The sequence below is a fragment of the Bufo bufo genome, chromosome 4 (genome assembly GCF_905171765.1).
Source record: "Bufo bufo chromosome 4, aBufBuf1.1, whole genome shotgun sequence".
Classification (NCBI taxonomy): domain Eukaryota; kingdom Metazoa; phylum Chordata; class Amphibia; order Anura; family Bufonidae; genus Bufo; species Bufo bufo.
Window position 1 is genome coordinate 523,797,025 of NC_053392.1, and position 475,011 is coordinate 524,272,035.

Consider the following 475,011-nt stretch of genomic DNA (forward strand, 5'->3'; position numbering starts at 1 on the left):
AGCGTAGACTTCAGTATCTGGTGCATGGCAGGCTTGCACCTAAGGCTACTTTCACACTGGCATTTTGGCTTTCCGTTTGTGAGATCCGTTCAGGGCTCTCAGATGTGGTCCAAAACGGATCCGTTTTGCCCTAGTACATTCTGAATGGAAAAGGATCCACTCAGTTTGCCTCCGTTCCGCTTTGGAGGAGGACACCAAAATGCAGCGTTTTTGTATACGTCTGCCTAAACTGAGCCAAACGGATCCGTCCTGGCACACAATGTAAGTCAATGGGGACGGATCCGTTTTCTATGACAATATCTATTTACTTTCAATGGTGTTCAAGACGAATCCGTCTTGGCTATGTTAAAGATAATACAAACGGATCCGTTCTGAACGGATGCAGACGGTTGTATTATCTGAATGGATCCGTCTGTGCAGATCCAAGACTGATCCGCACCAAACGCGAGTGTGAAAGTAGCCTAATTTATTAAGAGGCATCTGCAGGGAGATCAAGACTGGCGTATGTATATGACATTGTCACAAAGTAAGCCGACTAATAGGTGGTATAGAGTATCTGACCATACACCAAATGTATCCTCTGGCATGAGACACTGGAGAAGTGGTCATAATAATGTGATACATAGAGATTGATATGTACACAAGCACAGCACCGTTCCTCTTGAAAATGAGCAGAAAGTTGAGTCTCCTGTGCAGGATATAAAACCTCAATAAGTGGACTTGAAATAATGACACCACTCCACATCTTCCAGTTCATATCGCTTTGTGTTCTGATTCATTTAGCACAGATTAAAGGACCATTATACAATTATTACAGAAGCTGATGATCTGGTCATACAAATCTCCCAGCGGTAAGGCACTGAAGAGTAATGAAGCACTTGCTGGATTCCGCCTTCTTTGGGTTATTTTTGGTTCCTGCTGTCTTTGTCTACAAGCAAACTTTGCAATTTCTCCTTTAGAAAAAAAAAAAGAATACATTATTATCAGTATGTGGGTTTAACATGATACATAAGAAGAATAAGACTAGAGATAGTCAGGTCCATAAATATTGGGACAGCTACACAATTCTAACATTTTTGGCTCTATACACCACCACAATGGATTTGAAATGAAACAAACAAGATGTGCTTTAACTGCAGACTGTCAGCTTTAATTTGAGGGTATTTACATCCAAATCAGGTGAACGGTGTAGGAATTACAACAGTTTGCATATGTGCCTCCCACTTGTTAAGGGGCCAAAAGTAATGGGACAATTGGCTTCTCAGCTGTTCCATGGCCAGGTTTGTGTTATTTTCTCATTATCCCAATTACAATGAGCAGATAAAAGGTCCAGAGTTCATTTCAAGTGTGCTATTTGCATTTGGAATCTGTTGCTGTCAACTCTCAAGATGAGATCCAAAGAGCTGTCACTATCAGTGAAGCAAGCCAACATTAGGCTGAAAAAACAAAACAAACCCATCAGAGAGATAGCAAAAACATTAGGCCTGGCCAAAACAACTGTTTGGAACATTCTTAAAAAGGAGGAACGCACCGGTAAGCTCAGCATCACCAAAAGACCCCGGAAAACAACTGTGGTGGATGACCGAAGAATTCTTTCCCTGGTGAAGAAAACGCCCTTCACAACAGTTGGCCAGATCAAGAACACTCTCCAGGAGGTAGGTGTATTTGTGTCAAAGTCAACAATCAAGAGAAGACTTCACCAGAGTGAATACAGAGGGTTCACCACAAGATGTAAACCATTGGTGAGCCTCAAAAATAGGAAGGCCAGATTAGAGTTTGCCAAACGACATCTAAAAAAGCCTTCACAGTTCTGGAACAACATCCTATGGACAGATGAGACCAAGATCAACTTGTACCAGAGTGATGGGAAGAGAAGAGTATGGAGAAGGAAAGGAACTGCTCATGATCCTAAGCATACCACCTCATCAGTGAAGCATGGTGGTGGTAGTGTCATGGCGTGGGCATGTATGGCTGCCAATGGAACTGGTTCTCTTGTATTTATTGATGATGTGACTGCTGACAAAAGCAGCAGGATGAATTCTGAAGTGTTTCAGGCAATATCATCTGCTCATATTCAGCCAAATGCTTCAGAACTCATTGGACGGCGCTTCACAGTGCAGATGGACAATGACCCAAAGCATACTGCAAAAGCAACCAAAGAGTTTTTTTAAGGGAAAGAAGTGGAATGTTATGCAATGGCCAAGTCAATCACCTGACCTGAATCCGATTGAGCATGCATTTCACTTGCTGAAGACAAAACTGAAGGGAAAATGCCCCAAGAACAAGCAGGAACTGAAGACAGTTGCAGTAGAGGCCTGGCAGAGCATCACCAGGGATGAAACCCAGCGTCTGGTGATGTCTATGAGTTCCAGACTTCAGACTGTAATTGGCTGCAAAGGATTTGCAACCAAGTATTAAAAAGTGAAAGTTTGATTTATGATTATTATTCTGTCCCATTACTTTTGGTTCCTTAACAAGTGGGAGGCACATATGCAAACTGTTGTAATTCCTACACCGTTAACCTGATTTGGATGTAAATACCCTCAAATTAAAGCTTACAGTCTGCAGTTAAAGCACATCTTGTTTGTTTCATTTAAAATCCATTGTGGTGGTGTATAGAGCCAAAAATGTTAGAATTGTGTACATGTCCCAATATTTATACACACACACATCATGCACAAAAGTCTTTAGACTTTTGTTATGTTGCAGCCTTGTGCTAAAAAAAAACCACAAGCTTTCCTCCATCAATCTGCACTCAATACCCCATAATGAGAAAGTGAAAACAGAATTTTAGAAATGTTTGCAAATTTAGAAAAAAGGGAAGAATACAATTTTGCATGGAAGTAAGTATTTAGACCAATGACATTTGAAATTTCACTCTGGGGGCTTTCCATTTCTCCTGATCATCTTTAAGATGTTTCTACAACTTGATTGGAGTCCACATGTGTAAATTCAGTTGACTGGATATGATTTGGAAAGATTCACCCTTGTCTGCATAAGGTCTCAGAGATGACAATGCATATCAGAGCAAAAACCAAGCCATGAGGAGGAAAGAACTGCCTGTACAGCTCAGAGACAGGAGTATGCAAATTCTGTTGCACTGAAAGTTCCCAAGAGTACAGTGGCCTCAAATCTTAAATGGAAGAAGTTTGGAACAACCAGGACTTTTCCAAGAGCTGACCACCACACAAAACAAAGTAATTGGAGGAGAAGGACCTTGATAAGATAGGTGACCATTGACCAAGAACTCAATGGTCACTCTTACTGACCTCCAAAGATCCTGTGTGCAGATGGGAGAAACTTCCAAAAGGTCAACCATCACTGCAGCACTCCACCAATCTGGGCTTTATGTCAGTGGCCAAAAAGAAGCATTTCCTTAGTAAAAGACATGTGAAAGCCTGGAGTTTAAAAGGACTCAGACCGTGTGAAACAAGATTCTCTAGCTTGATAAAACCAAGATTGAACTTTCTGGCCTCAATTCTAAGGCTACTTTCACACTGGAGTTTTGGCTTTCAGCTTGTGAGATCCGTTCAGGGATCTCACAAGCGGTCCAAAACGGATCAGTTTGCATTCTAATGCATTCTGAATGGAAAAGGATCCGCTCAGAATGCATCAGTTCACCTCCGTTCCGTCTCCATTCCCCTTTGGAGGCGGACACCACTGCCTGCAGCGTTTTGGTGTCCGTCTGACGAAACTGAGCCAAACGGATCCGCTCTGACACATAATGTAAGTCAATGGGAACGGATCAATTTTCTATGACACAATCTGGCACAATGGAAAACTGATCCGTCCTCCATTGACTTTCAATGGTGTTCATGACGGATCCGTCTTGGCTATGTTAAAGATAATATTAACGGATCCGTTCTGAACAGATGCAGACTGTTGTATTATCTGAACGGATCCGCACCAAACGCGAGTGTGAAAGTAGCCTAAGTCAATGGGGATGGCAGTGGCGTAGTGTAGGTTGCCAGCACCCGGGGCAAGTCAAGTATTGCACCCCCCCCCCCCCCCCAACCTATGACCACACCCCTTTTTTTAAAAAATAAATGCAGTAGATGTCACCTGCAGTCCTATGTAACACCACAGATAACACAGTGATAACTCTCTGAGTACAGATAATGTAGTAGATGGGTGCGAGGCCCCAGAATTCAGAACACACACAGTGTGACGTGATGTCTGGGGCCAGGCTTCGGCAGTGTGGACAAAATTCTATATCCACCCCCAAAAAACAAACAAAAAAAACCTGATATTTGGATGGACATAACATATATTGCTATGAAATATACAGGAGAATACAGCACCATACCCGTTACATCCAGTGACATCTCTTGTGATGTAGACTTTTCTCAGCGTCTTCATTTGGAGATAGGACCGTTATGATAACTTCTTTCAACCGCGTCTTGTCTCTGCAGAGTTTCACAGAAAATGTTTTATATTCCTCACTTTACTATCATCCTCTGTATAATTATAATATATACTGGCCCCTCTATATTATTATTCTAATGGTCCCCTCTGTATTATAGTAATAATTATGGCCCCCTTCAGCCCCTCCCCCCGCATACAGTCCCATGTAAGATACAACCTTCCCCCTGCCTTCAGCCCCTCCAGCATACAGTCCCATGTAAGATACATCACTCTCCTGCCTTCAGCCCCTCCAGCATACAGTCCCATGTAAGATACATCACTCTCCCGCCTTCAGCCCCTCCAGCATACAGTCCCATGTAAGATACAACCTTCCCCCTGCCTTCAGCCCCTCCAGCATACAGTCCCATGTAAGATACATCACTCTCCTGCCCTCAGCCCCTACAGCATACAGTCCCACGTAAGATACAACCGCCAGCCTTCAGCCCCTCCAGCATACAGTCCCATGTAAGACACATCACTTCCCTGCCTTCAGCCCCTCCAGCATACAGTCCCATGTAAAATACAAAACTCCCCCTGCCTTCAGCCCCCTCCACCATACAGTCCCATGTAAATAATATCACCTTACCTCTCTTTGCCGCCTGCCTTCAGCCCCTCCAGCATACAGTCCCATGTAAGATACATCACTCCCCCTGCCTTCCAGCCCTTCTTGCAAACAGTCCCATGTAAAATTAATCACTCTTTCTGCCTTCAGCCCCTCCAGCATACAGTCCCATGTAAAATAATATCACCCCCCTGCCTTCAGCCCCTCCAGCATACAGTCCCCATGTAAATAATATCACTTCACCCCCACTCTCTTCAGACCCCTCTAACATACAGTCTCCAGTACAAGGATTATTCCTCCTCCCTTCAGCCCCTGCAAAAAGCCCCCCAAGTAAAAATAACAGTCAATCCTCTCCTCCACATACTGACCTGCAGCTTCTGCTCCTCTCTCCAACATCGTGCTCTGTAGAATCTCCTGCACATCTTGAGGCCCCGCCCCCTGGATGACGAGACTCCACCTCTTCCCCTTACATCATACCTGCCAGGAGCAACTCCATTCTAGCCACTACCATCGCTCTACTGCCTCATAGGCTTCAGGCCACTAGCCTGAAGCCTATGAGGAAGAACGGAGGGGACGTTTGCGCCCGGGGCAACGGCCCCCACGCTACGCCACTGGGGGACGGATCAGTTTTCTATGACACAATCTGGCAGAATAGAAAACGGATCCGTTCTCTATTGACTTTCAATTGTGTGCAAGACAGATCCGTCTTGGCTATGTTAAAGATAATACAAACGGTAATACAGACGGTTGTATTATCTGAACGGATCCGTCTATGACGGATCCGCACCAAACGCGAGTGTGATAGTAGCCTAAGAGTTATGTTTGAAAGAAACCAGGCAATGCCCAATACCATTCCTACAGCAAAGCATGGTGGTGGCAGCAGCATCATGTGAAGGTCGGGAAGACTGGTCAAGGTTGCAGGAAAGCTAACTGGAGTAAAGGACAGAGATATTCTGAATGAAAACCAGACCCAGCGTGCTCTGGACCTCACGAGCAGTACTACTGAAGTTCATGCGTTTTTGAGGGACCGCGCAATCCCTATTCAGGAGGTCAAACCTCTTCAATCTTGAGGCATCCAAAGTTTCTGACAGAAAGTTTGCATATAGTGAAGCACTGCAGGTCACCAGGAAAATCCTTGTGTGTAAATCCTTGATATATAGGCACATGATATCGCTCCACGGCTCTCCTCTGTCCACGTCTCTTCACCACCACTAAAACAAGGATTCCTCTAATAGTAATATACCGCTAGCAAGTGGTTAGATAAAAAGGGAAGATTTGAAAAGACAGCCTTGACTGCTTTGTTTTACCATATGTTTGTGAGTATAATAAATACTTTTTATATAACCACTTGCTAGCGGTACTTCACTATTAGAGGAATTCTTGTTTTAGTGGTGGTGAAGAGACGTGGAGCGATACTATGTGCCTATATATCAAGCTGTTATCCCACAGGTGCCTTAGTGTACTGATAGTGGGGACCTGATTTACTTGCCTGTGTCAGAAACTTTGGATGCCTCAAGATTGAAGAGGTTTGACCTCCTGAATAGAGAACGCGCGGTCCCTCAAAAACGCATGGTCTGAACTGTGATCTTTACCCACTTCACAATTGGGAACCGCTGCGGAAATTTTTTGTCATACGGATTGGGATTTTTTTTTCTATAATTTTCATAGTACTACTGAAGTGAATGGGATGGCATAGGGTGTAATTACACCTGCTCACCGCTGCTGTTGCGTCGGCAAGTAGGTTAACAATGAAAGGAAGGCAGCGCTGGTATATGGTGCGTGCCTTCTCTTCAACCAGCTGATCGGCAGGGGTGCCAGGTGTCGGACCCGACTGATCTGAGGACAGGTCATCAACAAGATAACTTGGACAACCCCTTTCATTTAACTGGCATACTTGTTCCTGGAGTTGATGTTGAAACCCTTGGCACACCGACTGCAGTTCTTCTATTGTCCTGTTCTTCAGTTTTAGTTGTAACCGGCTGTCCTCGAGGGCCGACATCAGTGACTTACACTTCCCACATTCCTGTAACAATAGAAAATGTATTCTGAGCCAAATGCATGATCTGCACACATCTACTTGGAAAAATGAAAATCTGTATAACCGGGTTTACCCCCGATATTTCTTAAAACGTGAGTGGCACACTTAGCCAGCACCCCATACATCCCTTCGCTGGAGGGACTGTGATATCCTGCTCTAGTATTTATGATCTAAAAGTATTAAAGGGAACCTGAACCATACAACGCAGTGCAAGCTGCAGGCAGCATGTTACAGAGCAGGAGGAGCTGAGCAGATAGATGTGTAGTTTTATGGAAAATGACGCAGCAAAACTTGTGCATTAAAATCTCTGCTCTTTCTGGTTTCAGTAGCCAAGTAGGCAGTCTTATCAGTGATTGACAGCCTGCCCTGTATAAGTGTGTATAAAATGATAGCCGTCATTAACTGCTAAGACTGACCACTTGGACTACTCAGAAAAATCTGAGATTTTAATGCATAAACTCCAAGTTCTGCTCAGCTTCTCCTGCTCTATAACATGCCTCCTGAAGATTATACTACATTTGCATGAAGAAGGAATGCAAATGAGAAATTAGCAAGTTCAGCCTCTAATGCCACCAGATGTAAGTCAATGCTTGACCTTTTAAACAGTTATTAGCCAAGTCATGTCTCAAAGCCTAAGCCAGCATCTCATCTGCATACAGCTGTTTCGGGGTGATTGCCCCTCATCAGAGCAAAGAAGGTCGAACATTGGCTTATGGGATAGCCACCAGATGTAAGGTAGCTATCCTATAAGTCAATGCTTGACCTTTGAAACAGGCTTTGAGACATGACTTGGCTAATAACTAAGCCAGCATCTCATCTGCATACAGCTGTTTCGGGGCGATTGCCGCTCATCAGTGCAGAGCAAAGAAGGTCGAACATTGGCTTATGGGATAGCTACCTTAAATCTGGTAGCATTGGAGCCAGAGCGTGTTAAGAGCTCATTTGCATACCCTTTTCCCAGACATCCAGAGGAGCATTGCCAGGCCTATAAGACTCCTCACACCATTTAGGCACTCTCCATAAGGATGGTGACAGGTTCCCTTTAAACGTACTTCACTAAATAACCAAGCCAGATACTCCATATTCAAATAAATTACATCAAGGTACCCCCAGGTCTATGATCATAACCACTGTGCTGGCTATTAAAAGCAGGGCAGGATCACATGGGAGTAATACACATACCACAAGGTGAGAACTTAGGCTCTAGTAGCGTTCACTCACTTTATTATATTATACCATACCGTATACACAACGGCGAATATGGGGCCAGATAAAATGAATTCCAGTTAGTGTGACCATGACATTCCCAGATCACATTACTGAAATGCTCAGAGCAATCACTGGTGAAGACCTTACATGTGTTGAAACGTTATGTCTCTTCAGCTGTCCTCGAAGCACATGAGCTTCTTCTGCCAATCGCTTCAGTTCCTTCTGAAGTTCTTCGATCTGCTTCTTATGTTCCCTATAAGAGAAGACACACAAGGAAGGATGTTTTCTTCATTTATAATACAATGTGTTTCCATAACTTGCGTAGAAATGAATGTAGAACAGTAAAGGTGCTTTTCCAAACAGAATTGAGCCCCCTTGAATGCCAATCACAAATGTAATTCCCAGTAGTTGTCACGTCACTGCACCTTCATTGCCGTAGTCCCTCCTCAGACATTGGGAGAATATCTCTAAGATGTGCCCCCAATGTCTGATAGGTGCGGGTCCCAGAGGTTCTATACTTAGAACGGAGCCCGCAAAGTGAAGGAGGGCCCACCGTGCATGTGTGGCTACCTCCATTCATTCCTATGGGAGCGTCAGAGTGGTGGATGCGCTTGCACGGTACGCTTCTCATTCATTTCAATGGGAGTGCCGAGAATAGGCAAGCACACCTCTCGGCTATTTTCCGCACTCCCATAGGAATGAATGGAGGGCGGCCGCACATGTGTAGTATAGGCGCGGGTCCCAGAGGGGGTTATGCCCCCAATGTCTGAGGTGAGACAACCCCTTTAAGGCATAAATAAGCTGTGAGAATTTTACCATGACTTGTCTTTGAAAAGCTCTGAGATCTGCTGCTTCAGTTTATTGATCCTTTCATCCCTGGTGTTGACCTCCTTTTGGGTTTGCTCCCGTAGTGATGCCAGCATCTCTTCATACTTAATAAGGGTGGAAATATGGCAGCTTAAATGGGGTATCTTATGATTAATGTACAAAAATGAAAATCGGACATCATATAAGCCATGGCAATCTCTAAGGGCTGCTTGACACGAGGGAGTCCAATGTGGGCATGACGCTCCGTGTGTGAGCGCGACTCTCAATTCTGGACTTGCAGGAGCGCACTGCATTATCATGATTTATAATGCTGTGTGTCTCTGCTTAACCTGACTTCTACTGAATCGTAGTAACATAAAGCTGTCACTATGATTCTGTATCTGTAAGGTCAAGCAGAGGCGTACAGCATTATAAATCAGCGCTCCTGAACGGAGGATCACGCTCACACACAGACCGCGATTCCCGCAATGGGCTCGCTCGTATGAAACAGCCCTAACAAAGCTAGAACCAGCCCTGTACCTCACGTGGATTCAGAGAGCTCCCCGTTCATTGCTCCAGTAGTTCTGCTAAACTTATGTAAAGCTGCCAATTCAGGGAGTACTTTCTGCTGCAGATTTCTCCCTGTCACAGCTCACAGCTCCCTATCTCTGCTGCAGATTTCTCCCTGTCACAGCTCACAGCTCCCTATCTCTGCTGCAGCTCTCTCCACGTAACTGTCTCCAACAGTCGACATGGCTGGTGGCAGTTGAAGAATGCTACTGAGTATGTGCGACCACCTTGGTGAGGTGGACAGAAAAACAAAAAGAACAAACAGCAGGTGGCGCTATACAGATACATTTTATTGAAGAACTCAGCGACTATACTACATTTTTAATTACATGCAATCCCAGCAGTTTTCAGATCCAGTTGTTGTTTTAAAAAAATGTAGAATATTTTTTGTGAGACAACCCCTTTCATTTAAGATCACATCTAAAAGGCGACATGTGACCAAGTCCACATACTTACCTGATCCTGCAGATCCTGCTGGACTTTCTCATGATGCTGGATACTTTCCGTCAGTAGCTGCTCCTTCTCTTCCACTATCCTCTGGCTTCTTTCCAGTGTCTGCCTGGTGGTTTTATGGCCATTTATTTCATTTTCCATCTCTCTGGTAAACTGCATAGTCTGTAAAGAAGAACAGAATAGAAGCAGTTGCCCTTAGTGACCAGGTTCCATTTTTCCCAGATCATCATACTTAGCCCTCCTGCACACGACCGTATGGCTTTTTCAGTGTTTTGCGGTCCGTTTTTCATGGATCCGCTGTTCCGTTTTTTGTTTCCGTTGTGTTTTTCCATTTCTGTTCCGTTTTTCCGTATGGCATATACAGTATACAGTAATTACATAGATAAAATTGGGCTGGGCATAACATTTTCAATAGATGGTTCCGCAAAAAACGGAACGGAAACGGAAGACGTACGGATGCATTTCCGTATGTGTTCCGTTTTTTTGCGGACCCATTCACTTGAATGGAGCCACGGAAAGCGATTTGCGGGCAATAAGGCTGCATTCACACGTCCGTGGTGTGTTGCGGACCCGCAAATTGCGGGTCCGCAACACACCAGCCCGGCACCCCCATAGAAATGCCCATTCTTGTCCGCAATCTGCGGACAAGAATAGGACATGCTCTATCTTTTTGCGGAGCTGCGGAACCAAAATCGGGGCCGCGCTCCGCAATTGCGGCTGCAGACAGCACACTGTGTGCTGTCCGCATCCATTCCGTCCCCATAGAGAATGAATGGGTCTGCACCCATTCCGCAAAATTGCGGAAAGGATGCGGACCCATTTTGCGGACGTGTGAATGGAGCCTAAAAGGACATGTTCTGACTTTAAACGGAACGGAAAAACGGAAAAACGGAATGCATACGGAGTACATTCTGTTTTTTTTGCGGAACCATTGAAATGAATGGTTCCGTTTTTGGACCGTATACGGAACGCAAAAAACGGCCAGTAAACGGGGGAAAAAAACGGTCGTGTGCAGGAGGCCTTACTATCTAATTTCTGTGTGAGGATATGATCACTTGAAACTATGGCCCAAAGCCTGAGGCTGCACTACTGAGTGATTCTGATGTCCTCTTCTTATTTCTCGGATGTATTGTTGTCACAGAGACCTTGTGTGGATTCAGATCTCCAAATACATCCTACCTGGATTGACTAATGGCGGTTATGTGTATATATGTGGGGTATCTACAGTATATATTTTTTTATTTGGATCCACAGGCAGTTTCAGTAGGCCATCAGTACGAGCAGTACGGCAACTTCAGGCTTTGGGCCTATAACCCAGTGTAGAATAAAAAATATATATTAATACAAAAAAAAAAAGGAGACTTTTGTATTACTTACCAGTAAAGTCTCTTTCTCGCTCTTCCTTGGGGGACACAGGAAACCATGGGTATAGCTCTGCTCCCTAGGAGGCGTGACACTAAGTGAAAGCTGTAAGCCCCTCCTCCATCAGCTATACCCTTCAGCCTGGAGAAGAGACTGCCAGTTGCGTGTCCAAGTAGTGAAAGATAACCACCAACCGGAAAAAAGAACTGTCGAGCCCCAACGGGGGCAACCAAGTCGGAACCACAACTGTAACCCAAATGAAGGGCGGGTGCTGTGTCCCCCAAGGAAGAGCGAGAAAGAGACTTTACTGGTAAGTAATACAAAAGTCTCCTTTTCTCGCCCATATTCCTTGGGGGACACAGGAAACCATGGGACGTTCCAGAGCAGTCCCAGAAGGGAGGGACCAGAACAAACTAGACCAACACCAGAGGCATCAATCAACTGCCGCCTGCAACACCAGACGGCCTAAAGCAGCGTCAGCCGACGCATGAGTATGCACCCTGTAGAACTTGGTGAAGGTGTGCAAGGAGGACCAAGTGGCCGCCTTGCAAATCTGCTCCGTAGAAGCCCGATTCTTCTGAGCCCAGGAAGCCCCGACCGCTCTAGTGGAGTGAGCGGTAACACCGAGGGGCGGAACCTTGCCCTTGGCGAGATAAGCCTCAGTAACAGCCATCTTGACAAAACGGGCGATAGCAACTTTGGATGCCGCCATCCCTCTGCGCGACCCCTCCGGAACCACAAAGAGCGAGTCAGTACGCCTGAAAATGCTGGTTACCTCCAGGTAAACCTTGAGCGCCCTGACAACGTCCAGGCGATGAAGCTTCCTCTCCCGCGGGTGGGAAGGGGAAGGACACAAAGAGGGGAGAACGATGTCCTCGTTCAGATGAAAGGCGGAGACCACCTTAGGAAGGAAGGAAGGGACCGGACGAAGAACCACCTTGTCCTGGTGGAACACTAGGAAAGGTTCCAGATAGGAGAGTGCAGCCAATTCGGACACCCTCCGAAGAGAGGTGACGGCTACAAGGAAAATAACCTTGCAGGACAGAAGTCGCAAGGAAACCGTCCGCAGAGGCTCGAAAGGAGAAGCCTGGAGCGCTGAGAGAACCAGGTTCAGGTCCCAGGGCGGTACCGGAGGGCGGTACGGGGGAACCGCGTGAGCCACGCCCTGAAGGAAGGTCTTGACAGGACCAAGGGGGGCCAGTGGGCGCTGAAACAAAATGGACAGCGCAGACACCTGACCCTTCAAAGAACTAAGGCCCAGACCCTGGGCAAGTCCGCTCTGCAGGAAGGACAAAACGGTGGGGAGAGAAAAGCGGAGCGGAGGAATCCCCAGATCGGCACAGAACCCCAAATAGGTCCTCCAGGTCCTATAATAGATCCTAGAAGAGGACGGCTTACGGGCGCGGATCATGGTGCGGACGACGTCCGCAGAAAAACCCCTATGTGTCAGGACGGTGGTCTCAACAACCACGCCGTCAAACGTAGGGACCTTAAACGCGGGTGGAAGATTGGTCCCTGAGAGAGAAGATCTTCCCTGGCGGGCAGCGGCCAGGGCGCGTCTGCCAGGAGCAGCATGAGGTCGGCATACCAAGACTGGCGGGGCCAGTCCGGAGCGACCAGAATCACCGAGACGCCTTCCGCCGCGATCTTCCGAAGGACCTTGGGCAGGAGTGGGATGGGAGGGAATATGTATGGACGCGCGAAGCCTCGCCAAGGAAGAACGAGGGCGTCGGCTCCGCAGGCTCCCGGATCCCTGGCCCTGGACAGATAGGCGGGGACCTTGTGATTGAATTTGGAGGCCATGAGGTCCACGTCCGGTATGCCCCAACGAAGGCAAATGGCCTCGAACACCTCCGGGTGAAGAGACCACTCGCCGGGGTCGACGGTGGTGCGACTGAGGAAGTCCGCCGCCCAATTGTCCACCCCTGGAATAAAAATTGCAGATAGGGCCGGGACGTGGGCTTCCGCCCAACGGAGAATGCTGGTGACCTCCCGCATTGCTGCAGCGCTGCGAGTGCCCCCCTGGTGGTTTATGTACGCCACGGCCGTGGCGTTGTCCGATTGCACACAAACTGGATGACCCTTCAGCAGATGAGTCCAGTGTCGCAGAGACAGAAGGGCCGCTCTCAGCTCCAGGACATTGATCGAGAGTTTGGACTCCGATGGAGACCAAATGCCCTGGACGGATCGGGGAGGAAACACGCCTCCCCAGCCCAAGAGACTGGCATCGGCTGTAACCACCAACCAGTTGAGCGGCAGAAAGGACCTGCCCAGAAGAGGGGACTGCAACCACCAGCGGAGAGATGACCGCACCGGAGGCGATAGATGGAAGGGATGATCCAGAGACTCCCGCGATTTGTCCCAGGAGGAGAGGATCGCCCGTTGGAGAGGGCGGGAGTGAAACTGCACAAATGGGATCGCCTCGAAGCAGGCAACCATCTGCCCCAAGACCCGCATGCAGAAGCGGAAGGACGGTCGACGGTGGAGAAGGAGACCCCGAATCGCCCGACGGAGGATCAGTCGTTTTTCCGAGGGAAGACGTACCTCCGCCGCTCCCGTGTCTAAAAGCATTCCCAGGAAGACCAGTTGTCTGGAGGGAGGAAGGGAGGACTTGGGGAAGTTGATGACCCAACCGAATCTCGCCAGAGTCTCTAGAGTGAGATCCACGCTGGCAACCGCTTGAGAAAGGGACGGAGCCTTGATGAGGATATCGTCCAAGTACGGTAGCAGAAAAACACCCCTAGAACGGAGTAAGGCCAAAACCGGGGCCAGGACCTTGGTGAACACCCGGGGGGCTGTTGCCAGCCCAAAGGGAAGGGCGACAAACTGGAAGTGGAGGTCCCCCACGGCGAATCGGAGGAAGCGATGGTGACACCGGGCTACCGGAACATGGAGGTAGGCATCCTGTATATCGATGGAAGACATGAAATCTTCCTGCTCCAGGGAAGCCACCGCGGAACGGAGGGACTCCATCCGAAACAGTCGAAGGAGGAGAAAACGGTTGAGCTTTTTGAGGTCCAAAATGGGCCGCACCGAACCTCCCTTCTTGGGAACTACAAAAAGGTTCGAATAGAACCCTTGGAACCTTTCCTCTAGAGGAACGGGGGTAATCACCCCCCTGTCCAGTAAGGCTTGAACAGCCGTGGAGAACGCAGCCGCGCTTTTCGGGTCCCGCGGGGGGCGGGAGCGAAAGAACCGATCTGGAGGGAAGGACGCAAATTCGATTTTGTATCCGGAGGACACAATTTCGAGAGCCCAGGCGTCGGAGACGTGAGCCATCCAGATGTCCCTGAAAAGGAGGAGCCGGCCCCCCACCCGGGTGGGTGGGGGCGCGCCTTCAGGCAGAGGACCGCTTTGCTGCGGGTGTGCGGGCAGCCTGCGGCCTGCGCCAGGAGGGCTGCGCCCGAAAAAACGGCTTCCTACGCTTATCCTGGGGAGGGGCCGAAGCGGCAGCTGCGGGGGGAGCCCCAGAGGTCCTGCGGGAGGACCGAAAACGAGACGCACCAGTGCGTCTGCGGGGGGCACCCCTGGCTTGGGGTTGAGGAAGATGGGTGCTTTTACCACCCGTGGCCTCCGAAATAAGCTCGTCTAGGCGGACCCCGAAAAGGCGGGAACCCGCAAACGGTAGCCCCGCCAAGGAACGTTTGGAGGCAGCGTCCGCTTTCCAAACCTTCAGCCAGAGCTCCCTCCTGACGGAAACTGCCAGGGCGGAGGAGCGTGCAATAAGGGCTCCCGCATCAAGGGAGGCCTCACAAACAAAATTCCCGGCCCGAATAATAAGCTGGGCCAAGGAACGTAGGTCCTGGATGGGGACGTCCGAGTCCAACTCCTGTTCCAGCTGCGCACCCCAAGCAGAGATTGCTTTACCTGCCCAAGCAGAGGCAAAAACCGGTCTGAGAGCAGAACCGGAGGCAGCAAAAATGCCCTTGGAAAGTGTCTCCATGCGACGGTCCTCCGCTGACTGAAGAGAGGACCCGTCGGGAACAGGGATGGCCGTGTTCTTTGACAGACGGGCCACAGGGGGGTCCACCTTGGGTGGGGACGACCAGGTGGCCACGACATCGGCTGGAAAAGGATAGCAAATGTCCAGCTTCTTGGGATTGACAAAACGGGCGTCCGGGTGAGCCCAAGCCTTAGACACCACGGAGGAGAAATCAGAGTGGATTGGAAAGACTTTTGAGGCCTGCCTGGGTCTGATAAAGGAGACGCTAGCTGCGTCAGAGCTAGGGGGGTCATCTTGCACCTTAAAGGTGTCACGAATATCAGAGATGAGTTGACCCATCGCTGAGGCTAGCTTGGACGGCAGGGCCGAGTCCATTTCCAAATCTGAAACCGCCAATTCACCTTCAGAGAGCAAATCCTTTGGAGAGGAGAGGCCCGTCTGAGTGCGCACGCGTGGCGGGGAGAGGGAGGCATCCGAGGAGGAGGCTCGCTCTACTCTAAGACGCTTCTGAGAGTGCCTAGCTCGGGAGGGGTCACTAAGAAAGGGTGAACCCGCTGCAGCGGCAGAAGCGGTGGACCCGGAGGGCGCGACAGTAAGAGTGGCGTCCTGCGGGGTAGGCGGCCTGTCTATTAGGCGGCCCACGACATGAGTGAGGCTTTCCACGGCCTGGGACAGGGATCTAGCCCAGTCAGGCGGGTCAGAGGAAGCAGGGAGCGACACAGCGGGCGACTGAGGCTGCGGTGGAGCTCGGCATGCAGGACAGTGCGGATCAGACTGCCCCCGGGGAAAGGGTTCCCTACAAGCAGTACAGGCATGGTACCAAGGCTTGGCGGCTGCAGAAGGGTCTGACATGGTGGAAAAAATGTTGCACTTAAAGTGGGAGACCCCAGGGCAAAAGCGGAACGGGGATTACACCCAAGCAACAGTACTGGTGGCACGGAGGGGGTTAACAGTCCTACCAGACCTGGATGATGCAAGCGGCAGCAGCAAGGGGAGCAGACTGAAGGAGGCTGTGGAGGAGAGGCAGCAGGCACGGAGATGAATAGCTTCAGGATCGGACGGCAGAGAGGATTCCACGCAGCACTATGAGATGTGGAGCCCGACGAAACCGGAAGTAGCGGAGCGCATGTAGGAAGCTCCGCCCCCCCCCCCTGCCGCGCTGAAGGAGAAGCAGAGCCGCGCGCGCGCGGCAAAATGATTTTAACCCCCGAGGTGGATGAAGTGCCGGCCAAGATGAAATGGCGCCGTTCGCGCCAAGTAAGCGGCCCCCGCCGCGCCTGGATGTGGCAGACGGCCTCCTGCCTACAGCCGTCCCCTGAAGGCAGAGTCCGTGCCCTGCCGCTAAATAAAGGACTTGCCCAGACAAAGTCCCCCCCAAATGATACCCGGTAAGGTTGCCGGTCCGATATGCCCATGGGGGGGGGGGGATGTAGCAGCGGTGGGAGGAAGGAAGGGGAGGCTGGAGCAGCCACTCTCACCATACGCTGTCTTCGCCCTCAATCCATCCAGCAGGGTCGCCCCTTCAGCTACTGGCACCGCAGTGGCAGGAAGCCGGGGGAGGGACTTGGCGTGCGGGCGACCCTTGAGCTGGCGGGACGCAGGGGAGCGAGGCTGCCCTGGTCCACCTTGTCTTCTGTGGGGGAGGCGGCAGTGCGGAATTACCGGCACTGGCGCAACTCAACCCCGGGAGAAACAGAGGGGTCTAATGCGCCTCTGTTGTCCCTGTAAGTAGAAAAAAATCGAATTAAAACAAAAAACGCAAAAATAAAAAATTATAGGAAAACAACCCTGCATAAGCAGGGGGTGTCTTGCCTCCTTGGACACTAAGCAAAAACTGGCAGTCTCTTCTCCAGGCTGAAGGGTATAGCTGATGGAGGAGGGGCTTACAGCTTTCACTTAGTGTCACGCCTCCTAGGGAGCAGAGCTATACCCATGGTTTCCTGTGTCCCCCAAGGAATATGGGCGAGAAAAAACTTTTCACATTGTGAATCCTCTGGTAGGTCACTTTTCATGACTTTACTAGTAAAACTTTGCGCTTCACTTTAAAGGGGTATTCCGGTTGTGAGAAGTTATCCCCTTTCCACAGGATGGGAGATAACTAATAGATTAGTGGGGGTCCTACTGCTGGGACCTCCAATGATCACAAGAACGGGGAGCCTGTACCCCTGGGAGCCTCCCGAGCTGCAGGCTCCACTCCATTCATCTCTATGGGAGTTCCAGAGATAGCCAAGCGCCATACTCTGCTGTGCCCAGCATGAAGTGGCAGTGCACATGCCTGACATTATTTTGGGGGGCCCCAAAGGGTACAGGATCCCGACCAATCTAAAGGTTAGCCCCTATCCCGTGGATAAGTTCTCACAACTGGATTCTCCCTTTAAGAGCTAGGACTGAAGGGGTTATGGCTAGTAAGTGCATAGAGCCGGGTTTCTAATAGGATCCTGCTGATGAATGAGACACGGTTAATGGAAGATCCAAATGTCATAGTCCCATAGTTATTGATTTACAATAAGAATAATGGTGTGGGCCACATTTAGCCTAAAATCAATAATGGCTGACGATGCTACTGAATCATCAACCAGGAGGTTATTCATCACTTTTCTCCAACTCTTGGAAAACATCCATTAATATTTCTACATTATAAAATCCCACCCTAGGCCGACTACGCATTTCGGAAACATTGCTGGACCAATCAAGATGGGGAGTCATTCAGACATTGAGTAAGAAGCCTGCAGACCTGAGATCAATCTTCACAGGGGTCTTAGGCTGGTCATACACTAAGGGTCCATTCACACCTCCGTATATGTTTTGCGAATCCGCAAAACACGAACACAGGCAATGTGCGTTACGCATTTTGCGGACCACATATCGCCGGCACTCTCATAGAAAATGACATGTTCTATTTTTTGGCGGAACCGAAGTGCGGATCCGCAAATGCGGATGCGGACAGCACATTCCAGCCCCATTGAAAATGAATGGGTCTGCACCTGTTCCGCAAAATTGCGGAACGGATGCGGACCCATTTTGCAGACGTGTGAATGGACCCTTAGACTCCATTCACACGTCCGCAAATGGGTCCGCATCCGTTCCGCAATTTTGCGGAACGGGTGCTGACCCATTCATTTTCTATGGGGACAGAATGGATTCGGACAGCACAGTGTGCTGTCCGCATCCGCATTTGCGGAGCGTGGCCCCGATCTTCAGGTCCGCAGCTCCGCAAAAGATAGAACATGTCCTATTCTTGTCCGCAGCGTGCGGACAAGAATAGGCATTTCTATAGGGGTGTCGGGCGGGTGTGTTGCGGATCTGCAATTTATGGGTCCGCAATACACCACGGACGTGTGAATGGACCCTTAGACTTATTCCTCCTGACCTTCCCACTGAGTTGAGTGTGCTTGTGTTCTCAGACATCTTTGGCGGCAGCTTATATAGCTTGTGAAATCCAACATGCCTGACATCCCCCCCAACATCTGCGTTTGAGGGAAGAGCTGGCCTACTACCATACACATTAGGCTACTTTCACACTGCCGTTTGGTGGGGATCCGTTCAGATAATAATACAACCGTCTGCATCCGTTCAGAACGGATCTGTTTGTATTATCTTTAACATAGCCAAGACGGATCAGTCTTGAACACCATTGAAAGTCAATGGAGGACGGATCCGTTTTCTATTGTGCCAGATTGTGTCAGTGAAAACGGATCCGTCCCCATTGACTTACATTGTGTGTCAGGACGGATCCATTTGGCTCCGTTTTGTCAGACGGACACCAAAACGCTGCAAGCAGCGGTGTCCGCCTCCAGAGCGGAATGGAGACTGAACAGAGGTAAACTGATGCATTCTGAGCGGATCCTTTTCCATTCAGATGCATTAGGGCAAAACTGATCCGTTTTGGACCGCTTGTGAGAGCCCAAGACGGATCTCACAAACTGAAAGCCAAAACGCCAGTGTGAAAGTAGCCTTAGATGGATGACCAGTCCTGCCAAATCAGAGGGCATTCCAGTTATTATAAGATACGTACAAGGCATGTCTGTATAGTATCTGGATGTCACCATCTAACCTCCATCAGGTTCTCTGGATGTGCTGGTGAAGAGGGGCCCAGGCTACTGTACCCTGTCCTAGCAACTGGGGACAGTCTAGCAGGTCAGACCCCCACAGATCTAACATTTATCACCTAGCTCGTGAGAGGGTAGGTATGTGCTTCAGTATGAATTCCCATAAAGAACAAATTAAGGACTATCCATCTGTGAATCTGAAGATAGATAAAAGAGATAGATACATAGAGATAGAGAGTTAGATGATAGAGAGATAGAGAGAGGGAAGAGATAGATAGATAGATAGATACATAGAAATAGAGTTAGATGATAGAGAGATAGATATAATAGATAGATAGATAGATAGATAGATAGATAGATAGATAGATAGATAGATAGATAGATAGATAGATAGAGAGTTAGATGATAGAGATATATATATATGAGATAGATAGATAGATAGATAGATAGATAGATAGATAGATAGATAGATAGATAGATAGAGAGTTAGATGATAGAGAGAGGGGTGCTATATAGATAGAGCTTAGTAACATAGTAACATAGTACATAAGGCCGAAAAAAGACATTTGTCCATCCAGTTCGGCCTGTCATCCTACAAGTTGATCCAGAGGAAGGCAAAAAAACCCTGTGAGGTAGAAGCCAATTTTCCTCACTTTAGGGGAATAAAAAATTCCTTCCCGACTCCAATCAGGCAATCAGACTAACTCCCTGGATCAACGACCCCTCTCTAGTAGCTATAGCCTGTAATATTATTACACTCCAGAAATACATCCAGGCCCCTCTTGAATTCCTTTATTGTACTCACCATCACCACCTCCTCAGGCAGAGAGTTCCATAGTCTCACTGCTCTTACCGTAAAGAACCCTTTTCTATGTTTGTGTACAAACCTTCTTTCCTCCAAACGCAGAGGATGTCCCCTCGTCACAGTCACAGTCCTGGGGATAAATAGATGATGGGATAGATCTCTGTACTGCCCCCTGATATATTTATACATAGTAATTAGATCTCCCCTCAGTCGTCTTTTTTCTAACGTGAATAACCCTAATTTTGATAATCTTTCAGGGTACTGTAGTTGCCCCATTCCAGTTATTACTTTAGTTGCCCTCCTCTGAACCCTCTCCAGCTCTGCTATGTCTGCCTTGTTTACAGGAGCCCAGAACTGTACACAGTACTCCATGTGTGGTCTGACCAGTGATTTGTAAAGTAGTAGGAATATGTTCTCATCACGGGCATCTATGCCCCTTTTGATGCAACCCATTATCTTATTGGCCTTGGCAGCCGCTGCCTGACACTGTTTTTTGCAGCTTAGTTTGCTGTTTATTAAAATTCCTAGATCCTTTTCCATGTCAGTGTTATCGAGTGTTTTACCATTTAGTATGTACAGGTGACTTGCATTATTCCTTCCCATGTGCATAACTTTACATTTCTCAGTGTTAAACCTCATCTGCCACTTATCTGCCCAAGCCTCCAATCTATCCAGATCCCTCTGTAGTAGTATACTGTCCTCTTCAGTGTTAATTACTTTACACAGTTTAGTGTCATCTGCGAAAATTGATATTTTACTATGCAAGCCTTCTACAAGATCATTAATAAATATATTGAAGAGAATAGGGCCCAATACTGACCCCTGAGGTACTCCACTAGTGACAGTGACCCAATCTGAGTATGTACCGTTAATAACCACCCTCTGTTTTCTATCATTGAGCCAGTTACTTACCCACTTACAGACGTTTTCTCCGAGTCCGAGCATTCTCATTTTATATACTAACCTTTTATGAGGTACAGTGTCAAATGCTTTGGAGAAGTCCAGATACACGACATCCATTGATTTGCCGCTGTCAAGTCTAGTACTTACCTCCTCATAGAAACTGATTAAATTAGTTTGACATGACCGATCCCTCACGAAGCCATGCTGATATGGCGTTATTTGCTTATTTCCCATAAGATGCTCTAACATAGCATCTCTCAGAAAACCTTCAAACAGTTTACCCACAACAGATGTTAAACTTACCGGCCTATAGTTTCCAGGCTCTGTTTTTGGACCCTTTTTGAATATTGGCACCACATTTGCCATGCGCCAATCCTGTGGGACATTCCCTGTCAGTACAGAGTCCGCAAATATCAGAAATAAGGGTCTGGCTATGACATTACTTAATTCCCTTAGGATACGGGGGTGTATGCCATCCGGTCCTGGCGATTTGTCTATTTTGATTTTTTTAAGTCGCTGTTGTACTTCTTCCTGGGTCAGACAGGACACTTTTAATGGCGAATTTATTTCAGCATTCAGCATTTCATCTGACAGTTTATTTTCCTCAGTGAATACATTGGAGAAAAAAATATTTAACAGCTTTGCTTTCTCCTCGTCGCTCTCTGCGACTCCCCCCTCATTACTCTTTAAAGGGCCGACACCTTCAGATTTATACTTTTTAACATTTATATAATTGAAGAACATTTTAGGGTTAGTTTTACTCTGTTTGGCAATTAATCTCTCGGTCTCTAGTTTGGCCGCTTTTATTTGTTTTTTACATGTTCTGTTTTTTTCCTTATAGTTTTTCAGTGCTTCCGTGCTACCCTCCTGTTTTAGGGTTTTATATGCTTTCTTTTTGTCATTTATTGCTTTCTTTACAGTTCTGTTTATCCACATTGGTTTCTTTTTGTTCCTTAACCTTTTATTCCCATACGGTATGTACCTCTCACAATGAGATTTTAGGATGTTTTTAAAGATATCCCATTTTTTGGCTGTATTTTTATTTTTGAGGACTTTGTCCCAGTTAGTTAGGCCTATGGCCTCTCTTAGTTGGCTAAATTTAGCTTTTTTGAAGTTTGGTATTTTTGTTTCTCCCTGTAGAAACGCTCTTTTGAATGATAATTGGAAGGTTATTACTTTATGGTCACTATTTCCCAGGTGTCCCCCAACCTGCACGTCTGTTGTTCTGTCAGGTCTATTGGTTAATATTAAGTCCAGTATGGCCGTCCCTCTAGTCGGGTCCTGAACCAGTTGGGAGAGATAATGGTCTTTGGTTATTGCCAAGAATCTGTTTCCTTTATGAGATATACAAGTTTCAGTTTCCCAGTCTATATCTGGGTAGTTGAAGTCCCCCATAATAACCACCTCATTATGATTTGCCGCCTTGTCTATCTCGTTTAGTAGTAGATTTTCTGTGGACTCTGGTATATTAGGTGGTTTATAGTAGACTCCTATTAGTAATTTATTGTTGTTTTTAGCTCCATGTATCTCTACCCACAGTGACTCCACATGTTCATGTCCCTCACTTATATCTTCACGGAGTGTGGGCTTTAGACAAGATTTTACATAAAGGCAGACCCCTCCACCTCTCCGGTTTTGACGATCCTTTCTGAACAGACTGTAACCTTGTACATTAACTGCCCAGTCATAGCTATCATCCAGCCATGTCTCAGTTATTCCCACTATGTCATAGTCCTCCTCACACATCACTAATTCCAGTTCACCAGTTTTATTAGTCAGACTTCTGGCATTAGTATACATACATATGAGAGGTTTATGTATATCTTTTACCCTACACCTTTCCTTCTGAACTGTTCTTGTCCCTCCTTCCATTTCTCCCCCAGTCCCACTACCTTGCCCCCGGTCTCTATCTGCACTATCTTCCCCTTCTATAGTGTAATTACCCTCCCCCCCAGTCCCTAGTTTAAACACTCCTCCAACCTTCTAGCCATCTTCTTCCCCAACACAGCTGCTCCTTCCCCATTGAGGTGCAGCCCGTCCCTACGATAGAGGCTGTAGCCGACAGAGAAGTCGGCCCAGTTCTCTTATAGAGAGCTAAATGATAGATGATAGATAGATAAATAATAGATAGATATGAGATATATAGATAAGATAGATAAATAATAGATAGATGATAGATACCACAGAACAGCTTTTACAGATGTCAGGCCACTATACCTTGGTTTTGATGATTTCATTCAACTCCGTAACCAGATTATCTTTCTCTTTTAGAGATGATTTCAGCAAACACATTTCTTTTTTTAAAGCTTCTATTTTTGAAAGCAACAAATGTTCCTCATTAGAGGATACCTAAGGCAAGAAAACATGTTCTTGGTCTCCAGAGTAATACAATGATTCCATACTGGTATGCAACGGCTATATAAATGATGAAGTTTCAGGTAATACTGATTGTTTAGTAAGTGCCCTCAGCTGCCTCCTGAAACAGAAGATTCACCTTCCCTGCTCCATGGCACTCCAGTCCTCCATCTTCCAGTCCCCGCACTGTTTGCATCCGGTCGTCCATGGGCATGGTCACATGCATTGCTCCAACCAATGACATGCTGCTTGTGGCCACTGCTGGAGCATGCATATGACCATGCCATACATTTCCAGATGTATAGTGCAAGGACCAGAAGATGGAGACAGCCGAGGCACTTTGGAGGACTGGAGCGACAGGGAATAGGTAAGTAGGAGTCTTCAGGGGACAGGCTGTGGGCACTTGCTAAAAAAAAAAAACATTATTACTGGAAAACCCCTTTAAAAAACCAGAAGGTTCCTGCCACTAGTACTGCTTTGGTAGTTAATATCCGATGGTTGCTCCAAGGTTTGTTTTTGGAATATCTCGTATTCCAGTCCTGAAACAAAGGTAAACGTGGTTATTTGGGACTGTGTGGTATACAATGTGAATATGGACCACCATACTTCTCCATCAGTACAAGTCTGGTAGCTCTCACCCAGCATGTATAGGTTCTACAAACCCATGGGATGGTGTCAGTAGAAGCACCAATAAGAAAAAAAAAATGACAGAACCGTCTCCTCTCGGGTAATGAATTCCGCAGAGAACCGAGATGTGTAAGTTGGGCAGTGGAGTTGAGGAAGCATCGGAGGGGAGCTGTTTGAGGGTAGTTTAAGCGGTCCAGGACCAGGTCATTGTGGTCTTCAGGACCAGACAAAGTTTATCCATTTTTTTCCCATGGGTCAATTTAACGACTAAAGACATGATTTTTTTAATTTTTTAGGGAACAATGCAGTTTCTTAGCATATCATTATTTTACACACAATTTATACTTCCTTTAGGGTTTTTAGGCTTATACTTAAAACAAAAATGCATGTTTACATTTTAGCTATTTTGTAATACCCTAAGGCTACATGCACACGACAGTGAAAAAAAAGTCAGTTAAAAACGGACATTTTTAATGGACGTTTATTTCACTGATGCCTTACTGAGAGACGGACGTTAAAAATGGACCCATTCAATTGTATGGGAGCAGTCTGTCAGTGAAAAACAGACAAGATAGAACATGTTCTATTTTTTGACGTCCGTTTTTCATTGACAGTCAAAAAAAACTGCCGTGTGAATAACCCCATAGACTACCGTTGGTCTTAAAACAGACATGTGATGGCCGTTAAAAAAAATGTACATCACATGTCGTGTGTATGTAGCCTTAGGGTGGTGTCATTTGCGGACATTTTTTGCCATAGCCAGTAGTGGATCCACCAGGAAGGAGAAGTACAAGTCTTTCCTTTATATTTCTCATTTCCCTCCAACCCACTTCTGGCTTTGGCTCAAAAAACTGCATCAAAAACTGTTACAAAATGCTGTATGTGACACTGCCCCCCCCCCCCCCCTCCTTCCCAAAAAAAAACAACGTTCTATCTGCGTTTGTCATTATCTACCATGAACTGATATATTACATGTCTACTTTCGGGTAATCTGGTCTTGGCTTGCACTATGACAATGATTAGTGTGGGGAATGTTTTTTCTGTTGTATATTTTTTAATTATTATTTTAAAAGGGTATTCTCATCTAGGATATCCCATCAAATAGGTGTTGGTCCCACCTCTTATACCCAGACTGGGGCCCCAGAAGTGCATGCGCGGCTTGCTCTCCATTCACTGCTATGGGACTTCTGGAAGTAGCTGAGCCAGTGCTTTGCTAATTTTAACAGTCCCATAGCGGTGAATAGAGGATGGTCACACGAGTGGCTGCTCTCCTTCACTTTAGGGGCCCCATTCTGGAGACAGGAGAAGGTTGCAGAGGGTGGACCCACACCTATCTGACATTGATAGCATATCCCAGTGAGATACCATCAGTGCGCCAGCTGGGAATACCTCTTTAATGGTCTATCCCTCAAAAGGTCAGAAAAGACCAATGGGGGATTTACTATTATTATTTTTACAATACACTTTTTATTGTAACTGGTGACACAGCAGCTTGTTGAGTAGTCTTGGGAAATGTTTTTAAGTTGAACGTGAAAGGAGGTGAGAAAAGCTTGGATGTGTTGTCTAAAAGGAGGCCATGCACCTTCAACAGCTGTCCAGGCAACCACAATTCCTCCCAAATACACCCCCCTGTCCTTCATATACTTGTCCTCTCATGTTTTTGCATGTGTTCTGCAAGGGGGATAAACCACTGCCAGACATCTCTGGTGACAACTTATCTTCCCTGAGAACAAAAATGATTGAGCATGTTCAAATCAAACAGCTCAATCTTTCTTTCACAAGACACAGGTTCAGCCAACATGAATGTATATGGCCACCTCACAGAATGGAGCACAATCTACTGTTATCTCTGTGGTCAACAGAGAAAGAGACCCTGATAAGTTTGGCCTTATGCTCTAATGTTCAGAAAGAAGGCAGAAGGGAATCGGCCTGCTCAGACAGTAGGTGGAACTTGTACCTACTCTTTCCTGGAATACTGAGCAGAATAGTAAAGGAGAGGTTCATCTGTAGGACCCTACTTTTATTTCAGGTTACATCATCTCTGAAAAGAGTGCCTAAGCTTCCATTTTAGGAGCTGGTCTCTATATCTCAGAGCTCCTCAACGCCAGTCCTCGGGGCCCACCGGCTGGTCATGATTTGAGAATATCCCATAAAATGTACAGGACACCCAGAGCGTTTCGCTTGGGGGACAGTGGGACACCATATGTTAGTATGTTGTATGGTTTCCTACTTCTGCCCCCCCCCCCCACTTTTTGTTTTCCCGCTCTTTTTGACAGGTTTACCTCAAGTTGAAAAGGTTTGTCCAGCATCAGCTGGTTTTAGCCGGTCTCACCTGATTTTGTTATGACAGCCAAGGATCTTCACCGATTAGTGCAGTTTGTTGCTGGGGGAGATTTCCAGACAGCTGATTGGTGTTTATGTCAACGGCGGGAAAAAATGTGTCCTTAAATGTGGGGTTCGGCGGCGCTTCTGGGCCAGTTTTAAGAAGACCGGATCATCACCCCGCCCTCTCTCCCTCCCTTTTTTTTTTATGTTGCTTTGCTTTATTAGAGGGGCTGTATCACTCAGCTATTGCTGAGTGGATTTCGGTAATTATTGGAATTTTTTTTATGGTTATTTATTTAATGAAATTGAAGTTTTGAATTATTTATTAATTTTTTGGTTCATTAAAGTGTGTTATTTAAGGTTACCCTTAATAAAGCATTGCAGCCATTTTTGTTCCAATAACAAGGTGTTATGTCGTCATTTATTAGATACTAGGGGTCATTTATTAAGTTTAGAAGGGGTAATTTGCCTCCATGAATATCTGCGGTAAGTCCTGATGCACGGACTCTATATCACACCGCTATATACAACATCGCTGTACAAGAAGCCAAGAGACCCTCTCACCTGAACTGCCTTGCTGACAGCACTCTTCCCAGGTTTCTCAGGTTTAACAATGGTGAGAAAGCTTTTGGTCGTCTTCGTGACTGGCACACTACTGACTGATCTGACATCTTGAATTCCCAGCCCAATGCCTGCAATGCTTGGGAGACTTTCCGATTTGTGTGCTCTGCTTGTATATAGGGATTGGCTTGAGTGTCCTAGGTCTGAGGACACTTTGCCAGTCGCTCTGGAGTCTCTTTTCTGCCTGGCTGTCATTTCTGCACAGCAGAAATCCCGGTAATGCTGCAAGACTCTTGTAGAAGGTGGTAAATGAAGAATTCATTAAAAGGTTGTCTTGACGAGAAGATGGCTTCTTGCTTGAGGGTGAGGATTTCTCACTGTGGAAACAGAATAAATTTACTGCGCTAATTAGACAGCATTTTATTATTGCAAGACACAACCCGGTCAAAATGACTGATGTCAGATACACATGAGGATGATACGGACTGCTGCCGATTTCCAGAATGCACTGGGTGGACTGGGAACTTGAAGTGGCCCTGGAAAAAAAAAAGCTAAAAGTGGCTTCATGTTGTAGGAGGTTCCAAAGTGACAGAAAACGAGGCAACACAAGTAGATGACACCAATACAAGAAGGTGGGGTAAGAAATACCACCGTGCAGCACAAAATACCTCCCAGAAGCTGTCCGTCTGTGCTGGCCATCAATAGCTGCCACGTTCTGTCCTCCTCCAATTGTATCTATTTCAGATATGGAGAAAGTGGCTTAGGAGGTGAGATGTGGGCCACAGCACAAAGCCAACCCTGCCTTCAGCATGCTGCCTGGACTAGTAATGCCCCCCAGAGAGCCCTCAGTAGTATGTGCCCTAAGTGGCCAAGGAAGAAGAATAAAATACCTGAGTCCTGTTCCAAGTTACCTTCTCTGGTTCAGGCCGCAGGCCTTTTCCAGCCTTTGTCCCTTCACCATTTGTACAGTGCCTAATATAGTGGCCAGTGGCCTATGAGGGTGAACAGCAGGACAGGAAGCCCCAAAGCAGTATTCAATTGTATCACCGGCCAGGTACATAAGTACCTGATGCTCTCGGGTTGTCTCATCTCAGACTTTGATGGCATATCACCAGGATATGCTATCAAAGTTAGATAGGTGCGGGTCCCACCTCTGGGACCATCACCTATCACCAGAACACGATGCCTGAAGTGAAGGAGAGCACATCACTCAAGAGTGGCCACCCTCCATTCACCGCTATTAGAGTTTTGAAAATAGCTAAGCACTGGCTCGGCTATAGCGTTGAATGGAGAGGTTGCTGCGCATGCGCTATCCATTCTCTTCTATAGGACTCCAAAATTAGTTGAGTGTGCTCACTTGGTTATTTTAGGAATTTTGGAGACAGGTGCAAGTCTCAGAGGTGGTAAACAACAGTGATGGCCAGTTCGCCCACAAACACATGCGGGCTGCCATCTTAACTGACAAGTCCGGTGATGCACAGGCAAGTCCTTACCTGTGCCTGTGCGCGAGCCGGCCTGAAACAAATGCGGTCACCGGGAGCAGGCAGTTCCGAGAACAGCCGCCAGGGGGCTCCCGGTGACCGCATTTGTTTCAGACCGGCTCGCGACACAGGCACAAGTAGCAATAGCCGGACTTGTCAGTTAAGATGGCATGAAGGGAAGGCTGCGCTTGCATGGTGCATGGCTTTCTCTTCAAACAACTGATCAGTGGGGATGCAGGGTGTCGGACTCCCGCCGATCTGATATGATAGGTCATCAATATTAATCTCCCGGAAAACCCCTTTAACACGGAAAGCCTCCGATTCAGATCATTATGTTTCCGTTCAGCGTCAGTAGAGAGGCTCAGACGCCCCTTGGGACATTTCCTGGTACAGTCTATGGCGGGTCTGCCGATGCCAGAATGTAATCACTTTATGGGGAGCTCAGGCCCCTTTCGCACTGTTCAGGGATTTCTGCTAAAAATCTAGAACACTGATCTGAATGGCACTTTGACATTTCTGAAGATCAATTTGACTGAATGATAAGAAAAATGATAAATCACAGGCACATCGTACTCTATAACTGACCCTGGCCAAAAGTCCCCTCCGTTTGTTATTCCCTGGTGACCCAGTCTTCTGCTCTTTCCGCCCGCCCCATAGACGTCTATACTGAGAGGTATAAGTGCCATTAGGATGAAGCCCGTGCTGGGAAGAAACCTTGTACAGTGTCTGAATTACGCTGAGCACATTCTCAAGACTGCAATCTTCTGATCGGATGTGAAGATAACGCTTTTACTGAGCTAAAGTGCACGAGTGATGGAAAATCAGAGCGGACGTTTCATTTAGGCGATTATCCGGCAGATGAACGACCTGCAGGACTTTGCCGTTTCTGGCATAGCCGGATAGGGCCGGAGCACCGCCATACTCCCCTGACTATAATAAGATCCAGCATGGATCTGGCCTGTTTTCGGCATTAGGCTCGGTCTACACGACGACATGTGTAGCGCGACAATAAGTCGCGCGACAGATAGGGCACAACTACACTGCAACATTTGTTGCGCGACAATTTTTATAATGGTAGTCTATGGTGTCGCACTGCGACATGCTGCGACGCGACAGTCGCAGAAAAATCCATCTCAAATGGATTTTTTTGTGACTGTCGCAGTGCGACACCATAGACTATCATTATAAAAATTGTTGCGCGACATTGGTGCGACACAATGTCGTCATGTAGACCTAGCCTTACTGCCAGGATTCGGTCTCACATAGAACAGTGCTTGCGCTAGTTTTCGCCCAGCCAAATCCCGTCACTCTACTGGAAACCGTCCGGATCCCATTATAGTCAATGGGCTCCGGCAGTGAACAGCAGTAAAATAGTACAGGTCCTATTTTTTTGACGGACTGGAAACACGGATCACGGACGCGGATGACAAATGGTGCATTATCCGAGTTTTCCACGGACCCATTGAAAGTCAATGGGTCTGCAGAAAATCACGGAAAGCGGAACAACGGACACGGGAACACAACAACGGTCGTGTGCATGAGGCCTAAAGCAACTGTCCAGTGAGGAGCTGACAGATGACATATAAGTCAGCGCCTACAGGGGACAATTACCTGCTGATTAGCCTGTTTTCAGCCTGTGATCCGTGACTACAGCGCCTACAGGGAGTCTGCGGTAGTCTGGTTCAGGCTGCTGCTCTCTTCCACTGGCTGCTGGGTAGAAACAGGTCTAGAAGCAACTTTCACACTTGCGTTGTTGTTTTTCGGTATTGAGATCTGTCAGAGGATCTCAATACCGGAAAGAAATGTTTACGTTTAGTCCTCATGCATTCCGAATGGAAAGAGATCCGTTCAGGATGCATCAGGATGTTTTCCGTTCCGCCAGCATTCGGTTTTGTGACCGGACACAAAACCGCTGCAAGCTGTGGTTTTGTGTCTGATAATAAAAATGGAAAAAAAACTGATCCAGCACTGAAAACAATGTAAGTCAACGGTGACAGATCCATCGCCTATTGACTTTCAATGTATTTAGTGCCGGATACGTTTTTTTCAGTTTTGATTTCACTCAACCGCATCCTAACAGAACTGAACAATTCTGGAGCACCATTTCATAGAAGTCTATGATACACCATTCCTTTATTATGCCTTCTAGAAGATATGAATGAATTGCCAGCAGTCTGTAATGAAGGTCCAGATGGGTGTTACCAGTTGGGATGCGTCCCTTCACAGTCTGACACAGGCACCACTGACTGGACAGTGTCAGACTTGGCAGGGACACACTCCCAACTGGTAACACCCATCTGGACCTTCATTACAGACTGCCAGCAATGCATTCATAACTTCTAGCAGGAATAATAAAGGAATGGCGCATTATAGAGTCATAACAATAGACGCTCCAGAATTGCTATTACATGGAGGATGCGGTAGTTACTAAAACAGACATGTCAGGAGAGGTTACAGGTCCTATTAATCCGGGCCCCTGCATATATAGGGGTCTTCAGGGAGAAGCTGATGTACGCGGCTGAGATCCCGGCAACCCTGCACACAATTTTGACAATTAGCTTGGCTTTACCTGCAAAATCACGTGGCGGCGGAGTTTCCTACAGACCCAACCTAAGGCGGAAAATAATTTATAACGCGGGGGCCACTATTAAAACATATCCGTATGTCATCCGTATTTTGCGGATCCATACTGTAGAAATGCTATGTCCAGCCCATATTGCTCATGTGCTTGGTGATTAATAAGTTACTGTTTCCAATCCGCAAAAAAAACGGAATACGGAAACCATACGGATATGTTTTGTGGAATAACGGAACGGAAGAGGACTTAAATCAGAGAGAAAAAAACTCAGATACGGAACAACGGATCCGTAAAAAAACGGACCGCAAAACAACAACGGTCGTGTGCATGAGGCCTTAGGGCTCATGCACATAAGTGCACCTAGTCCGCGATGTACGGGCACCGGCCGTATGCACTCCCCTTGCGGATGCGGATCCGTTGTCTTGAATTGGTCCGCGATCCGTAACAAACGGCCAAATCTAGGACACGTTCTATATTTTTGCGGTGCGGAGACACGGATCAGAAACAGGTGGAAGCGGTTCGTAGTGTTTCCGTGGGCTTCCGATCCGTGTATCAGGTGAAGCCCCATCTTCGGTCGTATCTGGCGGATGCAAACCCATTCAAGTCAATGGGTCCTCATCCATGATACGGAGTGCGCACGCCCAGTGTCCGTATTTTGCGAACCGGCCATTTACGGTCTGCAATACGGACAGTGAGAAAGTACGCTTGTGTGCATGCGAACATGACAGTCACCTTCTACTATGCCAGAAATGGCTGATAACACAGAACAATAGACTGCATTCAACTGCACATCCAGATGAGATGGAAGCCTTTAAGTGTAGTGTCCCTTTAAAACAAAACCAAAAATAGTTGCCAAGACACAGCTACCGGCTCACAGCCTGGACACGACCACCGACAAAGCGTGAAGACCCCCACCATGTCCTCCCGTGTCCCGGCCTCGGTGGCTCCTGGGTACAACGCTGTGATAGTCCCCGCCCTGTCTCGGTTGCTAGGACACGAGAGGACGCTGCACGATAGTCGCTGCACTGCGGCAGGGCAACCAAGCGCGCTGCAACCAACCCCACTGCGTGACGTCACTCCGCCTCCCATAATATCGTAACGCTCCTTGAAACATTTCTCAGTGTCGGTCTTGGCATCCGAAGCATCCCAGGATTCTTATTGGTCGGTATCCCTGCCTTCCCGCACGCTGATTGGCCGGCTGCCTAGCAGGTGTGGTACAGCGAGGTAGGTTGCTGCGTGAAAATCTGTATCCTCGGCTCTTTGGTTGTACCCCGGGCGGTGCACGGGTAGTCTGCAGGTAGCCACTGAGCAGGGGGAGAGGTAAGTTATGAGCCTGGTACAGGGCTGGGGTGACATTCCAGATCATACGGATATTGCACTGTGTGTCAGTCAGCCTATAGACTTGCACAGACAAAGAGCATATATGGTGGCACCTGGTGAATGACTCTCCTCTCAGCTTGTGTGCCACCATAGAAGTCAATGGTAACTGTCATTGCTGCAGCAGCCGCACCTACCATAGCTGGGCAGTACAGCGGCTGTAACCCATTGCAAGCTGATTGCTTCTTCACTGTGCATTGTTCATGGACTTGCAGTTTTTGCAGGTTTTACATTGTATCCATTAACAATGCACCGCGACAAACCGGCGTGGCTCGTGGGCCGCACCGTCCTGACTGCACCTCGTCATGTGCACCTACCCAAAGGGTCAGCTAGAAAGGACAGCGTTGAGAATGCTGAGGGAAGTGCTGGATCGGTCAGATGACGGACAGCAGTGGCGCCCAATGGACCTTGTGCACACGACCGTATGTATTTTGCGGTCTGCAAAAAATACGGATTAACTTCAGTGTACATTCCGTATTTTGCGGGACAGAACAGCTGGCCCCTGATAGAACAGTCCTATCCTTGTCCGTGATGCAGACCATAATAGGACATGTTCTATTATTTTGTGGAACGGAAATACGGACATACGGAAACGGAATGCACACGGAGTAACTTCCGTTTTATTGGCGGACCCATTGAAATGAACGGAGGTTTGATTTGAGGCTGATGGAGGTGGGGGCAGATCTGAGGCTGAGAAAGGGACAAAGGCAGGGACAGTTGCGAAAAAAGTGGCAGGGAGAGTGAAAGCTGGGTGAACCCCTCTCTGGACCACTCTGGGTTTAGCTTGGCTGCCATTAATGCCAAATAAAGAACTAAATATATAACCTTTTCAACTTAAAAATTAGACTGCTGTATGTGGTCAAAATGGCGCCTGTACCATTTGTAATATATAGTGCAGGCGCCATTTTCTGCTGCAAAAATACTGCGCTCTAGATTTTTTTTAATTTAAGCACAATTTCTGTAACTTACCCCTAAGTCAGTTATATGTTTGATCAAATATAGTCGTCAAATTTTTACTTTGAGAATTTTGTATGGCCCCCGAATGATGTTACAAATATCCAAATGGCCCTCAGCAGCAAAAAGGTTCCCCACCCCTGAGTTAGAGGGATCATATGGCTGCCACCCTGTGCTGTTGGCCCAACAACTACCTACGATTTTCCCGCGCAAGTGCAAAACATTTTGTTGCGTTTTGCACACGCATGGCATGTTTGGTAGACAAACCCAAACTTCTTCACAGAAGAAGTTGGGTTAGGTGTTGTTAGGTGACTTGAAGCCCCCTGCTTCAAGTCAGGTTTGAAGTCAAGGGGGCAGCGGCCTAGGCGTCTCCAATGCTGCTCTCCCCGCCTCCCGCCGCCTTTATTGACAAGCCGGATCTCAGTGCCGGGACTGCGCTCCCAGCCCGCATGCGCAGTAAAGGGCTGCTGTAGCGCGATCCCGGCTCCGGCTCGTACACTCAGCCAGCTTCAGTTTCGCTACTGCGCATGCGCCCGGCATCGTCTGTAACTGCGCTAGTATGTAAGGCTGGCGGTCGCATGCGCAGTAGCGAAACTGAAGCCGGCTGAGTGTACGAGCCGGAGCCGGGATCGCGCTACAGCAGCCCTTTACTGTGCATGCGGGCTGGGAGCACTGAGATCCGGCTTGTCAATAAAGGCGGCGGGAGGCGGGGAGAGCAGCATTGGAGATGCCTAGGCCGCTGCCCCCTTGACTTCAAACCTGTTTCGAAGCAGGGGGCAGCGACTGAATAAAACATCGATTTCTCAAGGAGGCTAGATGCGGCTAAACGATGAAAAAGTGCATTAGGAAACTACTATGCAGCACTATAAGGTACTATTAACAGATTAGTAAGCGTTTTTTTGGTGACAGGTTCCCTTTAATACAGAATGCATAGTACAATAGGGCTGGAGGGGTTAAAAAAAATAATAATAAAAATTTAACTCACCTTAAATCCACTTGTTCGCGCAGCCAGGCTTCTTTTCTGTCTTCTTTCTTCAGGACCTGGGTAAAGGACCTTTGATGACATCACTGCGCTCATCACATGGTCCATCACCATGGTGATGGATCATGTGACGGACCATGTGATGAGCGCAGTGATGTCACCACAGGTCCTTTTCCTCCTGCACAGCAAAGAAGAAGAAAGAAGAGAAGCCGGGCTGCGCAAACAAGTGGATTAAGGTAAGTTAAATTATTATTTATTTATTTTTTAACCCCTCCAGCGCTATTTTACTATGCATTCTGTATTAAGAATGCTATTATTTTCCCTTACAACCATGTTATAAGGGAAAATAATAATGATCGGGTCTCCCGATCATCTCCTAGCAACCGTGCGTGAAAATCGCACCGCATCCGCAATTGCTTGCGGATAGTTGCGATTTTCACGCAGCCCCATTCACTTCTATGGGGCCTGCATTGCGTGATAAACGCACAAAGAGGAGCATGCTGCGATTTTCACACAACGCACAAGTGATGCGTGAAAATCACCGCTCATGTGCACAGCCCCATAGAAATGAATGGGTCAGGATTCAGTGCGGGTGCAATGCTTTCACCTCACGCATTGTACCCGCGCGGAATACTCGCCCCTGTGAAAGGGGCCTTACAATTACCCAGTATTATTGTATTTTGGTCCCATTCTCTCTTTATCTCTTGTAATATTTGATGTAGGATGTAGATATAGGAAATCATGGATTTGCAAATACCAGATTTCTTGTGGTAACAACTGTTATCTTTGGCGGCCATCACAGGGGTTGCCACTAAGGCTACTTTCACCCCGGGTTTTTTGCTGTATCCGTCATGGATTAGCAAAAACGTTTCCGTCATGGTAAAACAACCGGCTACATCCGTTATGAACTGATCCGGTTGTATTATCGTTAACATTGCCAAGACGGATCCGTTGACTTATATTGCGAGTCATGACAGATCCGTCTTGCTCCGCATCCCAGGACGCACTCAAAAACGCTGCTTGCTGCCTTTTTGTGTGCGTCATGGCAACGGAACAAAACGGAACAGAATACATCTGGTGCATCACGTTCCCTTCAGTTCTGCTTTGTCCCCATTGACAATGAATGGGGACAAAACTGAAGCGTTTTCCTCCAGTATTGAGATCCTATGACGGATCTCAATAGCAGAAAGGGAAAACGCTGGTATGAAAGTCGCCTAAGCTTTACGCAGACTCTGAATGGTAAGCAAGTCGGCATTTTCACCAAAACTACCATTTCTTCCTGCTTCTCAACTTCTGCTGCCTAGCCTATGTCACTGAACCTGAAGGTTCCATAATTGGGAAGGGGGGGGGGGGGTCTGTTTTTAAAGGGTTAAGTGGGCTTTTAACTACCAGTTTGTTGGGCTCACGTCCCAATATACAGTAGTTGCCCAACTCCCAAACCAAAATGAATTCATTGTAAAATAGGTAAAGAAAAGTCACTTCCCTCTTGAAGAGAGCTCCATACGAGCATCAAGGGTCATGTCCCTTCTGCTTCCAGTCCTCAGAGCACTGGAAGTTTGATGTCCCATCCATGGTCAGTTCATAGCTGCAGCCATTTGCTGGCCTCAGTGGCATATGACTGTCACTGCTGAGGCCAAGGAATGGCTGCAGCACTGCATGTGACCATGAACAGGATGTCACATTCTAGTCCGGCAGGGACAGAAGAGAAGCGGCCCCTGACAGTGGAACAGAGTGGACAATCCTTTTAATTTAGGATAGCTGTACAGTATGTCAATGCAAAGTCTAAATAAAATAAAAAATGTACAGTGTTTTTCCTTTATTCAATCCGGCTGTGATCCAGTGGGTCATAGAGAGCATTTTTGTAGGGTTCACATGTACCAGTAGTTGTGCAGCAGGAACTGTTCCTCTATCCTATTGGAATAATCACTGAAAGACAGTTTTCTGCCCCAGAGATTGTCCCACAGTAAAAAAAAAAAAGATTTTAAATGGTATAAAACGGAATGTGAAATTAGGTTCCTGGGGGCCATATTGGGGGCACTTGTCAGCAGCGCCACAGCAACAGCTTCATGATAACTGCAATGGATGGGAGTTGCTGAAAAGTAATTAGTGCACTATCCCGGGAGAGATGGCACAACCTGCAGATCGGGGGGCCACATGCGGCCCGTGATACCATTCTGTGTGGCCCCCAACCATCTGGTAACAGACATGTATGTCTATGTCTTATGGCTGCTCACATGCATTTTTCATGTATTTCTCCCATTAGATGGGAGTCCAGGAACTGTAAGTGGACATTAATTGTATATCCTGTATGTACAATACGCCATAAATACAGTATTTCAGTTGGTTCAGTCTGACAACGTTGGCCTCAACCCGAAAATGTTGTGCACCCCTGTTATATAGTGATACTGTCCTGCATTAAACCGCTTATCCTTTGAATAATGTAGAACATGACAATCATACATAATATATTACATGACAGCCTCTTTCTAACAAAGCTAGAACCAGCCCTGAACCTCCCATGGATCCAGAGATCTCCCCATTCATTGCTCCAATTGTTCTTCTAGACCTATTTCAAGCTGTCAGCTTAGGGGACGTGTCCTTTCTCAGGGGGTGTCCTCTCTGCAGCTGCTGGTGTCAGTTGGAAGGATGGAACTGAGCATGTGCTTCCGTCTGAGTGAGCAGGACAGAGAAAATAGAAAAAGAACAAACAGCAGGTGGCGCCATACAGGCAGATTTCATTGAATAACTCAGTAGCTATAATGGATTTTTAATTACATTTAATTACAATTAAAATTAATTAAAGTATTTAGATCCAGGGGCTGGTTTTAAAACTAGAATATTTTTTGTGGTACAATCCCTTTAACTCTCTCCTCATATAAGGCTTCTTTCACACTGGCATTAGGATTGTTAGGCAGCCCGTTCCGGCAGGGGAACAGCCTGCCGGATCTGTACTAACGTTTGCACACGTGTGCTGCGGGAAGTCCGGCCCGGCCCCATTCACAGCATGTTTGCCGTGCTGCGGCCGCATCTCCAACCCATCCCCATTATAGTGAATGGGGCGGCAGTGGACTTCTGGCAGCACACGTGTGCAAACGCTAGTACGGATCCGGCAGGCTGTTCCCCCCCCCCTGCCGGAACAGCCTGCCAGACAATCCTAACGCCAGTGTGAAAGAAGCCTAACAGAGCTGTGTTTAAATATCCCATCATCTAATGATAATGAGATGACTCTGATGACTATGTCCCAGTCTACACAGCAAAGCTGTAAAGTGATTTGCTGAAAACTGGAAAAGGCATTGTATGGTATATGCTCCAGTGGCCATTGTGAACACAGGACTATTTCAGGATTTTTTTTTTTCTTTGTATGAATAATAGCATAAAAATATCACTTATTTTTTAATGAGCTTATATTTAAAAAAAAAAACGGATTGCTCTGTCACTGATCACTAAAAAAATCCTATTTTTCTTGGTTATTATCCGTGCATTTCCTACTTGTACTAAAAGTCACAACTACTGGTGATTAAAACCAGAGAATAAACATTACGTGAAGAGAAGGAGAGTAATCCCATTCCCTATTCCGATCCCAGAGACGAACGCTGTAACAAGGTTACTGGGATCCTATTTGCACGCAAGACGTTCCGTTCCATAAACCACAGTAATGAAGAGACAGTCACACACGCATCCAGAGAACTGCTGTGCAGTAAGAAACATTAGCATTTTTAGCTTTCTTTGTCCATTCTTTGTTTTTCTGCATTGCAGCTCTCTTGGCAGCAAAAGGGTTAGGCAAGGCTGGCAGCATGTACGTTTCTGAGGGGCACCACTGCTGCCATCACTGTATTATATATGAGCGCTGATTGGAATTAAACTGCTTCTGCCCTTTTTCACACCCCAGGCACTTGGAGACTGGGCTAATTTGATTGGATGAAGCAGCTAGGAGTGCCACCCTGCCAGCACCCTCTCCCGTCTGCAGCGCCAGCCTTCACAGCCTTCCTCTGGCTTACTGCAGGCACCTTCTGCCATCGTTCATCTTCCAGCACCGTTCCTTCTTTTCTGCACAGGTAGCTTTACCATTTACTGATCTTTAAGAAGGTTTCATATTGTCGGAACAACTGTACAGCGTTCTATAAAATCATATAAAGCAATAAAAAGAACTTCCATATTTATAGTACTAGTGACTTTATTAATCTATATAGTACCACTGTGCTACCTGGTATTCTTTATGCTGTTTGTTACTGTTCTTTCTCTTTTCTAGTTGATATCAGGCAAGATGAGTCGAGCGTATTCCGAGAACAATAATTTTCCTTATGACAATAACCAGATGGTTTTGGACATGATTCTGTATTCACTGGTGGGGGTCCCTCAGCCAATCAACTGGGACAGTGTGGCAAGACTTGTGCCAGGATATTCATCAAAAGAGGTAATTTGATTTCGATCTCTGCATCCTATACATAGGGTACAGAAACCTTTATACGGAAAATGTCTGAAAACAAATTGGATAGCGGATTGCAGTGAGGGTCATTTTTCCAGGGATACTGGAACTGTTTGGATGATTTTGAGTCTGTTCCCATTATGCACGAGTGACATTTGAAATGGCGCATTGTAGCGGTGAGGCCCCTAGAAGATTATTTCAGGGTAGCTCCCGTGACCTTTAAAAACTTCCCGGCGCTCTTACTGTAGATCCTCATGTGCGTTAGATTTCAGAGCACAGATCTCCCCTTCTTTCGTTTCACTAGCATTATCTGCCATGTTACAGATAAGGGCTCATGTGCCCCCTATTGCGGCCCGGAAACCATGGCTTGAATAGGTCCACAATCTGCAAGGTATGGAGCGGCGCGGAGTGGAGGCATGGATCAGATTCCCACGGAAGCACTACGAGGCGCTTCCATGGGATTTCGGTCCATGCCTCCGCGCCACAAAAAAAAAATAGAACATGTCCTATTTTTTTTTTTGCGGTGCGGACCGTCTCTTGCAGATCGCTTAACGATTCAAGTGAATGGGTCAGCATCCGCAAAAAGAGTGAACACGGATAGTGCCCGTGCATTGCGGACCGCAATTTGCGGTCCACAGCACGAGCACAGGACACACAGGCTCATGTGCATGAACCCTAAGGCTGAGTCTACACTTTAGGGGAGATTTTTCCCCTGCGCCGCCGGAGGATGCACTTAATTAATGACGAGGCGCTGGCCTACTTATAAATTAGGCGGATCCTCCTGCAGTCCATGCACCTACACAGAAATCTACGACAGCTGAGAGCTGCCTTAGATTTCTGGTTTAGGCCCCATGCACAGGGCCGTTGTTTGGGTCGGCGGCTCGGATGCGGACCCATTCACTTTAATGAGGCCACAAAAGATGCGGACAGCACTCCGTGTGCTGTCCGCATCCGTGGCTCCGTTGCGCGGCCCTGCTGAAAAAATATAACATGTCCTAGGCATTTATATTGCCAGCGCCCGTTCTGTTCTGCAAATTGCGGAAGGCAACACGAGCGGCTTCCGTTTTTTGCGGACCGCAAAAAACGGAACGGTCGCGTGCATGAGGCCTTAATTTGTAACAGAAAACTGGCGTAAAGGAAGATAAATTTGTCGGGGCGGCTGACCACACCCCTTTCCGTAAGAGATGCGACAGTTTTTTAAAAAGTCACAAACACATAGCCTGTGAAATCAAAAGTGCTACAAGGGCCCGAGACTAAGGCCTTATTCATACGTCCTTTATATTAGGCCTCATGCACACGACCGTTGTTGTGTTCCGTTCCGCAAAATGGGGTTCCGTTGTTCCGTGATCCGTTTCCGTTTTTGTTTCCGTGTGTCTTCCTTTATTTTTGGAGGATCACCAGACATGAAGGAAAGTAAAAAAAAATCTAAGACAGGTTTGTCATGCAAATGATAGGAAAAAAACGGACGCGGATTACAATCTTGTGTGCCTCCGTGTTTTTTAGCGGTCCCATTGACTTGAATGGGTCCGCAAACCGGTTTCCGTGAAAATAATAGGACAGGTTATATTTTTTTTGACGGACTGGAACCACGGATCACGGACGCGGATGACAAACGGTGCATTAGCCAATGTCAATGGGTCCGCAGAAAATCACGAAAAACGGAACAACGGACACGGAATAAAACAACGGTCGTGTGCATGAGGCCTTAATGTGTGTATTCACACATCAGTGTTTTTGCACGGTCTGTGGGTCCGTGGTTTTAGCACAGAAGAATGCCCTATTTTGTCCTTGTTTACAGATCCATCATGCCCATTATTATTATTATTAGTCTATAGGTCCGTGAAAAACACGAACGCAACATGGATGCCATCCGTATTTCATCTGCGCTCTGAAAATTTATTTTCAGCTGTGCAGTGTCCATGGAACATGGAAGACACACGGACAGCAAAAAAAACAGAGGCCCAGACCCAGCACTTTTTTATTCACAGAAATCTTCATGGCTGAATCACTGACCATCTTATCACAGATTTCATCACGGACATGGACGTGTGAATGAGGCCTAAAGTGGAGCTGCAGCTTGGTCACTCTTTCTACAAGCCTGCTAGCTCACATTACATTAGCAACTCCTCCCCTGTCAGTATTCTCCTATGGTCACATCCCAATTACGCTGCAGACAGAGAGAGACAGGGATATAGACTACTTATGCGAATCAGTGTGGAGGCTGCTGTAATCACAGGACTGTATTAACAAGTAAGTTTTCTATACAGACATGAAAAACAGCTTGCAATTCCATGTTTAGGTAAGACATTTAGGTTATTTAAGATCTATCTATCTATCTATCTATCTATCTATCTATCTATCTATCTATCTATCTATCTATCTATCTATCTATCTATCTATCTATCTATCTCTAGTCTATCTATCTATTCCTGCAGCTGACATCAGCAGAAGGTGGAAGTAAAGGAGCTACAATTATTCAAGCCTATTCTGCCCTTTATTGAAATGAATGGAATTTGCCGCCATTCTTTACTTACTAGGTCCTGATGCATAGCTGAGCAATGTTACAATGTGATACTTCTCAGCCACATCCATCATGTGATATTTCTGTTATTAGGTCTTCTATGTATACTGCTTAGCAATTATAATAGTTAATCCGTAACCCTAGAAAATGACCTTTTTATATGTCAGATAATTTCCACAAATGTAGACAAAGATTTTCGGTGTACCGCCATATATAACGTGATGTGGAGATCACATTCAATATACTGGTTTAAAACCCTGTGGTTTTCTTGTTAAAAAGTATTTTTATAGCATTTTCTTGTCTTATTGCTATAGATCAGGCACTTCATAGACTTCAGTGTGATACATTATAGTAGGAGCCACAGAAAAGGTAGGTGAAAGATCCAGCAGCGGTTATACATTTCTGTGAAGCCTTGGCAATTCAGTGACAAACTAATTGTGTACTGAAATGGTTGTTGTCAGTAGTTCTAGAAGATGTGTTCAGGGCTAAAACTGGCTGACAAACTAAAGAATTCAAAGTTTTTTCTATCTGGAGGATTTTCCTCCCTTTCTGTGGGTGGGCAGCAGCTTACATGAGACGGTCAAGCACCTGCATCTGCCAGAATGCATTGCAATTAGCTGATGTTAACCCCTTCCTCTCCTGCATAGAAAATAGCCTCTATATGGTATGTAATGCCCCCCCCCTCCCCCCATAATTTTCGTCTCCACTGTCTAGAGAGAGATATAGCTATATATTTCTATGGTCTTCTTTATGAGATCCTACATCAGCACTGAGGAGAGGGGAGCAGGGAAGTTACTGAGCATGTTAGTCTAGCACTGCATGCAGGAGAAAGTGGAAAAGAAGGATGAACAGCAGGGGGCGCTACCAAAGAGAAAAATGTAATATACATTGCCTGTATATTTGCAAACATTTTTCTTCTGAAATGCCCTAATAATTGCATAGTAATACTTTTTGTGCGATAACCCCTTTAAAACAAAGCTTTTAGTGAATGTGCACCCAGATTTAGATTTTTGAGCAAAAAAATCATGTAAAGATGATCCCTACATTGTTCTTTTCAGTGATTTAACCCCTTCCCGAACTCCACCGTAAGAATACGGCGAAAGTCAGGTCTTTAAAAATGGCGCCTGCTCGCGTGCACAGCAGGAGCCATAGCCGCCAGGTTTCTCTTCTTTCATACAGATACAAATATGGTGATGAGAAGAAAAAACTAATTTAATGTGGTATATAAATGGTGTATAAATGTGGTATCGCCGTAATCGTACTGACCCAGAGAATGAAAGTAAAAGCTCAGTTTTACCGCATATGGAACGCCGTAAAAACAAAACCCATAAAACTGTGGCAAAATTATGGGGGTTTTTTTCTTCCAATTTTACCCCATTTAGAATTTTTTTTTTTTACAGCTTCCCACTACATCGTATGCAATATTAAGTGGTGCTGTTAGTAAGTACTACTTGTCCAGCAAAAAACAAGCCCTCATACGGCTATGTGAATGAAAAAAATAAAAAAGTTATGGCTCTGGGGAGGAAGGGAGTGAAAAACAAAATGAAAAATCGCCGGTGCTAGAAGGGGTTAAAGGGAAAGAAATTGCTTTCTGCCAGTTAATACCAGATAGTAACACATAGCCTTTTTTTTTATCTGTTTTTATTTTCTGATTACAGATCTGGTTTATTCTATTTCCTGAACATAATTATTGGGACGGCCATCTTGCCTGAGCTGTTTTTAACAGCATTTACAGATCTGTTGTACGGCAGCCCCATGGGCCATAGACAGGCATGTTCTGTGCCCTGTGCAGGGGTCATTGTCCAAGGAAAGAATAGATAAGCTGTGAATGGTAGATCCTGTGCTATCTATATATAGGTACTATGTGTCATTTTAACCCTTTCCATAATGATAAGCAGACAACTGCAAAAAGATGGTCTGTACAGACCAAGAAGTGATGGCTTACAGGTCAGTGCTTGGCTATTTTCGGAACTCCCATAGCAATGAATGGAGAACACGCTGCTCATGCACTGTATGCTTTTCTTCACTTTGGGGACCCCGTTCTGGAGATAGGTGTGGGTCTCACCCCTGGGACCTGCTCCGATCTGACCGTGATGGCATATCTTAGTGATACGCCACCAATATGTGAGATGAACCATGTTCAGGACTAGTAAACGGCATATGCTTTTTTCCAAAAACAAAGATAGATTGGAGATCATATAAACTATATGCGGAGATGCCCAGTGCGGCATGGTCAGCCGTGTAAATGACAGCTGCTGTGAGGCCCATTGAAACACGTCCAAGAGCATGCGCCATGATGTCTTTTACAGTATTACAGTGTCTTTTGTGCTTTTTATTACTGAAGGATATTACTTGTGTCACCAATCCTTAAAGGGGTTTTCCCTGGACCCCTGCCAATCGGCTGTTTGAGAAGACACCGGCGCGCACACAGTAGCAGCGCGGCCTTCTCTCAGCTTATCAAGCGCATCACCGTACATCGTACAGCAGCTGTGCTTGATATCACAGCTCAGTCGCATTCACTTTAGTGGGGCTGTGACCGATGAACGTGACATCACATGGCCTAGGGAAAGCTGCGATAAGGCCACAGTGTTACGGTGAGCTCCGGGGTCCCTGGTGTCAGACCCTCACCAATCACATACTAATGACCTATCCTGACGATAGGTCATCAATTAAAAAGATCCTGGAAAACCCCAATGTATTTTACTTCAGCGACTCATGCCTTGTTAAAACGTCTGGAGGCTATATTTATCCATCTCTCCAGTGGATCCTTGTCATGAGTCACCTCAGTGTGACATCCCCGGCCTTGTAGGCGGCTGCCACCCTTAGCTCTGCCATATGAGTCAGAGCTGTACAGACAAGTAACAGCAGCAGGTCCAGCTTCACAGTAATACAATTATATATTATGAATTATATACAGTACAGACCAAAAGTTTGGAAGAGTTTTCTTTATTTTCACGACTATGAAGGCATCAAAACTATGAATTGACACATGTGGAATTATATTCATAACAAACAAGTGTGAAACAACTGAAAATATGTCATATTCTAGGTTCTTCAAAGTAGCCACCTTTTGCTTTGATTACTGCTTTGCACACTCTTGGCATTCTCTTGATGAGCTTTAAGTGGTAGTCCCCTGAAATGGTCTTCCAACAGTCTTGAAGGAGTTCCCAGAGATTCTTAGCACTTGTTGGCCCTTTTGCCTTCACTCTGCGGTCCAGCTCACCCCAAACCATCTCAATTGGGTTCAGGTCCGGTGACTGTGGAGGCCAGGTCATCTGGCGCAGCACCCCATCACTCTCCTTCATGGTCAAATAGCCCTTACTTTCAAAGTTTTCCCAATTTTTCGGCTGACTGACTGACCTTCATTTCTTAAAGTAATGATGGCCACTCGTTTTTCTTTACTTAGCTGCTTTTTTCTTGCCATAATACAAATTCTAACAGTCTATTCAGTAGGACTATCAGCTGTGTATCCACCTGACTTCTCCTCAACGCCACTGATGGTCCCAACCCCATTTATAAGGCAAGAAATCCCACTTATTAAACCTGACAGGGCACACCTGTGAAGTGAAAACCATTTCAGGGAACTACCTCTTGAAGCTCATCAAGAGAATGCCAAGAGTGTGCAAAGCAGTAATCAAAGCAAAAGGTGGCTACATTGAAGAACCTAGAATATGACATATTTTCAGTTGTTTCACACTTGTTTGTTATGTATATAATTCCACATGTGTTAATTCATAGTTTTGATGCCTTCAGTGTGAATCTACAATTTTCATAGTCATGAAAATAAAGAAAACTTTTTGAATGAGGTGTGTCCAAACTTTTGGTCTGTACTGTGTGTGTGTATATATATATATATATATATGTATTAAATGCACAACTTGTGGTTTATTTAGGAAATTGTAATGATATAAAGCCCGTATTTATCCACAGCCATTTATTGCATTGGCGTATTCCAGGATCTCCATGGACATGGTAGTAATGGTGGCTATATTTGAATTCACAGTGTGCCAAAAGATTTGAGGAAATAAAAAGTAGTGGGACGTCGCCTGTTGACAATCAGTACAATCCACTGCTGGCAACAGGAGGAACACCTCTGGAAAGCCTGGCCACGTATATCAAGTCGTCCCTGCTCGACCCTGCTGAGGAACCAGAGGATGCGGCAGCAGGACAAGGCACCAACACTGTCACAGGTAAACTACTCGAGTTAACGCAGTACAACTACAGTCCATACACAGAAGACTCCAAACTATGCAAAGTTTGAAGTCCAAAAGTTCTATGTTTTTCCAGTGTAATGTCTCTGTACCAGCCACGCAACCTGATTTGTGTCCACACACCGAACGACCAGCCCTTTCTTCCCGTTTCCATGTTGGAGCCAATTAGTAACAATTTCATTCAGCCAATCTCCTCAACATAACGGCTATGGTGCAGTTTTTGTGGCAGCCAAAAAAATGCATCATAAAAACCACATGCTTTTTTATTTTATTTTTATAGGTGAATCACTTTAAAGGGGTTCTCTGACTTAAAAACTCTGGCAGCCCCTGTAAATGGGATAAAATAACTAAAGAAAATGTACTCACTCGTTTTCTCCCCTGCATCTTCCAGTGCTGCTCTCCGATCCTCCTCTCTGCTGACGTCATCTTCCTGACGTTGACGTGTCATGCACACAGGTCAGCGTGCAGCCAATCACTGGCCTCAGTAGTACATGGATGTCACCACTGAGGCCAGGGATTGGCTGCAACAGTAACCTATGTGCCCAGAATGTCAGTGCTGCAGCCTAGAAAACAAACAGCAGCGGGGAGGACCAGAGCGTAGAGAAAAGGGGTGAAGATTGATTCTTCTGTTATTTCAGCCCATTTACAGGGACTGCCTTAGTTTTTATTTAAAGAGGACCTTTCACCACTCCTGACATGTCTGTTTTAATAGCTACGTGCATTCCCCTTGTAATAACAATTCTGGAACATCTATTCTTATGTCTGTATGTTGTGCCCTTCCTTTATTATTTGCACTAGAAGTTATGAATAATTGCTAGCAGTCTGCAGTAAGGGTACAGAGGGGAGGTAACCAGTTGGGGGTGTGTACCTGCACAGACTGACTCTATCCAATCAGTGCTGCCATATTCAGACTGTGCAGGTACACCCCCCAACTGGTTACCTCCCCTCTGTACCCTTACTGAAGGCTAATAGCAATTCATTCATAACTTCTAGTGCAAATAATAAAGGAAGGGCACAACATACAGACATAAGAATAGATGCTCCAGAATTGTTAGTACGTGGGGAATGCATGGAGCTATTAAATAGGCGTGTCAGGAGTGGTGAAAGGTCCTCTTTAACTCTGAAAACCCCTTTAAGTTAATGTTTCACCTGCAAAAACCCACAATTGCGGCAAACACACATGCATTTTTTTTACAGCAACAGGAACTGCAGTATGTAAATCCACCCAAGCATTATTCAGATGGTCTTGTTTATTTCTCCAGGCAACCGCCCGCCGATCAGCTGTATGACCTGTGAGCACGACGGCCTTTTCCTAGGCCATACAGTTGCAAGAAAAAGTATGTGAACCCTTTGGAATGATATGGATTTCTGCACAAATTGGTCATAAAATGTGATCTGATCTTCATCTAAGTCACAACAATAGACAATCACAGTCTGCCTAAACTAATAACACACAAAGAATTAAATGTTACCATGTTTTTATTGAACACACCATGTAAACATTCACAGTGCAGGTGGAAAAAGTATGTGAACCCTTGGATTTAATAGCTGGTTGAACCTCCTTTGGTAGAAATAACTTAAACCAAACGTTTCCTGTAGTTGCAGATCAGACGTGCACAACGGTCAGGAGTAATTCTTGACTATTCCTCTTTACAGAACTGTCTCAGTTCAGCAATATTCTTGGGATGTCTGGTGTGAATCGCTTTCTTGAGGTCATACCACAGCATCTCAATCGGGTTGAGGTCAGGACTCTGACTGGGCCACTCCAGAAGGCGTATTTTCTTCTGTTTAAGTCATTCTGTTGTTGATTTACTTCTATGCTTTGGGTCGTTGTCCTGTTGCAACACCCATCTTCTGTTGAGCTTCAGCTGGTGGACAGATGGCCTTAAGTTCTCCTGCAAAATGTCTTGCAACCCCAAACCATGATGCCCCCACCACCATACTTCACAATTGGGATGAGGTTTTGATGTTGGTGTGCTGTGCCTCTTTTTCTCCATACATAATGTTGTGTGTTTCTTCCAAACAACTCAACTTTGGTTTTATCTGTCCACAGAATATTTTGCCAGAACCGCTGTGGAACATCCAGGTGCTCTTATGCAAACTGTAAACGTGCAGCAATGTTTTTTTTGGACAGCAGTGGCTTCCTCTGTAGTATCATCCCATGAAATCCATTCTTGTTTAGTGTTTTACGTATCGTAGATTCGCTAACAGGGATGTTAGCATATACCAGAGACTTTTGTAAGTCTTTAGCTGAAACTCTAGGATTCTTCTTCACCTCATTGAGCAGTCTGCACTGTGCTCTTGCAGTCATCTTTACTGGACGGCCACTCCTAGGGAGAGTAGCAGCAGTGCTGAACTTTCTCCATTTATAGACAATTTGTCTTACCGTGGACCGATGAACAGCAAGGCTTTTGGAGATACTTTTATAACCCCTTCCAGCTTTATGCAAGTCAACAATTCTTAATCGTAGGTCTTCTGAGAGCTCTTTTGTGCAAGGCATCATTCACGTCAGGCCATGCTTCTTGTGAAAAGCAAACCCAGAACTGGTGTGTGTTTTTTATAGGGCAGGGCAGCTGTAACCAACACCTCCAATCTCATTTCATTGATTGGACTCCAGTTGGCTGACACCTCACTCCAATTAGCTCTTGGAGATGTCATTAGTCTAGGGCAAGGGCCAGCAACCTCCGGCACTCCAGCTGTGGTGAAACTACAACTCCCAGCATGCTCTATTCACTTCTATGGGAGTTCTGAGAACAGTCAAGCAAGTGTGAATGCTGGGAATCGTAGTTTCACCACACCTGGAGTGCCGAAGGTTGCTGATCCCTGGTCTAGGGGTTCACATACTTTTTCCACCTGCACTGTTAATGTTTACATGGTGTGTTCAATAAAAACATGATAACATTTAATTCTTTGTGTGTTATTAGTTTAAGCAGACTGTGATTGTCTATTGTTGTGACTTAGATGAAGATCAGATAACATCACATTTTATGACCAATTTGTGCAAAAATCCATATCATTCCAAAGGGTTCACATACTTTTTCTTGCAACTGTATGATGTCACGTTTATCAGTCACATGGCCTAGGTGCAGCTTAGTCCCATTCAAGCGAATAGAGCTGATCTGCAGTACCAAGCACAGCCACTATACAATAGATGGTGCTGTCCTTGATAAGCTGTGAGGCGTCCACGGCACTCACTGGAGCTCTGGTAAGCGATGCGGCTTCCTCAAACAGCTCATCAGTGGGGGTGCCAATGTGAAAATCCTGGAGAACCCCTTTATTGGTAAAGGTGGATATCATGATCTTATTCCTAATTATTACTATTGTTAGTTTGTAGTCTATTTAGGATGATATGAAGGTTGGTTTAAGTCACTGAACAAGAAATGTAGTGCCATTGTCATATAATATGCAGCCAATTTAAAGAGCTTGTTTGAGAATTTGAAAATTACTTATTTGGGGTGCATAATACAAATATAAAATATTATACAAAATACATCTGGTCTCCTGCCTCTCCCATCTTTATAGATGTGTGTGATCAAGTCTTCTCCACTGTATTTAAAAGGGTATTCCAGCTGTTAGAAGTTAATCCAGAATAGGGGATAACTATTAGATCAGTTTGTGTCCTACACTGGGTCCCCCAATAGTCACAAGAACGGGGGCCCCATATCCCCAGCAGGTCCCCTGAAATGAATGGAGCAGCGGATCACACATGTGCGTGGCCACTCCTTCATTTCTATGGGAGTTCCGGAGATGATTACAGTGCTCGACTAGCTCTGGAATTTCCATAGAAATGAATAGAGCGGCCACACACATGCCCGACCGGACGCACTGTTTATTTCAGGGAGCTGCAGGGGGTACAGGGCCTCCATTCTCGTGATCGGTGGGATAGGACCCCCACTGATCTAATAGTTATTCCCTTTCCTGTGGATAGGGGATAACTTCTAACAACCAGAATAAGGGCCAGCCACTTCTCATCACGGTGAAATGAATGGCAAAATGGCAGCCCTGAATTACACACCTCCACCTCCTAACTTTAACAGTTATGTGATAAAACCCAACAATTATTTTTCTTGTACTTAAGGGAGATCTAGTGCTTCTTCAACAAGAAAGTGCCCTACAGAAAATGGTAAATCCCCTTCTTCCATGGCTGAAGAGAGTAAAGAAGGAAGCCAGGGGTATGGAAATGTTATGCAAAGTTGCATGTTGTATTGTCTGGGATTTTAATCATCAATCTGAAAATATTAACTCATGAATCTTCACTCAATACTCCATAATGAGAAATTGAAAACATAATTTTTTATATTTTTGCAAATTTATTTAATAGGAAAAATTAAGATTTTGCATGGACATAAGTATTCAGACCCTTTGCTGTGACACTTGAAATTTAGTTCTGGGGGCCTCCCATTTTTTTGATCATCTTTGAGATTTTTTTACACCTTGATTGCAGTCCACCTGTGGTAACTTCAGTTGATTGGAAATGATTTGGAAAGACACATTTCTGTCTATATAAGGTCTCACAGCTGACAATGCATATCCGAGCAAAAACCAAATCAAAACCAAAGAATTTCAGCCGCTCTGAAGGTTCCCAAGAGTACAGTGGCCTCCATAAGTCTTAAATAGAAGACGTTTGAAACAACTAGGATACTTCCTATAGCTGGCCGTCCCACCAAACTAAGTAATCGGGGGGGGAGTAGGGCTTTGGTAAGAGAGGTTACCGAGAACCCAATGGTTATTCGAGCTGAGCTCCTAAGATCCTATATGCAGATGGTAGAAACTTCCAGAAGGTCAACCATCAGTGCAGCATTCCACCAATCTGGCCAGAAAGCCGCCTCTCCTCAGTAAAAGACACATGAAAGCCTGGAGTTAGCAAAAAACAACTAAAGGACTCTCAAACTGTGAGAAATAAGATTCTCTGGCTTGCTAAAATCAAGATTAAACTTTTTAGACTCAGTTCTAAGCTTCATATCTTGAGAAAACCAGGCACTGCTCATCACCTACCCAATACCATCCCTACAGTGAAGCATGGTGGTGATAGCATCATGCTGTGTGTGTATGGGGGGGTTCAGCAGCTGGGATAGAGAGACTGGTCAGGATTGAGGGAAATCTGAATGGAGCAAAGTACAGAGATATTCTTAAAGGAGTTGAGACACAATCCCGACCACCAGTTTGCTGGGAAATAGCGGAGCCAACCACCAGTTGGCTGGTGTTTGGACTGTGTCTCATCTTGCCTTAGTATCAGTGAAATAAGACATCCCCTTTAATGAAAACCTCACCCAGAGTGCCTGGACCTCAGACTAAGACAAAGGTTCACCTTCCAACAAGACAATGACCCTAAGCACACAGCCAAGACAACACAAAGTGGCATAGGGACAACTCTGTGAATGTCCTTCAGTGGCCCAGCCAGATCCCTGACTTGAACCCAATCGAACATCCCTGGAGAGACCTGAAAATGTCTGTCCACCGACGGTCCTCTTCCAACCTGACAGAGCTTGAGAGGATCTGCAGAGAAGAGTCCCAGTAAATCCCCAAATCCAGGTGTGAAAACCTTGTGGCATCATGCCCAAGAAGTCTGGAGGCTGTAATCGCTGCCAAAGGTGCAGCACAGAGTAAAGGGGCTGAATACTTGTGTCAGTGCAAGAGTTTAATTTATATTTTCAATAAAGTAGCAAATATTTTGAACATTCTGGCTTCACTTTCTCATTATGGGGTACTGAATACAGAACGATGGGGAAAAACATACATTTTTATTTTATTTTAGCACAAGGCAGCAACATAACAAAATGTAAAAAAGGTAAAAGAGTCTGAAGATTTCCCGAATGCATTGTATGTCATCAGCTAAAGGACCTGTCAGCAAATCCCCTAATATAATAGATGTTTATGAAGGAAGTAACGTAACCATAAGCAAAGTATGAGAAAAGTATTGATGCCAAAAGCAGGCAATCTAACGTCTTGTCTCCTTATACAGTTATATGTTAATATACTGGAGTACTGTATCTTACAAGAGAACCCCCAAAAGTTCAACATGCAATTTGTAAACTGTGCTTATGAAACGTGAACCATTTGCTATAGCCGAGGCCATATTCTATTTAACCACCTCCGGACCGCCTAACGCAGGATCGCGTTCCGGAGGTGGCAGCCCTGCGCAGAGTCACGCATATACGCGTCATCTCGCGATGGCCGAGATTTCCTGTGAACGCGCGCACACAGGCGCGCGCGCTCACAGGAACGGAAGGTAAGAGAGTTGATCTCCAGCCTGCCAGCGGCGATCGTTCGCTGGCAGGCTGGAGATGTGTTTTTTTTAACCCCTAACAGGTATATTAGACGCTGTTTTGATAACAGCGTCTAATATACCTGCTACCTGGTCCTCTGGTGGTCCCCTTTGTTTGGATCGACCACCAGAGGACACAGGTAGCTCAGTAAAGTCCCACCAAGCACCACTACACTACACTACACCCCGCCCCCGTCACTTATTAACCCCTTATTAGCCCCTGATCACCCCATATAGACTCCCTGATCACCCCCCTGTCATTGATTACCCCCCTGTCATTGACCAACCCCCTGTAAAGCTCCATTCAGACGTCCGCATGATTTTTACGGATCCACTGATAGATGGATCGGATCCGCAAAACGCATCCGGACGTCTGAATGAAGCCTTACAGGGGCGTGATCAATGACTGTGGTGATCACCCCATATAGACTCCCTGATCACCCCCCCTGTCATTGATTACCCCCCTGTCATTGATCAACCCCCTGTAAAGCTCCATTCAGATGTCCGCATGATTTTTACGGATGCACTGATAGATGGATCGGATCCGCAAAACGCATCCGGACGTCTGAATGAAGCCTTACAGGGGCATGATCAATGACTGTGGTGATCACCCCATATAGACTCCCTGATCACCCCCCTGTCATTGATTACCCCCCTGTAAAGCTCCATTCAGATGTCCGCATGATTTTTACGGATGCACTGATAGATGGATCCGATCCGCAAAACGCATCCGGACGTCTGAATGAAGCCTTACAGGGGCATGATCAATGACTGTGGTGATCACCCCATATAGACTCCCTGATCACCCCCCTGTAAAGCTCCATTCAGATGTCCGCATGATTTTTACGGATGCACTGATAGATGGATCGGATCCGCAAAACGCATCCGGACGTCTGAATGAAGCCTTACAGGGGCATGATCAATGACTGTGGTGATCACCCCATATAGACTCCCTGATCACCCCCCTGTAAAGCTCCATTCAGATGTCCGCATGATTTTTACGGATGCACTGATAGATGGATCGGATCCGCAAAACGCATCCGGACGTCTGAATGAAGCCTTACAGGGGCATGATCAATGACTGTGGTGATCACCCCATATAGACTCCCTGATCACCCCCCTGTAAAGCTCCATTCAGATGTCCGCATGATTTTTACGGATGCACTGATAGATGGATCCGATCCGCAAAACGCATCCGGACGTCTGAATGAAGCCTTACAGGGGCATGATCAATGTCTGTGGTGATCACCCCATATAGACTCCCTGATCACCCCCCTGTCATTGATCACCCCCCCTGTCATTGATCACCCCCCCTGTCATTGATCACCCCCCCTGTCATTGATCACCCCCCCTGTCATTGATCACCACCCCTGTCATTGATAACCCCCCTGTCATTGATCACCCCCCCCTGTCATTGATCACTCCCCCTGTCATTGATCACTCCCCCTGTCATTGATCACCCCCCCTGTCATTGATCACCCCCCCTGTCATTGATCACCCCCCCTGTCATTGATCACCCCCCCTGTCATTGATCACCACCCCTGTCATTGATCACCACCCCTGTCATTGATCACCACCCCTGTCATTGATCAACCCCCCTGTCATTGATCACCCCCCCTGTCATTGATCACCCCCCCCCCCCTGTCATTGATCACTCCCCCTGTCATTGATCACTCCCCCTGTCATTGATCACTCCCCCTGTCATTGATCACTCCCCCTGTCATTGATCACTCCCCCTGTCATTGATCACTCCCCCTGTCATTGATCACTCCCCCTGTCATTGATCACTCCCCCTGTCATTGATCACTCCCCCTGTCATTGATCACTCCCCTGTCATTGATCACCACCCCTGTCATTGATCACCACCCCTGTCATTGATCACCCCCCCTGTCATTGATCACCCTCTGTAAGGCTCCATTCAGACATTTTTTTGGCCCAAGTTAGCGGAATAATTTTTTTTTTTTCTTACAAAGTCTCATATTCCACTAACTTGTGTCAAAAAATAAAATCTCACATGAACTCCCCATACCCCTCACGGAATCCAAATGCGTAAAATTTTTTAGACATTTATATTCCAGACTTCTTCTCACGCTTTAGGGCCCCTAGAATGCCAGGGCAGTATAAATACCCCACATGTGACCCCATTTCGGAAGAAGACACCCCCAGGTATTCCGTGAGGGGCATATTGAGTCCATGAAAGATTGAAATTTTTGTCCCAAGTTAGCGGAACGGGAGACTTTGTGAGAAAAAATTAAAAATATCAATTTCCGCTAACTTGTGCCAAAAAAAAAAAATTTCTATGAACTCGCCATGCCCCTCATTGAATACCTTGGGGTGTCTTCTTTCCAAAATGGGGTCACATGTGGGGTATTTATACTGCCCTGGCATTCTAGGGGCCCCAAAGCGTGAGAAGAAGTCTGGTATCCAAATGTCTAAAAATGCCCTCCTAAAAGGAATTTGGGCACCTTTGCGCATCTAGGCTGCAAAAAAGTGTCACACATCTGGTATCGCCGTACTCAGGAGAAGTTGGGGAATATGTTTTGGGGTGTCATTTTACATATACCCATGCTGGGTGAGAGAAATATCTTGGTCAAATGCCAACTTTGTATAAAAAAATGGGAAAAGTTGTCTTTTGCCAAGATATTTCTCTCACCCAGCATGGGTATATGTAAAATGACACCCCAAAACACATTCCCCAACTTCTCCCGAGTATGGAGATACCACATGTGTGACACTTTTTTGCAGCCTAGGTGGGCAAAGGGGCCCATATTCCAAAGAGCACCTTTAGGATTTCACAGGTCATTTACCTACTTACCACACATTAGGGCCCCTGGAAAATGCCAGGGCAGTATAACTACCCCACAAGTGACCCCATTTTGGAAAGAAGACACCCCAAGGTATTCTGTGAGGGGCATGGCGAGTTCCTAGAATTTTTTATTTTTTGTCACAAGTTAGTGGAAAATGATGATTTTTTTTTTTTTTTTTTTTTTTTTTTTTTCATACAAAGTCTCATATTCCACTAACTTGTGACAAAAAATAAAAACTTCCATGAACTCACTATGCCCATCAGCGAATACCTTGGGGTCTCTTCTTTCCAAAATGGGGTCACTTGTGGGGTAGTTATACTGCCCTGGCATTCTAGGGGCCCAAATGTGTGGTAAGGAGTTTGAAATCAAATTCTGTAAAAAATGACCTGTGAAATCCGAAAGGTGCTCTTTGGAATATGGGCCCCTTTGCCCACCTAGGCTGCAAAAAAGTGTCACACATCTGGTATCGCCGGACTCAGGAGAAGTTGGGGAATGTGTTTTGGGGTGTCATTTTACATATACCCATGCTGTGTGAGAGAAATATCTTGGCAAAAGACAACTTTTCCCATTTTTTTATACAAAGTTGGCATTTGACCAAGATATTTATCTCACCCAGCATGGGTATATGTAAAATGACACCCCAAAACACATTCCCCACCTTCTCCTGAGTACGGCAATACCAGATGTGTGACACTTTTTTTTTGCAGCCTAGGTGGGCAAAGGGGCCTATATTCCAAAGAGCACCTTTCGGATTTCACAGGTCATTTTTTACAGAATTTGATTTCAAACTCCTTACCACACATTTGGGCCCCTAGAATGCCAGGGCAGTATAACTACCCCACATGTGACCCCATTTTGGAAAGAAGAGACCCCAAGGTATTCGCTGATGGGCATAGTGAGTTCATGGAAGTTTTTATTTTTTGTCACAAGTTAGTGGAATATGAGACTTTGTATGAAAAAAAAAATAAAAAAAATCATCATTTTCCACTAACTTGTGACAAAAATAAAAAATTCTAGGAACTTGCCATGCCCCTCACGGAATACCTTGGGGTGTCTTCTTTCCAAAATGGGGTCACTTGTGGGGTAGTTATACTGCCCTGGCATTCTAGGGGCCCAAATGTATGGTAAGGAGTTTGAAATCAAATTCTGTAAAAAATGACCTGTGAAATCCGAAAGGTGCTCTTTGGAATATGGGCCCCTTTGCCCACCTAGGCTGCAAAAAAGTGTCACACATCTGGTATCTCCGTACTCAGGAGAAGGTGGGGAATGTGTTTTGGGGTGTCATTTTACATATACCCATGCTGGGTGAGAGAAATATCTTGGCAAAAGACAACTTTTCCCATTTTTTTTATACAAAGTTGGCATTTGACCAAGATATTTATCTCACCCAGCATGGATATATGTAAAAAGACACCCCAAAACACATTCCCCACCTTCTCCTGAGTACGGAGATACCAGATGTGTGACACTTTTTTGCAGCCTAGGTGGGCAAAGGGGCCCACATTCCAAAGAACACCTTTCGGATTTCACTCGTCATTTTTTACAGAATTTGATTTCAAACTCCTTACCACACATTTGGGCCCCTAGAATGCCAGGGCAGTATAACTACCCCACAAGTGACCCCATTTTGGAAAGAAGAGACCCCAAGGTATTTCGTGATGGGCATAGTGAGTTCATAGAAGTTTTTATTTTTTGTCACAAGTTAGTGGAATATGAGACTTTGTAAGAAAAAAAAAAAAGAAAATCATCATTTTCCGCTAACTTGTGACAAAAAATAAAAAGTTCTATGAACTCACTATGCCCATCAGCGAATACCTTAGGGTGTGTACTTTCCGAAATGGGGTCATTTGTGGGGTGTTTGTACTGTCTGGCCATTGTAGAACCTCAGGAAACATGACAGGTGCTCAGAAAGTCAGAGCTGCTTCAAAAAGCGGAAATTCATATTTTTGTACCATAGTTTGTAAACGCTATAACTTTTACCCAAACCATTTTTTTTTTACCCAAACATTTTTTTTTTTATCAAAGACATGTAGAACTATAAATTTAGAGCAAAATTTCTATATGGATCTCGTTTTTTTTTTGCAAAATTTTACAACTGAAAGTGAAAAAATGTCATTTTTTTGCAAAAAAATCGTTAAATTTCGATTAATAACAAAAAAAGTAAAAATGTCAGCAGCAATGAAATACCACCAAATGAAAGCTCTATTAGTGAGAAGAAAAGGAGGTAAAATTCATTTGGGTGGTAAGTTGCATGACCGAGCAATAAACGGTGTGAAAGTAGTGTAGGTCAGAAGTGTAAAAAGTGGCCTGGTCTTTCAGGGTGTTTAAGCACTGGGGGCTGAAGTGGTTAAGGCCGTTTTCATAAAGAAGCTCTTTTTTGCCAAATATAAATTTTCATTGTTTAGTTGTAATCATGTTAAATGAAGGCTCAGTTGTTCTACTTACACTGAGAGGGTGTCCAGTGGAAGCAAATTTGTGGCAGGCTCTGGTTTAGGGACACTTGACCACTACAGCCAGTCATACATATAGATGCTAGAGACGCACATAATTCTTTTTTAAAAATATTTAATGGCGCCCTATTCCACCTTTAATTTTTGTGAAAAAAGTAAACTGAAAACAATTGTGTTCGCGACACAGACCCAACCTCCCTAAAGCCAGCAAACCGTAGACGAAAACAGTGTCTTATGCTTTATTTTTCAAGGCCAAACATGGTCATTCATGTATGTGATGAAGCCAAGAATCTGAGGGAAGACTTTGTGTGTCCTCGAGATCTGCTCGTATCTGAGATGAAGTACTTTGCAGAATATTTATCTACAGATGCCCAGCGATGGGAAGAGGTTGACATCTCTGTTCATTGTGATGTACAAATCTTTAACTGGCTCATAAAGTATGTCAAGCGGAATTCAAATGAAAGCGACCAGCAAGACGTACCAAAGCTGGGTTAGTCTATTGTTTTTGTAATTCTTGCTTTTAGTAAAAGGATTTTCTGATATTTTCATATTCATGACCCATCCTCATTATAGAGAATCAATACATAATCAGTGGGGACCGACTCCCAGCATCCCTGCCGATAAGATGTTTGAAGAAGCCTCTTCCTAGGCCTGTAACATCACATTCATTGGTCAGATGGCCTAGGTGCAGCTCCGTCCCATTCAAGTAAATGAAGGGGGGGGAGGTGTTGTAATACCAAGCACAGCCGCTATCCAATGAATGATGCTGTGCTTGGTAAGCTGCGAGGAGGCCATGGTGCTCACTGGAGTGCCGCAGCCTCCTGAAATAGCTGAGCAGCTAGAGTGCCGGGTGTGAGACCACCACCGATCACATATTGATGGCCTATCCTGAGGAAAGGCCATCAATATGGAAATCTCGGAAAACCTCTTTAAGTTTACAGTTGATTTAATTTGCATTATTAAAGGGAACCTGTCATCACCTCTATGCTGCCCATACTAACGGCAGAAAAAAGTAGAAACAGGTGAGTGGACTTCAGCGGTCTGTCATTTATAAGTTAAAAATAAGTGGTTGCCGAGAACCAACATCACAATCATTGCAGACTGGGCCTGGAAAAGAGTCACGGCCACCTGAGGAGTCATGGTTATTCATGAATTCCTGCTCTCCTGCCCACCTACTGATGAATGACAGTCTAATACCTAGTCTTCTCCCTTTCTCTCTAGGAGAGAACTGCCAATCATCAGCAGATGGGCGAGAGAGCAGGCGATTATGTATAACCAGGACTCTTCTCAGGTAGATTTGACTCTTTTCAAGGCCTGGGCTGCAATGATTATGATGCTGGTTCTCAGCAACCACTTACTTTTAGCTCATGAGTGACACACCGCTGACATCAGCATTTCTGTCACTACTTTATGCTGCCCTCAGTGAGCTCATAAAAAAATGCACCAAACGGATATGCCACTGACTATACTGGCTAGTCATACAAGCAGATATTAAAAGCTGTCAGGAACACATCGGAGCCCATCATGCACCACGTCACGGTCTCTCAGCATGGCAAGGGTCCTACCACTACGCTAACTATGGTGTGAACACGGTCTGAAGGTGATGAAATCCAGCTCACAGCCAGGCTTCCACACAACCGCCTAGCAGGACAACTAATGCAATGTGGATAAAGCAAGACTGTAAGCCACACCCATATCAGACCATGTGATGGAGGTTACCAGGTGCAAAGGAGTGTTTAATGCCAGGTAAAGGCACATACACTACATATAAAACAAAATCACAGAAACATAGTGGCAAATATGGGGGAACTGCTCAAACCCCAAACACTGGCCTGTTTCACAGTGAGCTCAGCATAAAGTTGATGACAGGTTCCCTTTAAAGTGTACCTGTGCTTTAAAAAAAAATAGTTGATGTATCATAGATAGTGACATATCAAATGTTTTGATTGGTGGGATTCTGAGTGCCGAGACCCACGTGGATCGCTAAAACGAGGAGTTCTAAGTGCACTCTCTCCTTGCTGCAGACTCAATGTGGGTCATAGACATTCTCCTGAGCCCATCTTCAGCAGCAAACAGAGTACTTCGAACTCCCTTTTTTAGCTTAGTTGAGGTTCTCTCCAGGTGGATCTCCCACTAGTCAAAAACTTTGATATGCTGCAGCACAGGGACACTTTAAAGGAGTTATCGGACTGCAGAAAGAAATTAGCAAGCACCAGGAAGTTGGGTACATATAATGTGCAAAATAACAATTTTTTTTTTTTGGAGGGGGTTAAAAAAAAACTGCAGTTCATCATTGTTTTTGTGATTTATTCATAACAAGAACGGGTTTTGTCTAAACCCGTACAGGAACAGGAGGAGGAAGGTCTGAGCCCCCATCCTCCTCCACACTAGATGAAGTGGGAACTCCAAGTACACTAGGTGATGTGAGATCATGGAGGTTCCCACTGTTGGTACCTCAACCAACCACTAGATCAAGGGTTTTCCAGATTCCACCACGCTGCATAATTCTTTGTGCTCCTTTCAAAGTCTATGCGACTGATGGAGACAGACAAATACAACACTCGACTATTTCTGTCAACCCCATAAACCTTGAATGAAACAGCAAAGTGGATGCATGACAGCCGGGTTGGGATTCCTGTTTTAGTGATCGGTTGGACTCCCAACATGCATTACCTACCATGTGCATATGTGATTAATGTTACTTGTGAGAAAGCGTTATGTCTTAGATAGGCCAGAATCCAGTAGATCAGAGTTTGCTGGTAGATCTCTGACAGGTCTTGAGTAGCTCACTGATGACAATGAAGATGCCTTCAGTCCACAAGTATTATACTAAAGCAGGGAAGGGGGTTGTGTTCAGTACCATACTGACTAAAAAAACTTGGGAAAATGTACACGCACATTCTACATAAAGAACTATTTAAATGTAAATATATTTTATTACAGAGCCCGGAAATGTGATTTCAATACTGATTTCATCTGAATTTCTAAAGATGGACTCATTAGTAAGTAGATAAAGGCTTGAGTGCCTTATGTGCCATATCTTTTATACACAGGTAATCATTTGGTCAGAGGTGAAATATCATGTCAGTGAGGGGAATAGGTGAGAGTGATAAAATCCTCTTAATACAGACATCCCTCTGCCTAAGTACTATAGAGGAATTATTGTCTCTTTAAAGGGGTGGTGTCATGAAACATATTGTACATTTTTTAAACCAGCACCTGGATCTGAATACTTTTGTGTTTGCATGTAATTAAAAAATTTGTATATCCAACGAGCTATTCAATAAAATGTATCTGTATAGCGCCAACTGGTGCTTGTTTTTTTTCCCTTATTTTTTGTCAGTCTCACTGGGCTGGTCCTACATGCTCAGTTTAAATCTTCAAGTGCCACGAGCCATATGTTCTTTTAGACGCATCCCCTGAGCTGCCAGGCTAAAGATAAGCTAGCAAAGCAATCGGAGCAGTGCATGTGGAGATCTCTGGATCCAGGGCTGGTTCTAGCTTTGTTAGAAAGGTATTGTGATGTACTATATGATGGATTTTCTTTTTTTTACATCAATCATGGCATAACCCTTTTAAGGAAATTTGTCATCAGAAAATCACAAAGATAAGAACAAAGCCAACTTCTTTTAAAATTCATTACTTTTATTCCGTTAACATCTGTTAGGTCATGATGATAAAAATCCATCGTCAGGATTCGGGGAGGGGGGGGGGGGGGAGTACTTTTTCTGTCATTTTGTTACATGGACTTTATCATGACCTTACAGATGTTCAAATTCTGACCTTTTTAATACTAAGGTGTCCAGCAGGAATAACAGTGAAATGGCACAATGTAGAGTTTTAAGAAATGATTCGCCAGCATTGTTATTTTATTGGAAAAACAAGCATTTGCAAAGACAGAAATGTTAATAAGGCTGACAGATCCTCTGAGCTCCCATAATGCACTGCTCTCTGGTTACAGGAAACTAACAGAATTTTGAGTTGAGTCATAATAGAGCAAAAGATCATATAATTAAGAAGCAGGGCAAGATAAGGAAAGCTAAGTATTCACAAAGGTATCCATCTTTTTTTGTAGATTCAACCTGCAGAATGTTATAAATTGTTACATGTAGTCAGTGTGGACCCACTGTGCCAACCAACCAGTTTGACTTTGGGCTTTTCTTAAGAATGTTATCCTGGTGGTCCCCTGGTTTTTACCCTTTAATCCATATACAGGGACCTGGCCTTTGCTGCAGGGGAGCCACCAGGCCGCATATACAATAGTCACAATGTCGTTGGCTGCTAACCCATGGGGATCAGAGACACTGATGTGTGTGACTGAGGGATGAGGCTGTACATGTAGTCAGGAAACAGGCAGAGGACGGGAATGGCAGAGTTTGTTTGAATCTGTCAAAGGTTAGAGCAAGCATCAGTATGGTAAACGGGCACAGGTCAAGTTAGGTGGCAGAGAGTCAGGATCCAGGAATCAGACAGAGGTCAGTACACAGTCAGACAAATGAATTATAGCTCTTTTACAGGCTCTAGTAAGCTAGGGAGACCTAGCAAGGTCTATAGAGACCAATTGTAAAGGCCAGGAATGAAAGAAACAGTACAGCTTATATAGCCCAGGCTGATGAGCAGTCAGAAACAGCCTGGGAGTAGCTCACAGAGCAAGAGAAAGTTAACCCTTGCAGTACTGCAACTAAGAAGAGATACAATAAATCCACATAACCTACTTGAAACAAGCCTACTGAAGACAGGTTTGTTATTGACTGCAATTGGAGGTGCATGAATCCATATGTGGTGAGCACCCACTAGTGTTAGCAGTGGTTCTAATATGTGTTCTTATTTTCTCTTTATATAGGTGGAAGAATGTATTGCCTACTGTCACAAGAACATGAGCGCGATTGTAGCCACTCCATGCAATATGAACTGCATCAATGCGAACCTCTTAACAAGGATTACAGATCTCTTCACACACAATGAAGCAGATGACATAAAAGACAAAAAAGACAAGTTTAAGAGGTAAAAAACATAAAAACATTCATGAAGGTCTCCTATTCTCCCCCATGTGATTGTATAACATAGAGGGGAGATACTGCCGGGACTCCTTGAGAAAGCCTGAGTGTCCTGCTTTCTCCTTGTACGCTGAGTGATTGACAGCTATCCTGTAGGACTGTGTATGGACTTAGGGTACAGTCTGTTATATAAGCACTGGTAAATTAGATTCTTGAATATGTGGCGACTATAGAATAATTTAAAGGTGTTGTCTGAGATAAAGCCAGGGTTGGTGATAAAGTAGCAAAAAATCCTATACTGCACCATTTAATCCCCTGCCATATCCAGCTCCGCTGCTCATCTCCTAATCTCCATTCTGTGTTTACATGGCTGCAGCAGTGATATAACCATACATCCCATGTGATCCTGCAGCCAATCACTGGCCGCAATGATATGTGGCATTAAACAGCTGAGGCCAGTGATTGGCTGCAGCTGTTGCATGGGATGTATTGCTATGTCACTACTGTGCAAACATGGAGGAGAGGACTGAAGCTGCTCTGCCAGATGTGGTGGAGTATTAAACGGGTCAGTATACTATCTTTTATTCTTCTAACACAAATCCTGACTAGTGTTGAGCAAAATTGTGTTTTCAAGTTTAGCGTACAAGGTTCGAGTTATGTAAGAATTCCGTTATGCATTCCGCTACCACGGACCATAAGTTACGGTCCGTGGTAGCGGAATCCATAACGGAATTCTTAATAACCTGAACCTTGTACGCCAAACTTGAAACCACAAGTTCGCTGAACACTAATCCTGACTTTGAGGAAGTTTTTCAATATCTCAGAAAACTCTTTTTTTAAAGGGGTTGTTCACCAACCCCCCCCCCCCCCCCCCGGGCCCTCCAATGTGGCCGGACTTACAGAGGTAATCATACTTACCTGATCCTCACCATTGGGTTCCTGCTCCTTTGCAGCCCTGCCTTCGCTTCATGTCACTGGTTCACGTGATGCATGGGGAACACGTCACCACTGCAGGCAGTCATTGGCTGCAGAGGCCACTTGACCTGCATCCAACCAGATGTTGACGCAGAGAGCTGCAGTGGTGGGGTGGAGTTGGGGTGAAGGAACCAGAACCCATTGGCTGGGTTCAAGTAAGTATGATTCCCTCCACAATGCCCATCATGTTGGGAGGTCTGCCCAAAGGCCCCCTGGGGTGAACAACTTCTTTAAGTGTTCAACACAAATGCATAGAATTGTTGTAGATAACACTAGCCAATTATTATTTTTTTTCTCATACCTCTGCTTTGGGTGTGGGGTGAGATATAGGGGTATTGTGTCTCTTTCCTATGTTTACTATGGCAGTGTGATTGATGGTTATATACCAATACAATTATTAAATTATGAAGAAAAAAAAGTTCTAGGCTTACAGTATGACTTTACCTTACAGCAAAATATTCTGCAAAAAAATTGAAAGAGTGTTTGACCAAGAGTATGAAAATCCAGATTCTCCAGCCAATGCCGGGACACTATACAGGTAAGTCCAAGTTCTTGGTTGCCTGGAGATGTAGATCAGCTCTTGTACAGGCTGACTGTGTCAATATTCCCTGTTAGATGCTGTTTGTGTAAGAAGCTGCTGACAAAGGACGTTGAACAGAAGATTGCATGTCTACCTGGGAAAATCAACATCGACCAGCATGGAAATATTGTTTACTGTCACATAAGGTATATTAATATTCAATATTCCAATGAAGTGACCTTGGAGAGACAGTCAACGCGTGTAACAAACCTGATGCAGATCTCTCCTTGTCCAAACACTATTTGCATTTCATTGCACATTTATTCAGACTCTTATTTTAGAGGCAAATTCTCTGCTTATGTCAGGATCACGTGGTCATCAACGTAGTAACTTCTAGAGCAGGGATCACGCCAGGTGTTCTGAACCTCCAACTCCCTGAGTGCTCCTTTCACTTCTGAGCATGTTTGCATGCTGGGAGTTGTAGTTTCATAGCAGCCTAAGGTTGCGGATTCCTGTTATAGAGCATCTGTCACATTTTCAGTTTTTAGATTTTAATGTACTTATTAGATTATTTTATTTAACTCATTTTCCTGTACTTTTAGAACAATGGCCTATTCTAAAGATAGGCTATCAGTATCTGGCTGGCGGGGGTCCGACACCCCGCACCCCCTGCTGATCAGCTGTTCTGCAGTAGCTTTGCAGCACAGCTCTGTCCATTCTAAAATGTAGGGCTTTTAACACCAAAAGATTTTCCCCTGTGCTACGTCAAAGAAGAAATTAAACCACAAATTGCACAGGTTAAGCGATTCCAAAAAAACGTGGTTGTATAGTGGGAGATAGCTACAGTAGACAGGCGATTTCCAGCTGGTATAAATACATATAATGGTATCGCACAAAAATGGTGTCAGTACATATAAACATATGCACATAGGCCCCTATGTTGTAAACTAACATGACATCATGGACCTAGGAGTACCAAAATATCTGGAGAGAAGGGCATACTAATAAGAATGATCCAAAAGACAATGATAGTGACAAAAAACCAGACATTTTGGACAGTTGTATGCTTCAGGAAGGCTCTTTTCTATCTCAGCATGACTGCGCCCCAGTGCCCAAAGTGAGGTCCATATAGGCATGGTTGGATGAGTTTGGTGTGCAGAAACTTGGCTGGCCCACACCGATCCCTGACCAAAAACCCCCATCCAACACCTTTAGGATAATGTAGAACGGAGATTGATCAGTGTCTGATCTTACAAATGCTCTCCTGGATAAATGGGCAAAAATGATCCCAGGCACACTCCAAAATCTTGTAGAAAGCCTTCCCAGAAGAGTGGAAGCTGTTTTAGCTGCAAAAGGCGGACCAAGTCCCTATTACTGCTTATGGATGTACAATGGGATCGATAGACGTTCCTGCAGGTGTAATATGGAGGGGTCCAAAACTTTTGTCCATATAGTGTATAAGGGCATGAAGCCAACTTTACTTTTCTTCCTCTTCCTCATGGCACTGTTGTAGAGTTCTGTTGCAGCGGCGGTCCCATTGTGCTCAGAACTACAGCTCTCATGATTCTCTAGTTGCTTGCTTAAAGGTCCCTTTACTCGGGACAATTTAGCAGGCGATTGACGGGAAGGAACCGGCAATCGCCTGCTCGTCATTGAAGGAAACCGCTACAATTACATGCAGTGATCTCCTCCACAGTATGGGGAGGAGCGATCGCTAATGCCATCGCTTTTCCCCATAGAGACTCGTTTGCCTGTAGCAGAGTGTGTTTAGACAGCACGATCTCCTGCCAGCAAACAGTGATTTAGGTGCCTACACAAACAATCCAATTACCGGAAGGATGAGCGCTTCGCTCATTAATCATGTAATTGGCAGCACCTTTACACCACCAGATAATCGCCAACAAGCATTACTAAGAACGCCCGATTATCTGGCGGACTCTCGACCCCTTTAAGGGCTCTTTCACACGAGCGGTTGCGTGGAATCCGCTGCGTGAAAGAGAGCCAAGCCCCGCTCCGGACAGCAGAGACACGGAGCATTAACATGAGTGATAATGCTCTTTGCCTCTCTGTGATCTTTTTACTACAAAATCACAGTGACAACTTTACCTCTCTGTGATTTTGTAGTAAAAAAAAGTCACAGAGATGCAAAGAGCATTATCGATCATGTCAATGCTCCGTGTCTCTGCTGTCCGGAACGGGGCTTGGCTCTCTTTCACGCAGCGGATTCCACGCACGGCAACCGCTCGTGTGAAAGAGCCCTAAAGGGTCCTTTAGGCTCCTGGTCACTCCCTCCATGAATTTCAATAGGGGAAGTTGATTGGAGCAGAGGAAAGGTCACATGATTAGCAGCATCCTGTTGTCTAGGCAGTGTGAGAGTTGAGAGGGCACACATGATCAGAATACAGCGATATTGGGGTGGTCAATTCTCTAATAATGTATATCTACTGAATCCACAGCAACTTTAAAGGGGTTTTCTGAGACTTTAATACTGATGACTTTTCCTCTGGATAGGTCATCAGTATCTGATTGGTGGGGGTCTGATACCCGGGACCCCTGCTGATCAGCTGTTTGAGAAGGCACCGGTGCTCGCAGTAGCCTTAGCCCCATAGAAGTGAATGGGGCTGAGCGAGATACCAAACACAGCTGCTATACTATGTACAGCGCTGGTGGCTTCTCAAACAGCTGATCGGTGGGGGTCTGAGTGTCGGACCTCCACCGATCAGACATTAATGACCTATCCAGAAGATAGGTCATCAGTATTAAAGTCATGGAAAATCTTTTTAGGTATACTTTCTATCTACTGCAATATTTCACGATCCTACATATAGGCGACATAGTTGCCCTATAATTAATGCCATCGTTTTGGTCCCCATGTCCTAAATGCTTTATTTGGTTTACATGGAATTTACAGGGACAAAACTTGGGATGTTCATGAATACCTGACAAGTTTATTTGAGGAGATGAAGTCTTGGCAAGACGTTTATTGGCGTTTATGGGGCACTATAAATTGGCTTAACTGCTCCAGATGTAAGCAGGTAAGTGTTAATATGTCAGGGAGTGGTCCATCCTTTTGTTGGTTCTATACTGTTGGACTTTCACAGGACATCACACATAAGGCCCCATTCGCTCTCCTGATCCTGATGTCCCTTCCACATCTCCGCCAAAAATATAGAACATGTCTTAGAGGCATTGTTACAATGGGTTCGCCAAAAAAATGGATGCAACACGGACGTCATCCGTATTTTTTGCCGAACGCAGAATACCTAGGTCATGTGAATGCACCCTCAGTCTGTGGGGGAGATTTATCAAAAAGCTGCAAAGGAAAACTGGCTTAGTTGCTCATAGCAACCAATCAGATTCCACCTCTTATTTTTCAGAGTTTCTTTGGAAAATGACAGGATCAAGCTGATTGGTTTCTATGGTCAACTAAGGCAGTTTTCCTTTGCACCGTTTTGATAAATGTCCCCGTATGTGTATATATGTATATTTGAAGTGCCATGTTCTTCTTTGCACACAAAAGACTGTGGGTACATTTATTAAGACCAGCGTGTAGCTTAATAATTGTGGTGCCTCTGTGCAGGTCCATGCCAGTTTCCTGGCATAGATTATAATAAATGTAGCCGCCCCCTGCACCACCCACTTTTTGGAAACGTTGTGAGCAGGGCTGTAAATCCCTATCTATGTGCAGCCATGGCCTGTGCCAAACTTTGCCACTTTTTGACACCAGTTCATCGGCATACACGGTATATACAGTGGATATAAAAAGTCTACACACCCCTGTTAAAATGTCAGATTTCTGTGATGTAAAAAAATGAGACAAAGATAAATCATTTCAGAACTTTTTCCACCTTTAATGTGACCTATAAACTGTACAACTCAATTGAAAAACAAACTGAAATCTTTTAGGTAGAGGGAAGAAAAAATATAAAAATTAAATAACCTTAAAATAATACTTTGTTGAAGCACCTTTTGATTTTATTACAGCACTCAGTCTTTTTGGGTATGAGTCTTATCAGCATGGCACATTTTGACTTGGCAAGATTTGCCCACTCTTCTTTGCAAAAACACTCCAAATCTGTCAGATTTTGAGGGCATCTCCTGTGCACAGCCCTCTTCAGATCACCCCACAGATTTTCAATCGGATTCAGGTCTGGTCTCTTGCTGGGCCATTCCAAAACTTTAATCTTCTTCTGGTGAAGCCATTCTTTTGTTGATTTGAATGTATGCTTTGGGTCGTTGTCATGCTGAAAGATGGAGTTCCTCTTCATGTTCAGCTTTCTAACAGAAGCCTGAAGGTTTTGTGCCATTATTGACTGGTATTTGGAACTGTTCATAATTCCCTGTAGTTTAACTAAGGCCCCAGTTCCAGCTGAAGAAAAACAGCCCCTTGGCATGATGCTGCCACCACCATGCTTCACTGTGGGTATGGTGTTCTTTTGGTGATGTGCAGTGTTGTTTTTGCGCCAAACATATCTTTTGGAATTATGGCCAAAAAGTTCAACCTTGGTTTCATAAGACCATAGCACCTTTTTCCACATGCTTTTGGGAGACTTCAGATGTGTTTTTGCAAAATGTAGCCTGGCTTGGATGTTTTTCTTCGTAAGAAAAGGCTTTTGTCTTGCCAGAAAATTTCAGGAAAGACCAACTAGAGCAGCTAGCTTTCAGTTTGTTTTTCAATTAAGTGGTACAGTTTATAGGTCACATTAAAGGTGGAAAAAGTTCTGAAATGATTTATCTTTGTCTCATTTTTTTACATCACAGAAACCTGACATTTTAACAGGGGTGTGTAGACTTTTTATATCCACTGTATAAATATAAATATATATATATATATATATATATATATATATATATATATATATATATAATTTTTTTTTTTTTTTTTTTTTTTTTTTTTTTGAGATCGCCTAAATGAAGTTCTGCCATCCCACACAGTTCGATCTCTCCAGAGGCCTAGATTGCCTGCTAGTCGTGCATCCAAAAAAAAGATCCCAAGTATAGATTTACAGGAACTGTCTGATGGTCTGTGCATGTGGCCGGCATTCAGGAGTGTTGTTTTAATTTTTAATGGTCTGGTGATACACAGGAGCAGAAGATAACAGCCTGTAGAGGTGTTCATCAAGGCCCAGAGCACACAGTTCATCTCTTGCTGCCCTATTGATAAGCAAAATATTATGGAGTCAGAAAATCTGAGAAGATTGATCTATTTAAAAAGATTTAGCATTCAGACGTCCGAATGTTTGTGTCCGCATCCGACCCGCAATTTTAATGGGGCCGCAAAAGATGCGGACAGCACACCATGTGCCTGCCCACATCAGTACTTCCGTACTGAGGCACCACAAAAAAGATAGAACAATTGCGGACAAGAATAGTCATTTCTATCATAGGGCTGGCCATTCCGTTCCACAAAATGCGGAACGCACAGGGCCGGTATCCGTGTTTTGCGAATCTACAATTTGCAGACCGCAAAAAAACGGATACGGTTGTCTGAATGAGCTCTAACCCGTAATTTATTGATTGGTCTCCCTTGACTGTCGTTATGCATTGTTCTATAGGAAAACCTGTAAGTCACTTGGGACAGTGGGTCAGTGGGACCTTAGCCTGTTACACCAGAAAGTGCAACATGAAGGAATGCCTTTAATTAATTTAAATATCCCAGCCTAGACATCACCCACAACTTTATGTCGTAAGTGTACTCTTTGTTAAAGGGGTTGTTCTGCTTAGGAGCTGACAAACATTTTATTAAAGCCCTCTCACCTGTGGTCATATCCACGATACATCACAGCAGTGACATACCATTCAAGCAGATGTGACTGCTGAGGTCTATGAGTGGGCACGGCTGGACCTTGGACAGGTGAGTAGATTTTTTATTTTTTGTTTGTGGGGCACACATTTGGACCATACGGGTATTATGCTACTAGGCTGGACAACCCCTTTAAGACATAGCTTTGCCAGTGTATGGAGAATTGTACTGTATGTAAGTGTTATGTTTTTTCATATCAATAGAATCACCCGATCCAGCACATGCCGGACAAAGCCAGCACCCAACAGATCCTATTCAATATAATAGTGTGCGTTGGGTTTCCAAAATGAATACCGCCACTATACCAGACAAAATACCGCTGCATGCAGTATTTCAGGCTTTTTTAATTTTTTTTGGGCAGAATCTGCGATCGAGACTCATGCTGGAACCTACCCACCAGATGTGAACCTAGCCTTAGTTTTTATTTTGGGCAAAATGTGCAAGCTCCCAGCTCACGTGAAGGGTCCTCATCCCTAAACTAAACTCAGATCTGTTACGTTTCTTATGTAACCTTTTTTTTTTTACCTTACTTTATAGTATTTTATGAGTGGTTTTAGGAGGTTGCACAATATATCGTGGAATATCTTGCTATGAATTATTCATCTCATTATCAGACGTTCCTGCTGAATGAGTTGTCCCATTGTCAGTATCATCCTGAGCCGGCATTGTATCCACTCGATTCTCCTGGCGCTGGAGTCTATCCCTGCTGTAACCAAAAAGTCCTGAGATTTGATCCTGCACAGCTTCCAAAGGTTAGAGTTACTGATAAGTGCAATGTGTGCTCACCATGATGATGCAATGTATACCTGTGTCAGAACAGCCTATCAGAATTAGCCGATGTGGCAATAGCAAAAATGATGCCTCCCAAGGCAAATAAGGGGGCATTCGCGTAACCGTATTTTTGGTCCGCATCCGATCTACATTTTTTGCAGATCGCACAAGCATCCATTCATTTCTATGGCGCTGATGAAAATGCGTACAGCACACAGATGTCATCTGTGTGCCGTCTGGATTTGTGCGGCACAAATGATAGAACTTGTCCGTTTGGCGGGCAACAATAGGCATTTTTTTCAATGGGGCCTGCAAAAAGTGTGGGATGCACATATACCGGATCAGCGATTTGCAGACAGCAAAATAGATACGGTCGTGTAAATGCACCCATAGATAGTTTATTCTTCCTTGTACCACATCAGGGCTAGCTTAGGGTACTTTCATACTAGCGGCAGGACGGATCCGACAGGCTGTTCACCCTGTCGGATCTGTCCTTCTGCTATTTCGCCGGACCGTCGCTCCGTCCCCATTGACTATAATGGGGACGGGGCGGAGCTCCGGCACACCACGGCAGTTCGGCCTCCTTTTTTTAAACTCTTTTCAAAACTGTCAAGAAAAGTGGAAAGGTTAAAGGGCATCTGTCAGCAGATTTGTACCTATGACACTGGCTGACCTGTTACATGTGCGCTTGGCAGTTGAAGGCATCTGTGTTGGTCCCATGTCTATATGTGCCCACATTACTGAGAAAAATTATGTTTTAATATATGCAAATGAGCCTCTGGGAGCAACGGGGGCGTTACCATTACACCTAGAGGTTCTGCATTTTCTGCAACTCCCACACCCTCTGCACTTTGATTGGCAGGGCGCGGCAGTTGCAGAGAAAGTAGAACCTCTAGGTGTAATGGCAACACCTCCATTGTTCCTAGAGGCTCATTTTCATGTATTAAAACATCATTTCATCTCAGCAATGCGGGCACATATGAACATGGGACATGTTGTCATTAACAGCATTTAGAGAGATGCTTTACAGCAGCCACCATGGGCCATAGACACAATGGACAGAAGGGGAGTTTTCTAGACATGCTTTGTGACCTGTACAGAAGTCAGGAGGGAGTAGATAGGCTATGATATCATCTACTTTGAATGGTGGATCCTGTGTTATCTATATAGAAGTGATGTCTGTCATTCTAATTCTGTCTGTAATTATAAGCAGATAACTGCAGTAAAGTGATCTGTACAGACCAAGAATTGGAGCCTATTATTAGGCTTAGTGTCCTATGTGAAAAGTGCAGGACTTTATGGCTTTTGTTTAAATATAGATATTGGCATGAAAAATTAAAAATAAACATCACCCAAATTTCCATAAAAATATGATTTAAACAATAAGTCATTTTCTGATGACATGTTCCCTGCCTATATAGGAATTTCTGGTGAACCAATCAATGATAGATATATATATATATATATATATATATATATATATATATATCTATGTCAATTTGCTCCTGGTAATACGGTTCTTCGTTCCTATTCAGTTTGCAAAAAAAATCTATTTTAGCATATGTTACTGCTGTAGCAGCATTATGCATAAAGCAATCTTTAGTTTCTTCACTTACCACTGTTTTCCTTGAGTTTTTCCCTGAGTTACAGCTGTTTAAACATTTACAATATGAGGACCTTCTCAAGATGTCTCCTCTGCCAGTTCTCTGAGGCCAAAACTGCTTTCCCTCACTTCCCATACACACTTGGTGTAGCCAGCAGCTTCCTGCCAGCCAATCAGATTACTGAGAGACATGCCTCCTCACTGTGAAGCCTAATGCAGGCATGCAGTGTGAAGGACTGACCCTCTGTCTTCCTGTCTTCCTAGCCGGAGACAGACAAGCCATAGCAACGGTCTTTTAAGGGAGCAGTTGAAAGGGACAGAGGACATTTGATGAAAGCTGTTATTATAAGGTAATTGCAGATCTTTTGACAATCATTGACAGACTAACTCAGGTATACATGCCTAGCTCTAATAAACTAGCAAATAAAAAAAATAATGACAGTTACCCTTTAAGAATCTAGACCTTTTTTAGAACCTGGCAGTTTTATTATGTCATAGGCAAGCAAATTTAGTGTTCAATTCATGATGAAGGTAATAATATGAAATGGCCCACAAAGGGAAATTGGATATTGTAGGACAGATACGTTGACCACATAACTGGGTCTTTAGGAATTATTTTACAATGTTGGCAATTATTTTTGTGATAAAGCTGAAAATGTCATTAAAATTTAGCTTTTTTGCTTACCAGGGCTGTAAAGTCCGAGACCACATTATTGGTTTACCTGGAAGAGATGCACCAAAGAGTCCGTCTATGAACTTACTAAGTGACCTCTTACAAAGAAGGGATATTATAGTTGTCCCTTTTTCTAAAGACTTGAATGGGTAAGCAATTTGGTACTGATATATTATCACAAACTGTCCAACCTGTTTGAGGAGCGTGACTAATACTACAGTGTTCTGCTTCTACACAGGGATTCTGGGATTAGTCTAAGTCAAGATAAAACTGTAGAATGTGATGTCCAGCTAGAACCGAGCGCTGCATGTGGGCAGAAGACCGGGGAGATGAACGCTGTGAGTCTCTGCCACTCTTTGACACTTATTGTATGTCAGAAAATCTAAACTTGCACACATGAAAAATTAGCAAAATTTCAAGGGGTTTTCCAAGACTTTTAGCTCATCAGAATCTGGTCAGTGGGGGTCCGACACCTGGGATCCCTGCCAATCAGCTGTTTGAGTAAGCTCGCAGTAGAGCCACAGTTTTTTATTTTTAGCTTTCCCTAGGCCAGTGACAACACGTTCATCTGTCACATGGCCTAGGTGCAGCTCAGCCCCATTGAAGCGATACTAAGCAGCTGCTATACAATGTACGGCGCAGTGCTTGGTGAGCTGAGAGAAGGCTGCGGCGCTACTGCTAATCAGTTGGGGTCCCAGTTGTCGCACCCAACAATCAGATAGCTCTGGATAGGTCATCGGTTAAAAAATAAAATCACAAAAACCCCTTTAACAGAATGTGCAAAAGAACAGCAATGAGGTAGGAAGAGGGGCTGAATGTGGCCCCTAATGTGAGTGTCTGAGCTTTCACAAAACCTTTAATATGTCATAGCGACATATCAAAGGTTCTAATCATGGGGGTCTAAGTGCTGAGACCCCCACCAATTTCTAGAACAAGAAGAGAGAAGCACTTGCATAGCACAGCACCTTCTCTTATCACTGTAGGAGACAGAATCAAGACAGACTTAGACTTTCTATTGAGTCTGTCCTTCATCCTCCCTTACAGCGAGGAGAGAAAGTGAACTATACGGGCGCTTCTCTCATCTTGTTCTAGCAATCGGTGGGGGTCTTAGTACTCAGATCCCCCATGATCAAAACTAGAGATGAGCGAATTTCAGGTTATGTAATTTGTTCACGCTTCGTTTACTAGAAAAAGGTGAATTGCGTTATGGATTACATTACAACAGACCATAACGCAATTCTATGACGGAATGTATAACGGAATGCCTTAAGATCCGTCCCGGATCCGTCCCGTTTCCGTTATGCATGAGAGGAAATTCGCTCATCTCTAAATAAAACCTCTGATATGTCTCTATGACATATCAAAGGTTTTGTGAAAGCTCCGTGACCCTATAAAGATGACTGGTCTACTCTCCTGACATTGTTTTAGGTAAATATTTTTCCCCATAATATAATAATTATATATTACTCCTGTTACAAATTTATAAATAAATTGACATCTAGATATTATTGGTGGACGTGGCGTGTGTCACTTTACACTCTCACACTGTCCAATCAGAGCTCCCAGTGTCAGACTGTACAGTTGGCAATGTGTTCCTTAATTTCTAGAAATAGTAACAGAGGAACGTTACAAGACAGTCATAAGAAAAGATGCTCTAGAGTTGTTGTTTCAAGGGGAACACACGTATTTACTAAAACAGACAAGTCAGGAGAGGTGACAAGTTCTCTTTAAAGTCAGCATTAATATTGGACAGTAGTTTATTACTTTATTTTTGAGAAATCTCCATTGTTCTCTGCTGTCCTCCTTGGCTAACATTTGTCAGTTGCCCTTCGATTTTGCATCTGTAGTTTGTCTGGTTTCGAATCCTAATCCATATAACTGCAGTAAAGTGATCTGAACAGACCAAGAAGTGGTGCCTATTGTTAGGCTTAGTGGTGTCACATGCCGGAGGACCAGAGCAGACCTCCAGGACGTCTTGCAAACAAGACACAGGCAAGATTCAGACCAGGGACCAACAGAGTACATGTGTAATAGAGTACTCTGTTGGTCCCTGGTCTGAATCTTGCCTGTATCCTGTTTGCAAGATGTCCCGGAGGTCTGCTCTGGTCCTCCGGCATGTGACAGTATGCTTTACCAGGCGACACCACACAGAAGGGCAGATGGCAAAACCCCCTGGGTCAGCAGCAAGGGGCTACACCCAGCAAGGCACACGACAATCTGACCCCAAACCCCACAGCTCACAGATAGATAAAGCTGCATAATGAGGGTACTTGATAAGCCAGTACGAGGCTACAGGCAGCCAGCCTATACAACAAGGAGAGACAGAACTGCACTGTGTTACAAACAAATGCATCCATATACAGACCCTGTTCACACACAAGGCCGCAGCGAGCATGCATCACAGAACCAGCATACATGGGAACACCCACAGCCAATGTACAAAGTGCATGCAGCCAGCCTGCACGGCACCAGAGACAGGAGCCACAGAGATGCAGACATGGAAGCCACAAACACAGGCCACAGTTCACACACAATACCGCAGCCAGCATGCAGTCCCAAGCAACCAGCATACACAGGTGTCAGCCTACAGCTAGTATGCGAGAGCGCCTGCAGCCAGCCTGCACAGCAACAGTGACAAGAACTGCACAGAGATGCAGACAAGGGGAGTACACACATTCACTGGCATAGTTCACACAAGACACCGCAGCCAGCACACAGCCCCAAGCACCCAGCATACACAGGGGAAAGCCTGCAGCCAGTACGCAAGAGAGCATGCAGCCAGCCTACACGGCCACAACTGTCACAGTAAACTAAGCAGTGGGACACCGACTTATTTTGGCGGGACCTATCTAATATAAATTTATTGTAAAAAGCTGACACCCCTTTAATTATATTTCTGGAAATCTGGATATTTTGCTTTGTATTAAAAACTACAGGAAGGTCACTTATGTGTCTAGTGCTATTCTTTGATACCTGTCACCTCTCTGTGTTTTCTTTCATGTCTTTCTTGTTCTTTGCTGCTTGGTGGGTTAGTTTCTTTCATTAAAAAACTTCAGTCTGCAGCTGGTAAGTAGAAAAGGAAAATATCAATCTTTTCTTTGAAAGGTTACGTTGCCCACACTTTGCTTTTTGCAATTGCTGCTAACTTATGATTTGCTTAGTGACGTCAATGCATCCCATTAAATTTCCTGTGACTGCTCAAATGTGGCCATCTTTTCAGCCAGGATTGTTCCTCTCTGAAAATGCTGGGAAGGTGAGCTATATGGCTTAAGCTTCTTCTTACAGTTGTAATATTCAGTCGGACTATGAGATTCCTTACAATATATCAAACCATTAATCTGACAGCAAGGAGAGATTTAGTTCCTTCCACCACTGGTGGAAGAAACGGTAAAAGCAGATAGTGGAGATCAGTCCAGAGACTACACAGATGAAAAACACTGATGACCATTATCTTACACGCCTTCCATCCATAAAGGTGTTGTGTTGGGTATTTAGTTGTAAAGAGACAGAGATGAGAAAGAATAGGGGGTCACCTGGTTGGACCACCACCAGCAAACTCTAAATCAGCTACCCATCTTCCTTCAGCACTCCAGATATGAAATCTAAGGCTACCCCTAGGTGTTAATCAGAGCATGCAGCAAGCCAGTTGGACTTGGTTATTAGGGACACAGTCAGGCTATTTCTGTGGAGTACGGCAGCAGAAAAACTGTGTGAGCTCACAAGTAGCAGACCTATCAGATGCCAAGGAGTAGCAGGAGAGAAGTACAAGCCAGAGTCTAAGCCAGAAATTTCATTGGGAGCCAAATCAGTAAAGTAGGTGTTAATCGAGAGACAAGCCAAAGTTAGTTCATCAGGAAAGACAGTAGATGCCACAACAGTAGACAAAGGTTAATCCAGAGACAAGCCAGTACACAGGAAGGTCCAACAGACAAGCAACACAACAGATGCCAGGAAGAATATCACGGGCAAAGACAAGCAGCAAATGCCAGTCTTAAATAGCCTAGCCCTGGGTTGAACACTAAGCTTGAACCCCGATTGGCTTGTCATCCAGGCTCACAGATAGGCCAGGTCTTGGCTGGTCAGCATAGCAACTATACTAAAACAGCCAAGCAATGGATCATGGCCAGGTAAAATCCTGACATTAGTACTCTAAATACACACAAATAAGGCTTTTGTAAGGTGCCACTCACACATGTTGTGCATTATGCTAACAGGCTGTTTGTCATTGCACAAGCACCGACACCCTATCACAAGGTCGGGCTGCAGTCTGCAAAAATGAAAAACATGATATATTAGTTTCTATCTTGGTTAAAAAATGCAAGCTTGTAACCTGCATCTAGTGGAGTTAACCTTGTACTAGTAATTCTAAGCCCCTTTCAGTGATATTTTGCCATTTCTCGTTCATTCCATTGGGGGACACAGACCATGGGTATAGCTTAGAGATATTACTAGGAGGGACACTATGCAAAAAAAGAAGCTCCTCCTCCTCGGGCTATACCCCCAGGCACCTCCAGGAGAACTTCAGTCTTTGCTTAGTGTCCGTTCAAGGAGGTTGACTCTTACTCTTCTCCTGTTTGTTATTTTCTGTTTTCAGATGGGGACGCAGGTCAGCATTGCGCTTTCCTGGCCCCTGTGGAGTGTCTGCCACGGTCTTCTGAAGGTAATTCCTGGCTACCTCCCATTCCCCCACAGAAGAAAAGTGGATCCAGGCTCGACATGTAAGCTCTGGCATCCCACCAGCTGCTGGGACACCTGCTGCCTACCCTCCCCAGAGCACTGCCCTCCTTTGGAGTCAGATGTCTGAAGAGGTGAATCCCTGCTGGTCTGGACATCGAGGGAGCAGGCTGAGCAGATAAGTATTGCCTGCTTCAATCTCCCTCCTCTCTCTCCCCTCCCCCCTCTCTTCATGTCGTCTGTCTGGCGCTCTGTGGCCGCCTGGGTGAGCTAGAAAAGGACTTGCTGGGGGCATTTTTTCCTAGGGGAGGGGGCCTTCTGGGTAGGGCTGATGATTCCTTATCTTTTCCTACCTGCCTACAGCTTAAACGGCAACTTGATATCGGCAGAGACAGGACGCCTCTGCATATGGTTATTACTATTTTTTTAGACTGCGGCCGCTGCGCTCTCTGCAGCTCCCCGCCGGTCCGCTCCTTCATTCCTTAACCCCCGCTGCGCCGTACCAGGCGAAGGGGTGTAGTTTGAATCGCGCGCGCGCTTATTTCGCGCCGCTATGACGCGTTCTAGGGGGCGGAGCTTCGGCGTCCCGCTCTGTCTCTCCTTACGCCGGAGACTCTGCTGGATTGCGGCCGTGCAGCTCCTCAGTTCTCGGTGACCGGAGACTTCTACTGTTGCCTGGGTGGTAGGAATTGCAGCAAACTGGTAGGAAATCTGTTTACATTGGAATCCATCATGCCTAAACCTGGGGCCCCTAAGCCTTCCAAGGCTTCCTCTCAGGCTCCACTGGAGTCATGTAAGATATGCCTTAGGCCTTTTTCTGTCACTGGTTCCTGTGACTCATGCCCTGCTCCTAGACAGGATCAGCCTCCTTCTCTTGCTCAGCCCGATCCTCCCTCTGCCCCTGCGGAACCAGCGGTACCCGCCTGGGCCTCCGCCATGTCTAATGCGGCAGCTGATCTGGCCTTAGTTGCCAAGGCAGCCATGTCCTTCATGGAGCGCATGGCGGCTACTACCCCAGTGGCACCCACCACTCCATCTCCTCTCAGTGACTCTCACAGAGGGCGTCTGACTTCTAAAAGGCAGCGTGAGCGGCAGCATTCCTCCTCAGATGACTCCGCTTCTCCCCCTCGCCTTGAGGCATGCCCGGTTGACTCTCCCCCTCTCAGGGAGCGCAAATCCGAAGGGGAATTGTCCGGATCGGACGAAGTCACGGAGCGGGAACCCCTGCCTAAGCTTTCCACCATGGTAACCGAGTTGGTGGCAGCTGTCCTTGACACTTTTAATATACAAGGGGATTCTCCTCCCTCCACTAGTCGGGAGTTCTCCCTTTTTCCACCCAAAAAGCAGGAGTCCGCTGTGTTCCCTATTCATGAGGAATTCACTGCGGTCATATCAAAAGCTTGGGATCGTCCTAATCAAAAATTTTCGGCCGCCAAGCGTATGGATACGCTTTATCCTTTTCCAGCTGACACAGTGGAAAAGTGGACTTCTTCCCCTAAGGTAGATCCTCCGGTGGCCAGGTTAGCCAAGAACACGGCCCTTCCCGTCCTAGACGGTTCCTCTCTGCAGGATGCGGTGGACAGACGTTTGGATTCACTTTCCGAGGCTATCTTCTCCCTGGCGGGCGCTTCCCTGCGACCGGCCTTCGCGTCAGCTTGGGTCGCCAGAGCCCTTACGACGTGGTTGCAGCGCCACCACCAGGATCTGTCAGAGCAGGACGCCTCTGCAGATACTCTGGATTTTATCATCCAGATGTCTCAAGCTTCTAAATATCTCTGTGAGGCTTCAATGGACATCGGCTCCCTCTTTGCCCGTATTTCGGCCCTCTCGGTCATTCAGCGCAGAGAGGTCTGGTTGAAGGTGTGGGATGCTGATGCCTCATCCAAGCGTTCCCTCGCTAACCTTCCCTTTGAAGGGTCCAGGCTCTTTGGAGCTCAACTAGATGAATTTATTTCAGCCGCAACTGGGGGCAAGAGCACTCATCTACCTCAGCCCAGGACCAAGCGTCCCTTTCGGTCTCGGCCTTCAGGTTTCCAGGGCCAGTCCTTTCGTCGCTTCTCCACTGCCAGGACGCCGTCGTCCTCATCGGCAGGGGGATCCCAGGACTCCCGCAAGAAGCCTTTCTTCAAGCCCCAGCCCTCTTGGCGGCCTCGGGCGCAGTCAGCCTGTCCTCCTGCTCCCAAGCAACCCTCCGCATGAAGGGGTGCCCCCACCCCTCGTGGTGGGGGGCCGCCTGCTCTCCTTTCAACAGGTTTGGAGGGCTCACGTTCTGGACGCCTGGGCTCTGGAAGTGGTGACGTCCGGTTACAAGTTGGAGTTCGCGTCCAGTCCGCCGGAACGTTTTTTCCCTTCTCGCGTTCCGGGGGATCCGGCCAAGGCCTCGGACCTCTTTTTTGCGGTCTCCTCTCTTCTGGACCGTGGTGTAATTTCCCCCGTTCCCCCAGAAGAGCAAGGGACAGGTTTTTACTCAAACCTGTTCGTTGTTCCAAAGAAGGAGGGGTCAGTACGTCCAATCTTGGATCTAAAACTTCTCAACAAGTTTCGCATGGAGTCCCTTCGCTCTGTTATTGCTTCTCTGAGTCCAGGAGAATTTCTCGCGTCTGTGGACATTCAAGACGCCTACTTGCACGTCCCTATTGCAGAGTCCCACCATCGTTTTCTGCGCTTTGCCATAGGGGGGCGTCATTACCAGTTCGTCGCCCTAACTTTTGGGTTGGCGACCGCCCCTCGGGTTTTTACAAAGATTTTGGCGCCTCTCATGGCGCTTCTTCGCACCAGGGGCATCTCTTTGTTACCATACCTAGACGACATCTTGATAAAAGCTCCGTCTCTTCCACAGGCCGAGGACAGCGTCCGAATCACCGTTCAATCCCTGGAACGGTTCGGGTGGCTGATCAATCTCCCCAAGTCCTCTCTTCACCCCTCCCAGAGACTCTCGTTCCTGGGGATGATCTTGGACACCTCGATTTCTCGGGTGTTTCTTCTGGATTCCAAGGTTTCCCAGATTCGACTGGCAGTGGTGCTCCTTCTACGCTCACCACGTCCCACCATTCGGGAGTGCATGCGGGTGCTGGGCCTTATGGTCTCCTCTTTCGAGGCGATTCCGTACGCCCAATTTCACACGCGTCCGCTACAACAAATGATCCTTGCCCTCTGGAACAAGAGCCCTCGGGGTCTAGACACTCCTGTTCTTCTGTCTCGGCAAGTTCGAGCGTCTCTCCCTTGGTGGCAGTCTTCCCTGAACCTATTGTCAGGAAGGTCCTTCCTGCCGTTCTCCTGGACGGTAGTCACCACCGAAGCCAGCCTCATCGGTTGGGGAGGTGTTCTCCGGAACCTCACAGTTCAGGGTGTCTGGTCGACGGAGGAGTCCCGTCTCCCGATAAACGTCTTGGAACTAAGGGCGATTTTTCACTCCCTCTCCCACTGGACTCCTCTCCTTGCAACTCGCCCGGTGCATGTTCAGTCGGACAATGCCACGGCTGTGGCTTATGTCAACCATCAGGGCGGGACCCGCAGTCGGGCAGTAATGCGGGAAGTAGCGAGGATCCTCTTATGGGCGGAGTCGCATGTTCCAGTATTGTCGGCAGTGTATATCCCGGGAGTCGACAATTGGACGGCGGATTTTCTGAGTCGCACCAGGGTGGATCCGGGAGAATGGTCTCTCCATCCGGAGGTTTTCGAGGACATCTGCAACCGATGGGGCCGTCCGGACGTAGATTTAATGGCTTCCCGACTCAACCACAAGGTGCCGGTGTATCTAGCCCGCGCTCGAGACCCGCGGGCGGACGGGGTGGACGCGCTGGTAGCTCCATGGCAGCGGTTCAGCCTCCTTTACGTCTTCCCTCCGATTCCTCTGTTGCCGAAGGTGCTGCGCAAGATAGAGGCGGAGGGGATACCAACCATTCTCGTCGCCCCAGATTGGCCTCGCCGCGCCTGGTTCTCCAGCGTCGCTCGTATGTTGGCGGACGTTCCGTGGCCTCTACCCGACAGAGAGGATCTCCTGTCTCAGGGGCCACTCTTCCACCAGAATTCACGGCAGCTGCGTTTAACGGCGTGGCTGTTGAGACCTCCATCCTGAGGAAGAGAGGCTTCTCTGATGCGGTGGTGAGAACCATGATCAGGGCTCGGAAGCCGGCTTCTTCACGGATCTATTATCGCACCTGGAAGGCCTTCCTGGTTTTTTGTGAAAAGTCGGGCTACCCGCCCCTACGTTTCTCTGTCCCAGTGGTGCTGTCCTTTCTCCAGTCCGGCCTCGACATGGGTCTGTCGCTCAGTTCTTTGAAGGGTCAGGTTTCTGCTTTGGCTATCTTTTTTCAGAAGTCCATTGCCTTTTTGAGACCTGTGAAAACCTTCCTGCAGGGGGTGGCGCATTCTGTTCCCCCGTATGTGCCTCCCTTGCCCCCCTGGGATCTCAACTTGGTTCTGCGCGCCCTTCAGTCGGCGCCTTTTGAGCCTCTGAGGGAGGTCTCTCTGGTTTTACTCACCTGGAAGGTAGTTTTTCTGGTGGCCATAACCTCCATCAGGCGAGTTTTGGAGCTGGCCGCACTTTCCTGCCGAGAACCTTTTCTGGTCTTTCACCAGGATAAGGTGGTGCTCAGACCAGTGCCTTCTTTTTTGCCCAAGGTGGTTTCTCCCTTCCACCTTAACGAGGATCTGGTCCTGCCCTCTTTTTGTCCTTCTCCGGCGAACCCCAAGGAATGCGCTCTCCACTCTCTGGACGTCGTCAGGGCTCTGAAGGTGTACCTGGGGGCTACTGCCTCCTTCCGGCGTTCAGACTCTCTCTTTGTGATTCCTGAAGGGTCTCGTAAGGGCTTGGCGGCTTCCAAGGTCACCGTGGCGCGGTGGATCCGTTCCGCTATTGCTGCGGCCTATCGCGCTCGTGGCCAAGTTCCGCCGTCACGGATTACTTACTTCCTGGGCTAGACGCAATCGCGCATCCGTTTCCCAGTTGTGTAAGGCGGCCACTTGGTCGTCCTTACATACTTTCACAAAGTTTTATCAGTTACACTCTCTGGCCTCGGCTGATGCTGTTTTTGGGCGCAGGGTATTGCAGGCTGTGGTTCCTGTTTGACTGCTGGACGTTTTCTCCAGGCGGTGTTGGATTTGTTCTTTTTTCCCACCCCATGGACTGCTTTGGGACGTCCCATGGTCTGTGTCCCCCAATGGAATGAACGAGAAAAGGAGATTTTTGTGAAACTCACCTGTAAAATCTTTTTCTCGTCTTTTCCATTGGGGGACACAGCTCCCGCCCCTTTTTTTATGGTTTTCGCCTTATGGTGTGCGGTGTGATGGTTTCCATTGTGTTTATTTCCGTTCTCCTTCTCCTACTGCTTTTGCAACGACTGAAGTTCTCCTGGAGGTGCCTGGGGGTATAGCCCTAGGAGGAGGAGCTTCTTTTTTTGCATAGTGTCCCTCCTAGTAATATCTCTAAGCTATACCCATGGTCTGTGTCCCCCAATGGAAAAGACGAGAAAAAGATTTTACAGGTGAGTTTCACAAAAATCTCCTTTTTGATGTCCATTTCAGTGAATTACAGTTAGTAGAGGCAAGGTTTTCAAGTAAATATGTCTTCATAGAAATATATACAGTACAGACCAAAAGTTTGGACACACCTTCTCATTCAAAGAATTTTCTTTATTTTCATGACTATGAAAATTGTAGATTCACACTGAAGGCATCAAAACTATGAATTAACACATGTGGAATTATATACATAACAAACAAGTGTGAAACAACTGAAAATATGTCATATTCTAGGTTCTTCAAGTGGGATTTCTTGCCTTATAAATGGGGTTGGGACCATCAGTTGCGTTGACGGGAAGTCAGGTGGATACACAGCTGATAGTCCTACTGAATAGACTGTTAGCTGCTTTTTTCTTGCCATAATACAAATTCTAAGTAAACAAAAACGAGTGGCCATCATTACTTTAAGAAATGAAGGTCAGTCAGTCAGCCGAAAAATTGGGAAAACTTTGAAAGTAAGGGCTATTTGACCATGAAGGAGAGTGATGGGGTGCTGCGCCAGATGACCTGGCCTCCACAGTCACCGGACCTGAACCCAATCGAGATGGTTTGGGGTGAGCTGGACCGCAGAGTGAAGGCAAAAGGGCCAACAAGTGCTAAGCATCTCTGGGAACTCCTTCAAGACTGTTGGAAGACCATTTCAGGGGACTACCTCTTGAAGCTCGCCAAGAGTGTGCAAAGCAGTAATCAAAGCAAAAGGTGGCTACTTTGAAGAACCTAGAATATGACATATTTTCAGTTGTTTCACACTTGTTTGTTATGTATATAATTCCACATGTGTTAATTCATAGTTTTGATGCCTTCATAGTCATGAAAATAAAGAAAACTCTTTGAATAAGGTGTGTCCAAACTTTTGGTCTGTACTGTATATGTATCTTTTTATTTTATTTTTAAATGTGTGTTCTGTTCCAGAAGCAACAGTCACTGCTGTCAGAAGATGACGACTACACTACTGGGTCTGAGGTGACAGAGGATGAGGTTGGGGATGAAGAAGAAGTGTCAAAAAAAATAGGTATTCTTCTTTATCATTTGATACATCTTACTCATTCTTTTGTATGGTAGAAACATGAGATCATAATATGAAATACATATTTCTGCATCCCAGCATTGATAGAGCTGAACCTGTTGTATAGGGGTCTGACAATTAATGTTAATTGTCAACACAGACAAGTAATATCTGACAACACTATGGTCTTAAACCGATCTCACTATTACATTATTATAAATATATTCCCAAATACATCTCGTTAGTTATAATTACCTAATCACACAGGAGGATAAGTTACTTCAGAGCACTTAGCTAAAGAGCTGCCTCATCCTCCTCTCTGCTCTGCTTGTCAGGGATTATGATCCTGAATACAGATTATAAAATCTTCAGATGAATCTCTGTAGAAATGTAGTTCATGAGGAGACATGAAGTTCCGCGAGGAGGGTGGAATGTGGTTAATGAGCAGCAGCACTTGGATGTAGTCTCCATTACCACAGCCCCACATTACCACAGTCTGCCCTGTCCGTCCTCTCTGTACTTCATGTCTCCTCATGAACTCCATTCCCACAGAGATTCAGCTAAAGTTCTTATCAGCTGTATTCAGGATCATAATCCCTGACAAGCAGAGCAGAGAGGAGGATGAAGCAGCTCTTAAGCGCAGTGTTGTGAAGTAACTTGTCCCCCTGTGTGATTAGGACAGGTTTGTGTGTACTATTAGGACGGCAGCCATTTTATTCCTCCCGATGATTGCTCCCTAGACATTATAACTAATGAAAGGTATTTGTGAATGTATATACACTGCTCAAAAAAATAAAGGGAACACTTAAACAACAACTTGAAACTCCAAGTCAATCACACTTCTGTGAAATCAAACTGTCCACTTAGGAAGCAACACTGAGTGAAAATCAATTTCACATGCTGTTGTGCAAATGGGATAGACAACAGGTGGAAATTATAGGCAATTAGCAAGACACCCCCAATAAAGGAGTGGTTCTGCAGGTGGTGAGCACAGACCACTTCTCAGTTCCTATGCTTCCTGGCTGATGTTTTGGTCACTTTTGAATGCTGGCGGTGCTTTCACTCTAGTGGTAGCATGAGACGGAGTCTACAACCCACACAAGTGGCTCAGGTAGTGCAGCTTATCCAGGATGGCACATCAATGCGAGCTGTGGCAAGAAGGTTTGCTGTGTCTGTCAGCGTAGTGTCCAGAGCATGGAGGCACTACCAGGAGACAGGCCAGTACATCAGGAGACGTGGAGGAGGCCGTAGGAGGGCAACAACCCAGCAGCAGGACCGCTACCTCCGCCTTTGTGCAAGGAGGAACAGGAGGAGCACTGCCAGAGCCCTGCAAAATGACCTCCAGCAGGCCACAAATGTGCATGTGTCTGCTCAAACGGTCAGAAACAGACTCCATGAGGGTGATATGAGGGCCCGACGTCCACAGGTGGGGGTTGTGCTTACAGCCCAACACCGTGCAGGACGTTTGGCATTTGCCAGAGAACACCAAGATTGAAAGCAGGTTCACACTGAGCACGTGACAGACGTGACAGAGTCTGGAGACGCCGTGGAGAACGTTCTGCTGCCTGCAACATCCTCCAGCATGACCGGTTTGGCATTGGGTCAGTAATGGTGTGGGGTGGCATTTCTTTGGAGGGCCGCACAGCCCTCCATGTGCTCGCCAGAGGTAGCCTGACTGCCATTAGGTACCGAGATGAGATCCTCAGACCCCTTGTGAGACCATATGCTGGTGCGGTTGGCCCTGGGTTCCTCCTAATGCAAGACAATGCTAGACCTCATGTGGCTGGAGTGTGTGAGCAGTTCCTGCAAGACGAAGGCATTGATGCTATGGACTGGCCCGCCCATTCCCCAGACCTGAATCCAATTGAGCACATCTGGGACATCATGTCTCGCTCTATCCACCAACGTCACGTTGCACCACAGACTGTCCAGGAGTTGGCAGATGCTTTAGTCCAGGTCTGGGAGGAGATCCCTCAGGAGACCGTCTGCCACCTCATCAGGAGCATGCACAGGCGTTGTAGGGAGGTCATACAGGCATGTGGAGGCCAAACACACTACTGAGCCTCATTTTGACTTGTTTTAAGGACATTACATCAAAGTTGGGTCAGCCTGCAGTGTGTTTTTCCACTTTAATTTTGAGTGTGACTCCAAATCAAGACCTCCATGGGTTAAAAAATTTGATTTCCATTTTTTTATTTTTGTGTGATTTTGTTGTCAGCACATTCAACTATGTAAAGAACAAAGTATTTCAGAAGAATATTTAATTAATTCAGATCTAGGATGTGTTATTTTTGTGTTCCCTTTATTTTTTTGAGCAGTGTATAATAAAGTTATATTTAAGTATTTTCATTTTTTTAATTCCCAGAGAACCCCTTTAAAGGAGCTGTACCATTAAAACAACGTGTTCCCTATGCACAGGATAGAGGATAATTGTCTGATTGGCGGAGGTCTAACCACTGGGGTCCCCGCCTCTCGCAAGAATGGGAGCTCGTTCTCCCCATTTTTATGGAATGTTAGACTCGCATGTATGCCCCCCACTTTCATTCAACTCTATGGGACTTCCGAAAATAGCAGGGTACAAGCACTTGGCTATCTCTGGCAGCCCCATAAAGCTCAATGGAGAGGCAGCATAAATGTGTGACACAGGAAGGTCCAACAGACAAGCTCCATTCAAACTGGGGAACACGGGCACACATTGCCATAATTGGCGGGGGCTCCAACAGTCGTATCCCTGCTGATCGGATGCCTGTCCTCCACCCTGATGGGGGATAAGTTGTCTTAACGGGACAACCCTTTATTGCTTACCTGAAGTTTTGGAGGATGGCTCTAAATATTGCCCACAGGCATGTATTTCTCACTGCTATTACAAATGGGCACATCCTCTTCATATAGTTGCCCAAAATGTAAACATAACCCAACCTTTTCCTGTGGTCATGACCTATTATTCACACCCTCTGACTACTTTATACCTGATGATCCTTCTTGCCAGTATTTAGTTATCTAGACCCTGACTCAATCAGATTATATGTGGGGGATTCAATCAGCACAACCCTATATGTAGGTGCACATTGCTATGGCGAAATACATATACAAAGAAAAAGAGACAAATCCAATGGCACTCTGCAACCAGCATTCTGCCCTGCCTCTATGCTGGATGAGGCATTGGTGTACATTTTGGCCAAAGCGTAATAAGCCACTCACCACGTCAAGGTCGCCTCTATGGAGTGGTCCCTAACACTAGTTCTTAGGGACTACTCCATAGAGGCGACCTTGACGTGGTGAGTGGCTTATTACGCTTTGGCCAAAATGTACACCAATGTCTCATCCAGCATAGAGGCAGGCAGAATGCTGGTTGCAGATTGCCATTGCATTTGTCTCTTTTTCTTTGTATATGTATTTCGCCATAGCAATGTGCACCTACATATAGGGTTGTGCTGATTGAATCCCCCACATTTTTTCTTTGTAGTATATATTGGAGGCGTGGCGATCTCCATGCAGTCATGCACACCTGACCAGTCAATCTGTCCTGGAGGCTGGTTTTAAAGTCAGTATAAAACTGAGTCTGCATATTAGCACCTACCAGTAGCCATTTGGCTCCAGGAGAAGTATATAGTGGGCCCAGCATGCATGTTGGTACTTGCATCCCTGGATCCGATGAAAGCTGTAATGGCACCGGACGGGGTTAAAAGCAGAGTGTGTCTGGCGTTCATGCTGTACCTGCGCTCCCTGGACTTTGTGTGGCTGTCATGGCCCACAAACAGGTAGGAACTAGTGTTAGGGACCACTCCATAGAGGCGACCTTGACGTGGTGAGTGGCTTATTACGCTTTGGCCAGATTGTACATGTACTAGAACATTTTTGAACATGTTGCAAATGTTCCTTATGATGAGCTCCTTCTGATAATGGGCTGTAACCTTCTTTGAGACCATTGTAGGGGCTCATTTTAATTTCAAATTTTTGATTTCTCGTTAACAGGAAGAAAAGAAAAACTAAAGAAATTCAATAGACAGCCAAAAAAACACAAGTCGTCACCAAGTATTCATAAAAAGGAAAGACCACAAGAAAAGGTAAATATCTACTCTGTACTCTTTATTTATGTCCTGTTGATTATATAGCACTAACATATTCTGCAGCTCAGTACTGGGATTGTCACCATTCAGTCACATCCTTTAAGAGATTGTCCAGCTTTTTCTACCTTTTTAAACTTCAACCCCAGCCTGCTATAAAAAAACAGCTTTCTGGCTCTTCTGTGGTCTTCCGATCTCCGCCCTGTAAGAGATGGGTCGCATGTGCATGGCCTCAGTGTTGACGTGTCCCCACTCAGCTTGTGACCTAGCGGTGACGTGGCCCTTGAGGACACGTCAGCACTGAAACTAGTCATTGGCTGCAGCGGCTCATGTCACCCTGTCCATCTGTAAGCGAAAGACCATTGAAAGGCGTCAGAACGGAGTGGCTGGGAGCAGGAGAGTATAGATTTTTCACAGGTACGGCATGCTGCATTTGAAATTTAAAAAAGTAAAAAAAAAAAAAACTTTCATGCAGTTCACAAATTTTCCTGTCTCAGGAAGTAGGTACATAGATTGTTTGGAGAAATACACTTCAGAAAAAAATCAACATGTATTTGCCATGAAATCTGCAGCAGAAATCATAGGCTGACCCTCTGAATTTCAGGTTTTCCGGTTTGCCCTGCTGCAGATCTGCCTGTAGGTTTAACCCTATCTATATGCAGCCAGCATGGATACCATGGCAATAATTTACTTGTTTATTCTTTTTTCATCCAACGCTGATTTCATATAATTCGACGTGTCAAAATTCTCATCAAGTAAATGCAGAGTAAGCATGTCTATAGAGGAAAAGTTATAAAAAAACGTGCATTGTTTCGATTTCAGTAGTTGGTCGATGATTTCTATCAGGGATTGTGAGCAAAAATCAAGAGTGAAGCCTACACAGAGGTTTTGACTCACAATCACTTATGGAAATCACTGACCAAATCAGTTAAGTAGAACTAGGTCTTATGGCCGTGTAAGATTTATCATGCCATCTGGGTACAACTGGATCTTTGGCAGGATTAAGATCCTGATAATAAAGGTGCATCTGAGATGTGGTAGCCCTGGTAGGTATAATGGTATAATAATGTTCGCGAGGACTGGTTTCAGTCTGTAATTGGGGTGTATTCTCATTGTCAGGTTTGTAATCCTTGTTGCGTGATTCGGACTAAGATCAGGTGTTGATCTGTTGATCCTTTAAATACAACCAATTACACAATTTACTAACCCTTTGTTTTTCCTCTCAGCCATCTAGAGACTCTTCTCCATTTACGTAAGTATCTCATGACATCTGTCAACATTGAACTAAGGGCTCATGCACACGAACGTATTTTCTTTCCGTGCCCGTTCCATTTTTTTGCGGACTGTATGCGGAACCATTCAATTCAATGGGTCTGCAAAAAAAAAACGAAGTTACTCTGTGTGCATTCCGTTTTCGTATGTCCGTATGTCCGTTCTGCCAAAAAATAGAACATGTCCTATTATTGTCCGCATTACAGACAAGGATAGGACTGTTCTATGAAGGGCCAACTGTTCCGTTCCGCAAAATACGGAATGCACACAGATGTCATCCGTATTTTTTGCGGGTCCGTTTTTTTGTGGACTGCAAAATACATACGGTGGTGTGCATGAGCCCTAAAGCATTGAAAAATTTGATTTCCAAAGGTTTTGCTATTTTTTTTAGAGTGAGTACACAGAGAAGTAAATGGGACGCATCTCGCTCCTTGAGGTTTAACCAGGATGCTCAGAGAGAAGAAGGTGTGTAATTCTATAAGTGCAACTGCTTAACCCTGAGAATGTCCTCATTATGTCCTTATGCCACTATTTTTTAATAATCATCTTAAACAGGTTTCATGGAATCTGGGTGGCATGCTGCTAGCCTCTCCACCAGATCTCTATTGAAATGTCACAAGATGATGGCAGTTATGTAACTACACAGAGGCAGAGGATCAGTGATGGGGTAGTTAGGCTTTAGTGACATTGAAAATTGTGGGGTTTTTTGTCTGTATTTTAAACTGCCATCCTGTATAGTAAAAGGGGTATATATTTTTTGACATATAAGACGTACCTGCCCATAAGACGCACCTAAGTTTTAGAGGAGGAAAATAAGAATTTTTTTTTTTCATTAGAACTCTGTTAATAAGAACCCCAATCAGACCTCAGATCAGACCCCCAATGTTAATAAGACCCCATTCAGATCTCAGCTGAAACCCCCAATGTGAATGACACTCCAATTAGACCTCAGATCAGAGCCAAAATGTAAATAAGACCTCCCATTCAGATCTCAGCTCAGACCCCCAATGTAAAAAAAAAAAACATCCAGACCTCAGAGCAGACAAAAAAAATAATCTACTTGCCTCTCCTGCTCCAGACTTCTAACATCCAGCGTTCTTTCTACCGTGCTGTGACTAGACGTTGTCACAGTCGACCCCATTCAGATCCCAGCTGAGACCCCCAATGTGAGTGACCCCCCAATTAGACCTCAGATCAGAGCCCAAATGTAAATAAGACCCCCATTCAGATCTCAGCTCAGACCCCCAATGTGAAAAAAAAAATCATTCAGACCTCAGATAAGACCCCCATGCTTAGAGCAGACAAAAAAAAATATCAACTTACCTCTCCTGCTCCAGACGCCACCTCTTCTAACATCCAGCGTTCTTCCTACCGCGCTGTGACCAGACGTCGTCACAGAGCGCAGAAGTCCTCGCGCTTTGCACAGGTCGCAGCACAGTGTGAGGGGCCTGCAGGAGACGACCAGGAAGCGGTGAGTACAGGGCCAGCACAGGGAGCACTATATTCACTTCTCCCCATCTTACGGTACTAATGAGTGCTTCCATAATGGAAGTGCTCATTAGTAGAAATGATTGATAAAAAAGAAAATGGCTGCGCACCATTATAAATACAAACAATAGAGATAAGAAATGGGGCACATTCTAAATGAAAGTGGTATCATACCTACTATAAATGAGTCAATGGAAGCTCTTAGCGCACATACTTGATCAAACGTGTGTGGGGCCCATCTCTCAGGCGTCAAGGTGGCTTCCGCAGATGGGTCCCTAACACTAATATACTGCCTCTCTTTCGACTTACCTAAGCCTACAATTTTCAGGGCAGTGGAGGAACCAGCTCCATAAGTGCTCTGCTCAGAAGTCCCAGGTAGAAGGGTGTGTTCAGTGTAAAAGAGGCGCTACCCTCAGTTAATACTACAAGAAAATTTAGACTAGAACATTTTTTCTAGTGTACATTTTCTTGTAGTGCTCATTAGTATTCACCCCATAAGATGCACTGACTGGGGGGGGGGGGGGCGGGGGCGTCTTATATGGCGAAAAATATGGCATATAGATCTCAGAAATATCATGAATCAGTTATGCACATGTACTCCCTTAAAATACATGAAGTCTAGTCATTGTGAAGTATGTGGGTGGATGGTCATTGTTGTCTTCATACATAATTAAGCAGATTTATCAATATTTTGGATTTCTATGTGTGCAATAAGAGTATTAATATCTTTCTTTTGCTGCAGATCAGAGAAGAATGACAGAAATTACAGGTCATTTGATAAAAATAAGACTCGGAGACCTGGATTGTATGAACACCAAAGATGGGAAGGAAGTGAGTGCACCTGACCAACATGGTTGGTCTATATATCAAATCTCATATGATCTCTTATCCATCTGTTTAGCTTCAATCTGACCCAACCTGGGCTTGTTGAAGGGACTGTCAGTGGCTTTCTTATTGCGGACCTTTTCTTAGGCTAGGTCATCAATATCGGATCAGTAGGAGTCCGACCCCCACTACCCCTGCTGATCAGTGTGTCCCGGAATCATGCACTGGAACAGCTCAGTTCATGGTGTAGTGGCCAGGTCACCGCAACTCTTATCCTAGCGACTACACGTTCTATGTCATCAGTCTGATATCAATGACCTATATCTAATATCTAAGCACTGCACAACCCATTTAAACAAAATGAATTACACGGGATTCCACTGAAAGCCTCTCTTTCTTTAGCAGGCAGGTGGAATTTACTCCAGACTTGAAGCTCAGATCAAAGCCTCTGTCCAAACAAATACCCGGCAAAGTAACACAGAAAAGAACCCCAGGTACTATATACGATTATCTTTCTACATGTGGAACGTGTACATATGATATACATAAATGTTTTACTGTACTGATTATGAGTCTCAAACCTCAGCCAATAATCTTCAGAGCAAAAGCTCTTGTATAATGGCATCCGATGATTTGCCCAAAAAACTATTATCCAATCAAATAACTCACATGAATTTGGCTGCGGCTAAGCCAAGTGCACAACTTTCACACTTATGTGACATTCTATTTAGCATGCAGTCATGTGAAAAAGAAAGGACACCCTTGTAAATTTTTTTTTTTTTTTTTTTTAACACATGACTATTTGATATTCATTTAAACAGGTTATAAAGATACAGGCAATGTAACTGGAAAAAAAACACAAATTAACTTCTCTAAAATGTATTAAAAAAAATCATGGCTGTGCCATAAGTAGCTCTGATAGCTGTTATTGCCCACTTTGGCAACCTACAAGTGGCATATACCGGTAATTGTCTACCAGTCTATTACTGGGAAACATTTTTCGATTGGGTCAATGGAGAAAGTTATCCGATCCCGGCAGTTGTGGCACAAGTATCCTGGGTACACTGGGGAGTACTCATGAGATCCCAGTGACGGATACATCCAGATCCAGTGGGATCACACACCACAAAATTGATGCATGTGAATATACCACATTAACCCCTTGCTAACATCTGCCATACATGTACAGTGGAGGTGCACGGGGCTTAGGAACATAACCCGCTTCATATGCGACTGGTGCTGGCTTTGTTACAGAGCCACCTGCAGTGACCAGGATCAGAGATAACTCCGATCGTTACCACTGTCTATAAATACCACGTCACTAGAGCGGTTAGACAGAGGGAGCGATGTAATAGGAGATCAGTAAAATCATTATACACTCACCTAAAGAATTATTAGGAACACCTGTTCTATTTCTCATTAATGCAATTATCTAGTCAACCAATCACATGGCAGTTGCTTCAATGCATTTAGGGGTGTGGTCCTGGTCAAGACAATCTCCTGAACTCCAAACTGAATGTCAGAATGGGAAAGAAAGGTGATTTAAGCAATTTTGAGCGTGGCATGGTTGTTGGTGCCAGACGGGCCGGTCTGAGTATTTCACAATCTGCTCAGTTACTGGGATTTTCACGCACAACCATTTCTAGGGTTTACAAAGAATGTTGTGAAAAGGGAAAAACATCCAGTATGCGGCAGTCCTGTGGGCGAAAATGCCTTGTGGATGCTAGAGGTCAGAGGAGAATGGGCCGACTGATTCAAGCTGATCGAAGAGCAACGTTGACTGAAATAACCACTCGTTACAACCGAGGTATGCAGCAAAGCATTTGTGAAGCCACAACACGCACAACCTTGAGGCGGATGGGCTACAACAGCAGAAGACCCCACCGGGTACCACTCATCTCCACTACAAATAGGAAAAAGAGGCTACAATTTGCACGAGCTCCCCAAAATTGGACTATTGAAGACTGGAAAAATGTTGCCTGGTCTGATGAGTCTCGATTTCTGTTGAGACATTCAAATGGTAGAGTCCGAATTTGGCGTAAACAGAATGAGAACATGTATCCATCCTCTGATGGCTACTTCCAGCAGGATAATGCACCATGTCACAAAGCTCGAATCATTTCAAATTGGTTTCTTGAACATCACAATGAGTTCACTGTACTAAAATGGCCCCCACAGTCACCAGATCTCAACCCAATAGAGCATCTTTGGGATGTGGTGGAACGGGAGCTTCGTGCCCTGGATGTGCATCCCTCAAATCTCCATCAACTGCAAGAGGCTATCCTATCAATATGGGCCAACATTTCTAAAGAATGCTATCAGCACCTTGTGGAATCAATGCCACGTAGAATTAAGGCAGTTCTGATGGCAAAAGGGGGTCCAACACCGTATTAGTATGGTGTTCCTAATAATTCTTTAGGTGAGTGTATGCTGCAATACAGTATAAAGTATAGAAAAGAAAAAAATTACCAACACTGTTTCTCCCAACAACATTTAACAACCTTCGCCTCCCGAAAAAAATAAAAGAATAAAAGCAAGCACCGCAAAACACTAAAAAGTACAGCTCAACCCACAGAAAGCAAGCCGTCATAGAATATGGCCGATGGCAAAATTTAAAAGTTATGGGCGTTAGAATATAGCGGCACAAGAAATTCAAGAAAATTGACGTAAGGTCCTTACTTTTTCATATGAATGTGTATGGATAAAGATTCCGTAATATATCCATTCAGATAGCTAGTATAGACGTCTATGCCAGTATTATTCAGTTAATGACTGCATGTGTTTTATTGCAGGTCTAAACCTCGTTTTGGAATTGGACGGCCAACATAAGTATAGGCTTTATACCTGTATGTATGCTTTAGGTAGTCATTAGCATTAATGATCTGTCCATGTGGACAGTGGATATTTATTAACACTTTTAATGTATGCTTGACACGTTTTTGCTGTTTGGAAACTACTAGAATGAATTTGCTAATATCTTATTTAGCTTTGTATGCTTTTTTTTTTTTTAAATAAACGTATTTTAAACAAATACAAAGGAGTTTTCTTTTCTATACAAAGGTGATATTCCCATGTACTTGTGTGATCATCAAATGACTAGATCAGGGATGCTTAACCTGCAGCCCTCCAGCTGTTGGAAAACTACAACTCCCAGCATGCCCTAATAGCGGTAGGCTGTTCAGGCATGCAGGGAGTTGTAGTTTTGCAACAGCTGGATGGCCGCAGGTTGAGCATCCCTGGACTAGACCATAATTAGTGATTTGTTAAAAGGACCTAAGTCCATTGAGGTCTGCAGTTGATCCAGAGAAATCTTAAATACAACGGCATTGACATTAGCCAGAAATGTGGAAACTTTGCCTCCTGATTCCTGCTGCCAATCAACACTCTACATTTGTATGGGGTTTATTATATCAATTGGGGTCATTATATCAATTAACTAGGACTAAGGGATAGGTACATTCTTGCTTCTTTTTCTATCTGTACTAATTCATCCATTTACCCCCCTATGGGGATTTGTCTCTACCTAGGGCTAATTTAGGGTCAGACAGGGCAGGCACGAAGACAGGGAAATCCCACCATCAGGGATTGTCCCTGGGCAGAGGCTTAGTTAGGGCGGGCATAGGGAGAGTTCCTTTTTTCTCCTCTGTCTCTGGTCATTTTTCTGGACCTCTGATTCTTGTCACTACCCTAACCAATTGCATCTTTATCCTAATATCAACACATTCCACTATTGGGTGTTTCTAGTGGATGCCACACGCCCATTTGTTTTTAGGCAATATTATTGCCCTCGTGTATTTGTTTTGTTCATCCAAAATTATAGGGCGTCCTTTTATCTGATGTAGATTAAAAGTTAATTCTTAAGGGTCCTTAATTTTCCTTGAGTTGTGTCAACACTCTACATTTGTACCAGTAGGCTTGTATATTGTGTTTCTGAAGAAAAATGTTTTGCTCGTTCATCGGGTGAATGGCGGCACCTTTACACGAGCAGATTGTCGGGAACGAGCGTTCCCAGAAAGGTGTAAATCCACCTTTACACTGCAGAACATCTTAGATGCTAATGGTCCTACTAGTACAGTCTTCTAACCTATTTTGTATTCTATCAAAAATCATTATACGGTATTTCGCTACATTAGCTGAAAGCAGAAAGTGCCTTTAAAAAAGTTGTCCAGTCTTAAAGACAAAAGGCTATGCCTACCTTTCATTCACTTCTTATTTCTGTTAGGGCTGTTTCATACGAGCAAATCCATTGCGGGAATCAAGGCATTATCATGATTTATAATGCTATGTGCCTCTGCTTGACCTCGTAGGGTTGAGCGAACCCGAACTGTAAAGTTCGGGTTCATACCGAACTTTACGATTTTTTTGACCCTGAACATTTCAGTAAAAGTTTGAGTTCGGTGTTCGGCGAGTTAATGACGCTTTTTGAAAGGCTGCAGGGCAGCCAATCAACAAGCGTTTAACTCGTGTGCCCTTAGAAGCCATCACAGCCATGCATACTAATGACATTGCTGTGATTGGCCAGTGCAGCATGTGACCCGGCCTCTATAGAAGCTGGAGTCACATAGCGCTGCACGTCACTCAGTTCTTACTAGTGTAGGGATAGGATGCTGCTGCTGTGAGGGAGAGAATAGGAAAGAATCTGATATCAGAACTTGTTAACTCTGCGATCTACATCGATTTTTTTATTTTATTTTTTGTGGGTGCAATGCAACATTTTTGTACCCTGCCCTGAGCCCAGTGACACAGAAAAATAAGTTTTATCCGTCTGTTAGGTGGGCGTCAGCGGCCATTTTGTTCAACAGCAGTGCAACAGCACTGCATATGTGCCAGGAACAATAATTTAATCCTGTTCTTTTAGTTCAGTGGGCAACATATGCCCATTTTTTAAGTGCACCTGCACTGCATATGTGCCAGGGGAAGGAAAATAATATAGGTAATTCGGCTGTGAGTTGAGGGACCCAGGGGGTGACATATTTTTTTTTCTGTAAATTATCCCTGTGCTGCATATGTGAGTGTAATTAATTCAGTAAATCCATCTGTTAGATTCTGGGGGGGACAAATTAATTATTTTTTTCCATAAAGTACCTTTGCGGTCTGCACTGCAAATCTGATAGTGAAATATAATCAGTAAATCCATCTGTTTCACTGTGGGTGAAAAAATCATCTTTTTTTTCCATAAAGTACAGTACCTTTGCGGCCTGCGCTGCATTTCTGACAGTCCAATAAAACCGTTAAATACTGCGGTTACATTGTTGGTAGAAAAAAGCACACTTTAAATACTGCTGTGTAAGCCTGCAATGGGGGGGTAGCATACGGTTCTGGACATTCACGGAGGCACAGATGACATAAAGTTCACGTCACTTTTATTTAGGGTCCGATTTCAGGAGGTTTACATCAACGCATGCTTTTTAGTGGAACCCAGGATTTCCAGTATTGCAGTAACAAATCACAAAACAAAAGCCTTCCCGTCTGGGACTAACTAATAACACAAAGAGTTTGTCTCACCTAGGCTACAGTTGTTGGGCTACATTCACACGTCCGTGGTGTGTTGCGGACCCGCAAATTGCGGGTCCGCAACACACCAGCCCGTCACACCCATAGAAATGCCTATTCTTGTCCGCAAGCTGCGGACAAGAATAGGACATGCTCTGTCTTTTTGCGGAACTGCGGACCCAAAATCGGGGCCTCGCTCCGCAATTGCGGCTGCAGACAGCACACTGTGTGCTGTCCGCATCCATTCCGTCCCCATAGAGAATGAATAGGTCCGCACCCATTCCGCAAAATTGCGGAAAGGATGCGGACCCATTTTGCGGACGTGTGAATGGACTCTTAGGCTGACGTTCACACAGCATGTAGTTTGCTCACTGGTCCTCAGTATTCACAGCACCGTGTGCTGTCCTTGCAGGCCTCCACCTAAGTGAGGCCACAGCACTCTGTATATAGTAACCTAACGAGTTTAACTGCCTTAAGGTGTTTTAGAGCATACCAACAAACTGGCCTGGAAGGAAGGGAACGGTTGCTCCCTCTGCCAACCTTAACAACCGTTCCGCATAATCCAGGCCCCACGTATTTCCAGAAAGAATCCTGCCTAAACAACTACGTTTCTTCAGGCCACAGCACTCCCTGGATTACACTTACTTCACCCAGGTGAGAAATCTGGGTGAAATATACCTTTCTTCCACCAGTATTCCACCTGCATGACCACATGTTGTTATATTGTTATTTGAAAAAAAACTCACTTTTTGTGCTAGATAGTACATTTGCGGCCTGCGCTGCATTTCTGACAGTCCAAAAAAAACTTTAAATACTGCTGTTGCATTGTTTTTTGCAAAAAAAAACAAAACACCCTTTTTGTGCTAGATAGTACATTTGCAGCCTGCACTGCATTTCTGACAGTCCAATAAAACCGTTAAATACTGCTGTAACATTGTCGTTTGAAAAAAACTCACTTTTTGGCCATAAAGTACCTTTGCGGCCTGCACTGCAAATCTGATAGTAAAATAAAATAAGTAAATCCATCTGTTTCACTGTGGGTGAAAAAAATCCTTTTTTTTTGCCCATAAAGTACCTTTGCGGCTGCATATCTGACAGCCAGGCAAATAAATACAGTAAGTCCATCTGTAGGATTGTGGGGTGACATTTCCACGGTTATTAGGCCAGTCATTCACAAGTGGCTCGGAGGGTGGGTTCCTGCACCAACATAGGCCAGGTACACAATTGTACAGCCAGGACACATGTGCAATACATAATTTTTACACCCTGGACACAGAAAGATCATTTATCTGTCTGTTCATTCTGTGGCTGACCTTCTTACAGCAATTGTTTGGTGGGCGCAATGCAACATCTAAAATAAATATTAATAATGTAATACTTAATCAGTCTGTTAGTTAGGTGGGCGATAAACCAATTTTTGTGTGAAGTACACCTGCATCTGCATATGTGCCAGGGACAATAATATAGTTAATTCGTATGTGAGTTCAGGGGTTGACATATTTGCATTGTTGGCTGTTTTATACCCCTGCTCTACATAGCAGACAGGGAAATAATAATAAAAAAAATTGTCTGTTACATTGTTGGGTGACATTAACCGTTTTTTGGCTGTTTTATACCCCTGCTCTACAGTACATAACAGACAGGGAAATAATTTAAAAAAAATTGTCTGTTGCATTGTTGGGTGACATTAACCCATTTTTGCCATTGAAAAACCCCTGCTCTGCATAGGTGACAGGGACTTAAATTTCTAAAATTCGTCTGTTCCCTTGGTGGGTGACATTAACACATTTTTGCCGTTTAAAAACCCCTGCTCTGCATAGGTGACAGGGACTTAATTTAAAAAAAATTGGTCTGTTCCATTGGTGGTTGACATTAACCTATTTTTGCCGTTGAAAAAACCCTGCTCTGCATTGCTGACAGGGAACAAAACTTAGTAAAAACGGCTTTTACTTTGGTGGGTGACCGCAAAAAATGATGAGAGCGTCAAATAAGGGACGTGGCCCTGATCGTGGTGCTGCTGGTGTTGGTGGAGCTCCTGTTGCAGGGAGAGGACGTGGTCGATCTGTGCCAGCTACAAGCCCAAATGAAACACCTTCCTCAGGTGCGCGTAGGCAACAGAGCCTTCAGAGTTATTTAGTAGGCCCGAATGCCGCTCTACGAATGGTGAGGCCAGAACAAGTACAGGCGCTAGTAGATTGGGTGGCTGACAGTGCATCCAGTTCCTTCACATTGTCTCCCACCCAGTCCCCTGCAGAAAGATCAGAGTTGGCACCTGCGGCCCATGGCCATCAGTCTTTCACCTTACCCCTTTGCAAATCTGCCAAGCAGTCTGAGCCCCAAGTCATGCAGAAGTCTCTTCTGCTTTTTGATGACTCTGCTAGCAGGGTTTCCCAGGGCCATCCACATAGCACTGCCCCAGAAGTGGAAGAAATTGAGTGCACCGATGGCCAACCACTTGTGTTTCAGGATGAGTACATGGGAGGACCACCGCAGCACATCTCGGATGATGACGAAACACAGGTGCCAACTACTGTGGCTTTCGAAAGTGTGCAGACCGATAAGGAGGGCAGGGGTGAAGACTGGGGGGGAACATGATGTGGAGGACGATGAGGTCCTCGACCCCACATGGAATCAAGGTCATGCGAGTGACCTGTATAGTTCGGAGGAAGAGGCGGTGGTCACACAGAACCATCAGCACAGCAAAAGAGGGAGCAGGGTGCAAAAGCGGAGCGGCTGCCGTCCTCTAGACAGTACGCCTGCTACTGCCCACCGCAGCAAGGGACTGAGCACATTAAAGCCAGCTCCAAGGAGTTCCCTGGCGTGGCAGTTCTTCAGACAATGTGCTGACGACAAGACACGAGTGGTTTGCACGCTGTGCAAATCAGAGCCTGAAGCGAGGCATAAACGTTCTAAACCTGAGCACAACCTGCATGACCAGGCATATAAGTGCAAAGCACGAGCTGCAGTGGAGTATGTCACGAACATACCTGTACGCAGATGGATACCGCATGTGACAAGGGGTGGTTAACTTCCGGTTAACCCTTTATAGATACAATTCGGTATGCTGCCACCACGTGTTTTAACGGCACACGAGCAGACTACCGGTCCCTCACGTAGAGCAGGGAATGAACCAGCTATCGCTTGCTGACCGATTGCAATCGTTCAGCGAAGCAACAATCAAAATGACCTTTCTCACACAAAATGGTAACGTTACTCTCTTCAGAGACAGGATTCGTTAATTCCTTTGCTTAGAACACGGAAGACATAGCAAATAAAATTTTTCAATCTTTTAATGAAAGGTAAAAGGAAAAACAGTGCATATATACATTTACAGAAAATGACTATGCTAGATAATGAAAATTCAAGGTAATAGTAATTCACGTTAAAATAAAAGGGATAATGGATGAAAAGTATACTTAAAGGGGTTACCCTTATTTTCACCCCGGCAGCATCCCTGAGCCTAGCATCGGAGCATCTCATGCTCCGATGCGCTCCCTTGCCCTGCGCTAAATCGCGCAGGGCACGGGCTCTTTTGTTTTCAATAACACACTGCCGGGCGATAACTTCCGCCCGGCAGTGTGTTCGGTGACGTCACCGGCTCTGAGGGGCAGGCTTTAGCTCTGCCCTAGCCGTTTTACTGGCTAGGGCAGAGCTAAATCCCGCCCATCAGTGCCGGTGACGTCACCGGGGTTCCTGTCAGCCCCATAGAGAGCCCCGGTACGTCACCGGAACTCCTAAAAATGCCTTTGCCCTGCGCAATTTAGCGCAGGGCAAAGGAGAGCATCGGAGCATGAACTGCTCCGATGCTCATGTCAGGGATGCTGCCGGGGTGAAAATGGAGGTATGTCCGGGTTCAGCTCTGAACCCGGACAACCCCTTTAAGTTCCTCTGTTTCAGTCCTTGAAGTCGTTGTGCAATCAGATTGGTATAATATTAGTGGACCCTGAGCGCTGACATTCAGAATGAGATACAAATCCAGGTGTTAAGGCAAAGCAGGGTTGTCATACAATGCCCTGACAGCATCTTATAACAGTTCTAAAACAGGAGGGGCCAGTAGTTCTGCCCACCAATGGTGCAAACGTGTGGGCAGGGTTGAGGAGGTTTCAGCAAGGTTTATGACCCAGCTAAGGTCAGCCCAGAATGTCCTTATTCTGGCTGAGCCCACACTTCTGTGGAACCACTAAATACAGCTATGACATTCGTGTATTTATGACCCTTATGATTTTACGAGTCTAACAAGACCAAACTTGACTCTGCTGGGGCTTGTGGTTCTCCAGGACTGCTTAAAGCTGGCTTTTCAGCCTTCCAAGGGCACAAGAACATACTGTTTGATATCTCCGTGATCGCACTCGTCCACGGAGGTTGAATACGGTCTTAGCTAGTGCAGAATATGCCTACGACAAGAGATATGAACAATTACTATGTTTAAGTCCCTCAAAGGTTCAATAGGTTGCTTTCCCATCTCTCTCTGGTCCCCTGCTGGGACTGTAGTCAGAATGTCTGGCTAATGTTATCCCAGGATCATCCCCCTCTGGAGTGATAGTGGCGCCTGCCACCACGCAAACTGAGGATGTGGCAGCAACGCCACCACCTCGGTCACCAAGCATCTCCACAATGTCCCATGGAAGCGTTCAGCTGTCTATCTCCCAAACACTGGAGCGAAAGAGGAAATACCCCCCTACCCACTTGCGATCCCTGGTCCTGAATGCCAGCATTTTAAAATTCCTGGCCTTTGAAATGCTGTCATTCCGTCTGGTGGACACGGACAGTTTTAAGAATCTGATGGCGGTGGCTGTCCCACAGTACGTTGTGCCCAGCCGCCACTACTTTTCCAGGTGAGCCATCCCTTCCCTGCACAACCAAGTGGGGGACAAAATCAGGTGTGCACTGCGCAGCGCCATCTGTGGCAAGGTCCATATAACTATGGATACGTGGACCAGTAAGCACGGTCAGGGACGTTATATCTCCCTAACAGCACACTGGGTAAATGCAGTGGCGGCTGGGCCTGAGGCAGATAGCAGTTAGGCGCATGTCCTTCCACCACCGAGGATTGCAGGGCATTTCTCTTTGCCTCCTGTTGCTTCCTCCTCATACTCTGCTTCCTCCTCTACCGCCTCCTCATCCAGTCAGCGTAACACCTTCACCACCAACTTCAGCACAGCCAGGGGGAAACGTCAGCAGGCAGTTTTGAAACTTATCTGTTTGGGGGACAAACCCCACACCACACAGGAGCTGTGGACGGGCATGAAACAACAGACCGATGAGTGGTTGGTGCCAGGCAGCCTCAAGCCCGGCCTGGTGGTGTGCGATAATGGGAGAAATCTCGTAGCAGCTCTGGGCCTAGTCGGTGTGACACACATCCCTTGACTGGCGCATGTGCTGAATTTAATTTAATAACTTGTCCCACATTTCCACCCAATCAGATTCCAACCATTGACCTCCCTTGGATGTGGTATCCCTTTCTCAGGATCCCTCTCCGGCATGGAACCCTGATTCCCCGTTACGCGTGATCACCATGGTAGGCGCATAAAAGAACATCGAAAGTTGATAGGAAAGATATCCAATTGGATCGTGGATGTCACGGGGACGTGCGATCAGGCAGAAGTTATCTAGAGTCAACAAAGCGGCAGCAGGGCCGCTCCTGTATAACGTTTCCTCATCCAAAATACCACAGTGACATTCCCTGTAATTATTTATTACTCATTTCAATATCAGGGCATCTTAAGAGTCCTGTACTGTTATTTATGGTCACTACCTCCCCGAGTCGGGAGTGGGTAATTGCCGCGCTCCCCCTCCTGAATGGAACCCTGATTCCCCGTTACCCGTGATCACCATGGTAGGCGCACAAAAGAACATCGAAAGTTGATAGAGAAAATATCCAATTGGATCGTGGACGTCCCGGGGACGTGCGACATGGTGGAGCTGTATGTGTGCACACGCCCACACGTACTGACTGATGGGTCTCCAAATTGGGCACATGGCCTGAGCTTGCCCTTTACGCCTTGGAGGTGCTGGCCTGCCCTGCAGCCAGTGTATTGTCTGAACGTTTGTTTAGCACGGCAGGAGGGGGTTATCACAGACAAGCGCAGCCGCCTGTCCACAGCCAATGTGGACAAGCTCATGTTCATTAAAATGAACCAGGCAGGGATCCCACGGGACTTGTCCGTACCGTATGCAGAATAGACATGTATACCGGCCTCACCCAGCCATTGTTCTACTCCAGCGCACTTTCTCTTTGTTTTATTTTTTATATTTCCCAATGTTTTGGGGTCTACCCAAATTTAAACGAAAAAATTTATAAATAATAAAATAAAATAAAAAACAAAACGAAAAAACAATGTTGGCTACCTCCTCCTCTTCCACCGCCGCTTCCACCTACACCGCCACATCCACCACTTCCTCAACCTCCTACTCCATATGGACCTCCTCCTCCTAGATCAAGATTATAATTTTTTATTTTTACGCATTTTATGTTATTTCAAGTAATTTACCTATCCACATTTGTTTGCAGAGCACTTGCCATGCTCTTAACCACATTTTGCTGCCCTCTAGCCCTTTCCATGACTTTTTAGAGCCATTTTTGTACTCCAAAGTTCGGGTCCCCATTGACTTCAATTGGTGTCGGGTTCGAGGTCAAGTTCGGGTCCCGAACTCGAATTTTTTTGCGAAGTTTGGCTGAACCCGGCGAACCCGAACATCCAGGTGTCTACTCAACTCTACTCGCTCGTGTAAAAGAGCCCTTAGTTGCACAGTGCACCATTTTCTTCTTTTTATGGTAGAGGTAGACCAAGCTCGTAAAAGTATCCTGTAGAGCCAGGGTGTCATGCCTATGATGAGACTGTTCCCTCGGGTCTGATCCTGCAATACTTGACCGTGCTCCACTCCATCTGTCTCAAGTACTGTACAAAATATTCTCTTCTCCCTTGTCCCCTGAAATGACTGCATGTTCCTGTTCATGTTACATTATGCTTTGTACAAGGTTATTTGTTCAAAGTCCCTTTTAGAGACCCTCGGGATATTTATATAAATACAGCATGAGTCTGGCAAGACCTTGAATCCCTGTAGGGGTCCCTAACTAATGTTAAAATTTTTGTACTTTATTATTTATTTGAAAAACACACACAACAGAAAGAAAAACTATTAAAATTGTCAGTGTCACAGTATACTCTGGGATATTATCAGAGTGGTGTGATGGCTATCACGGGGTGTGATTGTATGCACAGTAATTATATACGGATCCCTTTTAGGGTAAACCTCATTCCACCACTTGTTGCGGGATGGTGTTCACGCTGGCAATTGTTGGACAGATTAGTAACAGTGGGTCACAAGGGTACACTGGTGAGAATCTCTCTGCCGCCAATTACACCTATAACTGGTCACTATATACAAGATTACCAGCAGCTAACATTGTTGCTATTTGCTACTTGTAGCTGTTTGTATAGCTGTGGGGGCTACATTAGTTCACCGGTCTCCTTGTCCTCTGTCTGCCCTCCTTTCTGAACTCTACCAGCACTGCACTGCATCCTCTATAGCTTTCTCATGGGCGGTATGTGTGACCACTGCAATCAACACTCCTGTAGCCTCACAATCTCTCCTAGTATGCTCGGCTGCTCATCCGCAGCATATTCACAGTGTTCACCCTATAACTGCTCACTGTTTAAAAATCGCTCTATACCACCCCTCCCGACATGTTTCGCCACACACTGTGGCTTCGTCAGGGGATGCGGGGTATATGGGCGCGCGCGCTTCATAGGACCTTCTTTTGTACTTCTACAGATCCCGCCCAGGTGTCGAAGCCATCCCCCGGCGACCAATCACAGTCGCTCCCTCAACCAAGCCCCCCGCTTTCCGGCTAGGTCGATGTACTGACGCCATATCCTATGTGCCTCCCTATGCCTCTTCGTCATCTCCACTACAGGTAAACATAACGTGGGGCATGAATGGAGGGGCATGAATGGAGGGACGTCTACGTTCTATCTAGGGTGGTTCGATCGTCACTAGTCTCCTCCCCCACTATCTTGAAATACTCCCCTTGCCTTCTAAGTTAGATTTTAACCCATTCTTTGCCTCCCAGACGTGTGATCAATACACACTATGTATGACCATATACTGTCTATCTGTATATGAAACGGCAGTTATAATATTGTTTATCTGCACATCAGTGACAATCACAGGCGGAGGAGGCTGTATTGATAGGCCGAATTGATTGTGGCTGTCCTGTGGTTGTACAGTAGTAATCTCTGTAGTCAACCTGAGGTCGATTTTTACATTTCTTCTGGTTTAGTGTTTTTAATATGTTTAGTTCTTTTACTTTTTTATTTTTTCTCTTTTATTTGTCACTATTATGTTATGCTAGATTTTAGATGAAGGCCGTATATGAAAAGCCCTCATTAAGGCCACCTGGACTTAGGGTCTGTAGTCTGTATATCCATCTGGCCTCTTCCTGTAGGAGTTTGATGTCTAAATTGCCTCTTCTCGGTCCCAGTGTTTTCTTCACAAGGCCCCAAAATTTGAGGCCATGGGCATACGTAATATGCCTATATAATGACGTATCTTTACCCGTATTTATGGCACTGATGTGGCCAGATATTCTTCGCCTCAATTCCTGTGTGGTCTTACCCACGTATAATTTAGGGAAAATTGCATGAGGCAATATAGATAATACCACTGCTCCGGCAGTTGAAGAATTCTCTGATTACATAGTCACGTCCATCTGTAGGGTTTTTGAATTTTTTTTACTTTAGGTAGGTATTTACAAAAAGTACAACCACCACAAGGAAATGAGCCGGTAATACTGGATTTTAACCAATTCGTGTTTGTCATTTGTCTTTCAGGGAGAAAACTATGGACAAGCTTGTCCCTGATGTTTGGTCCTCTCCTATACGTAACACTGGGATAAGATGGCAGAACAGCTCTTAGTTGGTCATCGCTGGTGAGTACCTTCCAGTGTTTCTTTAAAATCTTCGTCACCTGTTGGTTACCACAGTCATAGGTCCCTATGCATCTAATCATTTTGTCTCTTCCTTCTTTCTCCTGATTGGCTTTATAATTTCCAGATATGAGTTCATCCCTATTCATGCCCTTAGCACGATTAAATGCCTTTTTGAGACATTTACTTGGGTAAACCCTGCTCCTGAATCGATTATTGAGCTGATCAGCCTCTTTCTTGAAAGCCTCTTCAGTGGCGCAGTTCCTTCTGGCTCTCAAGTACTGCCCCACTGGTATTCCTTTTTTCAATGCCACTGGATGCCAACTAGTCCAGTGGAGAAGACTATTAGATGAAGTAGGCTTTTGAAATATTGGTGTTAAGATTTGCCCATCCATATTCTTCTGGATTAAGAGGTCAAGGAAACATATCTGATTGGGATGAATTTCGGAAGTGAAGTGCATGCCTATTTGATTCTGATTTAACCTATCAACAAAGGTGACGAATTCATCTTCCCCCCCCTTCCCAAAACAACAAAACATCGTCGATAAATCGGCCCCAAAATAAAATGTGATTGGTGAATTGTGCCATTCTGTCCGTGAAGACAATAGTGTCCTCCCACCACCCTAAAAACAAATTTGCAAAAGTGGGTGCGCACGGGGTCCCCATCGCGGTGCCCTTCATCTGTTTGTAGAAGGCACCGTTACAGAGGAAATAGTTATGGGTTAAGATAAATCTTAACAGTGATAAAATAAATAAACTGTGCTCGTGAAAATTAGTGCTCTTAGTTTTCAAAAAATACTTTATAGCCTGGATGCCCAGCTCATGATCTATATTACTATAGAGGGCTTCCACATCCAAGCTTGCCAGGAGTGTGGATGGAGACAAAGAAATCCCCCTAATTCTTGTTAGTACGTCATTCGTGTCTTTGATGTACGAGGGGAGAGAAGACACAAAAGGTCTCAATATCTCATCCACATACTCACTGGCAGGTTGGCTGAGAGAGTCATTACCCGAAACTATCGGGCGCCCGGGTATCGGGTACTTTCTCTTATGCACTTTTGGCAGTGCATAAAAGGTTGGAATTGTGGGGCTTTTATTGTATAGAAAATCCAATTCATCTTTGGATATAAGATTATTCCTTCTCGCTGTTCCCAAGATATCTTTGAGATCTTCCAGATATCTCTTAGTTGGATTTTCTTGTAAGGTCTGGTATACTTTTTTATCCCCCAGCAGTCTATTCACCATACCTTCATAGTCATCCCTATCCAGGATAACTATGTTACCCCCCTTGTCACTTGGTTTTACTATTATGTCTTTGTTAGCTCCTAGTTCCTCCAGAGACAGAAGTTCTTCCCTGGTTAGATTCCCAGTGGTAGCTTCCCTGTTTATTCTGACTTTATTGATGTCCTGAGACACCAGCTGTACAAAGGTGTCAATCTTTTGGAACTGTGAGAAGGGGGGGGTCCACTTGGACCTTGGCTTAAGACCTGTTAAGGGAGGTGTAATTTCTACACTAAAGCCCTCACTTTCCAAATGTAGGCTCTCCAATATGTCCAACGCTTGATGCTCTTTTTGGATAAGTTTTCCAGTTTCAGTGTTTGCACTAGAAAACTGCTTGTGCAATGCCAATTTGCGTGCAAAAAGGTTGATATCCTTTATCCAGCTGAATTTATCAAAATTCGGCACTGGCGTGAATGTTAGTCCCTTTTCTAATAAGGTGACTTGTGTTTCTGTGAGAAGCTGTGATGAGAGATTTATAATTTGGGTCGATTCAGTATTTCCACTCGGGACTATTTTGTATTGTACCCCCACTTGTCCCTGTCCCTCAATTGGACATTGCTCTGCCCTAAAAAAAGGGGGGCTGTGGGTGGTGTGCCAAACAAAATTGGTTGTCCTGGCACAATTGGGCCTTGATTTAGTGATACACCCACATTTGTGCCACTCATGTTCACATGCGTGGGTAGTGATGATGTTGTTTCCAGAGGGATCATTGTGGTAGAGGGTATCTTGGATCTCACTGAGGCCACTTGATCTGCCTTGTTCTGAGCTCCTGTGTTTATATTGGAAAAGGCAAAGCCACCCAAAAAGGAAGGTGCACCACTTGCTTGAGGTTGGGTACATTCTGGTATGTTGGTTGTAGGATTACCAGTTTTTTTCTGGTTTCTGAATCTGTTATATCGCACCTTTCTTTTCGTTCCCCCCCTATTTCTGGGGTCTTGGTTAATACTTTCGGTGCCTGATGTATCAGATTCAGAATAGTCAGTGTAACGAGTACTTCTAGTTGGATAGCTTTGCCTATTTTTACAATTATAAACACGATTGGTATCAAAATCCAGTCTATCCCGGATATATTTACGGTGTTTCCGTTCTTTTATTTCCTCTTTTAGGATTTCCAGATTTTTCTGCAATTTTGATTCCTGATTCTTAAAGTCCGGATGTTGTGCAAAGGTAAGTATCTCTTTGACCTCCTGATTTAACTGTACTACTGTACGTTCAAAGCTTTGTTTTTCATATTCCACCATATATCTCATGAGCTTTAAGGAGCTCTCTGTCTGAATTTCCTCCCACCCTTTGATGTACTCTGGGTCCTCAGTATGGATATTCGGTCTTAATGTGCTTCTTAAGCCTCTGTATACTATTTTCTGGTTCAGATAGGTCTCAAGACTAGCTATTTCCCACCACGAACGGTAGTATTGCTTGTACGTCTTGCTGAGATTTTTGAAACCTGTAGTGATGTCTGTACTATTCAGGGGAATTGCCTGCTGTGAAAATACCTGTGTGGCCTCCAGACTGAATATGTCCTTGCTTATACCCTGGGCCAAGAATCCTGCCATAACAAGAATAGTGACACGGAATAGATTTTCCAATTGATAGGGCTCTAGCGTATTGGGGAGTAACCCCTATGTCCTAAATATTTGTTCAAAGTCCCTTTTAGAGACCCTCGGGATATTTATATAAATACAGCATGAGTCTGGCAAGACCTTGAATCCCTGTAGGGGTCCCTAACTAATGTTAACATTTTTGTACTTTATTATTTATTACAGCTTCTCACAGAAACACAAGTCACCTTATTAGAAAAGGGACTAACATTCACGCCAGTGCCGAATTTTGATAAATTCAGCTGGATAAAGGATATCAACCTTTTTGCACGCAAATTGGCCTTGCACAAGCAGTTTTCTAGTGCAAACACTGAAACTGGAAAACTTATCCAAAAAGAGCATCAAGCGTTGGACATATTGGAGAGCCTACATTTGGAAAGTGAGGGCTTTAGTGTAGAAATTACACCTCCCTTAACAGGTCTTAAGCCAAGGTCCAAGTGGACCCCCCCCTTCTCACAGTTCCAAAAGATTGACACCTTTGTACAGCTGGTGTCTCAGGACATCAATAAAGTCAGAATAAACAGGGAAGCTACCACTGGGAATCTAACCAGGGAAGAACTTCTGTCTCTGGAGGAACTAGGAGCTAACAAAGACATAATAGTAAAACCAAGTGACAAGGGGGGTAACATAGTTATCCTGGATAGGGATGACTATGAAGGTATGGTGAATAGACTGCTGGGGGATAAAAAAGTATACCAGACCTTACAAGAAAATCCAACTAAGAGATATCTGGAAGATCTCAAAGATATCTTGGGAACAGCGAGAAGGAATAATCTTATATCCAAAGATGAATTGGATTTTCTATACAATAAAAGCACCACAATTCCAACCTTTTATGCACTGCCAAAAGTGCATAAGAGAAAGTACCCGATACCCGGGCGCCCGATAGTTTCGGGTAATGACTCTCTCAGCCAACCTGCCAGTGAGTATGTGGATGAGATATTGAGACCTTTTGTGTCTTCTCTCCCCTCGTACATCAAAGACACGAATGACGTACTAACAAGAATTAGGGGGATTTCTTTGTCTCCATCCACACTCCTGGCAAGCTTGGATGTGGAAGCCCTCTATAGTAATATAGATCATGAGCTGGGCATCCAGGCTATAAAGTATTTTTTGGATACTAAGAGCACTAATTTTCACGAGCACAGTTTATTTATTTTATCACTGTTAAGATTTATCTTAACCCATAACTATTTCCTCTGTAATGGTGCCTTCTACAAACAGATGAAGGGCACCGCGATGGGGACCCCGTGCGCACCCACTTTTGCAAATTTGTTTTTAGGGTGGTGGGAGGACACTATTGTCTTCACGGACAGAATGGCACAATTCACCAATCACATTTTATTTTGGGGCCGATTTATCGACGATGTTTTGTTGTTTTGGGAAGGGGGGGAAGATGAATTCGTCACCTTTGTTGATAGGTTAAATCAGAATCAAATAGGCATGCACTTCACTTCCGAAATTCATCCCAATCAGATATGTTTCCTTGACCTCTTAATCCAGAAGAATATGGATGGGCAAATCTTAACACCAATATTTCAAAAGCCTACTTCATCTAATAGTCTTCTCCACTGGACTAGTTGGCATCCAGTGGCATTGAAAAAAGGAATACCAGTGGGGCAGTACTTGAGAGCCAGAAGGAACTGCGCCACTGAAGAGGCTTTCAAGAAAGAGGCTGATGAGCTCTATAATCGATTCAGGAGCAGGGGTTACCCAAGTAAATGTCTCAAAAGGCATTTAATCGTGCTAAGGGCATGAATAGGGATGAACTCATATCTGGAAATTATAAAGCCAATCAGGAGAAAGAAGGAAGAGACAAAATGATTAGATGCATAGGGACCTATGACTGTGGTAACCAACAGGTGACGAAGATTTTAAAGAAACACTGGAAGGTACTCACCAGCGATGACCAACTAAGAGCTGTTCTGCCATCTTATCCCAGTGTTACGTATAGGAGAGGACCAAACATCAGGGACAAGCTTGTCCATAGTTTTCTCCCTGAAAGACAAATGACAAACACGAATTGGTTAAAATCCAGTATTACCGGCTCATTTCCTTGTGGTGGTTGTACTTTTTGTAAATACCTACCTAAAGTAAAAAAATTCAAAAACCCTACAGATGGACGTGACTATGTAATCAGAGAATTCTTCAACTGCCGGAGCAGTGGTATTATCTATATTGCCTCATGCAATTGTCCCAAATTATACGTGGGTAAGACCACACAGGAATTGAGGCGAAGAATATCTGGCCACATCAGTGCCATAAATACGGGTAAAGATACGTCATTATATAGGCATATTACGTATGCCCATGGCCTCAAATTTTGGGGCCTTGTGAAGAAAACACTGGGACCGAGAAGAGGCAATTTAGACATCAAACTCCTACAGGAAGAGGCCAGATGGATATACAGACTACAGACCCTAAGTCCAGGTGGCCTTAATGAGGGCTTTTCATATACGGCCTTCATCTAAAATCTAACATAACATAATAGTGACAAATAAAAGAGAAAAAATAAAAAAGTAAAAGAACTAACACTAAACCAGAAGAAATGTAAAAATAGACCTCAGGTTGACTACAGAGATTACTACTGTACAACCACAGGACAGCCACAATCAATTCCCCCCTCCCTCCTCCCCCCGAATAGACTATCAATACAGCCTCCTCCGCCGCCGCTCCACCACCTCCCCCCCCGCCTCCCGTTTTTCCTCCATATATGTGTAATATTATACAGGCTCCATTACCAGTGAAGAATATAAAGCGTAGTGGATGGCACAGATCAGGACATCTCTGTTGAATAATAAACAATTAACAGTGATTAAATTAGCTGCCTGACTGAGTTACAACTCCCCTGCGATAAATGCCACTTCGTGGTATAGTATAGAGTATGGTGGAATCATCACTTATTGGCAACTTTGACATCTGAATAAATTCCTGTCATTGGTGATGTAAAGCATGGTGGACGCATTATGTATGTATTAAATACTGTCACAATTAATTTTATAGTCTCATGCTATTTACTAATGGCTGTGATTGTCACTGATGTGCAGATAAACAATATTATAACTGCCGTTTCATATACAGATAGACAGTATATGGTCATACATAGTGTGTATTGATCACACGTCTGGGAGGCAAAGAATGGGTTAAAATCTAACTTAGAAGGCAAGGGGAGTATTTCAAGATAGTGGGGGAGGAGACTAGTGACGATCGAACCACCCTAGATAGAACGTAGACGTCCCTCCATTCATGCCCCTCCATTTTATGCCCCACGTTATGTTTACCTGTAGTGGAGATGACGAAGAGGCATAGGGAGGCACATAGGATATGGCGTCAGTACATCGACCTAGCCGGAAAGCGGGGGGCTTGGTTGAGGGAGCGACTCTGTGATTGGTCGCCGGGGGATGGCTTCGACACCTGGGCGGGATCTGTAGAAGTACAAAAGAAGGTCCTATGAAGCGCGCGCGCCCATATACCCCGCATCCCCTGACGAAGCCACAGTGTGTGGCGAAACATGTCGGGAGGGGTGGTATAGAGCGATTTTTAAACAGTGAGCAGTTATAGGGTGAACACTGTGAATATGCTGCGGATGAGCAGCCGAGCATACTAGGAGAGATTGTGAGGCTACAGGAGTGTTGATTGCAGTGGTCACACATACCGCCCATGAGAAAGCTATAGAGGATGCAGTGCAGTGCTGGTAGAGTTCAGAAAGGAGGGCAGACAGAGGACAAGGAGACCGGTGAACTAATGTAGCCCCCACAGCTATACAAACAGCTACAAGTAGCAAATAGCAACAATGTTAGCTGCTGGTAATCTTGTATATAGTGACCAGTTATACAGTAGGTGTAATTGGCGGCAGAGAGATTCTCACCAGTGTACCCTTGTGACCCACTGTTACTAATTTGTACAAGGTTAGAAACATCTGGACCAGCATGACCTACAGGCTACGGCAGTGGTAACTCCAAGCATTAACTTAAAATTTAGGAAAGAAAATTATTAAGCCTATCACAGTTACAAGGGATGGCTGGACATGTTTGTCACACAGTTACCCTCTTATAAAACCTTAAAGGGGTTAACACATGATTAATGGAATAAGACATCATATAGTCAATTACATTATCTTTCAGACATGGCTAGAACCAGCCCTGTACCTCACATGGATTCAGAGCATCCCCATTCTTTGCTCTGCTAACTTAATTTCAATCTGGCAGCTCAGGGGGTGCGACCTTTGTCAGGTGGTATGTTCTTTCTGCCTCAGCTCTCTAGCATCACAGCTCAGGGGACGTGTCCTTTCTGTTGCAGCTTTCCACTATCACAGCTTAGGGTGTGTATCTTTTCTGCTTCTGCTCTCTCCCTGTGACTGTTACAGCTTATAACAGTAGATCCATCTGGTAGCAGTTGAAAGATGGAACTGAGCAAGTGCGTCCACCGCAGAGATGTTTCTGAGGTGGATAGAGAAATAAAGAAAAAACAGCACGTGGTGCTATACAGATACATTTTATTGAATAGATCAGTGGTTATACTAAATAATTACATGCAGCTACGAAAGTATTCAGATCCAGGTGCTGGTTTGAAAAATGTTGAATATTTACCAAGCCAGTTTTTCAGTTGTAGCAATGCGTCTATCTAACTGCAAATAACCAATTCATTTCTGAGCCAGCCTACATGTATTTGATATTATTTTTCTCGGGACACCTTAGACCTTTCTTTTGTGCCATTAGATGATGGATATAATATAATATTAAAAAAAAAAAAAAAAAAAAAAAATATATATATATATATATATTTGTGGTAGGAGCTAATCGAGGAACAGAATAGGCATGCCTATGTGCTGCCCTGACCTAACTGACTGGAGTGTGCCCGGCGCCAGTGACGAGGTAAGGCCTAGATAAGTGGGCCACCCAGGAGGAATGACTGAGAAAGGGGATGGGAGGGAGGGGCAAAGAACGGGCGCCCTCCTGCTTGTATCCGGGGGTTTAAATAGGGGAGGGCGCCCCACCCACAATTACAGGCTGCACACAGCCTTAACTATTTGTGGTTGGAGCTAATCGAGGAACAGAATAGGCATGCCTATGTGCTGCCCTGACCTAACTGGCTGGAGTGTCCCCGGCGCCAGTGACGAGGTAAGGCCTAGATATGTCGGCAAAAAGAGAACTGACCCGGAGTAGGGTGCAATGTATTTATTGGAGCATCATGAAACCTATAAAGCCAAAGAACGAAAGGCTTTGGAGACCTCAACTCGCGGGTTGGGAATGTACCTTGCGTAGCAGGATGACCGCCAGCGACCCATCTTGCGGATGACGTGTGCTGCGGACGCGGCCCCTATGCGAAAGGAGTGCCCGGATATTGTGCTAGGGTTATACCCCAACCCTGCCGCCAGGGTGCGGATATTGGAGACAAACTGGGCCGAAGACAGGGGCCTACCGTTAATTGGGAGCAACGGTTCGTCTAACGCGGGAGACTGGAGGGAGGCCAGAAGCTCCTGGAGCACCTTGACGGGACACCAACAGTTAGCCGTAGGGAAGAACTCTACCTCGGTAGGAGGACCTGCCTGATTGGTCTTGGTGGATGGGATGGACAGTATGAAGTGGTCCGAGTGCCAGGCGAGATGTCGCCTGAGCAGGGTCGCTCGGTTGACCGTGCCGCAGGTGAACTCCCCGGGTCTAAGAAACCCATAGAACCCTAGGTACATGGCTGCTTTGGTGATGATGCTCGCTAAGTGCCCAAAAGGGAGACCGTCCAGGGCTACGGACAATCTGCAGAAAAGCTCACCTGATACTGGTTGCCTGCGCACCTGGACCGCCGCGCTAACTTTCTGAATGCCCCTGAGGGTGGCTTTGATGACCTGATTCAAAAAAATGGATTTGGCAGAGGGGTCGCCGAGCATCCGATGGTGCTGAATGCCGGCCAAATACAGCCTGATGGTGTTAAATGACAGGTGGCGGTGCGTGTGGCAATGGGCTATAAAAGCCATAATAAACGTGACCTCGTCCACCTCCCCCGGGGATGGGTGTCAATGAACTCCCTGTAAACTCTGAACCCGGCGTCATAGTTCCTGGCGGTGTTGGCGGCTAGCGAACGCTGGACTAACGACCGTGCAGTCGATATCAGGGGCTCTAGTCCAACAGGAGGGAGCTGAACGGCAGAGCTGGAACACCGACGGGGTCTGCCTCTGGGAGCTCCTGAAAGAAGACATCATAATTAAAACGAGACAGGGCGTCTGCCGCTACGTTCTGTGCCCCCTGAATATGTACCGTGAAGATACGGAAATTTAATGTTAAGGACAGCCAAGTCTACGCAGCAGGGACATGATCCTGAGAGACTTGGCCCTCCCTTTGGATATGATCTCTACCAGGACCTGACTGTTTGTACTGAAGATGACCGACTTGTTTGCCCAGAGTGGACCCCACACATGGGCGGCCGCCACTATTGGGTACAATTCTAACAGCGGAGAGGATTTCATAGCCTCAGCCTCGGATATGAGCTCCACCGGCCAACCGCCGACCAACCACTGCGGATGGAAGATGGCAGCGAACCCGCGGGAGGCCGCGGCGTCGGTGAAGACCGTGGGGGACGCTGCATCCGGGGATTGTACAAACAAGGAGATGCCATTCCACCCGGCCAGGAAAGCCTGCCACATCTGGAGATCCGCCATGGCGTGTCTGTCTAGTTGGACGGTGGAGTCCCGATCCGGGGCTGTCGGGAGGAGACTGAGGAGCCGGGAAGTGAAGGACCTGCCCTGGGGCATGATCTTGAATGCACAGTTGAGGGATCCAAGCAGGGACTGGAGCTCCCGTTTGGACAGGACCCTGGAAGAGGCCGCGGAGGAAACGGCGGACTGGATCTTAGCCAGCTTGGCCGCGGGGAGGCTGGCCTCCATGCGGACCAAATCCAGGGTGATGCCCAAGAAGGTGACCCTGGTGCCTGGACCCTTTGTCTTTGCTTACGCCACGGGGACCTCGAGACTGGCAAATAGCTGGAGCAAGCTTGCCAACCCCGAGGGGGAGCCCTGGGGCCTCTCGAAGATCAGGAAGTCACCCAGATAATGGATGACCATGTCCAGACCCCCGTGATGGACAAGGATCCAGTGCAGCGCGCAGGCGAACCTGTCGAACAGCGCCGGGCTGCTTTTGGACCCAAAGGTGAGCCAGTTGGCAAAATAGTACCCGTCCACCCAATGCAACCCGTAATATTGCCACAACTGGGGAAGGATGGGGAGCAGTTTAAAGGCGTCCGCAATGTCGGCCTTGGCCAACCAAGCCCCTTCCCCGGCCAGCAGGACGTACTGGATGGCTTCATCAATGGATGCGTAAGACATGGAGAACTCCTCTGACGGGATCAGGGAGTTGAGGCTGGGAACAGGTGACATGTGTGGAGCCGACAAGTCATAGATCAAACGCCTTTTATTAGAGGACTGCTTGGATACCAAACCAATGGGGTTTATCCTCCAAGTGGCGAAGGGGATGACCTTGAACGGGCCCAGCAGAAAACCCTTCCGAACCTCGTCCTGCAACAGGATGGCTACTGCCGCCGGATCTTGATTAGCCGACTGCAGGTTCCTTCCCTCCCAGGAAACTTGAGGGAGGGCAATGAAGCCCGTATGAAAACCCCTTTTGAATCCGGCGAGAAGGAACTGGACTGCTTGGTGATCGGGGTGGTTTTGCAAAAGGACGCCCAGGAGCTCGATGTTAATGTCGGCCAGTCATAAGTTCTTGCGCTGTCTCTTCGGGCAGCTGGGGCGGGGATGGGCCCTGAAACAGAGGGAGCAGATGTGCAATGCTCGACAGCTATTAAAACCGCAACCCCCCGCGTTGAAGTTATTGCACACCTGACTCTGCTCCAGATATGTGATGGGCCTACCCAGCTTATCGGTAGAACCCTGGAACTGCTGGGCGCCAGAGGGGCTTGGCAAGAAACCCTCCCGGACGGGGTGGGGAGGTTGGGACACCAGTCAGCAGTATGCTGAATCGATTGACATGCCGCGCACGTTGGAGCCTGTAACCCCGCGAAATGGCGACAGAACAGCTCCATGTCTAGATTCGCCCAGTCCGTGCTGAATTGAAATTGGGCGAGGGCCGCGGCTGCCTTGGCCGAGAATGACCGGTGATAGTCGTAGAAGTTGGTCCCGCCGTACTTGTACCCCAAGTCAGTGACTTGGTACAAGTACGAGTCCATTTCTTCACGCCTGTGTGGCTGGACGCCGCAGATGGTGTCCCTGTAGAGGCTAATCGCCAAGACGAACTCAGGGATTGACAGTTTACGGTTCAGTCTGGCGTCCTTGGCCCTAAGAACTACCGAGACGTCCCCGCAACTGATCACCTTATTCTCTGACACGTCCTGAGACGCGATGAGAATGGACGCCAGGTTGACGTCCTTCCCTGCCAGAATGTCCCTTTTCAGATTTTCGGGGATGAAGTGCGAGGGGGCAATCTGGGGGCTGGCACGGACCGTACCTGGAGCCGTGTCCTGGGAAGTAGAAGGCAAGGCAGGAGGGGCTGGGGAAGGTGTAGCCGCCGGAGGCCGGGATTCCAATTCCCCCACCCTGGTCTGGATATTCGCTACCGAACCTGCTAGGCTGCCGATAGTAGCCTGCAACTGCAGTATGGACAGCTGGATTGATGATAGAGAGGGCTGGTCGTCGGGGCCCTCCGGCTCTGTCATCAGGAGACGGTACAGCTCCGCCTTCCTCGTGGAAGCGGGATGACGGATTCCCCTCCTGTTGAGCTCCGCGACGAGCTTCGGGATGGTCCAGCTCCGCAGAGAGGGGTTGCTGGCGCGCCCTGACATGGAGGTCGCGGGTAAAGACAGGCTATCGACTGATTCTGGAGCCTGCGACATCTTTACACTGCATGGAGAAGGTATGACAACAGCAGATGAATAAAATTACCCCCCCCCCCCCCGGACAACAAGAGACGACACCCGCAAGAGGACGGGTTAGCACAGTAATGAGTATCGCTACTTACCCGAAACGAACCACGCTACTAAATTCTGTGGTGAGCTGAAACCTATGAACGGAAGCTCGTGAAGAAGCATACTTAATGCATACTTAATGCTGGGACAGGGTGCAACAGCAGCCTCTTGGCTGGACCTACCTGTACAAGGAGGAGCCTGGCGACACGAAGCTCTGGAGGCCTGAGGCCCTGTTTAGGTGGAGAAATAAGCTGTGTTGGAACGAGACCCGGCGATGAGTGTGAATGGCCGGCCCCTATGGAGCGAAGGGGGAGACTGCGAGACCCAGACTAATGCTATCTTGGGGAAGACAACAAATGAAAAAAAGGGGGGGGGGGGCGCCCTGAACCTGGGGTAACCCCTTGCTCCTGAGTGAAAACAGAAAACACGTAGTACTTTATTGATTTAGGGAAAGACGGCATCTGAGTGATCCAGGGAATACACCATACCTGAGCGATTCAGGGAACACATGACACCTGAGCGAATCAGGGGCCTGAACTCTGAGCGAATCAGGGAACACATGCTACCCGAGTGGATCAAGGAACACATGACACCTGAGCGAATCAGGGAACACATGACACCTGAGTGATTCAGGGAACATATGAGCCCCGAGCGAATCAGGGAGCACATGACACCCGAGCGCTTCAGGGAACACATGACACCCGAGCGAATCAGTAACCACATGATACCCGAGCGAATCAGGAACACATGATGCCTGCGTGATTCAGGGGACCCACAAAACCTGAGCGATTCAGGGAACACACAATACCTGAGCGATTCAGGGAAGACATGACGCCTGAGCGATTCAGGGAAGACATAACACCTGAGCGATTCAGGGAACACATAACACCTGAGCGATTCAGGGAAGACATAACCCCTGAGCAATTCAGGGAACACATAACACCTGAGCGATTCAGGGAAGACATGACACCTGCGATTCAGAGAACATGACACCTGTGATTCGGAGAAAAAACAAAACAGGGAAGACAAACCTGAGCGATTCAGGGAAGACATAGCACCTGAGCGATTCAGGGACGACATAACACCTGAGTGGTTCAGGGAAGACATAACACATGAGCGCTTCAGGAAATACCAAAACGCCTGAGCGATTCAGGGAACACATGACCCCTGAATGATTCCAGGAATACCACACACTAAAATAACCCTGGAATAAAAATAAATAACATGCGTAACATTTGAGAGATTTGGCGAACCCATAGTGCCTGAGCGATTCAGGGAACACGGTGACCCGTAGATAACCGGCACCTGGCTGAACAGGGGATGACCGCCGTATGCGGCTGACTCCAGCCTCCCCTGGTGAGGCGGAACACCTTTTTTTTTTTTTTATCAGTGCGGGGGTTAAGGGCAGCAGCTGCCCGGCAGACAACCAGCCGCCGACCTGCAGGGGACAGGGAAGCGGCGCCCGCCGTGGGGCCGGCTGCCAGAGGTTTATGGCTGGCCGCTCTGGCCGCTCGCCGCCCCCAGGCTCCCCGGAACCAGCCCGACCCCCCACGCTGACCCCCGGTGACAGGAACAGCTGGGGTGCGTGCGGGCTGTCCAAGTAATGGCCAGCTGATGAGGCGCCCGCCCCTGGAAGTCAGGTGGTGGCCAGGACCCCGCCAGCCTGGACCGGCCAGCAAGGAGCCCAGATCAACGCCCGAGGCCACCAGGCCGTACGGGGAATCCCGTTCCTCACCTGAGGGTCGCGGCGCCGGATGCCGCCCCAGTGCCTGCCGAACCACCCCCCTGGCAGCGCTCCACCCACAATTACAGGCTGCACGCAGCCTTAACTATATATAAGGAAAAACTGTGTAAATTATGAAAAAAATAGACAAAACCATTTCTAAAACCATTCCCGTACGCTTGTACCCTGAAAATGGACGCTATTTATGTAATTTATCTACTGGCTGGGCCCGCCGCAAGACTTCAAAGGACTGGAGCGAGTTTTGGATTTTGGCGGCCTATTTTTCTATTGCTGGTTTTATAGCATCGTACTGCCAGAAAAATCTTGTACAGTGCCAAAACGCTACAAGCCCCTTCAAAGTGATTTTTTTTTATGTTATTCACCTAACATATTCATCTTGGGGAAATTTGGACATTTAAAAGTTTTTTTTTTTATTATTTTTTTTTTTTAGTGCATTTGTATATTTTACGCAGAACAAAAACCTGCTATACAAAATATAGCTAAAACAAATACCTAGATTTATAAAATAAACAAATGTGTGTATGTTTGTATATTTTACACATACAAATTCCACTATACTATTGCTAAAACTAAAAAATATATATAAAAATAATAAATATAATTTTTTATTTAATTTTTTATAAACTAAAAAGGGGTGGGATGTTTGTATGGGTGTGTACGTAGTCTAATTACTATTGCTAATACTAGTAACTATTGCTATATCTTTGGGAAAAAAAATATATTTCTTTTTTTTATAATTTTTTTTGTTTATTTACTTTTCTTTTAAGTGAATTAACCCCTTTCTGCCACAGTCAAGGCAAGAAGAGGTTAATTCCCAGCCTGCAGGCTGACATTTAATTTTAAAGCCAGCAGGTGGCGGTCTTACATAAGATAAAGCGCTCCCTGACGACTTTCTACTTCTTCAATGTAATACACGCTTGTAGCAGAGTGCTACAAGCGTGTATTATTCCAGCTGGCCACGGCACATCTCCCTGTGACCGCAGCTGTCTAATGACAGTGGTCTGCGACGGCAGGGGCCACCGGCAGATCGCGATGTAACCTTTTATACTTCAGGTTACAGATAAGAACCTTACCCTTCGCTCATTCATCGTGTAATCGGCGGTACATTTACACCACTATGAACACACCTTAGCGATAATCTGTGGGATTGTCGGCCTGTGTAAAGGGCCCTTAAGACTTGAAAGATTGCAAGACAACAAGTTGAGGAAAACCTCAGGCAATGGCTCGAAGAGATCCAAAGCTAACTGAGAACTTCTGTGAGATCTCAGGTACTGTACTGTAAGACAAGGATTCCTAACAAAAGGCCTTAGATGATTTAATGCCTTAAAAAGTCTTTGAACCAACTGCCGAGCTGAACATCTCCCATGGAACAATGCATGAAATGCAGCAAAGTGAACTTTTCTAGTACTAGGCTTCAGCCCTTTGTCAGTTGTTTTGCCAAAACCTTAGCACTTGAGGTAAATCAACTTTTGGACAGCTTGTGCCTGACACCAGACATGGAACCTCATGCATACCAGGTCAAAGGCCTTTACAGTTGAAGGATAGCAGCCTGCAGGATAGAAATCCTTTCCTCTGAAGGATCTTTTCCTCAGGCACCAAGCTGCCAGAAGTAAGCTATTTAAGTTTTGGTGGAAAAACCTTCACTGGTTAAGAAGTTCTTCTCTGATTTGAAAGGCATGGTACTCCTCCCCTGAAAGTTGAAATCACATCAGGAACAATCAGGGGTGCATCTAGCCTCTCTGCTGCCTGAGGCAAACACATAAATAGCACCCCCATTCAGTTTAAAGCCACGGATGCATTGACAATAGACTTGTCTGTTCTTAGTGCAGCTACCAGTGATGGTCAGTTCTCAGTGCCACGAGCCGGTCTGAAATCAAATGCGGTCACCGGGAGCAGGCAGTTCCGAGAACAGCCCGATGAAGGCCCCCGGCGGCTGTTCTCCGAACTGCCTGCTCCCGGTTACCGCATTTGATTTCAGTCCGGCTCCCGGCACAGGCACAGGTAAGAGCTTCCCTGTGCATCGCCGGATGGGTGAGTCTACCTTACTAAAGATGGCAGCCTGCATATGTTCGCTGGCGAACACTGCGAACTGACCATCACTGGCAGCTACAGCTTTAAACCACCACTCTGCGATCTGCCTCCCATTGAAAGGTATAGGTGACTGAAACCACGTGGCCATTTCGGTGCACATGTCCACGACAAAGTTCTGCTGCCAAAAAAACACTGTGGGAACGTGACCTATAAGTGTGTTATGTGCTGGAATGCCATTTATTCACAGCAGGCCACTGTAGGCAATGTATACAGCACAGTAGTTTTATTTATTTTCTAACAGTGGTTGATGTATTCCACTGCATGGCCTAACCGTATGGGAATTGATGTTGATGTTTTATTACTACTTATATTTACATGTGCATATATATATATATATTTTGAGGCAATGACAGGCCTCATATATGAAGGACGGTATGTATCTCTGAGAATGGTGCAAGAAACCTATTGAGGAGATGCATAACGAGGTTTGCTGGGGTGCCCTTGAGACGCGCCACCAAGGTAACCCGCCTTGGTGGAGTAAAAGCTGTTAGCTTGTGCGTCCACTAGAATAGATAGTGGACGCTCTTGTTAAGTAGCGGAGCTGGTTTCAGCTAATTCGGGCCTGGCTTTTACAGTAAGCAAAGAGTTGGGCGAATGCTTACTCCTCACGATCCACTCCGGGGTTTATACGTGGCCAATGTCAACGATTGTGTTTTAAAAGTGAGCAGCAGGAAGCAGGGTGTGTCTGTTGTGTGAGAGGCTGCAGATCACACCCTGCAAGGCACGTGTGAAGCAAACACTAGCCTGTGGAGGCTTCTAAAGGAGCCCCGAGACTGCTTGACTTTATTGTGGATGACATGAACTGATTACTTGTCCCGGTATTTTTGCTTTATAAGACGCACTCCCCCCCCCCCCCAAAGTGGGGGGAAAATGGCAGTGCGTCTTATAAAGTGAATGGTGCAATTTTTTTAATGTCTGACACTGATACATCGCCGGCCGCTATGCTGCACAGCGCGGCCTGCGATGTATCAGTTACAGTAAACCTCTATCACGCGGGGTGGGAGGAGGGGCTGGAGGCTGGCAATTGCTGTTGCACTAGCGGCGGGGCCGGATGCAGCCCCTGTACTCCATTATATCGGGCCCCGCTCACAGCAGTCTTTACATGTAAAGTCTGTTTATTTAATGCTCAAGCAGTGGCTCTGGTTTGTTAAACTAACATAATCATCTGTAGTGGTACTCACTATCAAAGCGGTGGGCAGGCCGGCAGCGTAACGTCACTCACTCGGTCATGCTCCTCCCACTTCATTAATGAAGCTGGCGGAGCAGTAGCGTGACTGAGTGAGTGACGTTACGCTGCCAGCCTGCCCGCCGCTTTAAAAAGTGAGTACTACTTCAGACGATTACGTTAGTTTAACAAACCAGAGCCACTGCTTGAGCATTAAATAAACAGACTTTACATGTAAAGACTGCTGTGAGCGGGGTCCGGTGTAATGGGGTCACTATTAACACAGGGACATGAGGGGGGACATTAATAACGTAATACTGTAACACATAGGGCCATGAGGGGACCACCATAAGATGCTATAAGTGTGTCATCCACAGATCCCATATAATAGTGTCATCCACAGATCCCCCCACCAATAACAGTGCGTCATCCACATATGTCCCCATATCAGTGTGTCATCCACAGATCCCCCCATAACAGTGTCATTGTCACGGATGTTGTAGGGGAGAACACCAAAGGACAACAAGAAGGAAGGGAAAATACACTAGACCTCACCGCTAGGGAAGGAAAAGGGTCACCACCTATAAAACCCTGCTCCTGGCCCTAACTCCTATCCGTATGGGCACCTCTCGATGGTAGAGATGCCCATACACAGGAACCTAGAAAACCCTGGTGGCCCTCAGATGCCCTAATAGTAATGACCGGGCAGAGACAACCCGCTCCTTCCCTGGTGAAGGAACCAGTGTCTCGCTGAGGCCTAGTAAACAACAAAGATGGGGGGGAATACAAAACACAACAAGCGGAACACTTAACTTCTGAGGATGATGGATGATGGACGAACAGGACTTCACCATGAACCACACTCCAGCTCTTCCAAAAACCAAATGAAGCTATCCAGAGCAAGGAGTGATGGGTAAAGTCAGACTAAATAGGGGGAGGTGAAGGTCACATGATCCACACCTGAACAGGGGGTGTGGACATACCAGCAACACACAGACAAAGTGAAACCAAAAGAGGCTGTCAGATAACTAATGTGCAGATATTCTTTCAGACCTTCTCAAACCTGTCACCGGCGTGACAGTCATCCACAGATCCCCCCATAACAATGCATCATTCACAGATCCCCCCCCCCAATAACAATGCGTCATCCACATATCTCACCATATCAGTGTGTCATCCACAGATCCCCCCATAACAGTGTCATCCACAGATCCCCCATAACAATGCATCAGCCACACATCCCCCCATAACAGTGTCATCCACAGATCCCCCATAATAGTGTCACCCACAGACCACCATTCGTTCAAAACCCACCAAAAGCACACCTTTTGGTTCAAAATATTTTTTTTCTTATTTTCCTCCTCAAAAACCTAGGTGCGTCCTATCATCGGGTGTGTCTTATAAAGCGGAAAATGTATATATATATATATATATATATATATACAGTACAGGCCAAAAGTTTGGACACACCTTCTCATTCAAAGAGTTTTCTTTATTTTCATGACTATGAAGGCATCAAAACTATGAATTAACACATGTGGAATTATATACATAACAAACAAGTGTGAAACAACTGAAAATATGTCATATTCTAGGTTCTTCAAAGTAGCCACCTTTTGCTTTGATTACTGCTTTGCACACTCTTGGCATTCTCTTGATGAGCTTCAAGAGGTAGTCACCTGAAATGGTCTTCCAACAGTCTTGAAGGAGTTCCCAGAGATGCTTAGCACTTGTTGGCCCTTTTGCCTTCACTCTGCGGTCCAGCTCACCCCAAACCATCTTGATTGGGTTCAGGTCCGATGACTGTGGAGGCCAGGTCATCTGGCGCAGCACCCCATCACTCTCCTTCATGGTCAAATAGCCCTTACTTTTAAAGTTTTCCCAATTTTTCGGCTGACTGACTGACCTTCATTTCTTAAAGTAATGATGGCCACTCGTTTTCCTTTACTTAGCTGCTTTTTTCTTGCCATAATACAAATTCTCAAGAAAAATAGTCGGCACTCACTCTGTTTGCACGTTGCACGGGATAGGAATGAAATCCACGTATATTCAATATGGGATTTTCCTTGAATAATACAAATTCTAACTGTCTATTCAGTAGGACTATCAGCTGTGTATCCACCTGACTTCTCCTCAACGCAACTGATGGTCCCAACCCCATTTATAAGGCAAGAAATCCCACTTATTAAACCTGACAGGGCACACCTGTGAAGTGAAAACCATTTCAGGTGACTACCTCTTGAAGCTCATCAAGAGAATGCCAAGAGTGTGCAAAGCAGTAATCAAAGCAAAAGGTGGCTACTTTGAAGAACCTAGAATATGACATATTTTCAGTTGTTTCACACTTGTTTGTTATGCATATAATTCCACATGTGTTAATTCATAGTTTTGATGCCTTCAGTGTGAATCTACAATTTTCATAGTCATGAAAATAAAGAATACTCTTTGAATGAGAAGGTGTGTCCAAACTTTTGGTCTGTACTGTATATATTGCGTGTGCATTTCTATAACTGTGTATGTATCTTTAAAAGATATTTACGCAGTCACACACATACAGTATATATGATGCACATGCATACAGTACATATAAACACACACACTGAGGAAGCAGATAGGTCAGTACACATACGCGGTGAGTGGCTTATTACGCTTTGGCCAAAATGTACACCAATGTCTCATCCAGCATGGAGGCAGGGCAGAATGCTGGATGTAGTGTGCGATCACATTTGCATTTTCCGTTTGTATATGTATTTCGCCATAGTGATATGCACCTACAGACAGGTTGTGCGGACTCAAACCCCCACATTTTTTCTTTGTAGCATATATTGGAGGCGTGGCGATCTCCTTTGAGTCATGCACACCTGACCAGTCAATCTGTCCTGGAGGCTGGTTTTAAAGTCAGTATAAAACTGAGTCTGCTTATATAGAACCTACCAGTAGCCATTTGGCTCCAGGAGAAGTATATGGTGGGCTCAGCATGCATGTTGGTACTTGCATCCCTGGATCCGATGAAAGCTGTAATGGCACCGGACGGGGGTTAAAAGCAGAGTGTGCTTGGCTTGCATGCTGACCTGCATTCCCTGGACTTTGTGTGGCTGTCATGGCCCATAAACAGGTGGGAACTAGCGTTAGGGACCACTCAAATGAGACGACCTTGACGCGGTGAGTGGCTTATTACGCTTTGGCCAAAATGCACACCAATGTCTCATCCAGCATGGAGGCAGGGCAGAATGCTGGATGTAGTGTGCGATCACATTTGCATTTTCCGTCAGTACACATACTCACCAGGTCTTTGCCCTTTTTCTCTTCTTGATGAGCTCCAGACCCAGACCATATCTTTGTACAGCATCACCTCGGCTATACACAGCACTCCTCTCAGCCTCTTAGCCCGTGGGTGGGTGGCACCACTTTTCCTCCACAGGCTGATTAACCCTACGCTGCCTCAGTTACGGAGTTAAGGAGGATTTATCACTGTTGTTCAGCTGCCGGCCCGCACGCTTCCACTATAGGACGGGCAGCTGAACAACAGAGGAGGGTTTTCCCTGTAATTTCCCTTTATCCTCTGCTATCCGCCTGAGGTGCCTCACATTGCCTAATGGCAGATTCACCTCTGGGAACAATGCACTGTAAGGCCAGAAGGAAATGTTTCCTCGTGATTTTAATAAGCACTCTGTGTATCATAACTGGAGGAGGAAACGCATATACAAATACATCTCCCAAGCTGATGAGGAGGCACCGACTGCACAAAGAGCAGAAACTGGGCAATTTGGCATTCTGGCTTGTCAGCATATGATCTATTTGTGTTTGACCCATTCTTGATACTATCTCTTGATAGATATTGGTCCATCACTCTCAAAGGCTGTCATGGTACACTACATAATGGGAATGGAGGTCTATCCTCTTCCGCAATGAGTCCCACTTTTGTTTCAGACGTAATGATAGCCAGACATTGGACAGAGGCCTTCACAAGGGAATGTCACACTGGTCCTGCTTGCAAAATGAGGCATGGGGTGGCATGATGTACAGTAGCCAGACCCCTCTAGTCTTCATTTGAGGTACCGTACTCGCTTGGCATTAGATTGATTTCGGGGATATGACTGCTCTCCTTATATACAATTTCTTTAAACCCTATGGTAGCTGTAAAAAATTACCAGCTTCTCATTCAAAGTCCCAAAAGTCTCTCAGCATTAACCCTTTCCAAAAAGCCTTGCAAGTACAGTGCAAATGAACCGGATATATCACAACATACGTATAAAAAAATGCAGTTACATAGTATTAAACAGTGCAAGTTAACCCCTTTAAGTGAAATAAAGTAAGACGTTTATAACTTTGCATAGGGGAAATAGGCAAATGATCACAAATGTCCAGACTTCAAAGTACCCATGCTCCAGGGCACTACAGTTGCTCATGTTACTGTAAGCAGCCTGCATGGCCTAAACATGCTACCTTGGCCTGCATCATCTCCAGACTTGTCTCCCATCCAGCACATCTGGGACATAATTGGTCAGCAATTGCAGTAGCTGTTTCCTTTTTTTAACAATTTGATCATCATTAACAAATCTATCAATCCTGTTATTTCCATAATTTCATAGCTTTTCCTACTTGGTATTGTAGTTTTGTTGTTAAGTTTATGTATACAATGGAGGACATTAACTAATCTACTCACGCCACTTTTGTGGTGTAAATAAAGTGCTCCCCATAATTATTCATACCCCTGGCAAATTTTGACTTAAAGTTACTTTTATTCAACCAAAAGTAATTTTTTGATGGGAAATGACATAGGTGTCTCCCAAAAGATGTACAAGAGGCATTATTGTGGGGAAAAAAAACATTTCTTAGCTTTTATTTACATTTGAGCAAAAAGTGTCCAGTCCAAAATTATTCATACCCTTCTCAATAATCAATAGAAAAGCCTTTATTGGCTATTACAGCAATCAAACTGTCTATAATCAGCTTTCTATAATTGCAGACCAGCTTTTTGCATGTCTCCACAGGTATTTTTGCCCATTCATCTTTAGCAATGAGCTCCAAATCTTTCAGGTTGGAGGGTCTTCTTACCATCACCCTGATCTTTAGCTCCCTCCACAGATTCTCAATTGGATTCAAGTCTGGACTCTGGCTGGGCCACTCCAAAACGTTAATGTTGTTGTCTGCTAACCATTTCTTCACCACTTTCGCTGTGTGTTTTGGGTCATTGTCATGCTGAAATGTCCACTGGTGCCCAAGGCCAAGTTTCTCTGCAGACTGCCTGATGTCGTTGAGAATACTCATGTATTGCTCTTTTTTCATGGTGCTGTTTACTGTGATTAGGTTCCCTTGTCCATTGGCTGAAAAACACCCCAAAAGCATTAGGTTCCCACCACCATGTATGACAGCGGGGATGGTGTTCTTTGGGTTGAAGGTGTCTCCTTTTTACGGCAAATGAAGGAAACATCATTGTGACCAAACAATTAAATTTTTGTTTTATCTGACCATAACACAGAAGACCAGAAGTCTTCTTCTTTGTCCAGATGAGCTTTTGCAAAGGCCAAGCGAGCTTTTGTGTGCCTTATCTGGAGAAGTGGCGTCTTCCTTGGTCTGCATTGTGCAGTGTCCGTTGGATTGTCTGCCTTGAGACATTGCCAGTGCCACCAGCAGAGCCCAGCTTCACCAGGATGGCCTTGGTGGTGATCCTTGGATTCTTTTTCACCACTCCAACTATCCTCCTGGCCAGCACAGGTGTCACTTTTGGCTTCCGACCACTTCCTCTGAGATTTTCCACAGTGCGGAACATCTTGTATTTTTTGCTCAAATGTAAATTAAAGTTGAGAATTTTTATTTTTTTTCACAATAATGCCTCTTGTACATCGTCTTATTATCTTTTGGGAGACACCTATGTCATTTCACATAGAAAAAATTACTTGCTGGTTGAATAAAAGTCACTTTAAGTCAAAATTTACAAGGGGTATGAATAATTATGGGCAGCACTGTAGGTTGCAAATTTTGTTGTAAGCCATTTGTGTGGTAAAGTTTGCAACTTTTTCCTGCTTATGCCACTTTTCAAAGGATTTCCACACCAGTTTTTGCCATGGAAAAGGGCTTAAATCAAGGTCAGCAAGAGAGTTAAGCCTGTCGCATGACCTGCTAGGTGAAGCGCTAAACTTATGTAGTGGCTTACACCTCTACATAAATTTAACGCTTCCTCCAGTAGTATATATAGGGACACTGAACTGTGAACAATTCCAAAAAAGCAAATCTGTCCGAAAAAACATCTAGAAAAACTTGACAGACACCACACTATAAAATCAAACAAAGAAAAAATCTAAATATTTGCAAGTATGATCCAAAATATTTACTGAACAAACTGCTGAAGGTGTTTGTCAGTCACCTGACTGGGTTACATGGATGCTTCAGAGGTGTCTGACTGCAGAACCAACAAGACTTCCAGCCTGTTATCCATTGAGATTACTACCTACAATAAGCTGAGCAGCAAGAGACCCAGGAGAACAGATGTCTTATTAATAAGTTCCTTATCGAGCAATGAAGATGCTAAAGCAATGGCTACATTACCTGCTGCTACATTGTGCTACTTTGCACCTCCTTGTTCAAGGTAAGTAATTAATAGTTGTTTTTTTTTGTTTGTTTTTTAGTAAAATTATGTTTCATCATCTTGCATCCTTTTGGAGCATATACTATCCACTCCTTATTTATAAATTGAATATATTATTGTTTCATTTTGTTCTTTTGTAATATTGTTAAATTTTATATAATTCAACTGTCATCGAATACATAAGCAGTCACATTAACTATAACTACTGAATCATGTGGTTGCTTTGATTTCCTAATTGATTCATTAGTGGGGTTGTCCAGCTTTTTATAAGTTTTACATTTTCGTCCTCACTGGGTCATGTGCCACTTGGGGGACACATCACTGTTGCGGGCAATCACTGGCTGCAGCGGCGCACATGACCCCCGTCCATGCAATAAGTTTACATGTGGAGGACCAGAAAGTGGGGAAGAGAACGGTGGACCAAAGGAGCCGGAAAGGAGCAGTGGGGCACAGGTAAGTATGTTTGATGCAACAGGTCTAGGTGTGAAGGGGAGAATTTAACAACTTAGAAAAAGCTGGACAACCTCTTTAAATGCAATTCCATTGTGATATAGAAAACCAGGTTTTGAGTGAAAAACTGGCAACTGAATGTTCAGGGATGTTCATGCTGAAGGTTTGTCCTTTCTTTTGAAGAGAAGGAGAAGAAAGTAGTTGCAAACTCCACATAAGGATCCGTTCACACGTCCGCAAAATGGGTCCGCATCCGTTCCGCATTTGGGTGCGGACCCATTCATTTTCAATGGTGCCGCAAAAGATGCGGACAGCACACAGTGTGCTGTCCACACAGAAAGGGATTTCTATTATAGTTCCGGCCATGTGAGGTCCACAAAATTCGGAACGCACATGGCCGGTGTCCTTGTTTTACGGATCCGCAGTTTGCAGAGATCTATACCCACGTCACTCCTAAGTAGAAGGCATTTTTTACAGAAGGTTAGTGGTAGACGTTCAGTCTTGCGTATATATAAGAAATTGATTAGCGCATTTTCAGGTAAATTACAGCATAAATCTAGGGCACACTGGCAGGTAGATTTGGGTGAACAACTGAATGAAGAAATATGGCTTATATCCAATCCTTCACATAAGGCCTTAGCACACACCAGTATTTTTGGTCCACCTACTATATACATTTTTTGTGGCTTGTATGTGGACACATTCATTTCAATTGAGCTGCAAAAGATGCAGACAGCACAATTATGTTCTGTGGCCCGCAAAAAAAATAGTGCATGTTCTATTTGTTGTCTGTTTTGTAGACAAAAATAGGCATTTCTAACCCAGGGCAGGACATGTGGAATGGGAAAATGCAGGATACTCAAGGCCAGTTTCCGTGTTTTGCGGATCCGCGATTTGTAGACCGCAAAACAGATACAATTGTGTGCATGGGGCCTAAGACAACACAGTATTTTATGGTAGATAGATGACACTAAACACCTCATTTTCTTTATAGGATTGATTATAAGGAGAATAAAAACTGTATTAACCCCTTAAGGATGCAATGATTCTCCATTTTTTCCTAGTAGGTGGTACTATTTTTAGTTCTCGGGGAGTATTTATAGTTAAATGGTTCATATGTGGTATAATTGTATTTGTGGTGTTGTTATAAAAAAAAATTTAAGTATGTTATAGATGTTAGAAAAAATGGTTCACATTTGCTTTATTGTGCCTAGAATATGGTGCAAAATGCCACAATGTTTAACATTTTTCTGGCAAATAATGTCACATAATTTTTATAATACAAATGCACCAAAATGATTAATCCACTGCTTCTCGGTCAGTCTTCATTTTCCCTCTTCGTCTTCTGAGGCCATAACTTTTTTTGTTTTTCTGTTCATATAGCTGTATGAAGGCTTGTTTTTTTGCAGTTTAATATTGTATACAATATAGTAGGGAGCAGGAAAACAATGCCAAATGGGGCGGAATTGGGAAAAAAAAACACAATTCTGTCAGTTTTATGGGTTTTGTTTTTATGGCATTCCCTACGTGGTAAAACTGACCACTTGGCTTCATTCTTTTTTCTTTCGTTTTAATGCTTTTTTTATTTTATTTTTAATGCTTTGTTTTTCATACTTTAAAAAACTTTTTTTTTCTTTGTATTTCTATATTCTAACTTCCATAATTTTTTTTATATTTATATCTATGGAGCTGTATTAGGGCTCATTTTTTTGTGTGGCAATATGTGGGTTTTATTGATGCCATTTCTACAGAAGTGAAACTTCCATGTTTTTTGGATCGCCAAACATATACAGTCATGTGGCTTTATTTTAAGTCACCCCAGGGTACTTTAACATGCACTCATCTGATCGCTTTTCCCATAGCAGGGCATGATAGGAACCTCACTATGGCAGGCCTCAGGGCCTTCAGAAGGTCTTTTTGCCGCTCACAGACTCTGACTCCCAGCGTCGTGAAGGTGTAAAATGTGGGAATATAGGAGCAGACAGGATTCACATGTTTTTTGAGGTGTCCCAAGCTGCAAGTTTACTTGTACGAGATTATAGAAATTATAGAAAAGGTATTTAATAGTTGGTTAGAATTGGACCAATTGTATTTTTGGTTATAATGGTAAGAGGATAATGCTGGAGTACTAAACTGGCAGACCACTGTCTGAATATGGACCGCGGTTGCCAGCTGTTTTGACTCCTGCATATCCTGTTTTCAACTGTATCTACATCATCAGACAGGTACTGGCTTCACCCACTATTCTCCTTTCATTGGTGGGTCAACACAAGCAAGCATGATGCAGTGATGTCATTGTGCCTGCTGACAGTGTTGTACATAGAGAAGTAAGGGCCCTGTAGCAAGGATCAAACCTGGCCCCCCACACAGTACAGAAGGGTTTCGGCCTAAACCCCTTTCAATGACTCTTGGGCCATTATTCCACTGCCTTGTTTGATAAAAGTTGTTTCTTTAGATGATAGAATCCTGACCAGTAGAAGGGGAGATGATACCAACTAAGACTGGGCCCCCTCTTGCCCTGGGCCCCATAGCAGTCGCATGGTCTGCTGCTATGGTAGTTACACTCCTGCCTGCTGAGCTGAGCCATAGAAAGCATTAAACAGAATAAAGCAGACCTGCTCCTTTCTGTTTGTTGGGGAAACGTAGGGGAGGTAAGTATTCAAATTGGAGGCATCATGGGACATCGGTAAAGTGGGTAACTTAAGGTGGCATCACTCTGTGTGGGTGGCCACTTAGGGGGACATCACTCTATGAGAGGGGCACTTAAAGGTGCATCACTCTGTGAGAGGGGCACTTTGAGGGGGATCATGTTGTGAGGGGGAACTTAAGAGGGCATCACACTGTGTGTGAGCCACTTAAGGGGACATCATACTGTGAGGGGGCACTTAAGGGGTCATCCTACTAAGACAGTGCCACTTAGAGGCATCATACTGTGTCAGGGTCACTAAAGGAGCATTTCTGTGTGGGGGCACCTAGAAATAACCCTGCTGTGAGGGGGACACTTAGGGGACATCCTACTGTGAAGGGGGTACTTAAGGGCATCATACTAAGTGGGAGGCACTACTGGGGAAGGATACTATTCAAACGGCACTAAGGGGCATCATTACTGTCTAGAGGAAAAACTAAGGGGCATCACTAATATGAGGTGGTACTAAGGGAGCGTCCTTACTGTGTACAGAGGCGCTAAGGGGGCACCGTTAAGGTGTGTGGAGCACAAAGGTGATTAGGTGGGATTACAGGTGTGGATTATTGTTTTAAAAATATATACTGCAACGAGCTATATGACACTGACTGTGGCTCGGGCCTTCACTATATTGCACAGATCTAGGTATGTGGACCTTTACAAAAAGAACTTGAGTGCCCCTGGTAAATGTAAAAATTGGGCTAGAAATTGAAGGGTTTTTTATTATGGAAAACATGGTTGAAATAAAGGGGCTATAAAGGTTCTTCGCTCCCACCTTAACTTCTCTCGTTCTCCTGTTCTCCTTTTTTTTTCTTTTCTTGTTGGCATATCGTTACCTCCTCTTCCAAATAATGGGTGGATTAGGTAGGTGGTACTGTTTTTATTTCTTGGGGAGTGTTTATAAAATGGTTCATATGTGGTATGATTGTATTTGTGGCATAAAATAGTATAATATAGATGTTAGAAAGAACAGTTCACATTTGCTTTTTGGTGCATAAAATATGGCATAAAATGCCACAAAGTTAAAAAAAAATTCTGGCAAATAATGTCACAGAATTTTTATGATACAAATGCACCAAAATGATTAATCCACTGCATCTCGGTCAGTGAGTTGGCATGGCTTAGTTGGAAGGGAGTGTTGCTTAAAGGGAACCTGTCACCATGAAAATTCAAATTAATCTGCAGGAAGCTTGTTATAGAGCGGGAGGAGCTGAGCAGATTGATATACAGAATTATGGGGAAATGATTCAGTATAACGTGTATTATATTCATTTAAAATCCTGCTCATTCTGAGCTTTGAAGTCAAGGAGGTGGTCCTATCAGTGATTGACAGCGATCTCTGTATACACAGTCATAGAGAGAAGGCTGTCAGTCACTGATAAGACCGCCTCCTTGACTTCAAAGCTCAGAATGAGCATGGATATAAATGGAAAAATTAGTTTTACTAAATGTTTTTTCCATAAAGCTATATATCAATCTTCTCAGCTCCTCCCGCTCTATAATATGTTGCCTGCATTTTAGACACAATTTTCAATGTGACAGGTTCCCTTTAAGATGCATCATGTGTGCCAAAATGTTGGTACAAAGTAAGCCAACCACAAGTTGGTGTAAACTTAGACAAAAGTATCTACGCATGCAGCAGATTTATCACACAGCATGAGAAAGTGTGATAAATGTGGTGTATCCTCAGACTGCCTAGGTTTACCCTGTCCACATTTTAGGTCTCATGCACACAGGCGTATATTTGCAGATCCATGTGGCCATATCGCAAATTATAGAACATGCCCTATTCTTGTGGACAGAATAGTCATTTCTATTGATAGGTGCGATAAAAATTCTAAATGCACATGGAAGGAATCGGGGTATTGTAGATCTGTGGTTGGCGGACTGAAATATGAATGTGCATGAATCCTCAGACAAGATTCGTAAATCTGCCTTAGGCCTCATGCACACGACCGGTTTTTTTTGCGGTCCGCAAAAACGGGTTCCGTAGTTCCGTGATCCGTGTCCGTTTTTTCTTCTGTGGGTCTTCCTTGATTTTTGGAGGATCCACGGACATGAAGGAAAAAGTAGTTTTGGTGTCCGCCTGGCCGTGCGGACCCAAACGGATTCGTCCTGACTTACAATGCAAGTCAATGGGGACGGATCCGTTTGACGTTGACACAATATGGTGCAATTGCAAACGGATCCGTCCCCCATTGACTTTCAATGTAAAGTCAGGTGTCCCTATTATACCATCGGATCGAAGTTTTCTCCAATCCGATGGTATATTTTACCTTGAAGCGTCCCCATCAACATGGGAACGCCTCTATGTTAGAATATACCATCGGATTTGAGTTAGATCGTGAAACTCAGATCCGACAGTATATTCTAACACAGAGGCGTTCCCATAGTGATGGGGACGCTTCAAGGTAAAATATACTGAGAACTGTGGACATAACGGCCCCCTGCTGCCTGGCAGCACCCGATCTCTTACAGGGGGCTGTGATCCGCACAATTAACCCCTCAGGTGCCGCACCTGAGGGGTTAATTGTGCGTATCATAGCCCCCTGTAAGAGATCAGGTGCTGCCAGGCAGGAGGGGGCAGACCCCCCTCCCTCCCCAGTTTTAAATTCATTGGTGGCCAGTGCGGCCCCCCTCCCTCCCCCCTCCCTCCCCTGTATTTAACTCATTGGTGACCAGTGCGGCCTCCCCTCTCTCCCCCCTAATTAAAATCAGCCCCCCATCATTGGTGGCCAGTGCGGCCTCCCCTCTCCCCCCCCTAATTAAAATCACCCCCCATCATTGGTGGCCAGTGCGGCCTCCCCCCCCCTAATTAAAATCACCTTCCCCCATCATTGGTGGCAGCGGAGAGTTCCGATCGGAGTCCCAGTTTAATCGCTGGGGCTCCGATCGGTTACCATGGCAGCCAAGACGCTACTGCAGTCCTGGCTGCCATGGTTACTTAGCAATAGAAGCATTATACTTACCTGCGATGTCTGTGACCGGCCGGGTGCTCCTCCTACTGGTAAGTGACAGGTCTGTGCGGCGCATTGCTTATAGCACAGACCTGTCACTTACCAGTAGGAGGAGTGCCCGGCCGGTCACAGACATCGCAGGTAAGTATTATGCTTCTAAAATTGCTAAGTAACCATGGCAGCCAGGACTGCAGTAGCGTCTTGGCTGCCATGGTAACCGATCGGAGCCCCAGCGATTAAACTGGGACTCCGATCGGAAGTGTCTGGGACTCCGATCGGAAGCTTTTATGCAGACGGATCAGCGGATCCGTCTGTGTGAAAGTAGCCTACGGACACAGATGACGGACGCGGATGACAATCTCGTGTGCATGAGGCCTTATGCGTATTAGCGTAAAGCACAGTAGATTTCTGAGGGAAGAGGCAAAAGCCTTTCTTAAAGTAGAAATTTAGTAGCACGTTATACTAAATTGATCTTTTATTTATCTGGTGATATAATTGACATATACTTTTTTATCCCAGTAGGTGGTAAGCCATTATCACACTTGCCTGCGCGTTCCACTCCTCATTTAGAAGGAAATCAGACAACAAAGGACTTGGACGATGTGGAATTGAAATATGAAAAAACATTTAATAAATCTGCAATCAAAACCACAAAACCATTGAAGACATCTAAGCTGGTAACTACCTGATGCTTCTGTAGACTTTACTTAAAGGGGTTCTCTGTAAAAAAATAAAAAAATTATTGGCACCCTTCTGACCTGCTGTGCAAAGATAGTCTGGTCAGTACTTACCCCTCTGTTGGGCTGCCAATTCTGCTGTCTACACTGTACTCACACTGGATGGGGGAGGGGGGTTCTGATCAGGTCTCAGCTGCATATGTTCTTGAGTCTTCCTGTTCAGCTGCATAATGTAAATGTAGCTGAACAGGAATACTTGGGAACATATCAGGTTGGGACCTGAGCTGAATAGCCGATATCCAGTTTGAATGCAGTGCACATCATGGCAAGTGGGTGGCGCTGTTACACATTTTGCATTTGAGCCCAGGAGCTTTAAATGGTCACTGTCGTTTGAATCAACTTTAAAAAAAATAGTAAGCGACTATAAGAAACTTTTGGGAGAAGGGATGCAAATGAACTCTTAGCAAGTTCTGCCTCATATGCCAACAAATTTAAGGCAGCTATCCTATCAATTAGCTACCTAAGTCAATTGTTTGACCCTTTAAATAAGCCTTGAGACATGACTTAGATAATAAATAAGCTGGCACCTTATCTGCAGACACCTTATCTGCAGGCACCTTATCTGCAGACAGCTGTTTCAGGGAGATCATCAGTACAGGGAATACTGGCTTAACTGGGTGAGAGGCCTAAGTCATAATTTGGGGGGTAATATCTCTCCTTACAGACTTATAGGCCATACATGGTCATCTGGAATTCTGGGAAGAAAGGGATGCAAATGAGCTCTTAACAAGCTCTGCCTCATGTCACCAGATGTAAGGCAGCTAACCTATAAGTCAATGTTCGACCATTTAAATAGGCCTTGAGACATGACTTGGATAATATATAGGCCAGCACCTCATCTGCAGACAGCTTTTTTGGGTCGATAGCCCCTCATCAGTGCTGAGAGCACTGGCTTAACTCGGTGAAAGGCAAATCCTGACCTAGGCCTATCACTCAGTTAAGCCAGGATTCTGGAAGCCTAGTTAGGCAAACAGTGTCTACACAAATCATCAGAAGGTGTTTTCAGAATAGTGGGCTTTAAGCCAGATGTCCAGCTACAGGTATTCCATTGACCTCATGCCACCACTTTCAAAAGTTGCATGGTGCACTGCAAGCCAGCAATGGAGCATGGAATGGGTGTCTATCTTCTTCAGGAATGAGTCATGCTTTTTTCTCAGAGGCAATGAGAGGTGACTTTTCATTCTTGGTGTTGCAATTTCAATGTTGAGTGTATATATGTATGTATTACAGATGAGCAAATCGATTCTAATGAATCAACTCGCCACATGTCTGCATGCACAACTTTTTTTTTACATCTAAAATAATGGATTTCAGATGGAAATGGCTAAAAGTGATGCAAAATGTACATAAGGGTTGCCTAAAATACAGGATTACAGGATCCAGTTTTTTTTCTGCTCTTCTGACAGATCAGGACAACGGGAAATTAAATGGTGATGTGAACCCAGCTATAACCTATTAAGAGCCAGGCAGGAATATATCTTCCTTTCCAACCCAACTCTTTACAATACCTATATCTACATACAATATACACTCCTCAGCATTGAAATTGCAACACCAAGAAGGAAAAGTGGTAGAATTATTGAAATTACATTATCAATAGACATTTTAATGATATGCAAATAATAAAAAAATATAAACAAAATATTCAAATTATCTACATTTTCTTTAGTGTCTAATATGAGCACCACGTGCAGACATTCATGCAGTTACACATCTTGACGTGCTATCGTTGAGGTTATTAATGGTTGTCTGAGAAATGTTGCCATGCTCAATGTACTTAGCCCATCCAAATCATCTAATGCTAGCAGCTCCCTTTGCAATTGCATGATGACAATGAGGGACAAGTCCGGAGATGCTGCAGACGAAGGAAGCACATTTAGGCCATGTGGCCTGGAAATGTCCTGTTGAAAAACGGCTCGTGGGACACTGTGGAGAAATAGCCGAACCACTGTTCCACAACCAAATGAATGTAACACTGAGCTGTTAGTGTACCTGAAATGAAGGCTAGAGGGGTCTGGCTACCATATATTATGCCACCATACTCCATAATCCCAGGAGTATGACCGGTGTGATGTTCCCTTGTAAAGCCTTCTTCATGATGTTACCCCTGTGTCTTAAGGCCACTCTCTGGCTATCATTGTGTCCAAGACAAAAGCTGGACTCATCGCTGAAGAGGACAGATCTCCATTCCAGTCTCCATTGCTGTCTCACTGTACATCATGATAGCCTTTGAAAGCTGTGCCATGAGGTCAATGGAACACCTGTAAATGGACATCTGGCTTGTAGCCAAATGTCATGCAAACACCTTCTGATGGTTTGTGTACACATTGTTTGCCACACTAGGCTTGGGATATGACGTCCAATTCAATTTGCTGTACAAAATGGATCACTACGCACCATTACTCTAATCAGATTATCCATCCATGTAGAGGTTCGCCTCTTGCTGTCATTCCAGTTCATTGTTTTTCTCCCAACATGCAAAATTGGACAGTGCTGACATCTCAGCCTAGGAACGTAGCGAATGTGACAAATAGTGGTGTACATAGAGAAGTAAGGGCCCCATAGCAAGGATCAAACCAGGCCCCCCACACAAGACAGAAGGGTTTCCGTCTAAAAAACCCTTTCAATGACCCTTGGGTCATTTTTTCCACTGCCTCATTTGCTAAAAGTTGTTCCTTTAGACGGTAGAGTCCTGACCAAGTTTTCACCCCCGGTAGACGAGGATATGATCCCAACTTGGCCCCCTCTTGCCCTGTGCCCCATAGCAGTCGCATGGTCTGCCATTATGGTAGTTACGCCCCTGGTGACAAAAACTTATGACAAGTGGCGAAAACTGGCACATCGACAAACAGGAAGCATTGTACAATCGTCCCACACAAATTGATTAAACTTTTGAGGTTTCAGGTGGCTAAAAACTTTGCTTTCAATCTGGCTTTTATGCCCCTTCCACATGCCACAGACTGGAGCTAGGTGCTTGAAAATGGGATCATCTGCAGATCTTAGTGCAGCAGAGGCCGGGGGATGCGCTGGGGTTCCTTTAAGAAATTTGATAAATGTTTGTTTTTTGTGATTCCAGTTGCAATGAAGCAACAAGGGCACAGGGCCCCATTTAGTGATACTGTGGATGGTACCCAGATGTAGGAATGCCAGAGTGGTGTAGGGTGGCCTGAATGTCCCTTAATGTTTTGTGCACATGTCACTGTGCCCCTACATGGATACACTGGACCCTAAGCATTGGATGAAGGGGATTATTAAATAAATTGAGTCCAGACTTTGTGATGAAGTTGATAACAGCTTTACTTGGCATAAACGTTTCTCCAACAGCTTACAGGCTTTATCTTGGTTTCCAGCAGGCTTTGGCATTAACTGTGGCAGGCAAACTCCTCTCTGCTACGTCTGTTGCTCTCTGGCTCTGCTGTGCTAACAGGCTGGCTATAGAACTCCGCTTACTCTTTAGGCTGTACTTCACTTTGTAATCTGGTCTGTCTCTAGCTTTGTCCAGGGAACATTATTTCCTGGCTTCAGAGGCTTCAGGCTTCTGCCTCCATGTCCAGCTGAACTGAAGGTGCTCCAGCTGGTTCAGACAGGGCTCGTCCAACAGGGACGTGCACCTGCTACACACCCTCCCTTGGCAGGGGGAAAAACCAAACTGACTAGAACCTGAACTCCACCATTCCTGCAGCCAGTGGGACACGCCCACCACACCACAGAGGGAGGTGGTAGAATGGAATAGAAAGCTCCATTTTATGTACCTGTAGCTCTGCCATTTGTGCTGCCACCTGCTGGTGAACCAGGCACATTACATGTTAACAGTTACATACATAACAAAAAACCCACTACTAAAGAGACATGCATATATCCTGAATATAAAAAATATATACGGTACTTTATTGAGGTCCAATAAAAAACTATATAAATTAAAAAACAACCTTGAAGGCGGATGCCGAAACGCATGTCACGGTACACGCATGCCCATGAGACATCTCGCATATTATGGGTTAGTACATTATTTCATTCTTCTTATTCTTAACACATTTTGAATTGTTGCCTTTGTAATTGTGATTACTTATACCACTGGGGCTTATGAATTCATCCCCCTTTTGGAGATTTACTTCACTTTGACACTTTGCACTTTAAGGCCCCTTTTACACGGGCGAGTTTTCCGTGCGGGTGCAATGCGTGAGGTGAACGCATTGCACCCGCACTGAATCCGGACCCATTTATTTCTATGTGTACATGAGCAATTTTTTTCAAGCATCACTTATGCGTTGCGTGAAAATCGTGGATCTATATTCTGCATTTTTCACGCAACGCAGGCCCCATAGAAGTGAATAGGGCTGCGTGAAAATCGCAAGCATCCGCAAGCAAGTGCGGATGCGGTGCGATTTTCACGCATGGTTGCTAGGAGATGATCAGAATGGGGACCCGATCATGATTATTATAAGGGAAAATAATAGCATTCTTAATACAGAATGCTTAGTAAAATAGGGATGGAGGGGTAAAAAAATAAAATAAAAATAATTTAACTCACCTCATCCACTTGTTTGCGCAGCCCATCTTCTCTTCTGTCTTCTTCTTTGATGACCAGGAGGAAAAGGACCTGTGGTGACGTCACTGCACTCATCACATGGTCCATCACATGATCCATCACCATGGGGATGGATCATGTGATGGACCATGTGAGGTGCGCAGTGACATCACCAAAGGTCCTTTTCTCCCCTCTCATTAAAGAAGAAGAAAGAAGAGAAGCCAGGCAGCGTGAACAAGTGGATAAGGTGAGTTAAATTATTATTATTATTTTTTTAACCCCTCCATCCCTATTTTACTAAGCATTCTGTATTAAGAATGCTATTATTTTCCCTTATAACCATGTTATAAGGGAAAATAATAAAATCTACACAACACCTAACCCAAACCCGAACTTCTGTGAAGAAGTCCAGGTTCGGGTTTGGGTACCAAACATGCCGATGTTTCTCACGCGCGTGCAAAACGCATTAAAACGCTTTGCACTCGCGCGGAAAAATCGTGCATTTTCCCACGACGCACCTGCATCTTATCCGGCCCTCACACGCGACGCCCGTGTGAAAGAGGCCTAACCCTTTCTGTATTAGATTTAGATTTTTTTGTATTTTTACCGATGTGTATTCATGTATTGACATTTGATACACTATCTGTAATATGCATGTATTGGTCTGTATTTTTTCGGGGGAATGTAGTCCTATTTTTCATAGCGTTACTCATTTTTTTATATTCTGGACATATGCACGTCACCTTAGTAGGGTTTTTATAGTTATTCTACTAAATAGATTGTATCAGAGAAAAACTTGAATTTCCGTGGCTCAGATGGAAAATCTGTAACAGGGTCCTCCATCTTATCATGTGCCTTATATAATACTCATGTTTTCTTAAGTGACAGATACCCTTGGGCCTCTCCAGTCACCGGATTCTGAGTAAAAATACTATCCTCTCCTAGGTAAAATTGCAAATGCAGTTCCGGATTGTAACCAAAGATTTAACATCAGTTCATTACACAATAATTATTATAAATATATTTATAAAATGTCTTCACATTTCTTGCACATTATATCTGAATATAGATTTTCTAAATGGTGTAATAAGTATGCTTCTATACAAATCAAACTTCTACATAAGGGCTCATGCACACAACCAATTAGGGATCTGCAAAACACGGGCCGCCCATTATACAAAGTAGATATTCAATTTTTTTTGCGGGGCTGTGGAACAAAGAAACTTTTGCGGCTCCATTGAAGTGAATGGGTCCGTGCGGCTCGGATGCGGACCCAAACAACGGTTGTGTGCATGAGGAAGTCAGTGTGGCACTCCAGAAAGAAGTCTTAAGACAAGACTTAGTTATTATTATAGGCAGAACCTTTCATCTCTGTTCACAGGGACATTGATTTACATGGTTTCTACACATGAAGAGGTAGAGATATAATCTAAATTTTTTTAATAAAAATTGTCATTACAAAGATTTTAAAAACGTCTTTGCTGTATTATCCTTACAATTTGAAAACGTGAGTGAAATTCAACCGCATCTTATTTTCTTAATCTTAGAAGACTCCGAATGTAAGAAGCAGTGACAAGGAGGAAGATGGTCATGTGCCTATGTTTGTCCAAGACAGTTACAATACTTCCATTCTAGAGGTAGGTCAGTGAACTGAAGCTGTGGCTAGCTATACATTTCCCCCAATGGGAATGCTCTTCGCTCTAGCTCAAAATAGGGGGGACCCAATCAATGTCCATATGCCCTATCAGACAACCACTTTTACACCATTGCTGAACTGCATCTAGTCATCTCAAATTTCAGCAATATTACCTGTGAAATTCCACCTGAAAAACATATTATGCATCTTGAGGAAAACTACATTTTATATTGAATTCAGCTTTTGTCCTCCACATCGATTAAAGGTATAAAATGTACAAACATTTAGGGTCATTTATCAAACTAGTGTAAAGTAGATCTGGCTTAGTTGCCCATAGCAACCAATCAGATTCCACCTTTCATTTTGCAAGGAAGCTGTGAAAAATGAAAGGTGGAATCTGATTGGTTACTATGGGCAACTAAGCCAGATCTACTTTACACCAGTTTGATAAATGACCCCAATTATTTCCCATATGTTATAGAATATAATTTTAAAAATGTTGCCCAATCTGGACATTTATGGCATACTGCAGGATAGGCCATAAATATCGATAAGTATGGATCCCACCTCGGGGATCTACTCCTATCTCAAGAACAGACCCATGAATGGAGAGGAGAGTACTCATGCACGGCTTTCTCTATTCATTGCTATGGGACTTCTGTAAATAGTCAAGTGAGAGCGCTCACCTGTTTTCGGAAGATCCATAGCAGTGAATGGAGAGAACCCCCTCTCCATTTATGGCAGAGCGAGACAGGCCTCCGTTCATGAGATACAATCAGGCACAAAAGGTGAGACCCACATCTAATGGACATTATGTCCAGATGGGGTAACCCCTTTAATTCTATGTACATTTCCGTAAAAGAGCTTTATGAATAGTAATTCTATTTTCACTGCTAGAAAGAGTAACATTAATTTTCTAAAATTGGAATACCCCTTTAAGGAATACTTAATATATAAAATTTGAGTTACTATTTGCTTCCTTTTCAGACGAGTGTATTAAATACTACAGTACTACAAGTAGAGGCCACAGACAATACATCTCTCATTAACTATAGTCTTTTGGTAAGTCTTCACATTCATCTTTACGTATTACAATATTTAAGCCTCACGGAACTTGTATGCATCAACATCTGCAAATAACTGAAGCACTGAACCAAACTATGACCAATCATACTTCAAATTTTTTTTTTCTTTAATACAGGGCCCACACCATGATTATTTCCACATGAATCCACTGAATGGAGTGATAACATTGTCCAAAATTTTGGAATTCAACAGGATTAACAGATACAAGCTTAGTGCTGTTGCTAAGGTAGTGTACTATTATAGTAATATACTAGTTCAGCCTATTATCCTGCAAAGTTAATCCAGAAAAAGGGGTGAAATGAGGCAGAAATGCTTTTTTTTGTGAAATTAACTATGGGGGAGATTTATCAAAATTGGTGTAAAGAAAAACTGGCTTAGTTTCCATAGCAACCAGCAGATTCCACCTTCCAGTTTTCCAAAGGAGTTCTGAAAAATAAAAGGTGGAATCTGATTGGTTGCTATAGGCAACCAAGCCAGTTTCCCACTACAGCAGTTTTGATAAATTTCCCCCTTTGTGTACCACGCTATCTACCTGCTCCACTCACCGCCCCCTCAGCACTGCTGACAATGCTGTCACTTTCCAGATGGTAGCATTACAGGCACACAGGGTTCTACAGTACCTGTTCTGGCCACTGCAATGAACTGTGGGTTCCCTGTCCTGCACAGTCCACTCAGCTGGGTTAATGCAAGGTAAAGCACGTCAGCTTATAGTAGTATGGATATGCAGTTTGCCCCGGCCAGTGGCACTACTCCTGAAACTGCGAGCTTGCGTTCCCTGAGATCGCTGTCTGTGATGTCACTGCTAGACCTGTGGCTACTGCTGTTTCGGAATAGACGTTTTCCTTCATTCCCGCAGCAATACGAAAAATTATCAGCTGGAGCGCTAGTGCAAAACTTAGAAATAGAAACAAATTCCTTCTTGATCCTAAATCCGGCAATCAGAATAACTCCCTGGATCAAAGACCCTTCTCCGGTAATCCAGGCCCCTCTTGAACTCTGTTAGTGAACTCACCATCACCACCTCCTCAGGCAGAGAGTTCCATAGTCTCACTGCTCTTACCGTAAAGAATTCTCTTCTGTGCTGATGGAGAAACTCTAGACATAGAGTATGGTAAGAAATCACCAAAAATATATGCAAGACAAAATCCAACCTGCATTACTGGGAAACAAACAATACCAAAAGAGGAAACGTATACCAATCCGTCAGCCACCAAGTATTAACCAGACAGCTCACCAGGGGACAAAGGACACAAGCCTTGATGTTCCATAGTGGCACACACTGATGCTCATGGAGTAAGCATCCTGATAACTATGGCCCCAGGCTGGAATCTCTTAATATTGCCCTTAATACACCATATTGTACCATGTGTAGTGCAGTGGCCGGGTTTGTGGTGGCTTGACCCTTTATAGGGGTGACTTTAACACTTTTGCCTTTTATCATAGCTGACAATATACCCCTCTCCCCTGACTGATTTTGACTAGTATATAGACTTTTGCATAGCTTATAGCAAGACTTTTATCTAGCTTCTTCAATAGACATTTTCTTTTCTGAGGCAGATTTTCTACACCTGCCATGAAGACATTTCTTTACGACAACAGGGAACACTTACAGTTGCAGATGCTTTCATGGGGCTGGTTCACCTCAGATACAGGCTGGAGCGTTTCTGGCTGTCTTAATCCATTGGGGTTGGATCCACAATAACCTGCGCTGCTGTCTTCGGACCATATCCTGTTTGTGATGCCAAATTGCAGTGCCGGGTTTGGGGCGGCCCCAACACTACACTGGGTCCCCTGGACACGTCTAGGTGTCACCATGTGTTGCTTCTCTCTGGAAAGGATAGTATGGTGTGCTGCACCCTAATGGAAATTAAGTCCAGAGAGTCAGGGTCTGCAGTTAACCAGTGTGCTTCTTTACTGGAGGAACTCAAGAGCAAAGCAATACAGACAAGGTACTGGGCTGGATTCTCCAGTCTCCTCCAGGGAAGAAGAAGGGTTCATACTGAGGAAAGGCCTGAGCTAACTGTCCCTCTCTCTCTTAGAAGGCTGGTACCCTGGCCAAAGGCTGGTGGCCCAGAGTCTGTGGCTCAGTAGTCGAGCTGGCTCCTTGGTCACAGGGCTGGTGACCCAGGGTCTGTGACTCAGCATCCCTATCTCAGCGTCTTCTTCTGGTCACTCAAGTAGTCTAGCAGAGTCTCTTCTAATGCCTAACTGCAGAACACTAGGGGCTCTGAATGCTCTCCTTAGATACATTTTCTAGTTAAATTAGAACCTTCTAGTGGGAGGGGTAGAGAAACTCAGCCAAAACAGATACAAAGTTACAATTTACGTCTGTCCGAGAAATGCATTAGAACTTCAATAATACCTAATGGCAATGATAACGCAGTTTTTTCAGACAAAAACAATTCTTCAGACATAATAGCATAGCTAAACCAGACGTTCAAAAGATCAGTCTGTCGACATGGTTTTGGTGGTGAACAAGTCTGACTTTTCCATCCAAAGCATACTCTTCTTTAACCCTTATGGTAACTGTGGAAAATTATTAGCTTTTCATTATTAACTAGAAAGTCCCATAAAGCTCTCAATATTAATTAACCCTTTCCACAGTGCCATGCAAATACAGTGCAAATGAACAGGATATATACAGTTGCAAGAAAAAGTATGTGAACCCTTTGGAATGATATGGATTTCTGCACAAATTGGTCATAAAATGTGATCTGATCTTAATCTAAGTCGCAACAATAGACAATCACAGTCTGCTTAAACTAATAGCACACAAAGAATTTAATGTTACCATGTTTTTATTGAACACACCATGTAAACATTCACAGTGCAGGTGGAAAAAGTATGTGAACCCTTGTATTTAATAACTGGTTGAACCTCCTTTGGCAGCAATAACTTCAACCAAACGTTTCCTGTAGTTGCAGATCAGACGTGCACAACGGTCAGGAGGAATTCTTGACCATTCCTCTTTACAGAACTGTTTCAGTTCAGCAATATTCTTAGGATGTCTGGTGTGAATCGCTTTCTTGAGGTCATGCCACAGCATCTCAATCTGGTTAAGGTCAGGACTCTGACTGGGCAACTCCAGAAGGCGTATTTTCTTCTGTTTAAGCCATTCTGTTGTTGATTTACTTCTATGCTTTGGGTCGTTGTCTTGTTGCAACACCCATCTTCTGTTGAGCTTCAGCTGGTGGACAGATGGCTTTAAGTTCTCCTGCAAAATCAGTGCTCCAGACTAAAAAAAATACCTAGTAGCCATTGGCTCCTGAACTGAAAAATTTAGGAGCCAAATTAAATTTTTAGTCGCCAAATCGAATAAAAATTTTGGTATCGTGACAACGCTACGCCGATAAGATCGGCGTAGGGTTGTTTCGATACCAAAATTTTGATTCGCTTTTGTCACCATAAAAAAGTATTGCGATACTCAATACCACGCAAAAAAAAAAAAAAACACCAAAAAAAGCTGCGTGCATTTCGCATTTTATGAAACGTTCAGCCCATAATAGAACAGTCCTATCCTATTTTTATGGGTGACAAGGTGACTAAAAAATGGCGAATCGCATGGTTTTTATTTATTTATTTCTGTTACGGCACTCACCGCATAGGAGATATTTTTTAATAATTTAATAGTTTGGACTTTTCGGACGCAGCGCTATGTAATATGTTTATTTATTTATTGTTTATATATTTTATATGTAAAATTGGGAAAGGGGGGATTTAAACTTAATATTTTAGGGTACTTTCACACTAGCGTTTTTCATTTCCGGCATAGAGTTCCGTCACAGGGGCTCTATACCGGCTCTATACCGGAAAATAACTGATCAGGCATATCCCCATGCATTCTGAAAAGAGAGTAATCCGTTCAGGAATCATCAGGAGGTCTTCAGTTCAGTCATCTTGACTGATCAGGCAAAAGAGAAAACCGTAGAATGCTACAGTTTTATCTCCGGCAAAAAAAACTTACCTGAATGCCGGATCCGGCATTTTTCCCCATAGGAATGTATTAGTGCCAGATCCGGCATTCAAAATACTGGAATGCCGGATCCGTCCTTCCGGTCTGCGCATGCGCAGACCGGTAAAAATGTGTAAAAAGATACAAGACGGATTCGTCTGTCCGCATGACAAGCGGAGAGATGGATTCGTTCTTGCAATTCATTTGTGAGATGTATCCGCATCCAGAACGTCTCACAAATGCTTTCAGTCACATCCAGATCGGCGGATCCGGCAGGCAGTTCCGACGACAGAACTGCCCGCCGGATCACACTGCCGCAAGTGTGAAGGTAGCCTTAGTGTTTGTGTTTTTTTTTTTTTTACTTACTATTAGCCCCCTTAGGGGCTGGAACCCTTGTCCTATTCACCCTTAGGCCCATGGTTATAAGGGAAAATAATAGCATTCTTTAATACAGAATGCTTAGTAGAAGGTCAATTGAGGGTTAAAAAATAAAAAAATAATGAACTCACCTCCTCCAATTGATTGCGTAGCTGCCGGTCTCCTGTTCTTTCTTCAGGACCTGTCAAAGGACCTGTGGTGACATCACTGTGCTCATCACATGATACATCACATGATCCATCACCATAGTAATGGACCATGTGATGAGCTCAGTGACGTCACCACAGGTCCTTTGACAGGTCCTGAAGAAAGAACAGGAGACCAGCAGCTATGCAATCAATTGGAGGAGGTGAGTTCATTATTTATTAATTTTTAACCCTCATTGGCACTGCGCCACTAATGGTTATTATACTGGGGTGTTGGGGGGGGGGGGCGCACTGTGCCACCAATGTTTATATGTTTATTATACTGGGGTGTTGGGGGGGCGCACTGTGCCACCAATGTTTATTATACTGGGGTGTTGGGGGGGCGCACTACGCCACCAATGTTTATATGTTTATTATACTGGGGAGGGAAGGGGGGGCACACTGCGCCACCAATGTTTATATGTTTATTATACTGGGGTGTTGGGGGGGTCGCACTGTGCAACCAATGTTTATTATACTGGGGTACTGGGGTGTTGGGGGGGGCGCACTGCGCCACCAATGTTTATTATACTTGGGAGGGGGGGCGCACTGCGCCACCAATATTTATATGTTTATTATACTGGGGGGGCGCACTGCGCCACCAATGTTTATTGTACTGGGGAGGGGGCGTGCACTGTGCCACCAATGAAGATAACTGACCTGTTAATGCAAATACAGGAGGCGGGTGCCAGAATCAAATAGCCGGCACCCGACCTCTATGACAGGGAGCTGCGATCTGCTGCAGTTAACCCCTCAGGTGCCGCTCCCTGTCAGAGAGGTCGGGTGCTGGCTATTTGATTCCGGCACCCGCCTCCTGTATTTGTATTAACAGGTCAGTTATCTTCATTGGTGGCGCAGTGGCCACAGCCCCTCCCCTCCTCCTCCCGTCTCTCTTTTTATTGGCGGCGGCGGCAGCAGCACAGGGGGGAGGGAGAGACTCCTTCTCCACTGCGCTGCTGAGAAGAACATCGGCGGCGGGGCAGAGAACTATCAGCTCCTGTGCCCCGCCGCTGTATTCAACGGCAGAGCTGTGGCGGTGGGTCTAGTCTCAAATGGCGACAAGACTAAAAAGTCTTGTCGCCATTTGAAAATTCTAACTCGCATTGGCGACCATTTTGGTCGCCATCTGAAGCCCTAAAAATGTTGATAAACTTGGGAATTCATTTTTCCTTCGATGATAGCAATCCGTCCAGGCCCTGATGCAGCAAAGCAGCCCCAAACCATGATGCCCCCACCAGCATACTTCACAGTTGGGATGAGGTTTTGATGTTCGTGTGCTGTGCCTCTTTTTCTCCACATATAGTGTTGTGTGTTTCTTCCAAACAACTCAACTTTGGTTTCATCTGTCCACAGAATATTTTGCCAGTGCTGCTGTGGAACATCCAGGTGCTCTTGTGCAAACTGTAAACGTGCAGCAATGTTTTTTTGGACAGCAGTGGCTTCCTCTGTGGTATCCTCCCATGAAATCCATTCTTGTTTTTTTTTTTTAAACTCGTTTTATTGAACGAATCATTAGAGAATTACAGATCATAGTATACATGAAGGTCAATGAGACATTCAAATACAAAGTACAACAAAAACAGTACCATATTCATACTAACATCTGTTTCAATAAGTTACACTTCACAGTTATAATGGATGCACAAAGCAATCATGACAGGTAGGACATATATCTATAGTATGTATACAAGCATTTTACCTTAACATTGCATTAAGGTTATCTAAAAATCTGGGAGCTGAATACATCGTATGCATGGATGAACACCAAGATCCCCATACTTTATTAAACTTCTGAGGACAACCTCGGTTTTTAAATACAATATTCTCATAGGACACTACGTTGTTCACAAGTACTTTCCATTGATTAATAGAAGGTCGTCTGTCACCCATCCAGCGAATTGCAATAGCCTTTCGTGCGAGAAATAATGTTTCTCTTAAGAATATTCTACAATGATGTGGATATACTTCCTCGTCCAGAATACCAAACAAGCACACCTGTGGAATCAATGCCACAGAAGGGTGCGTGAGTGTATTGAGGAAATTTATAATGTCAGACCAGAAGTTTTGTATATATGGACATTCCCATATAAGGTGCCAAAAATTTGCCCCTTCCGCGTCACATCTGTGGCATCTGGAATGTGTCAATTTGCCTATCCTTTGTAGCCGCACGGGTGACAGATAACTTTGATGGACAATACATAGTTGTATGAATTTATTGTTGATAGATGGGGAAACCAACACAGAGGATTCTAATATATCATTAATTTCCTCATTAGTAATACCTGGTATTAGTGCTTCCCATTTAGATAGCACCAAGAGGGGGGTTCCATGCATTTTAGTATTCAGTAGGTGGGTGTAGAGAGCAGAGATGAATCCCTTGGGGCCTTGGGAGCGTAAAATCCATTCTTGTTTAGTGTTTTACGCATTGTAGATTCGCTAACAGGGATGTTAGCATATGCCAGAGACTTTTGTAAATCTTTAGCTGACACTCTAGGATTCTTCTTCACCTCATTGAGCAGTCTGCGCTGTGCTCTTGCAGTCATCTTTACAGGACGGCCACTCCTAGGGAGAGTAGCAGCAGTGCTGAACTTTCTCCATTTATAGACAATTTGTCTTACCGTGGACTAATGAACAGCAAGGCTTTTGGAGATACTTTTATAACCCTTTCCAGCTTTATGCAAGTCAACAATTCTTAATCGTAGATCTTCTGAGAGCTCTTTTGTGACAGGCATCATTCACATCAGGCTCCTTGTGAAAAGCAAACCCACCTAATCAACACCTCCAATCTCATCTCATTGATTGGACTCCAGTTGGCTGACACCTCACTCCAATTAGCTCTAGGAGATGTCATTAGTCTAGGGGTTCACATACTTTTTCCACCTGCACTCTGAATGTTTACATGGTGTGTTCAATAAAAACATGATAACATTTTATTCTTTGTGTGTTATTAGTTTAAGCAGACTGTGATTGTCTATTGTTGTGACTTAGATGAAGATCAGATCATATTTTATGACCAATTTGTGCAGAAATCCATATCATTCCAAAGGGTTCACATACTTTTTCTTGCAACTGTATATCACAACAAACATATGAAAAGCAGCTACACAGTATTAAAAAGTATAAGTCAGTGGAAGTTAACCCTTTAAATTGAAACAAAGTAAGGAGTTGATGACTTTGAATAGGGGAAATAGAGGCAAATGTCCACAAACGTCCAGACTTCAAAGTACCACTGCTACAGTAGCATAGGGAGTCATACAGGGCAATGTACACAAATCAGTTTCAATAGGAACAGATCAATAATCAGCTCCAAACATAGCAATCAGAAATCATCAGGTAAGATGTTTGAATTAACCCTTATGTCCCTGATTCATTTCCCCAGGTAGTCTGGTTCATCAGGGGACCAAGACGACTAAAGCCTGGTACTAAAATATATAAACAGCAGGACAACAGGCTAGAATACAGCCAGCAAAAGGTCCTTAAAGGGATTCTGTCACCTTGTTTTAGGTTATAGAGATGCGGACATGCACGGCTAGATTGCCGCTAGCATGTCTGCAATATACCTGTCCTATAGTGTCCTTTTATTTAGTTTAAAAAATGATTTGAGCCTTGTAAGGTGCCCAAGGGGCTGTACTAACCTTCTTCGTGCCCAGCCACGCCCCCTGTGAAGGAGCCCAGCACCGCCTGCGTCCTCCGAATCGCCTCCTTTCTTCACAGTAAGATTGCCGTAATGTCACGACGTGCGATCTCGCGCATGCGCAGTTCCTTCCCTGAGGCTGATGCCAGCACAGGAAAGGAACACTATACCGGCACTGCGCATGCGCGAGATTACGGCAATCTAACTGTGAAGGAAGGAGGAGATTCGGAGGACACAGTCGGTGCTGGGCTGCTTCACAGGGGGCCTGGCTGGGCACCAAGAAGGTTAGTACAGCCCCTTGGTTTTTTAAACTAAATAAAAGGACACAGCCCTATAGGACAGGTATATTGTGGACATGCTAGCGGCGATCTAGCCGTGCATGTCCGCAGCTCTATAACCTAAAACGAGGTGACAGAATCCCTTTAACACTGCTGCTGCCTCAACAAGATGTTAAAGACCAACATAGGCACTGTGGCTATAGGTTACTTCAAGATCACAATTCTTGTGTACCCAGATATAGCATGGCATCAGGTACGGCAGGTGGTGTGGTCCTGCTATGTCACGTGCTCTGGACATGTTGAAACCGATCAGACAGGAGGTGAAATCTTGATGCCATTGTCAATAAACATGAAGTAGTAGCATGTCCTATAACAGAAGGGCAGATCCACACCTAGTTCCGCCTTCTGTCCTATCAGTTCTAGGTTTAAAGCGGTCCTACCTCTAGAGCAACATGTGGTGAGCTATCTGGTTAAGAACTAGGGTTTGATGAATTGGTATATGTTATCTTTTTGGTATTATTTGTTTCCCAGTGATTTTAGGTCCGATCCTGTTCTGCATATATTTTTTTTTATTTCCTAACCAAGCATATTTAAAGGGGTTTTCAGGTCTGCATCAATATCCTGTAAAATAATGAATTATGAAGGTATGTATTTCTTTTACCTTCAATGATCTTCTCTTTCTGTCTGAGCTCTTTCTTATTTCCTGTGATGTTATAGGGAGAGATGATAGGGGTTACTAGTCAGTGATAACTGTTGCTTTCCCATTAACACCCTATCATGATCAGTGATATGTGCCCCTTGTCATGGTCACAGTCCTGAGGATAAATCGATCATGGGAGAGATCTCTGTACTGCCCCTGATAAATTTATACATAGTTATTACATCTCCCCTCAGTCGTTGATTTTCTAAACTAAATAAACCAAATTTTTATCATTTTTATTTTTGATCATGTCATATTTATTAACCACCTCCGGACCGCTGTACGCACAGACGCGTCCTGGAGGTGGTTGATTCATTCCTCCTGGACGCGCCGGCGCGTCCTCTCGCGAGACGCGAGATTTCCTGTGAACGCGCGCACACAGGCGCGCGCGCTCACAGGAACGGAAGGTAAGAGAGTTGATCTCCAGCCTGCCAGCGGCGATCGTTCGCTGGCAGGCTGGAGATGTGTTTTTTTTAACCCCTAACAGGTATATTAGACGCTGTTTTGATAACAGCGTCTAATATACCTGCTACCTGGTCCTCTGGTGGTCCCATTTGTTTGGATCGACCACCAGAGGACACAGGTAGCTCAGTAAAGTCCCACCAAGCACCACTACACTACACTACCCCCCCCCCCCCGTCACTTATTAACCCCTTATTAGCCCCTGATCACCCCTAATCACCCCTGATCACCCCATATAGACTCCCTGATCACCCCCCTGTCATTGATTACCCCCCTGTCATTGATCAACCCCCTGTAAAGCTCCATTCAGATGTCCGCATGATTTTTACGGATCCACTGATAGATGGATCGGATCCGCAAAACGCATCCGGACGTCTGAATGAAGCCTTACAGGGGCATGATCAATGACTGTGGTTATCACCCCATATAGACTCCCTGATCACCCCCCTGTCATTGATCACCCCCCTGTCATTGATTACCACCCTGTAAAGCTCCATTCAGACGTCCGCATGATTTTTACGGATCCACTGATAGATGGATCGGATCCGCAAAACGCATCCGGACGTCTGAATGAAGCCTTACAGGGGCATGATCAATGACTGTGGTGATCACCCCATATAGACTCCCTGATCACCCCCCTGTAAAGCTCCATTCAGATGTCCGCATGATTTTTACGGATCCACTGATAGATGGATCGGATCCGCAAAACGCATCCGGACGTCTGAATGAAGCCTTACAGGGGCATGATCAATGACTGTGGTTATCACCCCATATAGACTCCCTGATCACCCCCCTGTCATTGATTACCCCCCTGTAAAGCTCCATTCAGACGTCCGCATGATTTTTACGGATCCACTGATAGATGGATCGGATCCGCAAAACGCATCCGGACGTCTGAATGAAGCCTTACAGGGGCATGATCAATGACTGTGGTGATCACCCCATATAGACTCCCTGATCACCCCCCTGTCATTGATTACCCCCCTGTCATTGATCACCCCCCTGTAAAGCTCCATTCAGACGTCCGCATGATTTTTACGGATCCACTGATGGATGGATCGGATCCGCAAAACGCATCCGGACGTCTGAATGAAGCCTTACACGGGCGTGATAAATGACTGTGGTTATCACCCCATATAGACTCCCTGATCACCCCCCTGTCATTGATCACCACCCCTGTCATTGATCACCACCCCTGTCATTGATCACCACCCCTGTCATTGATCACCCCCCTGTCATTGATCACCCCCCTGTCATTGATCACCCCCCCTGTCATTGATCACCCCCCTGTCATTGATCACCCCCCTGTCATTGATCACCCCCCTGTCATTGATCACCCCCCTGTCATTGATCACCCCCCTGTCATTGATCACCCCCCTGTCATTGATCAACCCCCTGTCATTGATCAACCCCCCTGTCATTGATCACCCCCCTGTCATTGATCACCCCCCTGTAAGGCTCCATTCAGACATTTTTTTGGCCCAAATTAGCGGAATTATTATTTTTTTTTCTTACAAAGTCTCATATTCCACTAACTTGTGACAAAAAATAAAATCTCACATGAACTCACCATACCCCTCACGGAATCCAAATGCGTAAAATTTTTTAGACATTTATATTCCAGACTTCTTCTCACGCTTTAGGGCCCCTAGAATGCCAGGGCAGTATAAATACCCCACATGTGACCCCATTTCGGAAAGAAGACACCCCCAGGTATTCCGTGAGGGGCATATTGAGTCCATGAAAGATTGAAATTTTTGTCCCAAGTTAGCGGAACGGGAGACTTTGTGAGAAAAAAATAAAAAATATCAATTTCCGCTAACTTGTGCCAAAAAAAAAAAATTTCTATGAACTCGCCATGCCCCTCATTGAATACCTTGGGGTGTCTTCTTTCCAAAATGGGGTCACATGTGGGGTATTTATACTGCCCTGGCATTCTAGGGGCCCCAAAGCGTGAGAAGAAGTCTGGTATCCAAATGTCTAAAAATGCCCTCCTAAAAGGAATTTGGGCCCCTTTGCGCATCTAGGCTGCAAAAAAGTGTCACACATCTGGTATCGCCGTACTCAGGAGAAGTTGGGGAATGTGTTTTGGGGTGTCTTTTTACATATACCCATGCTGGGTGAGATAAATATCTTGGTCAAATGCCAACTTTGTATAAAAAAATGGGAAAAGTTGTCTTTTGCCAAGATATTTCTCTCACCCAGCATGGGTATATGTAAAAAGACACCCCAAAACACATTCCCCAACTTCTCCCGAGTACGGAGATACCAGATGTGTGACACTTTTTTGCAGCCTAGGTGGGCAAAGGGGCCCATATTCCAAAGAGCACCTTTCGGATTTCACTGGTCATTTACCTACTTACCACACATTAGGGCCCCTGGAAAATGCCAGGGCAGTATAACTACCCCACAAGTGACCCCATTTTGGAAAGAAGACACCCCAAGGTATTCCGTGAGGGGCATGGCGAGTTCCTAGAATTTTTTATTTTTTGTCACAAGTTAGTGGAAAATGATGATTTTTTTTTTTTTTTTTTTTTTCATACAAAGTCTCATATTCCACTAACTTGTGACAAAAAATAAAAACTTCCATGAACTTACTATGCCCATCAGCGAATACCTTGGGGTCTATTCTTTCCAAAATGGGGTCACTTGTGGGGTAGGTATAATGCCCTGGTATTTTAGGGGCCCAAATGTGTGGTAAGGAGTTTGAAATCAAATTCTGTAAAAAATGACCAGTGAAATCCGAAAGGTGCTCTTTGGAATATGGGCCCCTTTGCCCACCTAGGCTGCAAAAAAGTGTCACACATCTGGTATCTCCGTACTCAGGAGAAGTTGGGGAATGTGTTTTGGGGTGTCTTTTTACATATACCCATGCTGGGTGAGAGAAATATCTTGGCAAAAGACAACTTTTCCCATTTTTTTATACAAAGTTGGCATTTGACCAAGATATTTATCTCACCCAGCATGGGTATATGTAAAATGACACCCCAAAACACATTCCCCAACTTCTACTGAATACGGAGATACCAGATGTGTGACACTTTTTTGCAGCCTAGGTGGGCAAAGGGGCCCACATTCCAAAGAGCACCTTTCGGATTTCACTGGTCAGTTTTTACAGAATTTGATTTCAAACTCCTTACCACACATTTGGGCCCCTAGAATGCCAGGGCAGTATAACTACCCCACAAGTGACCCCATTTTGGAAAGAAGAGACCCCAAGGTATTTCGTGATGGGCATAGTGAGTTCATGGAAGTTTTTATTTTTTGTCACAAGTTAGTGGAATATGAGACTTTGTAAGAAAAAAAAAAAAAAAATCATCATTTTCCGCTAACTTGTGACAAAAAATAAAAAGTTCTATGAACTCACTATCCCCATCAGCGAATACCTTAGGGTGTGTACTTTCCGAAATGGGGTCATTTGTGGGGTGTTTGTACTGTCTGGGCATTGTAGAACCTCAGGAAACATGACAGGTGCTCAGAAAGTCAGAGCTGCTTCAAAAAGCGGAAATTCACATTTTTGTACCATAGTTTGTAAACGCTATAACTTTTACCCAAACCATTTTTTTTTTACCCAAACATTTTTTTTTTATCAAAGACATGTAGAACAATAAATTTAGAGCAAAATTTATATATGGATGTCATTTTTTTTGCAAAATTTTACAACTGAAAGTGAAAAATGTCATTTTTTTGCAAAAAAATCGTTAAATTTCGATTAATAACAAAAAAAGTAAAAATGTCAGCAGCAATGAAATACCACCAAATGAAAGCTCTATTAGTGAGAAGAAAAGGAGGTAAAATTCATTTGGGTGGTAAGTTGCATGACCGAGCAATAAATGGTGAAAGTAGTGTAGGTCAGAAGTGTAAAAAGTGGCCTGGTCTTTCAGGGTGTTTAAGCACTGGGGGCTGAGGTGGTTAAAGATGTGTCCATATCTCTCACATATTCCAAGAGTACATTTATTGATAACTCTACCATCTATATTCAATTAAGGACTCAATGGGCCTTTCCAGCATGGTACCAGTGCTTATAGATGTACAAGATGTGGACACCATGGATCCTCGTTTTATTTTTCCGATGTATGAAGGCTCAATTCCAGAAAATCAGGTGAGACATTATTTTGCTTAGCAAACATATTATGGAATGCAAAAGTAATTTGGGAATCACTCATATTTAAGGTGGCATTACACAGCCTGACATATGGCCGGCGAGAGCGCCGACGGATTATAAAACATCCATTGGTGCTCATTTTCACTTGCCTGATTACACCGGCTGATGCAAACTTAAAGGGGTTGTCCGGGTTCAGAGCTCTATTTTCACCCAGGCAGCCCTCCTGACTTGAGCATCGGAGCAGTTCATGCTCCGATGCTTTCTTTTGCGCTGCGCTAAATCGCGTTCGGTGACGATTTACTGGCTAGAGCAGCACTAAAGCCAGCCCATCAGTGCCAGTGACATCACCGGGCTCCCTGAGCAGCCGGAAGAAGAGACTTCAGCGCTCCTGCAAGGGACCCGGTACGTCACCGAGTCTAAGAAAAGTTCACTTCCGGCGAAGAATTTCATTAAGAAAACGGGGCTTGAGAAACATGTGGAAAAGGTAGGACATGGATGTATGTAATATGTTTGTCTGTCTTGTACTATTGTAACAAAGTCCTCAATCCCGGACAACCCCTTTAATGCAGGAGGATCGATTCCTTCCTCCCTCATTCTGTTCTATTCATTATCGGCAGTACATCCCTGATTACACAGAGAGAAGTGCTGCCAATAATCAGGTATCATTCATCCTCATCGTTCATCGGCTGATTGAGTTCTCATTATACGAGCCATTTATAGGGAATAGGTTAAAAAGCTTGTCCCCAATAATTTGCCCCAATTATAGTACGGTGTAATAGGGACTTTAGACGGTAATAATCATCTGGACTACATTTCATCAAGGTGTTCTACTTTCTTATTTCTAGAAAGGCAACTTATCTACATACCCAGAGGCAATAAGAGCTATTGATGGTGACCTCGGTATAAATGAGACTGTATATTACTCTATAAGCAGAGGTAAGTGTTGTCAGCAGCTGTTTTACATATACTGTAGTTGGGTTGTTTTGTTAAGAAAAAAAACATTTTAGTTTTGAGTTAAAGGGATTTTCTGGGTGTTTAATATTGAAGACCTATCCTTAGAGTAAGTGATCAATACCTATTGAATGGGGGTCAACACCTGGCACCCCTGACGTTCAACAGTTTGAAGAGGCTGCAAAGCTCAAGGGAGCGCCATGGTCTCTTCGCAGCTTACAAAGCACAGCACTGTCCATTGGATAGTGGCTGTACTTGGTATTGCAGCTCAGCTCCATCAACTTCATAAGGACTGACCTGGGCTTAGGCCATGTGACCAATTAACGTGACATCATTGGCCTAGGAAGAGGATGACTGGCAGGGGTGCCAAGAGTTGGACCCCCATGATCAGATACCCATGAACCCATGGTTCATAGGCCCTGGTGCAAGAGTTCAGCACTCAGTCTTTCTACTGCCTAAGGTAAAAATTGAAACACCCCCTCCCCCCAAATTCTCAACCTTACCCCTTCCCTCCTCTGTTAAAGGGGTTGTGCTCTTTTTTACTATTGATGACCTAACCCCGGGCACCCCCACCGATCAGCTGTTTGAATAGAAGGCAACTTTTCTCTGCTCTATTTATCTGCTCGCTGCAGCATTTGCAGTGGTGAGCAGTGTAATTACAAGAATGGCGTCCCCATTCACTTCTATGGGATGGCTCTATCTGTTGTAGGCAGACAGCAGGAATTGTATTGGAGGGAGTGTATTACTCGCCCAAAAAGTTAAGCTGGGCGAGATATTAAAAGCCGGATAATGTTGTTTTGTTCAGGAGCCTAGTTGCTGAACGGTTGGTAAATGGAGAAATCTGGGCCGGCTTTATTGGAGTGGTGAATAGGTGGTATTGGGACTCACCACTCCCACTTCCACTCCACTACAGAAAGTGTGGGAGACTCATTCTGTGTTTTGCCAGTGTAGGGAGAGGTTACTTTGTGGAGCAGGGACAGGCTGTTAGGGACACAAATCGCTAGCTAATAGGGCCACAAAAGTCCTTTTAAGCACTGGTATAGGTGTGCTATCGATAGGTGTGATATACTGAGGGGTGTGATATACTTATAATGTACTTTCTAACATAGAAAGTATATTATAAAACAAGGATAACTAGGCACACTCAGGATATCTGGACCATTAGAATTTTTTGGCATATATTAACATGTATTGACAATGCATAACCGTATATACTGACGGTAATAATAAATACCTATCTGCTATAACTACAACATAAAACACAACATGCAGTAATACAATATAAAACAAATGGAAAATGGTATTCTAAAATATACAAAAATTCAAGGAATAAAATGGAATAATCGATAATAAATCGTATGAATATTCGGGCGAATATTCGTATGCAAAAGTCTCGTAACAAATGGTAGCGATAAAACAATGTCTTCTAACAACGTCCCATTCGATATTTTAACAGGGGTATCCGAAAGTTATCAAGGTCCCAATGCACAATCAGTGAATGAACTCAAGCGTCGTCCCGCTAATAGCATCCACCAGCGGCGTCACACTGGAATATTGGTATAAAAGTTTTAAATAGCTGGATTAAATCGCTGGATAAAATCGAACGGTCTTACCGTCTCCCTTGATCAATCGACAAAGGTAATATTGTGGTCCTCTGGATATACAGACCAATAGTTCGTCATAAATTCGCACACTGGCAATTGTTTGACACGTGTAGTCAGGCCTTCACCATGGAGTCAGGCCTTACAGGTTGTTTGTAGAATATACCATTCGTGTGACAGACGATTTCTTCTTTGCGATAATCCAGTAAATCCTCCAGCTTCCCAAGTGGTCCAAAATTTGGGGTCCTGTCTAGGCTAGATGCGTTTCGGGGTATTGCATTACCCCTTCCTCAGTATATTCTACAAACAACCTGTAAGGCCTGACTCCATGGTGAAGGCCTGACTACACGTGTCAAACAATTGCCAGTGTGCGAATTTATGACGAACTATTGGTCTGCATATCCAGAGGACCACAATATTACCTTTGTCGATTGATCAAGGGAGACGGTAAGACCGTTCGATTTTATCCAGCGATTTAATCCAGCTATTTAAAACTTTTATACCAATATTCCAGTGGGACGCCGCTGGTGGATGCTATTAGCGGGACGCCGCTTGAGTTCATTCACTGATTGTGCATTAGGACCTTGATAACTTTCGGAAACCCCTGTTAAAATATCGAATGGGACGTTGTTAGAAGACATTGTTTTATCGATACCATTTATTACGAGACTTTCCCATACGAATATTCGCCCGAATATTCATACGATTTATTATCGATTATTCAATTTTATTCCTCGAATTTTAGTATATTTTAGAATACCATTTTCCATTTGTTTTATATTGTATTACTGCATGTTGTGTTTTATGTTGTAGTTATAGCAGATAGGTATTTATTATTACCGTCAGTATATACGGTTATGCATTGTCAATACATGTTAATATATGCCCATAAATTCAAATGGTCCAGATATCCTGAGTGTGCCTAGTTATCCTTGTTTTATTCTATTGCCTTTTTGGAGTGGACTGGGTGAGTCCACTCGACTGAGTGCACCTCTTGGGTCAGCAGTTACTCTTGTGCGTCACATACACTTCTTTTTTCCATAGAAAGTATATTGTAGTGCATTTGTATTGTGCAGCAGTTGTGTGCGGTTCTGCTGCCATACCGCAGCTATATAGAGGGTCAAGCGCTATTGGAACAACTAATTGCAACGGAGTGTGATATACCTGTTGCATTCACAGGAAATAATGCACTATAATAATAGATGCAAGTATAACATATGGACCAAGCCCTCACTCTATTGATAAAATCTGAGACACTTGGTCAATACATTTTGATCAAAACACATCTAAGCCCACCTACCAAGCGACAAGGTGGTCTCAGTTCAGGCAGGTCCTACGCTAAACCTGCCTATGCCGTTATGCATTTATGTTCAGGAGCGCAGACCCCACACATATACTGTGTTGCTCCTAGTTACCTCCATGTATTGACCAAGTTTCTCAGATTTTATCAATAGAGTGAGGGCTTGGTCCATATGTTATGCTTGCATCTATTATTATAGTGCATTATTTTCTGTGACTGTATAAATGTAGGCATGTACATCCGCAACATTCATTATCATATCGTGCAGGATGTTTTTTTTTTTTTTTGTGATTTGTTTAACTTGTCTTGAAGGAATGGCACCTTCATTTGTGAATATGCTCCTATCTTGGGAGGAGTATTCATGTGCACTTTTACCCCACCTATCTAATTGGCTACCTTGATTAAGTTGGTACATATACTGTAGTTGTGTGTGCTCCTCCTCCCACCGTTTGCTGCTGCACATGGAGGTAACTAGGAGCAACACACTATATGTGTGGGGTCTGCGCTCCTGAACATAAATGCATAACGGCATAGGCAGGTTTAGCGTAGGACCCGCCTGAACTGAGACCACCTTGTCGCTTGCTAGGTGGGCCTAGATGTGTTTTGATCAAAATGTATTGACCAAGTATCTCAGATTTTATCAATAGAGTGAGGGCTTGGACCATATGTTATGCTTGCATCTATTATTATAGTGCATTATTTTCTGTGACTGTATAAATGTAGGCATGTACATCCGCAACATTCATTATCATATCGTGCACAATGTTTTATATATATTTTTTCAGTGATTTGATATACCTGTTGCCCCCAAAAAAACTGATTGAGGATTGTGATATACCTATAATATACTTTCTAACATAGAAAGTATATAGTGCATTTGTATTGTGCAGCAGTTGTGTGCGGTTCTGCTGCGATACCACAGCTATATAGAGGGACAAGCGCTATTGGAACAACTATTTGCAATGGGTGTGACATACCTGTTGCCCCAAAAAAAATTATTGAGGGGTGTGATATACTTTCTTCCACAAAATACTGATTGAGGGCTGCGATATACCTGTTGCCCCAAATAAACAGAATGGTGTGATATAATTGCTCAAAAAAATAATTGAGGGGTGTGATATACCTGCTTCCACAAAATACTGATTAAGGGATTTGATATACCTGTTTCCACCAAATATTGATTGAGGGGTACGATATACCTGCTTCCACAAAATACTGATTAAGGGGTTTGATATATCTGCTTCCACCAAATATTGATCGAGTCCTTGCGAGATACCTGATTCCACAAAATACAGATTGAGGGCTATGATATACCTGCCTCCACAAAATACTGATTAAGAGGTTCGATATACTTGTTTCCACCAAATATTTTTTGAAGCCTACGAGATACCTGCTTGCACAAAATACTGATTGAGGGCTGCGATATACCTGCGTCCACAAAATAATGATTAACCAGGGCCGTCTTTAACAAGGGGCAAAAGGGGCAGCTGCCCCGGGCCCAGTTTCTCCTGGGGGGCCCAAGGCAGCTGCCACTTGAGCCCTGCTAGCCACTGCCCCGGGTGTCAGGCTGTCAGCTACACAGGGGGTGCTGCCATGCCATGCCTGCCGGCACTCCAGGCAGCGTACTGTGAGAGCTGTGATTCTCTAGGACCTTAGATGACATTATCACCATGTGACCAGTAACCTAGCAATATTACTGGTCACATGGCTATGAGGTCATCAAGGTCCTACCAGGAGTGTTGTGACAGAAGTTTGCCTTAACTGTGGAGCTTTTTTTTGTGAAGATTACATCAGAAAAAGGTGACAGGGGCTGTTATGCTAATATACTGTAAACTACTGTATAGTGTGGTGCTGTATAGTGTGGGGGCCTGTATAGTGTGGGGGGCTGTATAGTGTGGGGGGCTGTATAGTGTGGGGGGCTGTATAGTGTGGGGGGCTGTATAGTGTGGGGGGCTGTATACTGTGGGGGCCTGTATAGTGTGAGGGCCTGTATTCTGTGGGGGCCTGTATACTGTGGGGGGCTGTATACTGTGGGGGCCTGTATAGTGTGGGGGGCTGTATAGTGTGGGGGGCTGTATAGTGTGGGGGGCTGTATAGTGTATATTGTGGAGTGCTATACTGCTGTACTGTATACTGTGGGGGGCTGTATACTGTATACTGTGGGTGCTGTATATTGTGGAGTTCTATACTGCTGTACTGTATAGTGTGGGGGGCTGTATAGTGTGGGGTGCTGTATCGTGTATAGTTTGGGGTGCTGTATACGGTGAGGTGCTATACTGCTCTACTGTATACTGTGAGGTGTTGTATACTGTGGGGTGCTGTATACTGTGGGCTGCTATACTGCTCTACTATATACTGTGGGGTACTGTATAGTGTGGGGTGCTATACTGCATACTGTGTGGTGCTGTATACTATAGGGTGCTATACTGCATACTGTGTGGTGCTGTATACTATAGGGTGCTATACTGCATACTGTGCGTTGCTGTATACTATAGGGTGCTATACTGCATACTGTGGGGTGCTGGGGTGCACTGTAACACTAGGGTTAGCCGAGCCCTGGTCTCCTTCCTGCAGAGCGGTGCCCACTTCCAGCCTGAAGCCAGCTGCCCAGAGCACTGATCCTCAGAACTGGAAGTATTTACAGTCATTCACTGTACTCTACCAGATGTGTGGATTTTTTGTGTGTGTGTTGTGGTGGAGGGCGTGATTGCCTGCTAAGGTGTGGGAAGGCGGCATCCAGGGGGCCCAAGTAAATTTTTGCCCAGGGTCCAATCAATATTAAAGACGGCCCTGCTACAGTACATTTTTTATCCAGTGACCGCCTAATGTACCTCCATCCACATCATCACAAGTTCTTTTCTGTCAGAGGAATGCCTAATTTTTGGGGCCTGTACTGGCCTACAGTAAAATTTTTATCCAGTGACCGCCTAATGTACCTTCAGCCACATCATCACAAGTTCTTTTCTGTCAGGTGAATGCCTAATTTTTGGGGTCTGTACTGGCCTACAGTAAAATTTGTATCCAGTGACCGCCTAATGTACCTCTAGCAGGATCATCACAAGTTCTTTTCTGTCAGGTGAGTTTACCTTTAAGACGCATAAAAATGGCCCCTGATTAAAATACATACTTTTTGTGGGAATTTTTGCCAATGATCCCCCTCTGGTATGTCACTGCCCATGTTGTGGAGCTATTTGTGCACTTCTACTAAGTATTCGGTGGCTGCAAATAAGACCTGAAGATTTTTTAGGTTTGCCTGCCAATGGGGCCTGCCGCGAACGCGCGGTTCGCAAACATTTGATTACGAACGTGCGTTCGCGAAACATCCCGGCTGATGTTCGTCCATCACTAGCTATAACACATGGCTGTCTACCACGTTATAACACATAACCGACACCTCAGGGTGTACAAGAGCTATGATGTAAGTATTGATTTGCCCTACCTAGGGTGATGTTCTAGGTGGAGTCCCCTGAATGTATGTGAGTTCAAACCTTTGAGCCCCTCCTCCAGTGTGCAGCATGGATGTCTCTGAGATCACTCAGGAATGTGGTCTTATCAACACAATGGGGGATGGGTACTACATTACAACGCATATCATTACACAGAATGGTAATAATAAAAGGGAACAGAATTAAAGGAAAAGAACCAATCAGTACTTAAAAAAATACCCTTTTTAAAGGGGTATTCCAGGAGTAAAATATTGATAGGTCATCAACATCTGATCGGTGAGGTCTAACACCTGGCACCATCACGGATCAGCTGTTTGAAATGGTGGCTGCAGTCCAGTGAAACTTGCGGCCTTCTCACAGCATACCAAACACAGTACCATACGTTGTATACATACTTACCAACAATTGAGTTGGTAAAATCAGGGCGTTTAAGCCCCTGCCATGAAAGCCCCAGACCTGAAAATCAGGGACAGTGCTGGAAAATTCGAGACAGTTGACAGCAATGTGTATAGTGGCTGTTCTTGGTATTACCCAGGCCCATTGCTTATTTATTGCTGTGTCCTGTTCTCTACTGTTCCCAGTGGCTGTCAGTGCCGCTGTGCAGGGAAAACTTGGGGGAACCTTCATTTTCAGGATCTGTGGGGGTCTGAAGGTCAGATCATAAAGTCATGGTTTATGCTGGACTTTGAAGATGGGAATAACCTTTTACATATGCAAGCAGAATCAGATGCAAGCAGCTACCGGCCATCAATCATAAGATATGGAGATGCAGTAAATTAGACCCTGACAACAATGTGATATTCACCCTGGAGGAGACAGCAAACATTGACATAATACCATATTTGTTGTTCTCTTGCAGTGCACCCTGCTGAATTTAGGGATTTTTTTTCAATCGACAGTTTAAATGGAGTTATTTCTATTAATAAGGAAATGGACAGAGAAAATGTCAGTCTCCTGGCTGTGAACGTTAAGGTAATGTGTTTTTGTCAATGATGGATAAATAATGTATAATACATGCTTGAAACTCATGCTCAAGCGGCACATCTGACACTATACAAGGAGCACAGCAAGTACTGTTCAAGGGGCATTGCAGGTACTGTACAAGGGGCACTGCTGGCACTATACAAGGGGCACTGCTGGCACTATACAAGGGGCACTGCTGGCACTATACAAGGGGCACTGCTGGCACTATACAAGGGGCACTGCTGGCACTATACAAGGGGCATTGCAGGTACTGTACAAGGGGCACTGCTGGCACTGTACAAGGAGCACAGCAGGTACTGTACAAGCGGCACTGTACAAGGGCACAGCATAAACCACAAGAAGTACAATACATTTGTACATCGAGACAAGGCCATCCTAGTAGAATGAAGCACTTAGCACAATACATAGCAGCTGGGGGTGGGGGAGCAAGAATAGTCAAAGGAAAAATTGGGCACACCACAACAGGGCACAGGAGACACAATGTGAAAGGGCACAGAAAAACTATATATCACACAGAAAATAAAATATCAGGGGTGGCATCACAGCAAGTACTCTGTTAGGTGTCATTTGCAGCAGCACAATGGGCAGGGTATGAGAGGGCAACTAGGGCAGTAGCAGGAACAATATTGAGGGGCAGTATTGGGCACAATATTTGGGTAACAGCAGACATGTTGTAGGTGGAAGAAGCTTTGATGTAGGTCTGGGTAAGAAGCAGAGGAAGGAATGCAAACAACGGCAATCAGCCTAAACGTCAGCCATGTGTCTCTGACTGCACTTTTTATGGGTCGGGCAGATCTGACTTTTGCTATGGGGGCTCTGTGATTTCTATTTTAGCCCCTGCCTTAAAGTATGAATTAATAATGACTATATCATTTGCATTAGGCGACTCAACAAAATAATGATCTTAAAAGTGCAGATTGTGTGGTGATGATCGTCATCCTGGATGAAAACGACAACGCTCCACAGTTTTCACAATCCATCTATGAGGCGGATTTTCCTGAAAACTCACCATTTGGATCAATGGTTCTTGTTCTCACAGCCACTGACAAGGACGAGGTACAAAACTAGAATCCTTATATACTCAGTATGGGTCATCAAATCTGAATCTGGGTAACCCCACCGATCAGCTGGCTGAAGAGGACTTGGTCCTCCATGAGCGCTTAGGCCTGTTCCTAGTTCATGTGACATCACAGTCATTGGTCATGTGGCCTAGGCGCAGCTGCGATACCAAGCACAGCAGCATTCAAAATGACTGCGTGGCGTCAGACCCCTGCTGACCTATCCTGAGGACAAGCCATCAATATGTAAAGCCTGGAGAAACCCTTGAAAATGACAGACTTCTTGAAGACATAAGTACATCAAAGGGGATGTTAAAGGGACTCTGTCACCACTTTCTAACCCCCCCTTTTAAAAGTATTGTTCTCTCCATGGCGCCCCTGTGATTACAAAGGTGTTGTTAGAAGATAAATTCGCCGTCTCCTTTTGATAAAAAGAGCTTTTATCTAACCTGTCAATCTTCTTGATAAGGTGCCCAGGGCGTTTCTGTTGGTCTCAAGCTGCCGCCCGCCGCCGCCGCCGCCGCCGCCGCCGCCGCTGCCATTTAATATGGCATACCATGTAGTGGGAAGCTTGAAAAAATTCCAAATGGGGTGGAATTGAAAAAAATTGCAATTCCTCCAAAGTTTTAGGGGTTTTGTCCCTACGGCTTTCCCATTGTGGCAAAACTGACCTGTGCACTTCATTCTCTGGGTCACTACAATTACAACGCGGTGATGCCCATGATGTTTATATTTTTTATTATACACACACACATTTTTTTTTACATTTAAAAAAAAAAAATTGTAGCCTATTTAGGAGGCTACAATGTCCACTATTATGTTTTTTTTTTTTATTGAATATTACCATACTCCAAAAAGCAGTGTTGTAAAATGTGTATTGCTGATTTCTTATATTGGCCTGCCACCTGCTGGCCCACATAGGGATTGCAGCTCTAATACATAGGGTCTCTTCAGAGAGACTCAGCCTATTAGAATTAATTACCAACATCCTCGATAGCCGCACCAGGATGCCAGTATTAACTCAGAAGCACATGCTTCCAGATTTTTCATCCTTTAGATGCTGTGATCACACTTGATCACGGTATCTAAAGGCTGTAATGTCAGCAATCTGCATTATTGCCGGTCACAGACATTAGCTGCTTGCCTCTGCTGTTTGAAACAGTGCATATTTCAAACATGTACAGTGTTGGTTGCAAAGGGGTGAAAGAGAACCTATCACGATAAAAATGCAGTTCAATCTGGGGGCAGCAGGTTATAGAGCAAGAGGAGCTGAGCAGATTGATATATAGTTTTATGGGAAAACATGTATCTGCAGGATCAACCCTATTAAACCAGGCATACTACCTTGTAGGGTTGAATCTGCTGATTCAAATGATACCAGTCTTGAGAAAAATGGTTATGGTGTTTCTAAGAAAAAAGGCTTTTATTCTTTATGCAAATAAGGACTTCAGTGCACTGAGGGGTGTTAACAGCATTGGAAAACTGATGAGCTCAGGGGCACAGAGAGGCTAGACCCCGTCCCTTGGGGTACTGCAGCCCACATGTAAATAAATAATAAGAGTCTTTTCTCAGGAAAGCTGTAACGGATTACAATAAGCAGGATCTACCCTACCAGTTAGTATGCCTGGTTTGATAGAGTTGATCCTGCTGACAGATACTCTTTAAACTTTTGCCCTTTCTTTGTTTAGGAGTCATGTGGACGGTCCTACATACTGATTGACAGCTCTATGCTTTGCTGTCGGTGACTGATTGGGACCGCCCACATGACTCCTAAGTATAGAAAGAGCAGGGATTTCAGCGAATAAATTACACATTTTACTGAATGTTTTCCCATAAAACTATATATCAATCTGCTCAGCTCTTCCTGCTCTATGACCTGCTGCCTGCAGATTGCACTACAGTACATGGTGACAGGTTACATTAATCAAAATGTGGATTTATGATCATACACAGGAATGTCATAATGTCATTTGTTAACATAGACCCCATTCTTTCTCGACTTGTCTGCTGTTTTGTAGCTTTACACTATAGCTGTAAAATATAACTGAGAAAAACATGCTCTAATTATTTTTCTGGGCTATTTCACATTTAGGATGGACTGTCCAATGGATATTTCCAAACTAATGATACCATGTTTTCTGTGGACAATAATGGGATAATGTATCTTAATAATAGCGATCTTGATAGAGAATTAACACCAAAACTATATGTCCAGGTAAGTTTCTCCTGTGAAATGTGTCACCCCTCTGCTGCTCCCTCTTCTCTCTCATCATATACAATTCCACAGGCTGGGAAAGAGAGAGAAGAGGGACTATGATTCAGACACCCATCACCTAGATTACAACCAGGCCAGACTAACTCAAAGCCTGCATTACACTGTGGACACCTATATCTACAAGTTCCATGTCATCTGCAAGATAGAACATCAGTGGTGCCACTTATTTCCACTTATCCAGCCACCATACCTCATCATCTGGGGATAGAAACTGCACTTTGTAAAAACTTCTGCTTAATGTACTACAAGTTATCTTTGGCGCTGAGTAAAGCAAGACTTTTATTCTTTTACTTCTGACCTGAGTCTTTAAACCACCTTTCCACTCTACTGATCCCCAGGAAACAATGACCTGAGGGAGTACACTGTGACACAACATCTCATCAGGGCCACTACCACTCTTGTCCTCTACACCAGCTACTCAGGGTCTCACTGCACCATCATATTACAATATGGTGTCACAAGATGTCTATCCCGTGAGTGTCTATAAGCACCTCACCTACTGTGTCCTTCTCCCATACCAAGTAGATTGTAAGCCCTCACGGGCAGGGCCCTCTCTCCTTCTGTACCAGTTTGCAACTCGTCTTGTTCATGCTTAGTGGAATTGTCTGTTTTATGTGTGTATACCTCTTATCATATGTACTGCGCTATGAAATGAATGGCGCTTTAATAATAAATAATAATGATAATAAGCAGCCACCCACTAGTTGTGAACTGCAGCATCTCAAGAGTATGGTTGGCATGCTGCAATATTGTATTGCATATTTTGCATGAGATATTAGGATTATTAGCCAATTTAGATGCAAAGTTAGGGTTGACACCTATTATATACTTGTTTGTGCCATGTACTCCAGAGTGGAAACCAAGTCCTCCCAAGCAGTAGATTCCTTTGGATCTAAACATAGTTCCACTAGCCCCAAGTACTAAAGAAGTGTTGGCCCTTGGACAGCAAACTATGGAATTACCAGGAACTATATCAACATTATTGAGACACGAGTGCATTGTGTTGCTAGTGATTGGCATCATAAGGTCTTCAGGGACTACTGGACCAACATGGACTGAACACTGCACCCTGGGTTATCAAGAATGTGGAAAATACCAGGCCAGTGGGTCACAAATTGAAGTTTCCATACTATAAAGTGTACATCAAGACAATAAGCTTATGCTTCTCTCTTTTCTTCTTTTATTAGACGTATCATAAATATATAGCATAGATCCATATAAGAACCATATAAAAGTGATGTTCCATCATAGTTCATTCAAATTGGAATCACCTGTGTTTTCATGCATTCAACATGTGCACTTGGCCGACGTCCTCCTGACAGGGCAGGACACCACACGCGCCACTAAAAGAAAAAAAAGAAGCATAAGCTCATTGTCCTGGAAGGACGCTTTATAATGTGCCTGATACAGAGAGGTGGAGCTCTGTGTTTTATGGGACCTAGTTTGCCACGTTTAGTTTTTTCTGTGGAACACCTTGAGGTTTCCTTCAGCACCAGTTTTACCATTGTAGCAAAACTGATCTCATGGTATAAAATCTGCTAAATGTTGTGCAAAACATGCCTTGACCTTGACACACTGGACTTAACCTTTATCTGTACATGTATGTGATGTTGCTTGCATGGTTTCCCAATGTTTGACAGTATAACATTTGATTTTACACATCTTGCAGGTCTGGGTGTTTGATGCAGTGTCGGGTGGCCTGAATTCCAGTGCAGAGGTCATCATAAACGTTACTGATGTCAATGATAATAATCCAGAGTTTCAGAACCTGCCTCTCCACTATATCATACCTGAAGGGGACTACACTGGCCCCAAACCCTTTCTAGTGGCTAGGTTAAATGTAACCGACTTGGATGCAGGATTAAATGGAATGGTTACAGTTACTTCCGATGCTGAAACCACAGACAAGAGGTTCAAATTGCAAAAAGTAAGATGGTTTATTCATTATGACCGTTAGAATAAAAACCTGAGATCATAAAGTACGAGCCACAAAAACCTGACAAGCGATTGTCCAGCGCTTTTATCTGCTAGATCACTTAAGGTTCAGATCACATGCTGCTCATAGAAGTCTATGGAGAGAGAAGGGGGAGAAAAAGTGAGCTGCAGAAAAGGTTATTTTAAGAGGACTTGTAACTTCTCCGGACAGGTATGATGTAGTAACTACTTACATTTCCCATGTAAAAAAAATAAATTTGGAGCATCTTCTCATATAACCATATGTTATGCCATTCCTTTATTATTCCTTCTAGATGTTTATGAATAAATTGCCAGCAGTGTGTAATAAAGGCTCAAATAGACGTTACCAGTTAAGGGTGTTTCCATGAACAGTCTTACACTAACCAGTCAGTGCTGACAGAGTCCGACTGTGCAGCGACTCCCCCCAACCAACTGCTGGCATTCATAAACTTCTCCTAAGAATAAGATATATGAATAGAATTGTTACTACATGGAGAATGCAAGTAGTTACTAAAACAGACATGTCAGGGTTGGTGACAGGTTCTCTTTCACCTCTTCCCGGGACTTTAAGCATGGCGCCCGCTCCCACATGTAGCGGGCGCCATAGCCGCTGGTGCCTGCTGTTTCATATAGCAGACACATGCGGCAAAAAGTCCACAACTGGCAATAATGCTGATTTCTAAGACTTCAGATGGCGTGGTCAAACCTGACCATGGCATCTGAATGCTCTAAAACCCGGAAGCGCACCCTTATAACTCTGACATTGATAGGGTCATTATACCCCCTTCTTGCTCTGTGCCATACATGTGCGGTGCAGTGGACAGGTAGATCACGCTCACTGTGGTTCATGTATGGCCCAGTGATGACATCTGCTAAGGATGATGATTTCTAATATCTATTGATTTTTCAGGATCCTTTAACACTTTATTATACACAGTCTGAAGTCCCTGCTCATGGCTATGCTGATATGTCAATCACTATGTGATAGGTTCTGCATTTAGTGGACACCCCAGGAAGGGGGCACATTTTGCCATGGGAGCTAAACAACCTTGATAAATCACCGGCATGATTATACAGACCGTGTCTGAGGGAATATCGGGGTATCTGTACTGACAATGAGTAAGAAGGACTGGTTTAGTTTTGCTAGTTATATGGTAATATCATTAAATATGCAACATTTAGAAAATGCTAATAGATTCAATTACTATACTGAAGAAGAAAATTGGAAGAGAGTTTTTGAGGACTGATGATGATACTACTAAATGAGAAGCACAAATTTTTTCTTTCATAAAAATTGTAGTAGTGATTGTCAGCAAATTGAGCATGGTATGATACATTGTTTTCCATATTTAATTTTACTTTTTCATTTCTATATTAGAATGGGAATATTTATGTTCATGGAGCACTGGATAGAGAGGCTAAGGACAAATACATACTGACCTTAATAGCATCTGATGAAGGAAATCCACCAAGACAGGTAATGCAGAGAATTTGTTCACGTTACAGTATCTCACAAAAGTGAGTACCCCACTCACATTTTTGTAAATATTTTATTATATCTTTTCATGGGACAACACTGAAGATAGAGGGGGTTCTCTACACAGGTTCTCACCATTCATTATTAGCAGAGCCACCAACCTGGGATTGGTCCCCTCTTTCTTGTAGCAATTGCAGCCTCCTGGACTTCATCTATAGAACATTCACCACACATGACAAATATGTTTTTTAGCCGAAATGGGATACCTCTGGGGTTCTTCGGGAGAGGAAAGTTTTTAGTAAGTTCCCAATTATAAAAAGTTTGGTTATTACTGCATTAGTGTATGAAGATCTATACTCTAGGTGTGAGTCTGTATTGCTTGGTGAGACCTCAGAAAGCTGCGTTGATATACCAGTATCTCACAAAAGTGAGCACACCCCTCACATTTTTATAAATCTTTTATTATATCTTTTCATAGGACAACACTGACTGAAGATATGACACTTAGATGCAATGTAAAGTAGTCAGTGTACAGTTGTATAACATTGTAAATTTGGTGTGCCCTCGAAATAACTCAATGTGTCTTCATGTAATACATAAAGCGCCCGTCTAATAGGATTTGTTTGCTTTCATAGAGCTTTGCAAATGCGGTGATTTTCATAAAGGACATTAATGACAATGCCCCAACTTTTGCAAAAAAAGAATATTCTGTGGATCTGACCCTAAATAAAGTAAAAGCAGGAGATACAGTTCTATCAGTATGCGCTACTGACCTGGACACTGGGAACAATTCATTTATTTCTTACAGGTAACACATAATTGATTCGAGATAAGAAGCCACAATATTACATAAGCTGTCAATAATTTTTACATACTTTTATTTCAATTAATTTGGGTTTTGGACATACCTGCTGCTTCTAGTTGAGCATATTAATAATTAATTAAAATTCTTTTCAGCTTTGCACAGCCACATAGAGGACTTGCCATTAATGAAGAAAATGGAGACATCTTTTTAACAAGTAATGCATCTGCTATTAGTATGGAAACCAGTATTGTTATACCTGTGATTGCAACCGATCATGGTGTCCCGGCTCTGTCTTCTACTGGTAAATGTCTCCCAATTTTCACTGAAATTGAATAATTGTATTATATTGTTTTAAATTACTTTGGAATTCACTACTGAAAAAATATAGATGATACCATATAATGTTTTCTATCTTTAAAGTGGACAAAAGCTTCCACTTAGACCAACAGGTCTCACTGACCACAACTCTTCAGATTGTTGGAACTGAAAGGCATAAAACAATTCTATACCCACCCAATTTACCTACAGTCCTTGCAAGGTTTCAAATGTATTGTCACCTTTCTTTCCTTATTGTGTCCTTGGCCAACTCTACCCAGATGTTGGTAGTTGGATAGTTTTTCTAGGAAAAAACATATGGGGTCATTTATCAAACTGTTGTAAAGTAGAACTGGTATTGTTGCGCATAAAAACCAGTCAGATTCCTCCTTTTCCAAAGGAGCAGTCCAAAATGAAAGGTGGAATCTGATTGGTTTCTATGGGCAACTAAGCCAATCCTACTTTACACCAGTTTGATAAATGACCCCTATCGAGTTTAGGGACCTACCGAGGTTTGCAACCATTTGTGATATTTAGGAATTGATGCTTCAGTTAAAGGCTATGTACACCTTTGGGGGCAATTTTTTTTATTATTGCATTGTGCTCATTTTGAGCTAAAATATTTTTCTAAATTGGTCTTTATGAAAACGATGGTATTCTTTTTTCTGTACAGAGCTGACATGCTCTAGCAGCAGCCTTTGGATTTTCTGTCTTTACCGTCACACCTGGAGCAGATGGACTCCTTATCTCTGCTCTCTGAACACTCATTAAAACTCAGTTCTTATCTTACTGATAAGAATGTGGCTTAAATAAGGTTTATTAGATGACCGTTAACCCTTTGTGACAGAACATCTCAATATTTTTAATAAAGGCCAATTGAAAAAATTATCTAGCCAAATATGAGTAACATGCAGTCATTTAAAAAAAATGCCTCCGAAGGTGTACATAGCTTTTAAGTCAAAATAACTGAAGATGCTCCAACTTTGAGCTGTATGCTGTGTGTTAATTTAGGTTGTCCAGGATTATATTCTAAAGAGGACCTTTCTCCTGTTTTGATGTTGCAATATCAATACCTGGCACTGTAGGGCGTATTTACTAGATGTCATATTGCTAATTTCTTTACTGATATGCTGCTCCATTGGGTGCTGTGCCCCCCGTTCTGTTTTGCCACCCTGTTTGCTAATCAATAGCATTGGTACAGGGAGGAGGAGATGGCCGTGTTTCTCAGTGGGCGTCTCCTTCTCCCTAGCTGTGACTTGTCCAATCACAGAGGCTGTGACGCGGTCCGCTGTGATTGGACAGCTCACAGCCAGGAAAAAGGAGACACACCCTGAGAAATGCGTCCATCTCCTCCTCCCTGTACCGATGGTATGGGTTAGCATACAGGGTAGCAAAACAGAACTGGATACACAACCAAATTGCTGCCAACTAAATCTGTAAATGTTCTTAATGTTCTCTCTATTTTTTTTTTTTAGTTACTGTAATCATCAATCTTTCAGAAGGCCAAACAAAGTTTGTGAATTCCAACTATAGTTTCAGTCTTCTCGAAGGGATGCCAGAAGGCAGTGATGTTGGCACTGTTAAAGTCACTGCAGGAGTAGATGTGTCAGTAATGTATTTTCTTAAGACATATGCAACAGTATTCTCCATTACAGAGAAAGGTACAATTATTACACGTGTCATATTAGATCGAGAGGAACAAGACAGTTATAATGTTCTTGTGATGGCTGTGGACAAGCAGGATTCTCCTAATACAGCAGCTGTAGTGGTGAGATGTATTTCTTTATTATTAAAGGGGTTAGCTACTTTCTGGATACTGTTGACCAATGTATTACTAATATAGCTTTTGTTGAAATTCTGCACCATTTTCTATATTTTAGAAGGTATACTCCCTTGCGTAAAAAGTCTTTTGTTCTGTCCACATGGAGGTCTTGTCCATAAATGGCTGCTGATGGAGAGTCATGTGACCAGGCAAATCACCTCCATGTTATGCCTTCTCCATTCAAATGCACTGTGCCTGCCATCTGCACTTGTTCTGTTGGGAGCTTACTGCAGGTGCAGTGTGGTTAAATGGAGGAATCAGGGAAAGGAGTCAGCCACCAAGGGCTACAACCACCCTCAACCACTACCATCTTCTCCTGGCCTCCAGCAACCACTGCACCTCCTACCTGTGTCACGTTTGGGAGGGAAACACCACACCAAACATAGGAGGGAAAGGTTTGAGGGAGTAAAGTCTGGAAACTAGGGAAATGAGATTGACACCTTCTAGTAAAACCCTAATCAAAGTCCTGACTAACTACCAGTATGCCTACCCAGAGGTAGGCAAGTTCATACACCATATACCTAGTGTCCTAACTCACCCTATAGGACCCGGGTGCTAATGTCAGGACTGAGACAACCTGTTCCTCCAAAAGGAAGGACGAACAGGAGTCTCCTTCAGGGCTTAATACAAATGACAGGGAAATGCAACACACACAAAATAACGCATACAAAATACAAAAGGGAAAGAAAACACTTAACTTCAAGTGGCTATGGCAGCATCAGGAACTCAGCCGAGATCCACACACCAGCTATCCACAACTCAAACAGAAGCTATAAACCGCATAGCATAGTGGGAGAAACAACAATAAATAGAGAAGGTTAAATTACCATAATAGCCACACCTGGCGAAAGAAGGTGTGGCAAGCACCAGAAACAACACAGATGTCATTTGATCCAAACGGAAAACATGTCAGATCAAACCACGTGTTGCCAGTCTCATCGATCTCCTGCCACCTGTCGCGGGAACGTCCGTGACAACCTGCTTCATGTCACATATGTCTGCTTCATGGAAACCTCAAATGCATGACACAGAATGACCCTTTTCCTAAATTCTATTTACTTCTTTCAGTGTTATGAATCTTTTAACATGACAAATTTAAACATGTTAGAGGATTTATTCCAAAAAATAATGGACATTGAGGAGCTGCTATGAAGAAATAATGTTTTTGAAAACTAGATTTGGAAAATATGTTTCATTATTCAGTGAAACCTCAGGGTGGCCAAATTGCATTGAAAATCTTCTGGACAAATGACATTTTCAATGAAAATAGCCTGTATGCATACAGTCGTGGCCAAAAGTTTTGAGAATGACACAAATATTAGTTTTCACAAAGTTTTCTGCTAAACTGCTTTTAGATCTTTGTTTCAGTTGTTTCTGTGATGTAGTGAAATATAATTACACGCACTTCATACGTTTCAAAGGCTTTTATCGACAATTACATGACATTTATGCAAAGAGTCAGTATTTGCAGTGTTGGCCCTTCTTTTTCAGGACCTCTGCAATTCGACTGGCCATGCTCTCAATCAACTTCTGGGCCAATTCCTGACTGATAGCAACCCATTCTTTCATAATCACTTCTTGGAGTTTGTCAGAATTAGTGGGTTTTTGTTTGTCCACCCGCCTCTTGAGGATTGACCACAAGTTCTCAATGGGATTAAGATCTGGGGAGTTTCCAGGCCATGGACCCAAAATGTCAACGTTTTGGTCCCCGAGCCACTTACTTATCACTTTTGCCTTATGGCACGGTGCTCCATCGTGCTGGAAAATGCATTGTTCTTCACCAAACTGTTGTTGGATTGTTGGAAGAAGTTGCTGTTGGAGGGTGTTTTGGTACCATTCTTTATTTATGGCTGTGTTTTTGGGCAAAATTTGGAGTGAGCCCACTCCCTTGGATGAGAAGCAACCCCACACATGAATGGTCTCAGGATGCTTTACTGTTGGCATGACACAGGACTGATGGTAGCGCTCACCTTTTCTTCTCTGGACAAGCCTTTTTCCAGATGCCCCAAACAATCGGAAAGAGGCTTCATCTGAGAATATGACTTTGCCCCAGTCCTCAGCAGTCCATTCACCAAACTTTCTGCAGAAGATCAATCTGTCCCTGATGATTTTTTTGGAGAGAAGTGGCTTCTTTGCTGCCCTTCTTGACACCAGGCCATCTTCCAAAAGTCTTCGCCTCACTGTGCGTGCAGATGCGCTCACACCTGCCTCCTGCCATTCCTGAGCAAGCTCTGCACTGGTGGCACTCCGATCCCGCAGCTGAATCCTCTTTAGGAGACGATCCTGGCGCTTGCTGGACTTTCTTGGATGCCCTGAAGCCTTCTTAACAAGAATTGAACCTCTTTCCTTGAAGTTCTTGATGATCCTATAAATTGTTGATTGAGGTGCAATCTTAGTAGCCACAATATCCTTGCCTGTGAAGCCATTTTTATGCAACGCAATGATGGCTGCACACGTTTTTTTGCAGGTCACCATGGTTAACAATGGAAGAACAATGATTTCAAGCATCACCCTCCTTTTAACATGTCAAGCCTGCCATTTTAACCCAATCAGCCTGACATAATGATCTCCAGCCTTGTGCTCGTCAACATTCTCACCTGAGTTAACAAGACGATTACTGAAATGATCTCAGCAGGTTCTTTAATAACAGCAATGAAATGCAGTGGAAAGTTTTTTTTTTGGGATTAAGTTAATTTTCATGGCAAAGAAGGACTATGCAATTCATCTGATCACTCTTCATAACATTCTGGAGTATATGCAAATAGCTATTATAAAAACTTAAGCAGCAACTTTTCCAATTTCCAATAATTATGCAATTCTCAAAACTTTTGGCCACAACTGTACAGTAGTATGTGATAGAGATGAAAATCTGGTGTAGATAAAGGGGTGGTCTTCTCAAAGAGGTGGCCTTTTAAAGATGTTTCACTATAACTTATATCAGCCACACTAATCTCCCTTATCTTCTTTTCCAGGTCACCATCACTGTTTTGGATGTGAATGATAATGCACCAATCTTCTCACCAGTCATAAACCCAAATGTCACATGTCTGGAAAATGAGAATTTCAAGGATTTGGCTGCCATTGTCGCTACTGATCTGGACATTGGAAACAACAGTGCCATAATATATTCCTTGGAAAATGACTTTAATGGCACCTTCTATATTAACAGCTCTAGTGGCCACTTAATGAATATCAAGCCATTAGACCATGAAAAAACTGATAGATATGACCTGAAAGTAATAGTAAGTACTGAATGCCCTGGATGATTCTTGTGTCCATGATAGCAGAGAAGGGCAACCCTATCTTCTTGGCAAAGACAGGTACAAACCGTGTGACGTCTGGAGAAATATGAGCAGAACTGACAGAAGACCAGATGAGATGGTAATTTCCTAGTAGCGTCACACTGGCTCACCAGAATACCAGAGGATCTTCTGGTGGGCCCAGGCTCTGATACCTAGTGGGAGAAATAAACTGTGGAGCTGCCTTCAGAGCCAATAACTTGCCACTATTTCTTTGAATCAAAATCTATTAGACTTTATTGATGATATAGGGTTTGCACCCTGAGAGTAATTTCCTCTGATGGGCCCAAGGAACCCCAGTCAGACCGTTTCCTAGCACCATCTTTGCTTGATTCTAGTGACCAACGGAGGTCACACCCTGTCAGACCCCCTCCAGTCCGACATCGCAAAATGCCATTGATGTCTTTAATTGTGAATAATATGATATTTTTTCACAAATAATTAACAGATGGGAATGAGGTCCTAATATAAAAAAGAGGGCAGTATGCAGAGAATCGTTCTTTTTTTCTAGATAGGTAACATTTACATGATCCTCCAGGAGTCACATTGGATCTGATATTACGGTTATTTCTTTGCAGGCTCAAGATTCTGGGATCCCACCACTGTCTTCCACCATAATAATTCATGTTACTGTTCAGGACGTTGATGATAATGATCCGATCTTTGAAACCAATTCATACAACATTACAGTAAAAGAGAATGAACCTCCTCAAGTGGTAATAATGCCTAATGATATATTATTAAAAGTAAATTTAGGTAGAAATATCGCTTCAGTGAAAAAGTGAAAAAAATCCCTTTTTAACTTGCAAACACATTTATTTACATAAAAATATAAAAGAAAGGAAACTATACACATTTGGCATCACTGCGTTAACAACTGTGCTTTTTGTTCATTCCACTACCCAAAAAAGGAGGTTAGGCCATCAATAGTGAACTCCTGGAACACTCCTATAAAGTAGTTGCCCCATCTCCACCTTTCATGACCGAGATGAGAATACCCACAGTAAGCACTGGTCGAGGGTGGGCAGAATTACGGAAACAATTGAGCAGCTGGTGCACTACTGTTTCCGTAGCTCCTATAGCAGTGAACGGGCGTTACACAAGCTAAACCAGTTTTCCTTTACATCAGTTTTGATAAATCTCCCCCATAATGTATGTCTCGATGATCAGGATACAGCTGCGCCCTCCTGCTGTGGGTAATCAAAGAATCCCAATCCAATATGGTAAAAAGCAAATCAAGGGGCAATTGTTTCACTGGTTTGTTAGGGCAAAATAAAAGTTGGAAAATAAAAGAAAAGAAAATTATTCCAGTAACATGCAAAGCTTTTGGCATGCCTGATGAAGCTGACGGGCCGCCAGCGAAACGTGTTGCATGTTTGTAGTAGTCTTATTTGCATCTTTTATATGCCATCTTTTATTTTGCGCTAATAAACCCTCAATTTGCATTTTTCTTTTTTCCAAACAAAGCCCTGGGCAGGTGGGAAGGGAGTGCACAGTCCAAATCGGGGAATCCACTCACTCAAATGTAGAATGAAAAAAAAAAAGAAGCTAGATCAGCACCTCCAAACAATGTGAAAATAGGCTTCTATCTATCCATCATCCATCTATCCAGTATAATATATGTCCACAATAAAATAAAATAAATCTAAAAATGTCTCTTTCATTGTATTTTTCATTTAGATATTAAATGTTTCGGCTGTGGATTTAGACACTGGGTCCAATGCTATCATTTTCTATTCCTTCACTGAAGTTTCTGACTTGTTTTACATTGGAAAAGAGTCTGGTAGTATCTCCAACCTGAAGCCTTTAGACTTTGAGGAAGCAACCAAGCATGTGCTGTCAGTGATTGCTTACAGCCCAAACAGCAATCAGTCCCAGAGCACTGTCACTGTCATAGGTAGGTGTAACATAATTTTTGAAGGGGTCGCCCCACAAAAAATATTTTACATTTTTTTTCAAACCAGTATCTGGATCTGAATACTTTTGTAAATGCATGTAATTAAAAATGTACTATACCCTCTGAGCTATTCAATCAAATGTACCTGTATAGCTCCACCTACTGTTTGCTTTTTTCCTCCTCTCTCTGTCCACCTCACTGTGGTGGACGCATATGCTCACAGCTTCTAACAGTTCCATCCTTCAACTGCCACCAGCCAAATCTTCTGTTAGAAGCTGTGACAGTTACAGGACATACCCCCTGAGCTGATAACTTGAAATAAATCTAGGAGAGCAATTGGATCAATGAATGGGGAGCTCTCTGGATCCACAAACCGCAAACTTGCTTGGAATGTATGTAAAATTTAATTTGCATTGTCCCTTTTGTACTTGTAACCTTTTCCATAAATCATTAATATAGGTGATGGGATCTCTTATTATTTTATAACCATTTCTGTCTGGGGGATCAGTTTTTCTGAACTTGGACAACCTTTTAGAGTTTTAGCCACTTTTTCATTAAAGTGTCCACGAAGGAGGCCTAGCTAAAGGCCCCTTTACATGGTCCGATGTAGCAAGAGATTGTCGGGAAGAAAGAGTTCCTTTGTGGCGATCACTTGCTCATCAGTGAAGGAGAAAGCTGCATTTACATGCAGCGATCTCCTCCAAAGTATGAGGAGAAGTAATCGCTAATGCCAATGCTTGTCCCCATACCGATTCACTGTTTTCTGGCAGCAGAGTCCTGTTTAGACAGCACAATCTGCTGCCAGCAAACTATGATTTTTAGGTGACAGAACCAACGCTCTATTAACCAATGAACGAGTGTTTTTCTCATTCATCAGCGGCACCTTTACACAGATAGATTATCGCTAATGAGCATCCATACTTCCAGTGTAAAGGAGCCTTAAGTGAATTTATAAAACCTGCCAGATTTATTAATGGCCTACAGCAGATTTTTGGTGAAAAATAAAAGTATAAAGTAAGCCAAAATATACTGAAAAAAGTGATCTGTAGTTACTTAATAATAAAACTTAACTTTTCATAGTTGCCTTCTTATAAAATAATTGGCCCTAAAATACTTACTGATAATGCATATACTCAAACAAAGTACAATATATGGAGCTTCTGTCGAAGTAAGTCCCCACTATATAATCAAATCCTGGAAGACAAAATCATTTCGTGGAGCAGGAATAGAAGTGCACGGCAGCACTTTGGATGGAAAACTGTTTGTCCTACCGCTCCATAGATTGATTCCTGTACAGTATCTTCTCGGAGACTTGATGTGAATAATCCTCGGGAAAGTGGAATTGCTGAAAAAAGGATAGGGGTCCGGACTAGATCTCCCTAATAATGCCCTACAGGGGGGTGCTATACTGGCCCTGATAGACTAACCACATAGCACCCGCCCTCACAAGGGCAACCCCATCTGGAACCTAACCCTGGAATTGATTGACCCTGGTTAGCCCTCTCCTACTGGGATCCAAATGGGCCAAATTTATCACAGTGGCTCATGATGATAAATTTATTGGATAGACGCTTTTGTCTAACTTTACACTACCTATCGGTTGGCTTACTTGTGACAGCAAGATATGCTCTTTACCCCCTAGGTGAAATAGGCATGGTGGTGGTTTTTTTTCACCACTGGTTTGTGGCAACTTTGGGTACAGTTTGCTGTGCGACAATGTTTAGATGCCTGCACATTAATGAATGTGGGCCAGTGTGTGCCACTGAGGTATATATGGCACATTTTCTGACTGTCTCATCTGAGAATGTCCATATTTAAGACAAGGTCAGTAAATCTTCCCCCATGATTTAGCCAAATTTAAGGGAATTTCTAGTGTTGGACCATAAACTATTATGACTTGTTTTTACTGGTCAAATTGGCCAAATTGCAGTCTCGTCTATGCCCATAGATCATAGATTTTTACAATCACTATGATTTATTTTTTCTCAGTGCAAGTAGAAGATGTCAATGAAGAAGGGCCTACGGTAGAATATCCAGTATACCATACAGTAATATGGGACAGTGAATATGCAACAGGAAGTATGATTCTCGACATAAATGCAAAAAAAGGAAATAATGCTATGGATGAAGGAATCCACTATTCTATTTCAGGTGCATGGCATACATGTATTTGTCACATCTCAGTAAAATTTGGTGTTGAAGGCATCTGTCAGCAGATTTGTACCCATGAAACTGGCCGACCTTTTATGCTTGGCAGCGGAAGGCATCTGTGTTGGCCCCAAGTTCAAATGTTGCTGAGAAAAATGATGTTTCAATATACGCAAATTAATAGCAACGGAGGCATTGCCGTTACACCTAGAAGCTCAGGTCTCTCTGCAACTGCTGCATCCTCTGCACCTGAATTGATAGGGCCAGGCAGGGAAAAAGTGGATATGGCGCAGCAGTTGCAGAGAGAGCTGAGCCTCTAGGTGTAATACCAACGCCCCCATTGCTCCAACAGCCTCATTTGCATATATTAAAACATAATTTTTCTCAGCAGTGTGAGCACAAATGAACATAGGACCAACACAGATGTCTTCAGCTGCCAAGCGCACATGTAACAGGTCAGCCAGTCTCATAGGTACAAAACTGCTGACAGGCGCCCTTTAAAATGTCCTGTTCATCATTTTTATCTTATAGTTTTGTTTGCAAGATTACCAAAAATCTTTGAAAGTGAAATATTGGTAATTCTTTGTTTTAGATGACAACAAAGAGAAGCTTTTTTCAATAGCAAATGGCACTGGCCACATCTTTTTAACAAAAGACCTTCCACAGCACAGTGTCCCTGAGTACTCTGTCCTCACAGTCACTTGCACAGACAGCGGGACGCCGTCTCAATCAACATCTGTCAAGGTACTCTATGTTATTTAAGGCTCTGTTCATACTTGCTCTATGAGTGTCCATGTGTTGGGGATTCTGCTACTTTTGACACGGTATATTGTTCACTACACAATGCTTTCTTTTTTTTATTTAAAGGTATATGTGGTTATATCACCACATGATATCACCACTCCGGTTTTCTCAGCAGAATATTATAATCCTGAACCACTCAATAACTGGACCGATCCTCATACGTATTTAATACAGGTCAAAGCATTTTATTTAGAGTCAACAGTACTATACAGTATAGAAGAAAAGGAGAATAAAGGTAACATTATTCTTTACATTCAAACTATCGCTTTACTAAGATTAGGGAGAGATTTAAAGTAAAACTCTGACCTGTTAGAAAGGTATATGATGTAATCTGTAGGGAAGGTAATCTCATCAGTGACTGTATTTGTGAGTTATAACCTCCCTTCTGATCCTCAGCTGTGTCATGTGACCAACTCTCTGATCTCCACCTGACACAGGACAGGAAGTCAGTTACTTCTCTATTCATTCCTATGAGACCGACATTGAGGCTCCCATAGGAATACATAGAGAAACTGACTTCCTGACCACACATAAGATGCTGTGTTATTTAGAAAGTCTGATTGCTGGTCACATGACACAGCTGAGAAACAGAAGGGAGGAGATACCTCACAAATACAGACACTGGTGAGAAGATTACCTTCATTACAGATTACTTCATGTACCTGACTTCTAGCAGGTCAGAGAATAAAAAATATTTTGTGGGAGTTTTTCTTTAACAGAAAACTGGAGTCAGAAAGCTGCACAGTTTGGCACACATCATGCTTGCGCGAAACTTTTGCAACTTTTTTGGGGGGTTTAGAACACTGGTCGCCACTTTCCAAAAAGTGAGCAGAGCAAAGGGGTCGGGTCACCAGTAGAGGGGCAGCTATAGCCAACAACACAGCCCATTTATTATAATCTATGCCAGGAAACGGGTGTTAATTAGATTAGAAATCTACATCTGATTTTGGACCTGTATAGATGTGCCACAGTTATTAAAGGGATTGTGTCACCATTAAATGTTATGTTAATATAATTCAGCATGAAAAAGATTTACTTTTCTAATTTATTTTTGTTACCAGAATGCTCCAGATATTCTCTTTATTTCATTATAATGGTGCCCCCTAGTGTTTAAAGGGTGTCTCCTGGAATTAAAGGGGTTGTCCGGGTTCAGAGCTGAACCCGGACATACCCTTATTTTCACCCAGACAGCCCCCCTGAGGCTAGCATCGGAGCATCTCATGCTCCGATGCGCTCCCGTGCCCTGTGCTAAATCGCACAGGGCATGGGCTTTTTTGTTTTCAATAACACACTGCCGGGCGGTAACTTCCGCCCATCAGTGCCGGTGACGTCACCGGGGTTCCTGTCAGCCCCATGGAGAGCCCCGGTACGTCACTGAATTTCCAAAAAATGCCTTTGCCCTGCGCAATTTAGCGCAGGGCAAAGGAGAGCATCGGAGCATGAACTGCTCTGATGCTCATGTCAGGGGGGCTGCCTGGGTGAAAATAGGGATATGTCCGGGTTCAGCTCTGAACCCGGGCAACCCCTTTAAGAAAATTTAAATACTTAAATATTACTTTATAATAAATATATTCCCAAATGCCTTTCATTAGTTATAATGGCTCGTTTTGTCTGGGGAGCAATCATTAGGAGAAATAAAATGGCCGCCGTCCTATTAGTCCACTCAAAACCTGTCCACACATTAGGACAAGTTACTTCACAATCACTGAGCCAAAGAGCTGCCTCATACTTCTCTCTGCTTTACTTGTCGGAGATTATGATCCTGAATACAGCTGATAAGATCTTCAGCAGAATTTTTGTAGGAATGGAGTTCATGAGATGACTTGAAGTACAGAGAGGAGGGTGGTATGTGGATAATGAGCAGCAGCATTTGTATGTAGTCTCCATTACCACAGTCTGTCCTGTCCATCCTCTGTGTACTTCATGTCTCCTCATGGACTTCATTCCTACAGGGATTCAGCTAAAGATTTTATAATCTGCATTCAGGATCATAATCCCTGACAAGTAGGAGAGGAGGCTGAGGCAGCTCTTTAGTTCAGTGTTGTGAAGTAACTGTGTGATTAGGACAGGTTTTGTGTGGGCTAACAGGACGGCAGCCATTGTATATCTCCAGATGATTGCTTTGTAGACAAAATGAGCCATTATAACTAATGAGAAGTAATTGGGAATATATTTTTCTAATAAATATATTAATATATTTAAGTATTTTCTTTTTTTAAATACCCGGAGAACCCCTTTAAGAATAGGGTACTTGCAAACTGTTCTTGTTATGTAATGTTATTTGATATGTAGATGCCATGTAATATCCCAACATATCTCTGTATGGATCAGTCAGGGTTAAAGAGGTTTTCCAAGATATTAATACTGATGACTTGTCCTCTGGATAGGTCATCAGTAGATGACCTGTCCTCTGGATAGGTCATCAGTATCTGATCGGTGGGGTCCGACACCCGGAACCCCTGTGAGCACCGTGGCCTTCTCGCAGCTTTTCCTAAGCCACTAACTGTCACGTTCATCTGTCATGTGGCCTAGGTGCAGCTCAATCCCATAGAAGTGAATGGGACTGAGCGGGATACCAAGCACAGCTGCTATACAATGTTTGGCACTATGCTTAGGAAGCACAGAGAAGGCCACAGCACTCACAGGAGCACCGGTGGCTTTTCAAATCGTTGATCAGCGGGGGTGCTGGGTGATCTTACAGATCGCAGCACGGCGTGCACACGGCTGGTGCCTGTATATTGCGGAGCCTTGCGTTCGTGTGCATGAGTCCTTACAGAATATTCTACTAGAAAATTACACTTTGACTGACATTTTACGGCATACTCTATGTCATTTTAAAATATAGATTATTTTGACATGGATCCACTGTCTGGAATAATGAGAACTAAGAAAGCTTTAAAGATAGAAGACTTTCCTAGTAATGTGACTGTGAAAGCAACAGATTCGCACCGTTCCCGGATATACAGTGAAACTATTGTAAACGTAACTGTTATCAACAGTAACCAATATGCGCCTGTCTTCTCCAATTCTTCGGAAAAAGTGACATTAAAAGAGGTGAGAAAATATACTTAAAGGGACAATAAAAGTGACATAACAAGATAATGAATGTAAGCAACCTGAGGGTTTTATTTTGCACACCACCTGCCTTTAGCTCCTTGAAAGAGCTGATTCAAAGAAATCCACCCAAGTTCCTTCTCAATTCTAGTACGTAGTCTCCTCTTAGCAATGCTTCTGGCCCCAGGCTTGTACACATCAGGTGGGGTTACGTGCAATGCTGCAGCCAATCACTGCCCTCAGCGGTAACTGTCCTGAAGCAGCACCTCACCTCACTGCTGGTTCACATGCTGCTTGGGGACATGTCTGCGTTGAAGCCAGTAATTGGCCACAGCAACAGACATGGGAGCAGGTGAGCAGATTTCTTTGTTTAGGTAAGACGCAGTGGAATACCCCTTTAAAGTCGGCTGGTAGCATCTGTAGAGAGAGCTTGAAGGGATAAGGGATAAGATTGTCATGTGCTAATCTGCTGCATGTACAGTACTAGTGTAAGAACCTGGTCCCACTCTGCAGTTTACAGAGGCAAACACCGTTCCAGTTTCTGCCACGATCTTTCACTCTGAATGCTGCGGAACTGAACGAAGCTAAACTGCAAATTGAAACCCACTGTGGCTTCCAGCGGCGTCTGACCAGACACAGCTCCAAGAAGGGACATGTCCCTAAGGCCTCATGCACACGACCGTTGTGTGCATCCGCGGCCGTTGTTCCGTTTTTTTTCGCGGACCCATTGACTTTCAATGGGTTCGTGAAAAAATCGGAAAATGCACCGTTTGGCTTCCGCGTCCGTGATCTGTTTTTCCAGTCTGTGAAAAAAATATGACCTGTCCTGTTTTTTTCACGGACAACGGTTCACGGACCTATTCAAGTCAATGGGTCCGTGAAAAATCACGGATGCACACAAGATAGTCATCCGCGTCCGTGTCCGTTTTTCCTATCATTTTCAATGGAAACTTGACTTAGTTTTTTTTTTCACTTTTCATGTCCGTGGATCCTCCAAAAATCAAGGAAGACCCACGGAAGAAAAAAACGGTCACGGAACAACGGAAATCCGTTTTGCGGACCGCAAAAAAAAAAAACGGTCGTGTGCATGAGGCCTTATTGGCTCACTTCTGGCAGTGTGACCTCCCGTTGAAAACAATGGGAGGCAGATACCATGTGGATGCCAATCGAATTTTGGCACGGAACCTGTGCCAAAATTCTAAGAGCAAAAATAGTGTGAACAGACCCTTAAAGTGTAACTGTCATTCTTTTTTTTTATAATGTGTAGGGGCAGTAATAAGACACAAAACCTGTCCTTAGAGAAGGTCACATTAAGTTCATCCTGAAATTTTATCCACAAGCCAAATATCCCTAACTTTTTGTGAATAGCGTATATAGGGATTTCAATTACTTTTTCTCCAGAACGAAGTAATGGATCACTAAGTATCATTACATTCAACTGAGCTAGTCCTTCAAAGCATTGGGCCTGGTTTGACAGTAAACACTGAGTCATGTGTCGCACAGGCCACCATTGCATTCAGTGATTGGCTACGGAAGTCACATGCCCGCTGTCAACAGGGTGTTGATGCTGAGAGAGAAGGGAGCTATCTAAAAAAGTAAAAATATGGATAACCCTTTTAAAGAAATGCCTTTATCAGTTGAGTTGATAAAGTATGTGCAGCTTCTCTCATCTCCCTCTCTTACATTTGCTTTCCTATGTTTTTTTTTTTTTGTAGGAGGAGAGCGTTCCTACATTCATTGTTCAAGTGCAGGCTACAGATAAGGATCCAGGGAGAAATGGTCTCATCAGATATTCTTTACTGAACAATTACTCCGATTCATTTACTATAGATGCCACAAATGGAAAGGTCTTTGCAGCTACATCCTTTGATTTTGAAACTGGTCCCCATGAATTCCAGGTCAGAGCTGTCAATAAGAGAACTTTATTAACAAACTGAACATAGCTTACTAGTTCTCTATAATTTGTGTAACCAAAATGTCATTTGTGTAAGTAAAAGAAAAAAAGATTGTCTAAGTTAAACTGCAAACTGGTAAAATAACTAGGCGTCTTGTAGGACCGCGCGATTATTAACAATTTTCAAGATAACCACTCCAAGTCTGAACCATCCACCTCTGGGTATATGGGAAAAATATTGGTTTCCACAGACAACTTCCCCCTCCACTTGTTGCTGTGGAATATAAAAAATCAAGTACTGCTATCATTAACCCCATGCACTCCTGGTATTATACTCACAAGCGCACGCGGGTATACAAGCACATCAGACGAAAGCCGTCATTACGAGCTGCTCTTATTCTTTTCTTCCCATAGTCAATTCTACAGAAAATTCGCTCTGATAGTGAAGCACTGTCACCAATGTATATATAAACAGATTTTTCATTATACTCAAACGTCAGTAGCGGTATAGGCAAATCAAAAGAGATAAAACACAGCAGTCTTGTGCACGCCCGACCCGGGTTTCGCTCCAAGCTTCGTCAGGAGCATATACCTCAATCATCCGCACAAGTGTTTAAATATCCACCCAGTTCCCCTCCCCCTTTTGTTCTCAAAAAAACTATTCTTAGATTGCCCGTATTCACCTTAAAACTACTTTATAAAACCTCCCTAATATTGTAAAACAAACCACAACAAAAGTTAAAATATATTATATCTTTTTCATACTACCCGCCGCTACTTCTATCTGTTTTCTTTTTCAACCACTACACTTTCATTCATAAAGTTGCTCCACAAGGTGATCCGCCTCGATAAATGGTCATGTGGTTTGTATCCACCAATCACAATTCAGGTGGGCCGATCCAAGTCTATTATTATCCATATTTCGAATTACAGAGCATAGGGACCTCTTACTTCCATGTACTAGTCTATCAGACAGGGTTTTAAATCAAATTCCACGTTCAATCCCTGGGGCTGGATCGTATCTACAGTAGTTCATAGATCCACTTTACCTCTTTGCGATCTATCTTTGCCACAGCATCTCACTCCCCCCCCCCCCCCCCCGCCAGTTTGCCTTCACTAGTTCATTCCCGTAAAGATAAGTCCCCTCAGGTTTTTTAGGTGAGCAATTTTAAAATGTAAAGATACTCCTTGTGTCTCTAATCCTTTTCTAATGTTCCTAATGTGTTCTTGTACACGTGTTTTTAATTTCCGCATGGTGCGGCCCACATACTTACGGCCACAAGGGCACTCCAGCATGTAGACCACTCCGGCGGTTTTACATGTGATGTTCTCCTTAATTTTAAAATCCTTATTTCTTTTTTTTGGAATGGACGGTTGACACTCTACACTGTCTGTTGTTCTTATCCCTATTTTTACATGGGAGACAGAACCCACACCAGGAGAATTTATCTCCTCCTTTACTCACGTCATCTATGGAAATGGCACTGTGCACCCGATGTTTTCCAAGATTGGGGGCTTTTTTAAAAATAATATCCAGACAATCAGGGATTTCTTTTCCTAGTACAGGGTCATTTTTTAATACTGCCCAATTCTTTCTGATGGCATTTTTAATAATGCCCACATGCGTATTATATTGTGTAAGGAACATGAAGCGAAAATCTTTATTTATCCCTTTAGGGTACTTTCACACTTGCGGCAGAGTGATCCGGCAAGCAGTTCCGTCACCAGAACTGCCTGCCGGATCCGTCAAATCGTATGCCAACTGGTAGCATTTGTAAGACTGATCAGAATCCTGATCTGTCTAAGAAATGCATTGAAATGCCAGATCCGTTTTCCGGTGTCATCAGGAAAAATGGATCCGGCATTTATTTTTTTCACATTTTTTTCCCAGTATTTTCAATGCTGGATCCGGCACTAATACATTCCTATGGAAAAAAAAGGCCGGTTCCGGCATTCAGGCAAGTGTTTGTCTCTGTCCTGATCAGTCAAAAAGACTGAACTGAAGACATCCTGATGCATCCTGAACGGATTGCTCTCTATTCAGAATGAATGGGGATAAAACTGATCAGTTCTTTTCCGGTATTGAGCCCCTAGGATGGAACTCTATGCCAGAAAAGAAAAACGCAAGTGTGAAAGTATGCTTACCTCTTTCTTTTCCTTTTCTATTTCCCACATCTTCTATATTTCTACTACAGCTTATTAACTCATCCCTCATATATCCCTTTTCTACAAATCCCTTCTGTATAATCTGACTCTGTTCTCTAAACGTAGTTACATCTGTGCGGTTACGGTAAATACTTTTGATCTGCCCCTTCGGAATATTCTGTAACCAGGGACCCTAGTGGCAGCTATTGATATCAATATAGCCATTTACATCTGTCTCTTTGAAGAAGGTTTTTGTTTTAAAAATCCCTCCCTCAACGAAGATCATCAAATCCAAGAAGTTCATCGCTTCATTACTGATACTACTAGTAAACTTCAAGTTCCAATTGTTTATATTCAATTCCCTAATGAATTCCTCCATTAGATTGACAACTGGTAAAGTGTGCTTCATGAGTTTCCATAACTACAGAGTCGAATGAAGAGGGATCTAGGACATGTATTGAGCTAGTCAATGAGATATTATACAGCGGTCAATGATAATTTCACTACTGTATGCTCAATATCATGCACCTGTAAGAACTATGCAGTATTGGCCTGGGGTACCTTGGGCCTACCAGATGAAAGCATTCTCAGGGCCTGACCCCTATGTTATCAATAAAGTCTAGGTTTTGAATCAAACAAATAGACACTAGTGGCAAGTGATTGGCTCCAAAGGAGGCCAAATTTTTTTTGTCGTGGACTTTTGAGGTCCACTATGGTATTAGAGCCTGGGCCCACTGGAGGATCCTCTGGTACTCTGATAGGCCAGTCCAACCCTGGCAATATATATTGCTGAAATGACTAAGAAGGAGCGCACAAATATGTATGGCCACATAGATAAAGTAGAAGTCAAGTATGAATTTTAAGTGTAATTATTCAGTTTTATATGAATACTGTGAAATAAAACCTCTCTATGGACTGTGCCTAGATTTTCATCTGTGCGGAGGATGATGGGATTCCACAGAAAAAGCAAGACTACCTTACTCTCATTGTTCAAGTCCTGGATATTAATGACTGGGCACCAGTTTTTCTACCACATGCCTCTATATATGTTGAAGAAAATACACCAGTTGGCACAGTCATTGGCCAAGTCGCAGCAACTGATGAAGATAGTGGAGACAATGCTTTCATACTCTACAGTCTGCTTGGTAAATAAATATGTATATGGTTTATATAATATGTGGGCCTTCACTGTACAAGCAGTAAAATATGGCCGAATATATGTTCACACATTGAGTGATTTTTTTATCTTGAGATCCATCACGCTTCATTTTTTTGTTAGTAGAGCAAAAAGCTGTTGGGATCTTGTAATAGTGTAAATAAGAACAACTGTATTCCTCATGACAAATAGTATGGTACTTGATCTATGACCTGTCAAAATGTCCACATTGGAACCTGTAACATACACCTGCTTTATCTGGTTGCCAAATATCTGGCTAAGGGAAGGGAGGGGGGGGGGGGGCACACTTAAATGCAATTGAAGATCAACAGTCCAACACATACATGACAAAGACCAAGAAGGATTATAAAAGCAGACCACACATCAAGTATCTAAATATATAACAATCTTTATTACAATATTGTATGCAATGATTTAAATTTTGTGGTGTTTAATAAAGATTGTTATATTATTAGATACTTGATGTGCATCTGCTTTTATAGTCCTTCTTGGTCATTGTCATAAACTACCATTTAGTGACAATAGACAATACAATACTCTCCTATCTGTACTCTGAAGCTGCTGACATTTTGTTTATTTGCGGACAGATGATGATGACCAGTTTGATATAGATGGGCTGCTAGGGAACATTTTTGTGAAGCGTCCTCTTGACCATGAACTTAAAGTAGAGTCAATACTGACTGTAACAGCCAGTAATAACAAGACAGAGCCCTTCTACCAGGTAAGTGTGTACTGAGTGACCAGTTATTCTAATATATCTTGGTTGCCTTACCAAAAGTATACTGTGGTCCCTGAAATTGTAATGCCTCAGTTTATAATATTACCAATATGAAATGGTCTTGAAACCACATTAAAACATACCATGCCACAGACACTGCTGATTTGAAGCACAATGATTGGCTGAAAGATGCAACCAATCACACTGGTGAATTTACGGGAAAATTATCTGTATTACTGAAGTGCACGCTCTAATTGGCTAATTGGTCTTTAACGCGGGGCAAAAGGGGCAGCTGCCCCGGGCCCAGTTGCTCCTGGGGGGCCAAAGGCAGCTGCCTCTTGAGCCTCGCTGGCCACTGGTGACATGCGGGGCGGCGGCAGGGCACAGGGAGATGAGCACTTCCATTGTGGAAGCACTCATCTCCATAGTCATCTGTATCGCCGCCCTCAGGACTGCGATACAGATGGAAGTGCTGCGGCGAGGCAGGGGAGGGAGAGGCCTAGTGCTGCAGCCTATCAGAGGCCGCTGCAGGCGGCGCGATGATGTCATCGCACCGCCTGAGCTGTACAGCGCGGGACACAGGCTGGAAGAGTCCTGCAACGCATCGCTGCCAGCCTGATGGAGGTAAGTATAAGTGTTTATATGGTACTACTACTGGCACATGATTGGGGGGCATCTATGGGGCACTTGTTACAGGCACATTATTGGGGGCATCTATGGGGGCACCTGTTACTGGCACATGATTGGGGGGGCATCTATGGGGGCACTTGTTACTGGCACATGATTGGGGGGCATCTATGGGGGCACTTGTTACTGGCACATGATTGGGGGGCATCTATGGGGGCACTTGTTATAGGCACATTATTGGGGGGCATCTATGGGTGCACCTGTTACTGGCACATGATTGGGGGGCATCTATGGGGGCACCTGTTACTGGCACATGATTAGGGGGCATCTATGGGGGCACTTGTTACTGGCACATGATTGGGGGGCATCTATGGGGGCACTTGTTACTGGCACATGATTGGGGGGCATCTATGGGGGCACTTGTTACTGGCACATGATTGGGGGGCATCTATGGGGACACTTGTTATTGGCACATGATTGGGGGGCATCTATGTGGGGACATCTTACTGGTACATTATTGGTTGCACTTTTTACAGGCACATTATTGGGTGGCACTATGGGGGCACTTCTTACTGGCAAATTATTGGGGGCACTATAGGGGCATCTACTGAGGCCACAAAGAATGGGTATTTTATATAGGGGAAGGGGGAGAGGAACACTATGGGGGCTTCTACTGAGGCCACAAAGAAGGGGTATTTTATATGGGGGGCTCTGTATAGGGGTATTTTATACTGGGGCACATTATGGTGGGTACTATGGGGAAGGGGAGAGAGGAGTACTATGGGCTCATCTATGGGGGACACTAAGAAGGGGTATTTTATACTTGCAAATTATGGGGGACACTGAGGGCATCTACTGGGTCACTATATATGGGGCATTTTATACTGGTACATTATGGGGGGCAATAGGAAGAAGGGGGAGAGGAGCACTATGGGGAATTTACTGGAGGCACTATATAGGGGTATTTTATACTGGCACATTATGGGGGCACTATGGGGACATTAGCTCAACTGAGGGCATTAAAAAGGGGGTATTATTTGCACTGGCACATTATAAGGAGAATTATTACTACTGCAGGACATTATGATGGGCTTTATTACTACTGGGGGAACATGATTACTAGTATGGGCCCAATGGGAGCATTATTACTTCTGGGGCACAGTGGGGACATGTCGAGGGCACTGTAGGAGCACTATTACTACCATGTGTGCTCTAGCAAAGAATTATTCCTATTGGTGGGACTTTTGGGAGCCCTATTACTGTGGAGGCATCTTGGCACAGTATCAGCTTACCACAATTATTTTTTGGGGACGTTATGTTTACACTATTAGTGTCAGGGGCACTATTTTCTGGGCGCAGCTATTGTATGGCACTGTGTGCCAATAATTATTGAAGGGCACTATCTGCATGATACTACTATTATCTGTTTTTGCAGTATAGTATTGGGGAGCACAGCGGCACAGTATTAGGGGTGGTAGGATGATTTGTCCAGAAGATGGGAGGATGATGTAAAAGTAGTAAACTAAGATTTTGTTTGTCAAACTGGAGAGACGAGAAATGGTTGAAAAATGGTGTCTGGTCTGAAGGTCTGAAAGGAGAAGATGGGGAAAGAGAACATCTACATCAAAGAGACGTCACTGGATGTAAGAGGTATGTGGCGCTGTATTACCCTGTATGTAGGGGTGGATGGAGGGGTTAGTAGTACAGTACTATCTGCACATTGTAAAAAAAATACTAAATATTTGTGTCAGAAGTTGTGCTTTTTTAATTTTTACAATAATGATACAGCCATTTTATTTGATACTTTTGTGCAGATTTTTTTTATTTTGCTCTATATTAAGGGACACTATAGTCACCAGAACCACAACAGCTAAATGTAGTAGTTCTGGTGTCTATAGCATGTCTCTGCAAGCTTTTTAATGTAAACACTGCCTTTTCAGGAAAAAAAGGCAGTATTTACATTACTGCCAAGGAACACCTCTAGTGGCCACTCATCATTATTAAAGTTTACTACTCTATGAGGTGTGTGGATTTATTTTTATGTGTGTGTGTTGTGGTGGAGGGCATGATTGCATGCTAGGGTGTGGGAAGGAGGTGAGATCCTGGGGGCCCAAGTAAATTCTTGCCCAGAATTTCCAATAAATATTAAAGACGGCTCTGAGTAGCACCTCACTGCAAAGAAATGTTTACAGCTGCCATTGCATTCAGTTGCAACGGTATAAATTCCTATGCACTGAGTTCCCTCTAGCGGTGCCTACAGGAAGACAGTTTTATATTATAGTATGGGGGGAGACGCAGAAAATTTATAACTGAATGGGAGAGATTTCTTAGTGTATTTATACCAGTTGTGTCATGTAAATGCATTGAGAAATACGATGTTCACACCATATTAATAAAACACCTGTTCCAATTTTCTGACATAAAAGTCTTCCACTTCATTTTAAAAAAAATCCTTAATTCAGCAGAAAAACATATGATGTTTTACGAAGCAATACTTTTACTATACTGCTCTTTACCTGTGCCAAGATGAAATGCTTCTTGGGTGAGCAGTTCATGGTGGCACCATTTTATTTTACTGTGTGTATAGTACTGGACCAGGGGCGGATTGGCCATAGACCTTACAGGGAAATTTCCCGGTGGGCTGATGCCCAGGGGGCCGCCTGAGCTCTCCTCGCTGCCAGCCAGTGGAGGTTTTTGGGGATGTATTTTGTGTTGCTAGCAGTATTACTTTGATAGACTGTGGTATTGGGGTTGTATAATGTGCCACAATATGGTATTGCTGGCCCTGCATACTTGTGTTGGCCCTGCCTTCCATCAATTTGGACCTGACTATAAAACAGGGCCAATGTTAGTATCTTTCCTGGGCCACTTTAAGTTCCCAGTCCGACCTTGTACTGGACGATAATTTTCTGACTTTTTGGGAACCAGTTACAAGTTTCAATAGAGTTATTGTCCTAAGTTACAATATTTTCAACTTTTGGTCGTCTTGGTGCTAATTAATATTGCAGCTTGAGGAGGGACTTCTGTATTATACAAAAAAGACTGGCAAGTAAGACTGCATATAACAGTCTTAATGATCAATATCTAAAAAAACATTGACTCTTCTAGGAGACATGACTGAATCACATCTCTAACAAGCATAAAAGTTCTTATGGCCGTGGATAAGTGAAAAAATGAGCCACATATTAGTGACTTGATCCTCAACTTCCGCACCGGATCCCATTAACTGCAATGGGATTCAGCAGTGATCCAGCCAATTTCCGGTAAAAATGCAAGATTTCATCTGGCAGAAAACCGCTGCATGCAATAGTTTATCTCTGGCTGAAACTCAACATTTTTGCCAGAAATCATCCGGATCACCGCCAGACCCCATTACTGGATCCATGAGATCCGGCTGGCTGCTCTGTGCCGAAACAGCCTTCCGGATCCACAAACAGAAATGTAAACGAGGCCTTAAAGAGGACCTTTACCGGTACATGATGCATTCTCCATGTAATAACAATTCTAGAACATCTATTCTTATAGCTCTAAGGTAAGAGATCAGAGACAAGGAGCCCGTCAAGTGAGCTGCCTGACAGAACAGAATGAAAATTATGATCCTGCTACTAGATCAACTCAAGGCTGCACAAAGACAGTAGTTCAAAAATTTTTAATAAAGACCAAATGAAAAAATTATTTTTAGCTCAAAATGAATACAGAACAATAATTAAAAATTTCCCCCAAAGGTGTACATAACTTTTAAATATCGGATCAATTATACACAATGGTATGGAACTTTTCTTTAAACATTATGTACGTTACTGCCGCCTATATCTTTGTAAGAGTAATCTCATGTAGAGGGTTAAATTAATGTATTTCTGTAATTTTATGTTGAAATAAAGCTTATTACCCTCCATGATTCGTTTATCTATATCTTGCAGGCTACAACTCATCTTACTGTTCACATACTGGATGACAATAATAACGCCCCACAATTTACCAAGAAAAACTACTTTGCTGAAGTAGATGTGGACAGTCCAGTTGGATCATTTGTGATAGCTGTAGCAGCGACAGACAGAGATGAGGTACATACTTCATAAATTTTTTGTGTGTGTGAGAACCACGGATGGGTTTCCCCCCGTTAGTCATCAATATCCCAATATAGGTTGGATGGCAGAACCAGTTGTTGCCTAATCCCAGTCATTGGAAGCAGTAAGTAGATGTTTGGAAAGTCATCCATAGATTTAGTGTGAAAAATTTAGTTACCGTATGTTTTCATGTCATTCCTTGGCTTGGTTGCCACATGAGAACAATTAGGTAGGTACTTCTATTGTGAAGTGTGCTGTGTGGCAAATTTCATCTTGGCACCATGTAGCATTATCTGGGCACTATATGACACTACATTAGAGCACTGCCTACCCTATTTATATAGCTAATGTATGGCACTACTCATCTGGAACTACATACAATGGTCATCTGGGAACTGTATGGGATACATATATATGGAAGCCAAAATGGAAATGTTTCATGTTTACAAGCCTAACAGCAGGACCACAGAGTACAGTGGAGTTTGTATAAAGCTCATCACTGTCAATTTTGCAAATATGCCTGTGTTACTTAGAATTACTTTAATGCCTGACATGTATTCCACTACTTACAGCCACCATTCTCGTGGTAAGGCTTTCTAGTAGATTTCAAAACATGGTTGTCAGGCTCATTCTGCCACAAGGGCATCGGTGAGGTTTGTGGGGGTTGGTTGTTGTTACCTTTACCAATTAATGTAGCTTGCCAAACCCCCTATTTAGTAACGATCCTCACATACCTTTGGCCATGCTTTTCCTACCACACAACTACATTGTGCCATTGATGAGAATAAACTCATTAGTGTTTTATTATGTTAAAGTGGTTATCCCATGATTACTGTGCCGCAGGCCCAGAAGGAGTGGAGCATAGGAGTGGCTGAAACAGTCAATCACAGTGGCAATCCTCACACTGATGCTCCTTAGGGCCAGGGCAGTGTTAGGACGTCCAACCTTTCTTCCCTCGGGGCACACACTTATGCTGGCGCTAATGCCTGATGTTAGTTGGGTGCCCGTGATGTTATAGGTTTGGTGTGGGTACAAGGCAGAAGATGTTTTTTCCCTTAGTCCATGATGTTGGGGCCACTGCATGATGGTAGAACTTGGGGTGCCCTAAGTGTTAGGGGTCTGGTACTGGTGCAAGGCAGGAGATGAAGGTGCTGTGAGAGGTGTATGGTGCAGAAGTCAGTAACGAGGCCAGATGTAGAAAATAAACATCTTTCTTTACTAAAGTGCAGAATGGGAGTTGTAGTGCATCCAAGGGTATCAAAACACAGTTCTAACAGTTGTGTACCCAGTGCAAATATTCCCAGATATGAATGTATGAATTTGAGCAGGGATGGGGAACTCTTTCCTCTGTCCCTCCAAAGTCTCTCTGTCGGCAGAATCTATGGCCGGCATACTCTTCCAATGCTGGCTGTAATTTCCATCTGAAGTGTGAATTGAGTCTAATGCCTGTATTACACTTAGCAATCCTACAGGCGTTTGTCGGGAAGGAAGCATTCCTTGCCGGCAATCGCCTGCTCGTTAACGGAGGAGACCACTGCTATTACATGCAGCGATCTCCTCCACAGGATCCCCATACTGACTAGTTATTTGCAGGCAGCAGAATGTGATTAGACAGCAGGATCTGCCACCGGCAAATCGTGATTTTTAAGTATGCTGAAAGATCACGATTGCCCGATGAACTAGTGTTTGCTCATTCATAGGGTAATCGGCGGCAGTATTAGACTGCTAGATGATCGCTAACGATCGTTACTACGAACGCTCGTTGGCAATCATCTGGCAGACAATCTGCTAGTGTAATACAGCCCTAAGCAATGTCCCTCTCACAGCAGTTAAATCGGTAGCTTTGATCAGCAAATGCTTTACTGGCTGACTCGTGCTGACAGTGCTCGGCCGTGAAGATTCTGGACCTTCTTGGCTCTTTTATTTCTCTCAATCTGTCTCTCTCTCGTACGGCAGAAATGGTGATGTCTTTCCCACAGTAGATAATCCTCAGAGAAGTTGATCTCTGTAACTTTGGTCTGGTCCTGTGAGGAGTGAAGCACGTGCAGCAGCTTCCTCTCTCTTCCTCTGCTAGACTACACTAACTAGACTAGACTGAGCTAAGGGCGGATCCAGGAGCCACACCTAACTTCCTGCAGCGGTTGACTCAGTGTAATTAACCCTGTCTCATCCATACAAAAGCTATGGTGGGTAGAGAACAAGGTATGAACACAAAATAGCATTAAATAACACTGCATAACATTATATAACAAGAACTGTTTGCAAGTACCCTGTTCTGGGGTACTAAAAATGTAAAAAATGTGACATAACATAGTACATGAGAATCTCTAACAAAGTTAGGACTAGCCCTGTACCTCACATGGATCCAGAGACGTGTCCTTTATTAGTAGTGATGTCCCGAACTATTCGCCGGCGAACATAGCTTGTTCGCGTTCGCGGCGGGCGAACATATGCGATGTTCGGTCCGCCCCTATACATCATCATTGAGCAAACTTTGACCCTGTACCTCACAGTCAGCAGACACATTCCAGCCAATCAGCATACCCTCCCTCCCAGACCCTCCCACCTCCTATCAAAAAGCAAGGACAGCATCCATCTTAGATTCATTCTGAAGCTGCAGTGTCACAAATTTGACTAAGTTGTAATCGCAATGCGATTAATACAGGTTATATTAATCGCATTGCGAATTCAACGTAGAGCTGGGTTCCTAATGGTTGTATTGCTAGAATATAACGAAGATTGAGAATATAGTGCTATATGCGTTATATTCGGCAATTCTAGCAATACAACCCTTAGGAACTCAGATCTAAGTTGTAATCGCAATGCGATTAATACAGGTTATATTAATCGCATTGCGAATTCAACTTACCACACTCTGCGTCAACTACGTAATTTTCCATGGGAGTTTTGCCATGGATCCCCCTCCGGCATGCCACAGTCCAGGTATTAGTCCCCTTGAAACAACTTTTCCATCACTATTGTGGCCAGAAAGAGTCCATGTGGGTTTTAAAATTCGCCTGTCTATTGAAGTCTATGGCGGTTTGCCCGTTCGCGAACATTCGCGGAAGTTCGCGAATGGAAAATTTTATGTTCGCGACATCTCTATTTATTAGGAGGCATTTCCTTTATTGGGGACATGTCCTTTATCAGGGGCATATGCTTTCTCAGGGGGCATATTTTTTCTTCTGCAGCTCTCTCCTTGTAGCTGTCACAGCTTCTAGCAGAAGATATGGCTTGTGGCAGTTGAAGATTAGAATTGATCATGTGCGTCCACTTTAGTGAGGTGGACAGAGAAATCTGGAAAAGAACAAACAGGAGGCACTGTATGAATCGATTCTATTGAATAACTTAGTGACTGGACAAAATGTTTAATTACATGCAGTTACAAAAGTATTGACAATCCATTAATGCTTATTTTTTGCAGGGCAGTAATGGAGTTGTCGAGTATTCCCTGTTACCTGACTTGTCATCCACCTTCTTCCTGTTTGAAAATCAAAGTGATGGAAAAATAATTACTGCTACCAACCTTCTGCAGCCTGGCAAAGTCAATCTAACAGTGGTCGCCAAAGACAGAGGGGTCCCTCCTCTTAGTAGCATGACCACAGTCATTGTCAATTTGGTATATAAGAAGAAAGATTTGCCACAATTTAGCACTAATGAAGTAAGGTAAGAATGCCATTGTGCTTATTGACAATACTGCGGTCATACACACAATAACATTACTTCATATAGGCAGGCAAGAAGCGAGTTAGACCGCACACTTGACAATTTAGACAGTATTTCAGCAAAAGGGGTTGAAAAGGTAATTTTTTTTGTCAATATACATTTTCTACAAAAATCTAAAAAAAAAAAAACCTACTTACCTAAAAAGTACTAGGGGTTTTCCTTCATGGTATTTTGGAATGCAAGAACAGAGAAGTCTTCAGCACTTCTGAAACATTCACTGCTGATTGTTGCTTCCTGATGAGCAGCAGCAATGATCGCAAAGATGTGATAAGTCACACATTTACAGAGTCCAATTATTAATTGCTTTGATCCTTGGCCAGTCTAAAAATTTAGCTGGAGCAGAGGATGGGAATTGTAGGGGCTATGGGTATCCCAATCTATCACTGTGGCTTCCCTCAGACCGTCGCTTGTTGCTTGAAGCCACAATTCTGAAATGCAGGGCTTGATAAATTCCCTGTAATGTTTTGTCCATATGCATCACATTTGATATTCATGATTGTTGCTGATGCAAATCATGAAGACTGCAATCCATTAGATGATCGACTTTATTTTTGGTGACTATAGCCAATAAAATTGAAAATGGAATTTTATTGGCAACTGCAAAAAATGTCCATTTCTTTAGAAAAATCCAATTTTACTATTTTATGAATTTTGCGTAAGCCCGATGAACATGTTAATCTTTATTTCTAATGATTATATGTTATATATTTAGCACCACTCTTAGGGAAGATAAACCTGAAGATGAACCGGTTTTTACATTTTCTGCTAAGAATGCTGAAGGCGTCACATACAGAATTGTTGCTGGTAATGAGGGAGGTGAGTATGAGAAATTGTCATCAATTCTAAAAGTCAGCAACCTAGAACTGATTTACTTGTAGTTTTGTAGGTTCTTCAGGCTTCATGTAAAATATTCCAATTAGAACAAAAAAAGCCAGCGGCCTGGAGATGCACATTTTTTATGCTGATGCCAAACAGATTTTTTAAGATTTTTTGATGATGTTATTTTTGATTTTTCATGTCAATATCTATATTTAAACAAAAAAAATAAAATCCAGCAGTTTTTCCACTGGCCAAAAAAACTAATAGACTGCCCGATACCCCTGAGGACGCCAAGTGTTTGGCGAAACATGTCGGGGGGCAGAGTGTGAATAGTATGTGTTTTTTAGACAGCGTGTGCCTGTGAGAAGTGACCACCACAGAGATTGTATAGAACAGGGAGGCCTGCTAAGAGGGAACATATCATAGTCTCCTAGCCCAAGTGCACTGTGAGATAACAGTGCCAGCACTTGGTATGACGGCAGTAACCGTATAGAGTAGGGGAGCCAGCCAGGCAGGAAACATATGAGGGCCTCTTAGCTAGCTTGCACTGTGACACAAATAGTGCAAACACGGCTGAGAATTTTAAACATTAGTAATAAGTAGAAACATTTTATTAAAGAAAACAAATGTTATGTTTTATATAAGTAAAGAATTAACACATGTAAACCAAGAGACAATTATTGGTCCATGTGACCATTTGTAAATAATCTAATAATAGATGCCACTTCTTGGTCTATATGAATCACTCCACTAGTGCCGTTACCTGCTTATCTGTCATTCTAATCCTGCCTATAATGATATCACCTCTGTGTATAGATAAGGCAGGATCCACCATTCACAATAGGTGATTTTCAAAGCTTATCTATTTCTTCCTTATACAATGCCCTTTGCTCAGGTCACAGAGCATGCCTAGAAAACTCTCCCATAGAAGTCTGGCAATTTTTTCTTAATGCTTTTTAAATGATGTTAAGAACAGCTAAAGTAAGATGACCACCCCCATAATCATGTTAGGAAATTGAATAAATACAGTTGTGTTCAAAATAATAGCAGTGTGTTTAAAAAAGTGAATAATGCTCAAAATCCTTCTAATTGCATTGGGAACACTACACATTCTATTCCAAATCAAAACATGAAGAGAAATATATCAAATTTGTGTTGTTCCTCAAAAATTTTTTGAGGAAAAGTGAATATTAGACTGTTCAAAAAAATAGCAGTGTTTGTATTCTTCTTTACAAACTCAAACATTCACTATATAAACTGAAAAATGTTTGAAGATTTTGTTTTCCTTTGAATCACTTCACTAATATTTAGTTGTATAACCGCTGTTTCTGAGAACTGCTGTACATCTGTGTTGCATGGAGTCAACCAACTTCTGACACCTGTGAACCGGTATTCCAGCCCAGGATGATTGGACGACATTCCACAGTTCTTCTCTATTTCTTAGTTTTGCCTCAGAAACTACATTTTTGATGTCACCCCACAAGTTTTCTATAGGATTAAGATCCGGGGATTGGGCTGGCCACTCCATAACGTCAATCTTGTTGGTCTGGAACCAAGATGTTGCACGTTGACTGGTGTGTTTTGGGTCGTTGTCTTGTTGGAACACCCATTTCAAGGGCATTTCCTCTTCAGCATAAGGCAGCATGACCTCTTCAAGTATTCTGATAGATTTAAACTGATCCATGCGATAAATAGGCCCAACACCGTAGTATGAGAAACATCCCCATATCATGATGCTTGCTCCACCATGCTTCACTGTTTTCACAGTGTACTGTGGCTTGAATTCAGTGTTTGGGGGTCGTCTGACAAACTGTCTCCAGCCACTAGACCCAAAAAGAACAATCTTACTTTCATCAGTCCACAAAATGTCTCTTTAGGCCAGTCAATGTGCTCTTTGGCAAATTGTAACCTCTTCAGCACATGTCTTTTTTTCAACAGTGGGACTTTGCGGGGGCTCCTTGCAGATAGCTGTACTTCACATAGGCGTCTTCTAATTGTAACAGTACTCACAGGTAACTTTAGACCTTCTTTGATCTTCCTGGAGCTGATTGTTGGCTGAGTCCTTGCCATTTTGGTTATTCTTCTATCCATTCGAATTGTAGTTTTTCGCTTTCTTCCACGTCTTTCAGGTTTTGGTTGCCATTTTAAAGCATTTGCGATCATTTTAGCTGAGCAGCCTATCATTTTCTGCACTTCTTTATATGTTTTTCCCCTCTTCACAATCAACTTTTTAATTAAGGTACGCTGTTCTTCTGAACAATGTCTAGAACGACCCATTTTCCTCAGAATTTCAAAGAGAAATGCACTGTAACCTGCATGTACAACATTCGCTGCCTTCCTTCCTTAAATAAGGGCAATAATTGCCACCTGTTTTTTAAAGAATAAATGACCTCACTCATTGAACTCCACACTGCTATTATTTTGAACATGCCCCTTTCAATAAGTGATTGAATTACAAAGAATCAGCAGCATGCATGTCATGACTGTTGGGTCTGTTGGATTTCTATTACTCTACTACACCTGCTAGTAAATTATTTGCCATGTAGAAATATGATTTCTACCAAAAACAGTGATTGATCAGGTAAGTGATGTCTGACTGCTATTATTTTGAACACAACTGTATATCTGCAATCAGAAAATAAAAACAGATTAGAAAAAAAGGATATGTGCATGTATTGCTATCTGGTTTTAACTGGAAGATAAAATATTTAATGACACCTTTCCTTTAATAATACAAAGCAGTTTAGGAAGGAGCATGGGGAGGGAGGAATCTCTAAATGTTTTATTGGATATGCCTTATAACATGAATAATGAATCAGGAAATATGAGTCAATTTAGAAGTATACAGACGTGATGCTTTATGCATTTAGTTGGAGAGGGACAGGGCCGAGGAGAGATTTTGATTTCTGTGCTATCAGTCTCTCCATTCACGTGATAAGGAAAAGTAACTACTCCTTATTTACTGCACACTCACCGCAGCCTATGGCCGGGGTGCTGTCCTGTAAGGGACACTTCAAAATTAAATAGTGTCCATAAATATCCCTGCACTAACAATCACAGTGCTGTGCAAAACCTCCACTGCACATTTTACCATTAGAAAAGCTCTTTAGGGAAATTATAGCTGAGTAACAAGGTATGAAGAAGCAGAGGGTGAGAGTCACATGGCAATGGGTATTTGGCTCATTGTTATGTGTCTCCGTATTCTCTGCTACTACAAACATTGAGCAGTCAGTTGTGCCTAGCTAGATGGCCAGAAAACTGTGCTAAAAAAAATAGAGCAGAGAAGGCATCTTTTCCATCTCAATATATTTAAGAATATTTATTAGTCTACGAGTGTCGTCAGAGGCCTGTCTGTTAGAGACAAATCTGACTTGATCCGGTTTCACTAATAGAGGGATGATGTCAGATAATCTTAAGGAAATGATCTTCGCATACATTTTAATGTCTGAATTGATAAGTGAGATTGGGTGGTAATTGGTCACAACTGATGCGTCTTTGTCCTGTTTAGGGATAGTGATGATAGTAGCTTGTGTCATTTCTTTGGGAAAGTGGCCTATTAATAGAGCTTGGTTGAATATTTCTTGTAGGTAAGGGGATAATAGCTCTGAGAAGTTTCTATAGTACTCGTTTGAAAAACCATCAGGCCTTAACAACTTCCTGTTTAGTGAAAGGGGCATTGAGCTCCTCTAGTAGGCGAGCAGGTATTGTGGAAAGATTTATAGACTTTAAGAATTATTTGATATTTTCTAAATCCGGTTGTATGATAGTCTAATCTTTGAGATTATATAGAGACTTATAGTCACTAAAATGGTTTGTAATATGTTGAGGGTTATATAATTTACTGTTGCTGGATATGTTGGTTAAGTAAGCTATTTTGGTTTTAATTCTCCGATTTTTTACTCGGTTTGCCATAAAGCTTTATTATTTTGACTTTAGTATTGTAGTTTGAGTCTCGTGATGCAGTGTGGCCAGTTTGGGAAATGTTATTACCCGAAGTCTCGTTAAACTTCGCGAAGAAATAACTTCGGCTCATCGTAGCCAATACATTCTAATACTGTACGGAGCCCCTGCTCCGTACAGTATTGGAATGAATTTTAGAAGGAATCATTTTTATTGGCATTTTTGTAAATTGGCAAAATGAGCCATACTTCGCAATATTTCAAAGTATAACATTAGGTGCCTACGCAGTAGGCTTGCTCTTAAGACAATAGTATACAAGTAGAAATTGCATATCTGGTGAGGTCTGTAACAAATAGACCGTAACATTGAGGGAAAATGGGGGGGAGGAAAGAAAGGGGAGGAGAGAAGGGGTTTTGGATGAACCCTAACTCAGTCTATCCGAGTCAGAGAGACCTGTGTCCACTAGGCTTATCCTACTGTCTTCACTCTTAGTGCAGGAACGTCTTGGTTATTCAGGGGGTATAGTTGGAGTTATGGAGCCATGGATCCCAAGTGAGTATCCTGGATTTAAGGGAGATAATCGTAGGAGGCAGTAAACTCTCGTATCTACATGACTTGTTAATCTCCTGTATAACCTCTGCTATAGTCGGTGAGATGGATTGCTTCCAATAACGTGTAACAATCAATTTAGCGCTAAGTAGGACGTGACCTACCAGGTTTCTACAATTTAAGGGGATGGAATGTATACCCAAGAACAAGAGAGCCAACTCAGGGCAAGGATCCACAACCCGAGCTAGTATCCCAGAGATCAGGTCAAAAACACTGTGCCAGTAAGGGGTAATTACGGGACATGCCCATAGGATATGAAGTAGAGAACCTCTAGAACCGCATCCTCTCCAGCAGTTGGGGGAGGATGTAGGATAAATTGTATTTAGTCTCTGTGGGGTGAAATACCAGTGTAGGAGGGTCTTCAACCCTGCTTCGTAGTGGGTAACGCATTTGAAATTGGAAACCAGAAATCTGATAGCTTGTGCCCAATCTTCTACTGGAAATGTCTTCCCCAGGTCTGTTTCCCATTTTTGGATAGGTAAGGTTTTGACAAAAGTGGCTTTGTCCCCTAGAACATCGTACACATATCGCGTAGTATGTTTTTTAAAAAGGAGCGGGAACTGGAATAATCTCAATATGTCGGAATTTATTGAGGGTGGATTCTGCGTAATCTGCGCAACAAAGTGTCTAATCCTAAGGAAATTATAGAATTCGGTATGCGGCAATGCGAATAAACTGTGAATAGAATCAAAGGGGATAAGACAGCCGTCTGACATAATTTGAGATATAGAGGTGATCCCCTTTTCTCTCCAATTTGTCAAATTGATGTCAGGAATAGTTAATTCCAATGTTCTCATGGTGGCGTGTGTTAAGAGGGTGGACGTCATGTCTTTCTGAACAGTATGAATCATGGACCACAGGTTACAAACATGCTGTATAGTGAGCAGATTCCTGCGTGATTGGGAAGGGTTCCACAGTTGTTGAATTAAGTAATCTTTCAAAGAAGCGGGTTTTATAGTGGAAGATTCAATCTGAATCCAGGCCTTTGTGTCGTCAGGGATCCACCATTCCCGGGCAAAGGAAAGCGCTACCGCTCGAAAGTAGTCTCTAATATCAGGAAGGCTTAGTCCGCCAGCGCGCTTTTTCTTAGAGAGTAATGCTCTCGCTACTCTGGGTTTGGTTGGACCCCATATGTATTTACCTACGTTCAACTGCGCTTTTTTGAAAAATGTCATAGGGATCAGGATTGGGAGAGCTCTAAATATATATATAAACTTAGGAAGGGTCATCATTTGAAATGATGCCACTCTACCCACCCAGGATAATGCTTTCATAGAAAAGCTGTTGAGATCGCTCAACATGGTGTCTAGGAGAGGGAGGTAGTTCCTATTGTATAGTAGAGAGCAAGGAGAGGTAATCTTTACCCCCAAATACGGGAGCTCTGATGTTTGCCAGTCCAAATCATGAGAGGATTTTAAAGAGGCCACCTCCGCTAGTGGCATATTAATAGGGAGAGCTTGAGATTTGGCATTGTTGATTTTATAATATGAAAGGGACCCATAATCTGCAATCATTGAAAGGGCAGCGTCTAGTGAGTTACTGGGGTCAGTTAACGTGAGGATAATGTCATCTGCGTATAGCGTGATTTTGTGAGACTTGTTACCTATTTCCATTCCAGCTATTAAAGGTGAATTCCTAACAGATTGCGCCAAGGGTTCCAGTGCCAACACGAACAATAGAGGCGATAGGGGGCAGCCCTGTCTGGATCCGTTAGTAATACTAAATGGATCTGACACCACTCCATTAACCCATACCTTCGCAGACGGAGAAGAATATAGGCTATGAATAGTCTGTAATATTTGCCCTGAGAATCCCATTTGACGGAGTGTAGAGAATGTGTAGTCCCAATGCAAGCGATCAAATGCTTTCTCTGCATCTAATGTGATTGCCAGCATTGGGAGGTTGTGTAACTCAGCATAGTTGAATAGGTCTACAATTCGTCTAGTGTTGTCGGATGCTTGCCGACCAGACACGAACCCAGTCTGGTCAGGGTGGATCAGGGAAGGGAGGAGAGGAGCTAATCTATTGGCAATCATCTTGGCAAAGATTTTTATGTCGGAGTTGAGCAATGAAATGGGGCGGAAATTCTGGGGTATGTCCGGCACTTTGCCAGGCTTTGGGATAGTAACTATTAGGGCTTCTAGCATGTCCGAGGGGAAAGAGTGTCCATCTTGCACCAATTTAAACATCTCGTGCATGTATGGAGCAAGGATATGCTGAAAGTGGCGATAGTATTCATTAGAGAGCCCATCAGGACCCGGGGATTTACCCAGCTGGAGAGACATAACAACTTTTTGAATTTCTGTGAGTGAAAATGGTGCATTGAGGGACTGCAATTGTGTTTGAGTGAGAGTAGGGAGAGCCGCCTGTGAGAGAAAACTCTCCACCAAGACAGAGTAATTGTCAGGAAGAGGAGTGCTATCTTTAAGGTTATAAAGGGATTGGTAATATACTTTAAACTGGTTGGCAATCTCGCGGGGATCTATCAGTTTTGCTTTAGTTATGGGGTGGATCAAGTGTGGTATTTTAGACTTTGCCTGTTGGGTTTTTAGTTGTTGCGCCAAAAGTCTACCTGCTTTATTGCTCTGAGAGTAGTATTTGGAGCGGAGCCGTAGGAGTGATTTTTGGTAATTTTGGGAAAGTAGGCTACTGAGCTTATTACGTGCGTCCCGAAGTGCAGTAGAACATTGAGAGGTAGGAGCGGATTTGTTTGTGGCCTCTAAGTTAGCAATGTGTTCTAGGGCTTGGGTAATGTCTCGTTCTCTGAGCTTTCTCACAGTAGAATTAAGTTTAATCAAGGAGCCCCGCATGTATGCTTTGTGGGCTTGCCACAAGATAAACTTGCTCGAAACTGAGCCGTCGTTAAATTGAAAATACTCATTCAACTGCGTAGAGAGCTCTGACACATAGTTTGGGTTATTAAAGAGAAATGTATTATTCCTCCAAATAGGGGGTCTAGTTGATTGAAACTGTTCCTCTAGGGTAATAGTAATCGGGGCATGATCTGACCACTTAATAAGGCCTATCTCAGTGGAAATTGTTTGAAGCAGAGCAGTGTGATCCACCATAAACATGTCTATTCGCGAGTAGGACATATGTATTGGGGAGAAAAAGGTAAAATCTTTTTCGAGGCTATGCTGCGCTCTCCACATGTCCGTAAGGCCCTCAGAATGTAAGAAAGAGGCAACCCCTGTATCTGGTCGCCTGGTAGGAGAAGTGGAGTCAATATTGGGGTGTAAGACGGTGTTGAAATCTCCGCAGAGGATTACTTTCCCCTGTTTGAGTTTATTCACATTGCGCATAAGTTTACGTAAAAAAAACAATTCATGAGAGTTAGGGGCGTATAGGTTAACTATAGTGTACGTGATGTTGTTAATGGAGCAAACTAGAATAACATAACGACCTTGCGGGTCTGTTCTAGACTTAATCAGGGTATAGGCAACAGTGTTCTTGACTGCGATCAGGGTACCTCTCTTTTTCTTGTCACAATGCGAGTGCAGGACCACAGGAAACAGGCGGTGGTGTATTCTATCAGCGTCTGCTTGCAGTAAATGAGTTTCCTGTATACACAGAATATCAATGTTAGCTGTCAGAGCTTCTTTCCACATATAAGACCTCTTCTGAGGGCAGTTGAGACCCTTAACATTAAGGGACATAATTTTGAGACCCATAATGTCAAAGGGAACTGCTTAGTCGACCTCTAGGTTAAGTAGGGGGGTATAATGTTTTGCTTCAAGTTCAATAAGGCAGAGTTTAAGGCACTAAGGTTTTGTAGGAAAGAGGGGGGAGGAGAGTGGTAGGGAGGGACGAACAACAATTAAACAAATAAATGAGACGGAGGTAACCGCCTGAGAGTTAAACGGGACGGAAACAACCGTCTAGGCAGAGAAAGGGCGAAAGTTCAGTGCTAGAGTTGAAATAAATCAAAATTAAATGGTGACAAAGGACCTGCACCCAATTTGGAAAGTACTGTTCCAACGCCCAGTTGGGGTAATACAGAAGGAATTTCAGCATAATAGACAGAACAGTGTATCGCCACAACGGTAACTCCCAATTTTTGGCTGTCAGGTATAGGGGAGACACTCAGGGCTCAGCCCTCAGACGTGCGTGAGGTGGCAGGAGCTTCAGTAGCAATGTCCGCATCCACATTTCTGGAGGACAATGGGATCTGCCAGAGATGAAGTAGTTGCTTTCCTTCTTCCAGGGTTTTGATGGCATGCGTCTGTCCGTTTCTACGGATGAGGATTTTTAATGGGTAACCCCATTTGTAGGGGAAGTCATTATCCCTGAGGGCACTAGTAATAGGTTGTAGTGCTCTGCGCCGGCGGAGGGTGACCATAGAGAGGTCCGTGTAGAGTTTGACCTTCTGATATGGAGCAGGTAGCAAAGGCGTATTCCGTGCTGCCATCATGAGTGCTTCTTTAGTGTGAAAGAAATGGATACGTGCTAGAGTATCACGCGGAATATCAGGACCCAGGTGTGAAGGTTTAGGAAGTCTATGGGCCCTGTCAATGATCATATCTGGGATTGGGATCTGTGGCAGTAGTGCCTTTATTAACCCTTTCAGGTAAGCTTGCAGTTCCTGGGGGGCAACATCTTCAGGAATACCCCTGAATTTCACATTATTCCGTCGGGATCGGTCCTCCAGGTCCGCCATTTTCATCTTGACAGCTTCCAGCTCATCAGCCATAGTATTATGGGCATCAATAATAGCATTTTGTGAAGCTGCAAATTCAGCCATTTTCACTTCCACATGTTGCACCTTGTCCTCTGTAGTCTGCAGTCTGGCCGAGAGAGGGTTAATCAGTCCGGCTATGTCTGTCTGCAGGGAGGATTTCAGGGCTAATAACATGGTTTTAAGAGAGTCCTCAGTAACAGGCTTATCTGAGGTGGGAAGCATTTGGAAAGGATCCAGGGGTGGGACACTGTGAGAGGTGTACTCACTCAGCTGTGGCTGGCCTCCGGTACGTCCGACATGCGGCTGGGTATGCTGGAGACCGAGCGATTGTTCCTGCTGCGCCATAAGACGGGCGCCATCTTGGATCCCATGCTGTGATTTTCCTGGAGCTCTGGCCTCTTCTGGAGTCGGCGGGAGCGACGGAGGCGACACATGCAGCAGGTTAGTGCTGCCAGAAACGTCCGGTGGGGAGGGAGAGCGGGCTGTGGGCGCTGGTGACATCGCGCTGATAGGGGATCCCAGTGCTGCCCTGTCTGATCCATCGGCGCCATCTTTGAATCGCCCCCATTCAAAGTAGCTCTCTAAGTTTCCGTCTTGCAGTTTCTGCAGTTGCTTTTTAGTCTTCCCCATACTGTCGGCGGGGGAGTAGAGCATCTGAGGGAATCGGCAAATGCTGCTGTGTGCTGGATTAAGACGGGCTAGCAAGGTTACAGTCGCTGAGGTGCAGGAGCCCTTCACTCAAGCTGCCATCTCCTTCGGCAGCCTAGCCACGCCCCCTTGGAATGAATTTTTATGACAATCGACTTCGGATGTTTCATGTGAAGTCGATTCGCTCATCCCTAGCCAAGAATCATACAGGTCATTGCCCAATAGCCAAGAACGTAATGTGGGAGAAGGTCTCCTACTCCGACTAGTTGTGTCTAAAATTGGATCTGCTATAATGTTAAGATTACCAAATATTAATACTTGTCCTTTTTTAATTTTAGCCAATTTTTTGATGACCTTGTTCAAGAAGGAGATTTGAGTAGGGCAATAGATGTTGCACATGGTGTAAAGAATATTGTTTAGTTTGCAAACTAGAATAAGAAACCTTCCCCCATCATCCTTAATAGTGTTGGGTGCAAATATTCGAATTGCGAATATCTCCACTTCGAGAATTTGCGAAGATTTAGAATATAGTGCTATATATTCGTATTTGCGAATATTCTAGATTTTTTTTCATCTGAACCCATGATCCCTCCCTGCTTCTTGCTTGTGGGCCATTGAGAAGGCTGTTATGTCTTTGTCTGACCTTAGCAACATCCCTACCAACCAATAGGAAAGTTGCCTACCCCTTACTATATAAGAACATTTTCTGCAGTTTTTTGCAGTTTTGAGAGAGACAGCAGTGTCATTGCAGTGCTCTGTGCTTTTCTGTGTCATTACATTAGTTAGTTAGTTAAGTTAGTTAGTTAATACAGATAGTTAGTGGGAGATAGTCAGTGTAGGTTAGATCGTGATATAGTGTAGCTGATGGTGAGCTGAGGCTCCAGTGCAGGGTGTTACGTAGCGTGATAGGTTCTGCTGTCAATACATACATGCTACAGACATAGTGCTGTGATGTCACAAGTTCACAACAATACTTAGTGCACCAATCAGTAATGTGTAGTCAGACCTGCTAAAATGTGAAGTTGCACGTATTGCACCAAAATATGCGTATCATTATTGCAGATTTGCAAAACCCGGATATATTGGAGCACTCTATCTGCATATAAAGCTATTGTAATGTTCTGCCGTGCCAACCATTTTCTCCAGTCTCAGGAAACTTCTACCAGCTTGAAAAATTTAGCAAAAGCGACCCACGCCTGTATTGCGCGCGCAGTATGCGCATTTTACATTGCCGATTTTCGCAATCAAGAAAATAAAGTAGAATTCGCGAACTTATGACGAATATTCGCCCAAAATATTGCGAATTTGAATATTGCCTCTGCCGCTCATCACAAATCTTTAATCACACTGATCTCCTTAAACATAAAGTATCTTTAAATGCTATACTAACTCCGTCTTTTTTAGTATTTCAGCATGAGTGGTATACGTAAGGATATTGCTTGGGTTTGTGTCTGGCAGTATCCTCAGGTACTAGGTGTGTCTCTTTTACACAGATAATGTCTGCTCTGCTGGCTTTTGCCTCTTTCCAAAGCGAATGATGTTTGTAGGGGTGGTAAAGTCCTTTAACCTTTAATAAGAGAGTCTTATAGTCATGTCGTGTGTGTAGATAAAGCTTACGGCAACTTTCTTTCTACTGGTACATCACATGGTAGTGTAGAATGGTTCCTGGAAGTCTGTGTCCGACAGACAGGCTTTAGAAATATCCGCAGGAATCTGGGCTGTAGTGAGGTCTTCTCAGTTGTAGTATAGATGAGTTGGATCGTAGACCTGAGTGGGTTTAAAAAAAAGTGACAAAAAAGAGAACAGCAACAAAAGAGAGAACAAGCAAACAAACCCTACTTATTGTACGCAAACAGAGATCAATCTGGACGATCGGCAGGTGTGTAGGGACAGTCATTGTGGACTATTTTCACCTCCAATTCTGTTTGGATTCAGTTCTCCTGTGTAGTAGGAATCCGTTCTTCTTGCATTGTTAGTATTTCTTTCTTTTGCCTTGTGATATCTGGGTTTGCTAAGTTGAGATGCCATTGTTTGAGCAATTTCTGGCCTTGATCTACGCTTTGTAGGATGTGAGTCCCTCCTTCTCTATGAAGTATTCATTTAGTAGGGAAGCCCCATCTATAAGGTATCTTATTTTCTCTCAGGCAGGACGTGATTGGTTGGAATTTCTTTCTTTCTTATATAGTTACTTGTGAGAGATCGGTGAATAAGACTACTTGCGCATATGTGTCTGGTACTGTATGAAGCGTCCTTGCCGCAGACATAACTTCCTCTTTGATATGATAGAAGTGAATTCAAGCGAGAACGTCCCTTGCTTTGTTTTCTGGAATGGTTTTAGGTTTTGGGATCCTATGTGCTCTATCCACCTTCAGATCTAGAGGTGACGCTTCTGGTACCAGGGTTTGGATCAGATTTTGTCAGTATTTGGATAGTTCTCCTGGGGACACTGATTCGGGGATCCCCCTGAATTTAACATTATTTTGTCTAGAACGATCGTCCAGATCTGCTATTTTTGCTATAATGGCTATGATGTCATCTTCTTGGGAGTTATGTGCATCTACCAATGTATTATGTGCACCTGCATATTCCGCCATTATGTTTTCAATATGGCTTACTTTATGTCCTAGTTCTTCTATATTTGTAGAGAGGGCATTTCACATTTGTGTAATATCAGCTTTAATTGAACCATTCAAGGCCAATAGCATTTCTTTCATTAGATCGACAGTAATGACTTCATTAGATGTAGGTATGTGGGCAAACATCCCCATAGTGTGGGGAGACAGATGTTCTTAACTCATGTGGAGGGGTATGATTTGTCCATCCTTGGTTTTTGCTTTGCTGGTCTTCTTGTGTCTGAGGAGTCTGCGCCATCTTCCTCCTCCAGTGTCTCCTGTATTTGCTTATAAGATCCAGGGCCTGCCTGGCTTAATCTTGTATTTGTATTGTTCTTGTAGCCTGCTATGGCTGCTGCCCGGGCAGAGGGCTTTGTATTTCTCGGCGTTTGAGAGGGCTTTCTTTGTACCTGTCTATCCTCTGGAGGCGCCGACAGGGAGCTGCTGCTGCTGGAGCAGCACGATGTCTGCTGCGCGGCCTTCTCCTTCCTGCCACCTTCTGCCATTAGGAAGAAGTTGGCGAGGTGTTTCGGGGGCTCTCTGCTCCTCCTGATTTTCACCATGGTGAGTGCCCCGAGTTGTTGTCGCAATTTGGGGTGTTTTTATGGGGTATTGGAGACCTGAGGCTGCTATATTCCAGTTGCTGTGGTGATGAGGTGAGGAGCTCCTTCACGCTGCGGCCATCTTAGACGGAGCTCAGCCACGCCCCGCAGAACAATATTTCAATTGTAAAAAGTTTTATAAAATCTCCTGTGCATAAAACGGTGCTATTCAGATGTCTGTATGTGGTCTGGATATTACAAATAAGTGGGGGAAACTGGGCTAAAGAAAGTAAAAGCTGCTGTCATGTGTGCAATATCTCTTTGATGTTTTTTACAGGTCAGTTTTATTTGGATGAGAAAACTGGAGAGCTATGGACAACTGAAAAATTCAGTGATGACCAGCCATCATATAATGTCACTGTGGAGGCAGTTACACCACCAGATACCAAAGGTAACATCCAAAACCCCAAAAATATATTGTGGTATTTTCTACGGGCCCCATGCATGAAAGCTTGCAACATAAATCATGTTGACATGGCAATCATATCATATGCATTTTTTTTTATTTTTTAAAGAGGTTGGCCACTTTGTACCTAAACTTCATTAATGCCATACACTAGTGTGTAATTTAAAGCAGTCACATGTCTGAATTGGGTTGTCATCTCTGAAGGCCAGTATACAAAGAGCAGTGTGAGGTTGATTTTATTATTTTATACAATTTTAAGCTGTTTTTCAAAAACTTTTGTTGTTTTGATAACCCCATTAATTGTCATCTGGGCTTCCCAGAAACAGATAAAGGCAATATAGGGTTATTTATGAAGACTGGTGTTAAGACGCCGATCTTAATAACCCCTGTGCTGCCGGTGGATCTGCCCAAGTTAAGTAGAGGTGCCGATTTCTACATAACCTCGGTGCATCCACAGACGGTCTAATTCTACACCAACTTCCTTGCTGGCATAGACATAAACAAGCGTAGAAAATGATAAATGAAAATGGCCTAGTTCTAGTTAACTTGGACAACCCCTTTAAATCTGCTGTGCCCACCTACCATGTGCCATTTGCATTACTGAGAACACAGTAACCTTTGAGCCTCCTCAAGCACCAGGGTCTGAGTGCACTGCTACCTGTCCACCGCCTATAGTCATGCCCCTGCTAGTTGCCATTTATGACACTCTGTGTAGTCCAAATAGGTGGTTGCCATTGTTGCAGACTTATAAAAATCTGTTGCAACTAATTATTTCAATTACAGCCCATATTCAGACTACAGCCCATGTTATGGGCCATTACATAAGGTAGTTATGGGTAATGCCTTGCTTTCTTTTGATAATACTGCAGTAAGAGTAGTTTGTATGTTTCGTTCACAGGTCCACTGCCTCCTAATATGCTTGAATTACAAATCGTTGTACCAGAGTTCAAAGACGGTCCAGTGTTTGAGAAAGAATCCTACAGCACTACAATTATAAATACATTGCCGTCTGGATTCCCTGTTCTTAAAGTCACGGTATGACACTGCATGTTTCGATGTGTATATTGTGTTGGTAGGTTATTGTTCATGTCTTAGCACAGCACTGTCACAACGCTTACTACATAAAATTCTCCGGGAATTAAGAAAATGAAAATACGTAAATATTACTTTATTATAAATATATTCCCAAATACCTTTCATTACTTATGATGGCTCATTTTCTCTGGGGAGCAATCATTAGGAAAAATAAAATGGCCGCCGTCCTATTAGTACACACAAAACCTGTCCTAATCACACAACAGGATAAGTTACTTCAGAACACTGAGCTAAAGAGCTGCCTCGTCATCTCTGCTCCGCTTTTCAGGGATTATGGTCCTGAATACAGATAATAAGATCTTCAGCTGAATCTCTGTAGGAAGAGACATGAAGTACAGAGAGGAGGTGGGGATGTAGCTGTGTCCTGCTGTGTAATTAGGACAGATTTTGTGTGCACTAATAGGATGGCAGCCATTTTATTTCTCCTAATGATTGCTCCCCAGACAAAACTAGCCATTATAACTAATGAAAGATATTTGGGAATATATTTATAATAAAGTAATATTTCGTTTTTTTCATTTTCTTAATTCCCGGAGAACCCCTTTAATAACATTGGCTTAAGGCCCATTTACGAAGGTCGATGCAGAGGGCATCGATCAAAAATGAACGGTTGTTCTCAATCATTGCTTGATCATTCAGTTGCAGTAGAGCGTCATTTACATGAAACAATCATCCCCTCTGTATGGGAATGAATGATCGCTACTACGATCATTCATGCCCATACAGATTCATTGTTTGTCAGCAGCATATCCCTGTTTACACAGAGCAATATTCTGCCGACAAATTACCATTTTAGGGGCCACATGAAAGATGATCACCCTCCCCCACCCCAGCAAACGAGCATTTTATAGTTTGTCTGGTGATCTGCAGCACATTCACACAGAGCAGTTATACCCGTACAACACAATGGCTGAGGGAGTGTCATACAGCAGACACCTGGCCGCAATGATGGGGAATGGTGATCCTGATGAATCCCGTCATGTAACCCCTTAGATGCCTCAATCAACACCGATCGTGGCATCTGTGAGGTAAGGCAGAGGCATGCGGCTCCCTCTACCTTCCTATCGGAGCCTCCGCAGTGAAATCGTGCAGCTGAGATAGGATACCGTGACATCCTGGATGCTTATGAAGTTTCCCATGCCTGTCACATAATTGCCAGCCATATTCCCCCTATAATTGCCATCCTCAGTCCCCTATAATTGCAAGACCCCCTATAATTGCCTTCCGCAGCCCCCCATATAATTGACAGACAAAGCCTATATGGCCCCTGCACTCATGGATGCCTCTCAGACCAACCCAGGAAAGGCTGCACACCAGAATAGTCCAGCCTGGTAACAGGTTTTTTAATTATCTTTGATTTACAATGTACAAGTTATAAAACTACAGTAGAGGTTAAAAACAGTTTCACGGGGTGATTTTTTCCAGCGAAATAAAAAGGTCTTTATTTGATATAACAACAACACGTTTCGGTGGTGCACGCCATCTTCCTCAGGCATGAATCAAACAAAGACATAAATACTGAGATTTATAAGGCAATGGATGAGATTTCTATGAATGAGATTACCAACGGATCTGGCCCACTGTTGTCACTGGGGTCTTTTGGGTTTTCATCATGTAGCTACACATTTTACTGTACAAAACTGTACATTTTTAACAGAACCTGCCACAGAGGGTCTTAATGGAGCCTTTGATTCCGATGTGGTCTTAGGCTAACTGTGTGTATTGCAGTATGAGGTGTGTAATGACAGGCTGCCTCTCTGTTATATTAGAGAATAGGGTCATATCTCGTCCTTCTTCTCTATAGATCTGTCGCTCCCAACAACCTTATAAAAAATTGCTGCCCCCATAAAATTAATAAAACATAAAAAATACACAATCAGAAAATCTAAGTCACTGGAAATAAAAATATATAATTTAAAAAAATATTTTAGTAATTAAAAATGAATAGTGTTGCCTTTCCTTTAAGTGCTGAGGAATATTCCCTATACTATATTGAGGTGCATTGTACAATTTTGGGCAATCAGCTAAACACATCTTTAGATAACAGCCTTCCTGCATATTTATGTAGTGGCCCAGAGGGACACTACCACTCCTACATTCCTATCGCTAACCTGTTTACCGCCATTGTATTGGTTTGCACCACCAACTGTACCACCACCAGCACGGTGTAATTTTGTTATATGCAAAAACTTTTATGTTCATGTACTGTGCCTGGTTCACCAGCAGGTGGCAGTATATCTGGCAGAGAGTATCTTTAGTAAGAATGGAACTTACCATTCCATCCCCCCCCCCCCCTTTGGGCAGAATTGGGCTAGTCCTGCTTCCTACCAAGTTTGATGTTTGCAGGAAGCTGGAGTGGAGTTGAGTTTGAAGGAGACCAGACAACATGGCGCAGTGAGGGGCGTTCTCCCCTCCTGCAGCAGGAGTCTTCCCAGGGAAGCAGCTTGTAAAGCACCCCGACTCCTTGCAGTTCATAGACTGAATATTACAAGGGGGTCTACGGCCAAAAGCACCCTTAGGCACTTCACCTGCTGTGGAACTACAACTCCTAGCATGCAAACATGCTTGGCTGTTCTCACAACTCCTATGGAAGTGAATGGAGCATTCTGGGGGTTGTAGTTTCAAAACATCTGGAGTGCCAGAGGTTGCTGATCCCTGCTCTAGAAAGTCCAGTAACCAGACTGAAAACATAGAATAGCACAGCAGAGAGAGAGAGGGCAAAGTATTCGAGTTCAGCTGCCAGTTTACGCTTATCCTGCTGGAGCCAAGAGAAAGATCAAACATTGTTTGAATGACACATGTTTATTGCAAGTTTATTCAAGTAAAACCGCTAAACTTCACCTAGTCTGGATTTTACTTATTCCACCAACTACAACTCCTTTGTTGCTATGGAGCCTAACCTCGGGAAGTGACTGTATCCAGGTAGGAGCACCATGACACAAACTATTTGGGCCACAACATACCTCTCTGCATTTCTAAACACTGGGACCCGATCCCCCTGGGGGGGCCGCCCGCCGCATTTACTAATCAAACTGTGCCAGAATTGCTGGGATTGTTTTTTTTTTATGTTGTCTATGTTTAGGTAATAACCTTCTCATATAGCTAAATATATAAATTTTTCTTAAAGGGGTATTCCTATCTCAGACAATGGGGGCAAATCGCTAGGCTATGTCCCAATTGTCTGATAAGTGCGGGTCCCACCATTGGGACCCACACCTACAACGAGAACGAAGCTGGGAGCGATGTCGCTGGAGGACCCCGGATTTCCCGGGGTCCGTCCACCACCAAGCGCTTCTCCCATAGAAGTGAATGGGAGCGCACCGCGAATGTGCGGCCCATGCTCCCATTCATTTCTATGGGGCAGACGGCAATAGCCAAGCCATCGCTTGGCTATTTTCGGCGGCCCCATGGAAATGAATAGAGGGCGGCTGCGCATGCGCAGTGCGCCCTCCGTTCATTTCCCCACTCCGCTCTCATTGTAGGTGCGGGTCCCGAATGGGGGCATATCCTAGTGATATGCCCCAATTGTCTGAGATGGGAAAACCCCTTTAAATGATTTATGCAAAAAGACAGGAGGCATTCTGGTGACAGAAGGTTTATAACCATTTTATTTGTTGAAGGCCAGAAATCAAGGTCCTATGCCAAAGCCAGCACTTACCTACAGATTGGTGAATCAATCCGGGAACGAGTTTGCTATTGATAAACACACAGGACTGATTGTAGTTGCCAACGTGACAGAAAAAAATGGACTTTTTCGCTTAAAAGCGCAAGTTACAGACAAAAATGGACTATCCGCCCAAACTGTGGTTCAGGTGTGTAACACAGGTCTTTGTTTTTATTGATTACTATGTAATACAAGTGACACACAAATTGTAAATCAAATATATAAACCAAGTATAAAGAGACTGTCAGCATGCTCAATATGCTGCCTGCTAGGGCTAATCATAATGATTAAAACCATGTATTTCTTTTCTCTGTTGCATTCAGGTTTGTTGAGTTAGGGCACATGAACGTATATTTTGTCCGTGTCCATTTTTTTGCTGCCCGTATGAGGAACCATTAACTTCAATGGGGCCGCAAACAAAACGGAAATGACTGTGTGCATTCCATGTCCTTATGTTCGCATGTCTGTTCCACAAAAAATAAAACATGTTCTATTATTATCCACATTACAGACAAGGATAGCACTGTTCTATTATGGGTCGGCCGTTTCACAAAATGCGGAACGCACTCAGCCGGTATCGGTGTTTTGCGGATCCGCAATTTGCGGAGCACAAAACAACAACGGTCGAGCCCTTATGAGGACTTTTATCATTATTCAAATTAGACACTTGGAGCACCAAGGGGCTAGCTGTAGCACACCCTACACACCCTTCCCTTTGTTTGACATTGCTAAACATCACATTTACTGCTGTCTTCTGGCACCTATGGTGTTGTCCACAAATCTGTCATCTGCTCTCCCCATCTGCTGCTGTTTGCCAATCAGCACAGATTCCCAGTGCGCAGGGCCAACAATGGCATTCCACGGCATTCACTGTGTAGTATAAATAACATAACTATATTATGTGGGTCACTACAGTCATGATAATGACAAATTTCTATACATTTTTTGTTATTTTTTCTCTCTTCCTGCAGGCTGTCAGCTTACCAACTGCCCCCCCCCCCTCGAGACTGAAGGGAAAGGGGCCACTACTTTAGCTGCTGATATCTCTAGATATTCCAAGCTTTCAAACAATATCAGAATCACAGCATTATCTTCAGTACATGGGAAGATATCACTGTTAGAAATCAGGATGCAGTGAATGTTGCTGAAAGTGAAAGTAAAAGCAGGATTTGTGATTATTCCCCAATTCGATTTCCGACAGTGATATCTCCTGCTGATATTGTAATAATGCTGTCATTTTGGTATTGTATGAAAGCCTGGAATGCCAGCTTTCAAACAGTTTAGTGCTTTTCTCACAGCCTGAGCTGGACTTCTGAAAAACAGTTAGATGGTTAAAGAGGATGACTTCTTTCCTGACATTTCTGTTTTAGTAACAACTTGCATTCCCAATGTATTAACAATTCTGGGTCATCTACCCTTATGACTTTGTGTTCTGCCATTCTTGTATTATTCCTGCTAGAAGTTCACAAATAATTTACCAGCAGTCTGCTGTAATGGTACTGCTGGGTGTTACCAGTAGTAGGTGTGTCCGACTATACAGGGACCCACCCATGACTGGTAACACACATCTGTAAATTTACGGCAACCTGCTGACAATTCTCCCATAGACTTTGTTACAAACCAAACCTCGCAACCCCACCTGACGTCACTACGTTGGGATCACTCGGTACGGTCTCTACACTTTTACCAAGTCGTGACGTTCCGCACCCCCTGGGAGTATGTAAGGTCAGCTCGGCACAGTTTTACACAGGCACCTCCTGTCCACACGGGCATAGGGAGGCTGCGGGGGGGAGAGAGGGTGACGTCCAGTGTGGCACAACACTCGCTCACAACCCTGACAAACAGAGAGAGCCCTTTTAGTGCCCAAGTGAAACAGAGCCCTTCCCGCCTGGTAGACTGACACCAGTTCCTCGTTAGATATAAGCCCAGTGTGGTGGGTGTGGCCTGCTACTAAGCGGAGCAGACTGCCATCTCTGCAGCTCCTGGCAAGAGTGAAAATCTCACAACATCCGTCTGTTAAAGACGAATAACGGACCTCATCTTGTCCCAGTCCATCACAGGATTTCACCCACTTCAGTCTCGGCTGACTTTGGAGTCTCCGGATCCGAAGGAGCCTGTTTTATCGCGGTGGCCTAGCTGGAGGACTAAATTCCCTGAACTAAAGTAGCGGGACGCGTGCCGCATCGGAATGAACGTGAGCCTCCTTCAACAGCCAGGATCTCCCCTTAGACTGCGGGGACGGCGATAGGAGACCCTCAGCCAGCCTGCCCAGCAAAGTCGGCTCGCCCATAATAAAACTGCTGTTCAGTGCAGACTCACCGCCACTTAAGGGGGGCGCCACACTGCTCTGTCTGGAGCGGACTTGAGACAGCACAGAAGTGTATGTGAGCCTCCATCACCGGACATCTTGGACAGTCCAGGGCTCTAGGCCTTCCTCTCTGGGACCTTGAGGGCTGCACTGAGGCCAGTCAACATTATATCACTCCCCCTCCCCAGGTGCCCTATAACCCGCCAGTCACATATCTGGCTCAAAAAAGAACCAGTCTTCAGACCCCAGCGCCAGCAGGCACCCTCCTCTACTAAATCAATGAGGAGAAAAGCTCCACTTTTTTCTGGACTGTACCTGGTGTTCTGAGATCACACCCCAGTCTACGTACACCGCATCATATTTTGAGGACCTGGCCCTAATTTTTAGGAGGTTGTAACCCCCATAACCAATTACTTTTTCCATTACATTCTAAAGCTCACGGCTCACTAAAGACCCAACTACTTCTTAGCTATACTCAGCCGCTATGGTAAAAATTAAGAATTCAAGGACCTTGGTACTATACAAAAATCCAACTCTGCACATAGGGAAATGGATAAATACATGACAAAAAAGAAGTCCTCAATCCCTGATGTATCAAAACTGACAACGCCATCCAAGGACTCTCCTCCTATGGCACAGATAGATACAGCGGAGGAATCGGACAGTGATGCTGATACCTCTCTACATCCAGAGTCTCTCCCAATCTCCCGTTCCTTTTTACAAAAATCTCTAGACAAAGCCCTGACCAAGGCTCTTACCCTCCTTCCAAAAGACTTGCAAGACATTAAACAAGATGTGAAACAAATAGGCTCCTACTGGAGCATTTGGAAAATACACAAGCAGCCATATGCGGATATAGTGAAGCAGTCACTGAGAGCATGTCCTCATGTCAAAAATACCTCAACGCTGCCTTTGAAGCACTTGAAGATCAGGAAAATAGGGGCCAAAGGAACAACCTGAGAATAAAAGGCCTTCCTGAATCAGTGCTACCTACGTCCTTACACTCCACTCTACAGCTAATTTTCACTTCGTTCTTGGTGAATCCCACTCAGATGACATTACCATTAAACGTGTCCACAGAGCATTGAGGAGGAAACCTTAAGACACTGAACCACCACGCAATGTAATATGTCGCCTCCTCAACTACAAAGTAAAGGAAGAAATACTCCGTTCCATCAGATCATACACCTACATAGAGTATAAAGATGCTCAACTACACATTTACCAGGATCTCTCTCCGCAAACGCTTCAGAAAAGGAGAACCCTTAAGCCATTAACAGAGGCCCTCCTATCCAAGAACATTTAATATAGCTGGAAGCTCCCTTTTGGACTCGTGTTCTCAATGGGAGGCAAACGGTTTCTGATCCGCTCTGTTACAGACCATCCAGATGTATACAAAATGGATTTGCGTGATCTGCAGATACCTGACTGGGCAGTGGTGAAGAACCTTAGTGAACCTACCTTACATCACACCATCGTCCCCATGGGAAGAAGCGTCCCGGAGTCGCCACGCGAAAGCAAAGAAAAATGCGGGTCGACTGACATCTAGAAGTATTACTACAGACAACACCTGAACCAGCCCAGTGGTAATAGACTGACATTTGTCAGAGCAGTCCACCTGAACAGAATTGTTGACTGAATCAGAAGTCCTCCTCATAAGCTTTGGGTTGGCAAAGAAGAGGAAATAGCAGGTTACCCGCTTAGATACCTAGTACTCTCTGATCAAAATAGCCTTATATCCACCAAAACATATAATCCTCTTATAAACGAAACCAGATGCACCTGGAACACGCTCAATTTGCTCACAATGGCACCATACCGACTGAGATTAAAAACAATAAGACCACTATTGACTTCTTAATCTCAGTCGGCACAATCCCTCCCCTTAGCACGCTTTCCGATCTACTAAACTGTCTTTCCCTATCCCAACTACTATACAGCAAGTTTACCCTTTCCTTTAAACAACTACTATCATCAAAAGACTTAAGTAGGTCAGTCATACCTTTCGAATCCATACTCGCCCAGCTCAAAACTCCTAACAAAGTAGTCTCGCCCCTTTGCAAGCTACTTCTGTCCCCTCTCACAGATACAGAACACTTTTTCATTAAAGCTTGCGAAGCGGATGTTAAGAAAAAGCTCTCAAAAGAAGAACTATTAACTATCTTCCTCGCTCCAAAGCAGGCCTCTAGGTGTGTGAGAATGCAGGAGAGTGGCAACATGCACAGTCCGGCCGATTCTTGGCTTTTTTCCATAGTTGCAGCCTGATCTCTTCCCCCAGGTCCGGCCACCACTAAGGGCTCTCCCCATAGTGGTACTGCTCTCATTCATTCGTATGGAGCCAACGGAAATAGCCGAGCACTGGCTTGGCTATTTCCATCAGCCTCATACGAATGAATGGAGGGTAGCTGCGCGTTCAAAGTGTAGGTGGGATGTGCACCTGTCGGGCAATGGGGGCATATCCTAGTGATATGCCCCCATTGTCTGAGATGGGAAAACCCCTTTAAATCTAAAGGTTATATTTGGTCTCCTGTGCTCTTCTTTAACTGGGAAACAATAAAACATTTGTTGTATGTCGGCAACTACAGCAATGGATTCTTTACGGAATCTGATGAGGACACCGAGAAGTGTGTTATTGAGGTCTGATCCTGTCAAAAGAACATCATTGAGAGAGACTCCCTCATATTGTCAACTGGAGTCAAATACTATTCGGATTCGTTCTGGCTTCATAGGGTGGTAAATGCCGAAGATTGGCAGACACCAGCATTCTTCTTTTTCTTTTAGGGGTGGAGCTACTTCTGCATGATTGTTCTCAAATATCTTGTTCATGAATAATAAAAAATGTTTCATCATCTCTGGTCTTTTCTGAAAGTTGCGTTTGAGTGAACAGAAGCGTTTTAAGGCATGACCCCTGTTGTTGGGAAGATGGCGTCTCTGTGTTTTGAAAGGCAGTGGTGCAACTGAGGTGTTTGTTTTATCCTGACCTTGAAGAATCCTTGTTCCATTATGTTTAAGAAGGCCTCATCTTCCATAGAGGGGGCTATCTTGTGGTCTTCCTTTGTCCTCTGGAACACCGTGCACCCCAAGTGATCTTGGTTTCCACCACAAGAATGGTTCTCGATTTCTGTGAAGTCAAGATATAGCACATTTGCCAGCTTCTCTCTTACAAAGAATCTGTTAGGAAAAAGCTGAAAGAGGGATGGACGTCCATTCTCCAAGGTATTTGTGTAAAGAGAATTCACCGTGGTTGGATTGTGAACATTTCCTAGGCAGACATCACCTATGCAGTTCATGTTAACTAATTCTGACCACGGTACAGGAATGCCCAGATAAGCCATAGTCTTTGAACTCACAGGACTGTGAGTGCAGATCCAACAGTTTTTACAATTGTCCGCATTTGTCATGTTTTTCAACATAACCTGATAATACCTAATAAGGGCTTTGTCCCAATCACTTTTCAGGTTCCCATACAGAGCTTGAATGCTCAGAGCCAGTTAGCAGTGCAAGAATCCTCATCCTCAGGGTTAGGCACTTTCTTACAGTCTGAGGCGTGGATCCAGTTGGGTTTTCCTTCCACCTTTACAGAAGTTGCGGTTTTCAGCAAAACTTGGGACCATCAAATCTGGACTCAAGGGTTTTTCTCATGTGCCTATTTATCATCACCCAGTTACCTGGTTGTCGACTGTGAATTCTTCTACTGAGTCAAGATCTGGAAGTGAAGCAAACACCTGTTTATGCGTGTGTTTCAACCTTTTTGTGAGGGCCGCTATCAGTTTTTTTTGTGTGAATATTGTTATAAAGGATATCCCAAGAATCTGATTAACTAGCAATTCACTAATAGGAGGTTGTTACTTAAAATCATTGCGTAAGTTGTGACAGCATACTGCAAGTGAACAAGGGTGGTAGAAAAATGAAAAATTCCTATAGTTGGAACCACCCCTGTGCCTCACATAGACCAAAAAATCTCCCCATTCATTTCTCCAGTAGCTCTGTTGGATTGCCTTCAGGCTGACAGATCAGGGGTATGTTCTTTCTGGAGCAGCACTCTTCCTATCATAGATAAGGGTATGTGTCCTTTCTGCGGCAGTGCTCTCGCTGTTACTGTCTCAGCTTCTGACAGTAGATATGATCGGTGGTAGTTGAAGGATGGAACATGTGTGACCTGTTCTTTCAGCTCAGTAGGAAGACATAAATGTCACTATACAGACTGAACACCAGGGGATGCGATTACAATGAAGTAGATCATTTTTGTAACAATTTGAAAAGGAATATTTTTTCTTGCAGAATTATATTAAAATAGCATTCAATGTTGTGACAAACCATTAAAGGGAACCTGTCACCAGTTTTATGGTGTCCAAACTAAGGGCAATATAAATAAGTGACTGATTCTCTTAGCAAAATGCTGGGTCACTTTCTTTAATTGACCCAGTCAATCTGCCAACATCTTGTATTGAAAAGCTCCATCTGATAATGATGAGTCATGAATATTCATGAGCTCCTGACTCTCCCCGCCTACCGGCTGCAGATTGACAGTTTTTTTTCCATATGAATCAGCAGCCGGTGGGCAGGGGAGTGGCTATAGCTGTTAATTAAATAAACGCTGGACTCAATGACGTCACGCTGGACTCCAATTAACTCATTAGCATGCGGCATGTGGCAAGTTTGTATATATATTATGAAGTAACCATCTGTCAAACCAGTAAGTGAATACATCTAAAGTAATTTTTAGTAGTTAATGATTGTATATAATTAGTTAGATAATAATCAAATATCCACATGACAGGTTCCCTTTAAGACTCTTTTACATGGGCTGAGCACTTGTCTTAGAGGAATACAAGCCAGCATTTAGCTGGTCAGTGGTCTCTAGAATACACTGCTTTGTAAGTGAATCCAAATGTATAAAACAGACCTGATTGTACAAAATGTTTTATTTCATGTTGGTTGTCTTCCAGATATTAGTTGAATCTCCATCTTCACATGATGTTGCAGAGATTGAAATAAATGTGACTGTAGAAGAGGTTAAGCACTTTGTTCCAGAAATCATCAGGTATAGCTATGTGATGAGCCTTCAGATAATACTATACATGCACAGCCAGTGTTTACACAATCCCTCATGTAAAACGAGATCAGTACTGCCACATGGCCTGAATGCTGGCTTTCTGACTATTGATCTAGTCTGAATATTCAGGTAGAAACCAATCTACAGTAATTCAGGAACTAAAAGGAAAAATAGAGTGCAGTGGCTCCACCTCTCGTACCAGCTGGATTTGGTGCACAGCCCTTGCGACCTACCCCTGGTCGCAGAAAGAACAAAATGGAAATGTATCAAGTGGTAGGGGGCACTCAACTACCTGATACCAGATGGACAGGAGTCTTATAAACAGTATTATAACAGGTATTTATTGAGGATAATAGTGGAGGGATCCACTTCAATGGATGGCTAAAAACAACATATAGACAATGTAGTATTAAAAAACACAAAAAACATTAACATCACACTGGATTGTGCTAAAGAAACAGAAATAATAATAAAAGCATAAAAATATCACTGGATGCTCCTGATAATGTGATGTGTGTATAGGAGCCCAATCGTTGGAGCTCAAGGGCTCTTGTATGGGACAGATAGGTCCATATGGGTCCACAATGCCGTGAACAATAAGAACTCCAAATGTTTTGGGTGTCCAAGTAAAACAACAATCTCTTGTGTGAGATACTGATGGCGGAAAGGGTTAATGCAGCCTGCTTCCTAAATATCGCTGCTCCGCTTGAGAGGCATATACTATGGTAGGTATACGGTACTGAAAGAGGACTTGAGCATAAGTACATACATATTAGATGCTTTGTGCCATGAGTACTTTACCCCTCCAGAAGGCGTTTAATCCGATTGTAGTTCACTTGGATAACCCGGTCTGCATGCGGTCGGACGCCAAGTGTATCCATGACCTTCTATCTTGTTCCACGTGATCCCTGGTCATGTGATCGGAGGATGTCCACGTGATCGGAGGGGAGAGTTCAGGAGGCTGGATTAGCTAAGATGGTTTCGCTAGTTAGGCGCGCTCCCGTTGAACTAGACCTAAAGTAGAGCTGGTAATTGTAGTACTTGTAGCCACAAATGTATTATGTGGGATCCCTTGAATGCTGCTTAAATCAAACGCATTTCGAGGTCTGAACTTGCCCCTTCCTCAGTGGTCAACAGCATAATGAAATATCTGTCCTTTTATAGAGAATTTCCCCTAGATGGAGGAGGTGCCTCTTTTACAGAGATACTTGAAAAAACAGGACTGGAGCTTGCTTATTACGATGTGCCCTATAGCTTGCACCTGATGCATACCAAAGTGTGATTACAATACAAGTGACTCCAAGAAAATGCTCAGAAAATGACTGCTTAGCGCCAATCGCTGGCTGAGGCAGGTCACAGCTACAACCAGTAATTGACTGATCATTTCCTGTGTGTCGTGAGAGACCAGGAACCAGCAGTGATCTTGAAAGCTTTAGAAAGGGACCTGCAGAGATTGGTATCATCTTTGTCTTTTTTTAAAGAAAAAAACTACTGGATGGACAACCCTCTTTAATTGCAGTACAGTTTTCAAATTACAGCACTTTGGTTGCATCTCCAGTAGAAATGAGGATCATAATTTTTAGAATCTAGTCTCTAGTATATAAGGAGCACACCAGTTGAGGTTGGACTTCCTTTAATTGATCTTAGGACAGGGTGATTGTAACAAGGTGCAATATACAGTTGAATAGAGGGTGCTCTTGCTTAGATTTACATAATGTTTTAGAACTAAAAGGTGCCACAAAATGGAGCAGTTTGGCAGATCTAGGGTTTCTATACTTTTTCCAACATGGTCCACAAGGGGGCAAAGTTGCTAGAAAGTGTTCAGAGCTTCATGGGACGGGGCAGGGCCTAGATGCGCCATTTTGTACGAAAATGTTGTCTCCATTCTGTAAGCCAACCAATAGTTGTTATAGTAGCAGAGAAAAATGTCTATCCTTTCACCACATTTATCATCCAACCTGAGTCCCTGTGATAAATCTGGCGCAGGTCTAGACAGCTGGTCTAAGCTTACACCACCTATAGGATTAGTAAATCTAGGCCAATGTTCTTTGTAATTAACAGGTGCCCAGCATCTTGTAATTCTCTTAGGGGAAGTTATTCTAGCTTAGAAACTTGAATTTACACAAAAAGGTATTCAAGTAGAGAAGCTTTTAGATGGAGGTATCCACAGCATCAGAAGATTAAAGGAGTCGTCCGGGCTTTTATTATTGATGACCTAGCCTCAGGATAGGTCATCAATATCAGATCGGCGGAGGTCCGACACCCGACACCCTGCCGATCATCTATATGAGGAGATGGAGCGCGCAGTGTGCACATGCCGTCTCCCGTATCTCTTCCTGCTGCTTCTATGTCTATGGCAAAGCAGCGGTGAGCAGGAAGAAAGAAGGGAGACAGCATGTGCACACTGCGCGCGTCGTCTCCGCATACAGCTGTTCGGCCGGGGTGCAGGGTGTCGGACCCCCTGGCGATCTGATATTTATGACCTATCCTGAGGGTAGGTCATCAATATTAAAACTAGGACAACCACTTTAATCTGTGTATAAATCTGTTAAAAGGGCCACACAAATATTATATGCAAATATAAGCTGGTGGTGTTCTCTGGGACTCTACTATTAGGGGCCTATCCGTAGGATAACTGACCAATATCAGATTGGCGGGGGTCTCACTTGATCAGCTGTGTAGTGGCTGAAGCTGTGTAGTGGCTGAAGCTGGTTACTGCTGCTCTGCTCCCATTCACCTAGAGTCAGAGTTCTAGTGGTAAAACATGGATTTTTATTACTTGTGTTGTGAATTTTGTTTACTTTACTAACACAATATTCTAGGACATTTCCCCTAAGTGCTACCACACAGTACTAATGCCCACATTATGGCCCCTCACAGTAATTAAGCCCACTTTGTGGCCCCTTCACAAAAGTTATATCCTCCTTGTGGCCCCTCACAGCAGTTATACCCACCTTTGTTCCTGTCACAGTAGTTATGCCCACTTTTGTGTCCCCTCACAGCAGTTATACAAGATATGTTCACCCCTCAAAGTAGTTATGCCCAGATATGTGCCCCCTCACAGTAGTAGTGCCCAAATATGTGCCCCCTCACAGTAGATATGCCCAGATATGTGCCCCCTCACAGTAGATATGCCCAGATGTGTGCCCCTCACAGTATTTATTGCCAGATATGTGCCCCCTCACAGTAGATATGCCCAAATATGTGCCCCTCACAGTAGTTATGCCCAGATATGTGCCCCCTCACAGTGGTTATGGCCAGATATGTGCCCCCTCACAGTAGTTATGTCAGATTATGTACCCCCTCACAGTATTTATGCCTTCATATACTGTATGCCCCCTCATAGTAGTTATGCCCACATATGTGCCCCCTCACAGTACTTATGCCCACATATGTGCCCTCTCACAGTAGTTATGGTAGATTAGGTGCCCCCTCACAGTAGTTATTCCAGATTAGGTGCCCCCTCAGTAAAGATGCCCGCTTTTGTGCCCCCTCACTTTAGTTTTGGCTCCTCTTTAGCCTCCAGTCTGTAGCTTTATGAAAAAACCCAAAAAAACACATACTTACCTTCTTCCCTGATGACGCGCTCCCACACTCATATCGCGCTACTGGTTGTGCTGGAGGCCGATTAATGAGCTCTCAGCGTTCCTCCCACAGCCAGCAACGCCATGTGTGGCCTGCAGGTGGAGCAGTGGGAACTTAGAAGAAAAGTGAAGCAGGGAGCAGAGAGGACTCCCTGCTTTACTCTGGAGACAATAGACCGGCAATGACAAGAACTGCTGGATGAGTGTGCGCCCCCCTTGCCTCTGTGCTGGGACGCATATTATACATATTTGAAGAGTGCTCTGACGGGGCCCGGCATTGTCACTGTACCTCTTGCCGGACCCCGTGAGAGCACTCTTATTACATGTGAGTGCAGCAGGCCCCCTCCCCCCGCTGGGCTCGGTTGTTACACCCCTGTATCTAGGGAATCAATTAAAGGGGTTGTTCAGGTTATGAGTTCAACCCAGACGTATCTTTTTCTTCAGCCCGGCTGAGCTGATACTTTCCCTTGCCCTGCGCTTTTTTCTGCAGATTTGGTGACGTACCGGGTCTCTGCTAGGCAGAGGTTTCTGCCTAGCAGTGTTCCCGGTGACGTCACTGGCACTAATGGGCAGGTTTTAGTGCTTCCCTAGCCTGTAAAACGGTTATGGCAGCGCTATAGCCCGTCCATTAGTGCCGGTGATGTCACTGGCAACACTGTTAGGGGGAAGCCTCTGCCTAGCAGTGTAAAAATGTAGCCAAAAAAGCCCTTGCCCTGCGCAATACAGTGCAGGGCAAGGGAGAGCATCAGCTCAGATGGACTGCCTGGGTGAAGAAGAGGATTTGTCCTGGTTCACAGCTATGGGGAGATTTTAAAATGTTTTTTTTTAATCCTTACCATCTTTTGCTGCCCCATTGAAATGAATGGGTCCGCAACCGATCTGTAAAAAATGAGGATTGGATGCGGAACAAAAATAAATCTATATGCGGAGGGATCTGGATTTTCCACATGGACCGAAAGGGCTAAATTGTAAGCTCATTGTAGCAGGACCATCGCTCCTATTGTTTGAGTTGTTGGTTAGTTTTGTTACTCTGTGATGTCTGGTTTGATCTGCTTATGTGCCCTCTGATTTGTAAAGTTCTGCAGAATATGCGCCATTAAAATAAGAGAGCAGATCTGCGTCGGGGGGTACCAGCAATTTTCTGCTAGAGTCACAGCGCCCCTCCTGTCTACAAGTGACGACTCTGCCTTTTCGGAGGAAGTAGGGACCTTGGAGTGGAGGTATCAGAGTGGTAGAACGCTCACCCTCTCAGGGGAATGTTTTCTGGGTGGATTCAGTTTTCCAGCACCTTACAGGACAATTGGATCTGCACAATTTAGAACATACAGTACCTATATTAATAGTGAATGCCTGTGATATAATGTTAGTTCTGAATGTTACCAATTACAGGGTCTTGGAGGATCTACTGCAGAACAAAGTTACAAACATCAGCGTGGATTCAGATCCCAAAGATGAGCAAGATACCGAAATTAAGTTTGAAGCTGCCGGTGAGAGTTACCAAGACACTATCAGGTATTATTCAGTGGCAATGAAAAAGACTGATCTCAAATTAAGGTCTGTGATAGGCTACTTTCACACTAACGTTTCTATTTTCCGGTATTGAGGTCTCAATCCGTCATAGGGTCTCATTACCGGAAAAAAAACGCTTTCGTTGTCTCCCCATTCATTGTCAATGGGGACAAAACGTAACTGAACAGAACAGAGTGCTCCAAAATGCATTACATTCCGTTTGGTTGCGTTCTCATACCAGAGAGCAAACCGCAGCATGCTGTGGTTTTTTTTCCGTCATGGGATGCGGAGCAAGACAGATCGGTCATGACCCACAATGCAAGTCAATGGGGACGGATCCATTTAACTCTGACACTATCTGACACAATAGAAAACAGATCCGTCTCCCATTGACTTTCAATGGAGTTCATGACGGATGCAGATGGCTGTATTATCAGTAACGGAAGCGTTTTTGCTGATCCCTGCCGGATCCAGCAAAAACGCTGGTGTGAAGGTAGCCTTAGTAAGTAATTGTATTCCCCATAATATAACAATTCTGTAGCCATTTAGAGGGGGTGTCCCTGCACAGTCTGAAACTGTCCAATTAGAGCTGACAGTGCTAGACTATGTAGGTGAGCACTCATCGGACAGGATGAATGGTAACAAAAGAGTAACGGTATGATGAAGAGCTATTATAATAAAGGCTCAATGCAGCAGATGATTATTGGGAAGGAAGCGTTCCTTCCCGGCAATTGCCTGCTCGTCAGAGGAGATGACTGGTGCATTTACATGCAGCGATCTCCTCCACAGTATGGGGAGGAGCAATCACTAATGCCAACGCTCATCCCCATACAGAATCAGCGGCTGTTTTGACATTACGATCAAACAATAATTTTAGGTGACTGTGCCAGCGATCTATTACCCGATAATTCAGTGTTTCGCTGGTCCATGGGGTAATTGGCGGCACCTTCAAATGGTACGAATGTCGGGCAGTGTTAAGGGGCCTAAAGTTGCTCTACAATTGCTCTATTATGGGGAATACTATTAGGGGGTAATTAATAAAATCAGATGTCAGGAGGTAAGCCCAGGTCCAAATCTAAGGCTTCAGAATGCATGCTTACACAGGACCCAGCTCTGCATAACCAGCAAGCAGAAATCGGAATAATTAGGCACTGAGATTACAAAGCTGTGGGTTAAAGAGGTTGTCCGAGCTTTTACTATTGATGACCTATCCTCAGGATAGGTCTTCAGTATCAGATCGGTGGGGTTCCAACACCCGGCACCCCCACCGATCAGCTGTATGAGGAGACGGCGCAAGCAGTGTACAGGTGCCATCTCGCTTCTCTCTTCCTGTCCGCTGCTGCTGTCTATGGTCTTTGCCATACACAGCAGCGGTGAACAGGAAGAGAGAGGCGGCACGTGCACAACTGCGCTCGCCGTCTCCTCAGGATAGGTTATCAATAGTAAAAGCCCGGACAACCCCTTTAATATAATGTAGCAGCTTGGCCACAAAGCAAATGCAATCCATTAAAGGGGTTGTGCAGCCTATATATAATGATGACCTATCCTCTTCAAACAGCTGATTGGCGGGGGTGCCTGGATTTGGACCCCTCACAATCATATATTTATGACCTTTTCTGAGGATAGGTCATGAATAGGTAACGGCTGCACACCCCTTTAGACACAGGAAAGAGAGCCACCATAGCCATGTTCAAACATAAACATGTGAAAGAGAACTACGATTATCAACTTTGAATTGTGACTGCACAGACTTTGCACCATAGTTTATGCAGAGTTTCCACACTGAAATCTGACAGAATGTGACATGTTGCAGATTTTGAAATACGCATCATGTCAATTTATGCTATGGATTTCCACCGTGGATTTCTCCTTTTGCATTTTAGTGCTGAAAATCTGCATTATTTCATACCAAAATCTGCAGCAAAATGCACAGCAGACCCTCCACATGTGGCCCTTACGCTGCAGTATCCTGCTGTACCTGGGCTGTATCTGTGAATAATAATTTACGACTCAACCGGCGCTTTCCTTTGATTGAGTTATGGCCGCACGCAGCCCAGTTATGGCCACTGACGGCAGCCAATGGCTGCGTGATTTTGGCCACTGAAAGTGGGCATGGCTTGGCAGCATCCGGCCAGCCACACCATCTGCTCTCACCGAAACAGCTCTCGTTTCACTGACATGCCTGATCTATGTTAATTTTCTCCTTTTCTAGAAAGCTGACCGACAACAAATCCACACTTCAAATCCAGCTGGGTTCAATATTTGGAAAACCTGTGGTTATTGCTATACCGCAGCCCCATACCTTTGGCCTAAGTACAGGAAGTGTAGCTGGCATTGCGGCCATAAGTGCCATCCTGTTTATTTTCATTGCTTCTTCAGCATTTTATGTGATAAGGTAAATACTTACTGAATATGTCCCTTTTTCATTAGAATTCACAATATATTTCATGCTACCTTTAATCAATTCATTAAAGTCAATTTACGTAACCTAAAGCAGGCATCCTCAAACTGCGGCCCTCCAGCTGTTGCAAAACTACAACTCCCAGCATGCCCGAACAGCCTACAGGTATCAGCCTACAGCAGGGCATTGTGGGAGTTATAGTTTTACAAGAGCTGGAGGGCCGCAGTTTGAGGATGCCTGCTCTAAAGGATCATGCACCCTCTTATGTTATAGCTCTGTTTTGTACAAAGCTTTAAAGGGGTTTTCCGAGACTTTTCTACTGATGGCGACCTGTCATCTGCATCTGATTAGTAAGGCTGCGTTCACACGGGCGAGAATTCCGCGCGGTTGCAATGCGGGAGGTGAACGCATTGCACCCGCACTGAATCCTGACCCATTCATTTCTATGGGGCTGTTCAGATGAGCGGTGATTTTCACGCATCACTTGTGCGTTGCGTGAAAATCGCAGCATGCTCTATATTCTGCGTTTTTCACGCAACGCAGGCCCCATAGAAGTGAATGGGGGTGCGTTAAAATCGCAAGCATCCGCAAGCAAGTGCGGATGCGGTGCGATTTTCACGCATGGTTGCTAGGTGACAGTCTATTCACTATATTATTTTCCCTTATAACATGGTTATAAGGGAAAATAATAGCATTCTGAAAACAGAATGCTTAGTACAAGGTCAATTGAGGGTTAAAAATAATTAAAAAAATTAACTCACCTTCTCCTCTTGTTTGCGTAGTTCTCCAGGTCTTTAGTTCTTTAAAAGATAAACTATGGGCTAAAGGACCTTTGGTGACGTCAGATCACATGCTACAATCACATGGTCCATCACCGCGGTGATGGACCATGTGATTGGAGCATGTGATCTGACGTCACCAAAGGTCCTTTAGCCCATAGTTTATCTTTTAAAGAACTAAAGACCGGGAGAACTATACTGTATCATTAATAAAGATTTTTAGCTTTATTTTTTTTAACCGTCCAATACAGGCAGTGAGACAACCCATTTTTCTCACCTGTATCATTGGGGGACACAGTCTTGACCTTGGGTATAGCTATTGCCACTAGGAGGCAACACTAAGCAAAGAAAGTGTTAGCTCCTCCTCTCAGCTATATCCCTCCTGCAGACACTGAACTAATCAGTTTTAGCTTAGTGTCCGTAGGAGGCAGACCTCCTTTATTTAAATGAATACAGAAGTCCAACCGTGCATTAGCAAAGTCATCCAGTACAACCATTGTATCAGAGATATAGCACATCAACGATATCACCTTATACATCAATTAACATAACAATATCTGATGGCACTTGTGGTATAATGAAAGGAACCTCGCCTGAGCAGGAACCCTTTTCGACTGATCCATAACCACATCAGGCTAAAAACCAAATAAGAACATAATCCTGGCATTAAAACAAAGTAACCAGTAAGAGTAAAGCGCATAAATGCACACAGACTAGAAGGAGCAACCTTAGACCATAAACAACAGAAGGAGGGAGACAATACATACAAACAATAGACACTAAAGGGGGGGGATGGGTACTGAATAGGGGGTAAACCCAAAGAGTACAGAGTAAAATCCGCAGCTTAGGCCAAAAGGTCCTGGAACTCCTGAGACTCCTGAAAAGAAAACCAGGAGGCCCATGAATCAAGGAAGGCTTTATGCTTGGCTCTCAGCTGCGAGGTGAGTTCCTCCATTCTCCGGATCTCCTCCACCTTTTGGATCCAAAAACTGATAGTCGGAGGCGCAGAGAGCTTCCATCTCGCAGGGATACATGACCTAGCCAATATAACCAGGGAGCACAGACATGACTTCCGGAGCACACTCATTGGCAGATCCGAGAGAAATAATAAGAAGAAACCAGGGGTGTGTGGGATCGTAAATCGGAAAATTGAAGACAAGGTCTAATGGACCAACTGCCAAAAAGGACAAATTTTTGGGCAGTCCCAGAAAATGTGTATCATGGAGCCCATACCGTAGTCACAGCGCCAGATGGGAACATTTTCTGCAATCTGGTTGGAACATAGTACCACCTGGACATTATCTTATAACCCGCCTCCTGGAACCTACTCGCTATGGATGACCTGTATAGCAGACTGAAGAGTTTTGACCAGTGGTCGGGGGGGATGTTCACTCCCAGGTCTTGGGACCATTTAGCCACAAACGGTGGAAGATAGTCCTGACGAGGGGCTACCAAGGACTGATAACATTCAGAAAGGGAATGTCTATAGGCGCTCACCCCAACACAAATTTTTTCAAACGAGGTGAGAGCCCTGTCATACCCCGTGGAGGTCGGAATAGAGGATAAAAAATGCGTCAGTTGCCTGGATCTCCAGAAACCCAAAGAGCAGGGATCTGTTATACTCAAAATCTCGTCATAGGTGCGCCATCTGCCTGAAGTTCTGAAGAAGGGAGCGCGGAACCTACCATTAGTCCTCCACTGCAAGAACGGTCCGCCCTTGCAACCCGCTGGGAAAGTGGGATTCCCTAAGATGGGAAATAAAGGTGAGGGGGAGGGGGAGATCAGGGGATTATCTCTAATTCTATGGAACTGTGAGATAGTGGGTCCGATTGTGGGATGATTAGCCAGGGCTGAAGGTGGTTTCAAAGCCACCCAGGGCAGGGACGCTAATGGACAGTTTGAGCATAGTTGTTCAATTGATACCCACTGCTTGAGCTGTGAATGCCTACACCAATCCACTATCCTTTGGAGCAGGGAGGCTGAGTGATATTTACGTAGGTCAGGTACACCTAGCCCTCCTTTGTCCCTCGGTATGTGTAAGAGAGATCTGGCGAGTCTCGGGCTACCCTTTGCCCAAATAAACCTAAATATGTCCCCATGAATCCTGTTGAAGAAACTAGCGGGTAGTTTGATGGGAAGGGTCTGAAAGAGGTATAACACTCGTGGGAGAATATTCATTTTGAAAATGGCACATCTTCCAAACCACGTGTGCAGTCCTTTCGACCACTTCTTAAGATCTTCTCTAATCCGATCCCGGAGAGAGATAAAGTTTCTGTGGTACACCTCTTTCAGAGTCCCGATATATTCGGGTTCTGTCGGATTGTCCTCAGGAGCGGCTCAAGGCAGACCTCCCTATTTTTTCTTTTCATTTTTCTCTTTTTCTTTCCTTTAGCTGGGCTGAGGGCAGTCTCCAATCTGCCTGCGTTCCCACCCAGGAGACGGGAGTCCAGGGGGTCCCCAAGCTTTCTGCACGTTCCCGGTCTCCAGAAGGCAAGGAGGACCAGAGGTTCCTGTAAAAAACCTCTGTCTCCTGCCAGCTTTCGGGTCACCATGTCCGTTCTCCGCCAAAGTCCCCTCTGTTCCCGGTGTAGCTACCCTCACCAAGGGGTAACACACCGAAGCTAGAGCCAGGGGAGCAGAAAACGCCAGATGGGTGAGTATTTTCTCAGTCCCCAAGGCCCCCATTCCTCCTCCCTCCTCCTCCTCAGGTTTTTTTATGTGAATATTCCCATGGAGGCCTACTTACCTCCACCTGAGGCCTCAGTTTCAGCAGGTGTCCCTTCCCAGAGACTTCTGCTTATTCCCAGACTTTCTATAATGGCTCAGTGTGTTATTAGGTTGTTTCCTAAAAAAAATGCCCTAGTAATCTGGTGATTAACCTGCACGTGCATTTGGAAGCTAAGCAGAATGTGTTGTTGATGAGAGTCCAACCTGCCAATAAGCTGCGCCCCTGCCTTCTGCTTAACCCCTTCCTTGCCTCAGTGCTACTGTGCTGGGGAAAGTGCTTCTGGGCTCTCTGGAGGTTTGCTGTGCTGGTTATTAGTACAGATGGATGTGGGTGCAGTTCCCTTAGGTCTGTTTGGTTAGAATTGAGGTGTATATATAAAAAAAAGTCTATATGTTTATATATGATTAACCCTTGGAGCTATTTGGTCTGTCTGAACCTAGTTCCTATGCAATTCTGTAGGCAGAATTTCTTTACCCTACTGCTGGATGCATGCGTCCTATAGCGTAAGTGGAATACGGGCGCTACCGCCGGATACCGCACTCCCTGTAGCTTGCCTTCTTTCTATAAGCGGAGTAGTTACATGGTAGCATACCCTCCTTCCATAGGCGGAGTAATTGCACGTGCTCTGGATGCCGTGCACCCTGTAGCATTACCCTCCTTCCACAAAAGGCGGAATAACTGCACTTGCACTGGATACCGTACAGCCTCCTAAATAATTAGAGCCACACAAATGACAATACAAGAATAAATCTTTTAAATCATCCAAAAAGGACATCATATGCATAGTCATAAGCAATAAAGATAAAACCTTGCGAAAAGTGCTGTGAAATGGAAGAAAATAACACCCCGATCCACCAATTAAACAGTATATTAAGCATCCAGCAGTAGGGGAGACAGTAAATATGCCACACCGCTAATATGCAATCAGTATATCAATACCATGATGTTATCATATGTTATAACATGTGTTCAGTGGGAGATATAAAGTGGACATTCCAATAATGGAAGTATCATAAATCCCAAGTGGGAGATACACATGGTGTAAGAACACACCATATAGTCAGCACAATCACCAATCTACCCCTGAAAAACATGCAGCAATACTGAAGCCATAGCAGGGCACACAATAGATCAAAACATAACTATACGAACCAGTGTAAGGAGAGCCAAGACCCAACGTACGTTTCGCAGAAGCGCTTCTTCTTCTGCGAAACGTACGTCAGCTTCATATCTCCCATTGAACATGTTATAACATATGATAACATCATGGTATTGATATACTGATTGCATATTAGCGGTGTGGCATATTTACTGTCTCCCCTACTGCTGGCTGCTTAATATACTGTTTCATTGGTGGATCGGGGTGTTATTTTCTATGTACGGCTCATTCAGCCTGTTGGCATATACTGTATTTGGAACCCGGTGTTAAACCGTGTTATTTACAGCCACCATTGGGGGCAGCATACTTACCCTATTGACTCCAGTTTATGTGGGGAGGGCTTTCTTTCATTTCATAGCACTTTTCGCAAGGTTTTATCATTATTGCTTATGATTATGTATATGATGTCCTTTTTGGATGATTTATTAAAGAGGTATTCTTGTATTGTCATTTGTGTGGCTCTAATTATTTAGGAGTTTTTGTATGTTTCCACACATATTGTTTTATATTTTGTTCAATTATTGGCGTTTGTATACCGTACAGCCTGTAGCATTACCCTCCTTCCATAAAAAAGGCGGTGTAATTGCGCTTCCAATGGATACTGTACATTCTGTAGCATTACCCAACTTCCATAAAAGGCGGAGTAACTGCAATTACATTGGATGCTGTATTGCCTGTAGCATTACCTCCTTCCATAGGTGGAGTAATTGCTTTTGCACTGGATACTGGGCAGCTTATAGCATTACTCTCCTTCCAGAGGTGGAGTAATTGCACTTACACTCGATGCTGTACTGCCTTTAGTATTACCTCCTGCCATAAGGCGGAGTAATTGCTTTTGCACTGGATACTGGGCAGCTTATAACATCACCCTCCTTCCATAGGTGGAGTAATTGCACTTACACTCCTGCCTTTAGTATTACCTCCTTCCATAGGCGGTGTAATTGCACCTACAATGGATACCGTGCAGCCTGTAGCATTACCCTCCTTCCATAAAAGGCAGAGTAACTGCACTTTCACTGGATGCGGTACTGCCTGTAGCATTACCTCCTTCCATAGGTGGAGTAATCGCACTTACACTCGATGCTGTACTGCCTGTAGTATTGCCTCCTTCCATAAGCTGGAGCAATTGCTTTTGCACCGGATACCGTGCAGCTTATAGCATCACCCTCCTTCTATAGGTGGAGTAATTGCACTTACATTGGATACTGGGCAGCTTACACTGCATGCAGAATTATTAGGCAAATGAGTATTTTGACCACATCATCCTCTTTATGCATGTTGTCTTACTCCAAGCTATATAGGCTCGAAAGCCTACTACCAATTAAGCATATTAGGTGATGTGCATCTCTGTAATGAGAAGGGGTGTGGTCTAATGACATCAACACCCTATATTAGGTGTGCATAATTATTAGGCAACTTCCTTTCCTTTGGCAAAATGGGTCAAAAGAAGGACTTGACAGGCTCAGAAAAGTCAAAAATAGTGAGATATCTTGCAGAGGGATGCAGCACTCTTAAAATTGCAAAGCTTCTGAAGCGTGATCATCGAACAATCAAGCGTTTCATTCAAAATAGTCAACAGGGTCGCAAGAAGCGTGTGGAAAAACCAAGGCGCAAAATAACTGCCCATGAACTGAGAAAAGTCAAGCGTGCAGCTGCCAAGATGCCACTTGCCACCAGTTTGGCCATATTTCAGAGCTGCAACATCACTGGAGTGCCCAAAAGCACAAGGTGTGCAATACTCAGAGACATGGCCAAGGTAAGAAAGGCTGAAAGACGACCACCACTGAACAAGACACACAAGCTGAAACGTCAAGACTGGGCCAAGAAATATCTCAAGACTGATTTTTCTAAGGTTTTATGGACTGATGAAATGAGAGTGAGTCTTGATGGGCCAGATGGATGGGCCCGTGCCTGGATTGGTAAAGGGCAGAGAGCTCCAGTCCGACTCAGACGCCAGCAAGGTGGAGGTGGAGTACTGGTTTGGGCTGGTATCATCAAAGATGAGCTTGTGGGGCCTTTTCGGGTTGAGGATGGAGTCAAGCTCAACTCCCAGTCCTACTGCCAGTTTCTGGAAGACACCTTCTTCAAGCAGTGGTACAGGAAGAAGTCTGCATCCTTCAAGAAAAACATGATTTTCATGCAGGACAATGCTCCATCACACGCGTCCAAGTACTCCACAGCGTGGCTGGCAAGAAAGGGTATAAAAGAAGAAAATCTAATGACATGGCCTCCTTGTTCACCTGATCTGAACCCCATTGAGAACCTGTGGTCCATCATCAAATGTGAGATTTACAAGGAGGGAAAACAGTACACCTCTCTGAACAGTGTCTGGGAGGCTGTGGTTGCTGCTGCACGCAATGTTGATGGTGAATAGATCAAAACACTGACAGAATCCATGGATGGCAGGCTTTTGAGTGTCCTTGCAAAGAAAGGTGGCTATATTGGTCACTGATTTGTTTTTGTTTTGTTTTTGAATGTCAGAAATGTATATTTGTGAATGTTGACATGTTATATTGGTTTCACTGGTAAAAATAAATAATTGAAATGGGTATATATTTGTTTTTTGTTAAGTTGCCTAATAATTATGCACAGTAATAGTCACCTGCACACACAGATATCCCCCTAAAATAGCTAAAACTAAAAACAAACTAAAAACTACTTCCAAAAATATTCAGCTTTGATATTAATGAGTTTTTTGGGTTCATTGAGAACATGGTTGTTGTTCAATAATAAAATTAATCCTCAAAAATACAACTTGCCTAATAATTCTGCACTCCCTGTATAGCATTACTCCCCTTCCATAGGTGAAGTAATTGCACTTATACTGGGTGCTGTACTGCCTTTAGTATTACCTCCTTCCAGAGGCGGAGTAATCGCACTTACACTCGATGCTGTACTGCCTGTAGTATTGCCTCCTTCCATAAGCTGGAGCAATTGCTTTTGCACTGGATACCGTATAGTTGGTAGCGTTCTTAGGTGGAGTACTTGCACTTCCATTGGGTACTGTATAGCCTGTACCATTATCCTTCTTCCATAGACAGGGTAATAGCACTTCCATGGGGTACCGTACAGTCCGTTCCATTATTCTCTTTCCATAGGTGGAGTAGTGCCACTAACTCTGGACACAGTACAACCGGTAGCTTTACCCTCCTCCCATGGGTGGAGTAATTGCAATTCCAGTGTGTGCCGTTCGGCCGGTAGCATTACCCTCCTTTTTTAAAGGCCAGAGCGTTTGCACATTTCTTAGGCAGAGTATTGGCACCTTCCGTGGGCTACTGTACATCAGGTAGCAATGTTCTCCTTCCATAGGCGGACTATTTACACCACCACATGATACCAGAAGTCCTGTAGCACTACCCTCCTTCCATGGCGGAGTAGTTGCACTATCACTGGATGCTATGCTTCCTCTAGCATTCCTCTCCTTCCGTAATAGGAGTATTTGCACTTACTCCGTATACTGTACATTTTGTGGTATTACCCTCTTTGTATAGTGTAGTTGCTCTACCACTGGTTCCTATACAGGCTATTGCATTACCCTCCTTTATTGGGCAGATAACTACACTTCCGCTGGATACCATACGTCCTGTTGCATTACCCCCTCTGCAGGCGGAGTAATAGCACTAATACTGGTTGTCATCTATCCTTTCGGTTTTCCCCCTTCTATAGGTGGATTAGAGGCACCACAATTGCATAGTGCAGATTTGGTAGCATTACCCTCCTTCTATTGGTGGAGTAGTTGCACAACCAGTAGTGCTTACACTACCCGTGGACCCGATACATTGTGTCGGGTTTGCCTCTTCAGTCAGCGGAGTGATGCTCTGTCGCATTTTACGTCTTTCTTAGGTGGGGCGGTAGCTGACAGGCTGTGGACTCAATACGATCGACATCCATTCTCTGTCAGTAGGTGGAACAGATGCACTGCTTGTCAATTTCCTTGCTTCTCAAGTGGAGGATGGCGCTAGCACCATATTCGGTGTGTTTACTGCTGTTTGTCCTCATTCTCTCCTCTGGTCATGGAAACCATACAGGGAGTGCAGAATTATTAGGCAAATGAGTATTTTGACCACATCATCCTCTTTATGCATGTTGTCTTACTCCAAGCTGTATAGGCTCGAAAGCCTACTACCAATTAAGCATATTAGGTGATGTGCATCTCTGTAATGAGAAGGGGTGTGGTCTAATGACATCAACACCCTATATTAGGTGTGCATAATTATTAGGCAACTTCCTTTCCTTTGGCAAAATGGGTCAAAAGAAGGACTTGACAGGCTCAGAAAAGTCCAAAATAGTGAGATATCTTGCAGAGGGATGCAGCACTCTTAAAATTGCAAAGCTTCTGAAGCGTGATCATCGAACAATCAAGCGTTTCATTCAAAATAGTCAACAGGGTCGCAAGAAGCGTGTGGAAAAACCAAGGCGCAAAATAACTGCCCATGAACTGAGAAAAGTCAAGCGTGCAGCTGCCAAGATGCCACCAGTTTGGCCATATTTCAGAGCTGCAACATCACTGGAGTGCCCAAAAGCACAAGGTGTGCAATACTCAGAGACATGGCCAAGGTAAGAAAGGCTGAAAGACGACCACCACTGAACAAGACACACAAGCTGAAACGTCAAGACTGGGCCAAGAAATATCTCAAGACTGATTTTTCTAAGGTTTTATGGACTGATGAAATGAGAGTGAGTCTTGATGGGCCAGATGGATGGGCCCGTGCCTGGATTGGTAAAGGGCAGAGAGCTCCAGTCCGACTCAGACGCCAGCAAGGTGGAGGTGGAGTACTGGTTTGGGCTGGTATCATCAAAGATGAGCTTGTGGGGCCTTTTCGGGTTGAGGATGGAGTCAAGCTCAACTCCCAGTCCTACTGCCAGTTTCTGGAAGACACCTTCTTCAAGCAGTGGTACAGGAAGAAGTCTGCATCCTTCAAGAAAAACATGATTTTCATGCAGGACAATGCTCCATCACACGCATCCAAGTACTCCACAGCGTGGGTGGCAAGAAAGGGTATAAAAGAAGAAAATCTAATGACATGGCCTCCTTGTTCACCTGATCTGAACCCCATTGAGAACCTGTGGTCCATCATCAAATGTGAGATTTACAAGGAGGGAAAACAGTACACCTCTCTGAACAGTGTCTGGGAGGCTGTGGTTGCTGCTGCACGCAATGTTGATGGTGAACAGATCAAAACACTGACAGAATCCATGGATGGCAGGCTTTTGAGTTTCCTTGCAAAGAAAGGTGGCTATATTGGTCACTGATTTGTTTTTGTTTTGTTTTTGAATGTCAGAAATGTATATTTGTGAATGTTGAGATGTTATATTGGTTTCACTGGTAAAAATAAATAATTGAAATGGGTATATATTTGTTTTTTGTTAAGTTGCCTAATAATTATGCACAGTAATAGTCACCTGCACACACAGATATCCCCCTAAAATAGCTAAAACTAAAAACAAACTAAAAGCTACTTCCAAAAATATTCAGCTTTGATATTAATGAGTTTTTTGGGTTCATTGAGAACATGGTTGTTGTTCAATAATAAAATTATTCCTCAAAAATACAACTTGCCTAATAATTCTGCACTCCCTGTAGTTGGGCTATGGCCTCCCCCTATGAGGCAGCCTTGCGCTGGCCATAGATTTTATGGCTACTCTTGTTTCGTGCCTCTACTGTGGGACTCCTTCCAAGGGGGAGTATTTCTGTTCATTGTCCCCCTTCTAGGGGTAGAACTGTCACGGCTGTATGTGAGCAACAATAGTATACACAGTAAAAGAGCTACTGACCGGACCCAAACTAGGGAGGATAAAGGGTGACCCCTGTCCGACCCTCAAAGCTCTCCCTATGCTGCTAAAGCACATGCCCGGATCCAAATGGCGGAACGAGGCATGCCCACGTGCCTAAGACTGATGACCACTGTAACCCCTACAATAGTGGAAGGGGCACGGCCACCGGTGCCCTACTCAGTATATGGAGTGAACCATGGCCACCTCAGATCCAGTCAGAAAATAATCAGGTACACAACAATGTCTGTACACTTAGCTGAAGGTGTTGCCGCCGCAGAGAAGACGGATCCAAGGACAGCTGGCAATATCCGGAGTGCTTGCTGCAGCAGAACACAGGTCCAGTGAACTGATAGCTACAAGTGAAGATACTAAAGCAAGAGCTACAACTGAAATGAGAACTATAATCCACGCCCTACAATAGGAGGAGGGGTGATATAAAGAGAGGGAAATCAAACGCATGAGGAACAGCTGGGAGGAAGGAAACCAAAAGTAAACAGAGCAGTGAGAACTCCTCCCAGCTCTAGTAGTGACATCATCACAGGGGTGGAGAAACAGAGCTGTGAGAACGTCCCAAAGCTCTGGTAGTGACAAGAACCTTCTTGCTAGTTATAATGTAGCTGCGATTGTGCCTACATTTCCTTATCACAGGTGGCACTGTGCTCATGTTCTGCCATCATCAGGTGCGATAGATCCTCCAGGCCTTTATATGTATGGATTTGCTTTCTTCTTGTGGGTATTAGTACGGCTTTCGGTGCATGGTATAACCGGACGATTTCTAGGGCGTGGGCTTCGAGCCTTTACAGGTAGTGCATTGCCTCTACCTTCTACTACGGTGACAGCATCAGCATTGCCTCCATGTGGTTTTGGGTATGCACTTATTCAGTTTGCATATGTGTATTGTTTGCATGGCTCCCCAGTCGTACTGTCCTCGTTGTCCCCCCTAGATGCTGGTTCCCTTCTGAGCCGCATCAACCTTTTCTACTTCTCTTTCGTAGGGCAAGTAGTTGCCATATGTAGGGTGTCGGATCTAGCGGCTCTTGCCTGTTGGTCGCCCTTCATCATCATCAGCGGGCATCTGGTTTGGATTCGCATATATCTGTTTCAAAAAATAGAAGTGACTACTGGACAACAGATAGTGACTCTAGCTTGTCAGATGACGCCAACATTATTAAAAAGATGGCAGATAATATTCCCCCTTTAGGGGTAACACAAGAAGGGGAAGAAAGAGGAGAAAGAAAACCAGCAAGAAAGTCGCCGCGCAACAAGAAGCAAGTGTCTTGGCGTCAGTGACAAATTCACTCATCACTACATCCAGAGAAAACCTCGTAATTAACCTGACTACTCTTGAACTCCCTCCCCCATGCATTACCGCGCTTACCAAAGGACTTAGTTTTAGTCTGGCGGAGAAATTTAACCCTGCTACTTTTGAAATCATTTTTGTTTAAGGCTATCCAAAAACTACAGTTATACAAAATGTATAGTAACTCCCCTTCCACTTTGGGCTCATCAAAATTCTCAGCAAAACTGACAAGAGTGATGTCTATTGCAGCTTTGTCCAGGAGGCACTTAACTTTGTACTCAGCAATAATGTGTTTGCGTTTGGGGGATGCTGGTACAGGCAGATCCATGGTACGGCCATGGGCACACCTGTGTCTTGCACCTTTGCTAATTTGTTTTTGTCAGTTTTTGAGGACCGTTTTGTTTGCTCTACTTCGAACCCGTATCTACGACACAACGTATAAATAGTACGGAAGCGGGTTATAAACAGCAGGCTTTAGAACTTAAGAATAGACTATTAGCGAGGGGGTACCCAGAACTTATTCTAGATACAGCATTAACAAAAGCAGGTCAATTCACCCAGAAAGAGTTACTTGAAAATGAAAATAAAAATAAAAATAAAGATAAAAAGAGCAACATAACTAAAAACAACACAGAGAGGTTCACTTTTGTTTTCAAGTACAGCCCTCTGGCAGACATAATTAAGCAGGCCGTATGTAAGAACTGGGAGATCCTCAGGAATGAGGAAGGTTTAGAAGATTTAGTAGGCAATAAACCGCTTATTACTTTCAAAAAGTGCCATCCGATTAGGGACAAATTAGTGAGGAGTAGATTGAGGGAAACTAGAGCAAAAAATTGGCTCACTGAAGGCGTCCCAGTAGGGAGCCACAGATGTGGTAATTGCTCTTTCTGTAAACATGTGATAAAAGGAAAATACGTCTTTTTTGCTGGCATTGAATACAGGCTTATGCAGTTCACTACGTGCAAAACTAAATATGTAGTTTACCTGGTTTTGTGCTCCTGTAGATCTTTCTACATAGGGAAGACTATCCGCCCTATGTATGAGAGGTTCAGGGAGCACATAAATTCTGTGAGATCAGGAAAAAGTTGCCCAAGATTGATTGAGCACGTGGTGAACATGCATAATAGCAATGTAGAATGCTTAAAATTTGTGGCCCTGGAGCATGTATCTGCACCACCTGCAGGGGGGAGACAGAGATCGCCTCCTAATGCAGAGGGAGGCAGATTGGATTATTCGCACAAATGCGATGGGACCGCTAGGGTTAAACGACCGCAATGAGTTAAATGTGTATCTATGAAGGGGGCACGCATCTAGATTAGCCTTTTTATGTAGAAGTAGTTATGTGTCAGGGATGGTTTTATGTCCGATACTTGTATACATGGTTCAGTCATTATTCAGGAAGCTGATTACTGATATGCTCCAGCGTCGGAGATTGCCTAGGCAACTCGAGACCTGTTATAAGGGAGCGCACAGGTAGCGTGATGAGGTCAAAGGCCAGAGGAAGCGCAAGGTGCTCGAAACGGCCGTCGCCAGCTGATCACTCAGCAAACTGACGCTGTTGTCCGCCCCAGCCTGCTGTTACTTTGTATATGTCTTCAAAAGATTAAAGATACTACTTGCAACATCCGGGTGAGTGCCGCTATCATTTTCTTCTCCATTTACCGCAGTACATCATAGGGCTTCGGCCCTTCAGGGATGAAGGGCGGCTGCCTGGTGTCTGGGCACACTTTTCCAAGTTTTACAGAGTGCACACCATTGCATCTTTTGACACTTCTCTGGGGCATAGAGTTTTGCTCAAACCCCAAATACTGTAGCCTATTTATAACTGGGGGAGCAGATCCTCCATATGTGATCCATTGCTAACGGCAATCCCCAGCAAAAATGCATACAATGGAGGATGCCGGCAGCGGACCACATGCACCACAAAAACATCCTACACAAGATGAAATAATGTGTGGATGAAAATATAAGAGTAAATAGATCACTGCAAATGGTGCACCACACTAATATGCAACTGACAATACAAGGCTAAACCCTCACACTGATGTTAAAAAATTTGATTTTAGACAATATATTCCTGTCAGGAAGATATTGGAGCCCGCGCACCCCGCCAAGGTATCTCAGTGTAGCGCGGGACCTACCACTAACCTACCTACAGTGTGTGACCAGTGTCCGATAGGTACCAAGGTCCGACTCACAGCCAAACTCCCACATGCCTCCAAAGTAAGATCACTAATACAATGGGAGGAGGGAGGAGGCTGCGAGCCCCACCTATGGCAGGCTATGTGACACAGGCTACCAGGTGCACTAGAATGTTACCAATGATAAGCGTCCGCACATTCAATACATATCAAGAAAAATCACAGAATATATTGGCCTTACTGGGAGGAAATGCTCAAACTCCAAATACTGTAGCGTATTTATAACAGGGGGAGCAGATCCTCCACATGTGATCCGTTGCTAATGGCAATCCCCAGAAAAAATGCATACAATGGAGGGCAGCGGACCACATGTACCACAAAAACATCCTACACAAGATGAAATAATGTGTGGATTAAAATAAGAGTAAATAGATCACTGATGCAACTGACCATACAAGGCTAAACCTGACCATACAAGGCTAAACCCTCACACTGATGTTTAAAAATGAGATTTTAGCCAATATATTTCTGTCAGAAACATATCGGAGCCCGCGCACCCCGCCAAGGTATCTCAGTGTAGCAGTTTTAAATACGCTACAGTATTTGGGGTTTGAGCATTTCCTCCCAGTAAGGCCACTCTATTCTGTGATTTCTCTTTATATGCATTGAATGTACGGACGCTTATCGTTGGTAACATTGTAGTGCACCTGGTAGCCTGTGTCACATGGCCTGCCATAGGTGGGGCTCGCAGCCTCCTTCCTACACCTATTGTATTAGTGATCTTACTTTGGAGGTATCTGAGAGTTTGGCTGTGAATCGGACCTTGGCACCTATCGGACAGTGTTCACACACTATAGGTAGGTTAGCGCTAGGTCCCGCGCTACACTGAGATATCTTGGCGGGGTGCTCGGGCTCCGATATGTTCATGAGAGGAATATATTGGCTAAAATCTCATTTTTTAACATCAGTGTGAGGGTTTAGCCTTGTATTGTCAGTTGCATATTAGTGTGGTGCACCATTTGCAGTGATCTACTTGCGGCGTAGAGTTTTGCAGAAAGCGGTCCTCGAATTGGCAGGATGGCTTCTTGTTTTATGACCCCCCCTGGTGACTGCTTTGGAACGTCCCAAGGTCAAGACTGTGTACCCCAATCATACGGATGAGAAAACTAGATTTTTGTACTTACCGTCAAATCTGTTTCTCTTCCGTTCATTGGAGGACACAGCTCCCACCCTGTATTTACATTACTGGTTCTCCTAGATGGGTCCTTCTGGTTCCTCAGGATGACCCATTTCCGGTTTTCTTCCTTTTTATTATTGGCTTCTCCTGGCTGCTCCTACTGCTTTTGTACAAACTGATTAAGAACCTTTTTAGAACCATTCTCCAAACGATAACCTTGTCATTCTTGCCAATGTGCCCCATGACTTCTGGGTCTTTACCAGACCGTCCCAGTAATCTATGAACCCAATCCACAAAATGTCAAAATTGAGCATCTGGAAGACAACACACTGCTCGACGATCCTATTTTTTGTGACAGATTTCCCAATCTAACATACAGTGCCTTGAAAAAGTATTTACACCCCTTGAACTTTTCCACATTTTTAATGTTGCATGCATTTTATTGGGAGTTTATGTGATAGACCAACACAAAGTTGCATGTGTGAAGTGAAAAGAAAATGATACATGGTTTTCAACATTTTTAATAAATCTATTGTGACCAATTGCCTTCAGAAGTCACCTAATTAGTAGAGTCCACCTGTGTGTGATTTATTCTCAGTATAACTACAGCTGTTCTGTGAAGGCCTGAGGCTACTTTCACACTTGCGTTCGGAGCGCATCCGTCTGGTGTCTGCACAGACGGATCCGCTCCTATAATGCAAACGATGGTATCCGTTCAGAACGGATCCGTCTGCATTATATTTCACAAAAAAATCTAAGTGTGAAAGTTAGTCAGACGGATCCGTCCAGACTTTGCAATGAAAGTCAATGGGGGACGGATCCGTTTGAAAATTGCACCATATTGTGTCAACTTCAAACAGATCCGTCCGCATTGACTTACATTGTAAGTCTGGACGGATCCGTTTGGCTCCGCACGGCCAGGTGTCCGCCTGCTGAGCGGAACGGAGGCCAAGCGGAGCCAGACTGAGGCATTCTGAGCGGATCCGCATCCACTCAGAATGCATTGGGGCTGGACGGATGCGTTCGGGGCCGCTTGTGAGAGCCTTCAAACGGAGCTCACAAGCGGAACCCCGAACGCAAGTGTGAAAGTAGCCTTAGAGGTTTGTTAGTGAACATTAGTGATCAAACAGCATCATGAAAACAAAGGAACACACCAGACAGGTCACGGATAAAGTTGTGGAGAAGGGTATAGCAGGGTGAGGTTATAAAAAAAAATAAAAAATCCCAAGCTCTGAACATCTCATGGAGCACTGTTCAAGCCATCATCTGAAAATGGAAGGAGTATGGGACAACGGCAAACCTACCAAAACATGGCCGTCCACCTACACTGACAGCCCAGGCAAGGGGAGCACTAATCAGAGAAGCAGTCAAGAGGCTCATGGTCACTCTGGAGGACCAGCAGAGATCCACAGCTTAGCTGGGAGAATCTGTTCACAGGACAACTATTAGTCACGTACTCCACAAATCTGGCCTTTATGGACGAGTGGCAAGAAGAAAGCCAGTTTTGAAAGAAAGCCATAAGAAGTCCCTTTTGCAGTTTGCAACAAGCCATATAGGGGACATAGCAAACATGTAGAAAAAGGTGCTCTGGTCAGATGAGACCTCGCTACTGACTTGCCCTGCATTTCTATTCCCCTGCTCACCAGAGCAGACATTCTTCCTTCTATCAAAGTATCTTGCTGCGGCAGTGTTATCGCTGAACTAATTTCCCTAATCCACCAACTTTGCAGACTTGTTGGGGGTGCTAGATCAGGACTACTTCTACACTAACAGAACAGCAAAGAACATCTATGGCATAGTTAAGGGATCTGCACATACATATCTATTTTATAATGTTTTTACTCTTTTTTAGGAACAATGTCCAAAAGCACTCTAAAAAACCAAGTAGTGAATCCACTAATGAGCTACATTCTGCAAGTGGTGATGATGGTCCCTCAAGCAATGGTCTGAAAAAAGATAATGGGTAAGGTTAAAGCTTTTCTTGCCTCAAGCTAAGACCACAACACATTTTTGCACTGAGTTGAAAATGTGGTTCTTAACACAAAATGATGTATATGTATTTCATCTCGTTAGTGTACCCGCATTGTAACTGACAGCTAGGACCCACTGTAATGGCCAGAACTCGCGATAATTCCTGTCCCAGCAGTTTAACCCAATAGATGGGGTGAAAATGACCGCAGCTCTAAGGCCCCTTTCACACGGGCGAGATTTCCACGCGGGTGCGATGCGTGAGGTGAACGCATTGCACTCGCACTGAATCCGGACCCAATAATTTCTATGGGGCTGTGCACATGAGCGGTGATTTTCACACATCACTTGTGCGTTGCGTGAAAATCGACGCATGCTCCTCTTTGTGCGTTTTTCACGTAACGCAGGCCCCATAGAAATAAATGGGGTTGCGTGAAAATCACAAGCATCGGCAAGCAAGTGCGGATGCGGTGCGATTTTCACGCACGGTTGCTAGATGACGATCGGGATGGGGACCCGATTATTATTATTTCCCCTTATAACATGGTTATAAGGGAAAATAATAGCATTCTTAACACAGAATGCATAGTACAATAGGGCTGGAGGGGTTAAAAAAAATAAAAAATAATTTAACTCACCTTAATCCACTTGTTTGCGCAGCCGAAATCTCTTATTTTTTTTAACCCCTCCAGCCCTATTGTACTATGCATTCTGTATTAAGAATTCTATTATTTTCCCTTATAACCATGTCATAACGGGAAATAATAAAATCTACACAACCTTGAACCCAAACCTGAACTTCTGTGAAGAAGTTCGGGTCTGGGTACCACATTCAGTTTTTTATCACGCGCGTGAAAAACGCATTGCACCCGCGCGATAAAAACTGAACAACGGAACGCAATCGCAGTCAAAACTGACTGCAATTGAGTACCTACTCGCGCGGGTTTGCCGCAACGCATCCGGACCTTATCCGGACACGCTTGTGTGAAAGAGGCCTAAGGGGTTCATCAGAGTTATTTACACTCCCACTGGCCCCCTTGAGACACAATTGCAGGGTATCAGTTGGGTTCTATGGCAGTTGGAGGGCTAACAATGGCCTATTGGCCTGCCATTTACGAACGCTTATTGACCCATGCCAGTGGCAGAGTTTAATGGGCTGCATAGCAATATAATGAATTAATTTTTTTCTACATCTAGAATATAAATTGTGACATTCTCCACTAGATGCTGTATATATAGACATATTTTCCTTAAAGTCGCACTGAGCTTTCAATCAACTTTGCATTAATCAGTAGTGCAGTGTGTGTACATGAGGAATAACACTATTTCTGGCCATTATATGTCTTGAATCTGGCATTTTTTTTAGCAGTTTTCCTCTGTGCTTGTGGAATATTTGGATTGCAGTTCTCTAAGACATGGTGGGTGGAGGCTAGCTGCCATCCACTACACACACAGAAAGTAGAGGGAAATCTCTTTCCTAACTGCCTCGGTCACTCGGAAGCATCGCTAGGATAATGCAAGACATTACAGAGAAGTAACTGTATTTTTGTGAATGAAGCGCTTCCTATGTAGCTGTGCAGTCTCTCTGGCTGTGTGTGTCACTCATTTCCTAATCACTCCTCCCCCCTTCCTCTTCATAGACCTAAATTGACATATGTAATATGATCCTCCTGCACAGATGGTCCAGTCTTGAATTAAAGGGCTTCTGTCACCCCACTAAACTCTTTTTTTTTTTTTGTGTACTTATAATCCCTATACTGCGATATTGCTATACATTATGTTATTAATAATTTTCGTTCAGTAGATTTGGCAAAAAACGTACTTTTATGATTTGCTAATTACCTGTCTACCAGCAAGTAGGGCGTCTACTTGCTGGTAGCAGCCGCAGAAAACCGCCCCCTCCTCTTGTTGATTGACAGGGCCATCAGTGCTCTCCTCCTCCGACTGGCCCTGTCAGTATTTCAAAAATCGCGCGCCTGTGTTGATTCGGCGCAGGCGCTCTGAGATAAGGAGGCTCGCCTCCTCAGCACTCCCTCAGTGCACCTGCGCCGATGACGTCAGCGAAAGAGAAGACGTCATCAGCGCAGGCGCACTGAGGGAGTGCTGAGGAGGCGAGCCTCCTTATCTCCCCCTTAGCTGCAGCAGAAAAGACACTTCCCTTAACCTGTTCCGGACATAGGACGTACAGGTACGCCCTGATGTCCTGGTACTTAAGGACACAGGGCATACCTGTACGTCCTATGTATTTCCAATCACCACCGCTCGGCGGGCGGTGATCGGAACCCGGTGCCTGCTCAAATCATTGAGCAGGCACCTTGGGTCAATGCCCGGGGGGTCCCGTGACCCCCCGTGTTGGCGATTGCCGCAAACCGCAGGTCAATTCAGACCTGCGGTTTGCGGCTTTTACATGTTGCGGGCAGCGGTGCCATCGGGTCCCCGTAGGGCTGTAGGGGGGACCCGATGGCATGGAAGACAGCGCGATGCCTTCCTGTGACAAGCCTGTGAGATCCAGCTCCCTGGATCTCACAGGCCGGAAGCTGTATGAGTAATACTCACTGTATTACTCATACAGCCAATGCATTCCAATACAGAAGTATTGGAATGCATTGTAAAGGATTAGACCCCCAAAAGTTGAAGTCCCAAAGTGGGACATAAAATAAAGTGAAAAAAAAGTTGAAAGAATAAAGTTTTCCCCCCCAAAAATTAAAAGTTTCAAGTAAAAATAAACAAAAATGTCATTTTCAGCAAATAAAGTTAAAAAAAAATTGGAAAAAATTAGAAGAAAAAAAAAGTAGACATATTAGGTATCACCGCATCCGTATCGACCGACTCTATAAACATATCACATTACCTAACCTCTCAGATGAACACCGTAAAAACCAAAAAATAAAAACTGTGCTAAATAAACCATTTTTTTGTCACCTTACATTACAAAAAGTACAACAGCAAGCGATCAAAAAGGCATATGCCAACCAAAATAGTACCAATCTAACCGTCACCTCATCCCGCAAAAAATGAGCCCCTACCTGAACAAACGCCCAAAAAATAAAAAAAACTATCGCTCAGAATATAAAGACACTAAAACATTATTTTTTTTGTTTTAAAAAAGCGGTTATTGTGTAAAACTTAGGCCTCATGCACACGACTGTTTTTTTTAAGGTCCACAAAAATGGGGTGCGTAGGTCCGTGATCCGTGACCATTTTTTCGTCCGTGGGTCTTCCTTGATTTTTGGAGGATCCACGGACATGAAAAAAAAGTCGTTTTGGTGTCCGCCTGGCCGTGCGGAGCCAAACGGATCCGTCCTGAATTACAATGCAAGTCAATGGGGACGGATCCGTTTGACGTTGACACAATATGGTGCAATTGCAAACGGATCCGTCCCCCATTGACTTTCAATGTAAAGTCAGGAGTCCCTATTATACCATCGGATTGGAGTTTTCTCCAATCCGATGGTATATTTTAACTTGAAGCGTCCCCATCACCATGGGAACGCCTCTGTTAGAATATACCATCGGATTTGAGTTAGATCGTGAAACTCAGATCCGACAGTATATTCTAACACAGAGTTGTTCCCATGGTGATGGGGACGCTTCAGGTTAGAATATACTAAAAGAACTGTGTACATGACTGCCCCCTGCTGCCTGGCAGGTGCTGCCAGGCAGCAGGGGGCAGACCCCCCCTCCCCGCCTGTATTTAACTCATTGGTGGCCAGTGCGGCCGGCCCCCCTCCCTCCCCTGTAGTACTGTAGATTCATTGGTGGCCAGTGGCCCCCCCTCCCTCCCCCTCCTAATTAAAATCTCCCCCCCTATCATTGGTGGCAGCGGAAAGTACCGATCGGAGTCCCAGTTTGATCGCTGGGGCTCCGATCGGTAACCATGGCAACCAGGACGCTACTACAGTCCTGGTTGCCATGGTTACTTAGCAATTTTTAGAAGCATTATACTTACCTGCGAGCTGCGATGTCTGTGACCGGCCGGGCGCTCCTCCTACTGGTAAGTGAAAGGTCTGTGCGGCGCATTGCTTATAGCACAGACCTGTCACTTACCAGTAGGAGGAGCGCCCGGCCGGTCAGACATCGCAGCTCGCAGGTAAGTATAATGCTTCTAAAAATTGCTAAGTAACCATGGCAACCAGGACTGCAGTAGCGTCCTGGTTGCCATGGTTACCGATCGGAGCCCCAGCGATTAAACTGGGACTCCGATCGGTACTCTCTGCTGCCACCAATGATAGGGGGGGAGATTTTAATTAGGAGGGGGAGGCAGAGGGGGCCCACTGGCCACCAATGAATCTACAGTACTACAGGGGAGGGAGGGGGGGCCGGCCGCACTGGCCACCAATGTGTTAACTACAGGAGAGGGAGGGGGGGCCCACTGGCCACCAATGAATTTAAAACTGGGGAGGGAGGGCGGTGTGCCCCCTCCTGCCTGGCAGCACATGATCTCTTACAGGGGGCTATGATACGCACAATTAACCCCTCAGGTGCAGCACCTGAGGGGTTAATTGTGCGGATCACAGCCCCCTGTAAGAGATCGGGTGCTGCCATGCAGCAGGGGGCAGTCATGTACACAGTTCAAAGTATATTCTAAGTAGAAGCGTCCCCGTTACTATGGGAACGCCTCTGTGTTAGAATATACTGTCGGATCTGAGTTTTCACGAAGTGAAAACTCAGCTCTGAAAAAGCTTTTATGCAGACGGATCTGCGGATCCGTCTGTGTGAAAGTAGCCTACAGCCACGGACCACGGACGCGGATGCCAATCTTGTGTGCATCCGTGTTTTTTCACGGACCCATTGACTTGAATGGGTCCGTGAACCGTTGTCCGTCAAAAAAATAGGGCAGGTCATATTTTTTTGACGGACAGGAAACACGGATCACGGATGCAGCTGAAAAACGGTGCATTTTCCGATTTTTCCATGGACCCATTGACAGTCAATGGGTCCGTGAGAAAAAACGGAAAACGGCACAACGGCCACGGATGCACACAACGGTCGTGTGCATGAGGCCTTACATAAATAAATAAAAAAGTATACATATTAGGTATTTCCGCGTCAGTAATAACCTGTTCTATAAAAATATCACATGACCTAACCCTTCAGGTGAGTACCGGAAAAAAAAAAAAAAAAACGGTGTAAAAAAGCTATTTTTTTGACACCTTACATCACAAAAAGTGTAATAGCAAGCGATCAAAAAGTCATATGCACCCCAAAATAGTGCCAATCAAACCATCATCTCATCCCTCAAAAAATGAGTCCCTACCTAAGATAATTGCCCAAAAACTGGCTCTCAGACTATGGAGACACTAAAACATGATTTTTTTTGTTTAAAAAATGAAATCATTCTGTAAAACTTACATAAATAAAAAAAATAGTACACATATTAGGTATCACCGCGTCCGTGACAACCTGGTCTATAAAAATACCACATGATCTAACCTGTCAGATGAATGTTGTAAATCACAAAAAATAAAAACGGTGCCAAAACAGCTATTTCTTGTTACCTTGCCTCACAAAAAGTGTAATATAGAGCAACCAAAAATCATATGTACCCTAAACTAGTACCAACAAAACTGCCACCCTATCCTGTAGTTTCTAAAACGGGGTCACTTTTTTGGAGTTTCTACTCTAGGGGTGCATCAGGGGGGCTTCAAATGGGACATGGTGTCAAAAAAAGCAAAATCTGCCTTCCAAAAACCGTACGGCATTCCTTTCCTTCTGCGCCCTGCTGTGTGCCCGTACAGCAGTTTACAACCACATATGGGGTGTTTCTGTAAACTACAGAATCAGGGCCATAAATATTGAGTTTTGTTTAGCTGTTAACCCTTGCTTTGTAACTGGAAAAAAATTCTTAAAATGGAAAATCTGCCAAAAAAGTGAAATTTAGAAATTGTATCTCTATATTCCATTAATTCTTGTGGAACACCTAAAGGGTTAACAAAGTTTGTAAAATCAGTTTTGAATACCTTGAGGGGTTTAGTTTCTAAAATGGGGTCACTTGTTTGGAGTTTCTACTCTAGGGGTGCATCATGGGGCTTCAAATGGGACATGGTGTCAAAAAACCAGTCCAGCAAAATCTGCCTTCCAAAAACCGCATGGCATTCCTTTCCTTCTGCGCCCTGCCGTGTGCCCGTACAGCGGTTTACGACCACATATGGGGTGTTTCTGTAAACTACAGAATCAGAGCTATAAATATTGAGGTTTTTTTTGGCTGTTAACCCTTGCTTTGTAACTGGAAAAAATTATTAAAATGGAAAATCTGCCAAAAAAGTGAAATTTAGAAATTGTCTCTATTTTCCATTAATTCTTGTGGAACACCTAAAGGGTTAACAACGTTTGTAAAATCAGTTTTAAATACCTTGAGGGGTGTAGTTTCTATAATGGGGTCATTTTTGGGTGGTTTCTATTATGTAAGCCTCACAAATTTCTGAGAAATCTCAAGATTTGCTTCTAAACTTCTAAGCCTTGTAACGTCCCCCAAAAATATAATGTCATTCCCAAAATGATCCTAACACGAAGAAGACATATGGGGAATGTAAAGTAATAACTATTTTTGTAGGTATTACTATGTATTATAGAAGTAGAGAAATTAAAACTTGGAAATTTGCTAATTTTTCCAAATTTTTCCAGATTTTTGCCAAATTTGGTATTTTTTTTTATAAATAAAAATGCATTTTTTGGACTCCATTTTACCAGTGTCATGAAATACAATATGTGACGAAAAAAACTATCTCAGAATGGCCTGGATAAGTCAAAACGTTTTCAAGTTATCACCACATAAAGTGACACTAGTCAGATTTGCAAAAAATGGCCTGGTCCCTTAAGGTGAAAATGAGCCCGGTCCCTAAGGGGTTAAGCTGCCAGCTTGATATAAATCTAGCAGAGAAATGAATGGGGAGATCTCTGGATCTATGTGAGGTACAGAGCTGGTTCTAGATTTGTTAAAACAAGATTACCATGTACTATATTATGCCTGATTTTCATTTTTTGGGGGATAACCCCTTTAAACAGTTGCTAACAGGAGAATTAGACATTTCTCAATGATAAAACACACAGTATTACAAAATTATGTTTGCTTTATACATAGTTGTGTGATAAGTTACTGAGCATTTAAAGCAAATAGTAAATCCACTGAAAAGATACATTCTGCATATAGTGTATATGGATTTTCAAGTAATGGTCTGTGTGCAGTGGTATTTGTTCTGCCAAATCCCAGCATATTTACCAGGTAGCACCCACATCTCTGCCGCATCCAATTATAGTCAATGGAGCTGGTGGACATTGCAGGATTCACAGAGCTCCAGCAGGCTGTTCTCTGCTAGAACAAATAACGCTAGTGTAAAACTAGCCAAAGGTTAAAGTTTTTCCCACCTCAGTAAGGCTAAGTTCACAACACACTCTTGCATCATGTTGAAAAGTCAATTTATTTAGTTTTTTACTACAGTAGTCATTAGCATTAGGATGTAACAGGAAAGGTATCCTATTGTAATCTGTTTTAACTCCTTAAGGCTACTTTCACACTAGCAGCACGGACCTCCAGCAGGCTGTTCCGTCGGGTGAACAGCCTGTCGGATCCGTCCTGCCACTAGTGACCGTGTGCCCCCGGACTGCCGCTCTGTTCCCATTGACTATAATGGGGGCGGTGCGGAGTTCCGGCGGAGGCACGGCAGCGCACGGCGAGAGGCTGCCGGAATAAATGTCGGACATGTCGTAGTTTTATTACGGCAGCCTCTCGCTGTGCGCCGCCATGCCTCCGTCGGAACTCCGCCCCCGCCCCCATCATAGTCAATGGGGACAGAGCGGCAGTCCGGGGGCACACGGTCACTAGCAGCAGTCGAAACAGCCTGCCGGAGGTCCGTGCCGCTAGTGTGAAAGTAGCCTAACACAAATCTTGCACATGTACATAATTTGCGGGGCATGTTTGCTGCAGAATGACATATATGTACATCATCTGTGCTTCCGTGCCTGCACTATAACCATGAGCCAGGGTTCTATTATAATGACCAGAATTGGAGATAACTCAGATCCAGGCTATTTAACCTCTTACATGCAGTGGGCAATAATGACTGCAGCATTTGAGGGGTTTGTCAGAGTAACTCATCCACCAACAACACGTCAATGAGTTTCTATGGCAGGGGAGGCCTAACAATTGCCTCTCCGCTTGCCATCTACAAAAGCCTATTAGGACCTGCCAGAAGCACAATCTACTAGGATGCCTGTCAATGCAATACTGAAAGGTATATATGTGTTTTTTTACAGAGTAATTTTTTTTGTCGAACTCCACATGAATCCAACTAAATTTGCAGTAAATTGTGCCATGCTCCATTTAATGCTGTATATATGGAGATATTTCACTTACAAGCATTTTGTACATACAGACAGTGCCCAGGCAGCTCCATGCACAGTAATTTACAATTTGGATGAGTCCTAAAGCCTAATTTACTATTCATGCTCTTACTCTTTTTTGTTTTAGGAAAACTTTTCGAAAGGGCCCCAAAAAAACAAGAAGAAAATCCACTGATGAGATACATTCTACAAGTAGTGACGATGAATCCTCAAGTCATGGTCTGAAAAAAAATAATGGGTAAGATTAAAGGGGTTGTCCCATCTGGGACATTGATGGCATATCGGGTCTCCTCTGTTTTTGAGGAGAGTCCCATTACATCCTGCTGCCACTGACTTGTTGAAAAAAAAATTAAATCTGTCTTTCATAAATAACTGAGCCAATGCTTAGCTGTTTCTGGAACTTAATCACAACTGCTTGCTGTTCACTTCAGGGGCCCCTTTTTGTACATAGAAGCGGGTCCCAGACATCCTTTTGTCCCTTAGTGCAAATGTCATACTTCATTTGCAGGGTATATTTGCTGTAGAATGGAATACTACATCATTCGCTCTCCTGTGCCCACACGATCACCATGGGAGCCCAGCGCTATAGCTGGTTTTATTGCAATGGCTAGAACTCTATATAATGCTGATCCGGGCCATTTAACCCCTTAGATGTAGCAGATAATAGTGACCAGGGGCGTAGCTATAGGGGAAGCAGGGGATGTGGCTGCTTTGGGGCCCTGACCCCGAAGGGGCCCATCCAGGAGGAGGACTAAAAGATTTTGTCATTGCCCCCTCAACAGTATTACACAATGAAATGATATACAGTGACAGTATAGACAGTGTATAAAACGGATGGAACAGCTGCCGGGCCCTGGTCTGAGAGAGCGATCTTTACTAGCCACAGGAATGGGGGCGGCATGAAAGGAAGGGGTTGCGAAAAAATTACTGGGGGAGGGGGACCCCATTCAAAAATTTTCTGTGGGGCCCAGTCATTTCTAGCTACGCCACTGATAGTGACCATCTTTTAATGTTTTTTTATGTTGTTGTTTTTTAAGGAAAACTATCCAAAAGAGATCCAAAAAAACAAGCAGTGAATCCATAGATAAGATGGATTTTGCACGTGTCGTCAATGGATCCTCAAGCGATGTTCTGAAAAAAGATAATGGGTAAGATTAAAGTTTTTATTGCCTCAGTTAGGCTAGTTTCACAACACATTCTTGCTTCATTTTGTAATTGTCACAGGAGCCCTGCTGTAATGGCCAGAGCTGGGGGTAACTCCCATTCTGGCCGTTTCACCACCATATTGTTATCAATTTGAATTTAGCGATAATGAATGTTTATAAGTAGGGTTGAGCAAACCCGAACTGTAAAGTTCGGGTTCGTACTGAACTTTAGGATTTTGGGACCCCGGACCAGAACCCGAACATTTCCGTAAAAGTTCGGGTTCGGTGTTCGGCACTTTCATGGCGCTTTTTGAAAGGCTGCACAGCAGCCAATCAACAAGCGTCATACTACTTGCCCCAAGAGGCCATCACAGCCATGCCTACTAATGGCATGGCTGTGATTGGCCAGAGCAGCATGTGACCCAGGCTCTAGATAAGCTTGGGTCACGTAGCGCTGCACGTCACTCTGCTGTTACAAGTGTAGGGAGAGGATGCTGCTGGACTTGTGATTTCAGGGAGAGCATAGGGGAGAATCTAACTCAGCGAATCTACAGAGAAATAGTTGTGTGGGTGCAGGGCACTATCGTTTTACCCTCCCTGAGCTCATTGACCAAAAATACTAACTTTTAGAATTCTGTTAGTTGGGTGGGTGGCGGCGGGGGCGGCCATTTTATGCATGCTCAGTGCACCAGCACTGCATCTGAGCTTTTGGGACATTGCAAATCACAATTTTTTGGGGTCAAACTACAACATCTGTATTAGTCAGTGTGCAATTTAAGGTAGAAATACACCCATAATTTTCTGGGGTTTGAAAAACACACCTTTTTTTTCTTCAAAAAACTGTATTTTACAGATCTGCAAGTGTTAAATTCAAGTTTAATATATACAGCTTTCATATTCTGTTAGCAAAAAAATACTTTTTTGGCAATCTACAACATCTGTATTAGTCAGTGTGCAATTTAAACTAGAAATACACCCATCATTTTCTGGGGTTTGAAAAACACACTTTTTCTTTTTCTTCAAAAAACAGTATTTTCCAGATCTGCAAGTGTTAAATTCAAGTTTAATATATACAGCTTTCATATTCTGTTAGCAAAAAAAGACTTTTTTGGCAATCTACAACATCTGTATTAGTCAGTGTGCAATTTAAGGTAGAAATACACCCATCATTTTCTGGGGTTTGAAAAACACACTCTTTTGACAAAAAACACTATTTTCAGGCCTTGCAGCATCAGCAGGTGTGAAATTACAGGCTTATATACTGCTGTCAAATTCAGTTTTTAAACAAACACTCATTTGGGCACAAAAAATTTAGTTGCAGGGATCTCAAGTCTCCCGGAGGTTCAGGGAGTCTCCTGCTATTAGATAACAGCTCCCTGACACCCCCATGTGAAACAATATCTCCGGAAAGGTTTATCTCAGTCAGATAGCAGAGCAGAGAGATAAGAGAAGTGACAGGACAGAGTTTAGATTACAGGTTGAATTAACCCTTTAGTGTCAAATTGGCTTCTCAAGGAGATATATATGTTAAAGGCATCCCTCCTTCTGTCTCATTCAGTAGCTATATAACTATTGAGAGAGATGTATTTTTTTTTAAATACATTTACACATTTAACCCTCCATTTTAATTATATAATTTACCCCAGTGTTAAATTCACCCCCCTGGATGCTTTAATCATATACAGAAATATGATAATTTGGGGCAGGGTAATGAGCCCAGTCCTCCACACCATAGAGCAAAGTGTGCAGATACTGCATATGTTTGGAAAATGTAATAAAAAGTTTGTAAAAAAAAAAAAAAAAGAAAACCTCCTTGAAATGAGTTTTTGCAGGTTGGGATGTCTGTAGTTGGCAGCCTTTGATGCAGAGGTCATTGTGAGATACACCCTTAATACATTTGGGTTACATTTAGAGATTTTAAATATCGCCATTTGGTGCCACAATATTGAATTTAGGCCTACACTGGTTCAGGCCCTGTGAGATACCCCCTCTACATACAGGGGTTTGAATTAGGCATTTGAAATACAGCCATTTTGTGCAAAGATATATTTACTGCAGGCCTACACTGATTCAGGGCGTGTGTGATCCCCCTATACATACAGGGGTTTGAATTAGGCATTTGAAATACAGCCATTTTGTGCAAAGATATATTTACTTCAGGCCTACACTGATTCAGGGCGTGTGTGATCCCCCCTATACATACAGGGGTTTGAATTAGGCATTTGAAATATAGCCATTTGAAATACAGCCATTTTGTGCAAAGATATATTTGCTTCAGGCCTACAGAGGTTCAGGCCCTCTGAGATACCACCTCTTCATACAGGGGTTTGAATTAGGCATTTGAAATACAGCCATTTAAAATACAGCCATTTTGTGCAAAGATATATTTACTTCAGGCCTTCACTGATTCAGGGCATGTGTGATCCCCCCTATACATACAGGGGTTTGAATTAGGCATTTGAAATACAGCCATTTTGTGCAAAGATATATTTACTTCAGACCTACACTGGTTCAGGGCGTGTGTGATCCCCCCTATACATTTAGGGGTTTGAATTAGGCATTTGAAATACAGCCATTTTAAATACAGCCATTTTGTGCTAAGAAATCTTTAATTGAGGCCTAGTCTGGTTCAGGCCGTGTGAGATACACCCTTTACATACTGTCATTCTTTTCTACTATTAATTAAACACCCATTTCGGGCAAGATCCTAAATTCAAAAAATATGAGGAGAGCGTCAAATAAGGGACGTGGCCCAGGTCGTGGTGCTGCTGGTGGAGCTCCTGTTGCAGGGAGAGGACATGGTCGATCTGTGCCAGCTACACGCACAAGTAAAACCCCTTCCTCAGGTGCAAGTAGGCAACAAAACCTGCAGCGGTATTTGGTCGGGCCTAATGCGGCTCTACGAATGGTGAGGCCTGAACAAGTACAGGCGATAGTAGATTGGGTTGCTGACAGTGGATCCAGTTCCATCACATTGTCTCCCACCCATCTCCTGCTGAAAGACCACAGTTGGCACCTGCAGCCCATGTCCATCAGTCTTTCACCTCACCCCCTTGCAAATCAGCCAAGCAGTCTGAGCCCCAAGTCATGCAGCAGTCTCTTCTGCTTTTTGATAACTCTGTTAGCAGGGTTTCCCAGGGCCATCCACCCAGCCCTGCCCCAGAAGTGGAAGAAATTGAGTGCACCGATGCCCAACCACTTCTTTTTCAAGATGAGTACATGGGAGGACCATCACAGCACGTCTCGGATGATGCCGAAACACAGGTGCCAACTGCTGGGGCTTTCGAAAGTGTGCAGACCGACAAGGAAGTCAGGGGTGAAGACTGGGTGGAAGATGATTTGGAGGACGATGAGGTCCTTGACCCCACATGGAATCAAGGTCATGCGAGTGACCGATGTAGTTCGGAGGAAGAGGCGGTGGTCGCACAGAGCCACCAGCACAGCAGAAGAGGGAGCAGGGTGCAAAAGCGGAGCGGCCATCCTCTAGACAGTACGCCTCCTACTGCCCACCGCAGCAGGGGACCGAGCACACCAAAGCCAGCTCCAAGGAGTTCCCTGGTGTGGCAGTTCTTCAGACAATGTGCTGACGACAAGACACAAGTGGTTTGCACACTGTGCAATCAGAGCCTGAAGCGAGGCATAAACGTTCTCAACCTAAGCACAACCTGCATGACCAGGCATTTAAGTGCAAAGCACGAGCTGCAGTGGAGTAGACACCTCAAAAACCAAGAAAGGTCTCTGGCTCCTCCTGCTTCCTCTTCTGCTGCAGTCGCGGCCTCTTCATCCACCTCTGGAGTGACAGTGCCACCTAGCACCCCACAAACAGAGGATCTGCCAGCAACACCAACACCTGGGTCACTAAGCATCTCCACAATGTCCCACAGAAGCGTTCAGCTCTCCATATCCCAAACGCTGGAGAGGAAGAGGAAGTACCCCCCTACCCACCCGCGATCCCTAGCCCTGAATGCCAGCATTTCTAAATTACTTGCCTTTAAAATGCTGTCATTCCGTCTGGTGGAGACGGATAGTTTTAAAGGCCTTATGGCGGTGGCTGTCCCACAGTACGTCGTGGCCAGCCACCACTACTTTTCAAGGCGAGCCATCCCTTCCCTTCACAAACAAGTAGGGGACAAAATCAGGTGTGCACTGCGCAACGCCATCTGTGGCAAGGTGCACCTGACTACGGATATGTGGACCAGTAAGCACGGTCAGGGCCGTTATATCTCCATAACAGCACACTGGGAAAATGCAGTGGCGGCTGGGCCTGAGGCGGATAGCAGTTTGGCGCATGTCCTTCCACCACCGAGGATTGCAGGGCGCTTCAGTTTCCCTCCTGTTCCTCCTACTCTGCTTCCTCCTCCTCCTCTACCAGCTCCTCATCCGGTCAGCGTAACACCTTCACCACCAACTTCAGCACAGCCAGGGGTAAACGACAGCAGGCAGTTTTAAAACTTATCTGTTTGGGGGACAAACCCCACACCGCGCAGGAGCTGTGGACGGGCCTTGAACAACAGACCGATGAGTGGTTTGTGCCAGTCAGCCTCAAGCCCGGCCTGGTGGTGTGCGATAATGGGCGAAATCTCGTAGCAGCTCTGGGACTAGCCGGTTTAACGCACATCCCTTGCCTGGTGCATGTGCTGAATTTGGTGGTGCAGAGATTCCTTAAAAATTACCCCGACATGTCAGAGCTGCTACATAAAGTGCGGGCCGTCTGTGTGTGCTTTCTGCGTTCTCACCCTGCTGCTGCTCGCCTGTCAGCGCTGCAACGTAACTTCGGCCTTCCCGCTCACCGCCTCATATGCGACCTGCCAACAAGGTGGAACTCCACCTTGCACATGCTGGCCAGACTGTGCGAGCAGCAGCAGGCGATAGTGGAGTTTCAGCTGCAGCACGCACGGGTGAGTCGCTCGGCGGAACAGCACCACTTCACCACCAATGACTGTGCCTCCATGCGAGACCTGTGTTCCTTGTTGCGCTGTTTCGAGTACTCCACCAACATGGCCAGTGCCGATAACGCCGTTCTCAGCATTACTATCCCACTTCTATGCCTCCTTGAAAAAACGCTCCTGGCGATGATGGAAGAGGATGTGGCACAGGAGGAGGAGGAGGAGGGATCATTTCGTAGGGTTTCCGGCCAGTCATTCCCAAGTGGCTCCAAAGGTGGGTTCCTGCACCCACAAACCCAAGGTACACAATTGTCCAGCCAGGCCACAATTCTGGAGAATGACGAGGTGAAGGATGAGGAGGAGGAGATGGAGGAGGAGGAACCATGTTCACAGCAGGGTGGCACCCAGACCAGCTCATGGCCATCACTGGTGCGTGGATGGGGGGATACAGGGAACACAGACGATACACCTCCCACAGAGGACAGCTTTTAATTGCCTCTGGGCAGCCTGGCACACATGCCCACATTCTAACTTGTGCTGATTACTGGGTGGCCACGCTGCTGGATCCCCGTTACAAGGACAACATACCGTCCTTAATCCCCTCATTGGAGCGTGATCGTAAGATGCGCGAGTACAAGCACACGCTGGTAGACGCGCTGCTGGTGGCATTCCCACCTGACAGCGGGGGCACAGTGGAAGCACAAGGCAGAGGACGAGGAAGAGGTCACCAACGCAGCTGGGGCACCGCCAGCACCTCAGAAGGCAGGGTTAGCATGGCCGACATGTGAAAAAGCTTTGTCAGCACGCCACAACAACCAGCACCACCAGCTGATATGGAACGTCTTAGCAGGAGGCAGTATTTCACCAACATGGTGGAGCAGTATGTGTGCACACGCCTACACATACTGAATGACGGGTCTGCCCCCTTAAACTTCTGGGTCTCCAAATTGGGCACATGGCCTGAGCTTGCCCTTTACGCCTTGGAGGTGCTGGCCTGCCCTGCAGCCAGTGTATTATCTGAACGTGTGTTTAGCACGGCAGGGGGCATCATCACAGACAAGCGCAGCCGCCTGTCCACAGCCAATGTGGACAAGCTCACGTTCATTAAAATGAACCAGGCATGGATCCCTCAGGCTTGTCCGTACCTTGTGCAGAATAGACATGTATACCGGCACTAAGCAGCCATTGTTATACTGCAGCGCAATTGCTCATGTTTGTATTTTGGATATTTCACACTCTTTTGGAGTGTACCCTAATTTTACAAAATTTAATTAAAACCAAAAACCTGTGTTGGCTATCTCGTCCTCCTCCACCGCCGCTTCCACCTACTCCGCTACGTCCACCGCCTCCTAAAACTCCTACTCCATATGGAACTCCACCTCATAAATCCATATTTTTTTTTTGTACATGTTTTATTTTATATCATTTCACTACTTTGTCATTTAAATTTTCGGGTGAAATTCACCAATTTTTGGGTGTATTCTGCCAAATTGTCAGTTACTTTTTATGGTGAAATTAACATATTTTTGGGTGTATAGTACCACTGCTATACCTAGTAGACAAGTTAAACAAAAAAAAAATTATTGTCATTTACTTTTTTGGGTTAAATTAACCAATTTTTGGGTCTATAGTACCACTGCTATACCTAGTAGACAGGTTAAAAAAATATATAAATTGTCATTTACAATTTAAGGTGAAATTCACCAATTTTGGTGTGTATAGTACCACTGCTATACCTAGTGGAACGGTAAAAAAAAATAAAAAATTGTCAGTTACATTTTCTGGCGAAATAAACAAATGCTTTTATGCTTTAATAATTTCTCCCATATTTCAACTCTAATTTTAAACTTGAAAAAATGAATCCTCCCTTGGATGTGGTCTCTCTTTCTCACGCTCCCTCTCTGGCCTGGAACCCTGATTCCCCGCCACCCGTGATCACCATGGTAGGCGCATAAAAGAACATCGAAAGTTGATAGAGCATATATCAAATTGGATCGTGAACATCACGGGGACGTGCGACATGGTGGGGCAGTAAGTGTGCACACGCCTACACAAACTGACTGACAGGGGTCAGCCCCTGCAACTTCTGGGTCTCCAAATTGGGCACATGGCCTGAGCTTGCCCTTTACCCCTTGGAGGTGCTGGCCTGCTCTGCAGCCAGTGTATTGTCTGAACGTGTGTTTAGCATGACTGGAGGGGGTTATCACAGGTTATATTTCCCAATGTTTTGGGGTGTACCCTAATTTTAAAAATAAAATTTAAAACCAAAAACCAGTGTAGGCTACCTCCTCCTCCACCGCCGCTTCCACCGACACCGCCACATCCACCGCCTCCTCACCTCCTACTCCATATGGACCTGGTCCTCCTAGATCAAGATTATTATTTTATATTTTTACATATTTTATGTTATTTAAAGTCATTTCCCTATCCACATTTGTTTGCAGAGCACTTGCCATGCTCTTAACCACATTTTGATGCCATTTGCAGCCCTCTAGCCCTTTCCATGACAGTTTTACAGCAATTTTAGTGCTCAAAAGTTCGGGTCCCCATTGACTTCAATGGGGTTCGGGTTCAGGGTCAAGTTCGGTTCAAGTTCGGGTCCCGAACTCTAACTTTTTTCCGAAGTTCGGCCAAACCCGTCGAACCCGAACATCCAGGTGTCCGCTCAACTCTATTTATAAGCCTTCAGGGGTTCTGAGATAAGGGATATACATCCAACCACTAGAGCAGCAACATAATAGCCCATTGTGAAACTGAAGTTAAGATACTCTGCAGATAGGCAGAAACTTAACCCTGTAGAACAAAAACTGCTGAGAATTTTTAATAAACACCAATTGAAAAATGATTTTTCGCCTAAAATGAAAAAAATGCAATCATAAAAAAAATTGCCGCTAAAGATGTTCATAACCTTTAAGTTAGTTAACTGATCTGTTTCCTGTACATTATTGAGTGGCATCACATTGTATTATAGAACAGTGTAACATTCTGATGCACCTCCATTTTCACTGTGGCATGCATTGGAGAGAGGGAAAGCCGGCAACCATGAGGGGCGTTACCAGAGGATACAGCTGGCTCTGGCCCTGGCTCGACCTTCTCCAGCCCCCACATGCCACAAAAGCACGACTTCTTTTATTATTTTATAATATTCTAGTTTTAAAAACTATTTGGAGGCTGCACATACTTTATAACAGAATGTTAAGTAAATGCACTCATGTGAATTGAGACACTCTGTCTGGGGTTCATATCAATCACTTTTGACAGCAAGAATATTGCAGTAGCCTCATTCTTGATGTCACAATGCTGGAAATTCCATAGAACTCCTACATACCCAATTATAAATCAATGGGGTCCATTGGGCAATGTTTGTATGCATTATACAATAGATCAAGCATATGACTTTTGTTATAACCAGAGGGCTAGGCACAGATATGACTATAGCCTAACATGTACACAGCAGTCCTACAACTTTGGGCATTTTCTGAGAAAAATATATTCCTTCACTGTTTCCTAAATTCTACAAAAAGTGATACTAAAGGCTAAATTACCTAAAGCTAACTAAATGCATTACCAGTCATTTTCTTTAAAGGGGCTCTCCAGGAATTAAGAAAATAAAAATACCTAAATATTACTTTGTTATAAATATATTCCCAAATACCTTTCATTAGTTATAAGAGCTTGTTTTGTCTAGGGAGCAATCATTAGGAGAAATAAAATGGCTGCTGTCCTATTAGTACACACAAAACCTGTTCTAATCACACAGCAGGACAAGTTACTTCAGAGCACTGAGTAAAAAGCTACCTCATCCTCCTCTGTGCTCTGCTTGTAAGAGGTTATGGTCCTGAATACAGCTGATGAGATCTTCAGCTCAGTCTATGGAGGAATGGAGCTCATTAGGAGACATGAATTACAGAGAGGAAGGACGGTGGCCATTTTATTTCTCCTGATGACTGCTCCCTAGACAAAACGAGCCCTTATAACTAATGAAAGGTATTTTGGAATATATTTATAATAAAGTAATATTTAATTATTTTTATTTTCTAAATTCCCGGAGAACCCCCTTAAAGGGAACCTGTCATCAACTTTATGCTGCCCATACTAACAGCAGCATAAAGTAGAGACAGGTGAGTTGATTATTTCAGCGAGAACCAACATCACAATCATTGCAGACTGGGCCTGGAAAAGAGTCATGGCCACCTGAGAAGAGTCATGGTTATTCATAAATTCCTGCTCTCCCTGCCCACCTGCTGATGACTGACTGTCTTCTACCGAGTTTTCTCCATTTCTCTCTAGAAGAGAACTGACAGTCATCAGCAGATGGGCGAGAGAGCAGGAGATTATGAATAACCATGACTCTTCTCAAGTAGATTTGACTATTTTCAAGGCCTGGGCTGCAATGATTATGATGCTGGTTCTCAGCAACCACTTACTTTTAGCTCATGAGTGACACACCGCTGACATCAGCATTTCTGTCACTATTTTATGCTGTCCTCATCGAGGTCAGCATAAAGTTGATGACAGATTCCCTTTAACTAATTTTTCTCCTTATTTTCCTCTTTTCTCTGCTGTGTAGGAGCTCAATACACAGAGAAGGGAGCACTTCACAGTGAAGCTCCAACACCTAAACACTATAAACACCTTTGGTATTTTTTCCGATTGCATTATACTCATTTTTGGCTAAAATCTTTTTTCTATTGGTCTTTATTAAAAATATGTCACAGTTTCTGTCTTACAGGGTAACATTTCTGCCCAGCTGCCGTGATTTTAGTTTCATTTTCAAACTTTCTCCCGTCATGTTGATGTTCTGACTGCTATGTATAGACCTTATCTCGAAATTCCTGATAGTTCATAAACACTTATTACAGCTAAACCTCTTATCAATCTGATATGGATTAAAGTGAACCTGTCACCATGAAAATGCAAATTAATCTGTAGGCATCATGTTATAGAGCAGGAGGAGCTGAGCAAAATGAGTTTTTATGAGCTGTCAGGGGTTCAGAGATGAGGGGTAAACATCGAGCGGTAACGTGATGGTACTCAGTGTATAGCTACATGCACCTGACAATATATATTTTGCAGATGGCAAACCATGGATTTCGAAAGTTCGAATACTGACCATGTGCATCCCATACTCCTTGGTCCCTATTATATAAATAGCTATTCTTGTCTGTAAATTGAAAAAGAAAAGGGCTTGTTTTATAATTTGTGGAACAGCTGCACAGATGCAGACAGCACATGGATGACATCCGTTTGCTGTGCCCGTTTTTTGCCACCCCATAGAAATTAATGGGTCCGTATTTGATCTGCGAAAAAAAATGCAGATTGAACACAAACCAAAAATATGGTCGTGTGCAAGAGGCCCAAAACTGAAGCTAAGATACTCTAAATGGCCAAAATGCGTAAAATGCCATAATTAAAAAAATTGACCCAGAAGGTGCCCATAGCCTTAAAAGCATTGCCAGAGATCAATAAGGATTAGTACATTAGCAATAAATGTCATAAGATAAGGCATACTCACCCCTTTTCTCCCCTGCCTCTTCCAGCGAAGTGCTTTGGTCCTCCCCACCAGTGTTTGTTATCCAGCTGCAGCAGTGATGTCCCGTAAACACCACATAGCCACTGCAGCCAATCACTGGCCTCAGCAGTGAGGTCCCATAAACTGCTGAGGCCAGTGATATACTGCATGGTGACCTGATGTGCTGCAGCCAGAAAGGCAATTTTATGCTGCAGGAAAGTATGTGAACCCCTAGACTAATGACATCTCCAAGAGCTAATTGGAGTGAAGTGTCAGCCAACTGGAGTCCAATCAATGAGATGAGATTGGAGGTTTTGGTTACAGCTGCCCTGCCCTATAAAAAACACACACCAGTTCTTGGTTTGCTTTTCACAAGAAGCATTGCCTGATGTGAAGGATGCTTTGCACAAAAAAGCTCTCAGAATACCTACGATTAAGAATTGTTGACTTGCATAAAGCTGGAAAGGGTTATAAAAGTATCTCCAAAAGCCTTGCTGTTCATCAGTCCACGGTAAGACAAATTGTCTACAAATGGAGAAAGTTCAGCGCTGCTGCTCCTCTCCCTAGGAGTGGCCGCCCTGTAAAGATGACTGTAAGAGCACAGCGCAGACTGCTCAATGAGGTGAAGAAGAATCCTAGAGTGTCAGCTAAAGACTTACAAAAGTCTCTGGCATATGCTAACATCCCTGTTAGCGAATCTACGATAGGTAAAACACTAAACAAGAATGGATTTCATGGGAGGATACCACAGAGGAAGCCATTGCTGTCGTTTATAGTTTGCACAAGAGCACCTGGATGTTCCACAGCAGTACTGGCAAAATATTCTGTGGACAGATGAAACCAAAGTTGAGTTGTTTGGAAGAAACACACAACACTATGTGTGGAGAAAAAGAGGCACAGCACACCAACATCAAAACCTCATTTCAACTGTGAAGTATGGTGGTGGGGGCATCATGGTTTGGGGCTGCTTTGCTGCTTCAGGGCCTGGACGGATTGCTATCATCGAAGGAAAAATGAATTCCCAAGTCTATCAAGACATTTTGCCGGGAGAACTTAAGGCCATCTGTCCACCAGCTGAAGCTCAACAGAAGATGGGTGTTGCAACAGGACAACGACCCAAAGCATAGAAGTAAATCAACAACAGAATGGCTTAAACAGAAGAAAATACGCCTTTTGGAGTTGCCCAGTCAGAGTCCTGACCTCAACCCGATTGAGATGGTGTGGCATGACCTCAAGAAAGCGATTCAGACTTCCGGTTCCGGCGTGCACATGTAGGGAGATGGCGAGTGAGAGCTCCGCACCACCCCTCCACATATCGCGGGGAATTGCCGCAGACCGGGGATAAAAACCCACAAGAATCACCTCCTGAGGTACCCCGGAGGTTTATGGAGAAATTTCTCAAGCGCAGCAGCCCTGCACTCGGAGTCTCCACGCCCGCAGCACGATCCAGCAGAGAGGCAGAGAGAGAAGATGGCGGACGGGAAAAAGAGGAACACCCGCGCCTCCTCGCAACCACCTCATTCCCCAGAAGTAAGTGACTCCCAAGAGATGCTGAGAGAGACACCCCAGCAAATACAGGGAATGTACCTATCATGTAAAGAAATGGCCATAGCAGTCGCCCAGTTACTTGCCCCAGATATCAAGGCCACGTTGGAGGCAACGGTAGCGGCCACCATGAAACAGCTGCAAGGGGAAGTAGTGCAGAATGCGGCTCAGATAACAGAGCTGGAACAGAGAATGGGGGTAGTTGAAGAGGAGTTGGAGAAGGCCCAGACCCAAGTCAGAGAGGTTCTACGGGCAAATCAAGCGCTCAGAGATAAAATCGAGGACTTGGAGAACCGCTCACGGCGTATAATTGGTCTCCCGGAAAGTATCTTGGCGCAACAGCTTATAAGTATTTGTGCAGAGGAGATACTGAAGGCGCTGGGAATTCAATCCCCAGTGACCGTAGAAAGGGCGCATAGAATGGGTCCACCGAGAGAAACCACAGCAGAGGGGCCGAGAGTGAGACCGCATCCCACGATTGCCAAATATCTAAATTATGCAGACAAGGAAGCTATCCTCCACAAGTACTGGCGCCTTAACCAGCCTTTGAAAGTGCGAGGTCACCGAATATTGCTTTTTGGAGATTATTCGGCGGAGGTGGCCAGGAAACGGAGGGCCTTTTCGCAGATATGCACACAGCTGGTGCAGCAGAAGACGAAGTTTGCCCTCGTTTACTCAGCTATCCTGAGGATCTTCAGGCAAGACGGCAGGATCGACACATTCCTATCGCCTAAGGAGGCTTGGGACGCTATAGAAGATGGCGACTCTGGGGTTAACGTCAGGAACGCTCCCTCACCAAGAGGAAGATCATCACCCAGGGGGAGACATCAAGAGGCCCGACACAAGGCCACATCCACCGGCCTGACCCAGAGGTCGCCTGGAAAAGAGCGGAACCCATCTTCCAGTCCGGAATGAGACTGAAACTATCGTTGCAGGTCTGGGACATGGGCCGTTAGTTCTTTTTTGATGGTGTGGGCTGTCTGGTTGAAGGGCGGGAAATGCGGGCAGCCAGAATCTTGTGGAAAGATGAGAGTAGCCTGAAGATAGGGGTACTACCTCAGGCTTCATCTGAAATTGTTATACGGGAATTCTAAAGAGCCTGGGAAGGAAAAAGGGAGAGGAATCGGGCTTTAAAATTTGCTGTTTGGGTGGGGGGGGGGAGCAGAACATGGTCGTCTCTATATAACACCTGGTCAGACTTGGCACAAGGAATTCCAGCTGTTCCGGCCGAGTGAGTGCGAAAAAATTGAAGTCCAGGGGGTCTTCAAGCTGGACACGCCTTCCTGAGAGGAAGAAGTATTGTGTTATGGTTATAGATATTGTTCTAGGGGATTTGGGTATGTTCTTGTTTTCTCTCTTTTTTGTGGTCATAATCTATAAATATGATGTTTTGATTATACAGTACTGCTGGGTGGGAAATTGGCCTCCTCCAGGTCGTCACTTACACTTAACCCAAACGGAGAGAACATTATGAAGATTATTACTTGGAATGAATAATGGTTCTTAAGCACTTGAAAAAACTGAATGCAGATATAGCATTACTGCAGGAAACAAACCTGGAGGAAGCTGATCAGTGGCGAATGCAACGCCTTTGGGTGGGCAAGGTATTGGGTTCTCTGTCAAACGGCAGGAAGGCTGAAGTCCTTTTACTTATACACAAGAGGTTAAGACATGAGGTTCTCTCCACTGACAGTGATAGGCAAGGGAGAATTTTGAGGGTAAAACTAGAAACTGACGCGGGCATACTAACTATATATAATGTTTACGGCCCTAATTCGGCTCAGGCCTCGTTTTTTAGGGAACTGGAATCAAAAATCTTGCAGGAGGATGGTGGTCAGGTTCTAGTGGCAGGAGATTTAAATGTGGTCCATCATATAGACGAAGATAGAAGACAACTGAGGCTGACTGGTCAGAAAGACAAATCAGATCCTAAGGTAGGGGGAAAATTCACTCTCCAACCTTTTTTGCGAGCCACGCATCTGATAGATGCATTGAGATAGTTTAACCCGGTGGAGAGGGAATTCACCCATTTCTCTCATTCCCATCAGTCTTGGTCCAGACTGGATTATGTATTGTCCTCCAATAAGCTCATGGAGAGAGTAATAATGACTGGTAATATGGTAATATCTGACCATGGGCCGGTCTCATTAGTTCTAGCAGACAATATTCCAAAAGGGACGGATTACATTTGGAGACTCCCCACATATCTGGCCACAGACGAAGAATTCATAGATAGGTTGAGAGGATGGTGGTGGTAGTTCTCTGATAATAATGGAGACCATAGGGAGGATCATAGTTCTGGGATACAGCAAAGGCCGTAATTAGAGGACAGATAATCTCCTACACGGTGACCGAAAAGAAAAAATTGCAGCTTAACTTACAACGAGCTACAGAAGTAGTATGTACTGCTTATACCACCTTTTTAACTGATCCCTCTAATTTGAATAGGGTCAAATGAGTTATGGCGAAACATAATTATGATAATCATTTACACCAGAAGACAAAGCTTTTTATATGGATCATAAGCAAGCGTCTTTGTTTAAATTCGGAAATAAGTCTGGCAAAATGCTAGCTAATCTAACGAGACCCCAGTACCAGACCTCACACATTAAATGTATTACAAACGATAAAGGGGAAAAATTGACAGACCCTCAAAAAATAACAGACCACCTTGGTCGCTATTTCGCAAGACTTTATATGCAGGAGGAATATGAGTCAACTAGGGCGGAGGAACTCCTTGCGGGAGTTTCTCTTCCAAAATTGTCCGAGGAGATGTTATTACAACTAAATAGACATATCACTGAGGAAGAAGTCAAACTAACTACAAAGTCATTGAAAAATGGCAAGGCGCCGGGTCCGGATGGATATTCGGCGGAATTTTATAAAGCATTGAAGGCAGAGGTGACCCCAACCTTAACCGCCCTTTTTAACTCATGCTTACAAGGAAAAGACATAATGGCCTCAGGTAACATGGCTCACATAAAACTCATTCCTAAACCAGGGAAAGACTTAACTTTATCCACCTCATATAGGCCAATCTCATTAATCAATCAAGATTTAAAAATACTGACCAAGTTGATGGCAAATAGGTTAGCAATGTATATGCCCAATCTTATAGGCCCCCACCAAGTAGGCTTTATAAAGGGTAGAGCAGCGGTGACAAACATACGGACGGTATTAGCTGGTCAAGATTACCTATCCGGAGGTCATAATGATCAGTGCAGCCCTGCCTTGTTGTCGATCACTGGAGGCCTTCGGTCTCAGTGGACCCTTTAGAGTATTCTTGGAGAGACTATATAAAAAACCTCAAGCAAGGGTAAATATTCTGGGTTTTCTGTCTGATCCTTTCTGTCTCTTTAGGGGCACAAAGCAGGGCTGCCCATTATCCCCTTTACTTTTTAACCTAGCTTTGGAGCCGTTAGTTCAGTACCTGATTCAGTCTACGGTGTATAGGGGAATTAAAATAAGAAATCGAGAGGTAAAGCTCATATGCTTCGCTGATGATGTCTTGTTATTTGTGAACTCTCCACAGGCTCACCTCAAGAGTATCCTGGACGCCATTTTATATTATGGTAGGGTCACGGGGTATCGCATAAATGTCTGTAAGAGTCAACTATTATATCTTAGGGATCAGGAGACATTTGGTAAAGGGGGGGTGGAGAGTCCAGAGGTTGAAATATCTCACACTTACCTGACCTATCTAGGAATCAAGATAGGGAGGAAACCTTCCACCCTATACCAGTTAAATTATGACCCGTTGATACGGAAGATTGAGTTGGAACTAGAGAAAGGGGCACAACTGCCGTTAACTTTATTTGGTAGGGCACACCTATTAAAAATGGTGAGTTTCGCCAGATTGCTCTACCCCATACAGACAATACCATTATTGATAAAGCATAAAGATGTTGGCAGACTACAAAGGGCTTTCTCGAGATTCCTCTGGAGGGGGAAGAGATCACGTATCGCATACGACAAATTATGTTTAACAAAGTGGGAGGGAGGACTGCAACTACCAAATATTAGAAATTATAATGTGTCGTCTCTATTTAGACATGTTAGAGATTGGGTGATGAATACGTCACATTTTTCTAATACTCCCCTGGAAAGGGAAATGGCCTATCCTTGGGATCTGGTAGTGTCATGCCCCACTTTGACGATGTGCGGAGGTTAGCCAGGATAGCAGCACAAGTTTAATGTTGCTTTGGAGCCGTGCTGGATCCGCCTCTCATCAGGTGCACTGGGTGGGGTCTTTAGTTTAAATAGCACACTGCCCAGTGTCCTGAGCGGATTATACAGTTCATTCTGGTCTGGGAAGCTTGGAGGGAAGGTTGGCTGTCAGTTCCTGCTCTCAGAGATAAGTGTCATTTCTAGTTCGGTTGTTTGTGTCTTCTATTCCATCCAGGTTCTGTGCGAGCAGACTGCTCCTTTCTCCCTACTTCACCATCTTAGGGAGTTCAGGGTTTTGTTAGCCCAGGCTGGAGGACACTAGCACACCTACCATCAAGGTCTGCTGTGGGCTGAGCAGTGCAGGGAAAGAGGTCAGGGATAAGCTAGGAGGTGACCCTTCCCCTGTCTCTCGTCCAGAGCCTGGTTGGTGTGTTATCTTTTGTACTAAGTGTACGTCCGCCGTGACATTATAATCCGCCATACTGTGACGGCCATTGCTCAGCGCTTTTGTGATGGCGTCAATTGATGCACTGGTTGACCGCATGCAGGGTTTATCCCTAGAGGTTGCGGATCTGTGTAGTTCGGTCACACAGTGTCAGAGGGTGCTGGCAGCAGGTACAGGTCAAATTGTTGGGGAGCCTAAAGTCGCTCTTCCTGAGAATTTTGCAGGGGGTACTGATGATTTTTTACGCTTCAAAGAGTCATGTAAGTTGTACTTTAGATTGTGCCCATTTTCTTCAGGTAATGAGGATCAGAGGGTGGGTATCATCATGTCTTTGCTTAAAGGGGACGCGCAATCCTGGGCTTTTTCTCTGCCGCCCGGTTCCCCGGCCCTCCGGTCGGTGGAGGAATTTCTTGAAGCCCTGGGATTGATTTACGATGACCCAGATCGAGTTTCGATGGCGGAGTCGAGATTACGTAACTTACTACAGGGTAAACATACTGCTGAGGTTTACGTTTGGATAGACGTATCAGAGAGAGGTGTAAGGGTCCCTCTGTGCAGGGGATTCCTCCCGCGTGCGGTTTTGTTTTACCAGCTGCCCAGGGTGATATTGCTTGTTACTCTGGGGTAGGGGAGGAATCCATGCAGTTAGGTCAGATTACTGGCCATTCTGATTGTGCACTTTTCGAAAGTTTCTACTATCTATGTTTCTATTGTGGGAAGAAGGGTCATTTTATTTTTTCTTGTCCTTATGTTAAACCACTGGTAGAAGAGAAAAAGAAAAAAGAAAAAAAAACTCCCCTCACACTTGGTTGTATGAATGGTGTGGTGGAACAGACGGGTATGCAAGCTCCCTGCAGTTCCCGTTTTCTCCTTTCAGCTATGGTGGCGCTAGAGTCTAGAAATGTGTTTGTTGATGTTTTCCTTGATTGTGGTGCTGGGGTAAATTTAATTGACTTTCTTTTTCTTCAGGGCTTGGGACTAAGTACTTGCACGTTCGAGAACGAGATTCCTGTTTTTGCTATTGATTCTTTCCCTCTTTCTCAAAGGAGCTTACTCACATTGTTCATGGTATTCATTTAAGGGTGGGTGATTCACATGCTGAGATTATTTCTTGTTTTGTCATGAAGGATTTGTCAGCTCCAATAGTGTTGGGGTTGCCATGGTTGTCTAGACATAACCCAATTATAGACTGGCAAGCAAGACAAATCATTGGTTGGAGCAAGTTTTGTTTGGATAATTGTCTTGTCACATCTATCGCTGAAGTGTCCATTACGGCCTTGCCTCAGTATCTCTCAGATTTTTCGGATGTCTTTTCAGAGGGTGGGGCTCAGGAATTGCCCCCTCATCGAGACTATGATTGTCCAGTGAATCTCATTCCGGGGGCTAAATTGCCTAAGTCTCGGCTTTACAACCTCTCTCAACCTGAGAGAGAGGTCATGCGAAAATATGTTGCCGAGAGTTTGGCAAAGGGTCATATCAGACCATCTAAGTCTCCAGTGGCAGTAGGTTTGTTCTTCGTAAAGAAGAAAGATGGATCACTGAGACCGTGTTTGGACTTCCGGGAGTTAAACCGTATTACAGTCCGGGATCCATATCCCCTGCCTTTGATCTCTGATCTTTTTGATCAGATTGTTGGAGCCAAGGTGTTCTCCAAGTTGGATTTGAGAGGAGCATACAATCTGATCAGAATCAAGGAGGGGGATGAGTGGAAAACGGCCTTCAATATGCACGAGGGTCATTTTGAGAACCTGGTAATGCCTTTTGGGTTGACGAATGCGCCAGCGGTATTTCAGCGATTCGTCAATGATATTTTTCATCACTTGGTGGGGAGGTACATAGTAGTTTACCTAGATGACATCTTAATTTATTCTCCTGATCTGAAGACCCATCAGGATCATGTGAGACAGGTTTTGACGATCCTTCGGGAGAATAAGTTATATGTTAAACTGGAGAACTGTTTGTTTGCGGTGCAAGAGCTTCCGTTCTTAGGATACATGCTTTCTGATTCCGGTTTTCGTATGGAACCTGAAAAGGTCCGGGCAGTTCTGGAGTGGGACCGACCGGAGAATCAGAAAGCTTTGATGCGGTTCTTGGGGTTTATGAATTATTATAGAAAATTTATTTCGAATTATTCCACACTAGTCAAACCCCTTACCGATATGACCAAGAAGGGCGCTGATGTCTCTGTCTGGTCGGATGAGGCATTGCAGGCCTTTTCGGCTATTAAGGAGCGTTTTGCGTCTGCTCCTATTCTGGTGCAGCCGGATGTATCTCAGCCATTCGTGGTGGAGGTTGATGCATCAGAGGTGGGGGTTGGGGCGGTGCTTTCGCAGGGTTCTTCTCCTGGCAAGTGGGTCCCGTGTGCCTTCTTCTCCAGGAAGCTCTCGGTCGCCGAGAGGAATTATGATGTTGGAGATAGGGAGTTGTTGGCTATCAAGTTGGCCTTTGAGGAATGATGTCACTGGTTAGAGGGGGCATCCCACCCCATTACGGTGTATACAGACCATAAGAATTTGGCCTACCTGCAATCTGCCAAGCGTTTGAACCCTAGACAGGCCAGATGGTCATTGTTTTTTGCCAGGTTCAATTTCGTGGTTACCTTTCGCCCAGGGGTCAAGAACGTCAAGGCAGATGCCTTGTCTCGCAGCTTCCCTGGGGGAGGTGATTCAGAAGATCCAGCACCTATTTTGGCGGATGGGGTGGTGGTCTCCGCTCTGTACCCTGAATTGGAGATGGAAGTATTGGGAGCTCAGGAGGGGGCTCCTGGTTCGTGTCCCCCAGGGAGGTTGTTTGTTCCTGAGGGCCTACAATACAAGGTGTTCAAGGAACATCACGATACTGTTCTCGCGGGACATCCTGGTGGTAAGTCCACCTGTGACCTGGTGTCCCGGAGGTTCTGGTGGCCAGGGTTACGTAAGAGTATTGAGAATTACGTGACAGCTTGTGAAACCTGCGCTCGGTCAAAGGTTGCTTATACTCGACCGCCTGGTTCACTTCTTCCATTGTCTATTCCATCTCGTCCTTGGACGCATTTGTCCATGGACTTTATTACGGACCTGCCGAGTTCCTCCGGGAGAACAGTGATTTTGGTGGTAGTCGACCGTTTCAGTAAAATGGCTCACTTTATACCACTTACGAGTCTGCCTAACGCTAAGACTCTTGCGCAAATCTTTGTGGATAATATTGTGAAATTGCACGGTATTCCTTCGGATGTGGTCTCTGATAGGGGTACGCAGTTTGTCTCTTAGGTTTTGGAGGGCGTTCTGCTCTCGGCTTGGCATTCAACTTTCTTTCTCGTCGGCTTTTCATCCACAGTCGAATGGTCAGACGGAGCGTACCAATCAAAACCTGGAGACCTACTTGAGGTGCTTTGTGGCTGAGAATCAGCAGGACTGGTCCTCATTCTTGTCCTTAGCAGAATTTGCATTAAATAACCGTAGGCAGGAGTCCACGGGTAAGTCACCATTTTTTGGCGCATACGGTTTCCATCCTCAGTTTGGTACCTTTTATGGGTCTGGTTCCTCCGGGATGCCAGAGGAGGAGAGATTTTCTTCTGCCTTGTCCTCTATCTGGCGGAGGATTCAAGGGAATTTGGAGAAGATGGGTGAGAGGTATAAACGAATGGCTGACAGGAGACGTGTGACTGGTCCGGACCTGTGTGTGGGTGATCTGGTGTGGTTGTCCACTAAGAATATCAAGTTGAGAGTGCCATCTTGGAAACTGGGTCCAAGATTTGTTGGTCCGTATAAGATTTCTGCGGTGATCAATCCGGTGGAGTTTCGGCTGGATCTTCCGCAGACTTGGAGGATCCATGATGTCTTTCACAGGTCTTTGCTAAAAAAATATGTTAAATCGGTGGTACCATCGCCATTGCCTCCTCCTCCTGTTCTAGTTGAGGGAAACTTGGAGTTTGAGATCTCCAGGATTCTCGACTCGAGAGTTCTTCGGGGCTCCCTCCAGTACCTGGTGCACTGGAGGAGATACGGTCCTGAGGAGAGGATGTGGGTTCCGGCGTCTGATGTCAACGCCAGCCGACTGGTGAGGGCCTTTTCATAGGTCCCATCCGGATAAGGTTGGTCCGGGGTGTCCGGAGGTCACCCGTAGAAGGGGGGGTACTGTCATGCCCCACTTTGACGATGTGCGGAGGTCAGCCAGGATAGCAGCACAAGATTAATGTTGCTTTGGAGCCGTGCTGGATCCGCCTCTCATCAGGTGCACTGGGTGGGGTCTTTGGTTTAAATAGCACACTGCCCAGTGTCCTGAGCGGATTATACAGTTCATTCTGGTCTGGGAAGCTTGGAGGGAAGGTTGGCTGTCAGTTCCTGCTCTCAGAGATAAGTGTCATTTCTAGTTCGGTTGTTTGTGTCTTCTATTCCATCCAGGTTCTGTGCGAGCAGACTGCTCCTTTCTCCCTACTTCACCATCTTAGGGAGTTCAGGGTTTTGTTAGCCCAGGCTGGAGGACACTAGCACACCTACCATCAAGGTCTGCTGTGGGCTGAGCAGTGCAGGGAAAGAGGTCAGGGATAAGCTAGGAGGTGACCCTTCCCCTGTCTCTCGTCCAGAGCCTGGTTGGTGTGTTATCTTTTGTACTAAGTGTACGTCCGCCGTGACAGGTAGCCCTTCTGCATACCAGAATCAGAGACACCCCAGTGGGAATAAAACACTATGGTCTGATTAAGGACACCATGACGGCTTGGAGAATAGTGAGGAAGCTATACAAATTGCCTATGTATATTACTCCGTATATGCCGTTGTGGACCTTGCCAGCTTTTTCCCAGGGTAGACAATCCAAGATGTTTGTACAATGGAGAGAGAAGGGTATTCACATGGTAAAGCAGATTCTGTCCACTTCAGGAACTGAGATAATGTCGTGGCGAGATCTCCAGTCTAAATTTGATCTGCCGGCCTCCCACTTCTTGCCATATAAACAGATTTTGTCATATTGTAGGGCTCAATCGGTGAATATGGGAGAGTCAGAAATAATGGGATGGTTTGAACACTTGGTGAGATCCCAGGAGACATCCCTGTCTGATATTTACAAAAAAATCCGAAATGTTTATTCGTCCCCTACTGGGGAAAAGGTGTTCAAAAAGTGGGAGGAGGAACTGGGAGAAACGTCTCTGTCGGGTAAACTACGGGAAGGACTGGAAAGGGTGAGGGAGGCCATTTTCAGTGAACCTTGGAGGTAAATGCACTTTAGAATATTGCACAAGGCGACGTACGCATACGACCTATCATATAGAGATGCCCCGGAACATTACCTAAGGTGGTGCCCGAAATGTCACATGCCAAAAGCAGATTTGTTGCATGGATTATAGGAGTGCCCCGTGTTGAAGCCGCTGTGGCAAGAAACTACTAAATATATAAAATTGGTCTGGGGGATAGAACCCCAGCTCACCCCACTTAATTGTATCTTTCACTATGTGCCTTTCGATCAGAAGGGCGAAATTTCACATTCTACGCATGTAAAGGGGGTCCATTTATTTTTATTGGCAGTTAAGAAAACTATTCTCAGGCACTGGATAAAACCATCCATACCCACATTAGATGAAGCTATAGGTACGATGAAACATGTCCTTCATATGGATAGGTTAGACACAGTGGCGGATCCAGAGCCTGGTCTCGCGAGGGGCACTTTCAGATTATTTTCTGTCTGCCGCCACAAAACAATGGTGCTTATAGAACAGACTACACAGTGTAGAGGTATACTGTATATTGTGTGGCACAGTGTAGGCTATATGTGTATAACAAACATATTTCACATGAAAACTTACAATTACTTGACTTGGCTCTTGGGGATCTCGGACACCACTTCAACACTTTGGCCGGGGGCTCGGTGGAGCTAATGTTGTGTTTTATCCTAATGAGAAAGATTTCATAATAAGGATTTGGAGAATGGGCAGAGGGATAGCAGAGCAGGGAGAGGCTGGTGCTGCTACTAGGGGGTCATACCATGGGGGAGTAATAAAGCCCACCATAATGCCCCCCCCAGTATAAATAATTCTCCTTATAATGTGACAGTGCAAAAAATACCCCCTTGTAATGCCCCCAGGTGAGCTAATGTCCCCATAGTGCCCCCATAATGTGCCAGTATAAAATACCCCTATATAGTGCCCCCAGTAAATTCCCCCATAGTGCTCCATACCCTCCTTCCTCCTAGTGCCCCCCATAATGTACCAGTATAAAATGCTCCAGTAGGTGCCCTCAGTGTCCCCCATAATTTGCAAGTATAAAATACCCCTTCTTAGTGCCCCCCATAGATGACCCCATAGTACTCCTCTCCCCCCTTCCCCATAGTACCCACCATAATGTGTCCCAGTATAAAATTGTACTGTACAGAGCGCCCCATATAAAATACCCCTTCTTTGTGGCCTCAGTAGATGCCCCTATAGTGCCCCCAATCATGTGCCAGTATTAATAACAGCCCCCCATGTGCCAGTATTAATAACAGCCCCCCCCCCTGTGCCAGTGATAACAGCCCCCTCCTGTGCCAGTGATAACAGCCCCCCCCTGTGCCAGTGATAACAGCCCCCCTGTGCCAGTGATAACAGCCCCCCCTGTGCCAGTGATAACAGGCCCCCCCTGTGCCAGTGATAACAGGCCCCCCCTGTGCCAGTGATAACAGGCCCCCCCTGTGCCAGTGATAACATCCCCCCCTGTGCCAGTGATAACAGCCCCCCTGTGCCCATGATAACAGCCCCCCCCCCCCCCGTGCTAATAACAGCCCCCCTGTGCCAGTAAAAGTATTGTGTTTATTTAAAAAAAACAAAAAACACATACTTACCTCCATGTCAGCGATGCGATGCAGGCCTCTTCCGGCCTGTGCCCCGCGCTGTACGGCTCAGGCGGCCTTTGATAGGCTGCCGGCCTCGTGCCTGCAGCCTATCAGAGGAAGGGAAAGGGACACGCCTCTCCCTCCCCTGCCTTAGCACAGTCATCTGTATCGCTGTCCTGAGGACGACGATACTGATGACTATGGAGATGAGCGCTTCCACAATGGAAGCGTTCATCTCCCTGTGCCCCACCGCCGCCAGCTCGGGGGGGGCAATTGCCCCGTTGCCCCCCCCCTGAATCCGCCACTGGTTAGACACGGAAAATAATAAAGAGAAATCGACCATGCAGTTCTTCCATAAGTGGAGACGGTTTATAGTAAATACTTTGGAATTGGTTGAAAGAAAAGAAGCCATAACCCCTTTTCTCAATACCAAGTGGTACCTGGAGGAACAACTGAAGGGAACGCTGGGAAAACTGGTAATGGATTAATGTTTGCAGCTTAAAGGATAGATGACAAGATACTTGGAGGAGACTGAATGGATGGGAGGCAGGGAGGTACTGAAACTGAGTCCAAATCTGTTGCTAAGCTTATAGATTGTGACCAAAGGTATTATGTTTTTACTGTTTGGTTTATTTTTGAGGGAGGGGAAGGAAAGGGTTGTATGTACTAAGAAAAATGGAGAGGAGATTGCAAACTGGTTATTGATGTTATGCTACACGGATAAACATGCATATATGTACTGCGCAACATGTATGGAATCATTGTAGGGATGATTTTATTATTCATTATCTGTACTTGATTGAAATCTCCTTTAATAAAATTTGATTTAAAAAAAAAGAAAGAAAGCGATTCACACCAGACATCCCAAGAATATTGCTGAACTGAAACAGTTCTGTAAAGAGGAATGGTCAAGAATTACTCCTGACCGTTGTGCACATCTGATCTGCAACTACAGGAAACGTTTGGTTGAATTTATTGCTACCAAAGGAGGTTCAACCAGTTATTAAATCCAAGGGTTCACATACTTTTTCCACCTGCACTGTGAATGTTTACATGGTGTGTTCAATAAAAACATGGTAACATTTAATTCTTTGTGTTATTAGTTTAAGCATACTGTGATTGTCTATTGTTGTGACTTAGATGAAGATCAGATCACATTTTATGACCAATTTGTGCAGAAATCCATATCATTCCAAAGGGTTCACATACTTTTTCTTGCAACTGTATGTTTGTCCTGTTCTCCACAACCTGTATCTCATTCTGTCAGCCGTTTAGCATGGCAAAACTGCAGACAGATGCCCTTTTAAAGGTAACATATCACCAGAGCAGGCCTCCATAATTCTTGAAAATCCTTGAATTAGTACAAGTTGCACCCACTAGATCTACAGTATATCTGTCTCCTTTATAGATCATATGACATATTTCCTTAAGTCCTGGAAAGTTTTCAAAGATTAAATTCATCTTCCTATAAACAAAAAAAACTCTTCCCATTTTAGTAAGATTAGCAAAAGGAGGGCATTTACAATTCTGCTACCCCATCCCTTAAACACAGGAGTATAGTGTTTCTATGAAAGGGTGCTCTGACTTAAAAAAAGAAAAACACAGCTCCTCTTTGAAGGAGCTTCTAACAACAGACATTGCCGAAAATAACTCTCCTTTAACCCTTTCAGGACCCTGGCATATTTCACCTTAAGGACCAGGTCTTTTTTGGCATTTGACATGTGTCCCTTTTATGTGGTAATATCTTTTGGAACGCTTTTACTTATCCAAGCCACTCTGAGATTATTTTCTCATGATAGTGGTAAATTTGAGTCAATATACTTCATTTTTATTTATAAAAAAAACAAATCCCAAATTTACAAAAAAAATAGAAAAATTCGCAACTTTCCAAATTTCTATTTTTCTGCTTTTAAAACAGATAGTGATGCCTCATAAAATAGTTATTACTTTACATTTCCCATATGTCTACTTTATGTTTGGATCATTTTGTAAATGTCATTTTATATTTTTGGGACGTTAGAAGGCTTTAGAATTTTAGAAGCAAATCTGAAAATTTTTAAGAAAATTTCCAAAACCCACTTTTTTAAGGACCAGTTCAGTTATGAAGTCACTGTTGGGCTTACATAATAGAAACCACCAATAAATTGCCCCATTTTAGAAACTACACCGCTCAAGGTATTCAAAACTGATTTTACAAACTTTGTTAACCCTTTAGGTGTTCCACAAGAATTAAAGAAAAATGTAGATGAAATTTCAGAATTTCACTTATTTGGCAGCTTTTGCATTTTAATCAATTTTTTCCTGTAACAAAGCAAGGGTTAACAGTCAAACAAAGCTCAATATTTATTACCCTGATTCTGTAGTTTACAGAAACACCCTATTTGTGATCGTAAACAATTGGAGAGTAGAATTCACTGGGATAATTTTAAGTTGCCATGTCACATTTGAAGACCCCCTGATGCACCCCTAGAGTAGAAACTCAAAAAAGTGACACCATTTTGGAAACTACGGGATAAGGTGGCAGTCTTGTTGGTGCTATTTTGGGGTACTTATGATTTTTGATTGCTCTATATTGAGCTTTTTGTGAGGTAAGGTAACAAAAATTGGCTGTTCTGGCACTGTTTTTATTTTTTGTTTTATACAATCTTCGTCTCACAGGTTAGATCATGTGCTATTTTTATAGAGCAGGTTGTTACGGACATGACGATATCAAATATGTCTACTTTTTTGTTTGTTTGTTTCAGTTTTACATAATAAACAATTTTTTTAAAAATAAAACATTTTTAGGGTCTCCATATTCAAATATGTCATGTTTTATTGTCTCCATAGTCTGACAGTCATATATTTTTTATTTTGGCCCATTGTCTTATGTAGGGGCTATTTTTTTATGGCATGAGATGACGGTTTGATTGGTACTATTTTGGGGTACATATGACTATTTAATCACTTGGAATTACACTTTTTGTGATGTAAGGTGACAAAAAATTTTTTATTTTAGCACAGTTTTTATTTTATTTCTTTTTACGGCGTTTAGGTGACAGGGTGGATCATGTGATATTTTCATAGAGCTGGTCGTTACAGAAGCGGCAATACCCAATATGTCATTCTTTTTTTTTTCTCTTTTTTTTTTACAATTTTATGTGTTTTATTACAGGAAAGGGGCTTCTTTTTTTAATTATGAAAAACACTTTTTTTTTTTTTCACACTCTGGGACTTTAACGTCTGGGGGTCTGATCACATCTGCAATGCATTACAATACATCCTGTATTGTAATGTATTGCCTGTCAGCCTTTACACTGACAGCCTGCCTGTGAGACCCAGCCTAAGGGGTTGGATCTCACAGGTTTCTGTAGAAGGCAAGCCCCCATGCCTATGGAATGCATCGGACTGCCTTTTCTGACATCAGGTCCCTGTCACTGCACCGCAGAGACCCGATGGGTACTTGGAGGGAACCCGTACCCTCCGCGAACCTCCTGCATGCTGCGGTCAGCTTTGACCGCAGCATACAAGGGGTTAATACACCAGCATTGGTGTTTTCATCTATGTCGGCATATGCAGCAGTCCATGCCACTGATCGGGCGGGCGCAGCTCCTGCACCCACCCAATCAGCCCGCAGTATATGTACGGTGCTGGTCGTTAAGTCACAGCCAGCAGCACCGTAGATGTATGGCAAAGGTCCTCTACGGGTTAATTACACATTTACCTGTTTATGACTTTGCAATGTGGCCAACTGTGTGCACAAGATTCAGTATTTATTCATTTCTATCATTTGTTTTACAGCACAGTTTCTACAAAAAAGGAAAAGGAGGATGTGCAGACAGGAGATGCAAATGTACACACCGAGAAGCCAGACAGGTATTATTACTGTTATCTATACTGATTATTATTTTGAAATAAATAAACCAAAAAATGATAAATATTTCACAAGATAAAGGCTACAGCTGCAGAGGACACAGGCTATGTATACAGAGGACATAGACTATGTATATAGATGGCACAGTTATGTGTACAGAGGGCACAGGCTATGTGTACAGAGGGCATAGGCTATGTACTCAGAGGACACAGGCTATGTACTCAGAGGACACAGGCTATGTATACAGAGGATATATGCAATGTATACAGATGACATACCAGGCATGCTCAACCTGCGGCCCTCCAGCTGTTGCAAAACTACAACTCCCAGCATGCCTGAACAGCTTACAGCTATCAGCCTTCAGCAGGGCATGGTGGGAGTTGTAGTTTTACAACAGCTGGAGGGCCGCAGGTTGAGCATGCCTGACATAGACTATGTATACAAAGAACACAGGCTGTTTATACAGAGGACACAGGCTATGTATGCAGAGGACACAAACTATGTATACAGAGGACACAAACTATGTATACAGAGGATACTGGCTATGTATACAGACAATACAGACTATGTGTACAGGCAACACAGGATACGTATACAAAGGACATAGACTATGTTTACAGAAGACACCCACTATGTATACTGAGGACATAAGCTATATATACATAGGACACAGACTATTTATACAGAAGACATAGACTATGTATATAGAGGATATAGGCTATGTATACAAGGACACAGGCTATGTACACAGAGGACACGGGCTATGTACACAGAGGACAAAGGCTATGTACACAGAGGACACGGGCTATGTATACAGAGGATATATGCAATGTATAAAAGGACAAAGGCTATGTATACAGAGGACAAAGACTATGTATACACTGCGTGCAGAATTATTAGGCAAATGAGTATTTTGACCACATCATCCTCTTTATGCATGTTGTCTTACTCCAAGCTGTATAGGCTCGAAAGCCTACTACCAATTAAGCATATTAGGTGATGTGCATCTCTGTAATGAGAAGGGGTGTGGTCTAATGACATCAACACCCTATATCAGGTGTGCATAATTATTAGGCAACTTCCTTTCCTTTGGCAAAATGGGTCAAAAGAAGGACTTGACAGGCTCAGAAAAGTCAAAAATAGTGAGATATCTTGCAGAGGGATGCAGCACTCTTAAAATTGCAAAGCTTCTGAAGCGTGATCATCGAACAATCAAGCGTTTCATTCAAAATAGTCAACAGGGTCGCAAGAAGCGTGTGGAAAAACCAAGGCGCAAAATAACAGCTCATGAACTGAGAAAAGTCAAGCGTGCAGCTGCCAAGATGCCACTTGCCACCAGTTTGTCCATATTTCAGAGCTGCAACATCACTGGAGTGCCCAAAAGCACAAGGTGTGCAATACTCAGAGACATGGCCAAGGTAAGAAAGGCTGAAAGACGACCACCACTGAACAAGACACACAAGCTGAAACGTCAAGACTGGGCCAAGAAATATCTCAAGACTGATTTTTCTAAGGTTTTATGGACTGATGAAATGAGAGTGAGTCTTGATGGGCCAGATGGATGGGCCGTGGCTGGATTGGTAAAGTGCAGAGAGCTCCAGTCCGACTCAGACGCCAGCAAGGTGGAGGTGGAGTACTGGTTTGGGCTGGTATCATCAAAGATGAGCTTGTGGGGCCTTTTCGGGTTGAGGATGGAGTCAAGCTCAACTCCCAGTCCTACTGCCAGTTTCTGGAAGACACCTTCTTCAAGCAGTGGTACAGGAAGAAGTCTGCATTCTTCAAGAAAAACATGATTTTCATGCAGGACAATGCTCCATCACACGCGTCCAAGTACTCCACAGCGTGGCTGGCAAGAAAGGGTATAAAAGAAGAAAATCTAATGACATGGCCTCCTTGTTCACCTGATCTGAACCCCATTGAGAACCTGTGGTCCATCATCAAATGTGAGATTTACAAGGAGGGAAAACAGTACACCTCTCTGAACAGTGTCTGGGAGGCTGTAGTTGCTGCTGCACGCAATGTTGATGGTGAACAGATCAAAACACTGACAGAATCCATGGATGGCAGGCTTTTGAGTGTCCTTGCAAAGAAAGGTGGCTATATTGGTCACTGATTTGTTTTTGTTTTGTTTTTGAATGTCAGAAATGTATATTTGTGAATGTTGAGATGTTATATTGGTTTCACTGGTAAAAATAAATAATTGAAATGGGTATATATTTGTTTTTTGTTAAGTTGCCTAATAATTATGCACAGTAATAGTCACCTGCACACACAGATATCCCCCTAAAATAGCTAAAACTAAAAACAAACTAAAAACTACTTCCAAAAATATTCAGCTTTGATATTAATGAGTTTTTTTGGGTTCATTGAGAACATGGTTGTTGTTCAATAATAAAATGAATCCTCAAAAATACAACTTGCCTAATAATTCTGCACTCCCTGTACAAAGAACACAGGCTGTTTATATAGTGGACACAGACTCTGTATACAGAGGACACATTTATGTATACAGAAGACACAGGCTATGTATACAGAGGACACAGTTATGTATACAGAGGACACAGTTAGGTATACAGAGAACACAGGGTTTGTATACAGAGGACACAGGCTATGTATTGTTGGGAAAAAAAAACCTTCTTCTATAATTGTCGGGGGTCCCAATTAAAGCGCTCAGAGATCTGACACAGACACACTGCTGAATCAGATTCTCTCCATTATTCCACACACGTATACATCTTTATAACACTACAGATAATCATAGACAAATCTGGCCCACCACCAAGGGCAATACTTCCGCACTATACTAACAGAATTCTAATAATTAAAAAGTTTCTGCAGCATCTTATCTCAAAGTTGACATAATAGAAGTATATGGGCGGCAAAACGGATCAGTCCCGTTTCCATTATGCAGGAGAGTCCTCCCCTGCATAACGGAAGCGGGAGAGATCCGATTTGCAGCCCATAGACTTCTATTATGACGGAATGAATAACGGAATGTCTCTAAAGGCATTCCGTCATAGAATTGTGTTATGGTCTGTGGTAATGGACTTCATAACGCAATTCACCTTTTACAACCAAACGAAGTGTGAACGAATTTCATAAGCGGAAATTCGCTCATCTCTAATTATAATCAACACTACTTGCATTATTGTTTGTCTTGCCACCAGGGAGCCTCCACTCACTCTGCTATGGGGAGAGGGACTGCAGTGGGGTTATACTTTTGATCATCAGGCCCTGGTCCTCTTTGTGAGACGAACTGCCAACAAGACATATGAATAAGTTCTTTGGAAGTCAAAGGGATTGCCAGATAAGGCATAGTTCTTGAACTCACAGGACTGTGAGTACAGATCCAACAGTCTATTATTTTACTGTCAGTGTCATTGAGTCCTCTAAACAGCACCTGGTGGTGTTGGATAAGTGCATTGTCCCAGTTATCCTTCAGTTGTTGGTACAGGGCCGTTGTTCCCAGGATTAGGGCGACCATCAGCAGGAGGGCCTCATCCTCGGGCATCTGAACTTTCTTGCAGTGAGAAGCATGTATCCACTTTACTGCTGTATGAGTATTTAACAGGACTTGGAAAGGACTATCAAATCTGGGATCCAGGCCTTTCCTCACATGTCTTTTTATTACCATCCAGTCTCCTGGTTGCAGACTGTGTGTTCCTTCTACTGAATCTGGAAGGGAAGCAAACACTTGTTTATGGGTGTGCTCAAGCCTCTTTGTGAGAGCCCGCATGTAGCTTGTTAGGCTATCATTGTTCATTTGCAACTGTTGTAGAAAATACAATCCTAATCTGGGGGTGCTTCCAAACAGAATCTCAAATGGGGATAAACCTGTCTGATTCAATAACTTCAGGGACACAATACCTGCACACCGGTTCACTGACCAGCTTCTTTGCTGTGTTCTTTGCATTTGTCTTTGATACTGGGAAAGCTTCCGGCCACCCTGAAAAGTGGTCAACACACACAAGGACAAATTCATATACTCCTACCTTAGGCAGTTGTATATAGTCTATTTGCAGTCTCTTGAATGGGTAAAGTGGCCTGGGGGGTGTGTGGCAGGCGCAGCACTATGAAGTGCCTTTTGTGCTGTGGCATTAGAAGAATTCTGATATCTCTGACTTTTTAGTCTAATCAGATTGTCTATTACTCTGTAATTCCTCTACGGCTGTTCTATGGAAACAGTAGGTTTAAAGAGCACACCAAATGCTTGAAATAACTTCTTTATTAACTTCAACTTTTCTTCATATAGAAGACTGCCGCCTCTGCAGCAGATAGTCCATGTACATAACACGTGTTGAAAATATATCACAAAATGGCGGTATGCATAAGATGGTGGTTCAACTGTTCAATCTTGTCATTCAACATAAAATGGTGGATATATTTCTATTTTCAGTATCTGTACTCTCACTTTAAGTTATTTAAGCACTTTATGATCTCTCTGAGAGGTATATCTGAGGTCTAACTAATAGTTCTACTTGCTGAATTTGGTCGCAATTTGCAGTATGCAGTTAGCAGTAACTATTTGCAGATTGGTTGAGTATGATCTGGTATGGTTGTATGCAATTTGGATTGCAATATGGAATTTGAATGGTTGCAATTGTGAACTTTGTAGTTTGCAGTTGTATGCAATTGGTGAAACTGTAAGTAAACACACATATAACTGGTTCAGTATACTGTTCTAAATAACTCTGCTTTTGTCTTTAACACACAAAACATAGGAACTGTATTAAGGTTATTGGCAGGTTTAGCTGTATAAACATATAAGCTATATTAGCAACCTAGGACAGGTCTTAGCTGGCCAGCTACAGGGTGTGCTTGCTTGGAGTCTTCACCACTTGACTGGGATTGTTCAATGCACAGACCATACATCCTTGTACAAACCGAGAGGCTACTGTAGAAAATCCTGGATCAATCCACCCTGCATTAACCACACTTACCATGGCATCTTTTGATAGGCGAGTGGGCCTGTTGGCCCTTCTGAGCCATAGCTGGGTATAAAGGGCGTGGTAGACAAATGGTGTCCTTGTTTCTCCAAATTCCATGTTCATCAGGTTTGGCCCCTTGTTTTGCCCAAAGTTATTTTTTGTCAGGAGGGGCTTGTTCGAGCATTCTTTGAAATGTACTTACTGAAATGTCCTGAGGTCTCAAGGCTCTCACAGGGGTGGCGTCCGCATTTAGTGGCTGGATTGCAGCTTGTTTGGCTGCCTTGTCTGCTCGATCGTTGCCTTTTGCTTCCACCGTGGTACATCTTGTATGAGCCTTTACCTTAATAATAGCAACCTCCTCTGGTAATAACAGAGAGTTCATAAGTTCAAGTACAGAGTTATTATTTTTAATTGGCTGGCGTTCTGATTCTCTAGCCTGCCATATGTGTCCATAGTCATGTGAAATACCAAAAGCATACCTTGAGTCCGTGTAGATGTTCACCTTCTTCCCCTTGGCCAATTTACACGCCTCAGTGAGTGCCTTCAGCTCCGCCTCTTGTGAGGAAATTTAAGGTGGGGGTGGTTCAGCTATCGCTATCTCATGCTGTGTGACCACTGCATATCCAGTGTGGAACCGGCCGTCCTCTCGCATGAACCTGCGGGGCACGCTGGACTTCAGGTGAGAAAGCCACTGCCCCCTTCACTTCAAAACTATTGTTTAAATAGCGTGGCTTTTTTCAAGACTTTTGGCGCATTGTACAGAAAAGACACAGACACCTTTATAATCATGCTACAGGCTACAATAAGGTACTGTTGGTGGTTTAATATGCATTTTCTAGGTGACAGGTTCCCTTTAATTGTACACAGTCATGGGGGTCATGTTCCATCATGTCCTTTAGAAGGCTGCCTGTACCTTCTATGCCCACTTCCCCCATTTCTGAATCTATGATTGGTAACAAAGTAGCAGGATTCAGAGTAGTACATCTTTTGAAAGAAAGGTTAGCGGGCATGAGGAGTGCACACTGGAGTCTGAGTTCCCTAGCCATAGAACTATGCTTAGGTAGAACCTGTGTTAATATGCCCTGTATGTCATAAGGTGTTTGTACAATCACTGGGATTGTACAAACACCTTATGACATACAGGGCATATTACACAATTTCAGAGGCTTTTTCTATCATTGCCTGCACTGCCGCTACCGCCCTGACACAGGAAGGGACGCCTCTGGCGAGAGGATATAATCTGGCTGAAAAGTATGCCACTGGCCGCTGGCGGTCACCATGTTTCTGAGTCAGTATAGCCGTGCTGTGACCCTGCATTTCTGAACAGAACAGGTGAAATTCCTCGTCGTATTTTGGAATACCCAGGGCTGGGGCCGAGGTTATGCACAGCTTCAATGTATGAAAATTATTCACTGCCTCTTTTGTCAGGTGAAATGGGTCAGATGACAGACAATCATACAGAGGCTGCATTAACATAGAGGCATGTCTAATCCAGGGGCGACAGTATGACACCAGCCCCAAAAACACCCTTAGGCTTTGTGCTCCTTTGGGCACTTGTATCCTTTCAACAGCCTCCTTTCTTTCTGGGGTTAGGCGGCGAGCATGGGAGAGACAGTGTCCTAGAAATACAACCTTGTTTTTACAAAACTGAAGCTTCTGTTTTGAGGCTTTACACCCTTTCTGATGTAGGAAAACTAAAAGAGATATAGTTGCTTCACAGCAAATTTCATTGTTTCAGCACACATGAGCAAATCATCCATGTATTGTAACAGGACCACTGAGCCAGGTGGTGCCCAGTTTGTAAGGACAGATTGCAGACCCTATGTATACATGATCTGGGATTTCTGAGCTCCCTGAGGCAGGATGGTCCAAGTATGATGGTTACCCCTAAATGTAAAGGCAAACAGATACTGACAGTCAGGATGCAGCGGGACACTAAAGAAAGCATTTGCCAGGTCTATCACTGTGAAACATGTAGCAGTGGGTGGAACTTGTGACAGTAAGATATGTAGGTTTGGCACTATTGGAGTTTGTAAGACTGTCACCTTGTTAACTTCTCGAAGATCATCCTGTAACTGACAGGCTGTCCCTTAACTGGTTTCTTCTTTATTGGGAACAGCGGGGTATTAGCAGGAGATACTGTTTTTATCAATACACCGGCCTGGAGAAAAACATCAATTTGACTGGTGTGGCAATGTGAACATTGAGGTGTTGTTTGCACCAGGAGAGTGTCACCAAGGGGCCCGGTGTTGGTGGAGTAAAAGCCCTAGTCCAGGTGTCCACTAAAGTAGTTGGGGGACACCATATAGATAGTGTAGCTGGTTCAGCTATTTCAGGGCGGGCTTTTACTCGAACAGGCAATGTGTTGGGTGGGTGCCTGTTCCCCATGCTCCAGTCCGGGACTTAGGGCATGCTCATGCCCAGGGATCCTATTTAATCCTGCTACTGGATCTTGGGTCGGGCTCACTCTGGAGTGTTTGGTTAAGCAGAGTCCTGGTGAGGCTCTGTATGAGTGGTCTCAGCCGGGTGGGCTGAGGGGCCACGAGGCTAGGCGATAGCCTGAACTTTGGGGGACGCGGTGACGCCTGTGAAACAAGGATCACGAGGCCAGAGTCGGGAGGACTACTAGGCCACAATCCCACAAAAGGTATTGAAGTGTCACAGCCTGGAGGTTGCTGGACTGAAAGCAGCATTTGTGTTCCAGGTGTGAACAGGGCTCTCTAGGTGAGTCAGGGATACGCTTATGTGTTTAGTTAGAGCCTAGCCGGGCAAGGGTTTGTTATTTTGTGTGGATGTCACACGTGATAATTTGAAGCTGCGACTTCCTAACCTGTGCTTTGCTAAAGTTTCTGAAATAAAGCAAGAGTTTGGACATTATAATCGTGTCTGCGAAGATATCTGTGAGTGTGACCCCCTGAAAAGAGACGATCCCCTACACTGGCCACCGCTATCTCCTGGGTGTGATTGAGGGGGTACTGCTTCACTTGAGGGAACTGACATCCTGGCTTAAGATGCACAGTGACGGGAGACACGGGGAGTTTCTCTATGTCTGTTTTTTATGTTGCCCATAAATCCTTCGATACCACCTCAAGAACAGCCTGATCTACAAGGGTTAATTCTGATGGTTCAGTCTCAGGCAGGGCCAGCGTTGCTATTAAGGGACATAATACTTCCTCTGGGGACCCAAAATCTACACAGGTAGTGCCGTCGGGGTAAAAGTGTATGTGGGCTACCAGTGTTTTCAAAACATCAGTCCCTAAAAGAGGTTCTGGCAGGTTTTCTTTAACTAAGAATTGGGTAACAACGTACTGTCTTTTATCTTTAGTTTAACTGGCTCAGATTCACAGACAAAAACTTTTTTTCTGTAAATCCCACAGCCGGTACATAACAAGGGGTTAACTGATGTGGTCACAAGAAACTCTGGTCTACTACTGTTTTGGCTGCCTCCGTCTCAACCAGGAATGGTACTGCCTTTCTGTTTCTGAGTATACAACAATCTACCTCGCACAACTTCTCTCCATCCCTCAGTTTAAACGTCACAAGCTACTTTTATCCATATATCAACCACTTCTTCACATCCATTATCCTTTATCCAACCACAATGTGTCCTACTGAATATTTCCCAGACTTCTAGGTTAAAACTCCCATACTTCATCCCTGCCTTCTCCAACACTCTGTCCACATTCTTCAGACCCTCCTTACCTCCTCTTTCCTTCACCAATGTTTTGGCTGTCTTATAACCTTCAGGTATACTAAAATTATTCCCCATTGCTCTTCAACTGTACCAGAACAACTATAGAAAGTAACAAAATTAAGACGTCTGTTTCTCCTCAGTTTCCTCAGAGCTTCCTCACTATATCACCTAGTGTACTCTGTTACTGAGATTTCCATTTCTATAATGTTATGCAATTTTCCAAACACAGTAAAGAACAAACAAAACGTATACTGTGACTCCTAAAGCCAGACCAAAAACATCATCAATTAAAGTTACTCATGATCAGAAACTAAACCCAACAATCATAGATATTTTCAACTTTCAAGGTTATTTATCAATATGGACTCGACTGTAAAAAGACTTTATACGTACGTTCCTTCAATAATCCCTCGAACCAGACAACCGGTCAGGGAGGCACAGATATAATGTAAGATAAAGCCTCTTACCTTGCAGCGCTGTCACTTATATCTGTCCGTCCTGGTCCGGATTATCTAAGTTGTCGGGAGATCAATGAAGTGTCCTTTAGTCGAGCCCCATGTTGGGCTCCAAGTTTGTTTTGTTGGGGCAAAACCCCCTTCTATAATTGTCGGGGTCAAAATTGAAGTGTCCTTATGAGTGCTCAGAGATCTGACACAGACACACTGCTGAATCAGATTCTCTCCTTTTTTCCACACACATATACATCTACAGATAATCATAGACAAATATGGCCCACCACCAAGGGGGTGGAAATCAAAACTAATGATTTGATTCGTTATTCATAAAAGGCAATACTTCCGCACTATACTAACAGAATTCTAATAATTAAAAAGTTTCTGCAGCATCTTATCTCAAAGTTGACATTCTTCAGCAGTACATCCCGAAACTAAGAAAACAAAACATAACTTTCTTGGACATTAACTCTAATAAGGGGAGCGACTTGGCCTTGCATACAGTATACAGAGGACATAGACTATGCACACAGAGGACACAGGCTATGCATACAAGGGCAAAGGCTAAGTACACAGAGGACACAGTATATGTACACAGAGGACACAGGCTATGTACACAGAGGACACAGGCTATGTACACAAAGGACACAGGCTATGTACACAGAGGACACATAGCCGGAAGGGATGGTAAGGTGTGGTGCACCCCAATGGGAAATAAGTCCAGAGAGTCAGGGTCTGCAGTTAACCAGGGTGCTTCTTTACTGGAGGAATTCAGGTCAAAACAATACAGGCAAGGCATAGGACTGGCTTCTCCAGTCTCCTCCCTTGCAGAAGAAGTGTTTCATGCTGAGGAATGGCCTGAGCTAGCTGTCTCTCTTTCTCTCTCTCTCTCTCAGAAGGCTGGTATCCTGGCCAAAGGCTGGAGGCCCACGGTCTGTCACCCAATAGTCCGTGTGGCTCCTTGGTCACAGGGCTAGTGATCCATGGTCTGTGGCTCAGTGTCTTCATTCCAGTGTCTTCTTCTAGTCACTCATACAGGCTGGCATGAGTCTCCCCCTACAAGCACTAGTCCCTAACTGCAGAACAGTAGGCTCTGACTGCTCTCCTTATATACAATTTTTAGCTAGACTGGAATCTTCTAGTGGGAGGGGTGGAGTGGAGGAGCTAACCACAAACAGTTGCATTGTAACACTTTCTGTCTCTCATAGACTTACATTAGAGCTTCAAGGATAGTCAATGGCAATGACACAGCAGTTTTTCCAGACAAAAACAAATTTCCATACATAGCAACATAGCTAAAAATAAAGTAAGATTTTTATAACTTTGCATAGGGGAAACAGGGGAAAATGTCCAGACTTCATAGTACCCCTGCTCCACAGCACTATACAGAGGACACAGGTAGAGATGAGCGAATCGAAGTTGAATTCGATCTGAATTTCAGGAAAAATTTGATTCGCACTGAATACGAACATCCTCACGCTTCGTGGTAACGAATCACATTTTCTCCAAAAATGGCTGCTGCATGTGTTAGGACATGGAGCAAAGAACTCTGGGAATGAGCGATCACCCATAATGCCGTGCATGCAGCCAATCAGCAGCCAGCCAGCCCCTGTGATGTCACAGCCCTATTAATAGCCTAAGCCATCTTGGATTCAGCCATTCTCCAGTGTGCTTAGTGCAGGGAGAGATGCCAGCTGGCGCTAGAGACAGTGGTAGAAAAGACTTTAAAACTTTTTTTTTTGCTTAATAGAAGTTCAGGGAAAGATCATTAGAAGTGTAGGGAAAGGATAGGGAGGAATTATTCTACACTATAAAAGGAGAACAGGGTCCAATAGGGGCATGTACAGCCTGGGTAATAGGAGCAATTCTATTACACCTTGCTGCACTGACTAGGGATCCAAATTGCCATTATACTGCTGCTTTTAGGTTTGCAATAGATGATACCTCTGTAATTTCAGCAAACCTGGCTTGTTATTGGGGTGCAAGAGCTGTGTAATACAGCCATTAACAGGGTGTATTACTAGGAAATATTTGTACGTCTTATTAGCCGTTGTGCGGTGCAGTTATATGTTCTAAAGCATTTTTGGGGGTGTATTAGTAAAAAAAAAGGCCTTATTAGCCTTGGTGTGGTGAAGTGACAAAATCACAGCCTTTTTTGGGGTGTATTAGTGGGAAAAAAAGGCCTTATTTGCCGTTCAGCGGTGCAGTTATATGTTCTAAAGCCTTTTTTGGGGTGTATTTGTCACGACCGCTATCCCAGCAGCAGTCGTGTCGCACCAGATGGAGGGGAAGGGGGACCCTTATATACGGATGGGAAATAGAATGGCCACCCCTGACTAACCCTAAGCTGGCACCTGTCTGCCCTGATACCCTAGACGGGGTGTGAACCCGTGCGGCAAGCAGGATGCCTAAACCCTCAGTCACCCTAACAAGACTAGACTGGGGAAAGGCCGATGGGAGCACTAGTCACCATCACTCACGTCTAGGAGAACAACAGGGGAAGACAGCAACAAACAAACAATCTATAGCAGAGATAGACTTATCCAAGTCACGAGCAGAGAAGGCGATCCCAAACACGACAGTCCACGCCAGACAAGAGCTCCACAGCAACACCGTCAAACGATCTCCTTCAAAGGTCAGAATAGCACTGGAAGTAAGGACTCACCTGAGAAGAATGCCTACAAACTCCCAGTCAGGACAAAAAGGTTCACAAGGCAAAACCCGGATGACATACCCTGAACCACGGAGCAAACTCACAAGCTATCGCGAGTAGCAAGTCGCTGCGACCTTCTCCTCCCAGACCTGTCTGGATCAGTCACAGTCGTGACAGTACACCCCTTTCTACGAGGGGCCCCCGGACCCTCAAGACCAGGCCTCTCCGGATGGGAGCTATGAAAAGCCTGAATGAGTCTGTCCGCTTTTATCTCTGATGCTGGAACCCACATTCTCTCTTCGGAACCATAACCTCTCCAGTGCACCAGGTACTGAAGAGAGCGGCGAACATATCGTGAATCAACAATCTTTTCTACCTGAAACTCAAGACTGCCATCAACAACCACCGGTGGAGGCGGTAGTGGCAATGGTTCAGGAGGTTCTACATATCTCTTAAGCAGAGATCTATGGAAGACATTATGGATCCTTAGAGTCTGAGGTAGCTCCAGATGAAAAGCCACCGGGTTAATGATCTTAATTACCCTATAAGGACCAATAAATCTCGGACCTAATTTCCACGAGGGAACCTTCAACTTGATATTTCTGGTAGACAACCACACCAAGTCATTCACCCCAAGGTCCGGACCTTCAGAGCGCTTCCTATCAGCCGCACGTTTGTATCTACCACCAATTCTCTTCAAACTTTCTTGCACACTCTGCCACACTGAAGAAAGTGAAGATGCAAATCGTTCCTCCTCGGGAATCCCAGACTGCCCCCCCTCACTAAACGTACAAAACTGAGGATGGAAACCATATGCACCAAAAAATGGTGACTTATCGGTGGACTCTTGACGACGATTATTAATGGCAAACTCGGCTAACGGTAAATAGGATGACCAGTCCTCCTGATTTTCGGAAACAAAGCATCTCAAATATGTCTCTAGGTTTTGATTGGTACGTTCAGTCTGACCGTTGGACTGTGGATGGAAAGATGAAGAAAACGACAGATGAAACCCTAAACGAGAACAAAAAGCTTTCCAAAATTTAGAAACAAATTGGGTACCACGATCCGAAACAATATCGAAGGGACCCCGTGAAGCTTCACGATGTGGTCAATAAAAACCTGAGCCAGTGTGTTAGCATTAGGCAATGCGGCAAGAGCAATAAAGTGCACCATTTTACTGAATCTGTCAACAACTACAAGAATAACAGTCTTCCCCGCTGATACTGGTAGATCCGTAATGAAATCCATTGATAGGTGCGTCCAAGGCCTGTTGGGGATGGCCAGAGGTAAAAGACGCCCTGCCGGACGAGTATGATCTACCTTAGAACGAGCACAGGTAGCACATGCAGACACAAAATTCAACACCTCCTGGCGCCACTTAGGCCACCAGAACCGACAAAACACTAACTCAGAGGTTGCCCTACTACCTGGGTGTCCTGCCAGTGTGGAGTTATGATGTTCTTTTAGTATCTCCAGGCGTAAATTTTCTGGCACAAACAGTTTACCCGAGGGGCAGGAGGCCGGGGCGTCCCCCTGAGCTTCCAACACCCTCCCCTCCAAACCTGAGTGTAATGCAGAGACCACCACCCCCTTTTGCAAAATGGGCTCTGGTACATCTACATCACCCCCTCCAGGAAAACTTCGGGACAATGCATCCGCCTTAGTATTTTTTGCCCCCGGGCGATAGGTTATTACAAAATTAAACCTAGTAACAAATAACGACCACCGAGCCTGTCTAGGGGTGAGACGTTTAGCAGACTCCAGATATAATAAGTTTTTGTGATCGGTAATCACTGTGACGGGATGAACCGCCCCCTCCAAAAAAATGACGCCACTCCTCAAAGGCCAACTTAATAGCCAAAAGTTCCCTGTTGCCAATATCATAGTTCCTTTCTGCAGTAGACAATTTCTTCGAAAAGAAAGCACACGGACGCCATTCACCAGGGGACGGGCCCTGAGATAGTACCGCTCCCACCCCCACCTCTGATGCGTCAACCTCTACAGTAAAAGGGAGCGAGACATCTGGCTGTACGAGAATAGGGTCCGAGATGAATCTCTCCTTCAGAGATGTAAAGGCAGTTTTGGCTGCATGTGACCATTTTGAAAAATCGGATCCCTTTCGGGTCATGTCCGTCAGTGGTTTGACCACCAAGGAATAGTTCTTTATAAACTTTCTATAAAAATTGGCAAACCCCAGGAAGCGTTGCAATGCCTTCAGGTTCTCAGGCAGATCCCAGTCCATAATCGCCCGGACTTTCTCTGGATCCATGCGGAAACCTGAATCTGACAACACATACCCCAGAAATGGCAGTTCTTTTACGGCAAACACACATTTCTCTAATTTAGCAAACAATTTGTTGGCCCTTAATATCTGCAGCACTTGTCTCACATGGATCTTATTTGTATCCAGATCCGGGGAATAGACCAGGATGTCATCAAGATATATCACAACAAATCTCCCGATAAGGTGACTAAAAATATCGTTGACAAAATGTTGGAACACCGCAGGCGCATTAGTAAGACCAAATGGCATGACCAGATTTTCATAATGCCCTTCCGGAGTATTAAAAGCCGTTTTCCACTCATCCCCCTCTTTGATGCGAACCAGGTTATAGGCTCCTCTGAGATCCATTTTGGAGAACCATTTAGCACCAGCAACCTGATTAAAGAGGTCGGGAATGAGAGGAAGAGGATAGGGATCTCGGATAGTTATCCGGTTTAATTCCCGGAAATCCAGGCAAGGACGCAGGCCCCCATCTTTCTTTTTAACGAAAAAGAACCCTGCAGCCACGGGTCAAGAAGAGGGTCTGATGTGTCCTTTAGCCAAACTCTCCGAAATATAATCCTGCATAGCCTTCCTCTCCGGGCCGGAAAGATTGTATAACCGGGTTTTAGGTAGTTTTGCCCCAGGTAATAGATTAATCGGGCAATCATATGGACGATGAGGTGGTAACCCCTGACAACCCTTCTCAGAGAACACATCCATAAAATCTGACAGAAAGGCAGGTAAAGATGTTACAGAGAGTGTAGAGCACCTACTACTCAAGCAGTTGTCCTTACAATGTTCACTCCACCCCACAATCTCCCCGGCCTGCCAATCCACCACTGGATTGTGAGTCACCAGCCAGGGAAGCCCCAATACCATTGGAGCCGGAAGACCATCCAGGACATAACAAGAAATATGCTCTTTATGGAGGTCCCCTACCTGCAGATGGATATTATTGATGATCTGAGTTAACTCTCTCTGAGTAAGAGGGGAGGAGTCGATGGCAAAAACAGGAATAGTTCTGCGTACCGGTTCCGGAGTAAAGCCCAGAGCCTGAGCAAACCGTGAATCCACCAAGTTGACCCCCGCCCCACTGTCCAAAAAGACGGAACAGATCTCAGTCTTATTGCCCGCCTCAACAGTAGCGGACAACAAAAACTGAGACATGCGTATGGAGGAAACGAATACGCCCAGACTGTTATCCTCCGCACAATCTGGGGACTCTAGTTTTCCGGCGGCTCCTTTGTTTGTGGTCTCTTGGGTTCTGAGGGACAAACCTTTACAAAATGACCCCTCCCCCCACAACGAAAACAAACCTCTGACCTACGGCGGAACTTAGGAGGATCCACCCGTCTAGTGGCGCCCCCTATTTGCATTGGTTCGACTGGATCATAACAAACCGATCCCTGCCCTATAGAGGCCTCCGTAAAATTTAATAGTCTCTCCCTGAGTCGTCTGTCGATTCTTATGGACAGAGACATAGCAGCCTCAAGAGACCCAGGGACCTCGTATACCGCCAGCGCGTCTTTTAATTTTTCAGACAACCCCTTGCAGAACTGACTCCTAAGGGCCGAGTCATTCCATAATGTATCAGTAGCCGACCTACGGAATTCGGAACAATATAGTTCAGCAGACCGGTTCTCTTGCCGAAGTCTACGTAGTTTAGACTCAGCCAGTGAGACCCTGTCCGGGTCATCATATACGAGACCCAGGGCTTCAAAAAACTCCTCCACTGATCGTAAGGCCGGAGAGTCTGATGGTAGGGAGAAAGCCCAAGCCTGCGGATCTCCTTGCAGGAGAGAAATTACAATGCCCACCCGTTGTTCCTCACCGCCGGAGGATCTAGGGCGTAACCTGAAGAACAATTTGCAAGCTTCTCTGAAGGTTACAAATTGGTCTCTCCCTCCTGAGAACCTATCAGGTAAAGCCACTTTTGGCTCAGGAGTACCTTGGTTTCCCGTAGCAACGGAGGAACCCAAGGATTGCTGCTGCTGCAGCACTGTTGCTTTTAATCCTGCCACTTCAAGGGATAACCCCTGTAATTGTTTCGCCAAAACCGTAACCGGATCCATAGTGGAACAGAAAAAATACAAAGAAAAGCAGCAAGCAAAAAAAAAAAAAAAAGAAATGTCACATTTATTTTTTTTTTAAAAGGCCAGATATACTGTCACGACCGCTATCCCAGCAGCAGTCGTGTCGCACCAGACGGAGGGGAAGGGGGACCCTTATATACGGATAGGAAATAGAATGGCCACCCCTGACTAACCCTAAGCTGGCACCTGTCTGCCCTGATACCCTAGACGGGGTGTGAACCCGTGCGGCGAGCAGGATGCCTAAACCCTCAGTCACCCTAACAAGACTAGACTGGGGAAAGGCCGATGGGAGCACTAGTCACCATCACTCACGTCTAGGAGAACAACAGGGGAAGACAGCAACAAACAAACAATCTATAGCAGAGATAGACTTATCCAGTCACAAGCAGAGAAGGCGATCCCAAACACGAAAGTCCACGCCAGACAAGAGCTCCACAGCAACACCGTCAAACGATCTCCTTCAAAGGTCAGAATAGCACTGGAAGTAAGGACTCACCTGAGAAGGATGCCTACAAACTCCCAGTCAGGACAAAAAGGTTCACAAGGCAAAACCCGGATGACATACCCTGAACCACGGAGCAAACTCACAAGCTATCGCGAGTAGCAAGTCGCTGCGACCTTCTCCTCCCAGACCTGTCTGGATCAGTCACAGTCGTGACAGTATTAGTGGAAAAAAAGACCTTATTTGCCATTCAGGGGTGCAGTTATATGTTCTAAAGCCTTTTTTGGGGTGTATTAGTGGAAAAAAAGGCCTTATTTGCCGTTCAGCGGTGCAGTTATATGTTCTAAAGCTTTTTTTGTGGTGTATTAGTAGAAAAAAAGGCTTGTTAGCCGTTCAGTGGTACAGTTATATGTTCTAAAGCCTTTCTTGGGGTGTATTAGTTGAAAAAAAGGCTTGTTAGCTGTTGTGCGGTTAAGTGACAAAATTATAGCATTGTTTGGGGTGTATTAGTGGAAAAAAAAGTGCTATTAGCCATTCAGCGGTGCAGTTATATGTTCTGAAGCCTTTTTTTGGGGTGTATTAGTGAGGAAAATATGTCTTATTAGCCATTGTGCGGTGAAGTGACAAAATTACAGCCTTTTTTGGGGTGCGTTAGTGGGAAAAAAAGTCTTATTAGCTGTTTAGCGGTGCAGTTATATGTTTTAAAGCCTTTTTTGTGGTGTAATAGTGGGATAAAAGGCTTGTTAGCCGTTGTGCGGTGAAGTGACAAAATGACAACCTTTTTTAGGGTGTATTAGTGGAAAAAAAGTTTTATTAGCTGTTGTGCGGTGAAGTGACAAAATTACAGCCTTTTATGGGGTGTATTAATTTCCTTTTTATTTATTTATTTGATCTAACAGTATGTCAGACAAAGAAGTGGCAGGCCCTGCACAGGGGAGGGGCAGAGTCCTAAATGTTTCTGGCGCAGGTACAGGTTGCAGCAGAGTAAGGGGACGTTGCAGCAGGGGTCACTTCGAGAGGCCTGAGCTCCCGATGTCATCTAGCGGTCGTGTCTTGACTAGCAACCCAGCGGTGCTTGAATGGTTGACTCGGTCATCCACTTCGTCCCAAGTGACATCAGACACCCCCAGCCAAGAGTCGGTGAGTTCGTCAGACACAACCATTAGCTGGCATGGCCCGGGAGCAGGCCCTGTGCCCTCACCTGGGGCCATGCCAGCTAATGGTTGTGTCTGAAGAACCCACCGACTCTTGGCTGGGGGTGTCTGATGTCACTATATCACAATATAGTGATATATATTCGTAATTTTGCATATTCGAGATTTTTTTTTAATCAGTATACATGATTCCTCCCTGCTTCTAGCTTGTGGGCCATTGAGAAGGCTGCAATATCTTTGACTTTAGGAGTAGTGTTCATTGCGCATTTTCGTAATGCAAATTTTCGTAATGCGAATTTTCGTAATGAGAATCAATGAGATTGTGAAAACTCAAATCCGATGGTATATTCTAACCCCCAGGCATTCCCATGGTGATGGGGACTCTTGTCGGGGAGGAGTATGCCAAAGTGGAACAACTGTACAGATTTAAAAAAAATATATATATTACAACTATTAGACAAAGAAGATTATAGCACTATATTAGCTAAATTGCTCTATAATTCGTTTTTTTTCCGAACATTCGCTATATTGCTATATATTCTTGTTTTTGAATATTACGAATATTCTAAAAAACAAATATATTCGTTTTCTAGAATATTCGTCTTTTTAAAAAAAAAAAATCTGTACAGTTGTTCCACTTTGGCATACTCCTCCCCGACAAGCATCCCCGTCACCATTGGAACGCCTGGGGGTTAGAATATACCATTGGATCTGAGTTTTCACGATCTCATTGATTCTCATTACGAAAATTCGCATCACGAAAATTCTCAATACAAAAATTCGTATTACGAAAATTCGCAATCAACACTACTCCTAACGAATATTCGAATTTGGAAATATTCGCGAAATATTGCGAATTCGAATATGACCCCTGCCGCTCAACACTAATGTATACATAGGACACAGGCTATGTATACATACGACACAGGGTATGTATACATAGGACACAGGCTGTGTATACAGGGGACACAGACTATGTACACATAGGACACAGGCATTGTATACAGATGACACAGGATATATACACAGAGGACATAGTCTATGTATACAGAGGACACAGGCTATGAATACAGAAGTCACAGGTTATGTATTCAGAGGACACGGGCTATCTTTACAGGGGACACAGGCTATGCATACAGAGGACACAGGCTATGTACTGTATGCAGAGGACACAGGCAATGTATATAGAGGACACAGGCTGTGTATACATGGGACACAGGATGTGTATGATGGTGACACAGGCTATGCATACAGAGAATATTGAATATGTATACAGGGTACACATACTAAGTATACAGAGGATACCTGGTATCTATTCAGAGGACACAGATTAAGTTTGTGTATACAAAGGACAGAGGCTATGTATACCGGGAACACAGGCTATGTATACCGAGGGCACAGGCAATGTATACAGAGGTCACAGGCTATGCATACAGAGAACACAGGCTATGCATACAGAGAACACAGGCTATGCATACAGAGAACACAGGCTATGTACTGTATGCAGAGGACACAGGCAATGTATACAGAGGACACAGGATGTGTATGATGGTGACACAGGCTATGCATACAGAGAATATTGAATATGTATACAGGGTACACATACTAAGTATACAGAGGATACCTGGTATCTATTCAGAGGACACAGATTAAGTTTGTGTATACAAAGGACACAGGCTATGTATACAAGGGACACAGGCTGTTTATACAGAGGAAACAGGCTATATATACAGAGGACCTAGGCTATGTATACAGAGGTATAACTCAACATTTACCTAATGACTTTTCATGTTGGCTAACTGTGTGCATAAGATCAGGTATTTTTTCATTTCTATCATTTGTTTTACAGCACAGTTTCTACAAAAAAGGAAAAGGAAGATGTGCAGACAGGGGATACAACTGTACACACTGAGAAGTCAGACAGGTATTATTACTGTTATCTTGCTGATTATTCTTTTATTGTTTTGATAATAAAATAAACTAACAAAAAGATACATAAAATTCACAAGACAAAGGCTACAGCTGGAGAGGACACAGTCTATGTATACAGAGAACACAGAGTATGTATGCAGAGAACACAGGCTATGTATACAGAGGTAGATATTATATAAAGGTTACATAGCACAAAAACAGGTAAAAACCCAAACATGTATGAAAACATCTAACTAGCGATGAGCGAGCATGCTCGGCCGAATACCTGTTCGGTGTGAGCATCGCTATGCTCGGCACATGGCGGTACTCGAGCGGCATGCTCGAGTCTCCTCCCCGTACGTTTCGCGGCTGCTAAGCACCCAATAAACGTGCAGGTAAGTACTGCCATCACTGTAGTGCCAGTAGCCATGTTGGCTGCTGGCATTACAGTGGTTGGCTGGCCGGAAAGTTCGGCTCATTGCGAGTCAGGGAGAGCTGCGCTTAGGAAGGGACAGATAGTTTAGTGAGATTGTGATCGCAATTTATTCCAGTGAATAACGTTTCAAAGACCCAAAAGTCCTTTTAAGGACTATTGTGTGTGGTGGTGCAGCAATTTAATTGTGCAAAGTAGTACTCGATTTTTTTTAATTATACTTTGCGAAATAGCGATTCTTTTGCTTGATAGATGGTGTCTGCAGTGACTTGTGACATCTGTGCAGCAATACCTTCTGTCGGTCAGGGGCAGAGATAGGAAGAATATTAGTGAAAACAATAATTTTTTTCACATAATCCCCATTTTTGCTGTCAACGGTGTAATCCGTGTGATCTGCGCTTCAATACCTTGTGTGGTTGTCAGGCCCAGATATAGGGAAAATATTATAATACAGAAAACACTATTTTTTTCCCATAATCTATCCACATTTTTGCTGTCCATGGTGTAATCCGTGAATTGTGTGATCTGCGCTTCAACACCTTGTGTGGTTGTCAGGCCCAGATGTAGGGAAAAATTTAAAATACAGAAAACTATTTTTCTCCCATAATCTATCCACATTTTTTGCTGTCAACGGTGTAATCGGTGAATTGTGTGATCTGCGCTTCCACACCTTGTGTGGTTGTCAGGCCCAGATATAGGGAAAAAATGTAAATACAGAAAAAAAAATTCTCCCATAATCTGTCCACATTTTTGCTGTAAATGGTGTACTCCGTGAATTGTGTGATCTGCGCTTCAACACCTTGTGTGGTTGTCAGGCCCAGATATAGGGAAAAATATAAATATAAACTACATCAGAAAACAGTGTCTGTACCGCAGATTCCAATAAACTGTACCTAATATAGTGTGCATATTCTGTGTGTTTCTGTGACATATACTGTCCTGCATCAGAAAACTGTTGCTTTAGGGCAAATTCCAATAATCTGTGCCTGAAATATTGTCCATATTCTGTGTGTTTCTGTAACCAATGCTGTCCTGCATCCGAAAACTGATTTGTATTGTAAATTCCAATAATCTGGGCCTAATCTACGGTCCATAGTGTGTGGCTTTCTGTGACATATACAGTACGCCATCCGAAAACTGTTGCTTTAGGGCAAATTTAACTAATCTGGGCCTAATATAGTGTCCATATTCTATGCGTTTCTGTGACATATACTGTCCTGCATCCGAAAAACTGAGTTTGTATTGCAAATTCCAATAATCTGGGCCTAATCTATGGTCCATAGTGTGTGGCTTTCTGTGACATATACAGTACGCCATCCGAAAACTGTTTCTTTAGGGCACATTTAACTAATCTGGGCCTAATCTAGTGTCCATATTCTGTGGGTTTCTGTGATATATTCTGTCCTGCATCCGAAAACTGTGTCTTTAGCGGACTGTAAAACAATCTGCGCCACATCTAGTGACAAAACCATTAATATGAAGAAGGCAAGCACTAAGGGACTGGGAAGTGGGCGTGATGCTCATGGTGCACGCACAGGCAGAGGCCGTGGCCCTGGGCGCAATTAAACTGTGCCTGCTGCCAGTGCACCAAAAAAAAAAAAACATCCACCATACCCAGCTTCATGCCCAACTTAGCTGGGCGGCGCAGGACAACACTGTCCAAGTTGGACCAGTGCAAACATTAGGTCGGTTGGATTGCTGAAGATAATGCTTCCGGTCGGTTAAGCCCCACCCTCTCTTCCACCAAGTCCAGTTTCAGTAGCCAAGAATCTGGTCAACACAATTCTCACCATGATGGCACACTGGGTGAACGTTGTGGAGGCCGGGAGCAAGTTGGCTGCTGGAACCAGACTTGCCCTCCAATAGATCCTCGTTAACAGAAAGTGTACTCATTCCAATAACAGGACTGCTTAGGAGTGCTGTATTATTATCGTCACTACCTCCCCGAGTCGGGAGAGGGTAATTCCCGCGCGCCTGCTGCCTTCCTTGGAATCTTGAGCTTTAATAACTTGACCCACCCTCTCTGGGTAGTTCACAATTAGGAAAAAAAGGGGCAAGGCAACAACAGCCAATCAGATTTCAGCCATTGACCTCCCTTGGATGTGGTAGCCCTTTCTCAAGCTCCCTCTCCGGCATCGAACCCTGATTCCCCGTTACCCGTGATCACCATGTATACAGAGAATATAGGCCATGTATACTGAAAATACAGATTATGTATACAGAGGACACAGTTTATGTATACAGAGGACACAGTTTATGTATACAGAGGTCACAGGTTATATATACAGAGCACACAGGCTATATATACAGAGGACACAGGCTATGTATACAGAGGACACAGGCTATGTATACAGAGGACACAGGCTATGTATACAGAGGACACAGGCTATGTATACAGAGGACACAGGCTATGTATACAGAGGACACAGGCTATGTATACAGAGGACACAGGCTATGGAGGACACAGCTGGAGTGTTGGAGTCCTCTGTATACAAAGTCTATGTATAAAGAGAACATAGATTGTATTTACAGAGAAAACGGGCTATATATACAGAGAATATGGACTATGTATACAGAGGACACAGGCTATGTATAAAGAGGACATAGATTGTATTTGCAGAGGACACGGGCTATGTATACAGAGGACACAGGCTATGTATAAAGAGGACATAGATTGTATTTACCGGGGACACGGGCTATGTATACAGAGGACACAGGCTATGTATACAGAGGACACAGGCTAATTATACAGAGGACACAGGCTAATTATACAGAGGACACAGCTGGAGTGCTGGAGGTTAGTCATCATTGGGCCATGTATGCAGAGGACACAGACTATGTATACAGGGAACACAAACTATAAATGTAGTGGACACAGGCTATGAATACAAGGAAAACAGACTCCGTATACAGAGGATACAGGCTATGTATACAGAGGACATTGACTATGAATACAGAGGATATAGGCTATGTATACAGAAAACACAGGCTATGTATACAGAGGACACAGGCTGTGTGTACAGAGGAAGTAGGCTATGTATAAGGAGGACACAGACTACGTTTACAAAGGACACAGACTATGTTTACTGTGGACAGAGGACACAATCTAGGTACACAGGGGACACAGGCTATGTACTCAGAGTACAAAGGCTATGTATATTTTCAGAGTTCATGGAAACTTAATGATAACATACTCAGGGACCCGGTATGTGTGGCAGATATTAAATCTGCTATCTCAGACTTTGTGGAGGTTTATAAATCCGATCCTTTTAGTCCAACCATCCAATGGGAAGCTTTGAAATGTGTAGTGCGGGGTAGACTCCTCGTACATGCTTCTAGACTAAAGAAGATGATATCTGAAGAGATAAGGTCACTATTACAGAAGTTGGCCTTACTGGAGCAGAGGCATAAGTGTTCCCTCTTGTCAGTGGTGTACCAGGAGTTGTGTGATACACGATTGGCTCTTAAGAAAATAATTGACCATAAATACTTGGGTGCCAGAGACAGGCTTCAAAAACTTTTTTACGGACAAGGGGACAAGAGCAGTAGATTGCTGGCAAGAGTGTTGAGGCCGAGACAAAACTCCTCTTACATCCCCTCCCTTAACCGTTGAGGAGGGGGTCGTGTCCACACCACGGGAGACATTTTGCGAGAATTCCAAACGTATTACGAGGATCTGTACAGTCTGAAAGGGAAATATGCAGACCTCTGTGAGGAATATGGATTAATATTTACTGTCAGCCATGTCCTCACACCCCCATTTGCTGACAGATAGCGGAGGTAGTGAACTCCACAGGAGGGCCCTGCTTCAAAGCCCCCAGCCCTGATTGTCATTTGATGCACCTCTTGGCATGTTCAGTGTACATGCAAAATAAGTTTCCAGGCCCCCCCCCAGCCATCTGAGTGTCAGTTGGCAAGGAAGAAAGCCCCAGGGGGTCCAGGCTTCAAGGAGAAGGTCACACCTCAGTCCACCAGTTTGGAGCCAAGCTAAGTCCTGCAGGAAAACCCCCAGCATGGGGTATCCGCCCTTACCCAGGATCAATAAAACCTCCCAGACATGTTGGCACCTACCTTTCATAAGGAATTATGAATCGCCTGGCCATAGCAGGCGCAAACCGGCTACATATTTGTTTCCCGGTGGCCACGAGGTACGTTTCCATGGTCTTTGTTTAATGGGACGAGGTCCGGGGAGGGAGATATCCATATCTCCCCATAGAAACCACATAACGGTACCAGGTTTGGGCTCTACTTGTAGCCGGAACCCAGGCAGGTCCATTGGTCCCAGAACCATCTCCCTGTGACCCTCTGGTCTGGAGCTATGAACCCTAAAGTGTTTTGTGGGTCCTTTGCTGCCAGCCCAGTAGAGGGGGAGTGGACCCCTCCCTGAGGCCGGGAGGGGAGGGGCTGGCTACAGGTTAAAAGGCTGGTGCCAGCAAGCGGCCGGGTCTTTCTCTGAAGAGGGGTCACATCCTACAAATGTGTTTAGAGGGAGCCAGGAAATAGCTGAGATCACGGCCCTTCATGTGAACTTCAGCAAAGAACATCCCAACCAAAAGGAACTTTCATCTTACCCGGTAACTGACTTTTACACTGCTTAACCCTGTTGTAACCACATAACCTGTAATCTGTAACCTCAGACCACTGTATATATTCTCTGTGTATATTGTGTTAAATCTAGTGTGCCCTTACGGCGATTAAATCTATAATTTAATCTTGTGCTATCTTGCATCTCGATCACGAATCCCCACGTCCGTGTTTTGGCCTAGTTATAAGCTACCGCGGGTTGGTTTCTGACCCTATATAATCCCGTTAGCGGACCGGGCTTATATCAAACGAGAAACTGGTGGCAGATTTCCCAGGCTGAGACCGCACTGTTTTCACTGCGGCAGTGAAAAGGCTCTCTCAGCTTGTTGCCTCTCGGTGCCCGCGTGGACAGGAGGTGTGTGTGTAAACTGTACCAACTTGACCTTGCATGCTCCTCTGGAGGGCGTAACTTCACGTTTTTGGTAAACTCGTGACCATACCACGTCTCGGGAGCTCTACGTAGTTGACGTCAAGCGGGCACGAGGTGTAGTATTCATCACAACCTCCAGATCGACGCAAAAACCCAGAAAATAAGAAACTACATCTCAGGTCTGTTGGGCCCCAAACTGTCAACGGAACACAGGGACATCCTGGAAGGGGAAATAATGATACAAGAGGTGCAAGGGAATATCAAAAGATTGGTAGTAGGTAAATGCCCAGGCGGCTTCACACCCCGATTTTATAAGAAGTTCCTTGAGGATATCTCCAACCCCTTTACCAAAATGTGTAATTCCTTGGTGGAGGGATCTTTCTTCACTCCTCAGGCCTTGACAGCACACATTTGTGTTATTCCCAAACAGGGCAAAGACCCTCTAGTTTGTAGTAATTATTGTCCAATCTCACAGATTAACATCGACGTGAAAATTTACGCCAGAATTCTAGCGGATACATTGAAACCTTACATGCCCTCTCTGGTACATGAGGATCAGACGGGATTTGTACCAGGGCGGAAATCCAGAGATAATACCATCCGTTCTCTGACCTTAAAGGGGTTATCCGAGTTAATAAAAAAAAAAAAAAAAACACTTAAAATCCATCAGGATATACATATAATTTGGTTAAGCTTGATTTCATCAAGTTAAAACCCATATTTGCACCTTTTCATGGTCCTGTCATTGCTTTGTTTACATGCTGAAGAACATGCTGAGGGGGCGTATAACAACAAAGCCTGAGCTCTGCCTCATGAATATTTCTGGGCGTGAACAACCTGACCTTTCCCTCACCCTGCTCTGCACTTTGCATAAAAATAAATAAATACACAGGGCAGAAGATCTTCCTGTCACATTGCAGCTGCACAGTGTAAGGGCTCTTTCACACTTGCGTTATTGTCTTCCGGCATAGAGTTCCGTCGTCGGGACTCTATGCCGGAAGAATACTGATCAGGATTATCCTAATGCATTCTGAATGGAGAGTAATCCGTTCAGGATGCATCAGGATGTCTTCAGTTCCGGTACGGAACGTTTTTTGGCCGGAGAAAATACCGCAGCATGCTGCGCTTTTTGCTCCGGCCAAAAATCCTGAAGACTTGCCGCAAGGCCGGATCCGGGATCAATGCCCATTGAAAGGCATTGATCCGGATCCGGCCTTAAGCTAAACGTCGTTTCGGCGCATTGCCGGACCCGACGTTTAGCTTTTTCTGAATAGTTACCATGGCTACCGGGACGCTAAAGTCCTGACAGCCATGGTAAGTGTAGCGGGGAGCAGGGGAGCAGCATACTTACCGTCCGTGCGGCTCCCCGGGCGCTCCAGAGTGACGTCAGGGCGCCCCAAGCGCATGGATCACGTGATCACATGGATCACGTCATCCATGCGCATGGGGCGCTCTGACGTCATTCTGGAGCGCCCGGGGAGCCGCACGGACTGTAAGTATACCGCTCCCCCGCTCCCCGCTACTACTATGGCAACCAGGACTTTAATAGCGTCCTGGGTGCCATAGTAACACTGAAAGCATTTGGAAGACGGTTCCGTCTTCAAATGCTTTCAGTACACTTGCGTTGTTACGGATCCGGCAGGCACCTCCGGCAACGGAAGTGCATGCCGGATCCCAACAACGCAAGTGTGAAAGAGGCCTTAGGCTACTTTCACACTAGCGTTCGGAGCGGGTCCGTCTGATGTTTCATCAGACGGATCCGCTCCTATAATGCAGACGTTTGTATCCGTTCAGAACGGATCCGTCTGCATTATAACTTAGAAAAATTTCTAAGTGTGAAAGTTGTCTGAGCGGATCCGTCCAGACTTTACATTGAAAGTCAATGGGGGACGGATCCGTTTGAAGATTGAGCCATATAGTGTCATCTTCAAGCGGATCCGTCCCCATTGACTTCCATTATAAGTCTGGACAGATCCGCACACCTCTGCACGGCCAGGCGGACACCCGAACGCTGCAAGCAGCGTTCAGGTGTCCACTCACTGAGCGGAGCGGAGGCTGAGCGCTGGCAGGCAGATGCATTCTCAGTGGATCCGCCTCCACTGAGAATGCATTAGGGCCAGACGGATGCGTTCGGGGCCGCTCGTGAGCCCCTTCAAACGGAGCTCACGAGCGGACACCCGAACGCTAGTGTGAAAGTAGCCTAAGTTATGTTATTTTACATACATTTCTTTCATGTTTGGTTTTGTTTCTAGTCTAAATTTTCTTTCTGTTATTACAGTATATCAAGGAGGACGTATTTGCACTAATTCCAAATTCCGTCACCATAGAAAATGAATGGGTCCGCACCCGTTCCGCAAAATTGCAGAACAAATGCGGACCCATTTGCGGATGTGTGAATGGAGCCTAAGGGTACTTTCACACTAGAGGCAGGATCGATCCAACAGGCTGTTCACCCTGTCGGATCCGGCCAGCCGCTATTTTGCCGTGCCGCTGGACTGCCGCTCTGTCCCCATTGACTATAAAGGGGACGGTGGTGGAGCTATGGCGCAGCACGGCAGTGCACAGCGAGCGGCCACTTGACTAAAAGTCCTGTATTTTCGACTTTTTATGGTACTTTCACACTAGCGTTAGTGTGATCCGGCAGGCAGTTCCATCGTCGGAGCTGCCCGCCGGATCCGCCAATCAGTGTGACAACTGACAGCATTTGTAGACGGATCCAGGTGCGGATCCGTCTAGAAATGCATTGCAATAACGGATCCGTCTATCCGCTTGCCATGTCGATGGACGGATCCCTCTGGCAGTCTTTTTCACAGTTTTCATGTTCTGCGCATGCGCAGACCGGAAGGGCGGATCCGTCCTTCAGTTGTATTGCAACGCCGGATCCGCAAGGCAGCTCCGTCGTCAGAGCTGCGTGCCTGCTGGATCCGCCGATCAGTGTGACAAGTGACAGCATTTGTAGACGGATCCAGGTGCGGATCCGTCTAGAAATGAATTGCAATAACGGATCCGTCCAGCGGCACCGTCAAATAGCGGCAGGGCGGATCCGACAGGGTGAACAGCCTGTCGGATACGTCCTGCCGCTAGTATGAAAATATCATTAGCATTATCTGTATCTAAGCAATATCTATATTATTCAAATATATATTCAATATGGATATTGCTTAGATAAATCCATATATTGGTGGCAGATAAGGATTTTATATAGCTGAATAACGATGTTGATGATCATAATAATGATGGCCAATAATTTATTTATATTTCCCAGGGGGTGTTGAATGTGTACTAGTGTGTGTGGGGGGGGGGGCTGTAATAATGATCCCCAGATGCAGAGGGGAACGTTTACAAACTGCCACCTCTAGCCCCAGTGAATGCAGAAGGGACAAACATACCCTGTGCTGCAGGAGAAGAGATCACCTCGGCATGAGCGATCGCATAGCAGAGCTGAGGCAGTGACAAGAGCTGGAGGGGGGAGGGCACCAGAGGCTCTGACGTCTCGTTTACACAGCCTGGACACTCCCTCAAGCAGAGAGAAGCTTGTAAACGAGAATCACGTGTAACATGACCCTGAACTGAACTGGCCAAACAGTGATAGATAGGTGATGAAAGTGATTTTAAGAATCTTTCACTGGTCTACAATAAATGCAATTAGAATAGATTTATTTAAGTCGGATAACCCCTTTAATAGCCCGAGTCAATGCGACCAAATCCCCCCTTTGCCTTCTCTCTGTTGATGCCGAGAAGGTGTTTGATCATGTCGATTGGACCTTTTTGGATGAGTCCCTGAGGGCTTTTGGATTGGGTCCCAATATGATCTGTAGAATTCTCGCCCTCTATCATGACCCTAGAGCTCAGGTACGGATTAATGGCTCCTTGTCGGCTCCTTTTCGAGTACATAACGGTACCAGGCAGGGGTGCCCGCTTTCCCCCCTGTTATACATTATGGCCATGGAATTCTTGACCAGAGCTCTCAGGGCAAATGAGTCTATTAAGGTTCTTCAACTAGGGGATCTGGAGTAAAAAATTGCCATATACACGGACGATCTCCTCATATATTGCTCCGATCCGATAATCAGCCTCTCCAATATCCTGAAGGAGTTTTTCGGCCTTCGGTGACCTTAGTAATTTTAAGGTCAACCTACACAAGTCTGAGATACTCAACATCACCCTACCTTCTAATTTGGTACATACCTTACAGTCTTCATTCCCTTTTCATTGGTCATCAGGACATATTACCTATCTTGGCACAGCTATTCCCTCAAGGATTTCAGACCTCTTCTCTCTAAATCTCACTCCACTTATTGATGAAATAAAAAAGGATCTGCAGGCCTGGAAGAATTTACAGTTGTCTTGGTTCGGGAGGATACACACAATAAAAATGAATGTTCTTCCGTGGATACTATATCTCTTCTGCACCATCCCTATCCCTCTACCATGCAGTTTCTTCAAGGCCTTCAGATCACTGTTCCTGAAGTTCATTTGGGCAGGCTCCTCCCCCAGATTGGGGATGCATTTTCTGGTCCGACACAAATCGAGGGGAGGTGTGGGGGTCCCAGACTTTCAAAAGTATCATAAAGCTGCAATCCTCTCGTATGTATTGGACTGGTTCCATAGTGGACAATCCAAACAATGGATTCAGTTTGAGATGAAAGAAGTGGGCTACCCTGCCCGGAACTTGCTTTGGATTACTAAAGCTAAAAGGCCTTCACATCTCCCTTCAATAACATCAGGTATACTACGAGTGTGGGACAGAAGTGCAGTACCAATGGGTCTTACTACTTTCCCAGTACCTATGACCCCTATTTTTAACAACCAAGACTTTCCCCTGGGGGTGGGAAGGTGGATGCTGTTGGGTCTTCAGAGTGCTGATAATCCGCGGGCATTTCAGCTAATTGCAAACAACACCATCCGCCCACTTGACACTTTTCCGGAGGGACACACCAGTGGGGCATGGTTCCGCTACAACAGTTTGAAAAACTTCTTAACCACGTTGGGCCCCATAGAGACACTTGGTAGAGACTTCACCTCTTTTGAATTTCTCTGCCTCCAAACTACGCCAATCACACATCTAGTGTCTGGTCTACGGGCTACTTAAGGAGGAGGGGGGGCCCCCTCTTCCTTGTCATACGTGAAGGTGTGGGAGAGGGAGCTGGGAAAATCCTTTTCCACCGAGCAATGGGAAAAGGCATTTGCGTTATCACATAAATCGTCCATCGGCTGTAGTTTGCAAGAGAAGAACTTTAAGATCATGTCCAGATGGTATAGGACTCCAGATCTCTTACACTCCTTTTACCCTATATGCCCGAAGACTTGCTGGCGTTGTGAGCAAGAGACAGGTACCATGGCTCACATATGGTAGTATTGTAGCCACTTGATCCCCTTTTGGAAGACTTTGAATGATCTATATGACCAGGTTAGCGGTAAAACGGTACAGTGGACACTAGAAGGGATGCTGTTGTCCATGATTCCTGGTTCCATATCTACCCTGAAAAGGGGTCTCTTGCGATTCTATGTGCGGGCTGCTCGCCTGGTCATACCTAGATATTGGAAGTCTACAGATACTCCACACTTTAGAGATTGGCTCAATACCTTTGAAAAAATCCGTAGAATGGAGGAACTACTGGCAGAAGACGAAGGAAATGATACAACGTACCTTAAAACCTGGACCCCGTGGATATTATTCAAGGGCTCCCGAGATTACCAGGCATGGCTGAGTAGGGTAGATGCCAATCTCTAAACTGTTCTATGATTTGTATTAGCTCAGAAATATCCCCCCCCTCTTCTTTTGTTTACATGTCTGTTGTCTTATGCGTACCTACCTCATCATACCCTTCGTTTGGGCATCCTTCTTTCTGCGGTCGGCCATTTACGCCGCCACTTCCTTTGCCCTACACGAGTATATTGCCCATACTCCTATTTTGCTATTATGCTGTTGATCTGCCAAGTGTTGCTTAGAATCGATATTCAGGACATGATGTTGTACTTCATTTATTTTTTCTTCTCTTTATTAATAAAAGAATTTGAACAACAAAGGCTATGTATACAGCGAGTAGTGTTGAGCGAACAGTTCGAGCATAGTTCGGGTCCGTACCGAATTTTGGGGTGTTCGTGACACGGACCCGAACCCGAACTTTTTCGTAAAAGTTCGGGTTCGGGTTCGTCGTTCGGCATGTATTTTGGCGCATTTTGAAAGGCTGCAAAGCAGCCAATCAACATGCATCATACTACTTGCCCTAAGATGCCATCGCAGCCATGCCTACTATTGGCAAGGCTGTGATTGGCCAAGTGCAGCATGTGACTCAGCCTCTTATAAGCTTGTGCGCACGTCGGGACGTGCTCACTCCCGATGTGAATAGAACAGGGTTAGACGCAGCTGATGCTAGGGCGAGAATAGGCAGGGATAATTGAATAACTGGAAGCAAATTTCTCTCCTCCACCTGTGATTCATCTGAACAACTGCAGCTGAGCTGCTTTTTTGATAGGGATTGGCTATTTTTAGAGTGGCCAGAGTGATTTTTCCATCCACATGTACCCGGGCTGACCGCCGGCCGCCATTTTGCGACTTGTAGTGCTGCAGCAGAAGCTGCCACAGTGTGCATTCCAAAGCTCCAAACAAGTCAGACATCTACACCTGGGATTCAGACCAATAGCGATTTAGCAGCACAGTCCAAGGCTATTTTTTTTAAAGGTTGTGCAGACCATTTTGTGGCACATGTTACTGGGCTGATAGGCGGCGGCTATCTTGGGACTAGTGCTGCAGCACAATCTCTCCCAACGTCCATTAATCACTTGTAATAGTGGTCTGTGCCATAGAAATCCTACATCAGGGACTTGGGTGTGCTTGTGTCACCCCTACTAATACCAGTCCACCTGTAATCCATACAGTGAAAAGCCATAAAGTATTCCAGTGAGGGAATTTTTTTTTTATTTAAAAAAGGCCAAGTTAGTTTATCTGGCGTTCAATATACTAGATACAGTTAGGCCTGCGTTTCATACATCTGGAATTAGCAAACTAATGTGCTGGGGTTGGGAAAACATATATGTACCCATACTAGAATCTGTCAAAGAAAGCGGTACTCACATATAACAGTCATTCCATCTGTAATCCATACAGTCAAAAGACTGAAAGTATTCCAGTGAGGGAATTTTTTTATTTAAAAAAGGCCAAGTTAGTTTATCTGGCGTTCAATATACTAGATACAGTTAGGCCTGCGTTTCATACATCTGGAATTAGCAAACTAATGTGCTGGGGTTGGGAAAACATATATGTACCCATACTAGAATCTGTCAAAGAAAGCGGTACTTACATATAACAGTCATTCCATCTGTAATCCATACAGTCAAAAGACTGAAAGTATTCCAGTGAGGGAATTTTTTTTATTTAAAAAAGGCCAAGTTAGTTTATCTGGCGTTCAATATACTAGATACAGTTAGGCCTGCGTTTCATACATCTGGAATTAGCAAACTAATTTGCTGGGGTTGGGAAAACATATATGTACCCATACTAGAATCTGTCAAAGAAAGCGGTACTCACATATAACAGTCATTCCATCTGTAATCCATACAGTCAAAAGACTGAAAGTATTCCAGTGAGGGAATTTTTTTTATTTAAAAAAGGCCAAGTTAGTTTATCTGGCGTTCAATATACTAGATACAGTTAGGCCTGCGTTTCATACATCTGGAATTAGCAAACTAATGTGCTGGGGTTGGGAAAACATATATGTACCCATACTAGAATCTGTCAAAGAAAGCGGTACTCACATATAACAGTCATTCCATCTGTAATCCATACAGTCAAAAGACTGAAAGTATTCCAGTGAGGGAATTTTTTTTATTTAAAAAAGGCCAAGTTAGTTTATCTGGCGTTCAATATACTAGATACAGTTAGGCCTGCGTTTCATACATCTGGAATTAGCAAACTAATGTGCTGGGGTTGGGAAAACATATATGTACCCATACTAGAATCTGTCAAAGAAAGCGGTACTCACATATAACAGTCATTCCATCTGTAATCCATACAGTCAAAAGACTGAAAGTATTCCAGTGAGGGAATTTTTTTTATTTAAAAAAGGCCAAGTTAGTTTATCTGGCGTTCAATATACTAGATACAGTTAGGCCTGCGTTTCATACATCTGGAATTAGCAAACTAATGTGCTGGGGTTGGGAAAACATATATGTACCCATACTAGAATCTGTCAAAGAAAGCGGTACTCACATATAACAGTCATTCCATCTGTAATCCATACAGTCAAAAGACTGAAAGTATTCCAGTGAGGGAATTTTTTTATTTAAAAAAGGCCAAGTTAGTTTATCTGGCGTTCAATATACTAGATACAGTTAGGCCTGCGTTTCATAAATCTGGAATTAGCAAACTAATGTGCTGGGGTTGGGAAAACATATATGTACCCATACTAGAATCTGTCAAAGAAAGCGGTACTCACATATAACAGTCATTCCATCTGTAATCCATACAGTCAAAAGACTGAAAGTATTCCAGTGAGGGAATTTTTTTTATTTAAAAAAGGCCAAGTTAGTTTATCTGGCGTTCAATATACTAGATACAGTTAGGCCTGCGTTTCATACATCTGGAATTAGCAAACTAATTTGCTGGGGTTGGGAAAACATATATGTACCCATACTAGAATCTGTCAAAGAAAGCGGTACTCACATATAACAGTCATTCCATCTGTAATCCATACAGTCAAAAGACTGAAAGTATTCCAGTGAGGGAATTTTTTTTATTTAAAAAAGGCCAAGTTAGTTTATCTGGCGTTCAATATACTAGATACAGTTAGGCCTGCGTTTCATACATCTGGAATTAGCAAACTAATTTGCTGGGGTTGGGAAAACATATATGTACCCATACTAGAATCTGTCAAAGAAAGCGGTACTCACATATAACAGTCATTCCATCTGTAATCCATACAGTCAAAAGACTGAAAGTATTCCAGTGAGGGAATTTTTTTTATTTAAAAAAGGCCAAGTTAGTTTATCTGGCGTTCAATATACTAGATACAGTTAGGCCTGCGTTTCATACATCTGGAATTAGCAAACTAATTTGCTGGGGTTGGGAAAACATATATGTACCCATACTAGAATCTGTCAAAGAAAGCGGTACTCACATATAACAGTCATTCCATCTGTAATCCATACAGTCAAAAGACTGAAAGTATTCCAGTGAGGGAATTTTTTTTATTTAAAAAAGGCCAAGTTAGTTTATCTGGCGTTCAATATACTAGATACAGTTAGGCCTGCGTTTCATACATCTGGAATTAGCAAACTAATGTGCTGGGGTTGGGAAAACATATATGTACCCATACTAGAATCTGTCAAAGAAAGCGGTACTCACATATAACAGTCATTCCATCTGTAATCCATACAGTCAAAAGACTGAAAGTATTCCAGTGAGGGGATTTTGCTTATAAAAAATAATATATTTCATTGTGGTGCGAGTTGAATCGCAACAATGAAGAAAAATACTATTAAGGGACGAGGACGCGGTCGTGGTGGTGTCCGTGGAGCCTCTGTTGCTGGTAGAGGACGTGGCCGTTCGGCCCCAGGCGCACACAGTAGGGAACGAACTCCCTCAACTAGCCGGCAGAATGTACCGCAATATCTCGTGGGGCACAATGCCGCTCTTAGGATGGTAAGGCCTGAGCAGGTACAGGCATTAATCGATTGGGTGGCCGACAGTGCTTCCAGCACGTTCACCACATGGTCTTCCACCCAGTCTTCTGCGGAAAGCGCACAGGTGGCACCTGAAAACCAAGCCCATCAGTCTGTCACATCACCCCCAAGCATATCAGGGAAACGGTCTGAGCCACAAGTTATGCAGCAGTCTCTTCTTCTGTTTGAAGACTCTGCTTCCAGGGTTTCCCAGGGGCGTCCACCTAGCCCTTCCCCAGTGGAGGAAGACATACCATGCACTGACGCACAACCACTTATGTCTCCAGATGAAGAGGACATGGGAATACCACCACAGCAGAGTCACCGACTCTCTGATGATGACGAAACACAGGTGCCCACTGCCGCGTCTTTTTGCAGTGTGCAGACTGAACAGGAGGAGGTCAGGGAGGGAGACTGGGTGGAAGACGATGCAGAGGACGATGAGGTCTTAGACCCCACATGGACTGAAGGTCGTGGCGATGACTTTCACAGTTCAGAGGAAGAGGTAGTGGTGAGACCGAGACAACAGCGAAGCCAAAGAGGGAGCAGGGGGCCAAAGCAGACGAGCCGCCGCCCCCAGAGTTCGCCTGCTACTGGACATCGCCAACAGGGACCCAGCCCCACAAAGGCAGCTTCAAAGAGTTCCCTGGCATGGCACTTCTTTAAACAATGTCCTACCGACAAGACCCGAGTGACTTGCACGCTCTGCCATCAGAGCCTGAGGCGAGGCATTAACGTTCTGAACCTCAGCACAACCTGCATGACCAGGCATCTACATGCAAAGCATGAACTGCAGTGGGGTACACACCTTAAAAACCAGGCACTCGCTGAGGCTCCCCCTGCTCCCTCTACCGCTGCTGCCTCGGCTTCCGCCTCGAGAGGAATGTTGCCACCTGCCGAGCAGCAAACAGAGGATGTGCCACCGACACCACCACCACCGCCACCGTCAACTAGCGTCTCCACTATATCACACAGCAGCGTTCAGCTCTCAATATCTCAAACCTTAGAGAGGAAGCGCAAATTCCCCCCGAGTCACCCTCGAGCCCTTGGCCTGAACGCCAGCATTTCTAAACTGCTGGCCTTTGAAATGCTGTCATTCCGGCTGGTGGACACAGACAGCTTCAAAAAGCTGATGGCCATGGCTGTCCCGCAGTATGTGGTTCCCAGCCGCCACTACTTCTCCAAGACAGCCGTGCCTTCCCTGCACATGCAAGTGTCCGATAAAATCAAGTGTGCACTGCGCAACGCCATTTGTGGCAAGGTCCACCTAACCACAGATACGTGGACCAGTAAGCACGGCCAGGGACGCTATATCTCACTAACTGCACACTGGATGAATGTAGTGGCGGCTGGGCCCCCGGCGGACAGTTCCTTGGCGCACGTCCTTCCGCCCCCTAGGATCGCAGGGCATCATTCTCAGCCTCCTGTAGCCTCCTCCTCCTACTCGGCTTCCTCCTCCACTGCTTCCACCAGCTCATCCGGTCAGCCACACACCTTCACCACCAACTTCAGCACAGCCCGGGGTAAACGTCAGCAGGCCATTCTGAAACTCATATGTTTGGGGGACAGGCCCCACACCGCACAGGAGTTGTGGCGGGGTATTGAACAACAGACCGACGAGTGGTTTCTGCCGGTGGGCCTCAAGCCAGGCCTGGTGGTATGCGATAATGGGCGAAATCTCGTGGCAGCTCTGGGACTAGCCGGTTTGACGCACATCCCTTGCCTGGCGCATGTGCTGAACTTGGTGGTGCAGAGGTTCATTCACCACTACCCCAACATGTCAGAGCTGCTGCATAAAGTGCGGGCCGTCTGTGCGCGCTTCCGCCGTTCACATCCTGCCGCTGCTCGCCTGTCTGTGCTACAGCGGAACTTCGGCCTTCCCGCTCACCGCCTCATATGCGACGTGCCCACCCGGTGGAACTCCACCTTGCACATGCTGGAGAGACTGTGCGAGCAGCAGCAGGCCATAGTGGAGTTTCAGCTGCAGCACGCTCGCGTCAGTCGTACTGCCGAACAGCACCACTTCACCACCAATGATTGGGCCTCCATGCGAGACCTGTGTGCCCTGCTGCGCTGTTTCGAGTACTCCACCAACATGGCCAGTGGCGATGACACTGTTATCAGCGTTACAATACCACTTCTATGTCTCCTTGAGAAAACACTTAGGGCAATGATGTTAGAGGAGGTGGCCCAGGTGGAGGAGGATGAGGGCTCGTTTCTAACACTTTCGGGCCAGTCTGTTCGAAGTGGCTCAGAGGGAGGTTTGTTTAAGCAGCAGAGGACAGGTTCACAAGTCGCCAGCCAAGGCACTGTACTGGAGGACGAGGAGGATGAGGAGGAGGAGGTGGAGGGGGACGAGGATGACGCAAGTTCACAGCGGGGTGGCAGCCCAGGCCCATCACTGGTGCGTGGCTGGGGGGATACGGTGGACGATGACGATACGCCTCCCACAGAGGACAGCTTGTCCTTACCCATGGGTAGCCTGGCCCACATGAGCGAATATATGCTCCAATGCCTGCGCAACGACAGCAGAGTTGCCCACGTTTTAACGTGTGCAGACTACTGGGTGGCCACCCTGCTGGATCCCCGGTATAAAGACAATGTGCCCACTTTAATTCCTGAACTGGAGCGCGACCGTAAGATGCGCGAGTACAAGCGCACGCTGATAGAGGCGCTCTTGAGAGCATTCCCACATGTCACAGGGGAACAGGTGGAAGGTGAAGGCAGAGGAGTGGCAAGAGGTCGCCAACGCAGCTGTGTCACGGCCAGCTCATCTGAGGGCAGGGTTAGCATGGCAGAAATGTGGAAAAGTTTTGTCTCCACGCCACAGCTATCTGCACCGACACCTGATACGGAACGTGTTAGCAGGAGGCAGCATTTCACTAACATGGTTGAACAGTATGTCTGCACACCCCTCCACATCCTGACGGATGGTTCGGCCCCATTCAACTACTGGGTTTCGAAATTGTCCACGTGGCCAGAGTTAGCATGTTATGCCGTGGAGGTGCTTTCCTGCCCGGCGGCCAGCGTTTTATCTGAACGCGTATTCAGCACGGCAGGGGGCGTCATTACTGACAAGCGCAGCCGCCTGTCCACAGCCAACGTGGACAAGCTGACCTTCATAAAGATGAACCAGGCATGGATCCCACAGGACCTGTCCCTCCCTTGTGCAGAGTAGTCCTTATTAACTGCCTAAAACATGTCTTGTTGTGCTACGGGCCACTTCTTTATTTGATACAAATTTTATGAAACCCACAGTTGAATGAAACTCTTCTCTGTCTGGGCGCCGGGGCCTAACCAGATGAAAGTGGCCGGTTAAACTAACGGGTGACATGAAGCCATAACCTCTGCCATGCTACCTCTGTCTTCTGTCTGGGTGCTGAGGCCTAAGTCAAATAAAGCGGTCTTCTGCTGTGCTGGGGGATATGAAGCTAATCTCTGACCTCTCTCCTCTGTCTGGGTCCAAAGGCCTAAATCACTGAAAGAGGCCTTCTCCTGTGGTGTGTGATATGATGCCAGAATATGTGCTGTGGGGCCTCTCTCCTCTTCCTGGGTGCAGGGGTCAAATAAACTAAATTGTGGCCTACTCCTGTGGTGGCTGATATGATGCCAGAATATGTGCTGTGGTGCCTCTCTCCTCTTCCTGGGTGCAGGGGTCAAAGTAACTAAATGGTGGCTTATCCTGTGGTGGCTGATATGATGCCAGAATATGTGCTGTGGGGCCTCTCTCCTCTTCCTGGGTGCAGGGGTCAAAGTAACTCAATGGTGGCTTCTCCTGTGGTGGCTGATATGATGCCAGAATATGTGCTGTGGTGCCTCTCTCCTCTGTCTGGGTCCAAAGGCCTAAATCACTGAAAGAGGCCTTCTCCTGTGGTGTGTGATATGATGCCTGAATATGTGCTGTGGTGCCTCTCTCCTCTTCCTGGGTGCGGGGGTCAAAGTAACTCAATGGTGGCTTCTCCTGTGGTGGCTGATATGATGCCAGAATATGTGCTGTGGGGCCTCTCTCCTCTTCCTGGGTGCAGGGGTCAAAGTAACTCAATGGTGGCTTCTCCTGTGGTGGCTGATATGATGCCAGAATATGTGCTGTGGTGCCTCTCTCCTCTTCCTGGGTGCAGGGGTCAAAGTAACTAAATGGTGGCTTCTCCTGTGGTGGCTGATATGATGCCAGAATATGTGCTGTGGTGCCTCTCTCCTCTTCCTGGGTGCAGGGGTCAAAGTAACTAAATGGTGGCTTCTCCTGTGGTGGCTGATATGATGCCAGAATATGTGCTGTGGTGCCTCTCTCCTCTTCCTGGGTGCGGGGGTCAAAGTAACTCAATGGTGGCTTCTCCTGTGGTGGCTGATATGATGCCAGAATATGTGCTGTGGGGCCTCTCTCCTCTTCCTGGGTGCAGGGGTCAAAGTAACTCAATGGTGGCTTCTCCTGTGCTGATTGATATAAAGCTGATGGTTGTGCCATCTGACATGGTTGCCAGGGTCTGATTCAATGGGGGCCTACTCCTGTGGTGGGTGATCTAAATGCCTGATTCTCTGCTGTGAAACCTCTCTCCTCCGTCTGGGTGTAGGGGTCAAAGTCTTTCAAAGTCGCCTTCTCCTGTGCTGATTGATATGAAGCTGATGGTTGTGCCATCTGACATGGTTGCCGGGGTCCCATTAAATTGTGGCCTACTCCTGTGGTGGTTGATATGATGCCTGATTCTCTGATGTGGAACCTCTCTCCTCTGTTTGGGTGAAGGGGTCAAAGTAACTAAATGGTGGCTTCTCCTGTGGTGGCTGATATGATGCCAGAATATGTGCTGTGGGGCCTCTCTCCTCTTCCTGGGTGCAGGGGTCAAAGTAACTCAATGGTGGCTTCTCCTGTGGTGGCTGATATGATGCCAGAATATGTGCTGTGGTGCCTCTCTCCTCTTCCTGGGTGCGGGGGTCAAAGTAACTCAATGGTGGCTTCTCCTGTGGTGGCTGATATGATGCCAGAATATGTGCTGTGGTGCCTCTCTCCTCTTCCTGGGTGCGGGGGTCAAAGTAACTCAATGGTGGCTTCTCCTGTGGTGGCTGATATGATGCCAGAATATGTGCTGTGGTGCCTCTCTCCTCTTCCTGGGTGCAGGGGTCAAAGTAACTAAATGGTGGCTTCTCCTGTGGTGGTTGATATGATGCCTGATTCTCTGCTGTGAAACCTCTCTCCTCCATCTGGGTGTAGGGGTCAAAGTCTTTCAAAGTCGCCTTCTCCTGTGCTGATTGATATAAAGCTGATGGTTGTGCCATCTGACATGGTTGCCAGGGTCTGATTCAATGGGGGCCTACTCCTGTGGTGGGTGATCTAAATGCCTGATTCTCTGCTGTGAAACCTCTCTCCTCCGTCTGGGTGTAGGGGTCAAAGTCTTTCAAAGTCGCCTTCTCCTGTGCTGATTGATATGAAGCTGATGGTTGTGCCATCTGACATGGTTGCCGGGGTCCCATTAAATTGGGGCCTACTCCTGTGGTGGGTGATCTAAATGCCTGATTCTCTGCTTTGAAACCTCTCTCCTCCGTCCGGGTGTAGGGGTCAAAGTCTGTCAAAGTCGCCTTCTCCTGTGCTGATTGATATAAAGCTTATGCTTGTGCCATCTGACATGGTTGCCGGGGTCTGATTCAATGGTGGCCTACTCCTGTGGTGGGTGATCTAAATGCCTGATTCTCTGCTGTGTAACCTCTCTCCTCCGTCTGGGTGTAGGGGTCAAAGTAACTAAATGGTGGCCTACTCCTGTGGTGGGTGATATGATGCCTGGTTCTCTGCTGTGGGACCTCTCTCCTTTGTCTGGGTGCTGTGGTCAAAATAATAGTAAGTGACCTTCTCCATTGGTGGGTGACTTGAAGCCTGATTCTGTGCTATGGGACCTCACTCCAATTAATATTGTTTAATTTTTATTTATTTTATGTTAACTCATCATTTCCCTATCTACATTTGTTTGCAGGGGATTTAACTACATTTTGCTGCCTTTTGCAGCCCTCTAGCCCTTTCCGGGTGTGTTTTACAGCCTTTTTAGTGCCCAAAAGTTCGGGTCCCCATTGACTTCTATGGGGTTCGGGTTCGGGATGAAGTTCGGGTCGAGTTCGGATCCCGAACCCGAACATTTTTCGAAAGTTCGGCCGAACTCGTCGAACCCGAACATCCAGGTGTTCGCTCAACTCTAACAGCGAGCACAAGCCATGTATGCAGGGGACAGAGGCTATGTATACAGAGGACATAGCGTATGTATACAAAGGACACAGCCTACATATACAAAGAACACAGGCTATGTATACGGGGGACACAGACTACATATACAAAGGACACAGACTATGTACACAGTGGACACAGGGCATGTTCACAGAGGATATAGGCTACTTTTAAAGAGGACACGGACTATGAATACAGGGGACACAGTCTATGTATACAGGGACACAGACTAAATATACAGTGGACACAAGCTATGTATACAGAGGACACAATCTATGTATACAGGGAAACACAGACTACATAGTGAGTACAGTAAAGGAATTCAAGAGGGGCCTGGATGTATTTCTGGAGTGTAATAATATTACAGGCTATAGCTACTAGAGAGGGGTCGTTGATTCAGGGAGTTATTCTGATTGCCTGATTGGAGTCGGGAAGGAATTTTTTATTCCCCTAAAGTGGGGAAAATTGGCTTCTACCTCACAGTTTTTTTTTTGCCTTCCTCTAGATCAACTTGCAGGATGATAGGCCGAACTGGATGGACAAATGTCGATGTACAGTCGTGGCCAACGATGTACAGTCGTGGCCAAAAGTTTTTAGAATGACACAAATATTAGTTTTCACAAAGTTTGCTGCTAAACTGCTTTTAGATCTTTGTTTCAGTTGTTTCTGTCATGTAGTGAAATATAATTACACACACTTCATACGTTTCAAAGGCTTTTATCGACAATTACATGACATTTATGCAAAGAGTCAGTATTTGCAGTGTTGGCCCTTCTTTTTCAGGACCTCTGCAATTCGACTGGGCATGCTCTCAATCAACTTCTGGGCCAATTCCTGACTGATAGCAACCCATTCTTTCATAATCACTTCTTGGAGTTTGTCAGAATTAGGCTACTTTCACACTTGCGCTTGATCGGATCCGTTCTGAACGGATCCGATCATATTAATGCAGACGGAGGCTCCGTTCAGTACGGATCCGTCTGCATTAATAACTTAGAAAAATTTCTAAGTGCGAAAGTAGCCTGAGCGGATCCGTTTAGACTTTCAATGTAAAGTCAATGGGGGACGGATCCGCTTGAAGATTGAGCCATATGGTGTCATCTTCAAGCGGACCCGTTCCCATTGACTTACATTGTAAGTCTGGACGGATCCGCACGCCTCCGCACGGCCAGGCGGACACCCGAACGCTGCAAGCAGCGTTCAGCTGTCCGCCTGGCCGTGGGGAGGCGAGCGGAGGCTGAACGCCGCCAGACTGATGCAGTCTGAGCGGATCCGCATCCATTCAGACTGCATCAGGGCTGGACGGAAGCGTTCTGCTCCGCTCGTGAGCCCCTTCAAACGGAGCTCACGAGCGGACAGCAGAACGCTAGTGTCAAAGTAGCCTTAGTGGGTTTTTGTTTGTCCACCCGCCTCTTGAGGATTGACCACAAGTTCTCAATGGGATTAAGATCTGGGGAGTTTCCAGGCCATGGACCCAAAATGTCAACGTTTTGGTCCCCAAGCCACTTAGTTATCACTTTTGCCTTATGGCACGGTGCTCCATCGTGCTGGAAAATGCATTGTTCTTCACCAAACTGTTGTTGAATTGTTGGAAGAAGTTGCTGTTGGAGGGTGTTTTGGTATCATTCTTTATTCATGGCTGTGTTTTTGGGCAAAATTGTGAGTGAGCCCACTCCCTTGGATGAGAAGCAACCCCACACATGAATGGTCTCAGGATGCTTTACTGTTGGCATGACACAGGACTGATGGTAGCGCTCACCTTTTCTTCTCTGGACAAGCCTTTTTCCAGATGCCCCAAACAATCGGAAAGAGGCTTCATCGGAGAATATGACTTTGCCCCAGTCCTCAGCAGTCCATTCACCATACTTTCTGCAGAAGATCAATCTGTCCCTGATGGGTTTTTTTTGGAGAGAAGTGGCTTCTTTGCTGTCCTTCTTGACACCAGGCCATCTTCCAAAAGTCTTCGCCTCACTGTGCGTGCAGATGCGCTCACACCTGCCTGCTGCCATTCCTGAGCAAGCTCTGCACTGGTGGCACTCCGATCCCGCAGCTGAATCCTCTTTAGGAGACGATCCTGGCGCTTGCTGGACTTTCTTGGACGCCCTGAAGCCTTCTTAACAAGAATTGAACCTCTTTCCTTGAAGTTCTTGATTAACTATAAATTGTTGATTTGAGGTGCAATCTTAGTAGCCACAATATCCTTGTCTGTGAAGCCATTTTTATACAACGCAATGATGGCTGCACGCGTTTCTTTGCAGGTCACCATGGTTAACAATGGAAGAACAATGATTTCAAGCATCACCCTCCTTTTAACATGTCAAGTCTGCCATTTTAACCGAATCAGCCTGACATAATGATCTCCAGCCTTGTGCTCGTCAACATTCTCACCTGAGTTAACAAGACGATTACTGAAATGATCTCAGCAGGTCCTTTAATGACAGCAATGAAATGCAGTGGAAAGTTTTTTTGGGGATTAAGTTAATTTTCATGGCAAAGAAGGACTATGCAATTCATCTGATCACTCTTCATAACATTCTGGAGTATATGCAAATTGCTATTATAAAAACTTAAGCAGCAACTTTTCCAATTTCCAATATTTATGTAATTCTTAAAACTTTTGGCCAGAACTGTGTATAAGGGACAAAGGATATGTATACAGAGGACACAGGAAATGTATAAAGTGGTATAACTCCTTTATTCCAACTGTTAATGACTTTGGATTTTCGGTCAACTGTGTGCACAAGATCGAGCATTTATTCATTTCTGTCATTTGTTTTACAGCACAGTTTCTACTATAAAGGAAAAGGAGGATGTGCAGACAGGAGATGCAACTGTACACACCGAGAAGCCAGACAGGTATTATTACTGTTATCTATACTGATTATTCTTTTATTATTTTGAACTAAATAAAACAACAAAAAGATACATAATTCAAAAGACAGAGGCTACAGCTTCACAGGCTATGTATACATAAACTGTGTATAGAGAGGATATAGGCAATGTGTACAGAAAACACCGATTATGTATTCAGAGGACATAGACTATGTATAAAGAGGACACAGGCTTTGTATAGAGAGGACACAGAGTATGTTTATAGTGGAAGCAGGCTATGTATACAGAGGAAACAATCTAGGTATACAGGGGACACAAGCTATGAATACACTGGACACAGGCTATGTATAAAGAGGACATAGACTATGTATACAGAGGATATAGCCTGTCTATACAGAAAACACAGGCTATATATGCAGAAGACACAAGCTATGTATACAGATGACGTAAGCTATGTATACAGAGAATGCAGACTTTGTATACAAAGGACACATGCTATGTATAGAGAGAAGATAGACTATGTATACATAAGTGTATACAAAAGACACATGCTATGTATATAAAAAACATATTCTATGTATACAGAGGTCACAGACACAAGACATGTATACAAAGGGTACAGGCTATGTATAGAGAGAACACAGGCTATGTATACAGGGGGACAAAGACTATGTATACAGAAGACATAGACTATGTATACAGTGGACATAGACAGAAGATATAGGCTAGCTATATATGTACTGAAAACACCGGCTATGTATACAGAGGACACCGGCTATGTATACAAAGGACACCGGCTATGTATACAGAGGACACCGGCTATGTATACAGAGGACACCGGCTATGTATACAGAGGACACCGGCTATGTATACAGAGGACACAGGCTATGTATACAGAGTACACCGGCTATGTATACAGAGGACACAGGCTATGTATACAGAGGACACGGGCTATGTATACAGAGGACACCGGCTATGTATACAGAGGACACCGGCTATGTATACAGAGGACACCGGCTATGTATACAGAGGACACCGGCTATGTATACAGAGGACACCGGCTATGTATACAGAGTACACCGGCTATGTATACAGAGTACACCGGCTATGTATACAGAGGACACCGGCTATGTATACAGAGGACACCGGCTATGTATACAGAGGACACCGGCTATGTATACAGAGGACACCGGCTATGTATACAGAGGACACAGGCTATGTATACAGAGGACAGAGGCTATGTATACAGAGGACAGAGGCTATGTATACAGAGTACACCGGCTATGTATACAGAGGACACAGGCTATGTATACAGAGGACAGAGGCTATGTATACAGAGGACAGAGGCTAATTATACAGAGGACAGAGGCTATGTATACAGAGTACACCGGCTATGTATACAGAGGACACAGGCTATGTATACAGAGGACAGAGGCTATGTATACAGAGGACAGAGGCTAATTATACAGAGGACAGAGGCTATGTATACAGAGGACACAGGCTATGTATACAGAGGACAGAGGCTATGTATACAGAGGACAGAGGCTATGTATACAGAGTACACCGGCTATGTATACAGAGGACACAGGCTATGTATACAGAGGACAGAGGCTATGTATACAGAGGACAGAGGCTATGTATACAGAGGACACAGGCTATGTATACAGAGGACACAAAGTATGTTTACAGAGGACAGATTGTAGGTATATAGGGAACACAAGCTATGTATAAAGAGGACATAGACTACAAATGTAGAGGGCACAGACTCTTTATACAGAGGACACATTCTATGTATACAGAGGACACAGACTGTGTAAACAGAGGACACAGAGTAAGTTTACAGAGGACACAATCCAGGTATACAGAGGTCACAGGCTACGTATATACAAGACTCGGACTCAAGCTGTGTATACAGGAGACACAGGCTATGTATACAGATGATATAGACTTTGCATACTGAGAACATAGGCTATGTAAACAGAGGACACATGCTATATATACAGAGGACATAGACTTTGTATAAAGAGGATATAGATTATGTATAAAGAGAACAGAGACTATGTATACAGAGGACATAGACTATCTATACAGAGGACATAGACTATGTATACAGCGGACACAGGCTATTTATACACAGGACACAGGTTATTTATACAAAGGAGACAGGCTAAGTATACAGAGCACACAGGGTATGCATACAAGGGACAAAGGCTGTGTACAAACAGGTCACCAGCTATGTATACAATTTCACAGGCTGTGTATACAAAAGACATTGTCTATGTATACAAGAGACACAGGCTATGTATACAGATGATATAGACTTTGTATACTGAGGACACAGGCTATGTATACAGAGGACACATGCTATATATACAGAGGACACGGGCTATGTATACAGAGGACACGGGCTATGTATACAGAGGACACGGGATATGTATACAGAGGACACGGGCTATGTATACAGAGGACAGAGGCTATGTATACAGAGGACAGAGGCTATGTATACAGAGGACAGAGGCTATGTATACAGAGGACAGAGGCTATGTATACAGAGGACAGAGGCTATGTACACAGAGGACACGGGCTATGTACACAGAGGACAAGGGCTATGTGCACAGAGGGCACGGGCCATGTGCACAGAGGGCACGGGCCATGTGCACAGAGGGCACGGGCCATGTGCACAGAGGGCACGGGCCATGTGCACAGAGGGCACGGGCCATGTGCACAGAGGGCACGGGCCATGTGCACAGAGGACTCTTAACTGCGTCCGCATACCCTGTCTACCAGAGCGAATCCCCACAGTATACAGAGGTCACAGACTATGTATACAGAGGACAGAGGCTATGTATACAGAGGACACGGGCTATGTACACAGAGGACACGGGCTATGTACACAGAGGACAAGGGCTATGTGCACAGAGGGCACGGGCTATGTGCACAGAGGGCACGGGCCATGTGCACAGAGGGCACGGGCCATGTGCACAGAGGGCACGGGCCATGTGCACAGAGGGCACGGGCCATGTGCACAGAGGGCACGGGCCATGTGCACAGAGGGCACGGGCCATGTGCACAGAGGACTCTTAACTGCGTCCGCATACCCTGTCTACCAGAGCGAATCCCCACAGTATACAGAGGTCACAGACTATGTATACAGAGGACAGAGGCTATGCATACAGTGGTATAACTCTTTTAATCACACTTTTTCCTGCTTATAACTTTGCAATTTGGCCAAATGTGTGCACAAGATCCAGTACCTATTCATTTCCATCATTTATTTTACAGCACAGTTTCTGTAAAAACAGAAAAGGAGGATGTGCAGACAGGAGATGGAACTCTACACACTGAGAGGCCAGACAGGTATTATTACTGTTATCTATACTGATTATTCTTTTATTCTTTTGAAATACATAAACCAACAAAAAGATACATAATTCACAAAACAAAGGCTACAGCTGCAGAGGACACAGGCTATGTATACAGATAGCATATTCTATGTATACAGAGGACACAGGCTATGTATACAGAGGACACGGGCTATGTACACAGAGGACACGGGCTATGTACACAGAGGACACGGGCTATGTACACAGAGGACACGGGCTATGTACACAGAGGACACGGGCTATGTACACAGAGGACACGGGCTATGTACACAGAGGACACGGGCTATGTACACAGAGGACACGGGCTATGTACACAGAGGACACGGGCTATGTACACAGAGGACACGGGCTATGTACACAGAGGACACGGGCTATGTACACAGAGGACACGGGCTATGTACACAGAGGACACGGGCTATGTACACAGAGGACACGGGCTATGTACACAGAGGACACGGGCTATGTACACAGAGGACACGGGCTATGTACACACAGGACACGGGCTATGTACACACAGGACACGGGCTATGTACACAGAGGACACGGGCTATGTACACAGAGGACACGGGCTATGTACACAGAGGACACGGGCTATGTATACAGAGGACACGGGCTATGTATACAGAGGACACGGGCTATGTATACAGAGGACACGGGCTATGTATACAGAGGACACGGGCTATGTATACAGAGGACACGGGCTATGTAAACAGAGGACACGGGCTATGTACACAGAGGACACGGGCTATGTACACAGAGGACACGGGCTATGTACACAGAGGACACGGGCTATGTACACAGAGGACACGGGCTATGTACACAGAGGACACGGCCTATGTACACAGAGGACACGGGCTATGTACACAGAGGACACGGGCTATGTACACAGAGGACACGGGCTATGTACTCAGAGGACACGGGCTATGTACACAGAGGACACGGGCTATGTACACAGAGGACACGGGCTATGTACACAGAGGACACGGGCTATGTACACAGAGGACACGGGCTATGTACACAGAGGACACGGGCTATGTACACAGAGGACACGGGCTATGTACACAGAGGACACGGGCTATGTACACAGAGGACACGGGCTATGTACACAGAGGACACGGGCTATGTACACAGAGGACACGGGCTATGTACACAGAGGACACGGGCTATGTACACAGAGGGCACGGGCCATGTGCACAGAGGGCACGGGCCATGTGCACAGAGGGCACGGGCCATGTGCACAGAGGGCACGGGCCATGTGCACAGAGGGCACGGGCCATGTGCACAGAGGACTCTTAACTGCGTCCGCATACCCTGTCTACCAGAGCGAATCCCCACAGTATACAGAGGTCACAGACTATGTATACAGAGGACAGAGGCTATGCATACAGTGGTATAACTCTTTTAATCACACTTTTTCCTGCTTATAACTTTGCAATTTGGCCAAATGTGTGCACAAGATCCAGTACCTATTCATTTCCATCATTTATTTTACAGCACAGTTTCTGTAAAAACAGAAAAGGAGGATGTGCAGACAGGAGATGGAACTCTACACACTGAGAGGCCAGACAGGTATTATTACTGTTATCTATACTGATTATTCTTTTATTCTTTTGAAATACATAAACCAACAAAAAGATACATAATTCACAAAACAAAGGCTACAGCTGCAGAGGACACAGGCTATGTATACAGATAGCATATTCTATGTATACAGAGGACACAGGCTATGTATACAGAGGACACGGGCTATGTACACAGAGGACACGGGCTATGTACACAGAGGACACGGGCTATGTACACAGAGGACACGGGCTATGTACACAGAGGACACGGGCTATGTACACAGAGGACACGGGCTATGTACACAGAGGACACGGGCTATGTACACAGAGGACACGGGCTATGTACACAGAGGACACGGGCTATGTACACAGAGGACACGGGCTATGTACACAGAGGACACGGGCTATGTACACAGAGGACACGGGCTATGTACACAGAGGACACGGGCTATGTACACAGAGGACACGGGCTATGTACACAGAGGACACGGGCTATGTACACAGAGGACACGGGCTATGTACACACAGGACACGGGCTATGTACACACAGGACACGGGCTATGTACACAGAGGACACGGGCTATGTACACAGAGGACACGGGCTATGTATACAGAGGACACGGGCTATGTATACAGAGGACACGGGCTATGTATACAGAGGACACGGGCTATGTATACAGAGGACACGGGCTATGTATACAGAGGACACGGGCTATGTAAACAGAGGACACGGGCTATGTACACAGAGGACACGGGCTATGTACACAGAGGACACGGGCTATGTACACAGAGGACACGGGCTATGTACACAGAGGACACGGGCTATGTACACAGAGGACACGGCCTATGTACACAGAGGACACGGGCTATGTACACAGAGGACACGGGCTATGTACACAGAGGACACGGGCTATGTACTCAGAGGACACGGGCTATGTACACAGAGGACACGGGCTATGTACACAGAGGACACGGGCTATGTACACAGAGGACACGGGCTATGTACACAGAGGACACGGGCTATGTACACAGAGGACACGGGCTATGTACACAGAGGACACGGGCTATGTACACAGAGGACACGGGCTATGTACACAGAGGACACGGGCTATGTACACAGAGGACACGGGCTATGTACACAGAGGACACGGGCTATGTACACACAGGACACGGGCTATGTACACAGAGGGCACGGGCCATGTGCACAGAGGGCACGGGCCATGTGCACAGAGGGCACGGGCCATGTGCACAGAGGGCACGGGCCATGTGCACAGAGGGCACGGGCCATGTGCACAGAGGACTCTTAACTGCGTCCGCATACCCTGTCTACCAGAGCGAATCCCCACAGTATACAGAGGTCACAGACTATGTATGCAGAGGACAGAGGCTATGCATACAGTGGTATAACTCTTTTAATCACACTTTTTCCTGCTTATAACTTTGCAATTTGGCCAAATGTGTGCACAAGATCCAGTACCTATTCATTTCCATCATTTATTTTACAGCACAGTTTCTGTAAAAACAGAAAAGGAGGATGTGCAGACAGGAGATGGAACTCTACACACTGAGAGGCCAGACAGGTATTATTACTGTTATCTATACTGATTATTCTTTTATTCTTTTGAAATACATAAACCAACAAAAAGATACATAATTCACAAAACAAAGGCTACAGCTGCAGAGGACACAGGCTATGTATACAGATAGCATATTCTATGTATACAGAGGACACAGGCTATGTATACAGAGGACACGGGCTATGTACACAGAGGACACGGGCTATGTACACAGAGGACACGGGCTATGTACACAGAGGACACGGGCTATGTACACAGAGGACACGGGCTATGTACACAGAGGACACGGGCTATGTACACAGAGGACACGGGCTATGTACACAGAGGACACGGGCTATGTACACAGAGGACACGGGCTATGTACACAGAGGACACGGGCTATGTACACAGAGGACACGGGCTATGTACACAGAGGACACGGGCTATGTACACAGAGGACACGGGCTATGTACACAGAGGACACGGGCTATGTACACAGAGGACACGGGCTATGTACACACAGGACACGGGCTATGTACACAGAGGACACGGGCTATGTACACAGAGGACACGGGCTATGTACACAGAGGACACGGGCTATGTACACAGAGGACACGGGCTATGTACACAGAGGACACGGGCTATGTACACAGAGGACACGGGCTATGTACACAGAGGACACGGGCTATGTACACAGAGGACACGGGCTATGTACACAGAGGACACGGGCTATGTACACAGAGGACACGGGCTATGTACACAGAGGACACGGGCTATGTACACAGAGGACACGGGCTATGTACACAGAGGACACGGGCTATGTACACAGAGGACACGGGCTATGTACACAGAGGACACGGGCTATGTACACAGAGGACACGGGCTATGTACACAGAGGACACGGGCTATGTACACAGAGGACACGGGCTATGTACACAGAGGACACGGGCTATGTACACAGAGGACACGGGCTATGTACACAGAGGACACGGGCTATGTACACAGAGGACACGGGCCATGTGCACAGAGGGCACGGGCCATGTGCACAGAGGGCACGGGCCATGTGCACAGAGGGCACGGGCCATGTGCACAGAGGGCACGGGCCATGTGCACAGAGGGCACGGGCCATGTGCACAGAGGGCACGGGCCATGTGCACAGAGGGCACGGGCCATGTGCACAGAGGACACGGGCCATGTGCACAGAGGACTCTTAACTGCGTCCGCATACCCTGTCTACCAGAGCGAATCCCCACAGTATACAGAGGTCACAGACTATGTATACAGAGGACCGAGGCTATGTATACAGAGGACAGAGGCTATGTATACAGTGGTATAACTCTTTTAATCATACTTTTTCCTGCTTATACCTTTGCAATTTGGCCAAATGTGTGCACAAGATCCAGTACCTATTCATTTCCATCATTTATTTTACAGCACAGTTTCTGTAAAAACAGAAAAGGAGGATGTGCAGACAGGAGATGGAACTCTACACACTGAGAGGCCAGACAGGTATTATTACTGTTATCTATACTGATTATTCTTTTATTCTTTTGAAATACATAAACCAACAAAAAGATACATAATTCACAAAACAAAGGCTACAGCTGCAGAGGACACAGGCTATGTATACAGATAGCATATTCTATGTATACAGAGGACACAGGCTATGTATACAGAGGACACGGGCTATGTATACAGAGGACACGGGCTATGTATACAGAGGACACGGGCTATGTATACAGAGGACACGGGCTATGTATACAGAGGACACGGGCTATGTACACAGAGGACACGGGCTATGTACACAGAGGACACGGGCTATGTACACAGAGGACACGGGCTATGTACACAGAGGACACGGGCTATGTACACAGAGGACACGGGCTATGTACACAGAGGACACGGGCTATGTACACAGAGGACACGGGCTATGTACACAGAGGACACGGGCTATGTACACAGAGGACACGGGCTATGTACACAGAGGACACGGGCTATGTACACAGAGGACACGGGCTATGTACACAGAGGACACGGGCTATGTACACAGAGGACACGGGCTATGTACACAGAGGACACGGGCTATGTACACAGAGGGCACGGGCCATGTGCACAGAGGGCACGGGCCATGTGCACAGAGGGCACGGGCCATGTGCACAGAGGGCACGGGCCATGTGCACAGAGGGCACGGGCCATGTGCACAGAGGGCACGGGCCATGTGCACAGAGGGCACGGGCCATGTGCACAGAGGACACGGGCCATGTGCACAGAGGGCACGGGCCATGTGCACAGAGGACTCTTAACTGCGTCCACATACCCTGTCTACCAGAGCGAATCCCCACAGTATACAGAGGTCACAGACTATGTATACAGAGGACAGAGGCTATGCATACAGTGGTATAACTCTTTTAATCACACTTTTTCCTGCTTATAACTTTGCAATTTGGCCAAATGTGTGCACAAGATCCAGTACCTATTCATTTCCATCATTTATTTTACAGCACAGTTTCTGTAAAAACAGAAAAGGAGGATGTGCAGACAGGAGATGGAACTCTACACACTGAGAGGCCAGACAGGTATTATTACTGTTATCTATACTGATTATTCTTTTATTCTTTTGAAATACATAAACCAACAAAAAGATACATAATTCACAAAACAAAGGCTACAGCTGCAGAGGACACAGGCTATGTATACAGATAGCATATTCTATGTATACAGAGGACACAGGCTATGTATACAGAGGACACGGGCTATGTACACAGAGGACACGGGCTATGTACACAGAGGACACGGGCTATGTACACAGAGGACACGGGCTATGTACACAGAGGACACGGGCTATGTACACAGAGGACACGGGCTATGTACACAGAGGACACGGGCTATGTACACAGAGGACACGGGCTATGTACACAGAGGACACGGGCTATGTACACAGAGGACACGGGCTATGTACACAGAGGACACGGGCTATGTACACAGAGGACACGGGCTATGTACACAGAGGACACGGGCTATGTACACAGAGGACACAGGCTATGTACACAGAGGACACGGGCTATGTACACAGAGGACACGGGCTATGTACACACAGGACACGGGCTATGTACACACAGGACACGGGCTATGTATACAGAGGACACGGGCTATGTATACAGAGGACACGGGCTATGTATACAGAGGACACGGGCTATGTATACAGAGGACACGGGCTATGTATACAGAGGACACGGGCTATGTATACAGAGGACACGGGCTATGTATACAGAGGACACGGGCTATGTATACAGAGGACACGGGCTATGTAAACAGAGGACACGGGCTATGTACACAGAGGACACGGGCTATGTACACAGAGGACATGGGCTATGTACACAGAGGACACGGGCTATGTACACAGAGGACACGGGCTATGTACACAGAGGACACGGGCTATGTACACAGAGGACACGGCCTATGTACACAGAGGACACGGGCTATGTACACAGAGGACACGGGCTATGTACACAGAGGACACGGGCTATGTACTCAGAGGACACGGGCTATGTACACAGAGGACACGGGCTATGTACACAGAGGACACGGGCTATGTACACAGAGGACACGGGCTATGTACACAGAGGACACGGGCTATGTACACAGAGGACACGGGCTATGTACACAGAGGACACGGGCTATGTACACAGAGGACACGGGCTATGTACACAGAGGACACGGGCTATGTACACAGAGGACACGGGCTATGTACACACAGGACACGGGCCATGTGCACAGAGGGCACGGGCCATGTGCACAGAGGGCACGGGCCATGTGCACAGAGGGCACGGGCCATGTGCACAGAGGGCACGGGCCATGTGCACAGAGGGCACGGGCCATGTGCACAGAGGACTCTTAACTGCGTCCACATACCCTGTCTACCAGAGCGAATCCCCACAGTATACAGAGGTCACAGACTATGTATACAGAGGACAGAGGCTATGCATACAGTGGTATAACTCTTTTAATCACACTTTTTCCTGCTTATAACTTTGCAATTTGGCCAAATGTGTGCACAAGATCCAGTACCTATTCATTTCCATCATTTATTTTACAGCACAGTTTCTGTAAAAACAGAAAAGGAGGATGTGCAGACAGGAGATGGAACTCTACACACTGAGAGGCCAGACAGGTATTATTACTGTTATCTATACTGATTATTCTTTTATTCTTTTGAAATACATAAACCAACAAAAAGATACATAATTCACAAAACAAAGGCTGCAGAGGACACAGGCTATGTATACAGATAGCATATTCTATGTATACAGAGGACACAGGCTATGTATACAGAGGACACGGGCTATGTACACAGAGGACACGGGCTATGTACACAGAGGACACGGGCTATGTACACAGAGGACACGGGCTATGTACACAGAGGACACGGGCTATGTACACAGAGGACACGGGCTATGTACACAGAGGACACGGGCTATGTACACAGAGGACACGGGCTATGTACACAGAGGACACGGGCTATGTACACAGAGGACACGGGCTATGTACACAGAGGACACGGGCTATGTACACAGAGGACACGGGCTATGTACACAGAGGACACGGGCTATGTACACAGAGGACACGGGCTATGTACACAGAGGGCACGGGCCATGTGCACAGAGGGCACGGGCCATGTGCACAGAGGGCACGGGCCATGTGCACAGAGGGCACGGGCCATGTGCACAGAGGGCACGGGCCATGTGCACAGAGGACACGGGCCATGTGCACAGAGGACACGGGCCATGTGCACAGAGGGCACGGGCCATGTGCACAGAGGACTCTTAACTGCGTCCGCATACCCTGTCTACCAGAGCGAATCCCCACAGTATACAGAGGTCACAGACTATGTATACAGAGGACAGAGGCTATGCATACAGTGGTATAACTCTTTTAATCACACTTTTTCCTGCTTATAACTTTGCAATTTGGCCAAATGTGTGCACAAGATCCAGTACCTATTCATTTCCATCATTTATTTTACAGCACAGTTTCTGTAAAAACAGAAAAGGAGGATGTGCAGACAGGAGATGGAACTCTACACACTGAGAGGCCAGACAGGTATTATTACTGTTATCTATACTGATTATTCTTTTATTCTTTTGAAATACATAAACCAACAAAAAGATACATAATTCACAAAACAAAGGCTACAGCTGCAGAGGACACAGGCTATGTATACAGAGGACACGGGCTATGTACACAGAGGACACGGGCTATGTACACAGAGGACACGGGCTATGTACACAGAGGACACGGGCTATGTACACAGAGGACACGGGCTATGTACACAGAGGACACGGGCTATGTACACAGAGGACACGGGCTATGTACACAGAGGACACGGGCTATGTACACAGAGGACACGGGCTATGTACACAGAGGACACGGGCTATGTACACAGAGGACACGGGCTATGTACACAGAGGACACGGGCTATGTACACAGAGGACACGGGCTATGTACACAGAGGACACGGGCTATGTACACAGAGGACACGGGCTATGTACACAGAGGACACGGGCTATGTACACACAGGACACGGGCTATGTACACACAGGACACGGGCTATGTACACAGAGGACACGGGCTATGTATACAGAGGACACGGGATATGTATACAGAGGACACGGGCTATGTATACAGAGGACACGGGCTATGTATACAGAGGACACGGGCTATGTATACAGAGGACACGGGCTATGTAAACAGAGGACACGGGCTATGTACACAGAGGACACGGGCTATGTACACAGAGGACACGGGCTATGTACACAGAGGACACGGGCTATGTACACAGAGGACACGGGCTATGTACACAGAGGACACGGCCTATGTACACAGAGGACACGGGCTATGTACACAGAGGACACGGGCTATGTACACAGAGGACACGGGCTATGTACACAGAGGACACGGGCTATGTATACAGAGGACACGGGCTATGTACACAGAGGACACGGGCTATGTACACAGAGGACACGGGCTATGTACACAGAGGACACGGGCTATGTACACAGAGGACACGGGCTATGTACACAGAGGACACGGGCTATGTACACAGAGGACACGGGCTATGTACACAGAGGACACGGGCTATGTACACAGAGGACACGGGCTATGTACACACAGGACACGGGCTATGTACACAGAGGGCACGGGCCATGTGCACAGAGGGCACGGGCCATGTGCACAGAGGGCACGGGCCATGTGCACACAGGACACGGGCTATGTACACAGAGGGCACGGGCCATGTGCACAGAGGGCACGGGCCATGTGCACAGAGGGCACGGGCCATGTGCACAGAGGGCACGGGCCATGTGCACAGAGGGCACGGGCCATGTGCACAGAGGGCACGGGCCATGTGCACAGAGGACTCTTAACTGCGTCCGCATACCCTGTCTACCAGAGCGAATCCCCACAGTATACAGAGGTCACAGACTATGTATGCAGAGGACAGAGGCTATGCATACAGTGGTATAACTCTTTTAATCACACTTTTTCCTGCTTATAACTTTGCAATTTGGCCAAATGTGTGCACAAGATCCAGTACCTATTCATTTCCATCATTTATTTTACAGCACAGTTTCTGTAAAAACAGAAAAGGAGGATGTGCAGACAGGAGATGGAACTCTACACACTGAGAGGCCAGACAGGTATTATTACTGTTATCTATACTGATTATTCTTTTATTCTTTTGAAATACATAAACCAACAAAAAGATACATAATTCACAAAACAAAGGCTACAGCTGCAGAGGACACAGGCTATGTATACAGATAGCATATTCTATGTATACAGAGGACACAGGCTATGTATACAGAGGACACGGGCTATGTACACAGAGGACACGGGCTATGTACACAGAGGACACGGGCTATGTACACAGAGGACACGGGCTATGTACACAGAGGACACGGGCTATGTACACAGAGGACACGGGCTATGTACACAGAGGACACGGGCTATGTACACAGAGGACACGGGCTATGTACACAGAGGACACGGGCTATGTACACAGAGGACACGGGCTATGTACACAGAGGACACGGGCTATGTACACAGAGGACACGGGCTATGTACACAGAGGACACGGGCTATGTACACAGAGGACACGGGCTATGTACACAGAGGACACGGGCTATGTACACACAGGACACGGGCTATGTACACAGAGGACACGGGCTATGTATACAGAGGACACGGGCTATGTACACAGAGGACACGGGCTATGTACACAGAGGACACGGGCTATGTACACAGAGGACACGGGCTATGTACACAGAGGACACGGGCTATGTACACAGAGGACACGGGCTATGTACACAGAGGACACGGGCTATGTACACAGAGGACACGGGCTATGTACACAGAGGACACGGGCTATGTACACAGAGGACACGGGCTATGTACACAGAGGACACGGGCTATGTACACAGAGGACACGGGCTATGTACACAGAGGACACGGGCTATGTACACAGAGGACACGGGCTATGTACACAGAGGACACGGGCTATGTACACAGAGGACACGGGCTATGTACACAGAGGACACGGGCTATGTACACAGAGGACACGGGCTATGTACACAGAGGACACGGGCTATGTACACAGAGGACACGGGCTATGTACACAGAGGACACGGGCCATGTGCACAGAGGGCACGGGCCATGTGCACAGAGGGCACGGGCCATGTGCACAGAGGGCACGGGCCATGTGCACAGAGGGCACGGGCCATGTGCACAGAGGGCACGGGCCATGTGCACAGAGGGCACGGGCCATGTGCACAGAGGGCACGGGCCATGTGCACAGAGGACACGGGCCATGTGCACAGAGGACTCTTAACTGCGTCCGCATACCCTGTCTACCAGAGCGAATCCCCACAGTATACAGAGGTCACAGACTATGTATACAGAGGACCGAGGCTATGTATACAGAGGACAGAGGCTATGTATACAGTGGTATAACTCTTTTAATCATACTTTTTCCTGCTTATACCTTTGCAATTTGGCCAAATGTGTGCACAAGATCCAGTACCTATTCATTTCCATCATTTATTTTACAGCACAGTTTCTGTAAAAACAGAAAAGGAGGATGTGCAGACAGGAGATGGAACTCTACACACTGAGAGGCCAGACAGGTATTATTACTGTTATCTATACTGATTATTCTTTTATTCTTTTGAAATACATAAACCAACAAAAAGATACATAATTCACAAAACAAAGGCTACAGCTGCAGAGGACACAGGCTATGTATACAGATAGCATATTCTATGTATACAGAGGACACAGGCTATGTATACAGAGGACACGGGCTATGTATACAGAGGACACGGGCTATGTATACAGAGGACACGGGCTATGTATACAGAGGACACGGGCTATGTATACAGAGGACACGGGCTATGTACACAGAGGACACGGGCTATGTACACAGAGGACACGGGCTATGTACACAGAGGACACGGGCTATGTACACAGAGGACACGGGCTATGTACACAGAGGACACGGGCTATGTACACAGAGGACACGGGCTATGTACACAGAGGACACGGGCTATGTACACAGAGGACACGGGCTATGTACACAGAGGACACGGGCTATGTACACAGAGGACACGGGCTATGTACACAGAGGACACGGGCTATGTACACAGAGGACACGGGCTATGTACACAGAGGACACGGGCTATGTACACAGAGGACACGGGCTATGTACACAGAGGGCACGGGCCATGTGCACAGAGGGCACGGGCCATGTGCACAGAGGGCACGGGCCATGTGCACAGAGGGCACGGGCCATGTGCACAGAGGGCACGGGCCATGTGCACAGAGGGCACGGGCCATGTGCACAGAGGGCACGGGCCATGTGCACAGAGGACACGGGCCATGTGCACAGAGGGCACGGGCCATGTGCACAGAGGACTCTTAACTGCGTCCGCATACCCTGTCTACCAGAGCGAATCCCCACAGTATACAGAGGTCACAGACTATGTATACAGAGGACAGAGGCTATGCATACAGTGGTATAACTCTTTTAATCACACTTTTTCCTGCTTATAACTTTGCAATTTGGCCAAATGTGTGCACAAGATCCAGTACCTATTCATTTCCATCATTTATTTTACAGCACAGTTTCTGTAAAAACAGAAAAGGAGGATGTGCAGACAGGAGATGGAACTCTACACACTGAGAGGCCAGACAGGTATTATTACTGTTATCTATACTGATTATTCTTTTATTCTTTTGAAATACATAAACCAACAAAAAGATACATAATTCACAAAACAAAGGCTACAGCTGCAGAGGACACAGGCTATGTATACAGATAGCATATTCTATGTATACAGAGGACACAGGCTATGTATACAGAGGACACGGGCTATGTACACAGAGGACACGGGCTATGTACACAGAGGACACGGGCTATGTACACAGAGGACACGGGCTATGTACACAGAGGACACGGGCTATGTACACAGAGGACACGGGCTATGTACACAGAGGACACGGGCTATGTACACAGAGGACACGGGCTATGTACACACAGGACACGGGCTATGTACACAGAGGACACGGGCTATGTACACAGAGGACACGGGCTATGTACACAGAGGACACGGGCTATGTACACAGAGGACACGGGCTATGTACACAGAGGACACGGGCTATGTACACAGAGGACACGGGCTATGTACACAGAGGACACGGGCTATGTACACAGAGGACACGGGCTATGTACACAGAGGACACGGGCTATGTACACAGAGGACACGGGCTATGTACACAGAGGACACGGGCTATGTACACAGAGGACACGGGCTATGTACACAGAGGACACGGGCTATGTACACAGAGGACACGGGCTATGTACACAGAGGACACGGGCTATGTACACAGAGGACACGGGCTATGTACACAGAGGACACGGGCTATGTACACAGAGGACACGGGCTATGTACACAGAGGACACGGGCTATGTACACAGAGGACACGGGCTATGTACACAGAGGACACGGGCTATGTACACAGAGGACACGGGCCATGTGCACAGAGGGCACGGGCCATGTGCACAGAGGGCACGGGCCATGTGCACAGAGGGCACGGGCCATGTGCACAGAGGGCACGGGCCATGTGCACAGAGGGCACGGGCCATGTGCACAGAGGGCACGGGCCATGTGCACAGAGGGCACGGGCCATGTGCACAGAGGACACGGGCCATGTGCACAGAGGACTCTTAACTGCGTCCGCATACCCTGTCTACCAGAGCGAATCCCCACAGTATACAGAGGTCACAGACTATGTATACAGAGGACCGAGGCTATGTATACAGAGGACAGAGGCTATGTATACAGTGGTATAACTCTTTTAATCATACTTTTTCCTGCTTATACCTTTGCAATTTGGCCAAATGTGTGCACAAGATCCAGTACCTATTCATTTCCATCATTTATTTTACAGCACAGTTTCTGTAAAAACAGAAAAGGAGGATGTGCAGACAGGAGATGGAACTCTACACACTGAGAGGCCAGACAGGTATTATTACTGTTATCTATACTGATTATTCTTTTATTCTTTTGAAATACATAAACCAACAAAAAGATACATAATTCACAAAACAAAGGCTACAGCTGCAGAGGACACAGGCTATGTATACAGATAGCATATTCTATGTATACAGAGGACACAGGCTATGTATACAGAGGACACGGGCTATGTATACAGAGGACACGGGCTATGTATACAGAGGACACGGGCTATGTATACAGAGGACACGGGCTATGTATACAGAGGACACGGGCTATGTACACAGAGGACACGGGCTATGTACACAGAGGACACGGGCTATGTACACAGAGGACACGGGCTATGTACACAGAGGACACGGGCTATGTACACAGAGGACACGGGCTATGTACACAGAGGACACGGGCTATGTACACAGAGGACACGGGCTATGTACACAGAGGACACGGGCTATGTACACAGAGGACACGGGCTATGTACACAGAGGACACGGGCTATGTACACAGAGGACACGGGCTATGTACACAGAGGACACGGGCTATGTACACAGAGGACACGGGCTATGTACACAGAGGGCACGGGCTATGTACACAGAGGGCACGGGCCATGTGCACAGAGGGCACGGGCCATGTGCACAGAGGGCACGGGCCATGTGCACAGAGGGCACGGGCCATGTGCACAGAGGACACGGGCCATGTGCACAGAGGGCACGGGCCATGTGCACAGAGGGCACGGGCCATGTGCACAGAGGACACGGGCCATGTGCACAGAGGGCACGGGCCATGTGCACAGAGGACTCTTAACTGCGTCCGCATACCCTGTCTACCAGAGCGAATCCCCACAGTATACAGAGGTCACAGACTATGTATACAGAGGACAGAGGCTATGCATACAGTGGTATAACTCTTTTAATCACACTTTTTCCTGCTTATAACTTTGCAATTTGGCCAAATGTGTGCACAAGATCCAGTACCTATTCATTTCCATCATTTATTTTACAGCACAGTTTCTGTAAAAACAGAAAAGGAGGATGTGCAGACAGGAGATGGAACTCTACACACTGAGAGGCCAGACAGGTATTATTACTGTTATCTATACTGATTATTCTTTTATTCTTTTGAAATACATAAACCAACAAAAAGATACATAATTCACAAAACAAAGGCTACAGCTGCAGAGGACACAGGCTATGTATACAGATAGCATATTCTATGTATACAGAGGACACAGGCTATGTATACAGAGGACACGGGCTATGTACACAGAGGACACGGGCTATGTACACAGAGGACACGGGCTATGTACACAGAGGACACGGGCTATGTACACAGAGGACACGGGCTATGTACACAGAGGACACGGGCTATGTACACAGAGGACACGGGCTATGTACACAGAGGACACGGGCTATGTACACAGAGGACACGGGCTATGTACACAGAGGACACGGGCTATGTACACAGAGGACACGGGCTATGTACACAGAGGACACGGGCTATGTACACAGAGGACACGGGCTATGTACACAGAGGACACAGGCTATGTACACAGAGGACACGGGCTATGTACACAGAGGACACGGGCTATGTACACACAGGACACGGGCTATGTACACACAGGACACGGGCTATGTATACAGAGGACACGGGCTATGTATACAGAGGACACGGGCTATGTACACAGAGGACACGGGCTATGTATACAGAGGACACGGGCTATGTATACAGAGGACACGGGCTATGTATACAGAGGACACGGGCTATGTATACAGAGGACACGGGCTATGTATACAGAGGACACGGGCTATGTAAACAGAGGACACGGGCTATGTACACAGAGGACACGGGCTATGTACACAGAGGACATGGGCTATGTACACAGAGGACACGGGCTATGTACACAGAGGACACGGGCTATGTACACAGAGGACACGGGCTATGTACACAGAGGACACGGCCTATGTACACAGAGGACACGGGCTATGTACACAGAGGACACGGGCTATGTACACAGAGGACACGGGCTATGTACTCAGAGGACACGGGCTATGTACACAGAGGACACGGGCTATGTACACAGAGGACACGGGCTATGTACACAGAGGACACGGGCTATGTACACAGAGGACACGGGCTATGTACACAGAGGACACGGGCTATGTACACAGAGGACACGGGCTATGTACACAGAGGACACGGGCTATGTACACAGAGGACACGGGCTATGTACACAGAGGACACGGGCTATGTACACACAGGACACGGGCCATGTGCACAGAGGGCACGGGCCATGTGCACAGAGGGCACGGGCCATGTGCACAGAGGGCACGGGCCATGTGCACAGAGGGCACGGGCCATGTGCACAGAGGGCACGGGCCATGTGCACAGAGGACTCTTAACTGCGTCCACATACCCTGTCTACCAGAGCGAATCCCCACAGTATACAGAGGTCACAGACTATGTATACAGAGGACAGAGGCTATGCATACAGTGGTATAACTCTTTTAATCACACTTTTTCCTGCTTATAACTTTGCAATTTGGCCAAATGTGTGCACAAGATCCAGTACCTATTCATTTCCATCATTTATTTTACAGCACAGTTTCTGTAAAAACAGAAAAGGAGGATGTGCAGACAGGAGATGGAACTCTACACACTGAGAGGCCAGACAGGTATTATTACTGTTATCTATACTGATTATTCTTTTATTCTTTTGAAATACATAAACCAACAAAAAGATACATAATTCACAAAACAAAGGCTGCAGAGGACACAGGCTATGTATACAGATAGCATATTCTATGTATACAGAGGACACAGGCTATGTATACAGAGGACACGGGCTATGTACACAGAGGACACGGGCTATGTACACAGAGGACACGGGCTATGTACACAGAGGACACGGGCTATGTGCACAGAGGACACGGGCTATGTGCACAGAGGACACGGGCTATGTACACAGAGGACACGGGCTATGTACACAGAGGACACGGGCTATGTACACAGAGGACACGGGCTATGTACACAGAGGACACGGGCTATGTACACAGAGGACACGGGCTATGTACACAGAGGACACGGGCTATGTACACAGAGGACACGGGCTATGTACACAGAGGACACGGGCTATGTACACAGAGGGCACGGGCCATGTGCACAGAGGGCACGGGCCATGTGCACAGAGGGCACGGGCCATGTGCACAGAGGGCACGGGCCATGTGCACAGAGGGCACGGGCCATGTGCACAGAGGACACGGGCCATGTGCACAGAGGACACGGGCCATGTGCACAGAGGGCACGGGCCATGTGCACAGAGGACTCTTAACTGCGTCCGCATACCCTGTCTACCAGAGCGAATCCCCACAGTATACAGAGGTCACAGACTATGTATACAGAGGACAGAGGCTATGCATACAGTGGTATAACTCTTTTAATCACACTTTTTCCTGCTTATAACTTTGCAATTTGGCCAAATGTGTGCACAAGATCCAGTACCTATTCATTTCCATCATTTATTTTACAGCACAGTTTCTGTAAAAACAGAAAAGGAGGATGTGCAGACAGGAGATGGAACTCTACACACTGAGAGGCCAGACAGGTATTATTACTGTTATCTATACTGATTATTCTTTTATTCTTTTGAAATACATAAACCAACAAAAAGATACATAATTCACAAAACAAAGGCTACAGCTGCAGAGGACACAGGCTATGTATACAGAGGACACGGGCTATGTACACAGAGGACACGGGCTATGTACACAGAGGACACGGGCTATGTACACAGAGGACACGGGCTATGTACACAGAGGACACGGGCTATGTACACAGAGGACACGGGCTATGTACACAGAGGACACGGGCTATGTACACAGAGGACACGGGCTATGTACACAGAGGACACGGGCTATGTACACAGAGGACACGGGCTATGTACACAGAGGACACGGGCTATGTACACAGAGGACACGGGCTATGTACACAGAGGACACGGGCTATGTACACAGAGGACACGGGCTATGTACACAGAGGACACGGGCTATGTACACAGAGGACACGGGCTATGTACACACAGGACACGGGCTATGTACACAGAGGACACGGGCTATGTACACAGAGGACACGGGCTATGTATACAGAGGACACGGGATATGTATACAGAGGACACGGGCTATGTATACAGAGGACACGGGCTATGTATACAGAGGACACGGGCTATGTATACAGAGGACACGGGCTATGTACACAGAGGACACGGGCTATGTACACAGAGGACACGGGCTATGTACACAGAGGACACGGGCTATGTACACAGAGGACACGGGCTATGTACACAGAGGACACGGGCTATGTACACAGAGGACACGGCCTATGTACACAGAGGACACGGGCTATGTACACAGAGGACACGGGCTATGTACACAGAGGACACGGGCTATGTACACAGAGGACACGGGCTATGTACACAGAGGACACGGGCTATGTACACAGAGGACACGGGCTATGTACACAGAGGACACGGGCTATGTACACAGAGGACACGGGCTATGTACACAGAGGACACGGGCTATGTACACAGAGGACACGGGCTATGTACACAGAGGACACGGGCCATGTACACAGAGGACACGGGCTATGTACACAGAGGACACGGGCTATGTACACACAGGACACGGGCTATGTACACAGAGGGCACGGGCCATGTGCACAGAGGGCACGGGCCATGTGCACAGAGGGCACGGGCCATGTGCACACAGGACACGGGCTATGTACACAGAGGGCACGGGCCATGTGCACAGAGGGCACGGGCCATGTGCACAGAGGGCACGGGCCATGTGCACAGAGGGCACGGGCCATGTGCACAGAGGGCACGGGCCATGTGCACAGAGGGCACGGGCCATGTGCACAGAGGACTCTTAACTGCGTCCGCATACCCTGTCTACCAGAGCGAATCCCCACAGTATACAGAGGTCACAGACTATGTATGCAGAGGACAGAGGCTATGCATACAGTGGTATAACTCTTTTAATCACACTTTTTCCTGCTTATAACTTTGCAATTTGGCCAAATGTGTGCACAAGATCCAGTACCTATTCATTTCCATCATTTATTTTACAGCACAGTTTCTGTAAAAACAGAAAAGGAGGATGTGCAGACAGGAGATGGAACTCTACACACTGAGAGGCCAGACAGGTATTATTACTGTTATCTATACTGATTATTCTTTTATTCTTTTGAAATACATAAACCAACAAAAAGATACATAATTCACAAAACAAAGGCTACAGCTGCAGAGGACACAGGCTATGTATACAGATAGCATATTCTATGTATACAGAGGACACAGACTATGTATACAGAGGACAGAGGCTATGCATACAGTGGTATAACTCTTTTAATCACACTTTTTCCTGCTTATAACTTTGCAATTTGGCCAAATGTGTGCACAAGATCCAGTACCTATTCATTTCCATCATTTATTTTACAGCACAGTTTCTGTAAAAACAGAAAAGGAGGATGTGCAGACAGGAGATGGAACTCTACACACTGAGAGGCCAGACAGGTATTATTACTGTTATCTATACTGATTATTCTTTTATTCTTTTGAAATACATAAACCAACAAAAAGATACATAATTCACAAAACAAAGGCTGCAGAGGACACAGGCTATGTATACAGATAGCATATTCTATGTATACAGAGGACACAGGCTATGTATACAGAGGACACGGGCTATGTACACAGAGGACACGGGCTATGTACACAGAGGACACGGGCTATGTACACAGAGGACACGGGCTATGTACACAGAGGACACGGGCTATGTACACAGAGGACACGGGCTATGTACACAGAGGACACGGGCTATGTACACAGAGGACACGGGCTATGTACACAGAGGACACGGGCTATGTACACAGAGGACACGGGCTATGTACACAGAGGACACGGGCTATGTACACAGAGGACACGGGCTATGTACACAGAGGACACGGGCTATGTACACAGAGGACACGGGCTATGTACACAGAGGACACGGGCTATGTACACAGAGGACACGGGCTATGTGCACAGAGGGCACGGGCCATGTGCACAGAGGGCACGGGCCATGTGCACAGAGGGCACGGGCCATGTGCACAGAGGGCACGGGCCATGTGCACAGAGGGCACGGGCCATGTGCACAGAGGACACGGGCCATGTGCACAGAGGACACGGGCCATGTGCACAGAGGGCACGGGCCATGTGCACAGAGGACTCTTAACTGCGTCCGCATACCCTGTCTACCAGAGCGAATCCCCACAGTATACAGAGGTCACAGACTATGTATACAGAGGACAGAGGCTATGCATACAGTGGTATAACTCTTTTAATCACACTTTTTCCTGCTTATAACTTTGCAATTTGGCCAAATGTGTGCACAAGATCCAGTACCTATTCATTTCCATCATTTATTTTACAGCACAGTTTCTGTAAAAACAGAAAAGGAGGATGTGCAGACAGGAGATGGAACTCTACACACTGAGAGGCCAGACAGGTATTATTACTGTTATCTATACTGATTATTCTTTTATTCTTTTGAAATACATAAACCAACAAAAAGATACATAATTCACAAAACAAAGGCTACAGCTGCAGAGGACACAGGCTATGTATACAGATAGCATATTCTATGTATACAGAGGACACAGGCTATGTATACAGAGGACACGGGCTATGTACACAGAGGACACGGGCTATGTACACAGAGGACACGGGCTATGTACACAGAGGACACGGGCTATGTACACAGAGGACACGGGCTATGTACACAGAGGACACGGGCTATGTACACAGAGGACACGGGCTATGTACACAGAGGACACGGGCTATGTACACAGAGGACACGGGCTATGTACACAGAGGACACGGGCTATGTACACAGAGGACACGGGCTATGTACACAGAGGACACGGGCTATGTACACAGAGGACACGGGCTATGTACACAGAGGACACGGGCTATGTACACAGAGGACACGGGCTATGTACACAGAGGACACGGGCTATGTACACAGAGGACACGGGCTATGTACACACAGGACACGGGCTATGTACACACAGGACACGGGCTATGTACACAGAGGACACGGGCTATGTATACAGAGGACACGGGCTATGTATACAGAGGACACGGGCTATGTATACAGAGGACACGGGCTATGTATACAGAGGACACGGGCTATGTATACAGAGGACACGGGCTATGTATACAGAGGACACGGGCTATGTAAACAGAGGACACGGGCTATGTACACAGAGGACACGGGCTATGTACACAGAGGACACGGGCTATGTACACAGAGGACACGGGCTATGTACACAGAGGACACGGGCTATGTACACAGAGGACACGGCCTATGTACACAGAGGACACGGGCTATGTACACAGAGGACACGGGCTATGTACACAGAGGACACGGGCTATGTACTCAGAGGACACGGGCTATGTACACAGAGGACACGGGCTATGTACACAGAGGACACGGGCTATGTATACAGAGGACACGGGCTATGTACACAGAGGACACGGGCTATGTACACAGAGGACACGGGCTATGTACACAGAGGACACGGGCTATGTACACAGAGGACACGGGCTATGTACACAGAGGACACGGGCTATGTACACAGAGGACACGGGCTATGTACACAGAGGACACGGGCTATGTACACAGAGGGCACGGGCCATGTGCACAGAGGGCACGGGCCATGTGCACAGAGGGCACGGGCCATGTGCACAGAGGGCACGGGCCATGTGCACAGAGGGCACGGGCCATGTGCACAGAGGACTCTTAACTGCGTCCGCATACCCTGTCTACCAGAGCGAATCCCCACAGTATACAGAGGTCACAGACTATGTATGCAGAGGACAGAGGCTATGCATACAGTGGTATAACTCTTTTAATCACACTTTTTCCTGCTTATAACTTTGCAATTTGGCCAAATGTGTGCACAAGATCCAGTACCTATTCATTTCCATCATTTATTTTACAGCACAGTTTCTGTAAAAACAGAAAAGGAGGATGTGCAGACAGGAGATGGAACTCTACACACTGAGAGGCCAGACAGGTATTATTACTGTTATCTATACTGATTATTCTTTTATTCTTTTGAAATACATAAACCAACAAAAAGATACATAATTCACAAAACAAAGGCTACAGCTGCAGAGGACACAGGCTATGTATACAGATAGCATATTCTATGTATACAGAGGACACGGGCTATGTACACAGAGGACACGGGCTATGTACACAGAGGACACGGGCTATGTACACAGAGGACACGGGCTATGTACACAGAGGACACGGGCTATGTACACAGAGGACACGGGCTATGTACACAGAGGACACGGGCTATGTACACAGAGGACACGGGCTATGTACACAGAGGACACGGGCTATGTACACAGAGGACACGGGCTATGTACACAGAGGACACGGGCTATGTACACAGAGGACACGGGCTATGTACACAGAGGACACGGGCTATGTACACAGAGGACACGGGCTATGTACACAGAGGACACGGGCTATGTACACAGAGGACACGGGCTATGTACACACAGGACACGGGCTATGTACACAGAGGACACGGGCTATGTACACAGAGGACACGGGCTATGTACACACAGGACACGGGCTATGTACACAGAGGACACGGGCTATGTACACAGAGGACACGGGCTATGTACACAGAGGACACGGGCTATGTACACAGAGGACACGGGCTATGTACACAGAGGACACGGGCTATGTACACAGAGGACACGGGCTATGTACACAGAGGACACGGGCTATGTACACAGAGGACACGGGCTATGTACACAGAGGACACGGGCTATGTACACAGAGGACACGGGCTATGTACACAGAGGACACGGGCTATGTACACAGAGGACACGGGCTATGTACACAGAGGACACGGGCTATGTACACAGAGGACACGGGCTATGTACACAGAGGACACGGGCTATGTACACAGAGGACACGGGCTATGTACACAGAGGACACGGGCTATGTACACAGAGGACACGGGCTATGTATACAGAGGACATACAGTAGATTGTATTTACAGAGGACACTAATTATATATAAAGAGGACACAGGTCTGAATACACGGGACACAGGCTGTGTATACAGAGGACATAGACTATCTATACAGAGGACATAGACTATCTATACAGAGGACACAGGTTATTTATACAAAGGAGACAGGCTAAGTATACAGAGCACACAGGGTATGCATACAAGGGACAAAGGCTGTGTACACACAGGTCACCAACTATGTATACAATTTCACAGGCTGTGTATACAAAGGACATTGTCTATGTATACAAGAGACACAGGCTATGTATACAGATGATATAGACTTTGTATACATAGGACACAGGCTATGTATACAGAGGACACAGGCTATGTATACAGAGGACACAGGCTATATATACATAGGACACAGACTATGTATACAGAGGACATCGTCTATGCATATAGGGGACACAGGCTATGTATACAGAGGCTATGTATACAGAGGACAGAGGCTATGTATACAGAGGCTATGTATACAGAGGACAGAGGCTATGTATACAGAGGACAGAGGCTATGTATACAGAGGACAGAGGCTATGTATACAGAGGACAGAGGCTATGTATACAGAGGACAGAGGCTATGTATACAGAGGACAGAGGCTATGTATACAGAGGACAGAGGCTATGTATACAGAGGACAGAGGCTATGTATACAGAGGCTATGTATACAGAGGACAGAGGCTATGTATACAGAGGACAGAGGCTATGTATACAGAGGACAGAGGCTATGTATACAGAGGACAGAGGCTATGTATACAGAGGACACAGGCTATGTATACAGAGGACACGGGCTATGTATGCAGAGGACACGGGCTATGTATACAGAGGACACGGGCTATGTATGCAGAGGACAGAGGCTATGTATACAGTGGTATAACTCCTTTAATTACACTTTTACCTGCTTATAACTTTGCAATTTGGCCAAATGTGTGCACAAGATCCAGTACCTATTCATTTCCATCATTTATTTTACAGCACAGTTTCTGCAAAAACAGAAAAGGAGGATGTGCAGACAGGAGATGGAACTCTACACACTGAGAGGCCAGACAGGTATTATTACTGTTATCTATACTGATTATTCTTTTATTCTTTTGAAATATAAACCAACAAAAAGATACATAATTCACAAGACAAAGGCTACAGCTGCAGAGGACACAGACTTTGCATACAAAGGACACAAGCTATGTATACAGATAGCCTGTGACCTCTGTATACATAGAATATGCTATGTATAAAGAGCAAACAGAGTATGTTTATGGAAGACACAGACTGTTTATAGAGGGCACAATCTAGAAATATAGGGGACATAGGCTATGTGTACAGAGGACATAGACTGTGTATACTGAGGATATAGGCTATGTATACAGAGGACACCGGCTATGTATACACAGGACATGAACACCAGGCTATGTATACAGAGAACAGAGGCTATGTATACAGGGGACACAGACTATATATGCCGAAGACACAAATTATATATAAAGAGGACACAGGTCTGAATACACAGGACACATGCTATGTATACAGAGGACATAGACTATGTGTACAGAGGACATAGGCTAAGTATATAGAGGACACAGGCTATGAATACACGAGACATGGGCTATGTATAAAGGGGATACAGGCTATGTATATAGGGGACACAGACCACATATGCAGAAGACACAGGCTACGTATACAAAGGACACAGTCTACACATACACAGGACACAGGCTATGTACTGTATACAGGGGACACATACCATTTTCACAGAGGACTCATTTTTCCATCCTTCTGATAGATCAGAAGAAGAGTAAAATAAATGGTCATCTCAACAAGGCCAAACTGGGACAACAGTGGCCCTGTCATAGAGTGGGGAGGGTAGCAACAGCATGAGGAGTCAACACAGTTGCCCAGTCACAGAGTTTTGAGGTGGGGGCAAAAGCAGTGGTAGTAACATTACAAGATGGTGGGTGGCAGTAGGAGCACATGGCGGCAGGTGTGTGGCATCAGGTAGGTGGCAGCATCCGAATAGTGGCTGAAGCAGGTGGCCAAAAGAAACGGGTCGCCTTTGACAAAGTTTGGGTGTGGCACCCAGAATAATCTAGTCTGATGCATCAGACACTGGTGTGTGGAAATCCTGGCTGATCCATGCCTGATTCATCTTCACAAAGGTCAGTCTCTCAACATTTTGGGTGGAATGGCGAGTTTACCTTAGGGTAACTATGCCTCCCGATACACTAAATACCTGATGCCCCACTACTGGCCAGGAACGAAAGCTTTTCCAGGGCAAACTTTACCAGTTGTGGCCGCAAATTAAGTTTGGCTGCCCAGTAGTCCAGGGGATCTTCCATCTGGGATAGCAGGGTGCAGTCTAAGTATGCCACCACCTGCTGGTTCAGGTTCTGCTCCATGTCTTGCTGGTGGGTGGTTTATTCACTAGGTGGGTGTAACGGATCGCCTGGGTACCTCCGTTGATGGATGCTCCTAGTGCTTCCCGAGGGCTCCAAGCACTCAACTTGACACCATAACCACCACAGACCCCACGAACCACCGCAGCTTGGTTCGGGTCTCACCGTCCTCCACCCACGCTGGACCCAAGACCGGGCTTTAGCTTCCAGTGGGTGAACCTCTCCTAAATCCAGAGAGCAGGAACCATGAACAAGCTCTTACAAGAGCTAGTAGTTATAGCCAGGGGAGTATAGCAAATCTTCAGGGTATAGTAATCCCCAGTGTCTATCAGTTACCCAAACACCAGCCTCAACATGATGAAGGGTAAAACAGGAACTCTTTATTGAACACACAAGCATTGACTTATATGCACATTTTCCAACAAGGGTACCACCCCCGTGGACCTGGTTGGGAACTGAGGACATAACATAGCAGCCAATCCTTTACAGTTTTACAGTTTAAACACAAAACTATACATTCAACAAGCACAATGGCATTGCCTGTGACGCACTCAATAACAGAATAGGCATTGTCTTTGACGCAATCAACAGAATACAATTACCAAAACACAATGGGCTCTGCCTGTAATACAATTACCAAACATAATGGGCTAACTTAATCACTCACAGGCAGAAAACACACATTTTTCCCCAAAACACAGAAACCACCTCAAAACCCCACATATCCCATAATTTATACATCCTTGGATAGCTCTGATCTGGGTGAACAACATATCCAAAAATCACCCAGATCCGGGCAGGGGTTCCCGAATTCCATGGAAGTCACATTTGGCCGACCTAAAGCATGGCTTTCCTGCCCAAAACAGTTCCACAGATTTAGGCTGTGCGTCCGGTCTGTCTTCTCCTTCAAAGTTAGTATATGGGCCATAATCCTGAGGCAAGAGGCTGGCAAACAGGCCCCTCCAAAACCCAGTGGTGAAGTTAGTTTCGCCACAGTGGGTGAAGAAAATTGCTCATCAGACATTCTAGTAAAAGGATGATGAGATCTGCACACCCTATGAGGTTGGGTGCTCACGGAGGACGTAAGTCGTCTCGTATCAAAATAGAAAATTCGTGGCACACCAGAATCAATCGATGATTTTTAATTAGTAAACATGTTACATCATATCATATATCTAGCGTATAGTACATCCGGATTGGAGCATATGGATTAGAGTCGTATAGTTTGTCCCAACGTTTCGGCCAATTGATTGACCTTTTTCAAGGGATCTGTGACTCCTACATTGAGACGGCGTCCGGATGTGCACAAATCCGGAAGCCGTCTTAATGTAGGAGTCACAGATCCCTTGAAAAAGGTCAATCAATTGGCCGAAACGTTGGGACAAACTATACGACTCTAATCCATATGCTCCAATCTGGATGTACTGTACTATATGCTAGATATATGATATGATGTAACATGTTTACTAATTAAAAAGCATCAATTGATTCTGGTGTGCCACGAATTTTCTAAATACAGGAGGCGGGTGCCGGAATCAAATAGCCGGCACCCGACCTCTATGACAGGGAGCTGAGATCCGCTGCAGTTAACCCCTCAAGTACCGCACCTGAGGGGTTAACTGCAGCGGATTGCAGCTCACTGTCATAGAGGTTGGGTGCCGGCTATTTGATGCCGCCACCCGCCTCCTGTATTTGTATTAACAGGTCAGTTATCTTCATTGGTGGCGCAGTGGCCAAAGCCCCTCCCCCTCCTCCTCCCATCTCTCTTCTTATTGGCGGCAGCACAGGGGGGGAGGGAGAGACTCCTTCTCCACTGCGCTGCTGAGAAGAACATCGTCAGCAGGGCAGCGAACTATCATCTCCTGTGCCCCGCCGCTGTAATCAACTGCAGAGCTGCGGCAGCAGGTCTAGTCGCAAATGGCGACAAGACTAAAAAGTCTTGTCGCCATTTGTAAATTTTTTGCCGCATTGGCGACCATTTTGGTCGCCATCTGGAACCCTGCATGGAACACAGTGAAGACAGTCATCATCAAGTGGAGAAAATATGGCACAACAGTGACATTACCAAGAACTGGACGTCCCTCCAAAATTGATGAAAAGACGAGAAGAAAACTGGTCTGGGAGGCTACCAAGAGACCTACAGCAACATTAAAGGAGCTGCAGGAATATCTGGCAAGTACTGGCTGTGTGGTACATGTGACAACAATCTCCCGTCTTCATATGTCTGGACTATGGGGTAGAGTGGCAAGACGAAAGCCTTTTCTTACGAAGAAAAACATCCAAGCCAGGCTACATTTTGCAAAAACACATCTGAAGTCTCCCAAAAGCATGTGGGAAAAGGTGTTATGGTCTGATGAAACCAAGGATGAACTTTTTGGCCATAATTCCAAAAGATATGTTTAGCACAAAAACAACACTGCACATCACTAAAAGGCTTTTGCTGTCTGTGTCGTGTGTAAAAAAAAAAAAGGTTTGTTTCTGTCTTTTAGTGTTTCGTGTGGGTAGTGATTAGCGTCAGCGTCTTTTGTCTGTGAAAAAACAAAAGTCTTTTTCTGTTTCTTAGGGTTAGTGTTTTAGGGTTTTGTATGGGTAGTGATTAGTGTCAGCATCTTTTTTTTTTCTGTGAAAAAAAAACTAAAAAAAGTCTGTCTGTGTTTTAGGGTTTTGTGTATATTTTATTTTACCTTTTTTGCCCCATTGTCCACAGCCCAATAAAGTTTGCCCAAATTCCCTAATTATTTTCCTTATATATTTTTTTTGTATATAAAAACACATCATGAGTGCACGTGGGCGTTCCGGCAGCCGTGGTCGTGGTAGGGGAGTTGGTTCCAGTGCTGGACCACTGCGAGCACGGGGCCACTCCTCTACCCACGGAGGGGTGGGTGCAGGTGGCAGGTGCATATGCCTCATCCGTGATTTTTTGGGGGCGTGGCAACCTCCCCATTTCATCTCAAGACGCCGAGGCAGTGGTGTCATTCGTGACACAATCTAGTGGCACAGAGTCCTCTGCCCCGGCTCTGAGCAGCAGAAGCTCTCCGCCTCCTGCAGGACCAGCCCCCAAGAATTGACCCTGATGCTGTTTGACAGCGACAGTGAGAGGGACATCTTGGGGGTGGTAATGCAGGAGAGTGAGCTAGAGCTTGATCCGGATGCTCAGGACCTTTTGGAAGGGATGGAGGTACCGCCCCGTCAGTACCCCAGTGACATCCCTTCCAACTGGTGCGAGTGGCTTCTGCCACAGATCCCCCGCACCTAGTCAGACCCAGGCGTCAGCGAGGGGACAGCGGAGCCAGGTCAGGGGCTCCACGTCTGCTGTTCCCCTCAGTCAAACAATGGTCGACCTTGGGTCTGACATTACATGCGACGAAGAGGAGGGTGACTTAGAATTATTATTATTATTTTTTACGGTGTTCATCTGAGGGGTTAGGTCATGTGATATTTTTATAGAGCCAGTTGATACGGACGCGGTGATACATAATATGCCTACTTTTCTTTTTTTCACTATTTTATTTTCAATTTTTATTTAAGTTTATTTTGGAAAAAGGACGCCTTTATTTTTTATTTTTTTTAAACCTATATATATATATATTTTTTTTTTTTCTGTTTATTTTTTATCCCCCTCTGGGACTTCAACTTTTGCGGGTCTGATCCCCTTTACAATGCATTACAATACTTCTGCATTGTAATGCATTAGCTGTAAGTGTATTACCAGTGTAATACAGGGGGCTGGATCTCACAGACCCTCCCGGAAGTCAGCCACGATGCCTAAGGAAGGCATCGGGCTACCTTCCTTGCCATCGGGTCCCCGTCATAGCAGCGCGGGGACCCGATGGACACTCCGCACATGTCTGAAGCTCGCACGTGCCGCGGTCAGTGCTGACCGTGGCCGTGCAGGGGTTAATGCGCCGGCATTGGTGATTTCACAGATTCCGGCGAATACAGCAGGGGTCCGGCTATCAGTGACTGCTGGACCCCTGCCCCCGATCGGGCGGGCGCAGCTCCTGCACCCGCCTGATCACCATGCAGTACATTTACGTCACTGGGCTTTAATTCATGTCCAGATCTGACGTACATGCAGGATCTGTTAAGTGGGGGATGTATCTAATGTAATGATGTACGGGGCCTTTTACTGGAATACAGAATGATGATTGCAGTATATACACACACACACACACACATATATATATATATTTCTGTGTGTGTAAAACGCACAAAATCAGTCGGTTACATCATACATCTGTACCTCGCTGTGTGTATAAATATATATATATATATATATATATATATATATATACATACACTCATGGCGAGGTAGAGATGTATGATGTAACCGGCTGATTTGCTATATGTCACAACAGTTAATAAGTAATAATTTGTAAAGGGATGAAATATTTTCATAACTAATTACAGAGTGTTGGCGAGAGATACAAAAGTAATGTAAGCATTGTACCTGGGCATGATCTGTCACGGATCTTTCTGATCCTCTCCGAATTCCTCCTTCAAATCCGACCATTTTTTTTAAATAAGGCCATCCTAGGGTGATTGCCCTTAAACTTCCTCTTAAGCTCGGAATGGATGTCACTCACATTCGCCTGCTTCTCAGTGTGGACCCGGGTTCGGTCATAGCCCCTCTCCAACATGCGCTGCAGGATAAAGATGCAAGCATATAATCCCAATATTTTTTAATACAAGTATTGTAAATAATGTCCTCAGCAAAACATCAAAAAGTATTTTGTCTTCGAAGGGAAAATACTAGATTTAATGTTACAGTTATAATATGGGATTGTATAGCGATTTTATGTGTATTGGCCAGCTGAGCAGAGATGTACCTGTCTAGTGAAGTGACGGCACGGTATGGTGTGTACAGCTGGTTCACCTCCCCGTGGTGCACCCTGGGTAACTCTAAATGAACCAGCAAATACTGGCGGTAACACAAAGAAAGCTTCTCCTGAGTCCTGACCAACAGGACACATACTCTAATCTATAGACTGTTTGTGTGTGTGGGGGGGGGGGGAGGGGTGTATATAGTGTGAATCAGGAAAATGGATGTGCAATGTGCATGTGAGAGATATTTCGATGCTGTCCATACGTACAGTGCCTTGCAAAAGTATTCATCCCCCTTAACTTTTTTCATATTTTGTTACATTACAGCCTTAAGTTCAATGTTTTATTAATCAGAATTTTATGTGATGGATCAGTACACAATAGTCTAAGTTGGCGAAGTGAAATGAGAAAAATATATAAATAAATATTTTTAGAAATAGAAAACAGAAAATTGGCATGTGCGTATGTATTCACCCCCTTTGTTAGGAAGCCCATAAAAAGCTCTGGTGCAACCAATTACCTTCAGAAGTCACATAATTAGTGAAATGATGTCCACCTGTGTGCAATCTAAGTGTCACATGATCTGTCATTACATATACACACCTTTTTTGAAAGGCCCCAGAGGCCACAACACCTAAGCAAGAGGCATCACTAACCAAACACTGCCATGAAGACCAAGGAACTCTCCAAACAAGGGACAATGTTGTTGAGAAGTATAATTCAGGGTTAGGTTATAAAAAAATATCCAAATCTTTGATGATCCCCAGAAGCACCATCAAATCTATCATAACCAAATGAAAAGAACTTGGCACAACAGCAAACCTGCCAAGAGACGGCCGCCCACCAAAACTCACGGACCGGGCAAGGAGGGCATTATTCAGAGAGGCAGCACAGAGACCTAAGGTAACTCTGGAGGAGCTGCAGAGTTCCACAGCAGAGACTGGAGTAACTGTACATAGGACGACAATAAGTCGTACACTCCATAGAGTTGGGCTTTATGGCAGAGTAGCCAGAAGAAAGCCATTACTTTCAGCTAAAAACAAAAAGGCACATTGTGAGTTTGCGAAAGGACATGTGGGAGACTCGCAAAATGTATGGAGGAAGGTGCTCTGGTCTGATGAGACTAAAATTGAACTTTTTGACCATCAAAGAAAACGCTATGTCTGGCGCAATCCCAACACATCACATCACCCAAAGAACACCATCCCCACAGTGAAATAGGGTGGTGGCAGCATCATGCTGTGGGGATGTTTTTTAGCAGCCGGGACTGGGAAACTGGTCAGAGTTGAAGGAAAGATGGATGGTGCTAAATACAGGGATATTCTTGAGCAAAACCTGTAGCGTGATTTGAGGCTAGGACGAAGGTTCACCTTCCAGCAGGACAATGACCCCAAACACACTGCTAAAGCAACACTTGAGTGGTTTAAGGGGAAACATGTAAATGTGTTGGAATGGCCTAGTCAAAGCCCAGATCTCAATCCAATAGAAAATCTGTGGTCAGATTTAAAGATTGCTGTTCACAAGCGCAAACCATCCAACTTGAAGGAGCTGGAGCAGTTTTGCAAGGAGAAATGGGCAAATATACCAGTGGTAAGATGTGGCAAGCTCATAGAGACTTATCCAAAGCGACTTAGAGCTGTGATTGCCGCAAAAGGTGGCTCTACAACGTATTGACTATAGGGGGGTGAATAGTTGTGCACATTGACTTTTTCTGTTATTTTGTCCTATTTGTTGCTTGCTTCACAATAAAAAATAAAAAAAACTCTTCATAGTTGTGGGCATGTTATATAAATTAATGATGCAAATCCTCAAACAATCCATGTTAATTCCAGGTTGTGAGGCACCAAAATACGAAAAAAGTTAAGGGGGGTGAATACTTTTGCAAGGCACTGTACATGCTACAGACATAGTGCTGTGATTTTACAACAATTCTTAGTGCACCAATCAGTGATATCAACTTAGTCTTGAAAAAAAGTGAAGTTATATGTATCGCGAAAAAAACATTTGGATCATAAGTGGCGATTTTCGCAATCACGAATATTTTATAACACTCTATCTGCATATAAAGCGATTGGTCTGACATGCATGCGAAATGTAATCAAATACACTGGTGTAATGTGAAATTACTACAGTGATCAGGGGTTCTTCCTCACTGTCTCGAAAATTGTTTTCGGCCATCTTTTCCAATCGCCTCAAACTTCAGGTAGTCCCCTTTTTGCACATGCTTATTAAGCGAATTTTACATTGCGATTTTAGTAATGAAAAAAAATTTAAACAAAGATAGCGAATTTGATAATTCACGAATATATGACGAATATTCCCAAAATCTAATATTGCCCCTGCCGCTCAACACTATCTAGGACATGAAGCAGTGGAATGACGTTGTTCATCCTGAGGCCTGGCGACTGACAAATAAAGTGGCCTCCTCAAAGCACCTGAGCAAACGGCAGATGTCACGCATGAGCTGTCACTGGCTAACGTCAAAGTTACACAGGGGAGTGCTCCTGTCCGCTGGCATCATCAAGAAATCGGTTATGACCCTACTCTGCTCATATAGTCGGTCCAACATGTGGAGGGTAGAGTTCCAACGGGTGGAAACGTTGCATATGAGGTGATGATGGGGAATTCCATTCTGCCTTTGCAGCTCAAGAAGTGTGTTCTTTGCAGTGTAAGAGTGGCTGAAGTACATGCACAGATGGGTGTCAGACTTTAGGAACTGCTTTACAACCAGATTAACTACATGCTCCATGCAGGGTGTATGGCTCAGCCCTCCTTGACGCAGATACGAAACAATGTTCTTATCGTTGTCGGTGACCATGGCTCCGATCTTAAGTTGGCAAGGAGACAGCCAGGATTCGATTTCTTGATGGAGGACGTGGTGCAGTTCCTCCCCTGTGTGACTCTGTTTGCCCAGGCAAACTAGGTGCAGAACAACGTGACAAGCGGCACTCACCATTCGGTGCAACAGGCTTTTTATTCCTCCAAAATTGGTCGCTGAGTACATCAAAAGCTGAATACATGGAAGCTGTAGCTGGATACATCAATAGTTGAATACATCGAAAAGCTGGATACATTTAAATCTGAGTACATTAGTGACTGGATACAAAAGCTAAGTACAAATAGGATGTGGCATAGGACGGACTTACATACATGCAGTGAGTGAACTTCGGCGACGGCCGTTTCGCGCGTCAGCGCTTCATCTGGCCCTTAGTTTAACTGCGCATCTGCGCCAGTTATTTAAGCGTGGGCTCCAGTGTCTCACATCTGTGACGTCACTGGCTGCGCCGCAAAACCCGGCGCTCCCGTCTGACGTCACCTTGGAGTCGGTGCTATGTGGTGTGTTAAAACACAAATATAAAAACAAAGGATCTCTTTCAGATGTACTAAATAGTCATAGAAACACTTGCCAGTCTATTTTATCATTTGAGCCTAGCGGACTCATTTCGCCTGTGCGCAGGATCCATTTGCTCTCTCTCCTCAATAGTTTGTGATGTGTATCTCCTCCCTGTGGGGGGTTCTGTACTATTTCTATGCCTGCAAATTTCAGTACATTGACATTTCCATTATGTTCGGAGTTTACGTGATCTATTACACATGGGCATCCCTTGCCTGTGCTAATAAAAAGTATATGTTCCCTAATCTTTTTATTTAGACTTCTGATGGTTTTGCCAATGTAGAATCTGCCACATATGCAAATTAATAAATAAACAACAAACTTGGTTTTACAAGTAATTAATGTTTCAACCCTATGTTGGATTCCTCCAAACTATAGGGTTTCCCATTGGGAATTAAATTTGCAACATATGCAGTCTCCACAGCGGTGATTGCCCTTCGGTCTCCACCCGTCTAAGCAGGTTTTTTGTATTTCCTCCCTAAAACAGCTACGTACAATCCTATCTTTAAGCGTATGGCACCTCCTAAATGAGATAATAGGGCGGGTGCCTTTTATATTTGCGAGATTGTCACCCCCTTCCAAAATGATCCAATTACTGCGTATCACTCTTTTAATCTGTTCTGCCATGGGAATACATTTGAAGCAGAAGACAAATGACCCTGAGTCTCCCTGTTTCTGTTTCTTCTTTACACTGTTAGTGTCACCTGTTTTACCATTTTGGTGCCACTGTGTGGCCCTCAACATAGCATCGTTTAGTAAACTAACTGGGTATCCTCTAATAAGAGGCGTCTTTTTAGATCTGAGGCCTGCCTTCTATAATCCTCCTCTGTTTTGTTTATACGCCTCAGTCTTAAAAATTGGCCATAAGGGACCGCCTTCTTGACACTTAAGGGATGAAAGCTTGAATACTGTAAGAGCAAATTGGTGGCGGTGGGTTTGCGATACCCTTCCATCACCAATTCGCCATCCCTTACTGTAATTAATACATCTAGAAATTCCAACTTTAAACCTCCAAACTTATATGTGAGCAGCATATTCAGATTATTTACCTTGTTTAAGTACTCAACAAAGTTAACAAAATCTTTCTCTGAGCCTGACCAGATGATGAACACATCATCTATAAATCTTAAGTAGGTGTATATATTTGGGAGGAATCTATTGATAGCTGAATATATAAATTTATCCTCAAGTCTGGATAGATATAAGTTAGCAAAGCTACATGCAACGGGCATACCCATTGCGGTGCCAATTTTTTGTCTATACCACTTATCCCCGAATTGCAAGGCATTACTTTTCAAGATGAAGCTCAATGCTTCACCAATAAAGTTACAGAAAACCGCTCTCTTATCGGTATTACTCAGAATCTCCATTATAGCCTTTATGCCTTCTTCTTGAAAAAAACAAAACTTTTTAAACGTATGCAAATGAGCTTCTGAAGGTGCCCAGGGGTGGTGTTACTGGGCAATGTGCCCAGAAAAACACACCTCTTTCAGGCTGAAGAAGTCAGGCTGGGAACTGGCCCGCACCTGCGCACTGCTCTGCCCATTATGGGCAGAGGAACAGCTTTTCATATTACGCATGCGTCGGCCAACTAAAGACAGCCGACCGGCGCATGCGCAATATGAAAAGCTGTTCCTCTGCCCATAATGGGCAGAGCAGTGCGCAGGTGCGGGCCAGTTCCCAGCCTGACTTCTTCAGGCTGAAAGAGGTGTTTTTTTTCTGGGCACATCGCCCAGTAACGCCGCCCCGGGCACCTTCAGAAGCTCATTTGCATACGTTTAAAAAGTGTTTTTTTCAATATCTGGACGAGGGACACAGAAAACAAAGGTAACATTGTAATGAGGGTCAAAGAGTCTATAACCTGATCTGAGTGGTCCTAAACGCTCAGATTAGGTGAAAGACTCCCTTTAAACAAGGTAAATAATAATAATAAAGTTTGGAGGTTTGAAGTTGGAATTTCTAGATGTATTAATTACAGTAAGGGATGGCGAATTGGTGATGGAAGGGTATCGCAAACCCACCGCCACCAATTCGCTCTTACAGTATTCAAGCTTTCATCCCTTAAGTGTCAAGAAGGCGGTCCCTTATGGCCAATTTTTAAGACTGAGGCGTATAAAGAAAACAGAGGAGGATTATAGAAGGCAGGCCTCAGATCTAAAAAGACGCTTCTTATTAGAGGATACCCAGTTAGTTTACTAAACGATGCTATATTGAGGGCAACACAGTGGCACCAAAATGGTAAAACAGGTGACACTGACAGTGTAAAGAAGAAACGGAAACAGGGAGACTCAGGGTCATTTGTCTTCTCCTTCAAATTTAGTCCCATGGCAGAACAGATTAAAAGAGTGATACGCAGTAATTGGGACATTTTGGAAGGGGATGACAATATCACAAATATAAAAGGCACCCGCCCTATTATCGCATTTAGCAGGTGCCATACGCTTAAAGATAGGATTGTACGTAGCTGTTTTAGGGAGGAAATACAAAAAACCTGCTTAGACGGGTGGAGACTGAAGGGCAATCACCGCTGTGGAGACTGCATATGTTGCAAATTTAATTCCCAATGGGAAACCCTATAGTTTGGAGGAATCCAACATAGGGTTGAAACATTAATTACTTGTAAAACCAAGTTTGTTGTTTATTTATTAATTTGCATATGTGGCAGATTCTACATTGGCAAAACCATCAGAAGTCTAAATAAAAGGATTAGGGAACATATACTTTTTATTAGCACAGGCAAGGGATGCCCATGTGTAATAGATCACGTAAACTCCGAACATAATGGAAATGTCAATGTACTGAAATTTGCAGGCATAGAAATAGTACAGAACCCCCCACAGGGTGGAGATACACATCACAAACTATTGAGGAGAGAGAGCAAATGGATCCTGCGCACAGGCGAAATGCGTCCACTAGGCTTAAATGAAAAAATAGACTGGCAAGTGTTTCTATGACTATTTAGTACATCTGAAAGAGATCCTTTGTTTTTATATTTGTGTTTTAACACACCAAATAGCACCGGCTCCAAGGTGACGTCAGACGGTAGCGCCGGGTTTTGTGGCGCAGGCGGTGACGTCGCAGATGTGAGACACGGGAGCCGACGCTTAAATAACTGGCACAGACGCGCAGTTAAACTAAGGGCCAGATGAAGCGCTGACGCGCGAAACGGCCGTCGCCGAAGTTCACTCACTGCATGTATGTAAGTCCGTCCCATGCCACATCCTATTTGTACTTAGCTTTTGTATCCAGTCACTAATGTACTCAGCTTTATATGTATCCAGCTTTTCGATGTATACAGCTATTGATGTATCCAGCTACAGCTTCCATGTATTCAGCTTTTGATATACTCAGCGACCAATTTTGGAGGAATAAAAAGCCTGTTGCACTGAATGGTGAGTGCCGCCTGAATATTTTCCTATCCTTTGAAATTACTTTGTTTTGGGCAGAGTACCATCAGGTAGCATATCAGCACATCCAGTGTGCAAAAAGTGACATGTTTCCAGGCTTGAAGAAAGGGGGAAGGTTAGCTGTGCCACTCAAAACATTTTTGTTTTAGAAATTGTCATAGTGGAGGACATTGTCGCAGGACCCACAGCTTGAGAACGTGGAGGCGGCAGTGCCGTCACCTGGCCAAGTTGCTGGTGTGGCTGGGCAGGAACCATATTTACCCAGTGGGCCGTAAAGGACAAATATTGTCCTTGACCATAGTTACAGCTCCACACAGGAGCACGTTTAGATTCTGCGCTGTTGGATGAGTGCATGCATACTGTTTCTTTTTTGCAATTGCCTCTGTGATCGATTGCTGACTAAATGAGTGATGAAGAATTGAAGGAGGAGGAGCAGGAGCATCAGGACCAGTAGATGATGGGAAGCAAACACAGCTCCCTTCTGCTGAGGTGGTAGAGCCTTGACTGCAGGAAAAGGGGTGCGGGCTACTGGGTGATGCATCAGGCTGTACCACTACATTAGCGCCATGGCTTTCCCCGGCCACTTTATGGTGACGCTGTATGTGTTGATGCAGGGCCGTGGTGCCAACATTGGCACCCTGGCCACGCTTCACCTTCTGCCCAGATTCTGCAAATGGCCATGCTGACGTCCTCCGGGAACTTGATGAAAAATTGCAGAGTATGGCATTTTTCCCCCTCAGTGCTGACTGTATGAACTGCTGGCTCTGTGAACCCCTGCACCCCTACTTCTTTACAGATGGATAGGCTCCTGAGTAGCAGTTGGTCTTCCCTGGGCATGTTTCGCTCCCGACCTCCCACTGCTGCCACCCTGCTGACTCACGGCCACGCTACTACCCTGCTGGCTCAGCCGCTGCCTCATGCGCAAGCTGCCACCGTCTTCTGGGGTTACTATGTCAGGAGAAATCAATATTTTTTTTTAAAAAGGGATGTTAAATATCCCCCATAGGTCATGTATGACCTTATGGGGGACACAAAGTGTAAAATAAAAAAATATAAATAATAAAGTGTTTTATAAAAAATAAAAAAAGCAGCGGTGCGGGGGTCAGGAGCGGGGAGCGCGGGGAGCCGGGTAAGTATATTTCCAGTGAGGGGCTCGGGCATATGGGGGCAGTTTTTAGTATTGGATAACCCTTTAAGTCCTTAAAAAAATATTAAAAATAGAAAAAAAATTGTAACATAAAAACATTTTTTTCCCCCTAAAAATGCAGTTATTGCATAAAATTTATTTCAAAAAATTGAAAAACAGTTGGTATTGCCATGTCCGTAACGACTGGCTGTACAAAAATATCACAATGATCTACCCCAGCAAGTGACCGACGTAAAAAAAAACAAATAAAAATAGCTCTAACTCAGGTTTTTTTTGTCACCTCACCTCCCAAAAAACATCATGTCAACCAATCAAAAAGTCGCATGTACCCCAAAATAATAGCAATAAAAACACTCCCTCATGCCGCAAAAAAAAGCCCTCACACAAGACCATAGCCAGAAAATTTTAAAAAATATGGCTGTAAGAAAATGGCAACATAAAAACATGATTTATTTTAGACTAGACGTACCTGTATTTAGTATTGTTGCTTCCGTAACGACCGGATCTATAAAAATATCACATGATCTACCCCATCAGATGAATGGTGTAAAAATAAATATATAAAAATGACACCAAACAGCTATTTTTGTGACCTCACCACCCAAAAAATAAGATAAAAAGCAATAAGAGCTATGTGAGGGCTTATTTTTTGTGGAACAAGCTGTAGTTTTTATTGGCACTATTTTGGGTACCCCAAAATGGTGGCAATAAAAACTACAGCTTGTTCCACAAAAAATAAGCCCTCACTTAGCTCAGTCAAAAATAAAAAAGTTATGGCTCCTAAAAACTATGTCTAAAATTCCATGTTAGAAAATCCAGATGCCGCTCCTTCCCTTCTGAGCCCTGGCCTATCCTAAATAACACTTTATGACCACTATTGGGGTATTACTGTATTCAGGAGAAAATGGGTAGCAAATTGTGGGGTGATATTCTCCTGCTATTCTTTGTGAAAGAAAGTTTGGGCCTAAAGCACCATTTTCTTGCAAACATTTTTTTTCATTTTTTCATTTTCACAGCCAAGGATTATAAATTCTATGAAACTCCAGTTGGCTCAAGTGCTAACTACACCCCATGGGTGGTGTAGTTTACAAAATATGATCACTTTTTGGGCTTTTTTCACTGTGAAGGTACCTCCAGGGTCTCTTCAAATGCAACATGGCGCCTAAAGACCATTGTAGCAAAATCTGCCTTTCAAAAACCATATGGCGCTCTTTGCCTTCTGAGCCCTGTTGTGTGCCCATACAGCAGTTTACAATCACATATGGGGTGTTTCTGCAAACTGCAGAATCAGGGTAATAAATATTTAGGTTTGTTGTTTTAACCCTTCATGTGTTACAGGAAAAATATTTATTAAAATGAAAAATCTGCAAAAAAGTAACATTTTGAATTTTCACCTCCATTTTGCTTTAATTCCTGTGAAAAACTTAATGGGTTAACAACATTTCTAAAACCAGTTTTGAATAGTCTGAGTGGTGTCATTTCTAAAATGTGGTAATTTATGGGTAGTTTCTATTATGTGAGCTTCTCAAAGTTACTTCAGAACTGAACTGGTCCTTAAAAAAGCTGATTTGGGAAATTTTCTTGAAAATTAAAAAAATTGCTTCTAAAATTCTAAACCTTCTAAGGTTCTAAAAAATAAAATTACATTACCAAAATGATGCCAACAAAAAGTAGACATATGTTGAATGTTAATTAATAAGTATTTTCTGAGCTATCACTATCTGTCTTAAAAGCAGAGAAATTCAAATTTAGAAAATAGTAAATTTTTCAAAATTTTGGTTAACTTTTGGATTTTTTTTAATAAATTAAGGTAAAATATATTGACTCAAATTTACCATTAACATGATGTACAATGTGTCAGGAGAAAACAGTCTCAAATCCATTGGCCTGGATAAGTAAAAGCGTTCAAAAGTTATTACCACATAAAGTGACCCATGTTAGATTTGCAAAATTAGGCCTGGTCAGGAATGGGGTAAATCACCTGATCTGGAAGTGGTTAAAGAAAGTGCAAGTGCAGCAAGGTAAACATAGTCCTTCCTATTGATTTAAGTTACACATAATGTGTTTGCATCCAGGATGGCGGTTACCCCGTCGCACGTTTCGGCGATCCTTCGTCCACACCTGAATGAAGTATCGCTGAAACGTATACATAGGACACAGGCTATGTATTCTGAGGACACAGGCTCTGTATACAGAGGACACCTGTTATGTATACAGGGGACACAGGCTATGTATACAGAGGTATAACTCTTTTAATCACACATTTACCTGTTTATGATTTTGCAATGTGGCCAACTGTGTGCACAAGATCGAGTATTTATTCATTTCTTTCATTTGTTTTACAGCACAATTTCTACAAAAAAGGAAAAGGAGGATGTGCAGACAGGAGCGGCAACTCTACAGACTGAGAAGCCAGGCAGGTATTATGACTGTTATCTATAATCATAATTCTTTTATTCTTTTGAAATCAATAAACTAACAAAAAGTTACATAATTTTCAAGACAGAGGCTACAGCTGCAGAGGACATAGGCTATGTATACAGAGGGCACATAATGTGTTTTAATGTGAGTTTGACTATTTTAGAATAAATAGGCCTAACAGGCTAAGTGATAAAAATATTTACTAAGTGTGAATTAATAAAAGGTAAAACAGACAAATCGCATACACAATAAATAATGATCAATCACATAACCTACACAATACAATATGGGGGGGGGGGACTCCTGCCTCTGTTGTAGCATATGGCCGACACCTAATGCTAATATAAGAAAGAGACTTACATCATCCTGCCTGGATGATGTTCTCAATGGTGTTCCAATTAACTGTGTTTGTGCACCAGGTTTATACCCTTTACCCCTTCCTCCTATGGATGTCCAGTGTGCAGCACGGATGTCACTGAGATAATAACTGAGAAATGTAGACTTCTCAGCACAATGGGGGGTTGTTGTATGTTATCTAACTATCCCTAACTCACTACATTACAAAGAATATAATTACAAAGAATGTAGAAGGTGATATAATAAAGGGGACAATACCAATCAGTACTTAAGTATGTAAAATACCCTTACAAAACATTACGCATACGACGGACACAGGGTATGTATACAGAGGACATTGACTATGTATACAGAGGACACAGGCTATGTACTTAGTACAGATGTTTATGCCCTTACTTTTGCTTGAATTTGGTTATAAACTCCATTTTTTCATGAAAAAAATTAAATACAATTTCACAACACTCTTGGTCGGCTGCAGTTCACATGACAGCTGCTCAGTGGCCTCACATGGGTACATTCTGCACAGACACCTTGTGACAGGGACATGGACAATGTAATCCAAAATCTATTCTTTCTTCCAAAGGTTTTTGAGCCCCAGCAGTCTGATCGCAACTGATCAGGACTCCAGTGCACATGTAATAGTCTTTCCTCCAAGTATAACATCTCATTTAAAGTACTCATCTGGGGCAAATACCTTTTTGGTATCCACATGCTCTTGTGCTCAGATGCAAACTCAACCTTCGTATCCTGTTTAGTTATGCCTCTAATCATGGTGTATAAACCATCCAAATTAAAAAATGCAAGTATCTGTTTGAAAATGTGGAGCAAGGACTTCATAAATCTTCCAGTTGTCCTGAACGTCATATTTTTCTATGTATTTGTAAATATATTGACTCATCTGTCCCATAGTCCTAAAATTATAAGTCCTGTCTATGCCATATGTAGGCTAACCTTCACATTTAAATAACTATTGTTTTATTCCTCTGGACGAAGTATGGAGGAAGTAACAATATTGGAAGAAGAAACAGAAGTTCAACAGTTCAGGATAACCCAGGAGAAACAATTAGAAGATGTGGAAACGCCTGAACCCCATGAGATTACTGAAGTCTCTAACATGGTAAACTATTTACTACAACTATATTCTTCATATAAAAACAGTGCTGAGAAAAAAATCCCTTTTGGCTGTCCTCGATTATTCCAAATATGTCCCACTGAATGGTTTCTGGCCTTTAAAGAGGTCCTTCCACCACTCCTGACCTGCCTATTTTAATAGCTCCATGCACTCCCCACGTACTAACAATTCTGGAACATCTATTCTTATGTCTGTATGTTGTGCTATTCCTTTATTATTTGCACTAGAAGTTATGAATGAATTGCTATTAGCCTTCAGTAAGGGTACAGAGGGGAGGTAACCAGTTTGGGGGGGGGGGGCACTGATTGGATAGAGTGAGTCTGTGCAGATACACCCCCCAACTGGTTACCACCCTTCTGTACCATTACTTAAGGCTAATAACAATTCATTCATAACTTCTAGTAGAAATAATACAGGAATGGCACAACATACAGACATAAGAATAGATGCTCCAGAATTGTTAGTACGTGGGGAATGTATGGAGCTATTAAAACAGGAATGATAGGAATAGTGAAAGGTCCTCTTTAACACCAGACAGACCTAAGTAAATAAACATCAGGTTTTGAAGTCATACTAACTGTATTTGTCCAGCCTTTACTAAGTGATGGGAACAGCACTGTAGTAACAAGCTCGCTCCACAACATACAGTAGTTGACAGTGCTGTGTAGTTCTGGTGCCAACTTCCAGCAATAGAGCTACACCCGAGCAGTTGATCAACAAGATAAAATCTATTAAAAAGACACCAAGCTTCAAGGGATTACACACGCAGGTTTTTTATGCAGTTTTCACCTGCCTGAGGAGGTGGTGATGGTGAGTACAATAAAGGAATTCAAGAGGGGCCTGGATGTATTTCTGGAGTGTAATAATATTACATGCTATAGCTACTAGAGAGGGGTCGTTGATCCAGGGAGTTATTCTGATTGCCTGATTGGAGTCGGGAAGGAATTTTTTATTCCCCTAAAGTGAGGAAAATTGGCTTCTACCTCACAGGGTTTTTTTTTTTTTTGCCTTCCTCTGGATCAACTTGCAGGATAACAGGCCGAACTGGATGGACAAATGTCTTTTTCCGGCCTTATGTACTATGTTACTATGTAAAATCGGGAGTGGTGAGCAGGTGTAGTTACATCTCAGCTGTCCCATTCACTTCTATGGGACGGCTCTTTCCTATTCACTTGAATAAGAAGGAGCTGTCCCATTGAAGTGAATGGGAACAGCTTAGTTGTGATTACACCTGCTCATCAATGCAATTGTGATGGCAAGCAGGAAAACGCTGAAGAGAAGGCAGAGCTCGTACTAGCGCTGTTTTCACGTTAAACAGCTGATGGGTGCCGGTCATTAATATAAATAATGCGGACAACTATTTTAACTCCTTTAATCTACTTATGATTTTGTATTCAAAAACTGCATCAAAATACCTACACATGTGGCTGTACGCTAAGAACAGGTCAAATATAACAATCTAACCTCACCCCAAAAGCCATAGAGGGAGCATTTATCAAGACCTGCACTCCAGAATTCTAATTTCAAAAAGCTGCAAGAAGGAATTAATCACAATCTTATTCCAGTAATAGGGTACCATAGAATGTGGAGTAAAATTTCAAGACAAAAGACATAAAGGATTTTCCAGGACTTCCCATTTTTGTCTAGCACCTGGAGCGCGTGGTTCCTATTGAAAAAGTTATAGTACCCAGCAATCCATTACAAAGTCCTGGCTCCATTCGGCAATCTTCTGAACCATGGTCTGTTTACTTTCAGCTTGGGTATGGATGGAGTCACATGTCTGCCAATGATTGGCCTCAGTGGTGAGATGCCCCCAGCGGCCTGTCACTGATGGGTCATGTGCCAATTGGGAACACATCACAGCTGAGACCAGTTATTGGATGCAGCAGCGCATGTGACTCCATCTGGACTCTGGAACAGGGACAGGAAGACCATTGAAAGAGGCAAGGTGCTGGAACAGATTGGCAAAGAGCAGGTTGGGGCTACTCTGGGGGCTAGGTAAAAACAGCCCTAATCCTGAAAAACTCCTTTAAAAATGCACCAAATACATCCTGCAACATTTTATAAAATTGGTACAAATTACAGCAATGCAGACTCCTGAAAAACTGATTTTAAAAAAATCTGCTCATGATAAATCTCTGCCTTAAATCTACTCAAAAAGAGGGTAAGAGATTCTCATTAGAGGAATGCTAGATGGAATGCTAGATGTTTGACAGAAACATCACAGATCCCCAGTGCTTGCTCCCCCCCCCCCCCTCACCTCTTACCCCGGCTAAGTACTTACCGTATCTGCTCCCCAATCTGAAATTGGACAACTTGGCGTAAGATGGAGCTACCGTTCTCCTCGCTGCTGAGTGATGGTGTAATCCCAGCCTTAGAAAATATCCTAGGAGTCTCTGGGTTACAGTCTGCATTATTACCAGTTCCGATTGATATGTCACAAATTTCTACTGATTTATTCCCACCCTCATCCTCTCACCTGGATCGAGCAAGCCATAGCTGACAATAAGCCACTTCGAAAGGGAATATACAGAACCTGTAAAGCCCTAGCTTCCTCAACACAGTCAGATCCCCTACCTTTCATGCGAGAACGGGAGGAAGAACTAGGCAGAACTTTCTCACCAGCAAAAGCTAAACAAATACTACTTAGATCACACAGATTTTCTGGATGTGTTCGTACACAAGAGAATTCCTATAAAACACTTACTCGCTGGTATAAGAACCCTGCTTTTCTATACTCCAGAGGATATAGCTCCACTAATATATGTTGGAGATGTGGAAAGGCCCCTGGGACAATTTCTCTAATTTGGTGGGGGTGCACTAGGATCCGAACCTTCTGGAAGTAGGTCGAAAAAGTTATACACCAAGTTTGCGATAAGCCGATAACTTTATGTAGGGAGACAATTCTCTTATGGCTAGATTCTCCTTAACTTAAGCCTCACAGGAGATCCCTCCCGACTCATCTCATTACAGCAGCTAAATTGCTGATTCCAACTAAATGGCTGAGCGCAGAGCCACCGACAAGGTATCAATGGATAGATAAAGTAGATGAGATATTCCGATTGGAGGAGATCACCGCATGGTTCGATGGCACCCATGACCGCATGTGGCACCCCTGGTTATGCTTCAAAAGCATAACCAGGGGTGCACACACACACACTCTTAACAACAATACTATCCTCTGATCAAGTCTAGAAATGGCGTGAGATCTCCACCTTCGGGGATAGGGCTGCTCAATCAACTAACGTGATCTTTATTGCTGGCATTCTTACTCAATCACCCATCATTATGTATACCCCTCCATCTATATAATGATTGATCTGTATCAAGCTATTACCTACCAAAGACCTTTCTGTCATATACAGGCTGATGGACTGGCTGAGTGTTTGCCCTGACTATCTCTGTACACATTTACAATTTTCTTGTTATTTGTAAATGTTTATCATTTCAAATCAATAAACAAATATTTGACTAAAAAGAGGGTAAGAGATATAAAAAAGATTAGGTTGTACTCTATTGCTTAAAGTTCTATGTGCAAAAGAAAATCAACATCAGCTCATTCAATGTGTTCGAAAAGTCTTCAGAATCATTCAGCCTTGTGCTAAAATGTAAAAAACTTTGCTAATTTATTGAAAAGGAAAACCTAAAATATTGATTGAAATAGGTATTCAGACCCTTTACCCAGGACTTGAGTTGAAGCACCTTAGGCAGCAATTACAGACACCAGTCTCCTTGGGTATGAAGCCACAAGATTTGCATACCTGGCTTTGGGGATTTTCTGCAGAATCAAAACAAGAAGACACCACTTGTAAGACAGCATCATTTGCACAGGGAGCTGCACTACTCCCTGCAACTTTGATTAATTCAACTTTGGGGATTTTCTGCCATTCATCCTTGCAAATCCTCTCAAGCTGTTGAGTTGGACAGGGATCTTCAGTGGACAGCCATTTTCAGGTCTTTCCAGAGATGGCCGATTGGGTTCTAGTCAGGGCTTTGGCTGGGCCACCCAAGGACATTCACAGAGTTGTCCCTAAGGCTTATTTTAGACGAGCAGATCACATAGGCAATTGTCGGGAGGGAAGTGATCCTTCCCGGCAATCGCCTGCTCGCTAGCAGAGGAGACCATTGCTATTACATGCAGTGATCTCCTCCAGAGTATGGGGAGGAGTGATCGCTAATGCCATCGTGCGCCCAAATACTGAATGGTTAGAAACCACAATCTGCCGCCGACAAACAATGATTTTTAAACCTGTTGAACGATTCCAAACACCCGTTGAACGAGGTAATCATCGGCAGTATTACACTACCAGATCATTGCTAATGAGCGTTTATATGAGCGCTTGTTAGCGATGATCTGCCAGATTATCTACCCGTCTAATATAAGCCTTAGCCACTCCTGTGTTGTTTTGGATGTGTGCTTAGAGTCATTGTATTGTTGGAACGTAAACCTTCATTCTAGTCTGAGGACTAGAGAAATCTGGATCCAATTTTTATTAAGAAAATCTCTCTTCTTTGCTCCATTCAGCTTTTCTTCCACCCTGGCCAGTTTCCCAAGCCACTGAAAAACATTCCCCCAGTATGATGCTGTCACCACCATGCTTAACTATAGCGATGATATTGGGCAGTGCCTGGTTTCTTCCAGACATGACGTTAGAATTGAGGCCAAAAAGTTCAATCTTGATTTAATCAGACCAATGAATCTTGTTTCTCACAGTCTGAGAATCCTTTAGGTGCTTTTTTGTAAAATCCAGGTGGGTTTTCATGTGTCTTGCTGAGGAGAGGCTTCTTTCTGGTCACTCTGCCATAAAGCCCATATTGATGGAATGCTGCAGTGATGGTTGACCTTCTGAAAGTTTCTCCCATCTGCACACAGGGTCTTTGCAGCAACGCCAGAGTGACCATTGTGTTCTTGGTCACCTCTCTTACCAAGGCCCTTCTTCCCCAATTACTGGTCTGGTGGGGTGGCCAGCTCTAGGAAGTGTCATGTTCTAGCGAAGGTCCTACCAACCGCTAGAACATCTCAAGCAATCAGACAGACAAGGCAAGGACCAAAAACAAATACTTTAATAAAAAGATACAGACATAACTAGAAACTGGATCAGTAGGTAGGGAACTAGTGGCAGGTAATACCACTGGACCAAGTGCACCGGTTTTACTTGGGGCAAAACCCAGAGGGCAGAGAGTCAGTGAGCCCCGTTCTTCACAGAGCCCCAGATGGTAGGGATGAACTTAACCGAGGGCTTACTGGTCGCACCTCCAGGATAGTCCCGATGCACTTGGCCACTTACCCGCAGAGACTGATGGTGCAGGCACCAGCAGTCCACACAATCAAGGACTCGAACTCAGGCACATGTACTGGAACCCAAACAAACTGCACAGGACACAGGACACAGTACACATAAGACAAAAGGGGACCAGCACACAAGCAGATGTCTGAACCTCATGCAGAATGACACATAGTAGTCTCAGCCAAAGCTGCCCAAACAATGAGACAAGCAGATGCCTGGACCCCATGAAGAACGACACATGGCGGTCACAGTTAGAGCTGCACATAGACTAGATATCCTCCCTCCAGAGAACCCAGGAGCCCTCTCACCAAAGGCAGAACATACACAAGACAGGATAAGAAGCAGTTAAGCACTGCCAGGCTAATATAGACCTAGACACTGAACAAATACAGATAAGACAGAGATGTCCTCCCTCCAGAGAAACCAGGAGCCCTCTCACCGAAGGCGTAGACAGGACTAGCAGCTGCCTGTTTGCCAAGCGGAGATAGTCCAAGGGCGAACAGACAGCGCCACACACAAGGCACAGACAGGCAAAAGTCTGGACCCCATATGGAACGACACATAGCGGTCACAGACAAGACATGGAATCAGACAATCAGATGCCTGGACCCATGCAGAATGACACATGGTGGTCACAGGCAGAACAACACAGACAGGAAGAAGTCTGGACCCCATGCGGAACGACACATGGCGGTCACAGACAAGACACCGAACCAGACAAGCAGATGCCTGGACCCCATGCAGAACGACACATGGCAGTCACAGACAAGATATGGAAACAGACAAGGTGACCTTGATGTCTTACTAGGTGGCCACACGGACAGGGCAGATGGAATAACCCAGGTCAGATGCATAGCTCCTGCACCCAGCAAGGCTGGAGACAGACCGACCCCCCAAACTCACAGCTCACAGGATCCTATAGCAAGGTAATGAGGTCATCCTACCACCTAGCAGACACACCCAGAAAGAACAGGGAATGTTAACCCCAAACGAACCAGATACCAATAAGTAAGAGACTATCCACATACACAAGCCAACATTCACACACGAAAGGCCGCAGCCAGCATGCATATCCAAGCAACCAGCATACAAAGGAGGAAGCCTGCAGCCAGTACACAAGAGAACCTGCAGCCAGCCTACACGATAACAGCTTAAAGAACTGCACTGTGATGCAGACACAGAGAGTACACACATTCACAGGCCATAGTTCAACACACTAGAAGGCTGCAGCAAGCAATCAGTGACACAGTAAACTGCACTGTTACAGGAAGAGTCCTGGTTGCTTCAAGCTTCTTATGGAGGCCACTGTGCTCTTGGGAAATTTCAGTGCTGCAGAAATGTTTGTTGTACCCTTCTCCAAATCTGTGCCTTCACATAATCCTGTCGCTGAGCTGTACAGGCAGTTCTTTCGTCTTCTTGTCTTGGCTTTTGGACTGGTATACATTGTCAGCTATGAGACTTTATACAGACAGGGCTGTGTCTTTTCAAATCATGTCCAATCAACTGAACTGACCACAGGTGGACTCAAATCAAGGTGTAGAAACATCTCAAATATGATCAAGATAAATTGGAGGCCCCCAGTGCAAATTTTCAAGGGTCTGAATATTTATGTCCATGCAAACTTTTAGTTTTTCCTTTTCAATAAATTTGCAAAAAATCTGAAATTCAGTTTTAACTTTCTCATTATGGGGTGTGTCAATAAGTTTGTGGGGAAGGGGCCCTTCCTGAGTTCCCTGACTTCCCTCCAGTCAGTTTAGTGATGTGGAGAACTCCTTTAATAAGTAAAGGTGATGGTGGGTATCTATGGAAGGTATAAATGTATGAGTGGGAGTGGAGCGGGCCTTCAGGCTGGTCTTTTGTCAGCTATGTTCTTGAAAATGAGTACTTATGGAAGAGAATGGGATGCAACCCATCCATCAGCACCTTCTATTGAAATGCACAGCATCCTGTTTCCTTCTCCTCCATGAGCTGCACAATCAGATTAAAGCTAGGTGTGACATTAGTGGGCAGAGATACTCTACTGCACGTTAGGTAGGACATTGCTGAGGTAACCAACCAAAGTATTGTTTGCAGGTCTTATTAATTAAAATGCACGATGGTAGTGTTGAATGTGGCTCGTGACCAGGGGCATAGCAAGGGGGGGCAGCCGGGGTACCTGCCCTGGGAGCAGAGGCTGGGGTGGCACACTTGCTGGGCAGTTCATTTACATGGTAAACAGGGAGCCGTCCGCTCCCTGCCTCACTGTTTCGCCGATCTCCAGCGCCCCCATCAGTCCACACATCGCACTACTGGGTGTGTGGGAGGAGTCCTGAATAGTACAACTCTTGTCCATTGGCAGTGCCCTGTACTGGAGCTCAGCCATTCACCTAAATGGGGCTGATCTGCAATACGAGATATAGTCCATGGACAAGAGTGGCAAGAACAGTGAATTTTGTTTTTATAATTGATTGTGTTGTAAAAAAACTTTTTGTTTATAATGTTTTTACTTTTTTCTTTCCTTTTTAAATATTAATTGGTAATAGTAAAGTTTGATTTGGTGACAATTCCGTAAATAGAAGATCTGTATGCTATGAACATGTGCATGTAGCATACAGTCTATAACAAGCATGCCCAACCTGCAGCCCTCCAGCTGTTGCAAAACTACAACTCCCAGCATGCCTGGATAGCCTACAGCTGGAGGCCCGCAGATTGAGCATCCCTGGTCTATAAGATGCTGCAGTGGTAGTCTGATGCCTTTTCAGAAATCTGATTTAGTTTGTCTTTCCCCTTTTAAGGAGACTACGAAAACAAAGCAGGAAATGGATCAATCTCCTGACATCGTTCAAGAAAGTGAGCAACCAGATAGTAAAGAACATGAGAAGAAAACACGTGGTGCCACTTTTTTGGAGGAGGAGTAAATATCGCTGCTTTATTCTTTAGAGACAAAATGCTGTTTGCGTCGTGACCCATGGTGATATTAGTATTGTCAGCAAAACTAGTAATTACTCTTTTCGTCATTAGGCAATAATATGTTAACCCTTTAATGCACCATGACATAACATTACATCATGATATCATGATGATTACACGGGATAGGGAGCTGTGCCTATGCAGTCAGCAGCAGGAGCTAGGCTGTCAAGCTGTAATTGAAGATATCAGAGAAGACTAATGACTCTGACATCTAAGTAGCTTGACATGGAAGGTGCTCTCTGTATCAGCCTATTGGCTTCCTTATGCCAAATAAAAAGAAAGTACTGTACATATGATTGGTATGACCACATATGTATTGGTTTGCACCAGTAAATAATGAGATAATTTAATCTCTGTGAAATCCGTGAGAAAAAATAAAATAAAAATTCCAGCAGGGAGGTGCCGATTGGCTGCAGCAGTCACATGACCAAGAACATGTCCCCGTCACTTCCAGCCTGTTTGGGTCTGCAAGTGAGACACAGTGCTGAAACGGGAGGCATTTTAAAAGGTGAAAGAGATCTTTATTATTTTTCATTAACATACTCCTGCCTGCCATTCAATTTTGACTTATATTGGACAACTACATCAAGGAACACAAGGCAGCATTTAGAAACGCATAACTTTTTATTTTTATTTTTATGAAGCAAAATGTAATAAACCTTTCCACTTTTTTTTAGCATTTTTTTACATTGTTCACTGTGCGATTCAAATCACATACTTATTTTAATATATGGTTGTAAGCAATACCATATACACTGGATATAAAAAGTCTACACACCCCTGTTAAAATGTCAGGTTTCTGTGATGTAAAAAAATTAGACAAAGATAAATCATTTCAGAACTTTTTCCACCTTTAATGTGACCTATAAACTGTACCACTTAATTGAAAAACAAACTGAAATCTTTTAGGTAGAGGGAAGAAAAAATATAAAAATAAAATAATATGTTTGCATAAGTGTGCACACCCTTAAATTAATACTTTGTTGAAGCACCTTTTGATTTTATTACAGCACTCAGTCTTTTTGGGTATGAGTCTATCAGCATGGCAAATTTTGACTTGGCAAGATTTGCCCACTCTTCTTTGCAAAAACACTTCAAATCTGTCAAATTGCGAGGGCATCTCCTGTGCACAGCACTCTTCAGATCACCTCACAGATTTTCAATCGGATTCAGGTCTGGGCTCTGGCTGGGCCATTCCAAAACTTTAATCTTCTTCTGGTGAAGCCATTCCTTTGTTGATTTGGATGTATGCTTTGGGTCGTTGTCATGCTGAAAGATGAAGTTCCTCTTCATGTTCAGCTTTCTAGCAGAAGCCTGAAGGTTTTGTGCCAATATTGACTGGTATTTGGAACTGTTCATAATTCCCTCTAGCTTAACTAAGGCCCCAGTTCCAGCTAAAGAAAAACAGCCCCAAAGCATGATGCTGCCACCACCATGCTTCACCGTGGGTATGGTGTTCTTTTGGTGATGTGCAGTGTTGTTTTTGAGCCAAACATATCTTTTGGAATTATGGCCAAAAATTTCGAACTTGGTTTCATCAGACCATGACACCTTTTCCCACATGCTTTTGGGAGACTTCAGATGTGTTTTTGCAAAATGTAGCCTGGCTTGGATGTTTTTCTTCGCAAGAAAAGGCTTTCGTATTGCCATTCTACCCCATAGCCCAGACATATGAAGAATGTGGGAGATTGTTGTCACATGTACCACACAGTCAGTACTTGCCAGATATTCCTGCAGCTCCTTTAATGTTGCTCTAGGCCACTTGGTAGCCTCCCAGACCAGTTTTCTTCTCGTCTTTTCATCAATTTTGGAGGGACGTCCAGTTCTTGGTAATGTCATTGTTGTGCGATATTTTCTCCACTTGATGATGACTGTCTTCACTGTGTTCCAAGGTATATCTAATGCCTTGGAAATTCTTTTGTACCCTTCTCCTGACTGATACATTTTAACAATGAGATCCCTTTCAGGAAAGACCAACTAGAGCAGCTGAACTTTATTTGGGGTTAATCAGAGGCACTTTAAATGATGGCAGGTGTATGCTGACTCCTATTTAACATGATTTTGAATGTGATTGCTTAATTCTGAACATAGCTACAACCCCAGTTATAAGGGACAAACACATTATTTTAGTTTTTTTGTTTTCTTCCCCCCACCTAAAATATTTCAGTTTGTTTTTCAATTGAGTGGTACAGTTTATAGGTCACATTAAAGGTGGAAAAAGTTCTGAAATGATTTATCTTTGTCTCATTTTTTTACAGCACAGAAACCTGACATTTTAACAGGGGTGTATAGACCTTTTATATCCACTTGTATGTGTATTTTCTTTTTAAATAGATTTGCAAAATATAACTAATTTTTATGGAAGTTTTTTTCTTATTTTTTAACCCCCTTAACCGCCTCCGGACCGCCTAACGCAGGATCGCGTTCCGGAGGCGGCAGCTCCAGGCAGAGTCAAGCATATACGTGTCATCTCGCGAGACGCGAGATTTCCTGTGAACGTGCGCACACAGGCGCGCGCGTTCACAGGAACTGCAGGTAAGCGAGTGGATCTACAGCCTGCCAGCGGCGATCGTTCGCTGGCAGGCTGTAGATGCGATTTTTTTTAACACCTAACAGGTATATTAGACGCTGTTTTGATAACAGCGTCTAATATACCTGCTACCTGGTCCTCTGGTGGTCCCCTTTGCTTGGATCGACCACCAGAGGACACAGGCAGCTCTGTAATAGGTAGCACCAAGCACCACACTACACTACACCCCCCCCTGTCACTTATTAACCCCTTATTAACCCCTGATCACCCCATATAGACTCCCTGATCACCCCCCTGTCATTGACCATTCCCCTGTCATTGATCACCCCCCTGTAAGGCTCCATTCAGATGTCCGTATGTGTTTTAGGGATCCACGGATACATGGATCGGATCCGCAAAACACATACGGACGTCTGAATGGAGCCTTACAGGGGGGTGATCAATGACAGGGTGGTGATCACCCCATATAGACTCCCTGATCACCCCATATAGACTCCCTGATCACCCCCCTGTCATTGATCACCCCCCTGTAAGGCTCCATTCAGACGTCCGTATGTGTTTTACGGATCCACGGATCCATGGATCGGATCCGCAAAACACATACGGACGTCTGAATGGAGCCTTACAGGGGGGTGATCACCCCATATAGACTCCCTGATCACCCCCCTGTCATTGATCACCCCCTTGTAAGGCTGGCCCCATTCAGAGGTCCGTATGTGTTTTTTGCGGATCCACGGATCGGATCCGCAAAACACATACGGACGTCTGAATGGAGCCTTACAGGGGGGTGATCACCCCATATAGACTCCCTGATCACCCCCTGTGATTGATCACCCCCCTGTAAGGCTCCATTCAGACGTCCGCATGTGTTTTGCGGATCTGATCCGTGGATCCGCAAAACACATACGGATCTCTGAATGGAGCCTTACAGGGGGGTGATCATTGACAGGGGGGTGATCACCCCATATAGACTCCCAGATCACCCCCTGTGATTGATCACCCCCCTGTAAGGCTCCATTCAGACATCCGTATGTGTTTTACGGATCCACGGATCCATGGATCGGATCCGCAAAACACATACGGACGTCTGAATGGAGCCTTACAGGGGGATGATCAATGACAGGGGGGTGATCACCCCATATAGACTCCCTGATCACCCCCCTGTCATTGATCACCCCCCTGTAAGGCTCGTTTCAGACATTTTTTTGGCACAAGTTAGTGGAAATTGATATTTTTTTATTTTTTTCTTCTTACAAAGTCTTATATTCCACTAACTTGTGACAAAAAATAAAATCACACATGAACTCCCCATACCCCTCACGGAATCCAAATGCGTAATTTTTTTTTGACATTTATATTCCAGACTTCTTCTCACGCTTTAGGGCCCCTAAAATGCCAGGGCAGTATAAATACCCGACATGTGACCCCATTTCGGAAAGAAGACACCCCAAGGTATTCGCTGAGGGGCATATTGAGTCCATGAAAGATTGAAATTTTTGTCCCAAGTTAGCGGAAAGGGAGACTTTGTGAGAAAAAACAAAAAAAAAATCAATTTCCGCTAACTTGTGCCCAAAATTTTTTTTTGATTAGCTTCCTATTAAAGGCAGCAACTGGCAATCACCTTTGCCAGTTATAGATTTTCCTTGCTGTGCTCTGCTGCTTGTGTGTTTATTGAACTGTGGCTTTTGGACTTGACTTCGGCTTTACTTAGACCTCTCTCTCTGCTTAGCGATTCTATACTTTCTTCCTGTCTGGTATTGACCCTTGGCTTGTTATTGCTTCCTCCTTCCGCTTTGTGATTTTGTCGGTACTGATCTCCTGCTTTGACTGTTTCTGGCACGACTTCCCTTGGCGTTGGTTTTTCTGTCCTGTGTGTGTACAGGTACCTGCGGTTTCACAGGCACTTGGATTGTATCTCTGCACTTACCAGTATAGGGACCGTCGACTAGTTGTGGACTTGTCGCCTAGGACTTGTTCTTCAAGTAGGCAGGGTCAGTGGGCTGGGTTCAAGTTAGGGCGCTCTGTGTGAGTGCATGTCCCTGCCTATGATCGTGACAACTGATATGTTTTTTTGTTATAAGCCACCTAATTAATATACCAGATAGAAAATCTTCTACTAAAGGAAATACATGAGGCAGCAAATCACAATGAGGTCGTTATTATGGGGAACTTCATCTTCCCAGATATAGACTGGGAAACTGAATGCTGTGGATCTCATAAAGTAAACAGGTTCTTGGCAATAACCAAAGACCATTACCTTTCCCAACTGGTTCAGGATTCTACTAGAGGCATGGTCATACTGGACATCGTACTAACCAATAGACATGAAACAGCAACAGATGTGCAGGTTGGGGGACACCTGGGAAATTGTGACCATAAAATAATCTTACAATTGTCATTTCAGAAAGGCCATTAGCCTAACTGGGACAATGTCCTAAAAAAATGCAGCCACAAAATGGGATATTTTTTTAAAAGCATCCTAAACTCTAATTGTGAGAGGTTCATAACTTAAGAAAATAAAAGGGTGAGGAACAAAATAAAATCAATGTGGATAAATAGAAATGTAAAGGGGGCAATAAATGACAAAAAGAAAGCATTTCAATCACTCAAAAAAGGAAGGTAGTGCGGAAGCATTGAAAAACTGTAAGGAAAAAATAGAATATATAAAAGACAGATAAAAGCAGCAAAGCTAGAGACAGAGAGACTCATTGCCAAACAGACTAAAACTAACCCTAAAATGTTCTTTAATTATATAGATGGTAAAAAGTTTAAACTGGAAAGTGTTTGCCCTTTAACCTCTTCAGGACACAGGGCGTACCGGTACGCCCTGATGTCCTGGTACTTAAGGACACAGGGCGTACGGGTACGTCCTGTGTATTTCCGATCACCACCGCCCGGTGCCTGCTCAAATCGTTGAGAAGGCACCTTGGCTAAATGCAAGGGGGGGGGCCCAAAAACTGAAAAAATTATGGCTCTCAGACTATGATAACACTAAAACATTATTTTTTTTGTTTAAAAAAAGAAATCATTGTGTAAAACTTACATAAATAAAAAAAGGATACATATTAGGTATCGCCGCATCAGAGACAACCTGGTCTATAAAAATATCACATTATCTAACCTGTCAGATGAATGTTGTAAATAACAAAAAATAAAAACGGTGCCAAAACAGCTATTTCTTGTTTTCTTGCCTCACAAAAAGTGTAATATAGAGCAACTAAAAATCATATGTACCCTAAACAAGTACCAGCAATACTGCCACCTTATCCCGTAGTTTCTAAAATGGGGTCACTTTTTTGGAGTTTCTACTCTAGGGGTGCATCAGGGGGGCTTCAAATGGGACATGGTGTAAAAAAAAAAAGTCCAGCAAAATCTGCCTTCCAAAAACCGTATGGCATTCCTTTCCTTCTGCACCCTGCCGTGTGCCCGTACAGCAGTTTACGACCATAAATATTGAGTTTTGTTTGGCTGTTAACCTTTGCTTTGTAACTGGGAAAAATGAATTAAAATGGAAAATTTGCCCAAAAAATTGAAATTCTGAAATTTCATTTCCAATTGCCAATAACTCTTGTGGAACACCTAAAGGGTTAACGACATTTGTAAAATCAGTTTTGAATACCTTGAAGGGTGTAGTTTCCTAGATGGGTTCACTTTTATGGAGTTTCTACTGTAGGGGTGCATCAGGGGGGCTTCAAATGGGACATAGTGTCAAAAAAAACAGTCCAGCAAAACCGACCTTCCAAAAACCATATGGCATTCATTTCCTTCTGCGCCCTGCTGTGTGCCCGTACAGCTGTTTACCACCACATATGGGGTGTTTCTGTAAACTACAGAATCAGGGCCATAAATATTGAGTTTTGTTTGGCTGTTAACCTTTGCTTTGTAACTGGGAAAAATTTATTAAAATGGAAAATTTGCCAAAAAATTAAAAATTCTGAAATTTCATCTCCATTTGCCAATAACTCTTGTGGAACACCTAAAGGGTTAACAAAGTTTTTAAAATCAGTTTTGAATACCTGGGGGGTGTAGTTTATAGAATGGGTTCCTTTTTGGGTGTTTTCTATTATGTAAGCCTCGCAAAGTGACTTCAGACCTGAACTGGTCCCTAAAAATTGGGTTTTTGAAAATTTCTGAAAGATTTCAAGATTTGCTTCTAAACTTCTAAGGCTATGTTCACATCAGCGTTCAGCCTTTCCGTTCTCTTGCTCCGTTATAGGAGCAGGAAAACGAAAAGGACGGATTCGGCTCATAACTGAGCCGAACGGAGCCTGCATGCAGGACTTTTGTCTCCGCTCCAAAATCATCTTCTGAGCGGAAACCTAACGGACCCCATTATAGTCTATGGGGGTCTATGAGGTCCGTAGGCTCCGTTCGGCTCAGTTATGAGCCGAATCCGTCCTTTCCGTTTTCCTGCTCCTATAACGGAGCAAGAGAACGGAAAGGCTGAATGCTGATGTGAATAAGGCCTAAGCCTTGTTACATCCCCCAAAAATATAATATCATTCCCAAAATGATCCAGAAAGCAAAGCAATGAATTTTTTGTTACCCATTGCATTAATTGATAAAAATGAAATGTCAGATGAAATGCAGAGTGTAAAACTAAACTCACCATTAAATGGGTCCCGTTTGACCTAGGAGGAAGTGCAGCGACGTCTTAAAAAGAGTAAAATGGACAAATCACCGGATCCAGATGGCATACACCCCCATATCCTAAGAAAATTAAGTAAGGTTATAGACAGACTCTTATTTCTGCTATTTAAGGACTCTATAATGACAGGGAGTGGTCCACAGGATTAGCGCTTAGCGAATGTGGTGCGAATATTCAAAAAGGGATCAAAAACAGAGCCTGGAAACTATAGGCCAGTAAGTCTAACATCTGTTGTGGGTAAACTGTTTGAAGGTTTTCTACGAGACGCTGTCCTGGAGTATCTCAATAAAAATAAGTGCATAACACTGTATCAGCATGGGTTTATGAGGGATTGGTCCTGCCAAAGAATCTAATCAGTTTCTAGGTGGAGGTAAGTTCTAGACTAGGCACAGGCGAGTCGTTGGATGTCCTATATCTTGAATTCTCCAAAGCATTTGATACTGTGCTACAAAAAAGTTTATTATATAAAATTAGAATGCTTGGACTGGGGGAAAATGTATGTTTGTGGTTAAGAAACTGGCTCTGTGATAAAAAAAAAAGCAGAGTGTGGTTATTAACGGTACACACTCAGATTGGGTCATCATCACCAGTGGGTTACAACAAGGGTTAGTATTGGGCCATATTCTCCAATATATTTCTTACTGATCTTGTAGAAGGTTTGCACAGTAAAATATCAGTTTTGCTGATGATATTAAAGTTTTTTTTTCTTACTGATGTCCCCCACCGATCAGCTGTTTGAGAAGGAAGCGGCACTCGCATTAGCGCTTCTTGCAGACAGTGACGTCACCACTATGTGACATGTTCTGGGTGCCGCTCAGCCCCATTGAAGTGAATTGTCATTCACACACTGTGTAGAAAAAGCAGCAGAAAAGCTGCAGTATTGCAAATTTGAAATCTGCTGCATTTCATACTGCAGATTTCACTTTCCAATGAAAGAATGTGTCTAATCTGCAGCTTTTCTGCTACAACATCTGCAGTGTGTGTACGCACTCTTTGGTGCATTTTTTCTGTTTTAGATTAGAAGCAGAAATGCTGCAGACCTTCGGCTGCAGAAAATCCGCAGCTAATCAGTCACATGTGAACCCAGCCTAAGGGACCTAAAAATGATGCCATTGTTTCTATAAATGCTTTTGCATTAGTCTAATTGACTAATAGGCATATAGCCATGGAAGGTCTAGGGGCCTTTGTTAGAACCCTGGCTGCCATGGAACCCCATGACAAGGCATATCACCACTTGATGTTTTTTTTTTACTTGCCAAGGAAAAGCAAAAGGTTCTGCAGTCACCAATTTTTCTTAAAAAACTGCTTAGGATGCTATAACATAATAAAAGAGAATATACTAACCTTAGTGATCCAAGAAATGTTGTCACAGGACTGGCAGGGGTCCAATACGATTGGTATGGGTTCTTTAATTACTTTATCCCTTTTCTAGGCATGTTTTAAAATTGTAAAAACATTTTTGGTGGCTGCACATCCCCTATAACAGCAGGTTAATGTAATGTTATCTTCCTTAGGAAGGCGAGTTTTTTTCTGGGGCTTTGTTCAAAGTTTCCATCAATTTTGAGTGTACAGGTAGGAGCCCCATTCTGGATGTCAAATTGAGGGAAAACTTGATAAAACCCCTACAGACCTACTTATAAATTATTAATGGAGTCCATTGGTAAGCGTTTGTATGCAAGGTACAATGGATCCAGAATGTCACTGCTTCCATTATAACCAAAAGCCATAGCAGGTATATGACTATAGCCTAACATACACACAGCAGTACTACAACATTGGGCATTTTCAGAGAAAAAAAATATTCTAACATATTATGTGACTTTTACTGGATGGCACCATTGAGCTTTTCACTATTGCTAAGTTCTGCAGTACATGATACTAAATGCTACATTACCTAAATCTGTAAAAATGCATCAACAATTATGTTGTTTTTTAAGTGATTTTTCTTATTATTTTCTTATTTTGCTCTAGAGATAAGACATCAAAAATTGCTACTCATCAAGATGGAGGAGCTAGCTCTTCGGAAAGTGAGAGTGATACACATGGAGATATTGCTAGAGAGAAGCACAAGAGGTGAGGCTTTGCTTTGCATTTTGGTTTGAAAGTGTTAATTTGGTTTTTGCAAATTAATATACACAATGGGGTATCAAACTGGAATAAATGAAAACTGGCTTAGTTGTCCATAACAACCAATCAGATTCCACCTTAATTTTTTTACAGCTCCTTTGGAAAATGAAAGATGGAATCTGATTGGTTACTATGGGCAACTTAGTGTTAGGTACCCATCTGCGGAAGCCACCTTGATGCCTTGTAGATGAGACTGACACACGTTTGATCAAAAATGTGCGCAAAGAGCTTCTATTTTTCCATTTATAGTAGGTATAATACCACTTTAATTTAGAATGATCCCCATTTCTCAGCTCTGTTGTTTGTATGTGAAATGTTATGCAGCCATTTTTTTTATCAACCATGTTTGCTTGATGGATATGCACCTGTGACTATGAATATGAATGTGCTAGTCTAAATTTTCTTGTAGTATGGGCAAATTAAGCCAGTTTTCATTTACACCAGTTTGATAAATCTCCCCCATTATATTCATATTCAGCTTTCACAAATTGTATTTTATAATTATATTTTATTGTTGATTATAGCGATGAGCAATTTCCTGAAATTCATTTCGGGTTCGATTATGGCCAATTCGATTCAGGACTGAATAAATTTGCCCGAAATCGAAACTGCTCCGATTGCCCTGACAAGTTGTAGATGGCACTCCGACGTCTCCTAGGACTGTGTCCAGCCTATTTTAAACTCTTTGGCCCAGATTCAGGTAGATTTGCCCATTACTTACACCTCAGCCGCTCAGCTGAATTTCTCTGCGCTGGAGCAATTTTGCCAAATTGCCACCTGATTCAGGAATCGTTTGTTCATTTAATTTGCTCCTGTTTAAGGCAAAGCTGAGGGCGCAAGGCCGTGCAAGTCAAAGTGGGTGTGCCCCTATGTAAATGAGGAATTTTCGGCTCAGCAGAGGTTTGCTAGCATAATTTCAGGGCAAATCCTGCTCAGCAGCTTGCACTGAGCAAATAAATAGGAGCAGACTTGCGCAGGTTCTTTGCTGAATTTCATCCTGCTTTTTCCTCCCCCCCCCCTCCTCCCCCCACCCCTCCATCCCCACCCCATGCCTCTTCCGCACCACGGAGATTGAGGAGCCAGAGCCGGGGCACCCTTGGCCCAAAGAAAAAAACTAAAAAATAATTTTATGTCGACATTTTTTTGCTCAACACAATATGATTTTTTTTATTATTTTTCTATATGCTCAGGATTTGGGATTTGGATTTGGGTCGGGCTGCTGATGTCATCCTGCAGGATTGTTACCAACTCAAGGATGACTTCAGGGCTAAAGCGAAACATGCGATACACCTCAGTATCAGGCCTCATGCACACGACCGGTTTTTTTTGCGGTCCGCAAAACGGATTTCCGTTGTTCCGTGATCCGTGACCGTTTTTTCTTCCGTGGGTCCTCCTTGATTTTTGGAGGATCCACGGACATGAAAAGTGAAAAAAAAAAACTAAGTCAAGTTTCCATTGAAAATGATAGGAAAAACGGACACGGATCACGGACACGGATCACGGACGCGGATGCCAAACGGTGCATTTTCCGATTTTTCCACGGACCCATTGAAAGTCAATGGGTCCGCGAAAAAAAACAGAAAACGGAACAACGGCCGCGGATGTACACAACGGTCGTGTGCATGAGGCCTCAGTCATCTGAAAAAGGTTGTAGCGCCCTCTGTAAATCCTCTCCCGTGCCCTCCTACGAGTCGGCTCAGTCAATAGAATATCAAGAACCATAGCTGCCCCTGGCATGTTGGTGCACAGATGTGAGGTCCCGAAAATGTGGGTGCTCTGCTTGTTCAGATCGTCTGTCTAGGTGCTGCTGAAGTTGCGCGCTCCTTCAGATGACATTTGGCCATCTTTTGCTAACTTGCCCCTGCTTTTAACAGGAGCAAGTTTGCCCAGGGAAAAAAGCTTGCACGCTTCCAGCGCAAGATGCGCATCACACGCGCATGTTTCTGAATCATCGGCAGTACCTAATTTGCATATTCGCTGAGGGAATTCCATGAAGGCGCAACTTACACCCCGCGCAAAATTGCGCAGGAACAGCTAGGCTGCGTGCGCGGGAAAATGGCCGCATTTCAGGCTTAACTGGTTTACAGAATCAGCCGCAAATTTGCATAGGAGCAAATCAGTACTTGCGCGGCGCAAATCACACTTGTTCCCGCGCAAGTGCTTCTTGAATCTGGGCCTTTAATGCCAAGACATCATTAGTAGGGATGAGTGAATCGACTTCGGATGCTTCATACAAAGTCGATTCACATAAAACTTTTTTTGAATACTGTATGGAGCGAGCGTTCCGTACAATATTAGAAGGTACTGGCTCTGAAGAGCCGAAATTATTTCTTCGCAAAGTCTCGCAAGACTTCGGGTAATAACTTCGTAAACTAATTTCTTGGAACCGAACCAGATTTCGGTACAAAGGTTTTCTACAGTAGAAATTAATTTCCGAAGTTATTACCCAAAGTCTCCCGAGACTTCGCAAAGAAATAATTTCGGCTCATTAGAGCCAATACATTCTAATACTGTACGGAGCGCTCGCTCTGTACAGTATTCAAACAAAGTCCCTAATCATTAGTAAATGTCAAAGTGACAGCGACATATATGGCTATGGGTAAATGCATGGCTTCTGGTGGTAACAAACTGGCCCTTTAAAAATGTGCTGCACTGTCAGATATTTTTTATATTTTTTAAATAGTCCCAAATTTTCGCTGTTTGGCGTGTAAACACAGACACCTCCCAAGGTCATGTGATCCTCCTCCTTTATCTTTCCTGTCTTCTGATCTGACAAATGGCTGACATCATTTTGAGACAATTGCCTAAATCCAATTGGCAAATTTAAAATTTGGTTTCAACTGGCTGCCCAGTCAAGCACATGCTGACTAGTGATGGACGAACATCGGCCTGGACTTTTTTCGCGAACGTGCATTCGCGATCAAATGTTTGCAAACCATACGTTCGCGGCGGGCCCCATTGACTTTAATGGAAGTCAATCCTGAAAAATCTTGAGGTCATATTTGCAGCCAATACTTACTAGAAGTGCACAAATAGTCCCACAACATGGATAGTGACATACCAGAGGAGGATCATAGGCAGAAATTCCCACAAAAAATATGTATTTTAATCAGGGGCCATTGTTCTGCGTCTTAAAGGGAAACTCTCAAAAATGTGCCCCGCTGGAGCCTAGAAAAATTGTATTTTAGGCCACGGGAGTACAGGTAAATCACAGAAAAAATGCACCAAACGGATATGCCACTGACTATACTGGCTAGTCATAAATGCAGATATTAAAAGCTGAGACTTTTGCCAATATATTCCTGTCAGGAAAATATCGGAGCCCATCATGCACCACGTCACGGTCACTCAGCATGGCAAGGGGTCCTACCACTACGCTAACTATGGTGTGAACAAGGTCTGAAGGTGATGTAATCCAGCTCACAGTCAAGCTTCCACACAACCGCCTAGCAGGACAACTAGTGCAATGTGAACAAAGCAAGACTGTAAGCCACACCCATATCAGACCATGTGATGGAGGTTACCAGGTGCAAAGGAGTGTTTAAATGCCAGGTAAAGGCACATACACTACATATAAAACCAAACAAAATCACAGAAATATCGTGGCAAATATGGGGGAACTGCTCAAACCCCAAACACTGTAGCGTGTTTTTCATTGGGGAAGCGGTCCCACCGCATGTGGACTGCAGCAAACGACTATCCCCAGCAAAAAAATGCATACAATAGAGGATGTCGGCGCGGTCCACATGCACCACAAGGGCATCCTTACACAAACCGAAGCATTGTGCGGATGAAAATATAATCATATAAATCACAGAAAAAATGCACCAAACGGATATGCCACTGACTATACTGGCTAGTCATAAATGCAGATATTAAAAGCTGAGACTTTTGCCAATATATTCCTGTCAGGAAAATATCGGAGCCCACGGGAGTACAGGCCCTAAAAATTTGTCATTCACCTGACAGAAAAGAACTTGTGATGATCTGGCTGGAGGTACATTAGGTGGTCACTGGATACAAATTTTACTGTCGGCCAGTACAGGCCCCAAAAATTAGGCATTCACATGACAAAAAATAACTTGTGATGATGTGGCTGGAGGTACATTAGGCGATCAGTGGATAACATTTTTACTGTAGGCCACTGGAGTACAGGCCCCAGAAATTAGGCATTCACTTGACAGAAAAGAACTGGTGATGATGTGGCTAGAGGTACATTAGGCGGTCACTGGATACAAATTTTACTGTCGGCCAGTACAGGCCCCAAATATTAGGCATTCACCTGACAGAAAAGAACTTGTGATGATGTGGATGGAGGTACATTAGGCGGTCACTGGATACAAATTTTACTGTGGACCACTGGAGTACAGGCCCCAAAAATTAGGCATTCACCTGACAGAAAATAACTTGTGTTGATGTGGCTGGTACATTAGGCGGTCACTGGCTAAAAATTTTACCGTAGGCCAGTACAGGCCCCAAATATTAGGCATTCGCCTGACAGAAAAGGTCTTTTATGCCGCTGTATTTACATAAGACAAGGACCATTCTTTGTTCTGGGTGGTGACGGATATGTGTGGGCTGGCATGAGGAAATTCGATTACACGTGGTCATCACAGGTGTTGAATTCCTCAGAGATCTATGCCTTATTCATTTTTAGAAATGTGAGGTAGTCCACACTGTCGTGAGCTAGGCGAGTACGCTTTTTGGTCATGATCCCCCCCTGCTGCACTGAACGTCCTTTCGGACAGGACACTCGACGAGGGGCAAGCCAAGAGTTTCATGGCAAATTGTGCCAGCTCTTGCCACAGGTCAAGCCTGCACACCCAGTAGTCCAGGGGTTCCTCACTTCTCAAAGCGTCCACATCGGCCGTTAACCCGTTGTAGTCGGACACCTGTCAATCTAGGCGTTCCCTGAGGCTGGATCCGGAGGGCGGCTGTCGATGGGTTGGCTGAAAGAATGATCTCATATCCGAAGTGACCAACACATCTTCAAACCGCCCTCTTCTTGCAGGCGTGGTAGGATTGGTACCCACACCTGTTTCGCTGTGGGTGGAAATTCCTCTGCCAGCGCCCGCAACAGAGGAATGCAGCATCTCTCGCAGCCTGGCCTGGAAATGCTGCATTCTGCCAGCCCTTTGTGATGCTGGTAACATGTCTGCCATTTTGTGTTTGTACGGGGGTCTAAGTACGTTGCTACCCAGTACTGGTCCTCTTTATGCTTTTTATATAGGGGTCCCTCTTCAAACACTGGAGCATGAAGGCCCCCATTTGCACTAAATTGGATGCGGTGGAGCGGCTGCTAGAGCAGCCTATCAAGCATGTACAAGGTGGAGTTTCAATGCGTCGGGCTGTCACGAATCAGCCGTATGATGCGCAGGTGGTGTCGCCGCTGAACGTCAGCAAGGCGAGCCATGGCTGTGTAAGATCTTCTAAAATGGCCAGAGATTTTCCTGGCCTGCCGCAAGACGTCCTGGACCCCAGGGTATTTGACAATGAATCACTGAAAGACTAAGTTCAGGACGTGTGCCATGCACAGCACGTGTGTCATTTTGCCCTGGTTCAGCGCGCTCAGCAGATTCGCACCGTTGTCACACACCACTTTACCAACTGTCAAATTGAGCGGGGTTAGCCACTGATCGGCCTGTGACCGCAGAGCTGAAAGCAGTGCAGGACCGGTGTGGCTCTTGGCTTCCAGGCACAACAGCCTCAGCACAGATGGGCAACGTCTCACGTGGCACATCAATTAGGTTCTGGGGACCTTGAGGGGCGCAGCAGAAGAGGCGATAGCAGTGGAAAAGGATGAGTCAGCCGAGGAGGAGATGGAGGATGGAGTAGGAGGAGGAGAAGAAGAGGCAGGCCTGCATGCAATCCTTGGCGGTAACACCAAATTCACATGGGAGCCACAGGTTACATGCTTGACGGCCATCAGAAGGTTCACCCAGTGGGCAGTAAAAATTATGTACCTTCCCTGCCTGTGTTTGCTAGACCACGTGTCTGTGGTCAGATGTATCTTGGCACCGACACAGATATATTCACTTGCCACTGAACGTGGCCATGTAGTTCTGGGATGCCCTTCTGGGAGAAATATTTCCTTTCGGGGACCTTCCATTGTGGTGTGCCAATGGCCACAAATTTTCTAAAGGCCTCCGAGTCCACCAGATTATATGGCAGTAGTTGGCGGGCTAGCAGTTCCAACAAGCCAGCGGTCAGCCGTTGGGCAAGAAGGTTATCCGGCGTCATCAACTTTTTACGCACGAACATTTGGGCCACGGAAGCCTGCCGTCTGCCAGGTAAACACTACAACGGCACGGTGGAAGGTGGAGTGGAGGACAAATGGGAGGAGAGAGGAGAAGGAGAAGAGGCAGGACGTGGAGCACAGGGAGTGTGGCTTTGTGGGTTCTGACGAAGTTGCTCCCACAGGGCTCGGTGATGGGAGGCCAGGTGCCTTCTTAAGGCAGTTGTCCCTGGGTGAGTGTTGGGCTTACCGCGACTTATGCGTTGACAGCACAGGCTGCAGATGGCAACACTATTGTCAGCAGCTGACACGTTAGAAAAATCCCACACTGCGGAGCCATGTGCCGGCGTACTGGGAGCGCCAGAAGTGACCGTGCATGGTGGATGGCTTGCTTCCGATATATTTGTAGTCTACTTTTTGCCTCCTGTGCCCTGCGAGCTCTGCCTGTTTCTCCTCCTCCCTCTCTGCTGCGCCGTCTGTCCCTCTGAACTCCCATCCTCATCCTCTCTTGTGGGAACCCATGTGATATCCATCGACACGTCATCATAGTCACCTTCACCACCACTGACATTTGAGATCTCGGAGTAGGCAGCAACAGCGGGGACCTCCCTCCTTGGGCTGATCTGTGTACTGTCGTCAGACCGCTGGGTGGTGGCCGTTGCTACCTCCTCTTCCTCATCCGATGTCAAGAATGGCTGCGCATCGGTAAGGTCTGGGAATGGATGGGAAAATAATTCCTCTGACTCGAGTGGAGGGCTATGGTGGTGGTGGTGTCTTTGGGGGTGCACACAGCAGAGAGTGAGGAGGGTGCAGATACAGAGGATGAGGAAGGTGCAGAAGCGGAAGGCTGAATGAGCCACTCAACCAACTCTGGTGCGTCCTTTGAAGTAATCGCTCGCGCTTTCTCCAACTTCCCAGTTAGGTTCCCTACAACCCCTGCAGAGCGGCCTGCCTCTTCCTCTGCCTGTCATTTTCAAAATTACCCTGTGCCTAAGTCCCTAGAGAAGAGCAGTATTTGTGGAAGCAAGTATATCGCAGGCCTCAATCAATATTTGGTGGAAACAGGTATATCGAACCCCTTAATCAGTATTTTGTGGAAGCAGGTATATCACAGGCCTCAATCAATATTTGGTGGAAACAGGTATATCAAACCCCTTAATCAGTATTTTTTGGAAGCAGGTGTCTCGCAGGCCTCAATCAATATTTGGTGGTAACAGGTATATCAAACCCCTTAATCAGTATTTTGTGGAGGCAGGTGTATCGCAGGCCTCAATCAATATTTGGTGGAAGCAGGTATATCAATCCCCTTAATCAGTATTTTGTGGAAGCAGGTATATCGCAGGCCTCAATCAATATTTGGTGGAAACAGGTATATAAATCCCTTTAATCAGTATTTTGTGGAAGCAGGTATATCTAAGCCCTCAATCAGTATTTTGTGGAAGTAGGTATCTCGTAGGCCTCAATCAATATTTGCTGGAAACAGGTATATCAATCCCCTTAATCAGTATTTTGTGGAAGCAGGTATATCGCAGCCCTCAATCAATATTTGGTGGAAGAAGGTATATCAAACCCATTAATCAGTATTTTGTGGAAACAGGTAAATCGCACCCCTCAATCAATATTTGGTTGAAGCAGGTATATCGAACCCCTTAATCAGTATTTTGTGGAAGAAGGTATATCACACCCCTCAATAATTTGTTTTGCCACAACAGTTATATCACATCACCCTGTTTATTTGGGGCAACAGGTATATTGCAGCCCTCAATCAGTATTTTGTGGAAAAAGGTATATCACACCCCTCAATCAGTTTTTTTGGGGGCAACAGGTATATCACACCCGTTGAAATTAGTTGTTCCAATAGCACTTGTCCCTCTATATACCTGCGGTATCACAGCAGTACTGCACACAACTGCTGCACAATACAAATTCACTATATACTTTCTATGTTAGAAAGTATATTATAGGTATATCACACCCCTCAATCAGCTTTTTTTGGGGCAGCAGGTATATCACACCCGTCGTTGCAATTAGTTGTTCCAATGGCGTTTGTCCCTCTGTATAGCTGCGGTATTGCAGCAGAACCGCACACAACTGATGCACAATACAAATGCACTATAATATACTTTCTATGTTAGTATATTATACGTATATCACACCCCTCAGTATTTCACACCTATCGATAGCTCACCTATATCAGTCCTTAAAAGGACTTTTGTGGCCCTATTAGCTAGTGTTTGGTGTCCCTAACAGCCTGTGTCTGCTCCGCAAAGCAACCTCTCCCTACACTGTCAAAACACAGAATTTAAAATGGCTGCCAGATCGGGTTCTGTTATAGGGTGGGGGTGTATCCATGTGCTGAAACGTCTCAATTGGCTGTCCTGTCCCACCTGATGGATGTGTCATGGGTCAAAGTTCGGCACAATGCATAAGAAAATGGAGCCGGCGAATATTGCCATATGTTCGCATGTTTGGCGAATTGCGAACGTGCAAAGTTCGCCGTGAAACGACCACCAGGCCATCTCTAATGCTAACCAATGATAGGTATGATTGACATGAACGGCAGGAAGCACAGTGGCCACTTTTCATGCTGATGGTGCAGGCCGTATTACTCAAGCTGCTTCAGTCTAACTACAGATCCTCACCTCTGAAAGGTTCCTGCGAAAGAAAAGTAACAGAAATATTTTATTTTCTTCTACATGCTCCTTGTGAGCTCATGTGTATGACAGGCAGATGGATCAAACTGTGACAGACACACGGAAACAAACTGGGCAGAGCACTTTACTGCATAAAGTCAGTTACCATGATTGCAGCTGTTACTGGCTATGAGACCCTGACATCATTCACAATATACATCCATCTTCAGAATTTCAAAGCTAACATGCATTCGGCTACTTTCATACTTGTTTTAATTGCAGTATTGAGATCCAGAATTAAACTGATCCGTTTTGATTTTGCACATCAGTATACATCTTTTCCGTTAGGATGCAGTTGTGTAAAATCAAAACCGGTCGTTTCAGGCGAACTTTGCTCGTTCGCGGTTTGCCGAACATATGGCGATGTCCGCCGGCGCCATATTCTTTTACATTGTGAAGAACTTTGACCCATGACACATCCATGAGGTGGTACAGGACAGCAAATTGAAACGTTTCAGCACATGGACATACCCCTACCTTATAAATAAACCTGATATGGCCGCCATTTTACATTCAGTCTTTTGCCAGTGTAGGGAGAGGTTGCTGTGTGGAGCAGGGACAGACTGTTAGGGACACCAAACGCTAGCTAATAGGGCCACAAAAGTCATTTTAAGGACTGGTATAGGTGTGCTATCGATAGGTGTGACTGAGGGGTGTAATATACTTACATATTCATATTCTAACATAGAAAGTATATTATAGTGCATTTGTATTGTGCAGCAGTTGTGTGCGGTTCTGCTGCGTTACCGCAGCTACACAGAGTGCCAAACGATATTGGAACAAATAATTTCTACTGGTGTTATATACCTGTTGCCCCCCCCAAAAAATGATTGAAGCAGGGGTGTTATATACCAATTATATACTTTCTATATAGTGCGTTTAGGTGGTGCAGCATTTGTTTGCGGTTTTGCTGCTTAACCTCAGCTACAGACAATGACAAACGCCTTTGGAACAAATAATTTTTACTGGTGTGATATACCAGTTGCCCCCCGAAAAAACTGATTGAAGCAGGGGTGTTATATACCAATTATATACTTTCTATATAGTGCATTTGGGTAGTACAGCATTTGTTTGCGGTTTAGCTGCGATACCTCAGCTACACAGAGTGACCAACAACATTGGAACAAATAATTTCTACTGGTGTGATATACCAGTTGCTACCCAAAAATGTGGAAAAAAAAGTGGGCTACAGTAAAATTGTTATACATTGACCGCATAATGTACCTCGAGCCACATAATCACAATTTCTTTTATGTCAGGTGAATGGCAAATTTTTAAGGCCTGTACTCCTGTGGCCTAAAATAAAAAAAATTCTAGACTCCAACAGGGCACATTTCAGAGAATTTCCCTTTAAGACACATAAAAATGTCCCCTGATTAAGATAAATATTTTTTGTCATTGATCCCCCTCTAGTATGTCACTGTCCATGTTGTGGGAGTATTTGGTGGCTGCAAATACTGTATGAGCTGAAGGTTAATCGGGTTCCCCTGCCATTAAAGTGAATGGGGCCCGCCGCGAGCTTGCGGTTCGCGAACATTTGATCGCGTTCGCGAACAGTCCTGGCCGATGTTCGTCCATCACTATCCGTCACTAAATACATTGAAAGTTAATGGGTGACGGATCCATTTTTTTTCAGTTTTTATGACCGGACACAAAACCACAGCTTGCAGCGGTTTTGTATCCGGTCACAAAACAGAATGTTGCCAGAACAGAAGACACCCTGATGCATCCTGAACGGATCTATTTTCATTCAGAATGCATGAGGACTAAGCGTAAACTTTTTTGGGGGGTATTTAGATGCTCTGCCGAATCTCAATACCAGAAAACAACAACGCAAGTGTAAAAGTAACCTTAGTTGGAGAGCCTATTGAATTTAAAAGGTTTTTGACAGTCTTTTACTGATGACCTATACTCTGGACAGGTCCTCAGTATCTGATCAGTGTGGGTCTGACACCCAGGACCCCCGACGATCAGCACCAGCGCTTGCAGTAGCGCCACAGCCTTCTCCCTGCTCACCAAACACAGTGCAGTACATTGTATAGCGGCTGTGCTTGGAATAGCAGCTCAGCCCCATTCACTTCTATGGGGATGAGCTGCGTCTATACCATATGACCGATGAATGTGATGTCACCTGGCCCAGGCAAAGCTGGAGAAGGCCTGGGCTACTGCAAGTGCCAGTGCCTATCCAAACAGCTGACCGGTTGAGGTCCCGGGTGTCTGATCCCCACTGATCAGATACCGATGACCTATCCTGGGGATAGCAACATTATTTTTTTTATTTCCCTTGTGCTGTGGCTGCAGAGAGGCTCTTGCTCAAGTTACCTTGCAGATGACAACTAATCACTGGAAGTGCAAGTGGATGCAATTGTAGAGTGCCAATTGCAGACAGAGACCTAAAAATAGCCTCATAGCCTGCCATCAATGAATGCTTATTAGGGCCTGCCAGTGGCAGGGTATAGTAAGCTGCCTGTCAGTGTAATACTATACTATATACTATAACAGAGCATTATATTTTTTTGTTGGACTCGTAGAATATAAATTGTGGCAAGCTCCATTGGATGCTCTATGTATGGTGATATTTGTCATTAAAGCCTAATGATATAACATAGCTACCAGAGAATATCTATGGCATGATAAAGGGTCCTACCTATTTGATTTTAATATTTTTTAGGAAAGGTTTTCCAAAGAGCAAAACAAGAAGTAAATCCACTGAAGAGATGCATACTGCACATGGCGTTGAAGAGTCTTCAAGTAATGTTCTGGAAGAAGATAATATGTAAGATTCAAGTTTTCCCACCTTATTTAGGCTAAGTCCACATCACATTTTTGCTTCATGTTGAAAGGTTGTTGTTACGTTAGTGGATGTGGAACAACTGTGTCAACTGACCATTTTGACTTTGGGCTAACCCTAAGAGCGTTATGCTGGCAGCAACCTGGTAGTCACCTTTTTACCCCTATACAGGGATCTGGACTTTGCTGCAGGGAGCCAATAGACTGCTTCCTCTTGGGGTAGTCCTGCAAATCTGGCTGGCAGCGGAGGGTCATAACAGTAAGAGGCACTGGTGGGAACACAGGCAGATAACAGAGAACAAACACCTTAGCAAGAAACAGGCACGCTAGAAAACTTGCTCAGGTAATGAAATGAGGTCAGCAGCTCAGCTGATTAGCAATTAGAAGCAGCCATGGAGCTGCTCACACAGCAAAGGAGTTCCTAACAGTGGGAGTTCCTAACAGTGGCATACCGTCAATAGAGGCAGACCACAGGCTCTCAGGTCTCTTTGGTTCATTGCATTCATGGAGAAGACATCATTTAGAGGATAATAAAACTTTCAAATTTCTTATCTATAATCCTCATGCATAATTGCTCCCACAATTTAAAAAAATGCTGTTTGTTTACTCCTCCGCTCATATTGATCTGCTTTACATCATTTGTCTCATCTACCTCATTATTCTTATGTACTTTGGCGTATAAATATGTGAATCTTTAGAATCTTCAGTCTTAAGAGATGCCTGATAGAGGGACAAGAATAGACAGTTCTAACAGACGGCAAAATGAGGAACGCACACAGGAGGTATCCGTCTTTTGTGGATCTGCAATTTGTGGACAGCAAAAACAGCTATGGTGGTGTACATGAGGCCTTGGGCGTTTGGTCAGTGATTTCCATCAGTGATTGTGAGCCAAAACCAAGATTGGAGCCTCCACACAGATAAGGTATAAGGTTCAGCACCTGTTCTGTGGTTAGAGCCACACCTGGTTTGGGCTCAAAATCGCTGATGGAAAACACTGACCGAACACTGACTGTGTGAATAAGGCATTAGTCAAACAATAATTGTAATTTTGATTGGATGTAGTTTCTATGTATGCCCCTGGTTCCTAATAGACACAGCAAGGCAGCGATGGGCACAAGCCACTGATGTAACAGTTGTTTTTTTATATCTTTGATGCAGGTTTCTTTTACCTCCTGACCCTCTCCCCCCTTCCCACACACCAAAGTCCCAACTTTTTGTTAGTATGTCATTCATAATATATCTAAACATTCATTTGTCTTACAGTCCAATTCGTAGCTCCCACAGGCTAATCGAATGCATCAATTGTCTACTATCTGCCCCTTTATTAGACTTTCCAGTCCATGTTGAACATTATCAGAATATTCAGAAAGACCTCTACCTCTACATCCCCACCTCACACACCACCTAGCCACTCAGTGCAGTATGGAATTATCTTTCATTTAGAAAGGGTAGGTTATGTTCTACTATCCCTAAATCCCATATATGATGACATTTCTGCATCTTTCCCCTTTTAGTGCTCTAGGCAAATAAACCTATGTACCCTCACTTTAAATTCTTGTACCATAGGCGGTTCTGAAGCAATCCAATGAAAAGCAATACGTTTACGGGCCTGATAAAGGAGGCAGAGGATAGAAAGACGATGCCCGCTGTTACAGGAATCATAGCTACATATTTAAGGAAACATGTCAATACCGTCAAATCTAGATTTATCTTAAAAACTTAATTTATACCTGACATCACTTCCCTCCAATAGCGTCGGAGTCGGGGACAGTTCCACATAAGGTGCACTGAACCCGATTGTGACATACCACATCTCGGGCAAGCAGCATCCTGTCTATAGCCCATCTTAAACAGACGTTTGGGGGTCCTATAAACCCTGTGTAATAGATACAATTGGGAAAGCCTATGCGCCTCACTCACCGGTACATCATGGAAAGCTATTTAACACCTCTTCCCATTGTTCCTCAGTCAAGTCACTTATATCCATTTTCCACTTGTGTCCATTTTCCACTGTGCCAACTTCTGTTGCCTACAAGCTCTTTTGGAAGTATAGGTTGCACCTCAATGGGGAAGGTGCAGCTGTTTTGGGGGAGAGGATGATTAGAAGGTTGGAGGCAAGGTTGGCAACCGTCCAGAAATTTATTTTCCTGTGGCCATGATTTTTTTTTGAGGCTGGTGGTATTTGACTAGATTGTTTTAGTGGTAATTATCATCATTTTACAGCTCACAGTAAGTGCTGGTAATGAGTTCTTATTAGTATACTGAGGTATAGACATGTATTACTTATAATCTTTATCATTCATAATGGTTTTCCAATTTGGAGAGGAGCATACAGTATGTTTAGAAAGGATCGTCAAAACTGGACTTATGTAAAGTCTTGTGTAAAGCCCACACTCAGGGAAGATATAAGTGAGGGACATACTGTAAACATGTGGAGTCACTGTGGGTAGAAATATATGGAGGAAAAAACAATAATAAAATACTGGTACCACTAATATACCAGAGTCCCCAGAAAATCTACCACTAAAGGAAATAGATGAGGCGACAAATCATAATGAGGTCATTATTATGGGGAACTTCAACTACCCAGATATAGACTGGGAAACTGTGCATCTAATAAAGGAAACAGGTTCTTGGCAATAACCAAAGATAATTACCTTTCCCAACTGATTCAGGATCCTACTAGAGGGACGGCCATACTGGACTTAGGTTAATACTAACAGAACAACAAATGTGCAGGTTGGGGCATACCTGGGAAATAGTGACCATAAAATAACCTTTCAATTTTCATTTAATATAGTGTTTCTTCAGTGAGGCACAAAAACCGGGAGAACTTCTAAAAAGCAAATGTTGACCAGCTGAGAGACGCCATTAGCCTAACTAACGGTGACCATGTCCTCAAAAAATGCAGCCACAAAATGGGATATTTTTAAAAGCATCCTACACTCTAATTGTGAGATGTACATATTTTATGGGAATAAAAGGGTGAGGAAGAAGAGAAAATTAATGTGGATAAATAGAATTGTAAAGGGGGCAATAAATGACAAAAAGAAAGCATTTAAATTCCTAAAAAGGGAAGTTAGTAAGGAAGCATTGAAAAACTGTAAGGAAAAAATATAATATGTAAAAGACAGATAGCAGCAAAGCTAGAGACAGAGAGACTCATTGACAAAGAGATTAAAACTAACCCTAAAATGTTCTCCAATTATATACATGTAACAAATTTAAACTGGAAAGTGTTGGCCCTTAGAGGAATGATGAGGGAGGAGTTGTAGAGAGCAATGAGGAGAAAGCAAAGAAATTAAATATTTTTTCCCCACTGCATTCTTTGTCACTTTATGTGATAATAGCTTTGGAACACTTACTTATCCAAGACATTCTGAGATTGTTTTCTAGTGACACATTGTACCTCATGATAGTCATAAATTTGAGTCAAAACATTTCACCTTTATTTGTTAAAAAAAATCCCAATTTTTTTTTTTACACAGTTTTAATTTCTTTTATTTACGGTGTTTACCTAAGGAGTTAGGTCATGTGATATTTTCATACAGCAGGTTGTTATGGACGTGGAAAAACCGAATATGTCTACTTTTTTATTTTATTTCACTTTAACACAATAATAGCAGTTTTGAAGCAAAAAAATAATAATTATGTATATATATTTTTTTAAATTCTGTTTATTTGGAGCAGATTCACAAAATACAAGGCAAGGGTCATGAACCCGCATATCATACATTAAACATGCTTTCCCCCCCGGGCTTCTGGAGGAAGTCAGGGAGTCACATACAGTAACATAAGGAACATGAGTTTAATATACATGAATCTGACTGCATTTTTTATTTTAATTTAAAAGTAGTAGGAACAGAAATAATAAAGAAAAGAAAGGGAAGAGGGGAAAGGGAAAGAGATATAGGGGGGAGGGGAGGCAGGACTATACTGCCAGGGGTCCCAGAGTATTACCTAGAGATGCTCTAAGATACCATGAAGTGTACTGAAAAGGTTTAACCAATTCTCTAATTTCTACCATATTAAAGTGTGCAATAATAAAAGTGCGCCACTTATTAAAGAATTTGGAAGCTGAACTTTCTTTGTGCCTAGATGCTTCAATCCTTTCATATCCCAAAAGAACTTTCAATTCAGAGATCACAGCAGGAATGTCTGGCATGGCATCTGTGAGCCATCTCTGGAGCAAGACCCTTTTGGCTACTAACAAGACCGAGTGTAATAAAATCGGTATCTTAGTTGGGTTCTCCAGACAGATATAATGGAAAACCAAGGTCTGGGGTTCCATAGGTAACTCCACCAACCAGTTAGTCTTGATATACTCAATCACAGCGGCCCAAAATTTGACTACCCCAGGACATGTCCAAATGCCATGCCAGAAATCCGTAGCAGCCAATTTACAATTAGGACAATGTGTGATACGGTCTGGAAACTGGGGAGAGGCTGGAAAGTTAAAACCATAGATTGCCCGATGCATCATTCTAAAAAACGTTTCACGCCAAATCTCACCAATCACGCACTGACGTACCTTACTCCAACCTTCCAGGATCTTTACCCCAATCTCATCATCCATAGTGATGTGCTCCCACTTCTTAAAAAGAGTGGAAACCTTGGCTTTCGTGAAATTTCCTGAAAAGGCCCTATACAACCTAGAGAGAGAAACTGTTTGGGGGGAGAAACTAAGGATCTCATCAAAGGAGTTTTTGGTCACCTCCCTCGATAGATCACGCAATCTATGTGAGCAGAAACCCACAATCTGCATTATTTGCAAGAAATGGGAATCCGGTAAGGCATATTTTTCCTTCAGTTCTTTTGGAGTTAGCCAACGTTTTTCCCCTTGATGCATCAGATGTTCCGCCCTAGTCAAACCCCTAGATATCCACAGCTTAGAAGGTCTCAGACTAGCCCATAGCGGCATCCATTTAGAGATTGCATGAGGCAGATTTACTGTCTTCCTAACCGCCTTCCAGGTTGCTATCGTATCTCTCAATAAAAGCGAGGATTTAATTTCCCCAGGTAATGCGGCCAGGTTAGAGTGGAGGCACGATACCAGGTTCCATGGAGCTACCAGGTTTTGCTCCACTTCCCTATTAGAGAAAAGATCAGTATTATGCACCCAATCCGAAACATGACGCATAAGACATGCCAGATTGTAACCCCGTACATTCGGGAATTTCACTCCTCCTTCTGGTTTCCATAACATAAGCTTCGAAAGAGAGATACGAGGGCGTCTGCCTGACCACAGAAACGTGGTAAAAGCCTTGTTTAGAGCAGTGACATCGGTATGTTTCAGTAGGATCGGAAGCGTTTGGAGGGGGTAGAGTAACTTAGAAAAACTCATCATCTTAATGAGCTGGCACCTTCCCAGCAGAGATAAGGGAAGTGAGTGCCATTTCTGTAGTTCAGATATTATTTTCGCTATGAGGGGAGGATAGTTTAGTGAGTACAATGACCCCGGAAGCTTACCAATTTTAACCCCTAAGTACGTGACATATTTCTTAACAGCAGATAAAGAGAGACCTATATCCTGCCAAAACTGCGGTGGGTTAGTGGCGTGAAGCTCTAGAATCTCACTTTTAGATGAATTTATTTTATATCCTGAGAAGGACCCAAAAAAAAACAGGAACTCCATTAGGGGGCCTAAGTGTCGCTGTGGAGTGTCCATGAAAATCAAAAGATCATCCGCATATAAAGTTAGCTTGACCTCTTTCTTGCCTATGGTAATACCCGTATATAAGTCAGAATCCTCTAGAAATCTAGCTAAGGGCTCGATGGCTAGGTCAAAGAGGAGGGGGGAAAGCGGACAACCCTGTCTAGTCCCTCTTTGGAGGGGGAACACCCGAGACAGGAAACCTCCCGTATGAATGCGCGCCGCTGGGCTGGAATAAAGACCCTTCAAAAAGGTACGGATATCCCCCAAAATCTTGAATTTATCGAGCACCGCCCCCAGCCAGTCCCAACGCAATGAGTCAAAAGCTTTTTCCGCATCTAAAGCCAGTAAAATAGGGGTTCCGGCTGGCTGAGGGCGGCGCCGGACCCAATCCAAGGTTGCCAACACCTTCCTAATATTTGCCACCCCCGACCTCCCTTTAATGAAACCCACCTGGGAGGGCCCTATCAGGGTAGGCATTAATAGGCTCAGTCTGTCAGCCAGTATTTTAGTCAATATCTTGAGATCCTGATTAATGAGCGAGATTGGGCGGTACGAACCTGGATCTTGTGGGTCCTTATTTGGTTTAAGTATCAATTTAATGTGGGCAACATTAACATGAGCAGGGAAACTACCTGTGTGTAAAAGATGGTTAAAATAGTCCGTCAGTGTGGGGGCAAGATTTTCTTGTAGCACTTTGCAAAATTCTCCTGAGAATCCGTCAGGGCCTGGCGCCTTTCCGTTATGTAGGGAACGTATTATATGTAGCACTTCCTCAGCCGTTATTTCCGCATTTATAGATCCCTGCTGTTCCTCCGTCAGGGAAGGTAATTTGACGTCTGACAGAAATCTCCTACCCTTTTCAGGGTCTTCTGGGGTGTCGCTAAAGAGACGCTCATAATATTTTCCTAGCAAATCATTTATCAACTTAGGATTTGTTTGGACCACTCCCCCCTCCCCTTTCAGAGCTGTGATGACTGTAGGAGTCCTCCTGCCCCGTGCTAAGTTGGCCAACATTTTGCCTGACTTATTCCCAAATCTGAACAGATCCGTCTGGAATTCTGACCTATACATTGCCTCCCTTTTATCTACCCAAACTTCAAAGGTATTTCTAGCTGCAATCCAGGCCTCCTTGTGCTGAGTGGTAGCCACCCGGAGGAATTGAGTGTATGCCTGTCTGAGGGCCGAGCTAGCCTCCTGATATTGTTTAGCGACCACCTTGCGTAAATTACTGACATAACTGAGAATTCGGCCCCTCAGGACCGCTTTAGCAGCCTCCCAGTGGGTCGAAACATCTGATGCATCTCGGGGATTGTCACCCTGAAACTCCCACCACCAACCTTGTAGTGTATCTTTGAAATTGTCATCCTTGGCAAGAAAAGAAGGAAAGCGCCATATAAAATCAGTTCCTCTAGGGTAGGTATCCTGCAAGGAAATGGAGATAGGTGAGTGGTCAGAAATAAGTAAGTCATGAATTTCAGCGGAAACCACCCTAGATGACATATGCAAGGGAAGGAAAAGATAGTCAATACGAGACCATACATTATGTGCGTGTGAAAAATGCGTATACTCCCTGTCATCAGGATGTAGAGAGCGCCAGGTATCATATAAACCTGTAGAGGTTAGAAAGGGAGGTATAACCTTGTCAGAGAGTCTTTGCGATCCGACCATCCCCTCCTCTCTCTTCCGGTCTGCCAGAACAGATGCGACTGAGTTAAAATCACCACCCACAATTCTGTTGTGAGTTCCATCCATATGCAGTCTGTTCTCCAGAAGGGCGTAAAAGGGGGCATTATTTTCATTTGGGGCATACACATTATGAATGCTATAAGAAATCCCTCCTATCTCTACCACTAACCTATGCCATCTGCCCTCACTGTCATGAAATTCTGAAAGTATCTTCCCTGAGAAATTTCTATGTACTAAAGTGAGTACTCCAGCTTTGCGCTCCCTGGCTGAGGATCCGAACACAGAACCTACCCAGAATTTTTTCATACGGAAGAAATCTTTATCCTCCAAATGCGTCTCTTGCAGGAGAACTATATCAGGTTGAAGACGCTTCAGGTGGCGTAAAATCTTTGACCGCTTCTGCGGGGAGTGTAAACCTGTGACATTCCAGGAGATAATTTTCATTTCAGTTCCGGTATGTACGGATCCCCAGACAGAGAAAGCCAAGGGAGAAAGGAGGAGGAAAGGAAAAAGGGGGGGAGGAAAAGAGAACAGAAAACACAAGCAAAAATCAATATAGGTACAACCAAATAGAACTGCCTAGGTGTGTGGCAGCAGGTACCAATCCACTGGACCGGGTATGGCTAGATGGTGTCAGCCGTCACTAAATCTAGTTATAGACTTTCCTTTTTTCCGCCATGGCAGAGCTCTCACATACCTAGCCTAAACAATGGCAATCTGTACGACTGAACATGAGTGGGTTATTGGCTATTCACTCGGGGGCCCCCCTATTGTACTGCTTTGACCACACCTTTACCCTAACTCTCCCAATAAGACACAGAGACCAGAGTTGGATAATAATGGCCACAGCAGCCGTTTATTAACATAAATACAACAAACCATAAATCATATTACAGTTTCTTACCCATGACGAGGGAGGTCCTTGAAGCCCCAAATTCGTTAAAACACAAGTCACCAAAAAACTGGCACATCCGTCTTGCCTCCAGCCGTAAAGCACCAGCTCGGAGACCACCTGACGGACGCCTTTTATCCGAGCCAACTGTCCAACCATGGGAGTCCAGCCCCACCATTGAGGCCCTCCCATTCACCTGAAGCATCCTTACCACCAACTTCGAGGACCTCCCACCGCCACGACTGCCGCGACATAACATACACGTACAACACATAACAACCCATGCCCCAGCCCAAACCGCCACCTTTCCCCTAAGGCCTTCAGCAAGGGAGGGAGGGTGGGAGTTTGCTTCTTCTCCTAGATTTTAAAATCTAAAATGGCTCCTACACTCCTCCCCTTAATATAACCTCCCTATACCACCCACTTCTAACTCCACCCACCGCAATTCCTACAGCTACTTAACCTTATCACCGCTGGCCCCCCTCCTGCCAAAACCCCTCATGACGGCCTCCCCTAACTGTCGCCCAGTACGGCCTCACTTGAGTGGGTTATTGGCTATTCACTCGGGGGCCCCCCTATTGTACTGCTTTGACCACACCTTTACCCTAACTCTCCCAATAAGACACAGAGACCAGAGTTGGATAATAATGGCCACAGCAGCCGTTTATTAACATAAATACAACAAACCATAAATCATATTACAGTTTCTTACCCATGACGAGGGAGGTCCTTGAAGCCCCAAATTCGTTAAAACACAAGTCACCAAAAAACTGGCACATCCGTCTTGCCTCCAGCCGTAAAGCACCAGCTCGGAGACCACCTGACGGACGCCTTTTATCCGAGCCAACTGTCCAACCATGGGAGTCCAGCCCCACCATTGAGGCCCTCCCATTCACCTGAAGCATCCTTACCACCAACTTCGAGGACCTCCCACCGCCAACAACGCGCAACCTGACTCAACACCCTCAGAATTGCGCGTTCCTCCACACACCCAATGCTCGCTCGATTCCTCCTTGAAGCCCCAATGACCACAAATCAATACCAACGGCATTCAAATGGACACCATCGGCCCTCCAAAACGCCCCCACTCCAGGCTCCAGCTCCGAATGCCGCACTGCCACCGCCCCATTCCTGGCCATAAACTTACCCAATGCCCTATTAACCTTTATCCTTGCCTTATTGAGTCTCTCAACTGAACGCGCCCCACGCCATACCTGCCTAGGCACGATGTCTGACCACACCGTGACCATGCCCGGGAATAACGACCACAAACGTAACAGGTCAAACTTAATATCCCTTAACAGCTCTCTAACGGGCCGCCCCCCCAAATCATTCCCACCCACATGTAGCACCAAGACATCCGGCGCTCTACTCAAACGTACATAACGATGTACCTCCCTTAACACCCCTTGCCACAACATACCTCTCATCCCCAACCATCTGATAACCGCGACGTCCCTGCCAAACCCCAGCTGCCGACCCTCATGACGAACATCGGCCCTCAAAGCACCCCAGAACACGAACGAGTGCCCCATGATCCAAACCAACGCGGAACCGGAATCTGAAAAATAAGACAAGGCAAACACAAGACACATCAGTCAATGCCCTCTTACAACATTCCCACCCGCACATAGGACCTAAACCTAACAGATTCCCATCTACCAATCCTCTTGATTACCTCGTCACTCATGCCCCACCTGGCCGCCTCCGTAGCCGCCCCTATCCTGAACGAGTGCCCCGCAAAGTCCCCCGCTGTAATACCCAACTCCTGCAAACAACGCCTGAACACTGCCAGAAATTGGTACCGGGACAAATACGAACCATCCCTGTGCCTCAACAGCGGACCTAATTCAGCGCCACCCAAAGCTGTATACTCCCCAACACACCGAACCGGACACATCGCACAACCAGGCACCTCAAACAACCTCACAAAGCTCCCCTTACCTAACTTGTCAGTCTTAGACCTACGAATTTTTATCACCACCCTATCATCCAACAACCCCACATCCTCCTTCAGCAGCCCGCCACCAACAGCCCGCACACTTTGACATACCAACTCGCCAATCCGAAACGCTCCAAAAAACGCCAAAGAAAAAGCTGCTCTAAATAGCTTCACCTCCCAACCTGAACTACCAACCAATTCCAACTGCGTGCCTAATCTTAATAACAAATCAAACGAGACTGGCCTCCTTTTATCTCTGACCGTCTGACCGCGCCGCCAACCCCTTAACACCTGCCTCACTAAAAACGTCTTGGTCACATCTGCCAAACCCCTCAATTTGAAACCAAAGGCCAGCCCAGCAATCCATTTATTCAACTTTGACACCGACCACTCCAGCTCCCTCACATGCCCTAAAAACAACAATAACGGAATATCCCCCTCATCAACGTGCGCCCCCAACTCCCCACACCAATCCAGCCACTCCCCCCACACTTTACCGTACGCCAACCATGTTCCGGTACTCATTGAGTCCCGAAGGAGACCGTCTATGATACCTCCAACATCTCCCACATGGACTCCGGACATTCCACTCCCTCGGCATCCGCTCCTGGCGCCAGTTGCCGAAACCGCTCCAGCTGAGAACGAGAAAGGGCATCCGCAATATTATTAAAAATACCTGGCACATGTACTGCTACCACCCAAACATTACGCGACAAACAGACCAAAACCAAATGCTGTAACAATCGAATAACCGGCGGTGAAGACGCCGTCATACCATTAATGGCCTGAACCACCCCCAAATTATCACAGTGAAAACGGATTTTTTTATCTCTAAACCGATCCCCCCACAACACCATGGCTAATACAATTGGAAAAAGCTCTAACAATGCCAAATTCCGAACCCATCCCCTCTCCACCCAGCTAATCGGCCACCTACCAGCACACCATTGCCCATGACAGTACACCCCAAATCCCGAACCGCCCGCCGCATCCGAAAACAACTCAAAGTCAAAATTATCCACAGCTGCCCCCAAAACCAAAGTCCGACCGTTAAACTGCTGCAAAAATTCCCCCCACACCGCCAAATCCCCTTTTAATTCCTTCCCCAACCTTATAAAATGATGCGGGGCCGTAACGCCTGCAGTAGCCCCCGCCAACCGCCGACAAAAGATTCTCCCCATTGGCATAATCCGACATGCAAAATTGAGTTTCCCAAGCAGCGATTGCAAGTCCCTCAACCTGATCTTAGCCGATATCCTAGCCCTCTCCACCACTAAACGTAAATCCTGCAATTTATCCTCAGGCAACCGACATTCCATCCTTTCCGTGTTGATAACAATACCCAAAAAACTCAATTCCGTAGTGGGACCCACCGTTTTTTCCTCAGCCAACGGGACCCCAAATAAACCAAAAACCGACTCCAAAGTGCTAAGTAACAATGAACAGACCCTAGACTCCGCCGGACCCAAACAAAGAAAATCATCCAAATAATGAATAATGGATGAACAACCCGAAACGTCCCTAACCACCCACTCCAAAAAGGAACTGAATGCTTCAAAATATGCGCATGACACTGAACACCCCATTGGTAAACACCTATCCACGAAATAACCCCCCTCCCAATAACAACCCAACAAATGCAAGCTATCCGGATTAACAGGCAACAACCGAAACGCAGCCTCAATATCCGTTTTTGCCAACAACGCCCCCACCCCCAGTTTTCTCACCCACTCTACAGCCGCATCAAATGAAGTATAAACCACTGAACATAATTCAGGGTCAATACCTTCATTGACCGACGCACCTTTAGGATAGGACAAATGATGAATTAACCGAAACTTGTTCGGCTCCTTCTTGGGTACAATCCCTAAAGGTGATATCCTCAAATTGACCAAAGGTGGACTCAAAAAGGGGCCATCCATGCGCCCCAAAGATACCTCCTTCGCCAATTTTTCAGACACCACCCCGGGATGCTCAAGTGCCGAACGCAAATTTTTTCTCCCCGCAACCACCGGTACTGGAAACGAGGGGATACCAAAACCTTCCGTAAAACCGACCCTCAAAAATTCCGCCATCCCTTGATCCGGATATCTATTTAGGAAGGGGCCCATCTCTGCTACCCGCACCGGTGTCAGCCCCTTTTCCACCTGCCTCACCCCCCTTTTGCCTACCCCCTCTAAAACAACGACTGAATCCATGATTCCCGCCGCATGCGGAACATTCATGTTTAAAACGACACTTTGCCCCAAACCTGCAGTTGCCCTCGTTAAAGAGGAAGCAAAGCCCTTTTGCCGACGCCGCTGAGAAAGCTGCCTGTCCTGATCCCCCTGACTCCCCCCGAAAGGACTGCACCGCACGCACCGGAGCCATCACCCGCATCCATAACCCTATGTCTTTATGATCCCATCTAATTGTACTACGCACCGCCATCCTCTGCCGGAACTGCTCGTCGTACCGCAACCAACCCGTCCCCCCGTACACACGAAACGCTTCCCCAATCGCATCCATATAGCAGAAAAGCGCCGAACAACACTCCGGCTTCTTTTCTCCTACCACACTGGCTAAAATAGCAAATGCCTGCAGCCAATTAGAAAATGTCCGTGGAATAAGACGAAACCTCCGTTTCTCCTCATCCTCCTTCTTACCCTCCTCCTTCTTACCCCTATCTAAATTAAACCTCTCCAGGGGGAGCAAGGAAAATATTTCCACATACTCCCCCTTCCAAATGCGCTCCCGCACTTCCATTTTTAAGTGCGCCCCCAAAGGACCCTCAAAGCAGACATACACTTCCCCCCGCGCTGTGTCGTCCACTTTTGGCCTATCATCCTCCCCCCCAACCTGCGTCTGCACGGACACCGAGTCTCCCACCCTGCTCGTCACACTAGCCGGACCACCACTCACCCCAGCCCCCACTCCCCATGCAGGCACAGGTGACATTCCTGCCCCCCCAAAACCAGCCACCCACCCCGCCAAACTCTGAAAAAGCTGCCCCAATCCCTTACCCAAATCACCTTGTGGCCCCCCACCTCCCCCTTGGCCACCCGTCCACGCATTAATGATACCACAGTTAGCCTCACCAAGCTGCCGGGGGGCTGTGAACCCCGCAGCCGAAGGTCCTGCTTCCTGATGATCTTCCTCCTCAGCACGAACCTCTTCTTCTTGCGCCACCAACATCCCAGCACCTGGCCTGCTGGATGTGCCATGCTCTTCTCCCCTCACACGATGGGCGGAGCCTCCGCCATGTTGCCCAACTGTCTCCTGTGGCCTGTGCGCCACCGCCATCTCACTGCCCACAGCCACGACCGCCTGCTGCTCTCTCCCACGCCGGGCGGCCTCCCCCGGACTGGGGGCACCCGCCGCACCTGGTCCCGCATCCACCGCTCTTACTGCCGGAGGCGGGGGAGGGATCCGCCCGCCTGTTCTAGGGCTCCGCCGTGCATATTGATTCCTCCCACGTCGGGAGGGTCTGGCAGCAGGCACACCACCGCCCTCCCTCAGTGAAGGGTCCCCGAGGGGGCTCTGCACCCGGCGCCGAGCTCTGGGGGTCGCCTCAGGACTAAGGCGCGCCGGCGGCCGTACCCGCCGCGGCCGTCTACCAGTTGGCGGTGAGCTGACACTACTCACCGCCGCCCCCTGCAACACACCAGCCACCTGGTCCTGCAGCCATTCGGGTCCCCGGGTCTCCGCCGCTGCCCGCAACTGCTCAATCAAAGCCTCAACCTCCATCACGCAAGTTTGCTTCTTCTCCTAGATTTTAAAATCTAAAATGGCTCCTACACTCCTCCCCTTAATATAACCTCCCTATACCACCCACTTCTAACTCCACCCACCGCAATTCCTACAGCTACTTAACCTTATCACCGCTGGCCCCCCTCCTGCCAAAACCCCTCATGACGGCCTCCCCTAACTGTCGCCCAGTACGGCCTCACTATACCGGCCCTAGTATGGAGCATAAAGCAGAATAACAAAACATTCTTAATCTGGAACAGCTTAGCAGCATTAACAAGATTCTACCCCTCAGGGTTGAGTCTCAACCACATTTAGAATTGAGGAATATCAACGTCCTCTTCTGGAGGGCCTTTCTGGGCCATTGTCATTCCCTCGTCAAACAGCTGGAACCAATGAGTCCTTCAAAGTAGACCGTTGGGGAGAGAGGGATATATCATGCTGCTCTGAATCAATAATCTCATCCAAGGCCTCCTCTGCCTCAGTGGGGGATCTAAAAGTGATAGTCCCTCCTTGTGCTCTGTGAATCTTTAAAACCACCGGGAAAAGAAGCTGAAATCTGATGTCCCTTTGGTAGAGTGCAGTGCAGACCGGGCTAAAGGCCTTGCGTTTCTTCGCCACCTCAGCTGAGAAGTCCTCAAACAATAAAATTTTGTGGCCCCTTATGGTTATCTGGTGTCGTCTCTTACGAAAACTGCGGAGTAAAGCCACCTTATCATTGAAATCCAGCAGTTTAAAAATAACTTGGCGAGGTCTCCCATCTCCACTGCGGGGAGACTCCGAATTAGAGTCCCTAGTGGCGCCTCTTCCCGGACCAATCCTGTGGGCCCTCTCCACTCGACAGAAAAACTTTAGGCCCAGGGCCTCTGGCAGTTCTTTCTCACATATATCTAAAAGGTCCAGTTGTTTAATGGACTCAGGCAGCCCAACCACCCTCAGGTTGTTGCGGCGTGACCTGTTTTCCAGGTCATCAACCTTAAACCGCAGGTATTCCAGGGCATGCTGCTGGGATTTCAATACAGACTCAGTGTCCCCTGCTTGCTGCTGCAAGGAACGCAGCTCTTTCTCCAGGGCCCCAACTTGTATGCTGGTCTGGTTTACCTCTTCCCTCAGGGAGTTAAAAGAGGCCAGTATTGTCGTTTCCAGTGTTTTCTGGATGTCCGGCATTATACGCATTGCCACTTCAATGGCTAGTTGTTTATAATCTAATGTGGCTGGGCCACCTAGAGTGGACCCCTCTCCCTGGGTACTCTGAGAGCCCTCTTCCCTGAATACTAGTGGCTGAGTGTCCGCCATTTTTGCCGCACTCTGTGAGGCTGCTAGCTGCGCACCTGTGATCTTCTGCCCGCTCCGGAGAAGATATCTTTCCATCAGCCCCTTGATGCAGGTAAGTGGGTCAGTCGGACGTCCTTTAGGGCTGAAAAGCAGTTCCCTGCGCTGCAAAATGACAAAGATGTTCGGCGGTATGCAGGAGCTCTGAGCGCTCCGTCCTCACATGGCGGCGCCGGAACCGGAAGTCAATAATTATATTTTAAACGGAAAATGCAAATGTGATCGCACACTACATCCAGCACTCTGCCCTCCATGCTGGATGAGACATTGGTTTATATTTTGGCCAAAGCATAGTAAGCCACTCACCGCGTCAAGGTCGTCTCATGAGTGGTCCCTAACTCTTGTTCCTACCTGTTCATGGGCCATGACAGCCACATAAAATCCAGGGAATGCAGGTCAGCATGCAAGCCAAGTACACTTTGCTTGTAACCCCGTCCGGTGCCATTACAGCTTTCATCGGATCCAGGGATGCAAGTACCAACATGCATGCTGAACCCACCATATACTTCTCCTGGAGCCAGATGGCTAATGGTAGGTTCTATACAAGCAGACTCAGTTTTATACTGAATTTAAAACCAGCCTCAAGGACAGATTAACTGGTCAGGTGTGCAATGACTCCAAGGAGATCGCCACGCCTCCAATATATACTACAAAGAAAAAAATATAAGGGGTTGGGTCAGCACAACCTGCCTGTAGGTGCAGATCACTATGGCGAAATACATATATAAACGGAAAATGCAAATGTGATCGCACACTACATCCAGCACTCTGCCCTCCATGCTGGATGAGACATTGGTTTATATTTTGGCCAAAGCATAGTAAGCCACTCACCGCGTCAAGGTCGTCTCATGAGTGGTCCCTAACTCTTGTTCCTACCTGTTCATGGGCCATGACAGCCACATAAAATCCAGGGAATGCAGGTCAGCATGCAAGCCAAGTACACTTTGCTTGTAACCCCGTCCGGTGCCATTACAGCTTTCATCGGATCCAGGGATGCAAGTACCAACATGCATGCTGAACCCACCATATACTTCTCCTGGAGCCAGATGGCTAATGGTAGGTTCTATACAAGCAGACTCAGTTTTATACTGACTTATATATACACAGCAGTACTACATCATTAGGCATTTTCAGAGAAAATAAGATATTCCAATATATGTGACTTTTACTGGATGGCACCATTGAGCTTTTCATTATTGCTAAGTTCTGCAATACATGATACTAAATGCTACATTACCTAAACCTGCAAAAATTATGTTGTTGTTTTTTTTAAAGTGATTTTTCTTATTATTTTCTTATTGTGCTCTAGGGATAAGACATCAAAACTTGCTGCTCATCAAGATGGAGGAGATAGCTCTTCTGAAAGTGAGAGTGAAACACATGGAGATATTGCTAGAGAGAAGCACAAGAGGTGAGGCTTCGCATTTTGGTTTGAAAAACATTGATTTTGCTTTTACCAATTAATAAACACAATGGGGAGATCAAACTGGTGTAAATAAAAACTGGCTTAGTTGTCGAAGCAACCAATCAGATTCCTTCTTAAATTTTTTAGAGCTCCTTTGGAAAATGAAAGGCGGAATCTGTTCGGTGGCTACGGGCAACTAAGCCAGTTTTCATTTACACCTGTTTGATAAATCTCACCTATTATATTCATATTCAGCTTTCACAAAGTCTGTAAATTACCAAACTTGTTACAGTTTATAATTATATTGTATTGTTAATGCAACTTCAGTTCGGGTTCGATTTGGCCAATTCGATTCAGGTCTGAATAAATTTGCCTGAAATCGAAACTGCCCCAATTGCCAAGTTGTGGTTGGCACTCCGAGGTCTCCTAGGACTGTATCCAACCCCTTTCAAACTCTTTCATGCCAAAACATTATTAGTAAATATCAAAGTGACAGCGACATATATGGCTATGGATAAATGCATGGCTGCCGGTGGTAACAAACTGCCTCTTTCAAAATACGCTTTTAAATAGTCCAAAAGTTTGGAGTGCTGACAATGATAAGTATACTGGACTTGAAAGGCAGGAAGTACAGTGGCCACTTGTCATGCTGATGGTGCAGGCCGTATAACTCAAGCAGCCCCAGTCTAACTACAGATCCTCACCTCTGAAAGGTTCCTGCATATCTGTGAAAGAAAAAATTATGGAAATATTTTATTTTCTTCTACGTGCTCCTTGTGAGCTCATGTTTATGACAGGCAGATGGATCAATACTATGCAGAACACACTGAGCAGAACACTTTACTGCATTAAGACAGGTACCATGATTGCAACTGTTATGAGACCCTGACATCATTCTCATAATACATCCATCAGCAGAATTTCAAAGTTAACATGCATTAGTTGGACAGCCTATTTAGTTTAAGGTTTTTTACTGATGACCTATCCTCTGTACAGTTCATCAGTATCTGATCAGTGGGGGTCTGACACCCGGGACCCCCGACAATCAGCTGTTTTAGAAAACACCAGTGCTTGTAGTAGCGCCACTGCCTTCTCCCTGCTCACCAAGCACAGTGCCGTATATTGTATTCACTTCTATGGGGCTGAGCTGCATCTAGGCCATTTGACTAATGAATGTGATATCACTTGGTTTACTTGAGCGCCGTTGGCTTCTCAAACAGCTGCAATCAGTTACGATGACCGATCAGATACGATGACCTATCCAGAGGATAGCAGGTTAATTTTTTATTTCCCTTGTGCTGGCGCTGCAGAGAGGTTCTTTCTCAGGTTCCCTTGCAGATGACAAGTAATCACTGGAAGTGCAAGTGGATGCAATTGTAGCCCACCATCTATGAATGCAGATTAGGGCCTGCCAGTGGCAGGGAACAGTAGGCTGCCTGTCAGTATAGACTGATATAGAGCATTATATTTTTTAGAATTTGTAGAATATAAATTGTGGCAAGCTCCATTAGATGCTCTATGTATGGAGATAGTTTTCCTTAAAGCCTAATGACATGAAATAGCTACTATAGAATATCTATGGCATGATAAAGAGTCCTACTGATTTGATCTTACTATTTTTTAGGAAAGGTTCTCAAAAGAGCAAAACAAGAAGTAAATCCACTGAAGAGATACATACTGAACATGGTGTTGAAGGGTCTTCAAGTAATGTTCTGGAAGAAGATAATATGTAAGATTCAAGTTTTCCCACCTTATTTAGGCTAAGTCCACAACACATTTTTGCTTTATGTTGAAAGGTTGTTGTTACGTTAGTGGATGTGGAACCACTGTGTTAACTGACCATTTTGAGCTAACCCTAAGAGCGTTATGCTGGCAGCAACCTGATAGTCACCCTTTTACCCCTATACAGGGATCTGGACTTTGCTGCAGGGAGCCAATAGGCTGCTTCCTCTTGGAGTAGTCCTGCGAATCTGGCTGGCAGCGGAGGGTCATAACAGTAAGAGGCACTGGTGGGAACACAGGCAGATAACAGAGAACAAACACCTTAGCAAGAAACAGGCATGCTAGAAAACTAATTGCTCAGGCAATGAAATTAGGTCAGCAGCTCAGTGTTATAGCAGAAGCTGATTAGCAATTAGAAGCAGCCATGCAGCTGCTCACACAGCAAGGGAGTTCCTAACAGTTGGAGTTCCTAACAGTGGCATACCGTCAATAGAGGCAGACCACAGGCCAGCTGTGGTCTGCCTCTTAAGGAATATGGCCCTTAGGTCTCTTTGGTTCATAACATTCATGGAGAGGACATCAATTAGAGGATAATAAAACTTTCAAATTTCTTATCTATAATCCTCATGCATAATTGCTCCCACAATTTACTGTTGCTGTTTGTTTACTCCTCCGCTGATATTGAACTCCTTTACGTCATTTATTAACAGTAAAAAAGTCACTAGTATACGTATCTGTATCTGTAATCTTGCGCTGCAGGTTTTCAATGTGATGTGGGAAGATCACAGAAGCAAGTAAATCAAGGAAGTGGAAAACCGCACTGCTTGATACACCTCCTCCCTTCTTGGTAAGGGTTACAAAAGGCACGGGGAAGGATCTGCAAGGGGTATACCCGAGGATCCCTCCTCTCTCCAACACTCCTGTGGGTAATTAAAGGTTGCAACAATAGTGAAGCCCAGACTGCCACCGTCACGTATAAAGATTTATTGTACTTACAACAGTATCTAACGCATATAACAATGGTCCAACAAACGTCCTGACGAAGCGGGACAGCGAAACCCGGGTCGGGTGATACCGAAGTGTGCATACCATTGTTTTATGCGTCTTATCAGAGATACTGTTGTAAGTACAATAAATCTTTATGCGTGACAGTGGCAGTCTGGGCTTCACTATTGTTGCGACCTTTAATTACCCACAGGAGTGTTGGAGAGAGGAGGGATCCTCGGGTATACCCCTTGCAGATCCTTCCCCGTGCCTTTTGTAACCCGTACCAAGAAGGGAGGAGGTGTATCAAGCAGCGCGGTTTTCCATTTTCTTGCTTTACGTCATTTGTCTCATCTACCTCATTATTCTTATGTACTTTGGCGTATAAATATGTGAATCTTCAGTCTTAAGAGACACCTGATAGAGGGACTAGAAAAGACAGTTCTAACAGACGGCAAAATGAGGAATGCACACAGGAGGTATTCGTCTTTGTGGATCCACAATTTGTGGACAGCAAAAACAGCTATGGCTGTGTACATGAGGCCTTGGTGTTTGGTCAGTGATTTCCATCAGTGATTGTGAGCCAAAACCAGGATTGGAGCCTCCACACAGATAAGGTATAAGGTTTAGCACCTGTTCTGTGGTTAGAGCCGCACCTGGTTTTGGCTAAAAATCACTGATGGAAAACACTGACCAAAACACTGACTGTGTGAATAAGGCATTAGTCAAACAATAATTGTAATTTTGATTGGATGTGGTTTCTATGTATGCCCCTGGTTCCTAATAGACACAGCAAGGCAGCGATGGGCACAAGCTACTGATGTAACAGTTCTTTTTTTATATCTTTGATGCAGGTTTCTTTTACCTCCTGACCCTCTCCCCCCTTCCCACACACCAAAGTCCCAACATTGTTTTAGTATGTCATTCATAATATATCTAAACATTCATTTGTCTTACAGTCCAATTCGTAGCTCCCACAGGCTAATCTAATACATCAATTGTCTACTAACTGCCCCTTTATTAGACATTTCAGTCCATGTTGAACATTATCAGAATATCCAAAAGGACCTCTACCTCTACATCCCCACCTCACACACCACCTAGCCACTCAGTGCAGTATTGAATTATCTTTCATTTAGAAAGGGTAGGTTATGTTCTACTATCCCTAAATCCCATATATGATGAAATTTCTGCATCTTTCCCCTTTTATAATACACAAAGCGTTCTAGGCGAATAAGCCTATGTACCCTCACTTTAAATTCTTGTACCATAGGCGGTTCTGAAGCATTCCAATGAAAAGCAATACGTTTATGGGCCTGATAAAGGAGGCAGAGGATAGAAAGACGATGCCCCGCTGTTACAGGAATCATAGCTACATATTTAAGGAAACGTGTCAATACTGTCAAATCTAGATTTATCTTAAAATCTTCATTTATACCTGACATCACTTCCCTCCAATAGGGTCGGAGTCGGGGACAGTTCCACATAAGGTGCACTGAACCCGATTGTGACATACCACATCTCGGGCAAGCAGCATCCTGTCTATAGCCCATCTTAAACAGACGTTTGGGAGTCCTATAAACCCTGTGTAATAGATACAATTGGAAAAGACTTTGCGCCTCACTCACCGGTACATCATGGAAAGCTATTTAACACCTCTTCCCATTTTTCCTCAGTCAAGTCACTTATATCCATTTTCCACTTATAGTTATGGCTATTGGAACGTGGCGTCTGAGAGGTTAAATGACCAGTTTCGGCATCAATTCTGGTCATTGTGGCCGGATACCTGCTGTATTATTGCTGGATTTTTTAAATAATGTACTGTGCCAACTTCTGTTGCCTACAAGCTCTTTTGGAAGTATAGGTTGCACCTCAATGGGGAAGGTGCAGCTGTTTTGGGGGAGAGGATGATTAGAATGTTGGAGGCAAGGTTGGCAACCATCCAGAAATGTATTTTCCTGTGGCCATGATTTTGTATTGAGGCTGGTGGTATTTGACTAGATTGTTTTAGTGGTAATTATCATCATTTTACAGCTCACAGTAAGTGCTGGTAATGAGTTCTTATTAGTATACTGAGGTATAGACATGTATTACTTATAATCTTTATCATTCATAATGGTTTTCCAATTTGGAGAGGAGCATACAGTGACCTGCTGCGAGGTATTGGAACGGGAAGAGAACAGTTTGTGAGAAAAGGAGTAGGGTAACAAAAACCTCTTAATTGTATGTATACTAATACCAGAAGCCACCCTATTAAAAAAGGTTACCTGGAATTAGTAATGTGTGAGGAGGACTATGACATAGTGGGAAAAACATGGCAAGATGATAGCTATGACTAGGCAGTTAACATACAGGGTTACAGTATGTTTAGAAAGGATCGTCAAAACTGGACTTATGTAAAGTCTTGTGTAAAGCCCACACTCAGGGAAGATATAAGTGAGGGACATACACATGTGGAGTCACTGTGGGTAGAAATATATGGAGGAAAAAACAATAATAAAATACTGGTACCACTAATATACCAGAGTCCCCAGAAAATCTACCACTAAAGGAAATAGATGAGGCGACAAATCATAATGAGGTCGTTATTATGGGGAACTTCAACTACCCAGATATAGACTGGGAAACTGTGCATCTAATAAAGGAAACAGGTTCTTGGCAATAACCAAAGATAATTACCTTTCCCAACTGATTCAGGATCCTACTAGAGGGACAGCCATACTGGAACACTGTTAATACTAACAGAACAACAAATGTGCAGGTTGGGGCATACCTGGGAAATAGTGACCATAAAATAACCTTTCAATTTTCATTTAATATAGTGTTTCTTCAGTGAGGCACAAAAACGGTGAACTTCTAAAAAGCAAATGTTGACCAGCTGAGAGACGCCATTAGCCTAACTAACTGTGACAATGTCCTCAAAAAATGCAGCCACAAAATGGGATATTTTTAAAAGCATCCTACACTCTAATTGTGAGATGTACATATTTTATGGGAATAAAAGGGTGAGGAAGAAGAGAAAATTAATGTGGATAAATAGAATTGTAAAGGGGCCAATAAATGACAAAAAGAAAGCATTTAAATTCCTAAAAAGGGAAGTTAGTAAGGAAGCATTGAAAAACTGTAAGGAAAAAATATAATATGTAAAAGACAGATACTGTAGCAGCAAAGCTAGAGACAGAGAGACTCATTGACAAAGAGATTAAAACTAACCCTAAAATGTTCTCCAATTATATACATGTAACAAATTTAAACTGGAAAGTGTTGGCCCTTAGAGGAATGATGAGGGAGGAGTTGTAGAGAGCAATGAGGAGAAAGCAAAGAAATTAAATATTTTTTCCCCACTGCATTCTTTGAGGCCAGTTTTTGCTCTTCTGCCCAGGCCATTTTTTGCAAATCTGACATGTCACTTTATGTGATAATAGCTTTGGAACACTTACTTATCCAAGCCATTCTGAGATTGTTTTCTAGTGACACATTGTACCTCATGATAGTCATAAATTTGAGTCAAAACATTTCACCTTTATTTGTTAAAAAAAAATCCCAATTTTTTTTTTTACAGTTTTAATTTCTTTTATTTACGGTGTTTACCTAAGGAGTTAGGTCATGTGATATTTTCATACAGCAGGTTGTTATGGACGTGGAAAAACCAAATATGTCTACTTTTTTATTTTATTTCACTTTAACACAATAATAGCAGTTTTGAAGCAAAAAAATAATAATTATATTTTAGTGTCTCCATTGTCTGAGAGTGATAGCTTTTTTATTTTTTGACAGATTGTCTTAGGTAGGATATCATTTTTTGCGGGAAGAGGTCACGACTTTTTGGGGGGCATATGCCTTTTTGATCGCTTGCTGTTACAATTTTGGTGATGTAAGGTGACAAAAATTGCTTTTTTATTTACACAGTTTTTATTTTTATTTTTTACGGTGTTCACCTGAGGAGTTAGGTCATGTGATATTTTTATAGAGCTGGTTGTTACGGACGTGGTGATACCTAATATGTATTTTTTTTTTATGTATTTCACTTTAGCACAATAATAGCAGTTTTGAGACCAAAAAATTATGTTTTAGTGTCTCCATGTTCTGAGAGCTATAGTTTTTTTATTTTTTGGGCGATTGTCTTAGGTAGGGACTAATTTTTTGCAGGATGAGGTGATGGTTTTATTGATACCATTTTGTGGGACAGGTCTTTTTGATCACTTGGTGTTGCACTTTTTGTGATGTTAGGTGACAAAAATGGCTTCTTTTTTTTTACACCTTTATTTTTTTTATGATGTTTATCGGACAGGGTGGATCATGTGATATATTTATCGAGCCGGTCATTACGGACGCGGTGATACATAATATGTGTTTTTTTTTTTTTCAATTATAAAATAAGGGGGAAGGGGCGTTTTTTTTCTTATTTTACTTAAAAACGATATTGATTTAAAAAATGTTTTTTTAACTTTTTTCTTTTCTTTATTTCTAGCATTCACTTTTGTGGGTCTGATCCCCTCTGCAATGCATTGCAATACATCTATATTGTAAAGCATTGCCTGTTCGTGTACTACAGTGAGTAGTACACTAACAGGTTGCCTAGGAGACTCAGCCTGAGGCTGGATCTCCTGGGCACCCGTAGAAGGCAGGTCCTGATGCCGTGCAAGGCATTGGGCAGACTCTGCATGGCATCGGGCTGCCTTCTAACACATCGAGTCCACGCCACAGCAGCATGGCAGCATGGGGAATTGATGCGCTCCCTCACCTGACACAAACACCTGCTATGCCGTGGTTAGTGCTGGACGCGGCATAGAAGGGGTTAATCCGCCGGCATCGGCTTTTAAATCGATGCCGGTGGATACAGCAGGGGCCCAGTTACCAGGGACTGCAGGATCCCTGCAGTGATCAGGCGCGCACCGCTCCGATGCCCGCTGATCACCATGACGTTATAGACAGACTCTTATTTCTGATTTTTAAGGACTCTATAATGACAGGGAGTGGCAAATGTGGTGCCAGTATTCAAAAAGGACTTAAAAACAGAGCATGGAAAATATAAACCAGTAAGTCTGACATCTGTTGTGGGTAAACGGTTTGAATGTTTTCTAAGAGATGCTGTCCTGGAGTATCTCAATAAAAATAAGCGTATAACACCATATGAACATGCGTTTATGAGGGATTGGTCCTGCCAAACAAATCTAATCAGTTCCTAGGTGGAGGTAGGTTCTCGACTAGACTCGGGCGAATTGTTGGATGTCCTTCTGACTGATATCTTAACTTCTCCAAAGCATTCGATAATGTATCATACAAAATGTTAGTACATAAAATAAGAATGCTTGGACTGGGGGAAAATCTATGTTTATGGGAAAGTAACTGGATCAGTGATAAAAAGCAGAGGGTGGTTATAAGCAGTACACACTCAGATTGGGTCACTCTCACCAGTGGGGTACTACAGGGGTCAGCTGTTTGAGAAGGCAGCGGAACTTGCAGTAGCGTCGCAGTCTTCTCTCTGCTTCCCGGAGGCCAGTGATGTCACCACTATGAAACGTGCCCTGGGTGCCGCTCAGCCCCATTGAAGTGAATTCTCATTCACATGCTGCGTAAAAGAAAAAGCAACAGAAAAGATGTGGTATTTCGGATTTTAAATTTGCTGCATGTCAATATATACTGCAGATTTCACTTTCCAATGCAAAGAATGAAACTGTGTCTAATCTGCAGATTTTTTTATGCAAAAAATCTGCAGTGTTTGTAGGCACACTTTGGTGAATTTTCCTGCTGCAGATTAGAACCAGAAATGCTGCAGACTTTCGGCTGCAAAAAATCCTCAGCTAATCAGTCAGGTGTGAACCCAGTCTAAGGGACCTAATGTTGTTATCTGCCTTAGGAAGGTGAGGAATTTTCTGTGGCTTTGTTTAAAGTTTCCGTCAGTTCTGACAGCAAGAAGAGTGTATGAGCCCCATTATGGATGTCACATTGACAGAAAACTTGATAAAACCTCTACATACCTACTTCTAAATTATTAATGGGGTCCATTGGTCAATGTTTGTATGCATGGTACAGCAGAGTGTCATGGCTTCCATTATAACCAAAAGCCCACCTGTGTTCAGCGTGATCGTCGTTGTTTGTGCAATAAATCTCGCGAGTTATCACAAGAATTGGAGTGTTCACCCTGTTGAACTTGCCGGCTTTCAATCCCGTGGTATATAGATCCGTGGACAGCTGTTCCTTGTAGCTGATCAAGCTTGTGAGCAAAAGTTTTGTAGATAGGATCCTATTTGTTGTTTCAATTGCGCATATCTGTACTTTTCTTCAGAAAAAAACACTTGGGTACTTTGTTCAAACCAAACGCGTTTCGGAGTATATATAATTTCTTACTCCTTCTTCAGTCACCACTGAAGAAGGATTAAGAAATTATATATACTCCGAAACGCGGAGAATTTCAAAGTTAACATGCATTAGTTGGACAGCCTATTGAATTTAAGGTTTTCTGACCGTTTTTTACTGATGACCTATCCTCTGAACAGTTCATCAGTATCTGATCAGTGGGGGTCTGACACCCGGGACCCCCGACGATCAGCCGTTTGAGAAAACACCAGTGCTTGTAGTAGCGCCACGGCCTTCTCCCTGCTCACCAAGCACAGTGCCGTATATTCTATAGCGGCTGTGCTTGGTATAGGCCATTTGACTAATAAATGTGATATTACTTGGCCTACTTGAGCGCCGTTGGCTTCTCAAAAAGTTGATTTGCGAAGGTTCTGGGTGTCGGACCCCAACGATCACATACGATGACCTATCCAGAGGATAGCAGGTACATTTTTTATTTCCCTTGTGCTGGCGCTGCAGAGAGGTTCTTTCTCAGGTTCCCTTGCAGATGACAACTAATCACTGGAAGTGCAAGTGGATGCAATTGTAGCCTACCATCTATGAATGCCGATTAGGGCCTGCCAGTGGCAGGGTATAGTAGGCTGCCTGTCAGTGTAATATTGACAGGTATAATAGACTGATATAGAACATTCTTTTTTGTTGAATTTGTAGAATATAAATTGTGGCAAGCTCCATTAAATGCTCTATGTATGGAGATAGTTTTCATTAAAGCCTAATGACATGAAATAGCTACCATAGAATATCTATGGCATGATAAAGGGTCATACCGATTTGATCTTACTATTTTTTAGGAAAGGTTCTCAAAAGAGCAAAACAAGAAGTAAATCCACTGAAGAGATACATACTGAACATGGTGTTGAAGGGTCTTCAAGTAATGTTCTGGAAGAAGATAATACGTAAGATTCAAGTTTTCCCACCTCATTTAGTCTAAGTTAACAACACATTTTTGCATCATGTTGAAAGATTGTTGTTATGGTAGAGGATGTGGAACCACTGTGTATTCACCCTTTTACCCCTATACAGGCATCTGGACTTTGCTGCAGGGAGCCACTAGGGTGCTACCTCTTGGAGTAGTCCTGCGAATCTGGATGGCAGCAGAGGGTCATAACAGTAACAGGCACTGGTGGGAACACAGACAGATAACAGAGAATAAGCACCTTAGCAAGAAATAGGCACACTAGAAAACTAATTGCTCAGGCAAGGAAATGAGGTCAGCAGCTCAGTGTTATAGCAGAAGCTGAGTAGCAATTAGAAGCAGCCATGCAGCTGCTCACATAGCAAGGGAGTGGTACTGAAAGCAAAAGTGGGAGTAGTAGTTGTTCAATTAACAGTTCCTAACACTGGTGTACCGCCATTAGAGGCAGACCACACTGTTGCTATGGGGCCCGTGAGGTTGGGGGCCCAAGCCAGCTGAATGAATTTGTCTCATGGATTTATGTCCATCTACATCTTTTAATGTGGCCCTTAGTTCAGTCATGAACAGGTCATTAATTAGAGGACAATAAACTTTCACATAACTTATCTATAATCCTCATGTATAATTGCTCCAACAATTTACTGTTACAACTGTTTGTTTACTCCTCCATTCATATTGCTCTGCTTTACATCACTTGTCTCATCTATATTTTTATGTGCTTTGGTGTATAAGTATGGGAATCTTCAGACACTGTCTTATGAGACGCCTGATTAAGAGGGACAAGAATAGACAGTTCTTACAGACAGGAAAATGTGGAACAAACATGGGAGGTATCCGTCATTTGTGGATCTGCTATTTGTGGACAACAAAAATGACTATGCTTATGTACATGAGCCCTTGGGCGTTTGGTCAGTGATTGTGAGCAAAATCCAGGATTGGAGCCTCCACAAAGATGAGGTATAAGGTTCAGCACCTGTTCTGTAGTTAGAGCCGCGCCTGGTTTTGGCTCAAAATCGCTAATGGAAACCACTGACCAAAACACTGACTGTGTCAATAAGGCATTAGTCAAACAATAATTGTAATTTTTATTGGAAGGGGTTTCTATGTATGCCCCTGGTTCCTAATAGACACAGCGAGGAAGCGATGGGCACAAGCTACTGATGTAATAGTTCTTTTTTTATATCTTTGATGCAGGTCTTTTTTACCTCCTGCCCCACCCCCCCTTCCCCCACACCCCCCCCTTCCCCCACACCAAAGTCCCAATTTTTTTTAGTATGTCATTAATAATATATCTAAACATTGATTTGTCCTACAGTCCATTTCGTAGCTCCCACAGGCTAATCTAATACATGCCCCTTTTATATAGACATTCCAGTCCATGTTGAACATTATCAGAATTTCCAGAAGGACCTCTACCTCTCCATCCCCACCTCCTACACCACCTAGCCACTCAGTGCAGTATGGAATTATCTTTCATTTAGAAAGGGTAGGTTATGTACTACTATCCCTAAATCCCATATATCATAACATTTCTGCATCTTTCCCCTTTTATAGTACACAAAGTGCTCTAGGTGAATAAGCCTATGTACCCTCACTTTAAATTCTTGTACCATAGACAGTTCCGTAGCAATCCAATGAAAAGCAATACGTTTACGGGCCTGATAAAGGAGACAGAGGTTAAATAGCCAATGCCCCGCTGTTACAGGAATCATAGCTAAATATCCTCGGATATATGTCAATACTGTCAAATCTAGATTTATCTTAAAAACTTAATTTATACCTAACATCACTTGCCTTCAATAGCGTCGAAATCGGGGACAGTTCCAGATAAGTTGCACTAAACCCACTTGTGACATACCACATCTCGGGCAAGCAGCATCCTGTCTATAGCCCATCTTAGACGTTAGGGAGTCCTATAAACCCTGTGTAATAGATACAATTGGGAAAGCCTATGCGCTCGCTCACCACTACATCATGGAAAGCTATTTAACACCTCTTCCCATTGTTCCTCAGTCAAGTCACTTATATCCATTTTCCACCTATAGTTATGGCTATTGGAATGCGGCGTCTGAAAGGTTAAATGACCAGTTTTGGCGTCAATTCCCGTCATTGTGGCCGAGTTCCTGCTGTATTATTGCTGGATTTTTTTAATAATGTACTGTGCCAACTTCTCTGTTGCATACAGGCTCTTTTAGAGGGATAGGTTACACCTCAATGGGGAAGGTGCAGCTGTTTTGGGGGAGATAATGGCTAGAAGATTGAGGCTGGTGGTATTTGACTACATTATTTTAGTGGTAATTATCATCATTTTACAGCTCACAGTAAGTGCTGGTAATGAGTTCTTATGAGTATACTAAGGTATAGACATGTATTACTTATAATCTTTATCATTCATAATGGTTTTCCACTTTGGAGAGAAGCAGAAAATAGTGCAAACAGTGATCTGCTGCGAGGTAATGGAACGGGACTAGAACAGTTCATTAGAAAAAGGGAAGGGTCTAAAAAAAATCCAAAAACCTCTTAATTGCATGTATACTAATAACAGAAGCCACACTATTAAAAAACAGGTGCCCTGGAATTAGTGATGCGTGATGAGGACTATGACATAGTGGGAATAACTGAGACATGGCTGGATGATAGCTATGACTGGGCAGTTAACATACAGGGTTACAATCTGTTTAGAAAGGATTGTCAAAACCGGAGAGGTGAGAGGGGTCTACATTTATGTAAAGTCCACACTCATGGAAGATATAAGTGAGGGACATGAACATGTGGACACACTGTGGGTACATGGAGGAAAAAACAATAATAAAATTCTGGTACCGTTTTTTTTATTGTTATAAGCCACCTAATATACCACAGTCCCCAGAAAATCTACCACTAAAAGAAATAGATGAGGCGGCAAATCATAATGAGGTCATTATTATGGGGGACTTCAACTACCCAGATATAGACTGGGAAACTGAAACCTGTATATCTCATAAAGGAAACAGGTTCTTGGCAATAACCAAAGACAATTACCTTTCCTAACTGATTCAGGATCCTACTAGAGGGACGGCCATACTGGACTTAGTATTAACCAATAGACCTGACAGAACAACAAATGTGCAGTTTGGGGGATACCTGGGTAATAGTGACCATTAAAATAACCTTTCAATTTTCATTTAATATAGTGTTTCTTCAGGGAGGCACAAAAACGGTGAACTTCTAAAAAGCAAATGTTAACCAGCTGAGAGACGCCATTAGCCTAACTAACGGTCACAATGTCCTCATAAATGCAGCCACAAAATGATATATTTTTAAAAGCATCCTAAACTCTAATTGTGAGAGGTACATATTTTATGGGAATAAAAGGGCGAGGAAGAAGAGAAAATGAATGCGGATAAATCGAAATGTAAAGGGGGCAATAAATGAGAAAAAGAAAGCATTTAAATCACTAAAAAAGGAAGTTAGTAATAAAGCATTGAAAAACTGTAAGGAAAAAATATAATATGTAAAAAACTGATAAAAGCAGCAAAGCTAGAGACAGAGAGACTCCTTGCCAAAGAGATTAAAACTAACCCTAAAATGTTCTCCAATTATATGCATGTAAAAAATTTAAACTGGAAAGTGTTGGCCTTTATAGGAATGATGAGGGAGGAGTTGTAGAAAGCAATGAGGAGAAAGCAAAGCAATAAAAAAAAATTCCCCCACTGCATTCATTGAGGAAAATGAAATGCAGAGTGTAAAGGTAAACTCCCTATTAAATGTGGCCTGTCTGACCCAGGGAGAAGTGCAGTGGAGTCTTAAAAAGATTAAAATATACAAATCACCGGGTTCAGATGGCATACACCCCTATATCCTAAGAAAATCTAGTAAGGTTATAGACAGACTCTTATTTCTGATATTTAAGGACTCTATAATGATAGGGAGTGGGCCACAGGAATGGTGCTTAGCAAATGTGGTGCCAATATTCAAAAAGGGGTTAAAAACAGAACATGGAAACTATAAATCAGTAAGTCTAACATCTGTTGTGGGTAACCGGTTTGAATGTTTACTAAGAGATTCTGTCCTGGAGTAGCTCAATAAAAATAAGCGTATAACACCGTATCAGCATGCGTTTATGAGGGATTGGTACTGCCAAACGAATCTAATCAGTTACTAGGTGAAGGTACGTTCTAGACTAGACTCGGGCAAATTGTTGGATGTCCTTCCGACTGATATCTTGACTTCTCCAAAGCATTCGATACTGTATTACACAAAAGGTTGGTACATAAAATGAGAATGCTTGGACTGGGGCAAAATGTATGTTTGTGAGAAAGTAACTGGATCAGAGATTTAAAAAAAAAAAACAGAGGGTGGTTATTAACAGTACACACTCAGATTGGGTCACTGTCACCAGTGAGGTACTACAGGGGTCACTATTGGGCCCTATTCTCTAATATATTTATTAATAATCTTGTAGAAGGCTTGAAGATTAAAATATAAATGTATGGTGATGATATTAAAGGGGTTGTCTACCTTTTTCTTACTAATGATCCCTGACGATCAGCTGTTTGAGAAGGCAGCGGAACTTGCAGTATCGTCACAGCCTTCTCGCTGCTTCACGGAGGCCAGTGATGTCACCACTATGAAACGCCCTGGTTGCCGCCATTGAAGTAAATTCTCATTCACACGCTGCGTAAAAAAAAGGCAACAGAAAAGCTGTGGTATTGCATGTCAATATATACAGCGGATTTCACTCTCCAATGCAAAGAATGAAACTGTGTCTAATCTGCAGCGTTTGTAGACACACTTTGGTGCATTTTCTCTGCTGCAGATTAGAAGCAGAAATGCTGCAGACTTTATGCTGCAGAAAATCTGCAGCTAATCAGTCACGTGTGAACCCAGTCTAAGGGACCTAATGTTGTTATCTGCCTTAGGAAGGTGAGGTATTTTCTGGGGCTTTGTTCAAAGTTTCCGTCAGTTCTGATAGCAAGAAGAGTGTATGAGCCCTATTCTGGATGTGACATTGACAGAAAACTTTATAAAACCTCTACACACCTACTTCTAAATTATTAATGGGGTCCATTGGTCAATGTTTGTATGCATATTTGTATGGATCCAGCAGAGTGTCATGGCTTCCATTATAACCAAAAGCCATAGCATGTATATGACTATAGCCTCATATACACAGCAGTACTACATCATTAGGCATTTTCAGAGAAAATAAGATATTCCAATATATGTGACTTTTACTGGATGGCACCATTGAGCTTTTCATTATTGCTAAGTTCTGCAATACATGATACTAAATGCTACATTACCTAAACCTGCAAAAATTATGTTGTTGTTTTTTTTAAGTGATTTTTCTTATTATTTTCTTATTGTGCTCTAGGGATAAGACATCAAAACTTGCTGCTCATCAAGATGGAGGAGATAGCTCTTCTGAAAGTGAGAGTGAAACACATGGAGATATTGCTAGAGAGAAGCACAAGAGGTGAGGCTTCGCATTTTGGTTTGAAAAACATTGATTTTGTTTTTACCAATTAATAAACACAATGGGGAGATCAAACTGGTGTAAATAAAAACTGGCTTAGTTGTCGAAGCAACCAATCAGATTCCAACTTTCATTTTTTAGAGCTCCTTTGGAAAATGAAAGGCGGAATCTGTTCGGTGGCTACGGGCAACTAAGCCAGTTTTCATTTACACCTGTTTGATAAATCTCACCCATTATATTCATATTCAGCTTTCACAAAGTCTGTAAATGACCAAACTTGTTACAGTTTATAATTATATTGTATTGTTAATGCAACTTCAGTTCGGGTTCGATTTGGCCAATTCGATTCAGGTCTGAATAAATTTGCCTGAAATCGAAACTGCCCCAATTGTCAAGTTGTGGTTGGCACTCCGAGGTCTCCTAGGACTGTATCCAACCCCTTTCAAACTCTTTCATGCCAAAACATTATTAGTAAATATCAAAGTGACAGCGACATATATGGCTATAGATAAATGCATGGCTGCTGGTGGTAACAAACTGCCTCTTTCAAAATACGCTTTTAAATAGTCCAAAAGTTTGGAGTGCTGACAATGATAAGTATACTGGACTTGAAAGGCAGGAAGTACAGTGGCCACTTGTCATGCTGATGGTGAAGGCCGTATAACTCAAGCAGCCCCAGTCTAACTACAGATCCTCACCTCTGAAAGGTTCCTGCATATCTGTGAAAGAAAAAATTATGGAAATATTTTATTTTCTTCTACGTGCTCCTTGTGAGCTCATGTTTATGACAGGCAGATGGATCAATACTATGCAGAACACACTGAGCAGAACACTTTACTGCATTAAGACAGGTACCATGATTGCAACTGTTATGAGACCCTGACATCATTCTCATAATACATCCATCAGCAGAATTTCAAAGTTAACATGCATTAGTTGGACAGCCTATTTAGTTTAAGGTTTTTTACAGATGACCTATCCTCTGTACAGTTCATCAGTATCTGATCAGTGGGGGTCTGACACACCCGGGACCCCCGACAATCAGCTGTTTTAGAAAACACCAGTGCTTGTAGTAGCGCCACTGCCTTCTCCCTGCTCACCAAGCACAGTGCCGTATATTGTATTCACTTCTATGGGGCTGAGCTGCATCTAGGCCATTTGACTAATGAATGTGATATCACTTGGTTTACTTGAGCGCCGTTGGCTTCTCAAACAGCTGCAATCAGTTACGATGACCGATCAGATACGATGACCTATCCAGAGGATAGCAGGTTAATTTTTTATTTCCCTTGTGCTGGCGCTGCAGAGAGGTTCTTTCTCAGGTTCCCTTGCAGATGACAAGTAATCACTGGAAGTGCAAGTGGATGCAATTGTAGCCTACCATCTATGAATGCAGATTAGGGCCTGCCAGTGGCAGGGAACAGTAGGCTGCCTGTCAGTATAGACTGATATAGAGCATTATTTTTTTTTTAAATTTGTAGAATATAAATTGTGGCAAGCTCCATTAGATGCTCTATGTATGGAGATAGTTTTCCTTAAAGCCTAATGACATGAAATAGCTACTATAGAATATCTATGACATGATAAAGGGTCCTACTGATTTGATCTTACTATTTTTTAGGAAAGGTTCTCAAAAGAGCAAAACAAGAAGTAAATCCACTGAAGAGATACATACTGAACATGGTGTTGAAGGGTCTTCAAGTAATGTTCTGGAAGAAGATAATATGTAAGATTCAAGTTTTCCCACCTTATTTAGGCTAAGTCCACAACACATTTTTGCTTTATGTTGAAATGTTGTTGTTACGTTAGTGGATGTGGAACCACTGTGTTAACTGACCATTTTGAGCTAACCCTAAAAGTGTTATGCTGGCAGCAACCTGATAGTCACCCTTTTACCCCTATACAGGGATCTGGACTTCGCTGCAGGGAGCCAATAGGCTGCTTCCTCTTGGAGTAGTCCTGCGAATCTGGCTGGCAGTAGAGGGTCATATCAGTAGGAGGCACTGGTGGGAACACAGGCAGATAACTGTCACAGCCAGACAGCTGAGAAGCTCTGACAGGAGCCTTTCAGATCCTCCTCCTTGAATTTCTTTGTTTTGGTTGAGTTCCTCATCTCGTTAGTCTATCTCAGCTGTTCAGCAGTTGGACTGATTGCTGCCCTTTAAGTCCCCCCCCCAGAATGCAGTAGTGTGCGGCTTATACAACTTCCTGGAGTGTGTGTGCATGCTGTTTCTAGTTCTCAGTCCACAGTCCCCAGTCGTCTGCAAGATAAGTGCTGTTTATGTATTTATGATTTTCTGTTTTCTGGATCCAGGTGACCCTGACTCCCTCCGTGTCTGTGTAGGGAGCCGGTGGTCGTATCCCCTCACTATTGTAGGGTCTTAAGGTGTAAGATAGTCGAGGTACGTGGATATGCGCCCATCCACCTTTGGGGTGGTCGCATAGGCTGAGCAATAAGGGAGAGCGGCAGGTCTCATGCAGGGCTCTCCCTTTTGTTCCTTAGTTGTGGATCCAGTGAGTCATTGTTTATATTGTATTGTCTTGTTTCCTGTACACCATCCGTGACATTATAAGCCGCCAAAACCGTCTCAAGCATGGATCCGGTTTCACTTTTGGCTGAACGCCTCCAGGGTCTTTCATTGGAGGTAGCTGATCTCCGTAGGATTTTTTCTCAGTTTCAAGTGACCGGTTCAGCTTGCGTTCATGGAGTTTGTGCTGAGCCTAAGATCTCGCTCCCGGATACGTTCTCTGGGGGTAGTGAGAATTTTGTGCGTTTTAAAGAGGCTTGCAAACTCCATTTTCGCCTTCTTCCCCATTCCTCTGGTGATGAAGAACGGAGGGTGGGGATCATTGTATCGCTGCTCAGGGGTAACGCTCAGTCTTGGGCCTTTTCGCTACCGGAGGGGGCACGGCCCCTCCGCTCAGTGGATGAATTCTTTTTAGCCCTGGGTCAGATATATGATGATCCGCATCGTATTGCTCTGGCTGAGTCTAAACTACGTCTGTTATGCCAGGGTAAACAATCCGCAGAGATATACTGCTCAGAATTTCGGAGATGGGCAGCTGATACTGGTTGGAATGATGCTGCACTCCGAAGTCAATTTTGCCAGGGTCTTTCAGAGGAATTGAAAGATGCATTTGCCTTTCATGAGAGGCCAATCTCCCTGGACTCTGCTATGTCTCAGGCCGTTCGTATTGACAGGCGTCTTAGTGAGAGAGGAGAGATCTCTCCTTCCTGTCATACTCAGTCCCGGGACAGTGCAGCGGTCTCATTCTGTGCGCAGGGGTCTCAGTCACTGTCAGCCCCTTCTGAGCAGGAACCCATGCAGCTGGGGTTGATTGCCTCAGACAATAGAAGATTCAGCCCGCATGGGAGGGTTTGTTTTTGTTGTGGAGGTATAAATCATTTGGCAAATGTTTGTCCCTCTAGGAGATTCAGGCAGTTTTCTGGGAGTAATAAAGAGACAAAAAGGAAAAAATCTTTTAAAAATGTTCCGTCTGTTACTATTGGCAGGGTTGAGGCGGAAATTGAAGGTTTTCCGTTTGCTTGTAGTTCCCGTTTTGTCCTACCTGCTAGGGTGGCGCTAGAGAGCAAGAGCATTTTTTGTGAGATTTTTGTGGATAGTGGAGCAGCTGTCAATCTCATTGATAATCAATTTGCAATAACTCATGGTTTCCAGGTATGCACTTTGGGAAAGGATATTCCTGTTTTTGCTATTGATTCCGCTCCACTTTCTCAGAAATCATTAAAGGGCATAGTTCACAATATCCGTTTAATTGTGAGTGATGCTCATGTTGAGGATGTGTCATGTTTCGTCCTTAGCGGTTTGCCTACTCCTCTAGTGTTGGGACTACCCTGGCTCACTAAACATAACCCCACCATTGATTGGCAAGCGAGGCAAATAAATGGTTGGAGTGACTTTTGCAGAGAGAATTGCCTCATAACATCTGTTTCTGAGGTTTCTACTAAGACTGTACCACCTTTCCTCTCTGAATTTTCAGATGTCTTCTCTGAGAGTGGAGTTCAGGATTTGCCTCCGCACAGGGAGTAGGATTGCCCTATTAATCTCATCCCAGGCGCCAAGCTGCCTAAATCTCGTTTATACAATCTCTCCCAACCTGAGAGGGTCGCTATGCGTGCTTATATCTCTGAGAGTCTGAGAAAAGGACACATACGACCCTCGAAGTCACCTGTTGCCGCTGGCTTTTTCTTTGTTAAGAAAAAAGATGGTTCTTTAAGACCTTGTCTGGATTTCAGGGAGCTGAACAGTATCACTATTCGTGATCCTTATCCGCTTCCTCTGATCCCGGACCTGTTTAACCAGGTTGTTGGGGCTAAAGTCTTTTCCAAATTAGACCTAAGAGGGGCATACAACCTGGTCAGGGTCAGAGAAGGAGACGAATGGAAGACGGCTTTCAATACCCCTGAGGGCCATTTTGAGAATTTGGTTATGCCTTTTGGTTTGATGAATGCCCCAGCCGTTTTTCAGCATTTCGTGAACAGCATTTTTTATCATTTAATGGGAAAATTTGTATTAGTGTATTTGGATGACATTTTGATTTTTTCTCCTGATTTCAAGACTCATAAGGAACACTTACGTCAGGTCTTGCTCATTCTGCGGGAGAATAAATTATACGCAAAACTGGAAAAATGTGTGTTTGCAGTTCCAGAAATTCAATTTCTGGGGTTTCTTCTCTCCGCTTCTGGTTTTCGCATGGACCCCGAGAAGGTCTGCGCTGTGCTTGAGTGGGAGCTTCCTGAGAATCAGAAGGCGCTGATGCGTTTTTTGGGCTTTGCCAATTATTACAGGAAATTTATTTTGAATTATTCCTCTGTTGTTAAACCACTCACTGATATGACCAGAAAGGGGGTAGATTTTTCTTCCTGGTCGGTAGAGGCGCGTAAGGCCTTTTCTAATATCAAGGAGAGTTTTGCTTCCGCTCCCATCCTGGTACAACCTGATATTTCGTTACCCTTCATAGTTGAGGTTGATGCTTCTGAGGTAGGGGTGGGTGCGGTCTTGTCTCAGGGTTCCTCTCCTGCCAAATGGCAACCGTGTGCCTTTTTCTCAAAGAAACTCTCCTCCGCAGAGAGAAATTATGATGTGGGAGATAGGGAATTGTTGGCCATCAAGTTGGCTTTTGAGGAATGGCGCCATTGGCTAGAGGGAGCCAGACACCCTATTATCGTGTTTACTGACCATAAAAATCTGGCCTACTTGGAGTCAGCCAAGCGTCTGAACCCGAGACAGGCCAGATGGTCTTTGTTCTTTTCAAGGTTTAATTTTGTTGTCACGTTCCGCCCTGGGGTTAAGAATGTGAAGGCAGATGCCCTGTCACGTTGTCTTCCGGGAGGTGGGAATTTTGAAGACCCGGGTCCCATTTTGGCTGAAGGTGTGGTGGTCTCTGCTCTTTTTCCTTAATTGAAGGCAGAGGTGCAGGCAGCCCAGTCAGAAGCTCCTGATCTTTGTCCTCCTGGGAGGTTGTTTGTGCCTCTAGCTTTGAGACACAAGATTTTTAAAGAACACCACGATACGGTCCTTGCTGGGCACCCGGGGGCAAGAGCCACACTGGATCTCATCGCTCGGAGATTCTGGTGGCCTGCACTTCGTAAGTCGGTTGAGGGTTTTGTGGCAGCTTGCGAGACTTGCGCTCGTGCCAAAGTCCCTCATTCACGGCCATCAGGTCCTCTCCTCCCTTTGCCCATTCCTTCCCGTCCTTGGACACATCTGTCCATGGACTTCATAACGGACTTGCCTCGTTCCTCGGGGAAGACTGTGATTCTGGTGGTGGTGGACCGTTTTAGCAAAATGGTGCATTTTATCCCTTTTCCTGGTTTGCCCAATGCTAAGACGCTGGCGCAGGCATTTATTGACCACATTGTCAAATTGCATGGTATTCCTTCAGACATAGTCTCTGATAGGGGCACGCAGTTTGTTTCCAGATTCTGGAAGGCTTTCTGTTCTCGCTTGGGGGTTCGGTTGTCATTCTCTTCTGCTTTCCACCCGCAGTCGAATGGCCAGACGGAGCGCGTCAATCAGAATCTGGAGACATATCTGCGCTGTTTTGTGGCGGAGAATCAGGAGGATTGGTGTTCTTTTTTGTCCCTTGCTGAGTTTGCTTTAAATAACCGTCGTCAGGAGTCCTCTGATAAGTCACCATTTTTTGGTGCATATGGGTTTCATCCGCAGTTTGGGACTTTCTCGGGAGAGGGGTCTTCTGGTTTACCTGATGAGGACAGATGCTCCTCGTCTTTGTCATCTATTTGGCAAAAGATTCAGGATAATCTAAAGAGCATGAGTGAGAGATATAAGCGTGTGGCAGATAAGAGACGTGTGCCTGGTCCGGACCTGAATGTTGGTGATCTGGTGTGGTTGTCTACCAAGAATATCAAATTGAAGGTTCCCTCCTGGAAGTTGGGTCCTAGGTTTATTGGGCCTTACAAGATCCTGTCTGTCATCAATCCTGTTGCCTACTGTCTTGATCTTCCTCAGACTTGGAAGATCCATAATGTTTTTCATAAGTCCTTATTGAAACCTTATGTTCAACCTATTGTACCCTCGCCTTTGCCTCCTCCTCCGATTATGGTTGATGGAAATCTTGAATTTCAGGTCTCTAGGATTGTGGATTCTCGTCTTGTCCGCGGTTCCCTCCAGTACCTCGTTCATTGGGAGGGTTATGGTCCTGAGGAGAGGATGTGGGTCCCAGTGACGGACATTAAGGCCTCTCGTCTCATCAGGGCTTTCCATAGGTCCCATCCTGAGAAGGTGGGCTCTGAGTGTCCGGAGTCCACTCGTAGAGGGAGGGGTACTGTCACAGCCAGACAGCTGAGAAGCTCTGACAGGAGCCTTTCAGATCCTCCTCCTTGAATTTCTTTGTTTTGGTTGAGTTCCTCATCTCGTTAGTCTATCTCAGCTGTCATGCAGTTGGACTGATTGCTGCCCTTTAAGTTCCTCCCCAGAATGCAGTAGTGTGCGGCTTATACAACTTCCTGGAGTGTGTGTGCATGCAGTTCCTAGTTCTCAGTCCACAGTCCCCAGTCGTCTGCAAGATAAGTGCTGTTTATGTATTTATGATTTTCTGTTTTCTGGATCCAGGTGACCCTGACTCCCTCTGTGTCTGTGTAGGGAGCCGGTGGTCGTATCCCCTCACTATTGTAGGGTCTTCAGGTGTAAGATAGTCGAGGTACGTGGATATGCGCCCATCCACCTTTGGGGTGGTCGCATAGGCTGAGCAATAAGGGAGAGCGGCAGGTCTCATGCAGGGGTCTCCCTTTTGTTCCTTAGTTGTGGATCCAGTGAGTCATTGTTTATATTGTATTGTCTTGTTTCCTGTACACCATCCGTGACAATAACAGAGAGCAAACACCTTAGCAAGAAACAGGCACGCTAGAAAACTAATTGCTCAGGCAATGAAATGAGGTCAGCAGCTCAGTGTTATAGCAGAAGCTGGTTAGCAATTAGAAGCAGCCATGCAGCTGCTCACACAGCAAGGGAGTTCCTAACAGTTGGAGTTCCTAACAGTGGCATATCGTCAATAGAGGCAGACCACAGGCCAGCTGTGGTCTGCCTCCTAAGGAATATGGCCCTCAGGTCTCTTTGGTTCATAACATTCGTGGAGAGGACATCAATTAGAGGATAATAAAACTTTCACATTTCTTATCTATAATCCTCATGCATAATTGCTCCCACAATTTACTGTTGCTGTATGTTTACTCCTTCGCTGATATTGAACTCCTTTACGTCATTTATTCACAGTAAAAAAGTCACTAGTATACGTATCTGTATCTGTAATCTTGCGCTGCAGGTTTTCAATGTGATGTGGGAAGATCACAGAAGCAAGTAAATCAAGAAAGTGGAAAACCGCGCTGCTTGATACACCTCCTCCCTTCTTGGTACGGGTTACAAAAGGCACGGGGAAGGATCTGCAAGGGGTATACCCGAGGATCCTTCCTCTCTCCAACACTTCTGTGGGTGATTAAAGATCGCAACAATAGTGAAGCCCAGACTGCCACCGTCACGTGCAAAGATTTATTGTACTTACAACAGTATCTCTGATAAAACGCATAAAACAATGGTCCAACAATCGTCCTGACGAAGCGGGACAGCGAAACCCGGGTCGGGCGATACCGAAGTGTGCATACCATTGTTTTATGCGTTTTATCAGAGATACTGTTGTAAGTACAATAAATCTTTACACATGCAACCTTTAATTACCCACAGGAGTGTTGGATAGAGGAGGGATCCTCGGGTATACCCCTTGCAGATCCTTCTCTGTGCCTTTTGTAACCCGTACCAAGAAGGGAGGAGGTGTATCAAGCAGCGCGGTTTTCCACTTTCTTGCTTTAGGTCATTTGTCTCATCTACCTCATTATTCTTATGTACTTTGGCGTATAAATATGTGACTCTTCAGAATCTTCAGTCTTAAGAGACACCTGATAGAGGGACAAAATACAGTTCTAACAGACGGCAAAATGAGGAATGCACACAGGAGGTATTCGTCTTTTGTGGATCCACAATTTGTGGACAGCAAAAACAGCTATGGTGGTGTACATGAGGCCTTGGGCGTTTGGTCAGTGATTTCCATCAGTGATTGTGAGCCAAAACCAGGATTGGAGCCTCCACACAGATAAGGTATAAGGTTTAGCACCTGTTCTGTGGTTAGAGCCGCACCTGGTTTTGGCAAAAAATCGCTGATGAAAAACACTGACCGAACACTGACTGTGTGAATAAGGCATTAGTCAAACAATAATTGTAATTTTGATTGGATGTGGTTTCTATGTATGCCCGTGGTTTCTATGTATGCCCTTGGTTCCTAATAGACACAGCAAGGCAGCGATGGGCACAAGCCACTGATGTAACAGTTCTTTTTTTATATCTTTGATGCAGGTTTCTTTTACCTCCTGACCCTCTCCCCCCTTCCCACACACCAAAGTCCCAACATTGTTTTAGTATGTCATTCATAATATATCTAAACATTCATTTGTCTTACAGTTTAATTTGTAGCTCCCACATGCTAATCTAATACATCAATTGTCTACTAACTGCCCCTTTATTAGACATTTCAGTCCATGTTGAACATTATCAGAATATCCAGAAGGACCTCTACCTCTACATCCCCACCTCACACACCACCTAGCCACTCAGTGCAGTATGGAATTATCTTTCATTTAGAAAGGGTAGGTTATGTTCTACTATCCCTAAATCCCATATATGATGACATTTCTGCATCTTTCCCCTTTTATAATACACAAAGCGCTCTAGGCGAATAAGCCTATGTACCCTCACTTTAAATTCTTCTGAAGCAATCCAATGAAAAGCAATACGTTTATGGGCCTGATAAAGGAGGCAGAGGATAGAAAGACGATGCCCCGCTGTTACAGGAATCATAGCTACATATTTAAGGAAACATGTCAATACCGTCAAATCTAGATTTATCTTAAAAACTTAATTTATACCTGACCATCCTGGGGTGGATGTCTGATTAATAACAAACATACATATCTAAATGGCGGGGGGGGGGGGGGGGGGGGGGTGGCTTAACTTGAGTCATCTACTGATCAGTGATCATCAGAGCATTAGAGCTGCAGGAATAAATAACATCTAAATGTCTGGTGGGGTAGATGGGGGGGGTCGAGGGCTGGTAGGGGAAGTGGGGGTTAGATTATCTAACCCAGCCCCCCTTTCCCCATCAGCCCTTGTCCTACCACCCCATCTACCCGTACCCCCCCATCTACCCCACCAGACATTTAGATGTTATTTATTCCTGCAATTCTAATGCTCTGATCAGTAGATGACTCAAGTCAAGCCCTCAACCCCCCCCCCAGCCATTTAGATATGTATGTTATCAATCATCATCCCCCCCCCCACCGCCCACCGCTGCCTTCCTTGTAATTTGCTGGCCCCCAATATCCATTTTGAATCACAATCCATAACAGTGTCATCCACAGATCCCCCCATAACAGTGTCATCCACAGATCCCCCCATAACAGTGTGTCATCCACAGGTCCCCCATAAGTGTGTCATCCACAGATCCCCCATAACAGTGTGTGTCATCCACAGATCCCCATAACAGTGTCATCCACAGATCCCCCATAACAGTGTCATCCACAGATCCCCCATAACAGTGTCATCCACAGATCCCCCATAACAGTGTCATCCACAGATCCCCCCATAACAGTGTCATCCACAGATCCCCCCATAACAGTGTCATCCACAGATCCCCCCATAACAGTGTCATCCACAGATCCCCCCATAACAGTGTCATCCACAGATCCCCCCATAACAGTGTGTCATCCACAGATCCCCCCATAACGGTGTGTCATCCACAGATCCCCCCATAACAGTGTGTCATCCACAGATCCCCCCATAACAGTGTCATCCACAGATCCCCCCATAACAGTGTGTCATCCACAGATCCCCCCCATAACAGTGTGTCATCCACAGGTCCCCCATAAGTGTGTCATCCACAGATCCTCCATAACGGTGTTCTCCACCGTTAGCAAGACACCCCCAATAAAGGAGTGGTTCTGCAGGTGGTAACCACAGACCACTTCTCAGTTCCTATGCTTCCTGGCTGATGTTTTGGTCACTTTTGAATGCTGGCGGTGCTTTCACTCTAGTGGTAGCATGAGACGGAGTCTACAACCCACACAAGTGGCTCAGGTAGTGCAGCTTATCCAGGATGGCACATCAATGCGAGCTGTGGCAAGAAGGTTTGCTGTGTCTGTCAGTGTAGTGTCCAGAGCATGGAGGCGCTACCAGGAGACAGGCCAGTACATCAGGAGACGTGGAGGAGGCCGTAGGAGGGCAACAACCCAGCAGCAGGACCGCTACCTCCGCCTTTGTGCAAGGAGGAACAGGAGGAGCACTGCCAGAGCCCTGCAAAAGGACCTCCAGCAGGCCACAAATGTGTATGTGTCTGCTCAAACGGTCAGAAACAGACTCCATGAGGGTGATATGAGGGCCCGACGTCCACAGGTGGGGGTTGTGCTTACAGCCCAACACCTTGCAGGACGTTTGGCATTTGCCAGAGAACACCAAGTTTGGCAAATTCGCCACTGGCACCCTGTGCTCTTCACAGATGAAAGCAGGTTCACACTGAGCACATGTGACAGATGTGACAGAGTCTGGAGACGTCGTGGAGAACGTTCTGCTGCCTGCAACATCCTCCAGCATGACCGGTTTGGCATTGGGTCAGTAATGGTGTGCGGTGGCATTTCTTTGGAGGGCCGCACAGCCCTCCATGTGCTCGCCAGAGGTAGTCTGACTGCCATTAGGTACCGAGATGAGATCCTCAGACCCCTTGTGAGACCATATGCTTGTGCGGTTGGCCCTGGGTTCCTCCTAATGCAAGACAATGCTAGACCTCATGTGGCTGGAGTGTGTCAGCAGTTCCTGCATAACAAAGGCATTGATGCTATGGACTGGCCCGCCCGTTCCCCAGACCTGAATCCAATTGAGCACATCTGGGACATCATGTCTCGCTCTATCCACCAACGTCACGTTGCACTACAGACTGTCCAGGAGTTGGCAGATGCTTTAGTCCAGGTCTGGGAGAAGATCCCTCAGGAGACCGTCCGCCACCTCATCAGGAGCATGCACAGGCGTTGTAGGGAGGTCATACAGGCACGTGGAGGCCACACACACTACTGAGCCTCATTTTGACTTGTTTTAAGGACATTACATCAAAGTTGGATCAGCCTGTAGTGTGTTTTTCCACTTTAATTTTGAGTGTGACTCCAAATCCAGACCTCCATGGGTTGAAAAATTTGATTTCCATTTTTTTATTTTTGTGTGATTTTGTTGTCAGCACATTCAACTATGTAAAGAACAAAGTATTTCAGAAAAATATTTAATTAATTCAGATCTAGGATGTGTTATTTTTGTGTTCCCTTTATTTTTTTGAGCAGTGTATATTAGGATTATGTGGTTGTTGTCTTATATGACTTGTTTTTGCACTTTATTTCTATCTTTATATGGATCTAAAGAGGTTGTGCATTTGTTTACAGCTATAGTTAATTGGTACATTAAACTGTGCATATTTATGTGTAATTACAACAGTAAGTATTTAGTAAAGACTCCACAAGTTGGGGGGGGGGGGGGGGCGCACTTGGGCAGCTCAGCCTCTGTTGGTGGTGGACCTTGTCCCAGCCCTGCATACAGGGTTACAGTATGTTTAGAAAGGATCATCAAAACCGGAGATGGGGAGGGGTCTGCCTTTATGTAAAGTCCTGTGTAAAGCCCACACTCCGGGAATATATAAGTGAGGGACATGAACATGTGGATTGTCACTGTGGGTAGAAATACATGGAGGAAAAAACAATAATAAAATACTGGTACCATTTTTTTTTGTTATAAGCCACCAAATATACCAGAGTCCCCAGAAAAATCTACCACTGAAGGAAATAGATGAGGCGACAAATCATAATGAAGTCGTTATTATGGGGAACTTCAACTACCCAGATATAGACTGGGAAACTGTGGATCTCATAAAGGAAACAAACCAAAGACAATTACCTTTCCCAACTGATTCAGGATCCTACTAGAGGGACGGCCATACTGGACTCAGTATTAACCTGACAGAACAACAAATGTGCAGGTTGGGCGTTACCTGGGAAATAGTGACCATAAAATAACCTTTCAATTTTCATTTAATATAGTGTTTCTTCAGTGAGGCATCAAAACGGTGAACTTCTAAAAAGCAAATGTTGACCAGCTGAGAGACGCCATTAGCCTAACTAACGGTGACAATGTCCTCAAAAAATGCAACCACAAAATGGGATATTTTTAAAAGCATCCTACACTCTAATTGTGAGATGTACATATTTTATGGGAATAAAAGGGTGAGGAAGAAGAGAAAATTAATGTGGATAAATAGAATTGTAAAGGGGGCAATAAATGACAAAAAGAAAGCATTTAAATTTCTAAAAAGGGAAGTTAGTAAGGAAGCATTGAAAAACTGTAAGGAAAAAATATAATATGTAAAAGACAGATAGCAGCAAAGCTAGAGACTGAGAGACTCATTGACAAAGAGATTAAAACTAACCCTAAAATGTTCTCCAATTATATACATGTAACAAATTTAAACTGGAAAGTGTTGGCCCTTAGAGGAATGATGAGGGAGGAGTTGTAGAGAGCAATGAGGAGAAAGCAAAGAAATTAAATATTTTTTCCCCACTGCATTCTTTGAGGCCAGTTTTTGCTCTTCTGCCCAGGCCATTTTTTGCAAATCTGACATGTCACTTTATGTGATAATAGCTTTGGAACACTTACTTATCCAAGCCATTCTGAGATTGTTTTCTAGTGACACATTGTACCTCATGATAGTCATAAATTTGAGTCAAAACATTTCACCTTTATTTGTTAAAAAAAATCCCAATTTTTTTTTTACACTGTTTTAATTTCTTTTATTTACGGTGTTTACCTAAGGAGTTAGGTCATGTGATATTTTCATACAGCAGGTTGTTATGGACGTGGAAAAACCGAATGTCTACTTTTTTATTTTATTTCACTTTAACACAATAATAGCAGTTTTGAAGCAAAAAAATAATAATTATATTTTAGTGTCTCCATTGTCTGAGAGTGATAGCTTTTTTATTTTTTGTCAGATTGTCTTAGGTAGGATATCATTTTTTGCGGGAAGAGGTCACGACTTTTTGGGGGGCATATGCCTTTTTGATCGCTTGCTGTTACAATTTTGGTGATGTAAGGTGACAAAAATGGCTTTTTTATTTACACAGTTTTTATTTTTATTTTTTACGGTGTTCACCTGAGGAGTTAGGTCATGTGATATTTTTATAGAGCTGGTTGTTACGGACGTGGTGATACCTAATATGTATTTTTTTTTAATGTATTTCACTTTAGCACAATAATAGCAGTTTTGAGACAAAAAAATTATGTTTTAGTGTCTCCATGTTCTGAGAGCTATAGTTTTTTTATTTTTTGGGCGATTGTCTTAGGTAGGGGCTAATTTTTTGCAGGATGAGGTGATGGTTTTATTGATATCATTTTGTGGGACAGGTCTTTTTGATCGCTTGGTGTTGCACTTTTTGTGATGTTAGGTGACAAAAATGGCTTCTTTTTTTTTTACACCTTTATTTTTTTTATGATGTTTATCGGACAGGGTGGATCATGTGATATATTTATCGAGCCGGTCATTACGGACGCGGTGATACATAATATGTGTTTTTTTGTTTTTTTTCAATTATAAAATAAGGGGGAAGGGGCGTTTTTTTTCTTATTTTACTTAAAAACGTTATTGATTTAAAATATTTTTTTTTTACTTTTTTCTTTTCTTTATTTCTAGCATTCACTTTTGTGGGTCTGATCCCCTCTGCAATGCATTACAATAGATCTATATTGTAAAGCTTTGCCTGTTCGTGTACTACAGTGAGTAGTACACTAACAGGTTGCCTAGGAGACTCAGCCTGATGCTGGATCTCCTGGGCACCCGTAGAAGGCAGGTCCTGATGCCGTGCAAGGCATTGGGCAGACTCTGCATGGCATCGGGCTGCCTTCTAACACATCGAGTCCCCGCCACAGCAGCATGGCAGCATGGGTAATCGATGCGCTCCCTCACCCGACACAAACACCTGCTATGCCGTGGTCAGTGCGGAACGCGGCATAGAAGGGGTTAATCCGCCGGCATCGGCTTTTAAATCGATGCCGGTGGATACAGCAGGGGCCCAGCTACCAGGGACTGCAGGATCCCTGCAGTGATCAGGCACGCACCGCTCCGGTGCCCGCTGATCACCATGGCGTACTATTACGTCAAATTGCGGGAACGCAGTGGCTTCCATGATGTAATAGTACATCATGTGTAAGGAAGGGGTTAAATATGGCCTGTTTGACCCAGGAAGAAGTGCAGTGGTATCTTAAAAAGATTAAAATAGACAAATCGCCGGGTCCAGATGGCATACACCCCCATATCCTATGAAAATTAAGTAAGGTTATAGACAGACTCTTATTTCTGATTTTTAAGGACTCTATAATGACAGGGAGTGGCAAATGTGCCAATATTCAAAAAGGACTTAAAAACAGAGCATGGAAAATATAAACCAGTAAGTCTGACATCTGTTGTGGGTAAACGGTTTGAATGTTTTCTAAGAGATGCTGTCCTGGAGTATCTCAATAAAAATAAGCGTATAACACCATATGAACATGCGTTTATGAGGGATTGGTCCTGCCAAACGAATCTAATCAGTTCCTAGGTGGAGGTAGGTTCTCGACTAGACTCGGGCGAATTGTTGGATGTCCTTCTGACTGATATCTTAACTTCTCCAAAGCATTCGATAATGTATCACACAAATTGTTAGTACATAAAATAAGAATGCTTGGACTGGGGGAAAATCTATGTTTATGGGAAAGTAACTGGATCAGTGATAAAAAGCAGAGGGTGGTTATAAGCAGTACACACTCAGATTGGGTCACTCTCACCAGTGGGGTACTACAGGGGTCAGCTGTTTGAGAAGGCAGCGGAACTTGCAGTAGCGTCGCAGTCTTCTCTCTGCTTCCCGGAGGCCAGTGATGTCACCACTATGAAACGTGCCCTGGGTGCCGCTCAGCCCCATTGAAGTGAATTCTCATTCACACGCTGCGTAAAAGAAAAGGCAACAGAAAAGATGTGGTATTTCGGATTTTAAATTTGCTGCATGTCAATATATACTGCAGATTTCACTCTCCAATGCAAAGAATGAAACTGTGTCTAATCTGCAGATTTTCTGCAAAAAATCTGCAGTGTTTGTAGACACACTTTGGTGAATTTTCCTGCTGCAGATTAGAAGCAGAAATGCTGCAGACTTTCGGCTGCAAAAAATCCTCAGCTAATCAGTCAGGTGTGAACCCAGTCTAAGGGACCTAATGTTGTTATCTGCCTTAGGAAGGTGAGGAATTTTCTGGGGCTTTGTTTAAAGTTTCCGTCAGTTCTGACAGCAAGAAGAGTGTATGAGCCCCATTATGGATGTCACATTGACAGAAAACTTGATAAAACCTCTACATACCTACTTCTAAATTATTAATGGGGTCCATTGGTCAATGTTTGTATGCATGGTACAATGGATCCAGCAGAGTGTCATGGCTTCCATTATAACCAAAAGCCCACCTGTGTTCAGCGTGATCGTCGTTGTTTGTGCAATAAATCTCGCGAGTTATCACAAGAATATGAGTGTTCACCCTGTTGAACTTGCCGGCTTTCAATCCCGTGGTATATAGATCCGTGGACAGCTGTTCCTTGTAGCTGATCAAGCTTGTGAGCAAAAGTTTTGTAGATAGGATCCTATTTGTTGTTTCAATTGCGCATATCTGTACTTTTCTTCAGAAAAAAACACTTGGGTACTTTATAAATAGTTTGTTCAAACCAAACGCGTTTCGGAGTATATATAATTTCTTACTACTTCTTCAGTCACCACTGAAGAAGGAGTAAGAAATTATATATACTCCGAAACGCGGAGAATTTCAAAGTTAACATGCATTAGTTGGACAGCCTATTGAATTTAAGGTTTTCTGACCGTTTTTTACTGATGACCTATCCTCTGAACAGTTCATCAGTATCTGATCAGTGGGGGTCTGACACCCGGGACCCCCGACGATCAGCCGTTTGAGAAAACACCAGTGCTTGTAGTAGCGCCACGGCCTTCTCCCTGCTCACCAAGCACAGTGCCGTATATTCTATAGCGGCTGTGCTTGGTATAGGCCATTTGACTAATAAATGTGATATCACTTGGCCTACTTGAGCGCCGTTGGCTTCTCAAAAAGTTGATTTGCGAAGGTTCTGGGTGTCGGACCCCAACGATCACATACGATGACCTATCCAGAGGATAGCAGGTACATTTTTTATTTCCCTTGTGCTGGCGCTGCAGAGAGGTTCTTTCTCAGGTTCCCTTGCAGATGACAACTAATCACTGGAAGTGCAAGTGGATGCAATTGTAGCCTACCATCTATGAATGCCGATTAGGGCCTGCCAGTGGCAGGGTATAGTAGGCTGCCTGTCAGTGTAATATTGACAGGTATAATAGACTGATATAGAACATTCTTTTTTGTTGAATTTGTAGAATATAAATTGTGGCAAGCTCTATTAAATGCTCTATGTATGGAGATAGTTTTCCTTAAAGCCTAATGACATGAAATAGCTACCATAGAATATCTATGGCATGATAAAGGGTCATACCGATTTGATCTTACTATTTTTTAGGAAAGGTTCTCAAATGAGCAAAACAAGAAGTAAATCCACTGAAGAGATACATACTGAACATGGTGTTGAAGGGTCTTCAAGTAATGTTCTGGAAGAAGATAATACGTAAGATTCAAGTTTTCCCACCTCATTTAGTCTAAGTTAACAACACATTTTTGCATCATGTTGAAAGATTGTTGTTATGGTAGAGGATGTGGAACCACTGTGTATTCACCCTTTTACCCCTATACAGGCATCTGGACTTTGCTGCAGGGAGCCACTAGGGTGCTACCTCTTGGAGTAGTCCTGCGAATCTGGATGGCAGCAGAGTGTCATAACAGTAACAGGCACTGGTGGGAACACAGACAGATAACAGAGAATAAGCACCTTAGCAAGAAATAGGCACACTAGAAAACGAATTGCTCAGGCAAGGAAATGAGGTCAGCAGCTCAGTGTTATAGCAGAAGCTGAGTAGCAATTAGAAGCAGCCATGCAGCTGCTCACATAGCAAGGGAGTGGTACTGAAAGCAAAAGTGGGAGTAGTAGTTGTTCAATTAACAGTTCCTAACACTGGTGTACCGCCATTAGAGGCAGACCACACTGTTGCTATGGGGCCCGTGAGGTTGGGGGGCCCAAGCCAGCTGAATGAATTTGTCTCATGGATTTATGTCCATCTACATCTTTTAATGTGGCCCTCAGTTCAGTCATGAACAGGTCATTAATTAGAGGACAATAAACTTTCACATAACTTATCTATAATCCTCATGTATAATTGATCCAACAATTTACTGTTACAACTGTTTGTTTACTCCTCCATTCATATTGCTCTGCTTTACATCACTTGTCTCATCTATATTTTTATGTGCTTTGGTGTATAAGTATGGGAATCTTCAGACACTGTCTTATGAGACGCCTGATTAAGAGGGACAAGAATAGACAGTTCTTACAGACAGGAAAATGTGGAACAAACATTGGGGGGTATCCGTCATTTGTGGATCTGCAATTTGTGGACAACAAAAATGACTATGCTTATGTACATGAGCCCTTGGGCGTTTGGTCAGTGATTGTGAGCAAAATCCAGGATTGGAGCCTCCACACAGATGAGGTATAAGGTTCAGCACCTGTTCTGTAGTTAGAGCCGCACCTGGTTTTGGCTCAAAATCGCTAATGGAAACCACTGACCAAAACACTGACTGTGTCAATAAGGCATTAGTCAAACAATAATTGTAATTTTTATTGGAAGGGGTTTTTATGTATGCCCCTGGTTCCTAATAGACACAGCGAGGAAGCGATGGGCACAAGCTACTGATGTAATAGTTCTTTTTTTATATCTTTGATGCAGGTCTTTTTTACCTTCTGCCCCCCCACCCCACCCCCCCTTCCCCCACACCAAAGTCCCAATTTTTTTTAGTATGTCATTAATAATATATCTAAACATTGGTTTGTCCTACAGTCCATTTCGTAGCTCCCACAGGCTAATCTAATACATGCCCCTTTATATAGACATTCCAGTCCATGTTGAACATTATCAGAATTTCCAGAAGGACCTCTACATCTCCATCCCCACCTCCTACACCACCTAGCCACTGAGTGCAGTATGGAATTATCTTTCATTTAGAAAGGGTAGGTTATGTACTACTATCCCTAAATCCCATATATCATAACATTTCTGCATCTTTCCCCTTTTATAGTACACAAAGTGCTCTAGGTGAATAAGCCTATGTACCCTCACTTTAAATTCTTGTACCATAGACAGTTCCGTAGCAATCCAATGAAAAGCAATACGTTTACGGGCCTGATAAAGGAGGCAGAGGTTAAAAAGCCAATGCCCCGCTGTTACAGGAATCATAGCTAAATATCCTCGGATATATGTCAATACCGTCAAATCTAGATTTATCTTAAAAACTTAATTTATACCTAACATCACTTGCCTTCAATAGCGTCGAAATCGGGGACAGTTCCAGATAAGTTGCACTAAACCCACTTGTGACATACCACATCTAGGGGCAAGCAGCATCCTGTCTATAGCCCATCTTAGACGTTAGGGAGTCCTATAAACCCTGTGTAATAGATACAATTGGGAAAGCCTATGCGCTCGCTCACCACTACATCATGGAAAGCTATTTAACACCTCTTCCCATTGTTCCTCAGTCAAGTCACTTATATCCATTTTCCACCTATAGTTATGGCTATTGGAATGCGGCATCTGAAAGGTTAAATGACCAGTTTTGGCGTCAATTCCCGTCATTGTGGCCGAGTTCCTGCTGTATTATTGCTGGATTTTTTAAATAATGTACTGTGCCAACTTCTCTGTTGCATACAGGCTCTTTTAGAGGGATAGGTTACACCTCAATGGGGAAGGTGCAGCTGTTTTGGGGGAGATAATGGCTAGAAGATTGAGGCTGGTGGTATTTGACTACATTATTTTAGTGGTAATTATCATCATTTTACAGCTCACAGTAAGTGCTGGTAATGAGTTCTTATGAGTATACTAAGGTATAGACATGTATTACTTATAATCTTTATCATTCATAATGGTTTTCCACTTTGGAGAGAAGCAGAAAATAGTGCATACAGTGATCTGCTGCGAGGTAATGGAACGGGACTAGAACAGTTCATTAGAAAAAGGGAAGGGTCTAAAAAGAAATCCAAAAACCTCTTAATTGCATGTATACTAATAACAGAAGACACACTATTAAAAAACAGGTGCCCTAGAATTAGTAATGTGTGATGAGGACTATGACATAGTGGGAATAACTGAGACATGGCTGGATGACAGCTATGACTAGGCAGTTAACATACAGGGTTACAATCTGTTTAGAAAGGATTGTCAAAACGGGAGAGGTGAGAGGGGTCTACATTTATGTAAAGTCCACACTCATGGAAGATATAAGTGAGGGACATGAACATGTGGACACACTGTGTGTCCATGGAGGAAAAAACAATAATAAAATTCTGGTACCGTTTTTTTTATTGTTATAAGCCACCTAATATATCACAGTCCCCAGAAAATCTACCACTAAAAGAAATAGATGAGGCGGCAAATCATAATGAGGTCATTATTATGGGGGACTTCAACTACCCAGATATAGACTGTCGAACTGAAACCTGTATATTTCATAAAGGAAACAGGTTCTTGGCAATAACCAAAGACAATTACCTTTCCTAACTGATTCAGGATCCTACTAGAGGGACGGCCATACTGGACTTAGTATTAACCAATAGACCTGACAGAACAACAAATGTGCAGGTTGGGGGATACCTGGGTAATAGTGACCATTAAAATAACCTTTCAATTTTCCTTTAATATAGTGTTTCTTCAGGGAGGCACAAAAACGGTGAACTTCTAAAAAGCAAATGTTAACCAGCTGAGAGACGCCATTAGCCTAACTAACGGTCACAATGTCCTCATAAATTCAGCCACAAAATGGGATATTTTTAAAAGCATCCTAAACTCTAATTGTGAGAGGTAAATATTTTATGGGAATAAAAGGGCGAGGAAGAAGAGAAAATGAATGAGGATAAATCGAAATGTAAAGGGGGCAATAAATGAGAAAAAGAAAGCATTTAAATCACTAAAAAAGGAAGTTAGTAATAAAGCATTGAAAAACTGTAAGGAAAAAATATAATATGTAAAAAACTGATAAAAGCAGCAAAGCTAGAGACAGAGAGACTCCTTGCCAAAGAGATTAAAACTAACCCTAAAATGTTCTCCAATTATATGCATGTAAAAAATTTAAACTGGAAAGTGTTGGCCTTTATAGGAATGATGAGGGAGGAGTTGTAGAAAGCAATGAGGAGAAAGCAAAGCAATAAAAAAAAAATCCCCCACTGCATTCATTGAGGAAAATGAAATGCAGAGTGTAAAGGTAAACTCCCTTTTAAATGTGGCCTGTCTGACCCAGGAAGAAGTGCAGTGGAGTCTTAAAAAGATTAAAATATACAAATCACCGGGTTCAGATGGCATACACCCCTATATCCTAAGAAAATCTAGTAAGGTTATAGACAGACTCTTATTTCTGATATTTAAGGACTCTATAATGACAGGGAGTGGGCCACAGGAATGGTGCTTAGCAAATGTGGTGCCAATATTCAAAAAAGGGGTTAAAAACAGAACATGGAAACTATAAATCAGTAAGTCTAACATCTGTTGTGGGTAACCGGTTTGAATGTTTACTAAGAGATTCTGTCCTGGAGTAGCTCAATAAAAATAAGCGTATAACACCGTATCAGCATGCGTTTATGAGGGATTGGTACTGCCAAACGAATCTAATAAGTTACTAGGTGAAGGTACGTTCTAGACTAGACTCGGGCAAATTGTTGGATGTCCTTCCGACTGATATCTTGACTTCTCCAAAACATTCGATACTGTATTACACAAAAGGTTGGTACATAAAATGAGAATGCTTGGACTGGGGCAAAATGTATGTTTGTGGGAAAGTAACTGGATCAGAGATTTAAAAAAAAAACAGAGGGTGGTTATTAACAGTACACACTCAGATTGGGTCACTGTCACCAGTGAGGTACTACAGGGGTCACTATTGGGCCCTATTCTCTAATATATTTATTAATAATCTTGTAGAAGGCTTGAAGATTAAAATATAAATGTATGGTGATGATATTAAAGGGGTTGTCTACCTTTTTCTTACTGATGATCCATGACGATCAGCTGTTTGAGAAGGCAGCGGAACTTGCAGTATCGTCACAGCCTTCTCGCTGCTTCACGGAGGCCAGTGATGTCACCACTATGAAACGCCCTGGTTGCCGCCATTGAAGTAAATTCTCATTCACACGCTGCGTAAAAAAAAGGCAGCAGAAAAGCTGTGGTATTGCATGTCAATAGATACTGCGGATTTCACTCTCCAATGCAAAGAATGAAACTGTGTCTAATCTGCAGCGTTTGTAGACACACTTTGGTGCATTTTCTCTGCTGCAGATTAGAAGCAGAAATGCTGCAGACTTTATGCTGCAGAAAATCTGCAGCTAATCAGTCACGTGTGAACCCAGTCTAAGGGACCTAATGTTGTTATCTGCCTTAGGAAGGTGAGGTATTTTCTGGGGCTTTGTTCAAAGTTTCCGTCAGTTCTGATAGCAAGAAGAGTGTATGAGCCCTATTCTGGATGTGACATTGACAGAAAACTTTATAAAACCTCTACACACCTACTTCTAAATTATTAATGGGGTCCATTGGTCAATGTTTGTATGCATATTTGTATGGATCCAGCAGAGTGTCATGGCTTCCATTATAACCAAAAGCCATAGCATGTATATGACTATAGCCTCATATACACACAGCAGTACTACATCATTAGGCATTTTCAGAGAAAATAAGATATTCCAATATATGTGACTTTTACTGGATGGCACCATTGAGCTTTTCATTATTGCTAAGTTCTGCAATACATGATACTAAATGCTACATTACCTAAACCTGCAAAAATTATGTTGTTGTTTTTTCTAAAGTGATTTTTCTTATTATTTTCTTATTGTGCTCTAGGGATAAGACATCAAAACTTGCTGCTCATCAAGATGGAGGAGATAGCTCTTCTGAAAGTGAGAGTGAAACACATGGAGATATTGCTAGAGAGAAGCACAAGAGGTGAGGCTTCGCATTTTGGTTTGAAAAGCATTGATTTTGTTTTTACCAATTAATAAACACAATGGGGAGATCAAACTGGTGTAAATAAAAACTGGCTTAGTTGTCGAAGCAACCAATCAGATTCCTTCTTTAATTTTTTAGAGCTCCTTTGGAAAATGAAAGGCGGAATCTGTTCGGTGGCTACGGGCAACTAAGCCAGTTTTCATTTACACCTGTTTGATAAATCTCCCCTATTATATTCATATTCAGCTTTCACAAAGTCTGTAAATGACCAAACTTGTTACAGTTTATAATTATATATTGTATTGTTAATACAACTTCAGTTCGGGTTCGATTTGGCCAATTCGATTCAGGTCTGAATAAATTTGCCTGAAATCGAAACTGCCCCAATTGTCAAGTTGTGGTTGGCACTCCGAGGTCTCCTAGGACTGTATCCAACCCCTTTCAAACTTTCATGCCAAAACATTATTAGTAAATATCAAAGTGACAGCGACATATATGGCTATAGATAAATGCATGGCTGCTGGTGGTAACAAACTGCCTCTTTCAAAATACGCTTTTAAATAGTCCAAAAGTTTGGAGTGCTGACAATGATAAGTATACTGGACTTGAAAGGCAGGAAGTACAGTGGCCACTTGTCATGCTGATGGTGAAGGCCGTATAACTCAAGCAGCCCCAGTCTAACTACAGATCCTCACCTCTGAAAGGTTCCTGCATATCTGTGAAAGAAAAAATTATGGAAATATTTTCTTTTCTTCTACGTGCTCCTTGTGAGCTCATGTTTATGACAGGCAGATGGATAAATACTATGCAGAACATACTGAGCAGAACACTTTACTGCATTAAGACAGGTACCATGATTGCAACTGTTATGAGACCCTGACATCATTCTCATAATACATCCATCAGCAGATTTTCAAAGTTAACATGCATTAGTTGGACAGCCTATTTAGTTTAAGGTTTTTTACTGATGACCTATCCTCTGTTCATCAGTATCTGATCAGTGGGGGTCTGACACCCGGGACCCCCGACGATCAGCTGTTTTAGAAAACACCAGTGCTTGTAGTAGCGCCACTGCCTTCTCCCTGCTCACCAAGCACAGTGCCGTATATTGTATTCACTTCTATGGGGCTGAGCTGCATCTAGGCCATTTGACTAATGAATGTGATATCACTTGGTTTACTTGAGCGCCGTTGGCTTCTCAAACAGCTGCAATCAGTTACGATGACCGATCAGATACAATGACCTATCCAGAGTATAGCAGGTTAATTTTTTATTTCCATTGTGCTGGCGCTGCAGAGAGGTTCTTTCTCAGGTTCCCTTGCAGATGACAAGTAATCACTGGAAGTGCAAGTGGATGCAATTGTAGCCTACCATCTATGAATGCAGATTAGGGCCTGCCAGTGGCAGGGAACAGTAGGCTGCCTGTCAGTATAGACTGATATAGAGCATTATTTTTTTTTTTAATTTGTAGAATATAAATTGTGGCAAGCTCCATTAGATGCTCTATGTATGGAGATAGTTTTCCTTAAAGCCTAATGACATGAAATAGCTACTACAGAATATCTATGGCATGATAAAGGGTCCTACTGATTTGATCTTACTATTTTTTAGGAAAGGTTCTCAAAAGAGCAAAACAAGAAGTAAATCCACTGAAGAGATACATACTGAACATGGTGTAGAAGGGTCTTCAAGTAATGTTCTGGAAGAAGATAATATGTAAGATTCAAGTTTTCCCACCTTATTTAGGCTAAGTCCACAACACATTTTTGCTTTATGTTGAAAGGTTGTTGTTACGTTAGTGGATGTGGAACCACTGTGTTAACTAACCATTTTGAGCTAACCCTAAGAGCGTTATGCTGGCAGCAACCTGATAGTCACCCTTTTACCCCTATACAGGGATCTGGACTTCGCTGCAGGGAGCCAATAGGCTGCTTCCTCTTGGAGTAGTCCTGCGAATCTGGCTGGCAGCAGAGGGTCATAACAGTAAGAGGCACTGGTGGGAACACAGGCAGATAACAGAGAACAAACACCTTAGCAAGAAACAGGCACGCTAGAAAACTAATTGCTCAGGCAATGAAATGAGGTCAGCAGCTCAGTGTTATAGCAGAAGCTGATTAGCAATTAGAAGCAACCATGCAGCTGCTCACACAGCAAGGGAGTTCCTAACAGTGGCATACAGTCAATAGAGGCAGACCACAGGCCAATAGTGAAGCCCAGACTGCCACCGTCACGTATAAAGATTTATTGTACTTACAACAGTATCTCTGATAAAACGCATAAAACAATGGTCCAACAATCGTCCTCACGAAGCGGGACAGCGAAACCCGGGTCGGGCGATACCGAAGTGTGCATACCATTGTTTTATGCGTTTTATCAGAGATACTGTTGTAAGTACAATAAATCTTTATACGTGACGGTGGCAGTCTGGGCTTCACTATTGTTGCGACCTTTAATTACCCACAGGAGTGTTGGAGAGAGGAAGGATCCTCGGGTATACCCCTTGCAGATCCTTCCCCGTGCCTTTTGTAACCCGTACCAAGAAGGGAGGAGGTGTATCAAGCAGCGCGGTTTTCCATTTTCTTGCTTTATGTCATTTGTCTCATCTACCTCATTATTCTTATGTACTTTGGCGTATAAATATGTGAATCTTCAGTCTTAAGAGACACGTGATAGAGGGACAAGAATAGACAGTTCTAACAGACGGCAAAATGAGGAATGCACACAGGAGGTATTTGTCTTTTGTGGATCCACAATTTGTGGACAGCAAAAACAGCTATGGTGGTGTACATGAGGCCTTGGGCGTTTAGTCAGTGATTTCCATCAGTGATTGTGAGCCAAAACCAAGATTGGAGCCTCCACACAGATAAGGTATAAGGTTCAGCACCTGTTCTGTGGTTAGAGCCGCACCTGGTTTTGGCAAAAAATCGCTGATGAAAAACACTGACCGAACACTGACTGTGTGAATAAGGCATTAGTCAAACAATAATTGTAATTTTGATTGGATGTGGTTTCTATGTATGCCCCTGGTTCCTAATAGACACAGCAAGGCAGCGATGGGCACAAGCCACTGATGTAACAGTTCTTTTTTTATATCTTTGATGCAGGTTTCTTTTACCTCCTGACCCTCTCCCCCCTTCCCACACACCAAAGTCCCAACATTGTTTTAGTATGTCATTCATAATATATCTAAACATTCATTTGTCTTACAGTCCAATTTGTAGCTCCCACAGGCTAATCTAATACATCAATTGTCTACTAACTGCCCCTTTATTAGACATTCCAGTCCATGTTGAACATTATCAGAATATCCAGAATGACCTCTACCTCTACATCACCACCTCACACACCACCTAGCCACTGCAGTATGGAATTATCTTTCATTTAGAAAGGGTAGGTTATGTTCTACTATCCCTAAATCCCATATATGATGAAATTTCTGCATCTTTCCCCTTTTATAATACACAAAGCGCTCTAGGCGAATAAGACTATGTACCCTCACTTTAAATTCTTGTACCATAGGCGGTTCTGAAGCAATCCAATGAAAAGCAATACGTTTATGGGCCTGATAAAGGAGGCAGAGGATAGAAAGACGATGCCCCGCTGTTACAGGATTCATAGCTACATATTTAAGGAAACATGTCAATACCGTCAAATCTAGATTTATCTTAAAAACTTAATTTATACCTGACATCACTTCCCTCCAATAGCGTCGGAGTCGGGGACAGTTCCACATAAGTTGCACTGAACCCGATTGTGACATACCACATCTCGGGCAAGCAGCATCCTGTCTATAGCCCATCTTAAACAGACGTTCGGGAGTCCTATAAACCCTGTGTAATAGATACAATTGGGAAAGCCTATGCGCCTCACTCACCGCTACATCATGGAAAGCTATTTAACACCTCTTCCCATTGTTCCTCAGTCAAGTCACTTATATCCATTTTCCACTTATAGTTATGGCTATTGGAACGCGGCGTCTGAGAGGTTTAATGACCAGCTTCGGCATCAATTCCGATCATTGTGGCCGGATACCTGCTGTATTATTGCTGGATTTTTTAAATAATGTACTGTGCCAACTTCTGTTGCCTACAGGCTCTTTTGGAGGGATAGGTTGCACCTCAATGGGGAAGGTGCAGCTGTTTTGGGGGAGAGGATGACTAGAAGGTAGGAGGCAAGGTTGGCAACCGTCCAGAAATTTATTTTCCTGTGGCCGTGATATTATTTTTTTGAGGCTGGTGGTATTTGACTAGATTATTTTAGTAGTAATTATCATCATTTTACAGCTAACAGTAAGTTATAAGTAAGAACTAATAATGAGTTTTTATTAGTATACTGAGGTATAGACATGTATTACTTATAATCTTTATCATTCATAATGGTTTTCCACTTTGGAGAGGAGCAGAAAATAGTGCATACAGTGACCTGCTGCGAGGTAATGGAATGGGACTAGAACAGTTCATGAGAAAAGGGGTAGGGTAAAAAAAAATCCACACTATTTAAAAAAGGTTACCTGGAATTAGTAATGTGTGAGGAGGACTATGACATAGTGGGAATAACATGGCTGGATGATAGCTATGACTAGGCAGTTAACATACAGGCAGGGCGGGACGACACAGAGGCTGGGAAGGCTCCAGCCTCAGGGCGCAGGCCAGTTCCCCAGACTCTGGGCATCAGGCAGGCAACTGACCACGTCGCTGCTGCTGCCGTGCCTGCTGGGCTGCCGGCCGCGCTGGAGGACGGAGGGAGTAGTCAGCACTTGGCACTGACTTACGTGCTACCTCCCTGCTCTGCCTCCTGGCTCGGCCGCTCCGCTGCTCTGGTCTCTGCTCAGTCGCTTGCCTGACTGGCTGCTTACAGCGCGCACTTTGACCTGACGCACTGTACGCAGTCAGGTCACATGTGCGCCCTCTGGGACCAGGAGCAGCGCGGGCAGCAGAAGGCAGCAGCACAGCACTGTGTCATGACCCAGCCCAGGCCCCAGCAGGGATAGAGCGCGAGAGTCTGCCCTGAAGTGAAGTAAGATAGTTCTTAAATAAAATCCGAGGTCTAATGGGGTTCTGGATGGGGTAAAATTACAAGGAACGCCCCGGGGTGGGGGGGGGGGGTTGGGTGGGTTGGGGTGGATGTCTGATTAATAACAAACATACATATCTAAATGGCGGGGGGGGGGGGGGGGGGGCTTGACTTGAGTCATCTACTGATCAGTGATCATCAGAGCATTAGAGCTGCAGGAATAAATAACATCTAAATGTCTGGTGGGGTAGATGGGGGGGTCGAGGGCTGGTAGGGGGAGTGGGGGTTAGATGATCTAACCCAGCCCCCCTTCCCCCATCAGCCCTTGTCCTACCACCCCATCTACCCGTCCCCCCCCCCCCCCATCAGACATTTAGATGTTATTTATTCCTGCAATTCTAATGCTCTGATCAGTAGATGACTCAAGTCAAGCCCTCAACCCCCCCCAGCCATTTAGATATGTATGTTATCAATCATCATCCCCCACTCCCCACCGCCCACCGCTGCCTTCCTTGTAATTTGCTGGCCCCCAATATCCATTGTGAATCACAATCCATAACAGTGTCATCCACAGATCCCCCCATAACAGTGTCATCCACAGATCCCCCCATAACAGTGTCATCCACAGATCCCCCCATAACACTGTCATCCACAGATCCCCCATAACAGTGTCATCCATAGATCCCCCATAACAGTGTCATCCACAGATCCCCCCATAAGAGTGTCATCCACAGATCCCCCCCATAACAGTGTTATCCACAGATTCCCCCCATAACAGTGTGTCATCCACAGATTCCCTCATAACAGTGTGTCATCCACAGATCCCCCATAACAGTGTGTGTCATCCACAGATCCCCCATAACAGTGTGTGTCATCCACAGATCCCCCATAACAGTGTGTGTCATCCACAGATCCCCCATAACAGTGTCATCCACAGATCCCCCATAACAGTGTCATCCACAGATCCCCCATAACAGTGTCATCCACAGATCCCCCATAACAGTGTCATCCACAGATCCCCCATAACAGTGTCATCCACAGATCCCCCATAACAGTGTCATCCACAGATCCCCCCATAACAGTGTCATCCACAGATCCCCCCATAACAGTGTCATCCACAGATCCCCCATAACAGTGTGTCATCCACAGATCCCCCATAACAGTGTGTCATCCACAGATCCCCCATAACAGTGTCATCCACAGATCCCCCCATAACAGTGTGTCATCCACAGATCCCCCCATAATAGTGTGTCATCCACAGGTCCCCCATAAGTGTGTCATCCACAGATCCTCCATAACAGTGTCATTCACAGATCCCCCATAACAGTGTCTCATTCACAGACCCCCCATTGAATGAAGGCAAGAAAAATTGCACTGTAATTTACACCCGTATCTGTTTTGCACTTGGAATTTTGCTCTCACTCCTTTGGAGATAAATGACCACAAAACTATACAGTTTTTGATGCAAAACTTGCTAGTTTTTATTCTGTCTTGTTGACAGGATTATGTTTATTTATATTAAGATTATGTGGTTATTGTCTTATATGACTTGTTTTTGCACTTTATTTCTATCTTTATATGGATCTAAAGAGGTTGTGCATTTGTTTACAGCTATAGTTAATTGGTACATTAAACTGTGCATATTTATGTGTAATTACAACAGTAAGTATTTAGTAAAGACTCCACAAGTTGGGGGGGGGGGGGGGGGGGCACTTGGGCAGCTCAGCCTCTGTTGGTGGTGGACAGTATGTTTAGAAAGGATCATCAAAACCGGAGATGGGGAGGGGTCTGCCTTTATGTAAAGTCCTGTGTAAAGTCCACACTCCGGGAATATATAAGTGAGGGACATGAACATGTGGAGTCACTGTGGGTAGAAATACATGGAGGAAAAAACAATAATAAAATACTGGTACCATTTTTTTTTTTTTGTTATAAGCCACCAAATATACCAGAGTCCCCAGAAAAATCTACCACTGAAGGAAATAGATGAGGCGACAAATCATAATGAAGTCGTTATTATGGGGAACTTCAACTACCCAGATATAGACTGGGAAACTGTGGATCTCATAAAGGAAACAAACCAAAGACAATTACCTTTCCCAACTGATTCAGGATCCTACTAGAGGGACGGCCATACTGGACTCAGTATTAACCTGACAGAACAACAAATGTGCAGGTTGGGGGTTACCTGGGAAATAGTGACCATAAAATAACCTTTCAATTTTCATTTAATATAGTGTTTCTTCAGTGAGGCACAAAAACAGTGAACTTCTAAAAAGCAAATGTTGACCAGCTGAGAGACGCCATTAGCCTAACTAACGGTGACAATGTCCTCAAAAAATGCAGCCACAAAATGGGATATTTTTAAAAGCATCCTACACTCTAATTGTGAGATGTACATATTTTATGGGAATAAAAGGGTGAGGAAGAAGAGAAAATTAATGTGGATAAATAGAATTGTAAAGGGGGCAATAAATGACAAAAAGAAAGCATTTAAATTCCTAAAAAGGGAAGTTAGTAAGGAAGCATTGAAAAACTGTAAGGAAAAAATATATTATGTAAAAGACAGATAGCAGCAAAGCTAGAGACAGAGAGACTTATTGACAAAGAGATTAAAACTAACCCTTAAATGTTCTCCAATTATATACATGTAACAAATATAAACTGGAAAGTGTTGGCCCTTAGAGGAATGATGAGGGAGGAGTTGTAGAGAGCAATGAGGAGAAAGCAAATAAATTAAATATTTTTTCCCCACTGCATTCTTTGAGGCCAGTTTTTGCTCTTCTGCCCAGGCCATTTTTTGCCAATCTGACATGTCACTTTATGTGATAATAGCTTTGGAACACTTACTTATCCAAGCCATTCTGAGATTGTTTTCTAGTGACAGATTGTTCCTCATGATAGTCAGAAATTTGAGTCAAAACATTTCACCTTTATTTGTTAAAAAAAAAAATCAAATTTATTTTTTTTACACAGTTTTAATTTCTTTTATTTACGGTGTTTACCTAAGGAGTTAGGTCATGTGATATTTTCATACAGCAGGTTGTTATGGACGTGGAAAAACCGAATATGTCTACTTTTTGTTTTTACTTTAACAAAATAATAGCAGTTTTGAAGCAAAAAAATAATAATTATATTTTAGTGTCTCCATTGTCTGAGAGTGATAGCTTTTTTATTTTTTGACAGATTGTCTTAGGTAGGATATCATTTTTTGCGGGAAGAGGTCACGACTTTTTGGGGGGCATATGCCTTTTTGATCGCTTGCTGTTACAATTTTGGTGATGTAAGGTGACAAAAATGGCTTTTTTATTTACACAGTTTTTATTTTAATTTTTTACGGTGTTCATCTGAGGAGTTAGGTCATGTCATATTTTTATAGAGCTGGTTGTTACGGACGTGGTGATGCCTAATATGTATTTTTTTTTTATGTATTTCACTTTAGCACAATAATAGCAGTTTTGAGACAAAAAAAATTATGTTTTAGTGTCTCTAAGTTCTGAGAGCTATAGTTTTTTTTTTTTTTGGGCGATTGTCTTAGGTAGGGGATAATTTTTTGCAGGATGAGGTGATGGTTTTATTGATACCATTTTGTGGGACAGGTCTTTTTGATCGCTTGGTGTTGCACTTTTTGTGATGTTAGGTGACAAAAATGGCTTCTTTTTTTTTTACACCTTTATTTTTTTTATGATGTTTATCGGACAGGGTGGATCATGTGATATATTTATCGAGCCGGTCATTACGGACGCGGTGATACATAATGTGTTTTTTTTTTTTCAATTATAAAATAAGGGGGAAGGGGCGTTTTTTTTCTTATTTTACTTAAAAACGTTATTGATTTAAAAAAAAAATTATTTTACTTTTTTCTTTTCTTTATTTCTAGCATTCACTTTTGTGGGTCTGATCCCCTCTGCAATGCATTACAATACATCTATATTGTAAAGCATTGCCTGTTCGTGTACTACAGTGAGTAGTACACTAACAGGTTGCCTAGGAGACTCAGCCTGAGGCTGGATCTCCTGGGCACCCGTAGAAGGCAGGTCCTGATGCCATGCAAGGCATTGGGCAGACTCTGCATGGCATCGGGCTGCCTTCTAACACATCGAGTCCCCGCCACAGCAGCATGGCAGCATGGGGAATCGATGCGCTACCTCACCCGACACAAACACCTGCTATGCCGTGGTCAGTGCGGAACGCGGCATAGAAGGGGTTAATCCACCGGCATCGGCTTTTAAAGCGATGCCGGTGGATACAGCAGGGGCCCAGCTACCAGGGACTGCAGGATCCCTGCAGTGATCAGGCGCGCACCGCTCTGGTGCCCGCTGATCACCATGACGTACTATTACGTCAAATTGAGGGAACGCAGTGGCTTCCATGATGTAATAGTACATCATGTGTAAGGAAGGGGTTAAATATGGCCTGTTTGACCCAGGAAGGAATGCAGTGGTATCTTAAAAAGATTAAAATAGACAAATCGCCGGGTCCAGATGGCATACACCCCCATATCCTAAGAAAATTAAGTAAGGTTATAGACAGACTCTTATTTCTGATTTTTAAGGACTCTATAATGGCAGGGAGTGGCAAATGTGGTGCCAATATTCAAAAAGGACTTAAAAACAGAGCATGGAAAATATAAACCAGTAAGTCTGACATCTGTTGTGGGTAAACGGTTTGAATGTTTTCTAAGAGATGCTGTCCTGGAGTATCTCAATAAAAATAAGCGTATAACACCATATGAACATGCGTTTATTAGGGATTGGTCCTGCCAAACGAATCTAATCAGTTCCTAGGTGGAGGTAGGTTCTCGACTAGACTCGGGCGAATTGTTGGATGTCCTTCTGACTGATATCTTGACTTCTCCAAAGCATTCGATAATGTATCACACAAAATGTTAGTACATAAAATAAGAATGCTTGGACTGGGGGAAAATCTATGTTTATGGGAAAGTAACTGGATCAGTGATAAAAAGCAGAGGGTGGTTATAAGCAGTACACACTCAGATTGGGTCACTCTCACCAGTGGGGTACTACAGGGGTCAGCTGTTTGAGAAGGCAGCGGAACTTGCAGTAGCATCGCAGTCTTCTCTCTGCTTCCCGGAGGCCAGTGATGTCACCACTATGAAACACGCCCTGGGTGCCGCTCAGCCCCATTGAAGTGAATTCTCATTCACACGCTGCGTAAAAGAAAAGGCAACAGAAAAGATGTGGTATTTCGGATTTTAAATTTGCTGCATGTCAATATATACTGGGGATTTCACTCTCCAATGCAAAGAATGAAACTGTGTCTAATCTGCAGATTTTCTGCAAAAAATCTGCAGTGTTTGCAGACACACTTTGGTGAATTTTCCTGCTGCAGATTAGAAGCAGAAATGCTGCAGACTTTCGGCTGCAAAAAATCCTCAGCTAATCAGTCAGGTGTGAACCCAGTCTAAGGGACCTAATGTTGTTATCTGCCTTAGGAAGGTGAGGAATTTTCTGGGGCTTTGTTTAAAGTTTCCGTCAGTTCTGACAGCAAGAAGAGTGTATGAGCCCCATTCTGGATGTCACATTGACAGAAAACTTGATAAAACCTCTACATACTTACTTCTAAATTATTAATGGGGTCCATTGGTCAATGTTTGTATGCATGGTACAATGGATCCAGCAGAGTGTCATGGCTTCCATTATAACCAAAAGCCCACCTGTGTTCAGCGTGATCGTCGTTGTTTGTGCAGTAAATCTTGCGAGTTATCACAAGAATTGGAGTGTTCACCCTGTTGAACTTGCCGGCTTTCAATCCCGTGGTATATAGATTCGTGGACAGCTGTTCCTTGTAGCTGATCAAGCTTGTGAGCAAAAGTTTTGTAGATAGGATCCTATTTGTTGTTTCAATTGCGCATATCTGTACTTTTCTTCAGAAAAAAACACTTGGGTACTTTATAAATAGTTTGCTCAAACCAAACGCGTTTCGGAGTATATATAATTTCTTACTCCTTCTTCAGTCACCACTGAAGAAGGAGTAAGAAATTATATATACTCCGAAACGCGGAGAATTTCAAAGTTAACATGCATTAGTTGGACAGCCTATTGAATTTAAGGTTTTCTGACCATTTTTTACTGATGACCTATCCTCTGAACAGTTCATCAGTATCTGATCAGTGGGGGTCTGACACCCGGGACCCCTGACGATCAGCCGTTTGAGAAAACACCAGTGCTTGTAGTAGCGCCACGGCCTTCTCCCTGCTCACCAAGCACAGTGCCGTATATTCTATAGCGGCTGTGCTTGGTATAGGCCATTTGACTAATAAATGTGATATCACTTGGCCTACTTGAGCGCCGTTGGCTTCTCAAAAAGTTGATTTGCGAAGGTTTTGGGTGTCGGACCCCAACGATCAGATACGATGACCTATCCAGAGGATAGCAGGTACATTTTTTATTTCCCTTGTGCTGGCGCTGCAGAGAGGTTCTTTCTCAGGTTCCCTTGCAGATGACAACTAATCACTGGAAGTGCAAGTGGATGCAATTGTAACCTACCATCTATGAATGCCGATTAGGGCCTGCCAGTGGCAGGGTATAGTAGGCTGCCTGTCAGTGTAATATTGACAGGTATAATAGACTGATATAGAACATTCTTTTTTTGTTGAATTTGTAGAATATAAATTGTGGCAAGCTCCATTAAATGCTCTATGTATGGAGATAGTTTTCCTTAAAGTCTAATGTCTAATATCTATGGCATGATAAAGGGTAATACCGATTTGATCTTACTATTTTTTAGGAAAGGTTCTCAAAAGAGCAAAACAAGAAGTAAATCCACTGAAGAGATACATACTGAACATGGTGTTGAAGGGTCTTCAAGTAATGTTCTGGAAGAAGATAATACGTAAGATTTAAGTTTTCCCACCTCATTTAGTCTAAGTTAACAACACATTTTTGCATCATGTTGAAAGATTGTTGTTATGGTAGAGATGTGGAACCACTGTGTATTCACCCTTTTACCCCTATACAGGCATCTGGACTTTGCTGCAGGGAGCCACTAGGGTGCTACCTCTTGGAGTAGTCCTGCGAATCTGAATGGCAGCGGAGGGTCATAACAGTAACAGGCACTGGTGGGAACACAGACAGATAACAGAGAATAAGCACCTTAGCAAGAAATAGGCACACTAGAAAACTAATTGCTCAGGCAAGGAAATGAGGTCAGCAGCTCAGTGTTATAGCAGAAGCTGAGTAGCAATTAGAAGCAGCCATGCAGCTGCTCACATAGCAAGGGAGTGGTACTGAAAGCAAAAGTGGGAGTAGTAGTTGTTCAATTAACAGTTCCTAACACTGGTGTACCGCCATTAGAGGCAGACCACACTGTTGCTATGGGGCCCGTGAGGTTGGGGGGCCCAAGCCAGCTGAATGAATTTGTCTCATGGATTTATGTCCATCTACATCTTTTAATGTGGCCCTCAGTTCAGTCATGAACAGGTCATTAATTAGAGGACAATAAACTTTCACATAACTTATCTATAATCCTCATGTATAATTGCTCCAACAATTTACTGTTACAACTGTTTGTTTACTCCTCCATTCATATTGCTCTGCTTTACTTCACTTGTCTCATCTATATTTTTATGTGCTTTGGTGTATAAGTATGGGAATCTTCAGACACTGTCTTATGAGACGCCTGATTAAGAGGGACAAGAATAGACAGTTCTTACAGACAGGAAAATGTGGAACAAACATGGGAGGTATCCGTCTTTTGTGGATCTGCAATTTGTGGACAACAAAAATGACTATGCTTATGTACATGAGCCCTTGGGCGTTTGGTCAGTGATTGTGAGCAAAATCCAGGATTGGAGCCTCCACACAGATGAGGTATAAGGTTCAGCACCTGTTCTGTAGTTAGAGCCGCACCTGATTTTGGCTCAAAATCGCTAATGGAAACCACTGACCAAAACACTGACTGTGTGAATAAGGCATTAGTCAAACAATAATTGTAATTTTTATTGGAAGGGGTTATGGAAGGGGGTATGCCCCTGGTTCCTAATAGACACAGCGAGGAAGCGATGGTCACAAGCTACTGATGTAATAGTTCTTTTTTTATATCTTTGATGCAGGTCTTTTTTACCTCCTGCCCCCCCCCCACCCCCCTTCCCGCACACCCCTTCCCCCACACCCCACCCCCCCCTTCCCCCACACCAAAGTCCCAATTTTTTTTAGTATGTCATTAATAATATATCTAAACATTGATTTGTCCTACAGTCCATTTCGTAGCTCCCACAGGCTAATCTAATACATGCCCCTTTATATAGACATTCCAGTCCATGTTGAACATTATCAGAATTTCCAGAAGGACATCTACCTCTCCATCCCCACCTCACACACCACCTAGCCACTCAGTGCAGTATGGAATTATCTTTCATTTAGAAAGGGTAGGTTATGTACTACTATCCCTAAATCCCATATATCATAACATTTCTGCATCTTTCCCCTTTTATAGTATACAAAGTGCTCTAGGTGAATAAGCCTATGTACCCTCACTTTAAATTCTTGTACCATAGACAGTTCCGTAGCAATCCAATGAAAAGCAATACGTTTACGGGCCTGATAAAGGAGGCAGAGGTTAAAAAGCCAATGCCCCGCTGTTACAGGAATCATAGCTAAATATCCTCGGATATATGTCAATACCGTCAAATCTAGATTTATCTTAAATACTTTTAGGTTGAAGGCAAGGACATGGGGTAGACTCTTTTTGTCGGTGGTGGGCAGAGTGAATCTCCTAAAAATGGTTATGATGCCTCAGTTACTATACATATTGAATAATGCCCCTGTATGGATCCCAGTGGAAAGATTTAGGAAAATACATTCGATATTCAGAGATCTTATCTGGAAATATGGTCAAGCTAGGATTAAGCTGGAGACGCTGTAATATCCTAATTCTGAAGGTGGTTTGGCTGTCCCTAATGCCGGGATTTATTTCTTAGCCTCTCAGTGTCAACATTTTAAGGGTTGGATGGAATTTCAGTTACCAGATGTGACGGGGAAGATACTGTAAC

The 475,011-nt window shown here is 44.5% G+C and overlaps 3 protein-coding genes and 1 long non-coding RNA gene across 7 annotated transcripts; 2 read left to right on the plus strand and 2 right to left on the minus strand.

The window, feature by feature from the left end:
- Window positions 1-481: 481 nt before the first annotated feature.
- LOC120998864 (TRAF3-interacting JNK-activating modulator-like) lies at window positions 482-32,003 on the minus strand. The gene is made up of 8 exons (XM_040429730.1): window positions 31,900-32,003; window positions 26,977-27,350; window positions 23,323-23,454; window positions 10,047-10,205; window positions 9,030-9,145; window positions 8,361-8,466; window positions 6,861-6,989; window positions 482-953 (listed from the first exon to the last, which is right to left on the minus strand). Exons 2-8 carry the CDS (start codon window positions 27,226-27,228, stop codon window positions 903-905), a joined length of 945 nt encoding a protein of 314 aa, XP_040285664.1. The 5' UTR covers window positions 27,229-27,350; window positions 31,900-32,003; the 3' UTR covers window positions 482-902.
- Window positions 32,004-32,186: 183 nt separating this feature from the next.
- Window positions 32,187-94,167, plus strand: SANBR (SANT and BTB domain regulator of CSR). Of its 4 annotated transcripts, XM_040427461.1 has the most exons (23): window positions 32,272-32,352; window positions 33,729-33,730; window positions 38,245-38,400; window positions 38,595-38,759; window positions 45,296-45,482; window positions 49,582-49,675; window positions 57,277-57,515; window positions 59,969-60,027; window positions 61,869-62,029; window positions 63,449-63,535; window positions 63,613-63,723; window positions 66,429-66,552; window positions 69,935-70,072; window positions 72,383-72,516; window positions 72,606-72,705; window positions 75,401-75,433; window positions 83,477-83,576; window positions 87,546-87,637; window positions 88,864-88,889; window positions 89,301-89,374; window positions 91,140-91,228; window positions 91,625-91,716; window positions 94,015-94,167. In XM_040427461.1, the coding sequence occupies exons 4-23, from the start codon at window positions 38,610-38,612 to the stop codon at window positions 94,049-94,051; spliced, it is 2,127 nt and encodes a 708-aa protein (XP_040283395.1). In that variant the 5' UTR covers window positions 32,272-32,352; window positions 33,729-33,730; window positions 38,245-38,400; window positions 38,595-38,609; the 3' UTR covers window positions 94,052-94,167. The 4 variants fall into 4 exon arrangements, with proteins under 4 accessions (XP_040283393.1, XP_040283395.1, XP_040283392.1 ...); XM_040427459.1 differs by lacking the exons at window positions 32,272-32,352; window positions 75,401-75,433 and adding an exon at window positions 32,187-32,256; XM_040427458.1 differs by lacking the exon at window positions 75,401-75,433.
- Window positions 94,168-128,841: 34,674 nt separating this feature from the next.
- Window positions 128,842-439,944, plus strand: LOC120999301 (protocadherin Fat 4-like). The gene is made up of 67 exons (XM_040430172.1): window positions 128,842-129,019; window positions 135,629-135,786; window positions 141,922-142,011; window positions 142,998-143,072; window positions 143,212-143,322; window positions 156,674-156,787; window positions 157,636-157,726; window positions 164,948-165,060; window positions 165,955-166,128; window positions 168,223-168,345; window positions 170,075-170,332; window positions 171,740-171,838; window positions 172,474-172,646; window positions 172,796-172,944; window positions 174,434-174,726; window positions 177,753-178,022; window positions 178,658-178,795; window positions 179,760-179,976; window positions 181,966-182,127; window positions 182,717-182,868; window positions 182,992-183,163; window positions 185,774-185,982; window positions 187,698-187,880; window positions 190,947-191,166; window positions 191,786-191,919; window positions 196,464-196,607; window positions 200,035-200,276; window positions 201,049-201,152; window positions 214,482-214,595; window positions 215,509-215,645; window positions 219,326-219,517; window positions 226,627-226,721; window positions 231,707-231,829; window positions 234,039-234,221; window positions 251,139-251,249; window positions 259,722-259,832; window positions 260,632-260,742; window positions 331,554-331,628; window positions 334,887-334,961; window positions 336,482-336,556; window positions 338,055-338,129; window positions 339,540-339,614; window positions 340,607-340,681; window positions 342,202-342,276; window positions 343,131-343,205; window positions 344,726-344,800; window positions 346,211-346,285; window positions 347,278-347,352; window positions 348,609-348,683; window positions 349,676-349,750; window positions 351,271-351,345; window positions 352,200-352,274; window positions 353,795-353,869; window positions 354,165-354,239; window positions 355,138-355,212; window positions 356,711-356,785; window positions 358,779-358,853; window positions 375,311-375,385; window positions 376,737-376,860; window positions 384,938-385,056; window positions 394,262-394,363; window positions 406,017-406,121; window positions 422,679-422,780; window positions 424,399-424,503; window positions 432,632-432,736; window positions 438,113-438,214; window positions 439,836-439,944. Exons 1-67 carry the CDS (start codon window positions 128,950-128,952, stop codon window positions 439,942-439,944), a joined length of 8,163 nt encoding a protein of 2,720 aa, XP_040286106.1. The 5' UTR covers window positions 128,842-128,949.
- A 7,988-nt stretch (window positions 439,945-447,932) lies between these two features.
- Window positions 447,933-467,642, minus strand: LOC120997390. Its single transcript, XR_005778163.1, has 3 exons — window positions 467,342-467,642; window positions 451,609-451,619; window positions 447,933-448,023 (listed from the first exon to the last, which is right to left on the minus strand). It is a non-coding gene; the product is annotated as an uncharacterized LOC120997390 (long non-coding RNA).
- Between the last annotated feature and the right edge of the window lie 7,369 nt (window positions 467,643-475,011).

Coding starts and splice junctions, on each gene's coding strand:
- LOC120998864 (XM_040429730.1), bottom strand. CDS start 27,228: ATGACAGCCAGGCAGAAAAGAGACTCCAGAGCGACTGGCAAAGTGTCC. Junction 23,455..26,976: donor CTGTCAGCAAGGCAGTTCAG/GTGAGAGGGTCT, acceptor TTCTTGCCTTAG/GTATCCTCTAATGAGGAACA. Junction 9,146..10,046: donor AGCAGGATCTGCAGGATCAG/GTAAGTATGTGG, acceptor ACCCTTATTAAG/TATGAAGAGATGCTGGCATC.
- LOC120999301 (XM_040430172.1), top strand. CDS start 128,950: ATGAAGATGCTAAAGCAATGGCTACATTACCTGCTGCTACATTGTGCT. Junction 135,787..141,921: donor CATTGAAGACATCTAAGCTG/GTAACTACCTGA, acceptor TCTTAATCTTAG/AAGACTCCGAATGTAAGAAG. Junction 191,920..196,463: donor AGACAGAGCCCTTCTACCAG/GTAAGTGTGTAC, acceptor TATATCTTGCAG/GCTACAACTCATCTTACTGT.
- SANBR (XM_040427461.1), top strand. CDS start 38,610: ATGAGTCGAGCGTATTCCGAGAACAATAATTTTCCTTATGACAATAAC. Junction 70,073..72,382: donor ATCCTGCACAGCTTCCAAAG/GTTAGAGTTACT, acceptor TTTGCTTACCAG/GGCTGTAAAGTCCGAGACCA. Junction 87,638..88,863: donor AGGAAAGACCACAAGAAAAG/GTAAATATCTAC, acceptor TTTTCCTCTCAG/CCATCTAGAGACTCTTCTCC.